The 500,399-nt window shown below is 37.4% G+C and overlaps 2 protein-coding genes and 1 pseudogene across 11 annotated transcripts; 1 reads left to right on the top strand and 2 right to left on the bottom strand.

The window, feature by feature from the left end:
• Window positions 1-23,492: 23,492 nt before the first annotated feature.
• On the top strand, window positions 23,493-394,824 carry SLC44A5 (solute carrier family 44 member 5). Of its 10 annotated transcripts, XM_042952514.1 has the most exons (26): window positions 24,225-24,297; window positions 73,800-73,875; window positions 100,249-100,354; window positions 205,119-205,160; window positions 208,587-208,617; window positions 243,769-243,823; window positions 289,642-289,715; window positions 312,967-313,051; window positions 339,146-339,230; window positions 345,793-345,921; window positions 346,754-346,814; window positions 349,841-349,964; window positions 351,376-351,459; window positions 360,750-360,862; window positions 370,057-370,188; window positions 373,701-373,800; window positions 376,269-376,361; window positions 376,845-376,932; window positions 377,411-377,673; window positions 378,340-378,434; window positions 385,391-385,494; window positions 386,547-386,620; window positions 387,557-387,627; window positions 387,740-387,828; window positions 389,172-389,256; window positions 391,502-391,707. In XM_042952514.1, the coding sequence occupies exons 4-26, from the start codon at window positions 205,149-205,151 to the stop codon at window positions 391,612-391,614; spliced, it is 2,160 nt and encodes a 719-aa protein (XP_042808448.1). In that variant the 5' UTR covers window positions 24,225-24,297; window positions 73,800-73,875; window positions 100,249-100,354; window positions 205,119-205,148; the 3' UTR covers window positions 391,615-391,707. The 10 variants fall into 10 exon arrangements, with proteins under 10 accessions (XP_042808443.1, XP_042808448.1, XP_042808447.1 ...); XM_042952513.1 differs by lacking the exon at window positions 100,249-100,354; XM_042952509.1 differs by lacking the exons at window positions 24,225-24,297; window positions 100,249-100,354; window positions 208,587-208,617 and adding an exon at window positions 23,493-23,626 and having other exon boundaries at window positions 391,502-391,713.
• LOC122227787 lies at window positions 93,014-98,714 on the bottom strand (annotated as a pseudogene).
• Window positions 394,825-452,986: 58,162 nt separating the features above from the next.
• Window positions 452,987-475,710, bottom strand: LHX8 (LIM homeobox 8). The gene is made up of 8 exons (XM_042952256.1): window positions 475,612-475,710; window positions 475,043-475,204; window positions 471,041-471,162; window positions 468,936-469,156; window positions 468,323-468,426; window positions 463,488-463,583; window positions 457,034-457,217; window positions 452,987-453,212 (listed from the first exon to the last, which is right to left on the bottom strand). Exons 1-8 carry the CDS (start codon window positions 475,684-475,686, stop codon window positions 453,136-453,138), a joined length of 1,041 nt encoding a protein of 346 aa, XP_042808190.1. The 5' UTR covers window positions 475,687-475,710; the 3' UTR covers window positions 452,987-453,135.
• Window positions 475,711-500,399: the final 24,689 nt, after the last annotated feature.

Genomic DNA, 500,399 nt, shown 5'->3' with positions numbered 1-500,399 from the left:
AATTATAATTGATGGAGCTGTTTCTGGGCTTTCTAATTTTTTTTTAGTTCTATAATTGTTTGGTATGGTTCTTTGTTTTCTTAGCTTTATTGCATTTTCCCCACTTATTTCTTTAATAGTGCTTTACATCTTATTTTTTTTTTTTGAAAAAAAATTTTTTTTTTCCAACATTTTTTATTTATTTTTGGGACAGAGAGAGACAGAGCATGAACGGGGGAGGGGCAGAGAGAGAGGGAGACACAGAATCGGAAACAGGCTCCAGGCTCCGAGCCATCAGCCCAGAGCCTGACGCGGGGCTCGAACTCACGGACCGCGAGATCGTGACCTGGCTGAAGTCGGACGCTTAACCGACTGCGCCACCCAGGCGCCCCTACATCTTATTTTTAAAAACGGATTTTATGTTCTCTTTAACATCTCTGTCATGAAGCAGTTGCAGGATTTGGGGGAGGGGGCTCTGCTAACTTCTAGAATGGTTTCTTTATCTGTATTCTCCTTTCTCATATTTATCTACTGTTGCTGACATGTGTTTGTAAAGTTGTGCCCTTTTTATCTTTTTTATATTGCATATTAGCAATGTTGTCTACACCTCCTATTTGCTCTGCTATCCTGTGGGTGAATTCCACTTGCTTTTGTATTACTTTAAGTTCAGGGACAAGGGAAGAGATCAACTGTGGCTGTATACGGTTTTGGCTAGACGACCTGTGGCTCTGCTTTCCTGGGTTTTATTAAATGTTTCTTGTACTAAACTCTGAACACCTGTTGGGGTTTACCTTCATCACACTAAGAAATATCACTGAGCTTTGGGGGCACATGGGTGGCTCAGTCGGTTAAGTGTACAACTTTGGCTCAGGTCATGATCTCATGGTTCGTGGGTTTGTGGGTTTGTGTACTTGTGGGTTCGAGAGTTCAAGCCCTGCATGGGGTTCTGTGCTGACAGCTCAGAGCCTGGAGCCTGCTTCAGATTCTATGTCTCCCTCTCTCTCTGCCCTTCCCAATCTCGTACTTTGTCTCTCTCCTTCTCAAAAATAAAAATTAAAAAAAAAAAAAGAATTGTCATTGAGCTTTGGATTATACCCTCTAATAATCATCAAAGTCCTGGGTTCTTTGCTTCCTTTAGAGCAGGTAATCTAAACTTTTGTTTTGTTTTGTTTTGTTTATTGGGTTCTCTACTTCAATATCACTGATTTTCCCCTTTTCACCCATTTCTCCCCAGTAGCAATTTCTTTTCCTCCCAGACATGGCTTTTTCCTCCTCTGGGGAAAAGATAAATAATAAATGGAGATTTTTGGCCCTCTATCAATAATACGTGCATAGTTACTTCCTTTCAGGCATGAAGCATGCCTCTGCTTTCCTTTCCTCAGAGACTCTTGTCCTAATTACTCTCTCCCTCTCTTTTTTCCTTTCTGCTAAATCACTATTTATTGTTGAAGATAATTAACTCTGGGTGTTTATGATTATTCTGCTATCCTGTCCATTTTTCTCACAGCTGGAAGATCCTAAAATAGAAGGTCCCAATAGCTCCCTTTTCTGGTCATACACAAAGATACTTGGAATGGGACTTTTCCTCCAGTGGAAAATTCTTTCTCTTCAAAGTGCTACCCATGTCTCATCTGAATCTCTCTTCTCCATGTTGTGGCACAGGTTGTTGGGGGTGGTTTAGATTTTTCAGGATTGTGTTTGCTCATTTTCCCCACATAGTGCTCATTTGGAGGATGATGTTGAGAGCCTTGCATACTGCTCTGATCAGTGTTTGGGAAATTCTTGGAAGCTCTTGTGTCTTTCTTTACTTGAGAACCACCAATTTTTTAAGGTTATCACATGACCTTTCTCCTTGTTTGATTGCTATTGATATATTTTTGTTGAGTTAAAATTTTTTCCCCATTTACTATTCATATAATTAAGTTATGTGAAAGGGGATTTTTAGATTTGGTTGAAATCTAATATCTAAACCTTACACTTAAAAAAAAATTACAATTTTTTAGTAATTGTATACATCCAAAGTGGGGCTCAAACTTGTCACCCTGAGATCAAAAGTCTCACATTCCTCTGACTGAGCCAGCCAGGTTCCCCTACACCTTGAACTCTCTTATTCCCATTTGTCAGTTGCATAAATTAAAGGTCATAATGTTTGATTTGTTTGAAGCACGGCTTATCAAGGAAAGTGGCAGGGAAGAGCCGTGATTTGAATCTAGACCTGTCTTTTATCCTTTAATCAATCTTCTGTTCTTTAATCAATGGAGAACAGTCAGGATTTTTAAAAATGTGACCAATGAAACATTCATTTTAGGTTTGGGAGCTGGCATGAAGTCTGAGAGAGAGATGAGATGAATTTGTGGAGAGGAAACTATGAAAGTAACGAAATAAGTTAGGAAGGTTTTATAAAATCAGATATAAAGCAATGAGGGCCTGAGATAAAGAGGAGCCTTTTTCATATTTTTGAATTTTGAATTTGGTAATCAGGGTCTTTTTCCTCATATGTTTCTAAGGTGCCATCAATTTGTTTATTACATACATAAGTATGTAAGATTTTTGTATTAAATTGAGAAGCTTAGGGTTAGGAAGTTTTCAATCCAGAAGATTAGCTGCTAGTCATTTTTCCCCCCACATATGTTTTATGTTGTAAAACGTATGCCAGGGGTGCCTGAGTGGCTTAGTTAGTTGAGCGTCTGACTCTTGATTCAGCTCAGGTCATCTCAGGGTCATGGGATTAAGCCCCATGGCTCCATGCTCAGTGTGGAGCCTGCTATTGATTCTCTGTCTCTAAAACAAACAAACAAACAAACAAACACCCACAAATCTACAGCAAATCATTTCAATTTTCTGGGCCTCATTTGAACTGGGGACATTTAGTTGGATGGACTATAAGTTTTCTTCTAGTTCATAGTAAACACTCAGAAGAAGGGGAATGATGTCAATATCATAAGATACCTCTCCTTTCTGCTTCCCTCCCCATTTAAATAATTCAGCATCCATCCATGAACAAAAGTACCTCTGTAAGAATTGTGGGGCTAGCACCATATACCAAGGTACCCAGGAGGAGTCTTGCCCACCTGTGCATCGGGTAATAAGTAGACAGATCTTGGTATGGTCTGTGGAACCACCAAGATCTTGTGAACTAGTCATAGCCACTCTCCCCACTGGTTGAGGAAAACCAGGAAAATGCTGACTTGGGAGACACCCATGAACAAGAGAGATTTTATAGAAATTCAAGCTTCCCAAATAAAGATTCTAGCATTCCATTCAAGCAAAAAAGAATACAAAATTGGATGCACTGAAGAGGGTTAAGAGGAGCTTTGCCAGGGCTACTCCTCCCCCAAGGCAACAGTGTGGGGCTGAACTGGCTAGCAACAGTGATCTACCCTGTGGGGGGAGGGGGAGAGCAGGGAATGAATGCTCAGTTACCTTAGGTGTTCTGCTGGTGACACTGCTGGAGAAGCCCATTTCTCTCCTGCAGCATCCAGAGTATTGAAGCAAGGCCTTCATGACTGGGGGAGGGAGATTAGGAAAGGGACACATAAGAATATCAGAAGGGAATTAAAGGGATGCAGTTTTTGATGACTGCATTCAAGACTCCAGTAGGAAGCGTATCCATAAACCACTGGGAGAAACTTACCTGAGGATATCCCCACCTAGCCTACAGGCATCCCCAATGCCCTGAGAGCTAAACCCATAGCCAGCTCCTTGTGTCTGCTCCTGAGTGCCCCAAGCTCCTGTAAAGAGTCCCCTTACAAAAGAAGCCAGCTGTGGGCCAGGGAGAAACTACTGGAGCTATAGCTCCACTTTCTGTAAAACAAAAGTAAGTTTTCCAGTAGCTAGCCTTCTGAGCTCTAAGAACCAGGTAAGACATATGATCTTAAGAATTATGCCACAAGAGGGAGCAAGAAGTATAGAGCAGGTATAGCCATACAAGGCTGGAGAAATTACCAGAGATAAGCTGGTCTAACAAAAAGATCTGCCACCAGGAAACAGTAAGTAAAGATTTAAGGAAGTGTCTGCTGTTCAACTGCTAAAAGAGCAATGCAAAACCCCAAGGAACATGAAGAATCAAGGAAACATGTCATCACAAAAAGATAACAATAATCCTACAATATCCAAATTCAAAGGCATAAAATGTTACAATTTAGCTGATAAAGACTTCAAAAATAGCTGCTTTGAGGGAACTCAGTGAGATACAAGAAAACACAAAAAGTCAATTCAATGAAATCTGGAAGACGGTACATGAACAAAATGAGAAATATAACAAAGAGATAGAAATCATAAAAAAGAACCAAATGGAAATTCTGGAACTAAAAAATTCAGTGAATGAAATGAAACATGCCGTAGAGACCATCTACAGCAGAATAGATCAAACAGAAGATAGAAACACTGATCTAAAGGGTAAGAACTTTGAAATAATCCAGTCAGAGCAGAACAAAGAAAAAAATGAAAACGAGTGAAGATAGCCTACATGACCTATAGGACACTTTTAAATGTACAAATAGTAGAATAACTGGAGTTTCAGAAGGAGAAAAAGGGGAACAGGAGAAAATCTATTTAAAGAAATAATAGCTGAGAATTGTTACAACCTGGGGAGAGATTTGGACATCTAAGTTCACAAAGCTAATAGATCACTCCATTACCTCAATGTAAAATGACCCTCTCCAAGACACGTATAGTGAAAACTATCAAAAATCAAAGAAACTTACAAAGATACCCCCACTAGGGTGTTGTTGGATTTCTCAGCAGAAACCTTATTGGCAGGAGACAGTGGAATGATATGTTCAAAATATCAAAAAGAAGAAAATTTCCAGCCAAGCATACTCTATTTGGCAAAGTTATGCTTCAAATATGAAGGAAAAATAGACTTCTCCAAGAAAAAATGAAAAACAAACAAACAAATGTTGAGAGAGTTCATTACCACTAGACCTGCTTTACAGGAAATACTTTAAGGAGTTTTTCAAGAAGAAATGAAAAGATGCTGATTAGTAACACAAAAACATGAAAATATACAACACACTGGTAAAGGTAAATGTACAGTCAGATTTAGGAACTCAGATTCTGTACTATGAAGATGTGTTAACCATTTAACTATAGTATGAATGTTAAGCAAGTGATTATTAACTATAGCCACTATAATTTAATGCATACACAATATAAAAAGAGGTAAATTGTGACCTCAAAATCAAAAGAAGGAAGTTAAAGGGCGAAACTTTTGTATGTGATTAAAGTTACATTGCTATTGGCTTAAAATGGACTTTTTTTTTTAACCTATAAGATGTTTTATGATATAAGATTCATGGTACCATAGTGAAAACACCTATAGTAGATTCACAAAAGATAAAGAGAGGGATGTGTTCCACCATGGAAAATTACCAATTCTCAAAGGTATGAAGAAAGAGAAGAAAGTGGAAGAGTTGAAATACAAAACAACTAGAAAGCAATTAATAAGATGGTATTAGCAAGTCCTTGCATATCAGTAATTAATAATAAATAAATAAATAAATAAATAAATAAATAAATAAATGTAAATGGATTGAATTCACCAATCAAAAGATCCAAAGTGGCTGAATAGATAAAAGAACAAGACCAACTCTATGCTGCCTACAAGAAAATCACTTCAGATTTGAGGACACAGGCTCAAAGTGAAGGGATGGAAAAAGATATTTCAGGCCAGTAGAAATCAAAAGAAGGGAATAGCTATGTTTGTATCCGACAAAATAGACTTTAGGCCAAAAATAGTAACAAGAAAGAAAGAGGATCATTATATAATGAGACAGGGGTCAATTCATCAAAAAGATAAAACAATGGTAAATACATCCAATCTGACACTGGAGCACCTAGAAGGATTAAGCAAATACTAACAGATCTGAAGGGAGAAATGGACAACAATACAATAATAAGAAGGGAGTTTAGTATCCCACTTTCAGCAGTGGATTGATCATCCAGACAGAAAATCAGCAAGGAAACATTGATTTGAACCATGTATTAGACTAAATGGATCTAACAGACATATAGAGAACATTTCAGCCAATAGCAGCAGAATTTAGTTTTCTTAAGTACACAGAGGACATTTTCCAGGGTAGACCATATGATAGGCCACAAAACAAGTCTTTGCAAATTTAGGAAGATTGAAATCATACCAAGAATCTTTTAAATATTATTTCAACCACAATAGCATGAAAGTAGAAATCAACAAAAGGAGAGTTGGAACATTGCAAACAGTCTTGAAAAACCAATGGGTCCAAGAAGAAATAAAAAGAGAAATTAAAAAACAAAACAAAACTTGAAACAAATGAAAATTTGGAAACACAACACACCAAAACCTATAGACAATGCAAAGGTAGTTCTGAAAGGAGAGTTCATAGTGATAACTGCATAAATTAACAAAATAGATAGATTTCCAGTAAACAATATAACTTTACACCTCAAGGAACTAGAACAAACTAATTTTAAAGTTAGCAGAAGGAAGAAAATAACAAAGATTGGAATAGAAGTAAATGAAATAGAGGCCAGAAAAATGAATAGAAAAGATCAATGAAAAAGAGAGCTGTTTTTTTGAAAACATGCATAAAAGGGTACCTGGCTGGCTCAGTCAGTAGAGCATGTGATTCTTTGTTTTTTTAGAGACAGTTTAAAATATTTTTTCATGTTTATTTATTTATTTATTTATTTATTTATTTATTTTGAGAGAGAGAGAGAGGGAGAGAGAGGGAAAGAAAGAGCGCACGCACGTATACACATTGTGGAGGGGACAGAGAGAATCCCAAGCAGGCTCCACGCCTCCAGGCTCTGTCACCACAGAGTCCATCGCGGGGCTCAATCTCACAGACCTTGCTATCATGACCTAAGCCAAAATAAAGAGTTGTACCCTTAACCAACTGAGCTACCCAGGCACCCCAAACATGCAACTCCTGATCTTTAGGTTTTGAGTTCGAGCCCTATGTTGGGTGTAGGGATTACTTAAAAATAAAATCTTAAAAAAAAAATACACAAAATGGACAAGGCTTTAGTTAGACTAAGTAAAGGGAAGACTCAAAGTCAGAAATGAAAGAGGAAATATTATAACTGATACCACAGAACTACATAGCATCATAAGAGTCTACTATGAATAATTATGTGCCAACAAATTGGACAACCTAGAAGAAATTGGTACATTACTAGAAACATGCAACCTACTAAGACTGAATCATGAAGAAATACAAAATCTGAACAATAAGGAGATTGAATTAGTAATCAAACACCTTCCAACTGAGAAAAGTAGGACTGGTGAATTCTACCAAATATTTAAAGAATTCATGCCAACCTCAACTTCCAAAAAATTGAAGAGGAGAAAACACTCCCAAACTCTTTTTATGAGGCAAGAATTAACCCAATATCGAATCCATATAAAGATACTATAAGAAAAGAAAACTATAGACCAATATCTATGAAATTCTCAACAAAATATGATCAAATGAAATTCAACAACACATTAAAAAGATTATACACCAGGGTGCCTTGGTGTTTCAGTCAGTTAAACATCCAGCATTGGCTCAGGTCATGATCTCATGGTTTGTGAGTTCAGGCCCCACATCGGGCTTTCTACTGTCAGCTCAGAACCCGCCTCAGAAAACTGTCCCCTGCTCTCTCTGCCCTTCCCCTTCCCTCTGTGGACCCCACGAACACATGCATGGGTGATCAAGTGGGATTTATTCCTGGGATGCAAGGATAGTTCAATATATGCAAATCAATAAATGTAGTATACCATGTTAATAGAACGGAAAACAAAAAAAAATAATTCTTAATTATTAGAGTGGAAGATGAATAATAAAAATAATATGATACTGAAAAGAATATTTGACAAAATACATCATTTCATGATAAAAAAAACCCTCAACAAATTTGGCATGAAGAAATATACCTTAATATAATAAATTCTATATAGGACAAACCCATAAATAACATCATACCTAGTGGTGAGAGGCTGAAAGTTTTTCCTTTAAGATCAGGTATAAGACAAGAATGACCATTCTCACCACTCTTAATCAGCATAGCAGACACTCAAGAAAAATAGAATGAATGAATGACATTCTAAAGAATAAGGGAAAACTTTCCTTCCCTATGTAAATGGGAAAATTTGTTAGAATCTGTAGAATGAAAAAGAAGATATTTGGATTATTGACTGCTCTTCAGTTAAAAAATATTCATTAAATACCTTTTATATACTAATGGCCTTTCTTCTTCATAATTTGACATTCAGGGACTCCCTGACCTGATCCCAAAAGTACTCTTTCAGTGACATCGCTCACTGTTCTAGCCAAAGAGCTACTTATCAGTAAATTAGGAGCTAAGGAGCTCTTATAATGGCTAAAACAAAAATCTCAACTCTAATGGACCATCTAGTCAATGGAGAGACAGACATCCACACGATTTACTAAGATATAAGATAAATAAAATGTATATTAATGATAAAGGCACAAACAGCATGCTATATAATGTACAAAAGGAGTGATTACTTCTTAGCAGATTGGGTTGCATATCATATATTCCAGGATGAGTTAGACTTTAAAAGGTGGAGATGGAAGGTGAAAAAAAAAAATTGAAGAAGGAGCAATGTAAACAAAAAAAATATGTACACATGTGACATATTTATGGAATAGTGGAGTCCAGTTTGATGAGAATATAGCATTGAGCACAAAATGTAGAAGAGAGGAAGCTGGAATAATGGAAAACTTTGCATGATATGGGAAGCTTATGCTTCCATGATATAGGCTTTCAGGGTAGAAGAGTAATGTGCTTTGTTCTGTGTAATAGGAACATAACCAAGGAGTCTGTGAATGTGAACATGGATCAGAGAAGTGAGGGAATGGAGGTAGAGAGACCAATTAAGCTTCAAGGAGAAAAGAAAAGAAAAATCAACAGTGGGGTCGCCAGTAATAGAGAAAAGGGGCTTAGCTAATGAAAAATAAGCTCACAGAAGCCAAAAAGATTTGGTTAGAAAGTCAAGCTGAGGGGATGCACATGGGAAAGAAAGAAAATAGTATTCATCGAAATTATATATTTGCATTACTTTCTTGCAGCCCACTCTGGCATAGCCTGAGTGTAGAGACCAAAGGGAAAAGTGACATAAGAGGAGGAGGCTGGATCAGCTCATTCCCAGGTAGGCATGTTGAGGATTTGGGACATTTTTCTATAAGCTGTAGAACCACATTCCTATGATCTTAGCTGGAGAGTCAGATGATCAGTCTCTGCTCTTTGTCACAACCATCCCTATTCTGACTAGATTCCATAATACATTCTTCCTCTTCAATTTACTATCCTTCTCTCAAATCCTTGTTGATCTCTTCAACTGCTACCTTTCTCTTAGATCATTCCTACAAATCATACCCTAAAGATTAATTCAACTGTCTACCTTTTCTAGTACTATACATTGACTGAGTAAAATAGTTTAGTTCTATTATAAATCCGTTGTCTTTGACATCATCTTGTCTTCAACAATGCTCAGGATTCCTTCAGTGTTTCCTTGGTTATCCCTTTCTTCTATTCTCCACAGTGGGTATGTCATATTCTATTCTTCTCAGATGTTCTTCTCTACAATTTATTTCCTCAAACTCAGTAGGTAACTTTATCTCCAACTTCAGAGAAAGTAGAAGCCATTAGAATCTTTTCAAACTTTCTGCCACCGTATCTACAAAGTGCATCTATACCCACCTGTATCAGTTAGGGAAGTGACTGTTTATGTCAGAAAGCACATCAGCAGTTTAAACTGTAAGAATTGATTTTTTTCTCACATAAAAAGTTGGGGCCAGAGACTAGAGGAAAATAGTGAAGATTTAGGATAGTAATTGGGGGGCTGGGACAGGAGTGCTGAAAATAAAAGAAATAAAAGGCACGGTATCATTAGCCATCATAATAGGAGATCAGTAATTACTGCTGCGGTATTATTTTTTTAATCATGGTGGTCAACCAGAGTCCTAAATCATATCATAGACAAGTGGTGACTAGAGCTCAGATTTCGCAATTCAATGTACTTTTTTTTTTAAAATAATGTCTACACTGGGCTCAAACTCAGGATCCGGAGATCAAGATCAAGCATGCTCTACCAACTAAACCAGCCAAGCGCCCCATCTCAATTTAATGTCCTTTGGTAACCCTAATGAGGATAATGTTTTTGACCTAGGAAACCAAGGAATATTTAATTCTTTGTAAACCATTTGCCTAAACCTTGACATTCATTGCTTCTGAGAAGGTATAATCCACCTAGAGAAAAGGGATCCTTGCTTAGTTTTGAATCTCAGAGTCAACTTTCTCAAGTCCCTTGTGAAGAAATTGTGTTGAAATTCAGGCTTTTTTTTTTTTTAATTTAAATTCAAGTTAGACAACATACAGTGTAGTCTTGACTTCTGGAGTAGAACCCAGTGATTCATCTCTTTTGTGACACCTAGTTCTCATCCCAAAAATTCCCTTCTTAATGCCCATCACCCATTTAATCCATCCCACCTCCAGGAACCCTCAGTTTGTTCTTTGTAAGTGAAATAAGTCAGTCAGAGAAAGACAGATATCATATGATTTCAGTCCTATGTGAAATTTGAGAAACTCAACAGATGAAATCCAGGCTTTTTGAAATGTAAAAGAGGCATCTAAATTCCAAAAGTGTCCCTTTACAAACCAAGATGAAAGTTTAGTTATTTGGAAATAGAGTTTTACAATAAGCCATTATGGAGAAGGGATGGATGACACTATCCAAGTGAAGCCCCACCATATGAAAATTAGAAAGTGCTAGAAAAAGAGTTAAGGGGTATGTGTGAGAGACAAGTGAGCAAGAGATAAAGACAGCATCCTTTACTCACAGTGGAATTCAATGTGTTGATATTTCTGGGAAGAATTTGGGAACATCACTGGAAGAGAGGCTAGAAGGCTCTGGGAGAAGTCCTTTGCTAACATGGGGTAGCCACAGAGGGAAAAAAAAAAAAGGGAAAAAAGGCATAGTATGTTTGGCAGAACAGTAGCTGTTTTCTCATAGCTAATGCATATTGTAGAAGAAATCTAGAGGCTCCTGAGCAATTCTGAGGAGGTATAAAAGGCAATTTAGAAATAAGCATTAACATACATGTCAGAAAATCACAGCAGAGGAGGGCTCAGTAGATGTCTCTGTTCAAAGGAACATCACAGTGGTAGCTATGAGTGGGCAACTCCAAGTTGAGGTCCAGATGGATGATACTGCTAAGTCTCAGAGGATCAGCAGCATCAGTGAAAATTAATATAGACATCCTGGTCTGCAGGAGGAGATGCCTGAGTTTCAATCACCATGCATTGTCTATGTCAAGAGATCAGACTCCTGGTCTCTTTAGCAGTGATCACAGTGAACATACAATCCAATGCCCAGAGCCCAGGTGAGGCAAGCTATTTATTCATCAGCCAGGCATTATATGCATGCCTGGAGAGAAGGGCAACATATAGACCAGACAACACACCCAGAGTGCTATTGCTAAAATACTATAAACTTCTTCTGTGCCCTGATCTCAAAAGATGAGAGGGTTAAGAGAAAGAATGAGAGGAGGGAAAAAATTTAAAAAAATTGAGCATTAATCTTCTAAGAGACTGAGTTTATCCTAAATAAACTTTTTTGAAAATTTTGTTTTTAGGTAATCTCCACACACAATGTGGAGCTCAAACTCACAACCCTGAGATCAAGTCACATGTTTTACTGACTGAGCCAGCTAGGTGTCCCCTAAATAAATTATTTTACCTTTAATTGGTAAAGCCTGAGGTTTTCACTTTCTTCTCCCATTTTTCAACTTTGTACTTTGAAAATTTTCAAACCAATAAAAAATTTGAAAGATTTTTACAATGACCATTCTGTTTTTTTGCCAAGTTTCATCAATTTTAACATTTTGCCTTATTTGTTGTTCTATTTAGCTAGCTACCTACTTACCTATTTATATATCATCTACCAGTTATTTTTGCCTAACCATTGAAAGCAAGTTGCAGACATCATGGCATTCATGTCTTAATATTATGTTTAGCCTTGTGAAATTGTTGATATTTACTCATTTTTGTATGTTCAACTCAATACTTCAGTATCCATCTCATACAAATAAGGACATTCTCTTATACAACAATACTACCAATACATGTAAGAAAATTTAATTCTGCAATATCTAACATATAGTCAATATTTAACTTTATCCAGTTGTTCAAAATGTCTTTTATAAGTGATTTACCTTCCCCATCCTGGTCTAGAATCCAGTTGAGTTTCATGCAGTGTATTTGGTGTTTATACCTTTTTATTCTATAGAACAATTCTTTGGCTATTTTCATGTTATTGATTAAAAACAAAACAAAACAAAACGAAACAAAACAAAACAAAACAAAAAAACAAGTCCAGGCCAGTGTCTTACAGAATTGCACATTTTGGATTTGAGTTGTTTCCTCATAAGTAGTTTTAGGTTAAATGTATTTTTTAAAAGTTTATTAATCTCAACACTTAATGTGGGGCTTGAACTCATGACCTCAAGATCAAGAGGCACATACTTTTCTAACTGAGCCAGCTAGGCACCCCATAGTTTTAGGTTAAATATTTTTGATAAGAAAATTACATAGGTGACAATTGCATACTTCTTAATGAGTCTCATCACAAGACACATGACACATTGTACAACTATTAGTGCTGCTAAATTTGATTATTTAATTAAAGTGGTAACCACACAAAATTTCCACTATACAGATACATTTTCTCCTTTTCAATTAATAATATATGGAATAATATTTTGAGATCATATGAATATCACATTCCCAACAACTTTCTGTCCAAAGGCTTTAGCAACAGTTAATGATCCTTAGCTATTATATTGGACATTGTCAAATGATAATTTTCTAATTCTATCATTTCTTCTACACTTATTAGCTCTCTTCTTTAAAAAAAAATAGCTCAAATTCTCTTTCTCTTTCTTTCTCTCATATCACTGTGGATTCATAAATTTTATTTTATTTTATTCAATGTATTATAATCTATTATCATCATTATTCTTTTTGAGGCTCAAATTTTCATATATTTGATCAGTAAGCAACTACTTCCAGTTGGCTCCTTTGTCCTTCTGGATGATCTCACTAGTCTTGAGCATTTCCTTGCTTTCTGGCACATTAAGATGTTCCAGGTTCACTTAGTACTTTGGGTGTTACAGACCTGGAGTCATTTCTCCAAGAATCATTGTCTCTTTTGAGTGGACAATGGTATTTAGAAACCAAGATCTGGGCACTAGTTGTGTTCATTACTATGGAGTGCATTGCTTCTTAGCCCAGATGAGCTCCAGAGCATGTCTGAGTCTTAGTGTGCAAATTTGACTCTCATGCAACCCCCAAACTATATAATTATTAGGCTATTCCAATTACTCATACAGTAGTAATCAGAGTGGTATTTTAGGATGTAAAGTAGACCATATTTTCCCTGCTTAAAATCATCACATACTACACTTCAGCCACATTAAGCTTTCCTTAAGTTCCTTTAAAGCAACAGTCTCTGAAGGTGTTCAAGAAAATGCATTTTTAAAAACCTTATCCTTTAAAACACCCAACGTTTTGTGTATATTTTATAATGTACATAATATATTAATTGTATACACAATGTAAATGCAACCAAATAAATATAGTTGGAGTTGTGTGGGCACAAATTTTTTTAAATGTTTATTTTTGAGAAAGAGAAGAAGAGAGAGAAGGGGAGGGGCAGAGAGAGAGGGAGAGAGAGAATACCAAACAGGCTCCATGCTGTCAGCACAGAGCCATTCATGGGGTTTGATCTCATGAGCCATGGGATCATGACCTGAGCCAAAATTACCAGTCGGTTGCTCAACCAACCAAGCCACCCAGGTATCCTATAATTTTTTTTTTTTAATTGATGACATGCCTGGTAACTTTGGAATTTGGAAACCACTGCTCTAATCCTGAGTTTCCTACTGGGGGGCCTTTGGACATGCTGTTTCCATAAGGACTTTACAGCTTAATTTTGTCTTTCCTATAAAATTGTGAATATCATGAATGTATGGACCATGTTGTTTTACTTCTTCATTGTATAACAAATGACCTAGAATAGTGACTGGCACATAGTATAACTCAATACATATTCGTTGAATAAATGTTGAATAGAAAAAAATAGAGAAGAGAAATGGATGGGAAATATAATTTGGCCCATTGTCAATATAATTATTTTGTATGCCATTTATTTCACAAGCAAATTCCTCACTCACATATGAAAGAATCAGTTGGTAACTGGTAGACTGAGTAAAGGAGCAATGTAATAAACAGGAATTACAATGGAGGAAGTTACTGTAGTCAGTTTTAGAATATTTTAGGGGTAAAGAGATTAATTGGAAACTAGAAGAGGTCAGATTAAACATTCTGTCCTTGAGTAGGCCAACTGAAGTATCAAATAAAACTATTTTAGTTGTTTATATATATTGCATAAAATCTTGATTGTTCATCTGTGTATCATGCATAGCAAACTATCTTTATATAATATCTGACTATCCCTCCATCCATACTCTGCCTTATTTAGGTCAGGTCTGTGCCACTTCCCTCAGAGGAATTTCTGGGTAATTTGAGCAAAGACCTAGCTTTAGGGTTTCTTGGTCCTCCCAAATGCCTTCTTTGGTTTCTTTTGGGTTTCTATAGGATTGAACTATAATAAGTATACATCTTATTGTGGGTGCAAAAATGCCCCCTGTTAGCTTCCTTTTAGAGGGGTATGGTTCTAGAGGTTAGATGACAGTCAATTGAATTTAGCAAAATTAAGTACAATTTTTGGGGCACCTGGGTGGCTCAGTTGGTTAAGCTTCTAATCCTTGGTTTCAGCTCAGGTCATGATCTCATGGTTCATGAGATGGAGTCCCATTAGATCTAGAGATTTTCTCCCTCCCTCTGCCCCTCCTCTGTTTGTGCACTCTCTCTCTCAAAATAAATGAATTTAAAAAAAAAGAAAAGAAAAAAGGAACTTGTTTCTGGTCTGAAGCAGAAATATCCTATTTCATAGACTGATATCATGGAAAGAGCCTGGTATTGAGTTAGTAGAGTTGCATAGAAGTGCTGGAACCTGTATATAAGTCTGTAAACCTTCATGAACCTCATTTTCTTACCTATAAACATGGAAGACAGGACCAGCCCTCTAAACTCATAGGTGTGTGGACAGGATTAAATGAAATAAAGTATGTAACAGTAATTAATAAATTGCAAGACATTGTTCTAATATAGGCAATAATTAGTACTTAGTGATAAAATATGAACACATGAAATGGACTAAGAATATTTACAAGCTTAATATTTACACACCTTAAGAGTTTGAAGAGATGATAAGGTAGCTTTTGTTGTTGTTGTTGTTGTTGTTGTTTTAAAGTAAGCTCCATGGGAATGCAAGCTGGTGCAGCCACTCTGGAAAACAGTATGGAGGTTCCTCAAAAAACTAAAAATAGAACTATGACCCAGCAATTGCACTACTAGGCATTTATTCAAGGGATACAGGTGTGCTGTTTCCAAGGGACACATGCACCCCGATGTTTATAGCAGCACTATCAACAATAGCCAAAGTATGGAAAGAGCCCAAATGTCCATTGATGGCTGAATGGATAAAGAAGATGAGGTATATACATACAATGGAGTATTACTCGGCAATCAAAAATAATAAATCTTGCCATTTGCAACTACGTGGATGGAACTGGAGGGTATTATGCTAAGCGAAATTACTCAGAGAAAGACAAAAATCATATGACTTCACTCATATGAGGACTTTAAGAAACAAAACAGATGAACATAAAAGAAGGGAAACAAAAATAATATAAAAACAGGGAGCGGACAAAACAGAAGAGACCCATAAATATGGAAAACAAACTGAGGGTTATGGGAGGGGTTCTGGGAGGGGGGATAGGCTAAATGGGTAAAGGGCAGTAAGGAATCTACTCCTGAAATCATTGTACTATATGCTAACTAATTTGGATGTAAATTAAAAAAAAGAAATAAAACAAGTTTTAAAAAAAATAAAGTAAGCTCTACCCCCAAGGTGGGGCTCCAATGCCTGGCACTTGAGATCAAGTGTGGCATGCTCTATTCACTGAGCTAGCCAGGCATCCTGACAGAGTAGTTTTTTTTTTTTTTAAATTTTTTAAAATGTGTATTTATTTTTGACAGAGAGAAACAGAGCATGAGTGGGGGAGGGGCGGAGGGAGAGGGAGACAGAATCCAAAGCAGGCTCCAGGCTCTGAGCTGTCAGTACAGAGCCCCATGATTAGGGCTCCAGCTCACCACCAGCTGTGAGATCATGACCTGAGCCAATGTGAACCCTCTTAACTGACTGAGCCACCAAGGCATGCCAGAGTAGTTTTTTTTATGTTTATTTATTTTTGTGAGAGAGAGCAGGGGAGGGGCAGAGAGAGAGGGAGACAGAGGATCTGAAGCAGGCTCTGCACTGAGAGTGGAGAGCCCTATGTGGGGTTCCAACGCAGGAACACCCTAGTGGAAGTCTGAAGCTTAACATACAGAGCCACCAGGCACCTATGACAGAGTAGTTTTGAATTAAATCAGAGATCGGGCCTATTTTCTAATTAAAATAAGCTTGCTATTTGTGTTTTATATCTGATACATGCCTTTGTTGTGAGAGGAATTGGGTATTTCACATGTGTGTCAGATTACTTACTTCAATATAATACATTATGTGAAGCTAAATTCAGAAAGAGTGCAAAAAATAATGTGTGAAGATTTTGTGACAAAAAAAAAAAAAATCTCAGGACATTTATTAGAGCTGCAAGGAATGTTTGAGATGATATTTTATAAGCCAGAAAACAGAAGAATAGAGGACTTAAACGACTTGTGCAAATTTTCAGAGCCATGAAGTTCCAGGGTCAAAAAATAAAACCAGGGGTTTGGACTCCAGTATTCTTTCTGTTACACCACATTGATGCTGGGGCAACTTCTGGCTACTGGTCCTGAATAGAATCACTGGATATTTAGATAATCAGATTAGGTTGGAAATGTAGGGAAAGGAAAGAAGTGTTAATAAGATCACTGTGAAATAGCAAGTAGGTTTAGGGGAAAACTCAGCTCCTGTAAAGGAAAAAAAAAAAAAAGAGAGATTTTGTATCCTTCTCCCACACTGGTAACCTCCTCCCCGCTTTACCCCTTCTGCCCTTCTTTTAAAGCCTGGTTATATTCTTAGATGTGTCTTAAACTTTTGCATGCTCTTGCAGTCCTAGGACACTGGAGAGATTCCTCGTCTGATCAGCACGCCAGAGGACAGCTCCTCCAGGAAAATGAAATCTTTCCAAATCCCCAATCAGAGAGAGAAAGAACGCGGCCACTGGGACAAAGTTTGTACCGGAGGCCACGAAATCACCCCCCCCCCCCCACCACCCTCCCCGAGTCCCTGCAACATCTGAGAGCTTGAACTTTCTTCCCTCTATTCCCACAGCCCCAAGGAAACTGTCTTGAGTCCTAGTTATAAGGAGGCTTAGGGCGTGAACTAGGTCATTCTTCCAAGTGTCTGGGGATGGGTTGCCTCGAATTTAATTTCTCCTCTCCACTAGCTTCCAGTTTTACTCTTTCTTCCCTTCTCGGTTCTGGAGGGAGGCATCCGCGCGCCCCGGGGCTAATCGCCCGGTTGGAAATCAGGATTGGTGCCCCGGAAGAGGCTTTTTGGGGAGAATGGTGGTGGGGCCGGGTCGATAGTGCCAGTGCTCGTTTTCTCGCAGTTGGCTGGAGTTCTTGTTGGCCAATGGATACCTGTGTCTTTCGCCCCCACCCCCGAGCCCCCCATCGCGTCTTGCCGCCTGGGAGAGGGTTTCGGAGGTCCGGAGGCAGGCAGGCCGGCAGGATGCGGGCTCCACCAGAGTCGGGCTGCCTGGCTTTCTACTTCCTGGCCCCAGAGAGCCAAGGGCTCCCATCTTCCCCTAGCAGCCCCCCGCTGCCGCCACCGCCACCTTCCCTGGCAGCGGCTGCTAGATGACGGCGCCGTCACTGGTTGGATTGGAGCTGGCGGCTCAGACGGGACACCAGGGTGGGGGAGTTGGGGAGGGAGGGTGTGGGCAAGGGGGAGGTCAGCTCTGGGCGGGCGCTCCGGGGACCCTGCGCTGCCCCCTCCAGCAGCTGAAGCGGCACAGCAGCATCAACAGTCGCCGCCGCAGCCACAGCGGCCACAGCAGCGCGAGCGCCAGGCTCGCAGCGCGGCGCGGCCGAGAGCAGAGGGGCGGCGGCGCCCGCCCCAGCAGAGCCGAGCCGAGCCGAGCCGAGCGCGCAGCCGGGCCGCCGCCGCCGCCTCGCAGATGCCATCACAGCAACAAAGAGCTCGCTGAGCTGAGTGCCGCGGCGAGAGCTCGCCGGGAAGCCTCCGAGCGGGCTCCGGGAGCCGGGCGGCAGCCGGAGGAAACGCGCGGGGGGTCTGGGGGAGGGACGGGGGCAGAAGATGGCCAAGAAGAGAAAGCCCTCCAGCATCAAGGGTGAGTTCCGCTCCGTTCTCACCTCGGCCCATCCCACCTCGCACCCGCGGTCCGCCCCTGGGGCCGGCCTGTTTACATCCAGGCTCCGCCAGGTGGTAGGCAGCCTGCAGGGGAAGAGTTTGCCTTCTCCGGGAGGTGGAGGGACCTCAGCACTGCTGCACCTCCCTGTGCCTCCGGGGAGACTCTGACAGGAGTTTGTCCCCTTTTTCTAACGTGGGGAAACCTGGAGATTCTTTCTCTCACCCCACCCTTTTTCCTACTCCGAGAGCTAGGTTATCTGTTGCACGTTTCCCCCTCAGGGTAGTGGGGATACGGGAGACTCTGGGCTCCTAGCGTCTCATCCTTATCGGAAACAGGATGCGTGTGTGTGCGTGTGTGTCGGTGCGCGCGCGCGCGCGCGTGGGAGAGAAATTGAGAGAGGGAGAGAGATTGAGAGGTTTTCCCCGTGTGTGTGTGTGTGTGTGTGTGTGCGCGCGCGCGCGCGTTTGTGTGTGTGTGTGAGACAGAGAGAGAGAGAGAGAGAGAGAGAGAGAGAGGGAGGGAGGGAGAGGGAGTTTTTTCCCCTTGGTCTCTTCTATTCCCACCTCCCAACCTTCCCCCTCCCACCGCCCCTTCATCCATTGGGTGACAAGTTCTGCATCCATTTTACCTCCATCCTGAGGAGGAGGTAGCAGCTTTCTGGGTCTTCTTTTGCCCAAAGGTCAAGAGTTGCTACCGGCCAGGTCCCTGCGGGCTAGTTCCTTCTTCCCGACGTGGGTTGGCAGGCAGTGACTCTAGTCTAGCAATTCCCCCCTGTTGCTCCTTTGCAACCGGGGGTTCCAAAGTTGGAAAGTTCAGGGGAGGAGAAGCGATGGCAGAGAGGACAAGAAAGAGCTCGGGAGGGAGCCTCCTGAGCTGCATCTCGCTTTGTGGGGCGGGAGGGTGCGTCTGGACTCTCAGAGTGCGGTGCGCCGGGAGCCGGTGTACTGGCCTCAGGAGCCCGCAGCGGGGACTCGTAGAGGTCGCCGGTCGCCGGCTCCCTCCCGCTCCCAAGCTCGTGCAAGGGAACCGGTAGTGGCCGAGAGGTTGTGTGCAGCACTGTGGAGAGGTGGAAGTCGGCTCCACACTACGCTCGCAGAAGTCTGTGCCCCTGGGTGGGTGGGGAAGGGCTGGACCTCAGCAACTTGGGGAGGAGGAAGGGACGGTGCTTGAAGTTGGATTTCGACCCAATGCGTCTCCTGGCCGGGGAGGCGGAGACTTCTTGTGCTTTAGGGTTATATAGAATAGGACCACCCCTCTGAGATGCCAGTGGATACATTATTGAAGGTAACGGCTTGGTGTTAGCAGCGCGTTAGGCTTTGGCGTGCTTCTTGCTTTTTCCCCAAGTCCTGCTTGTGGGAGCTTAGCTCCACTCTAGAGGTCACTAGGGGGACACAACTTTATCTTGGTGCTTCAGCTTGCTTTTTAATTGCTCCGGGGTTCTCAAATCACTTATTGGAAAGGGTTTAAAACCATGATCCTTAATCTTTTGGAAGATGTTACTACAAAACACCGGGGTTCTGTTTGAAACTGTAATATATGTATAATAATTTTCTTTAAAATATTACAGTTCCTGTAAAATAGAAAAGGTCTTAAGCCTGAATTTTTTTTCTTCCAATGAATCAGTACATATTTAAAGTGGTAGATGACTAAAGGAAGAATGAGAGAATATACTCATCTACAATTTCCTTACCATAATATCAGATCATTACTCTAAACCAAGATTGACAAGGTGCATTAGTTGCACTTTTGGTTAGCTCCTTTTTTATGGAACCATATGGCATGATGAGTAAAACAGAAGGACTGTTTTTCAGCATTGCTGATGGGACTATCCATTGGCAGGAATACATTTCATACCCACCCCAAACCTTGCCATTGTAAATGGTCCATGAACAGTGGAAAAATTTTACAGTACATGGCAGCTAGAGTTGGTCTTACTCTTGAAATTAATCTGGGCAGAAGCACAACAAATACAAAAAAGACCAAATTAATGAGAAGTGAACTAGTATAAGAGGTTTGATGAAAAAGACACCTCCTCTTTAGTTCCTCCCCCCCCCAAAAAAAAACACCAAGAAGTTTTTGTTTTGGATGCCAAGATAGGATTGTGTGTATTTCCTTACATTTAATTTGATAGTGAAATAATTGAAGAATAGAGGTTAATAGAGTTTTGTCATTTAAGTGTTAATAGTTCCTCTGGAAGAATTAAAAATCAAGCTTTCCTAGGATGTGTGGTTTCAAGAAATTTCATTGCAGTTTTTAAAAATAAGGTTTTCTTATGCTACATGTTTTCCTTAAAGGGAAAGTTATGTTATTTAGCGCTTACTGATTTGTGGGTATTTTTTTCCCCTCTCTACTAATGTTGGGTTTCTTTTTTTAAAACTCGTTTATTTAATAATTCTTAGAAGGAAAGACGCTCCCCCCCCCTCTTTTTAATCCTTGGAGTTTCACTTTAGCAAAGCAGGTTTAGTGGTGATACTTTATAGATAACAAAAGCAAGCCCAGAAAGTTGTAACCCATTGACTTGCCTCAATTTTTCCTTTTAAGAGAAGATCTCTACAAAAGCATTTGACTGCAGGCTTGCTGAACTGCTTGCTCTCAGACATCTGCTTCTAAGTTACAACCAGCTAAATAGGGACTGCCTGGTAGAAAACCAAATTGTTAAATTGCTAGCCTTTTTCTTTCTTTTGGCAGCCTGCTCAGGTAAACTTTGCAGGATAATAAACCATAGGTTTAACAATATTCTATGCTGTGTTGGTTATCATCTTAGGAAAGCTGCTTCTCTGCTTAGCTACACTGCATGGGGGAAGAGATCATTTGTTGGAGCGTGTGACAGGCAAGTTGCTCATTGGCTTCTGAAGTCCTAGCAATAGACACTACATACCTAGAACAGACAGAAATTGGCCAAAGGGAAATGTAATTTCTTAACACTGACAGAAGAATAAGATGAGTTCGCCATACTTCTCAAGGAATACTGACATTTATTTGTGATACCTCATCAAAAGGACAGCTTTTCAAAGAGGCAAATGGAATATTTATCAATCCAATATTAACAAAATTTTGTTAAAAAATGCTGTAGTCCATGATCAATCAAAGTCTTATAAACACAAGTTACATTAGTTATGGTGATATTAAACACTGCTCCTCCTTTCCAATATCAGTATAGGATTTCTCAATTATTTAAGTTTAATGGTTAGATTATGCTTGGATTCATCTTCATGCATTCATTCAGCACATATTTACTGAGTACTGGATATGTGTCAGGTCTGTGCAAAACACTAGGGACACAGTGATGAACGTGATGGACAATGAAGAGTACATTAATAAGGGACCTAGAAGGAGCAGGTAAACAAATACATGAACAAGAAAATTTCACAATGATAATACCATGAAGAAAATAAAATAGGACTAACAAACAAAGGAAAAAAAAAAAAAGAGACAAACCAAGAAATAGACTCTTGACTATAGAGAACAAACTGATGTTACCAGAGGGAAGGGTGGGTGGGGGGATGGGTGAAATCGGTGATGGGGATTAAAACGTACATATCATGGAAAAAAAAAAGAAAGAAAAGATGATGTGCTAGAGATCGTAAGGTTACTTAAGATTATCTGAAGAGGTGACATTTGAGCTGGGAACCAAATGAAGTAAAATTTGCATACCAAGTACTGAAACATAGCAGTCTTAAGGCAGGAATGAGGTTGCAGTTTGACATGTTCAAGTACAGAAGGAAAGCTGGTTTGGCTGGAATGTAAGGTCTGAGGTAGAGACAGGTAGGGAGAAGCCAGATCTTTCTGACCCTAAGCAGGATTATACATTTTATTTTAACTGCAGTGGAAAGCCAACTGGATGGATACGCATTGGATGTTTGGGATTATATTCTTATCCTTAAGGATGATTTTAGAGAGAACAGCTTTCATATGTTGGGGAGCAAGATTAATTCCTGTCTCCTCAAAGGGCCTCCTAGCTGGACTAAGAAATAAATTGATCTGAGACAGATTAACAGGAGAAAATCAAATTTAATAGATCCATAGACATGGAAATTCCAAAGACAACCAGGCAAAATGAACTATCTTTGTTACTCTGAACTAAGGAGAAGGTGGGTAGAGGTCTGGGATTTCAGAGGAAAGGAATGCATTTCCCAGGGTGATAAGAAGAGCGGATGTTTGGTAATTAGATGTCTGTCATACCATACAGATGGGTCACTCCAATAAAATCTATTTCTGTTAATAACCCTTATTCTGGGAGAGACCCCCCCAATTTAGATTCTTTGGTGTGGTTAAGGGAGGGACAAAAGTTTCTTTTGAGCCCTCAGGGTCTCAAGTGCCTTCAGCTCAAATTAATCCATATGCCAAAGTGGCACATTGTGTGTGTGTGTGTGTGTGTATGTATGTGTGTGTGTGTGTGTGTGTGTGTGTGTGTGTGTGTATAGGGGTGATCTGTCCTGAACCCCTACATGCACATCAACTTCTTAGGCCAAGTGAAACAACCCAATGAACTTCACTTTTCTTTTTTTTTTAATGTTTATTTTTGAGAGAGAGACAGAGTACGAGTGGAGGAAGGGGCAGAGAGAGAAGGAAACACAGAATCAGAAGCAGGATCCAGGCTGCAAGCTGTCATCACAGAATGTGGGGCTCAAACCCACAAACTGTGAGATCATGACCTGAGCCGAAGTCAAGCTCTCAACCAACTGAGCCACCCAGGCACCCCTGAACTTCACTTTTCTGAAAGGTCTAGTTATACTCAAGTGTCCTCTCTACTACTTACCAAAACACCTACAATATTTTGTGCTGAGATATTGATAGCATTTCTAGAAATTTCTGATTGAAAAACAATTTTAAAGAGAATATGGTAAAGATTATCAGGTTAGTTACCCACCTAGCAAGCCTCTCAAAGAAATTAAATCTTTGGAAAAACATATTGTAATGTTAGAAAGGAGAATTATAAAAAGTCTGGAACATGACTGACTGTGCAGTGGGTGGAATGTGGAAGGCAGCGGGAGGGATTCCTAGGAAACAGAATGGAGTCCATGAAAGAAGAATGATGGTGGGAAAGGAGACCTAGGAAAGCCTCTAAGACAACATCAGCCAATTCATGATTTTGCCAAGAGGCGCAGAAGCCTGATGTGAGGGTGTTCCAAAAGAAACACTCTAATTCGAGCACAAAGGAAGTTCAAATCAGGGTACCTTTATGCTTTTGACTGATCTTTTACTTGTGAAGCATTTATAACAATAAAAGCATACAGGCTTTTAAAAGATAGCTTTGATTTTATTAATCATTCTTAGGTTTTCTTATGGATTACAAATCTTACAGATGAAAGCAACATGAAATAATTAATTATAACAACTGCCATTTGTTGGAGGTAGCCGCTTGACAGCTAGTTAACAGGGAGAGTGGCTCTTGGGTCTCTGATCTTACTGTGGAGATGTTGGCCGGGGGAAAATGGGGTCTGTTGGATGATTTTCTGCTCCCTGAGCATTGGTGACTAGAAAGTGCCATGGTACTTATAGAAGATATAAATAATTATTTTGAAGCTCTCCACTGCCTTCTTCTACATCCAAACTGCTTCTTTGCCAAGCATATATACTAAGAATATACTAAGAATTTTTATAGCTTCAGGGCTTTGTTTAGCCCCCTCCTTCTCTTTTTTTGTACTCCAAGTCTCTCTTTTGAGTCTAGCAAGGCTGGTATACCTCAAGGATTATGTAACTAAGGATGAATCTGGCCCTTAGTGATACTGTAACACAATGTGTTTATGACATCATCTCTTTTCCATACTACTGACTGTCACAGTATGTTTGAGTTAGAAAAAGTGCTCAGTGTTCATAGAGTTATTGGAAGAATGAGAAAGAGGTGAGTGCTGCTGCGACATATGAATAGTCTATGTAAGGAATTTGGTTAAGATTATTATTTGTGAATACATATTCTATATAAGCCAAGATTTATATCTTTAAAAACATTTTTTAATGTTTATTTATTTTTGAGAGAGAGAGAGACAGAGTGCAAGCAGGGGAGGGGCAGAGAGAGGGAGATGCAGAATCTGAAGCAGACTCCAGGCTCTGAGCTGTTAGCACAGAGCCTGATGTGGGGCTTGAACTCATGAACCGTGAGATCATGACCTGAGCTGAAGCCAGTTGCTCAACTGACTGAGCCACCCAGGTGCCTCTCCAAGATTTATATCTTGGTTGTGTATGTTTATATGTATACATGCATGTATATTATTATATTATATATTATTATATGCATGTATATGTATATAATTTAAGTCAAGACATATATGTCTTGTTATATATAATTATATATATATAATAAGATATAATTATATAATTTATATCAAGACATATGTATCTTGAATTTGATCAAGTTTACTCTTTGTAAAGGCATTCTACATAATTGAAGATATATATCTTGGTACATATAAAATAGAGATCAGTTCCCAATTTATATTCACACATCACTCTTTATACATGTGAATGAATATTATCTGCATTTTGCATATGAGGAAATTGAGATACAAAGACATTAGGTGCTTTCTTGAGGTCTAAGAGTAAATTGTTCACTCTGGATAGAGGCATAAACAAGCCCTGTGACTCTTTTTCCTCTGTCTATGTCCAATATTTTAATATCTGTTCATTTTCCTCGGGGTTAATCAACTCTAACATAGAGAGGTAGATCGTCAAGTTTTTTTTTCCCCTGCTGAATCAAGAGCATGATATATCTTCTTATATTTTCCTCAGAAGTGTCACAACTTTATTGTTTGCAATCCACTTTTAAAATTAAAAATGGGGGTCAGTTAAGCATCTGACTCTTGATTTCGGGTCAGGTTATGGTCTCACAGTTTGTGGGTTCAAGTCCCGCATCTGGCTCTGCGCTGACAGCCCTGGGCCTGCTTGGGATTCTCTCTCCCTCTCTTTCTGCCCCTCCCCACTTGCTCACACACACTCTCTCTCTCAAAATAAATAAACTTAAACAAATTAAATTAAAAATACATTGCTAAGGTGATAGAGATGGGGAGGCAAAGCAAGGTGAATAAAGGATCTCACGTTTTGAAATGGGTAAACAGAAATGATGCATCCTAGTCAACTCTAAGATAGATCAGGATTATTTTGTCATTTATATGTGAAGCCATTTGACTGTGGTGGTAGCCAGCTTTCAGGATGGCCTCAATGTTCTTTGCCTACTGGTATTCACACCCTACATTCTCCTTTCCCACACTGAATCTGGGCTGACCCGTGTAACCAGTAAAGTACAGTAGAAGGCTATATTGTACATAAAGGCATGTGGCTTCTGCCTTGCTCTTGTGTATCCTTTGCTCTCTTATATTGCTTACTTTGGGGAAAACCAGCTGCCATGTTGTGAAAACATTCAAGCATCCCTGTAGAGAGGCCCATGTGGGAAGGAGCTGAGGCCACCTGCTGAGAGCCAGGCATATAAGGGATCTACCTTGGAAACAGATCCTCCAGCCCAGTTAAGCCTTCAGTTTTCCCTTGCTCAGTCAACATCTGACTGAACTTTATGATACCCTAACCCAGAACTGCCCAACCAAGCTGCTTCTGGATTCCTGTGTCACAGAAACTGTGAGGGATAATAAATGGTTACTATTGTGGTAAGCCACTAAATCTGGGGGTAATTTGTTACATAGCATTAGATAATGAATACATATGTGTTTCATTACTTTTGTGCTTCTATCTTGGGAGATAGAGACCCTCTCAGTGGTGTGTGTGTGTGTGTGTGTGTGTGTGTGTGTGTGTGTGTGTGTATTAGGGAGATGTGTATGGAAGAATGTGGTTTTTTTTTTTTTAAAAACCCTCTACTATAATGGGATTAATTTACTTATTTATACAGTTATTCTAGGGCTTCTCCTGTACCCATCTGCCACTTTCAGTCTCCTGAGAATAAAAGGAACACTCTGATTTACAATTTTCCTTGCTAATATCAGCACTGGCCTTAAATTTTAGCCCACTGTCTTACTTTAGTGAGCTTACTTTAGTGAATTGGACTGAAAACCTCAAGTTCTTTTTTCCGTTGTCCTTGAGTTCTTTTTAGCAGCCTGTTTCCTCTCCTTTTTTTTTTTTTTTTTTTGGTCCTCATCCCTAGCTCCTTTGTTTCACTTATTTTGGAACGTACTTCCAACTAGAAGCCCCAACAAACTAAACATCGGAGTGATAAACAGGACATAGAAGTCCTAAAATCCCCCAAACAGCCCAAGACTTCACAGATCCCCAAACTGAAAAGGCAGAAAGTCCCTTAAAACCTAAAATCTTCCAATAAAAACCTCTCCTAAGTTCTATTTATCTGTTCCTTTCTGCCAAAAGGAGATCCTTCTCCCTCCCAGGCCAACTAGTGCTTTGATGTATGACCAGGAAAATGAGAAAAAGGATCAAGAAAAAAAGAATGCTGCCATCCCTTTTACTTCAGGATGGGATATTTGTGCACTTTATTTAATTCATTCATTTGACAAATATAAGTTGTATGCTTACTCTGTGCTAAGCACAATTCTGAGGGACTTACCAGAAAAAAATGGAGCTGTGGCCAGGTTTACATTCTAGATAGGGAAGACAGACAATGGAAAATAAACATTTAGCAAATTGTTGATATTAAAAATTGAAAAATGTTGTGAAAAAAAGAAAAAAATTATTCATGGTAAGGGGGATTTGCAACACTGGTAACAGGATGATGGAGAGGTCAGTTGTAAGTAGGAATATGATGGTTAGGCTAGGCCTAATTGAAAGGCAATATTGAAGAAGATGAAGTAGTTATTCATGGCAGGACAATAACCTTACAGAAAGTGAGAAAAGCCAGTGCAAAGACCCAAAGTTTGGCATATATCTGGAATGTCTGATAAACACAAAGGAGGCTGAGTGGAGTTAGAGAAGAGAATAGAAATAGGAAAGGGGTCAGGACGATGAGACAGGACCTCTAGACAATTTAGACAATATAAAGGACTAGTTGGGAGTGCCTGGTTGGTTTGGTTGGTGGAGCATGAGACTTTTGATCTTGGAGTCATGAGTTTAAGCCCCACATTGGGCACAGAGATTACTTTTGAAAAAAAGATCATTTGCTTATTAATAAAATAAAATAAGGGCTTCAGCCCTGAATGAAATGGAGCACCACTGCAAGTTTTTAACAGAAGAGTAATGTGCTGTGACTTACATTTTATTATTTTGTGAATTTTTAAAAATATATTTTTAATTTTAACTTTTTTATTTTAGAGAGAGAGAGCACACACGAGTGAGGGAGAGAGGTGGAGGGAGGGAGGAGTGGAGGGAGGGAGGGAGAGAGAGAGAGGGAGAATCCCAAGCAAGCTCCATGCTCAGTGTGGAGCCTGATGTGGGGCTCAATCCCATGACCCTGGGATCATGACCTGAGCCAAAATCAAGAGTCAGACGGATGCTCAACCAACTGAGCCACCCAGATGCCCCAGATATGACTTACATTTTAAAAGAACTGTTGTGACTCCTGTGTTGAGAATATCCTATAGGGGCAAGGAGAGAAGCTGGAAGACCAGTAATGAGATGTTTGCAGTATTTCAGTTGAGAGGTGCTGGTGGCATTAGCATGGCAGCAGCGAAGGACATGGGAAGTGAAAGGATACTGAATGTATTTTGAAGTGAAGCTAATATGGTTTCCTGAATTAACCGTATGTGGAAGGTGAGAGAAAGCTAGGTGTTATGGACGATTGCACAGTTTTTGGCCTGAGTAACTAACAGGATGGAGTTGCCATCAAATGGTGTTAGAAAGTTGTGGGTGAGGCAAGTTTAGGGGGAAGGATCGGGAACTCACTTTTGGACACATCTGGGTTTGAAACATTTATTTGCTATTCAAGTGGAGGTGACAAGCAGGAAGTTGGATATATGAATCTGGGAGAGAGGCAGTTTGGGAGTCATCAGCACATAGGTGGTGTTTAGGAGCCTGGACTGGATGACTCACTAGGAAGTGAGTGCAGATGGAAATAAATTATCTGAGCCCAGGATTGTTGCATTATTAAGAGAAAGGGAGAAGAGGAGGAAACTAGTAAAGGAGATTGAAAAAGAGCAACTAGTGAGTAAGGAGGAAATCAAGAGAGTGTGGAGTTCTGGAGCCAAGGGAGAAATTGTGCAAAGGAAGAGAGGAGTAATCAACTGTGTCATATGCTGCTGCTAAGTGAAGTATGATGAGAGCTTAGAAATGGCCACAGGATTTATTAATGTGAAGGTCACTGCAAACCCGGACAAGGGTGGTTTAACTGTAGTGGTGGCAGTGATGGTCTGAATGGAACAGGTTAAAAGAGATGGGAGGAGATTAGAGACGACTTAGTTAACTCTTAAAGGGTATGTTGGCAAAGGGAGCAAAGAAAAGGTGCTGTGGCTGGGGTGGGAAAAGCAGCGGAGAAGAGAATTTGATTTTCTTAACATCTGAGAAATAATAGCAGATTTTGTTCCTTGTCGTGTGTTACTGTGTGCTTTTTGTCTTTGACCTCTCTTACTCTTTTACTTTATGGCTGCTTTTCATGACAGTTTCCTGGGGAGGTAAGGAAGAATTTGTGTAGAATGACTTTATTTCATTTCTTTTTCTTTTTCTTTCTTTAAATATACTATCTTAAAAATGAGCCTGGGTGGCTCATTCAGTTAAGTCTCCGATTTCAGCTCAGATCATGATTTCCTGGTTCATGGGTTCAAGCCTCTCATGGGGCTCACTGCTGTCAGCATGGACATAGGTGTCATCCTGTCTTCTCTTTTCGCCCCTTCCCTGCTCTCATTCTCTCTCTCTCAAAATAAATAAATACATATTTAAGAAATATTGAATATAGCATTAAAAGAGGTGTATCAATGGACCTCCAGGTGAAATATTTAATAAAATATGCCACAATAGGAGAAAGTTGCCAGAAGAGAAAGGTTTATCAGTCATTGTGTTGCTGGCTGCAGTAGTCTATCCTCTCAGGTGGAAGGCTCAAAAGAACTAAAGAAAATTTTTAAAATACTGTAGTTCTTGACCAGATGCACTTCTGCAGTGACTGTGGGCAATCTCACAGTCATGACTTGGGTAATGCTATTGGGATCTAGTGAGTAGACACCAGGGATGCTACTAAACGTTCCATAATGCCCAGGACAGTCCCTACAGCAAAGCGTGATCTGGTTTGAACTGTCAATAGCGCTGAGGTTGCAAAATTCTGGGTTAGCCCCATCATTTTTCCATTCTTCCAGAGAGAGGCTAGGAAGCTACTTCTGAAAAAGGAATCCAGAAGAGCTGGCTTTATCTATCTCATCTTCTATGTTTAGACAAGGCACAATTTTTTTAACAATAATTAGGGTTCAAACTAAAAATATTTCATTTTTTTTGTTGGTTTGTTCTCTCTTTGTCCTTGCCTTTCTCCTTCCTTCTGGTGGTTGCCATTGCATATTGCAGTTTTTTAATAAACTTAGGTAGTTTCTCATTAGGGCTCACATTATTAAAGAAGCATTGAAATCACAGTAAAAATTTTGTTGTTCAGTTGAGGAACAACAATTTCACATTGCTGATTCCTGTTCTGCATCTGTCTGAATATTTTGTGAAACACAGGATCAGGAACACAATGCTTTGTTAAGTTTTAGCTCTCTCTCTCTCTTTAATGTGAAAGGATGAGTAGCCTCCCAGACTACTTTTTTGTGGCTTCTTCTGGCCACTAGGACTTTAGTGGAGAGCTGCACTCTTACTAATCCTATCAGGTAAGGAAGACTCTGACCAAAGTCAGGACTGGTCCTAAGTGCTAGAGCAATTTTCCTGTAGGATCAAAGCTAATACAGCACTATATGTTAATTATATTAGAATTGAAAAATAATAATAAAATAAAAATTTTAAAAAGTATTGCCATATTCATTGTGTAAATTATTTTTCAAAATCCAGTTTTATAAGAAGCAATTAAAATGTATGCATTTGGAGAACTTACAGGACAGGTTCTTAGTATAAATTTTGTAGCTCATTGGCTTGTGTTTCAGTGTTCAAATCCAGAGACACCCCCTCCCCACTGAAAATATAAGATTTTGAAATTGACCATACAATTTTATTAAAAATTTATTATCACTCCATGTTTGCCTTACCAAAAAAACTCGAAAGTCATTTTAAAGTTTATCCTACGATAAAAAAATTAGATAAAAAAATAAAAAGTCATAAAATGAAAAAAGAAATACTATGGAAGCTATTTAATAGATATTCATACTTTACAAATTCAAATATTAATAGCATTTTTCAGTTTGAATTAAGCTCTTTTTCTTCTTACTCACTGATCTCCGCCTCTTATTCACAGTTCTTTTGTTTGGCTGCAGAAGAATGTCATCATATTCTTTTCCCATGGCAAAGACATTGATTCTGCTGATTTAACACCTTTGCTATAGTGAAAGAGTATCAGTGAATAAAGAAGGACCATTATGTTGTTTAAGAAAGTTTTTGCTCATAAATAAATGTGTCCAGAGATATCTTAGCTGTTTGAGGGAGGATAGACTTGAAGTTACAAAGAATAGCATTGGGATTTACCTCTTTTCTCATCTTCTTAACCACTAAGAAAGTCTGACATTGAAATGGATACTTTGTAAAACTTTGTGGAAACTCTAAATTGAATAATTACCACACTGCCACACATAAACTTTTATTTAATGATCTGTAGAAACAACACAAAGACTAAAGGACATAGGCTTCACATACCTAATTCTAAGATCAAGACTCTGTTTTAACTTCTGTAAATTCTCACTACCTGGTCCTGAATTAATGCCCTAAGTATGATGAAGAAACAAATTAATAGATTATACACAAGTGTATGTGGGTCAGAAGAGACACGTAACCTTTTTAACTGACTTGGGAAAATCCATTTTCAAGTTTGGGGCAGCATTAAATGGTAGAAAGTGATATAAATTAGAAATACTTTACTAAAGCAAGTCTTTGAGAAATTCTAATGGGCATTTTATTTATTTATTTATTTTGAGGTTTTCTCTTTAAATTTTTTTTAACGTTTTTTATTTATTTTTGAGACAGAGAGAGACAGAGCATGAACGGGGGAGGGGCAGAGAGAGAGGGAGACACAGAATCGGAAGCAGGCTCCAGGCTCTGAGCTCTGAGCCATCAGCCCAGAGCCCAACGCGGGGCTCGAACCCACGGACCGCGAGATTGTGACCTGAGCTGAAGTTGGACGCTTAACTGACTGAGCCACCCAGGCGCCTCAACTAATGGGCATTTTAAAAAGCTAATTGCTTACAGTAAAAGGACTGAAATATCATGAGTATTTAGAATTTTTGTGAGTCTAGACTTCCTTTCCATTATTTGTCCCTATTTAATGGGTTTATGCTACATCTTGTATTTTTGAAAACTGTTTTTTTTTTTTTTTTTTTTTTAACATGGAAGCAGAAAAATCTTGAGAATTGCCATTGTTAGACCAGTGGTTCAATAATCATCAAGACCTTGGGGATGGGAAAGTGGTTAGATGGCATTCTTTTTTCTTTTTTCTTTTTTTTAGTTTATTTATTTATTTTTGAGAGAGAGTGCAAGCTGGAGAGGGGCAGAGAGAGAGAGAGAGAGAGAGAGAGAGAGAAAGAGAGAGAGAGAGAGAGAGGGAGAGAGAGAGGGAGAGAGAGAGAATCCCAAGCAGGCTCTGCTAACAGCAGAGAGCCTGGTGGGGCTCGATCTCATGAACCATGAGATCAAGACCTGGACCAAAATCAAGAGTCGGAAGCTCAACTGAGATACCCAGGCACTCCAGATGGTGTTCTTGAGTAATTTTATGGGAGGACTCTTTAGGAGGGATTTCCTGAATAAACATGTAGTCCTTTCATTCCTTTAGATATGCTAAAACTTTTTCTTGGAATCAGCCAGACCTTGAAATAGCTACTTATCCAGCTTGTGCTATTTTGGCCCCCCATAGAAGTGCTTTTGCTGATTTGTGCTTAACTGTTGTAACACTGACTGATCTTGAGATACTTGACATCATATTAAGTTTCCAGATGTTATTTCTTGTGCTGATCACTGTTTTACAGAGTATGTGTGTTGTATCTGATGGAGAAGTTTCTCTGAAATGTCATTAACTAACGATGGATAAAGTGAGTCATAGAACTCATGATGTCTCTCACAAGGGGTGGACAGCTAGGAAGCTTGGAACTGAGTCTGAGTCCCCTTCTTGCTCAAGACTATGAGATCATAAGTCATTCACTTATGGATTTATTTTTGTTTCTCATCGTCTCTCTTTATATATTTTGTTTTGTTGAATTGTATGTATTTTTAGAAACTATTTTATTTGTTTTTAAGTTTATTTATTTATTTTGAGAGAGACAGAGAGAGCACGAGCAGGGGAGGAGCAGAGAGAAAGGGAGAGAGAAAATCCCAAGCAGGCTCCACGCTGAGACTGATGCATGGCTGGAACTCATGAAACTGTGAGATACTGACCTAAGCCGAAATAGAGTTGGATGCTCAACTCATTGAGCTACCCCGGTACCCCTAGAAACTATTGTAAATCTTCTTTGAAACAAGGTGAATTATAAACAAATTAATATTGGCTGAGACTAAATCCCTAGAAGTTAAATAATCTACTCAAGTTATAAACTAGTAATTTGCAGAACTTTCATTTAAACCTAGATGTAGCCCCAAATAATTTTGTACATATGATAGAACACTGAAAAAGTTTTGGGAAACAAATCATCCTATGGTCCTCACCACCACCATTTTTTTTTTTTGCATCTATTCTTTGTTGATGTATAATTTTGCATAGCTGCAATTTTATTTTATGGCATCTTTATCCACCTGGTTTTACAAGTTGAGAATCTGAAGTTATCCTTGATTCTTTTTCCATGCCTCTACTCAGCCCTGATCAAGTCAGTCACTATTATTGATCCTAAGTATCTACTTTTCTGTAATTCAGAAATATAATTGAGTGCTCATCATTTCTAGTATGGATTGAACCACCTATACACTAACGGGTCTCCTCATGTTTAGCTTTACATCACCTCTAATTATTTTTTTTTTACATTGAAAATCTGATACTCCTACAAGGCAAATCTGATCACTCCACAGCCCTAAAATTCAATAATGGCTCTCCATTACCTACCCAGGATAAAAACAAGGCATACAAGGCTTTCTAGGATCTGACCCATGATTACCTTTTCTGCTTCATCTCCCACCACTTTCTGCATCTATTCTAAGCTTAAAGATCTTACCATTCTAACACTGAGGACCACACACATTCTTTTATACTTCTCTTTGTTATACTAGATTTTTTGGTAATGCTTAAAAATCTCTTTTAATCCATCAGGCCTCAACACAAATGTCACTACTTTCTCTATGAAACTTCCCCCATCTTCCTCTCTGGCACTGCCCTGCCCCTACCCTACAGGCACAGGTAAGCATTTCCTCTTTAGGGCTATCAGATATATTGCACATGCTTCTATTAGTGCTCCTAGATGGATTTAAAATGTTGAGTCCATCTCCTTTCTCAGTATTCCTGTGGATCTTTAGCTTTACCACCACCCTGAAGCAAAAAGAACCAAAAATCTGACAAAATCAGTAGCTTAACATCCCAGGGTCAGAGTGTCACTGTCGCTGATGCCTGCCTCCCACTCTTCTGGTGATACTATCAGGCAGTTTCAGGCCAGCCAGTCTGTACTTGGTGCCTGGGAGAACAGCACCCTATTCCCAAGCCAGTTGTCTAGAAACTTTCTGCTCTTTCCTAAGGCTTCTTTCAGTCTTTCTGTATCTTGACTTAGTTTTCTTGGGTCAAACCTGGCTTTGGTTAGGTTGTAATGTGCCTTGATTTGGACCTGAGTTTTAGTGGATTGCAACAAAGGACTGCTACCTCATGGTGCCTGGGATTTGCCATGTGCCCATTGGCTATCCCCTTCTCTAGGTCCCTCCACAGATACCCACTACTAGGCTATGAGCATCCCTCCTTGAGGGTCCTGATTATATAAAATGTCTGGTGTAACTCTGGGCATGTCACAGAGACTAAATGAATATATTATTGAATAAATCAAATATACATATTTATATTTTATATATTCTTCTTAATTTTAATGGTTTAATGATTCTTGCATTGTGTTTACATAAATAACATAATCAACTGAATTTTCTAGGATTTCTCTACAAATATAGTGGTTTAATAAACATCTGTCCCTGTGTGTGTATGTATGTGCATGTTTACTGTGTTGAACTATGTCTTTAGGTTAAAGAGACCCAGTAGCATCTAAGTCTAAAAAGTTAAGTGTGGCCCATGAAAAGGAAAGTGAATTTGTAATTAATATATCTAGGGAATTGTACTGATTAGTTAGTAGAAGATCTGATGTTAGCTCCAAATTGTAACAGTATTATCTTGTAATAATGTTATAAATTATCAGAAAATTCACTAGAAAGTTATTCCAAGGTCTGATATGTACTAATAGCTTGAGTTCTAAGAAAAAAAGGTACAGAAGAAAGTGGTGCTAAATTATCTTCCTTTAATCAGAACTCCTAAGGTTTATATACTCATTTTTCTTTTTGTCCTATTCTTCCTTTATTGACAGTACATTTTCTCATGAATATGAAATTAAACTTTAAACATCTTAAAGTAGAGGCAACTGAATCTTTATCTTGGTGCCTAACAGCAAGTGTTCATTAATAATTAGCTGAATGAATAGATGAGTGAATTTTGGGATGTCATTCTTCTGCAATGAATGGATACAGTTCTTGTTCCTGCCACTGAACTGAGACCATAGATAGAATTCAGAGCAGGTGTTGCTGTTCCCATATGTAGTAGGAATGGTTCCCCAGACCATGTCTGAGTAATCCATAATGTGAATCTATTTCTGGATTATCAGGAACTGTTACTGTTTTTATTTCTTTAAGACTTCACATAGGGAACTATTCAACTCATCAAAAGTTTTTTATTGTGGGGGCTCCTGGGTGGCTCAGTTGGTTAAGTGTACATACTCCTGATTTTGGCTCAGGTCATGATGCCAGGGTAATGGTTCCAAGCTGAGTGTGAAGCCTGCTTAGGATTCTCTCTCTCCCCATCTCTCTTTGCCCCTTGCCCAGCTCGCTCATGGTCTTTCTCTCTCTTTCTCTAAAATAAAAAATTTTTAAAGTTTTTTTTATTGTAGAAAAAGTTGATTCCATGATCTACAGGGAATAAATAACTTCTGGGTCAGGCCCTTTGAGATGTTTTTGAAACACTGAGAATCTGGTATGTTTAGACAGGAAAATTCTGATTTAAAAATATAGATGATGGGATGAGGGTGGTGAATAAAGCTTGAAAGGCTGCCCTTAGGCAATGTCTTTTCCAGAGGATACATCACTGTCACCTAGAGATACTCTTTAGTTAGTTCCTAATAAATGGCTTTTCCACATTTGGAATCTTTAAATTTCATTACTCTAGAATTATTTCTGAAATACCTGGAGAGATATTTTCTCTTCCCTCCCACCCTCCCTACTTTCCTTCCCTCCTTTGATATAATTATTTTCTTATTTTGGGTTAGTCTTGGTTAACAAAAAGTAATTTATTGAAAATGGTTTCATTAAGAACTGCAGCTGTGTAATACCAAGTATGATTTTAAGGATTATCAAATTAATTTGTATATTATATCTTGAAAAACTAGCTTGATATGCAGTTCATTATTATTTAACATTGTGATTTTAATCTTTCTTTTTTTAAAAATGATGTAAAAGAAAAAGGTATATTCCCTGCCTATCTCTATTGCATTATTAGCATTCTTCCAAGGTATAAAACCTTTATAATTGTTAACTCATTAATCTTCAGGAGGGAGAGAAAATTTATAGATATTATTTTTACCATTTCAAAGGATGAGGAACCATCTTTACCAAAGAATTTTTGTTGCTTACTATCAATTTACGTATCACTTGGTGATTTCATTATAATTTTGAATGTCAGTTTACATTTGACATATGGACACTTTTTAAAAAGGTTGATGTACAAATGAAATACTATTAACACTGAAATTCAGCTTTCCTAACTTTTAGTCTTATTTTTCTACTCTGTAGATAGTCAGATATTATGATACAAGATGAGGAAAATTCTATCTTTTAATATTTCCTTTCACTTGAAGACACTAATGACATTTGGATCTGACTTACAGACTCTCATGCTATATTTAAACATGGTCTTTTTTTCCCTTTTAGAACTTCATTTTTCATTTCAATTTTTCAAAAGCTGATGTATTTCCATTTGTGATGTCAGTTTTACTTACCTTCTTTAATATTGATTGTGAAATTCATGTGACTGTGGTTCAGCACACTTTTAAAATAATGTAACTTGAAATAGTCATAAGTATTAAAGTCTGAAGTTTTAAGATAGTTTTCAACCAATTTCTGATTAGCAACACTCCAGGATGTGTTAAAAATGAAAGAGATTTTATAAATGATTTAGCTTAACTTCTTTTCAGATGGGTAAACTTAGTCTCAGAAAGGTTAAAATCATTTTCCCGTGTTACACAGCCAGAACTTGGCAAGTCTAGATTAAAATTCAGATCTGACTTTTAGATCAATGTTTCTTTCACCACATGCTCTGGAATTGGCTCTATTGTTTATGGATGACATGACCGATGGAGCAACAGAGGTCTTGCACCTATGTCCTGGAATTAGAGTGGTGTGTGTGTGCGTGTGTGTGTGTGTGTGTGTGTGTGCGTGCATGCGCACATGCATGCAAATACACACAATACAAGAAAGTAGAAGAAAGGTGCTTTAATTTTGCCTTTAATTATGCATGCCTTAAGTATGTCCATACCTCCTTGAGGTTGCACCTGTTAGCATTTATCAAACCATTTTAATTGTATGTATAGTCACTTTTCTTCCCTACTAGACCAAAAATGTCATGCCTTGTTCACAGGTGTATCTTTGATGGCTACTAGCAAAGCGTCTTACTCTCAGTGCTCCACAATGATTTGTTGAGGAAATGAATGAATGTTTTTTTTTTAATAAGAAAAACATAATGGACTAGGTTTAGGACTCAGATATCTTATTCTAGAAAGAACAATCTCACATCTCAATTCAGTTTCCTATTATTCCTGCTCATATGTTCCCTCCCTGAAATGATATTTCTTATCATTTTTAACAATATTTCCCAGAGCCTACCTGCTTTCTTTTTTTTTCTGGACTTTGGGGTCAGACAGATATGTGTTCAAATTCCAGCTATATGATCTTGAACAAATTACTTAACCTCATCGAACTTCACTTTCCTTATGTGAAAAATGAAGACAATAATACCTACCTTACAAGACTATTGTGTGGTAGTTAAATAACATAACAAATGGCAAAGTATATAGCATTATGTTGTGTGTAATAGGTGTTCAATAAATGCTTGTTTCATTCTCGTTTCTTGTTTTCTCCTCCCTCTCTTTCTCTTTGCTCCTTCCTTCTTCCTCTTTCCTTCTTTCCTTCCATCTTTCCCTTCCTTCTTTTCTTCCACCTTTCCCTTCCTGCCTGCCTGCCTTCCCCTACTTCCCATTTTCCAGAAATGGGAGAACTGCAGAAAATTAGAATTATAGTCAAAGCTAGCTTTTTTACAACAAAGGTGCTCCACCCAGCTTGCTTCCAGGTCAGCCTCTGTGTGTGTGTGTGTGTGTGTGTGTGTGTGTGTGTGTGTGTGTTTTAACATTTATTTAATTTTGAGAGACAGAGCATGAGCAGGGGAGGGGCAGAGAGAGAGGGAGACACAGAATCCAAAACAGGCTCCAGGATCTGAACTGTTAGCACAGAGCCCGATGGGGGGCTTGAATCGATGAATCGTGAGATCATAACCTGAAGTCGGATGCCTATTCGACTGAGCAACCCAGGCGCCCCAAGGTCAGCCCGTGTTTTCATACTTCTTTTTTCTGCCCTGTTTGTACCCACAGCTGACTCTGTTTACATTCAGTTTCTCACACTGGCCTGAAATCCAATTATGCTGCCAGATGTCTGATGCTCAACATGTATTCTGTATCAAGGTAGCAAGAGAAGAAAAGAGTGAGACTAGGGACACCTGGGAGTGCCAGAGGCAGTTCCCAGAGGCAGTAAAAAAACTCCGAGTTTGTGTTGATTGCAGAATAGCTGTTCCAGGAACAGAGTCTTTGGAATGACCTTCAGAGCTCTTTTAAAAAAGGGGAAGGTCACAGCTGTTTGTCTTTCTTCCTCTTAAGGATGCTGTTTCATTGTCTTTAAATCAGGCTATGTTGCAAAATGTTTCTAATCAGGATTTGAATTAATATTTAAAATAATCCTAGCCTGAAAATAAGAGCTGAGCCACCTAATTGAATGCAAAAAAACTCCACAATAATAATAACAAAAATAAGTAAATTATCAAGGCACCATCTGAAGGAAAGCACTCTCCTGACATAAGCAATCTTGCCTCAGCACAGAAAGTGAGCTCTCAGTGGTGCAGCAACTACTGATGAGGTTCACATTAGATAGTAGATGAGCTGGCAGAGTGAAGAAGAAATTCTTTAGGAGTGTTCGGCTCAGAGTGAGACTATTTTATTTCTAATATTCCACTAACTAATTTTGTGAATTTGAGCCCTCAGGTTACAAAATCTATTGGTAAAACAAACTGTTATATGCTTGTAAATTGTTGCTATTGATATTATTTCTTTGGTTTAAGGCCAAACTTCTGTTCAGGAGGGTGATAGGAGAGTTTAACTCCTTTGAGAACCTTTGCTCTAATGAAAGAAATATGACAGGGAGATGGTTGTCTGTATACCACTAGACTTTCCTGGGGAGTTACCAGGGGATTACAATAAAAAAATCACAAAATTACTCTATCCAAATTGAGTTTCCATTCATTCATTAAGCATTTTATTGAATGTCTGCAGGCACTGTGCTGGGCTCTGAGGGTACAGAGATATATATGACATGATCTCTACTTTCAAGGAGTTTGCTTTCTACTCAAGGGGGAAAGTAATGCCTTACCAGTTCATTTCCATACAAAGCTGAGTGAAACGATATTTGGTAAATCGATACAAATTGCAGTGGGACTGCAAAGGTATGACCTTCCCATTCACCCTAGGGAGTCAGTTGAGGCTTTGTTGAGAAAGGTGTAATCATATGAGACTGTATTTCAAATCATCAAACAAAATTAACCTTGCTGACATCTAAACTATAAAATGTTGACACTTTATTCCCTGCCTATTGTTTTTACTTTATATGTACATAATTTTTGGATGATTAATGTTTCTCTAATGCAGTGATTCTCAAAGTGTCATCAGCAGCCTCTGGGAACTAGCTAGAAATGCAAATTCTTGGGCTCCCCCTCAAGACTACTGAATTGGATAATCTGGGGACAGGGCCCAGCAATCTGTTTTTAAAAAGCGTCCTGACTCCCCACTAGAATCATGCTGAGTTTGAGAACCACTGCTTTAATAATTCACTGATTATTTCTTAAATATGTTATATAAAATATTTTTATAAATAAATTTATATAAAATGTTTTATAAAAGCAGGTTATAATCTCTACAGTTGCATGAATTAAGTATGTGCTCAGTGTCTTTATACATCATCTCATTTAATCTTCACAATAGCCTTGAGAAGGAGGGCTTAGTGACTCTCACTTCTGGGTTAGTTTCCAAATACGTGTGAAGCAGAAGTGTATTATTTGTCTAGGCCTTGCCTCAGACCTACTAAATCAGAGACTCCAGAGTTTCTAATTTGTACCGAGATTGAGAAGCACTGAAGTAGTTATTCTTATTTGCATATTTTACATGCATAAAAATTGAGGCTTGGAGGTGATACATAATTTGACTAGGGTTCTGACATAGGATGAGGCAGAAAAGTATTTCATTATTTGTTCAACAAATACCTACTGACATTGAATGACTACTGAGACTGTCTGACATCAAGGACTGTGCCCCTAATTAGTCAGGTAAATTCCTCTTGTATAATGTACCAGAAAAAAAGTGTTTTGTTAAAGAGAGAGAAAGGTAATATTGGCAAAATGATTTATAGCTCCTTTACAAAGCATAACAACCTTGCAATGTTGTTATCATTGCTATGTTACAAATTAGGAAACCAAGGCTGAGTGAGATGAAGTGATTTGCTTAAAATTACACAGCCAGTAGGTCTTAGGGCCAAGAATGTGAACCCAGATTTTCCTACTCTGGATCTCAGCTTTTTCCCATTCTACTTAACTGCATTTATATGTATAAAATTAGAGTAAGGAAGCTAGTTATGTGACATTTACAGGATTATTTACCTTCCTAATCATTAAATTTACTTAGAAATTGTAAACAAAATAAAACTAGTATAGTATTTATGGTTGGATTTTATTTTCCTAAATCTTTTTTTTCTGAAAGTTTATTTATTTAGAGAGAGACAGACAGACAGAGAGCGTGAGTGGGAGAGGGACAGAGAGAGAGGAAGAATCCCAAAGCAGGCTCCCTGCTGTCAGGCAGAGCCCGGCACGGGGCTCAAACCCATTAACTATGAGATCATGACCTGAGCTGAAACCAAGAGTCAGATGCTTAACCAACTGAGCCATCCAGGTACCCCTATTTTCCTAAATCTTAAAGAAAATGTTAGTGAATTATCCATCTTCTAAATATGAGGACTTTAGCTTTTCTAATTAGCTAATAGATGTACTGAGAGTGTCCTAATTCATTGCAAATTCAGAATACATTTGCCAATTTTATGTTATTTTTATTTATTTTTAAAAATACCCTTTATTTTTTTTAAGTGTATTTATTTATTTTGAGAGAGAGAGACCGCGCGTGTGCGTGAGTGCATGCGTGCTTGCGCGCATGCAAGCAGGGGAGAGGCAGAAAGAGAGGGAGAGAGAGAATCCCAAACAGGCTCCCTGCTGTCAGCATGGAGCTCCACACAGGCCTTGATCCCTCTAATCGTGAGATCATGACCTTAAGCAGAAACCAAGAGTCCGTTGCTCAACTGATTGCCCCACCCAGGTGCCCTGCCAATTTTATTATGGTACAGATTTTATACTCTAGTGTGGTGTAGTACCTGGACTAGTTTGCTAGTGTAACAACTGAAGCAGATGGGCTTATTTACACTGGGAAGAATGCAGTTAGGATAATGTGCTGCTGTTTCTGTTTACCTTTTAATGACCTTTGCCTTATGCTCTTTCCACCTGGGCTGAATCACAGAAGCAATTCAATAATAGCTTTTAAAGGAACAGAGCCATTTAAGGTGAGGGTCTCCAGCCCCATATTTTGAAAATTTTTTTAATGTTTATTTATTTTTGAGAAACAGAGAGAGACAGAGTGCAAGCAGGGGAGGGGGAGAGAGAAAGAGAGGGAGACACAGAATCTGAAGCAGGCTCCAGGCTCTGAGCTGTCAGCACAGAGCCAAAACGCGGGGCTTGAACCCATGAACCGTGAAATGATGACCTGAGCCGTAGTCGGACACTCAGCCAACTGAGCCACCCAGGTGCCCCTCCAGCCCCATATTTTGGATTTCTCCCTTCAGAGTAGTCTGGCGGCAATTCAGAAAGACTAAGTCCCATTATAGTAGCTTTATTCAAAAGTCACTTCACATCTATAACAACATAAGGAATGGGAGATGATCTATTGTCTTAAAAATTTGAGAATTCAAAGCTTAGGACACTAGGTGACAATTACCTCCTGTGCGTTAGACACAGCCCCACTGGATTTACTGAAAGTCGGTCAGATCACCAATCCTGTCGTCTGTCTGTGGTCTATTTATTTATTTATTTATTTTAACGTTTTTTATTTATTTTTGAGACAGAGAGAGACAGAGCAGGAACGGGGGAGGGCCAGAGAGAGAGGGAGACACAGAATCTGAAACAGGCTCCAGGCTCTGAGCTGTCAGCACAGAGCCCGACGCGGGGCCTGAACTCACGGACCTCGAGATCATGACCTGAACCGAAGTTGGACGCTTAACCGACTGAGCCACCCAGGCGCCCCATGTCTGTGGTCTATTTAGAAGAGAGATTCATATAAGATCTTTTGAAGGAATTCATAGGCATTGAAAGCAATGTGGCATTTCTTTTTCTTCTTTTATAGGGAGGGGATGGAGATGCTTTCCTCAACCCCAAATCAAGTATTGGGGATGCCCAGCTACACTGCTTTTAAAAGTTAGAGTTATCTAAGAATTGGTGGATTGGCAGCTCAGCCCCTGGCCAGATGTTTGCAAAAGTGCAGAACTATTAGGCTTTACCCATGCCTCTACCTTAGCAGATTATGAGCATTTTCTTGAAGGAAGCTGACTTGTGGACCCCCGTAACTTGGGGCAAAGTATGATCATAACAGGTCTCTGCTTCTCTGGCGAAGACTGAAGATAGGAAACTAAATAGAACTGCCCTTGACTGCAGGGTCAGAAGGAAGGAGTCAGCAGTTTCTCAAACTGCACTAACATTGTAATTTCTGTGAGCCAAGTGAACCCAATCTAAAAGGGCTGCTTACCGGGGCAAAGCTGAGAAGGGCTGGATTATAACAGGTCAGTTGAAGAGTTCACTGTCCATTGCAGGAAACATAAAGACCAAAGGACTCCACAGACATGTCTTGTGAGGTCCAATATTTGGAAGCCTGTCATGCAGAGTGCGTTTAATAGTCAAATGAGAATTGTAAACAAGACTTTTGTTTAGATCCCTGCATCTTCCAGGATCTAGAAACGCAAGGGGCAAAGATGGGGGTGGGTTAGGAAGGAAGAAATGAGTATGAAAGAACAGAACAGAGCCCTCCTCCGTATTTTCCTTCTGCTTCTCTTCCCACCCACCAGGAGTCATTTCTGAGCAGGTAGGAAAGGAGAAACCCCAAATCTTATATGAAATTAATGCTTTGATTTAGACAAGACTGAATTTTTAAAATACCTGATAGTGAAACTGTTATGAAAAGACATTTGAAAGAGATGTTGTCAAAAAGTAGAGGAGGGGAGACCTGACAGAGTGTTAGCATGAAATGATGAGAGAAAAATGAAGCTCTTTCTTGGCTGCTACTCTCTCTACTTCATGCAATAATGAATAAGGAGGGTCCTACTTTCTTTAACAGGTAAATTGTAAGGAAAAGAAAAAAGATGGAAGAGGATTCTGCTTTCTGAATTGTAAACAATTTAGAAAGCTAATATATAGAATCATTTCATTTAAATGAGAGGCGAAATTAGATCATATCCATGAATATGCTTTTGTATATAAGTGGGGCCCATATATTATTTTTGGAATACTGGCTACCTTTCCCTACTATCACATCCCATATACATCATTTTTATGAGTTATGATAGGAGACTTTTCATTATAATTCTGAAATTACATTTTTCATTGCTGACAATGCAGCTTTTAAATTGGTAGTCCTAATTGTGGTATTAACTACTTGGCATTTTTATTATTTTATGCCAGTGGGCCAAAATGACTCAAGCCTTTTGAATATAGGCCTGTTCATTTTAGCTAGCTCCATCATTTCTTTCTTTATTTAAAAAAAGTTTTTAATGTTAATTTATTTTTGAGAGACAGAGACAGAGCATGAGTTGGGGAGGAGTAGAGAGAGAGGGAGACACAGAATCTGAAGCAGGCTCCAGTCTCTGAGCTGTCAGCACAGAGCCCCATGTGGGGCTTGAACTCATGAATAGTGGGATCATGACCTGAGCCGAAGTCGGCTGCTTAACCAACTGAGCCACTCAGGCACCCCTCCATCATCTCTTTAAAGCCAAGATACAACATGGAACAATTTTAACAGATAGATTCCATTACTAATTTTTAGACAATGAGCTTTGGTTTTTGAAAAGTTTAATCGTACATCGTAATGTAAAGTGTTAGGTTCCCCTGCAATTTCTGTTTTAAGCCTCCATCTACTAATGCTAATTGTCTCTCTGGGTAATGAAAGAATTAAATCATTGGAGTCATTATATGTTGAATTTGGCTGTTTTCATCAGCCTTCAGGGTCTGTCCTGTCTGAGTTTTAAACGGGCAAAATTGAATAACATCATTTGTTTTTAAAAACTTTCATTGCCTTAGGATATTTCTAACTTTTTGACACATACTTACAGCTAGGCATCATGGGTAGTACGTATCTGAGAAAAAGTTTTTTTCTGCCCATAGGCACTAATCCTATCTTTAAAGTTTTAATTAAAAAAATTATTCTCTAAAATATTCTGAGTTACTGATCCTAATGCATATTCTCTGTAGGTCCTACAAATCCTTTAGTAGAACTAACTCTGAGATGTCACGTTCCTTTCTGCTAATAAGCCTGGTTATCTAATGCTTACTCTATTTCTTCTCCATGAACAGAGGACTATGGGCTATATGGATGGGACAACATAAGAACTCTTAAGTACTTTGTATATGACTCTCAAGTTGCAAATTTTAGAGCTAATCATATGATAAGCTCACCCTTTCTGTTTTAGGGGATGGTAATTTATTGTTCAGGATGCTGCAAATTTTGCTTCTTATTTATTGCCTAGGCAATAAGTTGCCTACAACTGTCAATAAATATTCTTTAAAGCTTAACTTCAGATTTTGTTTTATTTTTTGATTCTTATAGTAAAAGTAGTATATCTGGGACTTAGATTTGCATCTTTTGTCCCTAGAAATATAATCTTTTTACTCTCTGTTGTAGGTAGTTGGTTGTTTGTTTCGTTATGTTATCTTTTGTTTTGGGAAATGCCTGGATAACACTCTCTGCTTTTAATGTTTTATAAATATATGCTTATCTAATGTTAGTACAATCATAGAGACATGCTTATCAGATTGTTTCCAATTTTCAGACAGTAAAAATACATATGCAAAATGCTATACTAACTCTTTAAAAGCTGGATTATTAACATACAAAAGCTTGACTTGAGATTTTAAGAGTTAATCTTTTGTATTACCTCCCTGAATTCCTCACCACCACCACTCCCCCCACCCCCCTGCCTTTTTTTTTCCCCTCCTGGTTGGCAGATTGAGATAGATTGACTACTTTTTTTAGTGTAGATAATTGAATTTTGGCTGCTCAAAATTTTTTCTTTGTTAAAGCGAAGTCTGGAGTCATTTTAGATTTGTTCTCATGTATTCTGGCTTCTCCAACCCCTATCTATTGAGAAAACTATTTTCATCTTCTGTCATTTCAAAAACATTTCAAGGTCTTAACCTACTATATATGACTCTTGACAAGAGGTGTAATTAGTAGGAAAGTCATTTCTTAAATGGATTGGGTCCATGAAAAAAATGGCATCCATTTAGAATTCATGATGAATAGGAATATATTAGTATTGGGAAGGGAGTAAAGGAGATCTTTTTAAAATATTTTCCCTGGGGCTTAGAATTTATTCTTATTCTACGGTTTTTGACTTAAATTTATATATTTAGGCCAAATGTAGCTGATCCATTAAGGCATTTCCCTTCATTTTGAATTTCAGTAGGTTTCCAAGTTGTGACACTTTTCTGATTACAACCAACTCTTTCCTGGTAAATTAATGGTCATAATTCAGAGACCATTTCATTTCCTGACTAAGCCCCCTATCTTTAGGAATTTAAACTGTGGATTTAAATTATTTGGTTTAAAAAAATTAATAAATTCTTCGGTTTAAAATGAACACTTAAAGCCCAAATACCCAGTTTTTAATCAAGAATACTGTAATTGATTAGAATTTTTATGATAACATGTACCATTTTAGCTCACATGGTAGATTTTGCTAATGTTTTTATATTCCAAATGCTGAAATTTGGCTACATAGATTTTTTTTTGAAACTTAAAGTGCTGTGTAAAAATGTATGTGGTACAATATACCTATATTATTGGTTGGGAGGAGAATGAGGTATTTGATAAGTAAAATTTTGGGTTAATTAAAGATTATTATATATATATTAGAAATTCATACCTGTAGATAGAATTACACAGATGTAATTCATTACATCATAAATTCATTCATATACTTGGCAAAAATTATAATACAATAAAATGCTTATACCACCAAAGCTATGCAAAATAATCAAGGCTTTCTAATAGAATAAATATGAGAACATTTGCTATCATTGTGCTACTGACATGGAGAAGCACTAATTAAGAGAGCTCTAGTTGTGTTGGATTACAGCTACCTAAGTACTGTTCATATTTTTGACTTATGATCCTATTTTGTATGGAATTTAAACAGAAGAAAAGAGAATGATAGAGGAAGAAAATATACATGAGAAACAAAGGCAAAAGAAAAAAAATTAAATTTCCTTACAACTTAAAGCCCATTGACAAGTCCTTGAGACAGGCAGAGAGAACTTCCTCTAGGAGTTAAGCTGCTCATGGGTCCTGTCCACATGCTTTAATAAAACCACCTTTTTGCTCAGAAGGTAGCTCAAGAATTCTTTCTTGGCCATCTGCTCCAAACCCTAACATTTCCACATCAATAATCGTGCACCAGATTGATTTCTTTGCTCCTTTTGTAATTTATTTCAGAGCTTGAATAAAATTCTTTTAATTGTTTACACTCAGTTAGCTCATAGCCTTTAAGAAATCATAGAAAATGAATAGAGAAATGTATACAAATTATATATCACTAGGAAGTTTTGTAATTATCCTTACTTAAAATGTACTTAGGGAAAATGTATTTAGAACTGTGTAAAGGGCATAAAATATCTGTTTAAAGGCAATTAAAAACTAGTTTTTAACTGATCATCTTTGTAGGGAATGTCTTTGGACCTTTATGATCATGAGTTTAGTGTTAGATTAATTGCATATTGAAGACATAAAAAACAAAACATTAAGAAAGAGTAAACTGCTTTGAAGCTAAAATAATCTATGATCAAAGTATATATTGAGGAGACTTAAAAAAACTAGACGTGATTACATGAGAAAATGCACTGATAAACAACACGTAATACTGTACACTTAGTATGTGTCAGATACATTTTAAAATATTTTGTACTTAATAAGTTCAATTACTTAATAACTTAATAAATAGTTATTGTGAAACATCTCTGTGATGGGTATTAGTTTAGGCTCTGGAAGATGTGTACTGGAAAATAAACAGAGAAAAACCTCTGCTCTCTGGGAATCTATATTCCAGTGGGAGAAGACACACAATAATTAGAATTAATAAGTAAAATACAGTGTATTATATGGTGATAAGTTTTGTGGTAAAATAAAGGCGTAAAGGAAGAAAGAGCGTATAAGTGAACGTAGGGGTTCTTTAACTGTAAAAAAATTAGTCAAGGAAGCTGTCATTAAGACCATGACATTTGAGCAAAGACCTGAAATAGGTGCTGAAGACATCCAGATAGCTAGAAGAAGAAAGACCCAGAAAGGGGGAACAAGTGCAAAGGTCCTGAGATGAGAGTAGTTTTGCACATTCATTGCAGGTATAGCAGAGAAGTCCATGGAGGCAGGAATGGAGCAAATGAAGAGAGTAATAGGAGATGAAGTTAAGGAGACAATGAGGGACCTAATCATGTAGACTTGGGCTTTTATTTGGGGAGAGATGCAAAGCCAATGAAGGGTTTGCTCAGAGAAGTGACACAACCTGACTTACATTCTAACAGGATTCCTCTAACTGTTGCATTGAGAATAGACTGTGGGGAACAAACATAGGAAGAGGAGATCAATCAGGAAGCTGTTGGAGTAGTCTAAGCAGAGATTATGGTTCCTGGAACAGAGTTGCATAGTGGTGGAGGGTAGTGGGAAGTGGTTGGATTCTGGATCTATTTGGAAGTTGGAGCTAATAAGATATTGGTATCTGAGAAGAAATGAAGAATCAATTATGACCAAGGCTTTTGCCCTGAACAGTGAAAAACAAAAATTACAGTGGAGACACAAAGACCATGGAAAGAGCAGGTTTGGAAGGGGAAGATCAGGAATTCATTTTGGACATATTGAATTTGAGATGCTTGTTAGACATCCAAGTAGAGATAAATCCTCACTACTACAATACTATGAGGTAGTTAGTATTATTGTCCCATTTCTGTAAAGTTATCAGTATAGAAAGGTTAATTTCTCTTTATTCACTCAGGAAGTAAGAGGGCCAGGATTAAGACCCACACAGTCTGATACCACAGCTCTTGATTTTAAACACTGAGGTGTCTACATCTAAGGAATTTAGAAATGAGTATCATCATATTGAGTCATATAAAATAATAACATGGAAAAGTCCTACCACCCATGAGATCTAGGACATCTGGCAGTATAGATGGTTCTTTTTCATTATTTTTATTTGCTTTTGAGAGAGAGAGAGCGCACACACATGAGCTGGGAAAGGGTGGGTGGGGGGAGAGGGGGAGAGAGGGAGAGAGGGAGAGAGGGAGGGAGGGAGAGAGGGAGGGAGGGAGGGAGAGAGGGAGAGAGGGAGAGAGAGAGAGAGAGAGAGAGAGAGAAAGGAGAGAGACAATGTTAAGTAGGCTCCACACCCAATTAGATCTCTTAATTGTGAGGTCAAGACCTGAGCTGAAATCAAGAGTCAGAAGCTTAACTGACTGATGCCCCTAGATGGCTCTTTTTAAAGGACCTTTTTAGAAAAAAATTTATTTACTTGCTTTGAGGGAGAGAGATGTACGTGCACATGCACGCATATGAGCAGGGGAAGGACAGAGAGAGAGAGGAGAAAATCCCAAGCGGGCTCTGCACTGCTGGACTCAATCTCATGAACCCTGAGATTATGACTTGAGCCAAAATCAAGAGTCACTTAACCAACTGAGCCTTAAAGGACCAAACTTAAGTGGTTTGCACTATCTGTGTCTGTGGCTATCTCTAGCTCTATTTCTCTCTCTTCACCTTTATCCTAGACAGCTACTTCTCTATATTTGTTTAGCTGGAGAGGGAAATGTGGTGCCTAAATGGGGTGTCTCTTGGATTGGACAGGGCCCCCAAATGTGGGGCGGTGATTGGGTGGAAGCCTGTGGCATGAGAGGTGAAATAATTCACCTGAGGCAGAACAAAGGTGATAGAAGTTTACTGAATACACAGCAAGGAAGCGTAGGGCAGGACAGCAGAGGAGAGGCTATCTGCAATGAAGCAGTGCGAGGGGGCTACTTTTAAGGAGTGAAGGTGAGGAGATATGGCTACATATGGAATTTTCCCTTTCTTGGTAACTGTGCCTAATTTTAAGTAGCCCATTGGTCAGTTAGGGCCTATGGGTATTTTGAGGAGGGTCACCTGATGGGCTTGTCTGTATTCAGCCAGGTGGTCACCTCGACCCTTTCTGCATTCCATTGCTCAAGGCTGTTTGCCTAAGTTTGGCCTCCACAGGAAAGACTTTTCCGTATTACATAGCTCTAAATAACTGTGGTAACAGTTCCTATTTTGATCACTGTATTTCTGGCACTGTTTGTATCATGCGTCTTAATCTCAAGCTTTCTAGTATCTTAGCTTCAGAGAAACTCCTGATACTTCTTAAATGTTTGTTGACCCAATGTTCTGATCTCTTAGGAGTCCATAGCTAATGGCATTGTTCAGGGTTAGTATATCCTTACAGTTCCATTTGCCCCAGTGTGCTCATAATTGTTCAACTTACCACATGGCAGCTATTTAGGTATCCTCTTGTCAGTTAATTTCTCCATATAAGCCCAGCCCAGATAACTTGTGTTACATTTTGCCAAATATAATTCAGCAAAACAAATTATTGCAATTTAAATACATACCCTCTGGGGCACGTGGGTGGCTCAGTCGGTTAAGCGTCCAGCTTCGGCTCAGGTCATGATGTCGCAGTCCGTGAGTTTGAGCCCTGCGTCAGGCTCTGTGCTGACAGCTCAGAGCCTGGAGCCTGTTTCGGATTCTGTGTCTCCTCTGACCCTCCCCTGTTCCTCCTCTCTCTGACCCTCCCCTGTTCATGCTCTGTCTCTCTCTGTCTCAAAAATAAATAAATAAAAAAAAAGTTAAATACATACCCTCTGTATTAAGTAGGATAGCGTTAGTATGGACTATATATAATTTGTATAAACAGTCGTGGAATTTCAGGTTTTAAAGAATTACTTATGATCTAGGCTAAGATTCCTACTAGCTCATGGGAAATGTTTTATATCTTGGCATGATATCCCTGGAAATATGTATTTGTAAATGAATGGCTGACATACCATTAACTACTCAGCAATACATTCACCAAATCAATATAAATGTAGTGCATAGTCAATAATATGAATCATTTGTCACTTGGTGGTTGGTCCCATCAGAATAAGTACAATATTGTAAAAAGCTATTTTTTTTTCTTACATTGTATGCTGTGTTACTGCATGATTAAACCAAAGCATTAAAGTCTGAACCCATTATATTTCATATGTGCAAATAAAAATACATGTGGCTGGAAGCATTTAGTGAAACAATATAATTTATTGAGGGAATTTAATCTTATGCTGCATTGAAGCAGTGTATGACTTGGAGTTAAGCTTGATTATATATTAAAAATGTGTAGGGTGTAGAAATTAAGTAGCTTTAAGAAAAGAATATGATTTTTGAATTTTGTATAAACTTTTATAAGCATCTTACTGTGTCATAAATTTTCTCTAGAAAATGGGAGTGATAGCACCCCTCTTCCCTGGACTGTGCTTTCCAGAGTCCCCTTCCCTAAGACTTCCTTCAATTCTTCATTGTCCTTGTTCATTACCCCAAAGGCATGAATAGTTCTGCCTTTTATGTTGACTCCTGTTAGTTCTTAGGCATATTGTATACAAATATTCATAAATGCATAATCAATCTTTCTCCTTCTGTATCTTTCATCGTTTAAATAATTTTCTTGTATTATTTAAATTTTTTTAACATTTATTTTATTGACTTTTGAGAGCCAGAGACAGAGTGCGAACAGGGGAGGGGCAGACATAGAGAGAGGGAGACATCGAATCAGAAGGAGGCTCCAGGCTCTGAGCTGTCCAGCATAGAGCCCGATGTGAGGCTTGAACACACTAACCCTGGGATGGTGACCTGAGCCAAAGTCAGGCACTTAACCTACTGAGCCATCCAGGTGCCCCTGCTTGTATTATTCAGATTCCCACAATATGGGCATAATACTTCTGCTTAATGAACTGGGTCCAGAAGAGGACAGAGCCACATCTAGGAGAGATGTGTTTTATAATGTAGAAAAAGCATTTGGCTAATTTTGAAAGGTGCAGGTGTCAGATTATGGGGTGTTTGTAGGAGCGAGGCTCCAGTAGAGATGGGTCACTGAAGTTTACTTACTGCACAGCTTTGCCTAAAAGCCAGATCTGTTTCTGCTCGTAAGTTATTAAGCAGTTTGCTTTATCAGCCCTGCTGGGTTATAGTTTAGTGTCAGGAATATTTATTATTTTTAATATTTCATCAAGATTTACCTGTTTATCTGTTATTTAAAACTGCATAAATTTCAGGTTGTACAGAATTTACTCTTAGGATATTCTTGCTTAAGTCAGGTATGTTAAAGCCAAGTGGCACTGTTAGGATCACTCACCAAACAATATCAGTGTATATTTTCTGTCCAGGTTTCCTTGAGATTTGTTTGCTGCAATGCAGTCTACCTGGAACAGCTTTAGAAAATGCAACTCAGGAAATGAGTGAGGCTTGATTTCTTTCTTTTTCTTTTTCTTTGAAGTTTATTTATTTTGAGTGTGCAAGGGCGGGGAGGGGCAGAGAGAGAGAGGGAATCCCAAGCAGGCTCCCCACTCCTAGCTCAGAGCCCATCAGCTCAGAGCCAGGTACAGGGAGCATGTCATCATGGAGCCTGATGCAGGGCTTGAACCCACAAACTGCGAGCCCATGACCTGAGTAGTCTAAGACACTTAACCAACTGAGCCACCCAGGTGCCCCAAGGCCTGATTTCTTAATAGGATAAGCCACAGGGAGAACATTGTTCTCGTCTTCTAGTTCCACAGTTTACTCCTAGGTGCAATTCAGGGTGCTAGTTTTATGTATTCTGCTTTCTTTGCTTGTTAGCTTTTTCCAAATGCTGCCTCATGAAGCTTATTCAGCTGAGACTGAAATGAGTTGAGACTTTTGCTGACAGTCTCTAGATTTGCCATGTTTGCTGATGCATTGGGTACACCAGTGCATGGGGTGCACAATTATCTTTACCATAAATATTGGACCCAGGTAGAAGATGCAAGCACTATATTCGAACCTCAGTTTGGTGAAAACATGGACCTATTTCTCAAAGCAGCAAACATTCTCATAGGAAGAGGAATGAAACTTTTTTCCTGGCTTCATTGCTTGAATTACACTCCATTTTGTTTTATTTTGTGCTAATTTACATGATATTTATTAGAGCAGCCTCTGTTTTATAAAATGAACCTGCATCATTTGTAGCAGTAGGGCTCATTTGGGGTGGGGTCACTCATCTTATGTCACCATTAGTAGTCAGGATGAGATTCTGTAACATTTAAGGACATTTATTTTACATTACCTGTGAAGGGGACACTCTGAGGAATATTTTCATTTATCCATACATTGACAAACATGGGATTTGATTGAAATAATAAATTCATGTGGTTAAAAAGGTCCAACAATACAGAAGAATTTATAAAAAACTACTCTATCTCAGAGATACAGTGGTAACTACTGGAAGAATCAAAATAGAAACTGTTAAGAGCTGGTCACCTCTGGGGGTAGGGAAGGGTGTGGGTGGATATTGTGGCTTTATATAAATATATATAAAGAAATGTGTTTTGTAAGGTAGATACACCAATATTTATTGATTTATTTAATTTTTACAAATTTTGTTTCCTTCTTGATATGCTAGATTAGGACTGAACTCTTCTTCACCTCCTCATTGTCCTTTATCTACATTGAATAATCGATAATCTGTTTCCATACAGATTACCTTTGGCACTTGAACAACATAATTAAATCTTCACTTCCTATTCCATTAGCTGTGGACAGTACTCTTCACTACCCACTTTATAAGATAAACTATAATTTAATTCTCCCATTTTTTCCCTCCTTCTACTTCCCAATCTTCTAAGTCAATAAACAACATTTTCATTAATATGACCAGATAATTATTATTTACTGCAGAGTGTTGATATTACATTTCCTTCCCTATGGGTCTAATGTTGAGTCTTCTCTGCCACTCAGTGGAGAATGTTCTTAATTTCAAATCCTAGTGAATTAACTATTTAAACTTTCCACCTATAGACTTGATCACATCTTTATCTTTTTCAGTTCCCCTTTCCTCCCTCTTGGGACACAATATCCCTTAGGTATAGCCTCTCTAGGGCCTTTTCAAAGCAGTGGTCCTGAGACTTACTTTGTCCCTCCCCTGAATAGCATTCTTTGTTTCTTGGATAGTATATTTTCTTTCTGGCTTACATCCTCAAGTTAATTTTTTAAGGAAGGGCACACAGGAGGTAAAATGGTCAGAAAAGATAGCTCAGACTTTTTGTGCATGGTTAAGTGTTTGACTTCAGGTAGTCTTACTTCCTGGGATGGGGGAGGGGCTTGTATGTCAGTTGAGTGTTCTATAAACTGGGGCTCAGTAAATGTTTTCTGTAAAGATCTGATGGTACGGGCATCTGTGTGGCTTAGTCGGTTAAGTGTCTGACTTTGGCTTAGGTCATGATCTCATGGTTTGTGAGTTTGAGCCCCATATCAGTCTCTCTGCTGTCAGCACAGAGCTTGCTTTGGATCCTCTGTCCCCACCCACCACTGCCCTGAGCACTTTCTCTCTCTCTCTCTCTCTCTCTCTCTCTCTCTCAAATAAATAAACATTAAAAAAAAAAAAGAGCTAATGGTAATATTTAGACTTTGTGGACTACATACAGCTTCTGTCACATAGTATTCCTTTTTTTTAAAATTTTTTAATGTTTTTATTTAGTTTTGAGACAGAGAGAGACAGAGCATGAGCAGGGGAGAGGCAGAGAGAGAGGGAGGCACAGAATCTGAAGCAGGCTCCAGGCTCTGAGATGTCAGCACAGAGCCCAACACGGGGCTCGAACCCACAAACTGTGAGATCATGACCTGAGCCGAAGTCAGATGCTCAATTGACAGAGCCACCAGGCGCCCCAGTATTTCTTTTTTTTAAACAACACTTTAAAAATGTAAAATCTATTGGGGCACCTGGGTGGCTTGGTCAGTCGGGAATTTGACTTTGGCTCAGGTCATGATCTCACTGTTTATGGGTTTGAGCCCTGCATCAGGCTCTGTGCTGACAGCTTGGAGCCTGGAGCCTGCTTCAGATTCTGTGTCTCCCCTCTCTTTCTGCCCCTCCATGCTTGTGCTCTGTTTCTGTCTCTCTCTCAAAAATAAATAAACATGAATAAAATGTAAAAACTATCTTAGCTCACTAACTATGCAAAAACAGATGGTAGGCTATATTTTGCCACTTCCTGCAAAACAGGCTTGCAGTTAACTCCTGTTTTCAGCCCGGTATTTCACTGTCAACTTCTGAGTCTCATTCCTGACATTGCGATTCCATAAAATAGATTGAGCCACCATCCTAGCCTCCCTGACCCCCACTGCCACTTTCCCTGAGCTTTAGCCTTTCTCCCTGTGTACTCTGGGCTGTCTCTTTCTTAGTCACTAGCCTTACATCTGCTTTCTGTCTTCCGAGAATCTGTTGAAAATTCATGCCCACTTATGGTTCTCTCCCCATTCTTCTTGTTGTGTGCAGTAGATGCTGTTGGTATCTATCCTGTCTTCACTTCCAATTTCCCAGCACCTATCCTATTTTTCACCTGCCAGCACCTTCAACTCTTAGAAAGTTCTGTCCAGCTGTAGGAGTTTGCTCTGCCTGCCCATGGGGGCAGAGACAGTGTGTCTCCTCCCACCAGCCCTTAACTGATGTCTAACAAGAATTGATGAGTAAATATCACAGCTCCCTTACACTACTGTTGGGATAACTCTCAGGTGCATGTTCTATACTAGCTCCAGAGTTGCCTAGCGGGAGTGAGACACAGGTGCTAAGGTCTTGTTTGATAATGAAGCCTTTATTGGCTCTCCTCTGTTCCAGGACTCTCTTTCCCTCTTCCTAAATTTCCTAAGATTACTTCTCTCATAAATTGCTTGTATCCAAATCCTTATCTAGAGTCTGCTTATGAGGAGTCCAGATGGAGATATCATGGGTTAGTTTTTTAAATGATTATTATAACTTTAATGAAATCTCAGAAGAGCAGGTAACTTTGAGTACTTATTTTATTATACTGAATCTGAATCCAGCTAACCAATATTATACTGAGCATTTACTATGGATCAGGCATTATTTATGGTGGGTAAAATAACATATTAGACATGAATTCTACCTACAAAGAACTTGTGTTCTACCAAGTAGATAATCCACACAGAATGCTTTAAGTGTTGTGAAGAGAGGTTAACGTGTATGTGTCATGGACTTAGCAGGCATGAGGTTATTTGCAGATGTGTGATCAGAGATGACTTTAAGGGGAGGTGATATTTGAATTCAGTGAAGAAGAAACTAATTTGAAAACAGAATGATGGGGGGGTGCCTGGATGGCTCAGTTGGGAGATCATGCAACTCTTGATCTCAGGGTCATGAGGGTGAACCCCATATTGGGTGTAGAGGTTACTTTAAAAGGAAATTGAACATTAGAGTTTCTATTTAAACTTATTTACTGCTGTAGTGACAACAGTTATTTTGCTGACTTCCATGAGAAGCCTTCCTTGTATAGAGAAAAAATACAAAACAGTATCTACTGCTTTCCCACAATGTCCATTTCTTCGGCATCAATCCATAAATTAGTGTTATTAGTAGGGAAGGATGCTCTGTGTCGAGGTACATGTATTTAATTATATGCTGAAAATATGTGCTCATTATTGCAGCTATAGGGTAGCTATAGCTACACATTAATAAGTTATGAGCTTCTATTTCGGAGAAATTGCTCTACCAATAATAAGTAGCCTATATTCTATTTTTCTTTTCCCTTGAATATCTGTATGGAATAAAATTAATTCAGAAAATAATCTCAGAGAAATGGGAAAGCTTAAATCATCCCCAAACTGGCCTTTGCTTCCTTTCCTCAACCTTATTAAGCTGCATTTGGAATTATTCTAGTCTATTAGTTGCTCTTTCAGACCTTAAACCTTAGGCATTTGTTTTAGTTCACATGTCCCTTCAAAGTTATCTGCAGCTACCTTTTCTGTTAGCAACTGGTAGAAGTGTTATCACACTCTGCTAGTTTTCTTTTTTACCTATTAGTAATTCACTCTGAAGATTCTTTTCCTTTCTGCTTACATCCAACCATATGGAAGCAGACTACCCTATAGGAATTCTGCTCTTTTCTTAGGATTTTGGAATGAGCAATTCCTCAAAAGCCTCTGGGTACCCTATGAACATTCTTTTTCTGATTTCACCTATTCTTTTAGCAAATATTGCTTATAATCTGTAAAAGAATATTGCTGCTTGGCTGCTATCAGATATTTCTGCTTCCAAATTATGAGAAAGGTTCTAATGCTACAGCAGGAGGTACATTTTCTGGGAAACTTCTAAGGTTGTCATATATGTGGTATTGAGCTGTGCTTAAGAAGGTAGCATCTTTTCTGTTCCACATTTAGCTTTGGAATAAAGTTCAACAGCCTAAAGAAACCAGGGATACTGAGTACTTGAAGAAGTATGACTCTTTCTGAACTTACCCACTTCCAAGATCATATAATTATTAGGCTAAGGAAACTAAAAGAGGCCATGTAGATTGAGTACCCACCTTTGCTTCCACTCAACATTCTTATGCAGCACTTGGCCAGTGAAAACATGAGGTAGCGATGGAACGACATAACATAATAGCTAAAGTGTAGTCTCTAGAGTCAGACATTGAAATCCAGATCTTCCACTTACAATTATATGATTTCTGGACAGATTCACTAACCTCTTTTGCCTTTATCCTCTCAACAGTAAACTAGGGATATTAATAATACCCACACCATAGAATTGTTAAGAACTTTATAAATAGTAAAGTAGCATTTGAGACACAGATTTTGGAAATTTTGGTTATTCATTTTTTTTAAATATTAAATAAGTATTAGCTGTTGTTATTTGTTACTTTCAGAACATATAAGAGCCATTTCTTTAAGTTTGTGCTAAAATCTTTTATGGCTCTTGTTAAAGAAATACATTGTCAGTCCAAACTTTTTAAAATTTATTTTATTATTATTTTTTATTTGAGAGAGAGAGAGAGAAAGAGAATGTGTGTGTGTGTGTGTGTGTGTGTGTGTGTGTGCGCGCGCTAGCAGGGGAGAGGGGCAGAAGGAGAGAGAGAATCTTAAGCAGGCTCCATGCTCAGCGTGGAGGCCAATACAGGGCTTGATCCTGCAACCCTGGGATCATGACTTGAGCCAAAATCAAGAGTTAGTTGCTCATTGGACTGAACCAGGCTCCCCTGTCAATCCAACTTTTTGAAGGAAATCTTTTCTGCTGTGTTCTGTATTGTATCAAAATAACGTAATAATATAATTTACACATCATTCACATGTAAATACATCTTTGAGTTATTTTTAAAAATGTAACTATATTTTGACAAAGGTTTTGATAAAAAAGGTTGTTAAAGATGATAAAAATATTTACCTTTTGGCAGCATGATTTATTTTCACACTGGTAATAGGGCTTTGTACCATTGCTATTTTGTATGACTGCTTAAAATTACAATGAGAAAAACCGCTTTAAGTATACTTGGCATTGACCTTTTTTCTATAGACTCAACCTTAGACCTTTGAAAAATAAAGGCATTTTTATTGATAATTTGATTCTATCTAATGATTTCTGAATTTCGTAGAAGAACTTTAGTTGTTCCAAGTAGACTCAAGATGACTATTACACGTATTTTTATCCTGATATAACTAGTACTGGAATAACTCCTGCCCTTTTTAATTTTGTATGAGTTGATGCTCTAATCATGAGGCACTGGGTCTCAATAACTTCTGGTGGTGTTTTATTTCTCCCGGTTCTCACAGGCCCCAAAAACTGATTTCAGAAGTGCCTCATTATAGCAATAATGTTCCTGGATCATTGTCATGAACAGATAGCCTGAAGTGGAATGCATGCTATTTAAAAATAATGATGTTTTTCTTTTCCTTTTCCTTTTTCTTTTTTACATTTGAATAGTGCATCAGCGTGAAAAATAGCACCTTCAATATTAAGTTTTGGAAGAAAAATTGAATAGCACAAAATTTCAAAAGTTTGTGTCTCAAATGATACTTTACTACTTATAAAGCTCTATCCATACCAGGTTGGGAAAGCCTCTCATATTTATTTAGTAGCTTTCCAATGCCAGGCACTTTGGATAAATTATATTATTTAATTCTCATACTAGCTCCTAGAGGTAGGAATCATTACCCTCATTTTATGAAAGAGGAAACTGAGAGTCAAAGAGGTAAAATGATTTGCAAAAGTAGTAAGTGCAAAGCTAGGACTTGAACCTGGATCTGACACCTTTCCACTCTACTGCCTTGAGTGAAGGAGAAAGAAATGTGTGTAGTAAAAATGGAAATGACTATGACCATCTGGAAGGATAGTTCTGCCAAGTTCTAATATGAAAAGTGCTGGACCTCGTTATGGCAAACATTAACATAAAGCTGCACCATTTACAGAATGATCCCATTTCTATAAAGCACTCGTATAAATTTTAGTTCTGAGTTTTGTTCCTGTACATGAAGGTATGGCATTGGCCATAGTTATCGCTCTTGTAACTTTGTGCATTAATGACAATTTTGTAAGACTAGGTGAATTTTCCTGTTTAGCATGAGCTTGATTGTTCTCTTTAGACTTCCCTTAATCTCCTGCTGAGATCTTGTTAAACATTTTGAGGATGAACTAATCAGTGTTTTGCATCATTTCAATAATGTGAATGCTTGTTGTTTAGCATAATTTAATGTGAGACTTTCAGATGGAAATAGATGGAAAGATTCCCTTACTAGTTATGGTCTAGGAAAATGGTCTGGCTTAGCGATGCTGATGGATAGGTGACCTCATTAAGATTTAACCTGGGGTAGAGATTTCAGGTAAATATTTGTAATGGGCAACAATTTATAAATAATTTTTAATTATTTGTTCTCTCATTCTCAAAATTAATGGTTCTGGGTCAGTTTCAGATACTGATATTCCATCTGGGGTTATTGTGAGAGGAAGGTGATCCATTCATAAAATCCTCATAGCCAAACTGATAAGTTTTTGCAAATGCCCATTGATGCTTGAAAATCAAATTTCCTCTTCCCCAACCTGAGTGGATCACTTCAGCATAAAATCAAAGAGAAAAAACCAGATTAGGCAGAAAATGGTGATATAATTTTTGGATTTATTTTTATGTTTAAGAATTGAAAACATTTTCTGTAGAGGGATGACAATAGGAGTAGGGCAAAGAAGGAAGAAAAGATGGATAATAAAAATCGGAAATACTGGAGTCTAATATGACTACCTGTAAGGATGATATTAATCAAAATTTTACTTAAAAATCCTAAAATTATATTTGTTATCGTGAAAAATCTTACATTAATGTGGTTTTTGATAAGAAATAACCTGTATGTGAATCAGATCATAGGCATTGCTTCATGGTAAATTACAACAATAATAAGCAATAAATTTAAAATAACCATAGTATGACAGTAAACGATAATCCCAAACATTTGTGTTCATTGTGTGGAAAATGCCAAATCTTGTTCTGCACATAGTAAAGTTGGGGTCCTCAGGAAATTGGAGGGATTGTATGATATAAAATAGTAAAAATTTAAAAGCATTTGATGTTCTGTTTTTAATTTTATTTAGCCAAGGATCATAGGACTCTTCAATGCTTTCTAAGTGATAAATTAATTAAATATTTATTGATCACCTACAATATGGGAATATTGAGCCCTAAAGTGTTGTATGTTATAGGTGCTGAAGATATGGTAGTAAAAAAAACAATCAGTGTTCTTGTACTATTTACAACTATTCCTGGGAGAAGAAAGACAATAAAATAAAATGACAAATGCATGTAAAGTATGCCAATTTGCATTAAGTACTATTGAGGAAAAAAATTAAGCAGGGTAAAGTAATTTCTTTTAAGATAAGAGTAATTTGAATAAATTACCCTACCATAGCTTCATTGTAATATTTCTATTCTTGCCTTTTCTATTGTCAAGAAATTTACTAATAATAAACTCTAATAGTATACTGTGAGACTCCATGTCTAATTACACATAATTGATTTCTCCACTTTTTCACATGTTACAAAGAACACATTATGATAGGAAATTTCGATCATGCAGAGAAAAGATTTCAGTGAAAAGTGATCCATGAAAATATAGACTGACGTCTTGCTTGCTGCCAGAAGCCACGATCAAATAGCTAGCAGAGTGTCGAATTAGCCCATGGACAGGTGTATAGGAGTCTTCAAGTAGTTTTAGTCAGAGCTGATTTTTTTTTAACGTTTATTTTTGAGAAAGAGAGAGAGAGAGAGAGAGAGAGAGAGAGAGCCAGCGACCAAGCGGGGGTAGGGGCAGAGAGAGAAGGAGACACAGAAACTGAAGCAGGCTCTAGGTTCCAAGCTGTCAGAGCAGAGCCCAATGCGGGGCTCTAACCCACAACCTGTGAAATCATGACCTAAGCCGAAATTGGATGCTTAACTGACTGAGCCCCCCAGGCGCCCCAATCAGAGGTGATTTCTAACCCTATTAGAATTGTTTCATTAGGTGTAGCTAAATAGAATTGAGTATATAACTAATTATCAACCTGGTTTAGGTTTTGGTCACTGAAAGTATACATCTTAGATGTAACTAAGTTAGCAATATAAATAGGAGGTAGGCCCATTTGTTAATATAGTAAGTGATTCATAGCAGGTGATAAAAAGATTTTGAGGGACTAGTCTGTTTAAGTGAGCAGAAATTGGGATTACTTCCATCCCTGGAGGCATTTGCTCAGTCTTGGGCCATAGGAAGGTAGAGGACAAAATCCATCATAGATAAAACTTTGTTGAGACAAATAGAAACCAGCCAAAAATTTTAAAACTTTATTTTCATAAAACCTCTTTTTCAAGATTTAATTCATATACCACACCATAACCCATTTTAGTGTCCAGTTTTGTTTTTATTTATTATTTTATTTATTTATTTATTTATTTATTTATTTAGTTATTTATTTATTTATTTATATTTTATCTATTTTTGAAAGAGAGAGAGTAGGGGAGGGGCAGTGAGAGAGGCAGACAGAAAATCTGAAGTCGTCACTGTGTTAACAACAGTGAGCCTAACTCGGGGCTTGAATTTATAAATTGTGAGGTCATGACCTGAGTTGAAGTTGGTCTCTCAACTGACTGAGCCACCCAGGTGCCCCCAATTTTGTTTTTAGTGTATTCATAGGATTGTGCAGCCATCATCACAATCTTTTCTTTTCTTTTCCTTTCTTTTCTTTTCTTTTCTTTTCTTTTCTTTTCTTTTCTTTTCTTTTCTTTAAATGTTTATTTATTTATTTTGAGATATATAGTGAGTGGTGGGGGGATGTCCAGAGAGAGAGACAGAGACAGAGACAGAGACAAAGACAGAGAATCCCAAGCAGGCTCTGCACTGCCAGCATAGAGCCTGATGTGGGGCTTGAACCCATGAACTGTGAGATCGTGACCTGAGCACAATCAAGAGTCTGATGCTTAAATGACTGAGCCATCCAGGCATCCCATCACAATCTAATCTTAGAACATTTTGTCCCCTCTCAAAGAAACCTCAATCCCATTAATAGTCACTCCCCTTTCCCTCAAATACCCCAATCCTACCACTTATTTACTATTTCTATGGATTTGCATGTTCTGGACATTTCAGAATTTTTGTGGCCAAATAATATTACATTGCATGGGAATATGCCACATTTTGTTTATCCATTCATCAATTGATGGACATTTGGGTGTTTCTACTTTTGGGCTATTATGAATAATCCTTCTATAAGCACATGTGTAAAAGTTTTTCTCTGGATATATATTTTCATTTTTCTTGGGTACATACCTAGGAATAGAATTGCTGGGTCACATGGTAACTCTATATTTATCTGTTTGAGGACTTTCAAAATGTTTTCCAAAATGGCTGCACCATTTTATAATTTTTTTTTTAAGTAAGCTCCATGTCCAGTTGGGGCTTGAGCTCACGATCCTGAGATCAAGAGTCCCACGCTCTCCTGAGTGAGCCAGACAGGTGCCCCTCATTTTACATTCTTATCAGCAATGTCTAAGGGTTCCAATTTCTCCATATCCTCACTAGCTCTTTGTTACTGTCTTTTTTATTATAGCCACCGAAGATGTAGTTTTTTTTTTTTTTTAAAGTTTATTTATTTTAAGAGAGATAGAGAGTGAGGACAGAGAGAGAAGGAGAGAGAGAATCCCAAGCAGTCTCTGCACTGGCAGTGCCCAGCCCAACGTGGGGCATGCATTCAGGAGCCATGAGATCATGACCTGAGCTGAAACTAAGAGTTGGACGCTTAACCAACTGAGGCACCCAGGCACCCCTCATTGTATTTTTGATTTACATTTCTGTAATGATTAATGATGTTAAATATCTTTTCATGTGCTTACTGGCCATATGCATATCTTCTTGGATAAATATCTATTCAAGTCATTGTCCATTTTTTAATTGGACTGTCTTTTTATTATTGAGTTGTAAAGTTCTTTATATATCCTGGATACAAGTCCTTTATCAGATATATAATTTGCAAATATTTTCTCCCATTCTGTGAGTTGTCTTTTCACATTCTTCTTTAAAAATTGAGTGTAGCTGACATACAATGTCTTTTCACTTTCTTGATTGTATCATTTGCAGCACAAAAAAGTAAATTTAGATGACATCCAATGTATCTAGCTTTTCTTTTTTCACTTGTGCTTTTGATTTCATGTAATAAACATTTGAATGTGTAGTCACTAAGCACCTACTTTATGCTAGGCACTATACAAAGTACTCAGCATGGATGAATTCAGGGATTGGCAACTTTTCTGAAGTTATATCATAAATAATCATGAATAATTTTGTTATATTTGAAAGGATGTTTTGGGATAAGGGGTTAAATGTCTATGAAAGTACTTTGATTTGAAGTGGCCTGATCAAGCAAGCCACTCAGTAGAAGTATGGATGGTAATGCAATGAGGTAGTAGTTTTAAGAGTAATAAGATTCCCTTCCCTGTAAGATTGTGGGGGTGAGGTTTAACACTGGCCCTGAATGTGCCATTAAATCATTTATGTGTTATGCACTTTATCTAAATTACTCATTTAATTTTCATTAGATCCCATGACCAACTTCTCCAACTCCTCAGTCCATAGAATGTTTCCTCTATTATTTCCTTGCTGTTTCAGAAACCTGATTGTTCCACAAGGACAGTTTTCCATGGGGCTTCCTAGAGTGGGTGTTATTCATTCTCTCCTGCTCCCTGTATCACAGATCCTCAGAATCTCATTTGAATTGCATGCTATCTGGAAATCACTCCCTATCTCTTCTGTTTGCTATAAGTTACTGATATATTGGTTCCTCTCTCACATCCATCAAAGCTTTAGCATTTTCCTCACAGGTTTCCCCTCAAACTTGAGACTTACTATGATTCTTGTAGGTGTCTTCATCTGTATATTGACCATTTATTTCTCCTTTATTACATCCAGTCACTCCCTACTGCTCACTAGATCAGATTCAGACTTCTCCATATAATACTCAGTGCCCCTAACTTAACTGTCCAACATTATCATACCCAGTGCTTGGTGCTAACTGACCATGAAAGTCAGTGCTATCTTTTTTGTGACCCAGCCAACTCCCACGACCTGTATGTGTTTCCAGCTTATGCTTTGGCTTATGTAGTTCCTAGCACTTAAATGGTTCTGTTCTTTTCTAATTCAAATTTTGTCCATCATTTAAAAACCCTGTTCCAGTTCTGCTTTCTTTTCCTTGACTACTCATTACTATTTTGTATTACTCTTGTCTGAGTCAGACAATTAATACTTGTCAGGAACTATTTATTTATTGCTAGTTTCTAAGACTCTGTACAGTTCATTTAACACTTTAAGAATAATACAGTCTTATTTCCCTATGGTGTTGTGTTTGTAAGACTTCTTTTCAGTAGATAGCTGCTCTTGTGAGCAAGTCAGTGTCTGCACATCTATCTGTGGTGGGTACTGTTGTCTGAACTGGCAGATTGTTGGTAAACACTTAATGTTTATATAGTGAGTTCCTGATCCTTTCAGTAATCTTGAATCTCTGTCAGTGAGTTTATGAATTTTATTTAATAATAATAGTTACAATGAATAATAGTAATAATAAGAATAATAGAAGAAGAAGAAGAAGAAGAAGAAGAAGAAGAAGAAGAAGAAGAAGAAGAAGAAGGAGGAGGAGGAGGAGGAGGAGGAGGAGGAGGAGGAGGAGGAGGAGGAGGAGGAGGAGGAGGAGAAATAAAGGGGAGAGGGAGGAGGAGGAGGGGGAGTTATTTTATATTTTGTTGATTTTTTTGGGGGGCGGGGGAATGTGTGACCAAGATCAGTCTGCACTTTCCTTCCCTTTGGATGAGTTTGATTCCACATGAATATTTTTCTCAGATTAGACAGTGTTGGTTTTATGATACTGACTCAATATTGAGGTCTCAGGACCTCCATCAAAATATCACAAAATTGTTGATCATAACAAGAAAAATTATATGTAGCTCACGTCCTGTAATTCTATATGAAAGTTTGGGGATTTTCTGAATATGATCTTTAATTCTTTTCTTTTTAAAAAGTAGCTAACCAGTAGTATTAAGGCAGGATTTATATATGAACGTTTCCTTTTCTCTGAGTGGAATAGCAACTCAACAATGTGCAAGTGCCATGCTCATAGATGACAAAGGGTAGTAAACTGTGCCCATTTTGAATACCCACTTCTGTTGGTTTTAGTTCAATGTGCTAGTTTCTTGGCAGCAGTCTGAAATCTCCCAACGGAAAATAACTGATATGTCTCCGTAACCAACATGCTTGATCTTTGGCAAAGTGATTTGAAGATTTGTGTTACATTTTATCAAGTACTAAAAATTTTAGATAGCACGTTTTTATAGTTCAGGAGTAAATTTGACAGCGCTCTTACTATTACTTGAGGTTCTTGTACAATTGTCTTGCTGTTGTTACTTCTAAAGAAATATTGTATACATATATACATTATATATACATACATATACATATATATACATATACATATATAAATATACATACATTACATACATACATATATATATTGTTCTTTCTGTTTGAAATACCTACCCCCTTTTGCCATTTGAAGAACTTTTCTGAGGAATTGTTTGTGAAACTTTTCCTGGCCCTTCTCCTTCCAGCAGAATTAATTATTCTCTACTCTGCTCTACTTCTGTTTATATACTTGTTCAGATGCTTCTTGTGCCCCATTCAAATTCTCTTGGCCTTCTTACTCCAACCCATGACTGCTGTGACAATATCTGTGAAAATGCTGTCCATCTTCATGCAGGTACGGCCTGACAGTACCTTGCCTCAGGCCTGTGCACTTTTACCTCTCACTGTTTCCCGCCCCACATCCCCATGGCTTCTTTACTGGATAGCGAAGTAGCAGGGGACACCTCTGGGATTTTGCCGTGTCTCATGCATGTGCAACCCAGGAGTGATGGGGCATAATGCCCTGAGGGAACACTCTTGATTAGTGAGGAGCAGAGTAATGGACAGACGATTTCAGCTTTTTTCCCCCAGGAGGTGTTCTTTAAGGATGAGTATCCAGCCATCTATACAGCTAGTCAACTCAATAATGAATCTTTTTTTGACTCCTTCTTTTTCTGCTTTGTTCCCTCTTTCTTAACTCTTATCCTCTGAATCATACTCCTTTGTCTTAGGTCCTGTATTCTGGGGAACCCAGGCTGAGAAAACACTGTTGTTACTTGTAGAACACTGCATTATATTTATTTAAATATCTGTTGCTGCCTCTAGATCAGTGACTTTTTAAATGTCTCAAAACAGTAATATCTTAAGTCAACCTCCAAAACATACAACTGGTAAAAGCAGAGCAATTCTGGTTGAAATTGGAATGGAACAGAGGCTTTGAAAAACAAACAAAAAATAACGTACTAATTAAGCTATGAACTTCATGAGTTAGAAAATATGTCCTATTAATCTTTGACTCCTAATAACCTGGCATAGTGGCTGGCCCCAGCAGGGAGTCTATAATGTTTGTTAAATTGAACTAAATTGAACTGAGGGGAACTGAAGTCTAGAAAATATAATTTCATTTAGGCTACAGTGATTATGGATAAAAGAAAAAACAAAACAGAAATATAGTTCTAATACTTTTTCTGGAAACATGTGGGTTTTATTAGAAAAGACAATGAAACTTCTGTAAGATTGTTTTCTCATTCTTGAACTGATTTGTTAATTTTCAAACTGTTGTCCTGTTTTTTTTTTTTTGTTATATACCAGCAGTAATAGATTTAAATTGAATTTCTAAAAATCCCCCAAATTCTTAAAAAAATTTTTTTAACGTTTATTTATTTTTGAGAGACAGAGAGAGATAGAGCATGAGCGGGGGAGGGGCAGAGATAGAGGGAAACAAAGAATCTGAAACAGGCTCCAGGCTCTAAGCTGTCAGCCCGATGCAGGGTTCGAACTCACAGACTGAACCACAAGATCATGACCTGAGCCAAAGTCAGCCGCTTAACCGACTGAGCCAACCAGGGGCCCCGATCCCCCATATTCTTTAAATTGTTTGTTAACAAAGGCAAAAGAGGTGGGAATGTTATCATTTATAATTATTTCACAGTCACAAATATGGAACAGGTGAGATAGAGAGCTAAAGATCATTTCTGGAAAGTAAATATGCCACTACAAAATCAAAGAGCCATAAACGGAAGCTCCACTTACATCCTGTTATTATAATCAGTATTGAATGGTGTCATCATTTCTTAAACGTGACAGAAACTCCAGAGGGATAGTTATTGCGAGCAAGGCTTTCTGGTATTCTGACATGGGGAAAAAAGCCCCAATGAAAAAATTGCTGGCTGGGAAATTCATGCTTTAAAAAAAAGTATATTTTTAAAGTATATTTTTTGTATAAAGGATTTTGTTTATTGATCCATCAATCCACCCACTTGTTCACTCACCCATCATAATGGCGTTGAGATTGGCATATTGAAAACCTACATGAGAGTTTGTTCTTTACCATCAGTCAATGGGCTTTTTGTCAATCATTTTTCTTTATACAAGAACTTTAAACTTTTATGGATAACTAGTGACTGGTTTCCATCTACTTTATTGTAAAAAATGGGCTTATTTATCAGATTTTTGAACAAAATATAGCCCTAACATCTATCCATACAATCATCAACATAAATGTCAATAACACCTACTTTGTGCTTAAGTGCTAAGGATTCAGTAGTGAATATAGTTTATGAATATTAGACATGGAAAGAACACTAAGAGACTTTATAGGATGGGCTGATGAGACACAGTTACTGACTGATGAGACACAGTCACGTATTTAGGCTTAGTGACTTGCCCAAGATAACAGAGCTTGTGAGTAAATTATTCCTCAGAATATATAAGGTTATTTTCAGATACCACTTTTATTGGCATTAATCCTCCAAGCATTGCTGAGTGATAAACTATGAAGACAGCCAACTGCAAAAGTAGTTACAGAAATGAGAAAACACTAAAAAGGAAACTAGAAAAGGGAGGGTTAAGGATAGATTGGGATGAAGTAGGGAAAAAAAATCGGTTTCATTTCAGTTCATCTGTAAATTTTTCAAACTTGGATTTTTCTTCCTACTGGATTGCATATGGTTTGCATATAAAAATATATGTAATATATTGCATTTAAAATTAAAAACATAAACTAATGTTTATTGAGAGCCTAACGTGCCAGGGCACTTTAATATATATATTAACTCATTTAATGCTTACCACTACTCTGTGAAATATTGTATTTTTATATCTGGATGACTATTTCAGCCTAGTGTTACAGTATGTGTGTCATAGTGACTATCATCACCTAGATTCTGACACAGCTTTCAGGTTAATAACCTCTGGGTTATTATATGGTCACTCAGAGGTTAAGAGGCTCAGGCATATTGATTCCTTGTAACTAAACCTATAAGAGTCTGATTATAAGCCAGAAGAACATCAATTTACAGGTCTCTATGAAGAAATTAACTGCCAAGTAGACTAGAATATTCATGTCAGTTTGTTAGCACATATTTTCCCCATGGGAAGAAAGCTTGGAAAAAAATATTAAGGACAGGAAGATGCTAAGGAAGTATAAAAGTAGAAGAAAATGAGTTGGATGCTTTTAATAAGGAAAATTGTTATGCCATTATTTGAGCCCAGTGTGCCTTCTCCACCATAGAAAGGTACTTGCCTGTCTAAGGGATCTGAATATTACTTTCAGTCAGTCAGGTCCCTCTGTCAATATGTCTCCAATAATGGCCAGTTGTGAACTCAGATGGAATAAGACAGAGCAGATTGGGAGGGTCTGAGACTGCTCACAACCAGCCAAGCATCTGTAGGTGCTGGAAGGAGGAACAGATAGGCAGTATATAGAATAAGTATAATAATCAGGACAAAGATTATAACAAGAGTAATCTCTAACAGTGATTGAAGCTTTATTATGTGTTAGAAATTGTGATAAGAGCTTTCTATCAATTACCTAACTTAATTCTAAGAACAACCATCTGAGGTAAATACCATTAGTATTCCTGTTTTATAGATGAGGAAACAAGTCTAGAAAAGTTAAAGTAATATACTACAAAGTGAAATTTTTAAAATTTATTTTTAGAGAGAGAGAGTACAAGTAGGAAGGGACAGAGAGAGAGAGAGGGAGAGAGAGAAAATCCCAAACAGACTCCACACTACCAGTGCAGAACCTGATGAGGGGCTCAGACTCATCAACTGTGACATCATGACCTGGGCTGTTGCCAGACACTTAACTGACTGAGCCACCCAGGCACCCTAGAAAGTGAAATTTTTGTAACATAGGATAGTCCAGATTGGGTTGAGGCATCTCATGGCTAACATGTCTGAAGTTGAACTCTTCATTTCTTAAAACATGTTCATCCTCCAAATCTGAAGCTTCTGAATACTTCTAGACCTCTCTGTCCCCCTCAGTTACAGACGTCAGCAAATCCTGTAAATTTTACTTCCCAAATATGCAGTTGATCTTTCCCATTTTCTCTGCCTCTGCTGTCATTGCTCTAGAGCAGTTATGGACTCCCTCTGCAGTAACTAGCTTCCTCCCCTACAAACCAATTTATTGTCCAAAGTGTGGGCTTTTTCCTTTTGGAGGTCAAATTCGCGTAACATAAAATCCATCATCTTAACAATTTTAAAAGTGTGTAATTAAGTGGCTTTTTGTACATTCACAATGTATCGCAACCATCAGTAATTCCAGTTCATTTTCAAAAAGGATCCTCATCCATTGATCAGTCACTTCCCATTCTCCTTCCTTCAGCCTCTGAAAACCACTGGTCTACCTTCTGTCTCTATGAATTTGCCCATTCCAGACATTTCATATAAATGGAGTTGTACGTTTGTGACCTTTTATGCCTGGCTTCTTTCTCTTGGCATAATGTTTTCAAGGTTCATCCATGTATTGGTGCTTCATTTTTTATGGCTGAGTAGTATTCCCTTGCATGGATATACCACATGTTGTTTATCCATTCATCTGTTGATGGACATTTAGGTTGTTTCCACTTTTGACTATGATGAATAATTGTGTTATGAATGTTTGTGTACCTATTTTTGTTTGAATACCTGTTTTCACCTTGCCAGAGTAATCTTTTAAAAATGAAAATCATGTGGTTTCCCACTTAAAAGCATCACAATTATATTATAATCCAAATTCCTTCCCTTGGTGCACAAAGATTTACATAATCTGCCTGTCCTTTCTCATTTAAGCATTTTTTTTCTTCCCTCAATATATTCCAGTCCCACTGATTTCCATTTAGTTCTGCCAACTCCCTAACCCTTTTTAGAGTATTCACACTTGCTATTTTTTGGCCTGAAATACTCTTTCCATTGCTTTTCCTGGCTAGTTCATTTTCATCACCATTTTGGAACTGTTGTGGAAAGAATTGATTCAGGAGAATAATCAATGGGTGATAAAAGCCTGAAGACGAATGACATATATTATCAAAATACCTCTCCAGAGATTAGTTATTAATTGCAAAGTGAGAAATGGTAGTCTATAAAGGAGAAATCTGGCTGACACTACCTTATTGGGTCATCAAAGTTAATATGACCAGTGACAGATAAACTGAGATTTGATTCCTGATGTTATGCATTACGATGTTATAATGTTACACATTATGTTATACATTATGTGTGTGTGTGTGTAATGAGAAAGACATCAAATATGTCAAAATGATAACAATTGGTGAATCTGGTTGAGGAGTATGCAACAGTTCTTTGTTTTATGCTTGCAACTCTTCTGTAAGTTTGAAATTATTCAACATAAACCATTAGAGGGGGAAAATGAGTGATTCTCATCTGCCTGAGGAAAGGTGTTCTTTTCTGCTTGAGTCACTGTCACTGAATAGAAATCAATCGACAGTGCCAAAGAGAAACTGTGGACCATATGAGACAGAACTGATAGCACAGTTGGTAGATGAACTTGCAGTAGTATTTATCAGTATAATCGAGACACAGAGTTGAGTTTCTTACAACTCTCCCAGAAGACTGTTACCTTATATGGATAATTTGATTCATTTTATAAACACTAATGGGGCTCCCATTATACATCAGGAACTTTGTTAGGCACTGGGGCTACAGTGATGGCTGACTTGACTCTCCTATTCTTAGATTACTGACAATCGGGGAAGAAGGACAGCTATAAAGGCAAATTTAATATGTGACAGCAAAAGCAAACAGAGAGGAGTTACAGAAGTTAGGAGATGCAATAGTTAAGACAATGGGGAGGAGGGAGTGGCATGGTAGAGGGAATGGCAGTGAGGCCCAGGAGTTTCCCACTGGGTGGAAGGGGAGGGATGGTAGAGAGTACAAGCAAAGAGAACAGCAAGGGTAGAGGCGGGAGATGTACAAAAGCACAGGCTATTTGGGGGCTCTTAAGCAATTTGGTGTTGCTGAAGTGTAATATAGCTTTCTGATTTTTAGTTTGTGGTAATAAAAAAGAAATTAGTTTTTAATTTACAGTTTAGTTCTGAATAGTTTTTTTGAATTTTTTTTTTAAATCTTTATTTTTGAGAGAGAGAGAGACAGAGTGTGACCAGGGGAGGAGCAGAGAGGGAGACACAGAATCCAAAGCAAGCTCCAGACCCCGAGCTGTCAGCACAGAGCCCGACGCGGGGCTTGAACCCGTGAACCGTGAGATCATGACCTGAGCCGAAGTTGGTCACTCAACCGACTGAGCCACCCAGGCACCCCAGTTCTGGATATTTTTAAGACATTAAAATAGTATAATATAATCAACACTAAAGAATGTGAAATGCAAGTTGATCCTTTCATGAACTTTTTCTTTTGTATGACATGACGTCTTATAACCTGGGATATCTCTTTTGACCATTATACCTATTTCAGTGTTTGTCAAATTTGAATAATATATGAATCTTTTTTTAAGGAAATAAATTCCCATAATTCCCAAGAGTCATATCTTCAAGATGCTTAATAGTTGGTGGATCTCAGTTTACAAAGTATTGCTATAAAGGGGACATTTTGTTTTCAATTAGCAAAATTGTTTGGGATTACCAAAATGAATACAAAACAAATAATTAAAATGCAATTATTAAACAGTAAAAATATTTGTAATCTTTGAGTCAAAGCTTAATATTCTTAATATGCAAGCTTTACACAAATTTGTAAGTAACATATTCAGACATCTGTAAGTACATAGACAAAAAGAACCTAAATAATTTCCAAAAGATGAAATAAAAATAACTAGCAAACATTTAAAATGTTCACTTTCAATAGTAACAAAAAAAAGGACTTCAAATGAGAGACCATTTCTTTTTTAAGTTTTTTATTTTGAGAGAGAGAGAGAGAGAGAGAGACCATGAGCACAGGAGAGGCAGAGAGAGAGGGAGAGGGAAAACCCAAGCAGGCTCCGTGCTGTCAGCGCAGAACCTGACATGAAGCTCCATCTCACCAACCATGAGATCATGACCTGAGCTGAAATCAAGAATTGGATGCTTAACCGACTTTGGATGCTTAACCGACTGAGCCACCCAGGTGCCCCAAGACCATTTTTTGACCTATAAAATTGGTAGATATTTTTAAAAATTATAACCTGTGTTGATAAGGATTTTTTTAATGAAAGAAGAAATTACCAAGTAATCTCATTGTCCAACAACATGGAAATAGTTAAGTAAAATATGCATTGATGAGATAGGACATTACTTGGACAATAAAATAATAGTTTTTATTTTTTTGAAAATTTTTAAATGTTAGAAATGCTTATGCTATCATGAAATATAAGAAGGATTGAACAAAAAGTATGATCTCAATCTTGTCAAAATATGCATAGAAGATTTTGATAATTATTCTGTTGTAATGGAAGATGTTAACAGTAGGAGAAGCTGGGTGAAGGGTATACAAGAACTGTCTATACTGTTTTTGGAACTTTTCTGTAAGTCTAAAATTATTTCAAAATAAAAAGTTGCAAAACATATATAGAAAAATGACTGACAGGCGGGCCTGGGTAGCTCAGTAGGTTAAGCATCCAACTCTTGGTTTTGACTCAGGTCATGATCTCATGATTTCATGGCTTCGTGGGTTTGAGCCTGGCACCGAGCTCTATGGTGGCAGTGTGGAGTCTGCTTGGGATTCTCTCTCTCCCTTTCTCTCTGCACTGCCCTCCCCCCACCCCCCACTTTGTGCTGTTTCAATCTCTCTCAAAGTAAATTAAAAAACTTAAAAAAAAAAAAGAAGTGACAGAAAAAATGACCACATTTTAGTAGTGATGTCTACATGGTAAAATTAGCTTTTCCTTTTCATTAAAAAATGCTTTTTTGGGGTGCCTGGGTGGCTCAGTTGGTTAAGCATCTGACTTCAGCTCAGGTCATGATCTTGCAGTCTGTGAGTTCAGGCCCCGCGTGGGGCCTGTGCTGACAGCTCGGAGCCTGTAGCCTGCTTCGGATTCTGTGTCTCCCTCTCTCTCTGCCCCTCCCTTGCTCATGCTCTTGTCTCTCTCACTCTCAAAAATGAATAAATGTTAAAAAAATTTTTTAAAAAATGCTTTTTTATAACAAATTTTTACAATAAGTTATGTGTTGTAAAATCATTACAATACTTGACCTAAAATTAGGAAACACAGAGCTAAACTGAAAAGAAAAATGCCATCTACCACCAATTTGGCAGATATGCATAAAACCATAAATGGGAGTGTTGAAAAAAGGTTGCATATAAGCAGAAGACAGGATAGAGATATCAACTGGTTAGGCATGCATCTTACAGGTAGATGTGAAGTGTGAGAGTAGATAATAAAAATAAGGACCAGGATTTAGGAGGCAGTGAGAATTTTATTTCAGTATAGTAAAGAAGAAAACAGTTTCCTGCAGAGAGTAGATACCTGTAGTATTTTACGTGTTAGAAGAGAATTAGGCTAATTCTCTAGGTTTTTAGGGAGTGTAAAGTGTAGTTGTGAGAATATTCCCAAAATGTTCGTTTTTAATAAGTTAAAATCATTTGCTTTAGATAACCATCTCCATACTTGTTTTTATCACAGACTTCTTTTAAGCAGCTCAACTGTGCAGTGATTCAGGCCACCTTCTGAAGATACAGCCTCTTTATGAGTGACGAAGGTAATCACCTACTCGAATTAAGTCCCTCTTGATCTGGACTTTTGTGTAAAATATTATTTGTTCAATATTAAATAAGGATGATAGAAAAATGAATATACACATTGGGAGCTGTACCTGAAAAACTGCAGCATGTTAGACATTATGGTTCTCAATCTTTTCCCATCTCAAGACTTCCCATCTCATCCTCTCCTTCTGCGTCTGGATCCTCCCTATAGCAGTGATTCTGGGGTAGATTTGGTGAGTGGGGGCTATGCAGTTAGTAAAAGCACATCCTCATGCATATTCAAGTCACTTCTGAAGCTGCTCCCTTTCCCCTGTGTCGTTCTACCTGAAGAGTTATTGCTATAAGCAGAATCTTTAACATTTATTTTAGAGGATTATTGTTTTCAGCCCCTTTCTCATATTGTGACATGCCCAGAGCTTGCTCCTTAGAGAAGTAAGCAAAATGCTGTCAGGTGTTCCTTGGAGAGGGACCATGGGGCTTCCCTTCAAATTTTAACCCTCATTCCTATATCTCTATCTCCAGAATTAGGTTTTAAGCCCCTGGTAGGCACAGACCAGGTCTCATCCACTTTTTTTGCCCTCTTCAGACCTAGCCTTTAACTTTGGAAAAGGTGGTTACTTAGTGAATGTTTATTGAAAATGAATGCTGTTTTCTTTAAGTGCAAATTTTACTCCTTCATGAAGGAAAATTTATTCCTAGCTATGAACAAAAAGTAAAATGCTGCATAAGTACAAACTAAAATGGAAGATATACAATGTGGAACTTGAAACAGCAGCTTTGATCTTTGGCTGCGTATTTTAAGAAGATTAAAAGGGTTATTAAACATAGGATCTGAAGATTTAACAAGATGCTTAAAAATGGCCCAATAATGTATCTAAATCTACATAAGGTTCCTGAAGGCTGTAAATGCATTGCATTGTGTGGCTGGTCACTAATAGGAACCCCTGCTTCTATGAGTGTGTTACAGGGGATTGTACATCCAGAAGTTATCCGCTGAGTGGGGATTACAGTTGTGCCTAAACTATGAACACTGGGGAATAGCCAGTTTAAAGGACATTTTCTTTCATGCAGTTATATAATGTTATTAACATACACATATCTGGGGAAAATTAGTCTTTTAGGCCTGTTTGCTCATCTGTCTGTAAAAGAGAATAACAGTAATTATTTCACAGACCAAGGTAAGGAGTGTATTGGCACAGTATCTGAGAAGTAGTATGTATATGCTGATGAAATGGTGGTTTTATGGTTGTTCACAAATTGTGATTCAGAATTGTGTTACAAATGCCTGAGTGTATTTGAGGTAGAATTATTCCGGCCACATTGTACTTCAACTACATTGTAGTTTATTTTGGCTCGTGTGAGCTAAGAGCAAAACATTGCTGCCATGTACAACAGTGGTTTAAGGGAAAATAATTTCTCAAAGGTAAACAATTGGCATGTTCCTGGAGTTGTGGACCCATGATGCACTTGTAAGTTGAGTATTACCTAGCCCTTTTCCCTGTTGCTCATTTAATATTTATCTCTCTTTTATAAATATTGGCTATCTGATAATCTAGAAAAGACATCACAACTTCCACCATCAGAAAGAAACCATTTCATTCACAGTAACATCCACCTTTTTTTTCACTTCTACTACTTGATGCTTCGATTGACTTCCATTTGATGTCAAGCAGCTTGCAGGCCTTAGACCGTAAATGAATAATTGCCTTTCTCTATGGCATTTATAAGTCAAACTCCTTAGGCTTGAGTCATCACTCAACTCATTTTGTAAGAACGTCTTTCTCTTTATTTTTTAATCCCACTTTTGGGAAAGTTTTAACAGATGTAAAGAATGAAAAAAACTATGATGATTAGAAATCTATGACAAAAGTCATAGGAAATAGCACAGATCTTGGCAAAAACGTGTCCATTCATAGGGCAGCACTTGTACACTTTGTGTTTTATTTTATTTTATTTATTTTGTTTAAAAATATTTCTTGAGTTTATTTATTTGTTTTGACAGAGAGTGAGAGAGAGCATAAGCAGGGGAGGGGCAGAGAGAAGAAGAGACAGAATCCCATGCAGATTCCATACCATTAGCACAGAGCCCAGTGCAGGGCTTGAACTCACAAGCCTTGAGGTCATGACCTAAGCTGAGATCAACAGTCAGATATTTAACTGACTGAGCCACCCGGGCGCCCCAAACACTTCTACACTTTTTAAAGTAGAGCTGAGAAGCTGCAACATCACCCACACCACCACCATCAGTACAGAATATTCAGTAAACAAAATTACCTGTGAAGCTGTGCTTGGTTTCATAGTAAGAGAAACACATCAAGAGCAGTGACCGAGAATTACTTATACAGAATTGACAGACAGAATAAATCCATTAAACAAATATCTCTATATGGGCACTGGGGTTTTCATTATATACATGTAATGTACAAATGAAATTTTGGCATGTAAAAAAGGCTGATTATGTGTCTAAAATTGAGATAAAAGTCGAGAGATAAAATTTAAAACTTTTGTGTTTGTCAGATTGATTGATGTGTATTAGTAACAATGTGACTATGTTCTTTTGAGTTTGTCAGGGGATAGGGCATTTCAGTTTGGTGGCCACCAGGACAGGACATCAGGACAGAGGCACGGAGAGTGATGGTTGTTACTCTTTGGAGTGGGTTCTTTAAGGCGGACCCAGACTCTGGGTAAGCCTGGTGCTAGTACCTGGTGCTAATGCCTCATGCTGTATTTCCAGAATGTGCCTTTAGCTCCTGTAACTGGGGGGCAGGGTCATGGAAAGGAACGACAGTATTTTTATGCATGTAGCTGTAGGAGGTACATGGCTTCAGGGACAACAAAGAGAAATGCCAATGCCAGAGATAACCAATGGGTAAATGGTCTAGCACCAAAAATTGCCTCAGAGAGGAGTAACAAATTTCACCTGATGTGAAACTGATGTGAATTTTATGTTTCCAGAGAGAGAAAGAGCATGAATGGGGGGAGGGTCAGAGAGAGAGGGAGACACAGAATCGGAAGCAGGCTCCAGGCTCCGAGCTGTCAACACAGAGCCCAACACGGGGCTCGAACTCATGAACCACAAGATCATGACCTGAGCTGAAGTCGGACACTTAACCGACTGAGCTATCCAGGCGCCCCTCAAATTGGACTTTCAAGCTGACAGTTTACTGAGACTTTCTACTTTAGCTTAAATGTGAGTGCCTCAATTCACTCCTTATTCATTTCTGCAATTGAAAGGAGGTCTTTATAGTAGGTCTTAAAGCACACTGAAGATTTATTTGCCTTAACATTTTAATTTTGCTAAATGCCAATAAATGCGATGCCTTATATTCACTCTTCTGTTAGGAAACTGCCTTAAAGAAAATGCTTTACTGTAAAATTTAAGAATTATATCATAATTCGTATTTCCAGAAGCCAAGATGCTATTTCTGCATTTACCTGTACATCTAAAAATGTATCTAGATCTACATCCGTATCCATATCTGTATCTATCTGTTGTCCAGTGGTCACACTCTCAAACTTACTTATAGAAAATAGAAAATGACATATTTAGACAGAGTTAATAAGATTAAAAATCATATAAAAATTAAGGATACATACATACTTAAGGAAAAAAGGACTGCAATAAATGCAAGTAAAGGCAATAACACTTTTTCTTCCACCCTAAGGCAAACAGTTGATCAAGACCTATCTGTTAATTCTTAGATTTTTTATTCTACTTCTTTGGTTGACCTCTCTTATATAGCACATATAACAACACTGAAATATTACAGAGATTCACAAGGTTCCTGTGCAAAGATGAATCACAAATTTGTAAAGTTGGCATGTTTTTGCATAGTTAATTACTTCTTTCTTTGGGTTCCCACTGTATATTGTATATACGTTGGCTGTCTTCTTTCTGTATTATAATTTTTTGTTTACTTCTCTGTCTCTTTCATGGAACAGAATTCCTTAAAGAAGGAAATTATTCTTTTTAAAAAAAAAAATAATCTCTACACCCAACGTGGGGCTCAAACTCATGACCCTGAGATCAAGACTCACATGCTATACTGACTGAGCCAGCCAGGTAACTCAGGAAATTATTCTCTGGATCCATAATGGATAGCACAGTGTCTGGCTTCTGAAAAGCACCCAGAAGGTGCCTGGGTGGCTCAGTCGGTTGAGTGTCTGACTTTGGCTCAGGTCATGACCTCATAGCTCGTGAGTTTGAGCCCCACATCTGGCTCTGTGCTGACAGCTCAGAGCCTGGAGCCTGCTTCAGATTCTGTGTCTCCCTCTTTCTCTGCCCGTCCCCTGCTTGTGCTCTGTCCCTCTCTCTCCAAAATAAATAATCATTAAAAAATTTTAAAAAGCACCCAGAAGATCTTTAATGAATGAGTAAAAGAATGAATAAAAATTTATAGTCTGTGAATAAGAAACATGGAGCAATTCTTTATATTCATCATTCTAACCCAGAAATTGATTCTGAAATAGTTAATCCTTTTTTCCCTCCTCACCTTGTCTTCCGAGTGACAGAGTTTCTATTTTAGTGTGATGCCCACATGGCCACCTCCTGTTGATAACTAGTAGGCACAACTCAGTTTCATGATGGACAGATGGACAAGCCTGCTGTTGTTCTTGGCCATGGTACCGTTACTATTTAAATGCATCAAACATACCTTTCTTCCCTCCCCGCCTCTTTTTTTTTTGCAAGACTATACATATTTGCTCCAAACACTGCTCTGCTATATTTGTAATATTAGAGGCCCATAAGCAGGCTCTGGAAGACAGATTAGCAGACATATTTTGAGAGATACATGTCAATCTAACACAAAAAAAGAAGACTCCATGGGAAAGAGGCCATAAAATATTGCTATTATTCAACTGAGGGGGGGTAAATTGTGCCTCTTTCTCTCCTAACATAATGGGATTGGTAGGAAGAAAAATAAAGTTGCACTATATTTCTGGAAAAAGAAATCCAGATTATGCTACCAATTTGAATTGTTCAACTAGACGACTGCAGTTATTCATTGAAATTTTATATGTAATTACATATATGAATATTAGTTGCTTCAAATTAGTTACATAAGCTACAGTTCATAGACTTATCCAAACATTGGCATGTTATTTAAATTTTTAAGCCATATACGACATCCAAAGGCATTTTAACATGGATTTTTTTTTTGTAAGAAAAAAGGAAATAGGGGAAGAAATTTACTTATTTTTTCTCATGGGGCAGGCATGTTTATGCCACTTCCTATGCTTTTCATGTCATCTTCAGAACTACACTGTGAAATGCATTTTATTATGATTATTTTATAAAAGAGAAACCTAGGACTCAACGATAGTAACTTGTTCATGGTCACAGAGCTAGGAATGACAAAACTAATTCCAAGGCAAGTCTTTCCAACTCAAATTTATTCTCTATTTACTGTGTTGGATCAGCCAGCATACAGCAAGTTTTCAAGGAATTTGAGTTTTAAAAATGTAAATAGTAGTGTTTAAAGGATCTTCCATATTGTGAATGATGTCTATGATGCCAGCTAAAGTAATTTCTTCTAAGTTAGGCAGGGTACTTGTCCCTTTTCCAGATAAGAAAGTGGGTTGATTTAAAAAATGATTCAATAATGTTCTGCAGGGAGGGGCACCTCGGTGGCTCAGTTGGTTGTGTGTCCGACTCTTGGTTTCTACTCAGGTCATGATCTCACAGTTTCATGGGTTCCAGCACCGCATTGGTCTCTGCTCTGGCAGCGTGGAGGCTGCTTGGGATTCACTCTCTCTCTCTCTCTCTCTCTCTCTCTCTCTCTCTCTCTGTCCCTCCCCCACTCACACTGTCTCTGTCTCTCTTAAAAATAAATAAATAAAAACTAAAACTAATAATAATAATAATAATAATAATAATAATAATAATAACGTGCTGCAGGGCAAGCGATCTCTGCATTTTTGGAATACCTAAGCCAGAAAGCAGAGTGTTCCAGTATTTCACAAACATTCCTTGGGAACTATTGTTCTGCTTTCTAGAAGTCATGATTTGTCTTGACTATCCTGTTTGCCTAAAGGACCCAGGCCTGGGCCAACATGATGGGGTCTGACTAGAACTCTTGGTTTCATTCTTGTTCTGACCGAAATCTTGGACCACCAGTGATCTCAACTGACAAAGAGGGTTGAGGTGAAAATCACTCCAGTTTTCCAGGGCTCTCCTAGCAAGCATCAGTTTGTGGCTAGGTTTTCCTGAGACCCACATGGATTGTTCCTGTGTATATCCAGACCCCAGGAGAACCCTGGAGCTGACTGCCCTTTTTTGTGGAGCAGGGGCAGTATAGGCCCTGAACTGCATCTACCTGTTTCAAGCATTCACTCCTTCCCCTCTGGCATGGTAGCAGGGCCCATGTTGAAGAGAAGAAATTCTGTGTGCTTGCTACTTTCCTCATCCTACCCTCAAATAAGAGCTGGGCTCACTTTCTCAGGGTGAAAGGATAAGCTATGGGGCCAACAGCTGTTACCTTGCAAACTAAGTAACATAGTTGCTAAAATGGATTAACTCTGTGAGGTAACAGAACTGTCATTTGCTGTCCTGGTTTTCTTGGGTAATGCAGACAGTGCCAGGGGCAATTTCTAACTGTGTTAGATGATGGTTTCTCCCAAAAAAGCAGCTTCAATTACAGTATACCTAAAAATGAGAGTTAATCAAGACAGACTTATCAATTGGCTGGGTAAAATTTGACAAGTCAGTTTCATTCCAACTGAGTTGCAAAGGTGATTGCAATATTAGGAAACTGCTTTAGGGAGAGGATCTGGAAAATTATAATTCTAAAATGTGAGCACAATTTCCATGATGAGGAAATGCCATTATTTATATTAAAATAGAAGTCTATTTCTCTCCATTATCTCTTATTTTTTCATATTCCTTCAAATATGTTTTTCTTGTAATTTAAATTTAGTGATTAAACTATATTTATAATAGTGCATGCCCATTAATGAGAGAAATGTCACCTTTAAAAAGTTGATTCAGTAGTATAAGTTATTTTGGGACTGGATTTGAGCCCAGTTCCTATTAATGAAAACTATTTTCCTTTTCTTTTTCTAGGACAGTGGAATTAAAATAATCTGTTTTGTCTATTTCCAGTCATGACACATTCTAGGCTTCGGTAAATAAACCCAACTGAAAAATAACAGACTAACCAACTCTGTCTATCACTTGACTCAAAACTGTCATTTTTGATTTCAACGTTATATTCATGAGCATTAATATGAAAACTCTCTGCCAAAGGTTTGCTTTCTGTGTTTTGATTGCTTTAGAATAGAAATTTAAATCCTGAATTTCAGAAATAAATGAGGAAAGGCAGTGGGGAGAATCCTGGAGGGGAGTCAGGAGGCTGGTTCTGGTCTTGATCTGCTACCATCTATGTGACTGGATGAGTCACTTTAAATTTCTTAGCATCAGTTTTGTTTGCTTTCACCAAGATGATTAGACTAGGTTAGGATGGCAAATGTTAGCTCAAACCCCTTCTCTGTTAGCTCTGATCAGTTGGTAATGGCTGCCTAGAGGGCTGCATTGGAGATAATGGTGGGCCTCTTCCAGACCTGACTGACAGGAGTATGGGGGGGGGGGGGGGTAGGTGGCAAGAAAACCACTGATCTGATTTACTATCCCTGAACTTAACAACTTCTTGGGTCATTATCTGCTTCAATTTTGACTTTCATGATTTATTCTTAACTTTTCACTTCAAAAAATGGTCTCCCCATACTTGAAGACATTTTGAAAATTTGAAAGCAAGGAGACATAGTCTTTGAGATCACCTAGCCAAAACTAGCTGATGTATATAAAGGTACTTTGTAAAAGGTAGAGCACCATTTTTGTTATTTGAGGATTACATAACTAATTAATGGTAAGTTTTCCCATGATTACTTTCCTCTCTAATTTTTCATGAATGCTTGTTGCATGACAGATGCAGCCTCTTTCAGTAAATTTCTTAGAACTTACTCATTCCATTGATAATTAATTAAGATCAATAGGTGTTAAATTGTATAGACAGTAACACTGTGTAGATATTCAGAGAGTTAGAGGGCTGAAGCCGTCAGAGTTGTCAGGTAATATTGAAGAAGTATTGAGCAGAAGTTAATAAAAGGGCATTGTTAGGTATGAGACAGAATTTTAATAAAGCATGTAATAAGATATAAGCACAATTTAGAACAATAAACAAGAAGTTTAAGCTATTGTGTTTCAATAAGAAGAATTTGGATTGCTAATAATATTAATATTGATAATATTAACATTTATTCACCCATTCATCCCACCAGTTGAGTACTTCCAATGTGCCAGACCCTGCACTAGACACTGGGGATACAACTCTTAGCAAAATGGGAAAATCCTTGATTTTATAGAGTTTACATCTTAGTGGGACAAGGCAGATAATAAACAAAGCATCAAGTGAGATACGTGTTACAGAGTAATAATTGCAAAGGAGAAATATAAACCAGAGGAGGGGAAAGGGAATTGTAGTAGTGGGTTGCAGTTTTGGACAGAGTGGCTGTGAAGTACTCAATGTGAGAGTGACAATTGAGTAATGACTTGAAACACTTCTCAGGCACTCTACTAAGTGAGTTACATATACAAAATCATTAATTTTCATAGCAACTCTGTGGGAAAAGGTACTACATTATCTTCATTTTATAGATGAGAACCTAAAACCCAGAGAACTAAAATTAAGTGTAGGAGTTGGGATTTAAACCTGGGAAGTCTAGTTTCAGAGCTTATGCTATTAGTCTATAAAGAATGGATAACAAAAGTCCTTGAAAAGGCTGTTTGAGGTCAAAGAATGATACCATTTTAGACCTAGAGAGAAATTTGCTGATTATCTAATCCAGTGGTTTTCACAGTGTATCAAAATCACCCAGAAAGCTGGTTAAAACCCGGGTTTCTTTACCCTGCTTCCAGAGTTTCTGATTCACTGGGTCTGAAATGACGCCCGAGAATTGTCGTTCTAACAAGTTTCCAGGTGATACTGATAGTCGGGCAACACTTTGGGAAGCATTGGTTAGTCCATTGGTTCTCAAACTTGTCTGCACCTAGGGAAATTTTAAGAGCTGATATTCCCTATTGAATGTGGGGTACTGACAGCCAGCATTTCATTGGTCTGGGCTGAGACTCTGTATTAGGATGATATGAGTGATTGCAATGTACATGGAGGATGAAATACCACGAGTCTAGTTTAACCTTCATTTTATAGATGAAGAAACAGAGGTCTCAAGAAATTAGTTATTCCCTTCTTGTTTGGGCTCTTAGCATTCTGCACATTGTTTTTTTCTTTTTTTTTAAATCTTTTTTAAAATTTTTTATTTAAATTCCAGTTAATTAACATACAGTATAATATTAGTTTCAGGTACACAATACAGTGATTCGACACTTCCATCACCGAGTGCTCATCACAAGTGCCTTCCTTAATCCCCATCACCTATTTCACCCATCCTCCTCCACCTACCTCCCCTCTGGTAACCATCAGAAAATAAGAGAAACTTATTTTCAGTTGTAATTTCTTTTTTTTTACCATTTAATTTAATTTATTTTTTAAATTTACATCCGAGTTAGTTAACATAGAATGCAACAGTGATTTCAGGAGTATATTTCTTAATGCCCATTACCCATTTAGCCCCCCCTCCCACACCCCTCCAATAACCCTCTGTTTGTTCTTCAAATTTGTCTCTTATGTTTTGTCCCCCTTCCTGTTTTTATATTATTTTTGCTTCTCTTCCCTTATGTTCATCTGTTCTGTATCTTAAAGTCCTAATATGAATGAAGTCATATGATATTTGTCTTTCTCTGACTAATTTCGCTTAGCATAATACCCTCTAATTCCATCCATGTAATTGCAAACTGGCAAGATTTCATTCTTTATGATTGCCAAGTAATACTCCATTGTATATATATACCACATCTTCTTTATCCATTCATCCATCGATGGAAATTTGAGCTCTTTCCATACTTTGGCTATTGTTGATAGTGCTGCTATAAACATGGGGGTGCATGTGTCCCTTTGAAACAGCACACCTGTACCCCATGGATAAATGCCTAGTAGGGCAATTGCTGGGTTGTAGGGTAGTTCTATTTTTAATTTTTTGAGGAACCTCCATACTGTTTTCCAGAGTGGCTGCACCAGTTTGCATTCCCACCAAGAGTCTGCATATTGTTTCTTACTCACCTACTTGCTTCTCAACTGTAAGTCAGGGGCTGTGTATCTATTTGCCACACAGTAAAGTTTTAATAAACATCTATTGTTGAATCACTAACATAGAAGGGAATAGGGAACCTCTGAAAGTTTTTGACCAGCAAAGTGATAGATATTGAAAGTATGTATGTATGTATGTATGATTGACTGACTGATTGATTGATTTTAAAGATTTTATTTTTAAGAAATGTCCATACCCATATGGGGCTTGAACTTACGACCCTAAGATCAACATTTTAGGAGGATTTATTATTAGGAAGGATAAGATGAAGAGATTAGAGATGTGATGATTTTCCTACTGCAGTGGCCCTGTAGAGACTTGATACTCAAAATGTGATGGAGAACAGCAGCATCAGCATTGTCTGAAGCCTTGTTAGAAATGCAGACTCTCCAGGGGAGCCTGGGAGGTTCAGTCAGTTAAGTGTCTGACTTCCGCTCAGGTCCTGATCTCACATTCATGAATTCGAGCCCCATCCCACCCCCCACCCCTCACATTGTATTCTCTGCTGATAGCTCGGAGCCTGGAGCCTGCTTCAGATTCTGTGTCTCCCTCTCTCTGCCCCTCCTCTGCTCACTTTCTCTCTCTCTCTCTCAAAAATACATAAACATAAAAAAGTTAAAAAAAAAAAAGAAAAGAAATGCAGACTCTCCAGGCCTACTGCAGACCTACTGAATCAGAATCTACATTTTTACAAAATCCCTAGAGAGCTGTGTACACATACAAGTTTAAGAAGCACTGTTCTAGGGCATCATATGACTAATGCCCAGGTCCCCTGGGGGGTCCTAAGGGGTAGCCCTAGGGGGGGTCAAGAAAAAGCAGCACATATGAATGGCGGGGCAGGTCAGCTTTTCCTTAAGTCTATTTGGGATACCACTTCTCTAGGATCTTCATAGGTGTTCAGTGGTCAAAAAGATTTGACAAATACCAGTTAAACAAAGCTAAACAAGTTTCTTTATGGCCAGACTTCTTTTATCTTTTAATATGCTAATGAACTTTCTGAATGTCCAAGAGAAAAGCTATATTGTACAGCTGCTTCTACATTTACTGATCATGGAAGTCAGTTTGGGGGGCATCTTTCCATGTTACTATTTTGTGCAGCACATCTTCGTAAAGTTGTAATAGTCCCTTTGCTATAATTAGCGTTCCAGACATAAGATATTCTGAAAGATCCTGGGCAGGAAACTATCTTATATTTCCTAAATTTAATATCCATTACTTAGCTGTTCAAATGCCTAACCTTTTATGTGACTTCATTTCTGATTCACTTTCCTTGGCTGAAATCTATTGGATAGAGTTATAGGATAGGTGTGGCTTCTGTCAGTGCTGGTCTGGAAAAAACTTTTAAGAGTCAGTTGCTAGTTATGATGTCTGATAGAAATGAGAAGAACATACTGGAAAATGCTGGGGTCACTGGTAACACACTGAAGTTTATTTGTGGTAGGAATGAAATCAGAGGGTATGACTGTGAGTGATTACTGGATAAACAAAGAAGATAGACAGAAATTTAATTGACAATAATGAGCCACAACATCTGTCAGCAAATTTATAGTTAGAAATAAAAAGAAGCAAATGAACAGATACATTTGAGAACTAAGGTTGTTTTAGATTAGGACTGTCCAAAATTGGTTTTTCACAGTTTATTTCCATTGATGCCTCTTTTGAAAATTTATGGCCTATTTTAACACTGACATGTTGATTATCCCACATTCTTTAACTCAGAAAGCATTCGATTTTAAATCACACTCACCAATAAACTACCTATATTTTAGATAGCACTTTATTTTATTTTTATGTATCCTTCACATGAAGTTTCACATTTCCTTTTTCTTTTTGGCAGCAGTATATTCACTACTCTTAGTAGTAAGTGGAATGAAGGTGGTTTCTTAATTATACTCTTAGTTTGGGCAGTAAGCAACATTACTTTTAATTTTTTTCTTTTCTGTTAATAAGCCAATGAAAAGTATTTTTGATTTGGATATCCTTTCAAATGCTCAAAAGCTTAACTTTTCTTTTTTTAGAAGCATCACATATTTAATGTCAAAGAATTTGAATTCGAGTACAAAAATTAAACAACACATGATTTCAACATTAAAAAACCATGACAGTTATTATTGAAATAATTATACAGTAAATATCAAAACCACATTAGAAACATAACTATAAGAACCTGAAATACATTGACAGCAAAATTATAATTTATTTCTATAACAAATAATTAACTAAAATGTTTACATAGTTATTTTCAAGGACCACAATGGTTGACTGCTTTTTCTTTATCACTGCATAAAATTGGCATCTTAATCTTTTTGCCCTTCATTTCATTCTACATAATAGATGCTTCTGGGTATATAACTGTCATAATCTCTAATACAGATAGTGATCCTTGGTAATCAAATCTAGTGTAACCATTGTCTGTAAGTGCTTAAATATTTTTTTTTTTTTTAATATATGAAATTTACTGTCAAATTGGTTTCCATACAACACCCAGTGCTCATCCCAAAAGGTGCCCTCCTCAATACCCATCACCCACCCTGCCCTCCCTCCCACCCCCCATCAACCCTCAGTTTGTTCTCAGTTTTTAACAGTCTCTTATGCTTTGGCTCTCTCCCACTCTAACCTCTTTTTTTTTTTTTTTTTTTCCTTCCCCTCCCCCATGGGTTTCTGTTATGTTTCTCAGGATCCACATAAGAGTGAAACCATATGGTATCTGTCTTTCTCTGTATGGCTTATTTCACTTAGCATCACACTCTCCAGTTCCATCCATGTTGCTACAAAAGGCCATATTTCATTTTTTCTCATTGCCACATAGTATTCCATTGTGTATATAAACCACAATTTCTTTATCCATTCATCAGTTGATGGACATTTAGGCTCTTTCCATAATTTGGCTATCGTTGAGAGTGCCGCTATAAACATTGGGGTACAGGTGCCCCTATGCATCAGTACTCCTGTATCCCTTGGATAAATTCCTAGCAGTGCTATTGCTGGGTCATAGGGTAGGTCTATTTTTAATTTTCTGAGGAACCTCCACACTGCTTTCCAGAGCGGCTGCACCAGTTTGCATTCCCACCAACAGTGCAAGAGGGTTCCTGTTTCTCCACATCCTCTCCAGCATCTATAGTCTCCTGATTTCTTCATTTTGGCCACTCTGACTGGCGTGAGGTGGTATCTGAGTGTGGTTTTGATTTGTATTTCCCTGATAAGGAGCGACGTTGAACATCTTTTCATGTGCCTGTTGGCCATCCGGATGTCTTCTTTAGAGAAGTGTCTATTCATGTTTTCTGCCCATTTCTTCACTGGGTTATTTGTTTTTCGGGTGTGGAGTTTGATGAGCTCTTTATAGATTTTGGATACTAGCCCTTTGTCCGATGTGTCATTTGCAAATATCTTTTCCCATTCCGTTGGTTGCCTTTTAGTTTTGTTGGTTGTTTCCTTTGCTGTGCAGAAGCTTTTTATCTTCATAAGGTCCCAGTAATTCACTTTTGCTTTTAATTCCCTTGCCTTTGGGGATGTGCCGAGTAAGAGATTGCTACGGCTGAGGTCAGAGAGGTCTTTTCCTGCTTTCTCCTCTAAGGTTTTGATGGTTTCCTGTCTCACATTCAGGTCCTTTATCCATTTTGAGTTTATTTTTGTGAATGGTGTGAGAAAGTGGTCTAGTTTCAACCTTCTGCATGTTGCTGTCCAGTTCTCCCAGCACCATTTGTTAAAGAGACTGTCTTTTTTCCATTGGATGTTCTTTCCTGCTTTGTCAAAGATGAGTTGGCCATACGTTTGTGGGTCTAGTTCTGGGGTTTCTATTCTATTCCATTGGTCTATGTGTCTGTTTTTATGCCAATACCATGCTGTCTTGATGATGACAGCTTTGTAGTAGAGGCTAAAGTCTGGGATTGTGATGCCTCCTGCTTTGGTCTTCTTCTTCAAAATCACTTTGGCTATTTGGGGCCTTTTGTGGTTCCATATGAATTTTAGGATTGCTTGTTCTAGTTTCGAGAAGAATGCTGGTGCAATTTTGATTGGGATTGCATTGAATGTGTAGATAGCTTTGGGTAGTATTGACATTTTGACAATATTTATTCTTCCAATCCATGAGCAGGGAATGTCTTTCCATTTCTTTATATCTTCTTCAATTACCTGCATAAGCTTTCTATAGTTTTCAGCATACAGATCTTTTACATCTTTGGTTAGATTTATTCCTAGGTATTTTATGCTTCTTGGTGCAATTGTGAATGGGATCAGTTTCTTCATTTGTCTTTCTGTTGCTTCATTGTTAGTGTATAAGAATGCAACTGATTTCTGCACATTGATTTTGTATCCTGCAACTTTGCTGAATTCATGTATCAGTTCTAGCAGACTTTTGGTGGAGTCTATCGGATTTTCCATGTATAATATCATGTCATCTGCAAAAAGCGAAAGCTTGACTTCATCTTTGCCAATTTTGATGCCTTTGATTTCCTTTTGTTGTCTGATTGCTGATGCTAGAACTTCCAGCACTATATTAAACAACAGCGGTGACAGTGGGCATCCCTGTCGTGTTCCTGATCTCAGGGAAAAAGCTCTCAGTTTTTCCCCGTTGAGGATGATGTTAGCTGTGGGCTTTTCATAAATGGCCTTTATGATCTTTAAGTATGTTCCTTCTATCCCGACTTTCTCAAGGGTTTTTATTAAGAAAGGGTGCTGGATTTTGTCAAAGGCCTTTTCTGCATCGATTGACAGGATCATATGGTTCTTCTCTTTTTTTTTGTTAATGTGATGTATCACGTTGATCGATTTGCGAATGTTGAACCAGCCCTGCATCCCAGGAATGAATCCCACTTGATCATGGTGAATAATTCTTTTTATATGCTGTTGAATTCGATTTGCTAGTATCTTATTAAGAATTTTTGCCTCCATATTCATCAGGGATATTGGCCTGTAGTTCTCTTTTTTTACTGGGTCTCTGTCTGGTTTAGGAATCAAAGTAATACTGGCTTCATAGAATGAGTCTGGAAGTTTTCCTTCCCTTTCTATTTCTTGGAATAGCTTGAGAAGGATAGGTATTATCTCTGCTTTAAATGTCTGGTAGAACTCCCCTGGGAAGCCATCTGGTCCTGGACTCTTATTTGTTGGGAGATTTTTGATAACCGATTCAATTTCTTCGCTGGTTATGGGTCTGTTCAAGCTTTCTATTTCCTCCTGATTGAGTTTTGGAAGAGTGTGGGTGTTTAGAAATTTGTCCATTTCTTCCAGGTTGTCCAATTTGCTGGCATATAATTTTTCATAGTATTCCCTGATAATTGTTTGTATCTCTGAGGGATTGGTTGTAATCATTCCATTTTCATTCATGATTTTATCTATTTGGGTCATCTCCCTTTTCTTTTTGAGAAGCCTGGCTAGAGGTTTGTCAATTTTGTTTATTTTTTCAAAAAACCAACTCTTGGTTTCGTTGATCTGCTCTACAGTTTTTTTAGATTCTATATTGTTTATTTATGCTCTGATCTTTATTATTTCTCTTCTTCTGCTGGGTTTAGGCTGCCTTTGCTGTTCTGCTTCTATTTCCTTTAGGTGTGCTGTTAGATTTTGTATTTGGGATTTTTCTTGTTTCTTGAGATAGGCCTGGATTGCAATGTATTTTCCTCTCAGGACTGCCTTCGCTGCATCCCAAAGCGTTTGGATTGTTGTATTTTCATTTTCGTTTGTTTCCATATATATTTTAATTTCTTCTCTAATTGCCTGGTTGACCCACTCATTCGTTAGTAGGGTGTTCTTTAACCTCCATGCTTTTGGAGGTTTTCCAGACTTTTTCCTGTGGTTGATTTCAAGCTTCATAGCATTGTGGTCTGAAAGTATGCATGGTATAATTTCAATTCTTGTAAACTTATGAAGGGCTGTTTTGTGACCCAGTATATGATCTATCTTGGAGAATGTTCCATGTGCACTCGAGAAGAAAGTATATTCTGTTGCTTTGGGATGCAGAGTTCTAAATATATCCGTCAAGTCCATCTGATCCAATGTATCATTCAGGGCCCTTGTTTCTTTATTGACTGTGTGTCTAGATGATCTATCCATTTCTGTAAGTGGGGTGTTAAAGTCCTCTGCAATGACCACATTCTTATCAATAAGGTTGCTTATGTTTATGAGTAATTGTTTTATATATCTGGGGGCTCGGGTATTTGGCGCATAGACATTTATAATAGTTAGCTCTTCCTGGTGGATAGACCCTGTGATTATTATATAATGCCCTTCTTCATCTCTTGTTACAGCCTTTAATTTAAAGTCTAGTTTGTCTGATATAAGTATGGCTACTCCAGCTTTCTTTTGGCTTCCAGGAGCATGGTAAATAGTTCTCCATCCCCTCACTCTCAATCTAAAGGTGTCCTCAGATCTAAAATGAGTCTCTTATAGACAGCAAATAGATGGGTCTTGTTTTTTTATCCATTCTGATACCCTATGTCTTTTAGTTGGCGCATTTGATCCATTTACATTCAGTGTTATTATAGAAAGATATGGGTTTAGAGTCATTGTGATGTCTGTATGTTTTATGCTTGTAGTGATGTCTCTGGTACTTTGTCTCACAGGATCCCCCTTAGGATCTCTTGTAGGGCTGGTTTCGTGGTGACAAATTCCTTCAGTTTTTGTTTGTTTGGGAAGACCTTTATCTCTCCTTCTATTCTAAATGACAGACTTGCTGGATAAAGGATTCTCGGCTGCATATTTTTTCTGTTTAGCACACTGTAGATATCGTGCCAAGCCTTTCTGGCCTGCCAAGTTTCAAAGGAGAGATCAGTCACGAGTCTTATAGGTCTCCCTTTATATGTGAGGGCACGTTTATCCCTTGCTGCTTTCAGAATTTTCTCTTTATCCTTGTATTTTGCCAGTTTCACTATGATATGTCGTGCAGAAGATCGATTCAAGTTACGTCTGAAGGGAGTTCTCTGTGCCTCTTGGATTTCAATGCCTTTTTCCTTCCCCAGTTCAGGGAAGTTCTCAGCTATAATTTGTTCAAGTACCCCTTCAGCACCTTTCCCTCTCTCTTCCTCCTCTGGGATACCAATTATGCGTATATTATTTTTTTTTAGTGTATCACTTAGTTCTCTAATTTTCCCCTCATACTCCTGGATTTTTTTATCTCTCTTTCTTTCAGCTTCCTCTTTCTCCATAACTTTATCTTCTAGTTCACCTATTCTCTCCTCTGCCTCTTCAAGCCGAGCCATCGTGGTTTCCATTTTGTTTTGCATTTCGTTTAAAGCGTTTTTCAGCTCCTCGTGACTGTTCCTTAGTCCCTCGATCTTTGTGGCAAGAGATTCTCTGCTGTCCTGTATACTGTTTTCAAGCCCAGCGATTAATTTTATGACTATTATTCTAAATTCACTTTCTGTTATATTATTTAAATCCTTTTTGATCAGTTCATTAGCTGTTGTTATTTCCTGGAGATTCTTCTGAGGGGAATTCTTCCGTTTGGTCATTTTGGAGAGTCCCTGGCGTGGTGAGGACCTGCAGGGCACTTCCCCTGTGCTGTGGTGTATAACTGGAGTTAGTGGGCGGGGCCGCAGTCCGACCCGATGTCTGCCCCCAGCCCACTGCTGGGGCCACAGTCAGACTGGTGTGTGCCTTCTCTTCCCCTCTCCTAGGGGCGGGATTCACTGTGGGGTGGCGTGTCCCGTCTGGGCTACTTGCACACTGCCAGGCTTGTGTTGCTGGGGATCTGGCGTATTAGCTGGGGTGGGTAGGCAAGGTGCACGGGGGCTGGAGGGGCAGGCTTAGCTCGCTTCTCCTTAGGTGATCCACTTCAGGAGGAGCCCTGTGGCAGCGGGAGGGAGTCAGATCCGCTGCCGGAGGTTTGGCTCCGCAGAAGCACAGAGTTGGGTGTTTGCGCGGAGCGAGCAAGTTCCCTGGCAGGAACTGGTTCCCTTTGGGATTTTGGCTGGGGGATGGGCGGGGGAGATGGCGCTGGCGCCTTTGTTCCCCGCCAAGCTGAGCTCTGCCGTCCGGGGGCTCAGCAGCTCTCCCTCCCTTTGTCCTCCAGCCTTCCCGCTTTCCGAGCAGAGCTGTTAACTTATGACCTCCCAGACGCTAAGTCGCGCTTGCTGTCGGAACACAGTCTGTCCGGCCCCTCCGCTTTTGCCAGCCAGACTCGGGGGCTCTGCTTGGCCGGCGAGCCGCCCCTCCGCCCCGGCTCCCTCCCGCCAGTCCGTGGAGCGCGCACCGCCTCGCCGCCCTTCCTACCCTCTTCCGTGGGCCTCTAGTCTGTGCTTGACTCCGGAGACTCCCTTCTGCTAATCCTCTGGCGGTTTTCTGGGTTCTTTAGGCAGGTGTAGGTGGAATCTAAGTGATCGGCAGGACGCGCTGTGAGCCCCGCGTCCTCCTACGCCGCCATCTTCAGGAACCTCCAGTGCTTAAATATTTTGAAATGCTATTTAGAAAAATTATTATGCAAAATTTAACGTAAATTGCTGGGTTCTATTGCCCTCTCAGGAATTACAAGTATTTCAAATCCCAAAAGTTTAAATGGAACAGTAGTTTGCCATACTTTTATACAGAGAAACCACTGAATAACTTTTTAAACTTAGCATTTTTACAAATTCTACAACAGTAGGTTATTCTGAATTACGATTGATGTTTACTATGTTGAAATTAATATATATTTATCATTTGAAAACCAAATGTGCAAACCCAATTCTGAAATAAAACAGTAGTTTAATCTGCAAGCTTTACAAAGAAACTTCCATACTCAAGTTTACAATATCTTCTTTAGAAGAATGAGGCCTAGTTGGAGATATATAGTTGCTGTCCAATATGGCTGCCATTAGCAAGTGATATTATTGGTGGCAAGGGATAGCTTTGATAAGAATAAGGCCTTGAGGTATAAGGAAGCATGCTAGAAGTCCCAGAAGAGAGGGTAGCACTAACAGGAGAAAGATTATATACTGAGCTGCAACAGAAATTGTAGTCTCTTTATTCTCTCCAAATTCTTTTGCATAGTCCAGGCTGAAGATCTTGTGTTCCCTGTCCAAATGAAGTAATGTAAACTGAGCTGACAGTTCCTTTGCATCTTGTAATGTAGTACAGTTTGTCTGGTATAACATGACTCTGGGATCCATTTGCAATAGCAGGAATAACAATTTTATATACAAGAATACTTTCTCATCTTGACTTAGATGAGAAATAAGTAAAAATTCTGGTGGTGCCCAATTATTTTTCTTGCAGTAATAATCCAAATGCATTACTGCAGAATTGAAATGATTGGATTTTAAAGAATACATACCGCTTGGAGTAAGCTTTGTTCCAGGAAAAAATGGATAAGTGCATCTTTCAATTTCAGGGGGGCTTGGGCTATGCTGACTATTGAGACTAGCTAGAAGAGTTGGTGGCTTGCATAGAGTTTTCAGATGGCTGTCTCCTTTGTTAGCAAACACAATGAGGTTTTCAGAATTAGGGCTAATCTGACCACTAATATGCTGTCTCAATTCTTTATTTACTGGTTTTGCCAGTGTTACCTCCATACTTGCTCCGTTAATGCGTTTTCCATTCATAACAGACATAGCAGCCACTGCATCTTCTCAGTTGAAAAAGTGAACAGAAGCCTAATCTCTAAGTTTCTTTACTCGAATATTTAACTGGACCAGGTTTGAATTTGTTGAGTTCTGCTTTGTTTCCTCTGTAGTTAAGATCATTAAATTTCTTACATAAAGAACTTTAGCTCTGTATGGTTTCCTCATCAGCCCAATCTACTTGAATGGTATGGCTCCAGTGTACCTGGAATTAGTTTTCTCCCAGCCATAGCAGTGGCTCTGTGAGATTCATATTCAACAAATGCAAACCATGATTTTTGGTTTCATCAGTTGCACTTGGGTGAACAATGACATCTACAACTCCTTCTGTAACTTTCTTCATTTCGTCCAAAATTTCTTCTTCGTTTCCTTAGGAATAGCTCCGATAAATGACCTGCAATTATCCAAGCTTAAACATGCACGAGTAAACTTACCTCGTCAAATCTCATAATTATTAAGAATTCTGATGGCTAATGGGCTTTTTCTTTTATAGTATACATCACAAAAGCATAACCTCGATTTTCACCACTAATTCCATCAGAAGTCAAAATTCATATATCTTCCCAGCTCTTTCAAATACAGAAACTAACTTATTCATCTTCATACATATCTTAAGGTATTTTTCCTACAAAAACTTCACAGCCTCTAGGTGGAGGTGAACCTTCACAACATGGAGGAGGACAACCAAATTTCCTTTACCTATTCTCCTGAACCATGTTGTAGCCAGTTTTGTTTTTTTTTCATCAAAAAATGCTGCTTTATTCTGAGTACCAGTTCTGACTTCCCTGCGTCCATTTGTTCCGTCTATGTTTTCTTCATAATGGTTGCAGTTCCCCTTTGGGGTTTCAAATGTTGGTGCTAAATCCCTGGGACCAACGACCACAAACCACCACCACCATTTCACAGATCAGTCAGCATATACAAAAGCAGCGGTCACCAGAGAGGGGAGGAGAGCCTACCTTAAACTTTACTTTTTATTCCCTTTTCCTGGCATTAAAATTTGTCATTTCCTGCAAAATCAAGGAAGTACTATTATTTCTATTTATGACATATATGTAATTCATGTAATTTTTCTTAGGAATTTTTCTCTTAAAAGTTTGATATTATTTTAATGGGTAAATTAAATTTTGGGTATGAAAATGTTTTAAATCTGATTCAACTCAGTATCTCTTTATTGAACCCTTACTTGACAGAATTTCCTGTACTTTCAGAATAAATTCTGAGGAGAAGGGAATAAAATTTTTAAAACATCAAACAGGATATATTGAATTAAATGGTCTTTGATTTCAGAAACTTCTAGAAGGTGTTGGTGTAGTTTCAACCCACTTTTCTCCCTCTCTAAAATCTACAGTTCCCAGAACACTATAATTAGAACGGTGATCCAAGATCTTATAAGCTACTAAGTTATCCCAAAGAAATTTAATTGTTCTTATTTTAGTAGATTTACTAAGGCAGAAAACTAGACTGAGGCATTACAGAATATATAGAGATTGGCAGTCTTTGGAAAGAGTGCTAAGATGTTTGATCTGTCCTATTGTCAGGCTAAGAATGCTGTGAGATGCCATTTATGAGGCTACTCTGCCTCTTCAGTGGAGTGAACAGGTGAAGAGGGCTAGATGGGTGCTATGAGAACACCAGCTGCTGAATTTTGGACAGCATGGGTCCCAACCAAAAGCCCTAATGGTTGGTAGGTGTCATGAGCATGTGACGAAGGCACACACATGAATTGTCTCTTTCCACAACGTCAGCTTTATTCAATCATAAAGCAAAGCTAATCACAATTATAAAGCAGGTTCAGGATTCCAAACTCAATGACATTTCACCATGTGATTAAACTTGGCTTCTTACACAGCACACAGAGCAGAACATAAGACAAACCACACAACAAAGGTAACAGAAGGGTGTTGGAGTTAATGAACCAAAGGCAAAGTCAGTCTGTGGGCGTGCAGTTGAGATAAGGCCTCTGTCTGGTCTGGGTCAGCTCTTGGCACTTAATGCTCATTATGTTCAAGCAGTGAAGGATCTCAGGTCTGTTCAGAGATCAATCGGGCAAAGCCTTCTGCAGCAGCTGCCTTTTTTAAGCGGTCAGACATAGAGGGGTCGCGTCTGTAGAGTCTGACAGTTTGCTGCAAAAATCCTCCCCTTTTTAAAGGGGTTTAATCGGTCTTGGGCCCCTGCAGACCTTGTCTGCTTCTGCTTATTATCAGTTCTGGGGTGTCAGCTGATGCTGGTCTTGGTGACATCTTGTAGCTACGGTACCTTTGACTCCTTTCGGCATTGCTTGACACAGGCCCCTGCTCGACCTGAGAGGTTCTATTTTGCTCTCTATGGTAAGAAAGAGATAATAGAAGCAGCAATTGCCCCACATACCAAAGGTAACTTACTAATGATCCTTATTTAAAATATATACCAAGGGTCGGCAATATTTATTCCAGAAAGATTTTCAACAAGAATTGGAAATTGGGGTTCAAGTTAAGCTTTGGGTTACTAGACGATCCTATCACCTAAATATTTGTACAATATCCATCCAAGAAAGTATTTATCAAGCATCATTAGGGGTCATGTTCTGTGCTGGGTCCTAGAATGTCGGGGCAAGAAAAAGATAAATGTTACCATTGCTATCACATAGCTTGCTGACTAGAGTGTAATGCAAACAAGTAAACAAAATACTATAACACTGTAATATGCCATGATAGGAGAATATAGGGAACCATGGTAGTATACAGAAAGGGGTACTTAGCTTTTAGTTAAGGAGTCAGAAAAGAAAAGGCATCTACATGAAGGATGAATTGGCATCAGATGGACCAAAAGGAGTTGGGCAGGAAGGAACATTCTGGGCAGGGGTAAAAAGCATATACAAAAGCTCAGAGGAAGATTGTAAAGAATGTTTTTTTTGGAGCATATAAATCTTGGGAAAAATAAACCAAGTCCTGACATACAGGGTTTTGTAAACATTTGAGCTTTATTCTGGATGGAATACAGAGCCATTGAAAGGCTTTCCAACAGAGAAATGATTTGATATGCATTTTAAGACAATGACTTTGGTGGCATTCTGGAGAATAAACTGGAGGGAGATGATACTTGAGAGAATGAGACCAATGGGGAGACTATTGCAGAAGTTTATATTTGAGAAGATGGTAGCCTGTATTTGACAAATGATGGTATTCTTAGTAGCTGGTGCCATTGTATCTGGCACACTAAAGTTATTTATTCTTAACTTTTATAAGATTGAAGTGTTTGTCATTTTTAACTTTGTATTTCCCATTTTATAATTCTTTAAGAAACCATCCTTATTTCCTCTTTCTTGTATTTTTGTCAATTATTATGTCTTTGCTGCTTCCTGAATATCCTCCTGAAAATGTCTTTTCTGGTCTTGACACATATGTATCTTCCACCTTTTGTCATTGCGATTTCTTTTTCAAACCTGAGTACAGAGTTAATGATAAAAAGAAGCAATTATGGATCCTGAGAAACATAACAGAAACCCATGGGGGAGGGGAAGGAAAAAAAAAAAAAAAAGAGGTTAGAGTGGGAGAGAGCCAAAGCATAAGAGACTGTTAAAAACTGAGAACAAACTGAGGGTTGATGGGGGGTGGGAGGGAGGGCAGGGTGGGTGATGGGTATTGAGGAGGGCACCTTTTGGGATGAGCACTGGGTGTTGTATGGAAACCAATTTGACAGTAAATTTCATATATTAAAAAATAAAATAAAAAAATAAAAAAAAAAAAAAAAAAAAAAAGAAGACTAGGACATACTAAACAAAAAAAAAAAAAAAAAAAAAAAAAAGAAAAAAAAAAAAGAAGCAATTATGAAGAAGTATAAGTAAATAGATTCTGGTTGCCACAGCTATGGATAGCCTGAGATTTCCTGGAAAGGACAAGTAGAAAAAAATTCACTGGTTCTCAGCACTGGAAAGAAAGAAAATAGTTTAGAGACAATCAGTGTTCTTAGAGGAGAGAAGGCTTGCTGTAGAGCAATCAATATAGTAGAATTAGAAAAGACCAACATGGATCAACCCCAAAGTGCAAAAAGTAATTAAGGACACAAAAGCACATAATAAATGTCAAGTTCAAAATAGAAGCTGAGAAATTACAGAGTGAAGTTCAGAGTTTAAAAATGACAGAAAAACCAAAGGTGGAAAATGACAAAAAAATTTCATATAAAGCTACCGAAAAGTGCTACAGTATTACAGCAATACTGCATAGGACAAAAAGGTCAGTGAACAACCCAGAAAGGTGGCTAATGGATAGCAGGGGTGACTCATTGACTGAGAGGGTCTTGTAGACATTGATTTAAAAAAATAAAATTAAATGAATTAAAGCACAGTCTTGCTAAACAGAGAAATCAAGTAAAAATGAAAGAAGTAAAATTGTTCTTTGGAAATGTTACCAGTCAATAGTTGGCAAAGAAATTGAAAATTGGAATTCTCATATAGGACCAGATATGCTTACTTTTAGGATTGGAGATGTCCAAGGCCTTTAGAAATCCTTTTTTAAAAAGTATGTTACTTTTGTGTGTATTTTGTTCCCAAGTCACCCAAAGTAGGCCATTTTTAATGCTTCCTTGGCTTTCTGTGTGTTATAGTATGACACACCTGTCCCTTACCAGGTAAAATAAAGGAAAACATCAAGAATAAGAAGTATAGACATCCTAGCATAAGAATTTCCAACCTATTAAACTTTGGTGGGGTGGCGAAGGGAGGGAGAATGTGCTTGTTGCTGTGTGAAGTAGAGAGTTGGAGGAATGGGAATTGCTCACTCTGGAAATTCTTTGTCTTAGCTCCTTTGGGCTGCTATAACAAAAATATCATAGACTGGGTGGCTTAAACAACAACATTTAGTCCTCACCATTCTGGAGGCTAGAAAGTCCAAGATTTGCCAGAAACCTGTTTCTTGGCTTCTTGTGGACAGTTGCCTTATAGTTGTGTGTGTGTGTGTGTGTGTGTGTGTGTGTGTGAGAGAGAGAGAGAGAGAGAGAGAGAGAGAGAGAGAGAATGAGAGAGGCAGATAGGCAAGCAGACAGACACACACACACACTAATCCCATCATGAGGCCTTCACTCTCATGACCGAATTACCTCTTGAAGGCTGTATCTCCAAATACCATCACTTTGGGGATTAGGGTTTCAACACATCAATTTGGAGAGGACTCAAACATTGAGTCCATAGGATTCTCAGAGATAAAATTTTCCAAAGAGAGAGCGATTGTTCTTTTTTAAATTGTACGTTCAAGCCATCGCTTCTGGCCTTTTGGCTAAGACCAAGTGTAATTGTACGTTAAAGGCAGGATTCAAAGAATGTGGGTGCCTGATTGGTTTATGCTCTATTCCCATTATGCTTGGGGAAACAAGGACCATAAAAGGTGGAGTAGATAGTGAAGGTGGTAGCACCTGAGGTTGGACAGGAAGGGAACTGAAATAAATCACAGGAACTGAGGGAATCAATAGAAGGGGAATGCGAAGAGCTGGTCCTTGCAAGGCAAAAGACTCTCAGGCCTCAGGAGGCTGTTGTGGGATTTCCAATTCCATGTAGCTATTATGCATCTGGTTCTGGAAAGACAATGGTTAACTCTGGGATTACTAATTATATCACTTTATTTATTTATTTATTTATTTATTTATTTATTTATTTTAACATTTATTTATTTTTGAGACAGAGAGAGACAGAGCATGAATGGGGGAGGGGCAGAGAGAGAGGGAGACACAGAATCGGAAGCAGGCTCCAGGCTCTGAGCCATCAGCCCAGAGCCTGACGCGGGGCTCGAACTCACGGACCGCAAGATCGTGACCTGAGCTGAAGTCGGACGCTCAACCGACTGAGCCACCCAGGCGCCCCAGTTACATCACTTTAAATGTAATTACATTACTTCAAATGTAACTTTAAAATTTTTCCTTAATTTTATATTTAAACTTTTCTCAGATACACAGAAAGGTTGAAAGAATATTATAATATAAACACATGTATACTAATTACCTTGATTCAACAATTGTTCATATTTTGCCATATTTGCTTCATGTAAGTATGTATATTTTTTCTGAATGCCTTGAAAATAAGCTGCAGATATTGTGATATTTACCATAAATGTTTTATATAACCACAATTTTACCAACACATTTAAGGGAATTAAATATCTAATATATATAATGAAAATAACTAAGTTATCTTCAATTTTTTCCAATTGTCCACATAATTTTTGGATCTCTTTTTTTATATTTATTTTAATGTTTATTTATTTTTGATAGACAGAAAGAGACAGAGCATGAGTGGGGGAGGGGCAGAGAGAGGGAGACACAGAATCTGAAGCAGGCTCCAGGCTCTGAGCTGTCAGCACAGAGCCCGATGCAGGGCTTGAACCAATGGACCGTGAGATCATGACCTGAGCCGAAGTCAGGTGCTCAACCAACTGAGCCACACAGGTGCCCCTAGATCTCTTTTTTAAAAGTCAGGATTCAGATAAGATTCAGAGATTGCATTTGGCTTTTAGTTCTTACCAATGTCCTTTAATCTAGAAGTTTCTATTTCTTTCTTTTTTTTTTTTTTTTATACCTTTTACTTTTTAAAGACATTACAGGACAGTTGTCTTTTGGCTGCTCCCACATTCTTTATTTGTCTAATTGTCCCATATGGTGTTGTTTTCCTAGTTCTTATATTATCTGGATTTCCTGCAAAATGAAAGTAGATCTAAACATTTTTGGCAAGAGTATTGCATAGATGATGTCCTTATTACACATTATGTTACTACAAAAGGTATGTAATGCCAGAGTTTCCACTAAAATTATGTTAAGTTTGATAATTTGGTTCCTATGGTAATCACCAGATTTCTTCATTAAGGCATTTTTTCCCCTTTTTACAATTAGCAAGTACTATATGGGATAATACCCTGAAACTTTGTGAATAACCAACAATCTTTCACCTAAAAGATTTTAGCATCCATCAGTGTTCCTTGCCGGAAACAATTAATATCATTAGCAATGGCCAATGATTTCCTAATTGTGATTTTCTAATTTGTATACAATTTTTTCTATATTTATTAGCTGGCATTTTTCTGTGAAGAATAATAATTTTCCCTCATTAACTGGTATATAATTGTATTTCTTTCTCAAGAAGCAGGACGTAGTCATTATTTAAAAAAATGATTATAGCAATTTTGAATATAGAGAAAAACAAACCCTAGCTATAATCTCAACAGTGAGTAAACCAATGTTAACAGTTTGATATGTTTCTTTCCATTCTTCTTTCGAAGCCTCTAAGTGTATATATTACAAACTTTGATATGTAAGTTTTTTTATCCAGCCTTTTATAGTTAGTATTATATCATTATCAATTTACTATGTTGTTAAATATTCTTTAGAGTATTTTTTGCTGGCTGTCTGCCATTTCATAATTAGGATGTGGCATACTTTATTTCCCTGTTCCCTTACAACCAGGGGACTATATATCCTGGTTTGTCCAGGGAAGTTCTTATTTATGACTGTTGTTTTGCAAAATTATTAAAGCACCCCCCTTTACTCCCAGAGTCATATCAGTTTGGAAGACAAATTATATATCACCCTATCATCACTGTACCTACAATTGACCATTTGCATTTTCAAATTTTCTAATCTATTTATTCTTACATAAATCTTCGGATGCATTTATTATTACTTCATGAGGATAAATTTCTAAAAGTGAAGTGACTGGATCAAAGTATATGAAGATTTTTAAGGTTCTGTCTCAAAATTGCCTTATTTGTATTTCTGTTAAGTAAGTAAAATACCATACTGTTAAGTTGGATTCAACAAATTTATCTGCTTCCAACTTTGAATACTTTATTCCCTTTAAGAAGAGTTTCTCAACATTGGCACTATTAACATTTTAGCATTTAGTACTATTTACAGAAAATTCTTTTTGTAGTAATAGCACCTTTGGCTTTTACCCACTACTTGTCAATAGCACCCCACCCCAGTTGTGACAATCAATAAAATCTCTAGATATTGCCAAATGCCCTCTGGAAGGCAAAATAGCTCTCAGTTGAGAATCACTGGCTTAGAAATAATACTTGTATAGAGGAGTAATAGCAGCATACTCCTTACCTAGCTTATTTGTCTTATGCTATGAGTTTTTGATAAAGAATTGCTTATTTAGCCTACTGGCAATGGTAAATGGTAAAAGTATCTTGTTCAAGATTACATGACCAAAAATGACTGAATAGGAATTTGAACCTAGGTCTGTCTTCAAAGTCTTATCCACAAGACTGAAGGCTCATGTAAATACTGGCATCATGTATCCACATTGCTAAACAGGCAAACAGTGGGAAAATAAGTATTTTCTCTCTGATGAGTTTTTTTTTTAAGTTTATTTACTTATTTTATACACACAAGAGAAAGAGAGCACACACCAGCAGGGAGAGGGGCAGAGAGAGAGGGAGAGAGACTCTCAAGCAATATCCATGCTGTTAGCATGGAGCCTGACTAGGGGCTCGATCTCACAAACTGTGAAATCATGACCTGAGCTGAAATTAAGAGTTGGACGCTTAACTGACTGAGCCACCCAGGGGCCCCTGGTGAGTTTTTGGTAATCACTTGGGATCTATTTTATTGTTACCAAGGTAATTCGTATTTATTTTTATCATCTGTAAATGGGATCGGCTGTGTGAAATCAATGTATAGAAACACGTACTTTAGGTCCTGGCACATAGTGTATGCTCAATATGTACTGGTTTCCACCTATACTTGCATTGGGTTATCATATCCATTTGCTAATGGGTTTGTGCAGGGCTTAAAGGAGAAACAACTGAAGGAGGACTGATTACCTTTCCCTCTTTCTACTTTCAAAAGCTGCTCTCTCTGCTTTCCCTCAATGTTGATGACCTGCACATTGAAGAAGGGAACAGAAGTCAAACAGACTCCAGGGCATTGACAAGTGAAGGAAACACAATTTAAATCACTGAAAGAACTCTTGATCCCTCTTTTTATCTACTGTTTCAAAAGCTGTTTGTTCAGAATAAGAAAGGCATTTTCAAAGAGTACACTGCATATGTGGCTTAGTTCTGGCTTGTTTGGGGACAAGTTCTAACTCAACAAAAGAAGAATAGTGAGCGGGGAGAGTATCACCCACAGATTCTTGCCAGAGTCAGTCCACCACTACTGCCAATTACTGCCTGAGTGATGACGGGATGGCAGAATGAATCTGGCCGACTCTTCTTTCCTAACACAGGAGAAGGAGGTTTGGCTGAAGTTTAGCAGCTAAACTCAACTTAGAACCTTAACTATGATGATTTCATGAAGCATGGCTGGACTACAACTTGTTCCATTTAGGTTTCTCTTTTCTAAATAGCGGACATTGCTGATTGTGGAGGTTCTTGAAAGGAAAACAGAGAGGCACTATGACAGAAGCACTTTTTCCATAGAAGATACTAGACCAGGAAAGAAAAGAGACTGGATGTGAGATACAGAGCAGAGAGTTCTCATCTCTTCTTAATCTATTCTTAACCTCAAAGTATGATACTTTATGCTGTATAGTACTCTGTGATGTTTCATACGTATTTATTTATTTATTTATTTATTTATTTATTTATTTATTTATTTTTTTTGTTTCATACGTTTTTAGAAACATTAGCTCTTTGACCATTACAGTGCAACCTCAAGAGGCAAGTCAGGCAGAACATCCACATTTCAGAAGAAGAAATGAAACATGGAGAAGTTGTGGTTTTCCCCAGTTTTAAAGAATTAGAGGTGACAGGAGATCCTTGATACCTACATCAGTGTTGTCTGCACTCCACCCCAGTGCTTATATATTTCCAGAGCTTATGCCATTTCTCTGCTCTTAGACATTTTTTTCTGGCTTTTTAAACTAGTCCATTTGTGAATAGGTTTTAAAAGAGTGATTATGTGGTTGCCTTCCTCCAACTTTAGTGCAACATTCCAGAGTGCGTCTACCGTGTTGTCTGAAATTTGGGTGCTACCTCTACTCTCTACTTTTATGCTTTCCTCTTTTGTGTCCTTGTGTAAGGCTGAGCAGAGTTTATTGCTGTACATAGACCACATTTTGAATTTATGATAACTTTTCTGTTAATGGGTTTGATATTATTGTGTTTCAACTTCTGTGACCCTATGTCAGGACAACTCAGCTTGGGGATATATTGCTGAGTTGTAATTTTAAAACTCTGGCCCTTCTCCCTGTCAAACAAACTTGAACATATAACACCGCTGTCTTAAATAGGACAGAGTTTTCTTTTTCAGTAAATAACGGATATTTGAAAAACAGTGTATGCTTAAAATAGCATGCATGCTCCAGGTACCTGGGTGGCTCAGTCAGTTGGGCATCCGACTTCAGCTCAGGTCATGATCTCACTGCTTGTGAGTTCGAGCTCCGCAATGAGCTCTCTGCTGACAGCTCAGAGCCTGGAGCCTGCTTCAGATTCTGTGTTTCCCTATTTCTCTGCCCCTCTCCAGCTCTACTCTCTCTCTCAAAAACAAATACACATTAAAAAAAACTAGCATGCATGCTCTTTTTTCTCCCCCTCTCTCCATCCTTCTCCCTTTTAGATTGGTCATAATATATGAAAGCATAATACAAAGTGGGCAATGATCTCTTTTAGTTATCATGGTGCTATTTTTAAAAAATCTAATTATACTTTGTTTACTAGATATAAAATAATAACACCAAGCAATTGTGTCTGAGTTACTTTAAAAAATTTTAATTCCAGTAGAGTTAACATGCAGTGTTATATTAGTTTTAGGTGTATAGTACAGTGATTCAACACTGTATTGTATACATTACCTGTTTCACCCATCCCCCTATGCTGCCCATCTCCCCTCTGGTAAACATCAGTGTGTTCTCTATAAGTAAGAGTCTGTTTTTTTGGTTTGTCTCTTTATTTTTCTTTGTTCTTTTTGTTTCTTCAATTCCACATTTGAGTGAAGTCACATAGTATTTGTCTTTCTCTGAATAACTAGATCCACCCATGTTGTTGTAAATGGCAAGATTTCATGCTTTTTTATGGCTGAGAAATATTCCATTTGACATATATACCACATCTTCCTTATCCATTCATGTATTAGTGGATACTCAGACTGCTTCCATAATTTGGCTATTGGAAATAATGCTGTAGTAAACATAGGGGTGCCATGTATATTTTCAGATCATGGTGCTATTTTAATTTCTAACTTAACTTTTTCATTTTATGAGTCTTTCAGACCCAAGTTATTTTCTGTCCTTCAATTTCAGCCACTTGAAATTCTCAGTGTTTTATTTCTCCTTCCCTTTCTCTCATTTCCTTATTCTATTATCCCCATCCATCCATCCATCTGTCCATCCGTCCATCCATCCATCCATCCATCCATCCATTTCTATCTCTTAGTAGAGAAAGCCCATGTTTAGCATTCATAAAAGCCAAAGCAGAACAATTTCAGAATTTAAAGTTTAAAGGCATTCTTAAATTAAGCAAGATTAAGTGAGTTTGAAATTTATCTGCTCACTCCTATTTTGAAATTGTTTCATCATAACAATATTTTTATCCCTTAAGTATAATCCTATAACCAAGTTCTCTTAATATGTAGGATTTTATGTATTATTAAAAACTAAGAAGTCTTTGCTTAAGAAGTTGAAATTTAAAGTCGAAAATAGAGTATGAAATTTAAAGAATTTAAGTTTATAGAGTTTAAATTTATAGCACTTAAAGTTAAAATTTAGAGTGTAGATAAAAATGGCTTTCAGTGGCCATCCTGATATGTTGCAGTAATTGATCTTATGATTTCAGTGGCTGGGCCATTTTAATGTCTCCCCACCCCACCCCACCCCACCATACCATATGATGGAGCCAGTCCTGCTAGCATCATGCATCATGACCCTCCATCTTTGGCATTTTCACCAATTGCCTCGAGATTATCTCACACTCTAGTCTCTGAAGGAAATTAACAGATTGCCAGAGAGTTTCAGCAATCCAAAGAAATGTCTTACTTTCTCAGGGAAAACCCTACCTACCAATTTCCATCTTACAAAAGGCATTATGATGAATTTAGATAACTTGGAGCTAAGTGATTAGAGAGTTATTACATTACAAGGGCATCTTATTTTTAGGAGAGGATGGTCAGTCAGAGTCATGTAAACTTAAGGAAGTAAGAAGTAACAGCTTCCTCATCCAAAAGTTTTTTTGTTTGTGAAATGCTGCATATTTTCCAATATAAAATAGGTTTTCCTATGTTTTATTATGGAAAAATTTGTGTGTGTATTGGGGAAGGGTGTACAAATAATAGTGTAGTAAATCCAGAAGGTAACCTAGTTTGCAAGCTAAGAAATATATCTTATTCCCACGTTTTGTACTAAAGTTTTCTCTATTGTCTTTTGTTGAAATATGATGAGAAAAGAAAAAAGAAAATTTAAGGAAATATCCAGAGCTACACCCCTGAAGGCCTGTTTGTGGGTTCAAATTGAAAAAAAAACTTGTAATGAAATAATCTTTACTAATATTTAAAATATCTAAATATCTTAAACAGTTTTATTGAGATGTACTTTCATTTTATATAATTCTGTTTAAAGTATACAATTTAATGGTTAGAGCATATTTACAGTATTGTGTAACCATCACTATAATCTAATTTTGGAATACTTTCACCTCACCAATAAGAAATCTCTTTAGCATTCACTCCCTATCCCCTAGTCCTAGGCAACCACTAATCTGTCTTTTTTATTGATTTGCCTTTTCTGGACATCTTACATAAATAGAATCATATAATATGTGCTTTTTGGAGATTGACTTCTTTTACCAATAAGTTCTTGTGGTTATAGAAGATAATTGTTTTATAATTTTTAACATACAACTTTTTAAAGAAGAAAATGTCACTTCTATCAAATAACCCCTAAGAAAACAACTTTCAGTCATTTTTGTTTGTTTATTTCCAGTCTTCTTCTGTTTCTTATTTTATTCCTTAATTTATTTAGAAACATTTACTACATAATATGGATCAATCACAGTGCTGGGTGCTGGGCATATCGAGGTATAGAAGACAAGCAGTTTAAGAGTTGTTAATAGAATATGTAATAACCATTGCAGTGAGAGCTACAAATGAGAAGTATAGGCTGCTGTCCTGCACAATGTGGACATAATTTAGTTTTTCTAAAGAAATTATTTAATATATGCCTATGTGTATGTATTTTAAATAATTGGGATCCTATGACATAAAATTTAGTATATTTTTTCTCAAAGCTATATTATGAATATTTCCCCATTTCTTTAAGTACTCTTTGAGAATGCTTTTTTTTAATGAGTTCATAATTTTCTACTGGATGGATATACCAAATTTATTGGAAATTGGAACATTTCCTGGAAATTCAACTGCTCACAAGTGGCATTCATCCTGAGGTTTATAATGACAAAAATCTCATGTGTGAAAGCATATGAATTTATAACCAAGGACTACCAATTACTTTCTCTTACTTATGTGTTCCCTGTACCATTTTGCTTCAAAATGTCTCTAGAATCAGGACTTAGGGTTTATGGTTCCTGGATAAAAAAAGGTAGTTATAACACTCTTTAATAACCTCTCTCTCTGTCACTGCTTCAAAATATTTGGGAAATCTTAGAGAATTAAAATAGAAGGAATGGTAAAATGACTGCTGAACTCTCATGGCTCTTCTGGACTCCAAACTGAGAGCTCTTTTTAGACTTAGTATAGATATTTAGCTGATTGTGGGGAACTTAAGGATAGGAACAGATATTGTTGAAAATAATCCACAATTGTTGATGTTTGGAAAGTATTTTCTTTGATATTTATTTATGAGTTTATTTGTTTTTTATTTTTTCTTTTCTAATTTTTTGTTGTTCTTGTTTTGGTATATTTCTGTGTGCCCCCACCTTGTTTTGTATGACCTTCTATTTATCTGCAGTCATCTTTTTTGTGTGCAGCTCAGACCTATTGTCAGATGTCTCATTGGGGTTAAAGTCATCCGAACATAAATCTTCTTTTTTGGTGTCTTGCTTTTCTCCTACCCTTTTTGTGTTGCCATTTTCTTCCCCACTTTTGCCTTCCTTCTTTTGTTTTCTTGAGCTATTTGCCCCACTTCTGTTCCTCTTTGACTTTCTTGGTCATAAGGTCTCTTTTACACTCAGTGTTATGGCTGCTTCTTTTCATTCTAATGTGCTTTGTTATTCTGTGCTGGCTTTCTCTCTTTCTTAGTGTATTTAATATGTGTTTCACCTTGGCTCTGCTCATTTGTGCTTCTGAATTGCTGCAGTAGCTTCCCACATATCCTATGTAGACTCAGGGAAAGGAAAGGGAAAAGACAGCTGCTCTAGTCACTAATGAAACAACACCTCCAAATGCAGATTCACTTAGAAAAGGTACAAACTGAAGAAGGAAATTTCCCTAACATGTTTCTCCCAATTAAGAAGTTTTAAGTGCCTGGTTGGTTAAGCATCCAACTCTCGATCTCAGCTCAGGTCTTGATTTCTGGGTTGGGAGTTCAAGCCCCACACTGGGCCCATGCTGGACCTGGAGCCTACTTCAAAAAAAAAAAAAAAAAAAAAAAAAAGAATTTCTCTTATTGGAGACCAGGATGTCCATCTTGCCACTATTATTCAACATAGTATTGGAAAAATCCAAATCGGCCAGGAGGAGGTCAAACTTTCACTATTCACAGATGGCATGATGCTCTATATGGAAAACCCAAAAGATTCCACCAAAAAACTGCTAGAACTAATTCATGAGTTCAGCAAAGTTGCAGGATATAAAATCAATGCACAGAAATCAGTTGCATTCCTATACACCAACAATGAAGCAACAGAAAGTGAAATCAAGGAATCAATCCATTTACAATTGCACCAAAAACCATAAAATACCTACGAATAAATCTAACCAAAGAGGTGAAAAATCTATACACTGAAAACTATAGAAAGCTTATGAAAGAAATTGAAGAAGACACCAACAAAACCTGGGAAAATATTCCACACTCCTGGATAGGAAGAACAAATATTGTAAATTGGTGTAGCCACTATGGAAATGACCTAACAATTCCACTCCTAAGTATTTATCCAAAGAAAACAAAAACACTAATTTGAGAAGACATATGCACTCTTTTTTAAAAAATGTTTTTTAAAAAATGTTTGTTTATTTTTGAAGGAGAGAGATACAGTGAGTGGGGGAGGAGCAGAGAGAGAGGAAGACACAGAGTCCAAAGCAGGCTCCAGGCTCTGAGCACAGAGTTTGATGCAGGACTGCAACTCACAAATTGTGAGATCATGACCTGAACCTAAGTTGGACACTCAACCGACCAAGCCGCCCAGGTGCCCCTAAACATATGGCACTTTTATGTATATTGCAGCATTATTTGCAGTAGGCAAGATATGGAAGCAATCTAGGTGTCCATCGATAGATAAATGAATGTGTATATATGTGTGTTTGTATACATGAGTACATATACACATATGTAAATATACACACATACATATGTACACAATGGCTTTACTTAGCCATAAAAAGAGTGAAATCTTGCCATTTGCAACAGCATAGGTAGACTAGGGGCTACTGTGCTAAGGGAAATAAATCAGCTAGAGAAAGACAAATACTATATGATTTCACTTATACATGGAATCTAGGAAACATAACAAATGAACAAACAAAACAAAAAAGAAACCGACTTATAGATACAGAGAACGAACTGATGGTTGCTAGAGGGGAGGGGTTGGATGAAATAGGTGAAGGGGTTAAGAGGTATAATCTTCCAGTTATAAAATAAATAAGTCATGGGAATGTAATGTACAACATGAAGAATATAGCCAATAATATTGTTAACAACTTTGTGTGGTGACAGATAATAACTGGACTTACTGTAGTGACCATTTCATAATATATCTAAATATTGATTCACAATGTTGTACACTCAAAAATAATACAATACAATGTTAATTATTCTTTTTTAATATTTATTTTTAACATTATGTTTTAAATTCCAGTATAGTTAACATATAGTTAACATAATTCCAGTATAGTTAATATTATGTTTAAATTCCAGCATATATTAGTTTATAACATACAGTTATATTAGGTTGTATATTAATTGTTTTTTAATAAAAAAATGTTCTCTGGCTTGAGTCCAGAGATTCCTCATTGTTTTCAACAGCCTTTAAAAATAGTCTGGCCCTCCAAATATGATTATAAATCATCATATAAATATGATTATCTATGGGGTCATACCCAATTCTTCCCATGAACATAACTATTTTAGAGACTTGTAATGAGGGAGATATTCTAAGAAGCTTCTTTGAACCACTTTGAAATAGGTTTTAAGATTTTCATATTCATATATGCTTCAATACTCCATATGACAGAAGTTTCAAGCAGTCTTACTCTAGCTTGCAAGAAAAGGGTCAAAGAGTCAATTTTTTAAATTTTTTTTTTCAACGTTTTTTATTTATTTTTGGGACAGAGAGAGACAGAGCATGAACGGGGGAGGGGCAGAGAGAGAGGGAGACACAGAATCGGAAACAGGCTCCAGGCTCCGAGCCATCAGCCCAGAGCCTGACGCGGGGCTGGAACTCACGGACCGCGAGATCGTGACCTGGCTGAAGTCGGACGCTTAACCGACTGCGCCACCCAGACGCCCCAAAGAGTCAATTTGACAGAACTTATTGTGGGGCTACTATAATACTGTATCCTATACTGGATGCTGGAAACTTCTAGGGGAGTAGGCATATGTAGTACCTGACCTGGTCATAGTCTAACACAGAACTCACATTCATCTATCAGTTCATTCATTTATTTATGCCACATAAATGAACAGTTTTAGGCCTTGATTTAACTAGTTCACAGCCAAACTGTTGCTTATTACCCATGGGAACTCATGCTTTAGATAAGGAACTCACATGTTACATATAAAAAGAATGATATGTAAAACCATTGCATTCCATGCTATGTAATATTTCATATTGATACAACATTTCAGATTTTGGATTAATACAAAATTTTTGAAATAACCAAGAGCTTTTCATAGGAGCCCTAACTATTATACTTGGACCAGATAATTTCTTTTTTTTTTTTTAATTTTAATGTTTTTATTTATTTTTGAGACAGAGAGAGACAGAGCATGAGCAGGGGAGGGGCAGAGAGAGAGGGAGACACAGAATCCAAAGCAGGCTCCAGGCCCTGAGTTGTTAGCACAGCTGTTAGCCTGACGCTGGGCTCGAACTCACAGACCATGAGATCATGACCTGAGCTGAAGTCGGATGCCCAGCCACCTGAGCCACCCAGGCACCCCTGGACCAGATAATTTCTAAGACTCCTTTCAGTTATTTAAAATAAAGTTTTCTGATCTGATTCATGTCTGTTTTATAATAAATGTTATTAATAAATTGCTCTCCATCTGTAAGAATCTTATACCTGAAAGACCTTTACATAACTCAGACAAGTTAAAATTATAGTTTCTGGACCCAAACATCACATTTTCTTTTCAGTTATAACAGTGCCCCCAATTAGTACTGGACATAAGGTCTGGGTTTGTCCTTATAAATCAGTGCAATTCTCTGGCCTTGAGTAATTATGTCAAAATAATTCACCTTTATTCATAATTGGATATTTAAATAAAAAGTCTGTCATTACCTTTGCATAGTCTGAAACAGACTGCTTAGTTGATGCAATCAGTATGTTTTCCGACAATGTGTTTGAAAATACTAATTAAGTACCAAAAAATAATCCTGTTCTAAATCAAATTTTTGTTGGTAAAGGGAAAGATGAAAAGAATTATCTCAGATTGGAGGGAAGGAGTCCAAAAAGAAAAGAAGCTCATTCATTCCCTGTCTATGTTTCATTTTTCATTTGGACACTATGTCAGCATTTCCTTTAGCACATGTAGAGTATCTGATAATTCACAGGACAGCTGCATTGACTCACCTGGAAATGTAACACATTTTTATAGTTGTTGTCACCCTCAGGATCTTGGTGTGACAGACAAATGTTGGCTGAAAGGCCAGTGTAGAAGAATGTGGATCAGCTCTGAAGGGCTCAGAGGTTAGATTCAAGTATAGAGCTATTATCAAGTTTTAGCTACTGATATTTGGTTCTAGTAAATGTAACAAAAGAGGCTGTAAACAAGAGCCAAGTAGGTTAGATTTTTTTTCATATTGATAGTAACAAGGTGTAGTTTTAATAGAAAATGATAGATTAGCAGTCCTTTACATATTATTGATTTAAAAATTAGAGTAAGATTCATTTGCAGCAACATGGATGAAGCCAGAGAGTATTATGCTAAACAAAATAAGTCAGAGAAAGGCAAATACCATATGACTTCACTCATATGTGGAATTTAAGAAAGAAAACAGATGAACATAGGGGAAAGGAAAAAAAAAAAAGAAAAGGAGGCAAACCATAAGAGACTCTTTACTATAGAGAACAAACCGAGGGTTGCTGTATAAGGGAGGTGGGTGTGGGAATGGGTTACGTGGTGATGGGTATTAAGGAGGGTACTTGTGATGAGCCCTGGGTATTATATGTAAGTGATGATCCAATGAAAACAATATTGCACTATATGTTAACTAAATAGAATTTAAATGAAACTTGAAACAAAACAAAAGGATTAAAAAAATAAAAAAGAGTAAAATTAAACATTCTCATCATGCAATAAAGAGAAGAGGTAATAGGAAAAGAATAATTTTCCCTTCAGATTGAAACTCCTCTTGTATTTCCAGCTATGTATTGATCAGCATTGTTGAATGGCATTCATTTTCAAGGGATTGGTTGGCAATCTTTAACTAGAAATTTAAATCTAACTAAAATTGTTTTAGATGTATACAATGAAACATATTTTTGTTTGTATATGCCATTTAAGACGAGCTTTAAATTTACTAATAGCACTCTGTTATATTTCTATCAACTCAGCATATTTTAAGTTTTATGTGGTTTATGTTATCCATTATCTAGTAAATTATGTGATTTATGTCATAAATTATGTGGTTTATGTGGTTGAATAAATTATGTGGTTTATGTCATCCATTATCTAGTAAAAATGGATAAAATTAAGGACAAAAATGCACTTTACAGCATCCTTAGATTATGAGTTCTATGAATAAAATATTTAACAAATATCTGAATTTGAGAAGCCAAATGATTGGATTCTGATAAACACGATTCCTCTATTAAAGTCATATATACTGGCAAGCACATTTGAAAAATATGTTATGCCAATTCATCTAATTCAAGCTGTAAGATGAAATTTGCACCAAAATTATAAATGATGGTCATGTATACAAGTCACTCTAGAACTTCTTTCTTCTGTTTAATGTTATTTGTGTGGTCCAGATCTGAGTCTCCCTTTAATAGCATTGGACCTGAAGTCAGATCTAGATTCCAATTCTGGCTTCACTGATGACTGACAATGTGACATTGAATAAATCCTTCTATCTTGGGTTCAAGGTTCTCATATGTGAAATGAGCCTAACAGTATTATCCTACCTAATTGATGGAGTTGGTATAAGGATCAAATAGAATTAAGTAAGAGAGTGGACAAAGAGCTCTGAATACTGTAATCACCCCAAGTAAATTAGCAATAAAAATAAGATAGGCAAATACTTTTTAATAGAAAAAATTTACTGTTTTCCAGTAACAGAAAGTGAAATTTAACTGGCATAAAATATAGAAGGGAAACCTGAATATGGAATATGATCATATGGCTGTCCATTTCCTTCCTTGCCCCTCTTTGTCTAGTTAACTTTACTCATACTTTCTCTGAAGAATCATACCCAACAGCTTAATCTTTCACTCATACCCCATTACAATGGGTGATTATGCACTACCCCCCATTATACAACCCAATGCTCACCAGACTTCTTCTTCATAGCACACATCGCCTTTTGTAATATCCACTTTTGTGCATATTTGATTGTCTCTCTCATTAGGTCATAAGCTTCATGAGGGTGTCAACTTGTTGTGCTCACATACCTGAACACCTTATAGTATATGGCACCAAATCATCATTGCATGATTGTTGGATAAGTTGCAGCTGTTAATATGTTTATCTAAATCAGTTTGAGTCTCTAACCGAAAATCGGGTTCAGGATTGCTCAACAACTCAACCCAGTAATCTGCAGAGATGAAGGAATCGTCAGTCATTCTACCTGAACTTTCATTAATTATGTGATGCAGATTGCCATCTTTGGGGCCCAGGCTTCAAAGTAAATCCAGTTCTTTCAATGTCATAAGAAAAGTATTTCTGGTTTTAGTACTATTTATGAACTGCATTCAGTCATCTTAGATGTAGAAATCTTCTTGTTGTAAATAAATTGTGAGTCAATGTTTCATTATTCATTTATAAAATAATTCCTTTAAGTAGGATTACATTTTCAGAGAGAAATCCATATCTTAAGGATTTTATTTTTAAGTTGAACTGGGCTTATTTACATGAGGACATTTTCAGATTTATCGAGGCCAAGCCATAGCACCTCTACAAGATTGCTCTGTGGACTTAGCCCTGGACCCAGAGGCTTATGAGTTCCTGTCACAGCTCTGCACATAACTTCTCTGTGGCCTTGTGCCAGTCAGTAAGCACTTCTGGACTTAAATGTCCCAGTCATGTAATTGGGATTATAATATGTGTGCCTTCCCTGACTCACTTGAATGGGGAGAGGATTAATGAATAGACTGGCTTGACCCTACCAGGGAGAAAGAACTAAATCACTTGCTTTTTATGGGGTTCATTAACTATTTGAAGCTGGTAGCTATTTAGTGCTTGGAAAAGACAATTTACTAAATGACCCCAGGTTAGCCTCAAATATATAATTCACTTCTCCAAAGTGAGAAATTGTTCACTTCCTGCTGGCAGGAGCAGGCATCCAACCTTGTATATCATTCTACAAGAGTAGGTTTCATAAATGTGCATATTATTCACAATACTTTGCACTTTGTTAATACCTGATAAAAACAGTGCTGGTGAGATTGTACTCAGAATATATTAAAATGGATTTTATAGATAGGTAATGTTTGTTCAAATGAAAAGCACTCTGCTGTACTTAGTATTTATGTTATTTTGCATTTCTAATTACTTTCTTGGGAAAAAATGTTCAAGCAAATTCTATTTTTTTTTGAAAAATTTTTAATGTTTAGGTATTTTTGAGAGACAGGGACAGAGTGCGAGCGGGAGAGGGGCAGAGAGGTACACACAGAATCCGAGGCAGGTTCCAGACTCTGAGCTGTCAGCACAGACCCTGAGAGACAGCACCCAGCCAGATGAGGGGCTCAAACACACAAACCGTGAGATCATGACCTGAGCCGGAGTTGGACACTTAACCAACTGAGCCACCCAGGTGCAACCAGGCAAATTCTAAAAATCATATTTGCTTTTATGATAGTAATGCTTGTTCAATCACCCCTCAACACACATATGTGTAAAGTCTATTTTTTGTAATTAAAAAGTATTTTTAACTAACTGATGTAACTACCATGTAAAGGTTCTGTAAAACATGATTTGTGTTATAAAAGAAGTCCCTATACTTGAAAAGTTTAGAAAGTACTGTCCAGTAACAAGTCTGACTATATTTAGAATGCAAGTCTGACTATATTTAGCAGTCCTTTCCCTGACTATAACAGATTTAAGATAACATTTTGGATTTTCCCCAATGTTAATACCACTTCTGTTTCATTAACTAATTTTCTGATCTTTGTTGATCAAAACTGAGTTCAGAGTGCAATATCGTTATTCTTCCTTTTAACACTTCAAACAGGGATTCTTATCAAGGCACACCAAGAATTTATTAGATACAGTGCTTTTAGCAAATAGATTTCTGTGAGATGCATAGCTTTTTGAAGCCCTCCATAATTGCCATATCTTGAGATGGTATATGTGAATGTGTTTAACACAATGTCTAGTAGCGACATAGTAGATATTCAGTAAATCTAAGTTTTCATTCCCTTTTTGCCTTTAAAACATCTGTTTAGGAGTGTGACATTCATAGCCTCCAAATAGTGAAATCCCCTGAGTAGTCTCGGGTCTCTTTCTTTCTCCTTTAGTCCTCTTACAAGTTTTCTACTCGTAGCACTGCTTTTTCTCCAATCCAGGTTTCTTTTCACTGAAATATGCATTGTCATCTCTGAAATCTAGATGTGAGTTTATCCGGTCAAGTCTGGGAAATATATTATTTCCTTTGTCTAGACTGTCCTTGCTCTTTCTGTTCTTCGAGACTCTTATTTAAGGACCGCCTACTTTAGTAAGCTTTCCCTAACCCTCTGGTTTGATTTAGATGTCCCTCATCTCTTCATATGCATCTCTACTAGTATTTAAAATACTATAGTTGTTAGTTCCCTAATCTGCCTCATCCACTAGACTGTAGGTCTCAGCCACTGAGGTTTACATGCACTGTATTTCATCTCTGTAATCCAGGGCTTAATATGTGATCAGCATTCAGTAAATAATATTTACTGATTCTATAAATAAAGTTGCATTTATTTCCTTGTGTTAGTATCTTAAATTTATTACCCATTGTGCTTTGGAGTATAGACATCTCAGATCATAACTCATTCCTGCCTCTTCTTTACAAATGGATTTCTCATGTAAATTATTGAATATTTCCTTCATGGTGAGTCTTCTTCCAATATCATTCATGTCCTCCAAAGTAACCCTTCTATTTTTATAATTTTAACTGAGCGTTTTAACCTTACCACTTTCATTTCCCATGTAAAGCCTTCTTGGTCGAAGCTGTAAATTTCTGGGCAAACATATTGATTCTTACATTCCTGTAATCACCACCAACATCAAGAAATATGCATTTTCAGCCCCCTTATAATCCCTCCAATGTTCCCTCCCAATCACTACCACTTCCCCTAAAGGTAAATATTACTTTAACTTCTTTCAAAAAAATTTTTTAATGGTTATTTATTTTTGAGAGAGTTGGGGGGGGGGGAGAGAATGAATGACCAGGGGAGGGGCAGAGAGAGAGGGAGACACAGAATGTGAAGCAGGCTCCAGGCTCTGAGTGTTCAGCACAGAGCCCGATGTGGGGCGCAAACCCACAAACTGTGAGTTTGATCATGACTTGAGCTGAAGTCAGACGTTTAACCAACTGAGCCACCCAGGTGCCCCTATTATTTTAACTTCTAACACCAGTTATTACTTATTTATTTTTTATAGCCCAAGATTAAAATTATAAAAGTGAGAATTACTCATTTGTAGAATAATATAAACCTTGCAGGAAATGGAAATTTTGTATATTAATTATATTTATCTTAAGAGAACTTTATCATACATACACACATATATGAAGTCACTTTGCCAACTTAAGCTCATAAAAATGAAAAGGGTTGGAATAAAAATTTCCCCCTCAGTGTATAGGGAAAAATATGTAATAGTCTGTGAAACAAAATTTGGGATTTTAAAAAAAACCTCTTTCTCTTTTCAAAGTATTGTACATTCTCTCAGATTTTGCATATCCAGCCTACTGATGTGGACACATTAGAGACCTTTTCGAGCTCTTACTTTGGTGACTCAATTGCTATGCCATGGCCAATGGAGGATTAAACTGGATGAACATTATTATTGGAATAGTTCTATGACTGTTTATATAGGCACAGTTTCTCTTTCTTTAAAAAAAATTTTTTTTTAAGTTTATTTTGAGACAGAGAGAGAGAGAGACAGACAGACAGTGTGAATGAGGGAGGGGCAGAAAGAGAGGGAGAGAGAGAGAGATTCCCAAGCAGGCTCCATGCTTGCAGCTTTGGAGCCTGATGCAGGTCTTGGACCCACGAACCATGAGATCATGACCTGAGCTGAAACCAAGAGTCTGTCGCTTAATCTACTGAGCCACCCAGGTGCCCCTCTTTTTTGTTTTTTAAGTATATTTATTTTGAGAGAGAGAGAAAGTGTGAGTGGGGGAGGGGCAGAGAGGGAAGGAGAGAGAGAATCCCAAGCAGACTCCATGCTGTCAGTGCAAAGCCTTATGCAGGGCTCGATCCCACAAACCATGAGATCATGACCTGAGCCGAAATCAAGAGTCAGATGCTTGTGGTTTGTTTCCCTCTCTTCTCTTTTTCCTCCCACTTCCCATATGTTCATCTGTTTGTTTCTTGAATTCCACATATGAGTGAATAGTATATTTGTCTTTCTCTAATTGAGTTAATTCGCTTAGTATAATACATTCTAGCTCCATCCGTCATTGCAAATGGCAAGATTTCATTCTTTTTGATGGCTGAGTAACATATACAATATATATGTATACCAAATCTTCTTTATCCATTCATTAGTTGATGGACATTTGGGCTCTCTCCATAGATTGGCTATTGTTGATAATTCTGTTCTAAATATTGGGATGCATGTACATCTTCAAATCTGTACTTTTGTATCCATTGGGTAAATACCTAGGAGTACAATTGCTGGATCGTAGGGTAGTTCTATTTTTAGTTTCTTAAGGAACCCCCATACTGTTCTTCAGAGTGGCTGTATCAGTTTGCATTCCCACCAACTGTACAAGAGGGCTTCCCTTTCACCACATCTTCGCCAACATCTGTTTTTTCTTGTGTTGTTCATTTTCAACATTCTGACAGGTGTGAGGTGGTATCTCATCATAGTTTTGATTTGTATTTCCCTGATGATGAGTGATGTTGAGCATCTTTTCATATGTCTGTTAGCCATCTGGATGTCTAAGGAGAAGAATTAATTGACATTACTTGAGAGATGTTAAGAAAGAGTTGAGATCATGTGAAACTACTCAGTGATGCCCATATGTTTTTGTAACTATTCCTGTGGCTGTGTCACTTTGTTTTTAATTTTTACATATATATTTATTTATTGAAATATGCTTGACATAAAATATTTTATTAATTTCAGGTGTACATCATAGTGATTCAATATTTTTATATATTATGAAATGGTCCCCATGATAAATCTAGTTACCACCCCTCACCCTACAGTTATTACAATATTATTGACTATATTCCCTATGCTGTACATTGCATCTTCATGACTGATTTATTTTATAACTAGAGGTTTGTATCTCTTGATCTCCCTTACCTATTTTGCCTGCCCCCCCTCCAAACTCTCAACATTCTGGCAACCAACAATTTGTTTACTGTATCTATGAGTTTGTTTTTGTTTTGTTTTGTTTTGTTTTGTTTTGTTTTGTTTTGTTTTTTAGATTCCACATTTAGGTGAAATCATATAGTATTTGTGTTCCTCTGTCTGACTTATTGCACTTAGTATAATACCTTCTAGGTCCATTCATGTTGTCACAAATGGCAAGAGTTCATTCCTTTTTATGGCTAAGTAATATTCCATTGTGTATATACTCCACATCTTCATTATCCATTCATTTTTCAGTAGATACTAGTTTGCTTCCATATCTTGGTTACTGTAAGTAATGCTGCAATGAGTATAGGAGTGTATATATCTTTTTGGACTGGTGTTTTCATTTTCTTTGGATAAATAGCTAGAAGTGAAATTGCTGAGTCATATGATAGTTCTATTTATAATTTTTTTGAGGAAACTCCATACTATTTTCCATAGGGGCTACACCAATTTATATTCCTACCAATACTGTACAAAGGTTCCCTTTTCTCCACATCCTCACCAATAGTTATTATTTCTGGTCTTTTTGATATAGCCATTCTGACAGGTGTGAGATGATTTCTCATTGTGGGTTTGATTTGCATTTCCCTGGTGGTTAGTGATGTTGAGCATCTTTTCATGTGTCTGTTGACTATCACTATGTATTTTTGGAAAAATGTCTATTCAAGTCTTCTACCCATTTTAGAATTGAATTATTAGTATTATTTTTGGATAATAAATTAAGTTCTTTATGTATTTTGGATATTAATCCCTTATCAGATGTATGATTTGAAAATATCTTCTCCTATTTAGTAGGTTCCTTCTTCATTTTGTAGATGGTTTTCCTTCATGTGCAAAAGCTTTTAGTTTTATATAATCCCATTTGTTTATTTTAGCTTTTGTTGCCCTTGTCTGAGAAGACTGTTTAAAAAAATGTTGTGAAGACCAATGTCAAAGAGCTTTCTGTCTATGTTTTCTTCTAAGAGTTTTATGGTATCAGGTCTTACATTCAAGTCTTTAATCCGTTTTGAATTTATTTTTGTATATGTTATAAGATAGTTGTCCAGTTTCATTCTGTTGCATGTACCTGTCCAGTGTTCCTAACACAATTTATTAAAGAAACTGTGTTTTACCCACTGTATATTCTTGCCTCTCTTATCATAGATTAATTGATCATGTTATGTGTGAGTTTTTTTCTTGGCTTTCTTTTCTACTCTATTGGTCAACATGTTTTTGTGCCAGTGCCATACTGTTTTGGTTACTGTAGCTTTGTAGTATAGTTTTAAATCATGGAGCATTTTATCTTCAGCTTTGTTCTTTTTTCTCAAGATTGCTTTGATTATTTGGGGATATTTTCTGGTTCCATAAAATTTTTAGGACTTTTTGTTCCAGTTTAGTGGAAAATGCCATGGAACTTTTTATAGGATTTGCAATGAATGTGTAGCTTGCTTTGGATAGTATGCACATTTTAACAATACTAATTCTTCCAATCAATGAACATGGAGTATCTTTCCATTTATTTGTATTTTCTTCAGTTTCTTTCATCAGTATTTTATTGTTATCAGAGTGCAGGTCTTTCACCTCCTTGGTTAAATTTATTTCTAGGTATTTTATTCTTTCTGTTGCAGTTGTAAATGGAGTTGTTTTCTTAATTTCTCTTTCTGATAGCTTGCTATTAGTGTATAAAAGCAACTGATTATGTTAATTTTGCATCCAATTACAGTTTACTGAATTCATTTATTCTAATAGTTTTTTTTTGGTGGAGTCTTTAAAGTTTTCTACATATAGTATCATGTCATTTGTGAATAGTGACCATTTAACTTCTTTCTTTCCTCCAATTTAGATGCTTTTAGTTTTTTTTTTTTTTTTCTCTTCTTACTGTGGGTAGGACTTCTAATACTATACTGAATAAAAGTAGCAAGAGTGGGCATCGTTTTGTTTCTGATTTTAGAAGAAAAGGTTTCAACTTTTCACCATTTAGTATGATGTTAGCTATAGGTTTGTCATATATAACCTTTATTATTTTGAGGTACGTTCCATATAAACACACTTTGTTGAGGGTATTTATCATAAATTGATGTTGAATTTTGTTAATGCTTTTTTTCATTTTTGAGATGATCATGTAATTTTTATCATTCGTTTTGGTAATGTGGTATATCACATCAATTTGTGGGTGTTGAACCATCTTCATATCCCTGAAATAAATCCCACTTGATTGTGGTATATGATCCTTTAATGTATTGTTGAATTTAGTCTGCTAATATTTTGCTGAAGATTTTTGCATCCATGTTTTTTAGGGATATTTACTATATTTTTGTTTTTCTTTCTTTGCTTCTCTCTCTCTCTCTCTTTCCTTCTCTCTCCCTCTTTCTCTCCCCTCCCCACTCTGTGTGTGTGTGTGTGTGTGTGTGTGTGTGTGCACGTGTGTGTTGTCTTTGTCTGGTTTTGGTGTCAGTGTAATGCTGACCTTATAAAATGATTTTGGAAGCATTTCTCCCTCTTCAATTTCTAGATAATTTGAGAAGGTTAAGTGCTAACTCTTTTTTAAACGTTTGGTGTAATTCACCTGTGAAGCTGTATTGTCTGGACTTTTTTTGGGGAGGGGGGCTACTGATTCAATTTTGCTGTTTGTAATTTGTCTATTCAGATTTTCTATTCCTTTGTGATTCACTCTTGAAAGCTGTGTTTTCTTAGGAATTTATCCATATCTAAGTTTTCCAATTTGTTGATGTTTAAATGTTTGTAGTAGTCTCTTTTAATCCTTTGTATTTCTGTGGTATCAGTTGTAACGTCTCTTTCGTTTCTGATTTTATTTATTTGGGCCTTCTTTTTCTTGATAAGTCTAGCTAGAGGCTTATCAATTTTGTTTATATTTGCAAAGAACCAACTTTTAGTTTAATTGCTCTTTCTTATTTATTTGTTTATTTTAGTCTCTGTTTTGTTTACTTCCACTCTGGTCTTTAGTATTTCCTTCCTTCTTTTAACTTTGGGCTTTGTTGTTTTTCTTTTTCTAATTCCTCTAGGTTTAAAGTTAAACTGTTTGCTTGGTAATTTTTATTTGTTTGCTTCTTTAGGTAAGCCTGTATTGCTATGAACCTCTGTATTAAAACTGCTTTTGCTGCATCCCATAGATTTCAGAAAGTTATGTTTCCATTTTCATTTGCTTCAAGGTTTTTTTTTATTTCCTCTTCGTTTTTTTTCATTGACCATTGGTTTTTTAGTAATGTGTTTAGTATCTACTTGTTTGTGGTTTTTTTTTTTCCAGTTTTGTTTTTGTAACTGATATCTAGTTACATACTGCTGTGGTCAGAAAAAAGGTCTGATATAATTTCAATCTTCTTGGATTTGTTGAGACTTGTTTTGTGGTCTAATATGTGGTCTATCCTGGAGAATGTTTCACGTACACTTGAAAAGAATATGTATTTTGTAGTTTGGGGATGAAATGATTAGTATATATCTATTAAGTCTGTCTAGTCTAATGTGTTGTTTAATGCCAATGTTTCCTTACTAATTTTCTGTTTGGATGATCTATCCATTGATACAAGTTGGGTATTAAAGTGTCCTACATTTGTATTACTGTCAATTTCTCCCTTTTTGTCTGTTCATGTTTGATATATGTATATATACATCTATATATACTTCCATGTTGAGTGCATAAATATTTAGAATGTTATATCCTTTTCTTGGATTGACTTCTTTGTCTTTTGCTACAGGCTGTTCTTTAAAGTTTGTTTTGTCTGATAATTATTGCTACATCTGTTTTCTTTTCTTTTTGTTTCCACTTTCATGGAATATCTTTTTCTTTCTTTACTTTTAGTCTCTGTCTTTAGATATGAAGTGTGGCTCTTATAAGAAGCATATAGATGGGCCTTATTTATTTATTTATTTATATTTTTATTTTTTATTTTTCTTTTAACATTTATTTATTTTTGAGAGACAGACAGATCATGAGTGGGAGAGGGGCAGAGAGAGAGAGGAAGACACAGAATCTGAAGCAGACTCCAGGCTCTGAGCTGTCATCACAGAACAAAACGTGGGGCTCGAACCCACAAACCATGAGAGCATGACCTAGGCTGAAGTCAGGCGCTTAACTGACTGAGCCAGCCAGGTGCAATAAGGTGCCCCTTCTTATTTTTTAAAAAATTTCTTGGGGCGCCTGGGTGGCTCAGTCGGTTAAGCGGCCGACTTCGGCTCAGGTCATGATCTCGCGGTCCGTGAGTTCGAGCCCCGCGTCGGGCTCTGTGCTGACAGCTCAGAGCCTGGAGCCTATTTCAGGTTCTGTGTCTCCCTCTCTCTGACCCTCCCCCATTCATGCTCTGTCTCTCTCTGTCTCAAAACTAAATAAACATTAAAAAAAATTAAAAAAAAATTTCTTAAAGTTTATTCATTGTTGAGAGACAGGGAGACAAAGCATGAGTGGGGGAGGGACAGAGAGAGAGAGGGGGAGACACAGAATCCGAAGCAGGCTCCAGGCTCTGAGCTGTCAACACAGAGCCCAACGTGGGGCTCAAACCACAAACTATGAGATCATGACCTGAGCTGAAGTCAGATGCTCAACCAACAGAGCCACCCAGATGCCCCAAGGTGCACCTTCTTTATTTTTTATCCATTGGAGCATTTAGTCCATTCATATTTATTTATTTATTTATTTATTTATTTATTTTTTAATATTTATTTATTTTGAGAGAGAGAGAGAGAGAGAGAGAGAGAGAGAGTGAGAGTACAGGCAGAGTGACAGAGTGATAGGGAGAGAGAAAATCCCAAGGTGGCTCTGCACCATTAGCACAGAACCCAAAGCAGGACTGGAACGCAAGAACTGTGAGATCATGACCTGAGCTGAAGTCAAGGGTCAGACACTTAACACTCTGAGCCAATCAGGCACCCTGAGTCCATTTACATTAAAAATGATTATTGATAGGTATATGCTTATTGCCATTTTGTTAATTGATTTCTATTGTTTTGTAGTTCTGTTCCTTCTTCTCTTAGTCTCTTCCATTGCAGTTCGATGGTTTTCTTTAGTGTTATATTTAGTGTTCGATGGTTATCTTTCTCTTTATTTTTTTGTGTATCTATTGTAAGTTTTTGGTTTGTGGTTATTACCATTAGGTTCGTATATATTGACATATATACATATATATAATAAGCCTATTTAAATTTTTTTTAATGTTTGTTTGTTTTTGAAAGAGAGAGAGACAGACAGACAGACAGACAGAGTGCAAGCAGGGGATGGGCAGAAAGACACACACACAGAACCTGAAACAGGTTCCAGGCTTCGAGCTGTCAGCACAGAGTCCAACATGGGGCTCAAATCCACAAACTGTGAGATCATTACCTGAGCCTAAGTCGGACATTTAACCGACTGAGCCAGCCAGCTGCCCCTATAATCAGTCTATTTTAAGCTGGTTATTGGTTAAGTTTAAATGCATTCTAAAATAATATATTTTTACCACTCTCCCTCATGTTTTATGCTTTTGATGTCTGATTTTACATGTTTATCTGTGTGTATCCCTTAACTTCTTATGTAGTTATAGTTGATTTTCTTTTTTGTCTTTTATCCTTCATACTAACATTTTAAGTGGCTGAATTACTGCCTTTACTATATATTTGCCTTCACCAGTGAGGTTTTGTCTTTCATGTATTTTTATTTCTAGTTATGTTTTTTTTTTCCACTTAAAAAAAACCTGTTTATATTTCTTATAAGACTGGCTTAGTGGTGATGAACTTTAGATTTATCTTACTTTGGAAGCTCTCTTTCTTTTAGTCCTGAATGATAGCCTTGCTGGGTAGAGTATTCTTGGTTTGCAAGTTTTTCACTTGTAGCACTTTAAATATGTCTTGCCATTTACTTCTGGCTTGCAGAGTTTCTGCTGAAAAATTAGCCGATAGCCTTATGGGGTTTCTTTTGTATGTGACTATTTGTTTTTCCTCTTCCTTTAAGATTTTCTCTTTAGGGGCACCTGGGTTGTTCATTCAATTAAGGGTCCAACTCTTGATTTTGGCTGAGGTCATGATCTCACAGTTTGCGAGTTCAAGCCCCATGTTGGGCTCTGTGCTGACAGGGTGGAGTCTGCTTGTGATTCTCTCTGTCTCTCCCTCTTTTTCTGCCCTTCATTTCTCTCTCTATCTTTGTGTCTCTCCCTCTCTGTGTCTCTTAGTAAATAAATAAACATTAAAAAAAGATTTTCTTTTTAACTTTTGCCATTTTAATTATAATTATATTTAATCATAATATGTCTTTGAATGGACCTTTTTGGGTTCAACTTGTTTAGGACTCTCTGTGCTTCCTGTACCTGGATGTCTGTTCCCTACCCCAGGTTAAGAAAGGTTTCAGCCATTATTTCTTCAACTAAGTTTTTTGCCCATTTCTTTCTTCTATTTTTGGGACCTCTCTAAGGCATATATTATTATGATTGATGTTGTTCCAGAGGTCCCTTAAACTATTCTTATTTTTTAAAACTCTTTTTTTCTTTTTGCCATTCTTATTAGGTAATTCTCAAAGTTTTGTCTACGAGATCACTGATGCATATTTTCTGTATCATCTAATCTGCTACTGATTCCTTATAGTGTATTTTTCAGCTTAGTTATTATATCCTTTAGCTCTGTGGCTTCTGTTTAGTTATTTATAGTTATTTAGTTATTTATATTTATAAATATTAACTATATTTATAAATATTTAGTTATTTATGTTTATAAATAACTACTTATTTATATTTATAAATAACTACTTAGTTATTTATATTTATAAATAAATACTTAGTTATTTATATTTTTGTGTCTCTTTGTTGAAGTTCTCACTGTGTTCCTTTATTCTTCTTCCAAGTTCAGTGAACATCTTTATCACCACTACTTTGAACTATTTATCAGTTAAATTACTTATCTCTGTTTCATTAGGGTTTTTTTTTCCTGGAGTTTTATCTTATTCTTTCATTTGGAACATATTCTTCTGTCTTCTCATTTTATTTGAGTTTCTGTGTTTATGTCTATGAATTAGGCAGAATAGCTACCTCTCCCTGTCTTGAAGGAGTGGCCTTGTATAGGAATGTGCCCTGTGTAGACTGCAAGCACCTGATGGCTTTGGCTGGCCAGCTGGAGGTAGAGTGAGTACAGGGTTGGGAGTCTTGGGGTGTCCCTCACTGGGACTGCCCTAGTAGGACAGATGAAGCTAGCACATGCATATGCCAATGGGTCCTGGGGCACACTGCACTTGGTTGACCTTGGCAGCATGATTGGGTTCAGTGCAGGTCAGGAGGGTCCTGGGGTACATCATGCTGGGATTGCCTTGTTAGGATGGCTGGAGATGGTGTGGGCTTGTGGCCTGGGGTTCACTGGGGTGACTCTAGCAGACCAGCTAGAACTTGAGGACTCTGCTCCTATCTGTGCTATCCAAGTAGAATGGGACATAAACAATGGGTTTACTGGTGCCTCTGACCATGGAGAAAATTCCAGCACTTCCCCCATCATTTGGCAGACTCCAGGGTGATTAAATGGATTTCCTTCATTTTTTACTGGTTCCCCTTTAAGCTTCTGTTTTGTTTTGTTTTGCTGCCTCCCAGAGCAGGCAAGTTTGTGTTCCCATCATTACCATGTCTCTGTTTCTACTATCCTTCTATGTATGATTCCTGTATTTATTGTTGTGCAGAAGGTGGTCAATCAAACTCCAGTTCTTCTGGAGGAAATGCTCTAGATGTAGGTGTAGAGTTGGTGTGCCCATGGGAGGTGGTGAGTTCAGGGTCTTCCTATGCTACCATGTTGGACCACTTCCTGTGAGTGTCATTTTGAATAAAACATAGAGTCGGTGATATCTTTTGTTCATATAACACTTCTAACTTCAATCTCATTTAATTCTCAGCATATCCCAGTGAGATAGGCAAGAAGATTATGAGCTAGATAAGAAAATTTAGCGCTCAGGAGAGGTTGAGTGGATTGAGGATGAACAGAGCAATTTGCTGGCCGAGCATAGACTAGAGCTCCCCTCTTGAGTTTTTAGGGCCAGCCTTCTTCTGTTCATAGCACTTGGACTTGTTAAAAAAATATGCTAAAGCCCAATTTGAACCGCTTCTAAAGGATAGTAATTCTTCGCATGTCAGTTTACAGGCCAAACCAATTTCTATTTTAGAAAGTATGGATCTTGAAATTTATCCTTATCCTCTTCATGCATGAATATTAATTGAGGGTGTCCAGGGTGGTTGGCACTGTAATTGACTACTTTCTTGTGAATTCAGACTTCCCATGAGACAATGAGAAAGTAAAATGCTGCTGGCTAAAAACATGCTGTCAGATATACAGGAAAAAATATTTTTTTGTCCTTTGATCAGTGTTGTTTAGTTTCATTGAACCAAATTTTTGCTTCCCTCTGCAGGCAAGCAAGACATGGTAGGCACAGAGCTTCCAGTTAATTAAAAGAAGCTCTGTACTAAGGGAAGCTCCATGGGAGCATTTGCACATGTACATGTGTGTGTGTGAATTTGTAGTGTGGAATTTGGCCATTGGTGCATAAAATTGCTGCTTTTCCTCTGTTGCTTTTGTTAATAACTATTGTTGGCATTTCACTGTATACCATGCATTGATTTTTACACTTGCTTTTAAGACTTGAATCTATCTTATGCATTGTCTCATCACAAAGAACTTCAGTCATTTTATTCACCTTGTGTCTGAATGATCACCTTTGTATGTGTGTTTTGGTCTTGTTGTATCCATTTTTAGCATGTGTGTGCCTAGAGAGAAAGAAGTTTTTAAAAAGAACAACAGAAGTTTTTTGTTTGTTTGTTTTTGCTGTGTAATGCTATTTTATGAAGCATTTGGCTTTGGTATTATTCATTGACATCTGTCATTTCTCTATTCATAAAGCTTTTAACTCAGATGACAATTCATCAGAGAAGCACAGATCCTCAAAAAGAATACTCTGTAAAAGAACCTGGATTATAAACTGTTTCATCTGTCTTTTGGAGTGATGTGGCAGCTTACTGATGACTAACAAAACCGCTGTAATCTCTCCTTGATTCATGAAATTCATGGCTGCAAGGTTTTACTTCTCCTTGGTATTACTTGATTATGATTCTTTCATTATAATGAGAAAATGGATGTGAATGTTCTTTGGGCTTTATAGAATGCTTAGCAAACATTACAGTATTGCTATTATTATTAGCTATGCCTATCAGAATGCTCATCCTGATAATACTCACCTAATAATGTGAGATTAACTTGAAAAAGGAGGAAGAGCAGGTATGTTTAGTTTTGTGCTGGTTAGGTAACAAAACCTAAGCTCACAAAGAAATATCTGATTTATTATATATTTTGTTACTGCTTTTTAGGCTTTCAGTGCTTGACAAAAGAGAATGTGACTGAGGAGGGTCAGAGAAATCAAGAGATAAGAAGGAAATAATTTCCCGAGGGACTTTTACTGAGATGTGATAGAAAGGCTGGCTCTTTGTCTCTCTTTCACCCTATTATTCTGTACTTGTATTGTGTTTTCTAACGTCCACCAGGGCCAGTGATTGGAGCCTTTTACTAAATTAAATTTTCTCAAGAGTTACCTTATATTCCAATACAAACTACTAATTTTCTAAGGTTCACTTAATACCCTGAACTTAGTATAGGATGAGGAAAGAGAATCATTGAGCACTTTACTCAATGCCCTAAGCATGTTGTATATGTTATATTGTCGTAACAACTCTACAAAGTAGGGTAGATTCTCTTCATTTATATGTGTGAACAAGAAGGCTTCAAGATGGTAAATCTATTTATTCAAGGCTCTACAATTAGTAAATGGTAGAGCTGGCATTCAAGACTATGTTCTCAGAACCTCTTTCCTGTTCTTTTAACTTTGTACCTAACATACTGACTTTGAAAGGAAATGCTTATTGATTTGATGTTTTCAGGGTTCTTTTACCAAAGTAATTTTCTTGACTTTAACAATAATTGTGTTGATGGGCATAAATGATTTGGTTCATTGTGACATGTAAGCTTCGGATTGTTTTATCAGTTAAGGTATCTGCTGTCATAAAAAGTCTAAAAGTGTGTTATCTTTCTAATGTGATAGATGTTTATTTTTCTTTCATATAAAATTTTTTAAAACCCCATACTTCTAATTGGTGGAGTTGACTGTTTTCCAAGCAGTGACTCAGGCACCTAGGTGCCTTCCATTTGGTGGAGCCTCCATCTTAAATATAGGGTTTCCAAGATTATGCTGATAGAAAGGATATAAAGAGGGAAATAGTGATGTCAAAGATCACTTCTGTTCCTATTATGGTGAGAGCTGGCCACATGACCCTACTTAATTGCAAGGGGGACTGGGAAGTGTAATCTCTGGCTGGGAAGAGCCATAAGGTCAGTGGGCACATGATCTATCTTTAGGTTTTTGTAGTTTTACCAAATGTTTTGCTGCTGTATACCACAGACCTCTATCTTTCCAGCCTCTGATATTAATTCCTTGTTATCCACTTCCTGGCCACAAAGCCAATGGCATATATTTTAGTTTTTCTTATAGCAACACCCCATTTTAGGGAATGATTTTCTGTATTAATTAAAAGAGACTAATTGCTGTGCCAAATAAACCTTGGAATTGTCATTGTTTAACATAGTAGAAGTTTATTTCTTGCTCCCCTAATAGCAAGGGGGGTCCACATGGTATATTTGTGTGTTGGGGGTGGAGGAAATCAGGATTAAAGGGACTGTGCTCTACTCAGCCGTTTGAACATTGTGGCATTCATTGGTTTGCCACTTTTAACAGGTGGCTTCCAAGATCACTTGGATACTGACAACCAGATAGTGGATGGGAAGGTTTTATGGTAGGACCTAGTAGTGTAGCTATCACTTCTGTTAACATTGCATTAGGCAGAACTAAGCCACATCGAACTGCAAGGGAGCTTGGAAAGTGTAGTATAGTATGCCCAGGAGGAAGGTTGCAATGGTTTTGTGAATAGCTAGCTATCCCTTCTGTAGTGGATAATAATTTCTTAAGCATATTTACATTGGCTAAGTCTATACATTTGACAAGGACTAAGTATGTTCACATGAACTGAAAACGTATTGAAAAATATTCCCATCATCATTTAAGGAGAAAGAGAGGTTGAACAGCAAAAAGCTACCTACCTCTAGCTGAAATTTCCTGTGTCTCAGTTGAGTGTATAAGATGTATTGACAAATATGTAAAACACTAGGCAAACCTGTTTGATTTTATTTGCTAATAGTGAAGATTTGACTTGCAAAGTACTGCATATAATTTTGTCATTTGAGAGAGGAAGTATATTTGCTGAACTATGAATGAGTTCTCTCATCTTGAAAATAATCCATATTTGTAACTAGATTAAATTCATTTCATAGAAAATTGACATGCCTGCTGATTTAAAGAATATGATTTGATAATAGTATGTTCTTTCTACCACTGACCATGTCTGGCTTTAATCCCTTTGCATAGAAAAACATAGATGAATTGTATATAAGATTAGATGTTTGGAAAAGAGAAAGCTGACGCTGAGCATGTGCAGTGTAGTGTTCCATTACATCTGACCTATTGGAAACCATGGGCTAGAAACTAGGTTTTAAGAAACATTTGTTGAGGGACAGCTGGGTGGCTCTGTTGATTAAGCGTCCAACTTCAGCTCTGGTCATGAACCCGTGGCTCGTGGGTTTGAGCCCTGCATCGGGATCTGGCAGCTCAGAGCCTAGAGCCTGCTTTGGATTCTGTGTCTCCCTCTCTCTTTCTGCCCCTCCGTGGCTTGTGCCCTCTCTCTCTCAAAAATAAATAAATAAACTTTAAAAAAAGAAACATTTGCTGAAGGAATGAATGAATGGCATAGTTTCAGGTTATTCAATCCAACACATTATCAGAAATAGAAGTCTTGATTTGTAGATAATTATGTTTTTTTTTTCTAACAGCTTTAAAGTTAGATTGAATTCTTATCCAACTGCCCACACATCACAAAAACCTTAGCTGTTTTATATACCCATTGATTAGAATGCAAACTGGTGCAGCCACTCTAGAAAACAGTGTGGAGGTACCTCAAAAAATTAAAAATAGATCTACCCTACAACCCAGAAATAGCACTGCTAGAAATTTACCCAAGGGATACAGGAGTGCTGATGCATAAGGGCACTTGTACCTCAATGTTTATACCAGCACTTGCAACAATAGCCAAATTATGGAAGGAGCCTAAATGTCCATCAACTGACAAGTGGATAAAGAAGATGTTGTTTATATATACTATGGAATATTACTTGGAAATGAGAAAGAATAAAATCTGGCCATATGCAGCAATGTGGATGGAACTGGAGGGTATTATGCTAAGTGAAATAAGTCAGGCAGAGAAAGACAAATATCATATATCATAGGTTTTCACTCATATGTGGATCCTGAGAAACTTAACAGAAGACCATGGGGGAGGGGAAGAGGAAAAAAAAAAAGTTACAGAGAGGGAGGGAGGCAAACCATAAGAGACCCTTAAATACTGAGAACAAACTGAAGGTTGATGGGAGGTGGGGAAGAGGGGAAAGTGGGTGATGAGCATTGAGGAGGGCACCTGTTGGGATCAGCACTAGGTGTCATATGGAAACCAATTTGATAATAAATTCTATTAAAAAATTTGATTAGCATCCTTCTCATGTTTCTCTCTAGTTTTTGTTGTCTAGAATTTTAGTTTTTAATTTTTTAAACACATAAAGTAAGTTACTTTTTTGGTAGTCATTAATAATTATGTATAGTAATACTCAAAGAATAGATTTCTGTGGTTATTATTTCTTGTGAACCACATCTTTCTTCTGTGTTTACTTTTCTTTCAGATAAAGTATATCCTCAAGTACTTATTTTATTTATGGATGGTTTGCTTTATATTCTGTTAATCAGCATGTATCTGAAAATGTCAGTATTTTATCTTTATTTCTACATATATTCCCTCAGGATTTTGAAGATGCTATTACGTTGTTGTTTGGTCTCTTTCATGGCTGATGATTCTGTTGTAGATCTAATTACTCTCCTGTTGTCCCTAATATGTGTCTTTTCTCTAATAGCTTTCCTCTTTGTTACTGATTTATTATCTATTCGTACAATTATATCAGTTGTTGCATAATGTATTTTGAGGCTGTATTGTTAAGTGCATATGTGTTGATAGTGCATATGTATTAACTGGTATATACATAAGCCTTTGCCCTTTTTGACAGCTGGCTTGAACATGTAAAGCTTAAATGCCATCCAGCGTTAATTATGGGGAAAATGGTCAGACATAGCCAAAAGCTTGAGGCCCTCGTATAATCTCTATGTGTTATTGTTGTTTCAGTTTCAAAAATCAGAACTCTAACACAAAGTATCTTAAACAAAAAGGGACTTTACTAGCTCAAGTAATTGTGAAGAGCAAGGATGAAGCTGCAAGTGTATGAAATCAGGAACCTAAACGCTTCTATAACACTTCTTCCATTTCTCTGCATTTGGTATTTATTTTCTTCTACTGTAGATGCGCCTCTTCATGGGAGAGACTCGTGCTCTTTGGCACCTCAGGGCTTATATATGAAGAACTTTTCAATCAAATGACAAAGGGTACTACTCTGCGAGCTCCATGTAGAAAAGCCCTAGGGAAGGGTTTTGATCCCCCCAACTTTGGACATCTCCCCATCCCTGTCTAAACTACTGTGCCCAAGTTGATGGGTAGCATGATTGACCTAGTCTGTTTAATGTGCTGACACCATGGTCACGCAGGATGGAGGTGGGGTTTGTTACAAAAAGAAAGGGGAAAAGGTGCTTAGAAGATAAAAACTATTTACTACACCCATTTTTCTATTTTACCATATTAGGAACATGACCTATCCTTAATTTTAATCCTGTTCTAGCACTATATTTCCATTATTGCCTTTATGAGTAAGGCTTTCTTTGTCTTAGCTATGTGTATTTAATTACTTCTTTATAGGTTTCTTAGCACATTGTATTCCCTTTATGGAATTTATCACCTTGCCTAATAATTATATCTGTCTATGTCTCCCTTATTAGACTGTAATTCTTTGTAGTAAGGAATTGTTTCCATTTCATTTTTGTAATCTTCATTTATTCATTCATTCAGATAATATTTATTGCATACCTCCTTTGTGCCAGGAACTATGATAGCCACTGGGCAAATAGTAGAAACTCAAAAATACCTTCTTGAATAAAGCTTTCTGTACATTCTGAAAAAAAATGCTTGTTATACTACTAAGGTTTTGACAGGCTAGATGCTTTCATTTCATTTTCCTGTTGTTGTAATTTAAAAGCACAAAGTCTAGAGAATGACCTTTGAAATGCTACACATGATGTGCATTTCAAGAGAAAAAATTTGGCTTGGCACATCAACCTCCTCCCTGTGTTTTAAAATGTGATACTTCAAGGATGAGCAAAAGAGCAAAGGAGGCTGAAAATCTCCTCCATGGAGAGATGAACTGCAGGCCTGATACATCCCTGTTTTCATTAAAACAGGTACCATACCCATAGTGTTCAGTCAGCTACAGGCTATTTGAAGATACTTTTTAATACTATAAAGTCACTAAAATGAATTCCAGTGCTTCTTGGGGTAGTGCCAAGTAAAACAATGGGGTAAAATAAAAAAAAATGGAAGAAATGAAAACCCCATATTCTACCTTCTGACTGCACTTGTCATAATCATAAAAACGTGTCAGAGTTGTTTCTCTAAGACAAAATCACCTTTCTTTAGAAATGAGCAAATATTATTCTTATTTTCCTGAAGACCCTGCAATGTTACCAAAATCTTAATTAACACAGTGTGTGTGTGTGTGTGTGTGTGTGTGTGCACGTGCACATGTATATGTGTATACATGCACATGTGTGTGAGTTTGCTAAACTCTGTGACACCCTAAACACTAGAGATTTTCTGAGAAAAACTATGTTATTTGAGGAGGGGATAAGGCATCACAGAGCCAGTAAGTGCCTTAAAAAGTAAAAAAATAAAAATGTACTTATTCATCCAGTTTTATCACACACAGGTGTTCTTTCTCACTTTTTTTTTTTACTTTATGCATCTTATTTCTTATACCTGTGTGGCTCCTCCCCTTCCATGTATCAAATTCATACTCATCCTTCAACTGCAAGTAACAGAAAATTCCTAACTCACATGAATTAATAAGAAAATATATTATGGGGCCTAATATTTCCAGGGTTGGTTAATTCAAATCTTATTGACATCACTGAGAACCAAGGTTTTTGCCATTTTAAAAGTCTGTTATTCTCAGTGTATCAGTTTTGACATCAGGCTAATTTATTTTGTGGTTGCAAGATAACATCACCACCAGTCACAATGTCCTGCTGAAAAAGTTACATCTTTTCCCATGTGTCTGTTTTCCAGAGTGGGGAAATCTTCCCTCTAAACTCTTGCTGACCTCTGTCTCCTCACAGCTCATTTGCCAGGATTGGGCCACATGCCCTGACCAAACCAACTTCTGGAAAAGGGAATGGGATTAATATGAGTGCCTTGGATTAATACGATTTACTTTGGAGGGATAATAGGAAAGGGTAGATACTGGACAAAATCAGGGCTCTCCAGCAGGGAAGAAAGGGGAGTTGGATACCAGGCAGATCACCTTTGCTGTTGGCTATGCTCACCTAGAACATGGCTCTCTCCCTGACCATTTCAGGTAAAATTAATCTTTCTTTTCTGTTTTCCCAGTGCAAACTCGAGTGAGAATTTGTTTCTGTTATTTGCACTTAGAAGAAATTACTGTTAATGTTTCATTTGAAGTTTATCCATAATATTATACCCCATTTATATCCGTGCTACATTTGTTGGTCAAAATGCAGGTTCCATCTCACCAAAACAGATTGTAGCATTTAAAACTATTGCATTATGATTCCTTATAGATACATTCCTATGTCAGTAACAATACTTTCTTTGTTATTTCTGAAAATATACCTCTAAAATCTCAATATTGGGGTGCCCGGGTGGCTCAGTCGGTTGAGTGTCCGACTTCGGTTCAGGTCATGATCTCGCGGTTCATGGGTTTGAGCCCCCGTCAGGCTCTGGGCTGACAGCTCAGAGCCTGGAGCCTGCTTTGGATTCTGTGTCTCTCTGTCTCTCTCTCTGCCCCTCCGCCACTCATGCTCTGTCTGTCTCTGCCTCTCAAAAATAAAGAAACGTAATTTAAAAAAAATTAAAGAAAATAATAAAATCTCAATATTAAATGCTGTTCCATCCTGTCTCTCTGGCCTCTGCCTTCTGCCTGTGTGAACACATACTGGAATAATGCAGTGGACATGGTCAGGAGTGTTGAAGGATGGACAGAAAACAATGGGCTCTGAGAGGGAGAAAAGTCTGTGTTTAACATGTGGGGACACATGGCTTAGTTTGGGGAGAGAACAAAACTCTAACCTTATTTCAAAGCATCTCTTACAAATTATCTCTTCAAAGAGCAATAATGGAAAGACCAGATAGATGAAGACTGTAAATAAAGCAGGTAATAATAAAGCAGGAGTTGAGTAAACAGTCTCAGTATTTTTAATAGAAGACCATGGGGGAGGGGAAGGGGAAAAATGACAGAGAGTGAAGGAGGCAAACCATAAGAGACTCTTAAGGACTGAGAACAAACTAAGGATAGATGGGGGGTGGGGGAGAGGGGAAAGTGGGTGATGGGCAGGGAGGAGGGCACTTGTTGGGATGAGCACTGGGTGTTGTATGGAAACCAATTTGACAATAAATTATATTAAAAAAAAGACTCAGTATTTATCCTTCAGATGTTGACCTGTGATGCCAACAAGAAATAGTTTGGAGAAAAATGTTCTTTTCATAAATAGTAAACATTACTTCTATAGAGAGACCAGTACCATTAAACAAACAAACAAACAAAAAAGCCTTTATCCCAATGTGTTTTTAATGGAAAACCCAGAAAAAAGAAGCCTTGTAGGTGATAAATATGTATCACCTATGAGAAATCATGTAATTCACAAAGCTACCCGAAATGCCTTCCATTAAAGACATAACCAATTTTAAATGAATAAACAAGTTAGTATCAATGTTGAAATGTAACTGTTTACTTAATCAGTAATTACAGTAAATGATAACATTTCTTCATATTCTTAGATTTCCAGTGCATTAGTCATTCCTCCTTTAGCTGAGATATGAGAAAATCAGAGTGATAGATTTTATGTAGTGATTTCAGGAAGAATAGATTATTATAGGAAAAATAAATATTAAGAGAAGGCATTGTTGCATCATTATTTTTTATGATATTTTATTAACTTTATTGTTTTTTTATTTTATTTTTAAAAAGTTTATTTATTTTTTTGAGAGGGAGAGACAGAGAGTGAAAGAGAGTGAGAGAGAGCAGGGGAGAGGCAGAGAGAGAGAGAAAGAGAGAGAGAGAGAGAGAGACAGATAGACACAGAATCCCAAGCAGGCTTTACATTGTCAGCACAGAGCCCAGTGTTGAACTCAAATTCATGAGCCTTGAGATCATGACCTGAGCTGAAATCAAGAGTCAGATCCTGAACTGACGGATCCACTCAGGGGCCTGTTTGTTTATTTATGTTTGTTTGTTTGTTTGTTTGTTGTTTTTTTAACATTTTACAATTTAATGTTTTCATGTGGAGTTGAGGTTCTAATGGGTGTGGTTTTTAGTATTCTAATTAGAAATCAAATACCCTAAGGGAGATTCAGCAGGTAATAATTTACGTGGCCTCTTGTTCTTTCCTTAATTTTTTATATGGGTTAGTGCATAATGAAATTGAGTAAAGGATATTCTTTCTTTAGTAGTAATAAATAATTTGTTTCGCTTGTTAAAAGTGAGTAGATTTACTGTTCAAAAAGTTGGAGACTTAAGTTATTTGTTCTTAAATAATGTTTCTTGAATATGAAAATCTACTTATTTTATGTCAGCTTCTTTGACCAATGTTTTTGTTTTGTTATTATGTGTTTTCTTGACTTGCCAGTATCCTCCGTTCATTCCTTTACTCCATCACAAAAGGAGATGTGACCCAGACTCTATTGGCACATATAGGCCATTCAGGTTGATGCTCCTACTTGCCAAAACAAAGAGGACCCTCTTTAATGCTGCTTCTGATTTTTCAAGGGTTTAAGCTTGAAGAAGCCCTGAATAAAAACAAACAACCTAGCTATAGACCTTGTATTCCATAGCCATGGTCATTCGCTGTGCACAAATGATGATAGAGCATCTGGGAGCTGGCAGGATGTTCCTGTTTTCCATCCAAATTGTTTTGGTCAACACACTTTAGTCAGTGAGGCAAGAGTTATGGAGCAGAAGTTTGGAGAATCTCTATTTTTACTTCACTATAGCTCTCTGACCCTTCTCTTCCTTATACACATTAACCGAATTTTTTATTGTTTGTATCCACTCTTTAACTTCACAAAATAAATGCTGGTCTTTCTTTTTGGTAATGAAGACTCCTTTCATTTTGGGTTGGAGAATGGCTATCATAGTTTTAGAGTTGGTCTCAGCTATCATAGACATTCGACTTAATTATACACATTTTTAGCAAGTTGTATATATGTCATCAAAGCATTTCACCAAAGAACATATAAATTACTACTATAATTATTGGGAAATGCTACCTGTATCTCATTTTCACATGGCAGAATTTGTCTTAGAGAAATAAGTCATTTCATTCTAAGAAAAGGATAAAGTTCAAGTATTTCTGGGTACTGCCAACACCTTAATGCATAATTGAATAAGAATGAACCTGGAGGATTCAATATAAGAGATGAGAATGATTTTTTAAAAATCCAGATTATTTGAACAGTCCTTTGTGAATCCATATAGAAATCGTTCTGTACTTTTTAACTTTCATTTTGACTTAGCCAAAAATCAATGTAGTATGTTGCCCCAAGCACCTCATGGAAGTGATCACAGTCCAGTGAGATCTGACTGAACTCTGCAGATAGCTTCTGTGGATTATTTCTTGAGGATCTGGATAATTTATTAATTCTAGGACATCATTTTCTATGCAGGGTATGTGATTCACACTGTTCTTCAGTTTTTTTGAAAGTGCCAAACTTTATCTTGCTTCGTGGCCGCTGCACATGCATTTTCCTCTGCCCGGAGCTGTTTTCCTTGCCCTATTTGCATGGTTTTTCCATTCTTATACTTCAAGTTGCAGTCAAGTATCATCCCTTCTGGGAGGCTGTTTTTTTGACTACTCCATCAATGCCCCTCTTCCTGTTATTCATTCTCATTATACTAGTCTCTTTCTTCATTTCACTTGTCACAGTTTATAATTATAGATTTATTTAGTCTCTGTCTTTCCCCTATTCTGACCTCTCAGGGTCTATAAACTCAAAGAGGCAGACACACAAAGCAGGTGTTTAATCAATACTTGTTGACTGAATGAGTGACCCTGGTGTCAGGGCTGGAACTGAACTGTAGATCTCCAACATTTTACTTGTTTAGCTGCTGTGCACTTTTATCGTAAAATATATTGAATTATTTTGCCTTTTCTCCATATGTGAAATAAGTCTCCACATGGCCTAAATTCAACCAACATCTCATTTCCATATTATATTTGGAAAGCATAAAAGGAGTAAGCAATTAAGTCCTCCCTATGTATTTTATCAGTGTGTAATACAACATCAAGAACAGTAGGTTGCTGAACAAAAAATGACAGTTTCTTTTGACAGCTAAAAAGCTTCTGCTTTTCAAAAAGCAAGATTGACTCTGAAGTCAAAAACTACCTTCTTCAAAGATAAATTCAAGGATGAATTTTGGAAAATTGATAGGAAAAACATAAAAATAGGCTTGTATTTATAGAATTCAGTCTAGTTAGCTGTGTTTATTTTCATTAAAAAAACCCACTCAAACTGGTTATCCAATATCATACCTTACACACACACTCATGCACACAGACACGCATAGACACAGAATCTTATCCTGCATTTTTTTCAAGAACAATTTTTCCTGGAGGCTTGCTTGATTGGCTTAGGTGTGAAATAATTTTCTTGTCTGTATCAGGGACAGATATGTCACATTTTTTTCATATTCTCTTAGCAGCAGTCACTTCATTTGCTGTCTTGAGTAGAGTCTTCCAAAGTTTCCTTTGTGGAGGAACTAGAATATTTGAAAATGCACCAGCATTGTCATATTAATATATTATTACCAAGATAAAGCAGTTTATATAAGTTTAGAATTAGAAAATCCCTTTGAGATAATCTAGTCCAGTACCCTTATTTATTATTTATTGTTTTTATAGTAAAACAATTAACTTGTATTTACATAATGCTTTTTTGAAATGTATTTGAAATAAGAAGTTTGTGCATAGGAGTCTTTAAATAAAGAATATTTTAGGGGCACCTGGGTGGCTTAGTCAGTTAAGTGTCTGACTTGATTTCCACTCAGGTCACGATCTCATGGTTCATGGGATCAAGCCCCACATCAGGCTCTGTGCTGACAGTGTAGTGCCTGCTTGAAATTCTCTCTCCTTTTTCCCCCCTGCCCTTTCTCTCAAAATAAATAAATAAACTTAAAAAAAAAAGAATAATTACATATGTTCTTTCTTCTTCAAATAGAGAGGGAATTTAGTCCTCAGAACATTTTAGCAACTTTTGATTACAAGATCTTATTTATTTCTGCATTTAGATGTTTCTTATCATATTTTCTAAACCCTAGCTAGAGAATATCTGTTTCATTGTTTTTCAGTTTATGAGGACTTCTTGATAAGTAAATTATCCCATATGCTCTTAGATAATTTGTAAGTTTAGGGAACAAGATGTCTTTAAATTTCTTTTGAGGTTTAGGATGTTGTTAATAATAATAGTAGCATTAGTTATAAAGGATTGATGAGTCTCCTTCTGAAGTAACACTGCTCTTTCTCTCAGGCTGTTTTCCCTTGGTCCTGAGGTGGCACACCATTCATCTCCTCTGTCCATCACTCTTTTCGAAATGTTCACATTAGAAGCTTTTCTAATTTATTATTATACCCCACAAATAGTAGATGCTCAGTAAATATTAGTCAAATGTGAATGAAAATATAATTTATTATATTTTCCCCATAAGTGTTATTTATTCAATTTTCAAGATTATCTAGCTGGTAAACTTAGCACACTCATGTGACTTCATATTATTTTGTAACATATCACACTATTTATTTATTTATTGATTGATTGATTTATTGTTTTTAGAAAGAGAGAGAACATTCAAGATGGGGAGGGGGGCAGAGAGAGAAAGAGAGAGAGAGAGAGAGAGAGAGAGAGAGAGAGAATCTTAAGCAGGCTCCATGCTCAGCAAGGAGCCCCATGCAGTGCTCAATCCCAGGACCCTGGGATCATGACCTGAGCTGAAATCAAGAGTCGGATGCTCAACAGACTGAGCCACCAAGGAGCCCCCATAACATTTATTTTATCAATGAGTTTTCTTACTGTGTCAGCTTTTCCTGGAAATCTGATGAAGTAATACAGGAAGAAAAGAAAATATATCTGAAGGGGAAAAATGAAACTTACCTTTACTCTTCAAAACAAAAGAGTTTATGGTTCTTAAAGGCAGGGACTATGCCATATGTTTATTTTATGATCTTCCATTTTCGTCCACAATGCAAGTTAAAGAGAAGATTGCTATTAAAATCTTACAGTTAAAAAAATTGTATTAGACTCATACTCTTTTTCTTTTTGAGAGAGAGGGAGAGAGAGAGAGAAAGAGAAAGAGAGAGCATGAGCAAAGGAGGGGCGGAGGGGGAGAGAGAGAGACAGAGAGAGAGAGACAGAGAGACAGAGAAAGGGAGAGAACCTCAAACAGGCTCCAGGCACAGCACAGAGCTCCACATGAGGCTCAATCTCATGACCCTGAGATCAGGACCTGAGCTGAAATCAAGAGTCAGACACTCAACTGACTGAGCCACTCAGGTGCCCATAGACTCAAGCCCTTGATAGTTTAAGACCAAAAGGAATCTCAGAGATAGTTCAGTCTAGTCTTTTCATTTTTCAGACAAGGACATGGAAACATGAAAGATTGTTACCATTAGCATAATGCAAGTATATAGGGATTAATAATAATAGCTAACATGAATTCAACACTTAGGCTACTGAGTATGGTTCTAAATGCTTTTCATGTACTACCTTGTTAATCCTGATAACTCCCTTGGTTTTGTTTATAATCCTCATTTTGTCAATGAGAAAAAGAAGCCGTGGCTGGTTAAATAAGCACCTCACAGTCACATAGCTAGGAAGTGGTAAAGCTGGGATTGGATCAATGTATTTAACCTCTCTGAGCCTCACTCTTAATTCATGTACTCTAGTGCCTCTCTGATTAGAGCCAATGTCTCCTAAGCCCCGATTCCTAATCCTCTAATATTTTCCTATTCTCTGAAAAGTTTAGAGTTGGCTGGGTGTCCTTCGTGAGGAATAGATGTTAGGGTAGCAGTGAAAATAGTGGGGAATGGTAACAAAGGGAAGCTGGTGGAAGTGGTGAAATACTAGGATATCCGAGATATCTTAGGTGAAGGGATGGTGACGTGGAATTTTGGCCAGACAAGTAATCATGAAATATTGTTGGAAGAAAATAGATCTTTCTGAGTAGCCAGTGAAATGATGCTTGTTCAGAGGATTCTAAACTGATTTTCTTGCTGTTGGAGGGGTGGTGTTTCCCAAAATGAGTAGCAAAGCAAGAGATAATTGCAAAGCTTGTCTATGGAAATTTCTGTTAGATACCTTCCTCACTGTGCCTTTCCCTCTTCTGAAATAAATTTGCTATTGTGATTGTTATTTGTCTTTTGGAAGGATCCCTCAAATGTTACTGAAAGGGCACCTAGACAGAGGACATAAAGGCCACTCTCTTCATTTGGCTTCTTGCTGAGGTGTGAATATTTAAGAGATGAGGCGTAAAATCATCACTATTGATGTTATTTTGCCTTAGGAGGGGTTCTTTCATAAATGACACAGAGGGCAAATAGGAAAGGACACAGAATTTAGACTCCTCACTTAGTTTCCTGCTGACGTGTGAATAACTCAGGGGTGATGCACAGAGTTTTTATTTTATGCCATTTGTTGTTTAATGCAGGCAGTTGAATTTCTGGAGATCTCTTACCAGTGGACTTTGTAGGACCATCTTAGTAGAGTGGCACTATGGAAAAAATTCACAATTATTTGAAAATTCCAGTTGCCTAAGGGGTGCCTTATAAACCAAATTATAGAAAAAAGAGCAGTTATATTGTTTACCATAAGGTTAGTGGAAGGCAGAAGTTTCTGGATTTTTTTTTAAGCAAACACACTTAAGATCATAGATTAAATATATTTAAATAAGAGAAATTTAGGGTATAAAATTCCATTGATTATGGTTCTTTCTTATATTGCCATTTGGAAAATGTGCTTCAGCCACATAATCCTAAACCCCAGAAGGCAAACAATTAACTTGGCCAATCAGTTGGCAATAACAAAACAAAACATTGTAGTCAAAAGTTCCACGTAAGTGTCTTACTATGAAGGTTGGTCAGAGGCCTATATCTTAATTTTATGAATGCCAATAGTTCCAGGTTGCTGATTATCAATCCAGGAAATGTTAAAGTTAGAGGAGAATATTAGTATTAATGTGTCTGAAAGGATTAGTATTATAAGATTGAAATAATTTGTTCTAATAGGTGACTGTAAGTATACATAAAGATAATTATCCTAGGGCATGTTTAATTAAGCTTTATTATGCAGTGTTAAGTGGCTTTATTTAATGATAAATCACCAAACAAATCTAGTAGGTCTAGACTAGACAAGTTTACTATAGACAGTGAGTGCCTTGGAAATTGTGGAAGGTGCAGAATGTATGATAATGAAATAAAAATATATATTGTTAGAGGGTTTTGCCTTTCTATTATTAGATTGCTGCCATTTTTCTCTCCCCGGATCCTAGAATAAAATCTGCTGTTGACTGAACTGATTTAATGAAGGAATGTTAAATATTCAACGAGGCAGCAAAACTCACATTTTTATTAGCATACAGTTTTGAAGAAACAAAACAAGTCTAAAACAAATACTCAGAGTCTGAGATAGAGGCATAAAATAATGTCATGTTTTATGGACTAAATTACGTGGCTTCTCTGATTTTCTATGACACAGCCACACTGCAAAGCCATAGAGCTTGCACTTAGAAGACTGGTTACATTACCTCGTACTAAATATTCCACTGATAGCTGGTTTAGACATACTGCCATCAGGCAAAATCTAGAAGGACTACTGCAAAGAAAAATACCATCTTATTAACAAGGAAGGTAATTTATAACATTATGGGGAGCATGTGAGAAAAAAAATAATGCTCAATCAAGAGAAAGAACTTATAAAAATAAGTTGTTGTTTATGTGTTAGAATCAGAGAAGCTGAATATAGTCACCTGTAAAATTATCGTCTCTTGAAAGTAAACATAGAGATGTTTCCAAACCAAGGTAGTGAGATTAGCGAAACGTGTATGTGTGAATGGATTTTGACCGGGGCATAAAGGTAAATGTTATTAGCAAAGAACAGCACAAAACAAGTCTCCCTCCCCATAAACAAATAAGTAAAACCCCATTCTCCCTTTTACCTTACCAAAAACTGTCTGACACAGTTGGTTTAAACCCATGCCATCAATTTAGGAATTTTGCTTTAGAAACCAGCCAACGAAATTGAATTATATCTTTAGACATCATCTTTTCTCTTTGGAAAACTACCAATACATTTTCATTTTACAAGTAGTTTGTTTGTTTTAATTTTTACCCAGCATTAATTTTAACAGCTTTATTCAGTCCTTGGCTCTTGAAGGTCCCTGAAGAAGTTTTTGAAGGATTATGCAAAGTGCTTCTCTCTTTGGAACTTCCATATAGGCCCTAGAGATGTTGGGAAATGCTTGTGAGTAATTTCATGCGGAAAAAAGGACACCCAGCTGAATGCTAGACTGTAATTCAATCAGGAAGTTCTGATGGCATTCTAAAACTGGAAAGTACAGTTTGAATGCTTTATGAATAATACCACATTGCTGACAATGAATTACAGCTAGTATTTTTACTCGAGGACTAGGAATACTAAGAACATAAAACAATTTTATAGCCAGTTACCTTTGAAGTTGAGGGAGATGACAATTCATCACACCAGAGGTCTTTAGTGCATGCCACAAAGAAAGATTATAATATGTGTAGGAATGAAGGCTTGCCACTTGTTAATCTATGAGGAGAAGGATTTTAATATAGAGGACACTGTGGTCTGTGAAGCATTATAGGAATTGTGATTATGAGAACAGGATTGCAAAGCTTCTGAGGACACCCAGGTTGCCAGGGACACGAATCCTAGTCCTCATACATACCACATTTATACTTTAATCAGAAAAATTCTATTGCAACTAACCTTTCAGCAAGGAAGTATTATCTAAACAGAACACAGTCATTTCAGCTGTTAGATGAAAAACTTGTATTTTATGAGCCTAGAAAGAAGTGAGTTGAATGTTATCATAAGATAACACATGGTCCTGAGACACCCTGGGGTGCTGTTATCTCACATCCCAGTGCAAGCTCAAAAACCCTTACCCTGACTGATAATTTGTCAAAGTTATTTTAATTTGAGCCATAACCAATTATTTATGTAAAAATATACTGTAAAGATGATAGTTGGGAAAAAAAGACGAAGTTGGAGAGCAAGAACATGAAAATGTATTTTTTCAGCCTTGTTGAGATTAATGAACCCTCAAAAATGTTATTAACTTTGCAGAATGAGTACCAAGTCTAAACAGCTCTGCATTTAAAAATGTCTTGGCTTTCTTCTCAGAAGAATGAATTAAGTTGATACTCATGACTGAACCAGAAATGTACTACAGACAGGTGCTCAGCACATTTTCTCCTGCATGGCTCACCCTAAAGATACCTTAATTTTGCCATGAAGCCTTTTTATTCTAGTTTTTCTCCTTTGCTCCTTGGTCTTGTTTGAGAGCTCTATTCCCAGTGGCATGGGAGCAGAAGGAATAAATGCCCAATGAGGCTCATGATTCAGTTCCCTCTGGCATTGTGTTGGGTTTCACTATTTTTTAAACCTGTGGATACATGCTCTACCTACTGTCCTGAATAGCCAGAGCTCTATTACAATGTGTCTAATCTCTCCCAGTCTGCTTTGTGTGGATGTGGAGACCCTGAAAAGACTTTCTAGGAGATCCACAAAACAGATCGGGGCTGGGAAAGTAAGAATGATTAGGAGGTGACATTACAAATATAGAACAGAGAAGAAAAGCCTTAGTGGCTCCCTGGTTATGGTCCATAAGAATGTGCAGAATTTTAGGACAGAGGATGTTAAGTAGCTTTTTCTTTTTTATCTTCTCAGAGGATAGAATAAATGACCTTAAACAATGACTCTAAGGGCTTAAAGACTGAGCTAAGAAAAAGCTGCCAGTCTGAGATAGTCAGTGGAAGAAAAATTAATAAGAAATAGAGGGTAGTGGAATGCCGGAGAGAAGAAACACCTTGAACAAATTAGAAAAGGAAAGCCAAAAAAATGATATGTGAAAAAGAGGCATTAGCTATGTCTTTATCTTTTCAAGAGGATGACCGGCTTGATTGAGGGATTGTTTTCTCAGGGCCATTAATGGGAGACAAAGGATATGGTCAGGCACAGGCAATGATTTTGAAAACTGACCATGCCATTCCTCTCTCCCTTTCTTTTGTCCTTGTTCTTATGTAGTTCAGAGTGTGTGTGTGTGTGTGTGTGTGTGTGTGTGTGTGTGTGTGTGTGTCTGCATGTGTGTGTGTCTGTGTGCATGCGTGCGCACGTATTAGATCGAGGGAGGGATTTGAAACAACTTTCCCACGTTGAAAGGAAGGCCTCAAATAGAACAACAGTCCATCTCTCAGAAAAATTTCCATCCTGGGGATCCCCTTTAAGGCAGAGATTCAAGCAGTGATGAGAAAGGTACCTTTAGACTGCCCTATAATGAGATGTTACAAGCCATTAATTTTATGAAACTCCAAAGAAACCACAACCAGACCATAAGAAAGGGGGAAAAAATAGAACTCACTGAGAAAATACTAACTTTCCATGTTCAGTGAATGAATTTGACTGAATTTCCTTTTTTTTTCTTTCTCTGTTGTACTTGAAACTATTGTGCTTAAATAGTTTTTGCTTTTTCCCCTGAAACTCTTGTAAAATGCTTTAGTTCTAGGGTTTTCAAGGTATTAGGGTGCTAAGAACCCCAAAAATGGAGGATATCAAAGCATAGACAGTCACTCAAGGCCTTTAGGGGCTCTCCATTATTTTGAAGATTAAGTCCACACTCTTAGTTTACAAGGGGCCACAGGCTCACACCCCTTATTTTATCCTCCAGCCTTACTTCTCTACCTGGCCCTCCTTACTTCTCTCGGTTTTTTGACATGCTGTGCTTCTCCCCACCTTGGTCTTGGAACCTGTTTCCTCTTCTTTAAACTCCTTTCACTAGGCTAACACCTACCAATGGTATAGGGTTAGCTTAGGCTTCATTTTCTCCAGGAAGCTGAACCCCAGTCGTATGCCCTCCTCCTCAAGTCTGGATTTTAGCCCCTTGAATGTGCTTCCATGACACCTTCCATATTTTGCCAGTGATCACACACTATGTGATAATTTACAAGTCTATTTACTTCACTGTATTTGACCTCACTAGACAGTAAACTCTATTGTTATGCTTCAGAAGAGTTCTCATAAACTAGCTTTTGTGGAAGGATTGTTTCAAATTTGGAGTCTTAATTTTAGCTGTGGCTGCGGGTGAGGAACATTCACAAGGAGACATAACTATACATTCTCTGTTTTCTCTGAGTACCCATCCTCTCCCATCTTTGGGTATTTTTTTTAAATGGTGGTTGTGAAGTATAACCCTAGTATTTTGAAAAAAATGGAGCTTTTAGTTTCACTTGTGCACCTCATTCAGGAGTTTGTTGTTGTTGTTGTTGTTGTTGTTGTTAATTTTTTAAATTTTTATTTATTTTTGAGAGAGAGAGAGAGAGTGAGACAGTATGAGTGGGGTAGGGGCAGAGAGAGATGGAGACACAGAATCTGAAACAGGCTCCAGGCTCTGGGGTGTCAGCACAGAGCCTGATTCAGGTCTTGAATTCATGAGCTGTGAGATCATGAACTGAGTCAAAGTCGGACACTTAACCAACTGAGTCGCCCAGGCACCCCTGTTATTGTTTTTAAATCCTTCTTGTCCTGAGAATTGATTTGAAAACTTGTTTTTTATCAAAATACTCTTATCTTTTTAAAAGTTTTTATTTTTATTTTTTTTATTTTTGAGAAAGACAGCGGAGGGAGAGAGAGAGAGGGAGATAGCATGAGCTGGACAGGGGTAAAGAGATAGGAAGTAAGAATCTGAAGCAGGCTCCATGCTGTCAATGCAGAGGCTGATGCGGGGCTCAAAAATCATGAACCATGAGATCATGACCTGAGCTGAAATCAAGAGTCAGATGTTTAACCAATGGAGCCATCCAGGCACCCCTCAAAAGCTCTTATCTTTCCAGGGTCAGTCCTTAGTTGCTCTTGAAAAAACACCTAAACTGTGGGAATACCTTTAATATGACGAAATAAAGTGTTAGTTATCAATACTTGCTTCTAAAGAAAGTTTTTGGTGCTTAGGAACTATGCACGCCATCCTTGAAGGCCTCCTCCTTTCATTGCAAGATACAAGATACTTGACTACTTCTTGTCTGACAACCAGGACATCTTAGCCCAATGACACAATATTTTTATTCTATTGTACTCCATAACATTTGCTAATGTTTTTTCAATAAGTTACAGATATATTAGCTTCAGAATGATATACCGAAAGGAAAAAGGAATAAAAATGCTTTCAGCTAAGAATGATAATAATACTTCTGAATTACATAATTTTATTGTCTTAAATGGCAGGCACATGGTATTAAAAAGCAATGCTTATTATGTCATAATTTATCTTGTACAAGTATTTTCAACATTCTCTCAGCAGTCACTCAAGTCTTCTGTCTTCACTATCCAAGATGGCTAGCTCCCAGCCACATGCAGCCACTGAGCACTTGAAATATGGCTAGTCTGGATTGAGAAGAGCTGTAAATATAAAACACAAGCTAGACTTCAAAGACTTAGTAAAAAATATTTTAACATATTTCATGAATAATTTTTATGTTGATTACAAGTTGAAATTGATGATATTTTAGATGTATCAGGCTTAATAAAAGATATCACTAAAATTAATTTCATTTGTTTCTTTTTACTTTTTAAATGCAGTTATAGAAAATTTAAAATGGCATGCCTTGCAATATATTTTTATTCGACAGTGCTGGTCTAGCCAGTGTCTAAATAATGAGGACTTTGGTTTTTTGCTAGAAAAGGAGGTATTTACTTACTTTAGCAATTAAAATTTGGTAACTGGTTGACTTGTCGGAATGGGATCCCCAAAAGACAATTAAGTATCCCTAAGGTCTTGGGATAAACCACTCATAATACTACTAATAATGATAATGACTCTAGTGTACTAACATGATTTACCTCTTTGGATTTTTGGAGGATTCAGTAAGATCATATGTGGAAATAGGTGACCTAAATAATATTGTCTTATGGAGAGAAGGGTGAAGGTGAGAACTATCAGGGAACAACACAAAAATAATTTTCAAACATGATGCCCTGTTTTCTATGGATTCTAAGAGAATGCACTTCTTTGGTTTATGTGAAGACTTCTAATGCCAGCAGCATTTTTCATGTAGCTATGTAATCTGCGTAACCATCCTTCTAAATGGTGTGTAATAATTTATGTAATTGATATATTAGCCTTTATGTAATCATCCCTTATTCTTGGGCACTGTGTTGCTGTAGGTTTTTTCCCCCTTTTTTACTAACCTTGTGGTGATAAATAGCTATAGAATTCTTTCTATATTAAGGTAATTTTCCAAGGATGTCAGACTGATTTTAAAGTAGATAATGAGTTATGTAGGCATGGAAAAACCATTCAAATTCCTGGCTAAAACTGAAGAAATTTTCCACCTAGGAGGTAATTGAATATAAGCTGTTTCTCATCTGTCTTACATTTCTAGGGTAGAAAAGAGAAATGGGGCAAAGACTTACTAAATGTTGACATGTGGTTGTTCCTATTGTGAGCACATTGGAAATAAAAATAGTAATAAAACCGATAGATCTTTTGGATGTTTGAATTTCTTTTTTTTTAATGTTTATTTATTCTTGAGAGAGAGAGAGAGAGAGAGAGAGAAGGGCAGAGAGAGAGGGAGACCCAGAATCTGAAGCAGGCTCCAGGATCTGAGCTGTCGTTGGCACAGACCCCAATGTGGGGGGGCAGGGGTGGGGGGATGGAACTCACGAACTGCGAGATTATGACCTTGGCCAAAGTCGGACGCTTAACCAACTGAGCTACCCAGGCACCCCTGGATATTTCCATTTCAATATCTAGATCTTGTTAGAGCTGAAATCTTGAATGCAGAGTTTTAGCCCCATTGAACAATTGTATCTCAAGCAGTCCAAAGGACTCTGAGAGTTCCCTGCAGGTATATAAAGGCTCATATAATTAATCAGCATCACATGTGAATTAGCTAAATCTGCACATTGGGTTTGGGACAAGACCATTGTTTGTGTTTTAGACCTCTCAGTTCCATACAAAAAGTCTTGGAAGAAAGGTTTCATTTTGCCCATGACTGTGTATTTGTGAAAGTTTTATTTTCAGAGCAGATGTTTAAAGCCCCAAAAGCTGTGTTTACCTTTTGTGAATATATTTATTGTCTTGATCACACAGAGCTTCTGTTACTGGTAGTAGGTTAGAGATTGCAACTCATTCCAAATAAAGTTGGGCGGAAATAGGAAGGCAACCCAAATTAAAGGCAGAGCACTTTAATAATGATCTCTTTTGAAATACAGCTTCTCATTATCATAATGTTACAAACCTCGTTTGTAGCTAGAGTTCCAGAGTTCAAGAACAAGTGCTGAGAGCTGCCACAGCAGTGCTCATTCATATGGAAAGAACAGTGCAGAGAATGTATATTCAGTGAGGCCCATTTGTGTAGTTTATGTTCTATGCATATAGAGCTGTTAATTTTAATATAGTTGCCCTTACTCTCAAGAACACCTGCTACCCGAACAAACCAGTTATAAAATCAGCTCTCCCAAGAATTATATCCTACGTCTATTTCTTGGTTTTAAGAGCAATACTTGAGAACTGCTTCTGTGTTAAGAATTTAAGTTTCAATTACTATTGATATTGGTTGAACATTTAAAAGATTCTACCCATTTCTTCACTGGATTGTTTATTTTTCAGCTATTGAATTTGGTAAGTTCTTTATAGATTTTGGATACTAACCCTTTATCTGATATGTTAGCCAATTTGACAATAAATTATATTAAAAAAATAAAAATAAATAAAAACCCGAAAAGGACAGTGTTCAGAGAACTTCTGTGTTGGTGATCAAATGGAGATTTAGGGAGAAAGACGCATCTAGAGATGGCATGGGCACTCCAAGCCCTTCCCCAATCTTTGCCCTTGTATCTCTTATGTCTGGCTGTTGCTGAGTTATTTCCTTCCGTAATAAGCTGGGGATCTATTAAAATAAAAGATTCTAGGCAACTTGCAGACCATGATTATTGCCCTTGCATTGTGCATCACAAATTCTTATGATGGTGTGCTGATAATCTGACATTGCAGGTATGCAAGGAAAGGTATTCCATTTTGAATCAAAGCATCTGGGCTTGGGTGCTGGCTATGTTGGGCACATCACATAACTTCTGACAGCTACTGAATTTCCTTGTGCAGGAAATTCCCGTGCAGAGTGGATGGTCCTGATTGTTTTTGGATCTTGGTCTGCATAATTTGTTCATCTTTCCCAATCACTGAGTCAAATAAAGTAAAAGTTTTGTTTAAGTGACACTTCCAGGACACTATCCTTTGCCAATACCTCCTCTCATTCTCTGAGCTCATCTGTTTCCATTGGTTCAATTATTTTGATGGCATCAAATTCTCTTTCACTTGGTTTTCTTTCCTGAGCTCTAAACCTATATTATTTTCAGTGGGAAATTTCTACTTGGAAATTCTACAGGTATCTTTAAACTCATCATATTCAATTCTAAACTCATCATTTCCACCAATCCCTTGCTTTTTCTCATTAATTCTGCATATACATATTGAGTGCATACTTTATGAAGGCATTGGGCTAGGCACTGGAAAAGCAACCACAAATAATACACTTCCTTCCTTCACTGAGATCATGTACTAATATAAGTAAATGTAATTTCAACACGTGGTAGGTATTTTCTTCCTTAATTTTTGGAAAACTAGGTACTATCCTTATTCCTTTTCCCTAATTTTTTAACATTCCCATTCAATAAACTTATTTTTGCCTTCCTGATTATCTCTCAAGTTTATTTCCATCTCTTTATCCACCTATAACTACCTTAGTTCAAGCCCTCAGAATCTCTTTACTGTATTATTGCAATAGCTTTCTGATTGTCCTCCAAGCCTGTAGACCTTGACTAGAGGTCTCCCTCAAATCCATGATCTATACTATTATCAGAGCATATTATATATTTGCTTTTCCAGATAAAAGCTCTTCAGTAGTTCTGCATCACCTATAGGTTAAAGCTTAAGGTTCTTAGCAGGACATTAATTCTCTTTCCTTTTACTGCAGTCTCATGACCAAACATTTGTATCATGCTTTGTACCCCAGAAATACTGAATTACTTATGTTTGGTTGATATACTAAACAATGTACCACTTATCACCTCCAAGCCTGCACTTTCTTTTTTCTTCTGCTGGTAATACTTTTTCTAACTCCTATGGGTCCATGTTTTGGTTATGTTTTTCTTATTCTTTAAGACTCGGCTAAGACGAATCTTTTCTTAACTCTTCTAAGGTGAGATGAGTGCCCTTCTCTATGGATTCACTTATCACATAATGTTGAAATTCTCTGTTTATGTGCTAGGTTTCATTCACTAGGTTACAATTTATTGAGAATAGGGACCGTGTCTTAGTCCTTGTATTCTCAGTGTCTAGTACATGGTAGGTGCTCAATAAGTGTTTGCTGAACTGATTCAAAGGATGTGGCGCTTTCCTCTTCTTACACTTCATTTCTTGCCATTTTCTTTCCACTCTGTTGTCCCACCTTACTGACCTTAGAGTTGGAAATGCCATGGTCTAGCTTCTTGGCTGTTACAGGAATAATGGTGTTCCATTTCCTGGAATACCTTTCCTCCTGCTTCTCTGTGTGGTTTGTTACTATTTATTCTTTAAGCTTGACAACTTGACTTCGGCACCTCCTCTTCTAGGAAGTGCCCATTCCTCTTTCCCACATTCCCATTTTATGACAGATTAGAAGTCCACTGTTGTGTTATCAAAACATTCTTTGCTATCACAGCACTGTACTGATTGTCCTTTTGTGTCTACTTGTCTTTCTCCCCCACTAGACTGGGTCCTCTGGTGTCTTTCACTGTCCCTGCCTTATAGTAGGCACTTAATAAAGCTTTCTTTAAAGCACAAGAGCATTTTTCCTTCTTACATTAAAAGGAGAAGAATTAACATTCTGAGAAACTAGTATGTGCTTTCACTATGCCAGATATTTATCTATACAGTTTTTAGAGAAGAGCAATTAGAAGCAAGAGGTTTGGCAAACAAAGCATTTGCAGTTCCATAATCTTAGATCTGGGCTTACTCATAGGCTCAGGAATCTACACTGTTTCCCCATGTGTGTTGTAAAAGTCTGTTTCTCTCATTAAAATGTGTGTGGACCTATTGGGGAAGTCCACAGATATTTATTTTGTAATATTCTCTGCTTTATTGGAGGGAATTCTATTTAAGTAGACTATAAAGTGCTTCTTAAAGTGGGGCAAGTATTCTCTTGGAGGTGTGAAACCACAGAATAAATAGACACATCTTCCTGGCATGTTAGCATTTACTCACAGCTACAGATACTTCTAGTTAAAAATGATGACCTAAAGCCATTTGATTGCTATTTTCCTGCCTGAAACTCATAAAAATAATAAAACAAACAAACAAACAAACAAACAACACACCCTGCCTCCCAAATCTCCAAAGAATATAAGTCAAGAAAGAAAATTCTTATGTTTTTAAAGAATTATGAAGACTATCAGCCAAATATAGTGAAACGTGGATCAAATATGAGAGACCACTGAGAGCTAAAGTAAACCTTCTCAGACCTTGAGTGAAGTAGATTTCTGGAAACATACATGGCAGAGACCAGAAAGGCCTTTTCAGTGATCTTTTGATTAAATGAATAGATGTTGGGGCAGGGGAGGGCAACAGAAGTGAGGAATGGTCCTGTGGAGTCCAAGTTCCATACCCAAGTTCAGTTCTAGTTCCACACGTAAGACTCCATGGGAGTGGTGCAGAAAGGGGAGCCACATAGGCTAGCTATCCCGGTTACCTGCCACCTAGATTCTTAGCTGAGGGAGATTGCAAGAGATAAGGTTGGGTAAAGGAATGAACAAGGAAAGTTAATATTATCAGAAACTGTGACTTAAGGTCTTTCTCTGTAAGCCACACGAGCACTGTGAATGTCTGTGCCCAGGGAAGAGAATACAACAGACATGGAAAGACATCATTGGAAGCTGCAGATTTCCCTAGTTCCAATAATCACAAAAATAAATGTATAATTACAAACAATGACAAAATTACAGAGTGCTATGACAGTGTGCAGTAAAGAATGTGGCATCATCTGTGCCTGTGGGAAGCTTTCCCTGAAAAAGCAATTTGGGTTGAGAGCTGATGTATGAGTCAGTGAGGCAAATGGAAGAGAACATTCTTGTTAGAGGGACTAGCAAGTTCAAGATCTTTGTGGCAGGTGAGAGCATTCTGTGGGTGAGAAATTGAGAAGACAAATGTACCTGGAGTGCACAGAGAAGGGAGTAGGATGTAGAGAGGAGAATAGTGAGAGGTGAGATCAGAGGAAAAGAGAGTAAAATCTTAGTGTAGGATCTTAGTGTTCCTTAGTGAGTCCTAAGAGCAATAAGAAGCAATTGAAAGATTTTAATGAGTTATGACATGATTAGATTTGCATTTTAAAATGACTGCAACAATGACAATGGATTTGGGACAAAGAATGGTGCAAATGTGGGAACCCAGTTAGGAGGTTATTGTAATAAAACAGGTTGGATGTGACTATACTTCAGACAAGGGAGATGGAGGTAAATGGGTAACTGGGAGTTTTTGTGAAATATATAGGAGGCAAACAGATCTAACTGTGTGATGAATTGGATTTTGGGACATGTATGGCAGAAATCGCTAGTTGTCTCCAGTATCCGTTTTTCTTTTCTACCTTCTAGAGATAGTACCACCTACCCCAAACTGACTTAAACCATACTTGTAACCACCTAACTAGAGTCTACATCTGTCAAGCTCCCTTTCAGTTAGATGTGATTATGGAACTAAATTTGGGCCAACATCCAGGTCCTTTCCTAAAACACAAGGCTGCTTGCCCTTGGACTCAGCCCATTCCATTGGCTGGAACATGGATGTGGTGCTGATGATCCAATTTCCATCTACGCAAACTTAAACATTAACTTAAGGACTGGCAGAAGAAGATAGAAGAAACAGCTTCTTCAGTGACCTTGTGGAGCACAGTCTCCCCTATAGCTCGATTTTACTCACTTTGCATTTTTATGTGTGATGGAGACAATTTCCTATCTTGGTTGAGTCACTGTATTTTTGGATTGCTTTGTTTCAGCAACTTAGCCTAATTATTCCAGGTGGTGGGAGAGGACTGGACTAGATGAATGGTAATGTCATTCACTGAGATGAGAAGCATTCATTATCTCTTTTGGCTTTGAGTCATTTACATATTTGATTAAATATTTTGTATCTGTATTTGAGTAATTGATAAAAATATTTCAAAACTAGATGCCTCTTTCTGGGTTGTTACAGATTCATTCTTTTTATAAGGTTAAGCTTTGCCAGTTATAATTTTATCTAATTTTGCTATCACCAAGTTTGTATTTCTCAAACTACTCAGGGATGATGAAAAGCAAAACTGACTTAAGGAACCCTAGATATATTTATTTTGATAGACTTGAGCTGATTTATCAATCTAGCCTAACAAACAACAAAGACAGACAAGGCAAGAAAAATTCCAATCAAGAGGAAGGAAGAAAGGAAAGAGAAAATGAGGTAAACTTAGCTTGAATATATTTTTTAGCTTACCTCTGTTGGTCTCTAGAAATCATCACCATCATTTTTTGCAGGGGGGCTGTTAAGAATTTTTTCTTTATTTATTAGTTTAATGGTTTTATTTATTTATTTATTTATTTATTTATTTTTAATATAATTTATTGTCAAATTGGCTAAATTTGTGTGAAGTGTGCTCTTGGTTTTGGGGGTAGATTCCCATTTTTCATCACTTACGTACAACACCTAGTGCTCATCCCAACAAGTGCCCTCCTCAGTGCCCAACCCCCATTTTTCCCTCTCCCCCACCCCCTCATCCACCCTCAGCTTGTCCTCTGTATTTAAGAGTCTCTTATGGTTTGCCTACCTCCCTCTCTGTTTGTAACTATTTTTTTCCCCTTCCCTTCCCCCATGGTCTTCTGTTAAGTTTCTCAAGATCCATATATGAGTGAAAACATGCTATCTGTCCTTCTCTGACTGACTTATTTCACTCAGCATAATATCTTCCAGTTCCATCCACATTGCCGCAAATGCCATGATTTCATTCTTTCTCATTGCCAAGTAGTATTCCATTGCATATATAAACCACATCTTCTTTATCCATTCATCAGTTGATGGACATTTAGGCTCTTTCCATAAGAATAGCCATAATTTGGCTATTGTTGAAAGTGCTACTATAAACATTGAGGTACATGTGCCCCTATGCATCAGCACTCCTGTATCCCTTGGATAAATTCCTAGTAGTGCTATTGCTGGGTTGTAGGGTAGTTCTATTTTTAATTTTTTGAGAAACCTCCACACTGTTTTCCAGAGCAGCTGCACCAGTTTGCATTCCTACCAACAGTGCAAGAAGGTTCCTGTTTCTCCACGTCCTCGCCAACATCTATAGTTTCCTGAGTTGTTCATTTTAGCCACTCTGACCGGCATGAGATGGTATCTGAATGTGGTTTTGATTTGTATTTCCCTGATGATGAGTGATGTTGAACATCTTTTCATGTGTACATTGGCCATCTGGATGTCTTCTTTGAAAAAATGTCTATTCATGTCTTCTTCCCATTTCTTCACTGGATTATTTGTTTTTTGGGTGTTGAGTTTGGTAAGTTCTTTATAGATTTTGGATACTAACCCTTTATCTGATATGTCATTTGCAAATATCTTTTCCCATTCCATCAGTTGCCTTTTGTTTTTGTTGACTGTTTCTTTTGTAGTGCAGAAGCTTTTTATCTTCATGAGGTCCCAATAGTTCATTTTTGCTTTTAATTCTCTTGCCTTTGGAGATGTGTCAAGCAAGAAATTGCTGTGGCTGAAGTCAAAGAGGTTGTTGCCTGCTTTCTCTTCTAGGGTTTTAATGGTTTCCTGTCTCACATTTAGGTCTTTCATCCATTTTGAGTTTATTTTTGTGAATGGTGTAAGAAAGTGGTCTAGTTTCATCCTTCTGCATGTTGGTGTCCAATTCTCCCAGCACCATTTGCTAAAGAGACTGTCTTTTTTCCATTGGATGCTCTTTCTTTCTTTGTCAAAGATTAGTTGACCATACGTTTCTGGGTCCACTTCTGGGTTCTCTATTCTATTCCATTGGTCTATGTGCTGTTTTTGTGCCAATACCATGCTGTTTTGATGATTACAGCTTTGTAGTAGAGGCTAAAGTCTGGGATTGTGATGCCTCCCTTGTAGATTGCTTTGGGTAGTATTGACATTTTAACAATATTCATTCTTCCAATCCATGAGCATGGAATGTTTTTCCATTCCTTTGTGTCTTCTTCAATTTCCTCCATAACTTTTCTATAGTTTTCAGCATGCAGATCTTTTACATCTTGGTTAGTTTATTCCTAGGTATTTTATGGTTCTTGGTGCAGTTGTAAATGGGATCAATTTCTTGATTTATCTTTCTGTTGCTTCATTGGTGTATAGAAATGCAACCGATTTCTGTACATTGATTTTGTACCCTGCGACTTTGCTGAATTTCTGTATCAGTTCTAGCAGTCTTTTGGTGGAGTCTCTTGGGTTTTCCACATAGAGTATCATGTTGTCTGTGAAAAGTGTAAGGTTGACATCTTTTTTGCCAATTTTGATGCCTTTTATTTTATTTTGTTGTCTAATTGCTGATGCTAGGACTTCCAACACTGTGTGAAACTACAGTCATCACCTTCATTTTTAAGAAAGGCTTATATTGTCTGTACTTAATAGTCTACTTAATAATTTTGCTTGGAATATAAGCGACATTCAATATTCAGAATCCATCTTCTTTCCTGTTGAAAATCAGGACAACCACCCACATACAGATTTTCAGCATCTCTTGTTTTCTATGGTGCTTAAAATATTACCAAAAAACATTTTTATCAAAACACTTCCTATATTATTTATCCTGAGACATAATTATTATATTATCAAAGTATTAGTAGGTATGTTGTATACTTGAAAGTAATATAATATGTTAATTATACTTAAATAAGAAAGTATTAGGAGGTAAAATAAGTGGTTTATTATTATGACAATTATCCCTACCCTACAAAATCTATATTAAACTCTTTTGGAATTTTATGAACCTTTCCTATAAGTTCAAAGACATAGAAATCAATGAAATATCTCAATAATTTTATGATAATCTTAATAAAAAGAATATTTTCTAATTCCTATGTCAATAATTCTAATTATCCATAGAGAATTCATTGGAAGTACCTTAGGGCAGCTGTTTGTATTTAGCAGAATTATTAAATAACAGTTTTATTTAAGTTTATTTATTTATTTTGAGAGAGAGAGAAGGGGAGGGGCAGAGATAGGGAAAGAGAAAATCCCAAGCAGGCTCCACACAGACAGAACAGAGCCCAATGTGGGATCAAACTCCTGAACCGTGAGTCAAAACCAAGAGTGAGACGCTCAACCGATTGAGTCACCCAGGCATTCCTAAATAATAGGTATATATACTCACCAGAGACTGAAGAAGGAATCTGCTGTGAATTTTCTAATGTCCAGTCCAGGGTACCTTCCATAGGACTATGCTTTCTTATCGAAGTGGAAGTTCATTATCAAATTAGGAGATACTATAATTTATTTGGAATGATGCTGATGAATGAGCTGTTTGCATCTAAATAGTACTTTCTGTAGGCATTCTACTTCCAAATCTTTCAGTATTATTTTAAACATTGGAAAGTTGATACAGGAAACAATTATTCTACTAGAAAGTGAGCTTACTTTAGAATGTACAGTGATACATAAATCCATAAATTTAATGGAAACAAAATTACTTAGTAGATAGTTTTGCCAACTAGAAAGAGAGAATTCAGTTGTAACTTCCAAAGCTATTTGAAATGGGCCCAAACTCACTTGACCAACACACATTTTTTGCCAGCTACTATCCACAGTTCAAAACGGTGAATAGGACAAAGTCTTTACCTTCACAGAACTTTCTCTCTAGTGGGAGAGATACACAAAAAGTGTATGAAACAGAATGCCATCCATGATGTCAAGAAAACATAAATCAGAAAAAGATGAAGACTCTTTTGGGTAAAAATATCAGCTTCAAGAGGTAATAATTAACTGAAACTCTAATGAAAGGAATGAATAACCTAAAACTTTCTATGGCACTATTGAACTGATGCAAAGACCCTTAAGTAGAGATGAGTTTGACACCTGCTGGAAATAGTAAAAATGCTGACATGGTTGAAACAGAATAAGTGAAGTGAGAGTAGTGGGGAGAATGGGGTTAAAGAGATAGCCAGGGCCAGATCATCTAGGGTCAGATGGACCAGGGTGAGGACTCTGGGTTTTGTACTAAGTACAATATCAAGCATGGAAAGATTTAAGCATGAGAGTGTGTGATCTGATTTATGTTTATAAGAGATCACTCTGGCTACATGTGGAGAAGGGACTGGGAGTGGGGGTAGAGCCAGTATGGAGGCGGGGAAGCTAACTGTAGTGATACAGAAAAGATATGATGGTGTCTTTGACCACAGGGTAGTAGTGGTGGAAGTGGCAAGGATTAGACTGGGGGTGTGTGTGTGTGTGTGTGTGTGTGTGTGTATTAAAGGTTTTTAATGTTTATTTTATTTTTGAGAGAGAGAGAAGGGGTGGGGCAGAGAGAAGGACATAGAGGATCTGAAGCAGGCTCTGCACTGACATCAGAAAGCCCCACGCAGGGCTTGAACTCATGAACTGTGAGATCATGACCTGAGCCGAAGTCAGATGCTTAACTGACTGAGCCACCCAGGCACCCCAGATTTGAGGTATATTTTGAAGGTAAAGCTCATATAAGTTGTTGATGGATTGGATGTGTGGTATGAGATAAAGATAAGTAAAGGAAAAAACTGGGTTTCTGCTCTGGGCAACTGGATGAATGGTGGCACTATCTACTGAGCTGTAGAAGACCGGGCAGAAAGAAGAATGGGCAGAAAAATAAAAAGAAAATTGTCTTGGATATGTTAAACTTGAGATGCCTTTTAGACATCCAAGTGTAGACATCATATAGATGGCTGGATATACAAGTCTGGAGCTCGTGACAGAGGTAGAAGCTGCAGATACCAATTTGTGAGTCTTTAGCTTGTGGTATTTAAAGCCATGGGACTAGGTAAACTCACATAAGAACGTAATGAAGAGAATATATCTGAGGACTGAGTTCAGACATTCCAATATTCAGAGATCAGGAAGAGGAGCAAAATTCAGCAAAGGAGAATTGGTAAGAGTGGTTAGTGAGGTGGGTGGGGGGGGGGATATGTCAAAAGAATATGCATCAAGGAGGATGTCTCATCAGTGTAAAATGGTATCTTATTGTGGTCTAAATTTGCATATTCCTGACTATTCATGAGATTGATCAACTTTTTATGTGTTCATTAACAAATTTTTAATCCTCTTTGGGGAATACTTGTTTATGTCTTAATTTTTTTATTTGAGTATAGTTGACACACGATGTTACATTAGTTTCAGGTGTACAGCATAGTGATTCAACATCTCTATACATTGTTTTGTCTAAGAAGTTCTTTTCTGCACAAATGCCATAAAACATGCTTTTGTCCTGCCTTCTAAAAGTTGTAAGATTTTGCCTTTTACATTTAAGTTTTAATTAATCTGTAATTGATATTAATGTATGGTAGAGATAATCAATTTATTTTTCTTCCTAATGGATAACTAGTTGTCTTAGTATTAGTTGTTAAAAAGTTCTCTTTCCCCCCAATGTTCTGTATGGATGACTCCTTTTTTTTTAATGTTTATTTTTGAGGGGGGGGAGGGGGGGAACGAGTGCAGGGAGGGGCAGAGAGAGAGGGAGACACAGAATCTGAAGCCAGCTCCAGGCTCTGAGCTGTCAGCACAGAGCCCAACGCAGGGCTCAAACTCACGAACCCTGAAGTCATGACCTGAGCCAAAGTTGGACGCTTAACCTACTGAGCCACCTAGGTGCCCCTGTATGAATGACTCTTTAATATGAGATTTTCATATATGAATCTGTCTCTTTTGGGAGACTCTATTCTATTCCATCAGTCAATTTATCTTTTTAAAATAGCAAATATACTTAACTTCTATAGCTTTATAATATTTTACTATTTGATAGCACAAATTTCCACTTACTCTTTCTCAGGTGTGTGAGATATTCTTAGGCTTTAGTCTCTTTCACATAAATTTTAGAATCCTCCAAAGTTTTGTTGAAATTCTTAATTGAAATTGCATTGGATTTATTGATAAAATTTGGTGAGAATTGCCATCTTTATGATATTGAGTCTCCCTACCCATGAACATCATATATTTTTATCAACATAGGGCTTTCTGAATGTCTTATATTTGCTTATATAAATGTTATTTTTTAAAATTAGCATTTTCTAACTGTTGTTTGTATGTAGAAATGCAGCTGATATATATGGAATGACCATAGGTTCGATTATTATGCTGAACTTTTGTATTGATTGTAATCATTTATCTATAGAATCTTTTTGTTTTCTAAATAGGCAACGTTATCATCTGCAGATATGCACAATTTTGTTTTCTCTTTCCAATAATTATAACCTTTATTTCCTTTTTGTATTTGCTCTGCTGGTTAGGATGTCAGTAAGTGTTCAATATAGTCAATGATAATGGATATCATTTTTCTTTATTTTAAAGGGAATGCTTCTAAGATTTTATCATTAAGAGTGATTTTGCCATAGATTTTTTGGTAGAAAGTTATTACTGAATTAAGAAAATTTACTTTTATTCTTTGTTTGATAAAATTTTTAAAAATTACGAATGCATGTTTATTTTTGTTCTCTTACAAAATCTACATATGATCATATGATTTTTTTCTAACTGATAATTGTAGAAATGTCATTTATAAATTTTTCTATTTTTTAAACCATCCTTCCATTCCTGGTAACAGTCCTTTTTCTATATTTCTAGATTTATTTTATAAATATTTAATTTGCAATTTATATCTGTGTAATAGAGAAAGAATAATTTTCTTTATTATAATTGACTTTGTGTGCTTTTGCAATCAAGATTATACTAGGTTATACTAGGCCATACATAGGAGTATGAGAGTATTTTCTCACATTTTGTTCTTTGGAACGTTTTGGATACTGAAATATGTTCCTCAAAACTTTGGTAGAACTTGCCTATAAAATAATGTGGGTCTTTTTAAAAATACAGATCTTTGACTAGTCACTTAAGTGCTTCAATAGTCAGTATTCCGGCTTCTTATCAAAACAGTTTGGCTGAATTACATTGTTTTGAGAATTTATACATATTGTATAAGTTTTCAAAAATTGGCATAAAGCTATTCATAGTATTTTATTATCTTTTAAACCTACCCTATATAGGTAATTATACATCCCTTTCAAACTGAGTATTATTTATTTGGGTTTCCTTTTTCTTGATCATATCAACTAGAGTTTTCTTAATTCTTTCAGTCTTTTCAAAGGCAGGCTTTTTTCTGTTTACTTAAAATACTTGATCTTTATTTACTTTCTTTTATTTTCTTGGAGTTTATTCTGTTATTTTCTGATTTTTTTCATTTGGAGGCTTAACCCATTAATTTTTAGCCTTTCTTCTTTTCTAATATAAGCATTTGAGGCTACAGATTTAGTTAGGTTAAACCATAGGAAATTGCTAATATTTGGCTGCTATTGACTTACAGACAATGGCAAACTTAATGTTTCCATCATAGTATTGTTTTCAAAACCTGACAACTTTTTCTTTCTTTCTTTCTTTCTTTCTTTCTTTCTTTCTTTCTTTCTTTCGTTTGCTTTTGAGAGAGCAGGAGTGAGAGAGTGCACATGCACAGAGGAGCAAAGGGAGAAGGAGAGAGAGAATCTAAAGCAGCCCCGTGCCCAGCGCAGAGCCCAATGTGGGGCTCAATCTCACAATTGAGATCATCAATAGTGGGACACTTAACCAACTGAGCCACCCAGGCACACTCCCCCAACTTTCAATATGCAACATTTTATTTAATCAGAGCCAAGTTAAAAAATTTTTAATTATGATTTATTTTTTTGATCCATGAGTTATTTAAAGTATGTGGGATTATATATGTATGCCTTAAATATCCAAATTTATTAAGATTTAAAACTACCTTTTTCTGTTATATAATATTAACTTCTGAGTTGCATTGTGTTAAGAGAATGTGGACTGTGTTAAATAAAATAATTATTCAAAACTTGTTAAAGACAGGAAGACTTTATTCAAGAAAGGGACAATTGCAATAGGCTTTTGCAATAAGGGAGAGAGATCGGATTCAAGTCTGAACAGGAACAAGTGGGGATTTATAGCCAAGGAGCAAGGGGAAGATCAATGGATGGATTACTAAATAGGGGGGTCCTGGCTAAACCAACTTGACAAGATTCTTGCTGGAAGGAGGCCAAGGTGATCAGATATCAGGGGTGGGGGATTCTTGCTTAACTGACCCAGCAGCATTCTTGCTAAAACTGGGGACCAAGTGGGCCAAGGGTAGAGTGCAAGCTTGGGGCCTGTTGAAGAAGAGGGCTCAGAGAAACCTGACTCAAGTTTGGTCAAGGAGAAGGTCTTTGTTAGGGAGTTGAGCCTAATCTCTCTCTCCCCTACTGCACAACTCCACTGCAGTAGCCTTGAATCAAGTCTTCCTTACCTTCTTTAATAATTGCTGTGAGTATTTTTTTTCTTTAGCCACTGTATGATCAATTTGTTAAATTTGTAGAAATTTGCACTATGCCCTTATAAGTGATTACATTTTGAAAATGTTTCATTAGAGGATGTTTTGTGATGGTTAAAAACAGACACTAGAGTGGAATTACCTAGGGTCAGATCTCAGCTTTGCACTTTAGACCTATCTCATAATAGCTTTATGAAGACTAAATGAATTAGTTAATATCTGTCAAGTACCTATAATAATCCTTAGCACACAATAATCACTCAATGAAGAAATTAGCTGAATCATGATAATGATTGTAAAAAGAATGTGTGATCTTCAATTGTTAGGTGTAGGATTATACACACACACACACACACACACACACACATATACTCACATATATACACATGCAAATATATACACATATTTATAGCAGAAAAATATAATGAAAATAACATACATCTATATCTTACATACATTTGAAGTTGCTAATTGAATTGTTCAAATCATATATAGCTTATTTGTGGTTTTTGTGTGCTTGGCCAAGCAATAATTGAAGTAAATTGAAATCACCTAATATATGTTATCTAATAATATATTTATCTTCTAATATATGTAATTATATAACTAACCTAATTTTCTTTCCCAAAACTTGTATTATTATTAATGTTAAGATTTAAAATTTTCAGTCTTTCTGTGTCCTTAAGTTTTAGGTATGTCTCTTATAAACAATGCCATTGATAATAAAAAAAAAAATCCAACTAACACTCTAACTGGCAAATTTAGTTCAATTACATTTGTCATGATTAATTATATATTTGGATTTGTGTTTTCCTTTTTTGTGCTCTTTATTTGTTCCTTTTTCCTCCACTTTTTTGCTCTTGCCTTTTATTTTGGGGTGTGGCTAAACTTTTAAAATATTTTTTAAAATGTTTATTTATTTTAAGAGAGAGAGAGAGAGGGAGGGGCAGAAAGAGAGGGAGACACAGAATCTGAAGCAGGCTCCAGGCTCTGAGCTGTCAGCACAGAGCTCGATGTGGGGCTCAAACCCACGACCTGTGAGATCATGACCTGAGCTGGAGTCAGATGCTTAACCAACTGAGTCATGGAGGTACCCTCCCCCAACCCACCCTACAAAAAAAGCGGGGTGTGGCTAAAATTTTAAATTAATTTGCTTGTTTCATCCATGAACTTGAGTGGTTTTCATGTTAGGCTCACGTAGCACCTTCCTTGCAAGCATTTGGAAATACGTGGAGGTGTTTGATGATGTCGTTGTTGTTACAGTATCTGGACTGGGTGCTTCTAGCATTTGGAAAGCAGAGAATTTGAGGATGCTGAATATCTTGCAGTGGGCATGACAGTTTTGCACAGCGAACAACTGACCAGTGCAAAATGCCATTTGCACTCTCCTTGAGAGAGCTTGATATACTGGTTTGAAAATTATACACTATTTCTGTCCTTCTACTTACCCTTGAGATGTTACCACAGACACTTAATCTAATATAATTTAAGATCTTAATTCCCTCTTCAGCAATTCAAGGATCCTCCAACATTTGTACTCTAATTAACCTTCTGTCATATATGCTATTGTCCAGAATGTTTTTGCCGTTTAAAATTTTGAACGCCAGAAATAATGTTATTATCATTATCATTATTTTATGTTGATGATGTTTATTTATAGCAGAATTTCCAAGAATCACTGTTTACCATTTCTTCTTAAATTTTAGAGTTCTTCAGGGATTATTTCCTTTCTTCCTGAAATTCCTTTCATGAATGACTGTTGTTGGTAAACTCAGTTGCCATTTATCTGAAAATGTCTTTGTTTGGCCCTGTTTATTTACTGCCGCCTCCCAAATTTATGTCTCCAGTCCAAACCTTACAAATGAATTCCAAACTCCTGTATCCCTTCTGACATCTCCATGTGAGTAATACACATTTCAAACTTAGGACGTTCCAAACTGAGCTCTTGGTCTTCCCTCTAAACTGCTCTGATCACAGTTTTCCTCTTCAGAGTAAATGTCAATTGCATCCTTCCAGCTGTCCATCTACAACTCCTCTGTTATAAACCACTTCAAAACCATAACAAATCCTTTTGACACTTCTTCAGATCTGACCACTCCTCACCATTTGCATTGCTACTACCTTTGTACATGGCACCGTCCTCTTTGACCTCGATTATTGCAATAGCTTCCCAGTTGGTTTTTCCTGATTCTCCCCTTGCCTTTCTTTAAAAATGTAAATCACGGGCACCTGGGTGGCTCCCTTCAGTTCAGGTCATGATCTCGCGGTCTGTGAGTTTGAGCCCCAGGTCGGGCTCTGTGCTGACAGCTCGTAGCCTGGAGCCTGCTTCAGATTCTGTGTCTCCTTCTCTCTCTCTGCTCCTCCCCTGCTTGCACTCTTGTCTCTTTCCCTCTCAAAAATAGAAAAACATTTAAAAAAGTTTTTTTTTAAATGTAAATCAGATCATGAGATGACTCTGTTCAAAACTCTCTAAGGGTTTTCCATTTGATGTGGAGTAAAAGCCTAAGTTCTAAAAGTCATGTGGAAGGTTCCATGTGATATCCTTCCCCTAGCTCTGCTGTCTCTCCAACCTTGTTTCCTACCATTCTTACCTACTTCCACTGCTGTCACCACACTGGCATTCTTGCTGTTCCTTAAACATGCCTTTGAGCTGCCACATGCCTTTCAACTTACCATCTCTCCCTGTAATGCTTTCTTTATAGGTACCCACTAAGCTGCCCCCACTCCCACTTCCTGAGGTCTCTGTCTAAATATCACTTTTTCAGTGATACCTTCCCAGAGCACCATATTAAAAATTACAAACTCTCCCTTCCCTTGGGACTATCGTCCCCTTTTTGTGCTTTTTCTCCATATCATCTGACATATTTAATTAAATTATCTTCTGTCCCCACTACTACAATGTAAATTCCATGAAGGCAGTGATTGTTGTCTGTTCTTGACACAGAGTAGCTGCTTAGTAAATATAAATGAATGAATAGATGAATAATCTATATTGCATATTTTTTCAGTGCTATTTTGAAAACATTTTCCTTCTCTTCTTGGCTTCCATTTTTCCATTAAGACGCTTGCTGCCAAGATTTAGGTTTAACATCTATGTTCTTTTTGACTGCTTTAAGATTGTCTCTTCGTTTTCACTTCTTCAGTTTTCACGATAGTGTGTTTTGGCATGATGTGTTTCATTTGCCCTGAGTGATAGACATTGTGCTTCCTGTATATGTGGATTGATGTCTTTTGTCAATTTTGGAATATTCTATGTCAGTACTTCTTCCAGTGTTGCTTTTCCTCCATTCTCTCATTCTCTCCTTCTGGACTTTAGATAGAGGATCGTTTGATCTTTGCATTCTATCTTTTATTTCTCTTATATTTCTTATATCTCTTTAAAAATTATACATCTTTTTGTGCTGCTTTCTAATCTATTCATATCTGTCCTCTCTTCAGCCATGTGAGAATGCTGTTAGACCATCCATTGAGTTTTTAATATCAAAAATAATGTTTTTAATTACTAAAAGTTTTATTAGTTATTTTTTCAGTCTGCTTAGTCATTGTTTTTACCTCTTACCACCTGCTTATTTTATACTTTCATTTATTATGTCTTTGGTTTTTTTTCCAACATACAGTTTTTCCCTTTGTGTTTTTAACTGTTAATTTTAATATCTGAAGTCTTTGAAGAGTCTAACACTATTGTTTATTGTTTTGGTTGGTTCTTGCTCATGTGTTTGGAGATTGTTAATTTAATTTTTAATTTAATTTTATTTAATTGTAAGCTCATAATTATTTGATCTTACTTTGAGAGAGTACTTCAGGCCTAAATTGGGATGCTTTTCTCCAGAAAAATTGGCGTTTGCTTCTGCTCAGAGCCCAGTTCACTCTCAACCTGGGACCACTTTAGTCCCTTTGAGACATTTGGATAATGTAAGGGTTTGAGGCTAGGGTGCTGTGTCTTACAGCTAGTTCATGGCTTACTCTTAGTTAGTAAGGTTGGTATCTGCATTTGTTTGCATTCAACTTACCCCATTTCCTCTTATTTGATATTGCACAGTGCCGCCTACTTACATTTCAGTTCTTGGGTTTTTTGTTTTAATTTTCAGTCGTGGTGGTAGAGATGCTTGGATATTTTTCTTAGTTCCTGCAAAACCAGCAGCTCTTAAAAACAGTATGTATTATTCATGATGTACTTGGTTTGTAGCAAAAAGGCTCTTTTAGAAAATCTGGTTAACCATTCTGTGGAAGCCATCATTGTGTCTTAAAGCCACTCCAATCAGGCATTCTTTCCCATCATTTCAGTAAATCCAAACTCATCAAGATTATCACTGAGCTCCAGATCTCTGAACCCAGTGATCAGATCTCACTTCTCTCTATCTCTTAGTAGCCCTTGAATGACAACTTTAACATCCCTTAATGTACCCTGTTGAACAGCTGGGCTTTGAATTGCTTGATTTCTTGAGATGCATCTTTTGTATTAAAGCAAATAAGAAGATAAATAAGTAGGTCTTCAACAGTGGCCCACTCTGGGGGCTAATCCTACTCAGGATCACTGTGGCACACAGTTCAGTAATTCAAAGGAGCAATTATAGTGTTAACAATAAATCAAAAGAAACATGCATTAATAAAAAGCCACTAGACTCACACACAACTTATATTTCTCCTTAGCTAAGATAATCTTTTAACAAGCAAGGTGATATTCTTTTGACAGTCTCCCCTCAGAAAGTTCATAAAAGTATTGCTCACCTATTAATACCAGCTGGTGTTAGAGACAGTGCTAATCATTTTGATGCTTTTGTGCCACCCTACTTTATCATTGCTGTGATTTCCCAGAGGCCCTTCTGTACTTTGGACACTATTACTATTGTGAGGCACTGGCATAAGTGTAGTTGGGGACTCTTGATGACCTTGAGGAGCTTGCTTCAGTCTGACTGAGGAAACTCGTGTGTCCCTACCTGTAATGCAGGGAGCAATGCACTGTGTGCTAGAAGGAAGTACAAAGTACTAGAGTACACAGAGTGGGGAACAGTTATTTCTTATGGGAAGAATTGGACAACACTTTATTGAAGAGGTAGAATTTTGGTTTGACCTTAAAAGTTGAATAGGATTTCAATAGGCAGAGATAGAAAACAGATATTCCCAGCCATAAGAATGTATATATCTATGTATATAGTGTGTGTGGCTGGAGGGCAAGGAGATGGAGACATATGGTAGGAGATCAGACAGAGAAGTAGGTTCAGAGCAGGCCACAGAGGACTCTGAATGTCATGCTAAGGAGTTTTTGTTTTTGCTTTTGTTTTTGTTTATTCTGTAGCAAGGGTCACTGAATATTTTGGGGCAGTGAATTTACAGGGTCAGATTTGTGTTTTGGACTAGGAAGATAATTGTTGGCAATGAGAGTTCTGTTCCACGCATATGTACTGAGTTCTTGTGTAGAGGAAATACACAGGTGACAAAGCCATCCCCACTCTCAGAGAACTTAGTCTATTACTATACAAAAAATGAGTTGGAGAAGGATGAGACCGTTGGCAGGGCGATCAATTAATAGGCTTCCATAATGTTCTAATTGAAAGATTATAAGAATTTGAGGTAGGACATTTTAAGGGTAATGAAAGTATGGAGCAGAATCAAGAGACACTTTAGAGACAGCATCGACAGGACTTAAAGCCGAGTGCAGTTGCAGGCAAGGGAAATAGCCTCAAAAGCTCTAAAGTTTTCAGCTACATAACCAGGAGGATGGTACTTTTATTCATTCAGGTGGAAACACAGAAGAAAAGCAGGCTTAAGAATGGAAGGGAGGGCAGATTGAGTTATGTTTTGGATTTATCAAGTTTGAGGTTCCAATATGACATTTGTGAGGAGAGGTACAAAAGGAATTTAGAAAGGCAAGTCTGAGAAGCAGAAGAAAAATGAGGACTAGAATTATAAGTTTGAAAAATGCTGACAGAGAAGGTAGTTGAAATTGGGTCAGTGGTTGGGAACTCCTCTTGGAAGAGCATAGAGTGAGCAGAGGGAGGGGTTAGAAAAATGGGTCACCAACAAGTTTGGGAGGATTGGTAATATAAGCAAGAGGAAACTTAGGATATTGCAAGGAAACTCGAGAAAGGGAATATTAATAATAGAGGTTGGCTAGCAATGTGAGTGGAGGTCAAGTAGAATGAAAGGCAAAGAGAGCTCATGGATTTTTAAATTAGAAAATCATTGGCTACCTCTGGAGACTGGTTTTAGTAGAGGAGTGGGCTCAGTACTTTTATTAGATTGCAGTAGAATGAGGAGTAAATGTGAAATGAAGCTATAGGGAAATAGATTTCTTTTCACCCATTTAATCCATAAATATTTATTGAGCATTTGCCTCTCATTTGTGAAGTAAGGGAAAGTGGGGAGGTAGGATAGTTATTTAAAGGGAAAATCAGGGTCAATGAAAGATTATTTTTTGATGGGAAAGTCTCTAGCAGAGGGAAAGGAGGCAATGCAGAGGGAGAGACTGAGTCTAAAAGATGAAGAAGAAATAATAGAACCAAGATGCCAACAGGTAGGAGGGGATGAGCTCCTAGGCATTGATGGAGAGGTTTACTTTGGCCTAGGGGATGTTCAGGTGGGTGGGGACAAGGGTGAGTTTAAACCAAAGAAGTCAGAGCTCCACAGTCAGAGCTCGCAGTTTTAATCCACACTAACAATTGATTTATTTGCCGCGTGTTATTGTTTGTGATAATGTTTGCAAAATGGCATAATAATAGTATTTTTTCTGTGGGCTGGATGTTCACATTTTTCAGGTGAACAGAGCTCTCTGAACACCATTTGAAATATTATTGGGGGTATGGTGCTGTTAGGACTCTACCTAGTCATTTAAGACAATATTACAAGATGGAGCTGGGCATAATTTCCAGTAGTGCAGCTACACAGAAACAGTGTGTTCCAGGCAGTAATTTACTTGCTATGTAGATAATAATGGCCGTTCTAAGGAAATGACTCCTGTTGGAGTCAATTGGTGGTCATGTGAAATAATAGCAGTGTCAGCGTCTGAATGTGTGATGATATACATAATATTTAAACATTTTTGAGAGCTTAAAGAACTATGCTTTTGTTCATAAACACAGGAGAGTGTTTGGAGCATATAATAGTCTTACAGAGGAGGAGCCTAAGCAAAGAGAGCTTTTCTTTGTTTACATTTTGAGGCAGGGGTGACTGTTTCCTCCTGTGTGAGCTGCACAAAGTGTCTGCAGGGGATTAGCTGAGACAGTCTTATTGTGGGAGAAAAGAAGCTGGGTTTGTTGTGAAGAATATTCTTACTTCAATTCAATTTGCATCAAACTTGCTTTTGCTGCTAAGGTGTTGTTTAATAAAGAATCATTTGAGGAAGCTTCACCAAGCAGCATGGGAAATAGATTCTGAGAGTTTAGAGCAATTGAGGAGAGATCAGAATTGACAAGAAAACTTAACCTTGGTTTATTGCATTATAAAAACTGTTCACTAAAATGAATGGGGAGGAGTTTAGAGGGAATTCTATTTTCATTATTGACAAGAACTGCCTTGACATTCATATGTCCTAAATGGCAACTGTCTTCATATAGACAAGAATAAAATGAAGGCAGAAATGCTTTAAAAATTCTACATTGTAAAATAATCTGCACCCCCCCCCAACAACCCTGCCCACCGCCCCTCAAAAGGACTTAAATTTGAAACAGATTTCTTCTTGACTATTAGGAAATAAACAAGCCATACTTTTGGCCACCTCCTTGAATTATATGTTTTCATCTAAATGACTGATCTTTTCCTCCCCTTCCCTTCAGAGGGCTGTTTTTATGTTTTAGTTTTTGCTACATCATCAAAAGTCTTCTGTATTTCTCATTGGACATGAATTAATAATGCTTTACCTGAAACACAAAGAGTTACTAACATGATAAAAAGACAATGAGTGTATTTCAGCTCTCCAATAAAAACAAAAATCCACTCTTCTTCCCCACTAGACTATTAAATGCTGAAAAATCCACAGGCTTTCTGCAAAGATGGTCGAATGAAGGATCTATTAAATAAATAGATTAATTAAACCTTGACATTCTGAAACAGTTCTGCAAAGTTCTAATTAATTTTTAAACAATATTGAAATAATGACTTGGTACCTCACATTCTTTTAAAATACCGTAACCCAATCAATCCCACACATAGTATGCCACCTTAGGCTGTTGATTTTGTAATGGTTAGAAACACAGTTCATTGGTCTGGTAATATAATCATGATAGCTTGAAGTGGGGAAAAAAACCAAAACACCATTGAGGTTTTATGGAAGTGACCAGAATTTTTAATGGCTTCATTGGCTCTCCAAGTATTTTCTTTGTTGCTTCCTTGATAGGAACTAATGTATTCAACTGCAATACTTTTTATTTAAGCCAGTATTTACCTAAGGTTGTTGGGTCGATTCTTCTCACTGGAGAGATTTTCCCATTCAGTAAATTAGGTCTGGACTTTTTTTCATATGGAATTGTCCAGTTATGCCCCAATTCTCACCTGACTTGACTTCATAGTGTAGACAAAACCCACTTTGTAATCTCTGGTAAGAATTTGATTTTTTTGTTGTTGCTGCTGCTGCTGCTCATGGCATGAGTTCAGGGAGTTGGGATAGAATTCTGTGCTTAGACAAGAGTTACAGAAGAAGTGTTGGGGAACAGTAGAGAGGGAGCTGAATCTGGCAGGGACCTAGAGGCCTGAACTCAAGACCACTGATCTTTCTAAAATGTCTAGCTATTCTTGAGACTGTCTTGCATCAACTGCAGGAGAGGTTCTCACCACCTGTTTGAGATTTCCTGATGTGCTGGGTAAAAAAGGCAGATCCAAGGGCTCCATTCCAACCTACTGAATCAGATTCTCTGGGGACAGTGTCTCAAATTTGCATTTTTAACAAGATTCAGGACTTCGTACTTAAAAGTCTGATAACTTGACCTAAGAGATAAGCTTAAGATTCTTGGCACACACAGCAAAGCCAGTCCTTTCTGAAGTGCTATCATCTTTCACCATTCCCATACACTAGCAGTTATCATGGGGAAATGCTTGCATTTCTCTTCACATCATACAATTTAGGATCCTCTGTCTTTGTATATGACTTTGTCCAGAATTGCTCCCTTGACAATTCTTGTAGATCCCTTTATTTTTTATTTTTATTTTTTAATGTTTGTTTATTTTTGACAGACCATGAGTGGGGGAGGGGCAGAGAGAGAGAGGGAGACAGAATCTGAAGCAGGCTTCAGGCTCTGAGCTGTCAGCACAGAGCCTGATCTAGGGCTCAAACTCATGAACTGTGAAATCATGACCTGAGCCAAAGTCAGACGCTTAACCAACTGAGCCACCAAGGTGCCCCTACAGATCCTTTTATATCAGAGAGTTCCACAAAACAGTAAGTTCCATGAGGGCCATAACCTTGTCTATTTCCACAGTCGTATCCTTAGTGCCTAGCACAGTGCCAGCACATAGTAGGTATTCAATAAGTACTTAGAATGCATCAATGCTTAGACACCATATCCCTCCTTTGCCCAAGAAAGATGTGATCATCTTCTGCCCTGTCTTTTCTTTTGGACATAGTTTTTTTTTTTTTAATTTTTAAATGTTTATTTATATTTGAGAGAGAGAGAGAGAGAGAGAGAGAGTGCAAGTGGGGAAGGGGCAGAGAGAGAGGAATACACAGAATCTAAAATAGGCATCAGGCCTCTAAGCTGTCAACAGAGAACCTGACACGGGGCTTGAACTCACAAGCTGGGAGATCATGACCTGAGCCAAAGTTGGATGCTCAACCGACTGAGCCACCGAGTGCCCCTCTTTTGGACATAGTTTTAACATGAAGCTAGTTTGTGACAGTTAGGATCTAGGCCTACTGACCCTGGAATCTCTGGTTTGTTAGAATATATTCCTCCAGTGAGAACCACCTCATAACAACAACAAAAATTTAAGATGTTCTATTAGAAGTGGTTATGGTTGAAATATCAGAAATAGTTATTGCTGAAATTGGCAGTGAATTCAACTGTCACCAAGCCCCAGCTTCACTATCAGAATCTATAAGGATATGGCCCAGGCATGCATCCTCTTTAAAAACTACAGAGAAGATTCGGGGCACCTGGGTGGCTCAGTCGGTTAAGCATCCAACTTCATCTCAGGTTATGATCTTGAGGTTCACGAGTTCGAGCTCTCTGTCAGGCTCAGTGCTGACAGCTCAGGGCCTGGAGCCTGCTTTGGATTCTGTGTCTCCCTTCCTCTCTCTCGGTGCCCGTCCCTCACTCACACTGTCTTTCTCTCTGTCAAAAGTAAATAAACATCAAAAAATTAAAATAAATAAATAAAAGCTACAGAGAGGATTCTATCATTCAACCAGAATTGAACCACTTCTTATACAACATGCAAAATAGTGTCCTTAGTGACCATCTGTTAAGTATGTGTTCTGTAAAGAAGACATGGACTTGTCAGAAGAAAGGAAATCTGAGTCTTAACCTCTGGCACTAACTAGCTTTGTGTCTTAGGCCAATTATGTTTTGCTTAGGATCTTAGTTTTGTTATCTTTAAAATGGGGTATTGGGTAGATAACCTTTCAGATTCTTGACAACTCTATGCTTCCATACTCTTATAATTGTAAGCCAAAGTGAGATCAGACACTGAAATGGCAGAGTTGCACAGGTGGTATATGTACCTTGTGACAGCTGTCATTTATTTTTTCCTAAATAAATCATTATAAATTGGTGCTTGCCCTGGGAATGCCTGTCAGGTTTAGTTTATGATGCTAAATAGGACTCTCTTGGATAAGCTAATTTAGCTTCCAAAGTCACATGGATTAGCAACTTCCACAATGAGAACATCTGATCAAATCATATTTTACACTCTTAAAGTTTAATTTGGGTGAGCAAACATTTCCTGAGTCCCAACTGGTAATCGTGCACTGTGCTAAATTCTGAGATACAGAGATTAATACGATAAAGTTACTGTCCTTGAGTTGCTAACAAGGATAATGCATAAATAGGGAGGGTGTAAACAGGATGATTGCCTATAATAGAAAACTAATGAATTTTAATTTTCTTATTTTCACCTGAAGTCACATATTTCTATGTTTATTCCCCCTACCTACAGCCAAATCTTATAATCCAGGGCTAAGAGTCTGAAGGATAGAGGCTACATAGGTCAGCTTGTTTTTTTAAGGCAGATTGGACATTGAGAAAGTGGCTTTAACTGGAAGTGAGTTTTAGAATGAAAAAGGAAAAGGTGAGGAAAAACATGTGTATCATTGTATCTTGCAGCTGGAAATCATACAGATGTAGGTACTGGAACATCTAACAGAGTGTGCAGGACACAAGTAGCTTACTAACTATGCATTGGTATGGTTAATGTGGAGAGGAAAACAATCCAGGGTGTCTAGACTCAATGAAAATGTGCTAAGGTACTTCTCTGCATTAGGCCCAACTTAAGTCCAATCTTCAATATTCAGGGAAGAGTGTGAAGTTAACTAGATGAAAGATCTAAAAATGTAGCAATTGCTTAGGCGAGCAACTGATATGTTACCTTGGCATAGCGACAGCATTATAAAAATCACAGAGACTTGTTCTCCTTGACTTGGAAAATCTATGACTAATTTTCATGTACTTTTACAGGCAATGCAGTCAGTGCTTTTGGGGTTCTCTGGTGAAAAGACTCCACTGAAAACGAATGATGAAAATAATAATAGCAGCTAACATTTAGTGCATGCATGCTGTATGCTAGGCACCAGTCTAAGCACTTGGCATTCATTGTCTTATTTAATTCTAACAGTAACCCCTATTATCATTTTACAGAGAAGAAACCTAAGGAACAAAGATGTTAAGTAAAATTGCCTAGATTCTAATAGCTAGTAAGTGGTAGATCTAGGAATCAAGCACATAAGTGAGTTACGATCTTCTGGATGGTAGGTAAAAGAAATAAACCTAAGCCGGCTTATACAAAAGAAAGGACACAGGGTTCTCTGATGTAAACCACTGAGGAATGAGACTCCATGTCAGGAAGAGACCTTTCTCATCCTTACTTCTTCTCCTTCCTACATGTCTGCTTTATTACCTCTTTCTCTTCAACCATCTTGGCTCCTTGCCTTAGAACTGGCAAAATAACATCAGGATATAGTGGCTAAAGTCCTGATATAGGGTGTCAGACATGAAGCTTGCAATAACTTACCAAGTGGCCTTACACAAGTCACTAAGGCTGTACTTGGTCGTCCTTGTAGTTGGCTGCGTCTCTTTTAATATAAAGTGAGCATGAATCTCAGATACTTCTTTCTTTTTTTTTTTTTCAAAATTTTATTTAAATTTTAGTTAGTTAACATATAGTGTAATATTGTTTACAAGAATGGAATTTAGTGGTTCATCACTTACATATAACACCCAATGCACACATAACAAGAGCCCCCCTTAATACTCATCATCCATTTAATCTATCCCCCACCTACCTCCCTCCATCACCCTTCAGTTTGTTGTCTATCATTAAGAGTCTCTTATGGCTTGCTTCTTTCTCTCTTTTTTACCCCCTTCCCATATGTTCATCTGTTTTGTTCCTTAAATTCCACACGTGAGTGAAATCATATGGTATTTGTTTTTCTCTGACATTTCATTTAGCGTAATACACTCTAGCTCTATCCACGTCATTGCAAATGGCAAAATTTTATTCTTTTTGATGGCTGGGTAATATTCCATTATACTATATTCCATTCCATATATGTGCATGCCACATCTTCTTGATCCATTCATCAATTGATGGACATTTGGGCTCTTTCCATAGTTTGGCTATTATTGATAATGCTGCTAAAACCATTGGGGTGCATATACCTCTTTGAATCTGTATTTTGTGCCCTTTGGACAAATACCTAGTAGTGCAATTGCTGGATCATAGGTTAGTTCTATTTTTAACTTTTTGAGGATCCTCCATACTATTTTCCAGAGTGGCTGGACCACTTTGTATTCTCACCAACAGTGTAAGAGGGTTCCTTTTTCTCTGCATCCTTGCCAACATCTGTTGTTTTCTGTGTTGTTCATTTTAGCCATTCTTATAGGGTGTGAGGTGATATCTCACTGTAGTTTTAATTTGTATTTCTCTGATATTGAGTGATATAGAACATCTTTTTATGTGTATGTTAGTCTTCTTTGGAAAAATGTCTATTCATGTCTTCTGCACATTTCTTAACTGAATTATTTGCTTTTTGGATCTTAAGTTTGATAAGTTCTTTATAGATTTTTGGATACTAACCCTGTATCCAATATGTCATTTGCAAATATCTTCTCCCATTCTGTAGGCTGCCTTTTAGTTTTGTTGATTGTTTCCTTCACTGTGCAAAAGTTTTTATCTTGATGAAGTCTAAACAGTTCATTTTGGCTTTTGTTTCCCTTGCATCCAGCAACATATCTAGTAAGAAGTTGCTTGGTCAAGGACAAAGAATTGTTGCCCGTGTTCTCCTCTAGGATTTTGATGGTTTCTTGTGTCACATTTAGGTCTTTTATCCATTTTGAATTTATTTTTGTGTATGGTGTGAGGAGAAAGTGGTCCAGTTTCATTCTCTGCATGTTGCTGTCCAGTTTTCCCAACACTATTTGTTGAAGAGACTGTCTTTTTTCCATTGCATACTCTTTCCTGCTTTGTTGAAGATGGATTGACCATATAGTAATGGGCTCATTTCTGGGTTTTCTATTTGTTACACTATCTATGTGTCTGTATTTGTGCCAGTACCATAATGTCTTCATGACTGCAGCTTTGTGATGAAGCATGAAATCCAGAATCATGATGCCTCCTGTTTTGCTCTTTTTTTTTTTTCAGGGTTGCTTTGGTGATTCTGGTTCTTTTGTGGTTCCAAATTTTAGGGTTGTATGTTCTAACTCTGTGAAAAATGTTGGTGGTGTTTTGATAGGGATTGCATTGAATATATAGATCACTTTGGGTAGTATAGACATTTTAACAATATTTGTTTTTCCAATCCATAAGCATGGAAGGTTTCACATTTTTCTGTGTCCTCTTAAATTTCTTTCATAAATGTTTTATAGTTTCCAGAGTACAGATCTTTTACCTTTTTGGATAGGTTTATTCCTAGGCATCTTCTTGTTTTTGGTGCAATTGTAAATGATATCAATTCCTTGATTTCTCTTTCTACTGCTTCATTATTGGTGTATGCAAATGCAACAGATTTCTGTATTTTGACTTTATATCCTGCAACTTTGCTGAATTCATGTCTTAGTTCTAGCAACTTTTTGGTGGACTCAGGTTTTCTGCATAGTGTATCATGTTATCTGCAAATAGTGAAAATTTGATTTCTTCTTTGCTGATTTGGATGCTTTTTATTCTTTTTGTTGTCTGATTGCTGTGGCTAAGACTTCTAGTACTATGCTTAATAGTAATGCTGAGAGTGGACATCTCTGTCTTGTCCCTGACCATTGAGGAATAGCTCTCACTTTTTCCCTATTAAGGAGGATATTAGTTGTAAGTTTTTCATGAATGGCTTTTATGATGTTGAGGTATGTTTCATCTATACCTATTTTTTTATGGTTTTTATCAAGAATGGATGCTATATTTTGTCAAATGTTTTTTCTGCATCTGTTGAGAGATTCATATGGTTCTTATATTTTCTTTTATTAATGTGGTTTATTACACTGATTGATGTGTGAATATTGAACCACCCCTGAAGCCCAGGAATAAATCCCACTTGATTGTGTTGAATAATTCTTTTAATGTACTATTGGATTCAATTTGCTAGTATCTTATTGAGGCATTTCACATCCATGTTTATAAGGGATATTGGCCTGTAATTCTCCTTTTTAGTGGGGTCTTTGTCTGGTTTTGGAATCAAGGTAATGCTGGCCTCATAGAATGAGTTTGGAAGTTTACCTTCGATTTCTATTTTTTGGAGCAGTTTGAGAAGAATTGGTATTAACTTCTTTAAATGTCTGATAGAATTCCCCTGGGAAGCTATCTGACCTTGAACTTTTTGTTTGTTGGAAGATTTTCTAAATGTTTATTTATTTATTTTGAGAGAGAGAGAGAGAGGAAGAGAGAGGAAGAGAGAGAGAGAGAGAGAGAAAGAGAGAGAGAGAGAGAGAATGGGGAAGAGCAGAGAGATGGAGAGACAGAATCCCAAGCAGGCTCCTCACCATCAGTGCAGAGTCCAACGCAGGTCTTGAACTCACAAATTGTGAGATCATGACCTGAACTGAGGTCAAGAGCCGGATGCTTACCCTACTTCACCACCCAGGTGCCCCCCACCCCGGGGATTTTTGATTATTGATTCAATTTCTTTGCTGATTATTGTTTTGTTCAAATTTTCTATTTCTTCCTATTTCAGATTTGGTAGTGTGTGAGTTTTTAGGAATTTGTTCAGTTCTTCCAGATTGCCAAGTTTGTTGGCACATAATTTTTCATAATCTTTTATAATTGTATTTCTGTGCTGTTGGTTTTGATCTCTCCTCTTTCATTTGCGATTTTATTTATTTGGGTCCCTTTTCTTTCTTTGTTTTTTTTTTTGACAAGTTTGGCTAGGGGTTTATCAATTTTATTAATTCTTTCAAAGAACCAGCTCTTAGTTTTGTTGATCTGTTCTACCTTTTTGCTGTTGTTTGTTTGTTTCCACATTATTTATTTCTGCTCTAATCTTTATTATTTCCCTTCTTTGACTGACTTTAGGCTTTATTTGCTGTTCTCTTTCTAGCTACTTTACATGTAAAGTTGGGTTGTGTATTTGAAACTTTCCTTGTTTCATGAGGTAAGCCTATGTTGCAATATACTTCCCTGTTAGGACTGCCTTTGCTGTATCCCAAAGGTTTTGGACTGTTGTGTTTTCATTTTTATTTGCTTCCATGTATATTTTTTATTTTTTCTTGAAATGACTCGTTAACTCACTCATTCTTTAGTAAGATGTTCTTTAACCTCTATGTGTTTGTGGTCTTTCCAAGTTTTTTCTTATGGTTAACTTCAAGTTTCATAGTGTTTTGATCTGAAAATATGTATGGTATAATCTCAATCTATTTGTGCTTGTTGAGGGCTGATTTGTGACCAATATGTGATTGAATCTGGAGAGTGTTCTGTGTGCACTTGAAAAGAATGAATTTTGCTGCTTTAGGATGAAATGTTCTGTATATATTTGTTGAGTCCATCTAGTCCACTGTGTCATTCAAAGCTATTGTTTCCTTGTTGATTTTCTGCCTAGGTGATCTATTGTTTTCTTGTTGATTTTCTGCCTAGATGATCTGTCCATTGTTGTAAGTGGAGTATTATAGTCTCCTACAGTACATAGTGTAGGAGTATTACAGTATTATTATCAATGAGTTTGCTTATGTTTGTTATTCATAATTTTGGGTGTTCCCAAGTTGGGCAAAAAAATTTACAATTATTAGATCTTCTTGAGGTATTGACCTCTTTATTATGATTTAGCTTCTTCATCTGTTCGTATAATCTTTGTTTTAAAATCTAGTTTGATATAAGTATGGCTACTCTATTTTTTGATTTTGTTTTGACATCCATTACCATAATAGATGGTTCTCCATCCCCTCACTTTTAATCTGCAGGTGGCTTTAGGTCTAAAATGAGTCTCCTGTAGGCAGCATATAGCTGGATCTTGTTGTTGTTGTTTTTTTTTTTTTTTATCTATTCTGATACCCTGTGTCTTTTGACTGGGGAATTTAGTCCATTTACATTCAGAGTGATTATTGATAGGTCTGAACTTAGTGCCATTGTGTTACTTGTGATGTTGATGTTTCCTGTGATATTCTCTGTTTCTTTCTAGTCTTTGTCACTTTGTTTTTTTTTTTCCACTTAAAGTGTTCCCTTTAATATTTCTTGCAGGGCTGGTTTAGTGGTCATGAACCCCTTTAGTTTTTGTTTGTCTGAAAAACTCTTTATCTGTCCTTCTATTTTGAATGACAGCCTTTCTGGATAAAGTATTCTTGGCTGCACATTTTTTCCATTCAGCCTATTGAATATATCATGCCACTCCTTTCTGGCCTGCCAAGTTTGTGGGGACAAATTTGATGAGATCCTGATCTGTCTTTTCTTGTAGGTTAAGAAATTTTCTTCCCTTGCTACAGTCAGGATTCTTTCCTTTTCTGTTTATTTTGTGAGTTTGACTATGATATGTTTGGTGATAGCCAACTTTTGTTGATTTTAATGAGAGTTTTCTGTGCTTCTTGAATTTCAGTTTCTGTTTACTTCTGCAGATAAGGGAAATTTTCAGCTCTAATTTGCTCAAATAAACTTTCTGCCCCTTTTTCTTTCTCTTCTTCTGGGACTCCTATGATATGAATTTTATTATGCTTTAAGGAGTTGCTGAGTTCCCTAAGTCTACATTCATGATCCAATATCTTTCTTTCCCTCTTCTTTTCAGCTTCATTATTTTCCATAATTGTATCTTCCTCATCACTGATTCATTTCTTTGATTCTTCCATCCTCATTGTCATTGCAACCAGTCAGCTTTGCATCTCAGTTATAGCATTTTTTATTTTGGACTGATTAGTTTTTAGTTCTTTTATCTCTGCAGTAAGGGATTCTCTACTATCATCTATGCTTTTCTCAAGCCCAGTTATTATCCTTATAATTGTTTCTTTTAAATTCTGGTTCAGGCATATTACTTCTATCTGTATTAATTAAAATCCCTGGTTATTACTTCTTCCTGTTCTTTCTTTTGGGGTGAATTCCTCTGTCTTGTCATTTTGTCTAGGTCACTGTTTTTTTGTGTGGTTGTTAGGAAAGCCTGTTATATTCCTGCTCCTGAGAGTAATGGCTATATTAAGAAGAGGTCCAAAAAAAGGGAAAGAAAAAAAAAGAAGCCAGATCCTATTTCCCCTACAGCTGAAGCTTTGCAGCACCCTGTGATCAATGGACTTGGTGCAGGTGTGGGTTTTGTGCTGGTCTTCTGGGAGAGGTCCTGCTGTGCTGATTCTTAGGCAGAATTGCCCAAGTGGAGATGCACTTGCAGGGCACGGGGGGGGGGGGGGCTTGGTGTAAGCAGCCTCCACTGGGGTGGAGTTGTGTTGCTCACTGAAATCAGTCAGTGCTGATGAGGGTTGGGGGGCGGGATGGTATCATCTGGCTCTCTTGTCCTGGAGTGGGGAGTTCATGCCTGCCACTCTTCAGGAAGTCCTCACAGAAGAGCAAACAATCATCCCTTCTGTGTCCTGGCTTCTGTCAGATGTCTGCCTTCACTCTGTCTGTGCCCAAACTGTCTGAATGCCAGGTGGCACAGTATCCCTGTGTTTTATTTCAGGCACACAGCTGGGTTTCAAAACTTCAATTTTAAGGACCCACCTGTCTCAGACCTGCACTGGTCCTCTGTGGGAGAGTCTTGCCAGGCTGTGGTCAGTGCCGATTTGTCTGAGAAAATGGTTGAGTGAACACGTAGCTGTTCAGAGTTGATAGTAAGGCACAGCAAAAAAGCCAGCACCAACGTTTGTTGCCTTCAGCCAGTGCCTTTGTTCCTATGCTAGTGAACACAGCAGCATGTTGGTGCTGCCAGTTCATTTGTCCCTGGGGAGGCTGTGCCAACACTCCCAAATGTACTCCAAGAAGGGTAACTGTTTCTCCCCATGTGACCAGGGGTATCCTCAGATCACACTGTTTGCTCCTGGGTCTCTGCCCTCCTTCCCCACTGGAGCACCACTAAGTCTGCCAGGCACAACCACGGCAATGGTACAAATTTGTAAACTTCAGACTTTGTGCTTTGCTGCTCATAAAACTTTGTGGTAGTCAGCCCCTCTCCTTTTCCCAGATAATGGTTTTATGGAAGAGCTTTTTTTGGTGTAATACCCTGTGCAATGTGCATGGAGTATTTCACTCTTTCTCTCTCTCTTTTTCTGTCTCACTCCTTTCTTAGTGATCAGGGCTCCCTTCCCTTCGTAGCACCTGCAATTCTTTTCTCCACAAGTCAACCTCCACAGCTCCTACCTTTCATGATGTGGCCATTTTTCTACCTGTAGATGTGAAGTTTGTTCTCTCAGCCCTTAGCTCAATTTCTTGGGGGTTCAGAATGGCTTCATACTTATCTAGCTGTGTTTGAGGGATGGGCCAAGCTTAGGGTTTCCCTACCCTTCTGCCATCTTAACTCCTCCCCTCCGGGATAATTATTTCTATAACTAAACAGTTTCCATGATTTTCATATATATATATATAAAATTCTTTTCTGAATTATATATGAGAAAAACCTTTCATGTTTATCTCCAAAATAACTCTAATGCTGCCCTGATTCTTCCTGGAAATGGATTGGATAACCACATTTATTTGAATGTGTTAAGATTTATAAGTTTCTTATCCCAGAATTTTATGCTTATTTAAAGGACCAACTTGAGAGTGATTTTCAAATATCTTCAGGATGAAATATCAGACCCCATAGGAAAGGCTGAGACAAGGCAGATATTTGGGGATATCATCAACCTGGGCAGCATTTTTAAATTATTCTTTACTGATATTGCCCCACTGTAGGCATTCCTAAGGATGTCATTCACTTGAATAGAGAATAATATTTAATTGAAATTTCCAGATAACTGCCTTTCTTTCTGCTTTATTCAGGGTATTCAAAGTTATGCTACATAACAAACACTCCCCTAAATGCCACTGTCTTGAAATAGCAAAGGTTTATATTTTGCTCATGTAATGTATCTATCTTAGGGCAACAGAGCACCTGTGCTCATTTTAATTACTCTAGTCTTCTAGTCTCCACCATATCAAACATTCCTACCTGGCATGCCAGAGGGGAAGAAAAGTGCTCTGGAGAATCTCATACTGCCATTTAAACACTCTAATTTATTCTACTTGCTCATTGGCCAGAGATAGAAACATAGCTCCACCCAAGCATAGAGAAGTAGGGAATGCCCTGTGCTAGAAGGGAAGAGAATTTTATTTGATTAATAGCACAAATGACTGTCATACATTCCAATAGTTTTCCTGCATATATCAATTCAAGAATATAATAAAAGCACATATTTCAAAGATATCTACTAAGAGTCAGTTGCTCTTTTAATCATTTTGAGTGTATCATATTTCATTTAATCCTCACAAAACAACCCTTCGTTATTCCCATTTTGAAGAAGAGAACACTGAAGCATAAGAGATTTGATAGTAGCTTGTCCAAGATGTCACTACAGCCTGAGATTTTACCCCAGACAAGAGATTTCATGCTCTTAACAACAAAACCATGTCTTATATCTGGTTTATTTATAAATTATGGGGTTTCCCTGAGACATGATTAATTAATGACACATTTGTTAGGAAAATTCTGAGTTTATAGGCATATCAGAAGTGTAAAATCAAACTATTACTAGTATTTTGTAAGTCTACAAAATAGAAGTAGCCCAATCCTGAGAGCATTTATTATGGAGGCATTTTGCTCTTCTGGTATGCTTTGAAATTTCAACGCATGACTGGTATTCTGATGGCAAGCTCTAATTTAGACTGATTTGTTTAGGAGAAATAAATGATAGGTTATTTATAGAGATCAACATGCAATCTGACTTTAAAACATGTTTGCCTAAAAATTAATGTAGGTGGCATGTAGGGCTGTTAACTTTTAATGATGAGAAATAATGAGGATGCAAACATAGCTGAGAGGATCTTGCTGTGGTGTAGAGGGTCCCCCAACAACTTTGCAAGCCTGGTGCATCCGCCAGGGTGAGCGGTGACAAGCAGCAGGGCCTAACTCTGTTTGACTTAGGCAAGAAGTAGATTTATTGAAAAGAATCAGTGTAGCTGATAGAGCTGCTGGGAATGTTGGAGACCCAACCCCAGAAAAGAGGCAGAATGAAGTGGAGCTGGGTTCCCACAAACACAGTCAGTTTCACGAGCACAAGTCCTATAAGGGCTTGAGCTCTTGGATGCTATGGCTTGTCTTGTTGGCAGAGATGCCACTGTGACACCTGGAAACTGCATTGCTGCTGCCATCAGCACCACCAGGATGGATTCTGCCCCAGTCCTGCTGGGAAAATGAGTCTCCTTTTCAGTTTTGTCGTAGGTAGTAAACTCTCTTGTACGTGGGACATTCTCTAAACAAAGGACAGGAGTTCAGATACTGAGCAACCAGTAGGGAAAAAAAAAAAGACAAATGCTTACTATGACTAGTTGGGTCTGACTCTCTGAAGTATCATTTTATACGATTAATCAGAAAATGTATCTTCGTTCTCTTGTCTATTTTGTCATTTCTTTCATAGAGATTTGCCTCCAAAAGACTTTCAATTTCTTCATTTATGTAGTTAAAAATAATTATTGATTTCCTATAACATGTGAAACCTTATCCCAGGCACTGAGAGTTACAAAACATAAAAGACATAAACCCTACACCTCCATTGCTTATGTTGAGTCAGGGAGGGGTAAGGAGGTGATATGTAAATTCAGAGGATGGAAAGACAGTTCATGGAAACAAACAAGGAAAGGCTTCAACGAAAAAGGGCATCTGAGCTGAAAATTAAACATACAGAGATGAGAGAACAGACATTTCACATGAGGGAAAGACAAGAAAAGAGATAGTATGCTTGTATTGAGGGAATAAGTTGTTTGACTGATGGCCACAGAGATAAAGCAGGAAAGATAACTCAGGCCTAGATTGTACATGTTTTTGAATTATTCACTGGGAATTTGTGTTTTCGTTCATAGGTACTAGGGAACTATTAAGGGTTTTTGAGCAGAGTGAGTGACAGAAATCTGACTGTGGTTTAGGAAAATCAATCTAGCAATAATATATGGAATGGATAGACAGAAAAAGAAACCAGAGTAAGAAAAATTATTTAAGAAAATATGTAATCCAGGAGAAAGTCCTTAAGGCCCCAAAAGAAGTTGGTAAGATTGAGAATAGAGAGAGACTATATGAGAGAAATATTCCGCATATTGTAGTTAAGGAATGGATTTGTTGGTATGTGGTCACCATAATGAGAAAGAGTTTCCTAACAAGGACCAACCAACCATAGCAAGTCTCAGAGAGAGAGACAGAGAGACAGAGAGAGAGAGAGAAATATTGAGAGATTGGTAGGCTGGACCAGTGCTTTCCTGAGCACCACATTTTTGGACCTCACTATCCTGGCCTAGCTGTAAAAATATAACCTTTTTCATTAGCTCTTCTGAAGTAAGATTGGGATTCTTTTTTTTTTCCTTCCCAAAATAGATGGTGACAGATGTTACCACTTTTGACTGTTTGTCATATACCGAGTTTTTCATGTCTCCTTTCCAGTCTTTACCACAACTTTGCCAGGCAAGCACTGGATCACTTTCAATATGAAGAAACTGGGAATTAGAAAGATAATGGGAAAAACTAACATTCAAGCTAATCTTTTCACCAATAGCCTATGCTTTTTTCTGCTCTTTATGTTGCCTTTCAATGAACTTTAACAGCAACAAAAAGTAAGTAAAAGAAAAAATTAAATAAATATATAAGAGAAAAAATTTAAGAGACAAGAAAGCAAAATAACAAATCTATACATGGGTGACTTCCAGAGTCAACTTTTTCCAACTTAAATTAACTACATCCTGCTACAGGTTAGCTTGGCTGCTGAAGCCTATTGGAAAGAACATACCTAGTTTCTGTCCTCCTCAGCATAGCCCTGTTTTGAGCATCTGAATTTCACAATCCTTTATTCTTCAACTTTGAGCCTTTCTTCTTTCTGCTGAAGTGTACTCAGTAGAAGTTAAGTGTATTGGCCTCCCTGGCCAATAAAACAAGTAAAATCTCTCAGATGCCTTCCTTTCTTATGAGAATAGCCAAGGGCTGTTTCTTAGAGACTAATGAAATCAAAAAGAGGTGAAAGCATGGGAAAACTTACCTCAAGGAAACAGAAAACCGAAGGAAGGTTGACTGGGTCTGAGAGTGCTGGCAATGAGACCTGTCCTAGTGTAGCCTTGTTCTGGTATTTTCTATCCAATGTACTGCCAATGTTCTGCAGTGTTGGTAGAACCATGAAGTCCAAGGCTGACAAGGGCCAATAGCATGGTATGTTCAAATAATTCAGAATATGGTGCTGTTATTACCGGTGGAATCTGGGCAGGGGCTGCTACTACCCATGGTCTTCACTCTCCAGGAGAAAGATTAGGACAAACTGCAGATCTAAAACAAGTTTCTTAATTAAGTTGGCCTATCTATTTGACAGCCCTTGGGTTCCCGAGAAGATAATCATCTGTGCAGCCTCTGTCTCTTCCACTAGGTCTCAGCCCCTTGATTGCTGACAGCGTTCCTTCAAAATGTAATGCTTCTGCAAGTTTACAGACTTCAGGTTGCCACAGCTTTATCGACCATCTGCCATTTTCACGCAATTAGTTTTGTCCCTTCTTTCTGATTGTTAATTGTTCCAGTTTACAAAGTTCTTTACTATCCACAGGTCTTTTATTATTCAATCAATCAACCACCAAATGCTTAATGAAGTTTGGAAATGTGCCTGATGCAATGTGGGCACCCCCAGGGAGATGTAAGCCCAGGGTGGGCTGCACTTGCACTGTTGCTTGGCTTCCTTTTTGCTTTCACCTTCCACATGGAGAACACGCTTGGTTAATTTACTGTCTTGTCTCAATTTTTGGACAGGTTGTGTTTAAAGAGCTACAAGATGATAAAAGTTTTAACAACCTGGAAAGGGGCTGAAAGTGGTATGAAAAAATGAACCCAATGGAACGATGCTATTGTTTTTAACGCTTCCTACCACCAAATGGTTCCTGTTGTTCTAGAAATGTACTTACTAATTTTTGTGTTGCTTGTACTTTTTAAATGAATTGTTTGTAAAGGTTTTTGTTATCTGCTGAGTTGAGGATATAATTGGCTCACTGAATCTTTCACTTTCCATCTTCTTTATAAGAAAAAAACTATATTGAGGTACTGTCACTTAAAATCGTGTTCCCTGAAATTGATGCAGAGAATGTATTATTTGAAGTAAAACAAAAAAACAATTTTCTTGACATCTTGATATTATATCTTTCATCTTCTTAAATGTTCAAAACCAAAGCAAAATCACAAAATCAGAAGCTTTTTTTCTACTAACTTGTTATTTTCACTATCAATAAAACTCAGACTCAAAACACACACACACACACACACACACACACACACACACACACACACCAGAACCCAAAAACTCAGACCCTTGTTATTATAAAGGACTTTGCATTAAAAAGTATGATAATGTCTCAAATATTTAAAACTATTTTAGAGAAAACCTTCAGACACTGGGGGATGGGGTCTTTGTTAATCTATTATACAGAGGTATGGACTGACAGTTGTTGGTTCTATACATTCAGTATTATATAATAATTGTTAGAAACAAAGCAAGCCTTTGCACAGCAGGCAACAAAATAAATATCCAGATCCTTTAAACAATGAGATGTGTTTAAAGAATCCTTCTGCATTCTGGAAAGTGACCCTAAATATTTGGAATGCTTGATTATTTCCAGAAGTGGAAAGAAAGTGACACATACCAAAGCCAAGTTCATATTTTCCAGAGACATATATGCTTCCAGCAAAGCAACACCTTTTCTAACCACTTGATGGTGTCTTTTGCTGTTTATACCCTGAGCAACAAACCATAGGAAACTAATGGTGTTTTAAATGGAAAACAGCAGTTCATTAGGATTGGTTAATAGGTTCTTGGCAAAATTTCAACTTAATGGGTATGCAAGTGTATCTCTGTGTGCTCAGCAAGGCCTATCCCAAGCTTTCTGATGGTGTTATTCAGTACTATAAATTTACTTTGACAGCTAGTAAACAGATAAGTCTGTCCTGGGAGCAGGGAATATGGAGCCAGTGGCAATTTCCTAAAGGGGGCAGGACACGTAGAGCCAGGCAAGTATTAACACGGCAAACATTGAACTTTTATGCTTCTTCATTCTTTTTTTTTTAATATATGAAATTTATTATCAAATTGGTTTCCATACAACACCCAGTGCTCATCCCAAAAGATGCCCTCTTCAATACCTATCACCCACCCCCCATCAACCCTCAGTTTGTTCTCAGTTTGCTTCTTCATTCTTTAATTGAATATTAGTAACATAGCAAAATGTGATACAAAAGCTTTGTTTCTTAGAATTCCTAATTCACAGACTCTAATTAGTAGTTTAAGATTGGAAATAAATTATTAAAAATACACATTTTAAGGGAAATAACCAAGGGTCAAGCCATCATTCAAAAATATTGGCTTCCTTACTCTGTGTTAGATCAATATTTCTGTTGGCTCCAGCTGAGTTGGTAGAAGATTCATATAACAAGCAGACAACTATCTAATTTAATTCTACTAGCCATAGGAAACTGCACTAGGCAATGTTTGTATTTCATTGTTTGCTGAGGAAGCTTGGCCTTACTAAGCAGATTGCTAAGCATTGTTTTATGGTGTATATATGAAATTGCTATGTGCATGAGCAATGGGTGTAGGTGTTCATCCCACAGAGAGTACTGTAGCTTTCTGCTCTCTTTCAGGCAGTCAGAATAATATAGCCCACCCCAGAGAATGCTTTTTTCCAATCCTTGCAAAAGATTCATTTGAGAATCAGGTTTTAGTGTCCGTGAATGGAAGTAGCTTGAGCTTTGAGAATTTTTGGAGCAGAGAAAATGGAAGGAAGGTTTCCCTCCCCCCCCACCTTTTTTTTTTTAATTAGCACATAAAGACAGCAGGAATAGAAGAGGAAGAGGGTTGGTTTCTGTTTAGTTTGGGTCTATAGCAGAAAGCAGCTATGGGCAGTAGAAAGAGCACTAGACCTAGAGTCCAAATGTAGGCCTAAGTTTCAGTTTGGCCATGTATTCATCGTGCTTTGTGGAGAAATTCATGTAGCCCTTGCTAGCAAATGGAACAAATAAGGCCTCCCTCATGCTCAAGGTATTAGACAACTGCCAAGTATTCTAATAGCATCTTAACATATAAAACTTGTTCCACACTTGAAATTTCTATTTCTGACTTCACTATTTCTGTTAGCAACATCGACATTTCTCCCAGCCAAGCATCTCTAATCACTACTGTTGTGTGTGGTATCAGTTGGGATACTGATTATTTGCCTAAACTAAAGTTTATTTTCTCAGATTTTATCTTTGCAAATATTGTCAGGTGAAACAAAGTTCTTTTGTTATAAGACAACTGTTTTCGTTTGTATGTTGCACAGCTAATCACTAAAGGCCTGCAAGACAGTGCTGTGCCCTGTGGGCAGCTGGTTAACCTCAAGAATAAGACTCTCCTGGCCCTCAGTGAACTGGCAGCCTAGTGAAGAATTCAGCTGTGTCCTTAACTAATCCTGATACACAAAGCATAGCTCTGAGAACTGTTGAGTCCCTCTAACTTGGAAGCATTGGCTCCTAGTAGTATTTACTCCAGAAGGAGCACTTACTTTTCCACACATGCTGTCCAAATTTTATATCACATCACTCTGGTAAAAAGCTCAGTTTCTTATTTCTCCCCACCCCAAATTCTCTTTTACCAAGTATTTCTTGAGGTTAGTAATTGTACTGAATACTTGAGGAGGTCCTACAGTGTGACCACATTGTATGATCACATCTTTCTTCTCAAATCCCTCTCCTTGTCACATGGACAAGACACATAGTTCCATGATAGTCCTTGATATATATTCAAATGGCTCACCAGAGTACTTTTTCCCAAAGATTAGCAGTGTTCTTTTTAAAAAAAATTTTTTTTAACATTTATTTATTATTGAGAGGCAGAGACAGACAGAGCGTGAGCGTGGGAGAGGCGGAGACAGGGGAGACCCAGAATCCGAAGCAGGCTCCAGGCTCTGAGCTGTCAGCACAGAGCTGGATGTGAGGCTTGAACTCACAAACCATGAGATCATGACCTGAGCCGAAGTCGGACGCTTTACCGACTGAGCCACCCAGGCACCCCTAGCAGTGTTCTTCTAAAGAGGGTTTCTGGCAAGTAAAATTTTCAACTTCTTATCCCACAAGATTTTATGAGGTACAGACAAAGTTTGCATAACAAAAGCTTTTTTTTTCAGCTATGCGTTTCCCTTTCTCCTATTATGTTTTGATCTCCCTTAGCAATGCAGCAATGAGCTAATGGCATGTATGAAATGAATAACTGGTAATTGGCCCTTCAAGAGCTATATGCAAAATGGTGGTCTTAATGAAAGAAGAGAAAGCCTTCCTAAATTTCTCAGCTCACTAGGGCACCACTAAGTACGATTCTGAAACAATGTCTCCATGCAGTCAGCAAAAGGAAGGATAGCACACCACAGTGCAGTGGGTCATTGGCAGTCCTATCCTGTTGGAAGAAAAATTAAAATTAGAAGAATAACTGCCATCCATTCATTTTTTGCACATATGGCTAATGGCCCACATTAAAATCTCTAACCAGTCTCTATCCTTCTTCACATAGAATAAGAAACAAGCATCTCTGTTACTTCTTCCTCAAGTTTGCAGTCCTTGGGCCAGATAGACTATCTTAAAATGGTGGCTGCATCAAGCACTTGTAGAGTAACAAGTCCTAGATAGGTTGTACGTATCACATTCTACCTATGCTAATTAAAATGGCATAGAATGATTTTATAATACATATGTATATTTTTATACTAATAGCATATGGTTACCATTTAAAAAACGATTTCATGGTAAATAACTGTTGTTTTTGAAAGGGCGATGTTTGAAGTGGGCCATACTATGTTTGAAAATAGTCCTGTGAGTAAAATAAAACAATTCCCCCTCTGAAACAATAAAAATATGTTAAATTCCCAAAAGATAATTTCTTATATATCTAAATGCTTGCTATTTTCATTTCTGTGAAATGCATGAATTTACTCCATAGCCATCAACAAGTATGGCTCATAATATGCAAGTGTCAGGGAAGAAATTTCTAAGGGCATGTATTGTGAAAGCACTACTCCAACTATAGGCTATAAACTCTTTTTCACTTAGAAAAAGGTAATAGATGCAAGCTAAGCATGAGAAAGGAAATTTTAGCCTCAGGTATGCTTGCATTTTGTAGATTCCTTTAGAAACCAGTCTGTACAACTATCACAACATACTTATTATTGGGAAAACAATGCTAATTTATCAACAAAAAAATTTTTTTTTGAGCGAAGAAAGCTATACACACAATAGTCTGAAGACCTATAGGGCCTACTCGAAGCACTCAAAGCCTAAGAAATTCAGGAACTTGTATTGAAAAAAATAGTCCTACCTGGGATTTGTGTTTCTTTCGACAGCAGATAGCTGAGTCTTGTGCTTTTTTATTTATCTAAATTGACAATCCCTCTCTTTTAATTGAAGTGTTTAGACAATTTGCTTTTAGTCTAATTATCAATAGGGTTGCGTTTTAACCCAGCATCTTGCTATTCATTTTTATTTGTCCCTTCTATTCTGTGTTCCTTTTTCCCTCTTTTCTTCTTTTGATTATTTTATGTTATTTCATTTTACCTCCACCAATGATTTAATAGCTATCCTTATCTGTTTTATTTTTCAGTGGTTGTGCTAGAGTTTACAGTATACATCTTTAACTTACAACAGTATACATTCAAATAATATAATGACACTCTTGGTATAATATAAGAATCTTAGAACTGTATGCTTCCATTACCCTCCCCCTGTCCTTGGTCTGATTAATATGGCTCATTTAAATTCCTCATGTGTTATATAAATCTTACAATACACTGCTATTATTTTGCTATCGTCTATTACCAATTAAAAAGATAAAAAATGAGAAAAATGTTTTTATATTTAAATGTTTATATATTTACCATTTCTGTTGTTCTTTATTCTTTGAGTAGATTCAACTTTTTACCAAAGACTCCCTTTAACATAACATATGTATCTTTTGGCTATGAATTCTCTCACCTTTTGCTAGTCTGAAAAAAGCCATTATTTCATCTTCATGTTAAAGGCTTTTTTTTTTTTTCATGTTAACAGTACTTTTTTTCCTTTGGTGCTTTAAAGATGTCATTCATTTTCTTAGATGTCTGATAAAAAGTCTACTGTCATTCATTCTTTCTTCTTCTGTATGTGTGTTGTCTTTCTCTAACTGCTTTTAAGATTTTTTTTTTTTTATTTTGCTTTCTTTCTTTAGTTTGAATGTAATGTTCTCTGGTACGGTTTTCTTCATCTTTATTGTGCTTGTTGTTTATTGAGATTCTTGGCTCTGTTAGTTTATAGTCTTCATTATATTTGGAAAAATCTCATCCATTATTTCTTCAAATGTTTTTTGGCCCCTCTCCTCCTTTCCAGAATTCTAATTACATCAGTATCAGACCACTTGATATTGTGATATTCTTGATGTTCTGCCTACAAATTTTAGACATCTCTGCCCTTTCAAACTCTGACCTCTTATGAAATTGCTGAATTCTGTTTAGGTTTCCTTCTCTGAGCTGTGGCCTGGACCTACTTCCAGGTAATGATCTGGGGCAACTGGAAGGTTTACCTGGTTTGTTTCCCTTCTCTCAGAGACCACAGGCCCATGCTCTGAAAACTATTGTTTTATTTTTTTATCTTTCTATTGTGCGAGGTATTTATGATGGGAAGGCAGTATCCATAACATTTAATCCTTCATGGTCAGAAGCAAAGTTCCCCCTGCCTAACTTTTCTTTCACCAGCTTTATATTTAATTAATTCATAAGTTAAAAAATATAATTGACCTTTTAAAATGTAAATATGAATTTCCTCCACAACTTTATTGCATTTTGGATAAATCCTGAATCCTTTCCCTGGCTTAGAGACCCTGTGTGATCTGGCCCCTTCTTTCCTTTGTAGGTATATCCTTTACCAACTGCTCTTTCCTCCACTCAAACCCCCCAGTGACACTGGTTAAATCGTTTTATTCCTCAGATCTACCATGCATACTCTTGTCTCTGCCTGCCATGCTTCCCTTAATCATTCCTTGGGTACCTCTTACTCATCTTTTATACATAGGCTTGAATGCTACTTATTCAAAGTGATTCTTTCCCTGATCCTTCATCGTCCATGTGTGCAAAAAAATCAAGGTTCCTTGTTATATTTTGTCATAGGACACTAGTTTTTTCCTTCATAGCACTGAACATAATTTGTAGTTATATTTTTATTTGTGTGCATATCTTTTTTCTGAGAGAGTATGTACAAATGGGGGAGAAAGAGAGGGAGAGGGAGAGGGAGAGGGAGAGGGAGAGGGAGAGGGAGAGGGAGAGAGAGAGAGAGAGAGAGAGAGAGAGAGAATCTTAAGCAGGTTCAGCACTCAGCGCAGAGCCCAACATGGGGGGAGCTCAATCCTACAACTCTGGAATCATGACCTGAGCTGAAATCAAGAGTCCAACACTCAACCGTCTGAGCCACCCAGGTGCCCCTGTGTGCTTATATTTAATTGTCATTTGCCTTGTGGACTATAAACTCCAAGAAGTCAGGATCTGTGGCTATTTTGTATATCCTTCTATTTTAGGGTCTGGCACATAGTAGACACTCAACAAGTATTTGTTGATGGATGTTTGTACTAGCTGAGAAATAGTGAATTCTACATCTTGAGGGACATGGGATAAGGACTAGGCATCATTATTAGGAAAATGTGTAATTCCAAGAAGATACCTAAATATCACAACTCCTCTACTTTACTATATTTTTAGTGCCACAGGATGATGGGTTTGAGGGGTAAAAGCAAAGGGAAATGCCACTTTGTGGTATTTTTTGTGCTTTTTGTGCTTAGGACTATTAGTTGCTACAATCCTATGGTTTTAAAAATGTAGCACAGATGATCTGCCATGAATGTTCTGACTCATTCTATCACTTCAAAATAATGGCTATTGCTTTTAGTTATTATGAGGCAATCTAAGTATAGAAAATTTGAAAAATAAATAAAAGCTTTCCTGGTATCTCTTAGTCTCCTTTGTCGGTTCAGCATCCTCAGCCCATGTTTTCCATATGGGCTTGCAATTAGCCTTGGCTTTCTGCTGTCCTCTTGGGACTCATTCCTTAGTGCTTCTTCCCCTTTGCCCACAGCTTCTCTGTCAAATGTACATTTTTAATTCTGATGTTTCCTCTGGGCTGGAGCCCCATATGTCCAATGCCAACATGATGCCTCCACTTAGAGATCTAATGTAAGTTCAGAAACAAATTCATCATCAATCCTCCAAACTCATCTCATGCCTCTCATGTCCTATCCCAGTGTCTGGTACAACCATCTGCCTAGTTGTCTAATCCAGAAACATAGGTATTATCATGAGCTCCTCTTTCCCCCTCCTTCATAACTCTGGCCATATTCTGTCACTTTTTCAATCAAATACCTTTTGTGTCAGTGTAATTGGCATTGGCATTTTCTTGACTGAGCTACAATCATGTTTCACCTAGAATACTGCTCCACTCCCCTGACTGGTCTCCTTGCATCATCCTTATTTCCCTCCCTTCTTTATCCACATTGCAGCCAAACTGATCTTTGAAAAATACACAGTATTCCGCTGCCTAGGACTCTTCAATGGCTTCCCACTGGTGTCAGAGTAAAGATAAATCTTCTAGACTACAAGGCCCCACAAAAAGCCTTCCACCTATTATTTCTGCCTTCTCTTTTCTTTTTCCTTTTCCTTTTTTTTCTTCTTTCCAATTATGCTAGACTTTCAGCAGCTCCTCTAATGTGCACGCTCTTTTCTTCCTTATAGGCTATACAGGTGTTGTTCCCTGTGCTTTGAACACTCATCCTCTTAAACTATAGCCTATTTCATTCCTGCCTGTTAGTACTTAATACAAGCTTTTTTTTTTTTTTTTTTGACTCTCAATGCAAAGTCAGGTTTTCTTTTTAAAAAAAATTTTTTTTTAATGTTTATTTATTTTTGAGACAGAGAGAGACAGAGCATGAACAGGGGAGGGGCAGAGAGAGAGGGAGACACAGAATCGGAAGCAGGCTCCAGGCTCTGAGCCATCAGCCCAGAGCCTGATGCGGGGCTCGAACTCACGCACCGTGAGATCGTGACCTGAGCTGAAGTTGGATGCTTAACTGACTGAGCCACCCAGGTGCCCCAAAAGTCAGATTTTCTTATTTAATGCTTTTACAGTACCTCATGGCTATTTTTTTTTAATTTTTTAGTGTTTATTTATTTTGAGAGAGAGCATGCGTGCAAATGGGGAAGGAGCAGAGAGAGAGGGAGAGAGAGAGAGAGAGAGAGAGAGAGAGAATCCCAAGCAGGCTCTGCAGTGCCAGCACGGGGCCCGATGTGGGGTTTGAACTCATGAACCATAAGATCATGACCTGAGCCAAAATCCAGAGTCTGACAGTTAACTGACTGAACCACCCAGGTACCTGCCTCCATACCTCTTCTTTATTGCACCTCATAACTTAATAATCAACTGTAAATTAGTTGGTTATGTTCTTCACTTATTAGACTGTAAGCTTCATGAGAGCAAGGCTGTGTCTATCTAATTCCTTGTTAGCTCTGGTGCCTAGCACAGTTTTGAATAAAGTAGGTACTCAGTAAATACTTTTGGATTGAGAAATCCTTTGAAAGGATTGCTGGTACAGTCCTGCCTTCACAGAAAGGAAAAGTCAACCCAAAACAAAAAGCCAAGTTTTTGTTTTTTTTTTTTTCAAACCTGACATTGACCAAGTCAGTGGCCAGTGTGGAACTGATTTAGAAAAGAGAGTAGCAGGGATCAAGGACAATTAGGCAAAGCGTGGACATTTTTGGCACAGGATGCTTTTGACAACTCAAGTTTCAGCTAAAAGACAGGAGGGTGAGGGAATAATGAATCAAGATCTAGTCTCAGTAGAAAAGAACCTGATAGAAAAAACCTGAAAGAATAAGAGTTCTTCTCTGATTACTGAGCTTGACTATCCGTGCTCAAAATGCATGGCGTCAGAAACTGAGCATAAAGAAGACACTAAGACAACAAGGAAAGAGAAGTTAAGACTGGCCACGTATGGTAGAAAGCTAAGGAAAGTATAGCTTTCAGTTCATGTATGGTACCTGGAACTCTTTATCTCTAGATACATGTTTTTGGTTTTGGTTTTGTTTTGTTTTTGGCATGGGGCAACAGAGTATTCTCACAATCCGCCTGCCACCTTGCCAGTGGAAAGAGGATTCTTAAAAAATGTACCACTGGACCTGGGTCACATTAACCCAGAGACCTGGCTAGAGTGAAATTTGTAATTTGTGGGTAGCATATTTTATTGTGGCTTATTCTGTGGGGGTCAGGAGGCAGAAACTGCCCCAGGTGCCAATGCTCGGCATGGTAACTGTCTACAGTAGGAGAGAAAGGAAGTCACAAGACATGAGAATTTTATAATCCAGTTGATCAATAAATATCTATGAAGCACCTCATATGTCCCAGGTAGTAGTGAATCCATGGTGATCTAGACAGATATTAAATAAATATGTAAGCTCTCAGGTAACAGAAACATTAGTGTCAAATTTTATAAATGTCATAATAGTCTAAGTGCACATTTTTATTTTACTTATAACAAGGATATCAACAAGAGCTGCCTTGTGCTGGGTCTGTGTTCTGCTCAAGACTTCTGGATGTGCATACTAACTTGTAAGAGAAAAAGAAGAAGACAGAACAACAGATTCTAAAGTGTATGTGTTCATGCATATTACAATTATTGGAATTGTTAATATGTATGTTGATACCAGAGGAGAAATTTTGGAAAACTTTTTCCTTCTTATGGATTGCATGATAGAAACCTTTATTGCAGTGATAGGAATAGATTTTACTCTAAATGCCAACTTTGATTTAATGGAGTGTAGCTGCCTGGAGTACCGTGTTGAGAAGGATTCTGAGGCATGTCGAGGCTTAAGGTACAGAGCACTGGATTGAAATATTTGAAATGGGCCCACGATGTAATTAGGGAAGCAATCATGTTACAAATTGGTTCTCCTTATTCTGTGTGGTAACAGAACTCACCTGCACCCTCTCCCCATTGAAACTGATTCTTTTATTTGTTCATTCAATATTTGTTGCAAATGAGATGTGCCTGGCACTGTGCTGTGCATGGGAGATACAGAGATAAAAGGACATAATCTTTGCACTTAAAGATCTTGTAGTCAAGTAAAATAAAATTACAATGTCATTGCATAAAAATGCCTTATCTTTATGTTTGAACAGTATTGTGAAATGCTACATTTTCTTTCTACTTTTTCCCCCATCAAATCCTAGTGAATAAAATCTGCTCTAAAATTATTAAATACTGAATGAAGGTAGGCTGAAAAGTGTCATTCTCAACTCATTTGGAGCTCAAGATAAAAATCTTGCAAAATTCACAAATCATAGTAAATTGTCATCCAACAGAGAATATTTCCATCTAAGGATATGGGCTACACTGAACTAACAATTATATTTTGATATGTATTCTAACTAAACCCCAAGACAACAATACCATGGTGTGACAGCTGTTTAGAATAAAGATGGAAAAATATTCCCCAAAAAAGTCTTATTAAGAGTGTAGCTGTGCATATATAATGATCTCTCTGTACTTCTTTGTCTTTATTTTTCTCTTTCCTGTCCTTCCCTGCCCCCCCCCCACCCCGATCATGCCAGAGTTTTCATTTTTCATTGAGGATCATGGTTCTGTTCCCTTTGTATGTGGTGATTGGATTCTGTTATGGGTCAATGACTGTGAAAGAAAGAACCCCTCACATTCTGTTTGTGACTGCTTAATATTTTTCTGTATTGAATACATCATATCCTTGGTAGCTTATGCTTGTTCAACCTGTGCTCTTTTTCTTCTTTGTCCACTATCTGGACTGAAGTATTGCTCTTGTTTTTACCTCTGACCTTTACATGGGGAAATATCATTGGATATTTTCCAAAGGCAGATGAGTCTATGTGAAGTGATCTTTACACCAACCTTCAGATGTCTCTTGAAGGTCAGGGAATTGACCAGTATCTTGGTACTATACAAATTTGCCTAAACTGCTTCATGGGACAAATTTAACTCTGAATGCCTCATTGCTCTTGAGACCACCCCTTCCTCTCTAAAGATGCTTAAGGTAATAGAATGGAATGGGTTGAGATTGTAAGATTCTAAGTCTTATGGACCTGGATAAAACTCTGACATTGGCATACTGGCATTCAAAAATGGGCTGTACTATTATGCCAATAGTCTAATTTGAATCCCCAAAGTTGCTAACTTCCAGACTCTATACTTCAAACATCTAGCTTCTGCATATCTTATAATGGTGATGCCCTTATATACTGTCACTGCCCCAAGAGCTATGGTAAAATTCACATCCTCACTGGATCATAAACTATTCAAAAGCAGAGGCAGGGTCTTGCTATTTTTTAGTGCTACATTATTAGCACAGAGCAGGTACTCAAGAAATTTTGGTTGAATGAATAAAAACAATACAAAACTATTTTATTTTAAAATAGCACATAAATATGGCAACCGCCATTTCTACAACCTCCCTCCCCAAAACACAGTGCAGGAATTTGTAAAATCAATGATGTCAGTTTTTCACAAATTTGAGAATTCTTTTCAAGTTTGTGTTTCTATATGCAGTGGTTAGATTCTGTCTTCTACTGAATTTTTACCTTTCCTTTTCTCACCTGCCCCACCACACATCACCATGACATATTACAGAGGCTGATATGGAAAGAGATTGCACCTTTCCTCATTCAAAGGATAGTGTTGATCTGGACAAAGGTGATGAAACCTAGAGGCATGGATATACTTAAGATGACATTGCTTAAGATGATATCACATGGATCTTCTTTATTCAATGAACTCTTGGTCATTTTTTGGGCACAGAGGAATTGGCTTTTTTTTTTAAATCACAAATGAAAAGAGACAATAGTATATGTTGGGAAATGTGACATGACTTATAAATAGATATAGCAGATAATTGCATGATGAAGTCAGAAATAGCATAATTATTGTCATACCTATTCTCTACTTCCTCTTCTCTGCCATGCATCCGTTGGATGCCTCAACTTTTATAAGGAATTTGTGTTTTATGTTTCTTTTCTTTGGGTCTTTTAAAATGTAGTTAATACAAATATGGATAAATTATTCAGTTTTATTCTAAAACATGTAGCATATTACACTAATTTACATTATAGCATTCAAGACATCTGTTATGGGAGGATTTAAAAGTGGGACAGATTAAGGATGCCTGTGTGATTCAGTCGATTGAGCATCCAACTCTTGATTTCAGCTCAGGTCATGATCTCATGGTTCATGAGGGTCGAGCCTTGCTTAGGGCTCTATGCTGGGTGGGGAGCCTGCTTGAGATTCTCTCTTTTCCTCTCCTTCTGCCTCTTCCCTTGTTTTTGTGCACAAGCGAGCTCTCTCTCTTTCAAAGAAAAATAGTAGGACAGATTATATCTGAATATCTGGAACAATGATGAGTTAATTGAGGAGAAGATTCAAAGGGAGGAACAGGTGAAAAAAAGTGAGTTCAAGGATCCTGGAAAATGTGTGTGTGTGTGTGTGTGTGTGTGTGTGTGTGTATACACACACACACACACATTTATGTGTATTCATATTTATATACACATATATCATATATATATATATATATATATATATATATATATATATATATATATATATCATTGTATATAGACATCCTCCTCTACATAGTGGCAAAAGTTCCTAGACAATCAAGTGGGTAAACATTGAAATAGCCTTGGGCCAAAATTGTCTAGGTTCTGATTCTAAAAAGAGTGTTGGGAGACTCCTGCCATATATAAATATCAATGACCATCTATTGCAATATTGTGGTTTTGGAAGGGATACCACTGAGTGTATTTTGAGGTGCATATATTTTCTGCATAGTTCAGGCTATCTCAAGAAATATCAGTGATTTAGAAAATAAGCTCTTCTTTCTTAATCACAGCTTACCACCTCTTTTATTTTTCACATGCCAGCATCCTTCAGAGCTCCCATGTTCTATAAGGAAGGGTATTAACATTCACCGAGTGTCTTTTATGTGGCAGACACTGGTGAAAATTTCAGTATCGTGTCATTCATTTCTCACAACAGCCCTGTGATAGCACTATGTCCCATTTTACAAATGAGACAGGCACAGCAAACAGAGGGAGTGAGGGGCAGGGCCAGGCCAGGTCTCTCTGACTGCACTGTGGCCAAGCAGAAAGCAGAACTTCATCTTATCTGTATGAAATGTATTTTTTTTTCAGGCTTATGAGTTTTCAAACCTTCTACATTCCATAAAAACATACACCATTTCTAATTACTGAAAGGTAGTGTTCAACTTCTTACCTATAACCATTCTCTTGCTTTTGATTTCATACACCTCAGTCATCTTTACCTACCAGCCTGCCCGCTTCAGCACTACGGTCCTGCCAAGGCTGCCCCTGTGAGGAGTGCCTGGGACCCCCAGACCTGTGCCCTCATCAGCACCATCATTTTTTTGTCTCTTTAAGGGAAGTGCGTTATGTGTGGACCACATTTTCTGGCCCTTTCCCTCTTGACTTTCTCTGGACTGTCCCTAACTCCATTACAGATTTCTTTAAATCGTGGCTACTAGAACTGCAAAAAAGGTTCCTCATGCATAGGATAATATCTTTATTTTGTTTCCAGTACTTGACCATGATACTCAGAACGTTGTTACCTTTTTTAAATTTTTTCCCCATGTTTATTTATTTTTGAGAGAGAGAGAGAGAGGGAGAGCAAGTGGGGAAGGGGCAGAGAAAGAGGGAGACACAGAATCCGAAGCAGGCTCCAGGCTCTGAGCTGTCAGCATGGAGCCTGACGCGGGGCTCGAACTCACAAACCGTGAGATCATGACCTGAGCGGAAGTTGGACGCCCAACCGACTGAGCCACCCAGGTTCCCCTCTTGTTACCTTTTAAGATTCAACAGCAGTTCTTCTTTTAGAGAACGTAAAAGGTTACAGATGATACTCAGCAGGGTCAGGTCCATCTCAGACCTCAGGTGCTCAAGTGTTATTTCCACAAGGGCATCTAGGTGGGGCGCAACGTGGGCCTTTTATAAGGCGGTCAGGTGTGTCCATTTGCTCCCCTTCTTGCTCCTCCAGCTGCAGCTCACATCACTCAGCCTCTCACCCAAGTGTCTTCCAACCCTACTGGCTTTGTTCGTGTTCCCCATAGTTGCCAGCTCCTTCCTATCATAGGGTCTTTGCCCATGCTATGCCCTTTGCCAAGACTGCACACCATTACTCATCCTTTAAATTTCTGGTTTATTGCCCTCATACAATATACTTCTTCATAGCAACTATCATATCACATTTGCAAGTAAAGAATTATTGTTGTGCTTATTTGCTCAAAGTCTCTCATCCTGATGCATTACAAAGAACTCCATGAGGACAAGGAGGGATTCCTTTGGTTACCTATGTAGTCTCGGTGTCTAGCATAGTATTTGATACCGAGTAAGAGGCCAATAAATCCTTGCTAAATGAATGACTAAATTATGGAAGGAAGGAAATAATGACTTTGTGGACACAGTTGTGTCCACACCCTGGTTCCAGTTCTCCCTTTCAGCAAGACTGGTTTTAACAGCCTCTTTTTCAGATGATACAGGCTTAGTATCACATCTGTCCTGGGCTTGCAGACTGCCAGGTCTCTGTAGCAGGGGTTAATGAAGCCACGACACGGTGCGAAATGATGTCAGCTGTATTGGCTGACTCTACATGGCCAGCCACCTGCTTTCTTGCAGTATACTGAGTAAGCCAAGTACAGTTTGGGTGGGCAATGGCACCAGAGGTTGGCATGCAGGACACAGCAGTGGAGGTTCCAGCCACCAGAAAGTGTTAGAAATTCAGATAAATGGCAGCATCATGACTCTGAGTACTTTTTATATTCAGACATATCCAAGCCAATGCGTTAGAATACTGCAGTATAAAATATTTTTTTATCAATATAAAAACCATTTTATGCACATTGTAGAAAGTTAGAAAATATATCAAAATAAAATAAAATTAAATAAAGTACCACAGCTACAGTCACCCACACATACAACCTTTCTCATATTTCCTTCCAGATTTGTAGTATTTGTTTATGAGAGATTTTGCTTTTTATGCTGTTTGCTACCTGTTTTTTTTTTTTTTTTTGGTAAACAGTTTCCACTTTTCCAGTTCAACAAATGTTAATTTTATCTTATATTCATCCTATATTCAGATTTCCCCAGTTGTCCCCCACAAATGTCTTTATAGCATTTTGTCCATCTCAGGATCTAATCTAGTCCGGACCTTGGATCTGGTGGTTATGTCCCTTAGGTCTCTAATATTCTAATTAGCAAGGTCCCTTTTTCTCCTAATACTGACATGTGGTCCTGTCAGTTGTCCTGCAGAATATCTCATTTTCTGGATTTGTTTGGTTCCTTCCCAGGGGTATCATTCACATTGTTTCTTTATCTCCTGTATTTCCTATAAAATGTAGGTTAGGTTTTGATGTATTCCTGTTAAACATTTTTGGACCAGAATACATTCTACATATGCTGTATGATCTCCAATGCATCACATCAGGAGAAACATAGTATACGGTTGAATCACTATTAGCAATGCTGAACCTGAATGTAGGACTAGGGGCCGGGTTCTTTTTAATAAGATTCCAGACTGACACAGCAAGAGTGTGACTCTCACCAATTTCCAGCCTGGCTTTGCTCATTGCTAATCCCTCCTCCATCCCTATCTCCAACCTGTCTTCATCCCCTTAGTACCCTTCAAGCAGGTGCCTGCATAACTCAGTTGGTTAAGCGTCCAACTTTGGCTCAGGTCATGATCTCAGGGTTTGTGGGTTCAAGCCCTGCGTTGGGCTCTGTGCTGACAGATAAGAGTTGGAGACTGCTTCAGATTCAGTGTCTCCCTCTCTCTCTGCCCCTAGGCTCTGTCTCTCTCTCTCTCTCTCTCTCTCTCTCAGAAAAAAAATAAACGTTAAAAAAATAAAAAAAAAAATAAGGAAGACCCTTCAAGCAAGAAAGACAAAAGGGAATGAAGGTGGTAAAAGGCACAGCAATCAGATTAGGAAGGGTAGTCCAATAGTTCCCATCTCCAACTACATACTGAGGCTACTACACTAGCCATAAGTAGGCAGGATGCATACCAGGAGCTGATCTCATTTGAGATTCCAGTCTTCTCAGCTATTACCAGGGTCAAAATAATTTGGCATTGGTGTTTGTACACATCCACAAGGCAGTTTGCATGATGTATGGATGTTCTCGTACTTTTTAAAAAAGATATAAGGTTATACAGAAAGCTGGTTCTACCATTTTATGAATTGATCACACCAAAAAAAAAGAGACAAAGAACTTTGATTTTTTAACTCACTGTGCAAATTCTAGGAAGAAGGAGTCAAAATTATATTGTATGATATTCTATCTGGGTAAGGGAGACCAGCACCTAGGTCCGCTTTGTTGTTTTTAAACAATGAGACTATGCAACCTTGGTACTTTCAACACTCTGAGTTTCCATATACCCTATCTGTAAAATGGGAATGCTTACACTTTTAGTCCATAGTTGCTGAGGATTTAACTGTGTCTATAAAGCACCTACATTGCAGGAGTAGCTTATTCCCTTCTCCATCTGCTGGGGCTGAGGTTACTGCTCTGCTTCCTGCCATACCCAGCAAGGATTCCAGTGGGCCTGAGCCTGTGGGTGGAGTTCATTAGTATATATACCTGGAGGAGTTGGGAAAGATCAGAGTAGGGAGCTTGAGGCAGGGGCTAACCTCTGTTACTGTACGAACTAACATTTGATTAGAATAGTACGTTCTTAGGCCTTTTACAAAAAAACATTGCGACATCTTTTTTAAAATATGAAATTTTGTGGGGCGCCTGGGTGGCTCAGTCGGTTAAGCGGCCGACTTCAGCCCAGGTCATGATCTCGCGGTCCGTGAGTTCGAGCCCCGCGTCCGGCTCTGTGCTGACAGCTCAGAGCCTGGAGCCTGTTTCAGATTATGTGTCTCCCTCTCTCTGACCCTCCCCCGTTCATGCTTTGTCTCTCTCTGTCTCAAAAATAAATAAAAAAACGCTAAAAAAAAATTTTTTTAAAAATATGAAATTTTGTTGTTTTTTATTATTTTGGAGGATTTAAAAGGCAAGTCTAGTTACTTAGGGCCCAGGAACAGGAATGAAGCAGTTGATATTGGATTTTAATATTTTATTCTATCTCTCAAGTACTCAGCCTTCAATATACATGCTTTTAGGTCTAATAAAACAGTGAGCGATGGCCATTCTTATTTCGGGGGCTTTCTTTGGCTATATACCCCCCATGTAAAAGCTGGGAAATCAGTTAATGCTTATCATTCTAATGAATGTGGTCCAGCATTGCTATTTTATTTATTTATTTATTTATTTTTTTTAACGTTTGTTTAGGGCTTTATTTATTATTATTATTATTATTATTTTTTTTTAATATATGAAATTTACTGTCAAATTGGTTTCCATACAACACCCAGCAGCATTGCTATTTTAAAGCAGGTGTGGTGCAGGATGAGGGGAGTCCTAAAATTTTTGTAAATTATCTTTATTTTTGTGATCCATTTGAGTGCTAGAGGCTGGAAGTTGTACTGGTTATGAGTGGACATTGGAGCCACATAAACCTGTTTGATTTTCAGATCCACCACTTACTAGCAGGGTGGTGACTAAGCAAAGATTAGACCCGAAGCACATTGCCTCTGGGAACTTCAGCTTTTTATTTTTAGAGGAGAATTGATTACTCTGACTACGGCAATGGTTGTTGTGAATATTAAAAGAAATAATGTAAATGAATCATGGCACCTAGTGTATAGCAAGTATTCAAGAATTGGTTGCTATTTTAATTATCATTATCTTTCCCAGTGAACACAGTTTACAAATGCTCACTTTCTCTAGAATCTTTATCCCAACTCTGACTCTCAATGGTTTTCTATTGTTAGATTGATGTGAAACATGGATGCTTAGATCAAGGGTTGTAATTTCTGCCCATCAATTCTATAGTGAGAATGCTTTTCGTTAATGGCTTGACAAGGCTGATAAAGTAACAGAGAATGGAGCGTTCATAGAAAGCATTAATATTTTTGTTTCCCATATGGATGGGATTATTTGAGCAATAAAACTTTAGTGTGTTATCACTGTTCATTATGGAACTTGCCACATCCACCTCCCCCACATGTAATGTGGTTCAATTGTGGCTGCAGAATTTGAGTTACATCTCTTCTCTGTAGTCTATACTGGCTATTCTGCATGTAGTTGAAAGTATTCAATGCATATTAAGTTTTTCATGACTAATGCATCTTCTGAGGTTTAAGCAGAAGCATAAAATGAAAGTAAACAAAGTGCCTTAGTTCTTGGTGCTGAATTTTTCAAGACTGTACATATCACCTTGTACAAAAAATGGATGAAAATGGAAGAATTAAAAACTTTATTCCCCCACCCTCCAACCTCTAAACCCAGTATCTTTGTGCAATTTTGTTTTTAACTTCCTAAGATTAACTTCCACATGATTAGTGACTATGGGCATTAAGTATCTGTTTAGCTAGTACAATACACCTTATGTTATTCTCTGTGTTAAGGTTGAAGAACTAGGATTTCTTATGGTAGGGAGAGATGGGTATAGAGCTTTGGAATCACTGATCCCTACAAATAAAGATTTGCTTGCCCTTTGTTTTTTTTCCTAGAAGAAACATCAGACACTACTTACTTAGAAGATGATACCTATGGTAAGTCATAGTCTGAGTGTTAAGTGATAAGTTAGTCTAAGAATTCTTCATGACAGTCAGTCTATTAAGGAATACATGATTCTTTCAAAATCTAGGAACACCTAAATATTTGATTGGTAAAGACTAATTACTGAAGACTTTTTTGGTCCTTCTTTCAAGTGGCTGATTTCTTCCTCCTGAAGGGATTTCCTCTCTTAGAGCTATATATAAAAAAAAAATCCCTCAGGAAGAACATCTTATAGCTGCTGATGCTTCATTACCCCAGGTCATCCCATATATCTTGCTTTCTTTCCACCCTTGAATCTCAGTTTATGACCTTAACACATATGTCTTATTTAAATCTCTCTTTATAATAAAGATCTCTATTGTCAGGCCTCTTGGCTGTTTCATGACACTATCTTACCCAGTCCTCTTTTTGTGACATCTGGCTCACACCTTAGCCCCGTATAGTTGAGTCTTACTACTCAAAGTGTGGTCTGTGGAGGGGTGCGTGGGTGGCTCAGTCCGTTGAACGTTGGACTTCAGGTCAGGTCATGATCTCCCAGTCTGTAGTTTGAGCCCCGCCTCATGCTCTGTGCTGACAGCTCAGAGCCTGGAGCCTGCTTCAGATTCTCTCTCTCTCTGCCCCTCCCCGGCTTGCACTCTGTCTTTCTCAAAAATAAATAAACATTAAAAAAAAGAGAAATTTAAAAGTTGGTCTGTGGACCGGACCAACAGCAGGGAGCTTGTTAGAAATGCAGAATCAAGCCCCGCCCCAGTCTTACTGAATCAGAATCTGCATTGTCAACAAGATCCTCAAGTGATTCATTTGCAAATAAAAGTTTGAGCTGCACAGACTTAAAGAATTGTTCTTCCTTTATGTGTTCTCATTGCCCCTGAGATATCCAAGTACTTCTCTGCTGTGACTTCCAACATTCCTTGGATCCCAAATCCTCAACTGAAAAGGTTGTCACATTTGCACTTTCCTATCTCTGTTCTCAAAGCCTCTTTATTGATGCTTGTGTACTTTAATTGTACCTGGGTAGATTCTAGGGTTTGTGCTTAAACTTATATAGCATTTTATAGTCTTTAAAGTTCCCTTACACAGATTTTATTTGATCACATAGGATCCTATAAGGTGGAAAGATAGGTAATATAATCATTTGTAGAAGCTATTTTATAAATTTCCATTTATGGTTTTCTAACCTTAGGGGTGAAAGATATACCAGCAGATTTTTCCCCCTATTTTTGAAAAACATAGAAGCCAAGTCTTTTTTGGGTTATCAGGAGTCAGTGAGTTATTCTTACTCAAGATATATCATGATTTAAAATTGTGTTTTACTGTTCAATATGATATTATATTTTCATTCATAAACCTTGTCTTAATGAGGATAATTAGGACTATAATAAAATTGTCATCTTTCTGACAAGATTTTTGAGATAAATGAGCCAATGAAGAATAAGCGCTTCACTTCTGATATAACCTGATATAATAAGCTGGTATAATAGACCACAGAGCACTGCTTCTGCTTGAATGAAAAGGAGTTTTCAAGGAAAGGGAGAAACTCCAATGTAGAATATTGCCTTGAGATCTTAGGCTATTTCCATTCTCCTAGAGAAGATATATGTAAGAGAACTCACTGCTAAGTTGGAGGAACTGTTGGTTTTGCATCCCCTGAAAATGCATTTATATTAGAAGAAACACCTGCAGGGGCGCCTGGGTGGCTCAGTCGGTTAAGCATCTGACTTCGGCTCAGGTCATGATCTCACAGTTTGTGAGTTCAAGCCCCGCGTCGGGCTCTGTGCTGACAGCTCAGAGCCTGGAGCCTGCTTCCCATTCTGTGTCTCCCTCTCTCTCTGCCCCTTCCCTGCTCATGCTGTGTCTCTCTCTGTCTCAAAAATAAATAAACATTAAAAATAAAAAAAAAATAAAAAAAAAAGAAGAAACACCTGCAGATCCTAAGAGTGTTATACCCAGGAGTTAGGGGTGAATGGGTGAATAGGCATGGCAGGTGAATTTGGTGCCCTTTTTGTCTTATTTCTTTGAACCTTTTACTCAACATTTAGATGTCTTTTCAAGAACCTTATGTTAATGAAAGCTTAATTGTGTTTAATAATGTAGGTGAGCTTGGGAGAATTGGAGTACAGTTGAGAGTAGACCATGGAAAACATGCTTCAACAGCCTCCTATTCCAAAGAAGCTGAGGCCCAGCAAAGCTGGTGACTTTATCCCATGTATTCTACCTCCTCTGCTCTTACAAGGAAGGGGAATCCTTGTCTCCTCTAGGCTGGTACCTCCCACAAGGACCTTGCTATGAAATTGTCCCCTCTCTCTCCTGCACTATTCCCACCATTGTATAAACATGCCTAAATATCAACCCCTTGAAATAATTGGTAAAGCCTCCATTGACTTTCCTATCATGCTCCACCTACCACTCCATTTCTTTCCTTTTTCACATAGGAAACTCCTCATTAGAGTTGTCTTTAGGCACTGACTCCACTTTCTTCCCTCTCATCCTTTCATTACCCCACACCAACTGGAATTGTATCTGAACTACTTCAGGAAACACTTTATCCACATTTCCAAAAATGTCTATCTTGCTCCTCCAATGGAGAATTATTTTCTTTCTCACCTTATTCTCCATCAGCAACATTTGACACATCTAGCCATTTTCTTTTTTGCAATATTTTCTTCTTTTGCTTCCATGATACCACACTCTCTGGTCTTCTGGTTTTCCTCCTTTCTCTCTGACGTCTCCTCTTCCTCTGCCCAATCTCTAAGATTTAGAGTCCAAATGTTGGGGAATCCCCAGTATGCATTTTCTCTTTTTACGTTATCCTAGGTGATTTCATCTCATCTCAGTTTTGTTTGTTTGTTTTACTCGTTTTTATTTTTATTTATATCCAAGTTAGTTAACATATACTAGAATATTGGCTTCAGGAGTAGAACACAGTGATTCATCACTTATGTATAATGCCCAGTGCTCATCCCAACAAGTGCCCTCCTTAATGCTCATCCCCAAGACATTTCCCCTCCAGCAACCCTCAGTTTGTTCTTTGTATTTAAGAGTTTCTTACGGTTTTTAAAGACCATACACATGCTGCCACCTCCTAAATTTGTATCACTGGCCTTTTTTGCTCTATCTTGCTCCAGACTGGTTTATTCAGCTTCAGATCCCACTAAACCCAGTCTACCTATCTTTTCATTCCTAATCCTCTAGTCTGACCATTTCCACTGTATTACTTCATTTAAACAACTGTCCTTTGTTATTTTGATATTTACAATAGCCTCCTCACTGGTTTTCATACTTTAGCTATTGCCCTAAACATAGTTATGCTTTCATTAACAAGTCCATTCTCCACAGAAGAATCTGTTTATAACTACTCTTATATTCTCAAAATCAAGTAGTGAACTGAGCAAATAACCAACTGCTTTTTAAATTTTCAGAGCACATTAGGACCGCCGGTGATTCAGTTGGGTGAGTGTCCGACTTCAGCTTAGGTCATAGTCTCACAGCTCGTGAGTTCAAGCCCCTTGTTGGGGTCTGTGCCAACAGCTCAGAGCCTGGAGCTTGCTTCAGATTCTGTGTCTCCCTCTCTCTCTCTCTGCCCTCGCCTCTCGCTCTCTTTCTCTTTCAAAAATAAAAACATTAAAAAAATTTTTTTAATTATCAGAGCACAATTATATATCATCACAATTATGATGAGTTAATATTACTTTTTTCCTCTAATCACACTTTATTTAATGTACCATTTTGGTCAGTTTTAGATTAGTTAGTATATAAATGTAGGAGTCACAAGAGCAAATATTATATTAGTCCAATGGACAGTGCACAATTTTGGTTATTGGCTATTTTGCCCTTACTTTTTTGACCCCCACAATTTGCATATGACATTTTGACCCAATTTAAACCCGAGGATATTTTGACTATTTCTGTACACTCACATTTAAATCAGATTTATGCCAACATTAATGAACTTGGGTCAGTAAACTATTCTTTTATTTGGTGGGGGAAAATACCTTCTATTAGTTAATTTCATTTCTTAATTTTTGAATAGCAGTGTTAAACTATTTATGGTTTTATCCTTTTTTATTCTACTAAGCTTGTTTTAATTAGACTACCATGTTTTGTGTCAATTTTAAAATAAATATTTGATTCATTGATTGTTTTATTTTACATTAAGATTCATCAACTTCGTGACATATTTTTGTGGATTTTACAGGATGATATGATTCCTCTATCAATTTTTGGTCAATAAATTTTTACCATGAGAAGTTTTAGTTAGTGTCAATTCTATTTTTTGTTAACTATTTCTCTAAAAGTTTAATTTCTTCTAAGGTCAATTTTTGCAGTGTTTATTATTGTTAGTAATATGTGATTCTTCAACTTTTTTTATTAAAAAAGAAAAAATGCTTCACTATATATATATATATGCTTAGCATTGCTAGTTTTATTTTGACATAATTATTTCTACTTGATCTAATTTTACTTGGGTCAAGTTGTATTTTGTCTTAAGTGTCCTTAGGGTCAAAATGCCAGGATTAAAATATATTACGATAATCTTAATTGCTCCTTATTTTTTCTCTTAGAATATCAATGTTAGCTAGAGCTGTTACAATTGTAAATTATTGCTAAAACAGGTTTGACTCCACATAGAAATTCCAGAGAGCCTAGAGACATCTTGAGAGGAGCATATGTAAATTTAAGGGAAAAGGGCACATTTCTTTTTTAGGCAAAACATGTTATTTAAGGTTGACTTCTGATTCCCCGGGAAAGAGCTCTTTCCTTACCTTGGAGCTTTTATTTCCCCTGGCAATCCAAGCTCTCTTTCTCTTTCTCCATACTATTGACTACCTCTTGGCACAAAATATTGCAATCAATTATTCCACATCTGTGTGAACAAGGGTCTTTAGAAGAAGAAACTGATTAAAATATATGGTCTCCTTAGGCTTTTAAATAGGACACCCTCCATTTTAGTTTTTGATAGTTTGCATTAAGTAGCTGCAATGTGTATTCTCTCTCATTATTAATTCTTGAAATGGTTTGGATTTTGCCTGCCTACTCTTCAAAATTATTAAAAACAGATAAAGTTGGCTATTCTGGAGTGGGATTCATTTTATTTCCCAAATGTTTTTTATTTTTGAATTTTCTTGAGAATTAGGAAAGCTGCTCTCCTGGTCTTTTATTAACAACAATACTAAAATAGTTGTGTATATAGCACTTACTCTTTGTTGGAAACTATTCTAAATTGCCTTACATATGCTAATTTACTCAATCTACCCAATGACTCTTTGATGTTGGTTCTATTTTCCCATTTTACAGGTGATGAAACAGGCATAGGAGAGATTATGTAACTTGCTCAAGCAAGTGCAATAAAGATCTGACAAATTGCATGAAGTTGTCTATTTTTAAAAAGACTTTTCTTAATGAAAAACAAACTTTTGGCTCCTTGCCTTAGGAAATGGGGTGAGCCTGTAATTTCTCATTTACATATCCTTACAGCCCATAGATAGATGAAGTTTAAGGGATTTGACAAACTGGGTTTGGCTTCTCCACTTGTTTGCAACAGAAAAATGAAGTGATTTCTCCATATCAGACTGAGACCACAGCTCCAATCCCACTCACTTCTTTTTCCTAACATGCCTCTTAGTGTAATTCTTCCCTGTAGCACATGCATGGTATTTCATAGAGCCAACAAAAATAGTCATATTACTAAGGAATTGGTGGCCACAAACTATATTCAGATGAAATTTATTAAATTCTCAGTTTCTTGTTCCTTAAACAGGGAAATTACATTTTCCCTTCCATTCCTGCTTTTCCCTGTCTCTGAAAGCACTGATTCCTCTCACTAGTCTACCTCATTCCCACTCTGATTTTGTATCACAGCTTTCTTTTTTAATATGAAATTTATTGTCAAATTGGTTTCCATACAACACCCAGTGCTCATCCCAACAGGTGCCTTTTTCGATGCCCATCACCCACTTTCCCCTCCCTCCTACCCCCCATCAACCCTCAGTTTACTCTCAGTTTCTAAGAGTCTCTTATGGTTTGCCTCCCTCCCTCTCTAACTTTTTTTCCCTTTCCCTCCCCCGTGGTCTTCTGTTAAATTTCTCAGGATCCACATAAGAGTGAAAACATCTGGTATCTGTCTTTCTCTGTATGACTTATTTCACTTAGCATAACACTCTCCAGTTCCATCCACGTTGCTACAAAAGGCCATATTTCATTCTTTCTCCTTGCCAAGTAGTATTCCATTGTATATATAAAGCACAACTTCTTTATCCATTCATCAGGTGATGGACATTTAGGCTTTTTCCATAAGAATAGACATAATTTGGCTATTGTTGAAAGTGCTGCTATAAACATTGGGGTACAAGTGCCCCTATGCATCAGCACTCCTGTATCCCTTGGTCAATTCCTAGCAGTGCTATTGCTGGGTCATACGGTAGATCTATTTTGAATTTTTTGAGGAACCTCCACACTGTTTTCCAGAGCGGCTGCACCAGTTTGCATTCCCACCAACATTGCAAGAGGGTTCCCGTTTCTCCACATCCTCTCCAGCATCTATAGTCTTCTGACTTGTTCATTTTAGCCACTGTGACTGGCATGAGGTGATATCTCAGTGTGGTTTTGATTTGTATTTCCCTAATGAGGAGTGACATTGAGCATCTTTTCATGTGCCTGTTGGCCATCTGGATGTCTTCTTTAGAGAAGTGTCTATTCATGTTTTCTGCCCATTTCTTCACTGGATTATTTGTTTCTCAGGTGTGGAGTTTGGTGACTTCTTTATAGATTTTGGATACTAGCCCTTTGATATGTCATTTGCAAATATCTTTTCCCATTCCATCGGTTGCCTTTCCGTTTTGTTGATTGTTTCCTTTGTAGTGCAGAAGCTTTTTATCTTCATGAGGTCCCAATAGTTCATTTTTGCTTTTAATTCCCTTGCCTTTGGGGATGTGTCAAGTAATAAATTGCTGTGGCTGAGGTCAGAGAGGTCTTTTCCTGCTTTCTCCTCTAGGGTTTTGATGGTTTCCTGTCTCACATTCAGGTCCTTCATCCATTTTGAGTTTATTTTTGTGAATGGTGTAAGAAAGTGGTCTAGTTTCATTCTTCTGCATGTTGCTGTCCGGTTCTCCCAGCACCATTTGTTAAAGAGACTGTCTTTTTTTCTTTGGATATTCTTTCCTACTTCATCAAAGATTAGTTGGCCATACTTTTGTGGGTCTAGTTCTGGGGTTTCTATTCTATTCCATTGGTCTATGTGTCTGTTTTTGTGCCAATACCATGCTGTCTTGATGATTACAACTTTGTAGTAGAGGCTAAAGTCTGGGATTGTGATGCCTCCCGCTTTGGTCTTCAAAATTACTTTGGCTATTCGGGTCTTTTGTGGTTCCATACAAATTTAGGGATTGCTTGTTCTAGCTTCGAGAAGAATGCTGGTGCAATTTTGATTGGAATTGCATTGAATGTCTAGATAGCTTTGGATAGTATTGACATTTTAACAATATTTATTCTTCCAATCCATGAGCATGGAATGTTTTTCCATTTCTTTGTCTCTTCTTCAATTTCCTTCATAAGCATCTGATCCTGTCAAACGATGCAGAAAAAACATTTGACAAAATTCAGCACCCTTCCTTAATAAAAACCCTTGAGAAAGTCGGGATAGAAGGAACATACTTAAACATCATAAAAGCCATTTATGAAAAGCCCACAGCTAATATCATCCTCAATGGGTAAAAACTGAGAGCTTTCCCCCTGAGATCAGGAACACAACAGGGATGTCCACTCTCACCGCTGTTGTTTAACATGGTGTTGGAAGTTCTGGCATCGGCAATCAGACAACAAAAGGAAATCAAAGGCATCAAAATTGACAAAGATGAAGTCAAGCTTTCACTTTTTGCAGATAGACTCCACCAAAAGTCTGCTTGAACTGATACATGAATTCAGCAAAGTCTCAGGATACAAAATTAATGTATAGAAATCAGTTGCATTCTTATACACTAATAATGAAGCAAAGCAAAGACAAATAAACTGATCCCATTCACAATTGTATCACAGCTTTTGGGTGCTACTCAGCTTCCTGTTTGATCTCTGCAGGAAACCAAGATACACCTGTGAATTTCCCTTGAATGTTCTGAATACAACCTATATGTAATAATCTCTACTGAGGCTGCTCAGGTTTCTGCTTCAAACTTTATTGCTTCTGTCCCTTCTCTGAAGCCTATGAGACCAACTCTGAAGCTTCCTGGTACTCCACTCTCTCCACTTTAGAACAGGAAAGTCTGGGTAGGCTGTATCCTGAATTCACTATTTCTTGATCTTTGGCAGTTATAGGCATTTTTATTCAACAAGCATTTATGCAGGACCTAACATATGCCAATAGTTTTAGAGCCTGAAGAAATTTAACGATCATCTTCAATCCCTCTGTTTTCAGGTTAAGAGACCGAGTTTAGAAGGGTTAAAGAACATGCCCCAGATCCCTCAGATTGTGCTGGGCCAGGATTAGGCTCCGATCTTAGAACCTGGGCTCTTTCAACATGATGCTTTTTTGTGTTTATACTTTTAATTTGTGGTTTTTGGTTGTACCTAGACTTTAAAATATTCTTAAATTTCCCCTAAAAGCTTAAAAATGTTAACAAATATCCCCTTGCTTTTGTAACCAGATAACAAGGATGCCTTATTATGCAAAATGGGTCTAGATCCCTACCTTATGTTTACAATCAGAGATCCATGATACATATTAACAAGAGTGCCCATTCATTTATTTCTGTCTACTTTTATAGCTACATATTTATCACACAGTTTGGTGTGCTTTTATAGGCTAGAGTGGGAAGAGAACACTTTAGTACAAGGGCAAGAGGTCAGGAATACTTATTCTACATAAATTGCATGGAAGAGGTCACCTTTAGGTATTTATATAAACACACCTTGGCCATCTTTGCAATAAGAAACAATGCTTGGGAACATTCTGATCAACATCCTGCCTGAGTCAATTCCAAGAGTTGGAGAGATGAAAAGAATTATAAAGAGTGGAATTGTTTTACATAAAATAATTCCAATAAACAAGTCACTAAAGTGATAGTCTCCCTCCTAAAATAGTTATTTCAGTTGTGGATAGGTATAGGTAGAAGTTAGGAGCTATGAATATGAGGAGCCCAGAAATTCTTTCCTCCTAGAACGAAAGGAAAGTCTATACTGTTAGTTTTAGGGATTGGACATTCTTTGCCAGGTTACTAGGTCTGACTTTTAAAGCCAGAGGGTGGAGTGTTTACAAATATAATTTTAGGACCATCCTTAGTGGAAAAGATTTCCACTTAAAAAAAATTTTTTTAATGTTTATTTATTTTTGAGAGAGAGAGAGACAGAGACAGAGAGACAGAGACAGAGCATGAGCGGGGGAAGGGCAGAGAGACAGGGAGACACAGAATTCCAAGTGGGCTCCTAGGCTCCAGGCTCAGAGCTCTCACCAGAGAGCCAGATGTAGGGCTCGAACTCATGGACTGCAAGATCATGATCTGAGCCAAAGTCGGATGCTTAACAGAATGAGCCACCCAGGCCCCCCTCAATTTCACTTTTAAACATTAATAGTTTCTTTGCTCAGTGCTTGCTGAGAAAACTGGATAGTTTACATGGGAAAGTATGATTGGGGCTTGCAGCTATGAGCTGAAAGTAGTAACATGGCAAAGAAACAGGAAACTTTAAAACCTGGTATTTGGTTAACCTGGTCCACTTTTATTTTTCAATCCTCTGGTGAAGTTTTATCTTTCCTTTCTTCATAAGCTTAGCTAACTTCTTCAGTTATTGACAAAGAAAGCTATTTGTTTTTTGTATTGATGAAACAACAGAATGGCATTTAATTGGAAATGTGAATAAAGAATGAATAAATTTTGATTTTGATTTTAAGTAATAATTTGTGTGCTGAAATTATTATTACAAAATTGAAAATCAACCTCTGTTTGGAGATTGATTTAAATTGTCTTAGAAAATGAAATAATGATACATTCTCAAAATAGAAAGTTCTATCATGGCAGATTCTTTCTGCGAATCACTGTTATCATCTCAATTGTAATCATTGCATTGAAAAGAACAAGTAATTATTCCACACCAGTTCTTTCTTCTCTTTGTTTTAGGAATTCCTAAAAGTTTTAATCATCCTTAAAACCAAAAATACAAAAAGTAACATTGTTTAAAAATATTTCTGGGGCGCCTGGGTGGCTCAGTCGGTTAAGCGTCCGACTTCGGCTCAGGTCATGATCTCGCGGTCCGTGAGTTCGAGCCCCGCGTCAGGCTCTGTGCTGACAGCTCAGAGCCTGGAGCCCGTTTCAGATTCTGTGTCTCTCTCTCTCTCTGCCCCTCCCCTGTTCATGCTCTGTCTCTCTCTGTCTCAAAAATAAATAAACGTTAAAAAAATTTAAAAAAAATAAATAAAAATATTTCTGATATGATGCTTAACAGATTATTTGTTTTATACTGAAGTATGTAAGTAGTAAGAAGGGGAGGAATTACTTTTGCTTTCTTTGGATGTCTTGCATAAAACCATAAGAATATGAAAGATGTGTGCCAGCGAGGCAAATCTCCATTGGACTGTAGGTTAGTATTGTTGACAAATTTTAATGTGCATTTAACTGGTTAGTACTTAATGTTCCATACAGAAACCTTTGTGTTCTGAAATAGATTGCAGCAGAGTGTCTAAGCAGTAAACATACAGAACATTCTCATAGTTGCATATGCCTCAGGGAGCAGAATTCCCTTTGACAATAACAGACATCTTTGGGAATACATTTTCAGGACACCAATGTTTGATTTTGAGCATTTGCTTTGAATTTGTGGAGTGTTGTGTATGTATACAATATGAAAGAGAGAGGGAGAGCCAAGACTGATTTTATTGTTATATCAAGGTACCCACTTAAAGCAGACTTTACAAACATATCTTCCAAAAAAAAAAAAAAAACCAGAAACCCCCCTGAGTTTATGCCACCTATGCCAGAGCCCATTGGGATCTTCAGAACAAGTAATAACTCAAGTCAGTGATTGTGACAAGGACCTTGTCCTTGATTGGTCAGATGGTCTTGTTAAATGTGATACTTAGCAGGGGACTTTTTATTTTTCTTGATTGGTTACTCTGTCAAATAATTCTGGTTAAAGCAAAATTTCTTTTTTTAAAATGTTTTTTTTACATTTATTTATTTTTGAGAGACAGAGAGAGAGAGCGTGAGAAGGGGAGGGAGGGGGAGAGAGAGAGGGAGACGCAGAATCAGAAGCAGGCTCCAGGCTCTGAGCTGTCAGCACAGAGCCCGAAGCGGGGCTCAAACCCACGAACCATGAGATCATGACCTGAGCCGAAGTCGGACGCTTAACCGACTGAGCCACCCAAGTGCCCCTAAAGCAAAATTTCTTGATAATGCTGACATTTTATTCCAATGCCTGGCTTAGTGATGCGATACCAGCCTGAATAAATATTGACAAAAAATTGTTAGTGGTTTGTTAAACTTTTATAAACATAGCTAAATGCTCTTTTGAGAAAATACAAACTAATATATTTCCTAAGCATAGGGAACATGATGTAAAAATGCAATGCAAAAAGTTGGCTTTTCATATAATGAACACATTTGTTTAAGTTTATCTGTTGAGGAAGAGAGAGAGAGAGAGAGAGAGAGAGAGAGAGAGAACCCCAAGCAGGCTCTGCACTGATAGTATGGAGCCTGATCCAGGGCTCGAACTCAAGAATGGTGAGATCATGACCTGAGCTTTGGAAATCAAGAGTCAGATGCTTAACCTACTGAGTCACCCAGGCACCCCTCATATAATGAACGTACTAAACTGGGTCTAAAATATATAAAGTTTAGTATTAGCACAATCACTAACAATTTAAGTATATCAAATATGGCATGCATGCTAATCAAGCTTCTGTAATCATAACATCCCCCTTGTGCTTCACATATTCACTGCATCTTGATTTACATTGTTTCAAACATTTTTTCCCCTAAAATATGTGCTAAAGAAACTTGACTGCTCAACCTTGTCTATTTTCTGTTCTATTCTTCATATGTTTGCTAAGTACTTAAACTATGAATCAGGTACAGTTTCTATTATGATACAAAGTAGCTTATAGAGTAAAAAGCTTTCCTAAGAAAAAGCATAGAATTTTTTTTTAAATGACACTGAAGAAGCACAGGACTGGAAAAAGAGTAGTGCAAAAGCCACATTAAATTTTAAAGGCAAATTATTGTTCAGCATTTCTAGTTTTGGAACAGGTTTTCTGGAAGCCATCATGCTTGTTGGTTTCTCTAATGAGATTTGAGAGAAAGGTTGGTAAAACTAGCTGATGTGGTAAAACTAGCTGATGTGAATGTGTCATTAACTTTAGCTAGTTATAACCATATTTATACATTTTCCTCTCGTGTGATTCACTATTTCCTTGACACACTGAATTTCCCCATACCAAATTTTCCTTCCTTCACCCAGTCTCTCTCTCAACTTTCAAAGTCCAGCTCAAATGCCACCTTCTTAATTTAAAGGCTTTCCTGGTTTCCTCAGCCAAATGTGAACTGTCCTTTCCTCTTATTTGTTATACTCCTCTTCAAAGCACTCAGTTCTTCCTGTGTTACTGTGTGTGTGTGTGTGTGTGTGTGTGTGTGTGCATTCCCACTTCTACACTGCAATTCTCTTCCTAAAGGATTTGTTTCTTTCTCATCTTTGTGTCTCTGGTCGTGCTTCACAGTGTTAAGTGATCAGTGAAATAAAATCAGTTCTATTTGATATGCAGAGAAAACTGTTCGGAGGTTAAAATCAACTTTGGTCAGGACATGTTTGTATTTTAAGGTCTCTCTGTCACTGAACAGCATCACAGATTGCCTAAGTCTCTAAGTTCAACAACTGTTGGAGATGGGGTGTGTGAAGGCCCATTTGGGTGGGTCAGAAAAGCCCAAAAGTGGTCATTTTGGAGGACAGAAAAGGACCAGTAGCCAAAGCCAAGAAAGGAAGATTAAAGGTTATCCCTTCTCTTTTTCTAAATTCTCACTAGTAAGATAAAAGAATATAGAGTGGGTGCATGGGCATGGGGATTAAAATTTAGCTGCTTCTTAGGAAAATAGGAAGGAGAAAGGAAATTTTTCATTGAAAACCTAGGATGTGTCAAACATTTTACACATTTATTTATTTATTGTAAAACAGTAATAATAATCATCATACTTTTTAAAATTCACAAAAATGTGATACTTTTTTGTTTTATTTATCTATTTGTATTTTTATTTTTTATTTATTTTTTTTAATTTGTATTTTTAATATAATTTATTGACAAGTTGGCTAATGTACAGTGTATACCATGTGCTCTTGGTTTTGGGGGTAGATTCCCGTGATTCATTGCTTATAAACAACACCCAGTGCTCATCCCAACAAGTGTTCTCCTCACCCATTCTGGGCTGTCAGCACAGAGCCTGACGTGGGGCTCAAACCCACAAACTGTGAGATCATGACCTGAGCTGAATTCAAGAGTCTGCCACTTATTTGCAACAATGTGGATGGAAGCAGAGGTATTATGCTAAGCAAAATAAGTCAGTCAGAGAAAAACAGAAGTCATCTGATTTTACTCATACATGGAATTTGAGAAACTCAACAGATGAAAATAGGAGAAGGAAAGGAAAAATAAGATAAAAACAGAGAAGGAGGCAAACCATAAGAGAATCTTAAATACAGAGAACAAATTGAGGGTTGCTGGAGGGGAGGTAGGTAAGGGGATGGGATAAATGGGTGATGGGCATTGAGGGGTGCACTTTTCAGGATGAGCACTGGGTGTCATAAGTAAGAGATGAATCACTAGGTTCTACTTCTGAAGCTAAGACTACACTGTATGGTAACTAACTTGAGTTAAAAAAAAAAAAGGAGCAGGCTGCTTAACAGACTAAGTCACCCCAGCACCCTGAGTTGTCTTTTAAATCCATTGAGAGCTTTTTATTTCTTCATGTGCAGTAACACTGGTTATATTTTGTTGTAAAACTTCCATGATTTAGAACATGCATGGGAAATTTTTGTTTATTAAGCAGGTAATACCATAATTTAAGAGTTTTGACTAAATATATATTACTAAATAGATAAACACATCTTAGTAAGAGTGGGGGAAAAGTGAACATTAAGAAATAGATACAAATTTCAGAGACAATGTAGAAATGTTTCTCACTCTTGCACTGATACTAATCTTGGCCTAAGTGGAAGGCAGTACTGATCTCTCCTTGGATTGGTATCATTTTGGCATAGAAAAATGCCCAGAGCTACTTTTTACTTGAGAACATAGGGCTGCCTAATCCTGAGTCAAAAACAAATGTCTCAGAAATTCTGTCAAATCCCTGGAAGATTGAGAAGACCTAGGAGGCTTTAGTTAAGTGTTCAAGTGTTGGTTGGATCACTTGATTGGCTGGACGCATTGGTTGGAGCATTTGATTTTGTAAACTCTTGTAGCTGCCTTAATTCAGCTATCCCACCACTAGGAAGCCGCAGGAATGATTGGAATTGGCCTGTAACCTGAGTTATCTTCAGCCTGAAGTACCCACCTGTGCACAACTGTGCAGACCTCTCCATTAAGCTGCTCTAAAAGATGCCACCTCAGTCCTCTGAGAACTTTCTCTTATGTCACTGAAATCAACACGGGAATCTATGGCTAAAGAAACCGAGAGCTACAGTGATTCTGCGCATAGAATCAATGTCTTTTAGAAGTAGAAACTGTACTAAAACCCCTCTAAAATATTTTACTCATTTAAAAAAATAGTAGTGAGAGGGAAAATAACATGTTAGTTTGCAGGCCTTTTTGGTAAATAAAATCTGAAAGAATTATCCTTAGAAAAATGTTGGGAATCTTACCCCATATTATTTCTTCTTTATGAACCTAAGGCTAGAGGTACCACCCATCCTGGCTGTCTTAAGCAGTAGAGGTCAACTGTTGACAGAAACATCACTGAAATAACCCAAGTGACTAAAAAGTGACACTGTCTTACTCCTGTCTTGCAAACTCATCATTATCTCTCTCAGAAAGCAAGTTGGAAATCTGAAAGGCTGTCAGGCTTTTAAAATATGAGAGTACAGCACTTCTTAAGTCATTTTTATGATGCATTCTGGCCAATACTTGCATGCACACCATTATGAAAAGCCTAACTGGCATCAGCCTATGTGGGAGAATAAATATAAAATAGTAGCACAAATAACTTTAAAAGGACAGCTTTAGGAGACACTTCATTACTTGTTCATAACAAATATTGAACCAGTGGCTACTATGAACCTGAACTACTGTTCTGGGTAGTGGAACATACGGTAGGAAACAAAACAAAGCCCCTGTCCTCTTAGAACTTGTATTCTAGTGGAGAAGACAGACCATAAATAAGATGACTAATACATAGTTGAAATATGACTGTATTTTGAACCAGAGAAGTCACTTGCTAAGGTGACACAGGCTTTGCAGCTGAAATCAAGATGCCAGATAGCTTGTTGTTCATGTCCATTAATTAAATGGACTGTTTGAATCTCTGAACTTGGACTACCTGAATGTCTGAAGTAATATGAGTATCTTTGTGGGACTTTCTGTTTGGAAATAGTAGAATTTTGTTTTCTTCCATGTTGAGTATGTGTGTGTTTCTGTGTGTGTCTGAGAAAGAGAGAGAAAGCTTACATATAGCTATATGAATCTCACAAACATGATGATAACAGAAGACTAAAAAAAAAATCCCACCTCATATTTCATTTGTGGAAAGTTCCAAATAACCCAAATTAAATTATATTATTGAAGAGTGCATAGGAGATGATAAACTACAAGGAAAATAGGAAAAAGATTATCACAAATCCCAGGATAGTGGTTACCTCTAGCAAGGAGGTAACTGCTTAGTATTCCATTGTCTGACTATACCATCATTTATTTACCTTCTCCACTTTTAGTGGCCATTGAGTTGTTTTGAATTTTTGGCTATTACAAACAATGCTGCCATGAACATTATCGTCTGTATATCTTTGTACACCTATGCAGTAGTTCAGGATACAGTTTAGGACAGAAATTGCTCTGTCATAGGATCAGGTCATGCCAAACTTCCAAAGCGGTTCTACGGATTTTATTTTCACAGGAAGTGCATGAGTTTCCACTACTCCACATATTTGTCAACACCCCTTATTATCAAACTTTTCACTTTTTGCAAGAGTTTGGAAGGTATATAGTTACTTCTTTTTTGTGGTTTCATTTTCATGTGCCTAATTATTAATGAGATTGAATACGAATACTACTTTACTATTTATTGACCACTTGGATTTCCTCCTCTGAAGTTCCTACGTAAGTCTTTTGCTCCCTTTTCTATTGTCATTTTTTTCTCTTTGACCCATAGTTCTTTATATATCCTTGGTATTAATAATGAAATGTTATAGTGTTACTACTATCCTCTATGGATGTCATGTCTCTGTCTTTATTGAGTCTTTTGATGAACAGAGTTTCTTATTTTTGTTGTAGTTAAATTTATCACTTATTTCTTTTATGACTAGTACTTTTTGTACTATTGCTTAAAAAATCCTGTTTCTGAGGTCATAAAGACTTTATAACTTAACTTTTCACTTAAGGTCTTTCTATCTGGAATTGATTTTTGTGTCTAATGTGAGTAGAGCTCCAAGTTTATTATTTTTTTCTTTATAGATATCCATTGTCCTATCACCATGTGTTGAGGAAAATGTACATTTACTGATTGTTTGATCTGTTTTATAATAGTGAGAAATACCGAGAAAATATCTTAAAATCTATGATTGTGGATTTTGTAATTTCTCCCTGTAGTTCTATACATTTATTTTTTATTTATTTATTTTAATGTTTGAGAAATAGAGAGAGAGAGCAGGGGAGGGGCAGAGAGAGAGAGGGAGACACAGAATCCAAAGCAGGCTCCAGGCTGTGAGTTGTGGGGCTTGAACTCACGAACCACGAGATCATGACCTGAGCCAAAGTCCACACTTAATCGACTGAGCCACCCAGGTGCCCCTCTTCCTCTACTATTTTCAAAGTAATATATACTAGTTCTACTCTTTTAAAAAGTGCAGTATGCATACTTATTCAAATTAAAAATTTATTAATATTTCACCCTTTTCTATAAAAGAAGACTATAATGCTTCAATTCTTGGATTACATTCTATTATTGCCATAATTTTCTCATTTTATTTAACTCCACAAGACTTTATTGTTATTATTTATATAGCCAGTGATCATTCCTTCCCTCCCCTGTAGTTCTTCACTCTTCATTTCTTCTTTCATCAAAGACCTTCCATCTGGGTCACTTTTTCTTCTCTCAGAAATATATGTTAATGAAGTTCTACTGATGGCAAACACTTTTTTATTTTTTGCTTGAAAGTTTCTTTATTTCATTCTTTTTCTTGAACAAATTGTCACTAGATATAGTATTCTATGTTGGCAGTAATTTTCTTTCATTGCCTCTCTCCAACATCTTTATTCTCTGTCCAGAAATCTGATTTGACATATATTAAAACTTTTCACTCTATGCTCAGTGTATCAACTAATCTTTGATATTTTCCATTTTTAGTTTCTCTCGTCTACATTCTGAATAATTTGTTTTGAGTTACTTTCTTGTTTGCCGATTGTCTCCTTGGCTTTGTCTAATCTGATATCAAGCTTCTCCGTGGAGTTTTACATTTTATCTATTGTGTTTTTCTTTTTTTTTAATTTTTATTTTTTTTAACGTTTATTTTTTATTTTTGAGACAGAGAGAGACAGAGCATGAACAGGGGAGGGTCAGAGAGAGGGAGACACAGAATCCGAAACAGGCTTTAGGCTCTGAGCTGTCAGCACAGAGCCCGATGCGGGGCTCGAACTCACGGGCTGTGAGATCATGACCTGAGCCGAAGTTGGCGGCTTAACTGACTGAGCCACCCAGGCGCCCCTGTTGTGTTTTTCACTTCCAGACTTGATTTGCTTTATTTTTGAATCTGCTAGGTAGTTTTTCAAAATAGTTCTTCCCATTTATTTTTAAGTTTGTCTTGTATCTCCGAAAAAAACCAAAGCAAATCAAAACAAAACAGTAAGCATCGTTGTTTTATAATCTGGGACTAAGCATGTAAATATCTTAAGACTTTATGGGTCTATTTCTGTTTTCTATGTATTATCTAGTTCTTTCGTGGTATCTTGTTTCCTTAAGTAATTTATTATTTTTATTATTGTTTGCTGCATATTTTCTTTGGAAAATGATTTGTGAACATTCTTAGAATAATATGCATTCCAATGGAGGTGTGTTGTTTGTCAACTGCCTAGGAATACCTACAGATTGCCCCCCATCCTTCTGAGAATACTTCACATACACTGCAAATTCAAATGAAGGTGTTCTCCCATCTTTCTGCTCAGTGTCAAGGTGATTTTGTTAAGGGTGAGGTAGGTTTCACTCTGAGGCTGTAGCCCTTTGGAGTTCCAACTTAGTGAAGTGATGTTTTCCTATTTGACTCCTTATCTTGAGTAGCCTCTGGTCCGTGTCTTCTGTTTCCCTTGCTCCTTGAATTTTTTTAAGTTGGTAAATATCTTTGAGGCTATAGTAGCTTTAGTAGTACCTTTATCTCTGGGTTCCCACTTTCACTTAGATTTTGGACTGGTATTACTTCACTGTTTTGTCAGCTTTCCAGTGCTATTAAGAAGATATTCTTTAAGTTTTATATCCAGAATTTGTAGTTTTTGTGGGGGTGGGAGGGAGTTGAACCTCTCATACTTTTGGAATTAGAGCTAACAGGTAGACTTTTACTTATGGGTTTATTTTCACAGTTTTATATTACTACCATCATGCCAGATTATGAGACAAACTCATCTTCAGTGTTAGATTCCCCTTCCCTAGTCTTTCATTCTCACCTCCAAATCTATCTAGAATGTAAAAGAAGTAAGATCAAAGTTTTCTTTTGACAATGAGCTCCAATATGTTCCATCTCTTTGTGAAAAATCCATTTTGTGAGGAAAAAATATTCATGAGCATTTCTGCCTCACAGATGCTATATAGAATTTACAAGTATAAAATCCAGGCTATTTTATCTTTGACTTGATCCAAGGAGACAGGACTATAGGAGAAAGTGAGATAAGTACCCAGGCATCCATTCCAAGTGATTATCTTGTTTTGTAACACATACCCACTCCCCCACCCCCCCCCCCATCCCAGCCCTGAACAAGAAGAATCTCTCTCTTTCTCTTTTCTCTGAATGGAGATACACTTTTGGGTGGGTCATGCAGTGGGTTCTGTGTAATTCCTGTTGTCTGCTATTCCCCCTTTTGTCATTCTAAATAGCTAGTCTGACCCATTGATGAAAGACCATAGTTTACCACAATTTTTCCTCAATTATCCTGTAAGTAGAGGCATTCATCTAATATAGATTCTAATAGTATATTTCACCTGTAGTTTTTATTTGTTGAATAGAAAGTGTGCACTAAATTGTGTTTTCTCCCTTACATTCAGGCCCAGGAATAGGGATGTTTTTCCAGTGATTATTATCTTCCATCTTCTTGAGTTGTGGCAAAAGTCAGAGTTAATGTGCTGTTTAATTTTGTTCTCATCAATAACCTGTGGACAATATGAGGAGGTAGGAGAGATGTTATCACTGGCTACCAAACTGTTTTGTGCATTTGTGATAAACTGACAAATCCTTGCTATTTTTCTTTAGTAGTGTTTATTCCTAAGTTCAACAAAAAGTTTTTTACTCAATTATAATTTTAAAGAATTTTCTCCTTTTTTTGATTTTTATAACTATATAATGATGAAAACTCATTTCTTCTAAACTTTATTCCTTTACTGTTCTATTGGCTGAATTCTGCAGATAGAAAGGCAAGATGAAGTCACTTATTTTTTTATTTAGGGCAAGTAAATATACTCTTCATTTTCTATCTCTGGTAGTGAAATTGTTATATTTTCTAGGAGGTAAGGGAATAGGGTCTTGCATTATAATGAAATGCACAACCTATGGTACTGAAAGAAAATAAGGAATTGCTCCAGTGCAATTAGAGTATGTCATGGCTCCTTTTTTTTTTTTTTTTTGAGTGCCTGATGTTGAGCAATAAAATACAAATATGGTTAGAAAGAAATATTAGCAACCCCAAGCTGATAACCTTCCAACTCAATTCATGTTCTTGTTTGCTTCTAGACTCTCTTTTTAAATCAATATTGATTCAGAATTTTATTCATTCTGAGAAGATATGTGATTATCCAATAATTCATGGCTGTTCTATAGCACAAATTCACTGCTTTGTGACAGTAGTCAAGAAAAATCATTTTTTCAGAAGTGCATTTCCAATGCCCCTAAATGTGCATCTTTCAGCACTGCCTATAAAATCAGTCTATGAAGAAGCAGCCCGAGTATTTTATATATGTTTTCTTTTGCCTGTTCAGTGGAAGTGGAGGTTGTTCAACTGAATGTAAATGACGCATGTTCGTATAGGGCAAATTATTTCAAATGGTGATGCAAACTTCTTAGAAACTAACACTGATTAGAAAAACCTTTCTTAAAGCAGGAGATTTGACATTCTTGATGTAACATAGGGTGATTTATCATTCCATATGTTTAGGAAATTACTCAGACTGGGAGAAAAACAACCATCTTAAGGTCATGGTACCACAGTATTGTTTGATTTGAATCGATGCTGAAGGAGTCTCATTTGCATTTCCATTAATCTTGCCATGTCCAATGTGGGGTCGTGTTTCTGCCCTAGATGAACTTCTGGAATGCACATCATTTTCTGCATGAGGCATTGCCTTCATTAGGTGATGAAACATGTCTCCGTGCCCTTTATTTCACCCCCACAAAATGTGTTCCTTTGTAATGCTTTTGGGATTGCCTCATCCTCTCACTGCTGCAGCGTCAGTCAGGCTCTTACCATCTTATGTCTGAAATACAACAGCAATCTTCTTGTTGGTCCCTCTGCCTTAACTTTCCTATTTCTTCTGCATCATTCAGATGCACAAAAGGATGTCAATTGTATTACTTTCTCGGAAGACTTGAGGGGCTTTGTAAATCTTGCCCCAACTCCTGGTGTGTCGTTCTTCTAACTGCTTTCTTGTCTCCTCACCGAGGCATAGCTCTTTGCGCTGGCAGAGCATGTGCTTTTGTGTGGCTTTCCCAGTTGACACATAAGTATCCTAAAATTCCTCTCTTCCAAAAAGCTATTAAGTTACTCCATAAGTGTCACATCCAGCTTAGTCATGGAAACCTTTCTAGAATTATTGGTGTCCCTAAGGTCAATGTGAAAATTCAACTTAAGTTGGGTTGCATGGATTCTACACTGATATACTTTGGTTATGAGGGTAACATACATGTATTTTACTCCTTCCCATGGTCACCCCAAAGGCAGAAATTGATTCTTTTTTCATTATGAAAGAAAATTTTTTTTTTGCTATTTATCATTTTATAGATGGCATAATGGATGTTCAGAGAGAAAAATTATAATTCTCCCAAGATCATACAGTTATAGGTGGCAGAGATAACATTTGATACCACATAATTTGATACCCAATTTTTATTCACTAGTATGGGATAATGTCTTCATTACTTCCTTTGTAAGCTCCTACTGGTCTTTTTGTTGTTGTTGTTGTTGTTGTTGTTGTTGTTGTTGTTGTTGTTGCTGTTTAGTTTATTTATTGAGGGAGAGAGAGAGAGAGAGAGAGAGAGAGCATGCTAGTGGTGGGGGGCACAAGGAAAGGGAGAGAACCCCAAGCAGGCTCTGTGCTATCAGCTCAGAGCCTTATAAGGGGCTCAATCCCATGAACTGTGAGATCACGATCTTAGCTGAAATCAAGAGTCGGACACTTAACCAACTGAACACCCAGGCATCCCTCCTACTGGTACTGACATTACAAATTGAATGCTGCATTAATAGAGAGAGTAATTTTTCACATCAGTGCAATTCTAGGAGTCTATTAACTTGCCTTTATTCCAAGTGAAATCTATCTGCAGTGATTAGCTAGTAATTGTCAAGGTTGATCTCCTATTTGTGTTTTCATTACCTAAATAAAAGATATGAATTCAAAATTACATTGACATTAAAAAAAATTTACCTCAAAAACATTTATTGAGTGCCTGTTATGTATGTATATATGAGGCACCAAAGTAGGTAATAGCAATAGAACAATAACCAAACTCTGGTGTCTGCCCTAAAGGAGCTATGAATCCAATAGGAGAAATAGTCATGTATATTAGCTTCCTCTTGTTGCTATAATGATTACCACGAATGTGGTGGCTTATAATCACACAAATTTTTTATCTCACAATTCTGGAGGTCAGAAGTCCAAAATAAGTCTTAATGGTCTAAAATGAAGGCATAGGCCCAAATGCATTTCTTTCTAGAGAAATGAATCTTCTAGGGAAGAATCCATTTTCTTACTGTTCCAGCTTCTAGAGACTGCCACATTCCTTGGCACACAACTCCCTTTCATCTTCAAAGCCAGCAATGGCCAATTGAGTTTTTCTCATATCACATCACTCTGACCTTGTTTTCATAGTCACATATCCTTCTTTGACACTTCTGTCTCTTTCTTCCCCGTTTATGGACCCTTGTAATTATATTGGGCTCACCTACATAATCCAGGATAATCTCCCCATTTTACAGTTCTCAACTTAATCACACCCACAAAGTGCCTTTTGCCCTGTAAAGTAAAATATTCACAAATTTGGGGAATTAGGACACAGGCATCTCTCTACCACAGCAAATGCCTTGTGGTATAGTGTACCAAGTGCAACAATGCAAATAATAAGTATATATGTCTCAGAGATGAATGCAATGAGCTACTTTGGGAATATATGAAAGTTATATGGGGTTATATGAAAGTTCTCAGCACTGATCTCTAGTCAAAGTGGGCTCCACCCACTGGCACAGTAGCCAGTAGAATGTCTTGGTTCTTGTTCTTCTCCTAGAGGATGTGTGGGTAATTTGTAAGGGAACTATATGATTTCTTTAGCCATTATCCAAGAACAAAGAGGGGAAAGGCATATTGTTCAAAGGGCACTATGCAAAACACCTGATTTAGGCTGGAATCATAGCAGTACAGAATGGCTAGAAGATCAAGTTTGAAGTGAGGGATGGTAGAAGATGAGGCTGGTGAGATGGGTCAGTTTGTGGGAGACCATGTGTATTGGGCTAAGAAATAGGAATATTCTCCCTGTAAGAAATGGCAAAGACACGGTCCCTTATCTTTTGTTGATACTTGGAGGAGAGGGAATCTTTTCCTCAGACGAAGTGGCAGGACCTCATTTATACACAAAATCATAAACATGTTTGAAAAACAAAGGGTAAAACAAGTATTTAATTATTCACAATTTTCCACTAGCTGTTGTAGAATATTAAAGCAAGACTTAATTTTCTACTACATCATTTTTCCTTGGTTTTGGAAAGCTATCTGACTTGGTCGCTAATAATAGCTCTAATTCCCGCTTTGTCCCAACTTACAGTTCTCTTTTTGCTCTCTAAACCACATTACATTCTCTGAAGAATATACTTGAAAAAACAATATTAAAGGTTTATGATTTTTGCTTTTTTTAAAATTATTTTTTATTATTATGATTAAGGTATAACTGACAAACACATTATATTAGTTTCAAGTGTATAACATAATGACTGGATATTTGTATATATTGCAAAATGATCACATAATAAGTCGGGTTAATATCCAGCACCATACATAGTTACAGAATTTTTTTTCTTATAATGAGAATTTTTAAGATTTAATTTGTTAACAACTTTCAAATATACGATACAGTATTATTAACTATAGTCACCATGCTTAGATCCCCATGAGTTATTTTTTAAAAGTAATTAATTATTTTATTATTTTTTAAAATTTAAATTCAAGTTAGTTAACATATAGTGTAGTAATGATTTCAGGAATAGAATTTAGTGATTCATCACTTACATATAATACCCAGTGCTCATTCCAACAAGTGTCCTCCTTAATGCCCCTTGCCCATTTATCCCATCCCCCACCCAACACCCCACCAGCAACCCTCAGGTTGTTCTCTGTATTTAAGATCCTCTTATGGTTTGTCTCTCTCTCTCTGTTTTTATATAGTAATTGCTTCCATTGCCTTATGTTCGTCTGTTTTGTATCTTAAATTCCACATATGAGTGAAATCATATATTTGTCTTTCTCTGACTGACTTATTTCGCTTAGCATAAAACCCTCCAGTTCCATTCATGTTGTTGCAAATGGCAATATTTCATTCTTTTTGATTGCCAAGTATTATTCTGTTGTATATATACCACATCTTCTTTATCATTTATCAGTTGATGGACATTTGGGCTCTTTCCATACTTCAGCTATTGTTGATAGTGCTGCTATAACCATTGGGGTGCATGTGCCCCTTGGAATCAGCACTCCTGTATCCTTTGGATAAATACCTAATAGGGCAATTGCTGGGTTATAGGGTAGTTCTAGTTTTAATTTTTGGGAAACCTCCATACTCTTTTCCAGAGTGGCTGCACCAGTTTGTGCTCCCACCAACAATGCAAAAGGGTTCCTTTTTCTCTGTATCCTCGCCAACATCTGTTGTTGCCTAAGTTGCTAATGTTAGCCATTCTGACAAGTGTGAGGTGGTATCTCATTGTGATTTTGGTTTGTATTTCCCTGATGATGAGTGATGTTGAGCATCTTCTCATGTGTCTGTTAGCCATCTGTATGTCTTCTTTAGAGAAGTATCTATTCATGTCTCTTGCCCATTTCTTCACTGGATTATTTGTTTTTTGGGTGTTGAGTTTGCAAAGTTCTTTATAGATTTTGGATACTAACTCCTTACATTATATGTCGTTTGCAAATATCTTTTCCCATTCTGTTGGTTGCCTTTTAGTTTTGTTGTTTCCTTCGCTGTGCAGAAGCTTTTTTATCTTGATGAGGTCCCAATAGTCCATTTTGGCTTTTGTTTCCCTTGCCCCTGGAGAAATGTCAAGTAAGATGTTGCTGCAGTTGAAGTCAAAGAGGTTGTTGCCTGTTTTCTCCTCTGGGATTTTGATGGTTTCCTCTCTCACATTTAGGTCTTTCATCCATTTTGAATTTATTTTTGTGTATGGTGTAAGAAACTGATCCAGTTTCATTCTTCTGCACATCGCTGTTCAGTTTCCCCAGCACCATTTGCTGAAGAGACTATCTTTTTTCCATTGGATACTCTTTTTGTTTCTTTTTTTTTTCCCAAAGATTAGTTGGCCATTCATTTGTGGGTCCATTTCCGGCTTGTCTATTCTGTTGATCTATGTGTCTGTTTTTGTGCTAGTACCATACTGTCTTGATGATTACAGCTTGGTAATACTGTTTCAAGTCTGGAATTGTGATGCCTTCAGCTTTGGTTTTCTTTTTCGGGGATTGCTTTGGCTATTTGGGGTCTTTTCTGGTTTCATATAAATTTTAGGATTGTTTGTTCTAGCTCTGTGAAGAATGCTGGTGTCATTTTGATAGGGATTGTTTTGAAAATGTAGATTGCTTTGGGTAGTATCAACATTTTAACAATATTTGTTCTTCCAATCCATGAGCATGGAATGTTTTCCATTTTTTGTGTGTCTGCTTCAATTTCTTTCATAAGCTTTGTATAGTTTGCAGTGTATAGATTTTTCACCTCTTTGGTTAGGTTTATCCCGAGGTATTTTATGATTTTTTTATGCAGTTGTAAATGGGATTGATTTCTTGATTTCTCTGCTTCATTATTGGTGTGTAGAAGTGCAAACCATTTCTGTACATTGATTTTATATCCTGTGACTTTGCTGAATTCATGTGTCAGTTCTAGCAGTTTTTTGGTGGAGTCTTTTGGATTTTACACGTAGAATATCATGTCATCTGCAAAGAGCAAAATTTGGCCTCCTCCTTGCTGATTTGGATGCCTTTTATTTCTTTGTGTTATCTGATTGCTGAGCCTAGGACTTCCACCATTATGTTGAATAACAGTGGTGAGAGTGGATATACTTGTTTTCTTGATCTTAGGGAGAAAGATCTCAGTTTTTCCCCATAGAGGATGATATTAGTGGTGGGAATTTAATATATGGACTTCGTGATCTTGAGATATGATCCTTCTATCCCTACTTTCTTGAGGGTTTTTTTATGAAGAAAGGATGTTGTATTTTGTCAAATGCTTTTCCTGCATCTATTGAGAAAATTATGTGGTTCTTATCTTTTCTTTTGTTAATGTGATGTATCACATTGATAATTTGTGGATATTGAACCAGCCCTGATTTGCAGGAATAGGTCCCAGTTGATCATGGTGAATAATGTATTTAATGTATGTTGGATCCAGTTTGCTAGTGTCTTTTTGAGGATTTTTGCATCCATGGTTACCAGGGAAATGGTCTGTAGTTCTCCTTTCTTGTGGGTTCTTTGGTTTTGGAATCAGGTAATGCTGGCCTTGTAGAATGAGTTTGGATGTTTTCCTTCCATTTCTATTTTTGGAACAGCTTCAAAAGAATAGGTGTTATCATTTCTTTAAATATTTGGTAGATTTCCCCTGGAAAGCCATCCAGCCCTGGACCCTTGTTTGTTGGGAGATTTTTGATTACAGATTCAATATCTTTACTGGTTTTGGTCTGTTCAAATTTTCTATTTCTTCCTGTTTCAGTTTTGATAATTTATATATTTCTAGATTTTGTCCATTTCTTCCAAATTGCCAAGTTTGTTGGTATATAATTGCTCATAATATTCTCTTATTATTGTTTGTATTTCTGTGGTGTTGGTTTTGATTTTTCCTTTTTCATTCGTGATTTTAAAATTTGGGTCCTTTCCTTTTTCTTTTTGATCAGTCTGGCTAAGGGTTTATCAGTTGTGTTAATTCTTTCAAAGAAACCGCTCCTGGTTTCATTGATCTGTTCTACTGTGTTTTTTTTGATTTTGATATCATTTATTTCTGCTCTAATCTTTATTATTTCCTGTCTTCTGCTGTTTGGGGACTTTATTTGCTGTTCTTTTTCCAGTTCTTTTAGGTGTAAGGTTAGGTGTGTACTTGAGACGTTTCTTCCTTCTTTGGGAAGGACTGGATTTCTATATACTTCCCTTTATGATAGCTTTTGGTGCATCCCAGAGGTTTGGGATCTTGTGTTTTCATTTTCATTGGCTTCCATGTACTTTTGAATTTCTTCTTATTTTCTTGGTTAATCCACTAATTCTTTAGTAGGATGTCCTTTAATCTCCAAGTATTCATTGTCTTTCCAATTTTTTTCTTGTAGTTGTTTTTGAATTTCATAGTGTTGTGGTCTGAAAATATGCAAGGTATGATCTCAGTCTTTTTGTGCTTATTGAGGCTGATTTGTGACCCAGTATGTGATCTCTTCTGGAGAATGTTCCATGTACACTTGAGAAGAATGGGTATTCTGCTGCTTTAGGATGCAATGTTCTGAATATATCTGTTAAGTCCATCTGGTCCCGTGTGTCATTCAAAGCCATTGTTTCCTTGTTGATTTTCTGCTTACATGAGCTGTCCATTGTTGTAAGTGGGGTGTTGAAGTCCCCTACTATTATGGTAATATTAACAATGAGTTTCTTTATGTTTGTGAATAATTGATTTACATATTTGGGTTCTTACACATTGGGGGCATAAAGATTTACAGTTGGTAGAGCTCTTGTTGAATGGACCCCTTAAGAGATAATGCCCTTCTTCATCTCTTGTTACTGTCTTTATTTTAAAATCTAGTTTGTCTGATATGAGTATGGCTACTCCAGCTTTCTTTTGGTGACTGGGAGCATGATGGATGGTTCTCCATGACCTTACTTTCAATCCACAGGTGTCTTTAGGTCTAAAATGGGTCTCTTGTCAGCTGCATATAGATGGGTCTTATTTTCTTATCCATTCTGATACACTATGCCTTTTGATTGGAGCATTTAGTCCATTGATATTTAGAATGAGTACTGAAAGATATGAATTTACTGCCATTGTGTTGCTTGTAGAGTTGGTGTTTCTGGTGATGTTTTCTGGTCCTTTATAGTCTTTGTTGCTTTTGGACTTTTTTCTTTTGTTTTGTCTTTTCTCCACTCGAAAAGTCCCCCTTAAAATTTCTTGCAAGTTTAGTGGTCATGAACTCCTTTAGTTTTTGTTTGGGAAACTCTTTATCTCTCCTTTTATTTTGAATGACAACCTTGGTGGGTAAAGAATTCTTGGCTGCATATTTTTCTAATTCAGCACATTGAATATATCCTGCCACTCCTTTCTGGCCTGCCAAGTTTCTGTGGATAGGTCTGCTGTGAACCTGATCTGTCTTCCCTTTTAGGTTAAGGATTTTTTTTTCTCTTGCTGCTTTCATAATTTTTTCCTTGTCTGTGTATTTTGTGAATTTGACTATGATATGCCATGCTGATGGTCAGTTCTTGTTGAATCTAATGGAAGTTCTCTGTGCTTCTTGGATTTTGATGTCTGTGTCCTTCCCCAGATTAGGAAAGTTTTCTGCTCTAATTTGCTTACATAAACATTCTGCCCTTCTTTCTCTCTCTTCATCTTTTGGGATTCCTATGATTTTGATGTTATTTCTTTTTAATAAGTCAGAGTTCTCTAAGTCTTGTATCATGATCTTTTGCCTTTGTGTACCTCATTTTTTCTGCTTCATTATTCTCCATATTTTGTCTTCTATATCACTTAGTCGCTGCTGTGCTTTGTCCATCCTTGCTGTTGTGGCTTCCATTTGGGATTGCATCTCAGTTATAGCATTTTTAATTTTGTCCTGACTAGATTTTATCTCTTTTATCTCCACAGAAAGGGATTCTATGCTCTTTTTCAACCCTAGCTAGTATTCTTATTATTGTGGTCCTAAATTCTAGTTCAGACATCTTGATTATATCTATGTTGATTAAGCACCTTGCTGTCATTTCTTTCTGTTCTTTCTGTTGAGGTGAATTTCTTTGATTTGTCTTTTTGGAGGAAGAAAATAATTAATAAAATGAAAAATGGAAATCAAAAAATTAGAAACAAAACAAAAAATCAAATAAAGGAAGCTAGATCGTAGTGTATTTTGGTCTGCTTGTTGAACGGAGCTTCATAAAATAGAGAATCTCTCTACCCCTCGCCTGGTTTTGCTATGTCTCTCTCTCTTTGTCTCTCTCTCTCTCTCTCTCAAGAATAAATAAACATTAAAAAAAATTACAAAAAAAATTAGTGCCTTGGTGGCTCAGTCCATTAAACATCCAATTTCAGCTCAGGTCATGATCTCATGGTTTGTGGGTTTGAGCTCCAATTCAGTCTCTATGCTGACAGCTCAGAGCCTGGAGCCTGCTTTGGATTCTGTGTCTCCCGCTCTCTGCCTCTCCCCTGCTCATACTCTGTCTCTCTCTGTCTCTGTCTCTCTGTCTCTCTCTCAAGAATAAATAAACATTAAAAAAAATTACAAAAAAAATTAGTGCCTCAGTGGCTCAGTCCATTAAACATCCAATTTCAGCTCAGGTCATGATCTCATGGTTTGTGGGTTTGAGCTCCAATTCAGGCTCTATGCTGACAGCTCAGAGCCTGGAGCCTGCTTTGGATTCTGTGTCTCCTGCTCTCTGCCTCTCCCCTGCTCGTACTCTGTCTCTCTCTGTCTCTGTCTCTCTGTCTCTCTCTCAAGAATAAATAAACATTAAAAAATTTTTTACAAAATATGAAATAGAGAAAATAAGGAAAGAAAAGAAAAAAAGTAAGAAAAATTTTAAAAAATTAAAAAATTACATAATAAAATAGAATAAAATGAAATAAAGGAAATGAAATAGCATAACAAATTTTTAAAAATAAAAAATAAAGTAAAAAAATAAAATTTTCTTTTTCTGTATCCAAGAAAGAAGAAGAAAAGAATGAAAACAAAGAAAAAAAGAAAACAATTTAAATAAAAACAAAAGCAAAGAAAATGAACAAATAAATGAACCAACACACAAAATGAAACCCTAATGAGGTTTTGTCCAGTTTCCCCTAGAACTGAAACTATGAAATCCTCTATAGTCTGTACACTAAGTAGGTGGTGTGACTTGTGTTGGTCTTCCAGGGTACATGCTTGGAGGGCACAGTTAGGTGGGGCTAGGTGTAATAGTTCCATTCTGCAATAGGTGGTGCTGCTTAACTTACTGGAGTGGATCAGTGTGGCCCCCATGCTCCTGCAAGTATGTTCCTGCCTGGGAGAGGTGGAAATGGCTTCACCCAGCTCCCTAGTCTCTGATTCACTCTCTGACCAACCCATGATCAAGCATCCCTCCTTTGTCTCGGCCTCTGTCCACTTCCTGCCTGTACACTGTTTGTGTCCAAGGTGTCCACCTGCCAAGTGGCACCTTCCTTCAGAGTTTTATCTCAGATAAAACACAACTCCACACTTCAGAGATCCCTGCATCTTGGACCTCAATTGACTTTCTGGGGGAGGGGTCTCGCTGAGCAATGACTGGGTGCCAGCTTGCCCCAGAAAATATCGCTCAGTGGCAGAGGTTCAGAGATTATGGCAAATCACAGTACATAGTCAGAACCAGGTTTCATCCCATTCTGGTTCCTTTATCCTAATACCAGCAAATACCTAATACCAACTGCTCTCTGAGGTCCACTGGGACCTTTATTATGAGGAGGCCATATGGCCTCTATCAAATGCACTCCAAGTGGGGGAACCACCTCTCCCCATGTGGCACACAGACCCTTTAGACCCTGCTGCCTGCTGCTGGGGATTTATCCTACTTCCTCACCAGAGCTCTGCCAGGCACTGAGCTCTGGAACTTCAGACTCTGTACTCCACTGTTTATAGAATCCTGGTGGTATTGAAACCCTCTCCTTTCTTCCCATCAATGGTTTTGGGGAACAGATTTCTTGTTCAGTCCCCTGTGAGTGTTTTCACTCTTTCTCTTTCTCTCCAGCTACTTTTGGGGGAATGTTTTCTTGAATGATACCAATGTGCTGCACTATCCCTCTTTCTCTTTCTCTCTCTGCAAGAACAGCTCCCTACCCTCTGTGGCTTTTCTTTCCCTCAGTTCACCTCTCCACACCATGTGCGTGCTGAGTTCTGTGGCTCAAGTTATGCAGATTGTTGAGTTAATCCTCAGATCAATTTCCTAAGTGTTCAAAATGGTTTGGTGCTGATCTAGCTGCATTTCAGGGATGAAACAAGCTCCAAGTCTCCATGCTGCTCTGCCAACTTAACTCCTCTCCCCAAATTTTGCTTTTTGTAACTGATCAATGGTAGTTATATTGTTATTTTTCTTTGAGAAACAGATTGCTTTTAAAGAAAAGAGTCTTTCCAAGCATAACTTGCTGCTTTATCTTACGATTTGCATTCAACAAAATTATGTGAAATCCACACCCATGAGTTGAATTAATTACCTGAACTATTCTTCTTAATCTTCCTGAATTATTTCTAAGAAGAACAATTGTATTGTATGAGTAAAATAACAACTTTATCTATAATAAGTAACTTATATTATAAATGTTTTTAGTGATTCTGTTGTCAAATAATTTTGGTGATCGGAGAATCACATGAACTTAAGGAGGTATTAAAATGATTGCCTAATTATAATTATTTTTTTCTGTAAGTTAGAAATATGATTGTATTCAACTAGCTAAGCCATAGGATAGTTAAGCATTGTGGCTCTTTTCACTTAGCTGGCCTCTCAGTCTATTTATTCCAGAGATGCAATTAGAGACTGTGAGGGCCTCTGAAAAAGCAAGGGCCTGTATAGATTTCAGGAAATAAAAAATTTGCATGACAATACAAGTTCTGCCAACACATGGGGCAGGCTGAAGTCATCACTTTCCAGCTGTCATTACTATATGGAATCAGCTAAATCTTATCGTTTGACTGTGGCTTTAGTTTAGTGTATTTTCAACTGAAATAAAAGGCAGCCAGGATTTACAATCAGAAAGTGTCAGCTTTTCAGACAGATTTGACAATGGCATTTCATTTACACTGTGATCCACTTTTTAACTTTGTAAAGTGCAAATCACACCAAAATTGGAAGCCAGCCTAGGTACCTTTTTTAAAAAGTAATCTTTTCATCAAATGTGGGGCTCAAACTCACAGCCTCTGAGATTGAGTTGCATGCTCTACCAACTGGTAGCCAGCCAGGTGCCCCTCCAACCCAGGTACTTTTAAACCAGTTTTGACTATCTTTAATGTAAAAAGTGAATAATTACAAGATCAATATAAGTTGAGTTCTCTGACTTATTTCAGTTAGCATAATATACTCTAGTTCCATCCACATTGTTGCAAATGGCATTAAGGAGGGCACTTTTCAGGATGAGCACTGGGTGTCATATGTAAGAGATGAATCACTGGGTTCTACTCCTAAAACCAAGACTACACTGTATGTTAACTAACTTGAATTTAAATGCTTTTTTTAAATTTTATTTTTTTTAGTTTTGAAAGAGAAAGTGCATAAGTGGGGGAGAGGCAGAGAGAAAGGGAGACACAGAATCTGAAGTAGGCTCTAGGCTCTACGCTGTTAACACAGAGCCCAACACAGGGCTCAAACCTGTAAACTGCGAGATCATAACCTGGGCCAAAGTTGGACGCTTAACTGACTGAGCCACCCAGACACCCCTAACTTGAATTTAAATAAATAAACAAAAAGATGAATATAAGTTGCTAAGCCCTTTTCGTCTGCTTCCTCTCTCCACTCATCTGTGGATGTTCTTTGAGATCACCAATGAGCAACTTTCTGTCAAGTGGCTCAACATAGGCTTTGGGATCAGACCATGTGCCTTCTAATTATGCTAAGGGTAATAGGGCAAATTAGCTTCCCCTCTGTACCTCAACTTCCTCATTTATAAAATGGAATTTTGACAATGACATATATCACAGAATTATGGGGCATTAAATAACATAATAAATATACCAGGGATTTGCATAGTGCAAGGGAGTACAACTCACATGTGTTCTATGTGTAATTGTGCAAAATGGCAGATATATGTGCAAAGTACTTACAGCAGTCCCACGTATAAATAAGCATTCAGTTAGTAATCATTTTCCAGTAGAATTCATAATCTCTCATTCATGGAATTCTTTAGCTTTCTTGAATGTCACTTTCTGTTTCTTTTTCGGTAACTGTTTAATTTTACATTTTACCCTTAACTGTGGTGTTTCCCAAAGCTCATACACATCATGATGACCTGCTTTTCTCTTTCTTACTCCATCAACTTTGGTCTGTTATGAACAGCTAGAATTAAGAATTATGTACAAACTGAGACTGAGGTTAAGAATGAGATTCAGAATAAAATCAAGTAGTCTTGGTGGTCTCCAAATATGATTATATATTAGGATTATCTGATGGGACAATTAAAGATACATATTCTCATGCCCACCCCAGACCAAGAGAATTGTAGTATTTGGTGCGAGGGGCTGGTAACTTGTATCCCCAAACAGTTTTTAAGCTGTAAAGCCAGATTTGTGAACTAAAACCTGGAACCAGCAAGAATACCAACATTAGTGTTCCACATCAGAGTGGAAGATCCGAGTCTAAGAGCACAGGAGTCAGAGGGCAGGTAGAACATGGAGCCCAAGTTGAGTCAGTCAGGAATTGGAAAACCTATCCACTCATGACCCCACTCTGTGCCCCATGGTACCCTCTTCATGTCTCTATCATGGCTCTACTACACAGTGTTGAAATTATACTTTTGAGCTTATGTGTCTTATTCAACTGTGACACTTATGAAGGCAGACTTAGTGTCAAGAATTCATTCTTGAATCTCCATTCTGTTCATAGCAAGAATACAATGTGTTGTTAAAATGAATTATTGAAACCTAAATCAAGACAAGAGAGTGAGTTTATAAGTGGGACTTTTTGGTTGCTATAAGGGACATGAACTAGCAAAAAGCAAGAAAAGGGAATTTGGTGTAAGTATACAACGTATCTCATGAAACAACCCTGGGCCTTAGGTAGGAACTGGACCAAGAAGCTATACAGCCCACCAGGACTTCCACCTCTGTCTCACTTAACGTATTTGCTTCAGTAATTTCTTTCTGAAAGCTAGTGTTCTCTGCTTCCCTGGTCTTCAGGCTTTATGTTTTGCAGTTCTAATCTCCCACTGACTAACTTACTGTCCATTCTAATTCAAAATTTCTGGGATACAGTGACCAGGAATGACTGGCTCAGCTTGGGCCTAGTGTCCAAACCAGATTCAGTTCCTGCTTGCCAAGGAACAGGCATATGGGAGAAATCTACCCACTCCTATGGATTAGAGAGGAGGTCAGTTACCAGTTGGGCAGAATTAGACAAGCAGTCAGGAAAAGAGAAATTGACAATGTGTCAGAGAATTCGACATTGAAGTATATATGGACTATCTCAAACAGGAAACATTTTACATGCTTCCCCTTGGAGTAGAAGCCAACGTTGGCATTGCAGGGGAAGGCCAGTGGGATCTGTTCTGTTGCAATAAGACTACACAGAGTGTGGATCCCAGGTAGGGCATCTTCTTAGCCTCTCCATGCCTTGTTTTATTTTCATATGTAAAGTGAGGCTAGTAATGGTTTCCAATCTATCTACATAATAAGGTTTTTGTATCAAAGTAAGCAAAATAATGCATATGAATGCTGTACACTTAGCATTTAATGCTAAAAACATGTTAAATATTATTGTTATTGTTGCTATAGTAACATTATAACTGACAGGTCCTGCAGTTCTTCTTTGTGGAGTTCATCACTTGTCATGATATAAATTCTGTGACTTCCACATATTTATCTTAAGACTTGACCCAAGACTCCAGTTTAACTCTGGTTGAATGCTAGACTTACAATCAGATATCACTTCAAAATCAATCTCATGCTCTTTTTCTTATAACAATTTTACAGTTTCTTCCACCTACTAATGTTCTCAAACTGTTTCAGTGGCATCAATCTCTCCTTAAGCCTGGGCAAAAGACTAAAAGTGATTAAGAATTGGTCACTTGATCTGAAGCCATCTTTGACTTCTCTCTTTTACACCCCACGTCATTCATCAAGTTTTATTTATTTTTTTCATGTAATTACATTGACTAATAATGAATATTCACTGGGGGTTTACTATGTGCCAGATCCTGCTTTCAGCACTTTTTTTTTTAATTTACATCCAAGTTACTTAACATATGGTGCAACAATGATTTCAGGAGTAGATTCCTTAATGCCCCTTACCCATTTAGCCCATCTCTCCTCCCACAACCCCTCCAGCAATCTTCTGTTTGTTCTTTATATTTAAGAGTCTCTTATATTTTGTCCCCCTCCCTGTTTTTATATTCTTTTCGCTTCCCTTCCCTTATGTTCACCTGTTTTGTATCTTAAAGTCCTATTGTGGGTGAAGTCATATATTTGTCTTTCTCTGACTAATTTTGCTTAGCATAATACCCTCCAGTTCCATCCATGTAGTTGCAAATGACAAGATTTCATTCTTTTTGATTGCTGAGTAATACTCCATTGTATATATATACCACATCTTCTTTATCCACTCATCTATTGATGGACATTTGGGATCTTTCCATACTTTGGCTATTGTTGATAGTGCTGCTATAAACATTGGGGTGCATGTGCTCCTTCGAAACAGCATATCTGTATCCCTTGGATAAATACTTACTAGTGCAATTGCTGAGTTGTAGGGTAGTTCTATTTTTAATTTTTTGAGGAAACTCCATACTGTTTTCCAGAGTAGATGCACCAGTTTGCATTCCCACCAGCAGTGCAAAAGAGATCCTCTTTCTCCACAACCTCACCAACATCTGTTGTTACCTGAGTTGTTCATGTTAGCCATTCTGATAGGTGTAAGGTGGTATCTCATTGTGGTTTTGATTTGTATGTCCCTGATGATGAATGATGTTGAGCATTTTTTCATATGTCGGTTGGCCATCTGGATGTCTACTTTGGAGAATGTCTATTCATGTCTTTTGCCCATTTCCTCACTGGATTATTTGTTTTTTGGGTGTTGAGTTTGATAAGTTCTTTGTGGATTTTGGATACGGACCCTTTATCTGATATGTCGTTTGCAAATACCTTCTCCCATTCTGTCAGTTGCCTTTTAGTTTTGCTGATTGTTTCCTTTGCTGTGCAGAAACTTTTTATTTTGATGAGGTCCCAATAGTTCATTTTCGCTTTTGTTTCCCTTGCCTTTGGAGACTTGTTGAGTAAGAAGTTGCTGTGGCCAATGTCAAAGAGGTTTTTGCCTGCTTTCTCCTCAAGGATTTTGATGATTTCCTGTCTTACATTTAGGTCTTTCATCCATTTTGAGTTTATTTTTTTGTATGGTGTAAGAAAGTGGTTCAGGTTCACTTGTCTGCCTGTCGCTGTCCAGTTTTCCCAGCACTACTTGCTGAAGAGACTGTCTTTATTCCATTGGATATTTTTTCCTGCTTTGCCAAAGATTAGTCATATGTTTGTGGGTCCATTTATGGGTTCTCCATTCTGTTCCATTGATCTGAGTGTCTGTTCTTGTGCCATTACCATACTGTCTTGATGATTACAGCTTTGTAATACAGCTTGAAGCCCAGGATTGTGATGCCTCCTGCTTTGGTTCTCTTTTTCAAGATTGCTTTGGCTATTCGGGGTCTTTTCTGGTTTCATACAAATTTTAGGATTGTTTGTTCTAGCTCTGTGAAGAATGCCAGTGTTATTTTGATAGGGATTGCATTGAATATGTGTATTGTTTTGGGTAGTATTGACATTTGAACACTATTTGTTCTTCCTATCCAGGAGCATGGAATATTTTCCCTTTGTTTTTGTGTCTTCTTCAATTTCCTTCGTAAGCTTTCTATAGTTTTCAGCATATAGGTTTTTCACCTCTTTGGTTTCCTTGCTTGTGCACACATTCTCTCTCTCCCTCTCCCTCTCTCTCTCTCTTAAAAAAAAAGAAACAAAAAAACCCCAAAGACAAAATCTTCTATCCCAGATTTTTAGGCTTTCTATAGTCTGATCCTATGGTATCTATTCAGTTTTTCCCCCCTTCTCCTATCCCATTATTTATTATTCCAATCAGGCTGATCTTTTCACTATCCCCACAAACATGCTAATCATATCTACCCTAGGTGACTTCATTCATCGCCACAGGTCTAAACTTCACCTGTCTAACTTAATATATTGTGGCTCTAATCTCAGCTGAAAGTGACATTTCCTTCCCTGGATCTCATAACACTTTCTTTGTACCCCTCTTATGATATAATGTTCTGCCTTGTATTATAACAATTTTGGTACTTTTCTTATTTCTCTCCCTGCTCATCAGTTAGCTTGCTGAAGACAGAGACCGTTTCACTAAATCTTGTATACCCTGCAGTGTCTCTTTCAATGCAGAACACGTAACATGTGATCAATAAATAGCTACTGAATTTAACAGAATTCTAGTTTCATTCACACAAAATGTTTTTCTTTGTCTTTTGTTTTATTCTAATCTTTCACAAAAGTCTCATTTTCTTGAATGAAACCCTTGTGACTCTTCTAGTCTTTGATGAAACCTACTTTCTTAGAAGTCTTATAACACTTAAGGCTGATACCACATAATATGGTTCTTTATTAATTGTTTTATATGGTATGTTCAGTGTTCATGTGTTGCAACACAGGGCCTGGTAAATAAAGATTCTTAAGGACTTTTGTTGAATAAATCAATGCATTGATCTTGTCCCACCAATTGTAAGGTCTCTGAGATAGGGACCATGCCTTAAATATCTTCTGTGCCCTTGGATCTCTCAGCATATAATAGGTGCTTTATGAATATTCACTGACTGACTGGCTCTTGGATTTCTGTTGCATGTTTGTCTTTACATTCCTGTTGTTTTGTCCTCAGCAGATGATTACACTAAAGAGGTCTCTGAGTCCTCAGACCTCATTTCCCCATTTACAGGCAGAGTCAGGTTGCTGACACATGCGTTTGGTGATGGTTGTTGTTGTTGTTGTTGTTTTGCCATTCTGTTTAGGAATGTTGTCTTTAATTCCAGGACTAAGCCTTCTCAAAGGACAAATCCCTAAAGGAAGCAGGGGAGGGGGGATGGGATTGCAAAATACAGATCCCTGGCCAGAATGATTTTACAGAACTTGCTCCTGGGTCTGCTTACACAGTACATGCCAGGGGAAAAAAACCATTCTGTGTGTACCTTGTACGGTTTACAAATGAGGGTAATATATCACAATCATGATGCAACAATGCGTCATGATGTGGCCTAAGATGTATAAAATAACTTCCATCCTAGGGCACCTGGTGACTCAGTTGGTAGGATCTTAAAATATCAATTAAAAATAATGTTTATATAGTATGATAGTGACTTGTATATACCATATAGCCAATGTGGCAGAGACCAACAATATTTCAACCTCTTGAAGGAAAGCCTAATCTACTGAGAGAAAGGGGAGAACTAGATAAGTAAGCATCTCTATTATATTTTGCACCTCACAAGTATGCAATACTTGATGATGGTAGATGGTAGAATGGCTTTGCAGACTAGAAGAGCTCCAAGTTTTGCTACCCTGGATGCAATCTATAATGTTATTATCCAGAACAAAGGGAGGTATGTGTACAGTATGCACAGAATATGGTCCTTAACAACTTTTCCTGGTCTTGCTTCTAGCTGGAGAGAGGGAAAAGGATTGGCAGATGTAACCAAGGCAAAACTGATGTTTCCTTGGACCAAAGATTGAATACAGCATTATACTGGGCAGTAGCCAAGTTGTAGATTTTTCTTTATTAATATTGTATATGTATTTATTTGCCATTTCATTGGCATATATGCTTAAAAACTTCTTTGTTTTAGATGCAGGTGATCCAAAGACATTTGATCTGAATTTCAAAGGGCCTGTTGCCAAAAGGTAAGCAATTCTTTTCTTGGAAATATATTTCTTGACAAACACAGAAAGCTTATCTTTGGTACCATTTTCTGGTCAATGGAGAATTATGTCTGTTATGAAGGGGAAATGACTTATTTTTTTGCCTAAATGTCACGTTCTTTATGTAGAGAAAATACAGAGAACAAATCTTTCCATGAGTCATGGATATTCTGTCCTATTCAGCAAATGAACTGCCTTAAATTATTGCACCAGAGAGTTTGTGTTTTTCAAAAAGAAAAGCCTAAAAATGCTTTATAAGATTTAACCACTTTGTAGAGAAGCAAACACATTTGATAGTTGTTTGATGCACCTGTTTACTGTGTGATTCACCATTGTAAATGCAAAGTTGCTATGCCAACTTCTTCCACACCAGGTATTTGTGCTACGCAGCTTCCCAAAGCAGACAGCTTTCTTGGAGATAACCATTCACCAAGGCATCATGTAAGCTGTAGGATATTTTAGACTGCTCTAGGGAAATGTGTACTTGTCTCAACTGGTGCTTCTTTCTAAAAGTTGTATGGCATTTAAAAACTATCCAGTAATTCATAGGCCTCTTTTATTATTATTTTTACCCTCTATTCCCAGGCTTCCTGCTAATCAAAACAGGGGTTTACAGGGTGGAATAGGTAAGAATGAGGAGAAAATTATGCTGTTGGCAGCTGGGTTTTGCTTAGCTTTCACCTTGATTTCTGGCAGTTGTATGTCATAACAGACTGTTAGGTGAAATAGCATGAATAGCACGATCAGCATGCTATCGTTGTTTTGAGCTGCCAACCATCAGCATGTACGTTAGCATTTACTGTTACGTGCCTGTAATATTCCGGCTTTAAACAAATGTGTATTCAGTTTATTCTAATTCTGTAAAAAGCCAAGTCATTTGTTTGGGGTTACTTATTTGAGGGTGCACCAATGCCTTCTTTAGAGTAAGTCTGAAATCTCTTGTTCTTTCCATGGTAACACCATGAATACGTTCTGTTGTCCAGTATACAAACAGCCTCATTTGGTATGTAGGTTACTTTTACTGCACTTACATTCATTTTCCAGTAACTAATTTGTGCTAATTGAACCTAGCCTATTGGCCTTAAGGGACCACTAGATATAATCCAGATTCAATAGTAGTAATAGTAGAAGTAGAAGTAGTATATGGTAGTAATAATGAGAATTATAATATAAATTGCTGTCACATTTGGACAGACAAAATACAGATTATAGGTATGCCTTTTCTTCCTTTGTTTTCCATAACATTTATTTATTTTTTTAAATCTTTTAAAAAATGCATTTATTAATTTACATCCAAGTTAGTTAGCATATGGTGCAACAATGATTTCAGGAGTAGATTTCTTAATGCCCCTTACCCACTTAGAGCCCATTCCCCCTTCCACCACCCCTCCAGCAACCCTCTGTTTGTTCTCCATATTTATGAGTCTCTTCTGTTTTGTACCCCTCCCTGTTTTTATATTCTTTTTGCTCCCCTTCCCTTATGTTCATCTGTTTTGTATCTTAAAGTCCTCATGTGAGTGATGTCATTATGATATTTGTCTTTCTCTGAGTGACTAATTTTGCTTAGCATAATACCCTCCAGTTCCATCCACGTAGGTGTGCCTTTTCTAGCCATAAAGAAGAGAGCAGAGTTAAACCTGGCTGGCTTTAGGTGTGGGGAAGGAGTTGAGATCTGTCTTCATTTATTTAGAATTTAATGATGGAACCAGGTAGTCCAGGTAAAGTCCAAAAAACTGTGATAACCACTGTGAGGAAAGTAATTTATTTTTACTGAGGGCCTTTTTACTGAGGGCCTTTTGTGATGCCCCAGCACCACAAGGCCTTCAAAGGTGAAGTGGTCATTATGTGGGCATACTTCCCCCACTCTTCAATCCAAGAACAGGGGAAAGTGTTGTAAAACCACAGGAGCTTAGTGACAGAAAGACACAGCTGACCCATTTGTAACTTTTCAGGCTGCAGGATTTTATAATGCCCTTCCTGGAAAAACAATTAGAGTGTTTAAAGAGCAAATGAGAAATCCCAAATTCTTCACATTACCTCTGGCAACAGAATGAGCTTTAATAACCTCTTTTGCTTACAGATATCACTTCCCTTCTGAAGGATACAAAGTATTATCAGAGATCCAGGCCAATTCTTACACCATTCTCTGCTTGTCAGTCAGCCATCTTCTATACACCTCTCTCAGTTCACAAGAACATCATTTTGTCCCCTTTATTCAACAGAATTTTTTTAAAGGTTGTTTTGCATTGGGTTGAGATTGTGAGCTTGGTAAAAATGAGTGTCTAGCACCCTTAGCAGTACATTAGGCAATGAAAATGAATGCACATAGAAAACAAAGACATAAGGCTCTTTTATAAGATGCTGCATGAGAAATTCCTCTTGTTAATTTAGAACAAATAAATTTTTAATTTAATGGCAAATTAGTATACTTTCTTCCATTATATAAAGAGAACTGTGTAATCCAGCATATTTTTCTTTTGTACTGAATTGTAGAAGGCCCACTGATAAATTCAATTTCAATGCCAGCAACTACATTAGCCTTTGAGTCAAGAATTTCTTTTTGGGAATTTGAATTTCTATTTCTACTTTAATAACTCTCTTGCACCCAGGTGTTTTAAATCATTTCATTTAAGTTTTTTTTCTTGGAAAGAGGCAGCATATAGGTAGACAGGTAAATAGAAATAAAAGGCCTACACGTTCCATAATTACCTTTTTCCTCTATACACAAAATAGATGAAGGACATATGACTCATACTAATCAAATTGGTAGGTTTCACAATGCTTAAAATAACTATTATTATAAAAGGTAGAAAATCTATCTGAAATGTAATAAGATGCATTTATTTCTACCTGAAGCATTGGGCGGAGGTGGCAAATTCACTAACTCTCAAGATGAGAGAGGAGAAACATTCATTACAGATGTGGTGGAGGGGATTCATTCACATAAAGAAGTTGGACTAAATGACCTCTAAGTCCTTTGCAATCTTAAAATTTCAAGACTGTGATTCGACTCTTAATGCCAAAGTACAGAAGAGTCCAGCTTCTGGCTTAAGTGACACACATAGAAAGCACTGTACTGATGCCCTCTTGTGAATTCTGAAGTGCCATTATCAAGTAGACATCTCAAGTTATTGTGAGGACACAATGTTGTTTCCTAAATTTATGCACTTCCCATATTGGCTACCTGTTGAAATAATTGGTGTGCTCTTTGTTATACCAATTATGACACCATTTATTTTTATTTCTCTTAATTTCCTTTCAGATTTTGAGGCTGAGAGTTTTCAAAGGGAGTGCTATGGATATAGGCTTTTTATTTCAAACTATTTTACAAATCAAAATGGTTTGTAGCCTCCTCTCTTCCTTCATATTCTCTCCAGTAGAGGTTTATTGTATAGCACTCTCCTCAGACTGATTTTGAGAAGGTTACCAATGATCTCAATCTTTCCAAGTGCAGTGGTGGTGACTTTTGTTTTAACCTCACAGCAGCATTTGACAAAGGTGACCACTCTCTACTTTTTGAAATGTTCTTTTCTTTTGGCTTCCTTGCCATGATACTCACCTGAAGCTTCTTTCACCTCATTGGCTTCTACTTTTCAGTTTCTTCAATCTTTGTTTGATCTCCAAATGTTGGAATGCCACAGGACTTGGCCTTTTCTTCTCTTTCTCTAGTCTGTTTTTACACTAGGCCAATAATTTTAAATATTATCTGTATGTCAATGACCCTCAAGCTTCTATTGCTACCAATGGCCCTTCCATTGGCCTCCATGTTTCTGTATTTAGCTGCCTACTCAACATTTGTCTTTGGATTCTCAATACTTATTCAAACTTAATTTGGCTCAGCTGAAATCTTGATTCCTACTCCTGCTCCAAAGTTCTAAAACCTCCTGCCTCAGTCTTTTCCATCTCAGAAAATGACACCAGTATCCATCAGGTTACAGATCCTTGGTTTCTTTTTGTTTTTCTCATCTCCCATATTCACTCCAATAGGAAGTCTTATTGATATAACTCCATAATATGTCACCAAATCAACTGTTTATCCATCTTTCCTTCTACCACCTATACTTTTGCACTGAAATCTAGAATGGTCCTCCTTCTTTCACTCCTGCTTCTCTTAAATCCATTATCCACACAAGACCCTGAGTGAACTTTCAAATCACAGATGAAATTATGCAGCTCTTCAACTTATATATTTTCAATAGCTTCCCATAGCACTTTGATTAAAACTCAAATTTATGGGGCCTTTTGCGAGAGCCCTCTGTGTAACTCACTGACCTTATCCCCTATCACTCTTTCTCTCTTTAACTTCTCATTGTAGCTACACTTGCTTTCTTCCCATTTTTTGAACAGTCTAAATTTGCATCCTCCTTGGGGACTTTGTGTTTGTTATTCCTCTGACTGAGATATTTTGCTCCCAGACTTTTGCATGACTGGCTTCCTCTTATCATCCTGTTCCTAACTGTCATTGCCCCAGATGCCTTAATGACAATCCAGTCCTGCAGCCATACACACTCTTTCTCTCTCTCTTTTTTTTTAGTAGTTTCAGGTTTTAAATTGCAGCTAGTTAACATAGTCACTCTCTGCTACATGAATTAATTGTATTTACTTTATACGTTTTATCACTATTGAAAAACTGCTTTATTCATTTCTTCGCTTACATAATTAATGTCTTGTCTATAGTATCATGTCAGTGAAAATCAAGAACCTTGTATATTTTGTTCATCGCTCTATCCCCTGGACTTACAAATTCCCTGACACATATGCATTTGTTGGATGACTAAATGAACTATCATCCTAGCTTTAAAACTGAAAACATGCTGGAAAGGATAGAAGCTAGTTGGAATGAAGGTAGGGAACCATTTAGAAGACTCCTTCAGTAATCTGCCTGACAAATGATTAAAACCTGGACTAAGGCAATGGCCCTGGGAGAAAAGAAATTTAAGAGGTAATGAAAAGGCAAAACCTTTAAGGCTTTAGGACTGATTGTATGTTGGGTGTTGAAGAGAGAATCTAGCATGACTATGCCCAATAACCAGATGGATTGTGGTTACAATCACCAAAGTAGGGAACACATGAAGAAAAGCAGAGAAATCATGTGTTTAGATTTTGAAATGTTGAGTTAAGGATGCCTATGGCATATCCAGGTAGGAATATTTAGTAGAAAGTAAGAAATACACTTCTGAGGCTCTTTGAAATATTGATACGTTTATTTTAACTAAAAAAGTATCTAAATAAAGAGGGAAGTTTGAAAGAATATTAAAGTAGAATAAAAAATGTAATTTTTCCCTGATCATCCCTAGAGTAAACTGCAGGTACTTTCTCTGGTGCTTGCAGAGTTCTCTGTGTGCTTATAATATTGTGTTGTAGTTAGTTGTTTGCTTGGCTAACTCAACTGAACCATGAGTTCTGCTAAGCAGAACTGCACATAGTAGACTTGTGAGTAACAGTTTTGATCATGTTGCACCTCCTACTCAAGTTTCACTAGTGAGTTCCCACTGTATGAACATTAATATTATATTCACATCTCTACACAGATTTGTCTCAATGTATCTGCCTAAACTACTCTCCCCTCCCCTCCCCTCTTGTCCTCTTCTCTTCTCTTCTCTTCTCTTCTCTTCTCTTCTCTTCTCTTCTCTTCTCTTCTCTCTTTGTCTCCCCTGCCACTCTGTCTCTCTAGGGTTTTGAAACCCTTGAATGAGCTTTCTGTTGAACCAAACCAGTCCTGTATACTTCTACAGGGTCTGAAAACTTATTATGTCACTGTCCTGGAAGTACAACAACAACAACAACAACTCAGGGATGGTGGCTGGCACTAACAAAGCTCACAAGAGACTGATGTATAAAACCAGAATGCCAATACAGTAATTTACGTTAAGAAATTTAATTGCTGAGCAGACCTGGTCTTCATGTTGACCTGACCAGCACATTGCTCCCTTGAGACAAACTGCATGAGAAACTTAATTATCAATAGGTTGCTTGATAAGTATATAGTTAGAACAAGGGAATTGCATGAGTGGGATGTCTAGTGACATCAGGTGCTGGCTGCCTATGGTGTCTATCAACAGAATGGGATCTTCACATCAGTTTGACTTGGTGCCCTAACCTGGAGAGTGTTTGGAAGGGCGATGCTGTTTGATCATTATTTGCAATTCTCCTTAAATTTGTTAATAAATTCAGTCAATTTAAAGTTAGGCTTGCTGGACTGGGAAGCTTACAGTATCATTGAAGTGACTACATACGTCTCTGCTTTAATTATGTGTTGATTTCATAGTTTAACTCTTAGAAAGTAGTATTATTTTCTATTCTCTCAAGTTTTGGGGAAGCACCTTACTGTTACATAAAGTGGTAGTCTTCCTTGCTTAATGGTCTGGCTCAGGATCCACCTCTTCTGACCCTAGTCTCAGAGTGCCTTCCCTCCACTGTCATCCTGCAGCTTGTGCTATGAATGATACATACACTTGCTTTTTAACTTTTGTACTCATGTATTGTTTTGTCATCTGGCTTGTCAGTCTCTTGGACGACAGAGATCTACATTCAGTATAAGTGTAATTAATGATGAGGGCTGGCTCTTCCCTGCCCTGTCCCCCACCTCAATATACCACTGGTTAGAGCACCTACTCCTTGGATGGAATTCTGCTTATAAAGAATAGGGTTATTTCTTTCATAGCTATGCTTATAAATGTTAACATTCTTTGAATCTTCATCTTTCAGGTCTACTTTTCTATGAAAAAAAATAAGTAAAATAAACAAATTCCATCTCCATGTCCTGAGAAGATAATATATGATCTTTATCACAGGGTGCCAAGTGTAGCAATTTGGACCTTATTTTTTCAGATTTGGATCATAGGTCAAGAAAATAGTCATAACATTTTAATGGCTTTTCTCTAACACAAAATGAATGAGATAAACAGAATAAACTGAACTTTTTACACTGGGACCTATAAATCTCTGACCTGCCTTGACATAGCATTCTGGGATCTGCACTGCATACAGTGTCATGCCTTCTGTGGACACTTCATGAAAACTAATTGAGTTGAATATTGGTCTGAGGTAGATTTCATAAGCCCTGATAATGCCAATAACTCAGAGAACTCTCATACCATGCTCCTCTTAGCTGAGATTGCATTTAGGAATTTGAACACCCATATTACACTAATGTCATCTGAAGATGGTATAGAATTTGGATAGCTTCTCAGCAAGAACTTTAAATATGACTTTAAAGTCTTAGAGTTCAAATGTATTAGTAAAGCTTTACTTATGCCTGTATATGGTAACTGTTTTGCCTCAAATGTGATAGCACTATAGCCATTATTCAGCCTCTTCTGAGGTTCACCCTTATATTTATTTATAGGTTCTATGTCACTTTGCTTCTTCCCCATCCCTGTTTTCCTTTATTCCTTAAACCAATATTTATAGTACATCTAACTTTATGATAAGAATTATGCTAGTTGGTGATAATATAAAGATAGGATGTCTTTTCCTCAAGGAATTAGATAATAGAAGAAACAGACAACTGAAAAGACTTTAAGGTTCAATGTGGGAAGTACAAGCTGTGGAAGAGAACAAAAGACCTGGCTTTCAGCTGTGGATGTCATACGTGGCTACTATTCCAAAGATTAATATTAATTGTTTTTCATTCAACAAATATTTATTGTTCATATATTATTCTCCCAATATCCCCTAGGCATTCAAGATATAGTGATGAGCAAGATAAACAAGGCCTCTGGTTTTTGGAAGGGAAAGAGACAGGCAGACAACATCTGAAAAATGAATGTGACAGTTTCAGAAAGTGAAAACTGTGAAGAAGAAAACAAAACAGGATGGTGTGATGATAATGCCTAGCTGAGAATGGGGGTGGGCTTTAATTTAGATTTTGTGGCCACAATAGACCTCTTAGAGCTGACAATGAAATGAGACTTGAATAATAAGGAGGACCTAGCTGTACAAAGATTGAGAACATAGCACTTCAGACAGAGAAATAGCAAAACATAAAGTGTCTAAGGCAGGAATAAGCTTAGTATGTTCAAAGAGCAGAGTGAAGGCTGGTGTGAGTGCGGTATGATAGAAGGGGGAGAGGTTGGGGAGTGGGTTTGTAGGTGATTCCGGCAAGCACATTACAGTTTGTATGTACAAGTGTGACGGAAAGTCATTGGAGAGTTTTAGAAGAGTGAGTTAATCTAATACATGTTCTTAAAACTCATTTTTACTGCTGTGTGGAGAATAGCTTTTAAGAATCCAAAAGCATCAGCAGGGAGATCAATAGGATGCTTTTGCAGTCATCTAAGTGGAGGAGTCGGTGACTTGGACCATGGTGGTGATAGTGGAGAAGGATAGATGTGAATAGATTCAATATATGTTTTGATAGTAGAGGTGAGATGTGAGAGAAACAGAGGAGTCTAGGATAACTGCTAGATAGGTAACTGGAACTACTGAGTGGATGATGATCCTCTATACAAAGAATGGAAAGATTAGGGGAGGAGCAAGTTTGCTATTGCAGGACTTCTGTTTTGACTGTGTTAAATTTGAGTTGCAGAATAGATATTCCTATGATGATGTTATATATGACTCTGAAGCTCAGTGAAGAATAAAGTGAGGGCTGGATATTGAGAGTTGGAGGGTCATTAGCATAGAGATAATATTTAAAACCAAGTGTCTGGATAGGATCACTTAAGAGGGTGAAGAATATACCTAAGGACAAACTCTGGACTTGACAACATTTAAGGGAACCAGCACAGGAGATAGAAAAAGCACCCAATGGGTTAGCAGAAAAGCAAGGAGAATGAAACATTTTAGAAGCTAAATGTAGTATTACAAGAAGAGATGGATGGATGGATGGATGGATGGATGGATGGATGGATGGATGGAGTCAACTGTGTTGATTGCTTTGGGAGGTTAAGTAAGATAAAAACTAAGAGGTAACCATTGGATTTGGCAACACAAAAGTCATTAGTGACTTCATTATCTCAATCTCAATGATGTAGTGGGCACTTAAGTCTGACTGGGGAAACTTAGAGAATGTCAGGTGAAAGCCTGGAGGTAGCCATTAGAGATAACTCTTTCAATAAGTTTTGTTGGAAGATGAGGGGAATCTGGGATCAAAGTAGAGTTTTCTAAAGATAGAAGATACTACAACATGGTAGTGTGTGGTGCTGGAGATGATCCAGGACAGTGATGATGCAAGAGAAAGGGGACATTATAGAAAGAAAATCCTGAAGATGGAATCTAGAACATGATCAGACATTGGCCTTAGGTAGGAACAGAGATTCCTAGTCCATACTGTAAGATGGTAAGCAGGGAATAAGATGTCAATATTTCTGATGATGAGAAGAGGGAGATTCTTACTGCTGGCTTCTAGTTTCTCAGTGAATTATGAGGTAAGGTCATTAGACAGGGATGGGCTAATGGTGGCAGTAGAGGTGGTAGCAGGCCTATGTGCATGGGGATTGAGAGGAGAAAGTATGGAATGATCATTTTGGAAAGTGAGAAGGTGAACATTATAAATTATTAATCCAGAATATGTATGTTTTGCATTTCCCGTATCGTTTATTTTTCTAGTCTTACAAAGATTTAAGGGTGGACAAACTTTGGTCACTGTTCTGATGGAGCATAATGATTTTTAGACACATAATTAGATGCCTAAATTATGTGAACAAGAAGATCCTGAGGTAGCTGGAATTGGATGGCAGTACCTTAGGGTAATTCACATACAAAGAGGATCTTGAATGATATTTTGAAGAAAGGATCATGCTGTCAAAGAGACACTTTTTATGTGATGGCTTAAAGACAGGATAAGCATGTTCCATACCAAGCAGATGTGCTTAGCTAGTGTGGAAAGCAGGGACTATATATAACATATAGGTAAAAAAAAAATAGAGAGGCTGGGCATATGTATGAAATATTGGAGAGGAAATATTGGCAGCATTTTTTTTTTTGCTATAATGGAGGAGGAAAAAAGAAGAGGTTTAGGTAGATTCTAGATCATGCATTAGTTTTTTCTTTCATCCATAACTCTTATCTGTTATGCACTGTGGGCATACAGAAGTGAATAGGACAGACTACGCTCTCAAAAAACTTAAAATTTAAACTACTAACTTTAATATAAAAATTATCAACTTGCTACACAGGGATACAGGCATAATTCAGGGCAATAGAGCAAAATGAGTGAAATGAATAATTATTCCCTATTGGAAGGATGAGGAAATATTTCTTGAAGATCATTTGAGCTGGACCTTAGAAGAGGAGAATGATTTTGATAGAGAATGAAGAAGAGAATCAGACTCATGGAAGCAGGTGTTGCAGATTCAGTTCTCTGGAAGCAGATGCTGAACTGGAGTCTGGGGTGCAAGCTCTTTATTAGGGATAAACACCAGTGAAAAGAAGGGGGAAGGAAGTGGGATTGCACAGAGGGAGATGTCCAACTGCTACCACAAAGCCTCAGTCCACCCAGCAGGGAGCTGTGGAGTGAGTACTGTCCCTCCCAGAGGTCTGGAGTATCTCTGAAATGATCACACTTGGCTCACTTGGCTCACACTATGAGCCCACTTGGCTCAGTTCCTGGTTTGCCAGCTGTCCTGGGAGGGCATGACGTGGTGTGGAAACAGCTGAGGTGGACTCTGAAGGTCCTGGTGGGCTAGAGGCTATTTATGACCACACGTGCCACAGCCAGGCAGCAAGTCCTTCTTGAAGGGGAATCTGGGTGGTGCATCTCCATGTGGACCACAGCATGTGAGTGCATGGTGTATTCTGTGGCGCTCCAGAGGGGCTGGAACAGAGACTAGGGTGAAACACACCTTGGGAATGAAGCTGAGCAGGTCATTTGGGATTACTGAGAAGTTTAAAAGGCAGGATGAGGATTTGGGACTCTTTTTCCTTTGGGGATTTGTTAAGGGAGTTATGTAGGACTATGTGATTGATCATGTAATGCTCTGATTTCAGGAGAGAACCCCAAGCCGTGAAGTTAGGGCAGCAGAACCTCTTAGTAGTAAGAGTTGCCATAGAACACAGCTTAATGAATTTGTGTGAGGCCGGGAGGAAGATAGACTGCCCACTGTGCCCATTTTCATTTGGGTCTGTTGTTACTTTATAATAGTATCCTTGATGTTTCATTCAACACAGACATTTGACCCTTCATCTTTACTATGATGATAATTAAAATGTTTCTAACAGACCCACAGCTTCTTTTTTTTTCTGGAAAAGCTAATGTTTACCTTTACTACTATATGTCTATATACCATATGCCATTTTACCATATACCTGTATCAGAAGAATTTATTACCACATACTCTTCAAACATTGTTTCAGTCAGGCTGTTTTGCAACTGAATGAATTTGTTTTTCATTTGCTCTCAATCCATCATTGTATACTTTAAGTGTGAATTCTTTTGGCAGGACATTGGGGAAAGAAAATATTTTTCTGTTTAAAAAATTGAATGTACTTGGCATGCAGTTGGAGCAGGAGACCAGTGAGTGGGCAGAGTTGGGAAGCCAATAGGGGTGAAGGCAACAGGCAGCTTCCAAGGGCCTGGGCCCTGGGGTGTGGCACTCACTCTGTGACTGGGCTGGATAACGTGAGATGAAGACTGTGGAGGCAATCTTAGTAGCGGCATCCCATTAGGGAATTTCTAAGTCATTCAGACACCAGCAGTGTGGAGCCAGGTTACCAAGTCTTAATAGAACCACAGAAAACCAAGGAGTAGAAAGAGCATATCAGGAGGCAGAAAGTCAAGGCCTAGTAGAATTTTCTCCACTCACTAGTATGTGACCTTAATTACTTTTCTTAATGCAATGACTATGCAAGTTTTTGATGCGAAGGTGATTTTCTAGTTAGATCTGTGACGAAAAATTAGTGAAGAAATGTTATTAAATTTTATCTAGGTATTCGTATTTAATTTAAATCTTTTCCAAACTGTGCATTGGCTTTTTTGATGATTACTTTGATTGGCTGGTTAAATAAGGAATTGTTGTAGAAAGAGTGTATGCGGAGAGCCTGGGTGGTTCAGTCATTTAAGTGTCAAACTTCAGCTCAAGTCATGACCTCACCACTCCTGAGTTCGGGCCCCGTGTTGGGCTCCGTGCTGACAGCTCAGAGCCTGGAGCCTGCTTCAGATTCTGTCTCCATCCCTCTCTGCCCCTCCCCTGCTCACTCTCTGTCTCTGTCTCTCTCTCAAATATAAAAAATAAAACATAAAAAATATTTGCAAAAAAAAAAAAAAAAGAAAGTGTATGCAAATGTCAATGAAGCATTACTTGAAATGCCTTTCTATTTTGGTAATGAAACTATCACTCAGATATGACCCTTCACTTGATATGAGCTTGTCCAAATTCTATATATAGCCTCTCAGAGAAAAAATAAAAGAAAACAAAAAAAAACCCAAAAATAAAAAACAAAAAACAAAACAGAACAAAACAAAAAACAGCTTATTATTGTGAACCTTATAAACCCAAATGGACAAAGTCAGGACATGATAAAATTAGACTAAAACTTCCCAACACATGTAATATTGTCATTTTGATTTAAGTTACTTGTTGAAAATTTGTCCAAGATGTCATTATTTTTCATGATTTACACACATAGATATCACTTTACATGCTCTAGACTTTTGAATTCAGGTCATTATGAGTTTATTTCAACTGGAGGTCTCCTATTTATTTAGTGAAATATCTGCAAGAATTAATTCCTTCATGTTAGTAACATTGTGGCCCTGTGAATTATAGTTTATCTTATGTTTTTTGGTAAATGTCACCTATTCCTCACAGGATGCTCTCTTGTCAGGCATAGTAAAAAAAAGAAGCTCAATGCTGAAAATTAAAATAAGTATTGTTTGCTCAAAATTTCAGGTTAAAAAAATCAGAGTTGATGGTCTCCATGTGTTTTATTCTTAATGTTTCTTTCTTAAAAATACTCCATTGTAGGGGCGCCTGGGTGGCTCAGTGGGGCGCCTGGGTGGCTCAGTCGGTTAAGCGTCCGACTTTGGCTCAGGTCATGATCTCACAGTTCGTGAGTTCGAGCCCCGCGTCGGGCTCTGTGCTGACGGCTCGGAGCCTGGAGCCTGTTTCAGATTCTGTGTCTCCCTTTCTCTCTGCCCCTCCCCTGCTCATGCTCTGTCTCTCTCTCTCTCTCTCTGTCTCTCTCTCTCAAAAATAAATAAACATTAAAAAAACTTAAAAAAAAAGAAAAAAAATACTCCATTGTAATGTGCATAACATTTTATAGATCCCCCTTGTCCCCCACAGTAAGTACAGAAGAAGTGGAGAAGGTACTATTATTTTACATTTGTGCATTTGGTATCACAATTTGTTTTTTCAGATTTAGGAAACCAAAGGTACAACCACATAAGCCATCTTCTCCATATGCATTATCCATAATTTAATTTAATTTTATTCAATAAGAGGGAATGAAACTCCATCTTTTCCTTTCTGGAAGAAGTTTGATTTGCTATCCCATTGCTAACACCTTCCTGCTTAAAACTCTGGCTTTGATATTTGTGCATAATATCTGTGCTGAATTTGTAAATTTATTTTATATTCTTGGTTCCCTAATCTATGTTATTATACTTTTGGTGTGCTATTTATTGACTCTGTGATCTATTTTGGATTAGTAGACCATGTCTACTTCCCTAACCTGATATGCTATCTGTATCATTTACAATTCCATTGGGGATTTAAAACTAACACACATAAACTTTCGAGAGTTGTTAAGTGCTAAACCATGATGGTAACTGTAAGAGCAATAGAATTTCTAGTTATAGAAGAAAAAGCTCAGTTAAGTGATAAAGATGAGACTTAATGTACATGAGGGCTTTTGAATTGAGTCTAAAAGATGGATGAGTATTTTGCAAGAAAAGACAAAGTATTCCAAGTTTCAAAAAATCTGTAAAGGCAAAAAGTCTTCATTCAGTATGTGGAATACTATTCTGAACATAGGGCTTCATCTCTGGTAGATGAAAAGTCCAGTTTGCATTAGGAGCTGAGCCCACCTAGTTAAATTTATTTAAATTGAGCTCTACCCTCTTTGAACTAGGCCAGCTTTTTCACTGGATTGGTCATATTGACTAATTATCTTGATATTGGGTAGATATAGTCTCAGCATCCTTAATGAGGAACACAATATTTTCTCTTAATGTCTCTAACTTTTATTGCCTGAGTGTGCTAAAATGTGAGAAGCCCTTTGGCAACAATCGTGATTTGAGAGTTATATTTTAATTCCCTTAAAAATCAGAAGCTGGTATGACACACGCTGAATTGTTTTACACTCCTGGGAATATTCAGAGTAAGATAAGACTATGTTATTTACTAGTTGCAAGAGCCATAGAAAGTGTTCTAAGGAATTTATTCATTTATTTAGTTAGGTAGTACATGTGGGTGAACAATTCAAACAGTACAGAAAAGGCATAGAGTCCCTAGCGCCTCAGAATCCTGCCTCAGAGATAGCAAATATTATAAGTGAATTGTGTAGCATTTCAAATAAATGTATGCGTTTAAAACTATACATTTGCATGCATATACATATACACATACATATATATCTTGTGTATTCCCCTCATTATATAAATAACAGCATGCTCTAATAGCTCTCTATTCTGTTTTTAACCTTACACTACATCTGGGAAATCAATTCATCAGGACACATAGCAAAGTCATAAGTGTTTGAAGAGAGGTCTTGAAGGAAAATGCATTAGATTCTTAAAATTTTATTATTATCCACATAATTTGAAGAAATAATGTTCTCAATACTCTTCTTGGTCTTCTACTTATATGTAAAGGTCAAATTCACATATTTCTTGTCTAACTCTTAGTCCTAGTTACTCTCTGGCAGAATCCATTGCTCTTCTGTCTGTGTTCTCTAAATATTTTATACATTATACATACTCCACTTATGACCTTGATCATACTGAGGGGTTTTTGCTTGCTTCTTTATCTGTTTTTATCCATGAATAGTTTGTGAGTCCCTTGAAGCTTTTCTTTCTTTCTGGATTCTTATTTCCTAGTATAGAGTCTGGTATATAATAGGTTCTCAATACACGTTTGGCTGATTTTAAAAAAAGCAGGAAGCCCTTAAACTTTACCATTCATAGATTCAATATTTTTGTTTCCTTGTTGTTATCTTTGGCATTTGTCTTGAAATACTTATATCCTAATGATAACTACCTTTTTTTTGGGCCATGAAGCAGAAAAAGAATTATGGGTAAAAAATAAAACAAAGAAGTCACCTGGAAATATTTATACAATGCATCTTTTATAAAGTTTAATGAGAAAAATAGATGATCCTTTCCATTTTGTATTACAAATTGCTGAGGAAAGGCTGATGTGGCCAAAATAAATATACACCCTCCAGCCTGGAGTAATTACCCAGAGATGTGTTTGCATAATATACACTTCTTGAGCCTACTCTTTGACGTATGCACACATTTGTGTAATGCTCACAAAGATGCTTCATGTCATTACTTTGAAAATCTTCATGTTTGGCTTAGTCAAGCAAAAACTGCTTTAATAGCATCTTAGATTTTGTTACCATGCTATAAGACTACAGAACTGTATTTTCATTCATATAGCACTATGCTCCACTCATTTATATCATCCTCCTTTGCTTGCAATACTTAATGGAACTTTTGGTGTAAATGCAAATCGTTGAGAGAATTATTTTGTATTTGTTCATACTACAGAGCTTATGGGTCTGCTGTAACTATCCTTACTCAGAGCATGAGCATTTTTCTTCACTTTGCTTTAAAGATCATTTAAGACTCATCTTTAAACTGCCTCATTATGTCTTTCAGAAATACAGTTCTCATATAACAACTAATCAGGAAATTCAAAGTATTTGAAGTATGTTAAGAAAAACAGATGTTTTCTATTTAAAGTACTGCAGATGATTGTTATTTCTTTTTCTAGTCAAAAGACGTTCATATCCACGAAATAAATGTATTGTCTTTAAGTGTGCATCCTTCTGTGTCACAGTGGTGGGAAGTCTTCGCTGCTAGAGTTAGAAATGAAGCTGTTCTGCTAATGTTCTGCTTAACTATTCATTTTGCACAGTAGGGAAGCTTGGGTTAGGAAAACATCAGTAAATTTCACTCTTCTTAGCCTGACATGAAAAACAGACAATGCAGTTGTTGGCTGGTTGCTTTGAAATACTAGAGTGCTGAATGAATTCAATCGCCTTTTTTTTACCCCAAGTAAACTTAGCTTTTGTAGAAAGACTATATCTTACAAACATAGATGTTAGTATGTTAAGCAACTAACTATGAAGCCAAATCTAAAGAAGCAGGAAGAATTAGCTAAACATATTTAGCCATTGAACTCAACTGTAGAATTTAAAAGATTTAGTATCATTTGATACTTTTGTTGACACAGAATCATAATTATCTATTTACTTTAAAAAGAACTTGAGGATTTATTTGGTTCAGCATTCTGTTTTGGGGTGGGAAACAAAAGACTAGAGAAATGAAAAGGCTTACCCAAGATTGCCTGATGACTTGATGGCAAAGGTGGGGTTTGAATCCAGGTCTCCAGGTTATGAGTCTACAGTTCTTCCTTCTGTATTTCTCTGAGACCATTTTTCAGTAAATCTGTCACATTTCATTTCATGGCATCATTTTGTTTGTTTTTCTTTTTTGATGAGTGGAAATTCAAGCTTAGAGTGCAAGGAAAACCATATCTGTGTGATGGATGGAAGAAGAGGAAATAAACAGGGTAGCAGAAGGGAAGAACTTTTGGAGAACAAAAAAATGCCAACTGGGGAATGTTTTCATGTTTCTGACATTTGTCATACAGCATGTGTCCTCCTATCGCCCCCCCCCCCCATGATTACTTCAGCAAACTTCTATTCCTCAACTCCTTTGGAGAGCTGGATCCATTTTGATAGATATGATTAAAATGCTGAGGATACCCTCTGGGTGGGTGGGATCAAGAGCCCAGCCTGTCACTTGGAGGACTGCCACACATAGTTATTTGTGGGATTATTTGACTAAGTCTCTTTTCTAAAACTATGAACACTACAAGAGTGAGCCATGAGTCTACCCGTTCACTTTTAAGTCTTCAGTACCAAGTACATTGCCTGGCATATAGTACACGCAAAATAAATGTGGTGTCTATTAGAACTCAAATATAAGGTGATTCCTTCTTTGAAAAGGGTATGCATCAGACATTTGATCCATCCCCAGAGCAGTTTAATCTCGGGACGTCTTTACAAGGTTTTTATTTCTAACTGCCATTTATAGATAAGGAGCTGAGACTTGGAGGAGAGCAAGTCACTTTCCAATGGCATGGAACTCATTAGTGGCAAAGCAGGTATATTGAAGGAGCAGCTAGGCTATCTGGCATCAAAAGTTAGTCTTTCATCAGACTAAGAAGATGGTTCTAAAACCATATTTTTCTTGGGGTGCCTGGGTGGCTCAATCAGTTAAGCAGCTGACTTCAGCTCAGATCATGATCTCCTAGTTTGTGAATTTGAGCCCCATGTTGAGCTCTGGGCTAAGAGAGCTCAGAGCCTGGAGCCTGCTTCAGATTCTGTGTCTCCCTCTCCTTCTGCCTCTTCCCTGCTTGTGCTCTGTTTATCTCTATCAAAAAATGAATAAATGTTAAAAAAATTTAAAAGACCCATATTTTCCTCAAAAATACCCCAAATTTCTAATTTTTTCTGGTTGTTGAATACTTCTGGAGTCTTAAGAATATTTCCCAATGACTGAGTGATTTCTCAATTATTTTATTTAGAAGGATTAAGTGATATTTGGAGAAGACACATGAGCAAGTAACAGAAAGCTACTTTGGGATTGCTATCGAGATCGCCTGGTGAAATGAGATTTTAAAAAGAGAGTGGGCAAGAATATAGATTTGTTACTTTTGGCCATATGAAATATTGGATGTTATTGTAAAAATGCTCTATTAAAGATCAATTTTAAAGTAGTACCGTAAGTAGTTACAATGTGGAGACTGCAAATGGGAAATATGGAATTAAATTTCCTGTGGAAGTATCACCAATAGGTTAAAAAACTTTGTATCTCAGACAATTTAGAGGTCTAAATAACTAGACTCTGTGACTAAGAAATCCAGTGATGACAAAGACATGGAGGTTAAAGACGAATCAAATGATTTTTTGGTGAAATTTAAAAAGAAAAACTCATTAATATCAAATCAATATATAATTTATATTTATTTAATGCGCAATTTTACAAGTGCATGTGTAAAACTTTTAAATCAAATATACAAGTTGATCTTTAATTATTTTATCAACTTCACTGTATTTTGATTGATCCCTCCCCTCCATTTTTAATTTTCTCACTGGGAAGATAGGAACTTGTCATACATTTGGGGCTGTAATATGAGTTATATAATATTGTTTCTATCTGTTTTTTTCCCTTCAAATAATCCAATTTTCAAATTAGTATTTGTAGCAAGAAAGGATTTGTTAGTTGTTAAAAATGATAAATTGGAAAAAAGTAAACTTGTTGAGGATGGAGCATGAATTCACTAGAGACAAAATGCCAATAAATAAAGGCATATGACTTTTTTTTATTAAAGTTGAGATATCTATAATTATATATAGATAGAAATTTCTGAGAAATAAATGCTTTTTCTGATATCATAAAGATATAAATAATCAACCTATTATAAAATGATATAAAATTCTAATTTGCATTTTCTCCTATATATTTATGGTAAAAATTCATATTTCTTTGCTTTTTGCCTTACTCCAGCAATACAACAATGGTAAATAAGCATACTCACTTAGAATCCCAGCCTGATTTTCTGAAACAAGGTCATGTATCATTAGCTTATTTGTGCTGCCCCAACCTTTTACCAGAAGGCTCTTAAGGGATTTGTGAATTAAATCTCTGAGTGCATTTGAAAAGCTTGCTTGGTAATTGGACAGAAAGAGACCCTTAAGAATAAGGTCATCTAACCAAAACTATTATTTAGGTCACATACCTCTCTAATATTAAACAGTTAGGAAGACACACATATAATTAAATGATCCATACTATTTAATGAACATCTATTTGTCATTCAAAATATTGCTCCCATTAGGGAAAGGTGGCAACTATTAATATTCAGCCCTTTAGGCTATAACTTAAAGATGAATTTATATCCTTAGGCTTAGAGAATGGATTTAACCTTCCTCACCTTACAAGAAAAACTGTGTACATTTTTTTGGCTTTTTCTTTGGTTATGTTAAACCTGCTCAGAGCACAGAGCATAGGTATTTCTTTCCATACAAATTAATGTCATGTTGTATTCAGTCTCTAAAGACTTATCACATAATTTTGATATTTGCTACAGGGCAAATGAATGATAAAATCATGCTTTTAAAATATCTTTCATTTATAGGTTTTGTGTGAAGAATTCCCTTGTGTTTTCTTGTTCGTTTCTCTTTCTATGAATTTCTTTGAGTGCTCTTATGTTTTTTTCTGCTGCTAGTCAGATATAGCTTGATAGCATTCTCTATTATTTTTTCAAAGCTCTATTTCTTTTGGAGGCTGCTGGTAGGTAACTAAATTTAAGTATAAGCCTTTATGTAAATTCTATACCACTTGAGACTTATATGCCATACATTCTTGACTTTCCAGCATATTTGAATTACAAATAGTTAACTTTCTTTTTCTGTTTATAAGTAATCATCTTCTCTTTATGCTTCTATTTACATATGCTAAAAGGGTCTAAAATCTTTTAAAAGAATCAGAGTAAAAATGATGCAGGAGAGGAGATTTGGAAAGTGACGGATAACAGGTTTTCCAACTCAAGTGCAAAAGCCAAGCATTTAACAAACGTACTAGGACAATGAAATGAGAAAAGTTCACTCTGTATTCTAAATTTAAGTCATTTATTTCATCATCTGTTACTTTTATTGAAGTCTATCTTCTTTCCTTGTCTGGGATTTATTATTATATTACCCACTATATTTTGGAAGCCTTCTGTTGGGCTTCTCACATATAATCATTTTATTTTCTGTCTCTATAATCCATACTAATGTAATAAAGCTAAGACATGAATGGCCCAAGACAGTCCAAACTAAACCTGACATTAGAGTTAAACAGATACAACTTTGTCTCTCCTAGCAGGGAGGCAAGAATGCACTAGTAGGCTTACCTCTTTTGGGGGTCTGCAGAATAAAATTCTGGAAACTAAAGGGCAGATCTTGAGTCTGGGACCCAAGATCCTTTTCCTTTACTGCTTTTAGAGTTAGTAATGACTTAAATAAATCAATAATAAAACTACTTTAACAGAGCTAAGGGTTTTCTTCATCTTTTAGTATTACCTCTAAAAGAGTAGATTGAGAGGTATTATTGAGGTCCATACTGCATGAAAATCAAAGTAAAAAAGGCTTTGTAACAAATTTCAAAAAAAAACTATGAACCAGCAATTATGTTTATACATTTTTCTGTCATCTGAGTTGATATGGCATGTGGAACAAATGCTACTTCGTGTCTGCTGCTCATATATTCAGAGAGGATATATTTGCCTGGGGTTTCAGGGTGGAGAGAGAAGGAAAGATTTTATTTCTCTTTTGTACAAATATTAATGTATCCCAAAGCACACAGAAATCTCTACAGAATCGTATGGAGCTAAATAAAAATCAACATAACCCACTGTTTACCAGCCTAGCATCAAAATGTCAGCTTAGCTAGAGTTTTGTGGGCCTTCTTATTTGATAGTCTCGATGTGCTTTTGTTAACTAAGCACACATCTCTGAAAATTTGCAGATCCAGAAAGGCCTTGAAAATATGGTATAGGGAGATATGTGTTGGACGTGAGATTTGGGCTGGATATTTGGAATGAAGAATACTAGATTAACTTTGAATATTGGCTCTGAAAAATAGGAAGCAGGCTTTGCCCTTCACTTAATTCTGGTGTTCACCTCTCCGTATAAGACAGCTGCCAAGAATACCAAGGAGACCATGTAACAAGGGATCCACAAAGACTGATGCTGGCCAGAAGCTCTGGACCAAAAAATGAAGCTTAGAGTAGAATATTAAAGAGCTAGCCAAGGATGAGGCTTCTGCATTGAAAGCCAGAAGACAACGTAGGTTAACCTGGCATTTGTATCTGGCATTCTTTTGTCTCTTTCAGGATTTTCTGTGTCCTGAGATTCAAGGACATGAAGCCTCAACCCATTGTATGAAACCCATATGCACATGTCATGAAACTCCACTTTATCTGTGTTTTGGCTAAAACAGACCAGATCATCTTGCTAAAAATTAAATATATACTTACAAAAGTCAAATGTTTAAACGTGCCTCTTACTTTTGGTCTATATGGTAAATTTAAATAATCTCCTTTAACTCTATTTTAGTAAGATGTTTTAATATAGAAAAAATAGATAGTATATACAACCTGGAATAGGTTCTACACTGGCACCATATAGTATGGGAGATGCTACTTACCTGATGTTATGGACTGAAAGTTTATATCCCCCAAAATGCATATTTTGAAGCCCTACTCCCCTAGTGATATTTGGAGGTAGGGATTTTGGAAGTAATTAGCTTCAGATGAGGTTATGAGAGTGAGGTCCTCATGTTGGAATTAGTGCCCTTATAAGAAAAGATCAGAAAGCTAACTCTCTCTCTCCACCATAAAGAGGGATGAGGATACAGCAAATTAGCAGCTATCTGTAAGTCAAAAAAGATCTCTCCAGAATCTGACCATGCTGGCAGTGTGAACCCAAACTTCCCAACTTCCAGAACTGTGAGAAATAAATGTTTGTTCTTTAAGCCACCCCATCGATGGTATTTTGTTATAGCAGCCTGAGCTAAGACACATGGGATGTTCAGTCTGCCCACTAGGATAATGTTTTTATTTTATTTTAATTTGATTGTCAACTCTGTTATTATTGAATACAATATACATAAACATTATCAGAGTAAGTGCCCAACCAGGATAGTGTTTTTAAATGATGTATTCATCCCCTTAGTTTAAGAATTTATCTTCAGTTGTGTGTGAAAGGAATTTTGTGATAATATTATAGAAACATTGGGGTGCCTGGGTGGCTCAGTCAGTTGAGTATCCAACTCTTGGTTTTGGCTCAAGTCATGGTCTCACAGTCATGAATTTGAGACCCACGTTGGGCTCTGCACGGAGTGTGGAGCCTGCTTGGGATTCTCTCTCACCCTCTTTCTCTGCTCCTCCCCCCCCAAAAGAAATACATAAACTTTAAAAAACACAAAACATAGAAACATTAATTGAGAATAAGTGTCTGAACCCAAGGAATTTGCAGTGTATAATTGTTCAACTAATCTTAGCAATTTCAGCAACGATCTATTATGTAGGCATCAAAACACGATGATTCTACTATTCATTCCCAGTTCTGTTCAATTAATATGTGGGAAAACTGGTGGGGGAAGGGTCTCTGTCCTAGTACCAGTTAAGTTCTTCCTTAGTCTCAGTCCTGCTGTGGTCTTGGCCTTTTCTGGGTTTGCACTGACCCGCTTTTGCTCTGTATATCCTGTCTATCCCTAGATAAGTCCAAGCTAAGTGACCACCTTCTTGTTATTGGAGATGATTGAAAAACTGGAGCATTCATAGGCTGTGTGTATAAAATCATACTTCTTTTTTAATTTATTTATTTGACATTTATTTATTTTTTGAGAGACAGAGCATGAGCAGGGAGGGACAGAGAGAGAAGGAGACAAAGAATCCAAAGCAGGCTTCAGGCTCTGAACTGTCAGCACAGAGCCCAATGTGGAGCTTGAACTCACGAACTGCAAGATCCTGACCTGAGCTGAAGTTGAACGCTTAACCAACTGAGCCACCCAGGCACCCCTAAAATCATACTTCTTGAATATAGAATATTATATGGTCTGAGAAGATCTAATATTCTAGTCATATGTGCAGTCCAGTTTTTATAAAGTGTACACTCATTTTTTTCTCTTTCTATTGCTGTTGGGATTTTCTTTTCTTAATTAGTAATTCCACAGATTTGTAAAATGCTGGAGGTGTGCCTTCTTTCAACATAAATAGACTCTGCAAAAATGTCTGCTGTAAAATGCCTCCTGCATATTTTGCAATGCCTATGAATGTCCTCCATGCATTTTTAGGAGGACTTTCATTGATCTCCATAGCTTTTGGTGAGTAAAAAACAGCTTTTGTCTGAATGTTACTGGAAACAATCTCAGAATTGCTTAAGAATCATTCAACTTATAGCTGCTGCCTATGTCTGCTTGCTGCCTCTTGCAGTTTTGCTAGTTGAACCATACACGTCTGCTTTCATGTGGGTTGCATACATATAACAGGTTCATTCTGACCACGTGGACTGGTTTTATGTTGTCATTTCTTTCAGGACAACATTAAATCCATCTGGTAAGAACAAATGCATTATCCAGTAAAAATGAAAAAGGGGGATATGATACAAAAAGAGGAAAGAAGCATTCTACAATATATTAAATCACAATGTCCTCTCATTTTTTAAAAAAATGTTTATTTTTGAGAGTGAGAGTCAGAGTGCAAGTGGTGGAGGGACAGAGAGAATGGGAGACACAGAATCTAAAGCAGGCTCCAGGCTCTGAGCTGTCAGCACAAAGCCTTACGTGGGGCTCGAACCTACGAACCGTGAGATCATGACCTGAGTCAAAGTCAGACACTTAACCGACTGAGCCACCCAGGCGCCCCTCCTCTCATTGTAACCAAAAAACTTTCCAGCTTTTTTGTATAATAAATTCATTCATTCATTCATTCATTCATTCAACAAATATTTATTAATTCCTAATTAGACATTGTTCTAGAAGTAATGTTATAGATATAATTAAGTCCCACGTTCTGCCCTTAAGTTTCCCACATTCTAGTGGCAGAGTCAATTATGTACCAATAATTAAAACACACAGTTATGTGGCAGAGGTATGAAAAAGTGTTAAGGGGACACAGAGAAGGTATCTGCTCTTTAACCTAGTGTGGCCAATAATTGTCTCCCAGAGGAGATTACATTTGAGCTGGTTCTTGATGTTTTGACAAGTAAGGGTGAAAGGGCATTCAGGCAGAGAAAAAAACATTATTAGTTGAGCCATATGAAATGACCATTTTAAAGGTCAAACCTGTTAAATATCAGCCATTTCATATAGTTTAACCAAATACAAAGCCACTAACATTTGGGAGAGTATAGGTTATTTGTGAGAGTGGATAGAACATAGAAAGTAATTTTAAGCAGCTTAGTAAAGGCCAGACTAAGAAGTTGGATTTTATTTTGTAAGCAGTTGAGAATCTTAAAAGGATTTGACCAATGGATTTATGTCAGGTTCTGTATTTTATGATGTGTGTATGATGGTTCAGAGAGAGCAAGATGCTATTTGGAGAGTGTGGTATCAGTCCTGATAGGAGACGATGAAGCCTCAACTAAGCAGTGGCGGTGAGATTGAAGAAAATGAAGCAGGATATTGTAGGGTGGAGAATCAGTAGGACTTGTCAGTCAAGTAGATGTGGACGATGAGAGGGGAGTCAAGAAGAGCACAATTTTTGGGTTAAGTGAAAGAGTGAGTGATAGAAATAGACAATGAAAAGAAAGAAAAATTTTGGACCTCTGAGAGCAATAGATAGTGAATTCAATCTTGGACATTTCAATTTAAAAATAAGGGGCTGGAATTCAAGAGAAAAGTTAGGGCTGTTCATGGCTGAAGCTTCGGAAACCATATAGATACAGATGAGCTCAACCTTGGATTAGAGCTGGAAGGTAAGGTGGATCACCTGCAACATTAAGATGCAGGTAGAGAAAGAACAGTCTGTGAAGAAGATCGAGACAGTGCACAGAGATGAAAGAGGTAGGCATGTGAGAGAGTTTTTCTGGAAGACCAGGTAAGAGGATTTCATGGATGGAGTAGTTAATAATTGTGGTTTCCTGGGAAATTCATGTTTGGCAATACATTAAAAATATATTTTAAATATATTTTCACAATCATATATATATATATAGCATAATATATATGTACATATCACAATCAATATATATCATAATATATTGTGTTGTGATAGTCTGCCTAGTAAAATGAGAACCAATATTAAATATTATTGGCACATTTCAGAGCTTAGATGGTAAAAAGAAATGATTTTTTTAGACTGGTACAAACTCTTTCCAGTCCTAAATCTTAAAAAAAAATTTTTTTAATGTTTATTGATTTTTGAGAGACAGAGACAGAGCACAAGTTGGGGTGGGGGCAAAAGAGAGGAAGACACAGGATTGGAAGCGGGCTCCAGGCTCTGAGCTGTCAGGACAGAGCACAACGGGGCTCAAACTCACGAACCATGAGATCATGACCTGAGCCAAAGTCGGATGCTTAACTGACTGAGCCACCCAGGCGCCCCATAACTCACCTTTTTCTGTGGGAAGTTCTACACGCTTTACAGATGTTGCATAATTCATCTTCCACCCCTCTACTCTGCATTGTTGATAGCAACAGTAACTTGGGACTCAAAGCTAAAGTAAAGCAGTGCTAAGAGACTTGTGAGGTATTAACTTTAGATAGAACATAAATTCCCAGACTATCATCCTCAAGGCGATGTTGACCTCAAGGAGAAAGCCCAGATTGAGAAGTGACTGTATTTTGAATATCTTCCCCTCTGTTTTACAGCAAGATGAAGCAGAGAAGAATGACTAAGTACTACAGTTCAGCTACTTAAAATTAAGACTTTATTCTTCTGGGAAAACTCTTGGTGAACATAAACCAAGATGAAGCAATCATATTAACTTACTTTCCTAAATTTAAGATCAAATTTGATGGATTAAAATTCTGAAAAGCTACCAGTGAGCTCAACAGAAGTGTTCATCAAGAGTTGGGGATGGTTCAGTTATTTGAGGATTCCATGAGAAGAGAGTTTTAGGAGTCCCAATTACCTTTCCAAACACTCGCATTAATTAAAGTAAACTCCAGTTCTTTTTGTACCCAGCATATTTCATTTGGCCTTATTAAGTCTTTAGGCAGTATCTCAGCTGTGGCTATTGCTGATACTGCAGCCCTAGAGTCAATTAAAATCTAAAGACAGGCTGATCCTCCACCCACTTTGGCACATTTAATTTTTTTTTACATTTATTTTTTTTTAATTTTTTTAACGTTTATTTATTTTTGAGACCGAGAGAGACAGAGCATGAATGGGGGAGGGGCAGAGAGAGAGGGAGACAGAATGGGAGGCAGGCTCCAGGCTCTGAGCCATCAGCCCAGAGCCCGACGCGGGGCTCGAACTCATGGACCCTGAGATCGTGACCTGAGCTGAAGTCGGATGCTTAACCGACTGAGCCACCCAGGTGCCCCATTACATTTATTTATTTTTGAGAGGCAGAGAGAGACAGAGCACTAGTGGGGGGCAGGCAGAGAGAGAATGAGACACAGAATCCGAAGCAGGCTTCAGGCTTTGAGCTCTCAGCACAGAGCCCGATGCAGGGCTCGGACTCACAAACCGTGAGATCATGATCTGAGCCGAAGTCGGACGCTTAACTGACTGAGCCACCCAGGTGCCCCGGGCACATTTATCCAGTAACTAAAAGATGAAGTAAGGGTGAACGTCTGCAAATATCCCAGCTTTCCATAATAAACTGCTACTGAACGCACACAGTTTTTACATCAAAGTGTGAAAGATGATGCTTGCATGTTTCCTGTTACTCAGCATTAATTAGCAGCCCTTCTGGAACCAGGCTGCATAGACATGAAGTTTAGGTAGATTCTCCAAGAGAATTAATAGGATAGACAGAAAGAGAAACACAGGTCTGTTGATTGGCTTTTTGGTAGTTGACACATAGTAGTTATATCAGAAAGGAATTAGCTATAAATGTTTTAAGAAGGGGAACAATGGGTACAAAAAACAGATGTCCTTAAACTTTGCTCTAGTATACAACCTTTATTATCTGTTCAAATCACTTAAACTATAACTAAAAGTAAAGAAATTAAATCTCAGGTAATTTAATAACTATCATCCACATTTCTTTTGCATATACATGCATTACTACTTTTATAACTGGATGCATGGACCTGCTTTTAGATTTTTTTCCAAGCCATAACAGAATTCAGTAAGTGTCCTTATGTATAGCCTCTCTCTTTTTTTTTTTGTTTATACCATATTAATATTTTCCCTGCATTTTTCTTGGTCTTGTTTCTCTGATTTCTTCTCTTTTGCCTTTTTCCTTCTCAGTCTTTACCTTAATTCTGATTTTCAACAGGAGCCCTACTTTTTTCTCTTTATTTTTCTTCTTTAATTCTCTTTTCAGCTAATTTCTCTCTTGGTTTTGTCTTGCCTTCAGATGTCACTTTTCTCTTTCTCTTCCTGTTGTTTTCCTCTGTCTTTGCCCACTTATATGCCGTTGACAAGAGCTAGAAACAACACAATTCAATAACTTGTCATATGTATTGTTAGTAATGGACAGTCTACATCCAGGAGCATTCAGGGCCAGCTCACTTTCTATGTAGCCCTTGGGAATTAAAACCAACAAAAGAGCAACCTTTCATGTCCATTACAGAAAAGACAGATGTCAGCTAACTACATTCACAGCAGAAAACTGAAAAATGAGATCTTTGATCTCCAAAAGCTCAGAGAAAATATATTCTTATCAAGTTGATATAATAGAAAAGTGGAACAGAGCGCTTTGAAGACTGTAGGAGAGATAAATATAAGATTGTGCTGAAAGATTTGTGAGCTTCCCATTCTCCCTCTGTGTTAGAAACCATTAGGGAGAAATCTATTCACATCCGTTCCAGTCCATGAGGCATCTTTGTGGAATTGTAAACTGTCTCCATGCTGTGACATTTATTGTCCCAATATCCTGGTGATCCAGGAAAACAGACATGCATGGGAGGCTGGTGATGCTGATGAGGCAGAACTGGTCCTGGTTTCAGTCGCTTCTGTCTTGCCATCTGCAGCTCAGCCCTCATTTTCCTAATTCCCATCCTTTTGCACTCATGCCTTCATCCCAATATATTCTCCATCCTGGTGCCAAATAAATCTAACTAAAATACTGTTTTGATATATTACTCCCCTTTTCAAGCACTTTCAGTAAAAAAATGAACTGAAATTGTGGTCACGAGTTACCCAATTTGTAAAATGATGTGTTAACAACACCTCTCCTATCAACTTTATATAAAGTTTTTGTAATGATCCAAATAAAATAATGCATGTCAGAATGAGCCTTGAACTCTCAAGTCCTTTAATATATAAAATATGGTAACTGGACTGGTAGACAAGTTCAAATTGAGGACTATTAAGTCATTCTGTTTTACCAACTTCCTCATGCACTACCATCACCCTTTCTCCTCTGTGTTGTGTTCACACTGCCCATCTGTCAGTTCCCAGGACAACCCTGGCCTCACCTGTTCTCAGGACTTCGCATTTCTTGTTTACTCTGCCTGAAACACAATCCCCACCACCTCTTTATTTCACCCATCCCCAGCTTTATTGAGATGTAATTGACATAAACATTATATAAATTTAAGATGAGCAGTGTGTTAATTTGGTACACAGGTATTGCAAATTGATTACCACTGTAGTGTTAGCTAACACCTCCATCCCATCACATAATTACCATTTCTTTTTTGTGGTGAGAACACTTAAGACTAGTTTCTTAGCTACTTGGAAGTATATCATATAGTATCGTTGACTATAATCACTACACTGTGATTCTGACTGCAAGTTTATACTCTTGACCAACATCTCCCTATTTACACCACCCTCTGGTAACCACCATTCTACTTGGTTTCCCAAGGTCAGCTTTTTAAAATTGCACACATAAATGATAACATACAGAATTTGTCTTTCTCTGACTTATTACACTTAGCATAATGCTTTCAAATTCCCTTTATGTTGTCAAAAATGGCAGGATTTCCTTCTTTATGATGGCTGAATAATGTTCCATTGAAGTATGTATGTGAAATTTATATATAATTATCTCACATCTTCATCCATTCATCCATCAGTTTTTACTTAGGTTGTGTCTATATCTTGGCTATTGTGAATAATGCTGCAATGAACGTGGGAGTACAGATATCTCTTTGGGATCCTGTTTCATTGCCTTTGGATATATATCCAGGAGTGAGCTTGTGGATCATATGGTAGTTCTATTTTTAATTTTTTGAGGAATCTCTATCCTGTTTTCCATTGGGACTGTACAAATTTGCATTCCCACCAATAGTACACAAGGATTACCTTTTCTGCACATCCTTGCCAACACTTATCTTTTGTTTGTTTTTTTTAATTTTTTTAATGTTCATTTATTTCTGAGAGAGACAGAGACAGAATGCGAGTGGGTTAGGGGCAGAGAGAGAGGGAGACACAGAATCTGAAGCAGGCTCCGGCTCTGAGCTGTCAGCACAGAGACCAATGCGGGGCTCAAACTCATCAGCCATGAGATCATGACCTGAGCCGAAGTCGGACACTCAACCGACCGAGCCACCCAGGTGCTCATATCTTTTGTTTTTTATGGTAGCCATTCTAACAGGTGTGAAATGATGCCTCATTGTGGCTTTGATTTGAATTTTCCTGATAATTAGTGATGGAAAGCACGTTTTCATGTTGGGCATCTGTATGTCTTCTTTGGAAAAATATCTACTTAGATCCTCTGCTCATTTTTTAATTGGGTTGTTTGTTGCTATTGTGTTGTGTTGAGTTTTTTAAATATATTTTGAATATTAACCCCTTATCAGATATACAGTTTGCAAATGTTTTCTCCCATTCTATAGGTTGTCTTTTCACTTTGTTGGTGGTTTCTATTGCTATACAGAAGCTTTTTAGTTTGATATAGTCTCACTTATTTATTTTTGCCTTTGTTGCTTATACTTTCGGTGTCATATCTTAAAACAAACAAACAAACAAACAAACAAACAAACAAACAACATTGCTAAGACCAATGCTAAGGAGGTTTTTCCTTAATTTTTCTTCTGGAAGTTCTATAGTTTCAGATCTTCCATTTAAGCCTTTAATCCATTTTGAATTAAGTATTTGTGAGTGGTATAAAATAGGTGTATAATTTCATTTTTCTGTATGTGGTTATCCAGTTTTCCCAACACCATTTGTTGAAGATACTGTCCTTTCCCTACTGAGTAGTCTTGATTCCTTTGTCAAATATTAGTTGACCACATATGTAGGGGGTGATTTCTGGGCTCTCAGTTCTGGTCCACTGATCTATGAGTCTGTTTTTATGTCAGTACCATACTGTTTTGATTACTATAGCTCTGTAATATATTTTGAAATGAGGAAGTGTAATGCTTCCAACTTTGTTCTTTTTTACTCCAGGTTGCTTTGGATATTTGAGGTCTTTGTGACTCTGTATGAATTTTCATCACTCACTTCCTCTTTAGAGAGCAATTTCCCATGCACCCAACCCTTATTATTCTCTTCCACACTATCATATTTGTTTTCTTTCTAGTACTTATCATATAATCAATCATCATTTGATTTTTTGATCTTTACTTATGTATTGCCTATTTCCCACACTAACTTGTAAGCTCCATAAGAAAAGACATCTTGTCTGTCTGGTTCATCTTTGTATTTATGGAATGTACTACAGTACCTGGCACAGAATAGGTATCAAGTAAATATTACATAAATAAAAGAATGAGTCTTTTTGATTCTAGGATATATTGTAGTCTGTTTTTATAATTTCTACCAATAAGAATGTCAGCCAACCTGGTTTCCTTAATCCCATCAGCCATCCTCAATTTCACATCTTTGTTCCTGTACTTCTTTTTTGCCTAGAAGAAACCTTTTTTCTCCACAAGTCAGAGTCTCCCTAATTCAAAATCTTAACTCATCTCTTGTAATTAACATGTCTTACATACTCTAAGTCTCACTGAGATTTTTCCACTCTAACCATCTAGATCCTTTCTACCAATAGTACTTATTTTTACCTCTATATTTTAAACTGTATTTATTTTCTAATGTTAATCTTCTAGGTGCATTAATCTTTTATTTTTAAATTATGAAAAATAGAGCATTTGAAGGATAGGGTCATATTATTTTTCTGCTTTATATCTCCTCTCTCCTAACAGTCTTGGTTTCCCTTCATCTCAATCCTGCCCCTCTCCTTCTCTTATACTCATGGGCGCACATGCATATACACGTCTCATAATAGTAACAAATAATAGACACTTAACAAATGGCCATTGAAAAAAATTTGCTAGGGTCATTTTGTTAAACCCTAAGGAGGAAGGACATATGTTTAGGGAAGCCTTGGAAAATATGGGTCCTCCATGAACTTACTCAGAATGCCAGGAAAGATGATAAAAACAGGAACTGAGACCCATTATGTATGATGCATCGTAGTATTTTGTTATAAGAAAACTGGGACCATTCTTAGATAAAATTAAATATGAGATTGCCTAATGACTCCCATACTTACTGTTAAGATGCTACTCTGAATATCTTATGTTGAAATAAAAGAGACTTATTGGCATAGTATGTGATACATTTTATGTCTAATGATTAATAAAAGATGTATATTAACTTAAAGAAGCTTTGCATTTTAATAATCAGCTTAGGACAATTGCATTTGTATATATTTACTATGGCTGGATTTAAATTTCAAGACCCATTCCAGTGAACATGAACGTCAAGAATTATTTAATTAATTGAATATGAAATATAAAATTATTCAAAAATAAGATCTAACAATTTGTTATTTTGCTGTTTTTGGTATCAGCTTTAGAATATAGTTGGCTATGAAATTAATCTTAGTTTGACTTAAATTCTGAGAGAATATACAATATCGAGTTTTCCTATGTTAATCTTATAAAATACGTTTATTATTTAATAATATTTGCAGAGAAAAACACATATTCTTTGGCATAATCCATTTGGGTTCACTACCCATAATTACAATGGGGAAATATTTTTATATTTATGGTTGTTTAGGTAATCTCACTAGTGGCTGTGGTACATTCTGTAATTTGTCTCTCTGAACATCCATTCCAAACCATCTTCTCTTTCCTCCTTTATTAAAGAAGCTAAAAAGCTAAACACTCAATTTTCCCTACCACCTTCTAGGCAAGCGATGGCCATGAGACACAGTTCTGGCCAATGAACTAAAAGGAAACAGGAAGGACCTTCTTTTTTACATAAAAAGACGAAGTTTGATAGAATAAATTTAGATATCTTGAGTGCAGCAGTTAACGTGTGACATGAGGTATAGCATGAAGATGAATGTCTATAAGCTAAGGATGAAGGAGGTAGAAAGATGAAATGAGTCAGGTCCTTAATGGCATCAGTGAATGACATACCATACCAGCTCAGGACTGCCAACTGTAGGATTTCTTGTTGTATGGAACAAATAAATTCCTTGGAGTTAAGCCATTGTTTCTAGCATAAATTTTCTGGTATTTGCAATTGAACACATTCTTAACTAATACACAGGTTCATATTTAAACTGAATTACACAGAGACTGTATTTAATAACTTCAAATCAATAAATATTTAGAAAACATTTAGTTTTATCTTAAAAACCCTAAAAAGTTTAAGTCCTATTTAAAATTAATAAGCATGACCCTATCCTTTAGTACCAGGAATGCTTTGTTATAGTATATACAACTTGTAGAATAAAATATATCAGCAAATATTTACAGAAAAGAAAGAATTTATATACTACTTCAGTCTCTAACAGATGGTTGAAATTTCTTTGCTGAGCAGTTTGCTGAACAGTTTGAGAACAGAGGGACACAGCGTTTTTACACATTTTTGAAAATGTCTACCGTGTATTAATGTCTAATGTTCAGGTAACCCTTTCAGTTACTCATTCAATAGACATGTGTTGAATGCCCATGCTTCTTTTCTATGGATGAGTAATGAAAACTCTCTACTTCTTCTTATACCATCTCACAAATCTGTTAATTTTTCTCCCTAAAACTGATAGAGACCTTCCACCTTACAGTAAAGATTTACCAATAAGCATGCTAGTATCCTTTCCAATATCGTTAAGCCATTAAATTTGTCATGTTGCATTTATTGCTTTCCTTTGAATATTGAAATAATTGCTAAAATAAACAAGTGAAAAATTTTTATGGTGGAGAAAACTTGTTTTCAATCAATTCAATCTTTCAATCAAGATGAGTGGGTAGATCTGTAATCCCAATAAAGAATTTTAGTTAGAGTATATTCCTAATGACTTTATAGCCATATAGTTTATAGTTTAATTTCTGTTAAATTAAGTTTATTTCTTCCCCCCCCCATTCATTTTCATGGTTAATAGTTGACATTATTTGAGGTCATTACTATTCTAAAATAATGCCAAATTTATACTCAAATGACTTTATTTTAAAATTTACTTATTTCTTATGTTTGATACATGATTTAAAAGTTACAAAAGGATATATGTGAAAAGTAGGTCTTCCTTATTTCTTCCCAGACACACAGTTCCCCTTCTTGAGGCAACTACTCCCCAATTCCTTATGTAGTCTTACCTAAAATTATTTTAAATTTATTCCTTTATCTAATGGGCACTCAAACAATTATAGGTATAAAAATGTTTTACAACTGAGGTGATTGCATTGCTAAATTAATTTCCAAAATAAATTTTTATTTTGTGTCCTGAAAGCACTAGGATGATTTTAGGACACCTTGTTAAGGGTAAGTGTGGAGGTAATAAATATTCTAAGCAGAGACAAAGTTCTAAGATCTCCACTGAATAAATATTATCTTCAGATAATTAACAGAGGGGTTTTTATTATTCAGCTTTGCTGAATATACATAGAGGAAATGACAAAAATAGGCATAACATCAAATCATAAAGACTTGATTAGTGAAAGTTTAAAGGCCAACTCTTCATTTTATGACATGCTTCAAATAAAAACTCGGGGTCTGTATCTTATATAGCTCATGAGATTATTATGGTCACTGGTTGATGTAGTTGTGATTTGAAAGATGTTTTAATGAGGCATTTTTGGATGCATATTTTCAATTCCATTCCCACTTAGGAATGTTTGAGCATTAAGAAAGATTAATCAGAAAACAATGCCTCCCCCCACCCAACACACACACTTTTAGTAGCACTTTTTGTTTAAAGACTACAAAAGAGATGTGTGTTTTGAATTTTAATCAATAATGATCAAGAAAAAAGTGAAACCAGAAGATCATAGTTTGAGGGGATCAGAAAGAAATTAGTATAATGAGATAAGTCAGCAATCTATTTGTAGTTGTAAAATCTAGCCTATGTGTCTCTATTATAAATGCAATTTGTGTTTATTGTGGAAGCTTTGAAAAAAACAGATAAAGTAAAAAGGAAAAACAGAATCACCCAGAGATAATGACCACTAACATTTTTTTGTATATTCTTTTGTCTTGTTAAGCATTTATACACATTTTATAAAAACTTATAACCGTACGAACATGTTCCATGATCTACTTTTTACTGAATACATTATGAATGTGTTTTCATATAATTGTTCTAAACATAATTTCCATATTTTCTTCATTATAAAGAGCACAATGTTTTAAATCCCTATAAATAAATTCTTGCTTCTTCTATACATATTTCCATGGTATAAATTACTAGAAAAGAACTTACTAGCTCAAAGGGCATGCAATTTTCCGAGACTCCCATCATTAATAAGCCATTATTTCTTATTATTAAAAGTTTTGGTGACAGATAGTAATCTCTATTTAATGTACATGCCTGATTACTAAAAAATTAGCTATTTATAATATAATTATTAGAAGGCATGAAGTTTTAAGAAAAATTTAATCGCTGAATTTCAATAGCCATCTCAGTCATGAAATTTTTCAGAAGTTCATTGTTTCAACAAATATTTTGAGCACCTACTCAAAATTTCTATGTGTTAGGGAGTCTAACCTACTTCAAGAAGATTAAAGAGCATTCCAAACTGTTATGGGTTACATTTAAAATTAGTTAATAACTTTGGATTAATGTTCCAAGGCTGTTCTAAGCTGGGTTTCCTACCACCTATTCTGTGTGGTACCTTTTATTCATGATGCCACATGTAATATGGGCAATAACTATGATCTGGCTCTCACTTTACTAGCAATTTGTTGAGTGGTTTCTACCTACTGACAGATCCTTAAATATTATGCAAGTTTTACAAAGATGATGAATCACACAGTAAAACCAATTATGTCTGACCTTGTCCCATTTGAAACAAAAAAGGCATTTATATAGACATCACTTAAACTTCTCTGTATGAAAAAATGGGGTTCTATTTCCCTCATTACAGTTAGAAAATATAAACCACGGCTGGTTAAAGCTACTCTCTCAATGCAATGGAAACCCAAATGCAAACTGGATAGAAGAAAAGATTATCCATAGAGGATAGAGAAATTTTTGAGATCTAAATATCATCTTATATGATCTAATAAATTTGAACTACATTATCAACATCATCCTATAATTTCTTAGGATATCAAGTTATTTGGTGTATTTTATTACAGTAAGTTTAAAAAATGTTAAAAAATAATAATCTCACAAAATTAACACTCCTTTCTTAATGATTGGATGCCAGAATTATCTTCTAAAGTAGATGTAAAATTTCCTTAAAATTTTTTTGAGATTTGAAAACCTTGCATTAAAATTGAACACCTGAAAAAAACCTATTCTTATAATTAAAAACTCATTTATAGCTTCCTGATTCCAGTAATAGTGTAATTCTTCAAGATATTCTTTTAACCTCTTAGTATCCTTGTAGAAGTTATAAGTATAACTTATTTCTGAGATCTCAACTTTCTCACACACACACACACACACACACACACACACACACACACAGAGTACATGACATAACCTGAAGCTGTGGGAACAGAACAATAGAAAAATTTTAGACAAGGTGTCTGGGAGGGAGAAGAGAAGCTGGGAACACGTGGAAAAGATATAATTAACCCCTTCAAACACAAGCTCTTAAACAATGTTTCTCTCACAAAATTACCCAAATCTCTACTAATAGTGAAGAGTGGAGGAATAGAGGTAAAACATTTTTTAACTCACGTAAAATTTTACCCTGAATAGCCCAAATTTTGAGTTTGCTGACTTATTACCATCAGTTCGGATGATCTGTCCACTTCATGCCACACTCTGAAGTTTGCCAACTGTATCTCAGGGAAGCTTGGAGGGTGGCCCCAAAGTGCATTGTCCTTCAATAAAGCCTCATGGAGGCGAAGCAGTCCTATTTCCTGGAACAGACTTCTGCAGTAAGAATCTGAGAGGTAACAGATGACTTTAATGGCATTGTGCAGGTGCCAGCAGAACCACAGAGGAGCAATGCTTCTAAATTGTGAGTTATAAACGCAGCCATGTTGTAGACAGATGTATGCAGGTGACACCAAGAACTTAAGAATAGGAGGTGATCATCCGACTGGAATTACAGGCAGTGGACAATCCCTAAACTGAATCATTAAACACAAATGGATGATCTGTCAGAGAATAATGACTTTTAGGACTTTCATTCTCGCTCTAATGCTTGATAATAATGACCTTTCAGAATGGCTGATATCGTTGGAATTTCATCTGCTACAAAGAAAGAAAACCAGTAAATGAATCAGTTTCTGAATGAAGGTAGAAAACTGTCCCTGAAAAGAAAGCAGAATGACAGTTGTTGGAGAGTAAGAACTGGTGTAGAACTGAAATATGCATTTAACAAACAAAACTCTTTCATTACCTCCTAATTTAATCTCATGGGGTTGTGTACGGCGGAGGAGGAAGGGAGCGGGGGTGGGGGGTGGCGAGGGGAGAGAGAGAGGGAGAGGGAAAGAAACAGAGACAGAGACAGAGAGACAGAGTGGTGCTGAATTATTTTACTGGAGACAGTAATGTCCAGGTCATAAGCTTAAGCTTGACACAAAAAAAATTGAATCCCCAGACAACATGTCACTATATAGAGAGCTCCTCCTCCCACAAAAGCCTGAAATTTGAGACCTAGCACTTTTAATTTCACAAGAGCCTGCTTATGATACATTAGCCTGTCAGCAGTAAGAGGTGTGTTTTAGTGATCATTCATGTGATTGTATTTCTGTAACATGCAAGGCTCTGTACCAAATGTTGCCATAGAGGACTTTATGGTGTAGGTCAAAGGTCTGCAAGGTTTCCATAAAGGTCCAGGTAGCAAATATTTTAGGTTTTTAAGGCCAGATGGTTTCTACTGCAACTATTTAACTCAGCCACTGTAGCACAAAAGTAGCCTTAGATAATATAAATATAAGTAAATATAAATATAAATATATACAAATAAGTGTGGCTCTTTCCCAGAAATCTTTATTTATGGACACTGAAATTTGAATTTTGTATAATTTGTATGTCATAAAATTTTTTTAACCATTAAAAATATAAAAACCACTTTTAATTCACAAGTTATATAAAACAGACAGTAGACCAAATTTAGCTTAGTCTAACCCCTTGGTCTAGGTTATAATAAATGGAAGATAGTTGCTCTGAGGATGTACAAACAAAATTTCTGTAAGTCTACAAAGATTAGAGGGAACTCTTACGTCAAAATTTCATGAAGGAGGTGGTGATATTTGAAATGAGTTGAAGGACGGAATTTTAATTTTAAAAAATTTTACATTTAATTATTTTTTACATTTCTATTCACTCATTTGATACCATATTAAGCTCATTCCTAGAAAAATCTTAAATTCAAAGAATATGTGACACTGAACAAATATATTCCTGTATATTGTGACCCAGCAGTGATTGTTTTACATGCTATAATTTTCTATGGTAAGAACACTTAATATGAAATCTACCCTCTTAACAAATTTTTAAGTGCTCAATACAAAATTGTTAAATGTAGGCACAATGTTGTACCACAGATCTCTTACATCTTATCATCTTGTGTAATTGAAATTTATACCCATTGAACAGCAGGTCCTCATTTTCCCCTCCCTCCAGTGCCTGGTAACTACTGTTCTACTTTCTGTTTCTATGAATTTGACTACTTTAGGTATCTCATATAAGTGGAATCATCAGTATTTGTCCTTTTGTGATTGGTATATTTTCCCTAGCACAGTGTCCTCCAAGTTCATCCATCTTTATCCAAAAGAATTGAAATCAGGGTCACAAACAGGTATCTGCACTCCCATGTTCATTGCAGTATTATCCACCATAGCTAATATGTACAAAATGTAATGTCCATTACCAAATGAATGAATTTTTTTAAATGTGGTACACACACACACACACACACACACACACACACACACACACAATGGAGTATTATTCAACCCTAAAAAAGGAAAAGAATCCTATCATGAGGGATTTTGTAGATGGGTTGGAGATCCACACAGGGACACTTTTGTGGGTAAAAGGGAGCACTGATAATGGTTACTCCAGGACTAAACCCTGGCTGTTCCATGCAAATTTGGACATATGGGTTATTCCAAGAGAAGAAATCTAAAGGGGCATTAGCAGAGAACCCTGAGTATAGTCAAGGGAGAGGGCATGGGTGTACTCAATGAATGAAAAAGCCCAAGTTGGTTGAAGCACATTGAGAGGAATGGTGGGAGATAAAGCTAGAAAGATAGTGTGGGGCTTGAATTAGGATTGAACTTGTAGGTTCTTAAACATAAAGCCAAGACATTTGGAAATTACTAAATAGATGGTGGAGAGGCACTGCCATTTTTTAAACAATGAAATGACATCATCACATAACAGTGATAATCAGTGATGTGCAGACTGAATTGGATCAAGCAGAGGCTATATGCAGGAGTCCAATTAAGAGACTACGGCAATAGCTTGAAGAGAAGATCAGAGAATTTGGACAGAATCCAGGTAGCAGGAATAGAAAGGAAGGGGTAGATGAAAGACACACCAGAGAAAAGGAGTCAAGAGAATTTGTCAATTGAATATAAAAGATAAGCTAAGAAAGGGAAAGTCAAAGGAAACTCCCAGGATTTAAATTGAGGTTAATATAGACATAGTATATTTGTGGGTTCCAGATAGGAAGGATGGGGATATCTGCAAACACATAATACAATTGGGATCATATTCTTCATATTGCAATTTGGAAAAATAGATATGTTAGAAACGGTATTTCTGTAGTTTAACTTTTGAAAATACTTTTACACCAGGGCAGCTCAATCTGAATAGGGTTTTGAATAGCTTTCTGATAAATGTGAAAGTGAGCATCTTGTTTTGGAAAAGTTGTTCTTTGATTTGGAGGTAGGGTGAGGGAGAGACTTGGGGCATATTTCTCTTTAACTATTCTTTCTTTCTTCTTTCTGGGACCCGGTGGGATGCAACACATTTTAGTTTAGCACAATGGTTCTTAGTGCTTTCTATGAAAGTAAAAATGAATCCACCTGAGGTATAGGTACAGCTATGAGAGGTCTCTAGCTAAAATATGATTGAGAATGATTTTCAACCATGAGCTGGTATCACCTAGTTATTTCTATAACTGTCTTGAGAGTCTTAAAATTATCCAAATTAAATCTTTAGTTTTTAAAAATAACTCATTTCCCGTGGTTGACTTCGAGTTTCAAGACCAGAAATGATACAGAAACTGTAACAACAGTAGAACAGATCAATGAGACCAGGAGCTGGTTCTCTGAAAAAATTAATAAAATTGATAAACCCCTAGCCAGACTTAATCAAAAAAGAAAAGAGAAAGGACCCATATAAATAAAATCACAAATGAGAGAGGAGAAATAACAAACACCACAGAAATACAAACAATTATCAGAGAATATTATGAAAAATTATATGCCACCAAATTGGACAATCTGGAAAAAAATGGATAAATTCCTAGAGACATATAAACTATGAAAACTGAAACAAGAAGAAATAGAAAACTTCAACAGACCGAAAATGAGCAAAGAAATTGAATCAGAATCAAAAATCCCCCCACAAACAAAATTCCAGGCTCAGATGGCTTCCTAGAGGAATTCTACCAAACACTTAAAGAAAAATTAATACCTATTCTTCTCTAACTGTTCTTAAAAAAAAAAAAAAACAGAAATGGAAAGAAAACTTCCAAACTCATTCTGTAAGACCAGCAATACCCTTATTCCAAAACTGGACAAAGACCCCACTAAAAGGAAGAACTACAGGCCAAAATCCCTGATGAACATGGATGGAAAAATTCTCAACAAAATACTAGCAAATTGAATCCAACAGTATATTAAGAGACTCACTCACCACGATCAAGTGGGATTTACTCCCGGGTTGCAAGTGTGGTTCAATATTCTCAAATCAATCAACGTAATACACAATATTAATGACAGAATAAGAACCATTTGATCCTCTCAATAGATGCAGAAAAAGTATTTGACAAAGTACAACGTCTATTCATGATAAAAACCCTCAACAAAGTAGGGATAGAGGGAACCTACCTCATCATAAAGGCCACATGTAAAAAACCCAATAGCTAATATCATCCCTAATGAGGAAAACCTGAGAGCTTTTCCTCAGGATGTCCACTCTCACCACTGTTATTTAACATAGTACTGGAAGTCCTAGCCTCAGCAATCAGACAACAAAAAGAAAAAAAGGTACCCAAATTAGCAAGGAAGAAGTCAAACTTTCACTATTTGCAGATGACATGATATTCTATATAGAAAACCCAAAAGACTCCAAAAAAATTGCTAGAACTGATACACTAATTTAGTGAAGTCACAGGATATAAAATCAACACACTGAAATCTTTTTTGCATTTCTATAGACCAATAATGAAGCAGCAGAAAGAGAAATCAAGGAAGGAATCCATTTATAAATTGCACCCAAACCCACAAGATACCTAGGAATAAACCTAACCATAGAGGTAAAATATTTGTACTCTGAAAACTAGAAAACATTTATGAAAGAAAGTGAGGAGGACACAAAGAGATGGGAAAACATTCCATGCTCATGGATTGGAAGAACAAATGTTATTAAAATGTCTACACTACCCAAAGCAATCCACATATTTAATGCAATCCCTATCAAAATACTAAGAACATCTTTCTCAGAGCTAGAAAAATCCTAAAATTTGTATGAAACCACAAAAGAACCCCCAAATAGCCAAAGCAATCCTAAAAAGAAAAACAAAGCTGGAGATATCATGATTCTGGACTTCAAGCTATATTACAAAGTTGTATTGATCAAGACAGTATGGTACTGGCACAAATACAGACATATAGATCAATGAAACAGAATAGAAAAACCAGAAATGGACCCACAACCATATGGTCAACTAATCTTTGATGAAGCAGGAAAGAATATCCAACGGAAAAAAGACAGTCTCTTTAGCAAATGGTGCTGGGAGAATTAAACAACAGCATGGAGAAGAATGAAACTGGACCACTTTCTTACACCATACACAAAGATAAACTCAAAATGGATGAAAGACCTAAATGTGAGACAGGAAACCATCAAAATCCTAGAGGAGAACACTGGCAGCAACCTCTTTGACCTTGGCCACAGCAACTTCTTACTATACATGTCACTGGATGCAAGGGAAATAAAAAATGAACTATTTGGACTTAAGATAAAAAGCTTCTGCATAGTGAAGGAAACAAGAAAACTAAAAGGCAACCTTTGGAATGGGAGAAGATATTTGTAAAGGACATGTCTGATAAAGGATTAATATCCAAAATCTATAAAGAACTTACCAAGCTTAACACCCTCCCCAAAGAAATAACCCAGCTAAAAAATGGGAGGGCATAAATAGACATTTTCCCAAAAAAGACATACAGATGGCTAATAGATACATGAAAAGATGTGTGACATCACTCATCATCAGAGAAATACAAATCAAAACTACAGAGAAATATCTCCTCACACCTGTCAGAATGGCTAAAATTAACAACATAGGAAACCAGCAGGTGTTGGCCAGGATGAGGAGTAAGGGAAACCCTCTCACTGTTGGTGGGAACGCAAACTGGTGCAGCCACTCTGGAAAACAGTATAGAGGTTTGTCAAAAAGATAAAAATAGAACTACTCTTATGATCCAGCAATTGTACTACTGGGTGTTTACCCAAAGGATGCAAAAATACTGATTTGAAGAAATACATGCACCCTGATGTTTATAGTAACTTCATCAACAATAGTCAAACTATGGAGAGAGCCCAAATGCCGAATGACTGGTGAATGGATAAAGAAGATATGGTGTGTGTGTATATATATGTGTATATGCCCACACACAATGGATAATTACTCAGCCATAAGAAGAATGAAATATTACCATTTGTATGGATGTGGATTGAGTTAGAGAGTATTATGCTAAGCGAAATAAGGCAGAGAAAGACAAATACTTAGAATTTCACTCATAAGTGGAATTTAAGAAACAAAACAGATGAACATAGTGGGGAAAAGAGAGAGGCAAACCAGAAAACAGACTCTCAACTGTGGAGAACAAACAGTTACTGGAGGGGAGGTGGTTGTGAGGGATGGGTGATGGGCATTAATAAGGGCACTTGTGATGAGCATTGGGTGTTATATGTAAGTGATGAACAGCTAAATTCTACATGTGAAACTAATATTACACTGTACATTAAGTAACTGGAATTTAAATTAAAACTTGAAAAAATAAAAATAAAAACAACTCATTTCCTATAGAATACTTAGGATTATGACAGATGCCCTGAAATAAAAAGAGATGAACAATAAGATGCTACGACTTCTAAAAATTTGAATTAAGCTTCTGCTATGTTCCTCACAAAATGGTGCCCAAGTTATATTTGATATTTTGTCCAAATTCAATTTTCCAATAGTTTTATATTTTTTTAAGTTTCTTTATTATTTATTTTGAGAGAGAGAGAGAGAGAGAGAGAGAGAGAGAGAGAGAATCCCAAGCAGGCTCTTCACTGTGAGCACAGAGCTCCAAGAGGGGCTGTATCTCATCAACAGTGAGATAGTGACCTGAGCTACCCAGGTGCTCCCAATAGCTTCCTAAACAGTATTTTCCCCCCCTGGACGGAGTATATCTGAGAAAAGGGAGAAAAGCATTAATGGGGAAAAATGGCAGGTAATTGTAATTTCCTGATTTTACACACACGTGGGCACACACCCACACCCCTATTTTAAGAGGAAATTTCTAAAATAACAGAGAGGTTCATGTTGAAAATGGTGGAGGCAGCTGGGTGCCAGATTTTGGGGCTGCTAGGTGGGTCCTGGGCATAGTTGAACGGGTCCAGGTGGAGTGGCAACCACAGTGATGAGGGTTCAGCTCGCCTGTGGAATGCCCTCACCTACTTTGTAGTGCTTTCCGGCATGGGATTGATAGTGCTGAACATCTTCCTGAAGTCACACCATGAGAGCACAAGAGAGCAGAGTTCTTTGTCGCCTACTCCCATCTCCGCATCAGGTCCAAGCCCTTTACATGGGGAGATGGTAATTATACTCTATTTCATAACACTCACGTGAATCCACTTCTGCCTGGCTATGAAGATGAATAAAGAGAACTTGGACCACTACCCAGTGGGGACCACAGCACTGGTCTGGACCATGACTCTGCACAGGGAGGAGAAAAGTATATGGGACCTTAAGCTCAACTTCCTTACTTGTGTTGAATGATGCCCAGTATACTGATATTCCATCCCTTTGCTTTAGGAGGAGATAACTTAAATAAATAGACTGGACCATGAAAAAACAAACAAAAACAGAAAAAAGGAAACAAATCACTACAGGAACAAATTCAGAAACAGGAATGTTTTATCTAGAAAAACTCTCCTGCTTTTTGAGATGAATTTTCTATTCATAATTTTCAGTTTGTTCAACATTCTTTTGTGTTTAAATAATATAAAATTAAGCAGTCTGGCCAGGGGGTATGGTCCACTCTTTCTCTAAATCTGTGTACCAGAAAAACAAAGCAGACTTGAATACATTATCCTCCCTGGTCTCAGAATATAATCCCCAACACCTGAAAGTGTGAATTATTGAGAAATGCTATTCCACTATGATAGGAACTGCTGGGGGATGGTTGTGTGGGCCTGGAGTAGTCCGTGGTGCTGTAGCCTGTCCTTGGCACCAAAAAAAGAGAGAAACCATAGTGTAAAACCTAAATTGGACCAAAACTCCAACTAATGCCTGTTCGTCAGTGCCAGTAGCTGATGAGTATGGGTTTTAGTCTTAAAAAATTTCCTTTTGGGGTCTGCTTCTTTGTGCCTTGTCCTTTCAGATTGGTAAGTTTCCTACATTCATCTTTCTAGTATGTTTACCCTTCCTTGTGCTTGCTACATAGCATCATAAATATGTAACATTATAATGCTATGTAATATTAGTTTATTATAAAAAAGCATTATAGTACATATTATATATAATGTGAGTATATAGATATAAACATATTATAGCAAATAATTACAAGATGGTGGCCAATTTGGCTGATGCTTCTGGTCACACCCACTCTCCCTCTTCTTGGTAGTTATTATTAAACACAAGGGCTTTGACAACTCCAAGATTTATAATTAAGGCACACCAGCGTTCTAATTTTCCCTCCTTTAGTTCCCTACCTGCAGGCATCACACTAATTTAACAACTGCTCTCAATTTAACAACCCCTCTGACAGGATGAAAACCTGATCCTGAACAGGATATGTCAGAATTCATGTGAACCAGATACTCACCTCACCCCCAAGCAGGTTTTTGCTTTTCAGTGACTGTCAAAGAAAGAAAGCTAGAGCACCTGTTTCTTCCCTTTTTACTACTATTCTCATAATTCTTAGACAAAATGAAATTTAAAATTCCTGGGTTGTATTTGGATTTAAGCAAATGATAGTTTGTTTCTGGATTGAGCATGATTAACTTTCTCTATGAAAGATTCATTTCCTATTGAGGTAATAGGAACATGTGAAAAAATTTTAGATATGGCTAACTTGAGGCTTTACAGAAAATTGAAATAATATTAGAATAAGTACTAAATTAAAAGGGTTAGGCATGGGAGACCTAGATATTTGGTTTACCTTACCCTCTCTCTACCTCTCTCTCATGGACCTTAAATAAGTCAACTCACCTAAAAACCTAAAGGTATCCTTAAGAAACTCACAATGTATGTGAATGCAGTAAAGGTATAGTAGGGCTTTATCAATGTAAGGTATTATTGTGTCTGTTACTGTACAACTCCTATTCGTTATTATTACTACCACCATCACAAAAAATAGTGTGTAACTTCAACCTCCCTGTGCTAAAATATTAGAGCATATATCCATATGCCCTCAAGAGCCAGAAGTTTTTGCTATGAAAATTCTCATGTGCAACTTTTAATCCTCTCAAATAATTTAATCTTTTTTCTTTACTAATACATTTTTCATTAAGTTTTCAAGTAGAGAATAGGTGTATTGTTTTTCACTTTCAAGCATTTGGCCTTCCAGACCACTTATAAGCTGAACAAGATATAATATTAGAAGTAGGAAATACTTTAGTTGAAAGAATTGAGCATCTCTACTGGATTTTAGCCTGATTTGTGATTCTTAGCAAATCACTGAATCTCTATCAAGCCAGATTCTCTCTAAACCTAATTTGGCAATATCTAATTTATAGAATAGTTGGTAAAAGTACAGTTTTGAGCCATTTTGTTTTTTAATGCATTAGATACACTATTGTTAGTATAGTTGCACCTCTACACCCCATAGAAAGTTTGTGTAGTCGGTCATTTATTTAATAAATAGTATGCTTTAAATATGTGTATAGAAAGATAATGGAGAAAGGGAGAAATAGATGTTTTATATGTTGATGTTGTTATATTCCAGTCTCTAAAAATATCTTACAAATAAAGAAGCAAGAGAGAATAAACGTGAAGAATCCTGGGGAAACTTCTTTAATCATGGAGCTATGACCACTCCATTGCTAATGAAGTCTTTGATTACAGAAATACATCTGATATACCTTTCAGAATTACTGGGTATAAAATGGCATATCACAATTATTATTTTTCCCCTTTCCCATATTTGTTCACTAAATAAGATGTCATGTTGGATTGCTTTTAATTCTTTATTCCTTTTTGTTTTTAGGAGTTGTACAGATGTTCTGTGCTGCATAATCTTCATACTGTGCATTATTGGCTACATTCTTTTAGGACTTTTGGGTGAGTAAATACGGGTATAGAAGATACGTAAAATTTGCTAATGAAGTAACTAAGTCAATGTCCCATTTTTAACATTAATCATTTTCTTCGCAAAGCCTTGTTATTATTGATTCTTGTCTTTTCTGGTGGGAATGTGCCTCACCAGTACTCATTGGGTAGCAGATTCAACGAATAATAAACACAAAGTAATTTATTCAAAGACAAACCCTAATTACTTAAGTAAGTACAATTATAAAGAAGGAAAAAAAAAGTTTATGGTTTCTTTTTAATCATTTTTACTTTTGAAATTCTGTTAAGCTGCTAATTATGTTCATGTTGCTGTTTACTAATATGTACCAAGACCTATATTAGTTGAGATAGTACATAAGCTTTTCTTTTTATAAGCAAATTTAAAAGAAGGATCATTAAGAATTTTACCACATAATTCATTGATGTTTAAGAAGTCTCATTGTCTTTGCCTACCAGAAAGAGATATTCTGTTGTTTACTGTTAGGTTAAAGATTTTTCTATGAAAGTGAAAATAAAGAGGATAAATATACAAATTATTTACATTTTTAAAAAACTAGCAGAGGATAGTGAATATTTTCTGTAAAAAGTTTCACAATTGCATGTAAATATATCACTATTTCCCTCTGAGACTTAAGTCCTGCCCCTTAGATGCTGACTTAGGAAACTTTAATATATTATTATTAGAGCAGGGGCCAGAAAACTTCATTAATTCTAGTACCAATAATGAATGGCCTAGAGTTAGTGTGGATAGAATGCATAAGTAGCTGTGCCTACATTGGAAACAATGGAAAATGCTCTTCCCTGTTCTTCAGTTTTATCTCCCAATAAGAGAAATACTTTGAGAATAGCAATTAAAACTAATTTCCAAAAGATCATCTCAGTAATATTATGCAAAAGCTATACAGAATTGGAGAATTCAAAAAAGTAAGGCAGGAAGAAAAGTAGGGAGAGAAGAATAAAGGAGAATAAACCACAAAATTAAATAATGTTTTCTAAGACCTTCAGAAGATTCCTTGGTTATTTCTTCAGAGTATTTTAACTTGAAAACATTAAAGCCATTATAGCACAATACACAGTCTATAAATTGAATATTACAACATAAATTTCCTTACAGAATTAACAGAATTTTAGCTTCTCTAACTTTGGGACACATTTTTCTGATCTAATTTTTTTGGTTTTTACTTTTTGTCATAGAATTGAAATTGGTTGCATAAGAGAAAGAAGAGTTGGAGTCAAGTTGATCTAGGGTTTGCTTGCATTATTTGGTGGACTTGGGCTGGTTTCTTAACCTCAATTTTCTCATCTGTGAAATATAGGAACACTACCTACTTTGCAGGGCTGTTGTGAGAAGTAAATGAAATGATATCCAGGTATACAAATAATAGTACATAATACTGCTAGGCAGTATTTCATTTGCTGCCATTGTGTATTCCAGTTGTTCTGAATTTTAAGAAATTGTTTTTAAATTAATTTATTATATCATCTCTCTATGGCAACCCATAATTTTGGTTATTAAAGTTTGAATGCACACAGAAACTTCACAAGGATCTCTTAGTTTGCCTGGAATCTTTCCATCAGGGGATCTTCTGGCATAACAAATAAGTCTCCTCCATATCTCAGAGCCAGTGTGTTGTAATCCACAGAGAAATGTGTTCTGTCCTTATATAGAACTGGGAAAGCCACTGCCACTCTCCTGTTGACACAGTAGAGAAAAGGGATGGGAGTGCACACCGTCATTCCCTATGGAGCAAAATAAGGACTTTGCTTCTTTAAGATCTCCGGATTTGGTTTATAAATACCTTAATTAATATAAATAAGTTGGAGGATAAATGTTCCTCAGTGAAAAACTGTGTTCAATACTGGATTTAGTGATTCTTCCACATTAATCCTGATGCCACTGATTAAAACGAATGACTCACAAAATTTACTGAATATATATGTATACATATGTGTGTGTGTATTTATATACTTTTCTCATTCCTGAACCACAAATAGTCTAACTAGTCTAAGATAAACTTACCTCTTCAGTTATGTCTTATATTGGATTTAAAGGAAGAACGGCAGAAAACGATTAGCAGAGGTTACCAGGAGTGTGAAAAATTTTTTGGCATGAAAGAATATATACCTTCACCTGAGAAAAGATGATGTTATCTCAGTCACACCAATATGTTATAAGTAGTGTGAAAATCAATAAAAGGAAATATTTTTTAAAAAATTTTAACATTGATTTATTTTTGAGAGAGACAGAGTGTGAGTGGGAGAGGGGCAGAGAGAGGGAGATGCAGAATCTGAAGCACGCTCTAGGCTCTGAGCTAGCAGCACAAATGTGGGGCTTGAACTCATGAACCATTGAGATCATGATCTGAGCCCAAGTCGGCCACTTAACCGACTGAGCCACTGAATGCCCCAAGGAAATCTTGTTTAAGATGGAGTTGGGAGGCCAACAGAGGAGCTCTCCTGCCTGCCACTCGTCATTGATTGCACATCCAATGGGAAGAGAGGTACCCCCCAAGTCAGTAGGACTTTACTTATTTATTTTAAAAGATACAAGTGTTTTTATTTTATTTTTAAACTTTAATTCCAGTATAGTTAACATACAGTGTTATAGCAGTTTCAGATTTACAATACAGTGATTCAACAAGGTCAGTCCTGCTTTAGCTGCTACTTTACTATCCCTGCAGAAGGAAGAAAAGTCTCACCCCAGCAACAGCCCAGCCAATGAGAGACAGTCACAACTCAGCACATGAAAAGCCACTATACTTCAATTCCCAGGTTACTCCAGTTGAGTTTTTGATTATAATAGCCCTCTCAACTTCCTTTTTTGCCCTATTAAAGGAGTGTTCCTCTTCAGTTTTGTTGTAGCTTGCTCTGCTATTCCCAGGTAAACCTGTTTTTGCCGGTAAACCAACTGGCAGTTTTATTTTAAAGGTTAATAGTGGTTTGACATCTTTTGCCATTTTGTTAGATCAGGACCTTCTAAGGCATATCTTCCATCCATTTCTTTTCGTAAGAAGTTTTACCATGAAAGAGCCATGTTTCTCACAAATTCAGCTGAGGAAAAAAACAAAAAAACAACCTGTTCTTTGCCCTTTATGTGGAATATGGCCAGCTAGGTAACACTTGGATGCAACAAAGGCACTTGACATTCTGCTAATGAAAAGCAGAAGTGGAGTCTGGATAGAAGGTAATCACATCTCCTTGAAAGATCAAACTAACGTTTATGATAATAGCTCTCTTTTGTCCCACTTCACTGATGGTTGCTATTCAATTATTGTACTAGCTAGAAAAAAGAATTGGAATATTTATTATGCAAATTGTCCTTTGTTATCCTTGTGCTAACATTATGCAATAATAGCAGAATTTTAACATTTAATAAATTTTTCTTTTTCTTTTATTTCCTCTTTAAAAAAATTAATTCTAGTATAGTTAAAATACTAGTTTCAGGTGTACAATACAGTGATTCAATTCTATACATTACTTAGTGCTTATCAAGGGAAGTGTACTTTTAATCCCCTTCCCCTATTCCACCCACCTCCCCTCTGATAATCATCAGTTGTCTATAGTTAAAAGTCTGGTTGTTGGTTTTTTGGGTTTTTTTGTTTTTGTTTTTTTTGGTTTGTCTTTTTATTTTTCCTTTTTGTTTTCTTAAATTCCACGTATGATCCAAATCATGGAATTTGTCATATTTCTTTTCTTTTCAAATGTATTTCCAGTTAAGTGTGTTAGTTCGTTGTGTTTACGTGGGATGCACCTGAAGTTAGGGTCCAAAGTTTGTGTTTGTTTTTGTTTTTCTGTCTTAGGGATAATTATCCCTGTTAGTTGAGATGCTAGGAAATTAACAAGAAAGTAAAATAATGTAAACAAGCCGAGAACTCTCGCCATGCTGTGAGAGGCCTAAACCACGTGGAGAAGCCCTGTGTAGGGAACTTGATCAGCAGGCTCAGCTGAGCTCCCAGAAATAGTGTTTGGCATCAGCTTCATAAGGTTTTCAGATGATTGAAGCCCCCGGCAACATGTGACTGCATGAAAGATCTCAAGAGCCCCAGCTGAGCCTTCCCCAGATTTCTAACTGCTGAAATCATGAGCAAAATAAAATGGTTGTATTAAGCTAGTGGGTTTAGGGGTGTAAAAACAGATAAGCAGAACAAAATTTTGTACCTGGAAGAGGGATGCTACTTAACAAAACCTAACACATGGGCATTGGTTTTCAAACCAGGGCATGTTCAGAAACCCAATGGATTTTGAGGAAACTGTCAGAGTTCGAAGGAAAGTGAGAAAAATGCAATTAGAAACAGGAGAGAAGGGCACCTTGTGACATAGTGTTGAAAGTTTGGCAGCATTGCTGCTCCTGCTGCTGCAGATGGTAATGTGGGAGGCAAGAAATGTACCTAATGAATTCAGTGATCTAGCTAAAGATTGTGCTTAGGAGAATCACCAGCTCTGAAGAACATCATCCACACCTGGGCCTTACTTAGGTGATGAGATCCAGACCCTGAGCCTGAGCCTGATTCTTTAATTGGATGAGGCTTCTGAGGACCTTGGGAGAGTATAAACGTATTTGATTGTGGAGGGAATGTAAACAGTGTGTGGCCAGAGGCTGGACTATAGTAGTTTTAATACATGGCTGTGACTTCTTTGCCCCTCTTTCTGCCAAGAGGTATGTGCCTGTGTCTCTTTCCCTTGAATCTGGTAAAGCTTAGGATTGCTTCTTTAATAGAGAAATGAATTAAGCCAAATAAGACTAGTTAAGGGCCTTGACATGCAGGTGATGTATAGATCATTGCAAAAGATTAAAGGAAGGTCATCATGAGTCCACTGGACCTCTCAGTAGGACTGAAAGTACCAAGTACAGAGAGGAGGAGGCTTAAATTCTTCATAATTCAGTCTTAAATCCTTCATAGGATGAGGTAGAAAATAAACAAAATAGCTAAGTTAATATCTAAATGTGGTCAAACTTGACTCCATCATTTCTGGTATTAAAGTATATGGGGGTAATAATACAGTCACATGTGTACTTTTCTATTCATTGCTTCAGGAAGTCCAGCATATCATTCCCTTCCCTGACTTGAACTGCCCCAAAATGCCCAGGAAGGTGAAGTCTTACTTCCAGTTTCTAGGTGGAGAGAGAAACCTTATAGTCTACTGGAGCTCTGACATTTTGGTTGGTGCTATTTGGTATCATTTCTTAGTCAGTTACTCATCTGGATCCTTCTACTATTGTAGGGTTTCCTACACTAGGATCCAAAAATAGAGCTTTTTTTTTAATGTTATTTAATGGGGTACCTTGGTGGCTCAGTCAGTTGAGTGTCTGGCTTTAGCTCAGGTCGTGATCTCATGGTTTGTGACTCTGAGCCCCACATTGGGCTTGCTGCTGTCAGCGGAGAGCCTTCTTCGGATCCTCTGTTCCCCTCTCTCTGCCCCTCCCCCCACTTGTGTTCTCTCTAAAAACAAAAATTTAAGTAATCTCTACACCCAACATGGGGCTCGAACTCATGACCCCAAGATCAAGAGTCACATGTTCCTCTGAGTGAGCCAGCCAAATACTCCCCAAAATATAGCTTTTAAGTCTTTAGGTAGTGATCAGTCATTTCTCCTCAAAGCATGACTAGTGTCTGAATGCAGCCCCTACTCTTTTAGGCCCTTATGATGCCTAAGTACCAGCTCAGTCTCTGCCTTCAAGGCAGGTTCCCTTTTGTAGTATTTAAATTCCTTTTGGCCCTAAGACCTAATTCAAGGTCAGTCGTTTCCATCCTAAATTAAAATCTCAGGGAGAAAAGTTTGAATTCTTCTTTCTTATAAAGAAAATTGATCCTCCCCAAACCAAGGAGTATAAAAAAAAAAAGGGAGAAACCATGTTTTCTTAACTGAGAGGTCACTCAACTGACCTTTTGAGGAACAAAAATAATTCCAAGGTGACTTTGATTCTGTCTATACACGGAAGCAATGAACAGTTCATCTTACTAATAAATAAGTATAATTAAATAAGTTATGCCTCCCCAGGTGTCCTGTTATAGTTTGTGAGCTTGGTGGTAGGATCCTAATGTTCATGGTAAGGGGAAACTGGTGATGGGCAGTGGCTCTGATAGGATGTCCCACTATGTTTTTAGTCTACTTGGGAACGAAAATGAGCATGCCTATCTGATCACAGCTTGGAAACATTGTTTTAGCACAGGAAAACCATTTCTTCCAATAAAAAAGTAAGAAATATAAAGCATTCTAGTTCCCATATTTTATTTTTTTTAAGTTTGTTTATTTTGAGAGAGAACATAAAGGAGGGGGAGAGAGAGAGGATCTCAGGCAGGCTCTGCACTGCCAGCCTGACACAGGGCTTGAACAAAAACCCGTGAGATCATGACTTGAGCCGAAACCAAGAGTCAGGTGCTTAACCAGTTGAGCCACCCAGACTCACCTCCTTTATTTTTAAAGTTGTTCTAGTAAGCTTTTCTTTTTTAAAAAAGTTTTCTTTTGGGGTGCCTGGGTGGATCAGTCAGTTAAGCATCTGACTTCGGCTCAGGTCATGATCTTAAGGTTCATGGATTCGAGCCCTGCATCGGGCTCCCTGCTGACAGTGTGGAGCTTGCTTGGGATTCTCTTTCTCTCCCTCTCTCTCTCCACCCTCCCCCCATTCACACTTTCTCTCTCTCAAAAATAAATAAACTTTAAAAATAAATAAATAAAAATTAAAAGTTTTTCTTTAAAAAATTTTAATTCCAGCATAGTTAACATACAGTGTTATATTAGTTTCAGGTGTACAATATAGTAATTTGACAATTTGATACATTACTCAGCACTCATCCTGATCAGTTTATGCTTAATGCCCTTCCCCTATTTCACCAATCCCCACCCTCCACCCATAACCATCAGTTTGTTCTCTATAGTTGAGTCTGTTTCTTGGTTTGTCTGTTTTTTGTTGGTGTGGGCTTTTTTCCCCCACATGTGGGTGAAATCATAAGATATTTTGTCTTTCACTTATTTCAGTTAGCAGCATACTATCTATACCTATGTTATTACAAATTGCAAGATTTCATTCTTTTTTAAGGCTGAGTAATATTCTGTTGTGTGTATATATATCACTTCTTTATCCATTCATCTATTGATGGACACTTGGGCTGCTTCCATATCTTAAGTTATTGTAAATAATGTTGCAATAAACATAGAGAAGCATATATCTTTTCAAATTAGTGTTTTTATATTCTTTGGGTAAATACCCAGTAGTGGAATTACTGGGTCATATGGTAGTTCTATTTTTAATATTTTGAGTAACCTCCATAACCTGCATATTGTTTTCCGCAGTGGCCACACCAGTTTGCATTTCCATCAACAGCGCATGAGAGTTCCTGTCTCTCTACATCCTAGCTAAAAAACTTGGTGTTTCTTGTGTTTTTGATTTTTGCCATTCTTACAGGTGTGAAGTGATATTTCATTGTGGTTTTGATTTTCATTTTCCTGATGATTAACGATGTTGAACATTCTCTCCTATGTCTGCTGGTCTACTGTGTATCTTTTTTGGAGAGATATCTGTTTATGTCTTCTGCACATTTTTAAATTGGATTGTTTGTTGTTTTGGATATTGAGTTGTATAAGATCTTTATATATTTTGGATACTAACACTTTATTGGATATGTCATTTGCAAATACCTTTTCTCATTCAGTAGGTTGCCCTTCAGTAGGTAGTTTTGTTGATTGTTTTCTTTGCTGTGCAGAAACTTTTTATTTTGATGTTGTCCCAATAGTTTATTTTTGCTTTTTAAAAAATTTTTTGAGAGAGCATGAGCAGGGGAGAGGGGCAGAAAGAGACAAAGAGAGAGAATCTTAAGCAGACTCCACGTTCAGCATGGAGCCCAATGTGGGACTCAATCCCACAACCCTGGGATCATAAACTGAGCTGAAATCAAGAGTTGGACACTCAACCAACTGAGCCACCTAGGCATTTCTAGTTTTGCTTTTATTTCCCTTAGGAGACATACCTAGAAAAATGTTGCTATAATCAATAGTCAAATCACTGCTTATGCTCCCTTCCAGGATTTTTACAGTTTCAAGTCTCACATTTAGCTCCTTAAGCCATTTTGAGTTTCTTTTTTGTGTATTGTGTAAGAAAGTGGTCCAGTTTCATTTTTTTTTTTTTTTTGCATGTGGCTGTCCAGTTTTCCCAACACCATTTATTGAAGAGACTGTCATTTCCCATTGCATATTCTTGCATCCTTTGTCAAAGACTGACCACATAATCATGGGTTTATTCCTGGGTGTTGTATTCTGTTTCATTGATCTGTTTATTTTCGTTCCAGTCCCACACTGTTTTGACGCTATAGTTTTTTTTATATAGTAGTATATATTGAAATCTGGGATTGTGATACCTCCAGTTTTCTTCTTTTTCAAGAATGCATTGGCTATTTAGGGTCTTTTGTGGTTCCATACAAATTTCAGGATTGTTCTAGTTCTGTAAAAAATGCTGTTGGTAGTTTCATAGGGATTGCATCAAATCTGTAATTGTTTAGGGTAGTACAGACATTTTTACAATATTCTTCCAATCCATGAGCATGAAATATCTTTACATTTGTTTGTATCATCTTCAGTTTCTTTCATTAATGGTTTTTTTTTTCCATTTGTATATTAAATACTTCTCATCCCTTCACTTTTAATCTGTATGGGTCTTTAGGTCTGGGAATTGTAGGTAGCATATAAATGGATCTTGCTTTTTTTATCCATTCTGTTACCCTATGTGTTTTGATTAGAGCATTTAGTCCATTTACATTCAAGGTAATAGTTGATATGTATGTACTTATTGCCATTTTGCTACTTGTTTATGGTTGCTTTTGTAGTTATTCTCTGTTCCTTTCTTCCCTTACTCTCTATCATGGTTTATTGGCTTTCTTTAGTCATATACTTGGATTCCTTCTTATGTATTTATTTTTTGCTTATCTATTACAGGTTTTTATTTGTGATTGCCATATTAGGTTTATCTTATGCATATAGCAGTCTATATTAAACTGATGGTTGCTTAAGTTTGAATCAATTCTTTACTCCTCTGCCCCCACATTTTAGGCATATGGTGTCATACCTTACATTCTCTTATTTTGTGAATCCCTTGATTGATTTTTATAGATGTACTTAATTTTACTGCTTTTGTGCTTCCTACATTTTTTATTCCTGCTTATGGTCTTTCCTTTCTACTCAAAGAGTCCCCTTTAACATTTCTTGTAGGGGTGGTTTAGTGGTAAATTCCTTTAACTTTTGTTTGGGAAATTTTTTCTCTCTCCTTCTATTCTGAATGATAGCCTTGCTAGATAGAGCATTGTTGGCTACAGGTCTTTTTCTTTCAGTACATTGGTTTTGTTTTGTTTTTTAATAATTTATTGTCAAATTGGTTTCCATACAACACCCAGTGCTCATCCCAACAGGTGCCCTCCTCAATGCCCATCACCCACTTTCCCCTTTCCCCCAGCCCCATCAACCCTCAGTTTGTTCTCTGTATTTAAGAGTCTCTTATGGTTTGCCTACCTCCCTCTCTGTAACTTTTTTTTTCTTCCCCCTTTCCCCTCCCCCCGGTCTTCTGTTAAGTTTCTCAGGATCCACATATGAGTGAAAACAAATGGTATCTGTATTTCTCTGCCTGACATATTTCACTTAGCATAACACTCTCCAGTTCCATCCACATTGCTACAAATGGCCATATTTCATTCTTTCTCATTGCCAAGTAGTATCCCATTGTATATATAAACCACATCTTCTTTATCCATTCGTCAGTTGATGGACATTTAGGCTCTTTCCATAATTTGGCTATTGCTGAGAGTGCTGCTATAAACATTGGGGTACAAGTGCCCCTATACCTCAGCACTCCTGTATCCCTTGGGTAAATTCCTAGCAGTGCTATTGCTGGGTCATAGGGTAGATCTATTTTTAATTTTTTGAGGAAACTCCACACTGTTTTCCAGAGTGGCTGCACCAGTTTGCATTCCCACCAACAGTGCAAGAGGGTTCCCGTTTCTTCTTTCAGCACTTTGAATATATCCTACCATCCCTTTCTGGGCTGCAAAGTTTCTGCGAAAAATAATTGGCTCATTGCCTTATAAAGTTTCCCTTGCATGTAATTGTTTTCTTTTCTCTTGCTACTTCTAAAATTCTCTCTTTATCATTACTTTTTGTCATTTTAATTACTATATGTCCTTGTGTGGACCTCCCTTGGTTGATTTTTATTGGAACTTTTCTGTGCCTTCTGGATCTAGATTTCTGTTTCCTTCTCCAGATTTGGGAAGTTTTCAGCTGTTATTTCCTCAGATAAGTTTTCTTCCCCCTTCTCTCTTTCTCTTCTTTCTGGGACCCATATAGTGTGAATGTTATTATGCTTGATGGTATTCCTGAGTTCCCTAAGTCTATTTTCGTTTTGTATTATTTTTTCTCTTTCCTATTTGGCTCAATTGCTTTCCATTACTCTGTCCTCCAGGTCGCTGGTTTGTTTCTCTGCTTCCTCTAGTCTACTATTTATTACATCTAGTATATTTTTAGTTTTAGTTATTGTTTCTTCATCTCTGATTTGTTCTTTTTTTATGTTTTCTATCTCTTTGTTGAAGGTCATTGCTTTGGGTGTTCTCTGCTGACGGGAATACTGGAGAGCACAGGTCTACAGGTGAACGTGGGGGCAGAGTGTGTGGGTACCAGCAGTGTCCTCACTGGTCCACTTCAGGAGTGGACCTTCAGCTGCCTGGGGGAATTTCTGCTGAAGCTGTTAAAGGATGGGACGGATATGCAAAAGCCCACAGGGGCAGGCATACTGTTAGCACACTAGGTGGAAAGTGTTCAGGCTGCGCTAGTTCCTGCAGGTGCCTGTGTATTTAGGCTGGGAGTGGAGGAGGGACATGTCACCTGCCGGCTCTTTTGTTCTTAGAGAAGTCTCCCAAAGATCCCTGCCCCTCCAGCACAGGCTCTAATATTAGTAAATACATCTCCATCCCCTGTACCCCAGGCATTTTTAAAAAGTGCTGCTTCTAGGGACGCTTGGCTGGCTCAGTCAATAGAGCATGCAACTCTTGACCTTGCGGTTGTGAGTTTGAATCCCACGTTGGGTGTAGAGATTACTTAAAAATAAAAATCTTAAAAAAAAAAAAAACTACTTCTATATTGTATCTCAGAGTTGCTATTTGTTATACTGTTTCTTTAAGGGTGGGGACTCTGGTTTATCATCCTTTGGCCCTCCTAGAGCCAAGCAGCTGATTTTGAAGTTCCAGATGTTAAGCCCCATGATATTAAGACCTTATGAAATTAGGCCCCTATGGTTTTCAAAGCTAAATATTATGGGTATTCATATTCAAAGTGCAGGCCTCCTGCCTGGAGTGTAAGGTTCTGTTTCTCTTTCTTCCCTGTGCGCATGGCATGCATCCCTCCCATGGGCAGTCGTGTGGGTCCATTTAGCTCCCCACTGTGTTTCTGCCCTTCCTATATTTTCCATGTGGCCTCTTCACTACATTTAGCTATGGAGAGTCTGCTCTCCCAGTCTTTCAGTAGTTTTCTGGGTTTTTACACTTATGTGGATGTTATCTGGTTGTATCCATGGAAAGAAGTGAGCTTAGGGTCCTTCCCATCCTTTCCCCAGAAGTCAAGTAAGCTTTTATCAATGAAAAATCTGTTGTGTCAACCAGAACCAGTATTAAATGTCCTTTTTCTTTCTTTACAAATATATAAACATTTATTAAATAAACTATATACCTATACTTCCTTTTTTTTGGAATTCTTTATCTTACGAAAGGAAAGACTTAGTTTTGACTGTTACTTGAATAGATTTTTTTTAGCATTGAGTGAGATTTATTTCTGTTTGTTTTATTTTGCTGAATGCATGCATTCCAGATCTTTGCAAGTGGAATATGGTTAGCATGAGAGAGACTGATTTGTGTTCAAGGACATGACCCTAAACTCACCATTGGGTGGAAGAGGCCACCTGTGAAATGATAAACAACATTTTTCTTATCCAGGCAACTGGATACAGGGCTGCTTCCAAAAATGTTTCTACAGCAGAAGTGTCATCAACACAGATTTTCAAATTCGGTATCATGTGTCCTATTATCTGCTTCATTGCATTTGTAAATTGCTTGTGTTAAAAAGCCATAAGCACAATTTGGCAGGCCTGTTTCTCACATATTAAAACAGTTAAAATGTACCTTTAAGGGATACAAAATAATGATTTGAAAGCCAACATTCCCAACCAGCAAGTGTTTAGGGAATGTCTTAGCTGCCCCAAACAGATTTGCAGTTAATTTTTAAGTGTCAGTGCAAGCAGTTGGTCTAATCACATTTTCTCCTTGACAGAGGGCTTTTTAATGGCTGCAACTTCTGACTCAGCCCTAGAGCACAACAGGAACATGCTTTGCAAATGTTGAAATTGAGAGCTAATACTAGATAATAATGCTTGCTCCTGGTACTTCAGTAACATACATTTCCTTGATAGGAGTGAAAGATAATTTTCTTGAGTAAAATTTTCACCCATCTTTTACCAACCTTTGCTTATCTGCTATGAATTACTCAAGTAGTATTTTACAAATAATTTCTCCTCTGTTTCTCTTATATACACCAACCCCACCCCCACCCCTCCCCCGCACACAAATGTATCTGCTTAGCTAAAAGTGGTCTTTTGAAGTTATTTCTAAGACAGTGAGAAAATTAGGGGATGATTGATCTAGATTTATATCGATTGCTATATCACTTTGTCATTTGGTTTTATTCACCAAAATAACCCAGACAATTTAATTTTAGAGCCTGTGCTCTTAACCACCATACAATATTGACTTTTATTTAATGAAGAGGGTGATGAGGATTCTTTGTAAGTAATAGAGATTACTAAGAGGAGGTCAGAGCAGAACCCCATGATATCCTCCTAATGCTTTTCTCTCCTTCTCTTCCCCTGTTAATTTCACACACTGGGCTTAAAACAGCAAGTGTCAGAAGAGTCAGTGGGAAGTGGATATTCTTTTGCAAGCAAAAACAATGAATACTCTAACAGTTTCATCTTAACCACGTGAGCCTGAGTATGTGTTTACTCTGCGGCAGTGTCATTGTTTACATTCAGTGGTTGTTTGCAAAATTAGCGTATTAAGTACACACTAAAAAGAGGAGCATGTTCTTTATGGTAATCGATACATAGATTTGGTTTTTTTCCTTTAGTTAGTGCTTGTCCTATAGAGTAAATAAAATGTCAGGCAGTATCTTATTCTTTGTTTTGTTTTGCTTTGGCCAAGAAGACCTCAAACGATTTCCCATGAAAAAAAGGTATATTTGCTACTAGATATTAGTGAATATTCCATGTAGCATTTTCAGATGTAATAAATTATGTCAATTTTCAGGAATGATGAGAGATCTTCCTTCATACGAAGTAAGGGTATGTTGCCAATTATGGAACTACAATTAAGCAAACACCAAGATGAGTGATACTGAATATATGGTGACCTTGACTTTTTCAAGGAAAATTTGAATAGGAAGAGAACAGCGCCTCTGCTGTGGGTTGTATGCTGACTCTGACAACCTTATTATGCTAAAACCATCTCTCTGTAGTTCATTATAGAAAATAACCTAAGATACTGCCTGTCCATCCACATGTGAAACCATGAGACAGCCTGTGTATGCACCACAGTGTTTTCCTTTTCCTTTCTAGTACCCACCATGCCCTACCCCACACAGGGCCTTTTTCCATGTATCCATCTAATGGAAGCCTCTTTGTGCCTCCATTCATTTTTCAGGTCTCAGCTCCTGCATTACCTCTCCAGGGACATCATCCCTGACCTCTCTCATTTGGTCATTTGCTTCTATGAATCCCTGGCTTTGTGCCATTTATTGCTTCTTTGCAGTACTTGTCAGAATTGAAATTTCATGTTTACAATTTATTCATTAAGATCTCTTTCCCCCGATAGACTCTAGGCTCCTCTAGCAAGAACCTTTATACAACCAGGGTCTAGCATAGTGCTGACACATAGTAGGTACTGAAAAATATTTGTGGAATGAATGAAGAAAAGAACAAATAAATTTCTGTCCTCATTATTTCTAACTACTTCTTTACCTTAAAAAAGCAGAAAGACACATCTTCTAATGTGAATCAAAACCTTAAACAGATCATGAATAGTGATAGGCAAACATCTAGAATAACTAGAAAAAGTATGTTAAGGTACGCAGCTTAGAGTCGGTTTTGCTAATAAAGAATACAACAAAGATGCTGTGAAAAACTAATTTAGTTTCTTGGCTATTTGGCTGTTTTTCCATTTTCTTTCACTTCCTTGGGTTTGTTGTTGCTGTTGCTGTTGCTGTTGTTGTTGTTGTTGTTGTGTGTGTGTGTGTGTGTGCCTATTTAATCTTTCTTTAAAATATATTTTCCCTCTTTTACCTTTTACTCTCACCCCTCCCATTTCCGACTCTGAAATATAGAATGTGTGTCTTTCTGCTCTTTTCTTTTGCCGTCCCTTGTGGCAGTAACTTCTGACAAAAGAGAATCTGAAATCTTTTATCTCTGGTTATTCTGTTTACTCTTTTGTTCTTAATAAAGTCCTAAACGTCTTGTTGAATATATCTACAGTTCTAATCTTGGGTAGTCTTGTCAGTTACTGAGAATATAGGCTGAGTATTTTTCCTTTTCCCCTCTGGGCTCCTTCTCTACCTGCTCTTCACCCTCCTCTGTTCCGTAAGAGACTCGTATATAAATCATGTGGATTACATCAACAGGCTCTCTTGTCCTGTGGCTTCCTATATGGTTTTGCTAGTGAGAGGTATCAACAGTAGATTGGAGGGAAGGAAAAGGGGTTTGTGAAATGTATTCTTTTGGCTCTCTTGGGGTGGGTCACTTCAGGGTAGCTATACCTCTCTCCCTAAGGCTTTAATTCTTATCAGTTTTGCTTTTTTCATTTGGCTTCTCTTTCTGAGTTTGGGTAACCTTTTCCTTCTTTGTCCCTTCAGGCATAGAGGTGGAGTGACTCCCAATTGTTGCCATCCTCTGGGTTCTGTACCAAGTCTGGTTTCCCATAACTCTACCTATAACTTTGTAAATATTTGCTCAACCCTTTACAATTATCCTGTGTGAGTGTAACCTGTATTTCCTACTAGAATCCTGCTGTATTCTAAAAAAATAACAACCTAACCTTGACAGGTATTGCTTCCTAAGTAGTGCTTTAACTGGATTTTCCATAGGGTATTCAACTGTTCCATAAGGCTGGCTGGTTCAGGGTTGGTCATTCACTGCTAGCAAATTTGTCACATAAGCACTGTTAGGATCCAAGTCAGCCTTTCTGAATGAAACTCCATGTTATCCTAATCCCCACATAATCTTCATCCCTGTTGTCATGATTACTTTTTCACAAAATCATGGAATGAGTGCTTTAACCTTTGATTATTGAAAGATACCTCTACACAAGGGTCTTGACTAAGCAACCGCATGGAACATCAATATCTTCATATTCTAGGTCCATTTTGAGGTCAGTCCTTCTAGTTATTTCTCAAACTTCCTTGACACTGATTGTCTAATGTTCTTAATTTACAGTTCATGATAACGTGATGAAGTTGTTGGCTTCTGTTCATAAATAGATTAATGATTCAGCTCATCTCTTCTTTCAGCTAAAGTAGATAACGAGGAAAATTTCCCTTGATCAGTGCCAACAGATCCTCCTTAGCCATCTATAAATCTGGTTTAATTTTATCTTTCCCAGTCAACTATCATAGGGCCCTTTTCATGAGTCATGGGGACTTGTTAAGACAGTGCCTCAGGAGTCAACACACTATTATTGTGAGCAATCTTCGTATGTAAGTTTCTTGTGCCTTCATGATCTTCTCAAGCACTATATGACTATACCTCTTCTACTCAATAATGGAGTGCTTCTGGGCACAGCTAATTTTAGGCTTGATGGATCAGATAACATCCAGTTTATAATGGGCTTCTTATGTCATTAAATGATCATTCAGAGTCCAGGAGCAACTTCTCAAAAGAACTGTTATTTGCTGAAACAACATGGGTTTTCTCCAAAACCCTGGGAAACTCCACTTGTGATTCTTAAAAAGGCATTTGTCACAGGCCCCATACAGCATCCTGTTCTGACAGATAGTTTAAGCACCATTGAGTCCATTATGCATATAGATTTGCACAATAGCCTGGATTATCTGAAAAAAAATTATTCTCTGGGCTGTACTCATATCTGGCAGGTGATTAGAGTTGTGCCTCTTTCTTAATAGAGAATGCAAGGTGCAGCAACTTATCTTTCACTTTGAAAGAGATAGGTCTACTGGACTCCTAAGGTCTCTATTAGAAGACTCTTGCATTTCCATGCGATTTATTTCCCATACATTAGCATACATAAGACTTTCTTTTTTTTTTTAATTTTTTTAATGTTTATTTATTTTTGACAGAGAGAGAGACAAAGCATGAGCAGGGGAGGGGCAGAGAGAGAGGGAGACACAGAATCTGAAGCAGACTCCAGGCTCTGAGCTGTCAGCACAGAGCCCAACACGGGGCTCGAACTCACGGACCATGAGATCATGACCTGAGCTGAAGTCGGATGCTTAACCGACCGAGCCACCCAGGTGCCCCAGCATACATAAGACTTTCTAAGGCATTGAGATTACATGCTTTCCAGTATTCTCCAGATCTTTTCTTCAGGATGCCATCAATGTAAGGAATCTGCGTGGTATCCTGTGGAGTAAAGATATTATCAAAACCCTGCAAACTAAATTGTGGCAAAGAGCTAGGAAGTCCTATGACCTTGAAGAAAGATAGTGAGGATGCAGTACTATTTCTGCCAGGTGAAAGCAAATTCCCTTGGTGTTTTCTACTTATTGGGAAAGGGAGAGAACTTTTGTCAGATCAACTGTTGCATCCAAGGTGGCAGAGGCCACTTTAATTTGTTCTAGTAGAAAGACTACAACTTTTGAAGAGCAGTTAAAATTGAGGTCATAACTTGGTTAAGCTAGAGATAATTCATTACCATTCTCCAGAAGCCATCCTCTCTCTGCACTGGCCAATCAGGGTGAAACATAGTTTCCTTAGGGAGATTGTGTTAATTATATAATAGTATTCTACTAAATATGAATGTGTTCACTTCTATATCTTCAGAGTCTTTGTGTGCCTATCACAAGTAAGGCCCAATGAATGAATGACTAAATGGATGGAAATATGATTGAAAATTCAGTATGAATGAATGAATGAGTGGGAGTTTCACCATATTCTAGATTGGCATTTTAAAGCTTTTCATATTGACTTTAGGAATTAAAATTATTTTTTTAATGTTTATTTTTGAGAGAAATAGAGCACGAGAGGTAGAAGGGCAGAGAGAGAGACACACACACAGAATCCAAAGCAGGCTCCAGGCTCTGAGCTGTTGGCACAGAGCCTGACATGGGGCTTGGACTCCTGGACCATGAGATCATGACCTGAGCCTAAGTCAGATGCTTAACCAACTGAGCCAGGTGCACCAAGAATTAAAGTTAATAGATATTAGATAGTGTATAATTAGTTAGGTCCTAGGGAATATCTAAATCAATTTGAGGACTCCATGTATTAAATCATGTAGTGAAGAAACAAAAATTACTAAAATCCTAGCAATTGTAGCTGTGAGTTAAATAACATAGCAAAATAAATCAAATAGAAAAGAGGATTTAATTATTATAAATATTTATATTGGAGAACATAAAGATAATTTAACTGAATCCTTCAAGTATATAAAATATTTCTAAAAGCTATGTGGTAATTAGTTCTCTATTGCTACATACCAAATTACCCTGAAAATTGACAACATAAAGCAAGGAATGTTTCACATGTCAATTTCTGTGGTCAGAAGTTGGGAACAGCTTAACCAGGTGGCTCTGGCTTTGAGTTCATGGCTTCATGAGGCTGTAGTCAATTTTAAACCAAGGCTGCATTCAGCTGAAGATTTGACTAAAGTGGAGAATCTGCCTTCAAGATGGCTCACTTACATTAATGTTGGCAGGAAGCTTCAGTTCTTAGTGACTGTTGACAACTATGTGGGCTTTTCTATAGGACTTTCCGAGTACCTCAAGCCCTAAAGCTAGTGATCTAAAGGAGAGCAAAGAGTAAGCTGCAATGCCTTTTATGACCTACTCTTAGAAGTCACCCAAATGTAATTTCTGCCACGTTGTATTCATTAGAAGCAAGTCTAGTCCAGACTCCACGGAAAAACGTGAAATAATTTATGGACATATTTGAAAGTCACCATAGATAGTGATCAGCTGAATAAAAGTAAATGGGAGTAAATTATAAGAAAGAACTGGGGCGCCTGGGTGGCTCAGTCGGTTGAGCATCCGACTTCAGCTCAGGTCATGATCTCGCGTTCCGTGAGTTCGAGCCCCGTGTCGGGCTCTGTGCTGACACCTCAGAGCCTGGAGCCTGTTTCAGATTCTGTGTCTCCCTCTCTCTGACCCTCCCCTGTTCATGCTCTGTCTCTCCCTGTCTCAAAAATAAATAAAACGTTAAAAAAAAATTAAAAAAAAAAAAAAAGAAAGAACTCCATGATAGCATATCCCCCCATAAAATCTGGAAGCAAAAAAAGATAATCTGGGATATGTGTGTGTGTGTGTGTGTGTGTGTGTGTGTGTGTATATATATATACATATGTATACACATATATGTGTGTATGTATATACGCATATATATGTGTATCTACACGCGTATATATGTGTGTATATATGTGTATATATATCTCAAATTATAAGAGTGTGAATGAACATGCAAATCAATGGATCTCAGTCAAAGCAATGGATCTCAATCAAAGCAGTAGGACTGCCTAGGGAATCTTTTTTTTTTGATTGTCACAGTGTTTAAGGGGAGTACTCCTGGCATTTAGTGGATGGGATCTGGGAAAGGTAGATGTCTTGTAATATCTAGGATAGTCCTACACAACCAGGAAATGTCCCATTTCTTGCCGGGCTTTCCCATGTCCCTCTCATGGAGATGACAACTCATTTTTAAGTAACAAATGTTATTTTTGCATAGTTTCAGTAAATACCAAGGGAATTTGAAGAAATAGTGTACTTTTTTGTTAAAATAGACTATAATTTGTTCATTTAGGAGAAGTCCATCACTGACAGCACACTTGTATTATTTAAGTCTCCTACACGATACACCTGCATCTTCTCGTAGTTATAGCTGTTACATTCAATGAGCCTATTTATAGGTGCATGTACTGACTTAATTCACTGTCTTTTGATTTAGTCACTTGTGAGCATTTGCACGTTGATATGCACACTATTTAATTATAAGTTTTCTTTTTATTTCTCATTTACATTACATTAGGACATGTTATGGATATTTTATTTTATTTATTTTTGAGAGAGAGCATGAGCAGGGCAGGGACAGAGAGAGAGGGAAGGATCCAAAATGAGCTCTGCGCTGACAGCAGAGAGACCGATGCGGGGCTCGAACTTACAAATCGTGAGACCATGACCTGAACTGAAGTTGGGTGCTCAACCAACTGACCCACCCAGGTGCCCCATGTTATTGATATTTTAAAAGAAAGTCTATATATGGGTAAGTATTGTTACCTGTATTATTTCAAGATTGTAAAAGGAATGTGGCAAATTATTAGTTATAAAAAAAGATGCATTGGGCATAATGGGGTTAGAAAAGGACTGACAAAAATATGTGATGTTACGGCACTATTAATCACCTTATATAAAAAGCCCTTGACAACTGTGGAGAAATAATCTAGAACAGATCTGTCTGGGAAAAACAAAGTGTGAGTCATCTATAAATTTTCCAGTAGCCATATTTAAGAGACTAAAAAGAGACAAGTGAAATTAATTTTAATAATATATTTAAGAATGACTATTATCATTTCAGATATTCTCAATATAAAAATTATTGAAATTTTTATACTTTTTTTCTACATACTGTCTTTAAAATCTGGTGTGGATTTTACACTTATTATGTGTCTCAATTCAGGTAAGCCACATTTACATGCTCAGTGGACATGAGTGCCTAATGGCTACCATATTGTACAGCACATTCCTAAAATTGCCATGAATAGAGAAATTCCAAAAAAAGGAGTAAAATGTGAGAAATCTCTTAATTTATTAACAGACAAAATGCTGCTGTTGCACATCTCCTTGTTCTCCTCTTTTTTTTTCCCCTGTCAAGTTCTTCCAGTGCAGGTGTGGGAAGACAGGAACTGATGGAGAAGATAAAGAAAACTAGGGGTGCCTGGGTGGCTCAGTTGTTTGGCTCAGGTCATGATCTCCAGGTTTGTGAGACTGAGCCCTGCATCAGGCTCTGTGCTGACAGTGAGAAGCCTGCTTGAGATTCTCTCTCTCCCCCTCTCTCTGCCCTTCCCCTGTGCATGTGCATGCTCTCTCTTTCTCAAAATAAATTTTAAAAAATTAAAGAGAAAACTAGATATCCTTGACTGTGGGGACTTGGTTGAACTGGCTCTTGAAGCTTCTAGGTCACAGATTTGATGTTACAGCTCAAACACAGATGATCTGCAGCACAACTTCTGTGCCAGAGTCTGCCTGGAGAGGTGTAGCAGCAACTCAGTAAACACAGCCACCTGCTAGAATTCAAAACTACAGAATCAAGAAAGAATTCTTCCCTTGATAATTAGATCTCCCCCGCCCCCTTCTCCTTTGTTCCCAGGCATCCGATGCCTCTCAACCAGATACTCTCCCTCTTCTGCCAAGTACAAAGCTTTTTCTTTCCAAATGACAAAGGCTCCAAAATTACTGGTGTCATCTCCTTTCCTACCATATGTGTCCAACATACTGCTGATCCTCATGTTGTTGACATCCATATTGTTTCCCACTGTTAACAGGCTCATTCCTAACTTATCCTTTAATGGGTAGCATTATAGCTTTGATAGCTCAGTGGTTAAAGCTTGAGCCTTAGACAGCAACATACCTAAATTCAAACCCTTGCTTATGCCACTGAAAAACTGTGTGACCTTGAGAAGTAAATAAAATTCTGAGCTACAGTTATCTATAGAGTTAAGGTGAAAATGATATCAACCTCATAGAACTATTGTGGGACTCAAATGAGACAATGGATGTAATACTTTTAGCATAGTACCTGATACATTGTGAGCAATTAATACACCAAAGCTCTTATTCTATTGTTTCCTCAGTCTGTAATTTCTTCCCTGCTCCTGGCCACCTGTCTGAGTCCTAGTCATTTTTCAGTCTTTCCCAGGTCCCATCTCTTCTCTATGGCTCTTGCAAATTTTATCGTCTCCTTTTCATGCGTTTCTTAAGAAATCTGACATAAATTGACTTCTCATACAGCACACACAATGGCCATTTAGCAAATTCTTTGGTTAATTGATTTATGAAAAAGGGAAAGGAAATCATAGCAGATTCTGCTGATGTCCTACCCCACATTCCCTGGGTTCTTCAGAGTTTGCTTGCGGCTATGGTAGACTATGTCATCACGCCCACCAACAAGCATGTTCTATATGGTTCCTCAGAAGGTCCCCAGCAGGATGGAGTCACCATGGCTCCCAACAGTATCCCACTTGTTGATATTCCCTTTTTTGGCTTTCTTCCTTCCCTCACTCCCACTTAAGCTTCCTAGAATTATCTCCCAAATTAACCTAACTGTAGCAAAGTCCTTGTCTCAGGGTTTGGTTTTGGGGAAACCTAAATAAGACAGGAACTAACATTACCAAGTCCATACTTCATGCCAAGCAGTTGGGCTTTCTATTATATTATCTTCTCTCATATTACCAACATTCTTATGGGGTTTGGCATTATTATACCCATTTTTACAGTAACAAATTAGAAAGCCAAGACTAAAACAAGCAACTTACTCAGGGCCATAAATATATTAAGTAGCCAACCTAGCTAATCTAAATACTCCTTCAGGTGCCATTTCTGAATTAATATTTGTATGGTAAAGGGATAAAATATTTCAGGGAAAAATTTAAAAATACATTACAGAAGATAGGTAAAATTGAACCTCTTAGTTTTAGCCAAAATGTGACAAAAATAATATATAAAAACAATATAATTAAATAGTATCCAGAGACATTGTCCACTGAATGCTTAGATGACATTTAAATTCTTTATTTATAATCTACTTTCTTCTGGGAAATAAAGACAAGAAGATAAGGCAGCAGAGGACTGCCTGAATGTAGTCAGATTTTGTAAGACTATTAGAAGATGAAGCCTATTTGGCCTTCATGACATTGAAGAAAGAATGAGACACAGGAGACTTTTCTGGGTACTTAGATACTAAAAGGAAAGACGTGGATGAGAAAAATTGTGAAAAATTTCTCTTCCATATTATATGATCCTCATTCAGAATTGATTTTTTTTGTATCTTCTCAAGTCACACAGGCCATGTACATAAGGGTGACTGAATTATTACATGAACTGTCAAATCCGATAAATGTGGGTGAGGATGTAGCTGGGCACATGTTAAAGGAAGCAACGGACAAAGAGATCTGTTTTCTGTATGCAGAGGCAAGTAGTACTACATGACCAATGCATTTTCTAGAGTTTTTAGGGATTTTTCAAACTAAAAAAGTTTAGAAACCTTCAGTTAGATAACACATGTTACTTTCTGTCATTCTGTAGTCTAGCTGTCAAGTTTCTAATTCTTGGAAAATAAGCGTGATGAGTCTATATGAGGTAGAGCCCAGCATCTTCCGGGAAAACAGAATCAAGTTTTTGTTTTTGTGAAGTTTGAGAATACTTGGTATTTGTAGTAAGCTTTGAGATTAACAGACAAAATGTACAGCAAATCTTTATTATATATTGCACTAAAGTTGCTAATATTTGCCTTTAGAATGTCACATGAAGTCAGAAAGAACCAGTTAATGTGAATTAGACATTACAGTTTCATTCCTTTGAATTTTTTAATGGTTTTCACTTATGTATAACCCAAAAGGATGACATCATAATATTGGCTGTAAATTTATTAGCTCTCCTATGAAGTCATCCAGTTTTAAGCCTTAGAAAAAGTGTCTTTCAGCCAACCAAGCATTTGTAGTGTGCCCTCTAACTCACATTCTAATAAATGTCATTTTCTAAATGCATTACCTCAGGTTTTGGCTACAACCCAGATGAATCCTGAGAGATTAAGAGAAATGTGTTTTCTGACTGATTCATCCATATTTTATTTTACTTTTCATTAAGAAATTACTCTTTGAAGAAAATCAATAATCTCCTGTGACTGAGGGGAGAGGTTAATGTGTTGCAGTGATGCATTCTAATTTCTCAAATCAGACTGCCTTTAGTCGGCTATTCCTGATAGAGTTTTTGTCTTTTCTTGTTCCTGCAGCCTGGGTACATGGCGACCCCAGGAGAGTGGCCTACCCTACAGACAGCAAGGGCCACTTTTGTGGCCAGAAGGGCACCCCCAATGAGTGAGTATGGCCCCCTTTCCTTTGTCTGGTTTTATTGTCTAAGCTGGAACTTAGGAATTGTAACCAAACCAACGTGAGTTTGCTCCTTGGTGAGTCACAGATAGAAACTACACCAAGTGAGTTGTCACACAAAGGAAACTTGATTTGTACCAAATAAGGAAATCGCAGGAATAACTTCCAAAGTTGTGACTCCCTGGGCAAGAGTGAAAGTGTTCCTTTTATTTAGGGTCAGGATGAATATTTAATAGGGAAGCCTTGTCATTGTATGTAGAAGTGGGCATACGGTCACACATGTACCTTAAAGAAACATGCCTATATGTATATTATATGTTACATAAATGAGGCTTGTGCTCCATGCTGGGCAGAGATTTTAGTACTATAATTAGGTAAAGGTTATTGTTGGTCATTCCAGAAGTCACCCCGTGGTCCATTTGTGCAGGAGTGAGTTATGGGATTAGCTCAAACTGGTCTGGGTGGTCTGGACCAGCAGAGCTCTTCCTCAGAAAGTCATTATTGCTTGAGGGGTAGTTTTGTTTGCCATCACAGGATGCTATGCCCATAAGGTCCTTTGTCTGAGTTAAGAGATAAGTAGAGCTTAAGGGAAATGTGGGACAAGTGTTGGTGGATACAAACATGTGAGCAGTAAAGGCCAGGTTTTGGGGTCTAGCTAGTGACAAAATCACTTTTACATTAATCCTAGTAGGCTTAGTAAGAAGATTAAAATTCATAAAGGAAGTTTTCCCTCCCTTTTTTCCTAGAGACAATTTGTAAGGAATTGGGAAATTTCCTACTATATGATTTAGGACAAGTTGTCATTGTTATACAGCATTTTATTGGGATGCATGAAGATTCTGCTTAGTAAAAGTATAATTATGATGGATGAGTTGGACGAATGATTTTATCAGAAGCCGTGTTTTAAAATTTCTTAGGAAATGGGCTTTTGGAAGGCTGAGTTCTAAGTAGCCAAACAGTGCAGTTAGAATTGTTTTTGCCACAGTACCTACTGGCAAATCACTTTACTTCCCAAAGGGGTGCACACAGAAAGTCTTCAGCGAGTGGTAGGTTTTTCAAGGCTACTTGGCTACTAGAGACAGTGACTGACTAGCTGAAGCAAACAAGGGAGAATGTTTTATCAAATTCCTTTCTAATGTTAATCATAACAAAAGTTTCCAATTTCTGAAGGCAAGTTTTCTATTTTTTTACCTTAAAAACAAGACAAAACATAAATCTCACTTTTGAAACAATGTTACTCTTTCTCACTGGTCCATTTCGTGCAATACCTGGGTTTTTACTAGATCTCCTAGTTCTTCATAACCAATTCAGTTTCTATAAAAGTTGGTATTGAATGGATGAAAAACAGAAACAACAGCCCTTGCTACCACTAAAAACAAGAAAAAACAAGGCTCAAAACATTGTGTGTGTGTGTGTGTGTGTGTGTGTGTGTGTGTGTGAACATTTGTTGTGTTACCTATGTTGCCCACCCATAACTTGGGAGCTTATTATTCCAAAAGATATACAAATTAAATAATAGATTCAGGAAAGGGTTAATAAAATTCACAGAGTAGAATCATTACAGATAATAAAAAAAAAACCTAGACATTGGGTAGTGGGGCAGGGGGGAGGGTCAAATCCTTAATCATGTCAGATTGAGTTTATGGCAGACAAGCTGACCTGTACAAAAAGGTCCTCCTTGCCTATCAGAGAGTGGATTAAATCCTCAAGTAGGGTGGGCATTCTTATTTTAACCTCAGTAACTCAAAAAATCATAGACATTGCCAACAAAACTTTCATAATATGAAGGACAAAGAAAGCACCAGGTAGTAAAAAAAAAAAAAAAAAAAAAAAAAAAAAAAAATCCTACACATGTCTCTGGCTCTTAAAATAGGCTATTTTTAAAAAGGCCTCTGTAACAATAAGTGTTCTACACCCAAGCCAATGACCTACTTATTTCCAACAAAAATGGGAGATCACAAATTTCAGCACGTAAAGATTATTCAAAGACAAAACAAAGCAAAATAAAGATATGTTCGTTAATGTCTTATTTATAATAACAATGTGTTGGAAACCATACAGAGATCCAACAATATGTAGATGATAGTAAATTAGGACTTCTCTCATGTAATGGAGTCATTAAAATTTATGTTTATATTTTCAAGGAGTGATTCTATTGATTTTCCTTTATAGTTTCTGGATCTTGTGTCATGATTATAATTGCTTTCCTACTCTGGAAAAGAACATTCACCTATATTTCTGTAATATTTTTATGGCTTCCTTTTTTATATTTAAATTTCTAATCTACATGGAATTTCTTTTTTGTAGAGGGACTGAAGTAGTAATCAAATGTGTTTCCAGTTGCATATGCAGTTATCTCCAAATAGTTGTGAATAATATGCTCTTTTCCCCTCTGATTTCTGATACCATATTTATCACACAATAATTATATAATATATAATTTATATTTTTTCTGCATCTGTGCTATTCCAATGTATATTTTTAAGCTTCTCAATTGTTATAATTCTTATAATAAGTGTATATTAATTTGAAAACTTAACAAGAAAGTTCAAACGATAGGATTTTTAATAGTAAGCGAAAACATTTATGAAAATATTATATTTTAATCACTTAAAGCACTGTGGAAGTATCCTAGAAATAGGCAGGAAGAAATAAATATAAGTATAAATTTGGAATGTGATAAAGATGAGATTTCAAGTCAGTAGCAAAGAGATGAATTATTAAATCATACTGAATTAATTGAAATGCTATTTATGAATATAAAATGGATATTTATCTCCTACCTTACACCAAAATGAGCCCTGAAAATTTGAAGATTCTGTATATAAAATATACAATAAAGTAAAAGAAGAAAATTCAGGGGTATATTTATAGAATTATGGGGTAAAGAAGTCTTTATTTGAAAATATATTACCACTATATTACCACTTTTCTCACTGTATACAAAGTTAAAAGATAAACGGCAATCCAGAAAAAAATATTTTCAATGTATATATATCTGACAATAGGTCAATAGCTTTATTATATGAACTACTGCTACAGAATCAAGGAGGAAAACACAGTAATTCAATATAAAAGTTGGTAAAAGTCATAAACAGAAAACAAATAATGGTCAATAATAATAGAAAGCACTGTTCACCCATAGTTAAAGAAATGCAAATTAATACATTTTTTTTTGCTTATTAGCAAATTAAAATTTTTGCTTATTACCAAATTAAAAACCTTAAAATCTGACAGTGTTGATCAAAGTGAGGAGAAAAAAGCATATCCTTTTCTACTGTAGTAGTGAAATATAATATTTATCACATTTTATCAAACATATGGTGTCTAAATGTAATATCTCACCTGAGTGGATGAGGCCTCCAAATGTGGGATGACAATCACGTGGAAGCTGGTGGCACAGACAGTGAAAAGAATTCACCTGAGGCAACAAAGGAGAGAGACGTTTATTGAATACGGAGCAAGGGAGCTGTGGGCCGGACAGCAGAGGAGAGGCTGTCTGCAAGGAGGGCAGTGGGTAGGGACCGTTTTTAAAGGAAGAAGGTGAGGAGGTACAGTGACCTATGGAATATCCTGTTTTGGTAACTATGACTGGTTATAAGTAGCCCATTTATTGGTTAGGGCCTATGGACATTCTGAGGTAGGCTGCCTGATGGGCCTGTCTGTATCCAGCCAGGGGGTTTTGGTCACTTTGGGCCCTTCTGCCTCAATCATGTTCCAGTGCTCAAGCCTGTTGTCTAAAAGTGGCTTTGGAGTGCCTGGGTGGCTCAGTCGGCTCAGGTCATGATTCTGGAGCCTGCTTCAGATTCTGTGTCTCCCTCTCTCTCTGCCCCTCCCCTGCTCATGTGCTCGCTTGTGCTCTCTCTCTCTCAAAAATAAATAAATATTAAAAGTGGCCTCTATACAATATTTATAGAATTTGTATATTCTTTCTGATTCAGCAGTTTTCATCCTAGAAACTTATCTAGTGGAAATTTGCATAAAATTTTCTAATGTTATAGTGATATAGGTACTATGAAATAGTAGACATTTGGGGCGCCTGGGTGGCTCAGTTGGTTAAGCGTCTGACTTCGGCTCAGGTCATGATCTCCCAGTCTGTGGGTTCAAGCTCTGCGTCGGGCTCTGTGCTGACAGCTCGGAGCCCGGAGCCTGTTTCAGATTCTGTGTCTCCCTCTCTCTCTCTGACCCTCCCCCATTCAAGCTCTGTCTCTCTCTGTCTCAAAAATAAATAAATGTTAAAAAAATTAAAAAAAAAAATAGTAGACATTTAGGCTATTTCCATTTTATTACTATCAATAGGAGATTGATTAAATAAATTATGATATAGTCCTATAACGTATGTTTACCAGTCCTAAAAATCTTGAATATAAATGGGTAAACTATCATTTAATTAAAACACACACAAATAAATTACTATTGTAAAATGCATTAATTTAGGCATCCCAAACAATACAGTCCAGAAAATACTTGTTGGACTGTAACAGGGTATTTATACTTGTTAGTGTCATTATGTACACACAACACCACTAGATTCTCCATTCTCAAAGACATTCCTTACAACTAAGTGTAAATTCCATGTTAAGAGATGGTGTGGTAGTATTCAGGATGTAGAATTTGGCTACTGTGTGCTTTTTTTTATCCATGCCTAACCAAAAGGATGCTAGGGGAAGCACTGGGGGTTTTCTAAAATGTCGAAACAGATGAAAAAGAGAGACCTCAAAGGAAATGGATGTAACTCTCTCTGCCTGTTGAGTTTTAGGGAAGTTATTCTTGATATTTGAGTATGCTCCTTTTCTTGGGGATTTCCACTCAATTGATTTTGATGCCACCTTCTGGCTACTACAAAAACTTCAGCTTATAACAAGTGCTTAAAACAATTTTGAATATTGTCTGATGCAGCACAGTTACCAAATTAGATTAAAATACCCATCCCTTATTATAAGGTTTAGTTAAAGAAACAGTAATATTAAGAGGACAAAACCCTTCCATTTAAATTTTTCATCAATTTGGCATCTAAGTCAAGCAATAAAATTTGTCTTCAGTTTGCTGTAGAACCTCTCATAAAATGGCAAAGAGTTCTCACAAATTTGTTTGAATACACTACAAGTCCAGGTGTACTTACTACCTGATTTAATTTTTAAAATCTATATCAATACAATAAATACATGTGAAAGTAAACCAAACATTAATGAAGAGCTTATAAAAGCAATAAAAGCAATGGCCTTCTGTCCGCACTCCTTACCCACAATTTCATTCCACAGAGACCATCTCTTCTCTCTCTGGTTCTCTTAGTAAGTTAAGGCTGCTATAACAGAATGCCATAAACCGAGGGACTTATAAACAACAGAAATTAATTTCTCACAGTACTAGGGACTGGAAGTCCAAGATTTTGGTGCCAGCGTGGTCAGGTTCTTGGTGAGGACCCATTCCCCACCCTGAGGACAGCAGTCCTCACTCTGCATCCTCAAATGGAGGATGGGGCTCTCTGGGGTCTCTCATAAGAGCACTCTCATAAGAGCAATCCTGCTCACAAGGGCTCCAGTCACATCCCAAAAGTTTCATCTCCTAGTACTATCACATTGGGGGTTAGTATTTCAATAAATGAATTTGCAGGGGAACACATTCAGTCTATTACACTGGTCTTAGTTCTTCTGGTGTTTTTTTTTTTTTTTTTTTTTTGCATAACTTTAAATAATATACGTATTCTTTTGTTTTGTGCTTTATTAACGTTAGAAGTAGCCATTGACAGCCTGCTATGAAAAATATTTAATTCCTTTATATTATCTCTTTTCCTGATCCCGTCTTCCTCCCTTGTTTGCAGTTAGATTATTAACCTTTAGATTTTCACATAGTTACTTTTGTGACTTTAAATAGTATACTAATGCCTCTATTTCTTGTTCCATTAACTTTTTTCAGTGTTTTGACTTCTCTTTATAAAAAAGGAGGATATTATCCTACTACCCTTCTCTCCCTCCTTCTTTTCCATTTCACCTTCCACTTTCTATATTTACCCTTTATAAAATCAAATTTGTCATTAAGTTCAGTTCTGCAACTTTAACAGACCTTTCATGTTCTACTGGTAGAACTACTGGTAGGTTGATTCTAGAAGTTGGAAACAAGAGACTTTTATTTTATTTTATTTTGTTATAACTGTGTAAATGTTATTTTATTTTATTTTGTTATAACTGTGTAAATGTTATTCAATACCAGGCCATTACATTTTCACGTCTACTAGGTCACTGGTATTAAAGTCAAATCCTATGCTCTTTTAGTGGCTTGGTATCATCCCACATTTTTGTTTGCTTTAACATAGGGCATTGACATTCTTTATAATATTTTATTTGCCAGCAAGTTCTTTTCCTTTTAAAAAAAATTTTAATGGACCTGTAGTTGACTTCTAATGTTACATTAGTTTCAGGTGTGCAACATAGTGATTGGACAACTATACATTTCTGTATGCTTACCATGTTAAGGGTAGTTACCACCTGTCATCACAGAAAGTTATTACAATATTATTGGCTTTATTCCCTACGCTGTACTTCTCATCCCCGTGACCTATTTATTTTATAATTAGAAATGTGTACCTCTTAATCCCCATTCACCTATTTTGCCTATCCCCTTATCCCTTCCCCATTGGCAACCACCAGCCTATTTTCTATATTTACAAGTCTGTTTCTCTTTTGTTGTCGTCGTTATTTGTCCAATTGTTTTGTGGTATATATACACAATGGAATATTAGCCATAAAAAAAAAAAAAAGAATGAAACCTTGCTGTCTGTGACAACATGGATGGACCTAGAAGGTGTTGTACTTTTTTATTTGAATAGGTTTAATCAGGGCCACAAGGTTTTTTACCATCACAATCACACCATTTTTCAGAGGCCCCCTTTTCTTTGAAGGCCTACCTTGCAGAGCTTCTGTTTTCTCTCACTCGGGACCTGGCAAATTGTAGGCCTACTAAATAGCTTTAATTCTGGGACTTGTCTACCTCATAAGATCAGACCCTGATTTTAGAGTTGCCAGCTCTAGCAAACAAAAACATAGAATGACTGCTTACATTTTAATTTTAGATGAACAACAAACACCTTTTTTAATATGTGTCCCATATACTGTTTCCTATAGGCCAATTTCTTTCTTTCCTTTTGGACACCCTAGTTGTGATGGAGAAATTCTTAATGATCTTACTAAGAAAAGGAAGCACAGGAGGTATATTTGCTGAGTCTCTGGAAATATTTTTCTTTTCTCTCTCTATAGTTGATTGATGGTCTACTGATATATTTGTAGCTTTAAGGACAATTTTGTCAAATTTGAAGACATTGCTTCAATGCTTTTGGTGTTCAGTGTGTTCAATGCCAGTGTGGTTCACATACCTTGTGGTAACTGTCTTCCCTGGGAAAAATTTAAAATCATTTCTTTATTCTTAGAGTTTTGAAATCTCACAGTGTGATGTAGGTCTTTTTCTCTTTTTAAATTCTTTTTGTTCAGTCTTGGGTCCTTTAATTCTGAAGAACTAGGACTCATCAGCCTGGAAAATTTTTTCAATTATCTCTTTGTGTTTTCATTCTTTACATTTTATTGGCTGTGTTTTTGGAACTCTTGTTACTCAAATCTTGGACCTCCTGGCTTCATCTTTTAATTTTTTTTAAGTTTCACATTTTTATTTAAATTCCAGTTAGTAAACATACAGTGTAGTATTACTTTCAGATGTAGAATTTAATGATTCAGCACTTCTGTGAATTAATTCGCCAGTGCTAATTATAACCAGTGCCCTACTTAATACCCATTTAACCCATCCCCCAACACACCTCCCTTCCAGCAACCCTCAGTTTGTTCTCTGTATTTAAGAGTCCTGGGGTGCCTGAGTGGCTCAGCTGGTTAAGCGTCCTACCTCCGCTCAGGTCATGATCTCATGGTTCATAACTCTGAACCCCACATGGGGATATGTGCTGACAGCTCAGAGTCTGGAGCCTGCTTCCAATTCTGTGTCTCCCTTTCTCTCTGCCCCTCCACCGCTCTCTCTCGTGCACGCGCGCTTTCTCTCTGTCTCTGTCGCTCTCTCTCTCAAAATGAATAAACATTGGGCACCTGGGTGGCTCAATTGGTTAAGCCTCTGACTTTGGCTCAGGTCATGATCTTGGGGCTTCTGAGTTCGAGTCCTCTGTCAGGCTCTGTGCTGACAGCTCAGAGCCTGGAGCCTGCTTCAGATTCTGTGTCTCCCTCTCTCTGCCCCTCCCCACCCACACTCTGTCTCTCTTTCTCTCTCAAAAATAAATAAAACATTAAAAATGAATAAACATTAAAAAATGTTTTTTAAAGTCTCTTAGTTTATCTTTCTCTTTTTCCCCCTTATGTTCCTTTGTTTTGTTTCTTAAATAACATATACGAATGAAATCATAAGGTATTTTTCTTTCGCTAATTTACTTCACTCTAGCATAATACTCATAATACTGGAGCATAAAGCTCCAGTCACGTTGTTGCAAATGGCAAGATTTCATTCTTTTTGATGGCTGAGTAATGCTATATATATGTATATACCACATCTTCCTTATCCATTCATCAGTCAGTGGACATGTGGGCTCTTTCCATAATTTGGCTGTTGATAATGCTGCTATAAACGTCAGGGTGTATGTATCCCTTCAAATCAGTATTTTTGCATCCTTAGGGTAAATACCTAGTAGTGCAATTGCTGTACATAGGGTAGATCTATTTTGAACTTTTTGAGGAATCTGCCTGCTATTTTCCAGAAGGGCTATATCAGTTTGCATTCCCACTAACAGTGTAAAAGGGTTCCCCTTTCTCCACATCCTCACCAACATCTACTGTTTCCTAAGTTGTTAATTTTAGCCATTCTGATAGGCGTGAGGAGATAGCTCACTGTAGTTTTGATTTGTATTTCTCTGATGATGAGTGATGCACATCTTTTCATGTGTCTGTTAGCCATCTGGATGTCTTCTTTGGAAAAATGTCTATTTATGTCTTCCCATTTTTAAGTGGATTAATCGTTTGGGGAGGGTGTTGGGTTTGATAAGTTCCTTATAGATTTTGGATACCAATCCTTTATCAGGTATGTCCTTTGCAAATATCTTCTCCCATTCCAAAGGTTGCCTTTTAGTTTTGAATATTGTTTCCTTTGTGTGCAGAAGCTTTTTATATGGATGAAGTCCCAATAGTTTATGTTTGATCTTGTTTCCCTTGTTTCTGGAGACATATCTAGTAAGAAGTTGTTACGGCCACTATCAAAGAAGTTACTGCCTGTGTTCTCCTCTAGGATTTTGATGATTTCCTGTCTCACATTTAGGTCTTTCATCCATTTTGAATTTAGTTTTGTGTATGGTGTAAGTAAGTGGTCCAGTTTCATTTTTCTGTGTGTTACTGTCTAGTTTTCCCAACACCTTTTTTAGACGAGACTGTCTTTTTTCCAATGGATATTCTTTCCTGCTTTGACAGAGTTGACCATATAGTTATAGGTCCATTTCTGGGTTTTATATTCTGTTCCATTGATCTATATGTCTGTTTTTGTGTCAGTATCATACTGTCTTAATCACTACAGCTTTGTAATGTACAAAGTCTGGAATAGTGATGTCTCCAGCTTTGCTTTGCTTTTTCAGGATTGTTTTGGCTATTTGGAGTATTTTGCAGTTTCATGCAAATTTTGGATTTTTCGTTATAACTCTGTGAAAAATGCTGGTGGTATTTTGATAGGGATTGCATTAAATGTGTGGATAGCTTTGAGTAGAATAGACATTTTAACAATGTTTGTTCTTGCAATCCATGAGCATGGAATGTTTTTCCATTTCTTTGTGTCCTCTTCAATTTCTTTCATAAGTGTTTTATAAGTTTTTAGAGTACAGATCTTTTACCTTTGTGGTTAGGTTTATTCCTAGGTATCTTAGGGTTTTTGGTGCAATTGTAAATGGAATTGATTCCTTGATTTTTCTTTTTGCTTCTTCAGTATTGGTGTGTAGAAATGCAACAAATATCTGTACACTAGTTTTGTGTCCTGAGACATTACTGAATTTGTGTGTCAGTTCTAGCAATTTTTTGATGGAGTCTTTTGGGTTTTCTACATAAAGTGTAATGTCATGCAAATAGTGATAGTTGGACATCTTCCTTGCAAATTTGGATGCCTTTTATTTCTCCTTGTTGTTTGATTGCTGAGGCTAGTACTTCCAGTACTATGTTAGATAACAGTGGTGAGAGTGGACATCCCTCTCTTGTTTCTGATTATAGAGGAAAAGCTCTCAGTTTTTCCCCATTGAGGATAATAATAGCTGTGGGTCTTTCATATATGGCCTTTATGAGGTATGTTCCTTCTATCCCTACTTTGTTGAATGTTTATCATGAATGAATGAATGGATGCTGTACTTTGTCAGATGCTTTTTCTGCATCTATTATGAGAATCATATGGCTCTTTTATAATGTAGTATCATGTTGATTGATTTGTGAATATTAAACCACTCCTGCAACCTGGGAATAAATAGCAACTTGATCAGTGAATTCTTTTAATGTACTGTTGGGTTCAATTTGCTAGTATTTTGTTGACAATTTTTGCATCCGTGTTCATCAAGGATATTGGCTTGTAGTTCTCCTTTTTAGTGGAGTCTTTGTCTAGTTTTGGAATCAAGGTAATTCTGGCCTCATGGAATGAGTTTGGAAGCTTTCATTCCATTTCTATTTTTTTAAATAGTTTAAGAAGAGTAGGTATTAACTCGTCTTTAAATATTTGGTAGAATTCCCCTAGGAAGCCATCTGGCCTACACTTTTGCTTACTGGGAGATTTTTGATTACTGATTCAATTTCTTTGATGGTATTGGTCTGTTCAAGTTTTCTCTTTCTTCCTGTTTTCAGTTTTGGTAGTTTATATGTTTCTAGGAATTTGCCCATTTCTTCCAGATTGCCCAATTTGTTGGCTTACAATTTTTAATAATATTCTATTGTAGTTTGTATTTCTGTGGTGTTGGTTATGATCTCTTCTCTCTCACATTTGGGTCCTTTCTCTTTTCTTTTTTGATAAGTCTGGCTAGGGGCTTATCAGTTTTGTTAATTCTTTCAAAGAATGAGCTCCTGTTTTCATTGATCTGTTCTAGTGTTTCTTTTTTCTTTCTATATCATTTATTTCTGCTCTACTCTCTATTATTTCCTCTCTTCTTATGGCTTTAGGCTTCATTTGCTCTTCTTTTTCAACTGCTTTATGCATAAAATTAGGTTGTGTATTTGAGTTATTTCTTGCTTCTTGAGGCAGGCCTATATTGCTACATACTTCCCTCTTATGACTGTTTTTGCTGTTTCACAAAGACTTTGGACTGTTGTGTTTTTTATTATTTGTTTCCATGTATTTTTTTAAATTTCTTCTTTAACTTCATAGTTGATCCATTCATTCTTTAGGAGGATGTTCTTTAACCTTCATGTGAGTGTGATCTTTCCAAATTTTTCTTGTGATTGACTTCAAGTTTCATAGTATTGTGGTCTGAAAATATGCATGGTATGATCTCAATCTATTCGTGCTTGTTGAGGACTAATTTGTGACCAATGTGTGATATAATCTGGAGAATGTTCTGTGTGCACTCGAAAAGAATGTATGTTGTGCTGCTTTGTACTTGTCAAGGATGGATTTGTGACCTAGTATGTGATCTATTCCAGAGAATATCTCATGTGAATTTAAAAGAATATGTATTCTGCTGCTTAGGATAAAATGTTCTGAATATATCTGTTAAGTCCATCTGCTCTAGTGTGTCATTCAAGGCCATTGTTTCCTTGTTAATTTTCTGCTTAGATGATCTGTCCATTGAGGTAGTGTGGTGTTAAAGTCCCCTACTATTATTGTATTATTATCAATGAGTTCCTTGATGTTTGTTACTGTTTTATATATTTGGGTGCTTTCAAGTTGGGGGCATAAATATTTACAACTGTTAGATCTTCCTATTGGATAGACCCCTTTATTATGGTGTGGTGCCCTTCTTCATCTCATTATAGTCTTTGGCTTAAAATCTAGTTGTCGGATAGAAGTATGGCTACTCTGGTTTTCTTTTGGTGTCCATTAGCATAATGGTTGGTTCTCCATCTCCTCACTTTCAATATGTAAATGTCTTTAGGTCTAAAATGAGTCTCTAGTAGGTAGCATATAGATGGGTCTTATTTCTTTTATTCATTCTGACACCCTATGTCTTTTGATTAGAGCATTTAGTCTATTTACATTCAGAGTGATTATTGATAGATATAAATTTAAAAAAAAATTTTTTTGAGAGAGAGAGAGAGAGAGAGAGAGCAAGCAATCAGGGGAGGGGCAGAGAGAGAAGGAGAACGAGAATCCCAAGCAGGCTCCATACTGTCAGTGCAGAGCACGATGCAGGGGTTGATCTCTCTGTCAGATCATGACCTGAGCTGAAATTAAGAGTCAGATGCTCAACTGACTGAGCCACCCAAGTGCCCCTGATAGACATGAATTTAGTGCCATTGTATTACCTGTGAAGTCATTGTTTCTAGTGATATTCTGTGTTCTTTTCTAGTCTTTGTTGCTTTTGTGACCACCAAACTGCTGGTTTAGTTAACTAAACTCCTTTAGTTTTTGTTTGTCTGGAAAACTCTTTACCTCTCCTTCTATCCTGAATGACAGCCTTGCTGGCTAGAGTATTCTTGGCTGCATATTTTTCTCAGTCAGTAAGTTCAATATATCATGCCACTCCCTATTGGCCTGCCAACTTTCTATGGAATGATCTGCTAACCTTATTTGTCTTCCCTTGTAACTTAAGGGCATCTTTTGTCTTGTTGCCTTTAAGATTTTTTTCTTTATCACTATATTTTGCAAATTTAACTGCAATATGTCTAGGTGTTGGCCTGATTTTGTTGATTTTTATGGGAGTTCTCTGTTCCTCCTGGATTTGGAAGTCTGTTTCCTTCTCTAGATTAGAGAAGGTATAATTTCCTCAAGTAAGCCTTCTGCCCCCTTTCCCTCTCTTCTTCTGAGACTCCTATGATATGAATGTTGTTAGGCTTTATGGAGTTAGTGAGTTCCCGGAGTCTACATTTGTGATCCAGTATTGTTCTTTCTTTTTTTCAGTTTCATTATTTTCCATAATTGTTTTCTATATCACTTATTCACTTCTCTGCTTCTTTCATCTTTGTGATCATTATATCCAGTTGGTTTCAAATCTCAGTTATTGCATTTTTCATTTTAGCCTGACTAGTTTTTAGGTCTTTATCTCTGTGATAAGGGATTCCTAGGCATATTCTATGCTTTTTCCACGCCCAGCTAGTATACTTATGATTGTTGCTTTAAATTCTGGACTGGGCATGGGGCGCCTGGGTGGCGCGGTCAGTTAAGCGTCCGACTTCAGCCAGGTCACGATCTCGCGGTCCATGAGTTCGAGCCCCGCGTCAGGCTCTGGGCTGATGGCTCTGAGTCTCCCTCAGAGGAGACGATTCTGTGTCTCCCTCTCTGTCTGCCCCTCCCCCGTTCATGCTCTGTCTCTCTCTGTCCCAAAAATAAATTTAAAAAATGTTGAAAAAAAAAATTAAAAAAAAAAAATTCTGGACTGGGCATATTATTTATTTTGTTTCAATTGGATTCCTGACAGTGACCTTTTCTTGTTCATTCTTTTGGGATGAATTCCTCTATCTTGGCATTTTGTCTAGATCTCTGTCTTCTTCTGTATGTTAGGAAACCCTGTTAGGTTTCCTGCTCCTGAGAGCAATGGGTTTATGAAGAAGAAGTCATATACTGCCCAAGGCCTGATGCTTCCAGAAGTGTCTCTGGTGTATGCTGTGTGCACTGTACTGTGTTGACTGCTCTTTACCTCAGGTCGATCTTCTGCAGTTTCTCTTTCCCTGCAGTGGGGAGTGTTTGAACCTTGGCCAAAGTGTGATGAGTTTTAACCAGGCGTGCTGTGGTCTGCTTGTTAAGACCTGATCTGTTTCCACCAGGGCTGAAGCTTTGCAGAACTCTGTGGTCAGTAGACATGGTGTGTGTGGGTGTTTGTGCTGATATTCTGGGATATTTTGCTGCTTCTCAGGCACACTTGTCCAAGAAAAGCAGCATACTTGTCCAAGAAGAGCAGCACCTGCTGCACCGTGGGGGCCAGGGCTTGGTGTAAGCAGGTTAGGCAGTCAGTGTTGGCCCTGTACTACTTACTGAAGTTAGTTTATGCTGAGAAATGATGCCTGGAGAGGCAATACAACCTCTCCCAGTTGCACTCCAAGAAGGAGGAACTGTCTATCCCAGTGCATCCCAGGGGATCCTTAGGTCTCACCATCTGCTCCCAGGCTATCTTCCCCCCTCCTTCACAGGAGCACAGCCCCACCCATTGGGCTCCACACCAGCCACAGTGCTGACCTCTAAAACTCCAGTCTTTGAGCCTTGCTACTTGTAAAACTCACAAAAATCACCCCTTTTGACTTTGCCAGTAATTGCTCTGGGGAAGTGTTTTCCTTATGTGGTCCCCTATGCATTTCTCTCCCTTTCTCTTTTTCTCTTTTTGGCCTTTCTCTGTGACCAGGACTCTCTCCCCTCCACAGCACCCACAGTCCATTTCTTCCCCAAATCATGTCTCCACACCTCCTACTTTCCACAATGTGACCTCTTCTCTCCCTCTATTTGTGTGGTTTACTCTGTCAGTCCTCAGATCTAATTCTTGGTTATTCATAATGATTTGATATTTATCTAGCTGTGATCAAGGGATGGGGCAAGCCCAGTGTCCTCCTACTACCCTGCCATCTTAGTTCCTCTCCCTCCTGGATTTCTCTTAATGCCTTTTATTTTCTCCTTACATTTTTCATCTAATTTTATTCTGTATTCTAGGAGAGTTTCTCAAATGTTTTTTAGTTCTTTTGTTATTTTTTAAAATTTGGTAATCATATTTAAAAATTTTTTTTCTCTTCAAGTAATTTAGTTTACTATGGCTATTGTAATGACTTTTGAAATATTTGCTTGTCAGAAAACATCATTGGTTTGTTCTGATAATATTTAGCATTTATTGTCTTGAAGCAAATATATACCTTGTGATTTGTCAATTTAAACATTAAAGTAGCATTGATAATAGGAAAGTTATTTTAAAATTTCTAAAAACAAAAAAATGCATATTTATGATAAAAACAGTTTTTTAATGTATACAGTTTTGCTAGTGAATGGAACTATGGAGCTCTGCATTCTGTCATGCTAGAAGTCTGTCAGTCCATTCCTCATTACATTTTATTTTTAAATTTTATTTTAATGTCAGTATACTTAATATACAATGTTTTAGTATACAGTGTAGTGATTCAACAATTCTATTCATTATTAAGTGTTCACGATGATAAGTGTGATTTTTAATCCCCTTTACCTATTTTACCCTTCCCCACCCCACCCCCTTACCTACCCTCTGGTTACCATCAGTTTATTCTGTATAATTAAGAGTCTGTTTTCGCATTTTCCCTTTTTCCTTTGTTCAATTGTTTTGTTTTTTAAATTGCACATATGAGTGAAATATTATATAATATCTGTCTTTCTTTGACTCATATCACTTAGCATTATACCATCTAGATCCATTAATGTCATTGCAACTGGCAAGATTTCATTCTTTTTTATTCTTTCATTCTTTTTTATGGCTGAGTAATATTCCATTATGTTTGTGTGTGTGTGTGTGTGTGTACATGGTATGTATGATCCCACTGGGCTGTTTCCAGATCTTGGCTATTATAAATAATGCTTCAGTTAACACAGGGGTATATATATATTTTTAAATTGTGTTTTTCTATTATTTGGGTAAACACCCATTAGTGGAATTACTGGATCATATGGTAATCATATGGTATTTTGAATTTTTTGAGGAAACTCCATACTGTTTTCCTCAGTGGCTGTACTAGTACACATTCCCACCAACAGTGCATAAGGGTTCCCTTTTCTGCAAATCCTGCTCAACACCGTTTTTTTTCTTATGTTTTTGATTTTAGTCATTCTGACAGGTGTGAGGTGATATCTCGTTGTAGTTTTGATTTGCATTTTCCTGATGATAAGCAGTGTTGGGCATCCTTTTATGTGTCTGTTGACCATCTGTATGTCTTCAGAGATATGTCTGTTCATGCCTTCTGCCCTTTAAAAAAATTTTTTTTAACGTTTATTCATTTTTGAGAGACTGAGAGAGAGTGTGAATGGTGGGGGGGGGGGCAGTAGCGGAGGGGCAGAGAGAGGGAGGCACAGAATCCCAAGCAGGCTCCAGGCTCTGAGCTGTCAGCACAGAGCCCAACATGGGGCTCGAACTCACAAACCATGAGATCATAATCTGAGCTGAAGTTGGACTCTCAACTGACTGAACCACTCAGGTGCCCCTCTTCTGACTATATTTTAATTGGATTATTTGTCTTCTGAGTATTGAGTTGTATAAGATCATTATATATTTTGTATGCTAATCTTTTATTAGATATGTCATTTGTAAATATCTTCTCCCATTCAGTAGGATGTCTTAGTTTTGTTGATTGTTTCCTTTGGTGTGCATAAGGTTTTTATTTGGATGTAGTCCTCGTAGTTTATTTTTGCTTTTGTTTCCCTTGCCTCAGAAGACAGATCCAGAAAAATGTTGCTACAGCCAACATCAGAGAAATTACTGCATTTGTTCACTTCTAGGATTTTTATGATTTTGGGTCTTACATTTAGATTCTTAATCCATTTTGAGTTTATTTTTGCGTATGGAGTAAACCAGTGGTCTGGTTTTGTTGTAGTGCATTTAGCTGTCCTGTTTTCCCAACACCATTTGTTAAAGAGATTTTTTTCCCATTGTACATTCTTGCCTCCATTTTCAAAGATTATTTGACCATATAATCATGGGTTTATTTCTGGGGTCTCTATTCTGTTCCATTGATCTATGTGTCTATTTTTGTGCCAGTCCCATATTGTTTTGATTACTATAGTTTAAAAAAAAATGTTTATGTGTTTTGAGAGAGACAAAGAGCATGTGCAGGGGAGGGGAAGATAGAGAGGGAAAGAGGGAATCCCAAGCAGGCTTTGCACTGTCAGCACAGAGGCTGACACAGGACTCGATCTCACAAACTGAGGTCATGACGTAAGCCAAAATTAAGAGTTGTATACTCAACCAACTGAGCCACCCAGGTGCCCCTGATTATTATAGCTTTGTAGTATATCTTGAAATCTGGGATACCTCCATTTTTGTTCTTTTTAAAGATCACTTTGGCTATTTGGGGGTGTTTCGTGTTTCCATATGATTTTAGGAACGTTTGTTCCAGTTCTGTGAAAAATGCTGTTGATCATTTGATCAGGAATGCATTAAATGTGTAGATCGCTTTGGGTAGTTTGGACATTTTAACAATATTCATTCTCCCAATCCATGAGCATGGAATATCTTTCCATTTATTTGTGTCATCTTCAATTTCTTTCATCAGTGTTTTATAATTTTCAGAGTACAGGTCTTTCACCTACTTGATTATGTTTATTCCTAGGTAGTATTTTTGGCACAATGGTAAATAAGATTGTTTCCTTAATTTCTATTTCTGCCATTTCATCATTCATGTATAGAAATGCAACAAAATCTATATATTGATTTTGTATCCTGCAACTTTACTGAATTCATTAGTTCAGTGAATGAATTCATTTATTCATTTCTGGTATTTTTTTTGGTGGAGTCCTTAGGGTTTTCTATATATTGTATCATATCATCTGCAAATAGTGAAACTTTTACTTCTTCCTTATCAATTTGGAGGGCTTACATTTCTTTTTTCTTATCTGATTGCTGTGTTAAGACTTCTAGTAGTATGTTGAATAAAAGTGGTGAGAGTGGACATTCTTGTTTTGTTCCTGATTCTTAGGGGAAAAGCTCAGTTTTTCAGCATTAAACATAATTATTAGCTGTGGGATTTTCATTTAGGGTCTTTATTATGTTGAGGTATGTTCACTCTAAACCTACTTTTTGAGGGTTTTTATCATGAGTGGTTGTTGTACTTTGTCTAATGCTTTTTCTGCATCTATTGAAATGATCATATGGTTTTTATCCTTTGTCTTGTTTGTGTGATGTGTAATGTTGATTAATTTGCAAATATTGGACCACCTTTGTATCCCAGGAAAAAAAAAACCCACTTCGTCGTGGTGAATGATTTTTTTAATGTATTGTTGGATTCCATTTGCTAGTATTTTGTGGAGGATTTTTGTATCTGTCTTCATCAGAGATATTGACCCATAGTTCTCTTTTTTTAACGTTTATTTTTGAGAGAGAGAGAGAGAGAAAGTGAGGGCCAGAGAGAGAGAGAGAGAGAGAGAGAGAGAGAAAGGATCCCAAGCAGGCTGTGCATTGTAAGTAGAAAGTCCAACATGGGACTCAAACTCATGAACTGTGAGATCATGACCTGAGCCAAAGTCAAAAGTTGGATGCTTAATTGTCTGAGCCACCCAAGCTTCCCCATAGTTCTCTTTTTTTATAGTGTCCTTGCTGGTTTTAGTTTCAGGGTAATGCTAGCCTCATAGACTAAATTTGGAAGATTTTCTTCCTTTTCTATTTTTTTTTTTTTTTTAATAGTTTGAGAAGAACAAGTGTTAACCATTCTTTACATGTTTGGTAGAATTCACCTGTGAAGCTATCTGGTCCTGGACTTTTGCTTTTTTGGAGTTTTTTGATTACTTATTCAAGTTCATTGCTGATAATTAGTCTATTGATATTTTCTATTTGTTCTGGATTCAGTTTTAGGAAATTATAGGTTTCTAGGAATTTATCCAATTCTTTGAGGTTGTCCAATTTGTTGATATATGTTTTTTCATAATATTCTCTTGTAATGCTTTATACTTCTGTGGTATCAGTTATTTCTCCTCTTTCATTTCTGATTTTCTTTGATTCCTCTTTCACACATGTGCTCTCACTCTTGCTCTCTCTGAGTCTGGCTAAAATTTATAAATTTTGTTGATCTTTTCAAAGAGCCAGCTTCTGGTTTCATTGATCTGTTCAATTTTTTTTAACTTTCTATTTCATTTATTTATGCTCTAATCTTTTTTCTTTTTATTTTCCTTCTACTGTTTTTTTTTTTTTTCTAGCTCCTTTAGGTATAAGGTTTGGTTGCTTATTTAAGATTTTTCTTGCTTTTTGATGTCGTCCTGTATTGCTATAAACTTCCCTCCTAGAACAGCTTTTGCTGGATCCCAAAGATTTTGAACCATTGTGTTTTCACTTTCATTTATCTCCTCTTTGATTTCTTGGTTGACCCATTCATTGTTTAGTAGTATGTTATTTAGCCTCCATGAATTTGTGTTCTTTTCAGATTTTTTTTTGTGGTTGATTTCTAGTTCATAGCATTGTGGTCAGAAAAGATGCATGGTATGACTTCCTTCTTTTTGAATTTGTTGAGGCTTGTTTTGTGGATTAATATGTGATCTATTCTGGAGAACGTTCCATGAGCACTTCAAAAGAATGTGTATTCTGCTATTTTAGGATAGAATGTTCTGATACATCTTTTAGATTCATCTAGTCCATTTGTCATTCAAAGCCACTGTCTCCTTGTTGATTTTGTTTGGATAATCTATCCATTGATGTAAGTGAGGTGTTAAAGTCTCCTACCATTATTGTGTTACTATTGATCGTTTCCTTTATATTTGTTATTAGCTGTTTTATGTATTTGGGTGCTTTTGTGTTGGTGCATAAATATTTATAATTGTAATATCTTCTTAGATGTTTCCCTTTATCATTATCTACTGACCTTCTTTGACTCTTTTTACAGTCTTTGTTAGAAAGTTTATTTTGTCCGATATAAGTATTGCTACCCTGGTTTTCTTTTTACTTCCATTTTCCTGATAATTGCTTTTTTATCCTTCATTTTCAATCTGCATCTGTCGTTAGGTCTGAAATGAGTGTCCTATAGGCAGCATATGGATGGGTCTTGTTTTTTTATCCATTCTATCACACAGTGTCTTTTGATTCGAGTGTTTAGTCCATTTATACTCAAAGTAATTATTGATAGGTATGTATTGCCATTTTCCTGTTATTTTATGGGATAGGAGGGTTTGTAGCTCTTCTTTGTTACTTATCTTGCTCTCCTCTCTCACAGTTTGTTAGCTTTCTTTAGATGATTGGCTTGGATTCCTTTCTCCTTATTTTTGCATATTTGTTGCTAGTTTTTGATTTCTGGTTACCATTAGGTTTGTGTATAACATCTTTTTTTAAAGTTTATTCATTTTAAGGGAAAGAGAGAGTGTGTGCAAGCAGGGGAGTGGTGGGGTAGGGTAGAGAGAGAAAATGCCAAACAGGCTCCATTGATAGTGCAGAGCCTGATGCAGGACTTGAAATCCTGAACCAAGAGATTGTGATCTGAGCCAAAATCAAGAGTCCAACATCTAACCAACTGAGCCACCCAGGTGCCTCTGCATATAACGTCTTATCCTTCTAACAGTCTGTACTAAGTTGATGGTCACTGAAATGTATACCCATTCTTTCCTCCTCTCCTCCCCATGTTTTAGGTGTATGATGTGATACTTTAAATCCTTTCATTTTGTGAATCCCTTGACTGATTTTTATAGATGTACTTAATTTTACTGCTTTTGTGCTTCCTACATTTTTTATTCCTGCTTATGGTCTTTTCTTTCCACTCAAAGAGTCCCCTTTAACATTTCTTGTAGGGCTGGTTTAAATGAAAGACTGAGTTCCATTAACTTTTGTTTATCTGGGAAACTCTTTATCTCTCCTTGTATTCTGAATGATAGCCTTGTTGGATGGAGGTTTTTTTCTTTTAGTACTTTGAATATATCATGCCACACCCTTCTGTCTTGCAAAGTTTCTGCTGAAAAAATAAGCTGATAGCTTTCTTGTGTCCCTTGTATGCAACTGTTTTATTTTCTTTTGCTACTTTTAAAATTCTCTCTTTTTCACTAGTTTTTTTTTTTTTTTTTTTTTTACCAACTTAATTGCTGTGTGCCTTGATGTGGACCTTCCTGGATTGATTTTGTTGAGAGCTTTCTGTGCCTCTAAGATCTGGATTTCTAGTTCCTTCCCAGATTTGGGAAGTTTTCAGCTACTATTTCCTCAAATTTTCTCCCCCCTTTGTTCTCTCTTCTCTTTCTGGGATCTGCATAATTCAAATGTTAGTACACTTGATGGTGTCATTGAGGTCCTTCAGTCTATTTTCATTTTGTATTATTATTATTTTTTAAAATTTTATTATTTTTTTGTTTCTCCTGTTCAGCTTGATTGCTTTCCATTACTCTGTCCTTGGGATCACTAATCTGTTTCTCTGCTTCCTCTAGTCTACTATTCATTACATTTAGTGTATTTTTAATTTTAGTTATTGTTTCTTCATCTCTGATTGGTTCTTTTTAATGTTTTCTATCCCTTTGTTGAGGGTCTCACTGAAGTCCTCCATTCCTTTCTCAAATCCATTGAGTATTTTTGTGACTATTACTTTAAATTCTCTATCAGGCATATCTATTACTTACCTCCATTACACTTAGCTCTCTTGCTGTGATTTTGTCCTGTTCTTTTATTTAAGACAAACTCCTCTGTCTCCTCATTTTGTGTAACACTCTATGTCTGTTTCTGTGTGTTAGGAATCTCTGCTATGTTTTCTTCTCTTGAAAGTAATGGCTGTATGAAGAAGACGTCCTATAGTGGCCTGTACTGCAATGTCGCCTGTTCACCAGAATCTGGCACCTTAGGAATGTCTCTTATGTATGTTGTGTGTGCCCTACTCTTGTGGCTGTGCTGCATTTGCCTTTAATTGAGTCATCCACAGTGGCTCTTTCCTTTTTTGGGGCAGTGTTTGGTCCCTATATTAATGGGCCAGTTTGTGGCCTACTTGCACTTGAGTTGAGTCAGACCAAGTATTTGCTAAAGATATCCATGGAATAAGGTATCCATGGGATAAGCTGAGCTTGGGGTCCTCCTCCTCTTCCATCTTCCTCATATTTTTAATCTTTAAAAACCATCTTATTCTCTAATTATTCCTTTGTAATGACATAGTGTTTTTATTTAATGGACAATCTGCTTGAATTATTTTGAAAATACTGGATTTTTTTTTAATGTCCATCCTATGCCCTAAATTATTTGATTTCATGCAGCATCAGTTTTGTTTACTTTAGTCTTTTTCTTTCATATTCTGATTTCTCCTTACTTTTCTGATTCTACTTGATCATCCAATATTACTAAAGAAAGACCTAAGTTGCTTGTGTGAATTCATTCCATGGCTACATTAGTAGGTCAGTTTTCCTGGGAGACCTCTGTCCTATTTAGGGTGAGGGGGCCATGTTTGCTTTCTGATTTCACTACAGCATAAAATGATGGGAAGCTGGCTGTCAGGCATAGGCTTTCAAAATGCCAGAATATGAAGGCTTGTAGGCTGGGGCACCAAATCCCATACAAGTCCTTGCTAACCCCAGAAGGTTCCACAAAAGAGGCCTCGGTTTTGTCTATTTTTCCTGGACATTGGAATTCCAAGTGCAGGGGTATGGGAGAAGCAGAAAGGTGATGATTTGCATTGTAAATCTGTATATAAACCTTCAATTAATCTTGTTTTCAGCCACATTTTTCACTATCAGTTCTGAATCCAATATCTTATGATTTCTTTCTTTCTTTTTTTTTTAAGTTTATTTATTTTGAGAGAAAGCATGCATGTGAGCAGGGAGGGGCAGAGAAGAGAGAGGGAGAGGGAATCCTAAGCAGACTCTGTGCTGTCAGCACAGAGCCCAATGTGGGACTCAATCTCATGAAGCAGGAGATCATGATCCAAGCTGAAATCAAGAGTCAGATCCTTAACCTACTGAGCCACCCAAGCACCATCAGCATCTCATGATTTCTAACATGCAAATTGTATCCCATTCTTCTATGCCCTGGTGTGGTGCATTCATTACTCAACACACTCTCATATGTTTTCCTTCTTCCAAAAATTGTTGAACTCCTTTATGCAATTGTGAATAGATCCTGTTTTTCCTACCCTTAGCTTGCATGGTGAGGTTTATAACTTTTTAAATTTAATTTTATTAAAATTTTTTTAATGTTTATTTATTTTTGAGAGAGAGAGAGAGAGAGAGAGAGAGAGTATGAGCAGAGGAGGGACAGAGAGAGAGAGGAAGACACAGAACCAAAGGAGGCTCCAGGCTCTGAACTGTTAGCACACAGCCCAATGTGGGGCTTGAACTGCCAAGTTCTAATATCATGACCTGAGCTGAAGTCGGACACTTAACCAATACCTGAGCCACCCAGGTGCCCTGAGGTTTATTACTTTTTAAAAATTTCATTCTTTTATTTCTATGAGTCTCAGGAAATAGGAGAGATAGGCTTAAGTGCATGGTATATCCTCTTGAATTAGTAGTTTTCAGTTGATGATATTTTGTTGTTTTTTGGTGGAAATATAATTTAAGTTAAATAGTTACTTCCTCAGTCACTCCCACAGAATTGTTCAGCTGCAACCACCATCATCTACTCTGTACCTGAGGAATCTGAGGTTCACTGAAGTTTAAGGATATCAGATACACTGATAGAGTGACTATAGATTTGTGCTGGAAAACTAAGGAGGACTTTAAGATTAAATGACAATTACTTATTCTCGAATTGTTCTCATTCTACAACATTTAGTAAATATCTGGAATGGGCCAAGTACTAGGTTAAGTGTTGCCAAGATAGGAATATAAAGGTAAATAAGGTATAAACCTTACCCTTGACAATAGCATAATCTGGTGAATAACTTGAGTTTATGTAGCATTTTGCAGTTTATAAATCAATTTTACCTATGGGAGACCCTTGACACCTAGTGATTTACAATTCATAGTTTTAACTATTCCCATGGAACTCCAGTGATCCATGACCTGCAATAATTGATTCATTTGCTTAGGTACAAATTTGAATCACATGTACCACAAGACTGTGGGTGGTAGGGTTGTTTGAGTGCTGAAAGAGCAAAGCTGGCTCTTAGGGAATCATGAAGTAGTTTTGTGAATACTGTGTATAAATTTATGGCCATATTCTTGAGTCATCTGAACTTGATAGGATTACAAACATGAAATTGGTTTATTTTTCCCCCATCACTGCCCTTAACAAAGTTCTTTCAAGTCTTTCTTCTTTGACATCTCGAGTAGATTCCATATCTTTCCAGGCCCTTACTATTGTTGTAGAGTTCAGTGTAGTCCAGTTTAATATTTGAATCTCATTTTTTCCAATCCCCTAGTTCAAGTTTGAACCCTGCAAGGGAATTGAGACAGGAAGAGAGGGCCTGGTTTGCTATCTTCCTTCTTTTCCCTCTCTTCTGGTTCTAGTTCTTTCTTTGTGTTGTGAGGGCTGGAAGGAGAAGGAGTGTCTGGCCACTGCCCTAGTCCTATGTGGTTGTTGCTACTACAGCTAAAACATAATTAACTAGCCATCAACACCCTCTTTAGGGGAAGCATCCAAAAATTGGCTCTCTCATGGTATACAAGGAGAAATTCTCTGGGAAAATCCTTACTAAATAGTCCTTTCATTTGAGAGATCAGCTTTGGCTTGCCTGTATCCAAACCCTTTCAGCTCTATCCCTGGTGACTCACCTCCTGTCTCTTGATGGCAGATGAGGTATCACCAGGGAGGTGCAAGCCCATTTACTTGATTCCATATCCTCCTATAATAGGCTGCTTCAATGCTGCTCCCATTGGGTTTTTTTTTTAACCCTCTTGTGGTTTCGTTGGGTCTCATTTCTCATTCCCAAAATGGGCACAGAAGACTGATGAATAAGTCTGCCACAGAAGAGGTATACAGTTGGAAAATGACATGCTGATCTGCTCTTCCTACAGGTACCCTCAGTCTTTATGAGTGATTCTCAGAGTCCTCTGTAATTTGGAATTGGGAAAAAAACAATTCACAACTTCAATGAGGAGGAGATGGAAAATCCTCTAAATTGTGATCATTGTCTTACCAATACAACTATCTCTAGTCTACTTCCCTACCCCCACCTTTTTGCTTACATAGACCAGGGCAGGAAGACTGTAGAAGTGATGCAGGAGTCTAGCCAGAAATTTTTGTGGAGAGCTTTCTTTATTCTTACCTTTGGGTCCTATTTGGTGATTCTGAGTCAGTAGGAAAAGTATTACTCAACACTCTTTTATACATTTTCTGCTATGCATGTAGTCACATTAATTAATTAATTGGGGACTTGACAAGGTGTTGGGGACATTGAATGTTTAGGGCTGTGTTCTCTCAAGGTATGGCTTATAGACCACCTGTGTCTGAATCTGCTGGTGAGAAAAAGGAAAAAAAATGTGAATTCCTAGGCCTCTTATGCTAATATTTGGGCTCTCAAAGGTAGAGAAGGGGTCAGGAATCACAATTTTCAACAAACACTCCCAAGATTTAGAGATACATACTAAAGTTGGACAACCACTTGTCATGAGTCCACAATATATTATTTTATCTCCTTTCAACACTTCTGTGAAGTAGGTAGGGCTGGTATTATCCTAATTATACAGATGAAATTGAGATTCAAAAGAGAACCATGAGTTGCCAAATGGCAGAGTAACCTGCTTCCTAAAATTAATGTATTGTGAATTTATCCATTAAACATTTTCTTCAACATTATTTTCTTTTTTTCTTTTTTTTTAAAGTTTATTTATTTATTTTGAAGCGGGGAAACATGCAAGCCAGGGAGGAGGGGAGAGGGAGGGAAAGGGGAGGAGAGGGGGGAGAGGGGGGAGAGGGAGGGAAAGGGGAGGAGAGGGGGGAGAGGGGGGAGAGGGGGGAGAGGGAGGGAGAGGGAGGGAGAGGGGGAGAGAGGATCCCAAGCAGGCTCAGAGCCTGACACAGGGCTTGAAACCATGAACTGTAAGATCATGACTTGAGCCAAAATCAAGATTTGGCTTGACTGACTGAGCCACCCAGGCACCCCTCAACTTTATGTTCAATGACAATGAAATCTCCTTTGTGTATGTAGAATTCTTTATTTAATCAATCTGCTATTAATGCACAGTTTGATTATTTTAACTTTTTACTATTACAAAAAGGAGCTTTAAATGTTAGGCAGTTTAAAGGGGAGTTGGGAACTATATTGTAGCTGCCTAGAGAAAATGAAGCCAATTTTTAAAGGTCATTATATTAAAAGTATTTAGGATCTGAAATGATATGGCACATTCCACAGTCACTAAAACGATTATTTTATGTTGTTTTCTTAACAGGAACAAGACCATATTGTTTTACTTTAACTTATTAAGCTGTACCAGTCCCTCCGTGGTGATAAACCTACAGTGCCCTACCACACAGGTAAGACAAAAAATACCTTGAATGTTAGAAATTCCACCTGAATTCCGTTTGAATTCTGTGTGTGTGTGGTTAATGATGAATTTATGGAAGGTGGGAAGACCTAAGCATGAGCTTGTGTTTACTCATATAAAATCAAAATGTAGCATCGCTAAGGAACCTCTTTGATTTTGTCCAACCACCTACCCCCAGAAGTGGTCTTTTTTTCCAGACCAGTATTAGGAAGAGAAAAGCTAGCTACTATAACTAATAAACTCAAGTTTTTCAGTGACTTAACACAATAAAGTTTATTGTTGATCATATAACAGTTTAAGGCTAGTGTTTATGGTCAGTAGGCAACTCTTCTCTAGGCTTCTTTCATCTGGTGGCTCTGTCTTAAGTCCTTCTCATCATCTGTATCCACCTGCCAGAAGGAAATAGAAGATGAATAAAGCATCTCTGCTCTTAAAAGCCTTGGATTAGAAGTGTCACATATTGAAATTCTACTCATACAACATATATATTAGTTTTATATGTTCACACATGCATCCAAGAAAGAAGGACTAAAGTAATGCAGTTAGGGGGTGAGGCACAGACTTCAGTGGGCATTTAGTTGTGTCTTCCATAGTCTGTCCATCTGTCCTCCAGAATACCTTTCTTCTTTCCAAGGGAGACAACCCAGTGTCCCATGTAGTACTGTCTTTAACCCAAAGTTCAGGATCTATGGGTGATACATTGTCTATCAGGTCTTTCCACTAAATGAACAATGGGGAATGGGACTAGGATAATTAGAATACAAACTCCCATTCAGAAAGGGAAGGGTGATAAACACATAGTGGTCTGTAGTGCATGGCACTGGAGAATGGTGCTTTATTTGACCTGGATTATATTTTCCATTTCATCCTATAAGTCCTTTACTCAACCAACTGTGGGGTTATTTCCTATCTGCTAGCTTCAGACCACATTACTACTGAGCATTGGAGATATCTGCTGGGGGGGGGGGGATGGATAGAGCTCTAAAGCTCCCTTCATGTTGTGTAAATTCAGCAACTCAAAGATTATTTTAACAGTCAAAGGACTTTTCAGGTTAGCTCATGAATTCTGTAGCAGCACAACTGCCTCAAAAACATAATAGGCTTTTAACCTATTTGCTGCTGCTTTGCTCCATGTGCCAGTAAACCATTGCCAAAGATCTTCCCTGATCTAGTTAGTAAATCTGTTTGCTTTCTTTCTTCCTCATGTCTCTCTCAGACTTTTGATCTCTTATTTACCACTGAGACTAAAGCCAACTTGAGATATTGACATCTTAGTTCTGTGACTACCTCTACCACAAGACTTGGTTTTCTACCATAGCCACCCACTCCCAAGGCCAAATCCTTGACCATGTCAGTACCAGTACTTGCCACCGTTGTAATATCAATTTCAGACATCCTACTGTCTGACCACCTCAATTCCTCTCACATTCCAACTCCAATAACTGTAACTCACCAGACCTACAAACCCCTAATGCTAACCTCTTCACAGCATCCCTCAGTTCGCTCATGTTTTCATTTCTTTCTTTGTCTGACTTAGATTTCAAGGTCCCTCTTTAAATTCACTCCCTTATAAAAACCCTCAATTTCTATGCCCTCCTCCCACTTAGCTGTTCTTTCCTGGCAGAACTTCATCCCTACCTAAATGTGGCTCTCTGCCTATTATTCTATGCCTGAACTCAGGCAGCTGTGAGTTCTTGGAGAAAATACACATAACTGTCCTTTAGACTCAGAACTACTAACCTCAGTGTCCCTCAGTGCTGTCTCACAACCACACTACAGACCCCTTATCTGTTTTCTAGTCTTCTCTTCTAGAAAACATTTCCATACCTTCTCTTCTTACCTCCAACACCTAAGAACTCCTTCCCAATCTCCTTGTCAGCCTCCGACTTTGCTTCCTACTTCACTGAAAAAGTACAGGCATTCAGAAGACAACTTTTAAAAGCTCCTGCAGTAACATCCTCTTGCCTATCAAGTGTCATTTATGTTCATATATTTGTTCTGCTTTTCTTTGTCTCACTGTGTATGAACTGCCTGCCCTCCTAAAGTCAGCCTATCCATTTATGCATTATATCTCACCTGCTTTCACATACTCAAGCACATCATTGCAGAAATTTTGTAGGTTTTTTTTTATTACCATTGTTCCTTCTCTACTAAATCATCTCCTTGATCCCACACCCCCTTCCAGATACTGCTCCATATCTCTGTACCTCTTTTTTGCAAGTCTTCAAAAGAGTAGTCTATATTCAGTGTGTCTAAATCCTCTCTTCTCATTCTCATTCAGGCTTTTACTCCTACTCTAATTGCCTCCAAATGATACCATTGACCTCCATATTATTAAACTAATGGCTAATTCTCATTCCACATGCATTTGATCGAACAGCATTGTTTATTCAAGCCCTCCTCCTTCAAACATTTTCCTGACTTGGCTTCCAGGGCACATTATTCTTCTTTGTTTCCTCCCAACTCTCTGGCTATTCCTTGTTAGTCTCCTTTGCTGGTTTTTATTCATCTTTCCAACATCGTGTAAACATTGGGGTTCTCTCCTATCACTAAACTTGGCCATTTTGAAAATCTACATTTACTCCCTTGGTGATCTCATTCACCAATTCTTTGTTTTTAACATCATCTGCATGCTGCCCTCGCTAGTTTACATGTCCAGAAAAGTCTGCTCTCTGAACTCCTGATCCTGATATGCAATCACCTGTGCAATGTCTCTACATGGATATTTAGTTGACATCTCAAATTTAATATGTCCAAACTCAATTCCTAATCTCTGACTTCATCCTTAAATTTTTTCTCCAATCCCAACAATCGTCGCTGTTTCAGTTAAGGCCACCTCCAAATACCATGGTATCATCCTTGATTTTCTCTTTTCCTCTTACACTCATGTGTGAACAGTCAGCTAATTCTTCTGGTCTCCATTCAAAATATACCCTGGACCAAACTACTTTTTACTATCTCTTCCTTTTTTTCAAAGAACCATTATCTCTTTAGATTAGTGCTATGACCTCCTGACTGGTCTCTCTGCCTCTATCCTTACCCCACTTTCAACCCCTTACAGTGTCTTTTCTACCCAGAAGCCAATGTGATCCTATTAAATATCTCACATTTATATCTCTCCTTTGTTCAGTCCTCGTCCCCATAGCTTCTCAAGTTACTGAGATTAAAAGCAAAGTCTTAACAATGGCCTTACAGGACCCTTCACTCTCTGTCCAACTCTTGACTACATATGCTGTTACTATCCCTCTGCTCACTACACTCGGGTCATACAGCTAGTATGTTGTCTCTGAAGGATCCAGGAATGCTCCTGCCTTAGAGCCTTAGACTTTGCTGTTCTCCGTGCCTAGAGTACTCTTTCTCCAAATGACTATGGCTTGATCACTATTCTTCAAGACTCACATGTTACTTTTTTAGCAAGGCTTTCCTTGACTACCCATTTATTTATTTTTAGTTTATTTATTCATTTTGAGAAAGACAAAGCATGAGCAGGGGAGGGGCATAGAGGGAGAGAGAGAATCCCAATAAGGTTCTGTGCTGTCATTGCAGAGCCTGAAATGGGACTTGATCTTATGAACCATGAGATTATGACCTTAGCTGAAATCAAAAGTCCAAGAGTCAGACACTTAAACCGGCTGAGCCACCCCGGTGCCCCCTTGAGTTCCCATTTAAAACTGGAATCCCACTCAACTGCTTTTTATCCCCTAACTTCCTTTGTGGCTTTATTTGTCTCCATAGCACTTATCATTTTATAACAAACAATTTTACTTATTTGTTGTTATCATCTTCCCTCTACTAGAAGGTAAACAGCTTAAGGGCAAGTATTTTTATATTTTGTTCACTACTGTGTCCCCAGTGCCTAGAACAGGCTCAGAGTAGGTGATCAATAAGTATTTGTTGAAGCAATAAATGAATGAATTAGTTAATATCTTTCTACTCCCAGTCTAGGAAATTTTCTATTATACACATCCATCATTTCCATGAGGAAACATACATACAAAAATATCCTATACATTATGCTTTTTTATGTACTCATGTATGTATGTTATTTATATTTAAGTACACTATAAATTATTTACTAGATCATGCTTTTTTCATAGTAAATGCAGTGCTTTAACCATCAGTATAACTCTCTTCTACTCACCAAATTCTTATTTGCATTAGAATATTAAACCTATATGAATTGAAGATATAAAAATAATGATGAAGAACTACATTTAAAGTGCCTCTTTGTGATTACCCAAAGAATCAGAATTGAGTCAGGATATATTTTAGCTGCCAATAATGGAGACTTGCTTTTAGTCTGCCAGACATTAGTGTATCTACTGACCCAAGCCATATTTTTATGCATTATGTTTTTTGTTAACTGCCAGCATGGTCCAGACATGTTTTGCAAGCATTTAAAGGACAGACTATGATCAATTAGGATACCCGACCTCAATGTGACCTTCATTTTTAGCTAATTATATGTTGATTGCTACTAATCAGCACCCTATTTGAAGTGAAAAAATTGGTCTGATAGATTGGGAGAGTAAAAAGCAGTAACTGTATTGTTTTTTAACAGCTCATTTGTGTCTGGGATGAAATTTGATGTGATTCTCTTTAACAAACTACATTTTGCCATTTTAATTATTTTCTTGTATATGTTGCATACACAGCATTTTTAATATGTAGTGTACATTGTATGTATGTATACTACATAATACAGAACTCATCATGGTCCCAACTCAGTAGTTCCTACCGTCATTTAGGCCTGTGAAAGCATTGGTACTTTCAGTGTTCATTTTAAAAATCCATTTAAATGTACCCAATGGGGGAACTAGTGAAGTTACATTTCAAAGTCCTATAATTGTCAAAGTCTAAATGTCTGTAAAGTATCTCCCAATTTGTTAACAGTTTGTTCAGCTCAGCTCCGATCAGAATGAAATTTTGACATTTGCATTGATAATAAGCTTAGCCTTCTTCTAAAAGATATGAGCATGCTGGATGCTTTGAACGTCCCTAAACAGTTCTTCGCCTTTTGTAGAAAGATACCTGTGAAACTTCAGTATTTCATCTAGAACTGTGGGAGTGTGTGTATGAGAGAGACAGAGAGCCTATGTATGTATGAGAAACTGACAAAATGCATACAGAGACATGAATGTAGAGACAGGTTGTTTGCCTTGTCAGAACTTCCAGAAGAAATTTAGACTGCTGCTACTACAAAACATTATTAACTGTGGGGTTTGAGGTATCCATTTACTTATTCACCTCCTACCTTAGCTGTGGGCCTGACACCAAAAATTTTTTGTAGACACTAGAAACATGACCCAGCAGACAGGAAAGAGGTGTCAGCTCAGTAGCAGTGGATTGAGCTAGAATCTGGCCAGTCAGGTTACCAAAGCACAGCAGGGAGATGGAGCAAGTCAGAGCTGAGAAGGCTTTCATAAGGAACAACTGGAGATGGAGGAGAGAACGAGGACTGCAACTTTCATGGTTAATAGGATCGTTGTTTTTTGTTTTTGTTTTTGTTTTTTGTTTGTTTTAACTACAAGCAAAAACAAAGTCAACAGACTGCATCTTCTTGGATTCTGCTTTCTCTCTGGAGTTTCTAATTGGATTTCAGTCATTCCACATCGGCTCTGTGGACTGCTAGCACAGTGATCTGGTTTGGCATTAATAGGCCCCCTAACTAAGTTCATTAATGTAAAATGATTGCATTGGTAACCTCTCTGTCCACATTTGACAGAGTGTTGGTTAAATGACTATGATAATGATTGCCTGCCACATAGCCCTAATTTTGTTAGTTTCTTATGGTAATAAATACTCATATTTTGAGAACTGTTGTTGATTATTCACTGTCACTGATAGTAATTAGTGGAATAAGTTATCAATATCTGGAGCATTTTTAATCATTATTTTATCTATATGTAGGAAAGGAAGCAAGATTCTAACCCTGAAAATGCATAAGCTACATAGGCAAAATTAATCTTGCATTATACTCTTATCTACTAACTGAGAGACTAATAAGAAAATATTTGTTAAAAGTCCATCACTGTCTTGTGGTAGTGGTGACATTAATCTACACATGATAAAATTGCATAGAACTGTATGCTCACACACACACACACACACACACACACACACACACGAGCGTGCGTAAAACTGGTGAAATCTAAAGCTTAGTGGATGTAACAATATCAATTTCCTGGTTGTGATATTGCTCTATAATTGTGCAAGTTACTACCATTGGGTGAAACTGGGTGAAAGGTATGTGGAATATATTATTTTTCACAGCTGCAAGTAGATCTATAATTATCTCAAAATCAGAAGTTAAAAACAGTTCCATCATTGTACCACATCTGATTTGTTTAACACAGATCATTACTAAAGGGCAAGGAGTAGAGAGTGATAACTAGTGCATGACATTTTATTTTTTACATAAATTAGAAAATTGATTTAAGTTTCTAAGTTTCTTTATAGTGGTGAATAACTTAGAAATCTAACCTTATGGATATTTCCTTGATTTGCTTAACTCAATTCAGTTCCCACCACTGTGTTCCTTTTCTTCATAGATCTGTGTCTCCAAGTGCCCAGAAAAATTTTTAACCTACATGGAAATACAATTTACGTACAGAACAAACAAAAACTATTGGACATACTACAGCCAGTTCTGCAAGTCCACTTTTGTTAAGCCTGCAAAGGTATGTGGGTTTAAGCTTAAAGCTAGAGAAGAATTTAACTTTTGTTTCTATCTCAAGTGTAACATGAGCATTTGTAATGGACAAGCTCCCAAATCTTCTAAGAAATGCTTAGGTACTGTTCCATTAAAACACAAATGCACATGTACATACAAACATACATATACCATTTATAGTATATCATTTTGTAGATTTGGGGTGTTAGGAAAGACTCGTTAAGTCTGGTAAGTTAGCTTTATTCCCCGAAACCAACAAATTCTCTACTTGAATGAAGTGTATGCTGTGAAGATCTAGGAGTTAATGTCATTTCATTTTATTAACGTCACCATTTCATTAATGTGGTGATGAAGATCCATGGCTACTTAGTAACAAGTAGCATTTTACTTTCAAACCCAATTTGATAATTATTCATTAAAAAGAACCCTCAAACCTTATCTAGATTTGAGACTTATAAAGGAATTCTAAAGCCTTATTATGTTAAATGGTATTAATGGCTTCTTAATTAGAGAAGATACTGTTTTTCCAGAAACAAAATCCAAGACTTAGAGATTCAGAATGTGACTAAGACATAGATACATGCTTTCAAAGATGTGCCTTGGTTTCAGTGGGTCTGGTTTTATTATTGATTTGAATTACAGTTAGGAAATTTAAGAGTGTTTGTCAAAAAAAAGTATGGGTGTGTGACAATCCTAAAATCCCTCTTATTAAGAGAGTAGTTTGGAATAATGAGATAATTATGGAGTTAAATTTTTAAAGGACACAGTTTTTATACTGAAAATAAAAGTTGTCATTACACAGCCTTTGAAATGCTAACATACTCTCCCTTCCATTTTAGACTCTCACACAAGTTTTACTGGATGATGATTGTCCAATAGCGATTTTTCCAAGTAAACCATGTAAGTGGTTTTTACTTACCTTTGAACTCATAATCTACCAAACAGTTATTTAATCCAGTTCCCTTATTTCACTATTGAAACCAAGAATAGTTGTATGACTGGCTTAGTGTCCCAGAGTTAATTAGGAAGAAGCCAAAGCTAAAGCCCATTGTCACTCCAGCCAGGGATATTTCCATTGGAGCTCTGTTAGTTTTGGGGTTTTGCTATGTCAACATACACAAAAAAAGATTGAAGATTGATTTTAAAAGCCTAATAAGATTGATTATTTGGTGCTCTGTGAGCACATGTAAGCACACAAGGATGTAATCTTGTACACTCGTGCCTGAAATCAGCCTAAGAATTTGTTCAGAAGTTGCCTCAGGAGTGAAAGTGGGACATACACTTGTCATATAATTTGAAATTTAAAATGTTTATGTATCTCCTAAATGAATCAATATTATGTTTTTAAGATTTATAAATTTTATTTAAAGTTTATATAAAATTTATCTAACTTTTTTAAAAAATGAAATAATCACTAATTTTCATTTCTAACAAATATAATCCTAACTACAAAGAAGAATATTTTTACATAAAGATGTCCGGCACAATGTTATCTGGAAGAAACAAAAATAAAAAAAAAAGAAGAATAAAACACTCTGATATCCAAGAACAAGAATGTACTTAAATAAATTATGATGTATTCATTAAATGGAATATTTCAGAATTATTAAATATAAGTGTTGTATGTATACTATAATGTTAAATAAAATTTTATATGCATTATAATGACAAACATATATAATTAAAATAAAAAACAACAACAAAAAACTATTCAAAGAAAAAGATCACAAAGAAGTATGCCAAAATAGTAAGTGTTTTGGAGGTGGCAAAACTATGGGCAATCCTCTCTTCTTTCTTCTTTTTTTCTATTGAAGTACAAAGATATCCTTTTCTATTGGAGTAGAAAGTCAGGTGCCATCGAAGTAGCTACCATCAAACACAATGTCTTACATGCCCCCCCATCCCTTTTCTTTGGGTCATTGAGGACTCTGAAGCAAGGTCTTGCAAGCAACTACATTTTGCCAGGAAGCCCCTGAGCAACAAGTGTCGGTAGCCAAGAACAATGTTACAAAAAGGTAAAAATGAATCATTAGTCATTGAAGATAAAATGGATATGAAAGTATAAAACATCCCTGCCCTTACAAGTAAAGATTGGTTAAATCACACAATATAAACTATATACTGGGGATTCAAAAATGAATAAAGCATAGTCCCTCACAGTATAGTAAAGGAGACATTATGGTAAACATTTCAATCAACTTGTATTCCCTCAATAGGGGACTAAGTATAGTACTTAATGGAATAGTATGCACCTAGTAAAATTTACTCATTTAAGAGGTTATAAAAGAAAATAAGTAATATTAAAAGAAAGAAACCAGGGAAAGCGCTGAATTTATTTTATGGTTATGACTCTCGAAAAACTTTCAAGTAGAAGAAGAACAGGAAGGAAATACATCTAAAATGTTAATAGAGTTCATTGTGGGTAGTAGGACTATGTCTTGTTTTGTATCTTCCTTCATGTTTTCTCTACTTTCCAAATATAAAATGAGCACATTTAGTGATTGAAACTAACCGACTGGATGAAATTGCCCAGAAAAAGGTTAGGGGATTTTGTAGGTAGAAACAGTCATCTTTAAGGAGTGGAGAGGGGAAGAAAATACAGAAAGGCTGAAGGGAGGACAGGAGAGAATCTGGGAATGTAAGCCAAAGGAAGAGCATTTCAAAAGGCAGGAGTTGCCTACCATGTCAAAGACAGAAAAGTTAATTCAATAGCAAATAGTGCTGAGTTCCGTTATATACCAAGCACTGTACTAGATAATGCGTTCAAGCAAGATGAAGACTAAAAGATATGTGGAGGTTTTGGCAATTAGGAGACCATTGGGATCACTGGGAAGCCAGTTTCCTTGTAATGATGGGGGAAGAATGTGATTGGATTGAGAGGGAATAGAGGCAGCTGGTGGAGGCTACTATGTCAAATTTGCCAGGGAAGAACCAGAGAGAGATGTGGAGGATACTGAAGCAATGGGCCATGTTTTAAATGCTACAGAAGGTGGGTGTGGGTAGACAAGAGATCATTTTAAGACAGAAATGTCAGGAAAGGCTTGGGAAACACCTATTTCTTCTTTCCCTACATCAACTGCTTTAATATTTTCAAGTTTAAACTGCCTGCAAACCCATGCAAATCTGTGATGCTTCTTGTACCAAAAAATATAATAATGATCCATTTCTGATTTCTCTTCCCTCCTCATTTAAAATTGGGGTTTTGAAATATTTTTAGGAATACAGATATGCAAAGAAACAAGGATTCTATTTAATCAAAATAAGTGCATAGAAGATTTAACAGTGAGGTAACTTCTCAGAAATTGTGGTGACAGTCCACGCTTTGTGTGGGGACCATTTTGATAGCTTTAGAATTTCTATTTCCAGCTCCTTCAAAAACCCTGTGAATGAGAAAGCTGGAAGGGAGACAAATTATTAAGACCTCACAAATAAAAATTCAGTTGTCTTAATAGCCTAAAGTTTGAACTTGTTCTTCTTTCTTAAGGAACTGTTCACGAATCTCCAGTTTTCAAAGTTTCACTCAAGAAATATCTAGAATTTTTTTAATAAGAAAAAGTAAATTTAGTCATACAAGTAAATGAAGCCTTTTTATTAAAATGCTTTTACAATGTTAGATACGTTATCAATATTACTCTTTTAAAACCTGTGCTGTGCATCTTACTTATTGGCTGCTTGATGAATGTACCATGTGCAAAATAATCAACAAGTTTAGAGTGTAGCTTCTGATTGTGATCAAATTTTCTATCTATATCAGTCTTAGAACCATCAAAAGGCCTTCCTGATCATCAAGTAATGGGCGATTACCTATGTTGAGCAATTTATACATTATCCAGCAAAAATTTGATTGTAAAAGAAAGCTTAAGAAAAGGAGAACGTCACATAGGAAGACGTAGAAAAGTGATTACCATAATTTTATTTTTTTACAGTTCTCCAGAGATGTTTCCCTGACTTCTCTACTAAAAATGGCACTCTGACAGTAGGAAATAAGACGACATTTGAAGATGGAAGTGGAAAGACAAGAAATGCTATAGAACTCAGGGCAGCTGCAAAGTATGTTTGTTTACATTCTTATTTTTAGTTTGGATGCATTCTGTTATCGTGCACAAGACTAAAGCTTCCATTAGGTTAAATGTTATAAAGGAAGAATTATGTATTATTATGAAATATACATGTCACTGTGGATTGGAGAAATTGGTGTATATTCATTAAGAAAAGCAGGTAAAGGAGAAACCAAAGAGAATTAGAAAGAGGAATGATGTTTTTCAAAATGGTTAAATCTTTCATTATTAACAGGTATAGAAATGAAACCTCAGTAAGCATATTGGAAGTCCTTAACATTATTTGTTGAATCAACACAATAAAAAAAAACATGCTTTTTAAATCACTATTTAAAAAAATGACTGAAATAATAAAACTGCCAGATGTTGTAAAGGGAAGAGGGTCTTAGGAAAGGCTGTTTCAGAACTATATCAATTTCTACGTACTAACTACAGTGAAGTCAATTTACTGTTTCCCTTGCTGTACGTATCATGATGTTTCAGGTTATTGGGGAATATAATTCCCTGCGTGCATCCATTCACGTGTGTGCACAAACACACAGAGTATCACTGCATAGCTCAGTTGTTGAATTAAAAGTGAAAAATAAAGATATTCTAAAAATATATTTCTGTTCCTTGAAAGACTTTAGTAGTCCAAGTAGAATAGTGTAGGTCCTACATATTTAAAATGTCATAGCAACATGGATGGATTTCACAAATATAAAGCTTTGTGAAAGAAACCACAAAATAATAGTACAAGTACAGTTCCATTGATAGAAAAATTTAAAAATAAGCACAACTAAATTAAATTATACTGTGATGCCTATATAAGTGTTAAGACTAAAATGAAAACTAGGGAATTATTATCATAAAAGTCAGGATTGTGGTTACCTTAGGGGAAGGAGGGGTGTTGTAACTGGGGCACATGGGCAAAGGGGCAACAGGTTGTAGTTAAGTGTGTTCTCTTTGATAACTGATCAAACCAGACACTAATGATTTGTGGACTTTTCTGGATGTGCCCCATGGTACCTTCCTGCTGCACAGCTGTCAGAGGATTAGAAAAGGGAATTAAGGATGATGTTTATTCTTGACTCTATGGATTTTGTAAGTTAAAAGCTAATCTTATTTAAATTCATTTCTTATAGTGAGGTTTCTGCAATATTGAGGACATGTCATATACATTGAAAAGGATCTGTTCACCATTCTTGAATGTCACATTCTCTGTGTGTGTAGCTATAGCCACCTTTGTAGTCTACCAAAATGACATCTCACATATTGTTGTGGCTGGGGAAAGAGTGACTTTTGATAAATGATTTATAAAAATGTTTTGAACAGCAGCTTGCAAAACCCTTTTTATCATAACATGAACATTTCTGTTTAGTGGTGATCAAAAAATAATTGATCTTTTCCTTCTTTGAATTCAGCCGTGTCAATAAAATACTTGATGCAAGGACAATTGGAATGAAAATATTTGAAGACTATGCAACAACTTGGTATTGGATTCTCCTGTAAGTGAAAACATTGGTTTCTTCTCCATCCCCAGTCTGATTTTGTCCTTGTAGAACTCTTTCTTCAAATTCCCCATCCATATTTGTGAATAAAAGGTTGACTCAAATCTTAGTTCCTGCCATTTTCTTTTTCACATAGGATGAAGATTTACCAGTGTTACAAAGGTTATAAGAATGTAAATTTTAACTCTATTCATTAAATTACCAATAAAAGTATAAACATACATATAATATACTTCAAGTCGTGCAGGAACAACATCTGTAGTACATTTACTTCCTATCATATGCTACAGTGGATGTAGTCTTATTTCTCTGGTTCTATTTTCTCATTTATCTTTCCATTGCCCTCCAAAGGATCATTTTTATTTTTAAACACATCCTTTCCACGAAATGTTTGTTATTACCATTATCAAAGGTCACTGTAGTTATGCAGAACTGAAAAAAATGTATGAAGGGAGGAGGAGATTAAAAATTTGCAGACATATGATTTGCATTCCTGAAAGGTAAGGGGAAATGCAGTTACTCTACTGAAGCAGGTACATGTGTTTGGTATATTTAAGGCTGTGGTTACTATCTGGCTTTTATGACTTAAAAGCATATATGGTTCCCTAGTGATCAAAAAACAAAGAGAAGGGCGCCTGGTTGGTTCAGTCGGTTAAGCGTCTGACTTGAGCTCAGGTCATGATCTCACAGTTTGTAGTTTCAAGCCCCACATTGGCCTCTGTGTTGACAGCTCATAACCTGGAGCCTACTTCAGATTCTGTGTTTCCCTCTCTCTCTGCCGTCCTCTGCTCACCCTCTCTCTCTCAAAAATAAATAAACATTAAAAAAATTAAGGAAAAAAAACCAGAAAACTTTTTCAGATAATTATCAGGCCCTTTACAACCTGGTCCAACTAGTTTTCCAGATTCATCTCCACCCATGTTGCTTGGTTAATCCTATATTCTCAACACATCAAATAGCATGTGCATTTCTCAACTTTTGTGTCCTGGGCAACTCCATCTTCTTTAAAATGAGCTTTTGTGTAATTTATGAGGTCTTTCTTGACTTCTTCAGATATAGTTAATTTCTTTTCCTTCTGTGTTCCTCCTACCCACCTATCCACTGTGTGTGTGTTGCACACATGCGCGTACCTACACACACACACACACACACACACACACACACATAGCTATCATTTGTATAGCACCTAGAATTTTGTATGTTATTTACCTGGTTCTTTTTCTCTGATAAACTCTGAACTCTTTACAGTGGTAACTCTAACTCACCTCCATTTTTCTAACTCCTCAGGCAGTTCTTGGAACATAGAAGATGCATAAAAAATGTGGGTTCAAGGAACAGTTCTATAACCACTAGGAAAATAAGAGAGAGAGATTTAACAATATGGTGCTTACTGAAGTCAAAATTTGTAATGTGTGTAAAATACTAGTGACTAGTTTGTAGAGCTGTAAAACTAGATAGTGTTTTGAGAGTTTACTCACTTCAATGCTTTGTCTTAAACACAATAATTAGTATCAGTGTTTATCAGTATTTCAGAATATCTCTCCATAGCAGAGAGTATAGTCTATACTTGATAGGAGTTAAACTGGTTCCTCTATTGTCAGACTCAAATATTACTAGATAAGTTACACATTTCTTCTTTATTTTGGGCTTTTCAATTACTATCTGAAAAAAAGTATGCATTATGGCAGACCTTCCTGTTCACCTCATTCCCAACACACAGTGAAACCCTATGTAGACACCACTCACACCACTAGGACCTAAATACTCCCTTTATTTCCAACTCTTTTGCTCTCCATCTATCTCATAAATATAAAGCCAAAGACTAATGTGCTGGCCCTTAGTTTATGCAGTTAGAATTTTATGAAGGAATTAAAAACAGAGAATAGACAGTTATATTTCATTTTTCTCCCTGACCTTTTTGAATATTTGCCTTGGACTATGTCATAGAATAATCCTTCAAACATATTGAATATTTAAGCATTAAAGTATCTATTATTTAAAATTTTTTTGATATTTATTTTTGAGAGACAGAGCACGAGTAGGGGAGGGTCAGAGAGACAGAGACACAGAATCTGAAGCAGGCTCAAGGCACAGAGCCCAATGTGGGGCTTGAATTCATGGACCGTGAGATCATGACCTGAGCCAAAGTTGGACACTTAACCGACTGAGCCACCAAGGTGCCCCAAGTATCTGTGATTTTAAAAGGGCATGGCTTGTATATAGAAAGAATATGCAAGAATATGACCTGAGAAGTTACTTTGATACAATGCTGTCATCTATCCAGTGACAACAATTATTAAGATTTTTTAAAAGATAATACTTGGAAGATGGTGGCATATGAGGATGCTGGCCTCACCTCATCCTGCTGATCACTTAGATTCCACCCACATCTGCCTAAATAACCCAGAAAACCGCCAGAAGACTAGAAGAACGGACTCTCCGGACCCAAGCATAGACAAGAGGCCCACGGAAGAGGGTAGGAAGGGTGGAGAGGCAGTGTGCACCACACGGACTGGCAGGAGGGAGCCGGGTCGGTGGAGGAGCAACTCTCCCTGCAAGGCAGAGCTCCCAAGTCTGGCTTGCAAAAGGGGAGGGGTTGGACTGCGTGAGTTCTGACAGCCAGTGGGACTTAACATCTGGAATGTTAAAAGTCAACAGCTCTGCTCTCGGAGAGCAGGGGGGGTGAGAGGACACTGAGAGGGAGAGTTGTTGAGCCCTGGAAGACAGAGCTCAGCTTGAACAAAGGTGTTGGCAAGCACCATCTGCCTCTCTCACACCCCAGCCAAAATTCCAAAGGGAACGAGTTCCCATCACCGAACTTGCTTGTACCACGCAAATGCCCAGTGCTGTGCTTCTGTGGATCCAGGCCTCCCACGGGTCTGCTTCCCTCCCGGTGCTGCAGGACCCCTCCCAGAGGGGACCATCAATGGCAAAGGGAGCTAAGCCTACCCCTCCCGCCCTGTGCACCTTGCAGATCCACCCTAGCTAATACATCAGATCCCATCGAAGCAGCACCATAAGCCTGGCAGTATGCAATTAGCCCGGACAGGGGCCACACCACTCCACAGTGAGTCCTGCCCCTGGGAGAGGGGAAGATAAGGTACACACCAGTCTGACTGTGGCCCCAGCAGTGGGCTGGGGGCAGACATCAGGTCTGACTGTGGCCCCACCCACCAACACAAGTTTCTCTGGAGAGCACAGGGGAAGTGCCCTGCAGTTTGGAGCCACCCCAGGCACTACCCAAAATGATGAAATGGAAGAATTCTCCTCAAAAGAAACTCCAGGAAGTAGCGACAGCTAACGAATTGATCAAAACTGATTTAAGCAATATAACGGAAAAAGAATTTAGAATAATAGTCATAAAACTAATCACTGGGCTTGAAAAAAGCATAGAGGACAGCAGAGAATCTATTGCTACAGAGATCAAGGGACTAAAAAATAGTCATGAGGAGTTAAAAAATGATATAAGTGAGGTGCAAAATAAAATGGAGGTGGCCATAGCACAGATGGAAGAGGCAGAGGAGAGAATACGTGAATTAGAAGATAAAATTATGGAAAAAGAGGAAGCTGAAAAAAAGATTAAAAAAATCCAGGTGTATGAGGGGAGAATTAGAGAACTAAGTGATGCAATCCAACAGAACAATATCCATATCATAGGAATTCCAGAAGAAGAAGAAAAAGAGAAAGGGGCTGAAGGTGTACTTGAACAAATCATAGCTGAAAACTTCCCTTATCTGGGGAAGGAAAAACGCATTGAAATGCAAGAGGCACAGAGAACTCCATTCAGATGTAACTTGAATCCATCTTCTGCATGACATATCATAGTGAAACTGGCAAATTACAAGGATAAAGGGAAAATTGTGAAGCAGCTAGAGATAAACAGGCTCTAAATTACAAAGGTAGACCCATAAGAGTAGTGGCAGACCTATATACTGAAACTTGGCAGGCCAGAAAGGAATGGCAGGAAATCTTCAATGTGATGAACAAAAAAAATATGCAGCCGAGAGTCCTTTATCCAGCAAGTCTGTCATTCTGAATAGAAAGAGAGATAAAGGTTTTCCCAAACAAACAAAAACTGAAGGAATTCATCACCACTAAACTAGCCCTACAAGAGATCCTAAGGGGAACTCTGTGAGTCAAATGTTGCAAGGACCACAAAGTAGCAGAGACAGCACTACAAGCATGAAACCTAGAGACATCACAATGACTCTAAACCCATATCTTTCCATAATAACACTGAATGTAAATGGACTAAATGCTCCAACCAAAAGACATAGGCTATCAGAATGGATAAAAAAAACAAGACCCATCTATTTGTTGTCTACAAGAGACTCATTTTGGACCTGAGGACACCTTCAGATTGAAAGTGAGGGGATGGAGAACTATCTATCATGCTACTGGAAGTCAAAAGAAAGCTGGAGTAGCCATACTTATATCAGACAAACTAGACTTTAAATGAAAGGTTGTAACAAGAGATGAAGAAGGGCATGATATAATAATTACAGGGTCTATCCATCAGGAAGAGCTAACAATTATAAATGTCTATGCGCCAAATATGGGAGCCCCCAAATATATAAAACAATCACAAACATAAGCAGCCTTATTGATAAGAATGTGATAATTGCAGGGGACTTTAATACTCCACTTACAATGGGTAGATCATCTAGACACAGGATCAATAAAGAAATAAGGGCCCTGAATGATACATTGGATCAGATGGACTTGACAGATATATTTTGAACTCTGCATCCCAAAGCAACAGAATATACTTTCTTGAAACTTGAAATCAACCACAGGAAAAAGTCTGGAAAACCTCCAAAAGCATGGAAGTTAAAGAACACCCTACTAAAGAATGAATGGGTCAACCAGGCAATTATAGAAAAATTAAAAAATATATGCAAACAAATGAAAATGAAAATAGAATATTCCAAATGCTTTGGGATGCAGCAAAGGCAGTCCTGAGAGGAAAATACATTGCAATCCAGGCCTATCTCAAGAAACAAGAAAAATCCAAAATATGAAACCTGATAGCATACCTAAAGGAGAGAGAAGCAGAACAGCAAAGACACCCTCAACCCAGCAGAAGAGAAATAATAAAGATCACAGAACAAAACAATATAGAATCTAAAAAAAAACAGTAGAGCAGATCAATGAAACCAAGAGTTGTTTTTTTGAAAAAATAAACAAAATTGATAAATCTCTAGCCAGGCTTCTAAAAAAGAAAAGGGAGAGGACCGAAATAGATAAAATCATGAATGAAAATGGAATTATTACAACCAGTCTCTCAGAAATATAAACAATTATCAGGGAATACTATGAAAAATTATATGCCAACAAACTGGACAACCTGGAAGAAATGGACAGATTCCTAAGCACCCACACACTTCCAAATCTCAAACAGGAAGAAATAGAAAATTTGAACAGACCCATAACCAGCAAAGAAACTGAATCAGTTATCAAAAACCTCCCAACAGGGGCGCCTGGGTGGCTCAGTCGGTTAAGCGTCTGACTGCAGCTCAGGTCATGATCTCACAGTCCGTGAGTTCGAGCCCCGCGTCAGGCTCTGTGCTGACAGCTCGGGGCCTGGAACCTGTTTCGGATTCTGTGTCTCCCTCTCTCTCTCTGCCCCTCCCCTACTCATGCTCTGTCTCATGCTGTGTGTCTCAAAAATAAATAAAAACATTAAAAAAAAAAAAACCTCCCAACAAATAAGAGTCCAAGACCAGATGGCTTCCCTGGGGAATTCTACCAGACATTTAAAGCAGAGATAATACTTATCCTTCTCAAGCTGTTCCACAAAATAGAAAGGGAAGGAAAACTTCCAGACTCATTCTATGAAGCCAACATTACTTTGATTCCCAAACCAGACAGAGACCCAGCAAAAAAAGAGAACTACAAGCCAATATCCCTGATGAATATGGATGCAAAAATTCTCAACAAGGTATTAGTAAATCGAATTCAACAGCATATAAAATGAATTATTCACCATGATCAAGTGGGATTCATTCCTGGGCTGCAGGTCTGGTTTAATATTCACAAATCAATCAATATGATACATCACATTAATGAAGGAAAGGATAAGAACCATATGATCCTGTCAATCGGTGCAGAAAAAGCATTTGACAAAATTCAGCATCCTTTCTTAATAAAAACCCTCGAGAAAGTCAGGATAGAAGGAACATACTTAAACATCATAAAAGCCATTTATTAAAAGCCCACAGCTAATATCATCCTCAATGGGGAAAAATAGAGCTTTTCCCCTGAGATCAGGACCACGACAGGGATGTCCACTCTCACTTCAGTTGTTTAACATTGTGTTGGAAGTGCTAGCATCAGCAATCAGACAACAAAGGGAAATCAAAGGCATCAACATTGGCAAAGATGAAGTCAAGCTTTCACGTTTACAGATTACATGATACTATACATGAAAACCCAATAAACTCCACCAAAAGTCTGCTTGAACTGATACATGAATTCAGCAAAGTTGCAGGACACAAAATTAATCTACAGAAATCAGTTGCATTCTTATACGCTAATAATGAAGCAACAAAAAGACAAAGAAATGGATCCCATTCACAAATGCACCAAGAATCATAAAATACCTAGGAATAAACCAAACCAAAGATGTAAAAGACCTGTATGCTGAAAACTATAGAAAGCTTATGAAGGAAATTGAAGAAGAGACAAAGAAATGGAAAAACATTCTGTGCTCATGGATTGGAAGAATAAATATTGTTAAAATGTCAATACTACCCAAAGCCATCTACACATTCAATGCAATCCCAATCAAAATTGCACCAGCATTCTTCTAGAAGCTAGAACAAGCAATCCTAAAATTTGTGTGGAACCACAAAAGACCCCAAATAGCCAAAGTAATTTTGAAGAAGAAGACCAAAGCAGGAGGCATCACAATCCCAGACTTTAGCCTCTACTACAAAGATGTAAGCATCAAGACAGGATGGTATTGGCACAAAAACAGACACATAGACCAATGGAATAGAAGAGAGACTCCAGAACTGGACCCACAAAAGTATGGCCAATTAATCTTTGACAAAGCAGGAAAGAATATCCAATGGAAAAAAGACAGTCTCTTTAACAAATGGTGCTGGGAAAACTGGGCAGCAACATACAGAAGAATGAAACTAGACCACTTTCTTACACCAGTCACAAAAATAAACTCAAAATGGATTCAGGACCTGAATGTGAGACAGGAAACCATCAAAACCCTAGAGGAGAAAGCAGGAAAAATCCTCTCTGACCTAAGCCGCAGCAGTTTCCTACTTGACACATCTCCAAAAGCAAGGGAATTAAAAGCAAAAATGAACTATTGGGACCTCATGAAGATAAAAAGCTTCTGTGCTGCAAAGTAAACAATCAACAAAACTAACAGGCAACCAATGGAATGGGAAGTTATTTGCAAATGACATATCAGACAAAGGGCTAGTATCCAAAATCTATAAAGAAGTCACCAAACTCCACACCTGAAAAACAAATAATCCAGTGAAGAAATGGGCAGAAGACATGAATAGACACTTCTTAAAGAAGACATCCAGATGGCCAACAGGGACATGAAAAGATGCTCAACGTCACTCCTCATCAGGGAAATACAAATCAAAAGCACACTGAGATAATACCTCATGCCAGTGAGAGTGGCTAAGATGAACTAATCAGGGGACTATAGATGCTGGAGAGGATGTGGAGAAACGGGAACCCTCTTGCACTGTTGGTGGGAATGCAAACTGGTGCAGCCACTCTGGAAAATAGTGTGGAGGTTCCTCAAAAAATTCAAAATAGATCTACCCTATGACCCAGCAATAGCACTGCTAGGAATTTACCCAAGGGATACAGGAGTGCTGATGCATAGGGGCACTTGTACCCCAATGTTTATAGCAGCACTTTCAACAATAGCCACATTATGGAAAAGCCTAAATGCCCATCAACTGATGAATGAATAAAGAAATTGTGGTTTATATACACAATGGAATACTACGTGGCAATGAGAAAGAATGAAATATGGCCTTTTGTAGCAACATGGATGGAACTGGAGAGTGTTATGCTAAGTGTAATAAGTCATACAGAGAAAGACAGATACCAGATGTTTTCACTCTTATGTGGATCCTGAGAAACTTAACAGAAGACCATGGGGGAGGAGAAGGAAAAAAAAAAAAGTTAGGGAGAGAGCCAAACCATAAGAGACTCTTAAAAACTGAGAATAAACTGAGGGTTGATGGATGGTGGGAGGGAGGGGAAAGTGGGTGATGGGCAGTGAGGAGTGAGGAGGTCACCTGTTGGGATGAGCACTGGGTGTTGTATGGAAACCAATTTAACAATCAATATCATATTTAAAAAAATTCTTAAACAAAAAAAGATAATACTTAGAGACAATGAACTCAATAAATGTAACAAGCTGTGTTTCTATGTTTGGAAACTTAAAAAGAGCATCAGAGTTATCTTCTTTAATGGAAGCATCATCCAAATTTCTACTCTTATGAGTTCTGTTTAATGAAAGTAACAAGAGGAACTCAATATGACTATAACCTGGATATATGGGTTGGATGGGGGAGAAGCATCTCTACTAGCTCAAACTCCAGGAAGAAATTAAAACAGAAAAAAAAATAGTCATGCTGCTGATGGCTTGATAAAGTCGCATGGCCCAGGAGAGACAGAGGCCTTATCATGGCTCCATATAATGACCCATAGATCACTGGGGACCTGAAATATATGTCTGGTGATAGACATCACAAACTATTAGATAATTACACCATAATAATGACTACAAAATCATGGGTTCAGGAACTATGTGAGGGCAATTATTTTTCTTTTCTGCCCTAAGACTGCTTTCTTGCTTCTAGATAGTTCTGTTACATAAGGTTTCCTCCCATCAGTCAAGAGGTAGACAGAACAGCACAAATTATCACAAATATGTTTTATGACTTAGTGAGATGTGTGAAGGGAAAAATATGGCATGGGCAGCTGTGGCAGATAGGCCAAAACTGTGGGTTGGAGGAATTGTTTTTTTCCTTGAATAATGGTTACTGCCAGACTTCAGCTTATCCAGGTACACAAAGATTGACTCAGGTATGAAGTTCCTGATGGTCCTACTGTTTCATATAAAAGTCTTAATAGGAACTATTGTTTATGCATTTTAATATTATAAATGTTTTTATAGCTAGGTAAAATAAAGAGAATGATTTTGAATAGAAAAAAAAAGTGTTGTCTTGCTGTTAACATTATGTTATGTTTAGCACACTTGGCCTCCTTTATGTATTGTCTTCTATTTCCTCTAGTGGCCTGATTATCGCCATGTTCCTTAGTTGGATGTTTGTGATACTCCTGAGATACATAGCTGGATTACTCTTCTGGGTCTTCATGGTGGGTGTGATTGGAATTATAGGTTATGGTAAGTATCACTCCTTTTAAAATCACCAAATGTCAAAGTAGTCCTTTTCTTTTCATTATCAATTTATGGCCAGTATCAGTTACCAGAAAGCATTTTACTTGCAGTGAATTTAATTATTCTTTACTCCCCTACCCCTAAAGTGTTAAACTGAGAAAAATTATATTTTGCATATATTATTTCTATAACTTTTATCTTCTTTATCTTGAAAAAAAGTGCTGTCAAAATGTTCTACTCTTTTTCCTTACTGACCTTTGGTTTCATGCCTCATAGTTATTAAGAAGGAGATAAAAAGAATACCTTTCAGGCTGATAAAAAATATTTCAGACAACTTATTTTATTCCTTTAAATTTTCTGTCTGGTCATAGGCTAGGTCTGCATAGTTACAGAAGTGTGATCTATTTTTCTCTTCGAACACAATACTTTTAACACAGGTACTGTCACACATTCTAATAACTGGCCCGTACTCCATAATGAGGCATCACCCTCTAGAGTCAAGTATTCTGAATTACACTCTTTGGGTGGAGGGTTACTGTATATAAAGGTTGAAATCTAATGAAAAACTCAGTCACCTCAAAAGCAGTACAGGTACAGTGTGAACACCAAAAAAGGCACTAAAGTCTCTCCCAAGGAACAATATAACACTTATGGCAGTTTCCTTTTAGTCTGCTAATACATATTTGGGTCAATATATGAATATTTGAGATGTTTCTATTCAAGTGAGTTCCCCTACAATACCATTTGGATTGACAATGTAGTTTTATGGTAGCAGACACAAAAAATAGCAAAATTCTTATTTTTGTCACTCGAAGAAGGACTTCACACATATCCATATAAAAATGCAGTTGAATCTCCCAGTTCTGTGGTTAGCCTGAATTCTAATCCCAATTCCATAACCTATAACTAAAGAACTTTGGAAAAGTTTCCTAATGATTGTAAGACCCAATAATGTTCCTCATTCGTAACCTTAGCACAATAATAGTATCTCCATCTTACAAGATTGTGAAGATTAAATGAGACAATGAATATAACGCTCTTAGACCAATACCTGGAAAACAGGAAACACTCAATATGTGTTGGTTTATTGTTACTGTCCTCCTCGTTATCCTCAATTGGTTTCTAGACAGTTGTTACGCCTCTGTAGGTATTCTTTATCTGCTCCTACTGTGCAGCTGCATGTGAAGAGGTGGGTCAAACTGGTGGAGGAATGTAAGAACTGATACCCCTTAATCGAAAAACTCCCAAGAAAGCTTTTTGTTTAAAAGTCTGTTTTGTGTGTTTCGCTTAGCACTCAAAATAAACTCTGCCCTCTACCACTAGAGTCTGGGCATGTGATTCAATCACTTTTATTGTCATCAAGAAGGGAAGGACAATAAAGTCTGGTATTGATTTCACTGACTTGTTTTAGGGAGCAAGAAAAATCCGAGTTTGGCACTAGTGCCAGTTTGACAGTGGCAAGAGGGAGAAAGATTGTCAATATATCACAAGTGCAGGTGAAATAACCAATTTCAGCTCCCCGTTGACTCCCTAGGTGTAGTGCTAACTCAGCAATTAATGGTGTGGCAAATCAGCTTGAAACCATTCATTGAGTGGGGAAATGTCTAGTGAGACTGAGAAGTATAATATTACATATAACTGACCTCTGCTACTATCTTGGACAACTGACTTTCTCCACATCGTGGGAAACCAACCATTTGCTACTAATAGCCTATTTACTAAGGCAAACAACAATGTGGATGTGTCATACTAAGCAGAGAAAAAGCCAGGCTATTTGTGGGCAAGTGCCCTTGAACATCAGTGGAACAATTCTTACTGACCAGAACAAGTTAAGAGTTACATAGGAGAGACTATATAACTGGGGTTATAAGCATGAATTTGGAGATTGAAAAGGCACAATCCCAGGTTCATTGCATATTAACTGTGTGACCCTCTACAAGTACATAGTCTCTCTAATTTGTTGTGTCTTCAACTACACAATAGGACTCTTGAGTATTTTTTTCTTCAAATTTGTACTTAATTCTAATGAATTAACTAACATACAGTGCAATATTGGTTTCAGGAGTAGAATTCAGTGATTCATCGATTACATACAACACCCAGTGCTCATCATAACAAATGCCCTCCTTAATATCCATCACCCTTCTAGCCCATCCCCCACCCACCTCCCTCCATCAAACCTCAGTTTGTTCTCTATCTTTAATAGTCTCTTATGGTTTCTTCCTTTGCTCTCTGAGAATTTTTTTAAGATTTTTTTTAGTGTTTATTTTTGAGAGAGAGAGACAGAGCATGGCAGGGGAGGGGCAGAAAGAGAGAGAGAGAGAGAGAGAGAGAGAGAGAGACCAAATCTGAAGCGGTCTCCAGGCTCTCAACACAGAGCCTGACATGGGGCTGGAACTCATGAACCATGAGATTATGACCTGAGCCGAAGTCAGACACTTAACCTGCTGAGCCATCCAGGCACCCCAGACTCTGAGTATTTTTTTAAAATAATGTACATATAGTGTTTAGCCGCTTAGCACGTAATAATTGCTCAATAAACAATCTTGGTTTACACAGGAATGGATGTTGAATTTTGTCATGTGCTTTTTCTGCATCTATTAAGATGATCCAAACAATTTTTATCTTTTATTTCATTAATTTCATTAATGTGGCACATCACATTTATTGATTTGTGGGTGCTGAACTATCTTTGCATCCCTGGAATAAATCCCACTTGATCATGGTATATGATATTTTTAAAGTATTGTTTAATTCAGTTTGCTAATATTTTGTTGAGGGTTTGTGCATCTAAGTTCATCAGGGATATTGGCCAATAATTTTTTTGTGGTGTCCTTGTCTGATTTTGGCATCAGAATAATACTGGCCTTGTAAAATGAGTTTAGAAATGTTTTCTACACTTCCATTTTTTGAAGGAGCTTGAGAAAGATGGTATTAATTCTTCTTTGAATTTTGGTAGAATCTACCCATGAAGCCATCTGGTCCTGGCCTTTTGTTTGTTGGGAGATTTTTGATACCGATTCATTTTTCTTACTAGTTTGGTCTGTTCAGATATTCTGTTTCATCATGTATCCATCTAGGTGGGTTGTATATTTCTAGGAATTTATGCATTTCTTCTAAGTTGTTGAATTTGTTGGCATATAATTTTTCTTAATATAGTTGACACTTGAGAACCATGGGTTTGCACTGCATGGGTACACTTACATGAAAATTTTTAAAAAATCTTTATTTTTGAGAGAGAGAGAGAGAGAGAGGGAGGGAGAGAGGGAGAGGGAGAGAGAGAGAGAGAGAGAGAGAGAACGAGTGGGGGAGGGGCAGAGGGTTAGGGGGAGAGAATCCCAAGCAGGCTCCACAATGTCAGCATGGAGCCTGAGGCAGGGCTCGAAGTCACTAACAGTGAGATCATGACCTGATCCAAAATCAATAGCTAGATGCTCAACCAACTGAGCCACACTGTGGCCCTCGGTTTTATATATGTGTATACATATATAAAAAAAACCCAGGTGCCCTCAGGTTTTATATATGTGTATACACACACACACACACACACACACACACACACACACACATATATACAGTACTATAAACATATTTTCTTTTCCTTATGATTTTCTTTTTTTTTTTTAACTTATTTATTTTGAGGGAGAGAGACAAAGTATGTATACACAAGCAGGGGAGGGGCAGAGAGAGAACGAGAGAGAAAATCCCAAGTAGGCTGTCAGTGCAGAGCCTGATGCATGGCTTGAACCCACAGACCATGAGATCATGACTGGAGCCAAAATCAAGAGTCAGATGCTTCACTGAGCCACCCAGGTGCCCCTCCTTACAATTTTCTTCATAATATTACTTTCCCTAGCTTACTTTATTATAAGAATATAGTACATAGTATATATAGCATACTAAATACTAAATGTTAATATTTAGTATTAACTGCTAATGGTATTAGTAAGGCTTCTGGTCAACTCTGGGATTTTAGTAGTTGAGTTTTGGGGGAGCCATGGCTTTTTGACTGCATCAGGGGTAGGCACCCCTAACCTTCATGTTGCTTAAGGATCTACTGTAGTCTTCTATGATCCTTTGTATTTCTTTGATATCAGTGATAACCTCTCCTCTTTCATTTCTGATTTTATTTATTTGAGTCCTCTCTTTTTTTGTTGGTGAGTCTAGCTAATACTTGTCCAGTTTGCTTATCTTTTCAAAGATCCAGCTCTCAGTTTCATTGATCTTCTATCTTTTTAGTTTCTATCACATTTATTTCTGCTCTAATCTTTTTTTTTCCCTTCTAACTTTGGGCTTCCTTTATTCTTTTTCTAGTTCCTTGAGTTCTAAAGTTAGGTTGTTTGTTTGAGACTTTTCTTGCTTCTTGAGATAAGCTGTGTCCTTATGAACTTCCCTCTTAGAACTGCTTTTGCCGTATCCCACAAATTTTGGTATGTTATTTCTCCATTTTCATTTGTCTCAAGTACTTTTTATTCACCTTTTGATTTCTTCTTGGACCTATTGGTTGTTCAGTAGCATGTTGTTTAATCTCCACATATTTGTGAATTTTCCAGTTTTCCTCATGTAATTAATTTCTAGTTTCATACCACTGTGGCCAGAGAAGATGATCGATATAATTTCAGTTCTTTTAAATTTATTAAGATTTGTTTTGTGGTCTAACATATGATCTATCCTTGAAAATGTTCCATGTGCACTTGAGAAGAATGTGTATTGTGTTGTTTTGGATGGAATAGTCTGTTTATATCTGTTAAGTCCACCTGATCTAACATGTTGTTTAAAGCTGATGTTTCCTTACTGATTTTCTGTCTGGGAAATCTATCCATTTACAATCGCATTTAAAATTGCATCAGAAAAATAAAATACCTAGGAATAAATTTAACCAAGGAGGTTAAAGACCTATGTATTGAAAACTACAAGACATTAATAAATAGATTAGAGAAGATACAAATAAATGGAAAGATATTCTGTGCTCATGGATTAGGAGAATAAATATTGTTGAGATCTGCATAATACCCAAAGTAATCTACAGATTTGTTGCAATTCCTATCAAAATTCCAATTACACTTTTAAAAGAAGTAGAACAAATAATCCTAAAATTTGTATGGAACCACAAAAAAATCCCCACAAAACCCAAAAAGTCAAAGCAGTCTTGAGAAAAGAGAACCAAACTGGAGGCATAATGTACCCTGGTTTCAAGCTATATTACAGAGCTATAGTAATTTTAAAAGTGTGGTATTGGCATAAAAACAGACACATAGATCAGTGGAACAGAATAGAGAGCCCCAAAATAAGCCCACTCGTATATGGTCAGTTAATTTATGACAAAGGAGCCAAGATATACGATGGGAAAGGACAGTCTCTTCAACAAATTGTGTTGGAAAAACTGGACTACTTTCTTACACCTATATACAAAAATTTACTCAAAATGAATCTAAAGACTTGAATATAAGACCTGAAACCATAAAATTCCAGAAGAAAACAAAGGCAGTAAGCTCATTGACACAGGTCTTAGCAATGATTTTTGTTAACAGGATGTAAAAATCAAAAGCAATAAAAGCAAAAATAAATAAGTGAACCTACATAATCTAAAAAGATTCTACACAGCAAAGTAATCCCTCAACAAAATGAAAAAGCAACCTATTGAATGGGAGAAAATATTTGCAAATCAGATATCTGATAAGGGGGCTAATATAAAGGACTCACAAAACTCAGTAGCCAAAAAACCAAAAACAAAACAAACAAAACAAAATAAACAACAACAACAACAACAACAACAACAAAATTGTTTAAAAATGGCTGGAAGAGCTGACTAGACATTTTCCCAAAGAAGGTATACAGATGGCCAGCAGCTACATGGGAAGGTACTCAACATCGCTAATCATCAGGGAAATGCACATCAAAACCACAATAAGATAATACTTCACACATATTAGCAAAAAGAGAAGAAATAAGTGTTGGAAAGATGTAGAGCTAAAGGAACCCTTCTGCACAAGTTGGGAGGAAATGTAAATTGGTTCAGCCACCATGGAAAACAGTATGGAGATGCTTAAAAAAAATTAAAAATAGAACTACCATATGATTCAGCAATTCCGCATGTGGGTATTTACCTGAAGAAGATGAAAGCACCAACTCAAAAAGACATATGCATCTCCATGTTCATTGCAGCATTATTTACAATAGCTAAGATAGGAAACAACCTAAGTGTCCATCAATGGATGAATGGATAAAGAAATTGTTTAAAAAAATGGATAAAAAAGAATGAAATATTGCCATTGCAACAACATAGATGAATCTGGAGGCTATTAAGTAAGTCTGAGAAAGACCAATACCACATGATTTTATGTATGTATGGAATCTAAAAAACCAAACAAGCACAGAAACATACCCATAAATAGAACAAATTGGTAGTTGCCAGAAGTGAGGGAAGTGGGAAGATGGATGAAATCAGGGAAAGAAATTAAGAGGTACAAACTTCAAGTTATAAAGTAAGCCATGGGGATGCAAAGTACAGCACTGGGAATACAGTCAATAAAATTGTAATAACTATACGATGACAGATGGTAACTATACTTGCCATAGTAAACATTTTGTCATGTATAGAATTATTGAATCCCTACACCTGAAACTAATGTTATGTTGTAGGTCAACTACATTTTAATTAAAACTTAAAAATATAAAATTAAAAAAACAAGCTTGTACATACAGAGAACAGATGATATTTGCCAGAGGTGGAAGGTGGGGATGGTGGAGGATGGAAAAAATTGGTGAAAGGAATATAAATTTATTTTAAATCATTAACCAAAAGAGACCTGCAGTTGCCATAATAGATTTTAGAATAAAAAGCATTATTATAGCTAGAAAGGATTGAATTTGCTTAAAAGATATACCAATTCTAAACATATATGCATCTAATGAAATAGATTCAAGATTCATAAACCATAAGGATAAATAAATCATAAAAAACTTGTATAAGTTATGAATCTCCCTTGGGAGATCTCTTCTTATTTTTTTATTAAGTTTATTTCTTTGGGAGAAACAGGACAGTGAAAGTAGGGGAGGGGCAGAGAGAGAGATGGAGAGAGAGAATCCCAAGAAGGCTCTGCACTGCCAGCATAGAACCCGATGTGGGGCTTGAACTCACGAAACTGAGATCATGACCTGAGCTGAAACTGAAAGCTGGACGCTTAACCGACTGAGCCATTCAGGTGCCCCAACTCTTGAGCGATTTCAACACATCTTTTTCTTACAACAAAAGAATAATCACAAAATTCAGAATAAGTGTTCTTTGGCAGGGAGAGGCAGGGAGAGGATGAGATCTCAGAAGAGAAAAATTTATTTTGCTTAATTAGAGTAAAATTAAGATTATAAAATCTTAAACTAGGTGATGCATCTATATGTGTTCATTTGACTACATAATTTTGTATGTATCAGATATTCCAAAAACATTTTTAAAGGAATTTTTTTTAATGTTTATTTATTTTTGAGAGACAGAGAGAGACAGCACGAGTGGGAGAGGGCAGAGAGAGAGAGGGAGACCCAGAATATGAAGCAGGCTCCAGGCTCTGAGCTGTCAGCACAGAGCCTGATACGGGGCTCAAACTCACCAGCGGTGAGATCATGACCTGAGCTGAAGTCGGACACTCAACCAACTGAGCCACCCAGGCGCCCCTCATTTTTAAAGGAATTTTTAAATTTTTTTTTTAATGTTTATTTATTTTTGAGATAGAGACACAGCATGAACGGGGGAGGGTCAGAGAGTGAGGGAAAGACACAGAATCTGAAACAGGCTCCAGGCTCTGAGCAGTCAGCACAGAGCCCGACGTGGGGCTTGAACTCACGGACCGTGAGATCATGACCTGAGCCGAAGTCGGACGCTCAACCGACTGAGCCACCCAGGCGCCCAAGGAATTTTTAAAAATACACTGGGAAAGCAGGACCAGAAAGAGATTTGTCTTATATCTCTTTGAGAAACAAATGTCCATTCTAGTCTAGTCTTGCCTCTCTCCATGGACCTCACCCTCTTTCTTACCTGATATCTAGAAAACAACCTGTTAGTTTACAGTTGGGGTTTAAAAGGAAGTTTTCCTCATGGGTGCCTGGGTGGCTCAGTCAGGGAAGCAACTGACTTGATTTCGCCTCGGGTCATGATCTCATGGTTTGTGGGATTGAGCACCACATCGAGCTCTGCACTGACAGTGCAAAGCCTACTTGGCATTCTCTCTCTCCCTTACTCTCTGTCCCTCCCCTGCTTGCGTGTACTCTCTCTCTAAATAAATAAATAAATAAACTTTATATTTTTTAAAGCAGTTTTTCCTATTATTGCCTGGACATTTCCAATGGACCTAATCCATACTCATTGGTCATAAAAATAAACTCATTAACTCTATTTTTTTATTCCCAATTTATCTAGACTATGTAAAAAGTCATTATACAGTCTGAAATACAGTGTCTTGGGGATATCTAGTCAGTCCATATTTGCTTTGCCTGGATACAATCTTTGATAAGACTATGCATTAGATAATTCTATCAAGACATGACTTCACCTAAAATTTTTAATTCAAAAGCACTCCTTTTTCAACTTAAATCTTTTTTAAAAATTTGCTTTTTAAATAGATTGTATTATTTATGTGCTTCAAACTTCAAAAGGTATAAAGTTTATACAGTGAAATTTGCTTTCTCGTTTTACTCCTTGGTCAGTAAGTTTCCTTCTCTGGAAGTAAAAAATGTATTTCTGTGTATCCTTCCAGAGATACTTTATGTGTACACAAGAAAGTATATATAAAGATTGTTCTACTTCTTATATGAATTACAGCACACTTTTTATGTCATTTTGTGCCTTGTTGTTTTCACTTAACAAAATAGCTCAGTGATCATTGAATATCAGTACACTTTCTCTTCTTTATATAAAAAGATAGTATTCTACTATACAAATATACCATAATTTACTTAGCCAGTCCCTGTCGATGGACACTGAGGTTGTTTCTAGTCAAAAGGACATATAAAGCCAGATGTTGCCACAGTGAGCCAGGCAAATACTGGTAACATTTATTTGAATACAACAGCACATTTAGAATATTAGGTTCACATAAAATGTTTACTCTGTAAATATGAATCTTGCCTTTGTAGATATGAGTGATGTGTATAGTTTATATTTCAGAAAATAACATTTTATATTAGTCTGTTTTTCTTTTCTTTTCAAGGAATAGGCCACTGTTACCAGGAATACTGCAATCTTCAGGGACAGCCAAATTCTCATCTAACTGTATATGACATCGGGATTCAGACTGATATAAGCATGTACTTTCAACTGAAACAAACATGGTTCACATTTAGTGAGTGGATTTTAAAAACTGGTTTTGTTAAAGTTTTAATAATGAAAGGAAATCTTTTTTTTTTTTTTTTTTTTTTTTTTTTTTTTTTTTTTGCCTAAAGGAAATCTTGGGTTGGTGTAACCTGTTAAATATACTTATCACTAATGTCATAAAAGTAAATGTGTCTATGATTTTACTAGCTACAGTAAATGGAAAAGTCATTGAGGGAAATTTATTATATAATCTAAGGAAATATTACCTTACAATGATCTCATGCTATTTGCCTTCAACTTAAAATGTTTTGGATGTGGATGTTTATAGCCATTAACTTGATATCCAAGAAAGGTGTTTTGAAAGGAAAAAAAGTTGGATTTTTCAAATTTGTTTTAAAAACAGAAAAAAAACATTTTTTTTCATAGCAAGACTTTTAAACTATTATAGGAATTGTAATAATAACTAACAAAATGAATTTACATTTTTGAAGTGTTCAGATTATTGAATTAGTTAAGGGTAAATTAAAAAAATTTTTACAGCAAGATGATTTCAGAGATCACTTTTATATTCCTAGAATGGTTTTTATCATATTCTTTCCACTTCACGGAGATTAATATTCTTTACTCAAGATTTAAAAATAATCTCTATTTACATGTTGCTTTAAAAGAAACTCTTCATATTATTTAAGTTAGAGCACCAGGCAAAGCATATTCCAAGAGGCCTGGTAAGAAACCCAGAGAGAGCCTCAGAGGGGAGTAATATCTTGATGGGGGCATCATAGGTCCAGGGGCCCCATCCCCATAATGTGAAAACTTGCTTTTGTCACTTCACCCGGAAGTCATCAGGTTTTCAAGGACAGGCCCATATCATGTCACCAGCCTTCCATTTTAGTTGTTTACACTAATAGGATACTCTTCCTGACCAGAATGCAGACATATTCCATCTAGGACACTGCTTTCCTGGGATCAAGGCATGTGAGCAACAAAATTAATAATGAGAAGCTTTTTTTTTTTTTTTTTTTTTTTTTTTTTTTTTTTAGCAGGGGGCTTTGTATAATCTTGAGAGACTTTTTCTATAGGCTCATGCCAAGCTTGATGACCTAGCCCTTTTTTCTGCCACATTTGACTTTTCTTTTTCTCGGGCAATGCTAGGTCAAAATGTCACATCCTTGTTCTTTGGTTCCCATGTGCAGCTCTTATGCAGATTAGTTCCCTTCATAGAACACTTTTTCCCCCCAAATATGTTGCAGAAGAATTATTTCATTTGTAGTCATTTCTTTCTAACTAAAAATCAGAGGCATCTTAGGATTTGTATCCTCAACAGTTTTCCTTAATTTGAATGATTCCATATGTTGTCAGAAATCTACTGTGATTACCTACCATGTCTAAAGATGATGAATCTCATCCATTATGTTTTGAAACCTCTAATTTTATTATCAGATGGATCTTAGCTACAGGTTCTGTGGTCTTCCCACAGCTGTCTCCTCAGTGCCTTCCACACAAAAATCATTGACATGATCAGAATCTGCCACTGAAGAAGTTAAAGGATCTCCTTTGAGGAAAATACAGAGCTTGCTTTTATTTTCAACTCTAGCAATACCAGTCTTTCCTCAAATGAGCTTCTACTTTCACAACCCATTTATCAGACAATAATTGATTACTTGCTCTGTTTGGACAAAATTCTAGGTACCAAAGAGAAAGGCGTAATGTGAAATTACACTCATTGATGGAAACACTAAAAATAAGCAGTTATACATACAAAAATTATCATTTTTATGAGTTTGGGGTAGTGTTAGGAGATGGTTCTATTCTCATTTCTGCTATTAGTTATCCCAGTCTCCTCCTCTGAGAAGTTAGAATAACACCAACTTCTCTACAGGGTCTCAAAAACCAGATTTCCATTCTTTGCTCTTATTCAAACACAGGAAAAGAATATAATATTTAAATTCAAAAGACAATAAAATCCTTGTAATCATTTTTAGATATGTAGTTTTGTAAAGGGAGAAGTTTAATATGCAACGTTGTTTATCAACACAATTTCAGAATATAGAGTGATTCTGGCATATCTTATATTAGGTTTGTTCTAAGATAATGATTTTAGCTTAATATGGCTATACCCCATAATTGTGGACTCAATTTAAGAGAATCAAATATGCATGAAAACATAAATACATAATTTCACTAAAAGAAGACATAGTGGCGAGATGATACGTTACTAAGATCCTCTCACATCTCTGGGTTAGCTGATTTCTACTTGGAGATGTTAAGTGATATGTGCTGTAACATCAGAATCTTGGTGGTATAACAATAGAATGAAATGAGTGCCCTGTCACTTGAAGTGTTCAAGCATGAGCAGAATTACTGTCTAGCAAGGATATAATGGAACAGATTCTTTCACAGATGGGAATTATAGCTTTCCCTTAAGTTTCTTCTATAGTTTCAGATTGTTATTAGCGGTGCTGTATTTCCTTAATTTTAAGATCCATAATGTTTCACTTTTTAACATCTCTGAAGTCAGGATGCATCTTATGGTCAATGAAAAGATGTTTAATGAAGGATTTTCTTATTTTTCCTAAAAAAGTTATTACTAAGTTAAATATGCATCTTAGAATTGAGGAAATATAATAATTAGGACCATCTGGATTCAAGTAAAAAGAAATTAATTTAAGGTAGCCAAAAAGAAAATTGGAACAAGCTAGGGGCAAGGCATTGGGACTTATTATAAGAATATAGAAGTGTCTCATCAAACTCAAAACAACAGAAAAGCAGCTGGACTTTCAAGTGTATTTAGATCCAGGAAACAGAAAGCCAAAAGAACCCAAGATTTCCTCTCTGCTCTGTTTCCTTAATATACATATACTTCATTCTTTCTTTGCAAATTCACTCACTTCACGTAAAGGTGGTTTTGACACAGTTCATTGAGTTTGTATAACTCAGAGGTCAAGAGCTTTATAACCTTTAATTCAAAACTGAAGTAGATTCCCTTAGTTCTAATTCTGAGACTTTGATCAGACAACTGGAGTTGGGTTTATACCCTGATTCTATCAATGGTAGCCATGATGAATGGAGTCACAAAATAAAAATGTGGCAGGCAAGAGCCTGCCCTGTCAGTCAGCAAGGTCAATTAATGAAGAGGCATTGTGAGCAGGGTCGACAGCTCAAAAAGTTTTTTCTGTAATTCTCTTAATCAATGAAGTGTAAGTGAACACATCTAAAATAACACTGCCTAGAGCAGCCCTTCCTTCTGTCTCATTTTTACAAATGGTGTGAAATGTTTCTATAGATAAAATGGAAGCCTGATCCACTGAGTTGTTCAAACTCTAGCTAAAGGTTTTAATCTAGACTTCTCAGCATTTCCTGGAGGTTTTGCAAGTGAATTTCTAAGATTGGCATTTGGGGAGAGGTAGCACTGCTTAAATTATGGAGAGTCAGAATTGGCAGAAATAATCACGAAATTCAGTCCTAACTTTTGCGGAGAAAGTTTGTTTTTTTGGATTGATTTGTATCACACACTAATTTTTTTTTTTTTCCTGTTTAAAGTGGTAATACTCTGCCTTCTTGAAGTGTTTATCATCCTCATGCTGATCTTCCTCAGGGAACGAATCCGCATCTCCATTGCCCTGCTGAAGGAAGGGAGCAAGTAAGACCCTGATGGAGAAACTCATATGTGTATCAGTCAGTCAAATCAGTCACTGCCTATTGTGTAGATGCCCCAGATGATTTTCCCTTTAAGAAGACTTGTTAAAGAAATCTGCTTTCCATCAGGAATTAAGTTCAGACGTTGCCAATAATTAGAAAGGTCATGCTAACAATCCTTCAGTATCTCCAAACCTCAATTATCATAGGGTGAAATAGGGCTCAAACCTATTAGTCTATGTATTAGCACTTTTTAAACACCAAATGTATATTAGGATAATAACGTGTGAGAGTGATAAGGTGCTATATAAAAGTAACTCGTATTGTATATTGTATTACTCCCATATTGAATCATATGTTAATATTGATGGTTAAGATCATTTGCAAAACTTTAAATCACCATAATTCTATAGTCAATTATATGCTATTACCATTTCTATATGAGTGACAAAATTTGCTAATAGAATAATTGATTCTAGGAGCACCAGACTATACATTTTATATATATAGCTCTTAATTCAGGAATTTTTTATTAAGAAATGCTCTAGGGGTGCCTGGGTGGCTCAGTCAGTTAAGCATCCAACTTCCAACTTTGGCTCAGGTCATGATCTCATGGTTCGGTTTGTAAGTTCAACTCTGCAGCGGGCTCTGTGCTGATAGCTCGGAGCCTGGAGCCTGCTTCAGATTCTGTGTCTCCTGATCTCTCCACCCCTCCCTCATTCATGCTCTGTCTCTGAAAAATAAACAAACATTGAAAAAAAAATTTTAATGCTATAAAATAGGGGCTCCTGGGGCTCAGTCAATTAAGCATCTAACTTTTGCTTTAGGCTCAGGTCATGATCTCACATTTTGTGAGATTGAGCCCAGAAGTTGGTGAGTTCAAGCCCATCAGACTCCGTACTAACAGTGCAGAGACTGCTTGGGATTTTCTCTCTCTCCTTCTGTCTGCCTCTCTCTCTCTCAAAATAAATAAACTTAAAAAAATGCTATAAAATAAACACTAAAATTCATGCAGGGAGGTAATGACACCTACAGTTTCTAAACTATTCCAAAAAGTCACTTGAGGATAATACTTTAAACTTTTGAATACTGCATGGAAGAAACAAGAAAAGCATTACTATAAAGCCAACAGACCATCTTTCTATTTAGAACAATGGAAACTAAGTTCTAATGACCAGAGAGCAAATATTTTAAATCATCTGTAAGGATTATTTTAACAAAATTGTCATCTATAATTATAATAGTGCCACCTGAATCCAATGGTTTAAATAGTTAACAAGAAGTTTGTTAAACCCTCCTTCCCATAATAACTGAAGCCCAATCATTAGCCACTGAAAACTACTGATATTCTGGGTTTATTTATTAAGTAATATGATACTGTAATTCACTGTAACTTGCCCCACTATTACACCTCTGTGTGGGGGGGTGGGTAGAGGGCAATACAACTATGACAGGTTGATTTTTTTTTTCCAAGGGGAAGTTAGAGCTGGAATAAATTGCTGTGAGAATACAGGGTAAACATGAGATTCTCAATGATTCACCTAACAGCAGTATCTGCAGAAAGGTGACAAAACATAGCTCAAATAGGTGAACGAGGTAACAAATGCAAAAGGAATCTAAGATATGCCAATGCATTAGGAGTGGAAATGGTTCCATCATAATTCTCAGTGGCTAAATCAAACAGTATTGGGTTTTCAGTGTCATATGCTGAAAAGATCATTCAAAAGTAGGAACAGGGCTACTAGGATGGTGAACATTGCAGACACTATGACTTATGAGAAAATATCAAGGGAATGATTATACTGGAACATAAAAGAATAGTAACTTGAAGGGCTGCTATATGAAAAAGGTGAACATTTCTTTTCCAAAAGGTAGTGGATGAGTAACAGTCCAGGATATGAGGAAGAACTTTCTAAATTTCATATGACAGAGAATAAGCTCTGTCATACAAAAGTAAGTCTTTACCACTCAATGTGGTTACTAGAAACAAACATATTTAGAAAATAGTATAGAAGGGATTCCTGAATTAGGGAGGGATTCTCACATTTGATCAGATGATGTTCAAGGTTCTCTCCAATTTTGAAAGTCTAAGAATATAAACAAAAGGAAGTACTATGATTATGATGTATCAAATCTTTGAGTCATAAGGAAATAGCCAAAGACGAAAAAGTTTGGGGTATCAAATCTTTGAGTCACACAGAAACTTGGGGAACTTTGGGGAACTTTTGGCAGGAATAAAATATGACCATTAAAAGAAGGCCTCTAATTTACTAAAAACAAATAAATAAAACTTAAGTAAAATGTAAAGCCAACCAAGAATATGCCAGAATGATTAGCAAAAAAGGGTCAATAGTTATTACCACAGTTCTTGAATCACTTCAGTATAAAGCTTATTTCTAGTGTAAACAGAGAAAACTTTGAGAATTTATATCTTGTGGATCATTTTGAATTTCAACTATTGTTTTATTTCAGAGCCATTGGATATATCCCTACTACATTAGTTTATCCACTTTTAACTTTCATTTTCCTCTCCATCTGTATTTCCTACTGGGCGGTGATAGCAGTGTATCCTTTGGTAATTGACATCTTTAAACCTCAGGTCCACTCTGTTATTCAAGAACCAAGAGTTTGTGTCCAGTGTTTTCCATCCTGGGAAGACTAGAAACACACTAAAGGTTTTTTATTTTTGTTTTTCCTTTTTTTTTTTTTTTTTTTTTTTTTTTTGCTAAGCTCTAAAAAAAAGTTTTTCTACTGATTGAATTTCCCCTCAGATAGGTCATATGGTAGATTTTGGTTTGTCTTCACATATGGTACTTCTTCTTGGCAATAACTGAAGAAAATTCCTTTGTATTTTAATGTTAAGGGATCACTCAGTACAGCTAACCCATCTTCTATCATTCTGGGTCTGAAAAATGTATGAATTATTAAAAGATTAGAAGTTTTTTTGAAGTTAATCTCTCAGTGGACTTTTGAGTGATCTGCATTATTTTCTTGTCTATCTACTTTCAATCTACCAGCAAATAGTTTATCCTTAATAGACTAACCCAGTTACTTGGCTACATCAGGGGTACCTGTATACAAAGTCATAACCCCAGAAGGGCAATGTAAACATGAAAATACAACCTGTGACCCAGAGGTAAGTAAAAGAAACTAACTCTTTAACTTACTTCAATACAGAAGTCTACTACATTTCACCTAGCAATTGTAAAAATCATTCTGAAATAGTGGCATTAATGGGAATCACTGTTAAGAAGGGAAGGGTGGATCAGATGTTAGGAGAGCACTGAAAATGGCAGGCAGAATAGAGAGAAAGCACTATTCTTTCCTGAGCTCATCTGTTCTGTTACATACCCAACAAGCAGGTATGGTCAACAACACTAATAAATGTGAAATTTTAGCGGGGGCAGAGTGGTGAACATATCATGGAAAATCAAACACTTCCAGAGCTCATTAAAGAATAATATAAAGTGATGGGAGAGAAAATAGGAATAACAGCAGAAGCTAATGGGGGAATAGTAGGACATGCAATTGGGGGCTACATAAGTGGAGAAAGGAAAGGTGTTATCTTAGAATGGCATTTAATATGATATCTGTATTTTTTTTTCTGAGTGCAGATTTTTAATACAACTGAAATTGCCAAAGCTTGCCCTGGGGCTCAGTGTAACTTTGCTTTCTATGGTGGAAAGAGCCTGTACCATCAGTACATCCCTACCTTCCAGATATTCAATCTATTTGTCTTTCTCTGGCTTATAAACTTCGTCATTGCACTGGGTCAGTGTGCCCTTGCTGGTGCCTTTGCTTCTTATTACTGGGCCTTGAAAAAACCTGATGATATCCCACCATATCCACTTTTTACTGCATTTGGACGAGCTATACGGTAAGTTTCACATTGAGCCCTACATCTATCTTCTCAGTTGTGTTTAGTGTGCTTGTAATTCAGTCTTATGCTTATGTAATTCAAGTGGAAAGGTAAAAATGAGGTCAAAGACATGATTTAAAATTCATGGATGTCCACTAGCTATGTCTGATTTTACAGCCACAGTTTTATAATCCCAAACCAGACCAGGCCGAAATCCTTGTAAAAGCCATAAGTTTCTGGTGGAGCACCTGGCTGGTTCAGTTGGTGGAGCATGTGACTCTTGATCTTGGGGTTGTGAGTTCGAGCCCCATGCTGGGTGTAGAGATTACCTAAAATCTTAAAAAAAAAAAAAAAAAAGCCATAGGTTTCTGGAGAGAAGTGGTAGGGGAGGGCACCAAATTAAAAATTAAGAGTTAACTTAGCTGTGTCTCTCCATTGCTTCACCCAAACATTCTATTTGACTGTAATGTGCTATTGGTATCATTTTTGTAGATGAAGGGCAAAATAGACATTTATCATTTAAAATCCTCTGTGAAGACTTTTATCAGTCTGAATAAGAAAGTGTAAGCAGCTCTTCCCTAGCAATCTGCCTGCAGATCCTTTTTACCTATTACAATTTTTTAGCATACTTTTAGTTAATAGTAAAGATATTTTAACTTTCATTACCATTTTATCTCTACCCAGATATCACACAGGATCCCTAGCATTTGGATCTTTAATTCTTGCATCAATTCAAATATTTAGAATAGTCTTAGAATACTTAGACCGCCATCTTAAAGGTAAGACTTCAGAATTATGTTTTCTCAGATTTCCTGACTTTTGTGAAGAGAATAGATTGGGGCAGAGAGTTGGGGAGAACATGATGACTACAAGTTGGACTAGGATAATAAGGATGGAGGTGGTCAGGCCAGGGATATGTTTGGAAGGAAAAGCCAGTGGGACTTGCTGAGAGGATATGGGGCAGGAGGGGATAGGAAGAGGAGCAGTGGTGAAGAAAAGAGAAAATGTGTGTGTGATGTTATTTTCTAAGATGTAGAAACCAGGAGAAGCAAATTTCAAAGAAAAGATGAAAAACTGTGTTTTGGCATGGTGGAGATGTGAAGCAAACCTGGGGCTCAGGACGAGTCAGGATTAAAATATAAATGTAGATGTCATCAGCATAAACCTTTACACATAACACATATAGTTTACAAACAAACTCTACTTTGAATGCACTTTAAAATATTTTATTGGCAAAACAATCTTCAAACAGAACAAAGTTGAATACTCCCAGATACCTCATTTCAAAATTTAATATAAAGCTACAGTAATCAGGGTGCCTGGGTGGCTCAGTTGGTTAAGCGTCCGACTTCAGCTCAGGTCATGATCTTGTGGTTCACAAGTTCCAGCCCCGCATCGGGCTCTGTGCTGACAGCTTAGAGCCTGGAGCCTGCTTCAGATTCTGTGTCTCTTTGTCTCTCTGCCCCTTCCCTGCTTTCTGTCTCTCACAAAAATAAACATTAATTAAAAAAAAAAAAGCTACAGTAATCAAAACAGTGGGGGGGGGGGGCACCTGGGTGGCTCAGTCGGTTGGGTGTCCAACTTCAGCTCAGGTCATGATCTCACAGCTCATGAGTTCAAGCTCTGCATCGGGCTCTGTGCTGACAGCTCAGAGCCTGAAGACTGCTTCGGATTCTGTGTCTCCCTCTCTCTCTCTCTCTACCCTCCAGAGCTCATGCTATCTCTCGGTCTCAAAAATAAATAAACATAAAAAAAAAAGTGTGGTGCTGGCATAAGGACAGACACAGAGACCTGGAATAGAGAACCCTAAAATGAACCCTCACATATAAGGCCATTCAAAGGGGAAAGGACCATTTTTTCAATTAACATTTCTAGAAAAACTGGATATCCACATGCAAAAGGACTAAGTTGGGCCCATATTCTACACCATATACAAAAATCAATTCAAAATGGATCAAAGGCTTAAACACAAAAACTAAAACAAAAGTAAAACTCTAGAAGAAAGCAGAGGAGGAAATCTTTGTGGACGCTGGATTTGATGAAGATTCCTTAGATGTAACACCAAAAGCACAGGCAACAAAAGAAAAAAAAAGATTAATTAGATTTCACACACACATACAAAAAGCTTGTGCATCAAAAGACATTACTAAGAGACATTACTAATGAAAAGACAACCATAGGAGAAAATATTTGCAAATCATCTACCAGATAAGCAATATTCAGAATATATAAAGAGCTTCTACAACTCAACAATAACAATCCAATTCAACATGAGCAAAGGATTCTTAAAATTATGTAAATTTTTTCAGCTTTATTGAGGTATAATTTGCAAAATTGTAATATATTTATAGTATACAACATGTGATTTGATATATACATACGTTGTGAAAGGAATCCCACATTCAAGGTAACAAACATGTCCATTACCTCATATATTTATCTTTTCTTTTTCTCCTTCCTTCCTTCCTTTTCTTTTCTTTTTTCTTTTCTTTTCTTTTCTTTTCTTTCTCTCTCATTATTTTTGATGAGAATGCTTAAATTCTACCTTTCAGCAAATTTAAATTGTACAATGTAGTATTATCAACTATATTCACCATGTTGTGCATTGGATGCTAGGACCTTTCATTACCTTTTTCACCCTTTCAACTTACAACTTCAAATTTGTACTTTTTACCAGTTCTCCCTATTTTCCCCATTCCCCAGCCTGTGGTGACCCCCATTCTAAGATGAGTTCAACATTTTAAAAAATTCTACATATAAGTGATATCATGTGTATTTGTCTTCTTCTATTTGACTTATTTCCCTTAGTATCATGCCCATCAAGTTCATCTGTGTTGCTGCAAAAGCAGGATTTCCTTTTTAAAAGGTGAATAATGTTCCTTGTGTGTTTATACCACATTTTCTTCATCCACTGATCCATTAAATGACATGTTTCCATACATTTATATCGTAAATGATGCTGCAGTGAACATAGGAATACAAATATCTCTATGAGACAGTGATTTCATTTTCTTTGAATATATACACAAAAGTAGAATTGCTGGATAGTATGATAGTTCTATTTTTAATTTCTTGAGGAACTTCCATACTGTTTTCCATAGTAGATGTACCAATTTACATTCCTACCACCAGTATACAAGAATTCCCTTTTCTCCACATCCACACGTCCACATCCTTATCTTTTGTCTTTTGGATAACAGACATCCTATCTTCTATCTCATTGTAATTTTTATTTACTTTCTCTGATAAGTAGTAATGTCAAGCACTGTTTCATGTACCTATTAGCTATCTTTATGTCTTTTTTGGGAAAATGTCTGTCTGGGTCCTTTGCCCATTTTTTAAAAATACGTATTTATTTTGGGGAGAGTGCAGTGGGGATGGGGCAGAGAGAGAGGGACAGAGGATCCAAAGCAGGCTCTGCACTGACAGGCAGACAGCAGTGAGCCCAATGTGGGGCTTGAACTCACAAATGAGATCATGACCCGAGGCAAACTTGGATGCTTAACTGACTGAACCACCCCGGTGCCCCGCCCCCCATTTTTTTAAATCGGGTTATTGTTTTTTGGTTTTTGCTATTAAGTTCTAGGAGTTCCTTGTATATTTTGGATAGTAACTCATTATCACATATATGGTTTGCAAATATTTTCCCCTATTCCATAGATTGCCTTTTAATTTTGTTGATGATTTCCTATGCTGTGCAGAAGCTTTTTAGTTTGATGCAATCCCACTTGTTTATTTTTTCTTTTGTTGCCTTTGCTTTTGGTATTAAATCCAGTCATTTCTAAGACCAATGTCAAAGAGCTTACCCTATGATTTCTTCTAGGAGTTTTATGGTTTCAGGTCTCCATTCAAATCTTTCATCCATTTTGAGTTGTTTTGTGTGGTCTAAGGGTCCAATTTTATTCTTTTGCATGTGGACATTCAGTTTTCCCAAAACAACTGAATTGAAGAGACTAACCTTTCTCCACTGTATATTCTTGACTCCTTCTTTGAAAATTAATTGAGCATATATACATGGGTGTACTTCTGGGCTTTCCATTTATTCTGTTCCATTCATTTGTGTGTCTATTTCTTTCCCAGTGCTATATACTATTTTGATTACCATTGCGTTGTAATATAGTTTGAAATCAGGACATGTAATGCCTTCAGCTTTGTTTTTCTTTCTTAATTGTTTTGGCTATTCAGTCTTTTGTGCTTCCAAACAAATTTTAGGATTGTTTTTTCCATTTGTGTGAGAAATTCCATTGGAATTTTGATAAGAATTACATTGATTTTTGTAGATTGTATTGGATATTATGTACATTTAATAATATTAATTTTTCCAACTCATGAATATGGAATATTTTGATTTATTTGTATCTTTATTTCATCAATGGCTTATGGTTTTCAATACACAAGTAATTCCCCACCTTAGTTAATTTTGTTTCTAGGTATTTTCTTGGTTTTGATGCAGTTTTAAATGGGATTGTTTTAATTTCTCTTACCAATAGTTGGTTGTTAGTATATAGAAATGCAGCTGAATTTTGAATATTGGCTTTGTTTCCTATATTTCATTGAATTCATTTATTAGTTCTAATAGTATTTGTTTGCTGGACTATAGGGTTTTGTATAAATACTATTGTATTATCTGCAAAGACAATTTTATTTCAACTTTTCCAATTTTAATGCCTTTTACTTGTTTTATTGCCTAATTGCTCTGACTAGGATTTCCATAACTATGTTGAATAAAAATGGCAAGAATGGACATCCTTGTTTTCTTCCTGATTTTAGAGCAAAGGCTTTCAGCTTTTTACCATTGATTATGATGTTAGCTGTAGGCTTGTCATATATGGCTTTTATTATGTTGATGACTTATATAACCAATTTATTGTGAGTTTTTATGATGAAAGGAGGTTGAATTTTGTCAAATTAATTTTCTGCATCTACTGAGATGATGATGATTTTTATCCTTCATTTTGTTAATGTGGTACATCACATTTATTGATTTGCATGTATTGAACCATCCTTATATCCCTTGGATAAATCCACTTGATCTTGGTGTATTATCCTTTTAATATACTACTGAATACAGTTTGCTAATAGTTTGTTGAGGATTTTTGCATTTATAAATGATGGGTACTACAATGATGGGTACATAAATATAATTTTTATATTCTTTTGATGAACACACTCCTTTATCACTGTATAATGGCCTTCATGTTACAGTTTTTGGCTTAATGTCTATTTTGTGTGATATAAGTAAAGCTATTCCCACTTTAGTTTGGTTTCTTTTTGCATGAAAAATATTTTCCCAATCCCTCACTTTCATTTCAAAACCTGTCTGTGTTTTTAAAGGTGAACTGAGACTCTTGTAGGTAGCTTATAGTTGAGTTTTTTTTTTTTAATCCATTCACTCTTTTGATTGGAGAATTTAGTTCATTTACATTATTGATAGTTATGGACTTTGTATTGCCATTTTGTTAATTATTTTCTGGCTGTATATTTTATGTCAAATGTCTTATAGTTCTATCAATCTATTTTAAGCTGATAACTTAATTTTGAATATGTACAAACACTCTACATTTTTACACTTTCCCCACATTTTATGCTATGGTGTTTTTGGTGACACAATTTACATATTTTTAGATTTTATATTGTAGTTGTAGTTATCTTTAATATTTTGTATTTTAATCTTTATACTAGAGTTGTGATTTACCTGCCACCATTACAATTTTAGAGTGTTCTGAATTTAACTATTTATTTACCTTTTATCAGTGAGTTTTATACTTTCACATATTTTCAGCTATCAATTAGCATCCTTTTGTTTCAGCCTAAAGAACTCCCTTTTTCGTTTCTTGTAAGGCTGCTCTAGTGGTGATGTACTCTTTCAGCTTTTGTGAGGAAAACTTTATCTGTCCTTCATTCTGAAGGACAATTTTGCTACATTGAGTTTCTTCCTTGGCAGTTTTTTTTTTCTTTCATCACTTTGCATATATCATTCCACTTCTTTTTTCTGGCCTATAAGTATTCTGCTGAAAAATCTGATAGTCATATGGAAGGAGGTAAAAGTCACTTTTCTACCACTGCTTTTAACTACCTTTCAACTTTTGAAAATTTAATTTTGTGTGTTTCAGTGTAGGTCTCTTTAGATTCATCTTTTTTGGTATTCTTTAGGCTTTCTAGATCTGGATGTCTGTTTGTTTTTCCAGATTAGAGAAGTTGTCCACCATTATTTCTTTAAATAAACTTTCTGCCCCTTTCTTTCTCTCCTCCTTTTGGCACCTCCATATTGGTCTGTTTGGTAGTGTCCAATACATCCATCACTCTATCCATTCTTTTCTCTTTTTGCTTCTCTAATTGGATGAATTCAACTGTCCAACCACAATGAGTGCTACCATATGTGCTTGTACAGAACTGCCTATTTGTGTTGCATAGTGCTGTGGGACTTGTGGTTATAAACCCCACTGGCTTTCAGAGCTAAGAGTTTTGGCGGCCTGTGCTTTGTGTGGTTGCCTTAAAAGTTGGAATTCTATATGTGCTGTCCAAACCTTTCACTCCTCAGGAAGAGCCTGATATTGGGGGGTATCTTCCTTATAGTATGGTTCTGTGCCAGAAATTGGCTTTACAGGAAGTTTGTCTAAACCTTTCCTACCCGTTTCACTATGGTCATTTTCTTAGTTTGCTGATGGGGTAGGACTCATTCAGTTAGTCTCTGTTTTTTTCTCAGAAGACATTGTTCCACATGTAACTGTACTTTAAGTGCATCTGCAGAAGGAGGGAAGTTCAGGAACCTCCTATGTCACCATCTTGGTCCCTTCTACAAAGGATTTGCATATACATTGTTCCAAAGAAGATACACAAATCACGAATAAGCACATGGAAAGATGCTCAGTATTATTCATTAGGGAAATGCAAATCAAAACTGTAATGTGGTTATGTGTAATGTGAAGGTACCACTTCACATCCATTAGAATGGCTACTTTTTTAAAAAATGAAAATAACTAATATTTGTAGGATGAAGATAAACTAGGAACCTTAGTATATTGCTGATGGAAATGTAAAACGGTATAGCCATTGTGGAGAACATTATGGTGATTCTTCAGAAAGCTAAAGATAGAATTGCCATATGATCCAGCAGTTTCACTTCTACAGGTATATACTCAAAAGAATTGAAAACAGGAATTGAAACAGAGACTTGCACACAAGTTTCACAGTAGCCAAAAGGTAGAAAAACCCAAATTTCCATTAACAGATAAAAGGATAAACAAAATGTAATATATACCTGCAATGGAATGTTGTTAGGCTCTAAAAAGGAATGAAATGATAAACATTAAAAACTTTGTTAAGTGAAATAAGCGAGACACAAAAAGATAAATATTGTATCATTTCACTTACATGAGGTATCTAGAAGAGGCAAATTCATACAAAATACAATAGAGGTTACCAGGAGCTGGGAAAAGGGGAGAATGAAGTGACTGTTTAATAGGCACAGAGTCTCTATTTGAGATGAAAAGTTCTGGAAATGGATAGTGATAATGGTGGTACAACACTGTGAATGCACTTACTGGATTGAACTGAACTGTACAGTATTTTACACAATTGAATTAATACACTTAAAATGGTTAAAATGGTAACTTTTATGTATATTTTACCACAATTGAAAAAAATTAAAAGCCTGTTTTTAAAGTTTTTGTGTTTTTGATTCCTAGAGTTTAGTCACAAATAATTCATCATTTTGAATATCTCATTTTCATAGAGGCCCAGAACAATATTTCTAAATTTCTACAATGCTGCCTGAAATGCTGTTTCTGGTGTTTGGAAACAGTGGTAAAGTTTTTGAACAGAAATGCCTATATTATGGTAAGTAGATTACTTTTTATTTACTAAGTTTCTTCTTTGCAAACCCCAACCCCATGTCTACATTTCCCATCTCTAACACTTTTTACATCATGCAGTTGAATTTACCACCATGATGATATAAGGATTTGTGAATCCAATGCATGATTCAGGGCCATGCTTTCCTAGTTGAGTAGTATGCTAACTGTACTTCATTATTACTGTTAATATCTTTTTAAAGAGGGAAAATATTTACCTTAGAAATTTTAAAATGTGCTAGAATGAAAAGATTTTGTGTGTCTTTGACATAGCTTAGTGGGAAGAAAGCTGAGTCTATGCATCACTCTGAGGAAAAAGAAAAAATACCTTCCTGGGATTCACATACAGAATGGTCTTTTTAAGAAATCTTATGTTGAAATGTGTGGGCATTGACCGGGCCTAACTGAATATGTTACTTATTTCCTATGGGAATAGGGAAGCTACTGAAGAGATTTTTTAAAATAGGAGCTCCAAAAGTATAATTCTAAAATTTAGCAACTACAACCTTATGATACTGGTTTGTTATCACCATGACACAGAGTCTGCAGGAGTGATCCAAATAGTCATGAAGATTCAAACTGTCATTAATTTACCTCCAGTGAGAATACTGTATTGAATCTCCTAATGAGTAAATCAAATGTATCAAAAGGCATTGGTTTCCTGAGAGTAATTATTAATTTGAATGCTGCAACACTTAACCTATTTACAATAAACCCTAGCCAAAACACTTCAAAGAACAGAAGCCATGTCCTGATATTTGAGAAAAAGACATGCCTCTGTTTGGTGTGGTCTAATTCCCATGGAGTTTACAAGCATATAGCATCTGAAGTGCACCTTATTGTCAATGCCCCTGACAGCTGTGCAGAGTTGAGAACACATAGTTCCCATGTCTCTCACATACCCAAATGCTGGAAAGAGGAATGAGAGTAGCTGTTTGGGTGACAAGAGAATGAATTCATTTTCCTCCCACTGGGTTGTCTATTGGTCTTGTTAGGGTATGTTACTGACTCTAGAATAATATCAACTGTTTTCTTCAGATTGCAATATATGGCAAAAACTTCTGCATGTCAGCAAGAGAGGCTTTCAATCTGCTGATGAGAAATGTTTTAAAGTAAGTAAGTAATCAGGTTGAATTTGCAAAAGACAATTTGGTGAACCTTGAGCATCATATACTTCACATGTTATTTAAAGTGATGGTGGTCTTTTAGACATGAATATTATCTTTCAATTTGATAGATTTAAATCTACTCTCTCATACTATTTCTTTTTATATCTTAGAATTGTTGCTTCCCTCATTCATCTATATCTTCACACCCACTTGCATTTTATACATTTTTATTATCCCCACTACTCAAGAAATTCTCTACACGAACATCATGTTTCTGGCAATTTCCCTCTCCCAAAATTGACAGAGTCTGAATAGCAAAACCAGGGAAGATATGAAACATCCTCAGGAGTCAGGGTGTCTTAGGCTTCAAAATAGGCTGACACCAATAGTGCCTGACAATGCCATCTTCTGTTTACTTCATCAAAATTAAGTCAGAACTTAATCCCCAGAGGCTGTCTTCATTCCTTGCACTGAACAAATGCCAAATAGAATTTCCATCAAAGACATATCAAAATGAGCTCAAAAAATTTAAATGCTTAAAATTTTTTTTAGTGTTTATTTATTTTTGAGAGAGAGAGAGAGAGACAGAACCTGAGCAGGGGAGGGGCAGAGAGAGAGAGAGAGAGAGAGAGACAGAACCTGAGCAGGGGAGGGGCAGAGAGAGAGAGAGAGAGAGACAGAACCTGAGCAGGGGAGGGGCAGAGAGAGAGAGAGAGAGAGAGAGAGAGAATCCGAATACAGGCTCCAGGCTTTGAGCTATCAGCATAGAGCCTGATGCGGGGCTCAAACTCAGAAACAGCAAGATCATGACCTGAGCTGAAGTCAGACGCTCGACCAACTGAACCACCTAGGCACCCCATGAATTATTTACTTTAATAAATTTCAAGTAACAAATGTAATTTAAACACAAAATTATACTTTCTTTTTTCTGATTCTTAGAGTTGCAGTTATGGATAACGTTACAGACTTTGTACTAATCCTGGGGAAAATTCTAGTTACTGGATGTATAGGTAAGTAATAATAATAAACATAACTTTAGAAGGTATTAGGAGAAACTCCTTTACTACAAAAAACTATTCCTTTGCAAATACATAATAGACATGTTCTGCCTTTCCAATGTAGGTGTGCTGGCCTTCTTACTCTTCACACAAAGATTGCCAACGATTATAGAAGGACCAACATCTTTAAATTACTACTGGGTACCTTTGCTGGTAAGAGCTGGTGTCTTACTTCAGGCTTCTATAACAAAAATATCATAGATTGGGTGGCTTAAACAAGAATTTATTCCTCACAGTTCTGAAGGCTAAGGAGCCCAAGATTAAAGTGCCCACAGATTCAGTTCCTGGTGAGAGCTCTCTTCCTGGTTTGCAAAGGGACACCTTCTCATTGTATCGTAATATGGTGGAGAGAGAGGTCATCATCTCTCCTATCTCCTCTTACAATGGCACTAATCCCACTGATTAAGGCCCAGCCTCATGACCTAATTACCTCCCTCAAACCTCACCTCGAGATAACATCACATTGGGGATTAGATTTCAACATATGCATTTTGAGAGGTCACAATTCATTCATAGCAACTGGGTAACACTGACTGATTGATCAGAGATGACAGAAGAAAAAGCAAAAAGGAATTAGAAAAATAAAGACAGCTAACATTATTGGTCTTACTTCGTGCCAAGCCTTATTCTGCTTTAGACGGTATTCCTTAGAAACAACCTCTGAGAGAGAGGATTGCATGTGGAAGGTTTATTACGAAGTGCTCTCCTGAGATACCCTTGAAAAAGGAAGTAAGGAGGCAGACATGGGCAAAGGAAGAAGCTGACCGATGCTGCATTTATAGCTGAGCCCTCAGACATAATTACAGGAAGTTCTGACAAAAGAATTTGCATGCTGCATCAGGCAGCTGTTGGCCAGGGGTCGTCCCCTAGATGGGGCTATAAGCTTGGGTGAGGCAGTCCCTGCAGTGAGGGCAATTCCTAATGAGGGAACCTGCTCAGTCATCAGCAGCCTACATTCCTAACTGGGGGATAGATGCAGCAGCTGGAGAGGACCTGGGAGGAGCCCTGCAGTATGTATAACAATTAACTCACTCCATATGTCAGAGCCCTGCAGTATCTATAACAATTAACTCCATATGTCATAAATATTATTGCTATTCACATTCTTCCCTTGCCCACCAATAACTTTTTATGGGAGGCAGCAGGCACAGTGAGGTTAGGTAACTTGTTAACTGAGAGCCTGACATGTGATTCAAACCTAGGCAGTGTGTTACGTTAACTCCCATGCTTTACTGCCTTAAAAAAAAAAAAAAAAATTGGGATATTTTTGGTGGGCATTTGGGATAGGGGTAAAACAACTGGCAGGTAATCTAATACATTTAAATCCCAGTACAAGGCACCCAAAAACGTTACCATTGGATTTCCTTGGTCTTTATATTGAAATATTTTCTAACATAGGGTACTTCAAAGTTTCTCTTCATGACTTTCATTTAAAGCTGCATTATTGTTCTTCTGGCTGAGTTAATAACATCTTCATTTTCTTTACTCATTTACAGACAGTCATTATTGGATCTTACCTAGTTGCACATGGGTTCTTCAGCGTCTATGCAATGTGTGTTGATACAATTTTCATCTGCTTCTGTAAGTTTTCAGTATATGTGTTTCCCCCTTTGGAGAGTAACTGAAAGATAAGAAGGTTAAGACCCATGTCCTTAGCTGGCTTGTGGATTTGCTATGACCTGGCTGCAACTACCAAATAGTGCTTATTTGAAAAGAGACATTGTTTAGTAGATGCTCTTTAAACCTTAACATCTGAGAGAATGGAGTTTGCAAAGCGCAGCAGGGTCAGCCACTGAAATGAACCTCAGGCTTCATGGCATGGTGTTAGTACTTTCAAATTTAGTATTTCTTAGTGTTTTCAAATTTATGATAATGAGTGGATTCTCTTGTGTTTTATTAACAGAACTGAGAATATGACTGGGCTTTGACACTGGACTTTAGGAATTCTTTGAAGAGAGCCTTTATAGATTCTGATAGAGCCAAGCTGGCAATGGTTTCAAAGACACATACAGCCAATTCATACTAGACAGATAGGATTCATAGAGGAGAATGCCCACGAAACAGATCAGTTCTGATGCTTAGAGTTAAAATACTTCCTATGAACTTTGATCACTGACTTTGCTGTGCTTCTGGGTGGCATATGTAACTCAGAATGGATAGGTTTTCTATCAGTATCTCCTCTTAAAATCCCTGGAGAACCTAGCACCTTAGGAGCTTGATCTGGCCTTCACTTTCAGGCTAATAAAGTAGGCTCTGAGGATGAAAGAACAAACTGTTAGCCATACAGCTGTACCTTCTGAGAGATCATTTCTCTGGCACATTGCTCTTAAGAAAAGCAGAGAAAACATTCTGTGAAGGCATTATTGAGTGATCCAGTTGAATAAAACTGACTATTTATTTATTTGGGGGCATAACTCACAAGGAGACACAGAACCTAAAGCAGGCTCCAGGCGCTGAGCTGTCAGCACAGAACCCGACACGGGACTCAAACTCACAAGCCCTGAGATCATGACCTGAGCCAAAGTCGGATGCTTATCTGACTGAGCCATCCAGGTGCCCTGAAACATGGCATCTTTTTTACATTACAAGGCAATGAGAAGTCTGGTCCCAGTACGAGAAAACAGTAGTAGTTGTAGATGATTATTAATGTGATCCATACTAGGCATCCTAACAATGTCTCAAATGGTAATAACAATATAGATATATGATCTATCATATAGAAATATGATGAAGGTGAAAGAACAAAAATGTTCAGTGTCCATCATATTCCCCCCCTAGCTTTTCATTTTGTATGTAAGGAAGGTCACTATGAAGTCTAATGCAAAAATCTAAATCATCCAACCATTCCCAAAAGATAAGGATGAAAAATAATTTAGATTTATTCCATAAATCCATAATTATCCTATATGATTTTATATATTTCTTATCCTTTGTCATAATAAGGACTATGAATAACAAAATCTTTTTTAATATACCAGTGAAAACATAGAATTAAGTTGTACTTGTATGTTTATTGATAGATATTATCTGCTGCAAATTGCATGTAGCTTTTAGGAAAGCTAATTACACGCTGACTTGTCTTTGCTTCTCAGCATCCTTCTGATGCTTTCCCTGAAACACCCAATATGTGTTAGTGAACACACCATCATTTAATTACTAGCCTAGGCACAATAGGAAGTTAAATTCATGTATTACGTGAAGTCAGAGAACATTAGTTTTCTAATGCAATCTGAAGGGATTTAAAACAGGATGCCTTATATAGTTAAGTAGGACAAGAACTGAACTAAGTGACAAGAGGCTGGATCCTCACCTCATTCCGATTGCCTCAGAGCTTTTGACTTCAGGAGGATCATTTCGTATAGCCGGGCCTCCCGTTTCTTCATCTGTAACATTAGGGTGTGGACTACCATTAAAAGTGACTTTGAACTCTGAAAATGAATTATTGTTCTACATTTATCACAGGATCATACACTTTTTGTTCAGATTCATCTCCGAGGATGTGACATTTTACTGTTCTGAAATGAACAGTCACCACTGAGAGATAATACTTTTGAAAGGACATGAAAGATCTTATTAGCCTTTACACTACCAAAATAAACCTCTTTGAGCACTGGGGGGGGATTTAGGAAGTTTTAGTGCTTCCTGTCAGAAGTTGAAATTTCTTACTTTGTCGAGCATCAGCAACTTAATGGTACTAATTTGTCTTATATTTGACTTTCTAACACTAATTTCTCTGATTTTTCCCTGTTTGACTCTCCAATTTCTAAAAATATGTAATTGTGCTGCCGCTTGCTGCTTTTGCCTGCTTTGGCTGCTGCATATACAGGTGAAGATCTGGAAAGAAATGATGGATCCACAGAAAAACCCTACTTCCTAGCCCCTACCCTGCACGGAACTCTGAACAAGATGCAACTAGTTTCCCAGAAGCAGAAAGAGTAGAAAAGCTCCAAACAGTGACATTCATTTTTAAATAGAAGTTTTGTAAATTAGATCATGTGTAACTCAAAAATGAGGCTTTTGAGTCATGTGAAATTTCTATGCTTATTGCTGAAAAGCCAGAACCTGGTACCACTTGAGGTGACAGACATTTGATGACAGTAGCCTCTGTGAACTAGGATACTTTATAGACTGTGGTCCCAGCCGAAGAGCAAGGTGTAAATGTCAAACATATTTTTAAAGCCTATAGCTGAAAGTGTTTAAAACAATACTTTTATAACTCAGAGTGCTGTTTCCCATTGCAGCACTTTGATAGCCTTTCTTTTTATAAATGTGTTTGTAAAAGACATTCAGGCAATTTTTGAAAGCACTATAAATGTATCGTCAATTAGCCATAAAAAAGATTGATAGAGTTAACCAGCTTATGGTACTAAATTTGTAAATATGGTACTATGCCTATATAGCTGCTCAAGCTAGTGGACAGCTATCTAAACTGTGATTAAATTTGTATTCATGTTTCTCTAGGAAGTATATTTCAGTACATGATTCAAGACCATAATATACATAGAGATGTTAATGTTATGCAAGTTCCATAGAGAGCATTATTAGGTAAAAATTACTGTGAAACCTTCATAGCCCACTTCATTTTAGTGTAATTATATTCATAGTGAAGCTGAATCTGAGTTCTGGAATACCATTTCCAATGATATGAACCTCTGGCCACTGTGAAAATGTTCTGAACAAAACTGAAATGGCCATGTAATGCATGCCTCTTGTCTCTAACCCAAACAGAGACAAATTCCTATTTCCCTATTCCTGCCATATAGAAAACTGGAATGGATTTGTTTCAGAAGAGTGATTATGTCTTTTGTAAGCACACCTGTTTTTATAAGCAAACCTGTTTTTCTAGATTAAAGACATTGTTTGGCTTCATTCTACAAAAGGTTTAGTTTGAGTTCAACTTTGGGGAAAGAGAATAGATGAGTAAGACCTTCAGATTTTACTCTAAGGAAATATACCTAAGCACTCCATAGGTACCTTGTCTGGTACCTTTACAGGGGTATATACTGTGGGTTAGGAAATCTCCCTCAGAGCTTAGCAGGAAAGTTATTTTTATACTCCACCCCTGCTGGCCAGAGCAACAAGTTGGTTTCTGGCAACCATCCCCTTAGTCTTTTGTATGGTGGAGCAAAGCATAAATCAGACACTCAAGCACTTTTCCTGCCCAATCTCTGTGTGCACGTTTGTATGATTTGGCTAATGGTATAAAAGTTACCCCAAAAGGAACACTTAATCAAGGAGTATTGTTTTGGCTTTTACACTAAACTTGTGTATAAGAATTATTTAATTGTTGACAGAAAGGAACGTGTTGATCTAACATTTTGATCTAAATATGATCCATGAATTTTTATTAAAAAGAGTCAGAAATGTATCATTGTGCCACAAGTTAATATAAAAACTAATTTCTTTAATGATTCTGAAGTATGGGAACCTAGATGTAGACTAACTCTGTGACAGCTTAAATAAGGAAGATTTTCAAAACAGTGGTCTTTATAACGGCCACCATCTTGTTCTTAGTTTCTTGAGAGCATTATAGTCAAAAGTGTCACTTGTCTTCACATCTTGACCAAGGGCCTTCTTCACTCTCATTCTCCTTGAATCATAATTCAGAGAAGAGTGATAATCTATCTTTCTGGATGGTTATAATTATTAGTCAATAGTACAGAAGTTACAACTGAGATCTAGTAAATAGTTACCTCTCAAGTGTTGAAAAGTGATAGGAAATAAATCCCCTTTCGGAGTAGTCTAATGTTGATACATAATCATGAAACAAAACAATTTTAATTGTTTTGTATGCATCAGAATCGCTCTGAGAACTTGTTATAAATATAGATGCCTGTGCCCCTTCCTTAAGAAATTCTGAGATGTTGTATTTGGGTGCAGGGCAGCTTGTGAATTATTATAAAATTCTCTAGCTGATTCTGATAGTCACAACTTCTGCATTTAGAATCTTAGACTAGATGGGGCCCGTATATTAAATATTTAACATTATATATGCTGGTTAGACCAAAAAATTCACTAGAGTAAAAGTGTTCACTGCCTAAATGGAGGCACATTCTAAAACTGGCTATATTTTAAGGATATAACCCGTTGGTGCAAATCATAGGAAAAGGAATGCTGTTTGGCTCAATATTTTTAAATAACTTCTTTACTACTTAGAGATTCGTCCTTTAAGTGTAGAAGTTTTAACTATATATGGGCTTATTTCTAGTCAGAAAAAATATTCCCCACTAGTTACTTTTTGTGTAATTGATAGTAAAAATGAGTATTGTTTTTGAGGGGGAAAAATAGAAGCTGTTATCTTACAAAGCAATTAAAGTCATAATTGCAAAAAACATTTTTTTCAAAACATGCAGTTTAAAATATACTGAAATTTCACAAATCTTATTTTTTAAAACTATGCTACATAAATTGTTGATTGCAAAACAAAAGAAATTTTGACACATATGGTAATTTGGGAAGTGAATTGAGTACATACTACTTTTCAGGAATTTGAAGGTGAATTTAGAAATTCCTGGGGGATTTTTTTTTTTCTTTTTTAAGTTTGCTATCCAAAAGAAGGTAAAAGTTATTTCCTCAATCATGCAACTGAGAAGCATGCATATTGACAGAATATGAGCTGGTACACACAATGAGATAATATTTTACTAACATAATAACAAGGGCTGCTTGTTTTCTCATAGGTATGTTTACAATAATGTTGATGCCAAAACTGTGCTATTAAAAAAAATCTTAAACTGCTGTAAAGCAAGTATGCAGTAGATGGCGACGTTACTTCTCTTACAGTTTTGCTTTGATATTTACTCTGTGCCATTCTTCCTCCTAGTGGAAGATATGGAAAGAAACGATGGTTCTACTGAAAGGCCCTATTACATGAGTCAGTCTCTCCTGAAGATTCTGAACGAGTCAAGTATGCAAACTAAGAAGCCTTAGAAGTGCAAACTGTGGTCATCGTGCAGCGGTGTGTTACCAAATCTTCATCTGCTGTGTCTGCACAACGCTAGCTTCATAAGTGCTTTGTGTTGGGAACACTGTATTCATGACCTTGTTGGCTTTTATTTGCATGTTTAATACCAAAGCTTATACTGTAATATGTGAAGCCATCTGAAGTCGCAAGGGAATTGTTAATAACATGGTACATTTTTATACTAAGATCTTCTGTTTTGTAATTCATTTTTAAATAGAGTGGCTTGGATGTTTTGAAAACACCAGTGAATATGTTCATATTCTTTTAAATACTGGATTGAAAAATGATACATTATTTGAATTGATATCTCCTAATATATTTTTTAAATTGCAACTAAAAGACTTCTGCAGGGAAAATTGGTAAACAAACTGAAAGAGAAAATTTTAAAGTTTTCCCAACTCCCGTTTGACAGTAAATTGGTAAAAGGACTGCCTGCTCCAGATTTTGCTCTAAGTATAGAATGTTTCCTATTAAACAAATTGCCAACCATCCAGCCTTTACTACTTCGTCCTCTCTGACAAAGTGCCTTACTGGCTGTTTAATATTACCCAGCTTTTGTGGGCAAGTTTACAAACATCGTTTAAACACACACACACACACACACACAGAACCTGCAATGTTTAGTGATTGAAACAAGTCTTCTTGCATTTGTTTCCCTCTTAGCTCACTGACTGGAAACCACTTGTCATTTCAGTATGTTTGAGATCCTAGTGACTATGTAGAGTACGTTTTGCAGCATAAACAATTTCCCTTGCGCCTAGTGGACATTCACAAATGTGTACTACACGCAAGAAAAAAAACCTGAAAGGATGCTTGTTGATCTTTTTTTTTTTACACTAAAAGTGAGAAGTTTAAAAATCTAATCTTTTCTATAGTAGATCTTTGAAAATACAATAGGTGTAAGACTACATTTCTCAGTGTTTTTATACAGTTTGGAAAGGGACACTTTGAAAAATTATAAAGGGAAACTCTACCCCTGCAAAGGGTGCTCATAGCTGTCATGTACTGAATTAGCTCTGTTTTAAATGATTATTATCATCAAGGAGTGTTCTATGTATTTTATTTCATTTTCTAACTTTTGATATGAAATAATCAGTTTATTTATAATGTTAACTTTTATTGTGCTAATATAAACAGAACATAATTTGTAATTAAATTTTAAATAATTTTACTAGTACTACTAACTTGAAAGAAAATGAATTCAGTTTGTTACTCAATGTTAAAGTATTTACCCCAAGGGAATGTCCATCAAATATGATAATTTGTGAAAGCTTTGAGAATCAACAGTAAGTTACTGTCAGCTTATCTATGATCACATTTGTTTGAATGTGACTTTAGATATTCTTTTATGCCAAAAAAACTCACATGAGCACATGACAGTCTGAGCTCTATAATCATTGTGCTTCTGCTGTGCAGAAATATTAGGAACATATTGTCTAAATATCTTTGATAACTAAAATGTTTAATAACGAAATTTGATGTTACTCATTGTTTTAAATGTTTTTTTTTCTTCTAATAAAGATTTAGATAAAAAAAAAACGTTTTTATTTCTTTAAGCTAGAAAATGTGAAAAGCTTTAGTGTTTAAAACCTACCATAGTATAACAGAATCTTCTCTTTATCAACAAAGGTGATTTTTTTTAACATCTAAATTTATCTTTTTAAAAATTTCTATTTTTCTCTAGCTGTGCACTGATTGTGAGATCAAATAATGGAAACTGATAATTTATCTAAAGTAAATATATCAAAACGAATGGATAAGAGATGGATTTTTTAAAACCCAGTGACCTGAATTAGTTGGTCTTTGTTTTAATTTGCCAAAAGTTTGCTCTGTCCCTCCTTTGGTTTTACCAACATTGTATGAAGCAAATTTCATCATTTTAAAGGCAGGGATGAATTTAGAGAACCTACAAAATGTCAACACTGACTAACAATAGTTTCCCAAAGCAAGATTAAGTAGACCTATCACTGTTTAACTTAAGCTAAAAGATTTCTTAGGTCTAGCTATTCCTTGACAAATATGTAAGAATCTATTTTTTAGTTGAATTATGTTAAATATTCAAAATTAATTTTTTCTTTAATATTTAAAGGATTTCTTTAAATGAAAACATAAAACAATATTCTTACATTTTTCAATGTCCTTTTAAAATGTTACAAATTGAATTAGATATTAATTAATGATTCTTATTTAAAATAAAGATATAGTTTGGTTTCCAGAAGAAATCTAAATTCTGCTTTAAATCTTATTAACTCCTACTTTAGATGATAAGGAGCTAATCATATTTCTAAATAAAGTGTTTGAAATTGGATTATGATTAGATGTTTTTGTGTCGCCTACAAAGTTTAAAAAGAATTTGTGAATCCATACACTAAAATCACAATATTAAAGGTTCTGGGGGATTGCCAGGCATAATGTAGTTATTATTTAAACTAATATTGGAAAACAGGCTCTGTGCAACAATTTTGTATTTTTCTTTTACTATATAGCTGAACAGCACTCATTCCAATGTATGTTCTTTCACTTTTACAAGTGGTGCCTCAGGAAATTGCTCTTAAACTCTAACCAGGCACAATAATTATCTCCAGTATTATCTGGTTCTGGAGTAGGGAACATGCTTTATAAATCAGTCTTTGTTGGCATAAGATGGGACAAAATTGAACTAAAATTATTATTGCAGACCATGATATATGAAATGGTGTCTTGACATTCTTTCCAGTTTCTTGCAAATATTATCCTTAAGTGTTTGCAAATGTTTGTTTTTAAATTATAGCTATAGGATTATAAGAATACAATTCAATAAATCATAGATGAAAAGAAATGGCTTACTGATATAACAGGAATAATTTACTTTTCCAAAGTAACTTTCCATAAACCATGTTTTTTGTCCTGGAACTAACATGGATATTGAAGACTTCTCTCAGGATCTAGCTGAGTTACTTATGGCCCTTACTAATCTATCACCCCCCAGAAAACAAAGCTAACCCACATTAAAAGAAATGTGACTGATTCATTCATGAAAATTGAATACCACATTATACAAGGCTTGGACATCAGAGTAATGTCAAGGTCATGGACCCTCTTAAATTTATCAGGTCAAATTAACCAACTTCTCCACCACTTTCCAAATTCCTACAAGAAAAGGTAGCCAAAATGGCACAGATTCTGGCAATATCTTCTCTAATGGTTTCTATGCTGGGAAGAATGGAGTCTGTTATGTGACACATTTAAAAGCAATCAGTTTGAAAGTTCCAGGGAAGATGGCAAAGTAGCAGGATCGTAAACTCACCTCCTTCCAGGGATACAAGTAGATAATCCCCACATCAGTGTAAATAACTCAGAAAACAACCCAAAGACTGGCCCAACAGACTATCCCTAGCTAAATGCAGAGAAGAGGCTATATCAAAGAAGGTAGGAAGGACAGAAATGCAGTTTGGAGCTAAAGGGACCCACAGAACTGTATTTGGGAAAGAGGGATGCTATAAGTATGGAGAGGGGAGAGGAGAACTTCACACCAGGCACACCAGGCATGGGGAACCCACACAAGGATGAGGAATCTCTAACATCTGGCTTTGAAAACCAAAGGGGCAGATTTCACAAGTCCTTACAGTCAGTGGGGTTTAAAACCTGCAACTTTAAATAACAGCAGGCTTGCCTCTGGAAGAATTGGGAGGGCAATAGGAATCTGAGTCCTCACCCTTAAAGAGACAGCACAACAAATAGCCCCAGAGTACAGCACAGATGCTGAACTTTGAAAAGTGCCTGGGGTATACCAGAGGGAGACTTATTTACTAATCTCAGAGCCTGTGCTGAAGGGGCAGGGATCTTTGGGAGGCTTCAGGAACAAAATTGCCAGAGGGTACCATTTCCCTTCCCTACCTCTCAGACTAGATAAACAGACACCTGCAGAAATGAGCATAGTGTCAACACTATCTAGCTTGCTAACAATGTGCACCACCACTGTATGCTTCTGTAGATTTGCCTCCTCCAGCTCAGCAGGAGTTTTGCCTGGCAGCTATAGGTACCCTCCCATAGCAAACCAAGGGACCTTGCTAGCACCACAAGCCCTGCCTCCACACTCTGCTGCAGAGTTGTTCCCTTTAGCCCTGCAGCAACAGTTTATAAAGCAGCTCCAGGTCCTCTCCCCCAGCAGACCACACAAATCTTGCTAACAACATGCACCCTGCCCCATATTCTACTGCAGACTTGTCCCCTCTGATACATCCTTTGCTGAAGCCCATCTAAAGCAGTGCCAAAGCCCGGCAGTACACAAGCACCCAACAGGGGCCAGAACTACTCCAAAGTGACTCCTGCTCCAGGGAGAGGGGAAGATAATTACCAATCCAACTGCAGCCCTAGCAAGGGACTGGGGCAGACTTCTTATCTGACTGTAGGCCCCACCTACCAACAAGAGCTTCTCAGAGGGAAACAAGAAAAAGGACCATGTGGTTTGGTGCTACTGCATTTCTGGCAAATGCCTAGTCTGATGAAAGTCAAGCCCAAGGCCACCCCAGATTGGACCACTAATGATGCATGTTCCAAACCCTGCCCACAACAGGAAAAGGGAGCTATTACAGATGAATGGACAAAAGGCAAATGCAGCTCAACCACAACAGTAGGACACACACAACATGGGAGACACCTCTGAAGCACCAGGTTCTGGGGAACAGGCAACACTGCACTGTAGGCCACTGCTTTCAAGAGCAGGAGACATAGTACAAGGAAACAGAGACAGCTAAAATGAGGACACAGAAGAATATGTCTCCTAAAAGAAGACAAAACCACAGCAAGAGACCTAAACAAAATGGAGGTAGGTAATATACATGCTAGAGAATTTAAAGTAATGATCATAAAGATACTGACTAGACCTGAGAAAAGATTGAAGGACCTCAGTGAGACCCTTAACAGAGAGAAAACACAAAAATGAACCAATCAGAGACGAAGACTCAATAATTGAAATTAACATTATAATAAATAGAATAAATTCTAGAATACAGGAAGCAGAAGAATGGATCAACAAACTAGAGGACTGAGTAATAGAAATCAATCAAGCTGAACAGAGAGAAAAAATAAAAAATAAAAATGTCTTGAGAACCTCAGCAACACTATTAAGTGTAACAACATTCCCATTATACAAATCCCAGAAGGAAAAGAGAGACAAGGTGGGGGGGGGGGGGGGGGGGAGGGCAGAAATGTATTTGAAGAAACAATAGCTGAAAATTTCCCAAATCTGGGGAAGAAAAGAGAAATCCAGATCCAAGAGGCACAGAGAGCCCCCAACAAAATCAACCCAAGGAAGTCCACACCAAGACACATTTTAATTAAAATGGCAAAATGAAGTGATAAAGAAAGAATTGTAAAAGCAGTGAGAAAAACAGTTACATACAAGGGAAACCTCATAAGGCAATCAGCTGATTTTTCAGCAGAAACGTTGTAGGCCAGAAGGGAGTGTCATGATATATTCAAAGTGGTGAAAGGGAAGGATCTGCAGCCAAGAATACACTACCCAGCAAAGCTATTATTCAGAATAGAAGATAGATAGCTTTCCAGACAAATGAGAGTTAAAGGAATTCATAACCACTAAAGGGGCCCTACAAGAAGTGTTAAGGTGAACTCTGTAAGTGGAAAACAAAAGTCATAAGAAAGAGTAAGAAAAATAGGAAGCACAAAAGCAAAAAAAAAAAAAAAAAATTTAAGTGCATCTGTAAAAATTGGTCAAGTGAAACACAAAGGATGTAAAATATGATACCAAATACTTGAAAAGTGGAGGGGAAAAGAGTAAAGAATGAGATCAAAATTAAGTGACCATCAGCTTAATATAGATTGCTATAAACAGAAGGTGCTATATATAAAATGAATGGTAACCACAAATCAAAAAACAGTAATAGATATGCAACTAGAAAAACAAGAGAAGAACTACCAAAACAACCATAAAACAAGTAACAAAAAGGCAATAACTATACACATATCAATAATTACTTTGAATGTAAATGGGCTAAATGCTCCAATCAAAAACATAGGGTGACAGAATGGATAAAAAAGTTGTACTTATCTATATGCTGCTACAAGGGACTCAATTCAGACCTAAAGACACATGCAGAAAGTGAAAGTGAAAGGATGAAGAAACACTTATCATGAAAATGTAAGTGAAAAGACAGTTGGACTATCAATACTTGTATTGGACAAATATGCTTTAAAACAAAGATGGTAATGAGGTAAAGAAGGACAATACATAATCATAAATGGTACAATCCAACAAAAAGATATAAAAATTGCAAATGTTTATGCACCCAACATGGTGGAATCAAAATAAATAAAGCAGTTAATAACAAACATAAAGGAAGTAATCACTACTAATATAATAGTAGTAGGGGACTCTAACAGCCCACCTACATCAATGGATAGATCATCCAAGCAAAAAAATCAGCAAGGAAACAGTGGCTTTGAGTGATTCATTGGATCTAATTCATTGGATCCTAGATGGATCCAACAGATATATTCAGAACACTGTATCCTAAAACAACAGAATACACATTCTTTTCTTTTTTTTAATTTTTTTAAGATTTATTTATTTTTGAGAGACAGAGTGTGAGTGGGGGGAGGGGCAGAGAGGGAGACACAGAATCTGAAGCAGGCTCCAGGCTCTGAGCTGTCAGCACAGAGCCTGACACGGGGCTCAAACCCACTAACTATGAGATCATGACCTGAGTTGAAGTCAGATGCTTAAACCACTGAGCCACCCAGGCACCCCAAAACACATTCTTTTCAAGTGCACATGGAACATTCTCCAGAAGAGATCACATATTAGACCACAAAACAAATCTCAACAAATTAAAAAAAAATGGAAGTCCTACCATACATCTTTTCTGACCAAAACACTATGAAACTAGAAATCAACCACAAGAAAAAACCTAGAAAGCACAGAAATAGAGGGAGATTAAATAATATACTACTAAATAATGAATGGGTCAACCAAAAAATCAAAGAGGAAATAAAAAAATATATGGACACAGATGAAAATGAAAACACAACAGTCCCAAATCTTTGGGATGCAGTAAACCTGTTCTAAGAAGGAAGTTTATAGCATTACATGTCTGTCTAAAGAAGCAAGAAAAACTGCAAATAAATAAACTAACCTTACACCTAGAGGAACTAGAACAAGAAGAACAAAGTTGAAAAATCATTAGAAGGAAATAATAAAAATTAGAACTGAAATTAACAAAATAGAAACTAACTAAATAAATAATAAAACAGACCAATGAAACAAAGAGCTGCCTCTTTGAAAAGATCAACAAAATCAATAAGGTTTTAGCCAGACTAAATAAGAAACAAACAGAGAGAGGACTCAAATAAATAAAATCCTGAATGAAAGGGGAGAAATAACAACTGACACCACAGAAATACAAAAGATTGTAAGAGAATATTATGAAAAGATATGTACCAACAAACACAACCTAGAAGAAATGGATAAAGTTCTAGAAACATATAACGCCCCAAAATTGAATCAGGAAGAAAAAGAAAATGTGAACAGACCAAATACCAGTAATGAAATTGAATCAATAATCACAGAACTACCAGCTAACAAAATTCCAGAGCCAGATGGCTTCAGAGATGAATTATACCAAACATCTAAAGAAGAGTTAAAAACCTATTCTTCTCAAACTATTCAAAAAAACAGAAGAGGAAGGAAAACTCCTAATTCATTCTATGAAGCCAGCATTACCCTGACACCAAAACCAGATAAAGACACTACAAAAACACAGAACTATAGGCCAATATCTCTGATGAACACAGGTGCAAAATTCCTCAACAAAATATTAGCACACAATCCAACAAAACATAAAAACAATCATTCACCACAATCAAGCAGGATTTTATCCCTTGGGATGCAATGTGATTCAATATTCACAAATCAATCAATGTTATACATCACATCAATAAAAGAAGGACAAAAACCATATGATCATTTCAATAGATGCAGAAAAGGCATTTGACAAAATACAAAATCCACTCATGATAAAATCCCTCAACAAAGTAGGATTGGAGGGAACACCTCAACATAATAAAGGCCATATATGAAAAACCCACAGCTAACATCATACTCAATGTTAAAAAACTGAAGGCATTTCTCCTAAGGTCAAGAACAAGACAAGGATGTCCACTCTCACCACTATTACTTAACTAGTACTAGCAGTCCTAGCCACAGCAATCAGATAAGAAAATGAAATAAAAGGCTGGTGTCAAAAATAGTTTAGAATCCCTCTCTGTGGAGATAAAAGAAGTAAAAGCTAGTCAGGATGAAATAAAAAAATGCTATAACTGAGCTTCAATCTTGATTGGATGCCACAGCAGCAAGGATGGATGAGGTAGAGCAGCAAATAGGTGATATAGAGGACAAAGTTATGGAGAATAATGAAGCAGAAAAAAAGAGGGAGACTAAGGCAAAAGAGCACGATTTAAGAATTAGAGAAATCAGTGACTCATTAAAAAGGAACAACATCAGAATCATAGGGGTCCCAGAAGATTAAGAGAAACAAAAAGGGGTAGAAGGGTTATGTGAGCCAATCATAGTGGAAAGCTTTCCCTAAACTGGGGAAAGACATAGATATTAAATTTCAGGAAGCACAGAGGACTCCCATAAGACTCAACAAAAACTGACCATCAGCAAGGCATATCATAGTCAAATTCACAAAATACTCAGGCAAGGAAAGAATCATGAAAGGAGCAAAGGAAAAAAAAGTCCTTAACCTACAAGGGAAGATAGATCAGGTTTGCAGCAGACCTATCCACAGAAACTTGGCAGGCCAAAAAGAAGTGGCAGGATATATTCAATGTGCTGAATCAGAAAAATATGCAGCCAAGAATTCTTTTCCAGCAAGGCTATCATTCAAAATAGAAGGAGAGATAAAAAGTTTCCCAGACAAACAAAAATTAAAGGAGTTTGTGACCACTAAACCAGCCCTGCAAGAAATGTTAAGGGGAACTCTCTGAAGGGAAAAAAAAAAGATGAAAAAAAATATCAAAAGCAACAAAGACTAGAAAAGACCAGAGAACACCACCAGAAACTCCAACTCTACAAGCAACATAATGGCAATAAACTCATATCTTTCAGTACTCACTCTAAACATCAATGGACTAAATGCTCCAATCAAAAGACATAGGGTAACAGAATGGATAAGAAAACAAGATCCATCTATATGCTGTTTAGAAGAGACCCACTTTAGACCTAAAGACACCTTCAGATTGAAAGTAAAGGGATGGAGAATCATCTATCATGCTAATGATCGACAAAAGAAAGCCAGAGTAGCCATACTTATATCAGACAATCTAGACTTTAAAATAAAGACTGTTACAAGAGATAAAGAAGGGCATTATATCATAATTAAGGGGTCTATCCACCAAGAAAACCTAACAATAGTAAACATTTATGCTCCAAATGTGGAAGGACACAAATACATAAGTCAGTTAATCACAAACATAAAGAAACTCATTGATAATAATACCATAATAGTAGGAGACTTTAACACCCCACTTAACAACAATGGACAGATCATCTAAACATAAAATCAGCAAGGAAACAATGGCTTTGAATGACACACTGGACCTGACTTAAAAGATATATTCAGAAGATTTCATCCTAAAGCAGCAGAATATGCACTCTTCTCTAGCGCACATGGAACATTCTCCAGAATAGATCACACAGTGGGACACAAATCAGCCTTCAACAAGTACAAAAAGATCAAGATCGTATGGTGCATATTTTTCACACCACAATGCTATGAAACTAGAAATCAAACACAAGAAAAAATTTGGAAAGATAATAATTATAGACCAAAGACCATCCTACTAAAGAATTAATGGGCTAACCAAGAAGTTAATGAGTAAAGTAAAAAGCAAATGGAAGCCAATGAAAATGATAACACCACAGCCCAAAACCTCTGGGACGCAGCAAAGGCAGTCATAAGAGGGAAGTATATAGTAATGCAGGCCTTCCAAAAGAAGGAAGAAAGGTTTCAGATACACAACCTTACCTTACACCTTAAAGATCTGGAAAAAGAACAGCAAATAAAACCCCAAACCAGCAGAAGACAGAAGACAGGAAATAATGAAGATTAGAGCAGAAATCAATGCTATCGAAACCAAAACAACAACAACAACAACAACAACAAAAAACAGTGGAACAGATCAATGAAACCAGGAGCTGGTTCTTTGAAAGAATTTTTAAAAAATGATAAACCCCTAGCCAGTTTGATCAAACAGAAAAAGGAAAGGACCCAAGTAAATAAAATCAAGAATGAAAGAGGAGGGAGAAAGTGGTTCCCTTCCTGGAGAACTGCATGATAGCACAGAATCTGCCTGCGTCCGCCACCCCAGGTGCAGTGGCTAGGCTGAGGGCACAGTCTGCAGGAGGATAAGGCGGCTGTTTCCTGGGAGTGCTGTGGGAAAACACAAAGCCTGCTTGCATCTGCCACTCCGGGAGCTTAGTCTCACAGCAAGGGCCACGGCTCTCGTCCGCAATAGGAGAAGTCAGTTCTCCCTGTAGTGTGGTGGCACAGACAAAGCCAGCCAGGACCACACATCCTTGCATTGAGAGGTGCTTCCCCAGTGCCAGAGTGCATGGAGAAAGAATTTGAATCCTAGCCAAGTGCAGGGTCAGGGGAGTTGGTGGAGCGAGAAGGACTGCCCCTGTCTGCGCCCGCTGCACAGTGAGGACAACTCGAACAGAGTCCACCAGGTCCTGCTCCATGGAGAAGACACTGGGAGAGCATCATTCCCGCTCGCCCCCCGCCCCCCCCCCCCACAAAGGCGGGGCCTCAGGGATCACTCCTGGGGCCCATAGTGGAGGTGGGTCCAGAAAACACCAAACCACACCCCCTTGTACTGAGTAACTGCATATTCACCGGATCGGATCGCAAAGACCCTGCAGACAGCTACTACCTGCAAGCAATGTAGCATTGCGTGGATTAACTCTAGGTCAATTCTGGATATATAGATATATTCTCCGCCCCACCCCCCATTTCTCCTCATCTCTTCCCTCCCCTAGGCTAGTTACCCTGGTTATTGGTCTGTCTAAACAGGCATATTTAATTCATTGTCTTGATACATGTTCTACACCTCCTTCTTTACACTCCTTTCTTTCTCTCCAGAATAATTAAGCCATATAGTTACTTTGAGTAATTTTATCTTTGTCTCCTTTTCCACGCCTCCTTCTTTACCTTTCTCTCTCTGGATTAAGCCATTTAGTCGCTCTGCCTAATCAACGTTTACTCATCCCCTGCACCGAGTCATTTCTCTTTTTGTATATGCTCTACTATCAGCACTGCCTCCACCCTCTTCTTTACCTGTAGTCAGTGTTTTAGGGTTTTTTGTTTTTAGTCTTTAGGTTTTTGTTTGTTTGTGTTATTTGTTTGCATGTTTGAGTCTCTTTGTCTCCTGTTTATCTGTTTTCCTTTACAGGGCTACACCAAGGAATAAATCAAAGCACACCTGGTGAGGGGTACAAAATATTACTATGAGTAGGGTAATAAAATAACCAAAGTCACAACAACAGAAAGCAAGTAACAATCCCTGAAAAAACACCTCCTGAAGGGCCAGACCCTGGACAGTGTATGAGCCTCCATTAATATAGCAGTGGTTGCAGGTGCAGAGCACAAAGCTTTTAATATGCATAAGGGACAGAAAACTAGCCAAAATGACTAAACGGAAGAATTCTCCTCAAAAGAAACTCCAGAAAGTATCAACAGCTAACGAATTGATCAAAACTGATTTAAGCAATATAACGGAAAAAGAATTTAGAATAATAGTCATAAAATTAATCGCTGGGCTTGAAAAAAGCATAGAGGACAGCAGAGAATCTATTGCTACAGAGATCAAGGGACTAAAAAATAGTCATGAGGAGTTAAAAAATGATATAAGTGAGGTGCAAAATAAAATGGAGGTGGCTATAGCACGGATGGAAGAGGCAGAGGAGAGAATAGGTGAATTAGAAGATAAAATTATGGAAAAAGAGGAAGCTGAAAAAAAGATTAAAAAAATCCAGGTGTATGAGGGGAGAATTAGAGAACTAAGTGATGCAATCAAACAGAACAATATCCATATCATAGGAATTCCAGAAGAAGAAGAAAAAGAGAAAGGGGCTGAAGGTGTACTTGAACAAATCATAGCTGAAAACTTCCCTTATCTGGGGAAGGAAAAACGCATTGAAATGCAAGAGGCACAGAGAACTCCCTTCAGATGTAACTTGAATCCATCTTCTGCATGACATATCATAGTGAAACTGGCAAATTACAAGGATAAAGGGAAAATTGTGAAGCAGCTAGAGATAAACAGCCTCTAAATTACAAAGGTAGACCCATAAGAGTAGTGGCAGACCTATATACTGAAACTTGGCAGGCCAGAAAGGAATGGCAGGAAATCTTCAATGTGATGAACAAAAAAAATATGCAGCCGAGAGTCCTTTATCCAGCAAGTCTGTCATTCTGAATAGAAAGAGAGATAAAGGTTTTCCCAAACAAACAAAAACTGAAGGAATTCATCACCACTAAACTAGCCCTACAAGAGATCCTAAGGGGAACTCTGTGAGTCAAATGTTGCAAGGACCACAAAGTAGCAGAGACAGCACTACAAGCATGAAACCTAGAGACATCACAATGACTCTAAACCCATATCTTTCCATAATAACACTGAATGTAAATGGACTAAATGCTCCAACCAAAAGACATAGGCTATCAGAATGGATAAAAAAAACAAGACCCATCTATTTGTTGTCTACAAGAGACTCATTTTGGACCTGAGGACACCTTCAGATTGAAAGTGAGGGGATGGAGAACTATCTATCATGCTACTGGAAGTCAAAAGAAAGCTGGAGTAGCCATACTTATATCAGACAAACTAGACTTTAAATGAAAGGTTGTAACAAGAGATGAAGAAGGGCATGATATAATAATTACAGGGTCTATCCATCAGGAAGAAATAACAATTATAAATGTCTATGCACCAAATATGGGAGCCCCCAAATATATAAAACAATTAATCACAAACATAAGCAACCTTATTGATAAGAATGTGATAATTGCAAGGGACTTTAACACTCCACTTACAACGATGGGTAGATCATCTAGACACAGGATCAATAAAGAAATAAGGGCCCTGAATGATACACTGGATCAGATGGACTTGATAGATATATTTCGAACTCTGCATCCCAAAGCAACAGAATATACTTTTTTGAAACTTGAAATCAACCACAGGAAAAAGCCTGGAAAACCTCCAAAAGCATGGAGGTTAAAGAACACCCTACTAAAGAATGAATGGGTCAACCAGGCAATTATAGAAAAATTAAAAAATATATGCAAACAAATGAAAATGAAAATAGAACATTCCAAATGCTTTGGGATGCAGCAAAGGCAGTCCTGAGAGGAAAATACATTGCAATCCAGGCCTATCTCAAGAAACAAGAAAAATCCCAAATATAAAACCTAATAGCACACCAAAGGAAATAGAAGCAGAATAGCAAAGACACCCTCAACCCAGCAGAAGAAGAGAAATAATAAAGATCACAGCAGAAAACAACAATATAGAATCTAAAACAACAACAACAACAACAACAACAACAACAAAAACAGTAGAGCAGATCAATGAAACCAAGAGTTGTTTTTTTGAAAAAATAAACAAAATTGATAAACCTCTAGCCAGGCTTCTCAAAAAAAGGAGGGGGGGGGGAAGACCAAAATAGATAAAATCATGAATGAAAATGGAATTATTACAACCAATCCCTCAGAAATACAAACAATTATCAGGGAATACTATGAAAAATTATATGCCAACAAACTGGACAACCTGGAAGAAATGGACAAATTCCTCAGCACCCACACACTTCCAAATTTCAAACAGGAAGAAATAGAAAGTTTGAACAGACCCATAACCAATGAAGAAATTGAATCAGTTATCAAAAATCTCCCAACAAATAAGAGTCCAGGACCAGATGGCTTCCCTGGGGAATTCTACCAGATATTTAAAGCAGAGATAATACCTATCCTTCTCTAGCTGTTCCAAAAAACAGAAAGGGAAGGAAAACTTCTAGACACATTCTGTGAAGCCAGAATTACTTTGATTCCCAAACCAGACAGAGACCCAGCAAAAAACTGGCCTGAACTACAGGCCAATATCCCTGATGAATATGGATGCAAAAATTCTCAACAAGATACTAGCAAATCGAATTCAACAGCATATAAAAAGAATTATTCACCATGATCAAGTGGGATTCATTCCTGGGCTGCAGGGCTGGTTTAATATTTGCAAATCAATCAATGTGATACATCACATTAATAAAAGAAAATATAACAACCATATGATCCTGTCAATCGGTACAGAAAAAGCATTTGACAAAATTCAACATCCTTTCTTAGTAAAAACCCTCAAGAAAGTCAGGATAGAAGGAACATACTTAAACATCAAAAAGCATTTATGAAAAGCTCACAGCTAATATCATCCTCAATGGGGAAAAACTAAGAGTTTTCCCTCTGAGATCAGGAACATGACAGGGATGTCCACTCTCACTGCTGTTGTTTAACATAGTGTTGGAAGTTCTAGCATCAGCAACCAGACAACAAAAGGAAATCAAAGGCATCAAAACTGGCAAAGATGAAGTCAAGCTTTCACTTTTTGCAGATTACATGATATTATACATGGAAAACCCGACAGACTCCACCAAAAGTCTGCTAAAACTGATACATGAATTTAGCAAAGTTGCAGGACACAAAATTAATCTACAGAAATCAGTTGCATTCTTATACACTAATAATGAAGCATCACAAAGACAAATAAAGAAACGGATCCCACTCACAATTACACCAAGAATCATAAAATACCTAGGAATAAACCTAACCAAAGATGGAAAAGATCTGTATCCTGAAAACTATAGAAAGCTTATGAAGGAAATTGAGAAGAGACAAAGAAATGGAAAAACATTCTGTGCTCACGGATTAGAAGAATAAATACTTAAAATGTCAATACTATCCAAAGCCATCTACACATTCAATGCAATCCCAATCAAAATTGCACCAGCATTCTTCTTGAAGCTAGAACAAGCAATCCTAAAATTTGTGTGGAACCACAAAAGACCCCGAATAGCCAAAGTAATTTTGAAGAAGAAGACCAAAGTGGGAGGCATCACAATCCCAGACTTTAGCCTCTACTACAAAGATGTAATCATCAAGACAGGATGGTATTGGCACAAAAACAGACACATAGACCAATGGAATAGAATAGAGACTCCAGAATTGGACCCACAAAAGTATGGCCAATTAATCTTTGACAAAGCAGGAAATAATATCCAATGGAAAAAAGACAGTCTCTTTAACAAATGGTGCTGGGAGAACTGGACAGCAACATGCAGAAGAATGAAACTAGACCACTTTCTTACACCATACACAAAAATAAGCTCAAAATGGATGAAGGACCTGAATGTGAGACATCAAAACCCTAGAGGAGAAAGCAGGAAAAAACCTCTCTGACCTCAGCCACAGCAATTTATTACTTGACACATCCCCAAAGGCAAGGGAATTAAAAGCAAAAATGAATTATTGCGACCTCATGAAGATAAAAAGCTTCTGCACTGCAAAGGAAACAATCAACAAAACTGAAAGGCAACTGACAGAATGGGAAAAGATATTTGCAAATGACATATCAGACAAAGGGCTAGTATCCAAAATCTAAAAAGAACTCACCAAACTCCACAACCAAAAAACAAATAATCCAGTGAAGAAATGGGCAGAAGACATGAATAGACACTTCTTAAAGAAGACATCCAGATGGCCAACAGGCACATGAAAAGATGCTCAACGTCACTCCTCATTGGGGAAATACAAATCAAAAGCCTACTAACATATTACCTCATGCCAGTCACAGTGGCTAAAATGAACAAGTCAGGAGACTATAGATGCTGGAGAGGATGTGGAGAAACGGGAACCCTCTTGCACTGTTGGTGGGAATGCAAACTGGTGCAGCCACTCTGGAAAACAGTGTGGAGGTTCCTCAAAAAAATAAAAATAGATCTACCCTATGACCCAGCAATAGTACTGCTAGGAATTTACTCAAGGGATACAGGAGTACTGATGCATAGGGGCACTTGTACCCCAATGTTTATAGCAGCACTCTCAACAATAGCCAAATTATGGAAAGAGCCTAAATGTCCATCAACTGGTGAATGAATAAAGAAATTATGTTTTATATATAAAATGGAATACTATTTGGCAATGAGAGAGAATAAAATATGGCATTTTGCAGCAATGTAGATGGACCAGGAGAGTGTTATGCTAAGTGTAAAAAGTCATACAGAGAAAGACAGATACCACATATTTTCACTCTTATGTGGATCCTGAGAAACTTAACAGAAGACCATGGGGGAGAGGATAGGGGAAAAAAAAGTTAGAGAGGGAGGGAGGCAAACCATAAGAGACTCTTAAAAACTGAGAATAAACTGAGGGTTGATGGGTGGTGGGAGGGAAGGGAAAGTGGGTGATGGGCATTGAGGAGGGCACCTGTTGGGATGAGCGCTGGGTGTTGTATGGAAACCAATTTGACAATAAATTTCATATTTAAAAAAAAAAGAATGAACGAGGAGAGTTCACAACCAACACAGCAGAAATAAAAACAATAAGAGAATATTATGAGCAATTATACGCCAATAAAATGGGAAATCTGGAAGAAACTGACAAATTCCTACAAAAATATAAACTACCAAAACTGAAACAGGAAAAAATAGAAAATTTGAACAGACCCATAAGCAATAAAGAAATCAAATTAGTAATCCAAAATCTCCCAAAAAACAAGAGTCCAGGGCCAAATGGCTTTCCAGGGGAATTCTACTAAACATTTAAGGAAGAGTTAAAACCTATTGTGTTGAATAGGTGTTTCCAAAAAATAGAAATGGAAGGAAAACTTCCACACTGTTTCTATGAAGCCAGCATTACCTTGATTCCAAAACCAGACAAAGACCCCACTAAAAAGTAGAACTATAGACCAATTTCCCTGATGAACATGGATGCAAAAATCCTAAACAAGATATTAGCCAACTGGATCCAATAATACAGTAAAAAAGTATTCACCATGACCATGGATTTATACCTGAGATGCAGGTCTGGTTCAATATCTGCAAAACAATCAATGTGATTCATCACATCATTAAAGGAAAGGACAAGAACCATATGATCCTTTTAATAGATGCAGAGAAAGCATTTGACAAAATACAGCATCCTTTCTTGATAAAAAATCCTTAAGAAATGAGGGATAGAAGGATCATACCTCGAGATCATAAAAGCCATACATGAAAGACCCAACGCTAATATCATCCTCAATGGGGAAAAAATGAGAGCTTTCCCCATGAGATTAGGAACACGACAGGGATGTCCACTCTCACCACTGTTATTCAACATAGTATTGGAAGTCTTGGTCTCAGCAATCAGACAACACCAAGAAATAAAAGGCATTCAAGTTGGCCAGGAGGAGGTCAAACGTTCACTCTTCGCAGATGACATGATACTCTATATGGAAAACCCAAAAGATTCCACCAAAAAACTGCTAGAACTGATCCATGAATTCAACAGTGCCAGGATATAAAATTGATGAACAGAAATCGGTTGCATTCCTATATACCAACAATGAAGCAACACAAAGAGAAAGCAAGGAATCAATCCCATTTACAATTGCACCAAATCCAAAAATACCTAGGAATAAATCTAATCAAAGAGGTGAAAAATCTATACACTGAACACTATAGAAAGCTTCTGGAAGAAATTGAAGAAGACACAAAAGCAATGGAAAAATATTCCATGCTCTTGGGTAGAAAGAACAAATATTGTTAAAATGTCAATACTGGGGCACCTGGGTGGCTCAGTCGGTTGAGCGTCTGACTTTGGCTCAGGTCATGATCTCACAGCTCATGAGCTTGAGCCCCGCGTCAGGCTCTGTGCTGACATCTCAGAGCCTGGAGTCTGCTTCGGATTCTGTGACTATCTCTCTCTCTGCCCGACCCACTTGCATTCTTCTCTGTCTCTCTCAAAAATAAATAAACATTAAAAAAAATTATAAAAAAATAAAATAAAATGTCAATACTACCCAAAGCAATCCACATATTCTATGCAATCCCTATCAAAATAACACCAGCATTCTTCACAGAGCTAGAACAAACAATCCTAAAATTTGTATGCAATCAGAAAAGACTCCAAATAGCCAAAGCAATCTCGAAAAAGAAAACCAAAGCAGGAGGCATCACAATCCCGGACTTTAAGCTGTATTACAAAGCTGTAATCATCAAGACAGTATGGTAATGGCACAAGAACAGACACTCAGAGGGGCGCCTAGGTGGCTCAGTTTGTTAAGCGTCTGACTTCAGCTCAGGTCATGATCTCACAGTCTGTGAGTTTGAGCCCCACATCGGGCTCTGTGCTGACAGTCAGAGCCTGGAGCCTGCTTTGGATTCTGTGTCTCCCTCTTTCTCTGCCCCTCCCCTGCTCATGCTCTGTCTCTGTCTCAAAAGTAAATAAAAACATTAAAAAAAAAAAAACAGACACTCAGATCAGTGGAACAGAATAGAGAACCTAGAAATGGACCCACAACCATATGGCCAACTAATCTTTGACAAAGCAGGAAAGAATATCCAATGGAATAAAGACAGTCTCTTCAGCAAGTGATGCTGGGAAAACTGGACAGCAACATACAGAAAAGTGAACCTGGGCCACTTTCTTACACCATACACAAAAATAAACTCAAAATGGATGAAAGACCCAAATATAAGACAGGAAGCTTCAAAATCCTCAAGGAGAAAGCAGGAAAAAAAACCTCTTTTATCTTGGCCGCAGCAACTTCTTACTCAACACCTCTCTGGAGGCAAGGGAAACAAAAGCAAAAATGAACTATTGGGACCTCATCATAATAAAAACTTCTGCACAGTGAAGGAAACAACCAGCAAAACTAACAGGCAATCGACGGAATGGGAAAAGATATTTGCAAATGACATATCAGACAAAGGGCTAGTATCCAAAATCTAAAAAGAACTCACCAAACTCCACAACCAAAAAACAAATAATCCAGTGAAGAAATGGGCAAAAGACATGAGTAGACACTTCTCCAAAAAAGACATCCAGATGGTCAACTGACACATCAAAAAATGCTCAACATCATTCATCATCAGGGGAATGCAACTCAAAGCCATGAGATACCACCTTACACCTGTCAGAATGGCTAACATGAACAACTCAGGCAATAACAGATGTTGGCGAGGATGTAGAGAAAGAGGATCTCCTTTGCATTGTTGGTGGGAATGCAAGCTGGTGCAGCCACTCTGGAAAACAGTATGGAGGTTCCTCAAAAAACTAAAAATAGAACTACCCTATGACCCAGCAATTGCACTACTAGGCATTTATTCACGGGATACAGGTGTGCTGTTTCGAAGGGGCACATGCACCCCAATGTTTATAGCAGCACTATCAACAATAGCCAAAGTATGGAAAGAGACCAAATGTCCATCAGTGGATGAATGGATAAAGAAAATGTGGTGTGTGTGTTTGTGTACACACACACACGCGTGCGCACACACACACACACACAAATGGAGTATTATTCGGCAATCAAAAAGAATGAAATCTTGCCATTCTCAACTACATGGATGGAACTAGAGGATATTATGCTAAGTGAAATTAGTCAGAGAAAGACAAATATCATATGACTTCACTCATATGAGGACTTTATGATACAAAACAGATGAACATAAGGGAAGGGAAGCAAAAATAATATAAAAACAGGGAGGAGGATAAAAACATAAGAGACTCAAATATGCAGAACAGAGGTTTGCTGGAGGTGTTTGGGAGGGGGAATGGGCTAAATGGGTAAGGTGCATTAAGGAATCTACTCCTGAAATCATTGTTGCACTATATGCTAACTTGGATGTAAATTTTTTTTTAAATTTTTTTTTTTCAACGTTTTTTATTTATTTTTGGGACAGAGAGAGACAGAGCATGAACGGGGGAGGGGCAGAGAGAGAGGGAGACACAGAATCGGAAACAGGCTCCAGGCTCCGAGCCATCAGCCCAGAGCCTGACGCGGGGCTCGAACTCACGGGCCGCGAGATCGTGACCTGGCTGAAGTCGGACGCTTAACCGACTGCGCCACCCAGGCGCCCCTGGATGTAAATTTTTAAAAATAAATTAAATAAAAATTTAAAAAAGGAAAATGAAATAAAAGGCATCCAAAATGATAAGAAGTAAAATTCATACTATTTGTATATGACATGATAGTATGTATAGAAAGCCCTAAAGTTTCCACCAGAAACTCTGGAATTGAGAAACAAATTCAGTAAAGTTTCAGGATAAAAATCAATGTAAACAAATCTGTGGCATTTTTATATACTAATAATGAAGCAACAGAAAGAGAAATTAAGAAAGCAATCCCATTTATAACTGCACCAACAATAATAAAATATCTTGGAATAAACTTAGCCAAGGAGTGAAAGATCTGTACTCTGAAAACTATAAAACACTGATGAAAGTTATTGAAGATGACACAAACAAGTGAAAAGATATTCCTTACTCATGGATTGGAAGAACAAATATTGTTAAAATGTCCCTATTACCAACAGCAATCTACAGATTTAATGCAATCTCTATCAAAATACTGACAACATTTTTCACAGAACTAGAACAAACAATCCTAAAATTTGCATGGAACCACAAAAGTCCCGAAATAGCTGAAACAATGTTGAAAGAGAAAAACAAAGCTGGAAGTAGCACAATTCTAGATTTCAAGATATATTACAAAGCAGTAGTAATCAAAACAATATGGCACTGCCACAAAAATAAGCACACAGATCAATGGAATAGAATAGAAAGGCCAGAAATAACCCACAATTATATGGTCAATTAATCTTTGACAAAGGAGAAAAGAATATGCAATGTGAATAAGCCTCTTCAACAAATTGTGTTGGGAGAATTAGAAAGCTACATGCAGAAGAATGAAATTGGACCACTGGCTTATACCAAACACAAATATAAACTCAAAATGGATTAAGGATCTAAATGTAGACCTACAGAAGGGAGCAGAGGCAATAATTTCTCTGACATTAGCTGTAGCAACATTTTTCTAGACACATCTTCTGAGGCAGGGGAAACAAAAGCAAAAATAAATTATTGGGACTACATCAAAATAAAAAACTTCTGCACAGCAAAGAAAACAAACAAAACTAAGATAACCTATTGAATGGGAGAAGATATTTGCAAAAGATGTATTCAATAATGGTTTAGTCTCTAAACTTACATAACTCACATAACTCAACACCAAAAAAACAAATAATCCAATTAAAAATTGGCAGAAGACATGGACAGTTATTTCTCCAAAGAAAATATACAGATGGCCAACAGACACATGAAAAGATGCTCAGCATCATTCATCATCAGGGAAATGCACATCAAAACTACAGAGATATCACCTCTCACCTGTCAGAATGGCTAAAATAAAAAACACAAGAAACAAGTTTTGGTGAGGATGTGGAGAAACAGGAACCTTCATGTACTATGGTGGGAATGCAAAAGGGTGCAGCCACTGTAGAAAACAGTATAGAGATTCTTCAAAAAATTAAAAATAAAATTACCATATGACTCAGTAATTCCACTACTGGGTATTTACCCAAAGAATATGAAAACATTAATTTGAAAGGATATATGCACCCCTATGTTTATTGCAGCATTATTTACAATAGTCAAATTATGGAATTACAGAAACAGCCCAAGTGTCCATCAATTGATGAATGGATAAAGAAGAAGTGTCATATACATATACTTATTTCACTTAATTGTATGCTCCCTAAATCCATCCATGTCATTGTAAATGGCGAGATGTGGTTCTTTTCAATGGCCTAGTAATATTCTATACACAATATACTGCTAAGTGAAATAAGTCAGCCAGAGAAAGACAAATACCATATGATTTCAATCATATGTGGAATTTAAGAAAAAAAAAGAGCAAAGAAAAAAAGAGACAAACTTAAAAACAATAGAGGACAACCTGATAGTTACCAAAGGGGAGGTGGGTGGGGAAATGGGTGAAATAGGTGATGGGGATTAAGATGATGAGCACTGAGTCATGTATAGAATTGTTGAATCACTATATTGTATACCTGAAACTAATATAACACTGTATGCTAACTATATGTAATTAAAATTTTTAAAAAGCAATGAATTTAACTATTTGAAGTCACTAACTTTTTTTTAATGCCTTATTTTTCTTCCAGTCCTTTGAATTTATTGTATGATTCGGATTAATTTAAAGAAGTGGAGAAAACAATCTTGTGAATGAAGTAAAATGCCCTTCTACTGAAGGCTTGCAAATACGGGCATGTTAATATTCTGGCCCTTTGCTACTAAAAAGCACTGTGTTTTAAAAGGGGTGGGAGAAGCTTATCAAGAAAAGATGTTTCCACTTTGCATGCAAATTCAAGGGAGCCCTGACTTGATGCATTGTTAGATTAACCTCGAAATCTCTACATTTTTCCAGCCAGGTGAATTTCTTCTGCTGCAACAGTGTCTGCAGTGCACAGGAAAAAAAAAAAAGAAAAGAAAAGAAAAGAAGGGAAGATGTTGGGAAAAGCATTGGTATCCAGGGAAAGAATAGAAAAAGCTATGGATAGATTTAAAAAGTCTCTAGCAGGATACAAGAGAGCAATGTTACAGAAAGTGGGATGCCCTCTGAATGTAATTCATAAATTTATTGAAAAAGAAACTCAACAAATTAGAAGCCAGTAATAAAATAGTTTTCGTCTTCTGATAAACATTGAAACTTTATAACAAAATCAATCACATAGATGTATTTAGCCCAAGTAAACAAAGAAAAAAGAATGATGTCCCAACATGATTTATGATTAAGGGATTAAAAAACATCTGCCTCCTTTTCTCTGTGCTCCGGTATGTTAGCCAAAGTTTTGCTGTTATGATAAGCTGGTGTATTTCTCTTCACTCTAATTCACTCTCTATTTCATTTCCCCTTGCCTATAAGAAATTGAGGTTTTAATAAGGTCCTTGCAAAGAAATGGGGTTGGGAGAGGAAAAGGAAGAATAAAAATGAAGACTTCCACTAGAAGCTTGGGTTCTGGTATAAAGTATCAGGTTCATGGAATGAGTTCTGAACACCACGACACTAAGAATGGCAAATGACAGAGACCAGGAATAGAGCACAGTGGATGTTAGGATGGAGTTTAGAAGCAGGCATCAGGTAAGCTTTGGTTCCAAGTTAACCCTGGTACTATGTGACCATGGACAGACAAGGTGTTAACTGCTCAGAAGCTTTCTTAGCTTGAAATGGCATCATGTGCATCGTGCCTGTGATTGAGAGGGCGAATTAAACAGAAACACTCTGCCTGGTAGCCATTAATGATGTTCTCTTGACTGAGAACTTCCCAGGCCCCCTGAGAACTTGACTTTACCACTGCCTTCTATCCAGCAGACAGCTTATCTGGGCCTCTTTGAGAAGCTAGTGAAGGGCATGGTAGCAGTAGGGGCCTCCTCCCATCACCACCCCCACAGCCAGGCCAGAGTAAATGTCCTCAGAACATGGGTCACTCTCAATCCTTCCCTGGTGCTTCATTTCAAATCCCAAATGAGATGTACTTAACAAAGCCTGAGTTCTTGGCTCACTAATGACAGACCCCTTTTGAGTAGCCAAGGGAAATTTCACCGAGATTTCAGCTCTTCTGACTCATACTTCCTCACTGTCACCTTCTTTTTTCTAAATTCCAGCATTAAGCCAGGCTGGTGAAGTTGGTAAATTGGATGGCATTTCTACAGTCTCTTAACCTTTACTTGTTCTCTAAGTAATCCTGAAAACCAAATAACATTTCAATTTAAAGTTGTACAACTGAACAATCGTAGCCTTCAAAATTGGGGCCACAGATCTGCACTCTGTATGTCTGGTTGGTGGCTTTTCTCCACAGGCCCTGCTACTTAAGTTTCTGTAGATCTATGGAATATCTTTTTCATTCTGCTTCTTACAGTGGCTTCCCAGGCAGAAGGTCCCCAATAAAATGCAGGTTTCAGGCCTTTCTTGGGAACTGTTTCAGGCTTCTATGAGGGCTCCTATTTTCCTGAGGCAGAACAATATGGTCCCACAAATCATAAACAAAATCAGCCAAGAAAAAAATCCAAGCTTAAAGTCAAGTATTCCTTTTTGGGGGGGTGGGGTCCTAATTATCTTTTGGTGGCCATTAAAAAAAAAAAAAGGAAAGCTAGAAATCATTTTATGCCATGTCATGTAAATAACTGTTTATTTCAACTTGCCATGTAAACTGATAAATAGGCAAATTATTTTGCCATCTTTAACAGGAAACTTGAAATACCACTGTGTTGTTGGAACATGACATCAAGAGAAATCAAACTACTAAAAGATGTTAGGAATTGTACAATCATGTTCTTTTTCACATGATTTACTTGAAGTAGTAGGGTATTTTTCAGACTGCTAATGTAGCATTTATATGATAGAAAGAGGTAGAGGATATATGAACACAAAATATATTTCCAAGCTCATAAAAAGTAGATGTTAAAGGAACAAAAAATATGGTATAAAACATACCAAATGTTAAAAATGTTCCTACGTTTTCCTAATTTATAATTTTAAAATTAAATTACTTCTTGAGATGTTTAATTTAACTCTTTTTTGGAAAACAAAGTTGTTTTATTTTTGCTATTTGGAACTTCTTTTTAAAATAATTTTGGTCTGTTCCTGACACATTGTTCTCCTTGTTGTTGTTTTGCATGTTAGTCTTGAGCATAAAACCTCCTCTTTAGCTGGTTTTACCAGGGGTGGGCTCTTAAGAAATAGTCACTCTCAAATGGTACTTAATGGAACTTAAAAGCAGAAAATAAACCACAAATAGGGAGGCCTTTTGATGGGCCTTGATTGCCTCAGAGCACTGTGCCCACAGTGTGTGTGCCTGCACGTGTGGAAGAAGTGCAACTGTGTGTGTATTCAGAGGGTGGTATGGTGTATGTGCCTAGAATACAGTATGAGCATGAGTGTGAGTCCATCTCATCCATTGCTACTATTTCAGAAATACTAAAAACAATCTCTATCTCTGCAAGAAGCTTTTAGCCAGATACCATAATGACCTTAAGGACAGAAATAAAAGCTGATCTAAAATATTTCCTGTTGTGTGCTGCTATCTTTCACCAAACCACTGAAAACCCTCATTAAGTTTCTAACATGGTGATTTTGGAGGGAAGAATAGTACTGACACAGTCTTCAAAGGGAAAATTCACAAGTATGGCAGTGCAAGCTATTTGGCTGTCATTTGTTCTCCAGCCAGCTTTTAACTGAATTCACATTAAAGTGTGCCATGTGTATTTCATTCAAGCTCCAGAGAATTGGAATTCCTGCCAGTACCACCCAGTAAGCCCCTGAAGAAGCAGCTGCTTGATCCAGGATGTGCTTACATCCATGCAGAGCTGCTCCAAGAATTTTTCCCACCTGGCACTGACCACTTGAATATCAACCATCTATGAGGTATCCTAGTCCTCAAAGACCCCGGAGTACAGCAATGATACTCACATGCCCCAGAGGCAAATGCATGGGTATAGATCCTGCCACAAGGTCTTTTCTCAGATTTGAAAAAAACTCAACTTCATAGTTAGCAAACTCTTTCTGCATGGGGGTAATGTGAATGAGATAAAAGTATATTAAATTATCCCTGCCCTGTGCTTTGCCTCCATAGCTGTCATTACAAGCTATTTATAGCCCCCCACTTGACTATAAGCTCAGTGAGGGCACGGACTGTCTCTCTTGTTCTCTACTCTCTCCTGGGCCTGTTATATATAGCTACTCATTGAATGCTTCTTTAATAAGTGAATGAGATGGAAGAAGACTTAATGGAGAAGGCAGGACTTGCACTGTCTTTGGAAGGATACTGAGGGTAGATATAAGATATTGGAGAAAGATGTTAGAGATAAAAAGAAAATGGGAATTCCAAAAGGGAGATGAAAAGAGAGAGAAATGAATTCCATGTTTTGAACACTGGTTTGTGCATTGTTGGGGCAGGCATAGCAGACAATGTTGATGAATGACTACAGGGGCTTGAAGTTAACATAACAAATGTTTGATGAAGGGGGACCATGGAAGCCCCAGGAATGGATACCATCTGATAGATGTATCCATTGTGCTCGTGGGTGTGAGCACAAGAGCTAGGGAAGCCTATTGGAATGAAGTCCAGAAAGATTGAGCAATGAGTCTCAGAGACCAGAAAAAAGAAAGAAAGAGAGAATAACCCACAAGGTGGAATAAGAATAGCCTGTTTCCTTTTTGTTCCTCTCATATCACCAGCTGGCAGGGCCCCTTGCTATTATTGGCTACCAGGTAAAGTCTTCCCTTGAGAAGGGGTTTAGAGGCATGGTGCATCATTCACACATTCATTCTTGGACAAGGTACTTTACCTCTCTGAAATTCAGATTTCTCAGTGAAGTTGGGATGACACCTACCTCTTGGTATTGGGATAAAATTATTAAAATTAAATGTGATAAGGCATCTAAAGCACTAAATACACAGTACCTGACACCTCACAAAGCTTGATGATTGGTAGATAGATACAGAAATAGCTATAGCTATAGATATAAAATATAGATAGATATAGATACAAATAATGTTTTCTTCTTCCCACTTAACCATTTAGTCCTAGTCTCAGAAGACTTAATTTTAAGGTCTCGGCCACAAAGCTAATGTGTGATCATGTGTCTTAGTTTCTTCACTGAGGAAAACGTGAGGGAATGAGGTCTATCCCTAAACTTCAAGCTCTAAATTCTCTAATTCTCAGAATATAAGGAGGAATGATTGGGAATCACATATTTAAGCCTTTTAACAATGTAATTTCTCAGGAGAGGCAGAAATCACAAAATCACTAGGCTTCACTTAGCCTCACCAATAAGTTTTAAGGATGCCATGACAATGCTTTCTGATCTTCCTATCATAGGCAATGGGTGTGTCCATGAGACTTAATTCTTAGGAGAATCACTCATGAGTTAATAGAAGGGTTTAAGTCCAAGAGAGAAACTCCCTGCTTTCCCTTGAGGCACTGTAAAATTAAGTGTCTCAGCCTCAGACAGAGACACTGAAATGAATAATGAAAGCACAGGTGGTGGCTATAAATGCTGGAAAGGAAGGCTATCAAATGCAGAGGCGGCATTACATTGAAAGCACATTTCTGCACAAATCCTCATGGTGTTTGTTTAGTAAGTATACTATCTCCAGAGTCATAGATTCTTAGAACATAACAATTATGTCAGGAACCAGACTTACTGAGCCTCCAGTCCAGGACTCTGCCTCAGGCCAGGTCCCAAGCAACCCATGGTGAAATGCCTCGTGCCTGCTCCTTACCATCCCTCCCACCAGATGATAACAACCTTCAGGATGCTGGCCTTATTCTTTGGGTACTGCCACAGCCCTCAGCATGGAGTCCTACATAGAGACAGCACTCAGAAATGCAGGGTAAATGAGTGAAAGGTAGAAGGTATGCCCCCCAAAATCCTAGTCACCCTCAGTAATGGCTAACGTGCAATGCGTAAGAAGCTATCTAAGCCTTTTTAAAATTTGTTTCATATTTTCAGCCTGTATAAGTTTAAATAATTAGTGACAGAGTGCTTCCATTCATTTGTTTTAAACCGTTATTTCCTGCTTTGAAGCACCTCCTCAAGAAACCCTTGGTTTGATGGGAGAGGTAGCAGATGCATATGTAGAAATTACAAAGCAGAATGTGAATCACCATAAAGACAGTAAACAAAGTACCACAGGTATTTAAAGGACAGGATGACTTTCAAGGAAACAGAAATGTTTTGTGGACTGAATCATATCTGAGTCAAGAATTTGAGTAACAGGGGCGCCTGGGTGCTTCAGTTGGTTGAGTGTCCATCTCTTGATTTTGGCTCAGGTCATGATCCCAGGGTAGTGGGATTGAGCACCCTGTCGGGCTCTGAGTTGATCGTGGAGCCTGCTTAATCAATCTCTCTCTCTCTCTCTCTCTCCCTCTGCCCCTCCCCCACTCACATGTGTGTGTGCTCTCTCTCTAAAATAAAAAAAATAATAATAAAGTAAAAAAGACTTTGAGTAACAGAAATAAAAAAAGTATGATGACATTTCAAGCACATTATAGAGCCTGTGCAAGGCATGAAAGCAGAAAGTGAAAAACACATCCTGAAAGCAACTAGGCAGATTAAATGTAGGCTACTTAGATAAATTAGATTAGATGTAGGCTAGGGATTGTAGGAGTTAAGGCAGAAGCACTGGCTGAGGTTTTATTGTGAAGAGATTTTATTTACTATTCAATTATGCAAGCCATAATATTTTAGCAGGAAGAACAGGATCAAAGTTTAGGAATACTAACCTGAAAATTGGATTAAAAAAGAAAACATCTGGATTCTGGGGCTCTCACTAGACTAACTGCCTTGCTCCCAAGAGTGTGGTAGGTAACCAGCAGCTTTGGCACCACCTGGAGCTTGTTAGAAATGTGGAAACTGGTTGTCCCAGACCAACAGAATCAGAATCTGCATTAGAACAGGATTCCCAGGTGATCAGCGTGCTCATTAAAATATAAGAAGCTCAGGTCAAAGGAGGGCTAAAGAGAGCCTGAACACAAGCAGCTGCTCAAAGACGAAGGAAGAGACAGAGAAGAGATGTGGAGAGACAACCCAGGGCATCTGAAGCTTTGCACTGGGACCAAGAAATGGGATCATTCTCAGGAATCTCAGGAAGGAAAGGATATAGGGCTCATGGGATAATAGGAAAGGTGAAATACTCTTTGCTTATAGAGGTGGAGAAGTCTGCAGGGAGTGTCTAGGTATAGATACCCAGAAGGTATTTAGATCACAAAGTCATTTTACAGCAAATAAAAAATTAAAAAAAAAAAAAAACCCACAACTCCAAGGAAACACAGATGTTATCTAGTCTACCCCTCTCTTGTAATAGAAATTGTAGGCCCAGGAAGAAGTGATTTTGACAAGTAACTCAGAAAAATACCTCAGCCAAGTACTTGTCACCTGACTGCCAACCCAGGGCTTATGCCACTTCACTGTCACTCTAAAAGTATTGGCCTTGGGAACTAGGAATGCCAAAATTGGCTTCAAGGAAGATATGGCTAGAAATCCCAAAAGAACCCATATAAGTCTTAGCAAATGTCTCCGCAAGAAAACTTCAGGAATTTTGTAAACTAGCCTCTTTCCATAGTTCCCAGACCTTGGCCAGGTTTTTGGGTTATTTCAGAACATACTTAGTATTGGCATACCAAGACCAACTCTAACCTGGAATGTTTATTTTATGACAATCATACTAACTAGCATTTATATAGCACTTACTATATGTTGGGGACTTTAACAAGTGCCTTGTATATATTAACTCACTTAACACAACAACTATATGAAATAGGCACTAACATTCTCCCCATTTTACAGATAGAGAATGTGAGGCACAAACACACTAAATAGCCTATTCATGGTCATACTACCAGTAACTGGTACCACTAGGATTCAAACATTCAACTGCTTAGAAGGTGATCATACATGTTTTGCCTCTTTTTCATGTAAATCTGTAGAACTTTCAGCAAGCATTAGTTCTAACCCCACAGATTGTTGGGCTAACAGAAGTGCTTGGCTTGGGGTCATGCATTAGTTTATATCCTCTTTGGTTAATCCTTGCACAGTGTTGATGTAACACTGGCTTCTATCCAGTGATGTTAATCCACTTCCATATCCCTTTTAACGCTTTTCAGTCCCATTATCTTTAGGTCATTTCTAGTGACCACCTTAATGTATTTGCCTCTCAATTTGGTCCAGTAACAGGAAACAAGAAAAGACACTGCTTCTATTGTTTTCCAAGGACAAAGCCTTCTTATCTGGGTTTTCCCTTGTTTGGAGCTGAGATATCTGTTCAGTGGAGCTGAGTTTTCCTTAGATGGAGATCAGGGCTACTGGCTGTGGTTGGCTCCTTCTTTTGATCCCAAGGAAGATTCTTCCAGCGTGCCACCTGCGCCTCCTTTGCAGCATCGTTTGGTAAACGTGCTCCGACTGTGTTTCCCTTGGAAGATGCTGGCACAGCTTCCCTGAAATAAATCCTCCCAGCTGGAGAGAGAGCCTGAGCTGAGGGCGGGGTGCAGAAGCAGAGGCTAGGCTGTCTTATGGGGACCTTCATTAATGGCCTTGTGGGTTGCCTTGATTTTCCACACGTCTGACCAAGTCAATTTCCTGTCTTGGATCTCTTTCCTTCTTGTCAAATCCTAAGTTTGCTGCTCTTCATTCTTGGCCTGGCTGTGTGGATGATTGATTTTAATTATTCTGCTTGAAATGTACCAAGTGTTTGCCTTCTGGAAAACAGTCCAGAGCAGTCTCAGGAGAAAGACCCAAAGTTTAGTTTTCTCCAAATTATAAAACAAAGTCTATTTTCTTCCTTCCTCCCTTTTTTTTAATTAAAAAAATTTAAATGTATGTACAATAAAACTGACCTTTTAAATCTATGATTCTATGCATTGAACAAATGTAGAGTCATGTAACCATCAGCATAATCAATTCTCTTTTTTAACTCCAACTCTTGGGACAAAATATTAAGTAAACATGTTAATACTTCATATAACATAATAAAACTATTACTGGCACAAGACTTGGTGGCTTTTATTTCCCTAAAGGTTGTTATTCCAGACATTTTAAACATTGCAATGTTTTGTTTCTCTTTAAGAGAAATGCAGAAATCTGAATATGCAGATATAAGTGAACAAAATTAACATTTTCATGGTTAAATACAATTGATTCTACCAAATATACCTTTAAATTTCTTGGACTAGTATAAATGGTGTTTTGAAGATTTGTTTTAAAGAATCTTGATTTTATTACTTTGAGCAGTTATTCATTTATGGCAAGATATATAAATCTTATGTGGTTGAGAAATGATATTTACATCTCATAATGTAAAAAAAACAGTGTTGTGAAAACAAAATAAGGGGCACAAATGTAGTCAAATTTGACTCTCACTTCAAATCACAATTTCCGGATTTGGGGAAAAGTAGTCATCATGTGAGAATGTGGCTAAGGGTAACAATCTGTTTTCAACTTTGCATTTGAAACTAAAGAATACAGGGGGAAAAAGAATTTGATTAATGGAGAATAATCTGTTTGATTCTGAATGGCAAAACAAAAGCCCAGAAAGTCAATTTAAATAGTCTTAACTTGTAAGTTCTTGAGAAAAAATATTTTTCCCTTAGATTTCTTTATTGAAGAGTCTTTGCACACTTCATCCATTTCTCTCTCTCTGGCCTCTCACTTTCTAAGACACAGCTGAGAAAAATATTTCTCTGAAAATCATTTCTGATTCCTCAGGGTGGAATTAGCCATTCCCTCATTTGTGTTCAGTTCAAACATCTCCTAGAGATAACCATTATGTGTGACAAACATCTATTTATAAGTCTCTCTTCCTCCTTGAGCTGTGAACTCCTTGAGTAAGGGGCCATGGCCTATTCACCCTTATTTTGGCAGAGTCCTAGCAAATAACCCACTTGTTAATGAATGAGTAACTATCATTGAGCAGTTGATTAAATGGCCAATATTCATATTCATTCAAATTATTATTATTAGTTAGGCACAACAAGATGTTGGAAATACAATGTTGAACAAAATTGCTTTGGTCTTTGCCCTTGTAGAGCTTACAATCTGGTGAGGGAAAAGAACAATAAAAATATCAATTTTAGAAAGGATGTTTTTATTGATTAGTAGAATGCATTTTAAATCCAGTGGGTTAATATAATTTCCTATATCATTTTTATGGCACTACTAACATTTGATATTACTCTGAGATATTAGTTTCAGCAAAGGGCTACTAAATATGATGGCAACATAATCAGAAAATATATGGGTGTCTTCATTTCTTGGGTTTTCTTGTTTGTCTTAGTAAGTTACAATATATAAAGATTTAGTTTTACATACTAAAGATTAGTGGAATCTGGTAAAGACATCAAAAAATTCAAGTTAGAAGATGACCATTCTAACTCTAGGTTTGCCACTAAGCAACTCTGTGTCCTTAATGTTAACAGATCTCTCTCTTCTCAGCATTCAGACCTCTAAAAAACAATGTTGTGTGGCCTATATAAAAACTGTAAAATCAAGTAAATTTAAAAATACAATGATATTGCAAATTTTAGGTAAGTTATCCAATTCAAGCAAGGAAGTAATTATTGAGTGTCTTCTCTGTTAGGCACACTGGCCCAGTTAACATAAATGAGGAATCTAGAAAAAGCTACTCTGTAGAGAGAGGAAAATGGATTTGATTCTAGGTTTTTCTAGAATTAACTGCAATTTATTTGGGCAAAAGAGGAGAGGAGAAGAAGGGTCTGAATGACATTTACTTTTCTATTTTAACTTACTCTTTGAGTTCTTGTAGGAGAATTCTGAAATAGTTCTTGACATTATCCAAGGTGTCCACAGTTGGGACTGCCCAAGATTTAAGAATCCTACCACAGATACACTCAGAGGAAATTATAACTTTTTCTTCAAGGTTTTAAGAAACTTTCATCTTAAGAATGTATCATATAGAAATGTTCTCAGCATTGATGTTGTCAGCAACAGTGGATAAATGGAGGCCTTCAAATAGGCCATTCAGTGGAGAAGGTAGGCCTCTCAGGGGCTTTCTCAGTAAGGCAGGTGGAAGAAAAAAACAAGCTTTAACCACCAGACAGCCTTTAACTTGTATTTTTATTACATACTAGAATTTGGCACTAAATTAAACTTACGTGAGTGCAATTGAAAAAAATACAACTACTACCTCAACCTAATACCATTACTTTATGAATTCTGGTGAAATTTTAAAATCTCTGGAAGGTTGAGGTATGACACACTTGATGCTGAAAACTTGCCTTTAGACCCATTCCATACATTACATCGTACCCACAGCTGCATGTGCCCAATGTACTGACATTGAAGAGAATCAAGTGACTTACACTTCACTTTAAGGTTTGAGTTATATTTATGATATTTTTATAAATTCATGGTTTGCTTGGCTAACCTAGTTAGTAACTTGCATTCAAATCAGCCAAATGTTGATGCAAACTTTCTTTTTAGAAAATGGTTTAATTAAATACAAGAATGCCAAGGATAAAGAAAGCATCCTAATTTTCTATTTATTCACTGGTGTTTTGTTTTCCTTCATTCCAAGAAAGAAGCAGCCTGCTTATATTTTGATGATGCTGTTTACCTGTTGATGATACAGGCAGGAGGCAGCTGTTTACCAAAAAGATATCTTAGGAAATGACAATGGCACTATCTACAAAGGCAGATGCTATGTGATACCATTTCTAGGGAGTAGTCCCTTTTGAAGTACAGTAGGAGGGTTTTCTAAAAAACAGGCCAAGATGTCAGGAATAGTTAGTGCTGATACATGCCAAAGTCAGTGAAAAATAAGTAGCAAGGAACATAAAGTCCTCTTTGAAGGACAAAGGAAAGGCTCAGAAGGTGGTTAAAAACAGGCAATGCCCACAAAGTGTGTTGAAAGGGGGACTGATAAAACTGTCTGATTGTTAGGCTGGAAGTTGAAAGCTGTGGCCACTGTTACCGGTGCCAGATCATTGCAGATGTCTTCATAATGAAGGTTAGGGGACTGAGTTTAATAATGGAGGGAAGAGAAAGCAAAGCTCAGAAGTCTTCACATGCTTGGAGCTAGGTTTTTTGTTTTTGTTTTTGTTTTTGTTTTTGTTTTTTTTTTTTACCTGAGGTGATTGCCCACTAAAGAACATGAAGAATTCTCCTCACAGTCAACAAAGAAGAATCGTCTCCACACATACAGTGCTGGACCTAGACCTGGGATGCACATGGGTGAGAGGCAAGACAAACGGCAGAAGTTCCAGAAAAGGGAGATCCAGGGAGAGGGAACTGTGAAGGTATGATCCACGAAAAATGAACATGGGATAAGGGATTAAGGAGAGACAGGACAAACTTCCATTAAATGTTTTAAGAGCTGTCATATACAGTCTTGGTCTGTGAGTTCCTGGAGACTGGACTAGAATCCACAGAAAAAAAGTCACAAAATGTATAATATGAAATTAAATCAGTATGTTGGATAAGCAAAGTGTGAGGGTTATAAACACAAATGAAAGTTGACTTTCACTTCACACTATCTCTTTAAACCTGCTCTTTGAGAATTGTGTTGCCCTAACCTGGATTAAAAACTGAGGCAATTACATGACTTTTCTGTTCCCTTTTAAGTGAAAGAAAGTTCTACAGCTACTTAAGGTAAAAAATCACAGCCTCACACCAGTAATTAGAAATGACAGGGTCCAGGGAAGATGGAGGAACAGGAGGACCCTAAGCTCACCTTGTTTCATGGATACAACTAGATAACACCCACATCAGTATAAAGAGCCCAGAAAACTACCTGAAGACTGGCAGAACAAATGCTCCATAGCTAAATACAGAGAAGAGGCCACATTAGAGAGGATAGGAAGGGCAGAGAGTGGTTTTCCAAGCTTAACAGACCGATGGACTGTTCACAGGAGAGAGAGATACTGCGGGCATGAAGAAGGGAGAGAAATAGACTCTGACACCAGGGAACCCACTCAGAAAAGACAAACGCCCTTAACATTTGGCTTTGACAAACAGAGTTTTCAATCAGTTCTTTTGAGAGTTCTTATAATCAGTGGGGCTTAACACCAAGACCTTTAAAAATCAGGGGCACCAGAGTGGCTCAGTTAGATGATCGGCCAACTTTGGTTCAGGTCATGATCTCACGGTTCATGAATTCCAGCCCCATATGGGCTTGCTGCTGTCAGCGTGGAGCCCGCTTCAGATTTTCTGTCCTCTCTCTCTGCTTGTGCCCTCTCTCAAAAATAAATAAAACATATTCAAAAAAATCAGTAGGCTTATGGGATAGCTAGGAGAGTGAGAGGAAATAAAGTCCCTACTCCTTTTTTTTTTAAGTTTATTTATTTATTTTGAGAGAGACAGAGACTGAGAGCGCAGGTACATGCGCGCGCACACACACACACACACACACACACACACACACACACACACGTGGGGAAGGGGCCGACAGAGAATTCCAAGCAGGTTTATCATTGTGAGCACAAAGCCCAACACAGGGCCTGAACTCACAAAACATGAGACCATGACCTAAGTCAAAACCAAGAGTCAGATGCTCAACTGACTGAGCCACCCAGGCACCCCCAAAGTCCTTACTCTTAAAAAAAGACAACACAATAAACAGCCCTACAGAGATACAGCATAGAAACAGTGGTTTGAAAAACACCTGGAATATACAGGAGGGAGTTTTATTTATTTATCTCAGAGCCTGTGCTGGAGGGGCAGGGACCTTTGGGAGACTTCTCTAAGAACAAAGGAGTCAGTGGGCACCACTGGCCTCCCCTACCCCCTGGCATAAACACATAGACAGCTGCATACCACCAATACCCACTACATAACAGGGCACCATGCCCTTGCATTCTCCAGCAAATGAGCTCCCTCCAGCCAGGCCTCAGCACCAGGTCCCCTCCTTGCTAACACCATGCATCCCACACCTATGCACTTCTGCAGATCTGCCACCTCCAAACAGGCCCATCTCATCCTGACAGCTGAAGATGCCCCCAGACAATGCAGACCCTGATGGCACTATGGTCTGCTGCAGGTCAGCACTACTGCGTCTCTGGCAAAGACCTGATCTGTCTCAACTCAATCCCAAGGCTGCCCTGGGTTAGCCCACTAATGACACAGGGACCAAACTCTGTCCCACAGTCCATTGCAGATGTCTAAACTGAAGGCAAAAGCTGCTCAGTCATAAAATCAAGGTGCACATAATACACACAGGAGACACCCCAGAGGTGCTAGTTTCTGAGAAAGAGGGTCAGTGCACTATAGGGCACTATAGGACCTCTTCTCCATAAGGCCACTATTATCAAGAGCAGAAGATATAGCTGAAGTAGACAAAATAAAGAGACAGTGAAATATGTCCCAAATGAAAGAACAGGACAAAATCACAGCAAGAGAGCTAAATGAAATGGAGATAAGCACTATGCTTGATAGAGGATTTAAAGTAATGGTCATAAAGATACTCACTGGGCTTGAGAGTGGAGGACCTCAGTAAGACTTTTGACAAAGATAAAAAACATAAAAAAGAACTAGAGATGAAGAACTCAGTAACTGAAATTAGAAAATACACTACATGGATTAAATAGTAGACTAAAGGAATCAGAAGAATGAATCAGTGACCAAGAGGACAGAGTAATGGCAAGCAATCAAACTGAACAGGAGAGAGGAAAAAATAAAAATAATAAAAGAAAATAGACTTAGGGACTTCAACAACACTACCAAGCATAATAACACTTGCAGTATGGGGATCCCAAAAGTAAAACAGAGAAAATAGAGGGCTAAAATTTTATTTGAGGAAATAAAAGCTGAAAACTTCCCAAATCTGAGGAAGGAAACAGAAATCCTGATCTTGCAGGCACAGAGAGCCCCCAACAAAATGAACCCAAGGAGGTTGACACCAAGACATATAGTAATTAAAATGGCCAAAAAATAAAAAAGCAATAAAGAAATAATTTTAAAGGTTGCAAGAGAAAAGACGACAGTTAAATGTATCAGCTCATTTTTCAGCAGAAATATAGCAGGCCAGAAGGGAGTGCCAAGATATATTCAAAGTGCTGAAAGAAAAAAAAAAAAAAAAAGCATTCGACCAAGAATATCCCATGCAGCAAGGCATATTCAGAATAGAAGGAGAGATAAGGAGAATTCCAGACAAACAGAAATTTAACAAATTCATGACCAATGAACCACCCTACAAGAAATGTGAAAGGGGACTCTTTGAGTGGAAAGGAAAGACCCTAAGTAGGAGTAGGCAAATTAGGAAACATAAAAGCAGTAAAATTAGATATACCTATAAAAATCAGTTAAGGGATTCACAAAATGAAAGGATGTCAAGTATGACACCATATACCTAAAATGTTGGGGGAGAAATGTTAAGAATAGATTCAAACTTAAGCAACTATCAACTTAGTATAAACTGCTATACCTAAGATGTCATATATAAACCTAACAGTAATCACAAATCAAAATCCAATAATAGATATTCAAAAAATAAAGACAAAGGAATCCAAGTATATCACTAAAGAAAGCCAGCAAACTACAAAAGAAGAAAGCAAGAGAAAAAAGGAACAGAGAAGAACTACAAAAACAACCATACAGCAAGTAACAAAATGGCAATAAAGACATACCTATCAAAAATTACTTTGAATGTAAATGGACTAAAAGCTCCAATCAAAATACATGGGTAATGGAAAGGGAAAAAAATAAGAAAGCAAGACCCATCTATATGCTGCCTACAAGAGACTCATTTTAGACCTAAAAACACACACAGATTGAAAGGGAAGGGATGGAAAAGCATTTATCATGCAAATGGAAGTAAAAAAAAAAAAAAAAAAAGCTGAGGTAGCAATAATTATGTCAGAAAAAAAACTGACTTTCTAACAAAGACTGTAACAAAGATAAAACACACACACTATTATATATATATATATATTACATATATATATAATATATATTACATATATTATATATATATATATTACATATATATAATATATATTACATATATATTATAATATATGTAATATATATAATCATAAAGAGAACAATCTAACAAGACAACATAAAAATTGTAAATATGTATGCACCCCACATGGAAGGACCCAAATACACAAGGCAGCTAATAACAAACATAAAGGAAGTAATTGATACTAATACAATAATAGTAGGGGACCTTTAATACCCACTGACATCAAATGCATAGATTATCCAAACAGAAAACCAGCAAGGAAACAATGGCTTTGAGTGACACAATAGGCCAGATGGATATAACAGATATATTTGGAACATAGGATCCTAAACAGCAAAATACACATTTTTCTCAAGTGCACATCGAACCATCTCCAGTAGAGATCACGTGAGGCCACAAAACAAGCCTCAACAAATTCAAAAAGATGGAAAACATACCATGCATCTTTTCTGACCACAGTGCTATAAAACTAGAAATCAAACACAAGAAAAAATCTGGAAAGAACATAATAAACACATAGAAGTTAAATAAAATGCTACTAAACAATGAATGGGTCAACCAAACAATCAATGAAGAAATAAATAAAATATGTGGAGACAGATAAAAATGAAAAACACAACATTCCAAAATCTGCGGGATGCAGCAAAGGCTATTCTAAGAGGGAAGTTTATAGTAACACAGGCCTACCTCAAAAAACAAGAAAAAACTCAACTAAACAACCTAATCTTATACCCAAAGGACCTAGAAAAGAAAAACAAAGAAAATCCAAAACCAGGGAAAAGAAGGAAATAATAAAGATTAGAGCAGAAATAAAAGAAATTCAAACTAAAAAAAACACACAGTAGCACAGGTAATGAAACCAGGAGCTCAGCCTTTGAAAAGATCAATGAAATGGATAAACCTTTAGGCAGACTCATGAGAGAGAAAGAGAGAGAGAGCATGAGCAGAAGAGAGAGAGAGAGAGACAGCAGGAGAGAGAAGGAGAGGGCTAAAATAAAATCAGAAATGAAGGAGGAGAAATAACAACTGACACCACAGAAATACAAAGAATTATAAAAGAATATAATGAAAAATTAAATGCCAAAAAATTGGAAATCTAAAAGAAATGCATAAATTCCTAGAAACATATAACCTACCAAAGCTAAATCAGGAAGAAATAGAAAAATTTGAACAGACTAATTACCAGCAATAAAATTGAATCAGTAATTTAAAAACTCTGGGACCAGTGGTGCCTCGGTGGCTCAGTTAAGCGTCTGACTCTTGGTTTTGGCTCAGGCCATGTTGTCACAGTTTTGTGAGTTTGAGCCCCACGTTGGGCTCTGTGCTGACAGCTCAGAGCCTGAAGCCTGCTTTGGATTCTATGTCTCCCTCTCTCTCTGCCCCTCCTCCACTTTTGCATGCTTTCTCTCTCTCTCAAAAATAAATAAACTTAAAAAAATAAAAATAAAAATAAAAATTCCAGAACCAGTCAACTTCACAGGTGAATTTTATCAAACATTTAAAAAAGAGTTATACCTATTCTTCTCAAACTATTTCAAAAAATAGAAGAGGAAGAAAGCTTCCAAATTCAGTCCATGAGGCCAGCATTACTCTGATACCAAAACCAGTTAAAAACATAACAAAAAAGAAAACTACAAGCCAATATCTCTGATAAACATAGATGCAAAATTCCTTAACAAAATATTAGCAAAATAAATCCAACAATACATTAATACAATTAGGCTCCATGATTAAGTAGGATTTATTCTTAGGACGTGAGGGTGGTTCAATATTCACAAATCAATCAATGTGATATATAACATCAACACAAGAAAGGGTAAAAACCATATGATTATTTCAACAGCTGCAGAAAAAGTGTTTGACAAATTACAGCATCCATTTGTGATAAAAACCTCAACAAAGGTTTAGAGGAAACATACCTCAACATAATAAAGGCCATATATGAAAATCCTACAGCTAACATCATATTCAGTGTTGAAAAACTGAGAGCTTTTCCCAAAGTTCAGGAAAGACAAAGATGTCCACTCTTACCAGTTTAATTCAACATTGTACTGGAAGTGTTATCCACAGCAATTGGAAACAAAAGAAATAAGAGGCATTTAAATTGGTAAAGAAGAAATAAAACTTTCACTATTTTTTAAATTTTTAAAAAATATTTATTTTTGAGACAGAGAAAGAGCATGAACGGGGGAGGGTCAGAGAAAGGGAGACACAGAATCTGAAGCAGGCTCCAGGCTCCAAGCTGGCAGCACAGAGCCCAACGCAGGGCTCGAACTCACGGACTGTGAGATCATGACCGGAGCCGAAGTTGGATGCTTAACCAACTGAGCCACCTAGGTGCCCCCAAACTTTCACTATTTGCAGATGGGATGATACTACATGTAGAAAACCCTAAAAACTCTACCAAAAAACTACTAGAACTGAGAAATGAATTCAGTAAGGTCTCAGGATATAAAAATCAACATACAGAAATCCACTGCATTTCTATACATTAATAATGAAGTAGCAGAAAGAGAAATTAAAACAATCTCATTTACGATTGCACCAATAATAATAACATACCTAGGAAAACCCTTAAGCAAGGAGGTGAAATACCTGTACTCAAAACTATACTGATGAAAGAAATTGAAGATGTCACAAACAAATGGAAAGATATTGCATGTTTAAGGATTGGAAGAACAAATACTGTTAAAATGCCCATACTGCCCAAAGCAATCTACAGACTTAATGCAATCCCTATCAAAGTACCAAAGCATTTTTCACTAGAATAATTCTAAAATTCATATTGAACCCCAAAAGAGCCTGAATAACCAAAGCAATCTTGAAAAAAAAACAAAAACGGAAGAAATAACGATCCCAGACTTCATGATATACTACAAAGTGGTAGTAATCAAAACAGTATGGGCCTGGCACAAAAATAGACTCATAGTCAATGGAACAGAATAGAGAGCCCAGAAATAAACCCATGATTACATGGTCAATTAATCTTTGACAAAGGAGGCAAGAATATGCAATGGGAAAAGACAGTCTCCTCAACAAATGATGTTGGGAAAACTGGATACTACACGCAAAAGAATGAAACTGGACCACTGGCTTATACCATACACAAATATCAACCCCAAATGGTTAAAGACATAAACGTGAGACCTGAAACCATAAAAATCCTAGAAGAGAACAGAGGCAGTAATTTCTCTGACATTGACTGTAGCAAAGATTTTCTAGATAGGTTGCCAGAGGCAAGGGAAACAAAAGCAAAAATAAACTATTGGGCCTACATCAAAATAAAAATCTTCTGCACAGCAAAGGAAACAATCAACAAAACTAAAAGACAACCTACTAAATGGATGAAGGTATTTGCAAATGTCATATCTGATAAAGGATTAATCTCCAAAATATGTAAACACTTTACACAATTCTACACCAATAAAAAAATAATCTAGTTAAAAAATGGGCAGAACATGGACAGACATTTCTTCAAAGACATACAGATGGTCAACACACACACAAAAAGATGCTCAATGTTACTCATCATTAGGGAAATGCAAATCAAAACCACAATGAGATATCACCTCTCACCTGTCAGAAAGACTAAAATCAGAAACTCAAGAAACAACAAGTGTTGGTGAGGATGTGGAGAAACAGGAACCCTTGTGAACTGGTGGGAATGCAAACTGGTGTAGCCACTGTGGAAAACAGTATGGATTTCCCTCAAAAAATTAAAAATGGAATTACCATATGACCCCATAATTCCATTACTGGGTATTTATCCAAAGAATATGAAAACACTAATTTGAAAACACATATGCACCCCTATGTTTACTGCAGTATTATTTACAATAGCCAAATTATGGAAGCAGCATAGGTGTCCATCAATAGATGAATGGATAAAGAATATACAACAGAATATTACTCAGCCATAAAAAAGGATAAAATCTTGCTATTTGCAACAACATGGATGGATGTAAGAAGCATATTGCTAAGTGAAATAAGTCTTTATTTTGACAAGCATTGAGTAATGTATAGAATTCTTGAGTCACTATACTATACACCTGAAACTAACATAACACTATATTAACTATACTGGAATTAATTTTTTTTTTAAATGACAATAAAAGAATTGAGTTTTGCTGACAACAACAAAATGACTGAGATGTTGGAATGGCCCTTCTCTGTTTCCCTGCCTCTTGTTTCTCCTCTCTCAGCCCGCTCACTGATTTCTGACCATTCCATTCCAGGCAGAAGCAAAGGAAGGAAGGAGAGATGATGGGGGCAAGAGAGGCCAATACATCTGCTACATGGTCTCATGTCCACAATGCCCTTGACCTGGGTGAATACAATCTAGTCTGACAGTTGCTTCTTTCCCTTCCGCCCCTAGTAATCTTATGCAGCTTCTCTTCTGCTGAGACTTTAGTGTTCTTTGGCTGGCCATTAAACAAAACCCCCACAATGGCTTCCCTTATACAGATACAACGTGCAGGCCCTTCCCAATGCAGAAGCGTTTCTCCTCTGTTCTAGCTGGCCAGGCCTTTCTCTATTTCTCCTCCCTTGGTCCCTGCACCTGCCAGCTGGAGGAGGCAAGTGGACCACTGAAAGGGAAGCCCCTTTCCCTTGAATTGAGATGATGGTAAGGAAGAGACTCTCTAAATGTTCCTCCATGAAGACCTTTCCAATTTCTAAGAACTTGACCCTTTCATACCCTATATGTTGTAGACAACTCCTCCAGCAGTTTCTCAGCCATAGCAGTCTATCTCACAATTCATTTTGGAATTTGGGTTTGCTGTCAACAGGAACTGAAATAAGGAGAGTTCCATATTAACACCTTAGTACCCAAAAGAGGACTTTTTCAGGTATATAGTGCACTCTCATGCTGAGTTGGGGGCTTGAATCAGTTGGTACTTTTCCAAACTTTGGCCTTATTTTGTAATTTTATGGCAGTGCCTCAGGGGCTGTAGGTAAAGAAAACAGGAATGTCTCAAAGAATGCTCTGGCTCCTCCATCCTTGCATCAGCTGGAGTATGTACACTATTGTGTTTCTGATACATTGAGGTTTGATGTAAGACTTCATTGGAAGAGGGTTATGCTGACAAATAAAAGGCTGCTTACCCACTTAAAAACATTGTGATGACTCATTCACTTATTCACCTCCTGTAAGCAAGACAGCAGTTTAGGCAAGTTTACTCTGACCTTGGGCTAGCACAGCTAATCAGCTGTTTTCAATTCTAATTATAATGAAAAAGAGCTCTTTTTAGGTAGGCCATTTACCTACTGGCGGAACTTGGGTGAGTTATTGAAATTCTTTCTCAATTTTCTCATCTATTAAATACCTATCTGGTACTATTGTTTTGAATCCTCTGTGTTGAGTGCCTAACATGATGTCTTTATCATCGTTGATACTCAGGAAATCACAGCTATATGCCCTTTCAGAGCTGCCTTCAAAGTAAATGACCAATGTTCCCAGAAACCATCCTCTACTATGTTATCAGTTTGAAGGATTTTGCCCTGGTGATACCTGTGCCAAGGGATCACCATGTCCTCTCAAACCATTTCCTTCTTCTATTCCCCAAATGAGAGATTTAAACCTCTCAGAGTTTCCTTGGAGACTTTTGTCATGGGTACAGGCACAAAGAATCCATCTGGGCAGCTGTTCCTAAACAGAAACCTGAGAAAACCTCATTGCTGGTAGCCCAAAAGTGTCCCCGCACCAAGTTGAATGCAGACCAGCCCCAAGGCATTGGAAGGAAACTTTATGATGATAAAAGAATTAGCAACTGTTATAGATTCTACTTGGAAACTGCAGTCACTTCAAGTCTGCTGATTTCCAATATCTCTTAGTGTCCCCAGCAAGTAATTCCTAATATCATAATTTCCAGATGAAGAATGAATCCTATAATGGTTAATTTTACATGTCAACATGGGTAGGCTATAGTGCCTAGTTGTTTGGCTTGGATGTTGCATGCAAGTAGACTTGAATAAATGGAGGTGGGCCTCATCCAATGATTTGAAGGTCTTAAGAACAAAAACTGAAGTTTCTTGGAGAGGAAGAAATTTGGTCCAACACTGCAACACAGAAACCCTGCCTTAGTTTTCAGCCTGTCTGACCTGCCATGCAGATCTCAAACTCAAGACTGCAACATCAACTCTTACATTTCTAGCGTTCTGGCCTCCTGTACATATTTCAGACTTGTCATCCCCAACAATAAATCATATGTGCCAGTTCTTTAAAATTAAATTCTCTTTCTCTATCTGTATATATCTGATTGGTCATTTCTCTGGAGGACCCTGAATGATAAAGAGCTCATCTTGTACCTCTCAAAGTACCAAGCACAGTGCTGAACTGACTTTTCTTGGGAGAAGTTCTTCATTCCTTGAACATGAATTAGAACATAAGTGGACACAAGACTATACTCTATATGGGAAAGCACTGCCCTGGGTATGACTCTGCCCTGCCACTTACTACCTGTATCAGACTCACCTTTTGTGCTTAGTCCTGCACCTTCTTGGCAACTCACCCACACACAGCCGAGGTCATTCCCTATGATACTGCTTGTGATCTCTGCCCACATTCATGGCAGCAGTCACAATGACTTCAGTACCAAGGCCCAACTGACAGAACCCATGGAGACTCTGTCTCCCCAACAAGGAAAATTAACATCACATAGATAAATATTGATAAAAAGAAAGACAGGAGATAGGAAGGAGCCAATAGATAATGGTGTGCTTTTCTCTCCAAGATGTATTGTTCTGAGATACAATGGCTCCACATGGTTGTTCAGACTTTCTAGAAAAGCCCCTGTGACCAAGCAAACCATTGTGGAGAAAAGCTCATAGTAAAGTACTCTTTTGAATTTGCTATCCCTTCTTCTGCCTCACTTTTCCCTTTCCTTCATTTATGATCCCTTAGAATTATACAGACACCCCCAAAGCAAAGTGTCGACATACAAGGTTTATCTAATTTTTTTAGTGTTTATCTATTTATTTTGAGAGACAGACAGGGGAGAAGCAGAGAGAAAGGGAGAGAAAGAATATCAGGCAAGCTCCAAACTGTCAGTGCAGAGCCCAACATGGGGCTTGATCTCACGAACCATGAGATCATGACCTGAGTTGAAATCAAGAGTCAGACACACAACTGACTGAACCACCTAGGCACCCCTAATTTTTGTTTTCAAAAGACCTGGGCTAAGACTAGCTGTATGGCCTTAGTAAATCACTTGACCAATCTAAGCTCCAATTTACTCATGTTTAACATGGGAACCACAACATAACATATGGAAACTATAGTAGGAATGGTTTGAGGACTGGACGGCATAATGCACAGCTCTTGGGGATGATTTTAATGAGTGAAAACTATAGCTATTGCTAGCCCATGCAGAGAGTGCACAGGGGTAGCCCCACATGGAGCAGGGGCTAAAACATTCCAAGGCTGACTAAATGGCTCAGTCCGTCTAATTCTGGGGCCAAGCCTGTTGCTGCTGTGCACATAAGTCACATTTTGTAATAACAGCAGAGCAGAATGCCTGTTCCCCAAGGGCAGCTGGCTCTGAAGGGAGAGAGGAATGAGGGCATTCCTAGCACTCCTCCTAACCTCACTTATCTAGTATGCCTGTTCCTGAAGGAAGGTGTAAAGGGTGCGTCAGTCAGCCAAGAGTGTTTAGAGAAAGTACCTTCTCATGAAGACCAGGAGTGGTGAAGACATACTCCATCTGCTACCATGAATTGTAACACTTTATCATGTCCTACCTAGAATACAAAGTTGTTGGGGTGGATTGAGGGGATTTCTCTAAAGGAAATGTCACTTATCTTGAAACAGGAAATAAGATGGATTTTGAGGCTGGAGTTCAGGACCAGAGCACATAATTAGAGGAAGGAGCTGGTCCTAGGCTCTAAGCTCTTACAGACCTATCTTGGGAAAAATGGCTGCAGAGTGTAGGGTGCATGCATGTGTGTGTGTGTGTGTATGAAAGAGAATCTATAGAACCAAGCATATAAAATGATTGAGAACTTGGGTTTATGGGGGTAGGGAGATTCAATAGGTGAGTACACCTAGTGTGGGGATTCAGAAGAAAGACATCGTCTTCTCTGTACCTGAAGAACACCCAGCTACACCAGAGACAGGACAAGCTTGATGTCACTTCCCTACTTCAGTGGACAGGGGCTATACCAGGCTCCAGGATTGCCAGGCTGAGGAGTGGGGGATCATGACTAAGTTACTAGGCTACCAATGTTTCAGTGACACCATATGAAGAAGGGAGTCTTCAACACAGAACAAAAAGTGTTCCCTCTTTAGGACCATCCTAATATAGAGACCTTCTAGGACTGAGGAACTATATAGTTGGGAGTCTAGAAGCTACTACAATAGAAAGGAAGAAAGACACACTTGTTGATCCTAGAAGGTCTTAGAATTATTTCATTAAAATATTTGAAAGATCAGGTCCTTTTTTTAATTCCCTGAGTTGGTAACTTAAGATGGTTTCTTGTTTATGTCTTAGTTTTTTGGAGACAGAGTAGCATAATGATTAAGAATATATATTCTGGAGTTAAACTGCCTGCATCTAAGTCCTGGCTCTGCCACTTACAAACTTCGTGACCTATGTTTTAGTTTACTCAAATGTGAAATAGGGACCCTAATAACTAACTTATGGGATATAGGTAGGATTAAAGAAAGTTAACACAGGGGCAGCTGGGTGGCTCAGTCGGTAGAGCTTCCAACTCTTGATTTTGGCTCAGGTTGTGATCTCGTGGTAGCCATGGGATGGAACCCTGCATTGGGCTCCATGCTGGGTATGAAGCCTGCTTGAGATTCTCTCTCTCCCTCTTCCTCTGTTCCTCCCCCACCTCTCAAAAAATAAAAATTAAAAAAAAAATTGGGTAAGTATTTGGCACAGTGCCTGGCACATAATAAATGTTTACTAAATGTCAAGTAGTAATATAGTCTTTTTTTTCCTCCCCTAGAGATCTTCCCTTCCTTTGTGGAAATGGAGGCTACCAAAAGCTTCCCAGAATAGGCTGAATGTGCTCACGATCAACTCTTAATGCTGGAGCCTTTCTTCAAAAGAAAGAGACTGGGCTGAAAAGAGTCAGAATGACAAAATTCAGAGTTTGACGTTAGGGTTTCCAGCTAAGAGTTATTTTAAGGTACAAACAGGTACTGTCGTGAAGACTTGGGAGCAGCTCAGTGATCCCACAGAGATGCCACTGGCAAGCAAATCATTTAGCAGAGCCCAGGGTGCTCCTCAGAGATTCATGCAGGGGGCCTGAAATGGATTATTTTTGTTTCCATCTCTAAAGACAAGCTAGAAGGGAGGGGCATGTGGATTCAGAGAGAGTAAATTGAGGGTACTGGATGAAATGATCTCTAAAGACTGTTCCAGCATCCTGCAAGGCACTGAGTCTCTGAGCATGACTAAAAGAAGGGGGATTAAAAAATATTCAATGCAGGAGAATTCAGGCAGATGCTCAGGAAAATATGCCCCAACCAAATTCCTGCTGAGCCTCAAAATATCCTGGTAAGGGAAATGATGTGAGTTTCATTTCAAGTCATGGAAAATAAAATGAAGCACAAAAGGTTGGGGGAAAGTCATACACTGGAAGAGAGGTAAGCCTCTTTTCCAGGCAGTCTCATTTCACGATAGCTAGAAGTTATGTTTTGTCAAAGAAAGCTTTAAAAGGATTTGGATGGACAAGTTCAACAGTGGCTACAATCAAATTATCCCTATTCTCTTTTAAGATCTCCTGTTTAAGCAATGGTTATTAGGCCCAGACTTACAAGGGTAAAATAATTTGCAAATTATATTCAAGTGTGACTGTCAGAAGATCCTCAGGACTAATGTAATGGTCCCACATGTCTATACGAAGCAGTCCAAAGAGTTGTGATATGGAGTATAGTTTGTGTGCTATAAGGTCATGAAATTAGACTGTAAAACCCCATTTGATGGATAAGGATATTAAAATGGAATTAAAGTATTGTTGCAAGAGAGGAATTCTTGTGCTTCAAGAGATGAAAGATGGGGGAAGCTTTGGCAAGTCCAGGGATGAGACATGCAGCTGCTGTGCAAATCTCTACGCTATTATTTTACCAGAGCATCCCTGAAGTTTCTAGTCCACGATCTCTTGACCTACACAAACACCAATCATTCTGCCAAGATGTTGACTCAACATTCAGTGTAGGAGCTAAAGCCACTCTCTCTATTCAGTTCATCAGCAAAGTCTCAGACTCACCAGGCTCCTTCTCTCTTAGCCAGTCTCTAATACAGCCTTTGCTTACCATTATTTCTTTGGAGGAAAGAAGGGAAGGGAAGGGAAGGGAAATAGTTATACAGCATCAACTGAAATCTGAGATGAGACAGCAGTCTTTCCCTAGTGCTGTCTTCCTGCTCACACCAAGTTTCACCATCTTAAAAACAGCACAATTCTAAAAAGCAAAGCAAACCATTCATGTTGTGGTTCCAGCTTGGGCAAACTTTTCTTGAGGCATGGAGGACATACCTGTTAACACTGATTCCCTTTACCTCCAGCTGCCAGCCTCTTTGGGAAAAGGATTCTCATATGAGAATGACCTCTGACAACACCAAGCATATTGAGTCCCAACTGTTTTTGGAAGAAGTGGCTATATTCATGCATACCAAGGAGAGAAAATGTACCAAAAGAAAGAAAGGAAGGAAAACAAAGAAAGGAAAGAAAGAAAGAAAGAAAGAAAGAAAGAAAGAAAAGAAAAGAAAAGAAAAGAAAAGAAATAAAAGAAACAGGAAGAAAAAGAAAGAAAGAAAGAAAGAAAGAAAGAAAGAAAGAAAGAAAGAAAAAAGACCCCATCTCTTGGTCACTGAGTGACTCAGATTTCTACCTGAAAATTAGAAAACTAGTCTGAAGCCAGTGTCTCTGTGACTATCCAAAACATCTGAATATTTGAAAATATGTAGATGTAGGGTACTAACAAGCAGTCATCCAGAGGACTGACTCACATTTTGGCAACTGTGTAATGCCAAATAGCATCTCGGTCAAAGATTTCATGGAATTAAAAAAAATCAGCAAAAGGAATATTTGGTACAAACAAAACAGACTCAATGTTCATTATAATTTTTTGAACCCCCAGGGATGATTTAGCTCTGAGTGTGCCTTGGTTGGTTCCCTCCCAGGCCACCTGTCTCACTCTTTCTCAACCTTCACGGTGACATATGTAGTGGAAACAAAACAAAACAAAACAAAACAAAACAAAACTAAGACCTAGGTTCAAATTCCAGCTTACTAGGAACATTTTGGCTACCCTGAACCCCAGTTGTATCATCTATAAAGTGGGAATAAGAATAATTTACACTGTGATATTTTTGTGAGTAAACATAAGTACTGTAAGCCCCAGCTTACAACAAACCCTTGATAAGTTAACAGCAGCTTGATAAGGGCAAAGAGTGTGAATTAGCACCTGCACAGGACACAATCATTTATCAAAAAACTGCTGTTTAAATCTCCTCCTACTGCCTCAGGGTTTCTCAAAAGTGGGATCTCTCACCATTTGCTGCAGGTACCTCATGGTGCTTTTATATGAGAGACAGAGATTTCTGATCCCCATCCTAGATATGGCAAATCAGGATCTCTGGGTATAACCATTTCTAACATCTCCCTGGTCTCCAGATGACTCTTGAGTACCTTAAAATTCGAGGAACACTGAATTAGAGCACTATCTAAAACATATTACTCTTTTTTAGCTATTGGTTTGTAAAGACATAGATGGGGCTTATGTTTCAGTGATTTAAAAGCACTCTCTGAGTCCTGATGTCCACAGGTCCTTTGAAAGATTACATAACATGGTCAATTTGGGGAAGTTTAAAAAGTCAAGGTAGTTCGTAGGAAAGTTTTTTATTTTTCCTTGGTTCGTTGGCCAATTGAGTAATTCTCTGTTATTATTTAGGCCAAAGGGACAGCACTTACCAAATTCCCTGGGCTACTAAACACAGCTTTATATTGTTTGCTCATTTAGCTTAATAAAACTCCAAGTGCTGTAGAAGATGCTTGGTCTCAAATCCACTTATTCTTAGACTCCACAGTCCAAAAGAAATTCTTGACCCAGGAGCACTGAAGTCTTGAATTTACAGTTCAATAGAGAAAATTATTCAGCAGGCATGAGACACTGGGCTAGGGTGGATACATGTTAGCACAAAGGTAAGAGTCTGAATGGCAAATACTGGCCACTCCTTTGGCAATGGAGAAGTGTGGCCCTAGGGTATCTGCTGAAAAAAGCAAAAATGAAGTTGGCAGAGGTGTCAGATTACCAGTGTTCATGTAGCAGTGAAACCAGGGAAGCCCCATGAAGCCTGAAATATGAGCCAATTTCTCTGGCAAAGACTGGGAGTTCCTCCTCAGCATTAGTGAAGCCAGTATTGAATAGGACCCAGAGCTGAAGAGTGATATAGAGAATTTGGAGAGGAGCCATGAAAGGCAATCAAGATCAATCAGGCTTCAGAGGAATACATTCTTGGAGGGATTGGCTTCCTTTAGACCAATGAGTTGTGGGCTGGGAGGGTGGCTGCACAGAGGAGATTAACAGTGCATTTAGATGGGTAACTGATAGTTAGGAGTGTAAATATTTCTTCTAACAACATCAAAAGAAGAAGCTTAGGCTGAACTTCAGCAGAAATTGGGCTTGAAATTGAAGACCCGGTTGTAAGGGAGAGTGTTATTCTGTTCTTAGTGTTTTAGGGAAAGCTCTAGTGCTGCTTTCCTGCTTCAGAGAACCCTCTCCCCTCTCCCCTGCTTCAGTCACCTCTTACTCTTAGTAGCCACTAGTTCCTGATTTAGGGCTGATAATACGCCAGATACTGGGCTAACTGCTTTATCTTTCCTTTCTCATTTATTTAATCTTCATGGCAGTCCTGCAGTGTGGATAATTGTATGCTCATTTATAAAAAAGAAAACAGGGTCCATGAGTTTAAGCAACTTTCCCAGGGTTACAGAGTCAGAAAGTGGCAGACTGGATGCCTTCTTCTAAATCTTGAAAATTTTATTTTATCCTGCCCACTTGCCTGAAGCCCAGGAGGCCAGTGTGCTGAAAGCAAGAGAGCAGAGGAGTGAGTGAGTGGGGACAAGGGCAAGAGACAAGGTAAAAAATAACAGGCTGGAGCTGGGGGCAGCCACCTGGTAATAAGTGCCTTTCAAGGTTATGGAGGATGTTGGATTTTCTTCTGAATATGAAGGGAAGCCACTGGAGTGTTTTGAGCAGAAACATGCTAACCTAGGTTTTAAATAGATCTGTGTGAATATATTTTAGAGAAGAGGTGGAAGCCAGGAAAATAACTGTGTAGCTAATTTAATAGCCCTGATGAAAAATGATGGTTTACACCGTTAGTGGTAAAGATGTAAGGAAGTAGGTAGATTCTACAAACACTTTAAGGGTAAAACAAACAGCCTGTGATGAATTGGTAAATGATATGTCCAAGGTCACGTAGGTAATAAAGTTGGACTAGGCTGGGGTTGGAACAAGGCTCTATCTGAAACCAAACCTGGTGATCTTTCCCTGACTAGAGTGAGCCATGGCCATAGGTTACTGAGAAAGGGATTTCCTGAACCCGAGGCCAAGATATAGAAAGTTTCCAATGTGTAACATGACTGAGTTGTTTGTGTTTGTGTGTGCACATGTGTATGTATCCTGTATGTCCATGGCTCTTCTCTCTTCATACCAAAAAGAGAGTTGACAGATTATCCAAAACACAGATAAAAAAGACAATTACCAACCTCATATCCAAACATTTCAGCCTACACAGATTACTGGAGTGAGGTCAGCTGTGGCCTTGAACAGCTACCATAGGCATGGTGAAAGGTAAATTTTATGTTTTAAGCTGTATTCGGTAGAGGATGGGAGGAGCCACTCAATAAATGAAAAGGCTCTGTGGCCACATTTACACAGCAAAAGCCAAGTGGAAGATTGAGCAATTACCTAGTAACTGCAGGCTGGGGAATCAGCCAATTTGAGTAACTCAGATAAAAACATATGCTTTGGCTGCTTCTCTTGCCTGAATTACTCGATAATGGCCCAACTGTCTGTTTTGCTTAGCTGAAGAGAACAAGAAACAGGTCCATCCAAGTTGGAGACCTTCCATGGGCTATGGGGCAGCCCAAGCTGAGAAGCAGGCAGGGGAAAGGCTGCCCCCAGGAGCTTGCCTTCAGGCTGGCATGAAGCTGTCAGCCCTGGTAAAGAAACTGCTGGGTCAGTGTCCTTTGCTAGGTTCTAGAGACCCTAACATGAACGATCCTCATTCTGATGTTTCCCAAAGTCTAGTCTTAAGACAAACTTGAAAAAAGAAAATTATAAAAAAAAAAAAAAAAAAAAAAAAAAAGGTGAAATATAGAGCTGTCCTTTGAAGAAATGATGGGAACACAAAGGCAACAACTGGTCCACGCTGGGTTGGGGCAGAGGGTGGGGAAGAGCCAGGGAAGGTTTCCTGGAGATGATGTCTGAGCAGAAACTCAGATGCCTGAGTAAGTCCTAGAAGATGAGTAGTTATTAGCCAGAAAAAGAGAGTTGGGGAAAGGAGAAGGAAAGCTAGTGTGAAGGCTTGTGGCATCTTCCCTCTTTGCTATGCCCCTGACATCTCACTAAGCACTTTATAGGCATTGTATTGCATCTTCACAACAACCATTTGGGGATGGGGCTATTATTATTGTTTTTTTCTTTTTATGAAAAAACCAAGGCACAATTCGATAATTTTCCCAGAGTCACACCAATGGAGTGTGGCAAAACCAGGACTTCAGACTATATGACTTGAGAATCTTTTCAGTTTTGACTTTGTCTGTAATGCATCTTCTGTAGCCCTGGTACCACCATGCAGTTTCCACACATGTCCATGACAGATCAGAATAAACACATGCTTCACAGAGGCCAGAAATCTGCTCTTAGAGCCAAATGGCCTGCCTGCTCCTGAATCAGCTCAATACTACCCAGACTCTGCCCTCTTTGGTACGTGGCACTTTGTTTCCAGCCGCATGTGAGCCCAGTGTGCTCATCAGAATCCATGAATTCCCTGCCGACTCTGACTATCTCCACTTAGTTTCAGTACAATCTCCCTTCTGCCATCCTAACAGGAGTGCAACCCTGTCAGAGGGTGGGAGTCATGTCTTTGTTAGAATTTTCTTGATCCCTCTACCACCTTCCTTCTACTACTGATCTCCTGCAAGTGCCAGGCTCTGCTAAAGAGGCTGTGAAGCTAGTTTTGCCCACCAAGACTCCTAAGACATGTTTTTTTTACAATTGTCATGAAATGCAGCAGGCCATGTTCTAAAAGATAAATGATGAACTAGGAGAATTACACATGGTCTCACGCTTGGAGGAGTTTCAACCAAAGATGAAATTTTGTGGTTCAGAACCATGCTGGCAAAGTAGAAGACTCAGTCCAGTGCATCTGAAAGAAGTGAGCTAATAACCAGTAGTGGTTCTCTAGAGACTTCACCCTCGTTCCGGGAAGTAAATATTTTGAAATTGAATTTGTAACAATGGTTTCCATTTTCAAATGTAGCATCATAACTCCTTTGGGTGAAAAAAAAAAAAACATATTTTGGCAAACATTCACATCACCTCTGTAAGCTAAATCATATAGAGATTTTCTACACCCAAATTATTGAAGGTAACACCTCTACTAGTCTGAAAAACTCTTTAAGATCAAGGAGTGAGTTTATGTGGAAAACCAATAGATGTTTTCCATTTGTGCTGAGGTTGGGATAAGAGAAGAACTTCATATGAGAAGATGGAACTCATTACCAGCATAGATACTCCACCTCTGACTTTATTTAAAGAAATGGATAGGGCACTGTCCTCCTGGGGTTGACGGGGGTAGGAGCCGTGCTTGCCAGACTTCTCATGCTCCAACAATCCAGCCTGGGCTTGCCTCATCTTCTGCCACTACCCCCACCCTCCTAAATTAATAGATCATGTTTTTACTATGTGTTTCTCATTCATCATGTCACTTTTGCCTCATAAAAATCTTCCTTCTACTGTTGAGGAAACTGGTTTCCAGGGAGGTTAAGTGGATCCTTTTTATATATTTATTGGCATCACAGAATGTGCTAAAATCCAGGTGCCCTATATCTCATGTACTAGATGGCATGTAAATATATAAAATGCCATAGGTATATATATTTGCTGAAAGATGGAAGGATATTCAGAGAAATTAAGGAGAACTCCTTTAGAATTTGAAGTTTTCCTAGGATGCTCAAGTATTATTCTCCTTTCAACCTCATTCACTTAACTATTTGTCTAGTGTTTACTGTATTACACAGTGGAAAGCAATGGAAAGCAAGTCCCTCCCAAGACTCATTAGCCCTTATTTCTTAACATCTGTTTCTCTTGCTGTGATATTCCCAACACACACACACACACACACACACACACACACACACACTCCACTTCTAAACTCTGCCGTCAGCTCCCACCAGCTACAGATCCTTGGTAAGTACTGTAAATACGGACACAACTGAGAAAGGGAGAAGAGCAGTTCCTGCAGGGGGGTATTCACATCCTCTAGGCCTGTGGAAGTCTATCTTCTTTGGAGTGCCTTATGAAACCCAGGCAACTGGGAAGAACTTATGAATTTATTCTCCTGATGTCTTTACACAGATTTATTGAAATAATATGATGCTCTTGAGACCTCTTGCATATCAAAACCAAAAGTCTAACTATATTCGTCAATGTTCCTTAAATTTCAGGTCCCCCATACGGGGACATGATAATATACAGAAAAGCATTAGAAAGATGTGAGGGACCATGTAAATAAAGGTGACAATGTAATCATCAACAAAACTAATAAAACATGATGGTATAAAAAGTGCCAGGTACTAAAGAAAAATATTTGATTGCAAGTGAATGAAACCTGAGCAGAACAAATCCTAAAGGATGTTCACTTAGCCATGAATGTAGAATAACTAAAGGAAGAAAGGTAACAAAAGTGGTGGCTTGTGTTTAACTTTACCCCTTTTGCAAGAAATTAGTTTTCTGAAATGTAAATTAAAATCCCATATCAAGCAGTAAAAAATCTTTTTGACTACCAAATTGGAAAAATAATTAAGATATTAATTCCGCTGGTAGGCTGGAGAGACATGTGCTTTGGAAAATACCTCAAACACTGCTAGTGGAGATGTAAATTAGTGCAGCATTGTGGGGACAATTAATGACTTTCAAGAGACTTTAAATTGTATATACACATCCATTCCACTTCTAAGAATTTATATTTGGGAAATATAGATGTGAATAAAAAGGTAGCTATGACATGTGCATCATGGTATTATTTAAAATAGTGCTTGAAGTACAGAAGTTAAGAATGTATCTACGGGACGCCTGAATGGCTCAGCAGGTTAAAGGTCTGACTCCTGATTTTAGCTGAGGTCATGATCTTATGGTTTGTGGATTCTAGTCCTGCCTGCATCAGCTCTGTGCTGATGGTGTGGAGTCTGCTTGGGATTCTTTCTCCTTCTCTCTCTCTGCTTCTCTCCTGAGCACTCAAGGGCTCTCTCCCAAAATAAATAAACTTAAGGAAAAAAAAATGTGGTATCTAGTATCACTGAACTGCTAGATTCAAATTCTGGCTTTGTTACTTCTTACTGAGATACTGGACATACTACTTTTTAATTCCCACACTTATAAAATAAGGCTGATAATAACAGAACCTGCTTCATGATGTGGCTATGAATATTTAACAAAATACATCTAAGGCACTCAGAACATACTAAAAGTACTTATGATGTTATATATGTTCATTATATGAACAATTAGAGACAATCTATATATCTGGTAAGTTTGTTTCATCCCAGCAATATAGTGCTATATATTAAAATGATGCTGCAGGTGAATATTTGACTTAGAAAGATGATTATAATATTAAAGGGAAAGAGAAAGCTATAAAATAGCATTTACTATGTGACTGAATCAAAGCAGATGTTTATTAGACACTATCTTGTGTACTTGAACTTGTTTTGAAATCAAATGCATTTATCTCTCTAAAAAATTTAGTTGCATTTCACAAGAGCAAAAATCAAATAGTGTTAATTTCAGTTCCTTACTTCCCATGGCGGGGAGGGGGGGTCAATAAGAATTTTTCCTGGGCTGATATACTTTTGGTACTTACTGTATTGCAATCCAAATGACCTCTAATTATAAAAAAAAAAAAAAATTCTTTTACTAACAGGTATAGTCCTCAATGTCATAACAAAGTCCCAAGATACTATCCAGTGTCATAATGCTACTAGAATAATTATATACATAATTTACCAAGAAATACTACAAGCTATCAGTGTTCAAGTTCCTACAATTTTTAAAAACACATATGATTCTAATAATGTTTATTATGATACTCAAAACAAATGTACTTCTAATTTAAGATAATGTGGGATTTTAAGAATGACATTTGCATAATATAGAAGTACTGCTAAATGTTAATGCCACCTTGTACAACTAATAAGAATCACTTAATGTGACTTTAGTTTCAATGTCTGAATTGGTGATTCAATTGATTTACATAGCAAAAAGTTATGCTCTCTTAATCTCTTACTTACTCTCTCATAGGTTATGAATCTCTGAATCCCTAAAAGATAACTATTATGTTACCCAGGTCTTTGCTAATCCAATGATAAAAAATCTTCCTTCAATCCTCACAAAAGTTGTTTGACCACCCCCAATTTCAAGCAAATAAGCACTGTGCCTACATGCTTACACTATTACTAATACGGAAATACTCCAATTCTTTGCTAATGTTATAAAATTAGGATCTCTGATTTCCACTAGTAGAAATGAAAACACAGTCGTATGTTTGTATTATGTGTAAATGTTTTAGTGCATTCTTATCTATCTCATTTCATTATTAACAGCTTTATGTGCAGGATATAAATCTCATTCACCTTGACAGCTTTGAACCTCTTTGTTATGGAAGTTTTACTTCAACTTTGGGCATTCATCTTCAGAACTAAAAAGTGTAGTGATATGGTTTGTAAAAACTCTGAACAGTCAGAGGGTGGTAAGCACAGGAAAATGACGAGAGAGAGAGAGAGAGAGAGAGAGAGAGAGAGAGAGAAAGAAAGAGAGAGAAATGAAGGAAGGAAGGAAGAAAAAGAAAGAAAGAAAGAAAGAAAGAAAGAAAGAAAGAAAGAAAGAAAAAGAAAGAAAGACTCACAATCAAGCACCTCCCAAGCTAAATGATGCCAGTTACATCCAGCTGGGAAATGCTATAAACTGCTAACAGTGCAGAGCTTGGCTAGACTAGAAGAGCTTGTCTCAACATCTGGTAGAGGTAAAGCTGACCTCACCACTTCGTGCCTGGGACAGGTAGACAAAAACCCATGGAGATTAGTATCAATCTCACACAATCAGTTAGAGTGACTATTGGCTACACTTTTCGTTTTTGGCCAAAAAAAAAAAAAAAAAAAAAAAATCTAACTGGAGTAGCAGGTTAAAAACGAAACAAAACAAAACAAAACAAAGCTTTTTTTCCTCCTTTCTCCCATAGTGAAACTTAGGCTTGTTACTTCTGGTTTGAGGCAGATAGTGAGTTACTTACAACCACGTGATTGCTTTCTGGTTGCATTTATGATTACTAGAATAGAATTACAAATACTCCACTATTACTTCCAGTCCTCAGCCAGATGTGAATCTGCTAAGTTAAACAAAGACTTAAACTTAAGATTCTTAAGAATTGTTTTTTATCCCATTACCTTTTTTTTCCCTTACTGGTATATGAAAAACAAGAAGTGAGTACTGATTAAGTTCTTTAAATCCAAAAATTAGTGAGGGTGGCACCACTTACTTTTGTAATTCCAAGACAAGCGTCCACTGCTACATAGGATAAAGTCCTGGGGTTTAGATTTCAGCTCTCAGAATCACAATCCCTAAAGAGTGTTCACTAGGAAGAAAAAGTAAAGAGTCTGCTCTAGAAACATTGCTCATAAACTCCAAATACTTTTAGTTCTCCTTTTTCACCCCTGAAGAAATATATTCTCATGGCCCATATTTCATTTCTGACTTGGGTTACCCAAAAAGATCATTTGGAAAAGTGCTCTACCTTTTCTTTCACATTAATTTTATTAGCTAGTTTAAAAGGATAATTTGCCAAATTAGATGTTTTCACGTGTTCTTTTGTTGAGTAAGTGCAATCGTCTACAAATAAGTTTCCTATTAAAATGTACTCAAAACGCAGCTCAAAACAAAATGACTTTTTAAAATTAAGAGTTGTTATATTTGAAAGAGACTAACGTCGACTTAATGTTGAAAGCACACACAAGAAAGGACAAATTGGTTGAAACTTTCACAAGAATGGAAAATGTTTAATAAACTTGGAGGGGTGGGCTTATTAAACTATAGTGTTATTTACAGCCATAATTCATCAACCACAAACACAATAATGTGTTTGCATGGCATGCTACAACAGAAGCTTTATTCAATTCATTCAGAAAACATTGGCAAAATAAATTGCAGTTGCAAAATTCACAGATACAAGCTTCAAAGTATAAAGTTGTATATAACAAAAAATACAGGTAATATTTATAACAATAACTTACAGATACAAACTAAGGGTAAACTACGATTTCACAAAGGATTGTAAACATGTTGCACACTTGTCAGTCCTTTTGTTTTTTAGGCAAAGTGCTCTTTTGATGACAAATAAATTAACAGATACACACTAGAGTGAACTATTTCCAGACAATACAAAAAAAAAAAGTTGATTTGTTTTCTTCTTGTAAACATAAATTTTACAAAAAATGAAGAATCAATAAAAGTGTCTTGCAGGCCAACAATAGATACATACCTGGGCAGCAAAGTGATGTCGAAAATGCTTTGAGTGTTAAATAAAAAATTAACATTAATATCTTTTCAATGGTATTTTATACATAATAAATGACAAGATTATATCCTTAATCATTTCTATCCCTGAAAAAAGGAATTAGGTATGACTTATTGGCAGTTGTGTCATTGAATGGGGTAACAAGGGCTGGAGTCCAAGAGTTGTTGGTGAATGAGCTATAAAATAGAAAGAAATTCGTGGATCAGTTTTGTAGGGTGAATAAAACTGATTTAAAAACAAACCAAAACAATCCAAGGCAATGCACTTTCATTACTCTTTATAGCTGAGGGCACCAAGCTACACTCATTCCACTAACCTCAGCAGAAGCATTAACTTATTCAGCACAATGAATATAGTATTAAATGAAAATCCAGGAATAGTTTACCCCCAAAACCTCTTTTGGGGCCACAAGCTTTTGACACTTTAATGTCCTCCATCCATACCCCATTCACTGCACTTTACCTTGCAGCTAGAAAACATAAGCTTTGTCTGCAGAGACACTGCTAGCTTCCATATAAAGGTGTCTGTAGGATGACCCCCAATTTCTCATTTATGAATGCTTAACCACCTCTTCTCTAAACATACATCAAAGCACATTTGACTCAGGCAAAACTATAGTCATTCATGTGAACACATACAATTTTAATGCTAGTATAATAGCAACCATGGTACAGGCTCTGATTTTTTTATTTAACCCAAACTTAAAATGAGGTTTCCATTCTCAGCAAGGGCTATGATGCTTCAAACCAAACCTCCCTCTGAGAACAACTAGGAGAGCTGGACAAAATTTTTACAAATCTGTTGGAAGGCATCTGAAAGATACCGAGACAGTGAGAACTTGCAAAGCAAGTCCCAGAAGAGAAGGGAAATGAACCGAGGCTACTACCCTCCACCCCCTCCAAGTTTAATGACAATTTTAAAAGAAATGTCTGACAGGCTGAGAATTGGAGCAGACTTTCAGGATTTAGACTTTGGCTGGGTGGTGGGGAACAAACACGAAAGATCAGGGACCAATGAAGAGAAGCCTTCATTTAAAACAACAGAAACAAAACACAGGCTCTGTCTGGGATCCTAGAAGCTTAACACAAATAGTGACCCAGAAATATACCAGCCTTTGTAAGCAGTGATGCCTCATTGGATTAAGTTGATCTTATCCTAGCCTAACTTTCTGCCAGAGGTGAAACCAAATCCTCTCTGGTGGAAGAGATCATCCAGAGTCTCAAATTATTTCTAATTTTTCATACACAATGTCTGAAGTGCAATAAAAATGAAAAGGCAAATAAGAAGACATGACTTGACTGAAAACAAAGAGATCCAGATATTGGAGTTATCAGACATAAATTTAATATAACTATAATTAATATAATAATTTTGTTAAGGAATAAGGTGGCAAAAATAGAGGATTCCAGCATAGAAGTGGAAACTATAAAAGAATGAAATAGAAATTCTAAAACTGAAGATACAATAACTGAAGTTAAGAACTCAGTGGGTGAGTTTTACAGCATATTAGAGAATTAGTGAACTGGAGAGAAGTCAGAAGAAAATACCTCAATACATGGAAGTTCAAAGGGGTGGAAAATATGGGATATTTTCATAAGGGGTAGAAACAATATTTAAAGACACAAAAACAGACTTTTACTTAAATGAAATACATCAAACTACATATTCAAGAAGCATATCTAGGCACATTATAATAAAACTGAAAAACAAATACAAAGAGAAAAGCTGCAGTAAAATGACATTCACTTTCAAAAGAGCAAGAATTAGACCAATAGCTTATTTCAACAAGTAGCATCAGATTAACTACCCATATTCTAAACAATAGAAACAATGCAAGCCAGAACCCAATGTTACCTTCAAAGTCCTGGGGGAAAAAATAGCTGGCAACCTAGATTTTCACATACAGAGGAAATACCATTAACATCTGCATCAAAACAAATACTTATGAATGAACCTTAGATGTGCTAAGCCAAAAACTCTGGAATATAAAAAAAGTACTTAAAGATGGTCTAAATAAATAGACAAAGTTCATAGTATGGAAGGTGATATTATTAAGATGGCAGTTTCTTACAAATTGGTCTAATAGACTATATCAAAATTTCAATTGTTTGTGGGTTTTGTGGTGGAAATTGACAAGCTGGTAAAATTTATGGAAATGCAAAGGGTCAAGAATGAGCAACACAAACTTGAGTAACAAGAAAGTAGAAAGACTTTTCTACTGGATATAAAGAATTGTAGGCTTTGCGTAATTAAAACACTAAGGTATTATTATGAAAATAAACAGACCAACAAAATAGAGTGTACAGAAATTGACACCTACATTATATGAACAGTTGATTTATGAGAAATGTAGCACTATAAAACAGCTGAGACATTGGTATTTTAATCAATATAACAAGAGCTTTGCTTCCTATTTCATACCACATACAAAATTCAATTCCAGATGGGCTGTAAATCTAAAGATCAAAGGGAAGATAGTTTCTAGAAGATAGTATAAGAGGTACATGTTCATTATCTTTGAGAGAAACAATTACTTGAACAGGTCACAAAAAAAGCACTGCCCGTGAATGGGGGGGGGGGGGGGGGGAAACACACCTGATGAAATGAACTATATTAAAATTAGGAACTTGTGCTCAACAAAACATACCCTTAAGGGGGTATAAAAAGGCAAGCCACTGAAAAGTAGGCGATGTCTGCAATACATATAATCATCAAAAAACTTTTTTATATGCAGAATATAGGAAGAACGAAGATAAATCAAGGAAAAAAACAACAGACAAACCAACAGACCAACAGACAAAAGACATGAATAAGCTCTTCACAAAAAAAGGATATACAAATGTCCAGTGAAAACATGTTCAATCTCACCAGTCATGAGGAAAAAGCAAATTAAAATAAGGAGATAAGCACTACACAACTATCAAATTGGCTAAAAGTAAGAAGTCACACCATATCAAGTGTTAGCAAGGATGTGGAGCACCTTGAAGTCTCACCTACTGCTGGTCCGAGTGTAAACTGGTTCAACCACTATGGGAAACTGGCAGAATCCGCTGAAGTTGAGTGTATGTATAGCCTGTGACCCTAAGTTTCATTCCCAGGTGTATTCCAAATAGAAGTGTGAATTAGTGTGCACCAAAAGGCATGCACAATAAAGTCCACAGCAGCATATTCATAAAAGCCTAAGCACGCTCAAGCACAAATGTTTATCAACCATAAAATGGTTAAACTGTGGTATATTCCTACAGTGGAATTCTATAGAACAATAAAACAAATCACTGATCCTTGCAACAATACAGATGAATCTCACGAACAATGTAGTGGAAAGAAGTGAGATACACAAGAATACGTTCCATATGGTGCAGTTTATGTAAAGCTCAAGAACAGGCAAAACTAAAACATGACTTTGGAAGTCGAGGCAATGCTGCTATGGAAGAAGAGGATAATGATTGAAAGGGTACATAAGACAGATTTCTGGGGTGTTAATTATGTCCTACTACTTCATCTAGTCAGTATTTACGTGGATGTGTTCACTGTAATAGTTCACCAAGCTGGATACTTTTTACGTGTACACTTTTCTATATGTATGTTTTGCTTCAATATAAAAGTTTCTTTGACAAAACTCCGTAAATTCCAATCTAAAAGTCTGAGTGTGAATACTTTCTCTGACCATAGGAAAATAAATTATTTAAATACCAGGTGAAAAGCAAAAAAAAAAAAAAAAAAAAAATTTAACGTCCTAAGTAAAAAATCAAGCACTAATAGTCATTATTAATATTTGTATTTTAGCTGTAAAGTGGGTGTTAAACTTGTCCCTCAAAATGTTGTTATAGAAATAAGAATGTTTGGACAGTTCTGCCCCCTACTGCACTTCCCCACAATATTTTTCATCTACTACTGAGGTAATGTTTCAAAATATGAGTCCTATCAACAATCTAATATTAGAAACGATCACTTATTGGTTGCTTGGGAAACAGCTGTTAAAGGTTGGGATACCTACCATCCATGTAACTATGCAGCGCAGTTAGCATCGTCCCATCTTGGGGCACATAGGCAGAATAAGCCATTTCTTCTAACATGGGTGGAGACAGCCGGGAGGGTGGGACTGCTGTGACTGGGGCCGAGGAGGAGTGATTAGGACTGACGTGTTTCTTGTGGCGTGCTCTACAATTCTGAAACCACACCTGAGGGAGGAGAAAAGCAATATAGGTACGTCACATCTCAGCTTTTGAGTACATTATCAACTCAGTTTAAAAAGAAATGCATCCCCTGTCAAACTGTTCACTATTAAGGCTAAAAAAGAAAAAGAAATGTATCCTAAATTTCTCTACCATATAAGCACAATACAAATTGAAATAAGCTTTTGAGGCACCTGGGTGACTCGGTTGGGAGGCCGACTCTTGATTTCAGCTCAGGTCATGATCTCATGTTGATACTGAGCCTGCATTAATTTGGCTCTGCACTGACAGTGCGGAGCCTGCTTAGGATTCTCTGTTTCACTCTCTCTCTCTCTGCCCTTACCCCACTTGAGTGCACGAGCATGTGCTCTCTCAAAAGAAATAAAAGTTTAAAAAAAAAATCTAAGTAAGGTTTTTAAACAGTTCTATAGACTGAAGAGAACATTTGCACAAATATCAATGGTCATTTTCTTTGCTCAAATAATAACTATCTGGTGATTTATTTAAAAGCCAATTCTATACTACACTGGCATCTTCGAAAATAAAAAGGAAGGGAGGAAGTTCGAGAATTCCAGAAAAGTTTCCTCGTCTTTAACCACTGGCATTTGGGACAAAAAGAAAAACAAACAAAAAAGCCATTTTAATCAGAAAAAAAAAAAAAAAAAAAACAAAAAAAACAACTAAATGTATTCTTAGACACCTGCTGGACTTATTTCAAATCTTTTCCCAAATGACTAAAATCCCTACTGAGAACTTAAAGCTTTCTACAAACCTCTTGATTCAGTTATTCCAATCACGTTTTAACCTGCTGAGTTCAATTTTTCTTAGTGAATACATAGACTATTCCCTAAGAAGTATGTTAAGGTCAGGTGTATAATAAGAAAAAATGAGTAATATTTAAGCAAAATAAAATACAAACATATCCATTAGTAAAACAGTTCACAAAATGTAAAAAGCTAATCATGAAAGAGTGGTCCACTCTATCATAGAAATAAAGGAATCAAATTCAGGGCAAGCATCGTTTTGCTTCCAGGTCAGGGTGAGGGAGGCTAGGCTGCCCAGAATACTTCCAGTAAGTAATCTGCCTGTGTTTGAACTCCCTATCACTAGATGAAACTAGACTATAGAGTGTTACTCTATTAAAATGTTAAAATATTATAGCACTTATTTGCTGTCACTCCAAACACTTCGTCATGAGGAGAAAGAGAAGTGGAGGAATAAAAACTTTTAGGAAATTAAGACAAAGAACATTTTAGTTTCAGGACAGAGGGCCAGGGAGAGATCAAGGACATAAGCTTCTGCCCTGGGCTGGTAGGTGTTTGATGGCACAAGGGAATTGGGGCTGAATAATGTCAAACAGAAGGAACCTGCAAAAAGATTTATATAAAAAAGCTGACCTGATTTCAAACACACATCCTGTCCTTGGGACTCAAAAATAGAGGGCTTTCAAAGTATAAACTCAAGGAGTTAAAACTAAAGTAACAGAAGTTAATAATGCAGCAGGGTAGGGGCACCTGGGTGGCTCAGTCAGTTAAGCATCCAACTTCAGCTCAGGTCGTGATCTCACAGTTCATGGGTTCAAGCCCCACGTTGGGCTCTGTGCTGACAGCTCAGAGCCTGGAGCCTGCTTGGGATTCTGTGTCTCCCTCTCTCTCTGCCCCTCCCCCACTTGTGCTGTCTCTCAAAAATGAATTAAATGTTAAAAAAAATTAAAAAAAAAAATTAATGCAATGGGGTATGCATCCCTGGCCAGGTGGCTGAAAGGTACCACCTGAGGAAGTTTCAGGAAAAAGATGTAGGCATATATCAAGAAAAAGTAGTGGGAAGTCACAGCCTTCTCCCCCATTTTCTGGAGTATTAGGCTCTTAGATATGTAAATAGAAATCCAGAGTCTTCACAGTTCCCTCCACAGGTTCCTTAACAGTAAGCATCATTACTGTCACCCACCCAGTCAAGAAGATACACTCACACGTTCTCAAACTTGTAAGAGAAAACAGCTGTCACCAGTCTTTTCCCCAACAGTACCCAGAAGACATGTATCCCAGGGGACTACATGCAACCTAATACACATGGTACTATGGTTGCCAGAGTTCTTTCAAAGTATCTTATGTTTCCAATAAATTATGTACTGGATGGAACCTACTCAGTAGTTTAAAAAAAAAAAAATTCCAGATTTTGGAAATAATATGAAAAAGGTATGACATAAACAGAAAAATTACCTTAATACGGATTCAAATAGCTCTTTGGAAAGATCATCAATAGGTAATCAAGCAGAGAGGTTTGTAAACACAAAATGTCATGGGGGCACCTGGGTGGCTCAGTCGTTTGAGCTGCTGACTTTAGCTCAGGTCATGATCTCATGGTCTGTGGGTTTGAGCCCCTCATCGGGCTCTGAGCTGACATCAGCTCAGAACCCGGAGCCTGTTTTGGATTCTGTGTCTTGCTCTCTCTCTGCCCCTCCCCTGCTTGCTCTCTGTCTCTCTCTCTCTCTCTCTCAAAAATAATAAACATTAAAAAAAAAATTTTAATGTCATGTAACTTGTACAGAAAAATATAGTTGACAATTCCAGACTTTAGAAAATAACTTCTGACATGAGGGCTACCCAGCTTTAGAATTCAAATACAAGTACTTTTGACCTTCCTCACTGACTCAAAATTTCTTCCTTCTGTTTTGCAAACCTCTAAAAGAGTTAAAAAAAACTTTAAAATATTTTGAGTTCCAAATTGTAAACTCTGTAAGCTAAGAGTAGGCTATGTAGATATTCTGTGAAAGCAAAGACTAATCCATAAGATGAATCTCTGAGAAAGCCCAAAGAGCCAAACAGAAGACTTATGTGTATGAAAAAAATGGAATTTTAAATTATTGAGAATGAATGGGATAATACTGATTTAGAGAAACCTGGCTAATCATTTGTGAGGAAAAAAATGGTAAACTCCCTACACCTCACTAGTAACCAAAAGTCAATTCCAGGTAAATTAAAAATTAGATGGAAATAACTGGAACCATAAATGTTTAAGAGAAAACAAAAGTTAATATTGATAACTTCTAGGTGAGGAAGTATAAAAAAGGCCAAAGCTATAAGAAAAAAGTATTGAGAGATATTAATACATAAAAATATAAAAGTTCTATGTGGAGAAAATAAATGAAAAAGAAACTATGGAAGTCTAACATAACAATAAAAATCAGTAAGATGGAAAAGTAACCACATAATAGAAAAGTGGACTAAAAACATACAATTTCTAAAATTACAAAATAAACATGTTAAAGTTATTGATAATAAAAGAAGCATAAACAAAAACAATGAGGTTTTCTGCCAAAATTAGAAAGAATGTAAAAGAATGATAGTATTCAGGATTTGTAGGAGTCAGTGAAAGGGAACTTGCATATGTAGCTCCCGGCAGAATAAACTGGTATGAACTTTCTGGAAGCTGATTTTTGTACTATTAGTTAATTATTTAAAGGCCCTAAAATGTTTTAGCTTTTGACTCAACAACCCCCCTTCTAGAAATTTATCCTATGGAAACTATTGAACCAGTGAGCAAGGTGTTTATAGAGTGTTGTTCATTTCAGCATTTTTTATGATAATGAAAAATTGGAAATAAACTAAATTGTTTAATGCTTAAGATGTGCAACAATAAAAATCATGTAAATTTCAATATGGATATGTACTCCCAAGACACTAATTGGAAGAAATAGCATTGCTTTATCCTGTTTCCATAAGATGAACAATTCATAATTCACCTATTGGAAAGGGTATGTGAACGGTGATTGTATCTGAATGCAGTGTTAAAAGTAAAATCATCTATATTTTGTGATTTCAGTACAACAAAGATCTGCTGTTACTAATATCTCGCTAAGCAGACTTTAGTTGGTAAAGGTGAGACTGTCTCTGTGTATCAGACCACTGTTTTTACCTAATCGTTGGATAACCTAGTTTGCACATTAAAATCAAGGCCTAGTAATCAAAACTCTAATTTTTCTAAAATGTGCCCAATCCCAGGAAGTAGACTGGACATAGAGACTATGATTACTATCTGAGATAACAGAAATTGACTCTTCAAAATTACCACGAAGGACGATATGTATATATACAAATAATATATATATTTGCATGTTCCTTCCTTTGCCATCCTATCAAAAATATTTAAATCCAATCCTCACATATTAGAAGCCACCATCAAACAATATATTCTCCAGGTTCTAGTACTTGGATCCAAGATAACTTGCACATAATACTGGTGACATAAATACTTAGAAATCACATGACATTGTCTGGGGTCATTATTTATTGAAATAATAAGAAACCTCAGAAAATCTTTCATTTTCCTTTGCTTCCAAATTCAAAATAATCTAAAACATAATAATCATGAATTGACTCAGCTGGAGCAATCATGGTCATTGAACGTATAGACTCTCAGATTAGAAGAACCTTCAACCCGTTCAGTCTGTACTATCTCAACAAAGGAAGCTCCATGTTCAGGCACAGGAAACTCACTATCTCCAATGGCAGCCCACTCATTTTCACAGACTTTCATGCTGAAAAAGTTCTTCATTATGAGTAAACTCAGCTTTTTCCTATATTCCTTTGCAAAGACCTGATTTTGCTAGTCTGCAGGGCAGCCTTCCACATATACTTAAAGTTACTTAGTCTTTTTATCCTATTCCTTTCCTTAGCATCTCATCTCCAGATAAGTATTCTTGTTACTGTTAATATTAGCACATGATTTCTAGTTCTGTCATGACCTTGTTAGCCTGCCTCTAAAGGAAGCAGTCTGTTCAGATTGGTTCCTTGTTAGACCCCTTTTTAAAATCTGGCACTCTGAAATAAACACAATACCCTGGATATCTGAAAAGCATTGAGGTTGTGTGGCTCACTTCCTCAGAGAACCTCATTAGAGTGCTGTCAGCCAAATCCACTGAGAATCTAAGTCTTTAGAGGAGCTGCAGTACCATCAGGTCTTTCCCCATCAGATACTCTATATAGATGATTTATTAATTATGAAACAGCTCAGCCTTAACAAGAATAAACTGAAAAATGAGCACCTATTCATCAAGCACTCAACTGAGGAAATGAAACACATGTATAATGTTGGACTTTACCTCCCCCTGCTCCCTGCAACTGAATTTCATCTTGCTGGTTATGGTTACTTGCATTAATTCCTTAAACTTTTTGAATCTTGAGTGTTACTTAAAATTATTTTCCACTTCCCTGATTTCTCTATAAGATCTTGACACAGTTGATCACCTCCACCTTGAACACATTCCTCTGGCTTCCATGATGCCTCCATACTAGACTCATTCCTTGATCCCAGCTGTCACTGCATCCCTTTCAAATAGTATCTCTTACCCTGCTCTCTCCCTAAAGTCCATTCTTCTCTTTTTACTGTTTATGATCTTGTTCTAAAGGATTTTACCCAATTTCATGGCATTGGATCTTTTTGCTTAGTCCTGATCATCTTTTAAAATACTTGTTTAAATCCCCAAATTCCACAATCACTGCATGACTAGCACAGCTAGTGTCCCATTAGAGTGTCCAGGTCCTTTTCCTGTCTTTCTCCCACCTGTGCAATCAATAAAATGTTTCTCAGTGAACTCTAGGTCACTACCTCATTTAAGACTATCTTCAAAAAACGACTACTTTGCTGGGTATCCCAACTAACCATATATCTCTAGCTTCTTTCTACCCTAATTCTTCCCATGTACTGCCACTAGCCCTTTCTTCCTGAATTCAATACCATGGCTTTCTCCTGCTCAGGAGAGAACTCTATAGTTGCAGGTCCCTCCAAGTTCAGTTCCAGCACTTTCAGCTCTCACAATTTGCAAATATAAATCTTACGTTTCAATGAATTCACTCTAATTTATCCTTCCCTGACTTTATTCATACCACTATCTCTACCTGGATCTTTAACAAAGGCCATCAACCTCACCCCTAGACACACGCACTCACTTATACAATCACAGAAAAGTTGGAAAAAAAATTACTGGCTTCAGAACCAGATCTAGCTTGGAACCATATTTGCCTTTTTCAGCTTGAGGATCTTAGGGTTGCTGTGAGCGTGGAATGAAGTAACTTACGCACAAAGTCATTAACAATTGGTAGCCTAGCCCTTGCAAGCCAATTATCAGAGTTAAAAAGCTGAAGTAGAGTGTAAAGAGACCTAAAATAGAAAGCAAATGTTTTTTGCCATTTCTTCACACACAAAAAACTAATGCACACTTATAAAGGCCTAGAATAGAACTTTTAGTATCTCTTGATTAACCTTAAAAATAATCACCTGTATCACACGTCTGCTCAAGCCTGTCCTTTCTGCCAGTTTCTGGAGAGTCTGTGCATCTGGGTTGTTGTCCTGAGCAAATTGTGCTTGCATTACCTGTTTTTTTTTAAAAAAAAAAAGTATAGGTAGTAAATAGTTATATATAAGAAGCTCAATCTTCTGCATTTTGATGACAGGAGAGATAAGACATGAACAAGAAGATAGGATACTTGTATTTTATTACTTGAAAATCAGTATGGGGAAATATGTATAAATGAAAAGAAAGCATATCTTGTAAATTTACAAACAAGTTGCTATATTGAAACCTTTTAAAAAATAATCCATTTCAGCATAAAACTTCTCTCTCAACTATGCTGTTAAAAATGAGCTCCCCTTTGCTCTTCTTCCTTTCTTACAACATACAAATGAAATGAATAAATGGTATAAGCCTGTTTACTATTTTTTTCCATTTTGTTAAAAATTTCTTGCATTAGAAAACTTGTAAAAATACAAAAATACTATCACATTTATCTCCAACTGCTACTGAGCTAAACAGGCCCATACTATAACTTTCATCAGTCAGCAAATAGCATACAGTGCAAAAGATAGATACCATTTAATTGTAATTAGTCCAACATTAATTGTTTTGAACACTTGTTCTATGTAAAACAATATCTGGGATCTGACACCCATCTGACACCCATAAGAACTTCCTGGGATCTAACCATCTGTATATTGAAAAAGCTCCCAGGTGATTCAATATGGACTTCTGGATTAGAACTACGGTGCCAAGGGTCATGAGACAGTGATATATGAAAAAATTGTCCCTGGCCTCAACTTTTTGAGACAAAAATATGGACATGTCAATAACTACCAAGAATACAAAGTAAAAGGAGAAACATGGAGAGGGAATATCAGAGTAAAGCACAAGTCAAGGGGTTTGTATTCTTTCTGAAGAGGAAATCATGGGAATCAAGAGGGATATTTGAATTTTATAACTTAAAAGCCAATCAACTTAGGGAACTAGTATAAAATATGGAAGAGGGGAGTCTGTCATCCAACATGATTATGCATGTCCATAGGTATGGGATGGGGGTAACCAACCTACCTAAAGACCTTAAGCACCAGTGGCCTCAGCATCATTTCCAATAGGCAAAATTAATTGCACGCTCCACTATGCTCCTCATATAATACAGTCTTCTGCCACTACACATGTCACAAGGTAGCTAAATAACTCATTGGCAAGTATAGCTCTCAATAGCAGAAAGTAAGCATCTTGAGGGCAAAGGAAATGTCTTACTCTTCATTTCCCCAAGAGCTAATACCCTTTCCCATCACATAGTACATGCTTAAGTGTTTGTAACAGAATGGACCCTGACAACGTGAGAAAAATCTGAAGATAGTGTAGAGAAAAAGACCAATGTTGTTCCAGGAAACCTTATGAGGTTTGCAATTTTTTTAACTTAAGTTCCGAAGAGTGACTCTTCTAGAATAAGGTATTCCTGACTTCCTCTCCAACCATATTTGTTCACACACTCTCTGTAAACAGCACATGTATTTTTACTTTAAAAAATGGGCAGGAATGGCCTAAAAGTTTATAATCTCATTCAGTTCACCTCATTCTCCCTTTCTTATTCAAAATGTGTTGTTTCAACACTGTCATGTACAAATAGTTGTGTTTATATGTAGTTGAGCATGTAACATCTCAAAGAGAAAAAAGAATGAGCAAGTTAACTGTCTTTATATTTTAATTTTTCAAGAAGAAAAGCTAAACAGATATTTAAGGATTTGCTTGTTAGACCATTATTGATAATTTATAAAACAAAAGACAGCATGCTTTTCACAAATGCATTTCAAATTCACAAGTTTAATAATGGAACCAAGTTACATTTAATAAAGCAATTTCTCATCAAGGAATAAAGCAAAAACTTAAATGAATACTGATGGTTTAAAATTGGTATATACTAAAGGGAAAAGTAATACATGCTTATCAATGTTTAATCTCACAAAATAAATGTTTTCATTTCTACTTAATTTCATTGTTCTCCAGTCACTAATGATGTTGAAACCCACCCCACTCCTTTTCTGCGCTCTTTTTAATGTGGTCAAGGAGTGAACCTTTGTAGACACTCATCATTTTAAGCCCAGGAAATCTCAGAGATGACCGGCATCTGCATAGTAGCAACTGACCAACTCAATCTGAAAGTAGATTAAAGTAGTTGCTAACCTTGGAATGTTTAATATTAATAATCACTGAGCAAGTGCTTCCAACTACAATAAGCAAACCATAATATTGGCAGGAACTTCTTAAATACCATTTCTACACATGGGGCAATATTTGAAATATTCTTGCCAACACAAAATATTGTTCTGTTTTGTGAATCTTAAAATCTTTTCTTCCCATAAATTTCTAAATAATTTTGGGAAATCATCTTGTTTATTCTTCTCATGTTAACTCTCCTCTGTCCAAAGCAGTGCTTCATTAATAGTCTTGACTTACTGATCATCTACAGTATTTTATTATTTTGCTGAATTCAAGCACTACTAGAATATATTCAGCTTTCTGAAAGGACAATTTGACATAAAGGGTACACTGCCTGATGTATCAGAGGTTCTGGCAAAATATAGTGATTTAAGTGTTTAAAAATTTACAGCTACGGGGCGCCTAGGTGGCTCAGTCTATTACGCGCTTGACTCTTGATTTCAGCTCAGGTCATGATCTCATGGTTCCTGAGATGGTGCCCTGCATTGGGCTCTCACTGACAGTGCTGTCTGTTTGGGATTCTTTCTCTCCTCTCTCTCTGCCCCTCCCCCTGCCCACAGGCATGCAGTCTCTCTCAAAATAAACAAACACTTAAAAAAAAAAAAAAAAACTTTACAGCTATGTATCCCAGATTCCCAAGATATAAAAAATCACTTGAGGACAAAGATTGTATCTCATTTGTTTCAGCCATTCATGGCACAGAATAGATACTAATAAATACTGAAAAAAAAAAAATGAGTATATGCTTTGAAAGCATGTCATTTCTATTTTCATTTTTTAAAACCTATGATTCCCAAATACATCTTTAAAAACTCATGAGTCAGATCACATTTTCATATAAAAATGCATGTGATGATACAAATAGCTCATGCATGTGTGCAATTTAAAACTATGAGGCTAATATACAAGATTCAGACTCTAACTCTTGTTTTAGCTGCTGCTGTTATTAAGTGGAACTTTTATTCCACTCATGGTTTGGAGGCCAAGCAAAAGACCAAAGGATTGGGGAAGTTTGCAAATCTCTTCTCTGCCATTCCGTTGGTAGTCTGATTTGAGGGGAGTTCCTACACCTCTTGGAAGAGGCTACCTACATCAAAGAATTATTGTTAAGAATTAAAGGAGACAGTGTAGATAAATGCCTAGTGTAGGAATCGACACACAAAGACCTTCACAAATATTCCCTCTTTAATCAGTACCTATGATTATCTTCCTGTATGAAATGGTATATCTACCTAAAGTTGTTTCAAATTTTCACAATTTTAATAACTTTAATTTCATATAAAATTTTACTGTCAGACTTATAATTATTAAAATTATAGCCAGACCTTCATGGAAACAGCCCATTTTAAAAACAGAATATATTTAAACTAGAAATTCTATTTTAACTCAGACATTTTGTAGCTACTGGATATTTTGCTTCCAGGTCTCTCACAGGTACTCATATCTCCTAATTTAGGGTTTTATGTAATCCAAGTTCCCTTGGAATATTTGTATCACATCAAGATTTCTTTCTTAATCTTTCTCCAAATAAAAAAATTTATCCTGAAACCCTTTTACTATATTCACCTTAAATACTGGCAAGTCTTAGAATACTATTTGTGATTTTCAGAATATTACTTTTACTCAGTTGTTAATGTTGTATAACTAACCGTTAAAGTTTGAGCTAAGGCCAATACTATGTGTAAAGCACCCAGCAGTACAAGGTAGGTGCTCAATAAATGTTACTTTACCTGAATATAAAACAAATACCTCATCCACATTAATCTTTTAGAAAACGTGATTTCTTTATCTGAAAAAATGCCAGAAAGAATCATTATATGTGTAGACTTAATTATAAGTAATTATTTAATTATTTTCTTGACAAGTGACATGGATTGAATTTATAACAATTATATTTAGGACAACCAAACAGAAAATAATCCTTCCTTTTTCAGGAGACATAATCAACCATTAGCATCATATAGAATTACCTCCCTTTATCCCTTTTAAAAAGAAGAAAATGTCTACTTGATTGGAGTCAATAACTAGATTCCTGTTTATGGTAAGGCATATTCAATTCTTTCCTATTCAGAAAATGTACAATCTTAGCCATTAAAAGGCTCATCGCAATTTCTTAAAAAGGCAGCACATTAGTGTCCCACAGACCCACACACTGTATGTCTCTTTCTGTTAATAGTCTTAAACTATTTTGTCTTCTATCACAATTATAGGTAGTAATGTAAATAAATGCCTGAGTTACATTGATTTTACCAGGACAGATCAACATTTTGTTTGCACTTTGACATTAATACCAATAGAACCCAGGAAAATAAAACTTGAATGACTAATACCAGATCATGACTCTGAGAATATTGATAAACATTTTAGGGAAATAAGTATGTTTTCATACATTCACCAAGTTAGCTTTCTTTAAAAGCACAGGCCAACTTTTTTGAAAACATGAAAATGTTTTTAGGCAGCATGGAGATTGTTTTGGGGTTTGTTTGTTTTTTCTTTTTTTTTTGGAGGGAGGAGGGATTGGGTTTTCTTTGTGTGTGTTTTTTATTTTCATCAGGAGGGAATTCAAAAATCATGAATTCATTGTCATGTCTACCTGGAGCTGATCTGCTGTAAAGCTGGTCCGAGCTCTTTTTGCTGGTTTTGGATGATTAACATCTTGCTCTGTGAGGAGGGCACCTTCAACACTAATCCCATTACCTGCATTTAAAAACAACAGCATATATACTAGTAACTCAAATGGCTCTACTGATCAAGCAGTAATATATTTCTTGCATCTCTTGGCTCAGTGCAAAATTGTAAACTGTCCAAATCTGGGAGTTAAGTTTTAAAACACACTACAAATATTCTGTGGAAACAACACTCCACTTATAGGCTCGTATATTTTAGTCAAAAGTGCAAAAAATTAGAAGAGCACATATCTAAGATTCATCCTTAGGAGACAAACACAGGAAAACTGGTTACGAAAAGCCAAACAGACCCTAAATTCAAGGCTGCTGCCTGAAAATATGGTACAAGGCTAATACGCATGCCATGGTATTCCCTGTAAATAAACAGATGGAGATCATCACTAACAGTATATGCTTAATGACTTTTACCACAATTACACTGCACAAAATAATGCATTAAAATGACCTTAGGAAAAATCTTTTTTATTCCCTGTATTCACCGTCCCCAAAGACTCTAAAGTATTTTAAGTATATATTTACCATTTTCCACTTCTCTTTTCAAATTATCCAGCATACAGTCATAATGCACTCTGCAGAGGACTTTCTCTTCCACCAAAGCAAACTCCTCTCCCGTGGAAAGCTGCCTTTTGCAAGAAAAGCAGGCAAAGCATGCCAAGTGATAGACATTCCCCTTGGCCCTCCGGACCCAGTCAGTAGAATGGATGTGCCTCCCACAACGAGAGCAGCGAGTTCCATACCTTCTACATAAATAGAAGAGCAGCAGGTAAAGATTTTAATGTTTGATGAGATACTTATAAGCCTAAGAGTAAACTAACACATCATAATACTCACTAGATTAACCTAAGTGTTTAAATCTTTTGAAAGTGAAACAGGAATCAATTACTTTTCTAGAAGTCAATATGGTAAGCAATCAAGACTTGACATAACTGTCATAATTCAAACCTGTTTATAAAACAAAAACTCCTCATTGTTACGTTAAAGGAAGACTGGATTTTTCCTTTTAAAATAAATGCAGTATGAGTTTCAATATCCCTTTTGTAACAAATATAAATAAGTTTATATTTTATAAATTACCTAGAAACTCAAGATACAAACACACATACATTGCAGACTGACACCTAAAAGTGTAAAAGCATACCACTGAAGATAAATGACTTCTTAAAACCAAATTGAGATAATTTAAAAATGCTTTCAATATTTTTTAAATTAAAATATTTAAACATTTAAAACTGATAGTATCAAAAAATGGGTAGAACAGAAGACTTTCACCCTGAGGGTGAGGAAGGAAAACTCAGGTATGTTTCCAATGGTGAATAAGCTATCATATCACTAGCCACAGGAGGGGGAGAAATACATATCCACATTAAACTAGATGGGTGTCTGTTTCTATTCATTAATATATTGTTAGAGGGACTGCCCGTTTTTTAAGTCAATCTGAAGAACTGAATCCTAAAACTAAATTTCAAAATATAATAAAATATGAAGTATAAGAAAATCCTGAAGAACTAGATTTTCAATAGGTCTCTGAAACCAAACCTTTCAAAAAGCTTTAAATTATGTTTAAAAAATTAAAGAGTTTCATATTTTAAGTCAAAGAGGAGACAAATTGCTACTATTTTTGAGGAAATGGAGAGTAAACCTGATGAGAAATATGTTTCTAGTAATTATAAAATTCTGTGACTTTATAAAATAAAGGACTCTACGTTTTATGAATTGCTTTAAATTAGCAATTTTATTCAAATCAATCACTAAACTCTCTGAAACCAGTTTCTGAAGCTGAGAATAAACAACATAATTGGTATTACAAACTTCATTATATAGTATCAATTTCACAATAAACATTATTCTTCATTTGGAAATGCAAATAAAGAAAAAAAATATAGCAATTTTAAAAAATCATGCTTAGGGATAATTTCAATTTCTAGATAGCTATCCATTAAAAACTGAATTATATCCTAGAAGAAACTATACATTTAAGAAATGTTTAGAGAGTTCATAGAGAAAATGTTAATATCTTAGACCAATACAATCTCACAAAACAAAAATCAAAGAAGAGACAAAAAGAAATCAGATATTCACACAGAATAATCAAACTTGGTGTATTTGATATTGGAATGGTTGGTTCCTCTAAATTATATGATTTATCATAGTCTCCAAACTGCTGACATTTTGTAGGGTATAGCTAGGGATTATTCTATAGTAAATTGATAAACACTTAACAAAATCTTGATTCCCCCCACCCCATAATTATTTCATTTTATCTTATCATGCCCTGCAAACAAGGATCTGTCACAATAAATCATCTTTTATTTTACATTTTATCAATGCACAGCAAGAAGTTTCCCTTTTTTTTTTTTTAATATCTCAAACTTTCATTCCTCCAAGTGGGAATAATTATTTTAAATTAGTGTTTGTATATTGAATTCTTAAAACACATAAACATGCTTATTTTATTTGTTTTAGTAGAAGCTATACCTTAAAAATGTGAAGCATTCTCATTCTGAAATCCATTATACAAGAAAACGGGTTTTTAATATGTAAAACCAGACCAGAAAGCTTATTTACAAAATTTTCTTTGCAAAATAATTTCTTGGAGTGCCTGCTAAAAATATTCCATAGTGTACCTGAAATAATCAAGTTTGCAGAAAATATCTTTGTCTTTAATATAACAGCTGGTATGCCTTCCTAAGGAGGTCCTGCAGACACTGCAGGAGAGACACCGAACATGCCAGCACAGGTCATTCACCTGTAAAGGGAAATAAGAAACCATTTTAATACCATATTTACAGAGTATCATCCACCGGTTTTGCACACTGAGCAATTTTAAAACCCAGATCCTTAATATTTTAACATATGCTCTGAATGTTTCTATCTAAATGGTGTCATTTACACAAATATCGGTCTAGATATATTCTCTTTTAGACACCACAAAAGATCACAACTGTATATTTTCTATTTTGTGTTTATTTTTTTATTTGTCTGAAGAAATCGGAGTGTGTGCTTTTTTTTTTTCTTTTTGAAATCAAACTTCTATGAACACGGAAAATTTTGGTCATTCTGAAATCCTACATACAGGCTTATTTTATATTTTTCTTTTACCAAGGTCTTCCTGCCATGAAACCTGGTGGCTGAAGAAGTCAAGCCACACACCTTCTCAATCTACTTTCTGGCCAATTATAAATGGTGTACTAAAGTGAGAGAGAAAGACGGTGAAAAAGAAGCCTTGTAAGATACTTACCCTTATAAAGAAGGCAGGCAATCCATTTCCCTTACCAAACAGTAATGGCTAAGGTAGATTTAATTGTTGATATGGCAGAAGTCCTGGCTACTTTCTAACATTAAATAATAGAATCAAGGAGTAAAGTATTGGTAACCCTACCTAATGATTTGATTACTGGAGAAAAAATTAATCTGATTATAAGTGGTTCTAAGAAGGCACCCAGGCACTGTTTGCCATTTGTATTTCAAGTAGTAAGGCATAAAATAGGGTTTAATAAATCACGCCACCTTATATTTTTTAAATAGGCACGTGAAATATTATCAATTCAGAGAACAAATCATAACCCTCACCTTAAACTGTTGCTATCATACTATAAGCACTACAACTTGAGCTTTCAAGAATGAAGATGTGTACAGGATTGAACCTGCCTGTACGTAACACACGCTCCCAAAGTTTGCTCTTGTTAAATGCACACAAGAACTGAGTTTATGCTTCACTAATTAAGCATAATTTCATTTCATATGAAAAAACTGCAATGATGCAAAAACACAGTTACACCCTACAAGTGGATCTAATGTTTCAAATATTTAGGAAATTGTGAAAATGGGAAATTGTGAAATGGTCTTTATCATGAAATACTGTAGCAAAAGCCCTATTTGTCCAATAATTTGTCCAAGATTAGTACTACTCTTCAAAATGTTTTTCTGTGATACAAAACATAAAAGGTACTTTAAAGCTGAAGGAAAAAGTTTCACTTACTTCTAATTACAGTTATGGGCCTCGTTCCAAAGCATTAATGAGAATATCATTTTGGTAAAATTTTTAAAATTTTAAGTTTGGATCTTGAACTACAATGTTTACTACACGAGAAAACTTGGAAAATAGAAGAAAGAAAAGAAAGAAAGAAAGAAAGAAAGAAAGAGAGAGAGAGAAAGAAAGAAAGAAAATGAATTTGAGGAAGTCAGAATAAAAAAGTACTAACAATGGTTAATGTTGTCCTAGAAATAAGTGTGTATTTCCCTTCTATTTTTTCCTAACATAGTCCAATTAAAGTTTAAAAATATAAGCTTCCTTTAGTATTCAATGCTTAGGGACTTCTAAATTTTGATCTTATCCAGGATCTTTTTTTTTTTTCTTCTCCTCAAGCAAGTGTAGATTCAGGCTTCAGGGCAGAGTCATGGCCACCCTCTAACTTCCTAAAGCCAAACCTAATGCTTGGTTTGCTACCTTTTCTTAAAGTTTACTTAAAAAAACAAAAACAAAAACAAAAACAACAAAAACCCTCCTCATCTTCCATTACTTTCCAGAAAGAAAAGTAAGGTAAAGAGAAAATTCTGAAGAACATAGACCTTTCCTGATGGCTGGTATTGATCCAATATATAAATGTATATAAGACCAAGCCAGAAAGTCTACCCAAACAACAGGGCACTGAAATATTAGATGAAGCCAAAGACCCATCTAATTCCTCTCCTACATTTTTGTCTTAACCCCATTTTACTTCCCTCATGAGGTGATGTTTTTCTATATTAAATGTTTTTTATTATAGATCGTTGTACCCTCAAATACTCTACTAGGTCTAGATCCAACAATTTTCACCAGTGACTCAAATTGAATTTAAAGTTCTCTTTTAGAATAAGTATACAAATTAAAAAAAAAAAACTCAACATTTTTATATAATCATACAGTGTCAAACTTTAGTTAGAGCTAATATACTAATATGTACAAAAGGGACAGAATAAGGGTGTGCATAGAAGACCTCACTGGATTACATTCCTACAAAGAAAAGCTTTATGTAACTCATTTAGGTAACTTAGATATTTTACATCATACAAGTAAATAATATGAGGTACAAGTAAAGTTTTAACATATAAAAGTGAACACTAGAAATAACTTATGTATTTCAGAGGTGTGTTAAGAGTCACTTTGTAATACCCTTTTTTTCTAGATTCTCTCTGGAGGAGCTAGAAAAGCCTTTATAGCCTTTAAGAATGTCCAGAAACATTCTTAAAGATTATGCTAATTATGAAGAGGTTTCATTGACAATAAATTAATTTTGATCCAAAAAATGACTTTGAGATATTAGGTCTAGAAACAGTGAAAGGCTCAGGTCTAGAAACAGTGAAAAGGGTATCCTAGGAATGCAGATTTAAAGAGAAAGCCATGCTAATCTGTCAACTTTAAGAATCAATCACCAATTAAGATTTAGTTACTTTTAATTTTTTCACCAAAACTTCTTTTGATGCTTTATCTAGGTTGTATCTATAGGGTTTTATTCCCACTTTACAGATTAAGCAGCTTTATACACTGAGGTAGAAATTTAAAGGAGCCCAATAACTAGCTTTTTGAACTCATACTCTCTAAAATTAATCCTTTTGAAAAAATGGGGATGTTGGGTGTGGACAGATTGGTGAGGAGGGAATAGAAAGTGAATTGGCTTGCTACTAATTTAGTGTAGGAGAGATTATTTTAAATAGTAGTCTTAAAAAGCCATTGAAGTTGAAAACCCATGGTATTAGGATTAAGACACATGGGACCATGATCCTTCATTCAATGGCATGGGTAACTGTGGCCTACCAGAATTTTGACTCCAAAACTCCCACACAATATTTTAAGAAGTGAAACCAATTAAGACAGTCACCTCTCCAACTACCACATGAAGCACTTCATCCCAGGCATCCATAGACGCTTCTCTTCTTTCTTTTTGCTTTCCTTTCTGTTTTCTTTCATTCCCGCCTTCCCTCCCTCCCTCCTTCTCTCTTTTTTGGTCTAACTTTATATCAATTTCTATTTTTTTCCCCACAAGCACTGGAGGTGACATGAAAAAAAGCATTGGGTGGCCTCCAAGTATCAAGCCTTAACAAGAGGCTCTTAATAAGAGCCTGAAAACGGTTTTTATTTAAATGTTCCTACAAATTTTTTCTTTGAAAAAGCCTGAAGTAACTTACTAAAAATAAGACTATGTAAAAAAATCTGTCCAGAAAAGGCCCTTTAAAGCGCTTTGCAGTGGTCCTTACCAAAGGAGACACTGCAAAGGGGAATCAGCCAACATATACTGACCAGGAGCTCTTAGAAGCAGGCAGGTGTGTGGGTGTTATCGGGGGTGGAGGGACCATAACCTGGACTCTGTTTCCAAATGAGTAAAAGGATTAGCCCACTTTTGCTTTTCTATAAGTAGGTGGCTGACTCCAGTACGTCCACCCGGGGTATCGGCACTTGTAGACCACGACGTGTCATCAACAAGCTGTATTACAACATGGGAGATTCTAAGATTTCTTCTCCCTGGACCGGGCTGTTCTGCTGAGAAAGCCTACAACCTGCAGAGACAACTTGAAAGGAAAAGAAGGAAAAACTTTTCTCTTTTCCTAGAGTAACCCCGCTCCCCTTGGGCCTCGCGGCTCCACCCTACCTTGAGAAGGTACTTGTCCACGATCTCCAGGCCGCAGCTGTTGCACACACACTTGCCAGGGGGGCAGACGGAGCCCGAGGCCATGGACCGGGGCGAGGACGACGGGGACAGCGGGGCCGAGGAGGAGCACGAGTCCTCGTCCCCCGCTCCCTGGGGGCTCACCTGAAGGAAGCCGTGAGGCGCAGTCTCAGGCGGTTCTAGACCCCTCCTCCTCTCCTCATCCCACCGACCCACCGGGATCCCCCCCTTCCCCTCCTTTTCCTCAGGCCACCCCCAGTTCATGAGGTCTCCCTTCCTGTTCTCACTCCTCCTCCCCCCCGCCAAGTCCAAGCTCCTGCCACCCACCCGCTGGGGCTGTTGACCCTGACCTCAAGGACCCAAGGGCGCCTTACAGCCCTGCACCACCGTCCAGCCGGCCCAGCTTTCCACCCCGCCCTGCCCCAGGCCTTCCTTGCACCCGGTCCTTGGAGGGCCAGCTGGGCCCACGGAAGAGCGCGAGGACAGCGGCCTTTCGTCCTGGGCCGTCTCCACACCTCCAGCCTCCAACAGCCGTGTCCCTCCCCACTCACCAGTCCCTCTTCCCCGGCGCCTTTCCGAGTCCTCCCGGCCGCCAGGGCTGCAATCCGCCCGCACTCCTCCGACATGAGCCCCGGGCACTGCGGGGTGAGCGGAAGGGGAAAATGGGGAAAAACGATGAGGAAAACTTCAGAGCCGGCAAGCGCAGCCCAGAGCCTCGGCTTCTTGGCACGCGGAGCGGGCTAATGAAGGCCCCCAGCGCGCCCGGCCGCGCGTGCAGCCGTCAGGGCTCCTGGGCCCCGGGGCCGCGAGCAAACGCGCGGGAGCGCAGCCTCTCCGTTGTCCGCCGCGGGCGGCGGCTGCGCAGCCCCAGCGCGCGGCGAGGCGGCCACCCGGGCGCTAAAGGCTTGCCCGGCGCGCCGCGGCGCTTTCGCGGCTGCGGGTCCCTAGCGCTCGCGGAAGCAAGTCGGTTCCCCGCCCCCCTACCGGGGGTAACAAGTTAATAACAATCATCCCAGCACAAAGCATTTTCTTTCTAGACGTCAATCACGGCGGAGCGGGGATCACCAGACTAAAGCGGGTGCAAGGGGCGGGAAGGGAGGGGGGGTGGAGTGGGAGAGAAGAAAAGAGGATTGAGGAGGGGGTGGGGGAAGAAACTTGATTTCTTTAATAACCTCAATTAAAAGAGCAAGACACATATATATTTTTAAAAAGGAGCGTTTTGAATTGGATAGCCCGAAAGGTGAAGAGGTTTAATAGGATACTTGAAAGCTAATTACAGCGGGATTTAAGAAGCCTGGTGTTTGTTCCGATGACAATTTGAATGAAAATGCTTCAGATTAAACCGAGCCAGCAGCTCTTTCGTAAACTTACAGCAATTAGAGCTGCGAGTGATTTACACTCGTTTCTTTAAGGTGTAAATTGCCACTTACTGCTCAGTAAGTCAACATTTGAGCTACTAGAGAATTATTTTTAACCAGCGCAAAAAGCGGGTCGAATAATGGAAAATATCCAGCTGAATTTAATTTGTGCCATTAAAACTCACCCAACCTCGGTCAAACTGTTTTAAAGCAACAGCGCGCATTACTCAAGTGTTCCCAAGCCTTTACTGGAGTTTTGTTCCTAAACGAAAACGCAGCCTCTCCTAGGCTTTTTCTGCCTTCGTTTACGAAAACTCCTGTTTGCGCGGAGGGGGTGCCGAACTCCGGCGGCCCACACCTGCGTTTCTGACTCTTCGCCTCCCTCGTCCTCCTTCTGGCTGCACCAGACGAGATACTGTCCGAACCTGGGAGTCCCCCGGCCCTCAGCGGGGACCCTCCGGTGCGCTCCCTGGGCTGGACCCAGCGCCGCCACACGGAGGCCGCATCCTCGCAGACACGAGGAGAGTTTAAGCAGTAAAGCCCCGCGTTCGCCGGGTGTTCCCCGCCACCGTCCCAGCAAAGATCAAGTCAGCGGTATCCGGTGCGGGACCCTCTGCCGCGCTCGAACAGGCTGCAGATGATTTTCAAACTTAAAACGCGAGACACCCACGGGTCCTGCCTCCAGAGTGACGTGAGAGCTTGTCAGTTTTCCCCCACTTACTAGACTAGACAAAAGGTGTGATTCGCGTGCCCTGGGGGTTGTTGTTGTTGGGTTTTTTTTTTTGTATTTTAAGTAAAATGGCCCTCTTGGCCCTCCCTGGGATGCCCCAGGGCCTTCCAGGAGCCACGACTTCTTGTGTTTGTGCGTGCGCCCGCGTCAGCGCGGGTCGCGCTGCGGCGGGTTCCGCGCCTTTGCGCGGGCCAGTGCCCGCGGGCAGCTGCACGCACGGAGCCAAGCCTCTAGTCCCACCCGACAGCCGCCCGGACCTCCCGACACGCTCTTCCCCACCGCCAAGATAAATCACCACGGCAAATAGAACAAAAGCAAGACTCACATGTACCCGAGAACGCCTTAGGCTCGAGGCTCCGTCTCCCAAATTACAGTCTCCATGCCTGAGGTTAAGTGAGCTTGTGGGGAGGGGAGGCAATGATTACTGACTAACGCTACTACGTAATAAAAAAAAAAAAAATTGCCAGGTCTGAAGTTGAGGCCGTTACAGGTAATTTCTGAACCTCGTTTAGGAGCCCAAACAGCTCGCGTTGTAAGGAAACTGCAATTCAGCTGGTCTGGCCAGACGTCGGCTCGCTCACCTTCTTAGGGGGAACTGCCAGCTCCGGCACGTCCTTTTCTTCTAGTTTACACACAAACATCTGATCGCTTTTCCAATACATGGCACTGCTAGGGCTGCTTATCACATACCAACTCCAGAGGGTCAGCGGCTGTCCGTGCCTGCCGGTCTGTCCCCCTCCCCCGCCCCAACACACTAATAAAAGCCGACCCCGAGAAGAGTAAGAAAGCTACAAACAAGTCTTCGTCCAAAGAGGCCGCTGTGGCCGTTACCACTGACGGGCTGTTCCTAAGATTCCTATCCCAACTTCACTGAACTCTGTCCCTCCAGGAAAAGGAAAAAAAAAAAAAAAAAAAAAGTTTTGTTTTCCAGAGGGTGGAACCTTGCATAAAGGGAGGGAAGGGTGTGTGTGTGTGGGGGTGGGGGGGGGGAGTCTTTTCCTGGAGGAATAGCCTCACCTCCTTAAGGAAAACCCGCCTTCTGTACATGTTAAGATCTTTATCAGGGCAAGCCAACTTACTCCAGATTTAGTATTAAAGAAAAAAAAAAAAAACATTGGGAATGGCCTGTTAACTTTTGACTTAAAAAAAAAAAAAAATCTGCTCTCTGCATTTGCCGTGGCTTTTTAATTCTCGCTCCCCAACCAAAACCTAAACAAAGATTCAGGTTACATCTCTTTCTGCAGCAAGCAGAAGGGGAAGCGGAGGTCTGAGTGACTTAAACTTTTTAGTCATTCTTCTGAAACATGCAGCTCTCCTGTGTAGCCGGGGAACTCGACCGCTCCCTGGCAGCCTGGGGGCTGACTTATCAGAGGTTGGCGCTCCCTTTGCGAAAAGTTTTCTCATTAAGATAAAGAAGGAACATCTGAGCAGCACAAAAGCTTATGATTTGCGACTAGATTTGAAATCAAGGCTACAAGAAAGACAAAAGTATGTTGCTAATAGTATTGCTCTTTCATCTCCTCCTAGACAAAATTTAAGCCCTAGAAGGGACCAGCTCCTGCCTCAAATTTTGGCTGCGGGTTTGTGAAGGGGGCGGTGTTCTCAGAATACCATAATTTTGATTAGGATTGGAGGGTATGTTTCCTTAAATAGCTTCTTTATGGTACAAATTTTACTTCATTATGTAGTATGTAAAGGGACTATTTAACAATAATTTTTATATCCAAGTTTCCCTTTTAAGAAACAAAACAAAGCAAAACATAAGAATACCTGGGAGTCTCTATTTCCTAAAGGCCTTTAGTAAAATCATGTGGTGTTGCTTCAATTAGATGGCGATATATATATATATATATATATACGTATATATATATATATACGTATATATATATACGTATATATATACGTATATATATATAATCTTACAGATTCTTATCTCCTTGCCTTATTTGTCTAAAGAGTAAGATGGAAGGACTCTTGTCTAAAAAGGTCAACAGCAGCCTACAGGAGGGGCATAAGCAGAGATAGGTAGCCTTTCCTGTACTGCAGTGAGCCTGTATAACAGTCTGGGACAAAACAACCACTGCAAATTTAGTTTTCCCTTAAGTACATTTTTCTCCCATAAACACGAGGGTCCCTAGAGCATTTTCCTATTGCCATTGTTTTCCTTTTTGTGCAGCTGCGCACACGTTAATATTAGCCATCCCCCTTCCGGTCCTTTCTGGGAGATCTCACTTAAATTTATGACGAAGAGGGGGGATAGAGGACGCTGTGATCTGTGCCCTCTTACAGAATTGAAGACTTAGGGTGGACCAACTTCTTCTCAAAACGCTAACCTGTGCGTGGAGAACAGAAACTCTTGTGTTTTTCATCAAGTGCAAAAATTAGTATTTGGGGGAAAATCCACATAATGCATTTTCCATGAAATAGCATCAATCTCGAGATGGCTCTTCCGAATGGAAAGAGAGTCGTCAGAACATTGGCTCTATCAGGCCGTGCATAGAGAGGATTGAAAAATTAGAAATAAAGATCCAGTTCAGAGATTTAGTTACAGTTTCTGTTTATTAGGGTCTGCAAAGTGAATCTGGGGTACTGTTTGGCTACTATCCGGGAGAATTCATCGCACGGGTCATTCGGAAATCCCGAGAGCGCTTTTGAGCTGTTTGGGAAAGTAGGGCGGGGGCGCGGGCGTTTATGCGGTCTTTCCACCCACCCTCGCCTAATCAGTCGGCTCGGCTCTCAATCAAGTTTTCAAAATACTAATCTTGATCTAAGAGCCCCTATCTCTGCATCAGTGTTGGAAATGATTCACTTTTAGAGGCTTCTGGGCATGGAGAAGAGGAATGGTCGTCAGACATAAGAAGACCTAAAAGAGTGGTCTGGCGTTCACTTAACTGCTGACGCACTGCCGGACGCAGACCTTTTCCCGCGATGTGATTGTGCGCCCACAGCCTAGCACTGTAGGCCTCCCGGCGGTGAGTCTATTTCAATGTGCTCGGCAATGTAAGCCTTGGCTGGGGTCGCGTGCGGAGGTGGGAGGAGGGGTGTGTGTGTAGGTACTTGCCCTGAATATCGGTGCTGAGCGTCCCATTGGTGCTGGGCCCAAGGACCTCCTGACCCTTTGTCAGGGGTGAAGACACCGAGGGGTTGCTCCTGAACGTGGCGCGGCTTCTTGGAGCTCGCGTCACACTTCTTACCCACGCTCCTCCTCCGCGGGGGCAAAGGAAAAGTTCGCCCGCTGCTTTGCAAAGTTAGGTTCTTGCGCTAAAAACCAGTGCTCTGTTTGTCTTTGTAAGAAGGGTTTTTAGCCCAAACTCCAATTGAAGCCAATTTTGGTCGAAGGAAGACGCACCAAAAAACATCAACTTGTGTTTCTGCAGGTGGGAGAGAAATGGCCCGCGTTGGGGGCGATTCCGACCTACTAGAAATTTCTAGATGGCTTTAAGTGAAAATCCTTAAATGAAAATCAGAGACCGCAAGCCCACCCAAGGGACTAACCAACACCCCTGGACTGCAGGGCTTTTTGCAAGGCTCAGGGGGGAAAAAAACAAAAAACAAAACAAACAAACAAAAAAACCCCAGAGAGGCTTGGGAGGAGGCCCTGGCGAGCTGGGAGGCCCTCGGTGTGTCTCCCTAAACCCGGAGGGCGTCAGGGAAGGGGTCTGGGTCTCGGGGAGCCAGGCCTTGATTGGAGGTCCGGGAATGGAGAGCGGGAACACCAGCCGGTTCTGACCCCTACAGTTTCCACTCACCGCGAAGAGCTGCCTAATTGGGCGGCGAGCAGCTGCGAAATTTGTAATCGCCTAATAAGCCTTCCACCTCGGTTATTCTTATCAAAAGGCATAAAACTGATATTTTCACACTCGGCTTCCTCCACAGGAGCCGTTTATAAACATCCTTCATCAGTAGGATGAAATTAAGCCTGCATTGACAAAGGTCTCTGGAACTCGATATTTAAAAGCAATAGATCCGAATTAGCAAATTATTACTTTAAGTAGGGAAAGTCCCCACCAACTTGACTATTGAACCCTTTGCCTCTGAGCTCCTCGCGGTGAGTAACCACATGTTTGAGGGAACTTAACCTGGAGTTTCCTCAAGCAACCTTCGGCATCTTGGCTTCCTGAATCCGCGCGCGCCCCGGCTTCCAGCCTTCCACCGGCTTTCGAGAACCCGCTCGGGTCAGACCTGCGGAGACCTGGGCGAGGCACAGCTGGGGCCTGGGCGGAAGCACGGTCAAACCAGACGCGTCCGCGACTCCTGGGCCCGAGGGCGCAGAACCAGCGCCAGTCGTCGCACCCCTACGCTTTCCCCCGCCGGCGACCCTCGCTGGCGGCCCCCGCGGTCCCGCGCCTGGGGCCGGCCAGAGCACTGTGAGAGGGTGAGGTAGGGAAGACCTTCGCGCCCATGAGAAGGCACAGCTTCTGGCTGATTCTTGTGGATACCTCTTTACCCATGATGGTAAAAAAGTCAGCCTAGAGAGCTCCGAAACTGCGAAGGTCACAGTTGGTCCAGGGATTGGAGTGTTTCCTTTGATTTTTCCCACCCCGTCTAACCATTATTAATATACTAATTTGGAAAGAGACCGAAGGAGATAGCTTCCAGAGGCTTTCTCCCAGACTGGAGCAGCTCAGAACCGCGTCACCCCTCGGAGATCGAGCAGCGGGCAACGCGCTCACCTTGGGACTTACCGGTCCCAGGCTTCTTCTCAGACCTTGTCACACAGTTTCTGAGGGGAAGTGAGGAGCGTGTTTATTCACGCCAGTGGAGGACGCCCAAACGTGGCGAGGGCCTCGGTCTGGGACCCCCTGGTCTCTGCCCCACTGCGGGCCCGGCCGAGGCTCACGGGGCTTCCGAGCGAGGCTAGCGTGCTATGCGCGGGACAGCCGGGAACGCACTGGCGCGCAGACACCTCCTGGGCTTTGCCGCCCCGCCAGGCGTCCCTTTCGCTAACTGCAGTCGCCTGCCGGGGCCAGTGGTCTCCTGCGGTTCTAGAGACTCAACTGAAAGCCAAGTTCTGCGTCCGAGAGGGTAGTACGCGTGGATTCGGTGTTTCTTTTCATCTGGTGCGCTCGTCCCTGAAGAGCGCGAGTAAACTCGCCCAGTCCTCTGCGGAAGGAGAGCGGGGAAGCGTTTCTCGCCTGATGGGACCAGTGATACCAGTGATGAGAGTTAGGAGCCCTGTGGAGCCCGAAATTTGTCAAGACGCAGTCTGGGACGCTCCGGACTAAATGCTACTGCACAAAGCGCGGAAGTCCACTTCTCACTATTTACCCATTGTGATATTTCCAAGTCCACAATCTCGCCTTAAGCACACTTGTGGTTTGGAGCAGCTAATTTTACATGCATTTTTACCGTTCAGAATAAGCAACGCGGCAGGACCAGGGGAAACCTGATTCTAACCTGTTTCTACAGACCTCTGTCCACACAACTCTGTAAGAACCGAACTAGGAGGTGGAGAGAGGGGGAAAAAAACCCCGCAATAACCCAAAACCCAACAGCTCTCTAAACCTCCTCCCCGTATTTTCCCCGCCCTGTGTTTTAATGTACATCCTACTAGGCTCACAGGGCGAATCTAGCCAGGAGCCCACTAATCTAAAAGGAGGACGGAAAGCCTAGCCCGCAGGGTTCCCTTCACCCTCCTCCTCCCCAGGGATCCCTGAGAGTCGTACTAAACGCCGGCCAGGGAGCAAGGAAGCCAGCGTTTAAAGGCAAAAACGTGGGCGCCTGAGAGTGTTTCTCGGGTTGAGTGGGGCTGTGTGAGTCTCCTATTCGTAGAGTTCGATCCGGTTTGGATAATAGAACACACAGCTCCTGTTGCTAGCCAGTGTGGGTGCGCCCCACGCAAACCCGGGCGGTCCCGCCCACAATCTCGGCGACAACATCTTCCCACAACACTGCCACACCCCGTCGTTGCTTTTCCGATGTTTCCGGTAAAATGATGCTTTAAAAAAAAAAAAAAAAAAAAAGGCCTGCGGAATAATCTTGAAACACAATTTTTTTTTAAGTTAAATAACTTTTTACATGGATTTCTGCTTCAGGAGACTAGTTCTTGTAAATGCGGCAGTGTTTTCTTCCTTTCCTTCCTCTTCTCTCCCTCTCTCTTCCTCCCTTCCTTCTTCCCTACTTCTGACTGCCTGCGTCCATTCGTGGGAGCTCAAGGTTGAAGAAACTAGGCAACGTGCTCTTAGAGTATGGGATTTGAAGTTAGTCAAACCTATAATGGATTCCAGAGCAATTTAATAACTTAACACCTCGGCTTTCTCATCCGTAAAATGGAGATGACAGCACTAATGACGTTGAAATGTGTTCACCAAACGTGCAGTAGATTCTTCTTAATCTTCTTACGCTCCCCCCTGCGTCCTCCTTTGCAGCCCTAAGAGAGGTCTGGATGCAGAGGCGTCGCCAAAGGTCTCACACCCCAGTTGAAGAGGACAGGGAGGCCAGTGCTCCTCAGCATCCACCTGGCTTCCAGTTGTCTATTTCTAGGAGTTCAACAGATCCGGTCGCCAATACCAAACAGGGCCTTCAGAGCTACATAGATGCTGGAGAAGAGCTCGCAGCTGGGAACCACTCTACCATGGCATTTTGGCCCAAGAAGGCACAATGAAAAACTTTTCCTTCTCCTTTGTCACTTGTTTATTTGGGGGTTAATCTGGCACATTGATATGCTTGGAACCCTGACTCCTGTCAGTCTGTGCAAACTTCTGATTATTGTGAAAGTGGCGGTAATCATAGTCGTTTCTCATTACTTGTCAAATGCCCCACTGGTGCTGAGGTGTATAACCCTACTTCAGTAACTTCCCCTAAGGCCATTTTACCAGGCTGGGCTGAAATTGGAACCCACAGGCCAAGTTCAAGTCCTGCCTTTTAACCATTCCCCAGGGTTGCCCTCCTTGTGGGGAGTTCAAAAACAGACACCTTCAATTAATGGATTCATTCACCCATCATGGATGCCCGAGATGATTCTTTACATAGTCCAACTGGCCTGGGTTGCAGCTCCAGCACAGTTGGTCCAGCTACCAGCTGTGGCTTCAGGCTGCCCCGAGATACAGGGCACCTGGTATCCAGTGGCAAAGAGCGCCCTCTTCCTACCTCCATTTTCACTGTGCCCAGGTTAAATTCCATGGAAAGATTTGGAGTGTCAAACCAGCCACAAAGGGGGGAAAAGAATCGAGCCTTTAATTGGGTGGTAAAAATCTCTCTCTTCTTTGCAAATTACAGAACCCAATGGCTAATCATCAGGAAGTGGATCAAAGCCTGGATTGAACGAGTGAACTCAGCTTTCCCTACTTCCTGTGTCGGAAAGACCGCACTCACTTCTGGAACTTTCCTTTGGCTTGGACCAAAGTTCCGGTCACTGCGTGGAATGCAGCAGAGCCCATGGTGCCCTGCTCTGGCTGTGCACAGGTCATCTCGTGGCACCTTCTTTTGCCACTTCAGTGGCAAACAGTTTTCCGGACAAAACGGGTGAATAATGTTGACCCCACCAGATCTTCCTGTAGGCTGCAAGCACCCTGAAGGCAGGAACCTTGTGTTGTTCCCGACTCTCTGAAACCTAGTTTAGTGCCTGGTACCAGGCAATAAAGGATGGCTTTTTGAATGAAAGAAAGTATGTGCTGGCAGGTACAGCCTGTGTGTTTTTAGTTCTATCTTGCTACTTCTTTACATTGGGACTTTCTTGTCCAGAACTCAAATCTTTTAATCCCTTAGAAGAGTGAGGCAGGAAGGGCATGGAGATTCTGACAATTTAAATTAAGGGAATTCCTGGGCTTCCTTTTCTTTTAGGGTGAGAGACTTGCAACTCCATTGGGTCTTCTGGCATCATGGTTCATTTCCACCCTTCTTGAGGGTCCTTCGGACTTCAATATTTGCAGTTAAATTGGAAACCTACTCTGGGTGTCTAAGAAACCATCAGGGTCTGAGTCTCAGTTGCAGAGGAGGAGGCTGTTAGGAGTTGAAGTAGGAACATGTTGGACGTCAGAAATCTCCATAACACCCCGAGTCCTCTGAATTTGTGCAAACTTCTGAATATTGTGAAAGTGGCCAGGTAAGCTTCCATGGCCCCTTTCTGATTGCATACATGGAAATGGTGTGTGGTGTTGGCCAGACATAAGTCAGCATAAGTTTTGGCTTGCTCCAGAGCAAGAAGGGGACCTGGGGTGGACAGTCAGGATGGAAGCCAAGGTCATGTGGAGCCAAATACTGGTGCTCTCAGTCTTCTCTGGCCTGGAAAGAATATGCACCCCTGTTTTCAGTCTGCAAAACAGCAGGAGAACATGGAGGAGACTCATGGCAATAGATGGAGTCTTAAACAGGATGAATCCCGTCTCAGTGCCAGGTCATAACTGCCTGTCCTGAGTGCCTGGGTGGCTTGGCCTAATGTCTCCCCAGACCCAGCTGGTCTCTAACAGAAACAGGTCCTGAGCAGGAACAGTAGCTTGCAGGACTCAGAAATTAGCCCTGAGTTCTGGAAAAGGGCTGGAAGAGGTCTCTATATCTGGGATGGTTGCACCAGCCCCCTTATTGTTGAATTTATGCTGACTCTAAGGGAGGAAAACACTCACGCTTTATCTTGAAGACCCGAGTACCTTGCCAGACAAACCAAGAAAGTTTGCACAACAGAGTCAAAGCTGCTGCAAACATACCAACGTGGCAAAAATTGTTTTAGAAGAATGTAATCCCAATTTCCTTTGAGTAGTCACCCCTTCCTCTGGAGGACTCAGAAGGGCATTTTAAAAAAGGGTGCCTTCAAGTTCATTATCTTTCAGGAATAATGCCTTGACCTGCCTCAGCGCTTTATAGTTTGCATTTACTATTGAATTTCAAAGTCATCGGAAACAATAGGCAACAGTTTCTTGGAGACTTTTAGTACACAGGTGTTTTTTCAAGGTTTCCTCCTCCTCTTCCTTTCAGAAAACTTCTGCCGTCCTGCAATAATTAATTTTAGGGATATTGTGGGGAAAACTTCTGGTATCAAAGAAATACGAGCATTAATCCATGTAAATCTGTCTTTCAAATATCAGGGTGGGGGGAAAAAGCAGTTAGTAAATGAAACCATAATATCTAATTATTTACACTGCCCCCCCTCCTGGCTGAGATGTTTTCTTTTCCTAAAAAGCCTTTGAATTTTTAGAGATGAATGTGTACATGTATGTAGCTATCCTTTTATGATAAGAAATATCATTTATTGTTATATATCATTCACATCGCCCAGATTTCAAATGCGTTATAATTTACGAGGTATATATCAGGATACCCAATTCACAGATGGGGTACCTAAAGCTCAGAGAGAAGGGCCAAGTTGTCATGGCAAATTAGCGGCCGAGTATGGATGCAAACCTATTCCAAGGTCTCAACCTTGCTTTAAGTAAAGGATATTGTGTGAGCCTTGCAGAGTGTAAAGCCAAGTCCCCACTCCTGGCTGGTTGGTCGTGTGGCTCCTCCCTTTCTCCTGGAGTCCTGGAAGACGGAATTCTCTCAGGAGCGGGGGTGAGCGGGGGACGAGGCTGCAGGGACCTGACCTCCGCCCTTGGTCCGTGGTCAGTTATATAAGGCTCAGATGCACGTGTGGAACCCGCGGAGGAAACGGACTAGAGGGATGAGAAGTTGACGGAGGATGGGGGTAGATCGCGTGCTGGGAGAACACTTTCTCATCGCCTGCTGGTCATAAATATTGTTGTATTTCCTTGGTAACCCCCCTAGCCCGAGGCGGAGGCCTGCAGGCCGCCTCCTGTGGGGGTTGAGGCCCTTCCCCGCCGGCGGCGGTCTTTGGCGGCAACTCCCCACGCAGCTCCTCGCGGCGTTCAAGCCCCTGGGTCTTGGTCCCAGCCAGGCTACAGCCCCGGACTAGCCGGGAACACCCCGCCGCGCGCGGCGCATCCGGGAGGCGCAAGCGTGTGGGCGCGCGGCGCGCAGCAAAGGGAGAAAGCCCAGAAACGTGCTCTGGGCCGCAAGGCAGGCCGGGGACCGTGCGTGAACCCCACATCACTAATCCAAACTCGGGGAGGGGGACGGCCGCAGCTCTGAGCTCCCATGCCTACTCCCCGCCAGGCTGAGTCAGTTGGTGGGTTTGACCACTGCCCTCCTCGCGCCCTTTTCCGTAGGCGACCCTAGGGAGGAAGGTTGAGTTTCAAATGCGAAGCGTTTGTCTCCAGGAATCAGATCTGGCTTCCAGAGGACGTTGAGACTTTTCTTTGCTGAGGAAGCCCAAGACCCAAGCAAGCCCTTCTTCCACTCAGCCGTATCTGCCCGTAAGTAGGTAGGTAACTTGCTCAAGTCTTCAAAAGCCCCAGAGTGCACATCCTAGTACCCCAGAGAAAGCTGTTAAATGTAGAGGTAAAACCCCAAACCCAAGCCAACCACAAGCAAGGTAATGGGGCAAAGCCTGACCAGGCCAGAACAACGTATGTCTGAGCTGTTCAGTAAAGTGGACAGGCTCGGGATGCCCGAGCGAGGAATGAAGAAGGCCGGAGCGCGGGACATACAGATGCGAGACCCGCTGCGGATTCCAAGTTGCCTGTGGAAGAGTCTTCCTCCAGGCACCGGTGTCTACATAGGCAGGCCAGGCCCTAGGTGTGGTGGGCCTGACCTGAATCCAGGGAGGGGAGAAGATTACAGCCTCAGAGGGCCTGTATAAGGGATTCGAGTTTCTTCTACTTGGCTTTAGTTTCAGTGCCAGTCATAGTCCTTTGGTACTTTAATACTGCTGTGTAATGTTTGGGCAAATCCTTTTAACTGACCAGGCACCTGTATACACTCTTCTAAAAGGTGTGTGTGTGTGTGTGTGTGTGTGTGTGTGTGTGTGTGTGAGAGAGAGAGAGAGAGAGAGAGAGAGAGGGAGAGAGGGAGAGAAGAGGGAGAGGAGAGAGAGAGATTTTTCTGGGCTGATGAGAGTTATTTTCAGTTTCAAATGATGGCTAGGAGCCCACAGATCTGCTAAATTTCTCTTATTTTCTTTTACTATGATTAATTTTTTTAACATGTCTGACAAAATCATGTTCTTAATCTTAGCCACCCTGACAGGGGTATAATATCAATACATATGAGGAAGCCAAAGGGAAAAATATGTGTGTGCCAAGCTTGGTGTGGAAAAATATCAGTAGCATTTCTTATTTGACAAGGAAATGCATTTGTTTGGTGTTTTTCTTTTGCTTTTGCTTTTCTTTTCTTTTCTTTTGTTTTTTTCAGTTGGCAAGGGCATCGTTTTTAATATATATCCATGTTTATTGTTTCTGTTTGGTACTTTGGTCATTTGTGGCACATCTGTTTTTGATATTGTTCCCGTGTTAAGCATACACTATTGTGTTAGCAAGATTTTACACCATCTGTTTAAGAAAGTTGTTGCCAGTGCTATTTGATGCCCAGTTGAACTTTAGCCAAACTTCTTCATTTTATAATGTTCTCTCAGTCCCAAGCATATATAATACACTTTAATGAAATTATGCTTTTATACTTGCTGACAGACATCAGAAACACATTTGTGCAGGTCAACAGAAGTTTAGCTAAATGTTGGGTAGGAAGAACAATATTAAAATAGTAAAGATGTTAAAAATAAAAATACTTGGAAACAAAACTATTAAATTAAAATCAACTAATCACCCACATAAACAACTGCTACACACACACACACACACACACACACACACACACACACACAAATTTGGATGCGGTGGCTATGGGAGTTAATGTATAGGTCTGATGATTTATGTATTTCTTCATTACATATACTAAATTTAGGAATTTGCATTCTTGACACTATGCCCAAAGGTGTAAAATAATGTAGTTTAAAGAATAAAGTGGAATAACATTGTAAGATGACTGTATCAAATATATATTAAGTGTAACACATTCAGATAAACTTAATCATTGAGCCTAACTAAAGTGGTATTTTTTATTCTTTTTATCCTATGGCCACTCATAAAGGTTTTAGATACTATTATCAAAAGCTAACAAGCAATGATACCCACTTCTGAACTCTTTAAAAGTAGAGCTCTGTGACAATTCAAAAAATATTCAAGTATTTATATTTAGTGGCTAAGCATATATAGCTAATAGTGGTACAATTACAAGACTGGAATTGGGTTGAAAAAGTGAATTGTGAAAAAGTGAAAACATGGTGCATGTTTTTAAAATCTTTTCTAAAATGCAACACTCCTGTTGATACATTACCTATTTTGTTTGTAGCCCATGTGTATATCCCAGTATAAAGCCTTAAAAATGATTTCACATGACAGTTTAGTTATAAGCCCAGAAATATATGCCTTGACATTTGAGTTAATATGCCACTGACATTCATTCTGGGAAATCAGTATTCTTTAATTGACAAAGAAGTTCCCTTTGATTGAAATCTGCCCAAAATAGGTTGTCACATTCTTGCACTTGTTACCTGGACAGACTGCTTTTATTGCAGATGCTATGATTAAAGGTGTGACCATTAGATAATTGCCTAGAGGTGTATAGTTTCGTTCTATTTGTTTCTTTAGGAAGACAAATCTTTGTTTTGGTGTATTTCATTTCTATATAAAATATATCTGTGGTGATGTAGGTAATTGGCATTATTTATGCAAGACTGTTGGAATTTAGTACTTTGTGAGATAAATCTGGTTATAGAAAAGGGAACCAGTCTCATAACATTTTGCCTACACACACTTCTAAAAAATTATTTATCAAGATCCATATTTTCCTTAAACTGTTAATTTAGATGTGCTGAAATATAACCTATAAATTTTGTTTTTAATAACTGATGTTACCAAAAAAAAGCAAACCTTACGAATCTTCACATGTCTGGTTCCAATTAATCTGCTTAGACTATTTAATGGATAAAATAACAAACCTGATTTAGTCATTCTGGAGTTTTGCACCAATTTTCTGTGTGCCCCTTTAAGGTCTAATGCCTTTTCCTACACATATTTAGTTCATGGTTATCCTCAACTAAAACCTGGGATTAGAAGAATAAGTAACTAGATGTATTTTCTTAAAATTTTTTTGCAGTTACATCAGTATAAAAGGGAGATGATCTCAAAATGAATGTCAATAATCATTGAAAGAACACTATATACATCTTCATGAGTTCAATTTATCAAACACCTACAAATACCAGTGCTAGGAATATAAAGAAGATTAAGACACGGGTGGTCCTTGCTCTCAGAAAATTTCCAGTCCATTAAGGAGACTGACAATAATACAACTAGTTCATCCCTGCAATCTGTAATGATTTCTGTCTACTCCTTGGGCTTTGAATTAGTAAGGTATCAGATGATCTCACAACAATACTTTCTGTATGTTTTAAAATTTTTAAAGACATTCGTTTGGGACAAAGTGAACAAAAGTGAACTATCTCCAGAAAGCTGTATGGCTTCTGAGATAACTTATATTTTCTGTACTTTTTCATGTGTAGAAAGGGGACAGTATTAGCTTCCTGTTCCTGACACATCTGCTCGCTTATTTTGAGCCTTGCATCACAATTAATTCTTGGGTCTGTTGTAGAATCTGCTGAAAGAATAGTGGTGGGACACTGAATTGAGCTAGAAAAAATTTCTAGGTTTAATTCTAAAATCTAAAATAGTTATTTTCCTCTTACCACTTCCCTCTCTCCTGCAAAATAATTTTATATTTTCATCACTGTAAATTTTTATAGGTGATTAGGAAAGGAGAGGAGCCTTCTACAAAGACTATCATTTAAGTCAATTTGCTATTTTTTCCAGCATATATTTGCTAACTTGCAGAATTAATTATCACAAAGCTACAAGGCTGAGTTTATTTTTCATACAAACAAATTGGTGATTGTTTAGCAGACTTTTAAAAAAGTTTTATTTATATAAAGTTTTGTTGGGAATTTAGAGTAAAAATTATAGATGTTAAGTTTCTTTAACACAAGAATTAAAGCCAAATTAAATTTATTCTTTCTAATACTTTTAGAGATTAGTTTTTAGAATATAGTTTTAGAGTATAATTTCCATCTTTTATATACAATGATGAAAAATACCAGGAGAGAAAGGAGCAAACATTTGACTGAATTAATTGAATGCCGTTTACCCTTGAGGAGATGTTGTATTTTAATTGTCTTCTGTTTTAATCATGGTTTTTGGAGTAAGTCTGTATTATGCTTTCCTTTTAGAGGACATTGCGTCTCATTTTGTCTCACCATAATCACAGATCTCTTTATGTGATCAGTTAATTCATACTGGGTGTTGTCACACATTTCATTTCTGATCCTCTCCATTTTCCTCAACTCCTTGCTTCCACTCCAGCTGAAATGAAAGCTCTTGACTTTGTACTCTGCTGACCTGTGTAGTTCAGTTTCAGCCCCTTTGGTATTTAGATGTGTGATGACCTTGGGCAAATCACTTAACTTTCTGAGCTCCAGTTCCTCCAATTTTTTTTTTTGGGGGGGGGGGGGTCAGATAAGGGTCATCAGAGTAAGTTATCATTGAAAATCTTGATAGTTTTTAAAGGTGAATCACTGTTCACAGATTTTCAAGAGCTTTTCTCAAACAACCTTTGAAATCTTAGTTATGACTGTCCCTCAGAGAGAAATTTTTCTTTAGGTTATACCTCTGTTTAAGAGTACCATCATGTTGGGGTTCCTGGGTGGCTCAGTTGGTTTAGCCTTAAGCATGGAGGTCACCTGAGAGATTCTCTTTCCCTTTCTTTCTGCCTGTCCCCTGCTCGCACTCTGTCTCTCAAAATAAACAAATATTTAAAAAAATGGGAGGGGGGTGCTCAGTTAAGCTCTGACTTTGGCTCAGGTCATGATCTCATGGTTTGCAGTTTCGAGACCCATATCAGGCTCTCTGCTGTCAGCATGGGGCCTGCTTTGGATCCTCTGTCCCCTTCTCTCTCTCTCTGCTCCTCCACTGCTTGCACTCTCCCCCCCTAAATAAATAAATAAATAAATAAATAAATAAATAAATAAATAAAAATAAACATTAAAAAAATAAAAAGAGTACCATCATGTCATAGTTTATTTACTGAATCCAAGTTGATACTGAATTTTCACATCTAACCAACAGCAGTTCCTTCTCCAAAGCTAGACAGAATTACCTTAAAAGTTAAGTGACTCCAGCCCAGAGTATGAATCCAAGTCTAACAAAATGAGAAATGCCTAAGCAGGCTTCTTTTTTTCAGTGCCTCTCCCTCAATCTTTAAAGCCTAGCTTAAATGCTGCCTTCTTGAGCATTTCCATTCAAGCTGGAGGTGATTTTTCTTTGAACAGCCATATTCATCGAATTGGGCAGTTGGTAGGTTGTTTAATTAATGTCCACTGCAGGCACAGCTGAGTGTAATTCTCCTAAGGCTGTAGCTCTGACATCTTATTTTTGGTAATTCAGCGTTAGAGTTTGGTGTAAATAAACCCTACTAATGATGCAGATGAGGCAGAGCTAGAAATTGGTAACATGATCTGATAGGTCATTTGTTAATAAGCTCAACATATTCTTTCTGTCCTTTCTTCCAAGAAGACTTCCCACCCATCAGTATGACATGCATTTTTTGTTTTCTGATAATTATAATGAATTTGGCCATCCTCTATACAGGTCTCCTTAGTGGATATTTGTAGGGAAGTGGACTAAAGTGAAGGATGAAGACTGGCCATGGAAGAAACTGAAGGGGAAACTAGAACACTATATGCTTGGTCTGGAGCATGATAATGTTCTACTTTTCTTTCTTTCTTTCTTTCTTTCTTTCTTTCTTTCTTTCTTTCTTTCTTTCTTTCTTTCTTTCTTTCTAAGTAGGCTTCACACCCAGTGCAGAGCCCAAAGCAGGGCTTGAACTCGTGACCCTGAGATCAAGAGTCAGACACTTAACTAACTGAGCCACCCAGGCACCCCAATATTTTACATTCTAAAAATACACATTTTATATATTTTTTATATTCTAAAAATATACATTAAAAAATGTTATACAATATAATCCTGACTTTAATTATGGTGGTAAAAACACTGGCATGGCCAAAGTTTTGTTTTTGTTTTTGTTTTTGTTTTCGTTTTGTGTGGCTGACATCTCAGTAGTAGCTGAGTAGAACAGAAGTCTTCTCATCCTGTTTGGCTGGGATTTGCAGCTCATTTCACATCTGTAGGAGATTACTTCCATTATCCTCAAGGTATAGGTTATTTCCATATAAAATAATTCTGTATATATTTTTCAACTCATATAGAATTCCATATTAATTGATCAAGTAATTATCAATATCCATTGCCAAAATGTTACCAGGTCAGAGTGATAAAGATTGCATTTGTCTTACCAATATCTATTCCTTACAGCATTGTGTAGTAGCCATGTGGTTTGATTAGGATTTATCCTAACCCTAAGTCCACCAGTTCCAAACTAATGGGGGGTAAACTAGTCCTCACTGTGATTGATTCTGAAATGGTTATAGGAACTTAAGCTACACAAAAATAAGGAATATGTTTTGTTCATTGCTATATCCTCAGTAGCAAAAATAGTACTTGATGTACTGTAAGTGATCAATAAATATTGTTGAAAGAAACAAGATTGTCTGATCAAAATGATGCTTGGGAATTTTGTTTGATCCCCAGAATATTGGATTGTCCTTATTTTCCATAAAAATAAACTAGGAAGCATGTTGCAAATATATTCATTTTGAGGCCATGAAAGAAATGCCTAAGGATGAAACTAACACAGGGAGGAGAGAAGAAATGGATGAGTAACAGAGCCTCTGTGTCAACAAGTACTTCTACATTACTCCTTTAGTTTATTTATTTAATTATTTAAAAAAAATTTACATCCAAGTTAGTTAACATGTAGTGCAATAATGATTTGAGGAGTAGAACCCAGTGATTCATCACCTACATATAACACCCAGTGCTCATCCCAACAAGTGTCCTCCTTAATGCCCCTTGCCCAGTTAGTCCATCTCCCCACCCAAAACCCTTCCAGCAACCCTGTTTGTTCTCTGTATTTAAGAGTCTCTTATGGTTTGTCCCCCTCCCTGGTTTTATATTATTTTTCCTCCTTTCCCTTACGTTCATCTGTTTTGTATCTTAAATTCCACATATGAGTGAAGTCACATGGTATTTGTCTTCCTCCAATTTCACTTAGCATAATACACTCTAGTTTCATCCATGTTGTTGCAAATGGCAGATTTCATTCTTTTTGATTGCTGAGTAATATTCCATTGTGTGTGTGTGTGTGTGTGTGTGTGTGTGTGTGTGTGTATGCCACATCTTCTTTATCCATTCGTCAGTTGATAGACATTGGGCTCTTTCCGTACTTTGGCTACTGTTGATAGCACTACTATAAACGTTGGGGTGCATGTGCCCCTTCAAAACAGCACTCCTGTATCCTTTGGATAAATACTTAGTAGTGCAATTGCTGGGTGGTAGGGTGGTTCTATTTTTAATTTTTTGAGGAACTTCTATACTGTTTTCCAGAGTGGCTGCACCAGCTTGCATTCCCACCAACAAAGCAAAAGAGATCCTCTTTCTCCGCATCCTCGTTAACATCTGTTATTGCCTGAGTTGTTAATGTTAGCCATTCTGACAGGTGTGAGGTAGTATCTCATTGTGGTTTTGATTTTGTATTTCCCTGATTACATTACTCCTATAGTTTATCTTGAATTGTATATTTTTGGTTCAACCAAGAGCAACATCCAAAATGATTTATTGAGAATGGTTCAAAGTGTAAAACAAAGAACAGTACATTCATAGCACTTCTATACATACTAAGCCTTGAGGCTAAGAGTTTAAAGACTTGAATACAAAACCGTCACATGACAATCTGTGACTGAATTCGGGTTTTTGGTAAAAATTCCGAGATGTGAAACCTAAGAAGTTTTCATGTTGTGGTTGAGCCAGAGCCTGTTTAACAAATCAACAAATAGTTTTAAAAATACAATTTTTTCTACATCTAGAAGCTTAGTGAGTTTTAGGTAATACATAGAAAACTGGGTAAGTTCCTTTTAGGTAAATTTTGCTTATGTGGCTTTTTACCTTCCCTGAATTTGGTATAAGATCATGTGTACTTAGAACACAGTGGTGTATACATAGTGCGAAATAAAACATTTGAGGTGGCTTTAATCTAGCTACAATGACTATAATTTCCTTTACTGATCAGAAATAAGGCATGTTTTTTCTCTGCCTTTCCATTATACATTGAAGATCTATTTAAATATGTTGTAGAATTGTAGCCTTAGACTCTCCTCCAAAACATAGTTACCAAAATTTAACACAAATCTGTAACGATTTGAGCTTAATCTGAGGGTGTCTCTGTAGTTTTCATTCTATATGACAGAATAGGTAATAAAGACTCAGAATTTAAATTTTGAAAGCTGCACTCTGGAATGCCATTTGAAAGCCAAAATGAGAGAGGTAATGGAGACTTAAATTAGGCATACAATGATTGTCTTCTATCTGATCCCCACATTCTGATTTAAATACCTGATCTTTCTGTCTGGCTGGCACTTTGTACATTCCTCTACCTGCTACCCATTTGTCCAGGTGGGTTTATCTGAGTCCCTTACTAGCTTGAAAACTTTTTGAAGGCAGTGACCATATCTTATGAAATTAGAGATTCTTAGTGTTTCGAAGAGTGGCTGTACTGTGATGAACAATTGGATGGATCATTGAATAAACGAATGGCTGTTCTTCTTGATGGGATCTGAATGCAGATAACTTCAGTGACCAGGTAGTAACACGAATGTGGGAAGGGGCCCAATAAAATATAATAGGGAGTTGTAGGCCTGTGACATACCTTGCTTATGTACATTCAAAATTAATATTGATTTAAAAAAACTTGAATGTCAAGATGCTTATGAAGATTGGTAGTTTGGAATCCCTGCATTAGGTCTTCTTTAAAAAAAATCTGAACCTGGAGTTAAAAGACTTATCTATGCTGCTTACTAGCCTTGTGACTTTTCTATGCCTGTTTTTCATTTATAAAATGAAGATAATAACTTGTTTGACTATCTTGTAGGATCATTGTGATGATCAAATGAGATAATGTATCAGAGATTTTTTAAAAATGTATAGCAATAAATAATTCTTAGGTAACATTATAAATTTGTAGGAGCATAAATTATGGGGGGCTTTCTAAGTGCAAACAAAAAGAGCCACAGGGATAAAGGCTCATTAGCACTTACGGAACATAACAAAGAATTTTGACAGTGGTTTTTATTGTAATTCATATATAAATTCAAATAACTTGATTTTGGTAGATAGTGTGCAACCTAGGAATTTGGAACTGCTTGGAATTTTCTAAAGAGTTTATATGATGAGGTCCAAAAAGACTTCCTGTTAAGTGAAAACTCACTGGGAAGTCCTCATGGAATAACAAATAGATTCAGACACTATTTGAATTACAAAGTTACATACCTAAGGGTTAACTACATTTCTTCCTCCAATTTGTGCTGATTGTTGGTCTTCCCTTCACAGCCAGCCCCTTAGGAAGGTGAAGTCTAAACCCTTCCATGGAGAAGGAAAAAGCTGTGGCACTAAGATTCTTCTTCCCCCAAGGGGGAGAGTAGATAGAACTTTTTTTTAAAATTGTTTAATGTTTGTTTGTTTGTTTATTTATTTATTTATTTATTTTGAGAGAGTGTGAAAGTGGTGGAGGGACAGAGAGAGATGGAGACACAGAATCTGAAACAGCCTCCAGGTTCTGAGCTGTCAGCACAGTTCTTGATGCTGGGCTTGAACCCATGAGCCATGAGATCATGACCTGAGCCAAAGTCGGACCCTTAACTGACTGAGCCACTAGAACTTTTTTTTTTTTTTTTTTTTTTAACGTTTTTTATTTTTATTTTTGAGACAGAGAGAGACAGAGAGAGACAGAGCATGAACGGGGGAGGGGCAGAGAGAGAGGGAGACACAGAATCAGAAGCAGGCCCCAGGCTCCGAGCCATCAGCCCAGAGCCTGACGCGGGGCTCAAACTCACGGACCGCGAGATCGTGACCTGAGCTGAAGTCGGACGCTCAACCGACTGAGCCACCCAGGTGCCCCTAGAACTTTTTTAAAAAACATATATAGATAACCTAAGTGATGAGGAGAACATCAGTAGACCTTGTCTTCTCTCAGCAAGAGAATGGAAAAAATGTCCTGAATATATTCTCTCGAAATATTTATTGAGTACTTGCTATTTGCCAAGCACTGACAGACGCTGGGGACATACTGGTGACAAAACAGACATAGTCCTTCCTGGTCCTTTGATGCTTAATGGCTGACATAGACATTAAACAATTTACTCTTGAAATAATTTTTCCTATACATGGGAATAGATGATAATACAAAAATATTTGTGAGCCTATTTTCCAATGTAGGGTATTATAGTTCTTTCCATCTTTTCTCTCCAAAGGAATTTTCTTACATCCTTCAAAATAAACTTAAAAGTCCTTCTTTGTTTCTCTTCTTCAAGGTTACTGCTAAGTCTGATTGTTTAAAGATTTACAACTTAATTCAACCCTGAAAGTAGACATAGGCAAATTCTCTAAAATCTCAAAGTAAATAAAACAAATAATTAAAAAACATAAGAATTAAGAGCAAAGCTAAGTTATGATAAATAGTTTAACTGTAAACACTCTTGCAAACTTTTTAATTTGAATAAATCTTAGTGAATTTTTAAAGGTAAAAAGTCCATTAAAACATATTTCTTATTATTTCTTATTTATCTCATTGGTAGTAGGTACTCAATGAATATTTATTGTATAAATGTATAAATTCATGGCCAGATACTGAAGGATGTGGAACACAGTGGGAAAAAATGAAATTTTACTTCCCTCCTACAGGCCATGACCCTATGGAGCTGATGAATATAGTTTAAAAAACTGGCAACAATATCAGGGGTGCCTGGGTGGCTCAGTTGGCTAAGCGTCTGACTTTGGCTCAGGTCATGACCTCAGTGCTTGTAGGTTTGAGCCCCTCTTTAGGCTCTGTGCTGATAGCTCAGAGCCTGGAGACTGCTTCAGATTCTGTCTGTCTGTCTCTCTCTCTCTCTCTCTCTCTCTGCCCCTCCCCACTCTTGTTCTGTTTCTCAAAAATAAATAAATGTTAAAAACAATTTAAAAAAGACAGCCAACAGTACCAAAACCTCATTGTCTACAGGACAGGAGGAATCTCAAAACCAAAAAACCAAAAAAACCTCAAAGACAAACACTATTCAAAAGTTGCTGGCTAGAGATAATCTTAAGTATTTACTACTTATCTCACTTTCAGCACAAACATGCTATTTACAAAGCTGTTTTGCAAAGAGGTTTTCCACATCTCTCAATTATTTCTAGCTGCTAGCTGATCTAGTAGTTTAGATCAGAGAAAAATAATAGTCCAACTGGCTTGTTTATCATGATGCAGCTGAAGCTTCCATATTTAAGAAAGTATTTTACATGTCTAAGTAACCATCAAGTCAATTTCACCATTTTTTACTTTACAAAATAGTTTTAAGCTGTGGGGTATATAACTCAGTCATTAATTCAGCGTCTGATAAAGAATTTAGACTTTCTTTTTTGCTAAACTTTAAACTGTCTCCGGAATGCTTTTGAGAGTTTGCTTTGGGGTATTGCCTCTTCTCTCTTTATTGAATTACTGTTCACTTGTTTTGCTTATAATTTCCAATTTGTGGAATTACATGGGGCAAATACTCCTCATTGATTACTTTTTCCTGATTTTCAAGAAATAAAGGATATATTAAAATAAATTTTAATATGTTCATGAATTTTGAGGTTATAAACAGAGAAAAGTTATGTGTTTTAAAGTAAAGCATAGTAATTTCATATTTTTGTAAATGTCTCTTAACATATACATCTGTCCTAAATAGAACGAAGAGGAAATTAAAACCTCCACTTGAACACTTCTGAAAATAATGAAATCCAGGGGGTAAATACATATTATTGATATTGCCAGCCAAAAATTTAGAGAGTTATGCTTCAGCTCTGATAGTTGAAGGTTTCTACCTGTTTTATATACCATTCATCTAGACCTTTCTCACTATCTCACTATTTTAATTGTTGGGGAAAATGAATTTTAAAAACTTTACAATAAATATCACTATCTTCAGGTGTTTGCCTCTCTTTGGCTTGAACTCTGGTTTTGAAGAAACTTTAATGGTGAGGTCAAGTGGGAAAGTCTATAGTTCTCTGGCATGAGGACTGAGTATTAGAGAACACAATTGGGCCGAGGACTTACATGACGCTTTTTTCTTTTTTTTTTTTGGCTTAGGTTCTTTTCACATTTTGCTTATCTAAGGCTTACCAATTGACAACCTCTAAGTCTCTTGGATGGTCAGCAGTCGTGGTGGCAATAGCTAATTGACTAAAGGCCTATGCATTAGTAATAGAGACTTTCCAGGATATTGGTAGTTTTAAGGTAAGCTACTAATGTATAGTACATGCAGTTTTAAACATGTTTACTGCTGATCTTTTTAGGTTAGAGCTCTAGTATCTTTTCATTTTCCTCCTAATAAATCTGTAAGTATAAGAAAATGCTTCATTACAAATCTAGCAGTTTATAAGTAAATATTGTATTTGATGTGTTTATAGTGTTCACAAGGAATTAATTAGTTTATATATTTTATGTTCAATAAAAATATAATGGATAAATGCCATTACTTGTCTTTCAGCCAATACTACTGTTAGATCTACCTAGAATATTATAATTTAATCAGCATTTTGTCTTTAGAAAGGATTTTAGGTATCTGGGAGAAAGAGGAAATAAAAAAAAAACTCTATTAATACTCAAGTATAACTTATTTTGGTTGCCTAGCTATTGTTATCTATTGGTAAACGTGGCTGGTTTGTTTTATGTTTTTGTTTTTGTTTTGTTTTGTTTTTAAAAGAACACTAGGCTGAGAGTCTCAGAAAAATTTAAATTACGAGTAAAACATTTCTAATTTTAGGCCATTTTAAAAATTCTTTTCCTTGGAAACAAACAAAAAATGTTTTAAATAATACTGTTCAGAAAACATCCTAAATTATCATAGAAAAGTGCTAAGTATAGATTTATGAAATGACTAAAATGATACAAGAAATAACCAAAATTTCATTTAAATTACCCAATGAAGAGTTGTAATTCTATTTGGAAAAAGTTTACAAAATAACCACATTATAGAAAATATGTTATTATAATGTTTTTAAAATTTTGGTTAGTAATACCTTGAATTTATTATCTATGAGTGTATAAAGGCAATTAATCAAAATTAGAGTGTAAATAAGGTATATTTTAATAGACTCTTTGCTCCAAGTTCATTTGTTCATCCTTCCTTCCTTCCTTCCTTCCTTCCTTCCTTCCTTCCTTCCTTCCTTCCTTTCAT

The sequence above is a fragment of the Panthera leo genome, chromosome C1 (assembly GCF_018350215.1).
Source record: "Panthera leo isolate Ple1 chromosome C1, P.leo_Ple1_pat1.1, whole genome shotgun sequence".
In the NCBI taxonomy this organism is placed as follows: domain Eukaryota; kingdom Metazoa; phylum Chordata; class Mammalia; order Carnivora; family Felidae; genus Panthera; species Panthera leo.
The sequence above is the reverse complement of the archived record's forward strand: the minus strand, read 5'-3'. Positions and strand labels throughout refer to the sequence as shown.

Coding starts and splice junctions, on each gene's coding strand:
- SLC44A5 (XM_042952509.1), top strand. Junction 205,161..243,768: donor CTTAGAAGATGATACCTATG/GTAAGTCATAGT, acceptor TCTTTGTTTTAG/ATGCAGGTGATCCAAAGACA. Junction 346,815..349,840: donor GATTTTTCCAAGTAAACCAT/GTAAGTGGTTTT, acceptor ATTTTTTTACAG/TTCTCCAGAGATGTTTCCCT.
- LHX8 (XM_042952256.1), bottom strand. CDS start 475,686: ATGTCGGAGGAGTGCGGGCGGATTGCAGCCCTGGCGGCCGGGAGGACT. Junction 471,163..475,042: donor TGGACAAGTACCTTCTCAAG/GTAGGGTGGAGC, acceptor TTCCCTTTACAG/GTGAATGACCTGTGCTGGCA. Junction 453,213..457,033: donor GCTGCATAGTTACATGGATG/GTAGGTATCCCA, acceptor TCTATTTTATAG/CTCATTCACCAACAACTCTT.